At 34.4% G+C, this 420,666-nt stretch overlaps 27 protein-coding genes across 56 annotated transcripts; 20 read left to right on the top strand and 7 right to left on the bottom strand.

Moving 5' to 3' along the window:
- Positions 1-9,930: 9,930 nt before the first annotated feature.
- Positions 9,931-13,145, top strand: LOC105251111 (glycylpeptide N-tetradecanoyltransferase 2). The gene is made up of 7 exons (XM_011257645.3): positions 9,931-10,102; positions 10,745-10,986; positions 11,077-11,404; positions 11,496-11,666; positions 11,772-11,952; positions 12,038-12,301; positions 12,378-13,145. Exons 1-7 carry the CDS (start codon positions 10,056-10,058, stop codon positions 12,534-12,536), a joined length of 1,392 nt encoding a protein of 463 aa, XP_011255947.1. The 5' UTR covers positions 9,931-10,055; the 3' UTR covers positions 12,537-13,145.
- A 1,589-nt stretch (positions 13,146-14,734) lies between these two features.
- On the top strand, positions 14,735-17,671 carry LOC105251112 (hyaluronidase). The gene is made up of 5 exons (XM_011257647.3): positions 14,735-15,429; positions 15,916-16,127; positions 16,227-16,653; positions 17,089-17,287; positions 17,358-17,671. The coding sequence occupies exons 1-5, from the start codon at positions 15,344-15,346 to the stop codon at positions 17,520-17,522; spliced, it is 1,089 nt and encodes a 362-aa protein (XP_011255949.1). The 5' UTR covers positions 14,735-15,343; the 3' UTR covers positions 17,523-17,671.
- A 756-nt stretch (positions 17,672-18,427) lies between these two features.
- On the top strand, positions 18,428-28,311 carry LOC105251113. The gene is made up of 4 exons (XM_011257648.3): positions 18,428-18,736; positions 25,763-25,851; positions 26,241-26,465; positions 26,962-28,311. Exons 2-4 carry the CDS (start codon positions 25,768-25,770, stop codon positions 27,601-27,603), a joined length of 951 nt encoding a protein of 316 aa, XP_011255950.1. The 5' UTR covers positions 18,428-18,736; positions 25,763-25,767; the 3' UTR covers positions 27,604-28,311.
- A 772-nt stretch (positions 28,312-29,083) lies between these two features.
- Positions 29,084-43,368, top strand: LOC105251114 (probable cation-transporting ATPase 13A3). Of its 3 annotated transcripts, none has more exons than XM_011257651.3 (11): positions 29,084-29,834; positions 36,323-36,407; positions 36,496-36,723; positions 36,802-36,926; positions 37,285-37,441; positions 37,551-37,755; positions 37,859-38,197; positions 38,288-39,242; positions 39,319-39,838; positions 40,037-40,218; positions 40,325-43,368. In XM_011257651.3, exons 1-11 carry the CDS (start codon positions 29,735-29,737, stop codon positions 41,755-41,757), a joined length of 4,329 nt encoding a protein of 1,442 aa, XP_011255953.1. In that variant the 5' UTR covers positions 29,084-29,734; the 3' UTR covers positions 41,758-43,368. The 3 variants fall into 3 exon arrangements, with proteins under 3 accessions (XP_011255953.1, XP_011255951.1, XP_011255952.1); XM_011257650.3 differs by lacking the exon at positions 29,084-29,834 and adding an exon at positions 33,776-35,932; XM_011257649.3 differs by lacking the exon at positions 29,084-29,834 and adding an exon at positions 33,774-35,932 and having other exon boundaries at positions 36,496-36,926.
- A 472-nt stretch (positions 43,369-43,840) lies between these two features.
- LOC105251115 (serine proteinase stubble) lies at positions 43,841-57,429 on the bottom strand. 3 transcript variants are annotated; one of them, XM_020027469.2, is made up of 10 exons: positions 56,691-57,429; positions 50,227-50,714; positions 49,194-49,238; positions 47,564-47,815; positions 45,810-45,898; positions 45,645-45,730; positions 45,274-45,411; positions 45,003-45,139; positions 44,604-44,761; positions 43,841-44,506 (listed from the first exon to the last, which is right to left on the bottom strand). In XM_020027469.2, the coding sequence occupies exons 2-10, from the start codon at positions 50,705-50,707 to the stop codon at positions 44,348-44,350; spliced, it is 1,545 nt and encodes a 514-aa protein (XP_019883028.2). In that variant the 5' UTR covers positions 50,708-50,714; positions 56,691-57,429; the 3' UTR covers positions 43,841-44,347. The 3 variants fall into 3 exon arrangements, with proteins under 3 accessions (XP_019883028.2, XP_011255954.2, XP_025262245.1); XM_011257652.3 differs by lacking the exon at positions 47,564-47,815; XM_025406460.1 differs by lacking the exons at positions 47,564-47,815; positions 49,194-49,238.
- Positions 57,430-67,191: 9,762 nt separating this feature from the next.
- LOC105251116 (aminopeptidase N-like) lies at positions 67,192-76,697 on the top strand. Its single transcript, XM_025406464.1, has 12 exons — positions 67,192-67,264; positions 68,461-68,986; positions 69,102-69,593; positions 69,727-69,913; positions 70,249-70,399; positions 71,770-71,851; positions 72,658-73,034; positions 73,891-74,168; positions 75,470-75,666; positions 75,839-76,168; positions 76,257-76,326; positions 76,522-76,697. Exons 2-12 carry the CDS (start codon positions 68,481-68,483, stop codon positions 76,645-76,647), a joined length of 2,796 nt encoding a protein of 931 aa, XP_025262249.1. The 5' UTR covers positions 67,192-67,264; positions 68,461-68,480; the 3' UTR covers positions 76,648-76,697.
- A 1,946-nt stretch (positions 76,698-78,643) lies between these two features.
- LOC105251118 (CDGSH iron-sulfur domain-containing protein 3, mitochondrial) lies at positions 78,644-79,660 on the top strand. Of its 2 annotated transcripts, none has more exons than XM_011257655.3 (2): positions 78,644-78,847; positions 79,060-79,660. In XM_011257655.3, exons 1-2 carry the CDS (start codon positions 78,785-78,787, stop codon positions 79,411-79,413), a joined length of 417 nt encoding a protein of 138 aa, XP_011255957.1. In that variant the 5' UTR covers positions 78,644-78,784; the 3' UTR covers positions 79,414-79,660. The 2 variants fall into 2 exon arrangements, with proteins under 2 accessions (XP_011255957.1, XP_011255958.1); XM_011257656.3 differs by having other exon boundaries at positions 78,743-78,885.
- A 242-nt stretch (positions 79,661-79,902) lies between these two features.
- LOC105251119 (C-type lectin domain family 4 member E) lies at positions 79,903-81,390 on the top strand. Its single transcript, XM_025406462.1, has 4 exons — positions 79,903-80,217; positions 80,463-80,579; positions 80,773-80,994; positions 81,118-81,390. Exons 1-4 carry the CDS (start codon positions 79,974-79,976, stop codon positions 81,327-81,329), a joined length of 795 nt encoding a protein of 264 aa, XP_025262247.1. The 5' UTR covers positions 79,903-79,973; the 3' UTR covers positions 81,330-81,390.
- Positions 81,391-85,431: 4,041 nt separating this feature from the next.
- On the bottom strand, positions 85,432-88,842 carry LOC105251124 (SH3 domain-containing kinase-binding protein 1). Its single transcript, XM_011257669.2, has 8 exons — positions 88,231-88,842; positions 87,740-88,156; positions 87,409-87,637; positions 86,900-87,300; positions 86,720-86,821; positions 86,539-86,633; positions 86,270-86,450; positions 85,432-86,161 (listed from the first exon to the last, which is right to left on the bottom strand). The coding sequence occupies exons 1-8, from the start codon at positions 88,387-88,389 to the stop codon at positions 86,057-86,059; spliced, it is 1,689 nt and encodes a 562-aa protein (XP_011255971.1). The 5' UTR covers positions 88,390-88,842; the 3' UTR covers positions 85,432-86,056.
- On the bottom strand, positions 88,363-99,475 carry LOC105251123 (ras-related protein Rab-8A). Of its 2 annotated transcripts, XR_889181.2 has the most exons (6): positions 98,835-99,475; positions 97,734-97,794; positions 97,361-97,499; positions 96,745-96,948; positions 95,887-96,036; positions 88,363-88,413 (listed from the first exon to the last, which is right to left on the bottom strand). XR_889181.2 is itself a non-coding variant. In XM_011257668.3 (5 exons), the coding sequence occupies exons 1-5, from the start codon at positions 99,145-99,147 to the stop codon at positions 95,938-95,940; spliced, it is 816 nt and encodes a 271-aa protein (XP_011255970.1). In that variant the 5' UTR covers positions 99,148-99,475; the 3' UTR covers positions 94,646-95,937. The 2 variants fall into 2 exon arrangements, 1 of the variants encoding a protein (XP_011255970.1); XM_011257668.3 differs by lacking the exon at positions 88,363-88,413 and having other exon boundaries at positions 94,646-96,036.
- LOC105251120 (protein gooseberry) lies at positions 88,922-153,473 on the top strand. Of its 5 annotated transcripts, XM_020027468.2 has the most exons (8): positions 88,922-89,292; positions 89,550-89,788; positions 91,870-91,978; positions 98,680-98,792; positions 146,204-146,342; positions 146,627-146,916; positions 152,287-152,682; positions 152,890-153,473. In XM_020027468.2, the coding sequence occupies exons 5-8, from the start codon at positions 146,305-146,307 to the stop codon at positions 153,462-153,464; spliced, it is 1,299 nt and encodes a 432-aa protein (XP_019883027.1). In that variant the 5' UTR covers positions 88,922-89,292; positions 89,550-89,788; positions 91,870-91,978; positions 98,680-98,792; positions 146,204-146,304; the 3' UTR covers positions 153,465-153,473. The 5 variants fall into 5 exon arrangements, with proteins under 5 accessions (XP_019883027.1, XP_011255968.1, XP_025262244.1 ...); XM_011257666.3 differs by lacking the exon at positions 89,550-89,788; XM_025406459.1 differs by lacking the exons at positions 88,922-89,292; positions 89,550-89,788; positions 91,870-91,978; positions 98,680-98,792 and adding an exon at positions 141,330-141,525 and having other exon boundaries at positions 146,627-146,781.
- On the bottom strand, positions 99,523-102,382 carry LOC105251121. Its single transcript, XM_011257667.3, has 3 exons — positions 102,187-102,382; positions 101,656-102,101; positions 99,523-101,588 (listed from the first exon to the last, which is right to left on the bottom strand). The coding sequence occupies exons 1-3, from the start codon at positions 102,380-102,382 to the stop codon at positions 101,424-101,426; spliced, it is 807 nt and encodes a 268-aa protein (XP_011255969.1). The 3' UTR covers positions 99,523-101,423.
- Positions 103,742-105,742, top strand: LOC105251137 (lymphocyte expansion molecule). Its single transcript, XM_011257705.2, has 6 exons — positions 103,742-103,961; positions 104,049-104,284; positions 104,550-104,694; positions 104,803-104,885; positions 105,153-105,300; positions 105,430-105,742. Exons 2-6 carry the CDS (start codon positions 104,089-104,091, stop codon positions 105,740-105,742), a joined length of 885 nt encoding a protein of 294 aa, XP_011256007.2. The 5' UTR covers positions 103,742-103,961; positions 104,049-104,088.
- Positions 153,474-162,855: 9,382 nt separating the features above from the next.
- On the top strand, positions 162,856-168,126 carry LOC105251125 (facilitated trehalose transporter Tret1-2 homolog). Its single transcript, XM_011257670.3, has 5 exons — positions 162,856-163,236; positions 163,949-164,005; positions 165,847-165,985; positions 166,093-166,412; positions 166,622-168,126. The coding sequence occupies exons 1-5, from the start codon at positions 163,075-163,077 to the stop codon at positions 167,576-167,578; spliced, it is 1,635 nt and encodes a 544-aa protein (XP_011255972.1). The 5' UTR covers positions 162,856-163,074; the 3' UTR covers positions 167,579-168,126.
- Positions 168,127-170,307: 2,181 nt separating this feature from the next.
- On the top strand, positions 170,308-173,742 carry LOC105251138 (facilitated trehalose transporter Tret1). The gene is made up of 5 exons (XM_020027462.2): positions 170,308-170,357; positions 170,888-170,944; positions 171,824-171,962; positions 172,066-172,385; positions 172,584-173,742. Exons 2-5 carry the CDS (start codon positions 170,888-170,890, stop codon positions 173,520-173,522), a joined length of 1,455 nt encoding a protein of 484 aa, XP_019883021.2. The 5' UTR covers positions 170,308-170,357; the 3' UTR covers positions 173,523-173,742.
- Positions 173,743-179,285: 5,543 nt separating this feature from the next.
- Positions 179,286-184,533, top strand: LOC105251127 (facilitated trehalose transporter Tret1). The gene is made up of 5 exons (XM_011257674.2): positions 179,286-179,484; positions 180,142-180,198; positions 182,329-182,467; positions 182,579-182,898; positions 183,105-184,533. The coding sequence occupies exons 1-5, from the start codon at positions 179,338-179,340 to the stop codon at positions 184,056-184,058; spliced, it is 1,617 nt and encodes a 538-aa protein (XP_011255976.2). The 5' UTR covers positions 179,286-179,337; the 3' UTR covers positions 184,059-184,533.
- A 2,071-nt stretch (positions 184,534-186,604) lies between these two features.
- Positions 186,605-191,327, top strand: LOC105251126 (facilitated trehalose transporter Tret1). 2 transcript variants are annotated; one of them, XM_011257672.3, is made up of 5 exons: positions 186,605-187,682; positions 188,399-188,455; positions 188,730-188,868; positions 188,980-189,299; positions 189,520-191,327. In XM_011257672.3, exons 1-5 carry the CDS (start codon positions 187,503-187,505, stop codon positions 190,468-190,470), a joined length of 1,647 nt encoding a protein of 548 aa, XP_011255974.2. In that variant the 5' UTR covers positions 186,605-187,502; the 3' UTR covers positions 190,471-191,327. The 2 variants fall into 2 exon arrangements, with proteins under 2 accessions (XP_011255974.2, XP_011255975.2); XM_011257673.3 differs by having other exon boundaries at positions 186,607-187,227.
- Positions 191,328-194,807: 3,480 nt separating this feature from the next.
- Positions 194,808-198,491, top strand: LOC105251140 (facilitated trehalose transporter Tret1-2 homolog). Its single transcript, XM_020027463.2, has 5 exons — positions 194,808-195,063; positions 195,783-195,839; positions 196,603-196,741; positions 196,848-197,167; positions 197,383-198,491. Exons 1-5 carry the CDS (start codon positions 194,866-194,868, stop codon positions 198,319-198,321), a joined length of 1,653 nt encoding a protein of 550 aa, XP_019883022.2. The 5' UTR covers positions 194,808-194,865; the 3' UTR covers positions 198,322-198,491.
- Positions 198,492-201,254: 2,763 nt separating this feature from the next.
- On the top strand, positions 201,255-206,023 carry LOC105251141 (facilitated trehalose transporter Tret1). The gene is made up of 5 exons (XM_011257708.3): positions 201,255-201,494; positions 202,864-202,920; positions 204,044-204,182; positions 204,289-204,608; positions 204,830-206,023. Exons 1-5 carry the CDS (start codon positions 201,330-201,332, stop codon positions 205,766-205,768), a joined length of 1,620 nt encoding a protein of 539 aa, XP_011256010.2. The 5' UTR covers positions 201,255-201,329; the 3' UTR covers positions 205,769-206,023.
- Positions 206,024-208,693: 2,670 nt separating this feature from the next.
- Positions 208,694-220,803, top strand: LOC105251128. Its single transcript, XM_011257675.3, has 11 exons — positions 208,694-208,962; positions 209,725-209,781; positions 211,185-211,323; positions 211,425-211,744; positions 211,974-212,900; positions 216,283-216,390; positions 216,820-217,026; positions 217,697-217,753; positions 218,914-219,052; positions 219,159-219,478; positions 219,708-220,803. The coding sequence occupies exons 1-11, from the start codon at positions 208,765-208,767 to the stop codon at positions 220,632-220,634; spliced, it is 3,399 nt and encodes a 1,132-aa protein (XP_011255977.3). The 5' UTR covers positions 208,694-208,764; the 3' UTR covers positions 220,635-220,803.
- Positions 220,804-223,092: 2,289 nt separating this feature from the next.
- On the bottom strand, positions 223,093-228,449 carry LOC105251131 (cytochrome P450 307a1). The gene is made up of 3 exons (XM_011257681.3): positions 226,797-228,449; positions 224,243-225,034; positions 223,093-224,059 (listed from the first exon to the last, which is right to left on the bottom strand). The coding sequence occupies exons 1-3, from the start codon at positions 227,191-227,193 to the stop codon at positions 223,731-223,733; spliced, it is 1,518 nt and encodes a 505-aa protein (XP_011255983.2). The 5' UTR covers positions 227,194-228,449; the 3' UTR covers positions 223,093-223,730.
- A 25,795-nt stretch (positions 228,450-254,244) lies between these two features.
- Positions 254,245-257,390, top strand: LOC112637233. Its single transcript, XM_025406457.1, has 6 exons — positions 254,245-254,373; positions 254,629-255,749; positions 255,939-256,622; positions 256,698-256,789; positions 256,852-257,073; positions 257,140-257,390. The coding sequence occupies exons 1-6, from the start codon at positions 254,245-254,247 to the stop codon at positions 257,292-257,294; spliced, it is 2,403 nt and encodes an 800-aa protein (XP_025262242.1). The 3' UTR covers positions 257,295-257,390.
- Positions 257,391-258,152: 762 nt separating this feature from the next.
- On the top strand, positions 258,153-261,916 carry LOC112637232. Its single transcript, XM_025406453.1, has 5 exons — positions 258,153-258,609; positions 258,686-258,947; positions 259,074-260,891; positions 261,003-261,361; positions 261,495-261,916. The coding sequence occupies exons 1-5, from the start codon at positions 258,373-258,375 to the stop codon at positions 261,720-261,722; spliced, it is 2,904 nt and encodes a 967-aa protein (XP_025262238.1). The 5' UTR covers positions 258,153-258,372; the 3' UTR covers positions 261,723-261,916.
- Positions 261,917-266,001: 4,085 nt separating this feature from the next.
- On the bottom strand, positions 266,002-286,006 carry LOC105251133 (guanine nucleotide-binding protein G(I)/G(S)/G(T) subunit beta-1). 2 transcript variants are annotated; one of them, XR_889183.3, is made up of 8 exons: positions 285,494-286,006; positions 273,691-274,300; positions 271,918-272,063; positions 271,360-271,653; positions 270,663-270,864; positions 270,310-270,526; positions 268,412-270,075; positions 266,002-266,258 (listed from the first exon to the last, which is right to left on the bottom strand). XR_889183.3 is itself a non-coding variant. In XM_011257684.3 (7 exons), exons 2-7 carry the CDS (start codon positions 273,745-273,747, stop codon positions 269,969-269,971), a joined length of 1,023 nt encoding a protein of 340 aa, XP_011255986.1. In that variant the 5' UTR covers positions 273,748-274,300; positions 277,839-278,561; the 3' UTR covers positions 269,615-269,968. The 2 variants fall into 2 exon arrangements, 1 of the variants encoding a protein (XP_011255986.1); XM_011257684.3 differs by lacking the exons at positions 266,002-266,258; positions 285,494-286,006 and adding an exon at positions 277,839-278,561 and having other exon boundaries at positions 269,615-270,075.
- Positions 286,007-286,158: 152 nt separating this feature from the next.
- Positions 286,159-387,022, top strand: LOC105251134 (potassium voltage-gated channel subfamily H member 6). Of its 17 annotated transcripts, none has more exons than XM_025406454.1 (24): positions 286,159-286,312; positions 305,206-305,436; positions 320,577-320,735; positions 324,978-325,121; positions 337,373-337,571; positions 338,661-338,826; positions 340,971-341,039; positions 343,131-343,255; positions 343,517-343,597; positions 371,073-371,316; positions 372,096-372,277; positions 373,656-373,676; positions 377,076-377,230; positions 377,483-377,603; positions 377,682-377,802; positions 378,185-378,494; positions 378,635-378,971; positions 379,248-379,435; positions 379,563-379,687; positions 380,384-380,479; positions 380,812-380,952; positions 381,165-381,486; positions 382,812-383,045; positions 383,482-387,022. In XM_025406454.1, exons 1-24 carry the CDS (start codon positions 286,233-286,235, stop codon positions 383,846-383,848), a joined length of 4,218 nt encoding a protein of 1,405 aa, XP_025262239.1. In that variant the 5' UTR covers positions 286,159-286,232; the 3' UTR covers positions 383,849-387,022. The 17 variants fall into 17 exon arrangements, with proteins under 17 accessions (XP_025262239.1, XP_025262240.1, XP_011255993.1 ...); XM_011257691.3 differs by lacking the exon at positions 286,159-286,312 and adding an exon at positions 288,810-291,340; XM_011257687.3 differs by lacking the exon at positions 286,159-286,312 and adding an exon at positions 288,810-291,340 and having other exon boundaries at positions 324,971-325,121; positions 383,503-387,022.
- Positions 387,023-391,481: 4,459 nt separating this feature from the next.
- Positions 391,482-398,949, top strand: LOC105251135. Of its 2 annotated transcripts, XM_025406456.1 has the most exons (6): positions 391,482-391,543; positions 394,049-394,597; positions 395,143-395,419; positions 396,089-396,190; positions 397,362-398,214; positions 398,822-398,949. In XM_025406456.1, the coding sequence occupies exons 1-5, from the start codon at positions 391,538-391,540 to the stop codon at positions 398,195-398,197; spliced, it is 1,770 nt and encodes a 589-aa protein (XP_025262241.1). In that variant the 5' UTR covers positions 391,482-391,537; the 3' UTR covers positions 398,198-398,214; positions 398,822-398,949. The 2 variants fall into 2 exon arrangements, with proteins under 2 accessions (XP_025262241.1, XP_011256004.1); XM_011257702.3 differs by lacking the exon at positions 398,822-398,949 and having other exon boundaries at positions 397,362-398,411.
- A 2,417-nt stretch (positions 398,950-401,366) lies between these two features.
- Positions 401,367-410,266, bottom strand: LOC105251136 (aminopeptidase N-like). The gene is made up of 12 exons (XM_025406463.1): positions 410,195-410,266; positions 408,402-408,912; positions 407,821-408,285; positions 407,535-407,712; positions 407,046-407,193; positions 406,502-406,583; positions 405,526-405,890; positions 404,775-405,052; positions 403,259-403,437; positions 402,615-402,929; positions 402,417-402,486; positions 401,367-401,572 (listed from the first exon to the last, which is right to left on the bottom strand). Exons 2-12 carry the CDS (start codon positions 408,890-408,892, stop codon positions 401,450-401,452), a joined length of 2,694 nt encoding a protein of 897 aa, XP_025262248.1. The 5' UTR covers positions 408,893-408,912; positions 410,195-410,266; the 3' UTR covers positions 401,367-401,449.
- Between the last annotated feature and the right edge of the window lie 10,400 nt (positions 410,267-420,666).

Raw genomic sequence — 420,666 nt, 5'->3', positions numbered from 1 at the left:
GAGTAATGAAATAGTGTTAAGAAGCGCTTCGTATACTGTATTTTTTTTACTAAACACGATTACGATTAGTATTGAAACATAATTTGCTGTAAATATTATCAAAAATTAATTAATTAGAAATTAATTAACGACGATGAAATTGTATCGCAACGATAAATCTTTATCGAATCGCAATTATTCATTACTGGGAACAAAAATTGAAACACGGGGATATATAAAAGAGGATAAAAAAATTAATTATGTTATGATAGCGATCAATGATGCTTATTGTGACATTTCTTTAACAATATTAGAATTAACTATATTTCGACCAATTCGTTAAATTTTCTCAATCCTTATTAATAAAACAATATACAATTTAACCAAAAATCGATTAAATTATAGTGATCCAAAATATTAAATAATTACTTCGATAATTGCGATTGTTACAGACAATAATTATTATTTTAATATTTAGAATCACAAATATATTTCATCCGTGTTACTTTATCGTTCTACTTGATAATCTAAATATAATTTCGGATGTGAGAGAACGCGAAGTAAAACAATCGAATTATAGATGCACATAATTAGCATAACAAAAGATTCCGTGATAAATTGTTTAATATATAATCAATTTTAATCAGTAAATTAAAATACTTCATTAACTTAAGATTCTGCGTTAATGTATATTTTACAATTTATAAAATATTTCAGCAAATTATCAATAACACGACGTTCGACTTTGGAAATATAAAATATAAATAGTAGCGCTTTATACTTTATTACTGCTTTGTCATCATTCTCACAGTGACTCTCGAGTAATAAAGTTGTGGTGAGAAACGCTTCGTATATTGTAATTTTTTTACAAAACACGATTACGATTAATTTCGAAACATAATTTGCTATGAATATTAATAAAAATTAATTAACGACATAAAACTGTATCGCAACGATAGATCTTTACGATTGAAAATTGAAACAGGTTATACATAAAAGAGGATAAGAGATTATGTTGCGATATTTCGATCATCGATACTTATTACAATATTTCTTTATAATATTAGAATATAATATTAGAATTAAATATATTTCGACCAATGCTTTAAATTTTCTCAATCTTTGTTAATTAAATACACAATTTAATCGAAAATGGAATAAATTATAGGGATCTGAAATAAAATAATCACTTTGATAATTGCGATTTCTACGGACAATAATTATTATTTTAATATTTAGAATCACAAATATATATCATCCGTGTTACTTTATCGTTCTACTTGATAATCTAAATATAATTTAGGATGTGAGAGAACGCGAAGTAAAACAATCGAATTATACATACAAATAATTAGCATAACGAAAGGCTCCGTGATAAATTGTTTAATAAATAATCAATTTTAATCAATAAATTAAAATACTTCATTAACTTAAGATTCTGCGTTAATGTATATTTTACAATTTATAAAATATTTCAGCAAATTATCGATAACAGGGCTTTCGACTTTGGAAATATAAAATATAAACAGTAGCGTTCTATACATTACTGCTTTTTCATCATTCTCACAGTGACTCTCGAGTAATAAAGTTGTGGTGAGAAACGCATCGTAAATTGTAATTTTTTTACAAAACACGATTACGATTAGTATCGAAACATAATTTGCTATGAATATTAATAAAAATTAATTAACGACATGAAACTGTATCGCAACGATAGATCTTTACGATTGAAAATTGAAACAGGTTATACATAAAAGAGGATAAGAGATTATGTTGCGATATTTCGATCATAGAAACTTATTACAATATTTCTTTATAATATTAGAATATGATATTAGAATTAAATATATTTCGACTAATGCTTTAATTTTCTCAATCATTGTTAATTAAATACACTATTTAATCAAAAATTGATTAAATTATAGGGATCTGAAATATAAAATAATCACTTTGATAATTGAGATTTTTACGGACAATAATTATTATTTTAATATTTAGAATCACAAATATATATCATCCGTGTTACTTTATCGTTCTACTTGATAATCTAAATATAATTTAGGATGTGAGAGAACGCGAAGTAAAACAATCGAATTATACATACAAATAATTAGCATAACGAAAGACTGCGTGAATTGTTGATAAATAATTAATTTTAATCAATAAATTAAATACTTTCATAATTTAATATTTTACTTTAATGTATATTTTATAATATATAAAATATTTCGATAACGAATTATCGATAACACGATGTTTGATTTTGGCAATATAATATATAAACAGTAGCGCGCTATACGGTGCCGCTTTGTCATCATTCGTACGATGACTCTCGAGTAATAAAGTAGTGGTAAGAAACGCTTTGTATATTATAATTTTTTTACTAAACATGATTACAATTAGTATGGAAACATAATTTACTATAAATTTTAATAAAAATTAATTAACTAAAAATTAATTAGCAACATGAAACAGTATAGCAACGATAAATCTTTATCAAATAGCAATCATTGATTGCCGCGATTGAAAATTGAAACAGGTTATACATAAAAAAGGATAAAAGATTATGTTGTGATATTTCGATCATCGATCCTTATTATATTATTTCTTTATAATATTAGAATATAATATTAGAATTAAATATATTTTGACTAATGCTTTAAATTTTCTCAATCTTTGTTAATTAAATACACAATTTAATCAAAAATTGATTAAATTATAGGGATACAAAATATTAAATAATCATTTCGATAATTGCGATTTTTACAGACAATAATTATTATTTTAATATTTAGAATGACAAATATATTTCATACGTTACTTTATCGTTCTACTTGATAATTTAAATATAATTTGGGATATGAGAGAACGCGAAGTAAAACAATCGAATTATAGACGCAAATAATTAGCATAACAAAAGACTCCGTGAATTGATTGATAAATAATTAATTTTAATCAATAAATTAAATACTTTCATAATTTAATATTTTACGTTAATGTATATTTTATAATATATAAAATATTTCGGTGACGAATTATCGATAATACGATGTTTGATTTTGGCAATATAAAATATAAACAGTAGCGCGCTATACGGTGCCGCTTTGTCATCATTCGTACGGTGACTCTCGAGTAATAAAGTAGTGGTAAGAAACGCTTTGTATATTGTAATTTTTTTACTAAACATGATTACAATTAGTATGGAAACATAATTTACTATAAATTTTAATAAAAATTAATTAATTAAAAATTAATTAGCGACATGAAACAGTATAGCAACGATAAATCTTTATCAAATCGCAATCATTGATTACCGCGATTGAAAATTGAAACAGGTTATACATAAAAGAGGATAAGAGATTATGTTGTGATATTTCGATCATCGATACTTATTACAATATTTCTCTATAATATTAGAATATAATATTAGAATCAAATATATTTCGATTCAATGCTTTAAGTTTTCTTAATTTTTCTAAATACACAATTTAATCGAAAATCGATGAAATTATAGAGATTTAAAATATTAAATAAACACTTTGATAATTGCGATTTTTACGTACAATAATTATTATTTTAATAATTAGAACACAAATATATTTCATCCGTGTTACTTTATCGTTCTACTTGATAATCTAAATATAATTTGGGATGTGAGAAAACGCGAAGTAAAACAATCGAATTATGGATGCACATAATTAGCATAACAAAAGTTTCCGTGATAAATTTTTAAATAAATAATCAATTTTAATCAGTAAATTAAAATACTTCATTAACTTAATATTCTGCGTTAATGTATATTTTACAATGTATATTTTAGAATAAAATATTTCAGCTAATTATCGATAACACGACGTTCGACTTTAACAATATAACATATAAACAATAGGGCTCTATACGTTACCGCTTTATCATCATTTGCACAGTGACTCTCGAGTAATAAAGTAGTGGTGAGAAACGCTTCGTATATTATAATTTTTTTACTAAACACGATTATGATTATTCTTGAAACATAATTTGTTATATTAATAAATGTTAATTAATTAAAAATTAATTAACGACATGAAACATAATTTGTGAATATTAATAAATGTTAATTAATTAAAAATTAATTAACGACATGAAACTGTAATGCAACGATAAATTTTTATCGAATCGCAATCATTCATTACTGCGATTAAAAATTAAAATAGATTATGCATAAAAGAGTATAAGAGATTATGTTTTGATATTTCGATCATCGATGCTTATTATAATATTTCTTTATAATATTAGAATATAATATTAGAATTAAATATATTTCAACCAATGCTTTAAATTTTCTCAATTTTTGTTAATTAAATACACAATTTAATCGAAATCTTATTATGTAAATTTAAATTTATATACTATATTTCAAAATAAATTCCAAATTATATATATATTATATTATTAAATGGAGTGAGAGTAAAGGATTTGAGAGCTTTTACTCTCACTCCATTTAATTATTTTTTATAGAGAGCTTATTAATTACAATTATTATATTATATTATATTATATATAAAAAAAAATTATATATAATATAACCCTCCCATGGGGTACACCTTGTCGTGGTGGGAGGGCTTAGTACTTGGATGGTGCCTTGAGATTTATTCTAAATTTTTCTATTTACGATAAATCTTATGGTGCCTGAAAGGGAAGCGAAGTACCCTTTCGCGTCGTCGGTGCCGTCAACGTGTCGCGGACGGCTGCGCTTCGTAACCGCGTTTTCGCGTTATAGTATTCTCGCGTTATCGCGTTTTCGCGTTTTCAAAATCCCAATTTCGTTTTTTGTCAACGAGTCTCTCCTTCCGACGCCAACTAAGTGGGATGTTTCATCGAGTTGTTGCTTTGCGACGTACTCGCGCCTTGTGCAACGTGGCACTTGGTGATGCCGGCCGCGCAGAACGTAGGTCCAGTACAAAATGTACATGGGCGCGCGGGTTCGATGCTTCGCGCTCGATCGGCTTAGTGATGAACACGCTCTGCTTCGTCAATTGATTTGGCCCGAATCGGTTAGAACTCGATCGATTGTTCGAAATGGTCGTCAATGGGTCCCTTCTCTTTGCTCGTCTACCTTACAGCCACACGCCTAGCGTGTGTTAACCCTGTCGAGGAGTCGAGTGGATTCCCTTAGGCACGATTTTCGCTCGGTAAAAGGGGTTGCCTCCCCATTTTCTAAATTGCTGAATGTTAGCTTTTAAAAAATGTGGGTATCCTCTTCTTTTACCGTCTATCAGCCTTGTGTACTGCGCTAGTGATATAGCATCCGTGCGGGTCACTTGAAATCGTGCTTAGCGGGTCCAGGTTCGATATGAGATAGGATAATTATGCGCGAAAAAGAGCTGGTGAACTTTATTTTCCTCTATTCCGTCAATCGTTTCGTCTTCTTTCCGGTTCGGGCCTAATCTTTGCTCGTTGTAACGTTGCATTCCCGACCTGTTGGCTCGAATTTGATTCTCGCGAAATGAAATGGGATTTTCGCTCGTACCGAAACCGGGAGTGTCGTACACAGTATATATGTATTAAATATATACATCGCGCGACCAAATTTTTAATCCGAATACCGAAGTAGTGCGGGAGTGCCGTTTAGTATCGCGCGTAAAATAACGAAAATAGCGATATAAAAATATCGCACGTGAGTGCGGGAGTGCCGTTGAAAGTATCGCGCGTCAACAACATGAGAGGAGGAGGAGGCCTGGGAGAGGCATCTTGCATCGGCGGAGCAACCTGATGGTGAATATTTATTATTTGTATATCAATTGTTATAAATCGTACGCATAATAATTCGATCTTATTATTTAAATGAATTAAAGAGAAAATTAGAGAGAAAGATTTTTATAAAAGTTATATAAAACTTTTTAAAAAACTTTCTTAAAAAACAGTTTTAAAATTTTATAAAATTTTTCCACACGTGTTTATCTCTGCTTATTATTTTACACATCGGATATAAAATTCCGCGCGATAAAAATTTTTTGAAATATTGATTGCATTTTGTGAGCATTAATATAAATGAATTTTATATTTGTATGTTACAGACAACTAGCTTCGATAACAACAACTCCGCTGTTGCGCATCAGTGCCGGTGAGTGAGAAAAACTTTTATTTAACTTTCAGGTAACGGATTCGTAGAGATTGTAGATGTAGATTGTAGATTGTAGATTGTAGATTGTAGATTGTAGATTGTAGATTGTAGAGTGTGAATTGTAGTAAGTCCGTTGCCTTAAAATGGATGAGCTAGGATAGATTAAATTAAATAACTTTTAATAAATTCTTTCGAAATGCTTTGCATCTATTGCGAAAATATATTGAAGTATTAATTTAAAAAAGAGAATCAAGAAAAGAAAATTTTTTTGTAAAGACTTGATTAGTTTATTAAATCAAGAGCACGCATTAATAATTTTAACAATTTTATCAATTTTTGATACTACTTTATTCTTATAACGCGCACTTATTTTATTCTAATTTCTTATATCATAGCTCATCCATTGTAGAATTTGTTTGTAGATATTGTTTTTAAATTTTACTTTAACTTAAAATAAAGCCAAACGATTAATTAATTAAATAATTGGTAATATCATAAAAGTTATACACACACATGAATTTTATATTTTATTAGAAAATATAGTATATAGAAATTTGTAGTAATTTGGCTTTATTTGAGTTAAAATAAAGTTATATTCAATTATTTAACAAACGATCGTAAAATCGAGCGATCGTTACGATGAGCGTGAAATATTTACGCTCATTTGCCGGCATAATTAATCGGCAAAAGAAGGAGTATTTATCTCCTTTTTCGATCTCTGATTAGAGATCGAGCGAGAAAGTGGCCAGGATCAACGAAAAGTAAGTTCAACACTGGCCTGAAGAAAAGCTTTACGTACAATAGTACGTAATGTCGGACATTTATTCACGCGGTTAGGGCATGCGGTTAGAGAATATGATTAGGGCACGTAATTAAAATAGACGTGATTAGAGATAGGCTTTCCTCGAATAATTTCACTTAATCGAGAAATAGGATTGTTAGGGCTATTAGGTGATCATTAGGTTTTTTTCCTTTCAAATTCCTTTCTATTATGTCATGCTATTAGGTCATCATTAGGTATTCCTTTCTATTATGTCATGCTATTAGGTCATCATTAGGCTTTTTTCCTTTCAATTTTCCTTTCAAAAAGTAGAGGATTGTTAGTGCTATTATGTGATTAATTTAGCTGATTTTATATTATGTATCTTTTAAGGAATCAGGAAATGTAGGTTTAAATAATATTAGGGAAAACAAATTAATAAATATTTCAATAATTATATTATTAATATTAAGAATTTTTAAGGGATCAATATTTTTTGAGTGTTTTTTTATAGGTATTTTATTTATGTAAGGATGAAAATTAAATTATTAACACTCAATAATTTGTATAGTAATACGAATTCTTTTGCGAAATTTTATGTACTTATGTAATAATACGAAATTTATGTACTTTTATGTAATACGAAATTTTATATGAAAAATTTAAAATATAAATTTATATATTAAGCTATTTTTTAGTAATATGAATAACAAATTTCGTATATTTATGAATTTATATTAAGTTATTTTTAAATATAGAAATTGAAAGATTTAAAATAGAATTAAGAATGAATAGATATTAAAGAATGAATAGAATTTATAGAAAAGGATTTATTATTAAAATTTACAAAACATTTTAATTTAAATAATATTTTTAAATAATTTTTTGTAAATTTATATATTTATTTATTTATATATTTAAGGTTTTAATTTAAATAATAATTTTTATATAAAATTTATATATTTATATATATTTTAAGAGTAATTTCATTAATTGTATTTCATTAATTATATTTATATAAATTTATCTAAATAGCTTATATTATTAAAGTTTAATATTGAAGATATTAAGAAACTTATTTTTTTTAGATATTTGTGAATATATTTTGCATATATATATATATATATATATATATATATATATATATATGAATAGAAATTTAATTATATGTATTATATATTATTTTTATAATGAAAATATAATGTTTTATTATTAAACTGTATAAATTAAAGAAGTAAAATAAAATAAATCATTAAAATTTTTTTAATATTCCTTTTAAGAAGTAGGATAGTAGTTTATTTGGGCTATCCCATATAATGTTCCTTATGCACACGGAGCTCAAGCGTTGGAAGACTAAGGAAAGGCGCGTGGGGTTTTTAGTTGGTAGGCCCCGCCGTTAAAATGGCGGCGGGGAGAGCCCAACACTACCCCGACGGGACCGCTAAATAGGTCCCGTCGGGGTGTGCATAACGAGCATTTTCCCCACGTAAAAAAAAAAAAAAAAAAAAAAAAGAATTGTTAAATTATTTTGTATTACATTTCAAATTATATTATATTTTAATAATAAAAATTCTAGGGCCAATAAAACGAGCTAATTACTAAAGTCTAAACAAAATAAAAACAAATAGTTATAAGTTTGTTAAATAATCACAAAAACATTTCGACTTTACTTAGTCTTCCTTAGAGAGTATGATATATAACAAAATCAACATAAGAATGATCCGTATTCATTTGCCAATATTATTCGTATGTCGCAGAAAAAATAAGTATAAATTTAATCAAAATGTAAAGTAAGAAAAATCAATCGTTAGAGCGCTATAAATAAACAATAAGAAGCCAATAAACATTCATACAGAACAATATGTTTCGACAGCCAAAAATTGAGTAACCCGGAGTGACATTTAACATTCTATTCAAACCAACTTTTTCGTTGGGAAGCGAAAAGTGTGAATATGTTAAAAATTTCAACAATGAATTAACGATAACATAATATCCGACATAAACAATACCGCGCTAATGATTTTGTTTTACGGTCTTGTTATGCAAATTTAAATTTATATACTATATTGCAAAATAAATGTTGCAATTGTATATATTATATTATATATAAAATTATATATAATATAGCCCTCCCATGGGGTACACCTTGTCGCGGTGGGAGGGCTTAGTACTTGGATGGTGTCTTGAGATTTATCTTAAATTTTTCTATTTATGATAAATCTTAAGGTGCCTGAAAGGGAAGCTAAGTACCCTTTCGCGCAACGAAAGGTAAATTCAACTGATCTGAAGAAAAGATTTACGTATAATAGCACGTAATGTCGGACATTTATTCACGCGGTTAGGGCACGCGGTTAGAGAATGTAATTAGGGCACGTAATTAAAATATACGTGATTAGAGATAGGCTTTCCTCGAATAATTTCACTTAATCGAGAAATAGGATTGTTAGGGCTATTAGATGATCATTAAGATTTTTTAATTTTCCTTTCAAGAAGTAGAGGATTGTTAGGACTATTATGCGATTAATTTAGGTAATTAATATATTATGTATCTTTTAAAGAATTAGGAAATGGGTTTAAATAATATTAGGGAAAACAGATTGATAAATATTTCAATAATTATATTATTAGTATTAAGAATTTTTAAGGGGTCAATATTTTTTGAGTGTTTTTTTTTTATAGGTATTTTATTTATATAAGGATGAAAATTAAATTGTTAACACTCAATAATTTTTATAGTAATACGAATTTTTTTGTACTTATGTAATACGAAATTTTATGTATGTGAGAGCTCAACACTACTCCGGCGAAACTGCTAAATAAGAAAAGATATAAATATGACAATAAATATAGAAAAATTTATTTCATCTTTGAATATTACAGTATCTTTCGCGATTGAATAATTTATTTACAATCAATTTACATACATAAGTATCTTGTTATACAGCACTGGTGCTACCGGCATTTCGTGCACATAGCACGGAACAAAACCAGAAATTGTGCACATTATATATTACCCTCTGAGAACATTCATGGACTTTGGCTTTGTAGTTCACGTCGACGTTTTCAATGTCCATAGAGGGAGTATCGCTTTCAGGGATCACCTAAAAGCAGGCCATGACATCTCTCAGTCTTCTCTCTGCGTTCGTATACTTTCAAGCAGCGTCACTGTAAGTGACTGTGGACGTTGTATGCGCATTAAAAATCTATATTAAAATGGAGGAGCTGCCACCAGGCGAGCTTCCAGACCAGCGGAACAAAAGGTACGAAATAAACGCCCTTTCGTTTCATCCAGTAATCCGATGGCTTTCGATGGGATATCGCAAAGATCGCCGGGCACTTTACATTCCTCGTCTTAACCTATATTCGCTTGAGAAACGATCGTCGTAGGCCGATTAGTCGCATAATTATTGACGATTCTTGTAGACGTAACACTAAGGCAAGATTCGATCGCGGTTTAATGTAAAACATAGGCATCCTCGAATTAATTACTTAAATATAATAATTATTACTAGGATTCCATCTCAGGAAGACATTTTCATACATTACTCATTTTTAATAGTGATTCGTGATTTCACATCATCCTAATGTGATTTACTTCATTGGCATATATTTGATCGTGACATATAACTGAGAATTGCAATTGCTTTTTAATTGTCGCCAATCATTTATACATATGTTAATAAAATTGCACTTTATCATAATTGTTTGTTGTATATATGCAAATATATATATATATATATATATATATATATATATATATATACATACATATATATCGTATAATTGATTATATTATAATTATTATTAAACATGCGTCTTCCTGTTACATTTAATGTTATACATACATTAAAAATTGTATTTATTACAAATTGAAAAAACAAAATATAAAATTTTTATCATAGTTGGAAAAAGAAAGATCGAAGAAGAAGAAGAGAACATGCATCGGCACATGCAGCCAGTGGAAATCACAACAATAATAAGGAAGACAAAGAGAAAGAGATGTCTACTGCATGCAATATCTCTATTAAGGAGATCCAGATGGCGATGGAGGTATTCAATATGCAACAAAAACCTGCCAAAACTCAGGAGGAAGCGATGCAAAAGCCCTATCAATTTTGGAGCACGCAACCAGTACCAAAAATGGGTGAATATATAATGAATTAAAGATTTATTATTTTATTTCTATTATATAATATTTTCTTCTAAAGAAAGTTCTCTTGTTATTGATTTTAAGATGAAAAAATTGTTTGCAACGAGCCAATTGAGCCTGATAAAACATCTATCAGAGCGGAGCCTTATTCATTACCTGCTGACTTTCAATGGGATACCTTGAATCTGGATGATCCTCTGGTTTTATCAGAATTATACACCCTACTTTCGGAGAATTACGTCGAAGATGATGATGCGATGTTTAGATTTGATTATCCTCCCAATTTTTTGAAATGGGCATTGCAACCTCCTGGTTGGTACAAGGAATGGCATTGTGGTGTGCGAGTGAGTAAGAGCGGACGTCTAGTCGGTTTCATCTCTGCTATTCCAGCTACTCTACGCGTCTATAATCAGTGAGTGTTGCATGCTTGTAATATGCTTGTAACAATGTAATGTTAAAAATGTTTCTTTGATTTCACAAAGTAATGTTAAAAATGTTTTTAGTATTCAGAAAATGGTGGAGATCAATTTTCTGTGCGTACATAAAAAGCTAAGATCGAAGAGAGTTGCGCCTGTGTTAATACGTGAAATCACAAGGAGAGTGAATTTGCAGGGCATCTTTCAGGCTGTATATACTGCCGGTGTCGTTTTACCAAAACCTATTGCGACTTGCAGGTTTATATATAATATATACAAAGAATTATAATATATACACAAGAATTTAAAATCTATTTTATTTGGTTAATCAATAAATTAATCATTATTAATCCATTTTACTAGGTATTGGCATCGATCCCTGAATCCAAAGAAATTAATTGATATCAAATTCTCTCATCTTACTCGCAATATGACGATGCAAAGAACTCTAAAGCTATATAAACTGCCAGAGAATACAAAGGTACCAGGTTTCAGAAAGTTGGTTTATACAGATATACCACAAGCGCGTAAGATATTACTGGAAGTAAGTATAAAAGCAAAGTTGATTTTAATATATTTCATATATTACTTAATATATTTCATCATCACAATGTATTTTTTTTTTCCAGTATTTAGAGAAGTTCGATCTTGCTCCAATATTCTCGGCTGAAGAATTCGAACATTGGTTCCTACCACGAACCGGCATTATTAATAGTTTTGTAGTGGAGAAGGAAGGAAAGATCACCGATATGGTAAGTTATTATACTTTGCCGAGCTCGATCATGCATCATCAGACACACAAGACTCTCAAAGCTGCATACAGTTTCTACAACGTATCTACTGTGACGCCATGGCTTGAACTGATGATGGACGCATTAATATCTGCACGCGATGTAAGTCTTTTATTTCATGTGTTTCATCATGCAAAATTTTTTGAATGATTATCGAACACACGGTTTTTACTCACAGTTGGGTTTCGATGTATTTAATGCGTTGGATCTCATGGATAACAAAGAATTCTTAGAACCCCTTAAGTTCGGAATTGGCGATGGCAATCTTCAATATTATCTATATAACTGGCGTTGCCCTAGTATGACGCCTGGCAAGATCGGTCTCGTGCTCCAATAAGCTTCTAGTTCAACTAGTCGCTATCTAGAGAGAGGGAGAGAAAAAAAGGGAGGAAGAGAAAGAATCTTTTGCAACTTTGCAAGAGAGATAGCGATTCAATATGAGCAGACAGTGGACACATAGAGCAATATAATAGAGAAAAGCAGTAATGACAGTGTTTGACGAGGATAAATGCGACTTTTCTTACCGGCAAGAATATATAAATGTATACAGTGATTGAAAAGAATACGAATTTTCTTAGAATCGACGATCAAATGAATAACTCGATTACTCGAAAATCACTTTTGTCTTCGTCGTTGGCGCATTTGAAGATTCTAGGTTGGATTATACGCAAGCGGGACTACTATAAAAATTGTGCATTGTACAGCGCACGTGTATATACGTACCTGCGTGACTTGAGCAATGTAGATAAGTATGCGATTAATAACAATTATACATGGGAGGCCATCCCATAATCACCAGTGAAAATTTTCAATAATGTAAGCCTCTTAGACGCCAAATAACTCTTTATCCATTTTTCCTTTACATCTTCTCGGCTAATTAGATGATACAAGATATGCCGGAATATGAGCGACAGACAAATTATAAATAAAACGTAATTTATCGAGAGTGATCTGCTTCTGCTCTCTCTTTTGCTCTATTTCTAGTTTCTTACCTTTTCCTCATTCATTTCAAATATCCATATCTATATGAATAAACAAGTTGTATTTTATTGTGCATTTTTTTATTATGTTAATTATTAGCAACATATATATAGTGATATATATAGTTGTAGAACTCAGAATTATATAATAGAATTTATTTATAATTCTGATTATAAGATTTTTGACAGAACACATTGCGAAGAAAATCAATTTTTAATCAAGATATGAAGAAAAAATATGATTATCAAATATCTTCATTTAATATTTCTATCAGGGAAAAAATATAAAAAGAATGGAAAATCTATACGTATTCTTTGAGAAAATACGGCGTGCAGCTTTAGTGAACAACAAAGTATTAATGTTTCACAAAGTTTTTCACGCCAATTCGCTGAATAATCGTGTCACAAATACATTTTCTATTTATGCAGTGATAGAGAATGATAAAAATTAATTTCCTCGTTTTAAATGCATGCCTCGAGGTAAGACAATCATACAACAATATCTTTTTTATCATAACATGATTATTACGAGCAAATGTCACATTGCAACCTAGAGCGGCCGACGTGACAAGGCCTCAAGATAAGAGAGAAAACCCGTAGCGATTATAACCGGTTAAAATTTACATTTTGTTTTAAATAGAAAGACGACATCCGAATAACGACCAACCTTCGATAAGTTTGTAAACTCGTTATACGTATAAATGATCGATCAATACTGTCAGGAACAGACAGAATATGCGAATTCTATTTCTGTTTAAATGAATGTATACACATAAACTGCCGATCTAACGATATCACTAACGATCAATAATTGATACGAATCTATTCTCCAGTTTATTTAAAATTGTTTTTCTAGGTGCGAAAATTTACATTTAAGCTTATTCAAATTTCTAATGAAACCGATAGATAAACGTCGACCTGTTTAATTAATGCTAAATGGTGATCAAGAAAACAGAGTCAGGGATACAATAAGTAGGAGCTTGCTATGTAATACCTATGAATATAAAGTGTTTTCTTTATGTGGGAAAAATAATCCAATTGAGATTTAATATCAAATTCTATTAACTTTTTTTGTCGATAATTTATTATATTAATTGCTTGTGTGTAATCAAATATTTATGTACTAAGTAAAACTTAATATTTGCGTATGGCAATTATTATCCACATTTATAAGCATTTATAAATTTAATTTAAGCAATTTTTGTGTCCATCGGAACCCATCGAATTTTTATCACTCTTTTAAACAATGCAGCATAAACACAAAAGAAAAAACATTTTCATTATAAAATTAGAAAGGAGCGTCATTTTAATGTGTTCGAGGAATCATATATTTCTCACTAGAATATTTTGCATAAATCATTTCTAGCAATTATTTTCATCATATGCCAACATAGACACGATACTTTTATGAGCTTTTTATATTACAAGTGCATAGTTACAAAATACATTGTTTAACACCTGCATTACATGCCAAAGGGACATATTCATCATTGCTAATATCTTTACAATAAAATATTTCTTGCAATTGCAAGAAACTCATAAAATTTCTTAAATGGCGAGTAACCATTTGATGACGATACTTATTACTTGTCAACTTTGATCGCTTTAAAATAATGGGAAATTTTTTATTATAGAAAAAGGAAGGAAGGCTATTTCGTAAAAAATTCATCATGTTTTATCATGCAGGAAGTTCCTAACGAGACATTCGCATCGATCTCGCGTCGTTTAATAGGCGCCCACCAAGAGCTATGAATGACTTGCTAGCGCCCACGTACTTCTTGTGCTGCAGCATAGTAATAAACAAAAGGCAAAAAAAAGAAACTCAAGGGGAATATGTGCAAAAGGCGGAAACGTCGAATCATCAAACAATACCCGGAGCCAGATAACACTACGAGGCGTGGACGAGTAAATAGGTGGGGAAGACACGAGACAGACACGATGTGCAGAATAAATACTGCCCTGAAATCGAGCGGAATTCAGTCGCACGCTTAGTGTACTAACGACGTTAACTCTAGTCTGACCATTGTGGAGGTCCTTGGTCACTTCATCGTTTGGCATCACCTTGTCAATTGATTAATTAGTAGCACCTCGACACCGCAGGACTCTCGATCATCAGTTTGTAATTTGCCATCGAACTCACACAGATCTACTGCAAAATTTTGTTATGGAGCTCAAGCAAGCCACGATTCTACTGAGTCAATATTTATTCATCTCTACATTCGTGACCATCGCGGCCGCCACTTTTTTTGGGTATTTTTTGCTTGAAAAATATTATAATTTTCAATCCTTCTAGAATCGCGAAGTTTATTTGAAAAAAAGGTTTAGTTTTATTTAGGTTCATATTTAAGTATCTTGTGTCCGTCATCAATATGTTTGTATACAATATATCATATGTTAATATAGCTGTTAGATATAGAATGAAATATTTTAATTTTATTTGTTAAATAAATTCCTTCTTTTCTACGTTGTTTATCATATACACAAATATACATTTTTTTATTTAAGTTTTGTATTTTCTATTTATGAATATCTGTTGTAAATGTAATCACAAGAAAATTATATCATTTTTTAATTACTTGTCATTTCACTGGAGATTTAATATGTTGTTGAATTTGATGCGAGGATTATTAATCCTTAAAAATTTCATAAATGCGAAACATACGAATCTCCGGCGGCCCGAAAATATCTTATCTAACCGGTGTCATTGTCCATGAGTTACCTCGTGTTTCTATCCAGTCTAGGCGCAACGACCCCCGAAGCAGGCAACCCGCAACAATTTGATGTTTACTGGAACGTGCCCAGTTTCATATGTCACAAATATGGCGTGAAATTTGAGAATCTCAAGAATTTTGGAATTCATCAAAATGCGAATGATGAGTTTCGCGGTGAAGAGATCGTGATTCTTTATGATCCTGGAATGTTTCCGGCACTATTATCCGATAAAAATGGTAAATCGAAAGTAGTTTTTTCATCAAATAAAATTGCGGATCTACAAAAGATTAAACATTCTCTTATGTTGTCATTCTAATCAGTTCTCGTATTTTCAGGAACTGTAACGAAAAGAAACGGTGGCGTTCCTCAAGAAGGTGATTTGAAGGAGCATCTCGAGATATTCCGGAAGCATTTGATCAAGCAAATTCCTGACGAGTCATTCAACGGCATCGGTGTGATAGACTTTGAGAGCTGGCGACCGATCTTCCGACAAAACTGGGCCTCCCTCGAACCTTACAAGACTCTATCCATAAAATTAGAACGTGAGAAGCATCCTATTTGGAGCGACGCGGCCATTAAGAAGGAAGCGAAGCGTCGTTTCGAGAAATATGGCAGAATATTTATGGAGGAAACCCTGAAGATAGCTAAGAAACTTCGGCCTAAAGCCACCTGGGGTTACTACGGTTATCCGCATTGCTTCAATTATACTCCTGGCCAACGTACCGCGCATTGCAGTCATCAGACTATGGTAGAAAACGACGAGTGAGTATATCCGGCGAATCGATAATTCACATCTGATAGCGTGTATAATTTAATAGTACACATGTGTAAGTGTGTCATTATGCTTATGCGGAGTGTTTACGGATCTCTCGTAGATTATCTCGCGGTACTCACGGTTTAACATTCAAGTCGGCATTAATTTGTCGCCTCATCGCCTGATAAAATGTATTGTTTATTTCACCGGTTGGTTTATGATATTATCCCAGATGTAGGCCAATCATGGATTGAGATTATGTATCGAGATTATAATATTTATGTGATTAAATAGGTCAAGATCGCGATAGTATAAATATAACTAAAAACCGGAGCGAGAACTTGCAGTTTCACATACCCGTTATGTTATCTAATCGCGGAGAACGATAAAGAAACGGTCGGCATCTTAGAAGGTCGGCTAATGACGGATAATAATTTTCGTAGAATGTCTTGGCTTTTCACACTCGAGGACGTGCTCATGCCTTCCTTGTACTTAAGACAAGAGATCAGGGAGATGGATCGGATGGGTTTTGTGAAGGGCAGAGTGTCGGAGGCATTGCGAATGACGGAGAAGAGCAAACGACAAGTTCTTCCGTATTATTGGTTCAAGTATCAAGATCATAGAGATATCTTTCTTAGTAAGGTGAGTTCTTTCGAACTTCTCGAGATGCCTCGAGAACGTCAATAGTAATTCCAATAATTTATTTGCGCAGGAAGATACGGAGAACACGATCAACACGATTGCCAGCCTCGGTGCCAACGGTATGATCATTTGGGGCAGCTCCGAAGATACAAACACGGAGGAGAAGTGCAAGAATCTGCAGCAATATGTGAAAGATGTCTTAGGGCCGGCCATAAAGCGAATCAAGCAGCAATAATGAATTTATTGATTTAGAAGTGACGATTGCGCATGTTCAACTAACAGTACAAATGGCGGTTTTATTTATATATAATCATTAATTCAAATTTTAGCTTCGCAGTTCCTAATAAGATCTGACATATTTATGTTTTCAAACATTTTTAGATATAATTTATAGATTTAACAAATATAATTATTTACAAATTAAACAAAATTCCAATCTCTCAAAGAAACTATAAATTTCGAGGAATCATAGATGAATATCGTAAATCACAAACTAAATTTCAGAGAGAGAGAGAGAAACTATGAGAGCAAGAGAGGGGAGCAGGCGATCAAGTCGCCAAGTTTCAACTGTTCCGGGCTCCGAATTCTTGTGGACCGGCGGCAGTCCTAGTAATCTCGTTAACGTCGACGGAGGCGCGCGACTCATCATCCTCGAATCCTCCTCCTCGTCACCTTCGCGCTCTGCCTTGAAACAGACGATTGCGCGCAATCTCACGACGAGGACAATGAGCGCGCGTATGCTAGGCGTACGACATGTTTTACTGGTTCGCGATGTAACGCCTCGGGCGATATGCTTTTTTACAATACGCGCGACGCGTTTTCTGTGGAGAAGAGGTGGTAGTCAGCAGATCTTTCTTGCTCACATACGTTTGATCTCTCTCCCCCTTCTCGTATTCGCCTCGTTGCTGCCCCTTGTCCTTTCTCTCAACTCTGTCGCACCTGCAGAGAATGTTGATCTGGAGGCGCGAGATCGACAAAGAGGGAGAACGGAACGGGAACGCGCGGCGCGGAACGGGAACCGAACGCGCGCACCGCGAGTAGAAGGAGAAGCTGAAGGGGAACCCGATGGTGGAGGTAGAGGAAGAAGAAGAGAAGGAGGAGGCGGCGGGCGGGCGGGAGGTAGTAGAGGAGAACGGAACACGAGAGATCGGCAGCACAGTTTCGTGCTCAGCTTAGCTCGGTTAGGCTCTCAGCCTTGTGATATCGGAAGCTTCCAAGTACTCGAAAGGTGGAGGTTTTCGTACACACTCTTTCGAACCATCAGATCCACCTGACCGGAAACAGAGAAGACCCGGGGATTGTCTTTCTCGGTCCGCTTGCGAGAGAGGCAAGATTCCCAGTCGCCCCAGCGGTGACCGGAATACCTGTTGCTCTAGGTGTTCTCGCAAGAAAACCGGCGACGCGTTGGTGCGCAGTTCGCGAGACAACAACGGTGACGTGCAAACCGAGGTGAGTGACAGTCCCTCCGAGAAAAACCAAGGCTTCTCAGATCGGTGGTAGACTTGAGACGCCAGCATCGTTATTCATTTTAAGATGGTAACAGCTCTTTTCATCGGTTGTTGCGACTCGATTCTGATCCAGCTGTCGACGAGCGGCTCGCGAAAATCGCTGACTCGTCGGAAAGAGTCTGCATTCAGCAAGAGATCGTCTGTCTCTTGCGAAATTCGAAACGCATTTGTGCTCGCGTATATTTGTGTGCATGTGCATTCGTGAATTGAATGCGTGCGTTTCCTGCGCGTATATACACACACGCATCGGCGAACATGTGCACGCGTCGTCCGTGTACGTATATATGGCGCGATCGACGTACTCTCATTGCTTCGGAATTCTGAATAAATTGATCGGAGAATTGCGAAAATTTCGGTCCATTCGAAGCGCGAGATTTTATATTGAATACTTAAAAGGATCATCAGATATATAGGCAGATTCAAATAATGATGTAAATAGTGTAGTTTAAATTTCTTTTAATTTCTTAAACATTACTTTAATGATCTGTTCTTTGGCTGTGCCCTTCCTTTTAAGAACATAAGCTTACGCCATCGCTTTCGAGCTAGTGAGCGTCGTGAGAGAGCGCAAGCCATCTTCTATTACTCCACTGTTAAGAGAAAATTTTTCCTATTACCGGAAATGGTGTACTTTATGTAGTTTATCGTACGAGTATCTTTAATGTCTCCGATATCTTTCGCTTCGAGAAACGAGGAATTCAACACCAGCTGATCGAATTATGATGATCGCGGTTCTCTTTCAAAGTGTGGATGAGAGGTCCGAATACTTGAGCGATACAGAAGCATCCTATCCAAAACGCTTCGGCCACTAATCCTAAATGCCCTCAGACCCCTATTCCAGACTTAATGATAGCTCTTCTTAGACGCAACAGTTAAGTTCCAAACTAAACTGTTGCGCGGTAGCGAACCCGTAATCGGTTCCTTTCTAACGGAGATTGTCCACGATTGGTCCATAGCTCGCAGCTACTGTCCAGCTTAATTGGTCGATCTTCTAGGTGTCCGACAAGGTGAGAATATCGGAGTTTCGATTCCGAGTTAATCGCGCCGATCAAACGTCGCAATATTTCTCACGTGTATGGAAATGTATCATCGAACAAAAAACTTTATCATTGAACTATTGATCTTTTGATAGAATATATATTCTCAATAATTTTCCTCTTCTTCTTCTTCCTCTATTGGAAAAGAGTTATGCGCAATTTTTTTAACAAAACATTCGCGTATATGTTCAATCAGACATATTTTTATAATGAATATTATTATTTATTAATTTAATATTATGTCATTATTTATTTGTTAGAAATATTTTTTAAATATCTCGTATTTAAAACTTTTTTAAAAATGATGAAACTTTATTGGAAATTGCTTGCAAATTATTTCGCAATATTTTTTTATATTTGATATATTGTAAAAATGTCTTCTCAAAAGAATTGACGAAGCGTATAATTGGATATTTTTTTCAAGCAATCGAAAGAGGACAAATAATTCGCAATTTGTTCCTTCTTGTTTTCCGCGTGAACGAGGGAAAGAGAAGAGTGCTAAAGAGATCTCGGCCGTGGGCGAAAGGGCGGATCAAAGGGGAAAGGGGGTTTTAGTAGCGCCAGAAGTAGCGGGGGCAGGCTCGAGGAAGACGAAAGGGCCCGTTTTAAAGAGGCGAGCATTAAAAACAACAATGTCATTACATTTTAACGACCTGTTCTTTGGCTGTGCCCTCCCTTTTAAGAGCGTTCGTTTGCAGGTATGTGGTCCGCGCGCTCACGGGGGCCAACCACATCGCGCCAAGGGGGCCCTTAAAGCGTCGCGCACACGAGTCGCGTGTGCTGGGCGCACGCGGGGCCACTTTCGTCGCCTATTTTCCTCCACCTCCCTTCCAAATTCTATATGCATAACTTTTAATAACAAATATACAAGTTGAAATTACTTTTATGGATATAGAAGAAATATGTGTAAAAGATACATAGCATTTTTTGGCGAATGATAAAGTAAAGCAAAAATAAAAATTCCGAACCACTTTCTCAACGCAAACTATTTTATTGCGAAGGACTAGAGCAAAGCTCGCGAAAGTTTTCTTCCGCCTGGCTCGCTTCCCCGTCCCCTTCTCACGGGCTCCGTTGATTCGTTCTCCACACGCGTTCCGGACACGCCGTGCAGCTCGCGAAGAATTAGTATGGGCGAAGAAACAAAAGCACGAGAAAAAAAGCCGCGCACGCACGGAGGGGCACGGCGACGGCGAAGAAGGAGAAAAAAAAGGAGCCGAAATGGCGCCACACGTCCAGCGTGTTTTCGGGCATCCCCCGGTGCTGTTGGCAAACTCCTTTTTTCGGCGCCGTCCGTCTCCCTCGCGCGACCGCCCGTTCCTGGTTCTCCCTTACGTACCCCGCGAGCCCCACCTCGTCTCTTCGCCATTTCTTTCTCTCTTCCCTTCGGGTATCCTCGCGCGATCCGCACCCTCGCGCGGTCGCCTCCTCTTTTATTTCCTTACTCTTCCTCGATCTTTCAAGCTCACTCTGTATCCGCGGGCCATCTATTAGTTCGCCCAGGGTATCCCGATATCCCGAAGAAAAAGAAGAGGAGCAACAGAAGGAAATAGAAAGAAAAATATCGGACGCGCCGGCGTCCCGGCAAAATGTGAAATTAGGGTATGTCAAAACGGGAGGTGGAGATTTTCATTAAAATCAATGGGGGAGATTAAGGGCCGAGACACCTAATTATGGATATATCACTCGCCGTCATCTCCGAATCGCTCGGCCATGCACCAGATCATTAAGTTCGGGAGATTGAACTCCGTAACGGCCGGATCTCTCTCCCCCGGCGAGGTATTATACACGGACCCCAGGATGGATTGGCGCACGCATGAATCCAACACATACGCACACATATACTAGAGGAAAGGCAGGAATAATATTTTTTCTCGCCGTGGACAGCTTCATCAGGAAACAAATCGTCGCTGCTGCTCGCTCGCGACCTGTGACCCTGATGCCAGACCATATATATCGCTTACGATTGTCGACGAGAGAAGACCAATCGAGTTACACAGAGAGAAGAGACTACACAATAGAGCGAAAAGCTCGATTACGAAGACATATGAAAGGCTACGAGTATTCGCGAAGTGTATGTGTCGGCCACTGCGGTTTCTTTTCATCTTTTTTTCTCAATATACCTTGATCTCGGCTCTATGACGTAAAACGCAGCTCTAGGCAACAAATGATAAATATCTTTAATATAGCAATAAAAAAGTGTTATATTCTTCTCTCTCAATTTATTTCTTGCGTAATTTGAAATAAGGAAGACAGAGAGATAAATGTAATATATAATTTAGATGAAATTAAAATTTTTTTATAATTATTGACCGCGTAAAAACTTAATGGCTGATCAATGGAAACGCGATGGGTTTCCTCGCTGCTGATGTCATCGATAAATATAGTTAACTATCTTGACATTTCAGTTTGCTACGCGATCTAATATTTAACGCTCTCAACGCTAAAACGCCTGCGATAAGTATCGTGCTTTTATAACGAACGCATCGGACGCTGCGCTGTCGACGAAGGATAGATGAAGAAGGATCAACGGGAGAGAGAATCGATGGAAAACCGTCGGGGATTTCGACCGTGGCACACACATGGGCGGACAGGCGCGGCGCTCTTTGTACCAGCACCGCCTAGGCTCGAGGGCGCGTCAAATTTGCTTGAAAATCAAATTAATCTCGCGGCTGGGTGCAGGACCCTCTCTCTTTCTCTCTCGCTCCATTCATCTCCTCTCGCTTCAATCCTATTGCCCTCCTGCTTTCACCCGCCTCATTTCTCTCTCTTTCTCTCTATCTTCTCTCGGTATCTCGAGGACACGAGCAAATCGAAGGCACGGGACCGAAATGGAGGCGAAGAAGGAGGTGGGCCGTAGGTCCTCCGTGCCACCGACACGGACCCAGAGGCGAGAAGAGAAGGTGGCGCAGCAACAAAGAGCTTTGGACTTCTGGCTACGGCCGTCACAGGGCCGTAGCCATTTTATTTTGTAGCGAAATGTAAAAATTCTATATTTGTATTTTGAGATTATGATGAGGACCAGTGTGAAATCTCGAAACTAAAATTAAGAAAACTGGGAAATATGACTTTTCATTGAATTATATGTAGAATAATTTTAGATATCGATTAATAATTTGAATTTTTCTAGATTTCATTTTGTATGAATATAAAGTAACAATTTAATTGATCACGGTTAAGATTATGAATCTTAAAAATGTTTGGAAAATATCGATTAAAACTACCAAGCGACAATAATTGAATTATAAAGTTAAGCATTTTACAAAATAGTATGAAATCTTTTATTGGCGACATCAGGATACTGATGATATATACATATCAATTTTATCATATATTATACATATATTTATTTTATTCGATTCTATTTCCTTATTGATATAATCATATAAATGCAGAGATGATGACATTAAATGCCTTTCGAAAGTCTCGAATCGACTGAAATACGTTAAGCCTTGCTCGAGTACGTCCCTGCTGCATCCTATTCGGTCATTCAAATCTCCGCTCGTAGAAATGAGACGGGCGGCCGCATCGTGTTGCCCCACACCTTTGCGGTCTCGAACCATACAGGGTGATTCAACAAGAATTACTCGATAGGCCTAATTTTTGAAACGTGATACGTTTCTTCAAATTTCTCAAGTTGCATACCGTAAACAAGAACCTAATCAAGAATAAGATTCTATTTTCGTGATATGATAAATTCGACGATATTATCGAACAATCAATCATTTCATCGGATATGATGATAATGACGTTCATTATCATATCTACGTAGATTTTGTAATTCAAATTTAAGATAATAAATTTAAATTGTTAATTTCCTTTAAATCATTTCTGACGATTAGCTTCTTCGAAATTCACGAAATTGATGCAATCTTGATTGCATCGTGATTCTCGGAACTCGGAATAAGAGACGGGAGATTGGAGAGATTTTGCGTGAGAATGAAAGGTAGACGAAGGGTTGCATTGAAAAGCGAGGAAAAAGATCTTCCTGCGAATCGACTCTGCGTTCATAGGAACGACTGGAGGAGTACAAGAGATGTGAAATAGGAGGAAAAGGAGACGCGAAGGAAGACGAGGAGAAAATGAGGTGACGACGCGCGGAGAGAGCCGGAGGGGTAAAGCGGAGAATCGAAATGCATGACGGCGACGGGGAGGAACGAAAAATCGTTCCTCTCTCTGGAAATGCCGACGACCAATTGTCCGGCGAGGGACAAGATTCTTGCCGTTGTCAGGAATTCAGCTCGCGAGTCCGACGTGGCCCCGACGAGGACGTGAATCCTTCGAAGGACGAGAGTACCTATGCAACGTCGCGGGATCTCACGATTTCGGTTCCTTTTTTTCGGAGCAGCCGAAAAAGCAACGAATTCGATGTAATTGGAACCGCGTTCTCCTGGTTCGACACTCGTATCGATGTAGCTGCGGTTGGATATCGCGGAAGATTTAATTTTCGATAAGCGCGAAACGCTCATAACAAGCATATTTAAAATCTGAAACTTTTTGTATTTGATATAGACATCTATATATATTATTTCCTTTAAATATCTTTTTATAGATTTTGCTATATAGACATCTTGATATAGATATCTGTATATATAATATTATTTCCTTTAAATATGTATATCTTTTTATAGATTTTATTAATGCTCCCTTTTTTGCTCTTGCTTGTTTCTTTAAAATTGTTACTAATATTCGCGCGCATGTGAGTATGTGTGTGTGTATAAACCTTTCTATATTATATATATTTAATATTATTTTATATTTTATTTTAATTATTAATATACATTTAATATTTTTTATTTTAATTGATATATATGTTTAGATTACCTTAAAAGATATTATATGTTGCGTAAACTTTTTATTTTACTTTTTTACGGCAAGTTTCTTTTTATTCGCAGAATCTTAATCACGGTTTTAGCTTGTTGTATTTAAATGGAGGGCACGTTCTTCGATCTTTTATCTTTCGCGGGGCGCCTCACATCCAAGCATTCCGTGGCTTTGAAATTATTTACATCGCCGGAAGGAGTGCATCTCAGGTTTGTTGCTTTAAATCCACCGCTATTTATGGCGGGGACGTCTACGACGAATGCCCACCTATCCGCCAAGCTTCGAGGATACAAGAACTTCTTTTATCTCGAGATCTCGGAAACTTAAACTCGAGCATGCCACATCGAGATCGGGGAATCGGGCCTTAACTAACGATCTATGAATGAACCATCGTCGCGCCGTCGACGAGAACCCGTTCTTTCGTTGGCGCCGAAACGGGCGGACCATAACTTTCGACGTGTCTTTTACGGATGGAGGTCGCGCGCGAACCATTTAATTAACTTCCTGGTAGTGAAAGTAATTTATTCAGGTATTATCTTTCTCTATCGTTTTACGCAATTGCTCAGAGAAATTGATATTTAAATATTACGGATTTAAAATCTGTTTTTCGCCAGCAAATATATATCGCGAATGTATGGATGAATAAAGTTTATATAGATACATGAGGGAGTGCGACTCTTTCTCTTTCTCTTTCTCTGACTGTATCCTTTCCACATCTCTCTGTGACGCAATTTCGACTGGTCGTTGAACCTCAAAGACTCGAGAGCATGCATCTTAATGATTTCTAACGACGTCGCACGACTATTATTCACTCGAAGAGATAATCACGATCTCCCAAGACACCTGACACGCACATCGGAGACTGCAATCGTCTCATCAGTTCCTAGAAAATATCAAAATATGCATTCGGGACCAGCTTTCCCTTCTCTTCGTCATTATATTCCCAGCATGATAATTCTTTGGCGATGTAAACAATTTCGCAATGGCCACACAAATCTCTCATTTTTGCAGAAAAATTATGCGACCTTTCGAATATTTGAATTATTTTACGTGCTCTATCCGATTAGATTAGAGAGAGACTCGGATATTTCTGTTTCCTCGTATTTTTTCAGGAATCATGGGGACGATACGACGGTTGTCGACGATGATGCTGTTGTTAATGATGCATTCTGCTCAGCTCGATGCTCATCGTGAACACAAGGTTCGTTTTTGATTGTTAATGAAATCTCACAAAATTAAATAATTTGTTTTAATCATATTTTTACAAAAGAAAAATTTTATATATATATTATTTAATTCTTTTTGAAATATTTTTCTCTTAATATTGAGAAAGAAAGAGTCCAATTGAAGCTTAATACGCCATTATTATTACGTATGCAGATAATTATTAATAAATAAAATTCAAGTATATATCAGACATTTCGATCCTTTTTGGATTTTGTATCAATAGATACACAAGGAAAACAATTTAAGGAATTGTTATTAATAAATTTGGAAATGCTATGTATAATAATGTATCTTTCTTGTACAAATTTAAATAAATAGATATGTTAAGTATATAAATCTATCTTATCTAATAATAATCTTTAGGTTCACAATATCGTCCTGTATCCAGATAAGCATAGTTGGTGTAAGACAACACCGATAAAGCAGGTAGTGGCATGGCCTCAGTGCTCTTCGCAAGAATTGGACAATAATGTATGCGTTGGTGCTTGTTTTTCGTACATGGTTCCTCACAGCGAGCCCTCCGCACCCGGTGATCTCATAAGACCTTACTGCGATTCTTGTCAACCTTTGGACAGCGTTTGGCACACTGTGAGTATATAAATACAGGAATTAAAACATGATTGATAATTAAAATTTTATCTTTCTTAAAAGTCGCATTGTACTCGCTTGTTTCTTAAAAGTCGCATTGTGTTCGCTTGTTTCTTAGAATAAACAATTTGTAATTTAAAAAAGATTATCATGTTAATTAAAAAAATTTAAAAAAGATTATCATGTTAATTAAAAAAATGTTAACGCTATCATTTCTTTGTAATTTGTAATAATACTCTTAAGTAGTGAATTAGTCGTAGCAGTTGCATTTTCTATCACGTAATGTACTTTTATAAATATATACGATTGATAACACAATCATTAATTACTTATCAAACTATATATATAATTTTATAACAAGTTTATTCTCATAAATATAAACACAAAATATAAGCAAGGTTTTAAAAGATACTTGTTCTTGATATTTGTTTAATTTTTTTATTCAGGATTATATTGTGACTTTTTTATTTTATTCAGAATTATATTATTCTTTCAGGTTACGCTAGATTGCAAAGATGAGCAGAATAATCCAGTAACCATGCAGAAGAAGGTGCAGATTATCACAAATTGTTCCTGCAGCTCTTGCATGGAAACTTCGAAAATCAAACCGGATTACAACACTTTGCTGCAATCTTTGACGGAGGAAAACTTGGACAAAAACGTGAACGTAGCGCACGAAACACCAGATTTGCTGCTAGATCCGAATTTGAATGCCTCGAAGAACACGACGAGAGACGGAACTCAAACTAACGAACGATTCCTTCAACTTTTTAAGAAATTGAAAGAATCACAGAAACTGGACGAATCCGGTCTGAAGGAATTCTCCAAGTTTGAAGAGGAAGACATCGATTTGGAGAAATTTCGGGAACTGTTCAAAAAGTATAGCGAGGGAGATGAAGAAGAAGGCCACGAGCACCATCATCAACACCCGCATGAGCATCAGCATCAGCATCAACATCAGCAGCAACAGCAACAGCATCTACATCGTGGACCCCATCATTCTCTGGTACTGGATTCTGACGTGAAGGAGAAGATCGACGTGGAGCCGCATTATTTGCATCCTGCTGTCGCCGGCCAAGAGATTAGTTATCACGACAGTATCTTGGTAAGCAAGGAGAAGAAGAAGAAGGATTTTTAAAAGCTTGCCGAAGCAGAATTTGTCATCGACAAATGTCATCTTCGTTCGTCACGCTCACAAAATATGCAGAAGTGGATCGAGATCTTTAGAAAATATGTAGATTTTTGTAATGTAGATATTTCGATAAGAGAATTTGAAAATCTCTAATATGGTATCTCTAATCTTGATTCTACATATTTATTTACGTAGTACTAATTGAATCATGAGATATTAATTGTTGATATATTTATTATGATAAAATAATGGATTATGATAAAATTATTTTTTCAAGAAAGATATCCTTAGATATTATAGGAAAGTTTATACGAAATTAGAAAATAACACATGCGAATTAAAAATAAATATGGATATAATGTTTTAAAATTAATTATACTGGATTCGTTAGTGAGAATGAGAAAGAGAAATAGCAAGAGCGTGAGTGAGAAAGTGGAAAGGTTGGGGATATATTGGAGCAAATTTTAATATATATTTATATAATTGTTATTATGTTAATTAATTATTTAAATAGTTGCAGAACAAAATTGGGTGTTTAATTCAAGTTTAAACATGTAGAGTGATGTTTCAGTATCAGTCGAGATCTACATCTCGGTCGATGAACGTATGTGTGTGTGAATATTTTCAAGTCTGTATATCAGTCTTGACATGACGTTGACTACTACGACGTAGGCATTGTATTATTCTCCTAGGGAATAAAGACCATCGATGGTATGTATTGTTTATTTCACTTATGCCTTTTTGGTAATTCCCATATAATGTAAATATTTTCTTCTCATTTCTGAAAATAATCTCTTTATTTTCCTTTTTCCCATTTTCTCTCTCTCTTTCTTTCTCTTTCTTTCCCTCTTTATCTCTTTCTTTTTCTCTCTCACTCTTCTTACAGGAATTTTATTTTATTGTTAATAATATTATGCTCCATTATATTTGATAACTTAAAATTTCATTATTTGACATATTTTTATATCTTTTACTTTTATTTGGTTTTCTCAGAAAATATAGACATATTTTCGTAGTATTTAAAGTAGACATTTTGTAGAGCTTCAGGTTTTTTCCTGGTGTGATTTAATTACAAAAATATTTTGTAGATAAAATCATGCCTAAAAGCAAATATTCTTCGTTGTGACATATATATATTACAAGATATTTTCGAATTTCTTATCGACAAGACATTGTCTGAATTTATATAGATACAAAACATTTTGCATTTGAATTTTTTTATTTGCATAAATACAAATATTTAGCACTAATACATTCATGCTTGGAGCCTTTCTAGTAAATTCGATAAATAAAGATATTTGGATATATAACTATATATATATATATATATATATATATATATATATATAATTATCCAATTTATATCGATAATATTAATAAAACTAATATTCATAACAATTAATTCAATTAAGTTCGATCCAAGTGATAAGACGTCGATTTTGACGTAGATATACAAATGTTTTTTAAATATTTTCGAAATTTTTTTAGATAATTGCCATAAACGAATGATCCTCGCACACTGACCACGCATATGATGAAAGACCTTCACGACCTTTGATCATGATCTTTTTCGTCTCAGCGCTATCGACTTGGCGCTTTCGTCTTGGCGGAATCTAGATCGGTTGGCGCGAGTATCTCAACGATAAGAAAGGCGGCGACTTTCAACCGACGGTGGCGGTGGAAACATACGTCGTCTGGTGGAAAGAGAACGGATCGGTGAAGTACTATGAATCGGAGCGCAGTGTCGTTTAGCGTGTCGTCGTCGAACCGTCGTCGCTTTCCCGATCGCGCGATCGCGTCGCGCGCGAGGGATGATCGGTTGCGACACGCGCCCCCCTCGATGCTTTAAGGGTGTCTAACTCGACGCACGGGAGTCTTATAATCTTCCATTACTTCGAAATTAAACTTTATTTGACACTGACGTTTCGAAATACGAAGTAATAAGTGTATATCTCTTGGACTTTATGTAGGAGTGAATTTTAGTTTTTGAGAAAATAGGTGCTTCCTTTTCAGTCTTTCTGATCCCTTGAATTTTAAACTTCCTTCTTTATCTTCCACACCAAATTCCACAAGCCTAAATAATTTCGCAAACACAATACATAGTGAGAGTTACAATCCGACTTTAAAGACTAAGAGCATGTCTCAAAGAAACGGATCATCCTCAAGGACGATGAGAGAAGTCGCATCAATCTGCCGTCCATCTTCATATAACACTAAAATGGGTACAACAGCGAATGGTAAGACTTGTGATCGTTTATTCGAGCATGAGACGGGAGCATGATTTATAGCACCAAACATTGGTTTCATAACTCTTTGTCGTACCAAATATTTGCTTCGCTTGTCGATCTCCGGTGATTAGTCTTTCGGCCTCATGACTGGAATCTTTAACACATCAATATTATTGCTTTAAAAAGACTGATTATTCTGTTTTGTCTGTATGTTTTCTATGTATCGTTAATGTTATGTATCATTGCATTTCTTATGTATCGTTAATGTTATGTGTCATTGCATATCAGCTTCTGAATCTCTGCAGTTTTGCAAGCAAAATTTTTCGGTCTTAAAGAGAACTTGATAGCTTCAAAATATTAAGAAATTATTTTAATCGAATTATTTGATTTCGAAGATTATAATCTCCTTTTACACTAACTTTCACTCATATTTATTTTTTCTATTTACGAGCAACAACATGTTTAATTAGTCATGAGATGACATAATTTAATGTTGCAATCTTTGCAAATGTTTAAGGCACATTATCGCATTACATGTTTTGACCGATAAACTACTAGACACGTGTTGAACATATAAATAATGTTGTAATCAGAACGAACTAGTGACGATGATATATGAATTAAAAGAGAAAGTATTCTAGTCGTTGCAAAGTGTCGTGTGTGTGTGTTCAGCAAATTGTTATAGCAATGTATCTGTAATCTATTTTTCAGTCAGTTGTCATTTTCTACATATTCAGACTTTTAAGAGGCTTTTAAGAAACTTATCTACAGTACTTATCTAAAACTATAACAATCATGTTTAAAAATAGCTGTAAAATATAATCAACAACGAGAAAAGAGATAATAATTCTTAGCTAATTGGAGTTATATGCAATAAATTCTAGAAATTAAGTTTACAATTCTTTTGAGTAAGCACGTTGCCATTGAACATTTGATGAGCTTTGCCAGCAGAAAAAGAGAGAGAGAGAGAGAGAGAGAGAGAGAGGGAGAGAGAGAGAGAGAGAAAGTTCATTTTCTCAGAAAAAGATAAACTTTTTAAATATCACTAAAAAATGTTAATTATCGTATTAAAGAATTTTCATCAAATATTTTAGTTCCAAAATAATTTTTATGTTGTGATATATATATATATATATATATATATGAATTATTTATATATATATATATATGAATTATTTATATATATATATATATATGAATTATTTTTATAGTGATGACAATGTGGATGATATATTTCAAATATAATTGTTATCGCAAAATAATATTTCAAGTCATATAGTGTTTATGATGTCGTATAATTATAATGTTGTATAATAATAATAAAACATAAGATAAGAATATGTTGTATAATGATAATGCTTAAAAAGGAGAGAAAAAATATAAAATTTAAGAAATGGAAACAGATTATATAAATCGTTTACTCTCTTCCGCCAATTTTTCTTCATTTACAACAAAAAAGGATGCAATTAAAATAATGATCGTAGACCAAGATATTTGCGCGCGATGTGCATACATCATCTTCAAAAGTATCTTCTGATCTTACGTAATCCAGCGATTTTATTTGACATTTCAGATTTAGTTATGGCGCAAGAACCAAGTATGGAATTTCTCTTAAGTGAGTGAAAAGCTACTTGATCATTTAAGTCCAACTCAAACCAATCAAAATTGTGTGCGTTTCGCATAGTTTCGACAGAATCTTTTAAAATATATATATATATATATATATATATATATATATATCTTCCTAATTAAATATTAATTTGATTAGAAATAATATTAATTTTATTAATCTAATTTAATATTCTCTCTAGTTAGATGATATTGCGTATGTCAATAAAATTTATGTTATATATGTTTATATACATTCGCAATTTTTAAAATAACTATTGCGCTTATATTCCTATCGAATTGTTCAATTGTACGATAATTTTAACGAGTGACATTGTCCTCGACCTATGGATTGCGATCGATTTAGACAAAAGTAATGTTGCTCAATTGCTAACGTTGTCTCGGCGTTTGATCGTCGACAATCTTTTAATCCTGTTTAGCATTTTATTAAAGTATTGCGTTAACCATTTTATCTTTATCCAGAAGAATTTATTCATTTTGCGAAATTTCTTTCTTCAAAAATATCTCTTTGCTTTTCTTGTTTTTATCAGAAATTTATGAATTTATCGCTTCAGATAAAGACCGCTAGTTTATCTGATATATTTGATTACCATTTAAATCACGAGTTTATACCGAGGATTCCGAAAATATCACGATCGTAATTACCGTGAAAGCGTAATTAGCAACAAAGTTGATCTTACATATGGATAAGCGGTGAAATACTGCCTACGATTTTTATCGTGCCGAGAGTGTGTTAGTTTCTGCTAATATAAATGCTCACACAATCTTATCTGTTTATCTAAAGAGAACCATTCATTTGCAAATGAAAGCAATTTTATGATATTCGTTGAAGAATTATTGAATATTTATTCGTAATGTCTACGATCGACGCCGTTTTAATCATTTATTGACAACTTGATATTCAGATGTTTATATAAATAAAAATAAAAATTGAAATATTTAACAATGTAAAAATGTTAAATCAAAATTCAAAATTTAAAAACTTATAAATGAAACATTTTGTCAAGATTCGCATCATTGAATGGCTTTCAGCAAGAGTTATTCCGAAACGACTTATAGCGATTCGCTAAAGAGTGCAGCTTTTCAAACACATGATATTTCGAGCACGTGTCGTCAAGATAACGATGAGTTAGCTAGAACAAGGTATAACCCACGAGGATTGGTTCGATAATCCAAGGATGGGATCTTGTGGGACGCGGGGGAACGGGGGGATAATAACAATAGCGTGCAAGACGAGAAGACGGAATTGAATCGAGGAAGATAGCCAATATGGTCAGGGCCAAGAACGACATATGGACATAAAAAAGATAGTATATGGCAACTGGAAGCCAAATTATGATGGAAAGTGAATGCTAGAGCAGAATTGTAATTAAAGGAATTGATGACGAGGAAACGCTCGATTGCGTTGGCACTTGCGAAAAATGAGTCATGGTCGACATCAACGGCAATGTTTGACGCTCGTCATCGTTATAAGTTGAGCAGCTCGTTTAGGTAGGGGAAATTCCAGGTGCGGCTATACAAAAAAATATAACATGTACTTCAGTCTTTTTGGAGTAAACACAAATATGTGCATTAATTATATTAATATTTCGAATCGAAAGCAATCTTTACACGATAATTTTCTCTTGTCATTCTCCAATTAAGAGTTAATCACATACGGAATAACAATAAAAAACACATTAAGCTGGAGCTATTTTATTCTATAAGTGGATGACATATCATAAAATTTATGTCATGATAAATGTTTCATGAGAATGAAACAATATGTTTTAAATGATCAACAATATATCGGACGATAAAATTGCGATAGACTTGTCACGTAAGCTATATATCTTATAATCGATATTTGCTCGATATCTATGCTGCAATATTGAATCATTAATAAGTATTGCACAACCGATGATACGATATATTCCATATACAACGTCAGTTATTTTAACTCTCTGAATTCGGCGCGGAATTTTACGGAAATGAATATATCTTAGATAAAAAACTTATCTTGCGCTCTGTTAATAAACTGTGAATCACTGCGTCATTCATGATGATAAAGAATGTAGCGCGCGAAGAGTCAATAGTCACCGCTGCTGGAGCGTTGAACCCCGCTTAACTAATGGATTTGCTTTGGCAAAGCGCCCTATTTAGGTACGTCCCTGCAATCGAGTTTGCTACGACTCAGGGCGCAAGTCTTCCTTTCTCGACCGTACCAGGCGATTTACTCGATTCACTCTCGTTCAGAGACTGATCGCAAATCGGAGCAACCAAACCCGGGTTTGTCAACTCGCGCTCTTCAATCGCGTGTTCGTTGGTGAAAAATCTTCTCTCGGTGGAGCCTCTCGGTGGAATTGCTCGTTGATCGATCGAGCGACATCGTCGGGTAGTCTCGCGAGGAGTATCTGTCGCGCAGCCAGTCGAGGATCAGCATTTTCGGAGCCGAGCTCCGAAACGACTGCGCAACGCCGCCATCTTAGCGTGAGCACATTTTTGCGAATTGGATCTGCACGCAGCTCATAAGCAGAGGAACGTGGCAGGTGCCGAGGAACAAACGTTTTTTTGCGTAGCACCGCATCTCCATCTGCTAGGTGACAATCCCGCACCACGGATGAGCACCACACCGAAGAAACATCAGCGCGCAAAGTGACTTTTCGCAGGAGAGTGGCTTTTTCTTTTCCGTTTCCTAATTTGCGGGTGATCAGGACCGGGGCATACTACCACGCGTCAGCGGTAACGTGTACCGGCACTATGAGTAAAATGCTAGACACAAACTATCGCATGTTCTCTGTACTTAGAAGTCCCGAGGAGGGTGAAGAGTTTAAACGGATCATCTGAAAGAATTGCGCAACGAAACGGTTTTCCCGTCATCGTTTTTCCGCGAGGACGATCGTGCGTTCGCAAAAGTGTCAGATTCGTGTCTATGTTTTTCGCATAGAGAAGTCTCTTCTCGTTTCTATGCGAATTCCTTATCTTTGAGACGTCACTATTGACGTAATCGTTAGTATATTAATAGATTCGTGACTCGTGGAGTCTGAAAAACCATTCTTTGTCGTAACGTCGCGTAATCTTATTCCTCATATCGATCGATTAGATCGGGAAAAAAAGCTGCGTTTATTTAGATCGATCGAAACTCGATAATTTTATCCTGAGAAGGAACAAACTCTCAGACTCTTCAAGGAGGAAAAGCTGGACATATAGTGCACGTGTGAGAAACCATTGACCTTTCTGCCGATCGAGATATCCCGACGGCAACCCCGGATACTTTTATAACCCGTAATGTATTTGCGATCGCGCCAACGAGCAGCACAAGGGAGGCACGAGCACACAAGAGAGGCGATAGGAGCTAGCTTAGCGGCCGCGTGCGGTCGCACGGATCCCGGGTCGTCGTTGTCCTCGGGAAGCAAAGGCGGGATAAAGAGGAGAGTAACGGCGTGCCGTTACCACGATCTAGCATTAGCACCGCAGCCGCAGCCGCAGCCGCAACCGCGGCCGCTACGAAGCGGCTCCGCAGGCAGGGGTGCAGATTCGGATCTGGTGTGCCTGAAACGCGGCATGAGCGAAGGTGAACGGGCGGCGATCACGCCTCGAATCGGCTGGCGAAAGCTCACCGATCCCGGCGACTGACACGAATCCAGGAAACCGAGGGCAGGTTCGAAGCGATAGCATCAGCTACCGTCACTCGCTCATCAGCAACCTCGTTCGCCTGTCGCTCCTCCGACGATCATAATCGCTCTCGATATCCGTAGGATAATACCTACGCCATCGTCATCGTCGTCGAGTCGCTTGTGTCAGCTCGATGCCGGCCAGATGCCGGAGAACGCGCCACCGAGACCCGCCACGAGAACCTTGAAGAGGGACCCCGAAATGGCGGGCAATCGGTGTCGGTAGCAGACGGGGTTAACGTCCCCAAGAACACAAACGTTGGAGCGATTCTCATCGCATCTCGTCGTACCGTGCAACACACCGATCGTCTTCGGCAATCCCATTCTCCCTCTTCTTCTTCCCCCTCGTGTCTCTACGTCCCGGCTGAACTTTCGGTCACATAGAAGTGACGAAACTCTGTCGCGTAATAAGCGAAGCAATTTTCAAGAGTTGTCACATAGACAATAATATCCTTTAGACATTAAGGCTAGTGTTTAAAATAATATGAAATAGTGAAGATAGCAGAAAGCGTGGGAGGAAGGTCGAGGGAAAGTCCGTAAATCCCTTGCAATCTGCATTTTCGATTCTCATCAATCAAGGACGAGGAGGAAAAGAGAGAGAGAGACGTGCGAGAGTAACGTAAAGGAATTTTCATCTCTTGGAGCGTCCAATTTTCTTTTTATCACGTTTCGATTGATTCGCAATTCTCTCAATCGCGAGTATGCCGCCTACGCCGAGCAAGCTAAACCTGAGCTTCGCCAGAAATGCTTACAGCGTCTTTGGTAGTCGCAACGCGACTATTGCGAACGAGCATCAGCGTGAACAAAAAACGGAATTGTTGGAGGGTAAGGAACGAGGAAGCAAAGATGAACGTAACTTGTTCGAGTCATTGATTCCCTTGACATTAAATAAATACACTAGCCCATTTAATCTCGTTTTATCATGTCACTAGTCTTGGCGATAACCGTACAATTTTCTTGTCCCCTCATGTTCTCCATAATGTAACACGATCGGGATTATAAAAGCCACTTGGCGAACATCGTCATCGTCGAAAGTATGTCGTGTTTTGCATGCGCTTACTGTACCGTATTTCATGTATTTGATAACAAGTAAAACGTCTTACGAAACGTGAAGAGAAAGTAATAGCTTAATAAAATCCATGATTGATGAACGTTCGTAGAACGATCGATGCGCGAATGACGGCTCATTTGTAATGTTATTTGCGTCATTTCCAGGTACCAGGGCCAATGGTATTTTACATTTAAAGAATGGCGTGGATTACGTTAATCCCGGCGAGGAAGACCAGATGGAAATTTATGGGTGAGCTATTCGTACATTATGTCGCGTAATCAAAAGTGAAATCTTCTTCATCGCGCCTAATTCGTTTAATTTCCTCATCCATTATCAGCTACAAACGGAATCGCGTATGGACTATTATTGTCTGGTTTCTGATTATCATCACCGGAGGCCTTTTGCGGCTGGTTTTTCATTGGGTACCGCATCTGATGCTCCAGATCACTCATTTCAAATGCCCTCTGGAGGAAGCGGAAACTGTTTTGTTGATTGAAAGATTTCAAGGGAAGCACACGAGTTATTACGTGAAGAAATTGAGAATCTTGACCGCTCGGGAAGTTATGTTAGTAAAATTCTTCATATTTATTAGATTCAATACCAACAGAATCGTGATGTTAACAGTCGTCATTTTGCCCTGCAGAAATAAATCCTTCAATGAAGAATCTCTAATTGATGAAGCGTGGGATGGTAATACAATAACAATCAAGGAAGAGAAGGAAACCTATCCGACGTTGTCCGTACATCTTTGTGGTGGTCAGTTTAAACGTAAGTGAATTATCAGTATGTCGATAATTTAAAAGAAAGAGAATAAAAAAAGTATAATATATGGATTAAATTTTTTATGATTCTGGCTGCTTTATAAATAGAATAGATGCAATTTAAAAAATCTTGTTATCGATGTACGTAACGTTATTTTGTATTCATATCTTTCTTCGAAATATATATATATTTATTAATTTTTATTTATTGAAAGTTATATTTATAAAATAGAAAGCTTTGAAGGCAAAAATTTAATTATATCGAGTATACAAATTTCAATTACTAAATTAAACTTGAAAGACTAGAAATGAGGCTATTAGAGGACCGCAGCTTTCAAATATAATTAACATGGAGATATTTTCAGAGGTGCCATCCATCATTACCTTCCATTGCAAAAAATTGACTTATGTGTGGGACCCGGAAAGATCCGAGTTTTTGAAGCTGCGTGGTCTCGATACTGACGTTCTGACGTCTACTCTACATCAAGCGCAAGGTCTTGATTCCCAAGAACAGTACATGAGGTAAAAGTCGAATCAATCTTTTAACAAGACGTTTACGTCATAATGTGCAGACCAATTACAGTCATTCTCATGCAAGTAGTACAATTAATTGAATGATTTATGTTGGCAGGCGTAACGTCTACGGTAATAACGAGATCGTGATTCCCGTAAAGAGCATATTCACGCTACTTTGCCTCGAAGTGCTTAATCCGTTTTACGTCTTCCAACTATTCAGCTTTTGTCTGTGGATCGCGGACGACTATTATTACTATGCCATGGTCATTCTCGCGATGTCAAGCGCTGGCATCATGATGGCAGTTTTCCAGACACGACGAGTGAGTCATTCTTCTTCCGTTTCTTGCTCATCATTTTAAAAGCTAAAGTTTGCAACTTCAATTTAATCATGATCAAAATAACCAATTCACTCACTTTTCGCAGAATCAACAAAATTTACGATCGACTGTGCATTCGTCTGACGTCGCTACTGTCATGCGTGACCGCACGACTGGCCAAACAGCGGTGGTACCGGCCGAACGTTTAGTGCCTGGCGATCTTTTGATCATCCCGTCTCACGGATGTCTAATGCCATGTGACGCCGTTTTGCTGACGGGCAATTGTATTCTCAACGAGTCCATGTTGACAGGAGAATCCGTGCCCGTCACAAAAACGCCTGTTCCTTCCTCCAATGATGTGATATACGATACCAAAGAGCACGCCAGACATACACTCTTCTGCGGAACCAAAATTATTCAGACAAGATATTATGGCAGCGAAAAAGTACGTTGGCTTTTCGACGCTTACTGAAAATATATCTTTTCTGTAAATTTCTATAATTACTTAAATATCGCGTATGTTTTGTGACGTTAGGTATTGGCGGTGGTTATCAGAACAGGTTTCAACACCAGCAAAGGCGGCCTGGTACGGTCCATCATGTATCCACCGCCCGTGGATTTCAAGTTTGAGCAGGATTCGTACAAGTTTGTCATATTATTGGCATGCATAGCTAGTATCGGTGTCATCTATACTATCATAACGAAAATTATGAGAGGCGTTCATGCTAGCGACATCGCTCTGGAAGCGTTAGATCTCATCACTATCGTAGTACCGCCAGCCTTGCCAGCTGCCATGACAGCGGGACGTCTTGTAGCGCAACGTAGATTGGAAGGTAAAAAGATATACTGCACGAGTCCGAGAACGATCAACGTGTCCGGGTCTATCGATTGCATTTGCTTCGACAAAACTGGAACGCTGACCGAGGATGGTCTGGATATGTGGGGCGTAGTGACCGTTTCGGACAGAAAGTTTCAGTTGCCGGTCAAGGACATTGCTAGTCTGCCATTGTCCGAGGTTCTTATCGGGATGGTTACGTGCCATGGGATCACTATAATCGATAATCAGCTGGTAGGTGATCCGCTTGATCTGAAAATGTTCGAATCTACCGGATGGACGCTGGAGGAACCCGACGTATCCGACACATCCAAATTCTCCATGCTCTTCCCGACGATTGTCAAGCCGGCAAAGGACTCCAAGCTTCTCAAAAGATTGCCCAGCGATTTTGGCGGGACGCACAGTCGACAAAACTCCATGTCTTCCGACGTGATTGATGCTATATCCCTCAACAATCTCCACGATGCTGCATTTAGTGATTCCACGACGGAACTTGGCGAGCAGAGGTTGGAAGTGGGCATCGTTCGGCAATTTCCCTTCACATCGAGTCTTCAAAGGATGAGCGTAATTACTAGGACACTGGGCGCTAATCATTACGATCTTTATTGCAAGGGCAGTCCGGAGATGATTCTTAGTCTCTCGAAAGCAGAATCTAGTGAGTTTTTATAATTATTTTTTTGATTCTATATATCTTACAATAAATGACAAAATTTTTCGTTTCCTTTTTTCAGTTCCTCCGGACTTTGCGGCCGTATTGCAGGAATACACATCCGAAGGTTATCGAGTTATTGCCATCGCGCACAAGTCTTTAAACCGTCTTCCGTACGCTAAGGTGCAACGTATAAATCGCGAGGCCGCTGAAGTCGATTTGACTTTCCTAGCGCTTATAATTATGGAGAACCGACTAAAGCCGGAGACCTCGCCGGTGATTGCCGAGCTGAATACTGCCTGTATCAAAACGGTAATGGTGACGGGCGACAATATATTGACGGCCCTCTCGGTAGCTAGGGATTGCGATATAGTGAAACCAGGCATGCCGGTGATTGCTGTCTCGACGATTCAGCAGAATCTGCTAAAGCCGCAAATTTACTTTACGAAGAGCGATAGTCAACCATCACCGGTTTCGCCAAACGGCCAGGCCGATCTTAGCGAGATGACTGATTTGAACAGCGTGGTTAGTTTGGAAACCGTCGAGAGCGGCTCTTTTGGCAACACTAAATTGGAAAACGATATAAATTATCTTTCAGATGAGTAAGTACCTCTTTTTCCGAGCATTGCGATTAGATTGATTAGAATAAAAAAATCATCATTTTGCGCAGATATAAAAAAATACAAAATTATATCTTACATGAGAGCCGTATTTCTTTATATTAAAATAATATACATAGATTATATATTATATATAGATAATATAAAATACATGGATATTATTATATATTTTAATTGCAGAGTACAATATTCTAAAAGTAAGTACGTGTTTGCATTGACGGGCAAAACATGGGCTTCGATAAGGCAGTACTATCCGGAATTGATACCGAAGGTGGTCACTCGTGGTGCCATATTCGCGAGAATGTCGCCGGATCAGAAACAACAACTGGTTCAGGAATTACAATCCTTAGGCTATTACGTTGGTAAGTGTAAACATGTAATGTTATTTTTAAGTATAATATACCTTTATTAAAGCGATAAATAAATGCGATAAATGCTTGGCCGATCTGACAAAAAATTTTTATACAGCCATGGTCGGAGACGGAGCTAATGATTGCGGTGCGTTAAAAGCGGCGCATACCGGAATCTCCTTGTCGGATACGGAGTCTTCCGTCGCCTCGCCCTTTACCAGCCGTGAGACCAACATTTCCTGCGTTCTGACAGTGATACGCGAGGGTCGCGCTGCGCTGGTGACATCCTTTGGCATCTTCAAGTACATGGCTGCCTATTCGCTCACGCAGTTCATCTCGGTGATGCTCCTCTACGGCATCGAGTCCAACCTGACGGATTTCGAGTTCTTGTACATCGACCTCTTCATCATTTCGTTATTCGCTTTCTTCTTCGGCCGTACCAAGGCCTACGAAGGTCCATTGGTGAAAATGGCGCCGCTCAACAGTCTCATCAGTACGTCACCGATACTCAGTCTCATCACCCAGCTCTTGATCGTCGCGTTCTTCCAGTACATCAGTTTCTGGCATTTACAACAGATGTCTTGGTTCGTGCCATTCAACGTGACCGCACACGAGGATAAAGACGACGTAGGCTGTTTGGAGAATTACACAGTCTTCATCGTCAGTTCCATGCAGTATATCATTTTGGCCGTGGCGTTCTCCAAAGGACCGCCGTACAGAAAGTCTCTCTTCACCAATTATGGTCTACTCGTTTCCTTTGTTTTCCTAACTCTTTTTTCCGCTTACCTCGCAATGTTTCCCTTCGAGTGGCTCATTGATATATTCGAGCTCGTGCTGCCTAACGATTTTAGCTTCCGCGTGATTCTGGTCGTTTATGGCGGGATAAATTTTGTGATCGCGATATTAGTTGAGTATCTCTTTGTGGAGTACCTTGTATTCGGCAAGTTGCGCTATCGTTGGCACGATGTAGATAAGTCGCGGCGGAAATTCCTGGCGATTGAGCGCGATATGGCGCGCGATCTCAAGTGGCCGCCGATCTCTCAGGAACCTTTACCGGAAGCTGCGCCGAATGTACTGATCCGACAGAATGTCACCGAGCTCAAGATCGAAAAACGGATCGCAGAACCGTGTCTTCCCACGGATACCAGCTTTATGAACAGTTCGCCGCCGGTCTGCGCCAACTTCAAGCATTTCGGTTCCGCTCGCGAAGTCACTCTCAATCCCCGATCTCTCTTCGACGACTGCCGGAATACGGTGTCGATGCAAACGGTGCCGTGCTTCGAGGACAAAGACTCATCGCCGAGGCAATCGAACCCGGAACCCGCTACGAAACGACGGCACAACTCGGAATCGGAGAACGGCATCAATCGTTACGAGAAGCCCTACATGAATCACAATACCAATCCCATTGCCACGCTTCCCAGGAATCCTAACACAACCCTTCAGCCGCAGAAGTTGAGAGACTTCAAGGACGTCCTGGTGCATCAGAGCAACGATCGAGTGTCGCCCAACACTCAGAGTGTGCTCGAGTTAGATATCCTGCCGTCCTGAGGACTGAAGCATTCGAAAGACCGTTCAAGAGGTACTTGAGTATCGATAAAACGACTAATTAATGCAGAGTATTATTTTGAAGCATATTCTCGTGGTGTATAGCGCAATCTTCATTGTCGATTGGCGTATTTAGGGCGTTACAGCTTGATAATTGTGATCGAGAAGAATCATAATTTAAGAAATCTGATGCAGCAGCACTTTCTAAGGTTTGAACACCGGATAATATTGTAACTTACCTGTTATAAGCTCTCTTTTTATCCGGTCCTTGTATAATATCCAGAACATGGTTTACGGAAGGAATGGCGCTCGCTGATTAGGAGAATCTTGAATTAATGCATTTAGTCTGTCGCGGTATCCACGATTATCTAGGATAACTAACGACGTTTACTTAAGTCACATGAGTGATACGAATAAGCCGAACGTTAGAATAGAATTAAAGCTGTTTGCTCATTACTAGCGATCTCTAGATGATTAATTTGGATTCATCTCATTATTCTCTCTCTTCTATAAAGCACTGTCGTTCTTTTAGAAGTAATTGATACTTAATGTGTAATTTATATATATATATATATGTATTATATATAAGCATTTTTTAACTTCCTAAATATTCTAGCTTCGGCTTATTTATATTTATTGACTCAAACTAGGGTCCCTTTTGACCCAGCTCTCCTTTGTCCTCGTCCTTCTCTTCATTAGTATTCGAGAGAGAGCGATGCCAACTCTCGAGAAAGTATTATTATTATTTATCTTTACAATTAGAAAAAAAATTGTAGCGACAAATATTGTATACATTAGTTCCGCACAAGAAGGAACCAATTCGTTCCACGTGACGGAACGCAGCTATTTATATTTCAAGAACATATGTAGACAATTATACAAATGTTTCTCACAAGATTTTAAAGCAGAGCGAGAATTCCGAATGCAGCTCGAATGATGATCTTTTTTCACTTACATCATATTCGAGCGAATACTTAAGCGAATTCGTGACTTAATCGTCATTACTTATTGTGTTTAGCTAGAAGAATTAGCATTAACTGTCTGGGGCCGCTATTCTTCCCGAGCATCTCGATATGTTTCTCGATGCATTTCGTAGCCTGAAATTTTTATTTGCGTTTTTTATTCAAAGCAGCATGATTAATAATCATTTATTTAGCGCGTGTATACGCGCCCCTTGCATTTTGCGGAACGATGAGATTTGACAGGCAATTACGAATGATGATCGCGAATAACGATAGAGATTTGTTGCTGATTTCTATTTACCGAACATTCATTTCTAAAATCATTCCACTACGAAAAATTTTATTATTAAATTATTTTAGCAGCTAGAAACGATATGTAATGATGCGAAGGGAGATCAGAGGCTACCGGAGAGTACGTATTATATATTAGATTTAATGATGATAGAATTATCTCTTAAATATTTTGCGATGTTAAAATAGGCCAAAGCGAGATACTGATAAGTTAGATCGTTGGAGCCGATACGTATTGTTAATTAACTATGTCAAAGTAAATGTGTACTTATATGAAATATGTGCAACGGAACATAGATACTTAAACGCTATTTGTTGTGTTGAAAAGTAGCGGTTAAATGAAATATGTTTTTAATGTAAATACTGTTTATTCTCATTTCGCTCTCTCTCTTTTTCTCTTTCTCATTGTTACTCTTCTCTTGTTGCGTAATATATATATATATATATATATATATATATATATATATATATTATATATATATATATATATTTACTTTTCGACAAAATTAACACATAATTTTTTTAGACTTTTTCTTTGAAAGTTGATATTTAAAAAATTTTAAAGAAAAAGTGAAAAAAAATTATGCATTAATTTTGTCCAGGAGTATACATTATTAAAATTTCAATTGTTTTAGAAATGATAGCACTGTCAATCAAATCTATTTACTTTATATGGCTACAGATATAAATGATAGATTTACAACGTTGATTTATCACGTTGTAATATTATGTAATTACGCGATTAGTGCGTTTAAAATATATTAAAATTGAGAATAAAATGCAATTATAATGCTGTGGTAGAAACTGAAAGAGAAAAATAATCAATTGATCAGTTGAAAGTCAAAAACAGAGTATTTATTAAGCGCAAATCCATACGTATATCATACACGCTTAATTTACAATGCATTCACATCGATAAAATTACAACACATTTGCGCCACCCGCTTTGTGTCAATAGAGATACTTATGTATAAAATATCGCGTATGACATTTCATAGAGAATGTCGATTCTATTCGCGCTTTGCAGAATTATATATTAAAAATTCGCGTCCGCGTGTCGCTCGTTAAACTCTGCAACTCTGTTAGATTTTATTTAAATAACTTTTACATTCTTGCAAAGTAAAATGGCTATAATTTTATTAGGCCTATAGCCTTTAAGAGAAAGTCATTTAAATTATTTAATTATCGTTAAAAACCTCTGTCGCATCACGATTTTTCAAGCGCGATCGTAGATTCTTTCTCGACTCGAACCTTGTGTCATGCAAAGTTCGTGGTTCAACGAAGATATTCCCAGGGGCTTTCCTGAGGATAATTCTCCCGCGATAAACGGCAGAAGAGAACTACGAATTTATGACGTATGTGATCCAGTCAACGGTCTTGGCCACGCGATGATAGATTCCCGGTTGACCTGGCTGCGCGCAGGAATAACCTGCGGAGACGATGCCGATGAGATACCATCGACCAGTTTTCTCCAACATCAATGGGCCGCCGCTATCGCCCTGAAAAAGCGTTAAACGCGTCACAGAATGATGAACGAAACAATGGGACAGATTCATTGATCAAACAATACGCGCCCACGATGACGAAACTGCTTACCTGACACGAGTCTTTACCGCCGCCGCGATAACCGGCGCACATCATCTCGTCATAAATGACGACGTTGATACCATTGGATCGATGCCATCGCTCGCAGAGGCGATTGTCGATTACGGGCACATCCACTGCCTGCAGCGTCTTGGGTCGCAATCTGGAACCTGAAATTAAATAATTCGTGAAAATAAATGAAATTTAATTATTATAATTAATTATTATTCACTCTTAAATATGTAATATAATATATAATATTTTATTTTTTCTCTCTCAAAAAATAAAATCCGACTGATGTTAAAAGATTCTAATTTTTTTTCTATATGACAAAAGAGAAAAGTGTACGATTTTAAAATTATGTTGCCAAATGGATATATAAAATTTAATTTTTCTTCAATGATACACTACCTGCTTGCAAGGCGCCCCATCCAGCAGCCCAGCCATATTGTCCTAAGAAATCTTCATTTTTCTCTGGTAAGCATATAGGCGCTATATGGGGCATGTAATGAACTGGTCGATCCAATCGAAGCACCGCCACATCGAATCTGATAAATAATTAAACATGAAAGATGAGGAGATGTGTCGGTAAAATTAATTCTTTTCAAAAATTACAATATTCTCGAAGTATATCACATCTCTTTAATGAGTTTCCAATAAATTAATAATACCATGAACGTACCTATCCGCTTGCGGCGTGAACTTGAAGTAAGGATGTACTCTAATCTCCCGAACTCCAAAAGTATAAGCTGGAAGAGACTCACTCGCAGAATTGACCACGTAATCACCAAGAGTTACTTGAACTTGCCTAGCTGAAGCTCTAAAGAATTTGAAGAAATTATTTGATATTATTATAATGTTGATTAATGCATGGAAATGTTTTGCCATCTTTTATATTAATAAACTTTAAATATTAAATTTAATATATAAAATTACATTAATGTATACATTTCTTCTTAGATTTTGAGAAGAATCACGAACGCGATTGCAATTAATCAAATTAATAATTGATATACACATATATATAACAAGCACAAATTATTTTTCACTCACTTGGCAACGCAGTGCCCAGCTGTGACAACGTGAAATCGATTAACCAAGGTGCCGCCGCATCTGCTGGATCCGATCCGTATGTAAGCCTGTCAAAGCAAGAGGCGATTTCAATGAAATAGATTCAAAATACCCGAGAAAAAGTTTCGCATTATTGCCCTGTCTGACCTGCCATGGAAAACTGCCGAAACCGGCGTCGTCACCGCCGACGATCCTTCTCTGGGCGATTTGCTTCGAGACTACCGGTATGCCGCAACCTGCAAAACGCAATTTCCTGGAGAATCGCGAATAATTGATGTGACATCTTAGTCATAGCGCTGTTAAGTCTAATTATTTGTCGAGTTATGCTAGAGTTACCAGATTTTTCTCTTCAAAAAAATGAAAATTAAGCATAAATTCCTATAGAGATATTTAGTAATATAATCATAATAATACTTATATAATAGTCGCGCGAAAAAGCTATTCAAATATCTCTTACAAGAAGTGTTTTATAAAACTAAAAATCCTAAATCATTCTGTGTGAACGCAGAACGTCTGGCAATTCCAACTATGCCGCAATCTGTAATTATAATAACGCGCAATGACGCTTAAACACAGCTCTATTGCAATCAGCTTCTAGAGCCGAATTGCGCTGCAAAGTTGAAGAAAGTATGAAGTAATCGACAGCGATAAAAATGTTCCTTTCCCGTTCTTGTATCACCGAAATTGGACTTGGAGTAATGACTTATAGTTATTAGCGCGTCTTTCAACGTGTTGGACCGCAGCTTCTGCATTGCGTGTAATCACAATAATTTCAATGATAACTCACTTTTTCGAATATCGTCCGAGAAATCATAGAATTTATTCGCAATTATTTATACACGTATTAGCTATTGAAGCAGCTGATGAGATAATCGCGAGAAGGAAGAAGCAATAAATTAATATACAATACAGAGATAAAGACAATGATTTGTCCCTTAGTTAGTCGCTGACAAATCCATGCGCTTATTAGTGCATCGCTTTGGAAAAGCATTCGTGTGCAGAAAACAGAGTTGTCGCGAATGCAACGAAGCGTTTCATCGCTATCGATCGTGAAAAAGAAAATGCAGGAGAATGCAGATCGCCAAAGTTTTAAATATCGACGTAGAGAAATGCGTTTTATCAAGAAAATTAATCCATCGACGAGGACAATTGATACTGACCTGTACAATTGTTGTGCTTTCGGTTTTAATCTATGCCAGTCCTATATAAATACTTACAATTTCTCCCAAATTAATGTAAAGTAAATTTTCTTTTCTTATATTCCTTCGTGTTTAAAAGAACATTTTATTCGGCTGTTTTTTCACGTTGCGGCGAAAAATATAAAAGGATCGAGATTGAGGAAACTGACATTTGAAACCCGATGATTAACATGCGTTTATGGGAATTTCAATGATATTGTGCAAAAACACAATATTATGATATCAATTAAAAATTATATCTGAACTAGCATGCATAGGAAGATAAAAATTTATGCAAATTTATTTTAACATGCTTGTGAAATATATATAATATTCGCAAGGTAAGAAAAATAAAAAAACAAAATATGTATATATATATATATATATATATATATATATACACACATTTTTTAAAATGAAATTCTGAAAAAAAAATTATGAAACTTGAAGGGAGAAGAAAGAATCTTAAAATTTTAGAAATGTGTGGAAAACATCCGACAAAGAAAACTGGTGCGGCAAAGGAAATGACATACTCGGAGTACATGCAAGTGCGTAAAATGTGAATTGCAAAATAACCGAGCTTGAAAAGAGAAACAACGACTGATAAAGAGAACTGGAACAGGGAAAGAAGAAAGAGAGAAGAGTCAAGAGACAAGGGAAGAAGAACTCATGCTTACAAGTGCGGTGCAATGGAGGGCATGCTTCTTCGAAGGAAGGACTTACGATCGTCGCTGTCGGTCTCCGTGTACAAATCCAGCGGAAGCGGCCGAGATTGATCTCTAGGTGACTCAATCAGGTTATAATCAGTGAGAGCTTTAGGGTCTTTCCGCTGACAACACGCGAACATAATGCCGCCGCAGCTGCCGTCCAACAGGCCAGCAGTCATCCAGCACATTAGAAAAAATTCGCAGCTCCGTCCGTCCGCGCACAATGTATCGTCGCCTTTCCACAGCGGTCTTTTTTGTTGGCGCGTCTCTGCAGAGAAAATATGGAAACTCTTCGTCTCTCGCGACTGTCATGTTACGTAATTCGTCCCGCGCAAACCGTCAAAGCTATTAGAGCGTGTGGCGCGGTCGCGCTTCCGGTCCGAAGAGGAAAAGGTCCGAAGAGGAAAAGGTCCGAACGAGTCATCGTGGTTACTAATCTAAATAGCGATCTGCATAACTATTAATGAAATCAGGAATGCGCTCGACACAAAATGTGAATCTTTAATGCGGTTCTTCTCAATCGAGATATTAATTATTAAGTGCTGCAATTATTAATGTCAATCGTTTGAAGACATTTGCAATTCTGCTACACGTTATATAATCGAATATCGAATTAAACATACTACGATCCTGATAAATCTTTATCAATTTATACACAAAGTTACGATTTCTTAAAAACTGCAAAGCTTTCCTATCATTCTTTCGATGCTTCGATTATTTGATGTTCGATCATTATAATTAATAATCGAAGAAAAGGCAAAGCCGCCATTCTTAATCTACCAGTTACTCCAAGTCTAATTTCGAAATACAAAACCATCGCGAAAACTAGAGCTTAAAGCTAACATGACTGCAGTAAGACAAAAAATAAAATTTAATTGCTTGAAAAATTGCTTACGAATAGAAATATTTTTAAATTATTATTTATGCTTAATTAAATCTTGAACGATACTAATTTAATACAAAGTTAAATATATTTCTGTACTAATGAGATAATTGTATCTTTTGTAAATAATTTTAATGAATTAAATGATATTTATATCATAATCTGTGTAATTAAAGACACAATTGTTTACGAGTAGAAATATTTTCAAACTAAATATTATTTATTCCTAATTAAATCTATCTTTAGATATTAGTGATATTAATTTAATACAAAGTTAAATATATTTTTGTACTAATAAGATATTTGCATCTTCCGTGAATAATTTTAATAGATTTAATATCTATAATATTTATACATAATCTGTGTCATCACATAAAGTCAAGTGATTATCGTAAACAATCACATCAATCTTGTTTTAGATCTGGCTAAAATCTTTTCCAATAATGGGCTTTCTATAGAAAGGCGTTTGGGCAATTGTAAAAGGGTCCTTCGGTACCAACCCAGCATAACGTCGATTTAACATCCGCGACAAGATGTTGTAATGATTTCCGTGCCTCAGACCACGACGGAAGTTGCAGACTACAGTGGAAATAAGTTTCGCGCGTCATCACAAGTTGCGTGATTTTTATGAATATGCAAGAGGCAATTGAAGAGAATCAAGCAGAGATCGCGAACTTGAAAAAAAAATTGAAAGTTCCCTGTAAAGCGACGTTGTTAAAGCTGATCGATAGTCATTGATGCTCTGATTCTAAATTGCACGTACCTGTTTCCAATCTAGGATAATCATCCGCCGTCTGCTTTCGGTGATCTGAAATAAAGACGAGATGTTTTTTTGGAAAGACGACGCCTATCGTCAAATCAAAAAGAAAAAATAATTTACTGTATAAGCGCGTATATCGGTGAAAAATTATAAAACAATAATTTCTATTTTTAATAGAAAATAGGGGTAGAGATTATAATATAATATTTATTGATAAAAATAGTTATAATATATAATTTCTATTTTTTAAATTATTAATTAATTGAAAACTAGAATAAAAAAGAACGAAAGAAGAATATTAATATGAGAATTATTTAATAACATTCTCGTAGAAACTATATACTATTTAATATTTCTTAAATACTATTGCTATATTTATTTGGACAAATGATTATTGAATTTGATTGTTACAGTTTGTTCCGTAGGAATTTACATAGGTATGTCACGAGTACTTATAATTAATGAGTTATCTGACCCGATCGTACGTCGATTCGTTTGCAATTGAAATGATTCGAAAGTATCATATAACGCGTCATTAACATTTACACGCTTTTCTAAACATCCTCATCGATAAAACGCTATTTGCACAACAAAGTGGTTTACAGAAGCGTCGAGATTACGCGAGCGCGCAAAGGTAAAGAAGAAAGTAAAAGGGAAAAGTGCTTATTAGACACTTGAAAGAGGAATGAGCAGCAATAATATGGGTCTATATCGTTCTATTAAACTGTGCAGTCCAAAGTTTCTAATACCGCAGAAAAATGTGTATTTGATGATGGCTCTGGATCGTTTAAATATTAGAGAAATTATGATATTACGATTTTATAATTTGCCAAAAAAACCAAGAAAACACTCTTCAGTTTTTAATTCAAAGATTCGTAAAGTTGCAACGTGACAAGAATAATAAAAAGATCTAATTATGAGTCAATTTAAATACAAAATTATTCTTTCTTTAATTTCAAGCGATAAGATAGAATGATTAAAGAACATGTATAATCACAACCCACAATTAAAACGAGGAAAAAGAAGAGGCTCTTACCTCTGACATCATCCTCGAATTCCGGCAACTGATTAGACTGCTGGAAGAAGGAGGCTCCGCCGCCTCCGATCGGTGGCAGGAAGTCGTTGTCGCGGAATATCAATCGCGGTGTCCGATGGGACATCACCGGCCTGTTGTAATCGGCGATTACGGGGCTCCTCCAGAGGGACTTGTGTTGCCTCCATGTACCGGGCAACTGGGGGGGAACGAAACGCGCGATCGGCCCGAGATGCCTACCGAGCGACGGTGGACCATCACCCACGTCGGCGAGGTAAGCAGCGGATCCCGTAGGAAATCGTACGTATCTTCGTCGGCGAATCGCCCCCGCCATCCCCCTGGTGCGATTCGTCTCGTCCCTTAGCACGCCGATGGCCGAGGAATCCAAGTTCGCGAGTTGCAGCGTCTCGCTCATCATCAAACTCGAGGAGAGACTCAGGACGACCGCAGCGAGAAGCCAATGACACGGCCTCGATACACCCATCGTTTTACTGCGAGGAAATTAGAAATCAGTTGTACGAAATAATCCTGTGTATGTATTTATACTTACAGTAAGATATATTTATATCGTAAGATATTTACAAAGAATCTTACAATCTCCTTATAATATTTTAATAATATATTCCATGGGTGGAAAATAAATTGATTTCCATAAATACTTTGAGCAAGACAAAAATAAGTCTTGTTTGTTAAGTCGATGAAACTAAGATTTATAATTCTATTTAATTCTATTTATTAATGTAATAACATTAATCAATTGTTAACATCATTATTTAAGAAAAAGAAATCAATATATAATTGATAAAATTAATAAATTATATATATATATATATATATATATATATATATATATATAATTTATTAATTTATATAAAGAGGACAGAAATGCATTTATATATAAATGATCTTATATACGACAATATTCTTTTGAAAATCCTAGATAATGTTAATACTCTCGATTCGGGCCGATTTTCTCCTCGCAGTCGGAGTTTCACGAGTCGTTAATCATGATCGCACGCTATTAAAGCGTCCGATTCTCAGCGAAAGGAAATGTGCATAGCTCGAACTCGTAACCAGATGGAATCGTTAAGGATTCTGACTCGAGGAATGCCACGTTACTCGTATCGACAATTATCGGTAGCGGTTTCGCGATGGCTCGAAGAACTTTCTTTTGGCACAAACCATCCGTGAGCGGCACGTGAAACGATGAGAATGATATAAAAATAAATTGTGCAAAATATATATTTTAGAGATAAAAGATAGGGAAAAAATGTGAAATTCTATTTAAATAAAATTCGCTTGAAATTATCAAATTTATTTCTTTTACATATAATTACCATTTTCTTGAAAATTATAAAATTTTTCAATTGCTTGAGATTTCCGTGTCAGCATCTTGTTTTGTAGAGCAATCATCATTTTTCCTTTAAATTCAGATTCTATTATCTATTCAAAGTTTGCGTGAGCGGCTAGAGAAAGATTTCTTTGTATAAGGTCACTTTAGAGGCAAAGTAGAAAATAACTTCTTCGTGGCCCATGAATTCTTCTCGACGGGACAAAACAAAATCCCGTTTGCGTCATGATCCTTCGTAACGAGTGAAAGTAAAGAAGTTCACCCGGAACCAAACATCAAGACAGTTATACTCAAGAAGATTCACTATTATATATAAGCACTTAAATCCATCAACATCTTCGCCGAATAGAATTATTGTCTATCGACAACATTAGCGAGAGAAAACGATGCGCCAACCGCAAAACTTTAATAAGAATTTCTCATCTATCGGCACTTTTGTTTTTATATTTTGCCTGTAATTTAATTAATAATGAGAAATTAATTTAAATAGATCTAAATTTTTATTATAGGAAGAAAGATACGAGTGAATCCTTTGTTGGCTAAATTTTTTTAGAAGCCTCGCTTATACGCTTACGATATACATGCAAAAGGTGTGTGTCTGATTGACGTTGATTGACGTTCGGTCCAGACAAATGTGGAAATGTCAAAAAGGAAAGAAAAAACAAAGAGGATATAATTGTTTGTTGAATAATCCCCGGTGGACGGCCTTGTCGAGCCGCTATCAATCGCGGCGGCGCCTGGTGAACGGTTCGATGTGTTAGTAGGTCATTGGCTCTCCGTCGTGGATTCACCAGAAGTGAAAGTGTACTTCTTGCGTGCACAGTGTGAAGTTCACGTTCACGCGGTGCCACTCGCCGGCGGAAGTTACAAATCGCTGCTCGAATCGTGTTCTCGGGGGCCTTCTTGCCTAGCTTTTGGTTCTCCCTCTTCCATCTGTATCCCTTTTGCTTCCTGCGAATACGTCGTCGCAAATGCACGCGAATTTATTATTGCACGAGCGGTGAATTTCATCGTGAAAGTGTTTGATTGTTATAAATGCGATCGCTTTTGCTTCATAATGCGATCGCTTTTGCTTCATAATCGCTCGATTGCGATTTCCGACGCGTTCAGCTTTTTTATTTCCACCGGGCAACGAAATGATTCCTTTTTTAATTTTCGGCTTTGTCGAGCGTATCTTGATTCGGGTATTAAATTGTGAGATCAAACTCTAATGTTTATCACGCGTATAGCGATGTACACAAACAGTATAGTGTGCATATGAGATTAATAATCTACCTGCAACTTTTTCGAGTTGATAGTCTAGTTTTGAAATCGAAAATTAAGGATATGTGACACTCTTGATCTTAAGGATATGTGACACTCTCTGATCTTTAATTATTCGAGTCACAACAGTTTTGAATTCAGAACCGGCCGCTTGGACCAACTGGAGACGTCGCCGTTTTCCAGCTGTCAGTGAAAGCTCGCGCACGTGCAAGCACCCACATGGATCGATCCCCCGATTGGATATATCTTTCTCCTCTCTCGCGCTCTCGGCGAGATCTCGAATTCCGCGTGAATCGACGTTAAAAGAACGAGGGGGGGAAGCGGTCCATCACTTTCTCCAGGCGCCAGGCACAAGCACTTACTTTCGCCCAAAATTTCCGAAGGATTATATTCCGTCCTCTCGTTCCGCTACGAATGAATCGCATCAATTTTCCCTCGATGCATCGTGTGTATAATATCCTAATAGCTAACATGACAATGGCAAACCGGCCAAGCATCACGAAGAAAAGCTCGATCACCGAGCCACGACGATAATGTCGATGATCATACAATATCTGTGCATGCACGCGTTTGGAATTATATAATATAAACCTAAATAATATATACGTGTACCTCATCGTCAAATAAAATGAAGCGCTATTACATCGTCCGCGCATTATTAAACATACCGTATCTTAACTTAACCGGATGCGGCTAATGTTCCGTATAATATATGGATAATCCTTCAACGATATCGATATTATATATATATAATATCGATATCGTTGTAGAATTATCCATATATTATATATTATTATATTATATATATATTATTTTAGTTATTTACATTTTATTATGATTTGATTATGATTTTCATACAATTTTATTTACATTTTACATAAGATTGATTATGTGTCACATAATCATGTATATGTCACATAAGCAATCTTATGTAAAATGTAAATAAATAAAATAAAATATAAATATAAATCGCAACGCTATCATTACACCTCATTTACACCTCTCTATTATACGTTATCAAATTGTACACATCACATAATATTACAATATTACATAACATTTATCAGAATATATCAGAACATTACAACCAATTTGACCAATTATTTAGATAATTCCTTTATATAATATATTCTTTCGCGTGCTATAAGCTATATAAATTTACCAGGATTATTCAAATTTATATATTTACCCAATAAAACAGATGAGATCTTCATCCTCATTAAATTCGCTACCTGTAATTGCACCAGATACAACTTCGGGAAACTTTAACTTTCATGTAAAAACTTGGACAGATCTAACGTAAATACTTAAAATTCATCTTTTTACGTGCGTTTCGAAAACGCATTCGTGTACGCGTTTCCTTTCGAAATATAAAAAACCGGTTTCTTCACCGAAGAAATCTCGACTGTGAGTCGCAGCGACTGATCTTATTTATGGCCTTGAAAGGAGTAAGTATTTTCGCGGTCTAATTCACCGATATCTTTCGTGACGAACACTTTCCATTGTGTAATGAATCTTTTCTCACTGACCGCTTGGTTTCTGGTCCGTTTCCGCAAGTGATGACTATGTAGCAGCAATGAGGAACAATGAATGTATAACGACCACCGAGCTTTTCAGGAATGAAAAAGATATGAATCGCAACAAAGTGACAATTTCGATAAACGATTTATTTCTTGCAAAATTCGATTTCAACAACCGTTCATGACTTCGGTTTAAACACTTATACTTCGGCTTAAATAAAAGTTAAAAGCCTACTCATGTAGCGACGAGTTCCACGTTTCTCTGTCGAGTTCCGTTACGTAAACGATGGGGAGTGTTTGGGCAACGCGTGTACAACGGTACCGAAGCGTGCATCCTCGATGCGCCGTCGCGAGCGTTTCGTTTTGAGAAAGAACGGAAGTACTTTCACTGCCTACGAGGATGGCAACTTAAAAATAAAAGACCCTCCTCCTCGCTCGAAAGCGACGCTCTATGCCACGCATTTAAAAAAATGTTTTACTGATGTAGTAGATAAATAATAGATAAAATTTTGGATACAGTAACCAAAATTTTTATTGCTAATTTTTTGTATCTATTACAATATTGTAACACGTAGAATTTATAGTAACAAATTCTAATATAATACTTTTTAGTAAATTTAGATCATATTGTCAAATATTAATCATTGCATTGATAAATATAAGATAAATATAATATTTTAATTAGAGTTTAAATATTAGAGTTTAAATATAAGAGTTTTGATGCGATTAATAATATATAATATATAAGATAATAATATATAATAAATAAGCAGACTTTCTTCCTAAATTTCATTAACAGTTCAAATATAAAGTATGTCTCTATCACTTCGTTAGATCGATTAACTGCAAAATACATACGATATCACGATATTTGCTAATCACTTATTTATGTCAGTTAATTTTTCCTGCAAAAATGCAGAAAATTGTTGCTCCAATTGCGAGACAATTTATTTAATGCGTAACGCAAAAATTTATATTTTAAATTGCAAAAATGTGTTTTTATCCCAGAATTAGCGGAAGGATTTTTCCCCCACGAAATTGTCAAAAAATTCATCTCCATCTGAGATTTTCAAAGAACACATTTTTTTCGTCTTACGTTATTTTTTCATGGTACATTATATTTCGTTGACATAAATTTCTGTGTAAATTTTTCATAAAGTGGGAGTTTTTAATGTGAAACTTTCGTGTATAATACATAGTTGCATCAAATTTCTTTAAAACAGCATACTACCGTGATTTCCACAGTCACGCGATTATTTATTATTAGTGTCAATTATGTCAATTATGAAGAAGTTCTAATTAAAACTAACGAATACATGGTTACGAATTATCTAAGATCGATACTGGAGCATCTTTTATGGAACACAAGCTTCTATTGCCATATATAAGATAGAATCTATAAACGACAGATTACATTAACGGGCGTGTTATTAGACTTAATTGACGAATCGAACTAAATTGATATCGAGATTGAGAACGAACTGATCGTCTCCATGCATCAAAATCACCGGCTTGTGTTTCTCGCTTAACATACTTTTTATAAGAGTCGGCTGATAGCCTCTGTTTGAAAAGATAGGTGCTCCACACGAAGGCGATCTTGCTTTCTCCCTGCTGCTTTTGTAATGTAACTGTCGCGTTTAATCGGACATTAAGCTTAACGAAACGAAACGAAACCGAGCGTTCCGTTTTAATCCATCGTGTCGATTTCGATAATAAATCGAATAAATTTACGATCTTGCTGTTTTTTAATTCTTCGCGCGCGCGATTTATCACTTATATACGATCAAGTACACGAAACTATGGGAGAAAGTTTTTCTTTTTTTTTGAAGCTGAGCCGATCGCCTTTACACGCGCGCCGACTTTTGCATTGTTAAACAAGTACGAATCTCTCAAGATCGAGAGATAGATCCTCCAACATGTTGCTCTATGTCGAGAAGAAAGCACCATTCTGTAACTTTGTCTTTTTGCGATAATGAACTGTACACGTGAATGAATGGCCTGATTCTGAACCTCAAACAAGTCAAATTGCATCTCATTACGGAAGCGTAACAATCTTTTCTCTCACGAGTTGCTTTCTCCGAATTAAATTAACAATATCTAGTGTAGTTATAAAGCATTTTGTATAGTATTTATGTAGCAACTATGTACTAATCAAATTCTGTTTTTATCTGCGTCTCTTTTATTTATAGAAACTCCTCGCGGAGATTTCTCGCGAATTCTCTTGTTCTAGCGTTATAAGATTAGAAAATAGAAAACTCGCGATGAATAAAATGGACCGGTTAGCCGATTTACAAGAGAGAACGATAGCTAAATCGGCGTGAGACTGCACTCACCGATTCACGAGACGTGACCTTCCCGGATTTCTCCTCGGCTGATTGAACCAATGCGAGCGATTTCTCGAGCAAAATCCGCCAGGATGGAGCTACTTCCGCCGCCCTCTCTTCTACGACCTCTTCGTCTGCCTCGTCTGACCAAGGTAGTCCTCAGCACCATAACACAATCGAGGATACTGTTGCGAGGAACGATTGTTCACCGAGATGTATCACTGCAAGGTGTTCTTCATTGATCGATCGCGTTCTCCCCGATCGCGTCGCGAAAAAATTGTCGGAGCACTCGCGACTTACATATCCGGAATGACAAGAAAACTAAACATGACAACGTCATGTAATCACCTTCGTTATCGCGATACGATAAAGTGTCTAACTATCGCTTCAGTGACTAACGAGGTCGTTCTGAACGTCTTTCTTTGGATTGGAAAACGTCGCGATTTCGGCATCCGCGAATTCTACTCTTCAGGGTATCACACCTGGGAGTACACCTCCCTTTTTTCTCACTTTGCCACTGATTTTTAATGGACTATTTTTAAATTTCTCCCCGAGGTTTCGACGTGACTTCCTCCAGTTCCTCCGAGACAGATTCGGTTGACGGACGACCCTCTCGCGGACGCGAGCGACCCGATGAAGCGTGTCGGCTATCACACGCTGACGAAGCTCCGCATGTCTATCCTCTCTTCTCGAGGAGCCCCGAAGAACGCCTGCCTCGCGCCGTCGTCGGTGTTCGCCGGCGCCGCTACGTCTGCTCTCACTTTCTCCGAGTAGTTTCATTTCGGTACGTAAAACTCTCTCGCCTTGTCCCCCACCAGTGGTTTGCGTGCGAGGCGACAGTCCGCGCCTCCACCACTTCACGACGTCCGAAAAAGCCAACCGGTATCCATCGCATGGAGAACCTGCGATTACCCCCTTGATGATCTCGTCTTCCCCTACTTCCCCCTTTTCACCCGCCATCGACTTCACCGACCTTCCGTAACACTCGGTTCCTGGTGGAAGCGAGAATTTCCAGGAAGGATGTTTACAACATTTAATTTCTCAATAATAGATTCTATTAATTAACAATCTTCCAATTTTTTCACGATGGTAGTTATATTTAGAATGTTATTAGCATTACGTATGCGTGTATTGCTTTGAAGCGTTAGAGATGAATAGACGACATGATCAAAAGAGGATGATATTAGAATGAAATAATGTCCTTTTAAACTCATTTGCGTTTGTTCCGAAAGATGAACGACATTCTAGTGTTCCAAACTCATGATGAAGTACAGTAGGCGTCAATAATGTTTTAACATATGAAATTGGTCGCATGCAGGAGTAATAATAACTAGATGTATCGTATCAAGCTATTTATGCATCATGACTGTTAATTCGAAAAGAAATCGACAACATTATTTTAGAATTGTGTCCACATACATCTATTTAACAATTTTAAATGCAATTTATAAAAGATTATAGGCATAATTTCAAAACAAATATTGTCGGTTTCTTTTCTAACTAACAGTCATGATGCATAAATAGCTTGATGTGATGCGTTTAGTTATTAGCCCCAAATGTGACTAATTTCATATGTTAAGACATTATTTTATTTTAGACATTATTATTTTATTATTGGCGCCTACTGTACCTAATCTCTCGTTGCATTGTTCCTTTGTTCATTAATGATTTCCACAGGATGAATGAGATACAAGTACCCAATTTCGTTGACACGCTAGAAAGTTTTACCGACATCTTACATCTCTCTATTTTATTAATCGAGGTGAGATTTCGCGTACGTATTCCAAAAAGCGCAAATGAAAATATACCGCAAATTATTTACCGAATTTTTTATATTTATATGAGATACAAGAGTTATTGTACATTTATATGATTGATTTTTATTTGTGTATTTAGTTTTTATTTTTATTTTCGTAATTTTTGTAATTTTGCTCTTATTTAATTTTATTTTGTTTCTACTTTCGTTTATGTAATAGATCTTCGTACATCATCATGCTAAATAAATAAATAAATAAATAAGTTTTAATATTAATGATTAAATCATAATCTCAATAATTTGCAGAATTCATCAAATAATGACTTGAGATTCCCCAGATAGAAAGAGGTAAAAATCTTTCGTTAATGAATATTCAAAAGATCGCATTTCAGATTCGCACGTTTCACCATTTTGCTCAGCTGCTGTGAACATTTAGGAAGTAAGTTGAAGTAATTAAGCAGTCGATCGTTCTGAAAATGAGTACGAACCATTGTTTCACCGAAAAGAAGTTTAAAAATAATAGTCTTTTCATTAAAAATTTCTCATTTTTACTGCACATATTTTTAACAACTATATTTGTGGTCCTTTTTTTCTTCCAAATTTGCACACTTTCATTAATTAAATATTCAGATTAACGAAATATATACGTATCTGTGCAATATAAAGCTCTGAGCTAACATTTCGAATTTAAATGGATAAGACTCAAAATCGATTGATTGACAATTTCGTTAAACGATTTGGCCCGTTTGGGGAAGGAAGGCGCCGTTTTTTATCCGGGGCACTCTCGTTTTTGCGAATTTACGAGCGTGTCCGCGGGTATCAGGAAATCATTGCGCCGTGAATTATTATTTAAGCATCGGTGAAAGTCGGTAACAAGCTGAGGTGAGGCGAGCAATGGGACAATCGACAATAAGATTACTTTTCGGCGCAAAGCTCTAATGTGCTACTTTCGTGCGTCGAATACGGGGAACGAATGCCAGGCTCCTGTCAATTTTGCGATCGGCCAATGATAACGATCTGCCGTCTTGATCGCCTTCAAGATCAGCTCCGAGGATCATCATAACATTCTTCTACGCTGATGAAGCGAAAAATACCACGCAATCCTGCAAGATCCGTCTTGATAATACGATTGCAATGACGTGGGATAAAAACGCGACAATTAACATTTTTAAGTTAATCTTGAAAAAAGAGTGGCAAATAAATAAATGATATTTGACCATGATTCATCGATTTGATTCATCGAATTACAGGGAATAATAATTCTGGAATTTCAGATCTTAATGAGACAAATTGCGGTAGTATCCGGCTGCATGAGAAAGGCTGCTAGAAAAAAAAATCGAAGCAAATTATGAGCGATATGAAATAAAAATTATATATCGATGAAGAATTATAAGCATGAACTGTTACATGTTTATGTGCACATGTCGAAAATTTATGCAGATTATATACTAGATGAAAACGAAAGTAGAGGCGACGTCACATGCGTCATGTTTGACGCACAATTTTAACTCCTTTCTCCTCTTTGACACCTCTAAGCCGGACTTATCGATTAGTACATCCTGTAATACGCAAACTATCTTTTTATCTTATCTAACTATCTTTTATCTTACCTTTTTATGTAGATGATCCTACAATAAATTTAAAACGCACCCACGTCAATAGGAAAATATGACAGCAGGAATTATTAAATTGTGAAATAAAATTTCTCCCAATTTTTCTGCCAACGATCAGAAATGACGAGTTTTTTTTATACTTTTAATTAGAAATCTTACTCCAAACTTATCACATTCAATTTCTTTATAATATTAGACCTAATTAAATTTTTTAATTAAATTAAACCTTATCGAAAATACGAAACTTTTCGTGCACGACGTGCGTAACGATTAATGAGGCTTGTTAACAATTACCATTGCAATTGCATCCATTAGAGAGAAAGATAGATGCTCAATTAAGATCGAAAGTATTCACCGATGAAATCGTCTCGTAGAGAGCGACTCGCGGCGTAAGAATGCGCGCAAGAAATAGGTCGAAATCGAAGAACGCGATCGCAAGATCATCGGTTTCTTTTATTCGTCTAGACGAGTCGCCTAGTATCTCCTCCCCCCGCCTAGAGTCAACCAGGTGTAACTTTCTCCGTGAACTTCGAAAGTCCGCGCGTATCCATCGCCGCATTTCGCTTCGCGAAATTAAATCCTTCGTGGCCGGAAGTCGAGAGAAGTTTCTTCTTTAAATATCACTCTCTTTATAAAGTCCTTCATAAACTCTAAGATAAGTAATTAATTTCTACGCGTTGAAACTCGTTTAGAATATTTTATGTAGTGCGAGCAATCTGCCATTAATATACATATCGTCACACATTTTTATTTATGCCTTTTTAGACTCTCTCTCTCCCTCTCTCGAAACAATTAAAATATAAACTGCTCTCACTTTACAAGTGTTTCAGGTATTACTGTGTAGATTGTGTGTGCAATTAGTTATGACGCATCGTTCGCGCGCAATTCACAATAGAAATTCTAAACAAGTCGTTTCTTTCCTATTTAACGCATGCAAATTTATGAATTAATATGGAAATACTAACGAAACCGCAAAAAGAAAAGGAAGAAAGAAATGAGGTCATGCGACGCGTGTTATTGCGTAACTTCGTGGAAGCCCAAGATGCCAGGATGCAATTAGGCAGTTGGTCGCATTACACAGTCTTTTGCGTATACGAGACGTGTTCGCGCAACTATTGTGACGTGAATAGATAAATACTAACGTGGAATGCGGATGACTAATGCATATCAGAGTGATATTCATCGAGAGAGTATTACGATGTCGCAGAAAGAGCAATGAACAAAAGAATAACATCGTGCAACACGTGCATTACGTTGACGTAGTAAACGATAAAGGATTATTAAGGGTTTCATGGAAGGAATTTAAATAATAAAATCATACATCCTTTTTTCTTCTATCCAAAACGATGAATGATATATTTAATAATTCGGATAAATTGGCATATGACATGATCTCTTATTGCTTTCAAGTTATCTCGCTAACATATTACTTATGCTTGACTCGCGGTCTATGTTGTAAGTATTTTTAAATGTTGTGAAATTTAATAGTGATCAGATGCTTAATATTATGACTTTAGATATAAAAAAAAAGATTCTCGTTTCATATGAAATATCGATTTATCATGTTTTAAATTTATTATTCATATTCATCATAATTTTAATAATTATGACTAATAAAGATTTTTAACACATTTAATTATATTTAAAAAGCGAACAATTATTTAATCGGAGTCATTTTTCAAATAAAAATGATAAATATAAAATAAATTTCATCAAGAATATATAAAAAAAATAAAAGCTCATAATATTATCATACTTGATTTTTGTTTTAGATGTATGTTTAATATCTCCAAAGGATCAAGTTTATGAAATGAAAATCTTCTTCATTTCAGAAATCATGAAGCATTCTTAAGCATTTAGCCGAGAATACGTGAGATACATAAGTGACGTTAATTAGAGCGGTGCAAATCAGAAAACTGTTTGTAATCTTTCTTGTAAATAGAAAATGTGCAATCATAAGTAGATTCCTATTCGTATTTGCTCCAATAATTTACAAGGTACGTTTTGGAAAATTACAAATATGTTAGGAATTGTATAAAATATTACACATTGCAATGAATGTATATAACTCTCAGTGACTGCGTTTATAATGTTGAATCAATTATTAATGGATTAAAAAATTTCAATTTAATATAATATAAATCAATTTACTTTTAATTTTACTTGATTGATTAAGTTTAATATTTTATTCCTATCTTACTTTTGTTTACTTTCTTTGTATATTATACCGCAAGATGGTCATATAATTTAATACAAAGACAGTTCTTATAGAGTATGAAGAGATATAACATTATGCATTTATTTTTCTATTAATTAAGCTTAATATTATATTTTATTTTTGTTTATTTTTGTCCATGTTATAAAATGTAAAATTACGCGCGAAAATGTGTGCTCAAGACGTAAAAGATTCTCTGAAACATCACTAATCATCGCACCAACTTCCTTTCGCGACCCATATAGATCGGCCTGGCGAACATGCACGACGTACGCGTATATCAGTATGTACAAGTACACGCAAGTGTGTACATCTCTCTATGCGCGAAAGGGACTTTACTTTCTCAAGCACGCGACCGCCGTCACTCCATCGGCAACTCCTCTTACTTTCTCTCCCGCGCGTTTTAAAAGTAGGTCCCAAATAGGATTAAACGATCTTTGAGAAGAGCCTCGATACGCTCGATACGCTGCTCATGTTACTCGTTTTGCTACAAGCGACGAAGCTATTAATCGCGTTAATAAAAATAGTTGCGCGTAAAGACAATCGAGAGGGTGATCAAGAGAGGATGTCTTGATAATAAGAAATATTGTTTTCAAATCTGTTATATATATGTAACTAACACTACAAAATGCAACGTGTTATTCATATTGTCTTTATGACAAAGATATTTTTAAATGAATTTTAAGATTATTCTTAATAAAAAATAAAAAAGAATTTTATTACATTGAATATAAAAATATAGAAATTGTGAAACTTTCTTTATCTTTAGCTTTGCTTAAATTTGTATGCCAGAATCATATTTCTTTTATTATTTTATTCTTATCAGATATAAACTTTTTAAAACTTTTTTAAACTTTTTTTTAAGATTGACAATAATTTTTTACAATCGAGTTCATTCTGAAAATTTGTTATAATAATTAATATAAACAAAATATAAATAATTAATATAAATAAAAAATTATTTATATGAAAATAATGGGGCCAACGAAAATTCTAAGGATTTAAATATAAAATTTGATGTAATAATTGACAGTGGGACGAAAAGAGAGTCATGTCAAAAATTTTTAATGAAATAACTAATAAATCACGCGGAAAGCGTATTTTCAATGCGCACTGTTTGTTACACGCATTATCGGCTTTCTAGTTGATAAGCATGCGAATCTTGAAGGAACGAACCACCTCTGCTGTTTGCTCCACTTACGTCTTCACGTGTGAACGGTCAATTACCCTCGTGAATGCATTCGCAAAATGCAAGCTTCTTTCTCGCAATTTTTTTTCTACTGCATAAGGCATGCTGTTCCTCTGCGCATTCACACACGATTATATCAGTGATACATTTTGCTCATTAATGTTCTTAATTATGCTTGTATTTCTTTATAAAAAATTATGTATGCCACGAATTGACTTATTGGTTTATTCTGTTTATTGAAGATCATACAAAATTTTGATTATTAATGTGATTATCTCATTTAATCAAATTAATTAATTACTTTTGTTTGCATTATCTAATCATTGATGTACTTTTTTATATGGAATCAGTGCATTTTATATATAAAAAATAGTAAATAGGTTAACAGTCATTGTTTTTTTTATGTTATAATACATTACTTTAAATCCAATAAATTTTAACTACAAATCTACAAATCAGTAAAATATTTTTGGAAGAATCAATTATATGTATATGTTTTTTATGGAGAAAGAAATTTTCATATATTTGAAATGAAACGCATATTAAACATACATTCAAATTCAAATAATTATATATATATATATATATATATATATATATATATATAATTCTAAATTTAAATGTCAAAATTGTATGTGTTTCGTTTTAAATATATGAGAATCTCTCCTACATTAAAAATAGCAATCCAAAAAAAGAAAGAGCTTTAAAAGTTACACCTTGCAAACATATTATTACTGATTTTTCAGTGAAATTTAACTGTCATAATGCGGAAATGTAAATTATGAATATTTTCACTGAAAATTAGTGAAATGCTCATCTTCGGTGAAATCTTGTGTCATTGCTTAGTGATATTTTCATTGACTCAGTTTAAGAAAGTAAAACCTTGAAATGTGATTTCAAAGGTATCTTCACGCAGGTCGCCTCTTACATCGAACTTGCCTCCTCGCTTTCATTAGCGAAAGTGAATGGGACGCGACAAGGTTTCCAATCGATCGATTCGTATTATTAGAAGCTATTCTTACGAGCCAGTAATTGGCATGTTATGTACCTCGAGTCAATATTTTTCATAAATTTCATAAAACAAGACAGAAAACTGAAATGGATATGTTTCTGATCAGACGAAAAAAATAACAAGTACATTGCGACATAGATCATAAATATTGATAATTGTAAAAAAATCATTCGTATGTACTCTTTCATTTAAATATGATGATCAATAATGTCAATTATTTTCTCTGACCATTGTTTACTCAACAGATAATTTATTAACAATTGTCATTCTTTGTATCTCGCTAACAGAGAGAAAAATGCGAGGTGTCATGGCCTGCTTTTAAGTGATCCCTGAAAGTGATACACCCTCTGTAGACATTAAAAACGTGGACATGAACTATGAAACGAATGTCCACGAATATTCTCAGAGGATAACATATAATGTGCACAATTTCTGGTGCTATGTGTATGAAATGCCGGTAGCACCAGTGCTGTATAGCAAGATGCTTAATAAATTTTTAACATAAATGAATTTTGTGGGTCTCTCTCACTTCCTCTATATATATATATATATATATATATATATATAGAGGAAGGAAAAGATGAATCGGAATGCATTCGTTCGATTAATTCGTTAAATATTTATATATATAAATTCGTTAAATATTTATATATATAAATATTAATCGAATGAATGCATTCCAATTCATCTTTTCGTTTGGTATATATAAATATTTAATTCACTATTCGACTGATTGCGTTCCAACTCGCTTTTTTATTCGATATATATAAATATTACACTTAAGTGTGAGTCCAAGAAGCAGATTTCGGATATTCACTGTAAGTCAGCCACTCCTCGGGCGATCGGGACGAGATTTAAACGGTAGTGCCGCGAAATGGTGTAGAATTTTATGCAAAAAGAATGAAATCGCTATCGCGTCTGGAAGTCGAGATATAAATTGGCCGTTTTTCGTCTGCATGCGGACGGTCGAAATCGTGCACGACGCCGCACATGTTGCCTGCCTCTCTCGCATGATATTCACTGTAACGCGGCGAGTAAAATGGCAAGCCGAATGTAATCGTTCGATTAATTGTTTAAATACTTATATATACCGAACGAAAAGATGAATCGGAATGCAATCGTTCGATTAATTAATTAAATATTTATATATATATAAATATTAATATTTATATATATAATTATATATATAATATTATATATAATTATATATAATATTATAATATTATATTATGTATAATATTATAATAATTATATATATAATTATATATATAATATTAATATGTATATAAATATTTATATATATAAATATTTAAGGAATTAATCGAACGAATGCATTCCGATTCATCTTTTCGTTTGGTATATATAAATATTTAATTCACTATTCGATTGATTGCGTTCCGACTTGCTTTTTTATTCGATATATATAAATATTACACTTAAGTGTGAGTTCAAGAAGCAGATTTCAGATATTCACTGTAAGTCAGCCGCTTCTCGGGCGATCGGGACGAGATTTAAACGGTAGTGCCGCGAAATGGTGTAAAATTTTATGCAAAAAGAACGAAATCGCTATCGCGTCTGGAAGTCCAGATATAAATTTGCCATTTTTCGTCTGCGCGCGGACGGTCAAAATCGTACACGACGCCGCGCATGTTGCTTGCCTGTCTCGCGCGATATTCACTGTAACGCGGCGAGTAAAATGGCAGGCCGAATGCAACCGTACGATTAATTTGTTAAATATAATTACAACTCAAAAATTACTGTAGTTTCAATATTTTCGTATTAAATACTTGATTCTATTTTATCTCTAAAATACATTAACATACATTAAAATTTTTGACGGAGATTGGGAGGCATTATGTATATGTGTGTGTATACACACACACACACACACACACACACACACACACACACACACATATATATATATATGTACTTTCGTAATATTTAATTGAAGTTTGTTTATGGATTTTGGCTCAAACAGCAATAGCAATATTCAGGAAAATATTTAAAAGCAGATAATGAATATTAAAACCAGAAATAATAATATATGTGACAAGACGTATGTTGGATTTAATTGAAATTTTTAATATAATCATAGAGCCAAATTAAATTCAATTAATCGATTAGATACTGTATATTATAATAATGACATCCCCAATCTCTCTAAGGCAGATTAATTTAAATTTAGAATTAATTCTACGTAGAAGATTGGATCTTCAACCATAACTGTCAAATGATTGCAATTAATGTATTAACTTCCATAAAATAATGTCACAAATAAGAAAGAATGTCACAAATAGGAAATAAATATCTTATAAATAATCTTAAAAATAAATATCTTATAAATAAAACAAGATATAAACAACTATTCTTTATTTACTTTATACATTAAATTCTTGAAAAGAAATAATTCTTTATGATAAAGATATAATATAAAATGTAAAATATATTTATCTTATATATAGAAACCATGATTCTTCAATTAATTTTCTCTCACGAATAGTTTATAGAAAAATTGTCTTTAAAAGTTTTTTAAATAAAACTTTATATACGAAAATGGAATACAAAAATTAAAAGAGTATATACCTGCTGACTTCTGTTGATATGTAAGATATCTTATGTTATGTATAATCAAAATGATATTTATATAACTCTACGTACCCTACTTAATCTCCTATATACTGTCGTATATGCCGACAGAACCATCAGTTTATGATAGTCTTTTGAAGCGATAAGTTCGCGATTGAATGCTTTTGGTGTTAAATCTGGTATTAAATCTGATTCAACTAATAGAAAGGGTAAGCCATTAAATAAACATATAATAAAATATTTTTCTTTTTTCTATTAAATGTGCATACAAAATTATGTGAAGTAATAGGCAATGCTTTTATTTTATAAAAGACATTTTTTTTAATTTTCAAATCGACTAACTCCTTTTACTGTAAATATTATTTTCATCTTTTGCATACATTACAGTTAATAGAAATGAAGACATTTACGTTTGTACTGTGATACCATATTTCGACTATTTTGACATATAGAAAATGTAAAATTTATAAACTAAATTTTTTTTTGATATTATAAAATTACTGTGTAATTAATTTTACACTATAGCTATAACATTATCTATCTTAAAAACGTATAATATTATCTGTGTTTTGATTTTAAAATATTTTTTATAATGAATGTCTTGGACCAGAGCAGGATATATTAATTTGAATGTATAATGAATGAATGAACAATAAACAATGAAAAATTAACATTTTATTCAAAAAGGTGTGTTATAAAAAATACTAAGATAGTTCTTTTTAGAATTTTGTCCGAATGTTTGATTCAATTCGCTACATCATCAAAAATTCAAATATTTGATAATATTTGATTTCCGTTATACGTGTATTGTGTACATGTTCTTAATACAGTTTTTACTTACGGAACAGATTGATCTTGAAAATAACATGTTAATAAACGTACAATTCATATCACTTATAAAATCTCATTATTGAGAATATTCCTTCATTTTTTATACATTTTAATGCTTAAATTTAACATATATATATATATATATATATATATATATATATATATATAAGAATAAGATTAATATTTTCAAAATTTGTTATATACATATGTCACAATATGCAAGATACTGAAATATATAATTGCACTAGAAAAAATCTTGAAGATAACAAAATTTGAGATAAATAAGAGTTATGTTTATTGTGCTTGTCCTATTGGAATTATCTAAATACGTCCTTCATGACCCCTAATATTCAGATCCAAGAAAAATATTTCATATGTTGTTTCAATAATTTTTATATTTATCTTTTTTAATTAGTCCTTTATTTATTAAACTATATTATTTTAATCTTTCTTTACATTCATCGTATTTTCTTATGCCACGTTACTAAACTCGAACATTTTTTCACACAAAAGTCAATTAAATTGCATACTCTTTGTAAACACTTTGTTTTTAATGAAGAAACGTTTCTTATAGATATCCGAGTGAAATTCAACATGACATTCTTAAGATTATTATTAAGTACTAGTATAATATATCTTGCTGTAATGGCAATAGCGAGTCCTATAGATGATGAAGAATCAAAAATCAAAGGAGTAGAAATCGATGAAGAATCAAAAATCATGCGCAATGTATTAAACAACAAATCAAGCAATATATCAGATTATATATTTCCGATACATTATAACATGAAATTAGTGTTTCTCAATGATTATCTTGTCAGCGAATGCACAATTACTTTAAATATTTCTTATGCAAATCAATACATAAGTTTTTATGTATCGAATTCAACGGAAATAATAGCATCAAAATTAATTCAAAAAAACAGTATAATTTATGAAACAAGACCAACAAATCCCGATAAAAACAATATTGTCGTGCTCGATTTCGGTGATGTCTTGCTGTGTGGAATGTACAATTTATATATAGAATTTAAAATCCCACTTAATATCGTAAGAAAGTCTTTTGGAACTCTATACATAAATGAAGATAAAGAAATAGAGTAAGTAGAAGAATATATTGAAATATATCAAAAAGAAATTGTACATTTGTGCATTCTACATTTACAATTATCTAAAATTAATCATTATCTAAAGCATATTATTAAAATACGGTAGGTGGTTAATCGCAACAGGTATCCAGCAAAGAAACAAGTATCAAACGAAAAAACAGCAAATATTTCCATATTGGGACAAGCCAGAATTAAAAATTACTTTTGTTATTTCCATATTGCATCATCCAAAATACAAAGCTTCATCAAATATGCCGATACGAAATATTGAAATCAAGTACAATACAATGTGGACATATTTTCACGAGACTCCTTTAATCTCCATAGATAGTGTAGCATTTCTGGTATGCGGTTTTCATCGGATCATGATTTCGCGTGGTTCTTTTAATCAAGACATATGGTTCAGACCAGAATTGAAACCGCATCTAGAATTTGCGGAAACTGTTATTTCTTCCGCTAATGTATATATGCGTGAATGGAATATTTGGAGGAAAGTCCTTGAGCAGACTTCTGTTTCATTTGAGAGCAAAGTGGATTATGTCGTAATCCCGGATTTACAAGATGAAATCAAACATACTTTGGGTTTCATTTTTTATCGGTAATATATATAATTAAAAATAGCGCGCTATATTAAAAACTATTTTAATTACCTATCATGTTATAATCTATTTACATACGAAATTGTATTAATATTCAAAATTTTTCATGCATATATGTATAATTATTTTTAGGGAAGCAAATATCATTTATAATGTAGAATTAGATTCTGTCGCATACAAAACGATAATTGCGCGCTTGATTGCACGTGGGATGGTACAAAAATATATCAGAAATTTGTTCAAACCGACTGACTTATGGTCTCATACATGGTTAAACGAAGGATTTAATATGTATTATCCAGCATACATCATCGACAAGGTTATTTTATTACGCTATTTGAATACGCAGTCAAATGATTAACAGTTTAACAATGTAAATAATTGTTAAATATTTGTGCAAATATTCTGTTTTATTTCTTAATTATAAGAAATGATAAAAATCCAAATCATTTAAATTTCTAGAAATCCAATAAATGAAATTTAATAAAAACTAAATATATATTTATATATTAAAATTATTGTAGAAAAATATATTTGTACACTTAAACACACATAAAAACAATAGTGCATAATAATGCTTCTTTAGATATGTACCGAAAACTTTTTCTTTTTGATTATTTATGATTAGTTATAATTATATCGAATTGATTTTAGGCTCTGCCAAATTCTCGAATGATGGATTTGTTTGTAGTTCAAGTTCAACATGAATTACTCTATCTAAATACTTATATTGTTATAAATTCTACTATAGTATATAAAAGCTATTATGAAAATTATTTGCATTCTTCTCTTACTCATATCAAAGGTGCGTATAACATTGCATAAATAAAGAATTAAATAATTGTAAATTTTTGAATGTTAATTTTATAAAAAAATGAGAAAACTCATTTTTAAACAAAAGAGCCTGTACGATTCTTATGGAAATTGAATTTTGAAGTTTTGTGAAATTTGTGAAGTTTTGAGAAACTTTGGAAATGAATAGTTTATGTGGCAAATCAAAATCACAATAAGTGTGATATCGTTTGATGGAACCGTTTCGTTACTTCAAGCGTTCAAATGTCGAAATAAGGCGTTATTTCAGTAGTACTCAGGGAAAATAAGTAATATATTATTGAGTCACAAACAAATGATTACTTTAATTAATATATAGATATTATATTTACGTGGAAAAATATACATATATGTATATATAGGTGTCCATAAAGTTTTCAATCACTATATTTCAGAAACAGTTCATAAATTACGAAAAACCATGAAACAGATGTTCAATTATTTTGAGAGGCTAATCTTTTAAAGGAATTAGGAAAATTATGCCCTTTCCCCATTCGAATGAGGAGACTTAAGAGAAAAATCCATATTACTATACTTTTAACTAATTATATTTTATTATATTTATATTTAATTTCAAATAGCATGATATGACGATAGCGGCGGCGATATGATGACACTCACATTTTCTCCATGCAAATATAATTTTTCCATGTAAATAAAATGTATTAATAAATGATCAATTGTGTATCATTCATATTATTTACTTTTCCTTAATAATATTTAAAAATCGCCTTATTTCGATATTTGACTTGTAGCGATGAAATGATCAATATCGCATTAACATTTTGACATCTTTTTTAACTTTTATTGTTATCGCATAAACTATTTATTTCCAAATTTCAGCAACAATTTCATCGACATTTAATTTCCATAAAAATCGTACGAAGCCCTTCATTTATAAAATTTAATTTTATTATTATTATTTTTAATATATTTTATTATAATATTAGCAATAACAATAAGAAACATATCTAACTTTAAAATTTAATTTTTATATAATTTTTGTATAATTTTATAATGTGTAATTTTTTTTAAATTACAAATATATATATGTTTATTTAAGACTTTAAAAAAGATCATAATAAAACTATCCGATTTCTTATAATTGTCTAATTTCCTATTTTTACGAATATTTAATCATTCACTATTTATCTATTATTATAAATTTTTTCGATAAAATGTATTTAACAATCTTTTATAGCTGTTTACTTTGATTTAATTACACAAACGTTGTGTGTAATATATTTAGTTTTATTAATTACTGATAGATTCAAATACCTTTATTGCGCATTGCAGTAAAAGCATTTTAAATATACTAAATTGTTTTTCTTTTAAACATTATAGGATTCATTATATGGCGCATGTTAGTAGAAGCATTGCCACCTTCTATATTTGTAAAGGGATTGGACGAATATGTGAACAATCAGTAAGTATAATGTATTGTAATGTAATAAAATACATCATGAGGAAAAGAAAATCGAAATATATAATAAATTTAATAATATATTTCTCCAGTTGTAATATTTACAAGACATAGATATTTGAAACCTCAAATTTATACTGATATTTTATATTTATGAATTTTTGTCGAGATTGAATTTCAATTTAAATTTTTCTCAATAAATATATAATAGATATTCATATAATAGATATTTTCTAAAAAAATTCAAATTGAATAATTTCGAGTATCTAGTTTTACAAATACAGAATATAAACACTCTAAAATCTTTGTAATATAAAAATTAAAATTATTATTTATTGAGTCGCGACAAATGCTGATATAATTATTAATAAATACATATTAATATATATATAAAATAAAAATATATAAATAAAATATAAATAAAATATTTTTATTAAAAATATATATTAAAAAATATATATTACATATATGTATATATATTTTTATTATTTTTTTATGTTATAAAAATGAAAAAAAAACATATATATATAATATAAAATATATATAAAATAAAATATATAATATAAAATGTATATAAAAATATATATATATATATATATATATTTTTTTTTTAAATAAAAATTATATATGTTATAGAATAATATATACTATATGTAATTATATTAAAGTTCATAAATTTCTCTGCAAGAGTTACAGTATAGATTAAAATACGATAATAAATTTTGTAAATTATGATTTTCTTTTTTATTATTTATAATATTTATTAATTTTAATATATGTTAAAATTATCATAATGTTAAATCTTATAGAGTCAATAAGCCTGAAGCAACAACTTCCGATCATTTATGGAACGCTTTGAGATCTAAGATGATTGAATTAGATCCCAAGTATGATTTTAATATAAAAGACACGATAGATTCGTGGATTAGGCAGAGATATTCTTCTGTGTTGAAAGTGACACAAAATTATTCTGCTAATGATTCTTCTTCTTCTGTTGTAATCGTATCGGTAGAATTTCACAACGAATTAGATCAGAAACAATATTATATACCTGTTACTTATACTACAGAGTCGAAACTCGATTTTAACGTAACTTGGACGAATTTTTGGTTAACACCATGGCGTCCAAAAATCGAACTTTTTTTTGAGCAAAATGAATGGATTATTCTCAACTTACAACAAGCTGGTAAATATTGAATAATAAATTTATATCTTTATTGTCTATTTATATTGTATATAATTTCAAGTATATATATTTCAATACATATATATCATGTTCGTAGTTTAAATTTACACTTTATATTAGTACAAAATTCCTTACATATCCAAATTCTCAGAATTATCCAATTATATATATATATCAGACTAGATATCATATATGATATAAGTTTTAATTAAAAATAATCATGAAATGTATTAAAACTTATATATACAGGGTGTTTTAAAAAGATATGTCAAAAATTTAAGGAGATATTCTTCACATCTGAAGGATGAAAAAATGTTATATAGACATAGGTGCGGAAATGCTTATTTCATGAATTATGTTGAAAATATTGTTAGCTGTATTACCTATATGTGTAAGCCTATAATTAAATGATTGTCGTCTACAATAATCCTAAATTTTTCCTTGTGTAAGTAATATAGCTAACAGTATTTTCAACATAACTCTTGAAATAAGCATTTCCGCACCTATGTCCATATAACATTTTTTCATTCTTCAGGTGTGAGGAATATTTTCTTAAATTTTTGACATACTTTTTCAGAACACCCTGTATAATATAAGATATAACAAAAGATATTACAAGAATATTGAAATTTTATCAATATATTAGAAACTTTTATTTCTTGCTGTAATATGTAGAATTGCTGATACATCCTTTATGTTAAATAATATAAACGGAAGATGCAAATATCTCTAATTATAATAATATATTTACTATAATATTTTTTAAAAATATCTTTAACATCTCAAAATATATTTAATTAATATATATCATCTCAAAGTATTTAATAATCGACAAAAGTAATTTATTTTATAACAGGATATTATCGTGTCAATTACGATACTACGAATTGGCGAAAAATTGCACAATACTTAAATTCTGAAAATTATAGTAATATACATGTTCTCAATCGGGCACAAATCATCAATGATGCGTTTCATTTTGCAATAGAGAAGAAACTTGAATTCTCCGTATTTTGGGAACTCGCTTCTTATTTGGCACAGGAAAAAGATTATATAGCATGGTATCCTATGTTCAAAGCTTTTGAATTTTTGTCAAATATCTTTCCATTCTTGGATTTTTATCCTGAATTTAAGGTATATGTAGATATAATAACAGTGTTTTTATAAAATATCATCCATTATTTCACCAATTATTTCTACATAATATAATGATTTCGTATAATAAAAATGAATTTTTTAAAATAGATATATGTAGTAAGCTGAACAAAAAAATTAATGATACATTATTATTTATTTCTTTTTGTTTCAAAAGTCAGAAATTTTAATTCAAAAGACCCTTACATATGTTTTTTTTCTTTAAATTTAATATAATTACATTTAAAATTTTGAATATTTCATAAAGTTGTTTTTCTATAATATTTTAGAATTTATGTGCTAATTGATGATCAATTATGTAATTAATAATGAGTGTTTTAGGAACTTATAGAACACAGTATAACAATTATCCTTTTTACATTAATTTTTTCCGTAGTATTAGAATGTTTACTGTGTTAAAAGTATACAAATATTTTGCAGAGAAATTGACTTATAATTGAAAAATAATTTTGTTACATTATATGACACGTAATAATTTAATATAATATTTATATTACATAATAATTCATTAGTAAATGTTTGTTTTATAAAAAAAATTAATTAATTTGATTAATTGATTTATTTCAGCTTATATCTCGGAAAGTATTTGAGTCCGACTCTTATATATATATGAAATTACTCGCGAAGATTTGCCCTACAACATATTTAAAAATAAACCAAATCGGAGGGTCCCTTTTATGCATAATTACCAAAAAAATAATTGATCATACATCAAAATCATCGATATATTAATATGCATCGATTAAAAAAAAAAATATATATATATATACAGTATATATACAAAGTGTCTCGTAAAGCTTAATCGCGACTCGACTTTTGCTTTTTCATTACTATGCGACATTCGCTGTTGACCGTACCGAGCATATCCTACGATCTAGACTCGCGAAACGTGCGCTTTTTCATATTTTTAATTAATATTTCAATAATTATTGCGAAAATTGCAGAATGATAAAGGACTCTTCTATTCAGTTTATTGCGTTCTATCCATTCACGAGTATCAACATAATCTTATGAAACACTTTGTGTATTGATATATATGTTAAGAATTTATTAGATGATATAAAATTTATTTACTAGTTAAATGATAAAATACATGCACAATTATTCACATACAAATAAGAAATTTGAAAATCTGATTATTATGCTATTGATGCTACGAACATAAATATTAAAGAAATATAAAGAAAATTATTTAGTAAAAATGTTTATTAGCGCGTATATTTTATTTGTCCTTGTAAATAATGAATAAATTAAATATAATGATACTTATTAACTTTTAGGACGTGCTAAAGTTTGATTTTATGCAGAATTTTGAATTTAGTAACGTGAATCTGTATGACGAATATAACATTAACGATCATACTAAATGTTTAATGCAAGAACTCGCAAAGTGGAAATGTATTATAAGTGATTATTCTTGTGAAAAAGAATCTACGCGTTATTTGAAATGGCATCTAGAAAATCCTAAGGAAAACAAGTAATTCTTTTTATAATATTTGATTCTTTTTACAGGAATATTTTTCATATTTTGCATATGTTTGAGAAATTAGTTATCACTTACGTCAATAATTATTTATAAGATATTAAAGAAATTATTACCACAATTTTGTTAGAAGCTATTTATTTTTTTTCTGAACTGTCTTCTGTAGACTTTTGCCTAGATGGAAGAGGTGGACATATTGTAATGGTTTGAAAACGGCAGATAATGATACATGGAATGAAGTTTTAAATAATTACATAAAAGGAAATGATACAATTTTAGAATGTCTGGCTTATAGTAAAAATTCTGAAATTATAATCTATTATTTAGAAATAAAATTATCACAAATTTTATTCGAAATGAATCTATTTCATCAGCATCGCGGACTAATGGAGCAATATTATGCTTTTACTGCTAATATTTTTCTTTCTGTCATTGAGAGGCATACTAAATATATGCTTACAAAGTTATTATATAATTACAAATTAATAAAACACGGGTAACAATATTATTTAATAAAGATATACCACACATAGACATGAAGATATATTGAATGAATTATAAATGTATTGGTTTATTCTTTACAGGCAAGTTAATGATATTGTGACATTAACTGTTATAATTAACAATGCGTATTCTAAGAAACAATTGGACGAGGTAAATTTTAAATAAATTAAATTCTATATTTCTATATTTTTTCAATTTTTATTTTAAAATTTACTTTTCATTATAATTGTTGTATATTTTATATAATATTTTTCTATATTTCTGTTCATACTCTGATGTGTGACAATACAATTATTAAATACGAAATCATTTATTGATAATAATTATTAAAATAATCCATTTTAGATCAAGGAATTCGTAAAAAGGGAGCTGAAAAATTCAATCATTTCCAATGTTGAATACAAGATTGAAACACGTCGGTCGGAGATCGAAAAACAGATAAAATATTTTCAGGTTTTGTTCAACAATTGAATAACTATATTTCTACGATACTAACTGTTTAGTAATTAAAAATACAGCATAAATGATTGTGATAATATTTATAAATATACTTAATTATTATATAGTATATACTTAAGTACTAAATAATTAAGTATATCCTATGCTACGTATAATCAAAATGATATTTATATAACACTACGTACTCTATGTAACCGTATATACACTGTCGTATACGCCGACAGAACCATCAATTTATGCTGCAGAATGCTTTTGGTGTTAAATCTGGTATTAAATCTGATTCAACTAATAAAAAGAGTAATGCATTAAATAAATATATAATAAAATATTTATCCTTCTTTCCTTAAATGTGCATACAAAATTATGTGAAGTAACAAGTAATGCTTTTATTTTATAAAAGACATTTTCTTTAATTTTCAAAAAGACTAACTTCTTTTACTGTAAATATTATTGTTATTTTTCGCATACATTACAGTTAATAGAAATGAAGATATTTACGTTTGTACTGTGATAACTGTACTTGTACTGTGTTTCGACCATTTTGACATACAGAAAATTTATAAGCTAAATTTCCTTTTGATATTATAAAATTACTATGTAATTAATTTTACTATGTAATTAATTTTATATAATATTATAGCTATAAAATTATGGTAAGTCTGCGTGTTATCGATGATCTCACCAATTTCGATGATCTTAACATATGTTACCAAGGACATGTCTCTGATTAATTTGCAAAAAGTTTTAGCTGTCACTGCTTTTTATTTATTTCAGTCATATATAGAAACGATTGCGAGACACTTTGCACGGTACTTCCGATCGCAAAATAATCTTAGAGAGATACGTATTTTATTATATTATATAAGAAAAGAAAAATATTACAATTCGCTCGATATTTAAACGAAGCCAAAATCATGCATCACTCGATTCTTACATTAATTAATTATTTTTATTTGTTGATGTATAATATATGCACAATAACGCGAATCATAAGATTGAAACATTAAAGTAATGTAAAGTGATGATACAGAAATCGTTTAATTAATATAATATATATGCTTGCATTTTATGAAAGTTTAAAACATTGAGCAAAATCGAATTTGATTCCATGCAATGTTAGAGAAATAATTATTATCCGTAAAGTTCGATAACCAGAGAATATTATAACAAAATTTGTAATTTTTGTCCTTTTCTCTTCAATTTTTATTTACAATAATGAAGGATCGCGTTTCGATGGATTTATCATTGCTATATAGTTTCATATAGTTACATTATTTATTAAATGTTAATTAATTGTTAATTGTAATAATCGTAGCGAATTATATTTCGATTATAATCGCGATCGCGTTTAGGAAAAGAATTCAATTCAATAATACGAAGCGTTCCGTATCATTACTTTACCGCTGAAATGTTGCCGTGCGAATGATACAAGGTTATCGCCTATATAAACAATAGCGCGCATACAATTATCAAGGCCAAACGTTGTATTATGACTGACTCGTTGCCGAAATATTTTACGCGTACTATGACATACATACACGAGAATTTAATTTATATATAAGTATATTTTTAAAGTCATCATACTACTATACACAGATTAATTATTTATTAAACGATTAATATACCTCACAAGACTTTCCGTTATATTAATTATTCGATTTTGTCATTCGATCGATTTTATTGCGCATTCTCAATCGAATTATATTTAGATCAAATAATTACAAAGTGTCGGACGAAATATTTTTAAACTCTATATAATGGTGATGGTGATGATGGATAATGGATAATTAATATATAATAATATCAGATAATATATTTTATATATTAATAACTAATTATATTTAATAAATAGAGAGGGAGAGACTACACCAAATTTATTTAATATATACAAATGTTTTGCGTTAGAACACTTGTGTTATCGACACTTCATGCACGTAGCATGGAACACAACCTGAAATTGTGTGTTACCCACTGAAAAAATTCGTAGATATTGGCTTCGTAGTTCATTCACGCGAGATCAGCTGATTGTACTCTTCGTGTTCCGACCACGTGACTCATGACTCGTGACTGCTCATTGAGCGTTGCTTTCATTCACGATTTATTGTCACGATTCATTGTCGCTCGGTTGTGAGATCGACAATTTAACAGAATGAACATACTTAATCGACTGCCTAATCTCGCTCGCTTCTCGAGCATCCTCCATCGCGAGAATGTAAGTCATGATCGATGAAAGAAGCTTCTCTGAATTGTGTAAGATTCTAAATCTAACCTGAGTCAACGGTTCTATATCTAACCTAATCTGAATTTCTCCTGTAAATGAAATTAAAACGTGACTTTATTGTAGAAAGGCTTGATCAATTAATCACGAAACTTTCTTGATAGCGGAAAAGTAGAATATAAATTTATCGTTTTCACTACTTCCAGGTTTTGCGCTTCTCCACAAAGACCGACGAGCCGCAGATACCCGTGAATCTGCTCAAAGATACGTACGGCGCTCATCATCAGAAAAAGAACGGAGTGATATACGATAAGAAACCGTTCAGGATGCGCCTCGAGGCTGGCAAAACTTACTCGTGGTGTCTCTGTGGTCAAAGCAAAAGTCAACCGATATGTGATGGCACGCATAAAAACATTTTTCTCAAAATCACGCTTAGACCCATACGTTTCAGCGTTGCGGAGACCAAGGAATACTGGCTCTGCAACTGCAAGCAAACGTCAAATAGACCCTTCTGCGATGGCACACATAAGAGGCCAGATATACAAGAGCTAAAACGATAGAAAGTGTGAAAAATTGCATCGTCAGTGTGAGAGTATTGTCAAACAGAATTTTATATACAATTGCATATACAATTACTATACCTTTCACAGATCAGATACAGTGCACAAGAAAATGTAAATAGTATACATATATCTATATTGATTATTAGATTATAATGGGCTATCGTCATAGATTAAATTTAATAAAACATTATAGGCATTTAACATAAAGCAAGAATAACTCCATTTTTATATCTTTCTTGAGAAAATCATTAATAACACAATATCAAATTATGATAAAAAAAAAAGTAAATATACATTTACATAAAAATAAATTGGAAAGATTATTAAAAAATAGAAAGCAGGGAGATATATTAATCATGGTCTTCGATTTATATACATATATATGTGTATCTTCTATCGAGAGATCGCGAATTCCGCAATTGCATAATTACCTTGTCCGAGTGATGTACATTTCCGAAGTCGGAAGTAGATAATATCCATCGTGAGGAAAAACGCAGAACGCGCATTACAAATCAGTGCTTCGAAAAAACTATAATTTAAACTCGTTAATTTGCATAATGCCACGCGTTAGCGTACTATTGTTTCTCTTAATTACGTGTGCGGCATATTTAGCTATCTGTGATCACTGCTGCGTAATCAATTATCACGAGTTGCCGCGATACAATCTAATAAAGACCAACTGGCGCTCGAATCAACCGATTATATCGCGGAAAGTGGTTTTTAATGTAGAAAAGTGCGAGGAATTCGCAGCGTCGAAGAGGGCTCTCGCCTTCAATCTTGTTTCGACGAGGAATCGTGCCGGTAGGCGAATAACAAGTACAATTGCTACAAATTTAATTATGATAATTTTATGATAAAGCCCCGCTCATATAATTATGAGATATCTACAGTGTAACAGCGTTGTGTAAAGTGTAGCGTAATTAACTATTCAATTAGCGTGATTGATTCAATGCACAATGTTTTTCTAATTTCTCTGATGCATTCTTCTATACAGAGCATTTCTCTTTATCATCTATTTATTTATTTATTTGTCCATTAACATGTAGGAAAGAGAGAAAATATGTGCCAGGCTCTTCAATGTCCCGAAGATCGCAATATGACTACTCTTGTGCCCGCAGCAAATTATAAATATTACAGCATGTACTCGGTTTCTTCTTTGCCTGGTAATATTGCAATTAAAATGATCGAAACTTATACATGCAAAAATAAATAAATATATATATATTTATTTTTGTACATAAATGAATAAATAAATATATACGTATATTTATGTATAAAAATAAATATATTTTATCGCGAATTAATTCGGAAGCGCAAATGTAACGTTATACATCCTAAAACGAGAATCACTTTCAGAGAACACTACGATAGAATGCATCCCTAAAGCGGGAATGTTCATATTCTCATCCGAGAGCTTGAATTACACGCAAGCACAAAGTTTCTGCCGTAAACGAAACTCATCTCTCGCGCACGTGATTAGCGAGGAACGCACGGAAGGCTTGGTCAAATTCGTGTCGCAAAATCGTCCCAGCTTCGTGGGTCTCAGTAACAAGGAAGGAATCTGGAAAAACGATTTTGGTAATTGGCAATTTTTTTTATAGCCAGACAGATACTCGTGGAAAGAAAGAATGATTCTGACAAGTTTGCTGAATATTCGAAATTTCATTTTTTTCTCATAGAAAATATATCGTAAAATTCAAGGCGAATCCCTGTCTTGCTTCGATTATCGAGCCTGGGGCGAGGGGCAACCATCGCACAGGGGTTGTGTTACTCTCGTGAATCCACCTGCCGAAAGTTCACCCCCCTTCTGGAAAGTGGTGCCCTGTTACGTATCGTTGCCGTTTATTTGCGAAATATCACCATCGTCTCAACGATCGTCGCAAAAACATAATAAAAGTCGTCATCGCACATAACTCGAATGTCACAATAAGATATTATTAATCAATTACACGTAAAAATGTGATGAAAAATTGCATATAATAAAAAAATTATATAAATTTACGAGTGCACAAGATCATATTTTTTATTAGATTTTATGAAGCAATGGAGATGGAAAATAGATATTTAATTTTAATTTTCCTGGACAAAAAAGTCGTTTTTTTCCGGATATTTTTATTCAAAATCCCAAATAAAAACATGCTTTTAAAATTTTTTTATTACATGAGTTTTCTAATATTTTTCATTTATACGAAGGAAAAATACAGAATCTTAAATTTCAAATGTTAGAGATTTACAAATGTATCGACAAAAAATTGAATAGCTTTCGTAAGATAAACATTTTCCATTTGCATAATATTTTCATTTTACCCTTAAAAATTATAAAAAAAATTTATTGCATATTCAATATTTTGTTAAGACATTTAATATATAAACAGAGATAAATATATATTTATAATATATTTTAAACACACACATAATTGGCTTATTGGCGAATTATTTATAATAAAAGAATAAAATCAAAGAGAAAAGATTTTGTAATAAATTTCCTGAATTCCAATAAAATTTCATAATAATTTCTTGATTTTTTAAATCTATTAATTGCACAGAAATCTCTATTAATTGCACATTTCCTATATTTTTTCAAGGAATAAATACCCTATTATAATACTACTTAAATTAATTTGATCCTGCAGCGGTGATTGAAATGAAGGTAGATGTTAAATATGTACAGAGATTTAATGTAAGATTACAGGACTCCAGCATTTGTAGAGAAAGATTTACTCCGATGGCTTTATTTACAGGTACGATTGTTAATCCGACATATGCGCTGCATTGGTTGACACTTGATAAAGAAGGGGAAAATATATATATATATATATATATAACTCTCACTCGGTCGTTGCTTATACACGTATATGTACATAGAGTGTAGGCCTAAACGTTAATGTAACATTAAAAATCGTATGCGATTCGTAGCTCTCGAGTCGTTAACTCCAATTCCCTTACATTCTAGATTATGCTTTCTACAGTGATGCTTATCGCTTAACGACTACGTAGCTAACAGCTGTTGCTGTGCCACAACATACATAATTCGCTCGACGCTTTTCAATAGGACACTTATCAAGGAGAGCCCACTGCAGCGTGATATATAAAAATGTCTCGTCTCCTCGATAAGATTCGATGTCGCGCAACAATAATGGAAAATATAAGTCTGCCGTTACTATATTAGTCTTCGTGATGCATGCTTTTTCGCCAATAGTAATCAAAAGCGTACAAATATAATTTTATCGCAATTTAATACACCGTCTCGATTGCACAACTTAATCCACCTTGTTAGGATAATACTCGGAACGCGATATCTTTAGAATAAAGATTTCATTAGAATCGCATATTCTCACTCAACACGCATAATTAATACTCAACATTATTGTATTTACAGATTAACATTCACATTTAATGATCCTCTCTCGAAACATTCATTTCAAGTCAATTCTGAAATAAGATTCGATGGCAAATGAAGAAATGTGTCATAAATAAAATTCACAGATAAGTACAAGCCTAACTTATATTTATATAATTATTTTCAGATAATCGCATTAAAGTTATAAGTGCTTGCACGATCGTATTTGCAATGATTGAATCGCAAGAGTTTATTATATTATGGAGGAAGACGATGTTTCTAAGAGTGGCGAAATGACAATTAATTAATATTTAACAAACAATTGTTTGTTTTAAGTTAAAAAAATATCCCTCAAAGGCATAAAATGCAACCAAATATTTTAATCGAGGCATCTACGGTATGGATCTCTTAGTTACTAATAAATTTATATTCAAGATGTAATTACAAAAAAAGTAGCACAGATTCGTTCAACTCGCTTAATAACTATTATTGTCACGCGTTATATCTGCAAGAATGTGCATGATGATGTCGCGTTTGCAAACTGAAGTTCTACATAGTGCCTAAGTGAACATATATTTATATAAGAAATATTGCGTTTAAACGATCTGATCTGTGTGTATATGTGTATGCGAAATATAAAAGTATAAAAGATGCGATACCGTTATGGAGTCTGAACATTTTATCTTGTGTGGTCTCGTTTACCTTGAACTTTTTTTGCCGTAAATATGGTCAGTGTTAGATGCCGATTAAGAGACTTGCCCTTGAGTTCATATTAAAACGAAATAAATTTACATGTTACAAATCCAGACAATAATCTATCTTACAAAGAGATACCTAAACCATTCGAAGATGCCACTGCATTTCGTTAATTACAATTGGTTAACTGTGAAGTTATTCTTGCGACGCGTTTTCTCTCTCTCTCCTTTCTCTCTCTTTGCGATATATAAAAGTTTCTCAAATATAATATACACTTATCGATAAATGTAGATGCTATAAATAATAAATGCCGATAGATCATATATAGAGTGATGTTAGATTAATATAGTACTTTTCTAAAACAGAAAAATAAGAAGCACAAAAGTGTATAAATAAAAGAATATAATAAATAAAATATTCAATGTACAAATTTAATTACAAAAAAGTATCATCCGAATATTATTGCCTTAATCGAGACAATTTATTGATTAAATGATATTCTTTTGATGTTCGGGGACGGATTACACGCGAAATAAAAGTATTTGAAATCTTTACCATACTATTTTTTTAAGCAAAGAAATTGACAAGGCCGAATCTACAATAGATAATATGTAGTAAGCTTTAAGTCATAAGAAATTAATTAATTATTTTTCATTCAATTCAATTATTCTTCTTACATTCAACTCTAATTAATATCTTATGGCTTAAGACTTACTACATTTATCATAGATTCAGTCTAATAGTAACATACATTTTTACTGTACAGTGCTCAAATAAAATTAATCAATAAAATTAATTTGTATATTTTATCTAATAAATGTTTTTCTCTGTGAGATTTATTACGATTACAAACACATATGCAATTAAAATATATATATATTTGCGAGCATTATATCACCGGTTCGTTCCCCAATATATTTCATTTTATGCAAAAGCATAAATGCTGCATAGTATATTCATAAATAGTAATACAATAAACATATACATTGATCAAGTAAGTATGATAAATATACTGCTCTAAACTTTCCTGCTATAAATTTCGCACAATATGGAACTATCGGTTGCTAAAAATTAATAAAAAAAGGAAAGAGAGAATAAAATATACATATGTATATTATTTAACGTATGCATATCTGCACATAAAAATAAAGTCAATCTGAGAGATTAGAGGAAACCTTTTAGTCCGTTCTATTGTTAAAGTATCAAATATATTCTATAGAAAAAATATTGATATAAAAAATTAAATGTCTCGTATTTCCTCTCATATATCTATAATCATTTCGTTAGTTTTATCCAGTATTTACTTAAAATTCCGTTTTTATATCAAAAAATAAAAACGATTTTTTTTCATATTTAACATGATTTGTGATTATATCGAATAAAGCTGCTAAGCTGCTCAGTTGTCTTTAAAATGGACTTTAATACATACTTAATTTTCTTTAGTCCTTCTCTATGATACTTTCATATTAAGAATAGAACAAAAGTCTTTTATAAATTTCTCGCTGCCTCATTCCCATGTACAGTATAATTATGCTATGCATGTATCATATCGCATTATCAGCACCGTTTCAAAGATATATTCCATCTCTCTTAGAACGGAATATACTTCGATAAGCGGGTAGAAACAAATGGCTCGACAAACACGTCGAATTAGGCTTATACGGCACGTATGGATCCGTGCATGTCCGTAATTTGGTGATGTTACTCGTGAAAAATCAACGAGAACCACTTATTCTTAATGTAGGCATCCCGGAAATGCAGTGAATAAAATGTTTTACATTGGCACTCAGATTACTGAAGAGACTTATTACACAAATCATCACACAATTATCGCGAGGCAGCTGTGTTCGTTGGATAAAAAAGAATCACATATATTCTTACGCCCTATTAAGCTTTAAGTACTTTTATATCTTTTTTATATAATTTTTACTATTTGATAGTAAAATTAAAATACGTAGCAATCTTTTTGTAAATTCTATAAAAAATAAATGCGTAAAAAATATAAGTAACGTAAAACAATGATTAAAATGCAAATTGGCAGAAAAACACGGGCACTTGGAAGGACACTTGCGCTTTTTTTTTTCTTTTTTTAGAGACTTTATGTCGCAAGCATTTTTTCATGCTACTGATAATATGGAAAAGGTTCATAAAAATCTAAAATATGTGCAAATATACATTTTGCAGATTTGAAGTAGATGATATGTGTTGCGAATTTACAAGGAAAATAGCTGTTATATGGAGGTTTTCGAATATTTTGTAGGCATTAAAATAGCTACGATTATTAAGATAGTGAGAAACTCCGGCAGTTACAATGAGATCTATTACCGAAAACCAGGTTAAAGAAAAATACTTTTGCAAGCGAATGTCACGTGGAATGTTGCGTGCGTTTTTTTCAACCGGCCCTCATGAATACTGCATCAACGGAGCAAACAATAAACGTATGCTACCAAATTAATAAATATATATGTAACAACAGTAATAGAGCAATAAATGTTACGCTAGTATAGCAGTATTAGTCTCCTTCTCATTAATGTATAATGAGAAAACAACACAGTGATAATATAGGCAGATAAATATATTATCGATTTTCTTTTCTTTCGCCTCTTATACTTTGCTGTTAATCGACGCGTTTGTGAGAAGTACGAGCTGTTCGGAGAGCTGCCCTACCGTCACCTGCAATACTGCTTGTTTCTCTTCTAACGCGGCGACCTTGTTGAAGCAATTTAAATTAATATCGCGTGTTCTCGCGTGCATGCAATATACTGACATGAAAATAGTCTATGAATTTAATAGTCTATGAATTATCTTAATATTTACCCTTTCCAAAAGCTTGCTGTAGAGAGCATATGGGACGTAGGCCGGTTGTCCGGATGATGCACCAGGACTATGGTCAGCGTGCGGGCTTGTATCAGTTCTAGGACTTTTATCTTTCTGTTTGTTATCATCATTATCGATATCCGGTTTGTTAACGGAATCCGCATTTCCTTGCGTCATTAATCTATCAAACAATGAAACGATACTTGTCATGTATACATTTGCATATTCGTGGAATAAATGAAAGATTTTGTTAAAAAATTGATATATACCGTGAGAAATTTCGTTCCTTTTTGACTTCCGTCTTATCGACTCGATCAGCGGCGGTTTTCCTCCTTTCCATCTGGTTCATTTTTAATTCCTCGACCTTCAAATAAATATATAATGTTAATAATAATAAAACAGTGATCTCTTGTAGCTTTTTGTTATTTTATATTAAATATGATATATTACCCATGGTGCTTTTCTCCTGGCTTTTATAGCAAGTCCGTCCGTTTCCTCATCCGGTATTTGTTCCAGCATTGTTTCAGTGCGTCCATTAGACAAGTTATCTTCCTACAAATTATAAAAATATAATTAAAAAATTGATATTTTTCTACAAGTTAATAAATAAAATTAATATTATTTTAATACCAAAATAGTGCTGGGAACAGAAGGGAGTGCTGGAGGCGTCGAGGATGCGCTTACGCTGGTGGATTCAGCCGCATGATGGCGCAGACGTTGCGACGAAGGCGGACGTCGCCGAGGTGCTTTAGCACGAGAAGCTGTCAAATGCGAAAGCGGTGCACCCTCTCCTCGTTCTACGCCGTCCAATTCCTCACGACATTCAGAAGTGGCACTTGTGTTGCCAATACCGTTATTATTCCCCACATCGCTCACGAAACGCTTCAGGCTTGATATAATCGAATGGCTGCCGGCCGCTTTCTTATCACCACCTCCACTTCCGGTAGCTGTCAACGATGACGTTGGTACGGAGGTGGACGACGATGTCGATAGGCTCTTTTTAGTGGTGGTATCTATGGCGGGGAAATGATCTAACAGAACATGAAATTATATTATTATATACATTATATACATTATATGAAATAGAAATGTCACTCTGATGTCACAAAGACATTAGTATGTATATTATGTTATCTTACCTGATATATTACTCGAATGTACATTCCTGCTGTCCAGACTTTTTCTAACGTGTGCTTTCTCAATTTTCTTTAATTGGTGCGAATGTCTAGCACTTGATTTTGTATTAAGTGATGTTATTTCATGCCATTGGGATTCTTGTTCCTGGGATTCATTCTTCATGCCAATGATGTCGACAAAATTATCAGGGAATAAACCCACTTGTCCTCTTAATTCTCCTTTCCACCAACCCTATAAATCATTATTTATATTGAATATTAGATTTTTAGCAATTTTTATCCACATCTTATTGTATCCATTAATTCATTAATATTGATCAGACTAATCTCAAACCTTGTCTGGTGCGTCCTTGGATAAAAGTGTAATTATATCTCCCTCAACCAGGGTAAGTTCGTCTTCATTAGCAGCCTCATAAGGGAAGAGTACTCTACACATTTCTTTCTTGTCTCGCTCTTTGTGCCTCTCTTGTTCTTCAGGAGCAGGTGGAGAGACAAAGTTTGAAGGAAATACACCAATTCTGCCTTTGAGACGACCTCTCCACCATCCTTCTTCCACCTCTCCTAAGAATTCTATCGAGTCTTGCGGCACTAAAGTTAGCTCATCCTCGTTACAAGGTTCATAACTAAAGAGAACCTTACAGAAACGTCTACCAGATCCGTTTCTCAATGTAACTTCCTCAGACTTTATATTATTTACAGTCTCGCTGCTGCTGCCGCTAGTTTCATTACCAGTTGTGGAAGAGGCCAGTACCTATATACGTTGGATATTTTCCATCAAGATAACATACAATAGAAATGATAAGCACGCGATTCAACGTGTAATACCTTAACAAAATTATCAGGAAACATGCCGCGCTTGTCCCTCAGGGTACCCTCCCACCATCCGCCGAGCATCACCTTAATCCCGGTGATGATGTCACCCTTCTTCAACGTCAACTCATCGTCCTCTTGAGCGACATAATTATATTCCACTATCGCCTCCATGCTCGAAAACGGCACGAATTATATCTATGGACAAACAGAGCACCCTTGCCTCACCATACGACGAGTTTGATCGGATTCGTTGCCGATGTCGCGGCACGGTCGACCGACGCGAGAAGAGAAACGATTCTCGGCGAAAGTCGAGTCGAGGAACTGTGTACGAGAGTTCGCGTGAAAAAAGCAGGTCGCACGCGAGGGAACCTAACACACGTACATGCCTATGTATCTACGTACGAGTTACGACGCAATGTGCGTTCACGTCGTATCGTCGATGAGTTTCTATGCTGACAGATCCGAATCCAGGATTTCGCGTACGCGCACGCATCGTAATGCAACGCAACGCAACGCGATGCGAACGCGCGGTTCGGCCGCGTGGATCTTGGAACTTAGGCGGATCCCGAATACGGCTGACAGCTCCTCGTATCTGTCACCTCGGCGGCCATCTTGGGCTCGAGCGGGGGGGCGCTCTGCGGGAAGCGCACGCGCGCCACCTGTCGTGGAAACCGTAAACTAAGGATTAGGCCGCCATATTGGATGGAAGTATTGCGTAGATTGCGTGTCGCGAAACACGGTGCGCGATTTTTGCAAATTCGAGAAGAATTCGTGGCTTAATTTTTGCAGTGAAATAGTGTTCTTTGTGACTCGAGATTCGTTGGTGTAAAGCTCGTTCGAAATTTAAAGGGAGAATTTGATTCCGGAGGAATTTCCACTTTCAATCGTACGTAACTAAATTCCCGGTGTTTGAACAACCAGATTATTTAAACGTCTTCAAGCGCTTGCGCGAGACGCGCCTCTCGCTCATCTGGGAGACGCAAAACGCATTCCCGTTTGAATGGATGCGTAATCGTAATGCGTGTCACGACGTAAAACACGCACGTGCTTCAAGCTTCATCGGTTCAAGGATGCGTAAGTATCGTATGCATATTACCATCATATTGCAAACATGTTTGGAATAACCTTGCGTAATGTCTGATTGGTAGTTTAAAAGATGTTCGAAGAGAAGAAATGATCTTTTCTCTCGCAAATAAAGTGCACGCTCGTTTTTAAATTTTTCGATTCTGTCTCTTGTTATCGATTATTATGGCGTCTCATTTAATTTCTCCTTATTAATACATAACAATTTCGACAATTTCGCGTGACTATTTTCACACGTATATTTACAGACGTAATTTGTGAACGTGATGATCCGCTAACTTCAACTTGTCAACGTGACAATGCACGCACAATCAAACTTGATCTACATTCGGAGAAAGAAACCACCGGTGACACAATGCGTACACGTACCTGTCAACGAGGACAGAAACGTTCCAACTTTCTGATGCGTATCGGTGTGCGATTCAACGTGAGCACTCAGCTGGAAAATGGTGTCTTCTCTATCTTTTCGAATCGCTGATTCATCGCGGTAATTGCTCATGTCTTATCGCCAAAGATTATCATGTATTGGCAACGCACGATGAATACGAAGTATTTCGATAGATCGCAATGTATACAGTTATGGATTCGTATAACACACTTGGAAAGAATATAAAAACTTAATTTTCTTCCTTATTTTTCTGAAATTTCATTAATCCTCGTTTGTATCTTTAATTACTTATTCTACTTTAATGATAGATATTGATAAACAAGAGGATTAAATTTTAATATTTCTGTTTTTTTAATGCCGCGTCTCACTGATTATTTTTCCGTTGTTATAAAGAGAAAACGCACATATCGTAGGTAAAAAGTGTGTATTTTTATTTATATTATTGATTCAGACATCGAGTTGAACAAGTTGTCTCTACAAACTTAAAAACTTATACACTTACACATTTAGATAATCGATCGCGAAGGTGGAATTAAATTACGTAACATGATGCTTGTTATTGAGGGTGAAGTGACGTAATGACAAATCAAATTAATAAGAGAGTGCAATGAGAGGCTCATATGATATAAATAAAAAAACACAAGGCAATAAAGGCAAAGAACCCTAGACACAGATAGAAGTATGTGAAAGAATTTTTTATCAAATTATAAATTGTATTAACAATGTACAAGTATTAAAAATATACACAACTCTTCACATATTACAAATTTCCAATACAAAATATTATTGTGACAAACGTTTCGATCTCATACACCTTTGTATCACTCTGAACATTATTTGTGTTGCGATCTGGACCATTCTTTTCAAAATGTACTTTATACTGCTTTTCATTTTTTTTGATATAAATTCCTCTTATTTTAAAAATTTTTCAATTGAACTTGTCGACATTGAAAAGGATTTGGATGAGGTCGAAACGTTTGTCACAATATTTTTGTATTGGAAATTTGTAATGTGCAAAGAGTTGTGTGTATATAACTGTATATTTTTGATACAATTTATAATTTGATTAACAATTTTTTCACACTTCCACCTGTGTCTAGAGCTCTTTGCCTTTATTGCTTTGTATTTTTGACAAATAAAGTGTTGTAAAAGCTGTATCGTTATGTCATACGTTTAACATCTTCGCCATTATTTCCTCCCTGATCGGGCAAAGCGTTTCTTCGTGCTTGAAAATCTTTCATCATCTTATGTAAACAAATTATGTATTGTATAAAATAAAGAAATTAGGCTTCTAATTTAATTAAATTCAAGCATGATATAGCAAGTTCCAAGACGTTTTATGGTAAAGAGCGTCTTATGTTGTAAAACATATTGAAAAATTTGGCAACCAGAACTATTTGCCCGATCAATCCTATATCTCTATCTCTACATATCTAACAGAGTTTGTAACAAAAACATAGCTGATTCCTATCGAGAAACTTTCATCGTATCGTTGAAAATCGCAAAATCGTTGAAAATCGAGAGCTACGAATATTTGCAGAGCCGTAACTAGAATATAAAATAAAAAATTCAAGATGTATAATTATATAATTGTATAATCTAAAAATTTGTAAAACTCAATTCTTTCGAAATTCGTACAGACATTGAGAAATTATAAATCTAAACAAAACAAAAATCTGCGCGAATACTAGGAAAGGATTCCGAATCTGAAAAACGAGGGAATAAATAATAAAATATAATTACATTTGCGATGTAAAATAAAACACTAGTTACAGCGCTGCATGCGTGGGCACATACGTGGCAGGCATCAACTAAGTTGTATAAAAAATTCTCTTCCGAGAGACTTTCAGCCAAAGACCAGCTTCGGTTGAGAAATCAAGCGCTTCGATAAAGGCAAACGAACCAGCGTCCCTTAAAAAAATTCATACAAGCGACCCTGCCGTCCACGTGGGCGACACTGTGTTTTGCAAATTGACTTCCTTTTTTTTACTATTATTTCCTTCCCATATTTCTCGCGAGAAAAAAATACCCATACATTTGCATATTAATCGAAACCCAATAACCGAATGCGATTTTACGCAGTTGATTTTACAGCAATCTATTATTTATGTTAAAAATTTATTTGTCTTTCTTTTTCTTTTTTGCATCGCTTTCGACTAAAGAAATACATTTTCTTTCAGATGGATCGAGAATAATGTCGAGAGAAATGTACGGGAACTTTCTCCTCGCCACAGACGGCGAACAAAAATTAACGACAATCCTGACAAATCACGCGCGCATCTAAAAAAGGTGAGTTGACCAGAATTAGAGCTCATTCAACATCCTGATTTTTCTCTAATCGTATCTAATTTTGGCTAATTCAAGGTTTCCCAAACTTAAAAAAATTATATATTGGTCCATTAGGCAACAAAAATATAGATATTTATTTATTTAAAATATATTTATCTCAAATATATTATTTATTTCAAACTTTCACGCGATTGAGTTAATATATTTAAACTTTTGTCAATTGTTCGATAGCTACATTCTCAGTTATTTGAAAGAAATTTGAAGTTGTAATAGTTTTTTTTTGTGAAAAATGGCAAAAATATTTTAATTTTATCATTTTTTAATGCAATTACAAAAGTTGTAGAAAATAAACATTAAAAAATTCAATTCTCATCGATATTTAGTTTGGGAAACCGTGCGCTAATTAAAAGGCGCGCATGCTGCTTAGCAGGCAAGATAATTGAATTCCGTAGTGTTTTTTATACAAATATGCCGCGATTTATAAATATATAAAAGCAACAAATATATATACTATCGTGTATATATATATAATATAATATATATATATTTTTAGTATATATCGTCTTGCAAATAGTACAAAGCCTATGCCATAACTATTACGTTTACGATACGACTGAAAAAAAAAAAACAAATCGTGTTGTGTCGATCACTAATTCGCTAACGAGCGTTAATTCGCGAAGTAATCTCATCTTTTCGTCAGCATCATCACTGCGATGTCGATCGATCGCGACAGACACAATGCACTTCTCGTCGAGTGCATGCGCTCTTTAGACTCGATCAACTATTGTGATGCAATTCGCAAACGTGCCAGCAAGCGTGCGAAAAGCGCGAAAATCTGGGTTTTCGCAAAGTTTCAGCTGGCGTTCTTTAATACTGCATCGCCAAAACGGTATATCGTTAGTAATATATAGTACGGGATTGCCACTCGCAATGCAATTTCGAATTGCAACGAACGTGTGAGTGCTGCTATGAAATTGGCGGTGATGTGTAATGATTGTTGTGTACATGAATAAAAAGATCACAGTGATGAAAATCGCGGTTCGCGGTTCGCTATAAGAGACGAGAGACTTGATTTTTGAGACTATACAAAAAAAAATGAAAAAAAGAACATTGCAAAAAAGTATCCATCGATTCTCGTGTGATCCCAAGAGTGCAAACTCCTCAGAGATATTACTGAAGTGAGACTTAATTGGAACTTCGGTCGAGGAGCACCAATATCGTCTTATAATTACCAACTCATAATTTCCGACCGATCGTAAAGCGATTTCGCGTACAACATCTCGTATAATATATCTTCATTTTCTTTCCTCGCGTTCTTTATCCTTCTTCTTAATCATTGATAGGCACAATAAAGGCTTTTGTCTTTCTGTCAGTGTAAACGAGAAATAGTAGAATAATAAAAGTGATCAATCATCAAAAGATCAAGAACAATTTCTACGTTTGTTAAAAAAGATTGTGCGCTTCTCTGTATCATAATAAACACTGATAACTTTATAAACAATATAAAAATAAAATTAAAAAAGTTAAGCCGGATTTTAAATAAAAAAATTCTAATAATTAAGTTTTCCGTCTCCCGTTAAAACAATTATATATGTCATTATATATATATCTAATATATATTCTTAATTATATACTATATTTCGGCAAATTTTTATCCGATTAATCCTTCAATTTGACTATAACGCAAGTTCAATAAATGTATCTTACAAGTATAAGAAAGTCACGAAAAACGGGTAAATCTAAAATCGAGAAATTTGATAATCGATTGCTTGTATGTATTTATATAAAACAGCTCTCTCTCTCGATCTCTTTGAAATTATAAGATTCTGTCAATTTAATCGTGCGCGAATATAATTTACGCTCCATATACGTATTGTAACAGTGTGTTATATGGCAGCTAATCTAATCTTTCGCGGCCTTAATCTTCGCGTCTGGCTGCACATATGGCCTATGAAAAATGCTATTAAGTGCTCCTCCTTTATTTTTTCATACTCAAACAGGATTGGTGCTCCGACATTCTCTGTAGCAGAATATTATTGCATTGCTGAAAAAATGCCATTCATCGAACATAAGATATATTCGCCGAAAAAATGTGCTCCATTATCAAAACGGATCGATTAAGCGTGGTTTATCATGTACGTGTATATCGATATGAAAGGGGTTTGATATACAGATGTCAAGTGCTCTTGTCGATATCGATTTGACCTCGTTTCGAGATTTTATTTCATTATCTAAAAATATCGTTAATGAACACACGAATAGAAATAACACGGCGATTTTTCAAATATAAATAGCACACTCTTACGCTATATTATTTTTAATTAAGGCAGAAAGAGAGAGATAGAGAGAGAACAATTTTTCTTTATAAACATAAAAATAATTAATTTTATTTTTTCTTAAAAAAAGTTCAATAATGCAATAAATTCTCTGGAATACTTTTGTGTGATTAAACATAATATTAAAGTAAAATATATCAGAATATACTTCTTTCCTCCAAGATTCGTGTTTTTACTTTCAAGTTTATTATTGCCAACGTGAAATATCTTTATAATTTTGAGATTAGGTCAAAATTTAGATTTTTATTATTTAAGTTTAATTCTTCTTAAAATCTTTTTGAAGTATATATTATTCAAAGAAGTTATATTTACATGCTTGAGAGAGAAAGTGATATATATATATATTAAAATGCATGCTATTCTTCTTCTAATTTGCTTGTCAATATTTGCTATATATATATATGACGTACAAAGAAGCACCTACTTTGCGAATTTTGGCATCTGTGCATCAAATGATCCCGACATAATCGCGCAAGTCCTTCCGTAAAGAAAGAGTCCTGGTCCTCGTCAAGAGACAACAGTGGTAATCGCAAGTCTCATATAATAGTAGTCGTTTTCAGACAGTAATCACAATACGCTTGATGATGTCTTTTTCACGTAGACATGCTAATGATACGTTGATTACTGCAAAAATGTGTAACATCGCCTTAGTAGCATCGAGAGGAAGTTCTTTTTTAATTAGGCCTTATCGATACGTCAAGTAAATCTAATCGAACATTTTTAAATTGCCTGATATTCGACTCTTCGCGTTTGATCTACAAAAATTTAACATCGAAATTATGTTCGTCAACGAAATCTTCGAATCTCTTAATTCTCTTAGATTTTCTTCATAATGCTCTAGAAGCTAATCTTTTCCCTTCCAGCTGATTTTTCTCGCGACATGTCACTTTCGAATTTACGCCAAAGATCACATTGATTTGTTTATAGATTAACCGATGAAATCCGATTATCAATCAGATCGTTCGTCCTCGCATTCCTCGACGATGCGTTCAAGCATTCCGATTTAGCGAGTTTTGCCGAGTCTTTATATTCGCGCGAGCGTGACTCATATCTCTATAAGTAAACATCTACGACGTATAATCGCATATCATAGATAAACTTTGCAGCAACTTCGGAAATGTGGCTCGAACTTAACTGTAATGTATATGTATGTGTGTACGTGTCCGAATGATTTAGAGCGACTGAGAGCGAATGACGTCTCGTGATGTCTCGTGCGGATTGTGACGATGATCTGCGATTGATCCACGATCGCAGTGGATCATCCGTTTCGTTCTGTCATCGCGTTGCATTAACGTCATTATTCGGCTCTCGGCGTGTAATAGAAGGTGCAGAGTTTACGAGATAATATCTATAATATCCGTTGCGATTATTGCAAGATGGTGTGATAGTATCGTGAACAATTTACCCGAGCAGTTTGCCTACGCAAGGTATACAGACACCAATCTCGCGTCCAGGTCGAGCTCCTTTCGACGACTGATCGTTGGTCGCGTTGCGTGTGTACAGGTAGAAAGCAACGTCCCTTTTCGTACACAATACGAACGAAACCTAACGCTACGCATCCGGGTTTAATACCTGGTTGCCGTCGAAGTCTCCAATCGAATAGACTTTCGATGATTATCCGAACTAACAGGTGCATCTCCAGGCGTCACCCTGCTGAGACGGTGACTGCGCCTTTATAATACTGTCTGCGCCTTCTCTCTCAGAAGCTTCGAACAGACTGGCCTGCAACAATGGCAATTGTTCATCCTACTTAGAAAGAAAAGTTCAGCCTCGTTAAATAATCTTGTGCCGTTGGAATTTTCTCTATTGTATATATGCAGGATGTTTCTTAATAAGTGCGAAAAATTTTAGGCGATGATTCTTTGTCGAAAATTATGGGGAGTTTTTCATATAAAGATATATTTCTACATTCCTTCCTGTGAAGTTATACTCTTCCAAAAATGGGAGTAAAAATTAGGTTTTTATTTTTTTCGCAAATTTCGAACAAGTTAAAGAAATGGAATTAAATGGATACTTTCTCCTAGTAAAAAGGAGATATTTATTAAAGGGATATTTATTAATATTTTTTTCAGCTTTCCATATTGTTATAAAGGGATGACTAGCAACCTCTATTCAATTTTTTATTAAAATTTTTTAAATATTTATATGAAAAACCCCCCTTAATTTTTGACAAAGGATCATTTCCTAAAATTTGTTGCATTTATTAAAAAACACTTTGTATATATGTATATCTCAAAAACTATTTTTATATTTAAATCTCTTATATTTAAAAATAAAATAAGTACTATTAATATATATGTGATGATAATATAATCATAATTTAATTAATACTAAAAATTAGTTTCTTTAAAAATATTTTGATATCATAACAGCGGTAGTAGAGAAGATTCTTTAATTAGAATAACAAATAAAGTCGTCGACAAATCTTACTCGGCGGCCCCGTTGCTCCCGTATTCTTCTGGCTAGAGTGAGAAAAGCTTCCTCGATATTGATATTCTCTTTACACGATACCTCGAAGAAAGGCATATCGAAATTTTCAGCGATCTTCTGGCCTCTCTCAGCATCCACAGCGCGATGCGCGGTCGCATCGCACTTATTCGCTGCCAAAACTTTTACTACGTCTGGTGACGCATTCTATCGAGATAAACAAAATGGAATTGCTTATGATTCACGCTTCCATATGTATGATAATTCTGTTGCATACAAATAACTTTGAATCATCGATTAAAGAAACATTCTTTCCGTGAAATCTACAGCGGTCTCTTTGTAGACTTTACAAACTTCAGATATTTTTATTAGAAATCAACTAACTCTCTGTAATATTGCATGTATTTGCAGCTTAATTTATCAACCACGAGATTTTGATTTCTCCATTTTAAATATATTTTTGCAGTTTATTTAAGTAATATTTTAGTATTTTTATTTCTTTTCTGAATGATTCAATTCTCTTCTTAAATTTTTTGAAGATTATTTAAGAATTAATACAACGCGCATTTATTCTTGGTCGCGTAATATTCTATTTTTAGATTTGATTTCGATTTCTTACTTCTTGAATATTTCGCAGCCAATAAGACAGATGGTTGAAACTCTCCAAACTAGTGACATCGTACATCAAAAGAATACCCATAGCGCCACGATAATATGCCGTTGTTAAAGTTCGAAATCTTTCTTGGCCGGCGGTATCCCTTCAAAAAAAAGATACATTCACAGCCATATGTATTATCTGCTATTATACTTTACATCTTCGTCTCTATATAATATTTCGTTTTACATGCAGATTATGATTTATGAAGCTCGAAGAACAAAATAGAATTGTCTAATCAAGATTTGTTTCTTTATTGATTTCTAAACATGTATTAGTGCCAGTTGTGATTAATTATTTATCGAGTACTCGCGAAGGGTATCGATTAGATACTCACCAAATTTGTAATTTAATTGGCGTTCCGTCTAGGTTAATGATTTTTTGTTTGAAATCGATACCTGCAGACACATTTATCATTTACATCTATTGTTATAATATAATACTTTTTTTATATATTATTCGTATAATATAATACTTTCAAAGCGTTTAGAAATTGAGCAAATTCTAATGTTTAAATAAAACGAGGTATTGCAATATCACCTCAATTATGTTTGCAGCATAAAACTAGAGATGTTATCGCTAATTAGACGGCTATCATGGCAATTTACACGCAAGAATTTCACATGTTCTTTGCGTGCAAGTAGTATAATTAAAACTTTATTGCTTTTAATGGATAATCAACTCCAAGAACTGAACTTTAGTAAATAAATATTTTTTAACAAATAAAAATAAATCTTCGCAGTGCTATGATTATGATAATCTATATCGTGAAGATTGTGCATGTGTATCGCGCAGATATACAATCGAAATTTAAAATTAGAAAGATGCATCATAAGATCGGGGCGAATAATCAGCTGATTGATGTTGATTTAATATATATATATATTTTTTTTTCTTTTTTTTTGCGAAATAAATATACCATATCAATTAACAAATAGATTTAAATTTAAACAATACTATTATATCGCGATGAAAATAGTGTCTTCTAGAAACGAAAACGATATTAATTTACATATTGAAGATATCTAATCTATCATTACATTATTATAAAAATGCAGCTATGCAAATTAAGACAATTATATTTAAGAAATAAATTGAGGGACTTTCTCTCTTGCACTTGTATATTTTTCCTGATAATGTGTAAGATGTGTCGAGTATATATGTGACCTCACCGTAATAGCTGACAGTTAATTAACGACTACCTGTGTCAACGATATACAGAATGCTTATACTCGCTCATCGTACTCGAAATGAAATTAAACCGGGTGACTTATTTGTTCCAGGAAAAGGCAGTTAAAGACTTGATTCTAAACGTGTCACGGCGATCATCTAACAATGAGCCAGCCGAAACGACCTGAGTCACGACCCGCGCAACTTGAAGATGGTCAGTAGCCAGGTAAGTGATTTATTACCAGATTACTTGCGAATGATATCTCACCTATCGTCGAGATGTAAGTGTCGTAGTACCGTTCGTCGCAATAACGATGCACGATGCATGTCTTGCCGACATTCGAGTCGCCCAACACTAGGACCTTGTACGTGGCTGCAAAATCCAACGCCATGTTTGCCGCGGTGGTCTCGGGTGGTTTTGAACTGTTGTTGGGTCGACAACAGAGTCGTCGGCCGGGGGTTGCTCTTGGCGGACGCGCTGCTCCCGAGGGGGATGGAGGATCGATTCGAGGCCTGCGCTTTAGTCCCCTCGCAGCGGGTGTTAAAGGTGCTCTCACATCGTGTAACTTTTCGTAGCTCATGCGCGACTTTAAGAAGGTCACACACCCGCAAATGCATCGAACGCGCAAGCACAGGATGTATGTATACAGATGTATAAAAGTTACGCGTGTATATATCGATATATAGATGTGTCCGTTTTTATGTATGTATACAGGGTGTTTCTAAACCTATGTCATAGATTTTAAGGACGTATTCTAGGGGTCAAAATAAGAAAAAAAGTTCTTATAAACATGAGTCCAAAAATGCTTTCCCTCCGAGTTATAGCGCCCTAAAGTTGGAAAAAATCGTTAAATATATTGTAGCTCTCGGAGACTTTTTCACAGAACGTTGAAATTTTGCACAGCGTAATAATTAATAGTGACTTTCATTTTTTCAATACATTTTGCAATTTTTTCCATTAACTTTAGGGGACTATAATTCGGAAGGAAAGCATTTTTGGACCCATGTTTTTTTTCTTATTTTGACTCCTAGAATACGCCCTAAAATCTCTAACATAGGTTTAGAAACACCCTGTATACACAGCGCGTGAACATAAAGTCGAGAAACGACGAGGACTATTGGAAGCAATATGCACCTAAAGCCATATACGTGCAACATGTAGAGAAGGCGAAGAGACTTTCTTTCCTATTTTTTTTTTTGGCGTTTCTTTCGAATATCTCGTCCGAGTCTTTCTCATGCATAATAAATCCTCGCGGAATTCGATGGAAAAGAGTCAGGATTCAAGGCTCCGTGAATTTGTAAACATGTAATTGCGAGGGTGTCAGAAATAATTAGGCAATTTGGAAATTAGGCCGCTTTATTGTATTTTCATTATTATTAATCAGATCACCATATTTTTGCTGAATTCGTCGAGTATTTTTGCGCCACTTTCATTTCTCTCTCGGTTTTTTTTTTCATATTCGATAACAAAATACTATCAGAATCAAATTCTTAAATTAACAATTGTTAGACCACTTAACACAATTGTTTACTCTATACGTCGTAATACTATTTTGTCTTTTTTTTTTAACAAGACGAGATTTATATTAATTTTATGTACGCTACAATTATACGTCTTTCTAGAAGTAGATAAACTGTCAAAACGTATCTACTCAAACATATCTACTCAGATATTTTTCGGGAATTACTTTGTCGAAATATATCCTACGATAAAAATTATCCTAATATCTTACGATAAATACGCTACAATAATAAAATTAGTTTTGATGCTTTGGTTGATGTAAGCTGCGCTCGTTAATCGGTTACATTACCCATCAGGACATATATATCTGCTGCATAAATAGCATTGCACGTACGATTGCATCAAAGATTTCACTATAGAAATCGAAGAAAATGTATTTCTAATTATCAGATTAAAAAATTAACATGTTCTGAATTACGTTAGAAAATCAACATTCGCAAATTAAATTATGATCTATAATTTCTTTTTTCTAAATCCATATTTTTAAAGCATACCGTATTTTTCTCTTTCTTTCTGAGTATTTGCCGTTAAAATACGCACAAACTGCTTCTGCTCGCAATTATTTATCGCCATAGTTAACAATAATCATATAAATAATATATTATGTGTAGGCACTTTATAAGCATTGTAATTTCTATGAGAATTAGGACACTAATTTTGGTTAGCATTGCTTGTACAAATCTTGTCTGTCAAGATATATATATGCATATATAACGTCTTGTTTATATAAATTATCTACGTGATATGTCCGCAATATACAATACTTAAATCTAGAATAACTTTAGACGTTATCGTTTGCAGTCTATAACGTATCCTAAATTTTGATGATTCCAATATCAACAAAGTTTTCAGCTACATTTAGTATGGTTTCTTTCGCTCGCAAATCTCGTATAAAGACTTGCTAGAAACTTAAGTAATTAATTTATCATAAATACATATAAATATTTCATAAATAAAAAATCGAGTTGTATAAAGAGTTGTATAAATACAACAGTAAGGTACACAATAGAACAATGACAGAGCATGATAACTTAAAAAAAAAGGCACGTAACTCAAGCTCAGTCAAATCGTTCTCAGAACACATTAACAATAATACTATCACGGGAAGTTCGTAATATTAATAAAAGGTATCGTGTTGCAATCTGTGATAACAATCTTATCGCAAAGGACGAAAAGATTTGGTGTTTATATTAGACCGAGTCAGACGTTTCACGGAATTCCACTTTCAGGAAGAACATAGTAAATTAATAAAGCCATTCTTATATCCAGAAATAATGGATTAAGTAAAAATTGTCACATCGCGTGACACCTACGCTCTTCTCAATTATCACCGGATTATAATAAAAATGACCAAATGCATAATCCGATTACAACGATACTTGACATGTATGCTAAAGAATTGGGAAGATGAATATTATAGACGCTCTCCCATTTAATCATCCACAATGGAACGGCGACGTGGAGAATATCCGGAATCATGAACCCCAGATCGCGTATGACCTTTATATAAGACGCTTGTTATATGAGACGTTTCTCTCATATTTCATAATTATTTGTGGATTTTTACCTGGTGTGCGTGGCCCTCTCCTCTGACGACATTCACGAAGAACTGATCCCATCCACCGGCCATAATATGCAAAAGAGCTATTGCGGCTATACCGAATGCTTTTCTGTGAGTTATAGCATTTTTTTTATCCGCCAAATGAACGACCCAGGCAGTGGATATCAACTCGGTGACGGAAAAGAACAATTGATGGTACCACTGGGAGTAGAAATCATCATTCCAGTAATTAATGTAAACCCACCATGAATAATAATTGGAGAATAGAGCGGTCGAAAAGAGAAGCATCATGGACTGTCTGAGTCTCTGTTTAATGGCTAATCTTGCCAAGTGTTTCATTGTTTCGTAAAAAGCAATCACTCCGATGACTACAAGCATCCATATTTTCAGCATATTTGAGGTGGCATTGAAGTACATATGCTTGTAAGGAGCGATACCAGATTCATATGAGCCTGCAACAATAAAGTTATATGTATAATTTGTGATTTCTATAAAATATTCAAAAAATATTCATAGAATAATTACAAAACTTTGTACCTTTAAATACAGTATCCCAGCATGAACAAGAGCAATATCGCTTATCTACAACTCTTGAATAATCTTGCCAGAAATAATATAGGGTTGCGATCTGCAATGGTGGGATTGTTAGAGGCCCCATAATGCCCACAAATCTTGAGCCACATGTTGCAATGTTTTTGCACATGACACGTTTTAACATTTTTAATATAGCCATTTTTCTTGATTGAGAGGTATAGAGAATGAGTAGAAGATAGATGCTTAAAAAAAGTTATTTCATGAATTAAAATTATCTCCCTTATCAAGTATATTGCTGCTTTGTAGTAGGTAATGGTGTTATGTTACGTTGTGGATTAACTCTTGAATATTCAAAGATATAACACAAGAGTACTTTAACAATAACTAAGAAAATATACAATTCTGTATTCTGTATAAATAATTCTCTATAAATAACTACATATAACTCTCACTTGAAAAACCTTATCATTATTTTTACTTTATATAAATATGATATCTGTTATAAATTATATTGTTTCTAATTATATTTTAAATTCTTCAGATTAACCAAGTCTTTAAGTATCGAACACCAAATAACAAATAAACGAAACAGTTAACACATATTTATTTTAACAACACGTATTTATTTCACACACAATGCGCGCATTATTATTCGCGCAAACTGATGTGAATTTTGGATTCTTTGGCTGTTACGTCATCGCGATTACTCGTGTTTATTTAGGCGGTAACTAGCTGCACGAGCAACCGTCGTCTCGGTGGGAACACTTTCAACTTTACATGTCAATGAAGTCGATCTACAACTTTACGAGCGGACTCTTTAACCAAGAATGGACGATCTCGTACTCATAAACAGCTGTCTCTTATACCAGCGCCATCTGCGTACGTTAAGTTGCTGTCAGAAGCTTTGTTGTGAATGGCAAGAAGTAATTGATAAAGTCCGACTGCAGATTCATGTTTAGTGCTATATTTTTATTACGTGAATATCACATTAAATTTCAAAATTTTCGAAAAGTATATATTAACATGTTTATAAGAAATTTCTTTGGGGATTGAATTAAAGATAAAAATTATGAATTAAAGACAAAATTTCATTCATTCTGAATTCCTAAAATATCGACAATTGTTAACTCAGCATTCTTATGTAATTAGTGAATTTTGTATGATTTCTTTATTATTTCTTGTTTTGATTTTCCATCATTATTTTTAATGCTAACTAATTATTTGAAAATTATTAAACATTATTTATTAAAAATTATCGATGTCATGTGAATGTTGTTACAATTGGTTACACAGTTTAGACTTTTGCTTAACCTGAAACGTCCACCTTTGTACCTGAATTTCATAAAAGATTTCTTGTAAGGATGTGAAAATATAATGATTTATTGAAGAATGTATAAATAAAAATGATTTTATATATATATATATATATATATATATATATATATAATATAATATAATATAATATTTCTCACAGTTATTATATTCACAATCTACTTTCTTAAACTTTTAACAGATATTTTCAATCATTTCCAATATTTAAATATAAAAATGCCACAAAAATACGAAACTAAAAGCTTCCGATTGTGTCGGTGTTGCTATAAATGGCGTTGTCAATGTTTGATACCACGAAGAAAGAAACCACATCCGCCTTTTAACAGTGGATCGAAGTTGAACGACAATCTGGGTTTGCATCCCAAATTAACATCATTTGCAACAACGTCGCCAGCTGTGGGTTCTTATAATCCTCGGCCAATTGATCGCAAATCCGGAGCTATTAGGTAAAGGTAGAATTTAATTTATTTTACGAGATACACTAGACAAAATTATTCTTTTGAAAATCAAAAAAAAGAAGAGAAATATTGCAGTTGGAAAAGACAACAAGAAACGAAAGAGTTCTCTGCCACGATGGGTGGCAGATTGACGAAAAAAATCGCGACCGAAAAGAAATTGATTAGGACCAGTCGTGGACCTGGAAGTCATGAGATAATTCGTTGGCCAGAAAATATTTTGGAAGCACCTTGTAAGAGTTTGCAAAGGGATGTCGCTTTTGGTACCGTTCCGCAATTTGAACCGAGTTATAAATCTACAACACCTGGTCCAGGTCAATAAAAGTATTCTTTTAGAAATCGAATTATCGCAGGATTAAAAAATAAATTTCCTTTAAGATATGTTTCTATCTTTATATAAGAGATAAAATGATATATTAAAATAAAATTATATATATAATTATAAAATGATATATTAAAATAAAATTATTTGAATTTTGATTAGCAATCATCTCATGTTAATATGATTGTCAGTTTCTTTTTTCAAGTGATAGCGTTTTTTTTTTGTAATTTTTGTTCATTTTTTCGATTCCCTTGAAGGATACATACTTCGAACGCACAATCCTTATTATTATTTGGACCAGAAGAGACTGAAAGGTTATTCTTGTATACCTTCTTTTGAATTTGATGGTCTGATGTCTAGATTCCGAGAAACTAAAAGAAGTTGGTCTCTACCTTGTAATAGGTAAAAAGAAGAGAATCGTTAAATGTAATAGCATTCTTTTAAACTATGTTTCTCCCGTATTTCTCTAAGATTTTTAAGATTGCAAAAGAATCTATTTTCGTATAACAGGTATAGTGTAAAACATCCGGATTCACTACAAACTTTTCTCGAAAAAGTCACGAGCAAAAGAGGTCCTTACGATCTCTTTACAGGTATTCGATAATACTTTTCTAAAGTTTATAAATTAATAAATATAGTGTATGAATTAATTTTTTTATGATTTCCTTTGCTTTACAAATAGCATAGATGTAATTTGAAAAATCATATTATCGATATATATGTTATTTTATATTTATATCTTTTCTTAAAAAATATATTTATATATTTAAAAATTATTAAAATTATAAAATTATAAAATATAAAAGCAACTGGAAAAATTTAATTATATCAAATATAAAATAAACTTTAAATTATTTGAGGACCGAGAGATGAGACTACTATCAAAGGATATTGGACGTATCCGAAATCAGAGGATTATGGGGATTGGCCACGGAAATTGCCAGATGAAATGGAAAAACTTTCGAACAAATGCAATTATTTTAAAGGAAAATGGTCTATGAATCCTAGGTATTAGAATAAGCCATAAAAATGAAAAAGATTAAGATATGGATAAAAATGTATTCTAATTACAACTTACATATACAATATTTAATAGGAGAAAAATCTAAATCTCAAATAAAAAATATTCTCTTAAAGATTCACAAAAAAACCGGTTGCAAGGATAATATTACAAGACATCAACATGTGTTACAAGGATCCCAATGAACCAGGACCTGGTCATTACGATCCTCGAACGCCGCGAAAACCGAGTACACTCAAAAGATATCCTTTCGATAGCAACATAGAATATGTACGACCTCTTCCGCCAAGTGATATTCGTCCTGGACCAGGGAGATATAAGATTCAACAAGATTATCATATAAAAGGATATGGATGGACATGCGTTTTTAAAAGCAAAGTGCCTAGAACGATCGGCGCTTTTATTCCGCCGTTGTATAGCGATTTTTAATAAATATTGCAGACATAATAATACAAAACATATATTATCGAAAATTTTTTAATATATATGAAATATTTATATATAAAATATATATAAAATTTCTGGTTTCTTAATATAAAATTTAATAGAAGAGAATTTAATTACATGTTGAATTATAAACAAAATCAAAATATATTTATGAAATTATATCAATATAAAATTTTACTATAAATTAATTATCGGTCGTCGTTGGTGAGAATCGTTTTGATGTAAAATCTAGATGGATCGCGATAATAGTAACCTGTCCGTGATGAGGCCAAGGATTGCTCTTTACGCTAATTTAAAGATCCAACAATTCCATTATGGATCAGCTGGAACGATGTATCGATTCGTCGTTTTTCCTTCGATTCGTCGTTTTTCCTTCGATGGTGTTCCTCGTAGCGAGGAGAGAAGCGCGAGATTTCGTGCCAGTTGGAAAATGGTAACAGGAGAGAACCCCTCGAGATAATGATGCACCTAGTGATTATCTCGACTGCACCGAATGCATAATTCATACGTATGCTACTGAACTTTGAACCGGCCTCACCGGGCACATCCTCCATGCACGTAATTGTATTTGACCGTTTTTCAGCGACCGCCTCTTTCATTTAAACTCTTACCGCACACGTCAGTCGTTTGTTGTGGAACGCCCCGGTTTTAATTATCGCAATAAAACGAAACGAAATTTATTGAATCAAACGGCGAAAGTCACGAACGTCGCGTTTTGTGGAATTTTAATCTGCGAGACTCAATAAACCGTAATAGAAAAAAAAATATTTTTATTTTCGGAAAATGTGTTTTTTAACGGCAATACGTAAATTTCCTAAATGTTTTCAAGTAATTAAATTTGTGCTTGTGTAATATAATATATATAAAATGTGGACGGTATTAAAAAATTGATGGAATGATATCAATTTTATGAAATTAAGATTAAATAGCAAACTTATAGAAATACATTTTTTTCTTGTATAAATTATAGACATATTTAAATATACAAGAATCTCACAAAGAAAGATCACGCGCGTATTTAAGCAGAGAACCGGAAGTGTCTCACGTAAGGGAAAAAAATTAGGAAAATTTCTCGCAGCGTACCATATGGCGGATAATTTCGTAGATTGATGGAGGATTTCACGGAGCAACTGACACCTAGTATATGCGTTCCCATAAACGGATTCCACGGTTCTCCGTCGTATGGGATGTTAGCATTAGTTACAAGGGCGAATTAATTGGGACGCAATATTAGGCGTTAATAGCTTTCTAATTTACGGTCGACGCCGACGCGTCTCTCGCAAGATTTATGCCATTGAGCTCGTATGTTGCAGATGATAGACTCTGTAACATGACAACATAAAATCTTTACAATATAACGATAATTTGTTATCTTAGAAACTTATAATCGAGTAATTTATTTTACGCTACTTGTGTCTTATTAATGTTTATTAATTTCATTATAATTATGCTATATATTATATTATATTTTTCCTAATGTACCTTGCACAAAATTTTTTTGTTTCTTTTTAAATGTGAAGAAGAATCTTATTTTAATTATTTTATAATTTTGATATTTATACATATATCATCCTCATAGTATTCCTAAGCAATTCATAGATCTTTCTAAGCAATTTTAATTTAAATAATCTTTTCATTTCTTTTTATCTTCATTTTTTTTTGTTTTTATTCTTCTCTCTATTTTTTCTATCCTTTTTTTACTTTTCTTTTTTTTCGAATCATATTTTGTACAAGAGTATCGATAAATTTCTAGAAATAGAACATTATTTCCCAGAGAAATATGGATATCGGAATATTATATGAGATTTCTGTTAGAATATTTCCACACATTTTGAAAACATTTTAATTTCATCTCGCAAATGGTTCATAAGTGGGTTTCTTCGTGGGACGTCTCGAAAAATTTGTCATCTGTTCTTTCTTGCTCTCGATGTCGCGTGGCAGGACCTTGCCTAATTTTTTCTTGATCGTTATTATTCGAATGACTGAATCTCGTAATCTCGTAAATCATGAAGACAAAAGATGAATGCAATCACAGAGTAGCGTCTAATCTCTTTCCCGTTATGTTTTGTATCGCTACTACATCGGAGAAACGTAAATCTTTGTCCGATTGTATCGCGATCCCATGTCTTCTCATACTCTTTCCTTTTGTGTTTTTCTTTTTCTTTACTAGCATTAACTTTTGCGATCCCTCTGATTCAGAAAGGCTTTCTCTGAAGATTTAACATCGAGTAGGCACGTGCCCTTCTGATATTATACAGCCCACCCGCTAATACACTAACCCAGAGACCCAGTGGCCCTAAACTTTCAAAAAGTGTGACAACCACAAGCACATCCTTCGATATTTCACTTTTCACAATGGCATTTCTCTCTCACAATAACTAAGTCTAGACTCTTGTCTAGACTGAAATAACATTATCGTTGTACACGTCATACGAAATAATACACTGTTATTGATGTTCACAAGACTTCGCATTTTTTCGAACCGGCTGTTCAAGAGTGTCTATAGAATGATTCCTTCTGATTTGAATTTCGAAGGTCGCATCTAGTCTTGTCACAGCGGGAAGAACGGAAGGAAGTCCATTGGATCTAATGATGAGACATATTTTTCAGTTGAAAAAAATGTCCCGTGAAAAACAACAAAATTACCGTATTATTGTCGATTAAAGGAAGTTTAAAAAAGATAGATAAAAAGATGTTGCAAAAAGACGACTCCAAATCCACCCAAAAATACATTGCTGAAGTGAACGTATACAAGTGGAAATTCGATCGAACGGAAACGGCGGTCACGCACAGTAGATTATCGATGCACACGTGCCTTTTGTGAAAAAATTCCGACCCATCGGGTGCCCCACCCGCGCCCAGGAAGGCCGCCATCGAGGGAGAAGGTGTGATATGTTACAGCTGGTTAAACAGCTGCGGGGTAGAAGGATAACCGTGAACCGCCGCGACAAATTTCGGTACCGACCATCGGAAGGCCGCGTATGAAACCGGAGAGGAGAGGTTGCCCTCTTTTTTTTCTTTTCATTCTTTCTCGCGAACTTTTGAATGTATTTTTGGACGCTCGTGCGCATGCGATAAGATTGACGACGGATTAAAAGTGCGAAAATGGCAATTTATTAATGAACAATACGAGATATAAATCGGTCTTCAATTTTTTTTATAATAATTTTCAATTGCAAGTCAATCTGTAATATATAACTTCTCAGATTAATTCTCGTCGGATTAATTTTACATATACATATGTTCTATTTTGACAATCTTGCTGAAAAAAGCTGTTTTTTAATCTTTCAGTTAAATATATAAATAATATAATAATCAGGATTATTCTGTGAAAAGCGATTTTTCTTAAATCTTTCAGTCATTATTTTTTCAATCATGTGATACTTTTCAATCATTTTCGATTCCATGATTCCATGAAGAGTTACTTCGAATTTGGAATATGTAATGGCAATTAATAATTATTTTATTTATACATAGATTATACATAGTTGAATATATTTGCCAGAAAATTTTAAGTCATAACGTTTTAAATCATAAAAATTTTAAGTCATAAAATTCTTGAGTCACGTATACAACAACAATAGTAGGATAACAGGATAATAGGAACAACAATAGTAGGATAATAGGATAATAGGATTGGTCAGAAATATTAGCAATTGTCACGAATAAGCCTGAGATAGACTCTTGTGCCTATGTTAAATCTTATTCAAAAGTGTCTGTAGAAAAATATAAGGCAAATTTTCTTGTGAAAATTGCTAATTATCTTATGTCCATCGAGAAAACTATTTTTTTTATCGATTTTCTTAAATTCTAATCTCCCACATATAAAAAGACGTAAAAATATCCTAAAAAGATAAAAAAATTATACGCAAACAAGCGAGAAAAACATAGAAAATTTCGAATGAGCAACATACGTCATTTAAAATTAATCAGTGGCATTGAGTCTTTATGCCCAATTAAATTCGTTGGCGATCCAATTACAAGTTCGTTACGTGTAGATGTAATTAATAGGCATGATAGTAAAAATAATGGAAGAATATAACTTTTTTGCAAGTATAGAATTATAATAAAGTACGTTCTCTTCATTTGTATGCTTTAATACTCTTCAACGATAAAATATAATTCTTAAATTAAATTTATGGACGACGCGGAGCGATAGTTTTGATTGATTGATCTTATGTTAACGATTTTTATTTTTATTATTACAATATCACTTATTGGATTCGACGAAAATTTGACAGCCGCCGTATACGTATTTAACACTTCAACTCCGATAACGCTCTTAAATGCAACGTTAATCTCGAATAAATATTTCGTTTTAACGCAAATAATTTCGTCCGTTCAACATCTTTAATTTGTGTGCAGAATACGCGGACAATGCACTGAGAAAAAAATCTGTCTGGTTGCATTAATTAGAAATCTGGTGGATTCGATCAGTATGTCTGTTGGAAAATGGACGAATCAGAATTCTTTTAAGAATTACTAGATGAATATGATTAATTTCTTCTTATTAAATTTACCAAATTTTTTGGATAATAATACTAAATTTACAAAAAAATGGCATTACTTTGTTTGGTTAATATAACAAGAAGTTTTATATATATTTTTATATATTTTATATAAGTTTTATATAATTTTATAGATAATTTTATAGATATATAATTTTATAGGTCTAAGTAGAAAATACTAATCAAATCCTTGTAGTAAAATTCTATTAAATTATAAAAAATCGATGTCTTATTATGATAACTAGAAATTCTGCTTGGTTTAACCAAAATGCCTTCTATCAGATACGTTTTGTTGGTACAATCAAACGATTTTTCTCAGTGTGATACTCCTGCAAGAAAAAAATAATTATTACGCGTACTGCATAATCAAATAATAATTAGAATCTCATTAATAAGGAAAAGGAAGTAATTTACTTTACATCCTAGAATATATACGCGTGTGTTCTCTAGGATACAATATAATAATAACAGAGAGATGATTAATTACGTTAGTTTTAAACTGTTATCTTCGCACTGCCCGTGCGGATAATTTCGCGCGTAAATTGCCACGTATAACGGTCGTAAAAATGGATCATTATTGCGGTAATGGTAACAAGAGAGAGAGATGATATCCGTTCGCACTCTCATCTATCTCGAAAGAGAGCTGTCGTAAAAAAAAAATCTGTCGAGTCAGGGTTTCGAAAACGATGGGGCGAAGTTTAAAAAGGATGCCGCAACACCGGTAACTGTGCTCTTACATACGTTCACCTATACACGCCTGATACCATGAATCCTCGAAGGATCGCGTGACATCGAACACCTATCTTACGGCATCTACACGGTTAATGTGTCGCCATTGTGCCGCCTGAGACTTACCATGCTAAACAGAAGTCGTCATATACACCGTAGAAACGCCATAACAGATTGTCATAAATCATATAATACTCTCCTTTTAAGAGGTAAAGAAGATATTTTTTTCAAACATTATTATATTGTTGGGATTTAATTTATTAATGGGTGATTTAAGAGAAGAATAATTTAAATAAATTAATTTATTAATTGATTAAACATGTGCGATCTGCATATTTTAACGACTAGATAATAAGAAATTAAAAAGTGTAATGAAGAAAAATCTTTTGAAAAAGAGTGTAGACTTGTCATAAATTTGTAAAATAATCGTCCTGCACGCATCTTTTAAGAAAGTTTTAAGAAAGCTATTCGTGTCTTTTGTGAAACAAGTACGTGTTATTGTGGCAGTATTTCATTCTTTTTCTCGATATTTTACGCCTCATTTTCCGTATAAGAAAAGGGAAAATAGAGATAATGTCTTACATAATCTCTACCCCAAGGGACATTAGAAATGCCTTCTCTCATAAAGTTAGTTTTTAACGCTTAAGTGTAAAATAATGTGTTGATAAATCTGTTATAAATCAATTAATTATGATTAAAGTTTATCTTGTCATTAGAATTTAGAAATACATTCACATGTTCGATATTTTATTACAAAGAAAACGGAAAAGCAAATACGAAAACCCTCTTAAAAAATTAATTTATTTAAAGATTTATTATGATTTGAATTATATGTGTATGATTAAATTTTATTTTGTCTAGAATTTAGGAATTCATATATTTGAGATTTTATTGAAAAAGAAAAAGTAAGGGTTAAAAATCTTTTTAAAAAATTTATTTATTTAGAAATTTATTATGATTATGATTAGATATTATTATGATTATGATTAGATTTTATTATGATTATGATTAGATTTTATTTTGTTATTAGAATTTAGAACTACATGTGTTTGAAATTTTACTAAATAGGGAATGGGAAAGCCAGTATGAAAAATTATTTTAAAAAATGATTAGGAATTTATTATATAATTTTTGCTAAAGAATTTAATTTTAAAATAATTATGCGGCAAAATAAGTTCCAAAAGTTCGAAAAAGCTCGCGCGCCATCGCTTCGATCGATAGTTGATTTAGCAAACTTGATTTATCGATTCGATAAACGCGACGTTTAAACGTCATTGCCATGCAACATGCGCGCGACATACGGAAAATTTTGAGATTTACGACTTTTTTTGAGCGTGCAGTCGCCGCCTCAAAGCTCGCGCCGCTTCTCGCAAGTTTCTCTTCTCCTGTGTGATTTCCTTTCCTTCTTCCTCGCTAAAGCTTGTCGTGTGCATTTGATGTACGGCGCTTTGTGAAAGCGGAAAAGAGAAATAAGACAAAGAGGAAATAAGGAAGTCGTTATTTCCTACCAGGTGGAAGGTCCCTTTGACGATACCGCGATCGCACCTCCCGCGTTCGTATTTCAATTTGGATTTAGCAAACATCGTTCCACCTTTGATCACGTTTACAGAAGAATGATCGTAAAATAACATGCAGCATATCACGTGGGTTACCGATATACATTTCGTCCGCTGGCTTTGCATATGTGAACTTTATAGAATAAAAGTCCTCGTCAGGAAATAAAATGAGTTTATAAAAATATAAATTTTTAATTATATAAAAAGTATGATTATATATTCATCAATATAAGAATCATATGTAAAAAAGTTTGAAAGTTTGATAAAATTATTAACTATCGATCTTAAAAATTTTTATTTTTGTTATCATTTTTGTCACTGTTTTTATTTGCACATTTTGTTGTACAATTGTTTTCTCCTCTTCTCGATTCCATTTAAAACGCGAAAAGAGCAAGAAAGCGCAATTAGAAAGAGTATAGTTATTGCTAGACGTTGAGTGAATTTTCTTTTGACATTATATAAATGAATTGTTCTTTCTCTCGTGTTGTAACAGGCTCATTCAATTAAAAAGAAGTTAGATACTTGTATTATAATAGGAATGTGCAATAGATGACTGTAATTTCCAGGATAAGATATTGTGTATTTCCGACGATTTCAACCCTGATCATACAAGGACTCGATTTTTGGTTTTACAGAATCTTCGACAGTCTACGATCCTAACGCACAGTTGCTCGATCTCGTATTATTTCAAAATGGCGCCATTAATGGCGACGACCAGCCAAGAAAACTTTCTCGCTATTGACGTCCTGCGAAAGAAGTGCGAAGATCAGCGAGACAAAGATCTTCGATAAGAGGTGTCCAAGCCGTCAGGATGACGCGGTAGAGAAAAAAAAGAATTGACAGACAGAAAAGAGGGATGAAAGGGGAAGGGAGGAAGAAGAGAAGATCTGTGCTCGTCTTCGACGGGTTTTCTCCGTAAAACCGAGACGAACGAGAGGAATCGAGACACCCACGTCTTAGAATTCCATCGTCCAGCTTCGTAAGATCCGGAGATGGTGGGGTTCATCAGCCCGCCTTCCGTCACGCCTACACTTGGTTCCCTTCTGTTTCACACCTGCTGGCGGTGGGGCACGAGACTGTTGCAGGTGAGAGAAGAAGAGAGGGTGAAATTGCACGGCAATTGCAGTGTCGCGACCGGATAATTGCGCGTCGCAAAGAGAGAGAGGGGAGGGGGAAGCCGCCAACTGCGATATTCTATACAGTGTATTAACGACATTTCATTACATATCACGATAATACTATACGTATATTGGTCGTAATATAATTGGAAAATGTATATTAGAGTATCTATATTACGAGTATATACACATTATGAGCTTCAAGATTGAAGATTGAAATATAGGTGGTCGGAAGTTGAACTTATCAATATTACACAAAGGTTTAAAAAATTGCTAATTTAATTTTAATACATAAAAAAATTTTATTATAACCAAACTCGCTTCATAAAGCCAAAATTAATTATTAGTCCAGATACATTATTAAGATACCTGAGTTTTTTCATTAGTGATATTTTTTCTTTAAAAAAAAATTCTTTTATTCATTTTATATCATTCATCTCAAATAGAATCTGTCGAATTATTTGAACAAGAATTATTAACAAGAGCAGTAAGGATTATTGTGGTGTTAATTACTATTTAAGTGCAAAACTGTTTTTTTTTAGAAGGTCAATGATTTAAATCATTGGCATAGGTTTTACTCGACTCTCTTCTTTTTCAATCTTTTTGGAATCTTTTTTTAATTTATAGAAGATGAAGAACATTTTATTATACTGCTATTCATGAAAAACGTTTGAAAACATTATTTTATAATCTGCAATATGGAAGATCAAAATATTAAATCTCTTCGTTTTGATTATAATGAGTGTAAGTTCTATTTAAGGTACTCTATTACGGAATTATTATCGTGTAACGTAGAGAGTTTACGGATTTGTCACGGAATTATGTATAAGACGGAGTTTCGCGTAAGACATACAGATGATACGGATGAGATACTTTAATAATCGATGTAATTAGCGCGGCTGTCGCATTCGTAAAACTTTCCTTTGACTTCCTCGAAGCGCCATGATGATGGAGAATACATTTAGATACGCTAACCAATTATATGGCAGTGTGTTTTGCTCGTTTTACATTTCCCCGTCGTACCATCGTTTGCGTTTGTCGAAACAGTATTCCTCTTCTTGCGCACCCTTTCGAGGAACTCGAAGATTGGCGAAATTTCCGTTCACAAAATTCACGAAGGAACCTCGTGAACTTTAACCGAAAATTCTGAGTTTGATAAAAATTTACACACATATAGGGAAAAGGATAAACTACTGTAGACGAATTTAAATTTTTCAGTTGTCGCTCAAAAATAATTCTAAGGAATAAAATCATTTATGGAGCGATTTTTTATTTCTCTCAATATATCTCTAAAATTGTTCGAGATATTAAAAATTATCGTAAGAACAGCTTTATTTAACCACATTGATGAAATTTTAAAAAATAATTTTTTTCAAAAATTTCTGAAAAAATTTGTTTTAAAAATTATTTTCTTATCTCGAATAATTTTGGAAATATATAAAAAAATAAAGAGCTACTTTACATATGAAAAAGTTTTATAAAAATCAGAATTTTTCAGTTTGCGAGATTTCCTTGTCAGGCGATAAAGTGTTATTTTTCTTCATCGCAAACGCATTTGCACAAGCTTGAAGTTAATGTTTCTTCAGCAAGAGATTTGAAAGTGTTAAAAAAATATTTTTTGCAATTAAATTTAAATTACGATGTCTCTAAATTTATTTATTTACAACAATCATCTAATGAGGAATTAAGGAGTGACTTATAAGAAGTTGTCAGAATAATTTCGGATTCAAGTCGCGACGAAGGAGAATCTGGTAATGGTTATACGTGGATGGTCGTGTAAAACTCGCTCGTCTGTGTGCAAGTCGCTCACAATTAGGCGGGTAGGAAGTCTCCACGGCGAAATAGGCGAGTCGAACGCGCGTTACCACGGATACATTCCGTACAGAAAGCGTATCTCATTAATTGCCTCTAATAATAGGTGGCCCTCGCGCGATCTCGCCGACACGTGATTCGCTTATTTACAGTCACGGACGGAGCGTTTACACACCTGACAGCATCCGTGAAAATGCCGTGTAACATATCCACTTCATATCGCCGAAAATCCGCGCATTGAGACAGCCTGGCCAACATGTAGGCTTGATTAATACGGATTCGCAATTTTACTACTACTGTGTAATTTTACTATTTTATTGTAGAATGAGAAATATTGATTAATCTCGGATGTGACATTTATTTATTAGAATTTTATTAAAATTTTGTGTTATTTATTTATTAGAAATAATGTTTAACTGTAATAATTGAGAGAAACAAAAGGACCTATTCGATATGTTAAACTATTTTACTATAATGACCATGTGCGTTAGATTTCATTAATCTTGCCGGCTTTTTAGCCCAGCATTTCATTTGTCTTCGACGAGGCCACGGAGGGAACGAGGGATCGTCCAATTCTCGGGACGGAGAATGCACAAAATCGCGAAATCAGCGGGACACCGCGTGGGTCGATCGTGCGCGGACCAATTGGGTCCTAATTTAAGGAGGGTGCCGAACAAAAAAGGCATTTCGTAATTTCGTAGCGCTGGTCCAGCGAGCGAACCGACCCGACGGAATCGTCATGGGTCCCGTGGTCCCGGGTGTCTTGATAAATTAATTTGCACCGGAAACGCCTGACAGGGAAATGACGTCATTACCTGCTACCGAATAAGCCAATCCTTTCTCTTCTCTGTTCGTTCTTACCAGCGACGGCGTTTTTTACCGTTCGATCAATGGATGCGGAAAATGGATCGCGGTGATTGTCGTGATCTAAAGGAAGAAGCGTGAGACACAAAAGTGCCAGATACTCGCCGCATCATTTCGGAACAATGACGTTTAGACACGTCTTACAATCAGAATCTATAAATGTAGACAATTCGTAATTTGAAATTTTCCGAGCTAAAAATAAATAATTATGTTTAAATATAAATTTTTAATAAAAATACATATCAACTTTTGAATAAACCATCGCTGAATCCACTAATAATCTAATTCATCAATTTCGAGGAATTAACAATTGTGTGAAATAACGGAAGAAAAACATGCGAAATTATGTCGGATAGCAAGATTTGACGTATAAGCTTACGAAGTTGAGATAGGTGTGTCGAAAAGATGGTCCTTGGCACTCGAGGAAGAGAGGGGGCACAGTGTTTGCCGCTGCAAGGAAGATACGCAGCATCCTGTATCGCGGAATAAAGAAGGAGAGGGCGAGGAATAGATCGAGGAGTGAAGGGGGACGCCGATCTCATTTCGAAACGTGAATGAGCCGGCGGCTACCTCAAACGAGCGCTCGGTTCTGCCTTTTTTTTCCCTCTCTCGCTCTTTCTCTCTTTTTCCTTTGAACTTCCATCTTCTCTATCATCTTCTCGCGGGCCTTTTTTCATTCCCGCCGGCTTATACATTCGAGTTTTTCCCGAACAATGGCGGTCATCTTGCTGTCGTCTGTAACACAGGAGCCGCCAGAAGGTGATCAGAAGATGATGCACCACCTATCCGGATAATGACTAATCATCCGTCCCCGCTATTTTCGAGCACGTGCATCGCCATTTTTTTTTCTCCGTACCCTTATAGATACGCGTTCAATATTTAACCGATTTATGAATCTTGTTGGTCCGACGTATGGAAAGTTATTACGTTGGGACTTTAATCTGAAACAATATATGATGTTAAATTAAGAATTACAGTCGCGTTTGCATGACACTAAATTAGAATATAAATATGAGCCCCAGAAAGAATTATCGGTTTGATATGGTTGTCGAAAGGCATCGTGCACCGTATTAAATCGATATAAATTAGAAGCTGCATCTCAATTATGCTATTGTGATTAGAGAACTATAATGAGAGAAGTGATTTTCCGCATAGAAAATAGAGAGAAAATAGAGAATCTTATTTAATAGAGTAAATTATAAAATCTGTTTTAAAATCTAATTTCTCAAAAATCCAACTCAAAATTAGAATCTCAAAGTCAACGTCTCTTGTTTTTTTAAATAAAAATCTAACGATGATGAATGCTAAATTTTTTAATTATAATATAATTATTTTTTAAACATTTTGTCAGAAAACCAATCAAATGGAAGTGATTTTCAAAATCGAAATTGCGTCGATATCATGCATGTGCATACACATATGACGGTTTTAATCATGTCCCCGTTGTCGTTTATAATGTGTATCAATCTCTATTCGGCCGTGCGATTGATAAAAAACGGCGATATTACTTTTGCATAACGAAGCAACGATTTATATAATAACGCGCGGGGATGTGAGCCCACGTCATCGGGACTGGCGCGGTTAATTAAAACGATCGCTCGGCGAGATCGAGGATCATTTGTTTACCGATGGTGCGCGGGGAGTTATCTGGCCGTTACGATCGCGCCGTGTCGGATCGCAATTAGCTACCGGATTTAATACACGGAGAAATCTCGGCTCGAGCGAAACGAGAAGCGGCGGGGTGGCGGGAAGAATTGGGGACTGCCTGATCTCGCGGTTGAGTCGCGGGAAGAAGGGAAAGGGAACACGCGCGCGCGAACGAAGAGTGAAAGAAATAAGTCGCATCAGTCAGGAGGGATGATAACGTAAGGTAAATTCGAGGTGCGAAGAAAAAAAGAGAGAGAAACAGGAAGCAATTGAGATGAAGAAAGATCCAGAGATCTTGAAAATAAAATAAGAAATGAAATATTCATCAAAAAATAACGGCTTCCGGATCAAACAAAGTGACAAAGGGTAAAGAAAGTGGGCGAGACAAGCGAAAGAATTATACAGGATGTCAGGGTAATCTCTTCCCAAAAAAAGCTGTTGTAGCTTATCTCGAGAGCTTTTCAAAACACTTAATAATAATAAAGTATTTTTTCATCGAGTATTTTTCGAGTTATGAGGCTTGAAATAATTTCTTAATTTTTACATAAACTATAAAATATCTTGTAAAATATTCATTTTTCGATTATCTTACTTTAATACTTTTATGTACAAAATAATAAAAGGAATCAATTGGTGTAAGGAAAAAAAATATGTAATTGTTAATTACAAATTACATATTTTTTCTTCGAAACAATTATGTGTTTTCTTTACACCAATTGATTCCTCTCATTATTTTGTACATAAAAGTATGAAGGTAAGATAATCGAAAAATGGATATTTTACTGGATATTTTATGATTTATGTAAAATTAAAAGATTATTTCAAGCCTCATAATTCGAAAAGTACTCAATGAAAAAATATTTTATTATAGTGTTTTGAAAAACTCTCGAGGTAAGCTACAAGAGCTTTTGGGAAGAGATTGCCCTGACATCCTGTATAATTGTAAAACTGAGATAGGGAATAGATTTTCATATAAATTGAGCGTTATAATTGTGAATGGGAACGTGCGACTATTCTTGTATATAACGGATCTGAAAACTTTAACAAGAAATCTCTAGAAAATATGTACAGAATGATGTAAGAAAATACATATTTAAACAGATCAAACGGGATCGAAAAGTTCTTTATTATTTTTTTTTATTCGAGTTATAGTTTTATCGCGATATGATAAGCTAAAAAGAAAAGAAGAAATTACTGCATTCGTGCAATCTATATTTTCACCAGAAATATAAGTTTTAAAATTATATGTGAAATACATGAAACTTTTTTCTTTTTTCACACTGTTTCAACATTTACACATATATACTCGTAAAACTAAGAAGAATGTACAATGCATATGTGAACATTGAAACAATATGAAAATAAAGGAGCAGCAAGGAAGTTGAACAAGAAAGTTGAAAAAGAATAAAAAAAAGCAGCAAGGAAGTTGAACAAGAAAGTTGAAAAAGAATAAAAAATTAACATAAATCACGTAAAACTAAAATGCATATTGCAACAATTATAGCTCGAATAAAAAAATAGGACTTTTCAACTCAATTTGCAGAATGCTCTGTTTAAGTACTTCCCCGCTTAAGTATTACATTCTATATACATATCAATAATAAGCTAAACCCTAATCACTGGAAACTTTTCATGATTTGAATCTGCAACACAACGTCGGATGATAATCGAAATCTTCGGGATCCGAGAATCGCATAAGAGGATGTGGCGGGTGAAATCGAGCATCGCGCTACCTTTGATGAGTCTGCGTGGGCGAAAATCATCACCTTCGGGACTTCAGAGGGGGACTTCGTGCTTAGAACCAGGACCGCGCCTATTTCCTGGTCGCGATACAGAAGCGGCGGGTGTCTGTCGTGGCGGCGCTTAGGGAAGAAGCCGCGCTCGGTTAATTACTTGGGGCCCATTACCGCGCACAATAAGGGCCCCGCAACACCTCTTCTTACTGCCGCATCAGTCCTCTCGCTCGTCCAACCGGACGGCATGGCTCGAGATGAGAATGCGCGCGGGTAGCGGAGAGGGCGGCGTTTTTGTTTTTACCTAATTTGCCCAGAGAGAGGAAGAGAGAAAGAGAAGGGGCGAGGGGAGGGTGAAGCTGTCGCTTCGGCCGCCATTTCTTGGGACCCTCCAGGATACTCTCTCGTCCATACCCACGGAAAGTTGTACAGTCATCGACGCTTGATCGAGCCGACGCGGATATTCGTCCTTCTCTGTCTTTCTCTTCCATCTCCTTCCCTTTCTCTGCTTCATCCTCCCCTTCTTCTTCTTCTTCTTCTGCTGCTGTATTCTTCTTGCCGCTCTTTTTCTACGGCATCTTCTTGCCACACAACCGGGCGTTATATTTCTCGAACAACAAAGCTCTTGGATGGGCCCGCTATATCCGCTCGATATCCTGATACTTGGTTGATCATAGGCGGACTTATCGAATTTTTTATCCTCGCTTGTCAGCGCGCCGGAAAGGCCCTTCGCCGTCGTCGATGATCATCCCGACTTGTGTTCAACGTTGACCGTACTCCTTTACATATTTGACGTGAGCATGAATTGTTTTCTAGAAAAATAATGCAAATTACAGTTGAGATAACACATTTAAAGATATGACATATAATTAAAATAACGAAAGTAACGAATGAAATATAGGATAAATATGATAAGAGTAAAAATAATAGGACAGAGAAATAAGTTTATAAAAAACAATATCATCATATCTTACGACGAAAAAGTTTATAAAATTTTTATAACTTGATTTACTTTCCAGGATAAAAAAATAATGATTTATGCCAGACAAATATATTCATCTCTCTTTTTTTTATAGTGCCTCATTCTTTTTCTTTTGTAAAAAATATAATATACGACGAGATGTATATAACGAGAAATTAATGTACTTATATAATACACAAACGACGATTCTTCTGCTTATTCTGTTTTTCTGACTACATTCACGACCTCCACATCTTTCATATAATCGTACACATGTGCCGGTGCATTCTTATATGTATGTATGCAATGAGACGTGCATCTGCCGACCGACAGCCTACAGCTATCGGCATCTGGTCGAGTACAGGTACTCAACTCGTGTTTCTCAAGAGGAAGACAATTCCACGAGTTATTCCAATCCATCGTGACACATCTGTTCGTGAAAAAAACTGCAGAAAACAAACAATGAGAATCAATCTTGCATTAATGTCATTCGCCGATCCTGCACTCTCTCTTTCCGCGCTTTTAGATAGCGGTAAATAGCGAATCGTCAACTTTAATTAAAAACCCAGTATTTTTTTTAGACAAACGTGAAAGCTATATCGATAAAAGTATTAATATCGAGATTACATCGTACGTAATATTACTCGAGTCGCACATAAAAATCGCATTTGAAAGATTAAAAAAGAAAAAGATTGATTAAAAAAGAAAGAAAATTTGCGAAAGACAGTCCCCTGGTTAAAAAAATTAAAGTACAAGGCCTTCGAAATAAGATTGACATGTCCCATTTATTTGAAGCTCTTACAGAAAGGTGACCACTTTCTAGTCTTACAAATGTCAAAGAGAGAGAAGATTCTCGAAGCGAGTTGAGCGGCGCTGAGACGGACAGTAGCTTGAAAGTTTAATTAATGATGGCCGAGTCCTGATTCATTCATACCTCGAAGAATCCTGGGACCCCGAGCAAAAAGGAACAAAGTCAGAGGTAGCGGTGCCGCCAAAAGAACGAACAGGACGAGAAAGACTTCACGTAGTGCGAGAGAAGGAGTGGGGGAGGAGGAGAGGCGAAGGAAAAGGAGGCAGAATAAAAATTGAGGTGCATTGTGGTCGTCGGTTTTTTGTTCTATCCACGTCTACGAACAGCGGAGCGCTTACGGGGAAAATTTCATATTCGTTCATTTTTCTTCGTCGAACCAATTCCAGAAGCTTGATTACTTTTTACCACCACACAAAGCTTCGCGGCCCGAGGCCGCTCCCGTGGCCTACTCCGTTTACGTGTGTATGTCATGTATACACATATATGTATACGAATAGCTGTATAATCTCATTCTAAGATAAACGTTGTCCTGCTTAATGCAACGAGCTGCAAATGTGCAAGCAAGTATAGATTACAACGATGAACGCGACGTTTTACCATCGGAACAATTAATTAATCTTCTTATATTCTCTTATTGACTTTTTCAATTCTTATGATATATTTTATATAATAATTTAATTTTATATAATAATCAATAAATATTTTATATAATATTTTAATTTTTAATATATTTTATATAATAATTTTATGTAAATTGAATGATATATCCCTGAAAATTTTTGTAAAAGGGAAAAATTTCTTCATACAAGAGAAATCTCTAAAGAGAGGACGACTGGACACGTGTAAATACTCGAGGAAACAAGACATTAGGAAGGAACGACTTCCTTCATGGCGTATAAAATCAGTAATCTCACTTTTAGACCTAATTCATACATCGCGCATTTGACGATACAAAAATATACCTTAACGCTACACGCATTGATTTTTGAAAAAAATTTTGTTTAATATACGAAAATTTTTTGATAAAAAAAGACTTGAAAGAATATCGTGAATGTGCGTTCCATCTTCTTTTTGGCTAATAAATTTCAGTCTCATCTTTTTTATGTAATATTAATATAATTTATAATATAATTATATTAATTATATTAATAAACCAAAATAATAAATTATATTAATAATTAAATTAATAATTATTGTTAGAAAATTTGAAAAAGATATTTTAGGAATATATTCATAATTTATTTAGGTTGTTTAGTCTGCTTAAACAAGGATTGTATATTTAAACATTTCATAAAAATTAAAAGTGATTTTTTATCTATTTTATAAATCTAGGTATAAATTCGTGTCAATTGATTTCCAGTGCTTCGCTTTATATTAAGGAAATGCAAAAGTACTTGATGTAACATTCTTACAATGCATATGGCATTGTGCAGAGCATTGGCGCGCCGTCTTCGCCCTTCGTTCGCGGCTTATGTAAACATTAAAGTCTATTACTTTCCGATCTCAATTTCGGTGCCGGACGCCAAACTTTTTGATTTACACACGCGGCAGAGAACCGCCGCCGCCGTCGAACCGAAGTCGAGGGGGTGGTAGTGTTCCCCACTCCCTCTCTCCCTTCGAGATGCAGACCTTGTGATGGCAGGGGGACGAAGGGGGAGAGAAGGCGAAGTAGTCGCATTCGCGCCTCTCGTGTTACAAACGAAGCCGACACCCACCTGTGTCCGGCTTTTTCCTTCCTTCTTTTTTTCCTTCTCGCTCGTTTCTGCCGCCACTCTCATTTCTTCCCTCCTTTTCCGTTCGTTTTCTCTATTCCCTCCCCTCCCCCTTCTGATGTCATACAGGAATGACGCATAACTATTCGTCAGAATTACACGATTCTTGAATTGAAAATCAAAAATGGGAGATCTAGAATCAATAGATAAATGCAAGATTTATAAAAATTGTTGTTGAATATAATTCAATAGCTTTTGATAACGAAATATAATTATTTCATTATACAATTCGTCAAAAATTTTTGAATTGAAGGGAAGGTAATGACATACTGCTCGCTTATTTTGTTTTCGATTGATTAATTATTCGTAAGAGAGACAAAAAGTAAAATAATAATAGGAAAAATTTGTGACTAACCATCAGTGCCGTTCAGGAGCTTCTATTTTTCTAGTTCCTAAAAATGATTCTGATCATTTTCAGGAATGATGTCTGGAATTATTTTCAGGTAATACCCACATAGCTTGCACATCTAAAAGATGTCCAGAAGGTATCCAGAAGATATCTTTGGACGACTAGACATCTTCAGGACCTGTTAATGTCTTTTGGACATAGGATGCTACATGGGATAATAGCTCTTTTTAAGCAGGATTTTTGCTCTTTCTTTCAAAACTCAAAAGTTTTACTTGACAATGATCATGAGTGTATTTTTTGTTGTTATATTTATCGCAATCCAAACTTACATTTTCAAAGATATGAGAATGTTGTCCAGTCTGTCAGGTATGCATTTTAAAAAATGATGCTTATTCTAAAAATCTCATTAAAATTCATTACGCAATTATTGCAATTCGCTGAAACTGGACATTCGAGAAACGTCATAATTCCAGGATTCGCTTTATTTACGCTTCGATGATCCCCCGATGAAATTGTTTTCGTCTTTTCCTTACGTCGCAGGATTTCGAGTGATTGAAACTGTCCGATGTGCTTCCTGTTGCAGCAATTTACGGCGGCAATCGCGCGTGGTTTTTCGCACGTCACCCGCGTGCACCTGCGCGCGAACGTGGCGCGTGCATGTGCGTTCTTTCGGACTCAATGGGCCGTGTCGTTATGCGGTAGTCAAGCGGGATGACAATGCTGCATATATTGTAGGAATGTGGCGACGTCACCGGTCGCAATACGAGAAAAAAATGCGCATACACGAATCTGCGCTCAGAGAAATTGATACATTAATCCTAAAGATTATTTTTTATTGATACATGATTATACAAAAAAAATTTTCTCTCTTACATATGAAAAAAAAATCTTTCCAAAGATTTTTTTGTTATACATGATTAGAAAAAGTTATCTTTCTTATATGTAAAAAATCTGTATTTAAAGATAAGTTGTATAATTATGGACGAGCACACGAAACTCAACTTTTTGATAGATTAGTGTCTTTTTTTAAAATTTAGTATTTATTTTTTAATATTTTATTATTTATTTTTTAATATGTTAATATTTATTTTTTTAATATTTTATATTTCATATCCACGCATAATATAGTCATTTATTAACGTGTATCCTAGCGGCGTGTAATTTTACTCGTGTTGTTTGCACGAGTGGTAGGAATCGCGCGATCGGTGTGAATCTACGCACGACATTTGCATAAGCGATGCGGCCCGCAGATAATGAGCGTAATGCGTCGGTTCTATCCCTTGTTCCGGGAAGACGAGCTCATCCTCCGATATTGCGCGTTAATCACAACCTCCATTACAATTTGCATAAGTGCGATTTGCGTAAGAGGGCGAAAAAAATTTACATCTGAAAGACCGGCGACGCGCGGGCGAGATTTATTCAAGTCAAGGAGATAACTGTCTACGCGATTTTTCTCGAGAGGAGCGGAATCTGAATTGTAAAGCGTTGCTGCTTAATAACGAACGTTATTCACGTCTCGTGTTTTCTCACCAGCGCCGAGGAAAGAAAGTGCTCGCGTTGATTGTGCCTGATCACGTACGGTTTCGCTTGATTGCGACTTTGTTCAGCGCGGCCAATAATCATCAGAGATGGTTACACGTAGTCTCCGACTTTCGTCATTTTACGTAATACGACATATGCATTGTATACAAAAATTTAAAAAAAAACATATAATTAAACAATATATATTTTTTGACAAATATGCGATTTATGAAGGATCGCCTTTTTAACTGTTATTGACAGTCCGTGAGATAATCCTCGCATTGACTGGAAACAGCATCCTAGCGGGCCTTAAAACACTCAATTAAGACTATTCGTAATCGTACGCCCTCGCGGAGACTCGTCATATTCGTGACAAAGTGAAATTTTCAATTGCAGGATACGGCCATTAGCGCGAACCGCGGCTAATCCCGCAAATAGAGCGTGGAGGACGACAGGGACGGTAGGGATGTGCCGGCAGCGGCACAAAAATTAATCATCCTTGCGTTAATTGGCGGGCATGATTAAGCGACGGTCCCGCACGCCCCGGGTTGACTTTCGTCGCTCTCACCATCGCACTATTGTTTTACACGCGATTCCTGCCTTAGATAGTAAACGAGAACTTTTCTTTCGTAAAAATAAAGTGATAATTAAAATCTCTGTGACATAGTACTTGTTCCCTTAAATCGACTCAATGAAAATGTCACTGATTTGAACAGTGATGGAAGATTTGATCGAAGATCAGTAAGCATTTCACTGATTTTGTATGAAAATACTACGCTTCTCTAATCCCATTCATTATGTAAGATTTCATTGAAAGATCAATGATAATTTTTTACTCTTTAAACATTATAAACCCAAGAAAGATAATCAGATTTATTATAAAAAATTCGGATATTTCTTTGACAAAATATTGTTATAAATTTATAAAAATATATTTATAACATTTTATAATATTTTATGAAAAATATATTAAAATATATAAATTTATTTTCTATTATAACATTATATAAGACGCATTTGAAATATCAATTGGAGCAGCTGTTAAATTTAATTTACGTAGACTGGATAATTATTAATCTATATTTCAACTGATTGATCACATTATCAATAATTGATTATATCAGCGAAATTACATTGATTTATAATGTTATATTTAACTGGAACTTATAAGGAACTATTTGGGGATGCGCTGTTTTTCAGTGACAATACATTGTGATTCCATTTAAGTGAGTATAAATTTATATTGTATATATATACAATTTTGAAATTTCGGCTAATATATCTTTTAACGGAGGAATTTACTCGATAAAAAATTGTTATCTCCAAGAGATTAATAGAGTCGCTTCTTCAAAGAGTTATTCTCCCTCTTTTACTCGTTCCCATCCGTTCATCAACTTTTGATAGACCCGAAGACGTTCCCCGACTCGCGACGGCCGTTATCGGGCCGTTAGAGGGTACTATCGTGCCGCAAGATTTCACGATGTAAATGGCTTGTAACTGACCCACCGCAGTGTCAGGCCAATTTAAGGGATCATTTCCCGGACCCGCTACACTTCACATCAGAGCGTTGCGACGCTCGAGCGAGCCACTGAGAGAGGAGCGCGCCGCGTGATGGATCGGGGGACCACACACGTTACGCACCACGCGGCATATATGCGTTTTCTCCGCTCGCAATTTCGTGCTCTCGGCTCTTCGATAGACCCGTACGCGAGCCAGATTGCCCGATATCACTATCGATTCAAATTTAATTATCATAATTATATTTAATCATAATTATATGAAAAATTGATATACATGATAATCATATTATATACTTGGATTTTTAATTTTTTTTATTTATTTTTACTGTACTTTCTTATTTATTTATTGATACGAACAGAATGAAGAAATTATTAGATTATTATTAGATATTTTAACAAATAAAATTTTTTTAAATATTTTAAAAAGTAGATATTTAAAAAAAAGATTATTATTAGATATTTTTAAAAATGACAAGAATTATTTAAATAAATATATTTAAGAAATATTGTATAAAATGACAAGAATTATTTAAACAAAAAATATTAACAATATTTTCAAGAATATTTTCAAGAATAAGACAAAAATTATTTAACATACTGCTCTACGTTTTTAAGTATAATTAATATTGATATATACATACTGGACTATCGTTTGTCATTTTCACACGATAATGGCTTTCGCACTGTTCATCGGTGACGGATCTTACTTAGCGAGGGAGAAAGCGATCGTGATTCGAACAGGTATATGAGAACGCGAGCCAGGAAGATGGCCGAGGGGCGAGTAAGGGCGGGTGGTCGATATATCGCGCGGGCTCGTCCTCGGAGAAAAATTCAATTTTACAAAAATATCGGTCTGGTAATGAGAAATAGCCGCTGAGTCAGCGCGGTCGCCGGTAAAAACTTGAAGAGGATAGAGGAGGGGCCGGGGCTCGTTCTCCGCTTCGTACATTCAGGGCCCGGTTGCGTCCCACGCCCTCGGTCCCTCAAAGAAAAATCAACCCCACTATATCCGTCCTTCTCGTTTTGTTCTATCGAGATTTCACCTCCGAGATCCTCTCTCCTTCTTCACGGCTTGCGTGTTTCTCCTCTCGCGGAATTCTGCGAAGCGAACGAAATAAAGCGCTGTCTTCTCCAACGATCGACATTGATTTTCGAATTATGGCTCAATCAGTTTCGGCGCTCTCTTTCGTATTAATCTTAGTTGAGTTTAGAACGATCTGTTGCGAATCCTAAGATTGCATGAAACATCCACGTGTTAAAGTTGTATATTTTTTAAGAAATTAAATCTATTTTCTCGCGGATGTATCGCTCTCGATTAAATATAAGCAATATGTACGTATCGCATTTGTACAAAGCAAAGTAATTAACATGAGACGGAAATCCGGAGTGCATAAATGTAAAGTTCCTTAATGTAGGAAGAAGGATCGCGTAATTATGAATGACGATCGCGGCGGTAAAATTTACCTTTGTGCAGGAACGCGAGCGCGGTGCTCGAGTTTTATGCGAGAGAAATTTTTGCAGGTAATTCATCTTAGGAATCGTAGAAACGGGCGGAAGGGTGAAGACCTCTGGCTGTAAATTAAACGCGGCGTGGCGCTCCGAGATGCGAGATAGTATTATACACGCCGTTCTCAGCGTGACGACCGCCATTCTTAATAATTACGCGCACGTGAAATCGATCTGACGCTCTCATTTTTTTTTAAAGACAACAAATCAGCGAAAAATTCCCCGATGTGATATTATATAAAAATATAAAAAAAGCGAAGAAAATTATGGGAGTCAAACTTGATTGACAGATCTGATCCTTGGAAATCTGCCTGAGAAAGATTGTATACAGGATGTCAGGGCAATCGCTTTCGATAAAACTCTTGTAGCTTATCTCGAGAGTTTTTCAAAACACTATAATGAAGTATTTTTTCATTGAGTTATGAGGCTTGAAATAATCTCTTAATTTTTATAAACCATGAAATATCTAAAATATTTATTTTTCGATTACCTTAATACTTTTATGTACAAAATAATAAGAGGAATCAATTGGTGTAAAGAAAACGCATAATTGTTTCGAAAAAAAAATATATATATATAATTGTTAATTGCAAATTACATATTTTTTTCGAAACAATTGTGTTTTCTTTACACCAATTGATTTCTCTCATTTATTTTGTGCATAAAAGTATGAAGGTAAGATAATTGAAAAACGAATATTTTACTAGATATTTTATGTTTATGTAAAAATTAAGAGATTATTTCAAACCTCATGACTCGATGAAAAAATACTTTATTATATTGTTTTGAAAAGGTCTCGAGGTAAGCTACAAGAGCTTTTTTTTGGCAAGAGATTGCCCTGATACTCTGTATACTATATAATAATTGAAAGATATTTTTGTATTATTTAAAATATATTGTCTGCAATTTTTTATCGCCTCAAAAGAATTTTTCTCGAGCTCTCCGCGGCGATGAGAAAAGATTGCAATGAAGACCGAAGGTGTCGCACCCGCGACTGACCGTAGGCAGAGGCGTAAGACAGTGGCAGCGCGCATTTCAGCGTGACGGCCGCCATTGTCCACGCGTGAAACCGGGTCCGCGCTTCTCCTCGGGACCGGTATATATATGTGTGTGTGTATGTGTGTGTGTGTACGTACGCAGGAAAAGAACCTTTCTCACATATACACGCACACATACATACACGTAACACGCGCGACGGAAGCTGATGCAGACGCGCATCACCGAGCCGGGCGGCCACATGATAAATGCATCCGAGGTGGTCGACGTGCATCGAATGAAGGGGTGTAAATCCTGTTGCAGACACGTGTGCACGTCCGCTGGCGACGAGAGTCGCGCGAGCGGCCAGAGATCTGCCGACGGACGATCGAAATGTCAGAGCGATCTCAAGTGTCAGGAATCGACGTCGATTCGTTGATCGTGATTGAAATTTGATTGAAAAAGAAGTTTTCAACGTTAATTAAGCATTTGATTTTTCGCAAAAATTTTCATGACACTTTAGGATGCTGCGGAATTGGAGAAAATAGAACGGAATTTATGTATGCATTCAGAATAACGCGTTCTCCAATCCCATACTCGGCAGCGGAATCGAAGGGTTGAATCTTTTTTTTTTTCAGTCAGAGAATTCGATTATAATAGAGATGATAAATGGAGTCGATACGTACATAAATGTGAAATAGAAAATATGAAAGTAGCAGGTTACACAGTTCAGAACTATAGTAGTTAACAGTTACGATCTATCAAAATTGATACTAGAAAGCGCTTTCCGAACTCCTATCGTTCCCTGTCTTATTGTTAGACGCACAGTCACAAATTCAATGTACGAACCGAGGGGAACAAATTGGTAGCAGGCTCGTCCATGTTAGCCGGCGGATAAGAAAAAGGTGATTCGAGTCATTCTAGAAAACGGTAGCGGGGTTCGTTTATGGTCGTCGAGACCGAGGTATAAAAAAGCGAGAAGACTGCTGCTCCCGGAATCGTCGCCCGACAATGCAGCAACAAAATTACATCGAGTCTTCTCTCTCTCTCTTTTCGATCCTTCTTTTTAATCTTACTAGAAGCCTCGTCGTATCCGGACGGCCAGCGGAGGCCGCTCGTCCGAAAAGAATTCCTCGATCTCGCCTCGTGAATGAGATCGCGGCTACCGCGGCGACCCGCGGCGGCGACTAGGATGATGAAGAGCATTCCGCGATGGGAGGCGTCATTGTGATCCGGATGTCATATGTTGCCCGGCAGCGAGTGTTTTACATTCCCTCGCCCCGTAATGACTCGAATTCCCGCATCGTCCTGTCTTTCTCCGTTCCTCTCGTGTGCTTTTGCTCCCCTCGAACCTGTTTACGGGACACGAGAAGCGCTCGCGTTCCGTCGGTAGCTTTTTACTCCGGCAAGGTGTAAGAAACACGCTCTCTCGAATGTGCCCTCCCGACGTCTGTTGCGAAAGCGCGTTAAAATTTTCTCGCTCGATGGCGAGGAGTTCGATGGATTGAATTATCGTGCGGGCCACCGAGGAGTTTCAACGCGGAAAACCAGTCGCGTCTTCCTGGCACTCGAGATACGAAAGAGAGATCGCTATTATTGTTCATTGAGTAATGACAATGACGTAAGAATAGTCTCTCCGTAGGATCACTCGTCTACCTTGCTTCGAGCTAAATCCCGTGTGATTTGCTTGACATTTCTTTTTTCTGTGTTTTCTCATCTCTTTCCCTCTCGCTCTCTGCTATTTTCCGCATCGCGATCGATGGAATTACGTCACGTAATGGAAAAAGGCGTCCGATGAAGGCGTTTAAGTGAAAAAAAATGCAAATCACTTTTTTTCTTTCTTTGCATCGCCGTCATTCGCGTTAATAATTCAAGAATACTCGTCGACTGTCGTCAAGTGGCTCGTGTGGTTTTACTTCATGAGACGACAACGAAGTCTAAGAAGATTAGTAATCCCACTAAAATCCCATAAGGAAACTTACTCGAACAAGTATAATTTCGCAAAATATAATCTAACGAATAAAATGAAATTTTAAAATTCGAAATTTTTAATTATCACGAATTAAGGGTGTGACTCGAATTTTTTTATCCTCCTGTAACACACAAACTTTTCAATTTTAATTTTCGAGCGAAGCTCGCGCGCATGGTCGCTTTACTTTCGCACAGCGGGAGTACTCTTGCCACGTGATCTGTAGAAAAAAAAGTAAAAGTCATCAACGCGCCCGGTAGCAGCAGCGGTAGCACCTTCAGGTCGTCGATCGTGATGGTCGCGATCGATTTGTTCTCGCTCGCACGCAAAGTTACCAGCTACCTATAGCTCGTATCAAGTACCGTGCAATGATACGTTGTACGGCGTAAATTTGCTAGCGACAGCTTCGATTGACATTCTCACATTGACTAGCACTCTTCTTCTTCTTCATTAAAATATCAATGTAAATAATATCCTCAAGTTCGAATTAAACGAGCGTCCTCTTTCAATTTTATCACTAAAGTCATTAAAATATTTGAGATAAATTTAGAATTAATTGTCTTAATTTAAAAGTATTAATTTTTATGTGTCATGAATTTTCGTGAAAAATATTTCTACGAAATCGTGCGCAAATTATTCTTGTATTGATGATAAAATTCAATGCTCGTGTAAAGTTTGAACGCGTATGCTCGTCGTATGCTCGAGTCAATCGCTGGCAATCGAGTAAGAGGCACTGTTCGCCACAGAAACGATATTACCACTTGGTTATTATGTGTACAAGGCTGCTGATGGTTCGAGCCGAGCAACACCAGCTCGACGGTATTCTCGTACACGCTCGTGCGAGGGCACGAGAGGAAAGAGGACTTACTCTGTCGGACCTACCGCCGCGAGGCTCAAGGATCCCGCGACGAGCATTCGGTTCCTCGCCTTGGATGGGCTTATTTGTCACGTAATTAGCTCTGAAACTTAAACCTCTTGCGAAAGTACTTGATCGGAAGCAGAAATTATTCGACACAATTTATCTTTCACAAAATTTTGACACTTATTGTGACGTGCAGAAAGATACATATTTAGAATAATGATTATACTACGTCAACCGCGTCATTCTGACTGCGCGCATAATTTTCGCGAATATTATATTATATTGGAGTACGAAAAATACTGCAAAAACGCTTAATTACGTTGTTATTCGCCGTAATGACGTCTAATCGATGGAAAGGCGCGTATAAAGTCACAATCACGATACAACGCATGACTTATTACATGCGAGTGACGAATGCATGCTAGCAAGCTAACGTTGCAAATTATATCCGGTTAATCGTTGGCGCTGTGCCTCTCATCACTAATTATCAATTTTTCGCCAAGAAAGATGTTAATTGATATTAATGACACGTGTTCAATACATTTCTGTAAATAAATGTATTTTGTATGGTCAAAGAATTCATTGTCACATGTCAGAAATCCCTGTCACTAATTTTTGTGTCTTATTGTTAGCTGAAAAATATTAATAATATTATTAAAATAATAAAAATAATATTCCTAAATTAAAAATTGTGTGCATAATATTGCATATAATTGTTATAATTATTGTGATTCTAGAAATGCTTTTACAAATCTATTTTTATGCACTTTTATAAGTAAATTTATAAGTAAATTTGATTCAGCATGAAATGGTATTTTTAAAGAAGGACATGTCTGTTTGACGAACTTTATCATTAAACTCTCGCAAACTCTCGGAAAAGAGCGTCGCAAGATCTTGACGATCTTGACAGATTGGTATACCGGCAACGCCCCTCATCTATGTTCATCTCGCCAGCACGTTGTTCTCGATGCGATCTACTTAGCGATCGAGACGAGGCGATATTAACGAAGACAAAAAGCTCCGATCGGCGAAGAGGAGAGGCTCGTAAACGGATTTTCTGCCAACTGCAACTTCTCGGACATCAGTTGGATGCGGCTTCTTCCATCCATCGTGAGAGATCGCATCTACCGACGGCGCTTCTTCTATCGCCGGCATCCTCCTCTCTTTCACAATTTTTATCCTCCATCTCCGCGCCAGCCATTTTCTCCATGTTAATATTTTTCAGTTTATTTTATAATTAAACTGGTAAAACTGGAAGATCGTGCTTGAAATATTGTAACTCATCTTTATACATTGTTGAGACGTGGGAATTGAATTACGATAATTTATTTTGCTTCAATGTAATCTAATTCATTCATTTTTCATGTTTTTTCGAGGGGATATTTTACAAATGTCTGTCTTATGATTTTCTCATCTCGTAAATAAATTTTGTGCTTATTATTTAAAAAAATATGCACGGCGCGAAATGGATCGAAACTATCACGAGTGACATATTAATCCACTTCGTCTCTCTGCGATGAAGCGGATAAGGGAGAGAGGGGGGTAGCGGCAAAAAGAAGGGGATGGATAGAAGAAGAAAACGTGAGAAATCCGTGAAATTCCGATAATCCGTGCCGCGATGGCTTCGGTATTCCCACAAATCTCGATGATCTTGGTTCCCGCAACCGATCTCGCTTGTGTATCATGATCCATCGAACATATTGTGCCGCTGCAAAAATGTATATTGCCTGTCGCGGCGAGAGATTGAAGCGTTTCTTGCCTGGAATCTAACGAAGCATAAGCCCGCCTTTTTGGTCCTAGCTCGTATCGCCGTTGTTCTTACCGCGAGACTTTTCGCCACCCAACGGTCCCACGCTAACATTCGTTTCTTCTGCGATAGAATGCCGATCGAATCCTTCCCCCTCATCCCATGTGTAGAAATTCATTTTTCCGAAATTCTTTAAACCGAAGAAATGCTGATAACAAAAGGAACAAGAATTTCCGGAAAAAAGACGTGAAATAATTATGACATTCGTGACATGAGATGTATCCGAAAAAAGCGTCGTAAATTTTGGCGAAGAATGGGTGAGCAAAAAAAAGGGGTAGTTTTACAGGTACAGCAGATTTTTTTGCGTCTTGCGGACTAGTCGAGAGATTCCGAGCAGAATTTATATTCTTATTTTTTTTTGACCGATGGAAATCAGCTATCGTATCGTCTACAATGTGGATTATGGGCAATAATTACGAATATTTATGTATTTACGATCTGACGACTTTACGACTCGAGATGGTTCTACTAACTACGCGCCACCCCGCAGACTGTGTCGAAAAAATGATCCTGAAGATATATTTGCAAGGTCTGTCACGTAGTGACGTCATGGAGCATCCTTTGAACACATTTCCTCTTTTAGACAGAAGCACAATACGAGAAAGAGCGTCAGGCAAGGAGTTACTAAAGAAATATGTAATATAAATTACAGGATGAATAGAGAGAATATACTTCATTCACAAGTTTTCTCAGTTGAAATTTCTTCAATAAGATAAATGATATGATTTATAAATGATATGATATGTGAATTATTTATCCTGTAATTTATATTATATTTTTAGTAACACTCTATTTGCCTTAGTATTCTTTCTCATATTATACTTTTATCTAAAAGAGGAAATATGTGTTCAAAGGATACTCTATAACATCAACTATATAACAGATTTTGCAAGTGATATAAATATTTAAAATATAATATAAAGATAATTGATAAATTATCTTTATAAATAAATAGTATTAATTATAAACATGTATATCAATATATATATTTTATTTTGATCATCTGAATTCAAATTAATAAAGGGACACTTTGCTATGCTTTTGGGAAATATTCTCGCTTCATCTCGTCAAATTCATCCAAGTCGATCCTTGATGCTCGCTAAGAATAACGGATAACCTAAAAAACAACTCGAGAGGAAATTTATCGTGAAATCCGTGCTGTGAATTCAGCATTCCGCCTCTTCGCAGACTGGAAGAGCGACTATTTGCAACGACCGGTGTAACTAGACGATTAATTTCTGTGAGAACATTCGCCGTTGCGATTCGGTGATGCGAATCGCCGCTGATCGAGCGAACAATTCGCTGCACATCGAAAGTATTGCTTCTATATTGCAAAAATCAGTCTGACCGCAATTAATTTCTTACCAACTAAACTACAACGGTCGCCATTGGCAATATTTGATCCGGTGATCTTTAATCAGTTTATATATGTATAAGATCGACAATGCAGTAAATTTTCATTTATTTATATCATTAAATTGCATTTTTTTTATTCATGAGTTTTTTTATGCAATTGTTTTATTTTTCTCCATAAATAACTCTTGTTATCCTATGACGCATGTTAAATGTCAAACATATATTCCAATGCGAATTATTCTGAATTCTGTTACAATGACACTGATAAATGTTCGAACATATTTTTGCCATTTTGGTATATTTAGTCTATTTGTATTCGTGACAGATTCTATAGATCTGGTTACTTCTCAATTGAGTCTATAGTCTACCTCACAACAGCAGTAGTTCGTAAACTCTTTCATGTCAAAAAGATTCATTTCGTTTTATTTTAACAACAGAGATCAAAAAAGAGTTACTAGAAGTTACTAGAATAAATAGTGCAATCCAGTTTCATCATTTTGGTACAAATGTTTGCAATAATTTTATTTTTTTAGGAAACTCAATTGTGGCAAAAGACAAAACAAGAAATCTCATAAAAATAAAATGCATAAAAATTGTTTTTAGATTTAAATATGAGCAATGATTAACCAAATCCTTATCTGTGCTTTAAATAAATAATAGATCATAAATCAAGATATGATGAGTTTATGGCTGGTACAATTTTTCTATAGACCCATCATACCCTTTTATTACATTCTTTTATTATTCTTTTCAAAGCTCTCTTTGCGAGACAATGGTGCAGAGATTTATAAGTGAGCCTGGTGGGGTCTTTTCCTTCTTGGGCCTTTAGGATTTTTGCCTTTCCCATTTATTACAAACAAAAATGTCGCAGGAAATGCATTAAGTTGTCTGGAATTGTTTGCTGCTACAATAGGTAGAATGTGCATATAAAAAGAATATTATTTAAACAAAAATCACAAAGAAATATAATTTTCGACATTTATCTCCATAAAATGAATAAAGCAATCTTTCGTCAGAAAATAAATGTGTGTTTATATAATTCATAAAATATAAAACAAAAATGTTAAAACATATGCAATTCTAGTGCGATAATTATTTTTTTGCGATTAGAGGAGAAATTCAAATATTAGAGATGAAATTTTTAATTTCTTAAAGATAACTATCCAACAATGAATTATGATGTGATGTTAGAATACATATTTTATCATAAGGTAAATAAGTCGTTTATTGAAGCAATGCATTTTTCAGCAACTTTCCCTCGAAATTTTTTTCCTTGATAACGGAATTCATTGAACATTCAGCTATTCATGTTTGTTCCAGCTGAGCCCAATTCATCACTCTTAACGGTATTGTTTTTCAATAGATGTAGAACATGCATCTCAATGGAGGTAAAATATGTCTCTAATAAAACATATACCGCTATTTCTATTGCCATTTTTCTAAAATTTGGACTACTTGTGGACCGTTATTAAACGTTAATAAAACAGAGGAAAACATACTTTGCGAGAAGAATTTATTATTACTACAAGTTTTCTTTCTAACATGTTTTACGGATTTATTTGAATATTTCAAGATTCTATAATACAGCTCCAAATCATTTTCAGAAATTTACGCTGGAATAAACGGAGCGGAGTTTTCTTTTTTTTTATCCGTTTTTTTTCTATCAACGGAATTTAACTACTGACAACATTTAGACTTCAGGGTTCGAAAAACCCCGCGGTCTCGCTACTGTGAATCTGTCAACATTATCGTAAGAATATAATGCATTGGGAGCGAAAAATTTCAAAGTGAATAGGTTATTTGGAAGCAAAAAACTGGCATCCTCAGCTACCGATGTTCTATACGGATACTTCAATCTGTCATTTCTTCTTTTCTGACAAAGCTTTTGAATAGTCAGGAAGGCAGTTAATCTAAGGTTCTTTTTGGAAAAATGGCATTCGAAATATCCTATTCAATATGTATTAATTTTATACAAAATAATATTAATATATTGACAGTATGAAAAGAAAGAAGTTTGAAATTTCAATTTCCTTAACTGTAGAAAAAAAAATTATTTTGATTAACGTTTTGGATTCTTCTTTTCACGTTAAGGTTGCACAAGATTCAAAACAAGACACTACATTATATTTACAATATATAATATTTAACATAATCTTGCATATAACACATGTACCTAAATAATCGTGTAAAATTTTATATTGTTTATTTTTATATATTGTATTAATTGTTTCTATGACTTTATTAATATAAATAGAAAGAATTAATAATATATTAAAAATTATTAATATAAATGTTTTTATTTTTCTTCTTATCTAATTTATATACATATAATGTTTCAGCTTTTTTAAAAACCAATAATCCTGAGAATCTTAGTCATCTTATTGTCTTGATAGTTAATTAAAAATCTTGTCGTAATTTTGTCTCGAAATTCACACTATAAATAATATGGTCGTTTTTACAAGATGTCAGAATAAAAAGATGCAACCTGGAACGATTTATCTAAAAATTGCAAGGTGCGAAAAATTTGCAATCTTCCAGCAAGATTGCTCGCCATCGCGAGTGAAATGATTAATCTTGTTCCAAGTTTGTTATTTATCAACCACATTGAAAATACATCCCGCGATTAATCGACACTTACACGAAGACCGATTAGTCGAGAGATACATTGCCTGACAGATTAATTAATTGGCTATTAATGAACCGACACATGCAAGATGATTTGCGGGATTTTCCTAGTTGTGCTAGAAAACATCGGCAATTTTGTTTCGGTTTTCAAATATTATCATCTGTCAATTCCATCATTTGCTAATCCATACGTATATTTATGATTAACCATAAACTTTTTAGTTATTTCCTATGCGAAGTATTACACAATTATAATTATTCCTAAAATAACAAGAATCTCTTGAAAATAAATTAGCTTGAAATTCGTCAGCAAGAGAAAATCAACAAGTCCTATTGAAGTCAAATACATACGACTCAATAAAAAGCATCCTGACCTCAAGCATTGACCAGAGCAAACATACTTTCTAAATTGGTTTACTCCCTGGTCATTTTTAAACCATATTGCCATGTGGTCCAAGACAGTTCCTGCATATTTATGATCCCTTATTTATACACATCGAGCCGCCCACCAAGTAGCATCGCTGTCACACGGAGAGACGGAAGAGAAACGTACGGAAGCGATGGGAGAAGAAGAAGAAGTAGGGGTTGAATATGCTCGGAAGGGGTAGATTATTTACGGCGTAACGGTCTACGTCACTACTGTCCGCGTTGTCAGGTAGGCGGATCGAGTCCCGAGGCGCAATTTGCATCTGTTTGCGGCTTCTCGCCTCCGCCCTTCTTTCGCTGGCTCATCAGAGAGCGATATATATCGTTCCTCTTTCACGCCCGCGTACCAACCGATCGCCTTTTTACATACTCGGATCGTCATCATGGTCCCGGCACACTCGAGACCGTCCGATACGCTGCCTTTTTATCACGCGAATTTATTGAACCGAACCGAGTATTTTTTGGCGATTATACTCGGAATTAATTAATATTTTTTGCCTAACGTAGATTCTATTTTTAATATAAAATGTAATTCTATTAACATTTTAAGGTCGAGTGAAGATTACATTTTGGTAGAAGAAACTTTTTCTAAATGACTGAAAGCAAGAAGATATTTCTTTCTTCCTAAACAATCATCTATTTCGGAAGCCTTGTATGTGCATTTGATTGCGTCTTTAAAGATTTAAGCATCTCTGTTGTAGGGAAGAATAAATAAAAAAGGTTATGAATAAAGATAGTGATCTACTGTTTCCGAAAATTTGCGGAGCGACGAAAAGCCGATTTCCGACAGTAGTTTTCGATTCGTTCCGTAAAATTCTTCAACTTGAACGAATAGAAAATAATGCGAAGGTAAAAAAATATTACTCGATTTTGACGTAAACAACGTGCTCGACATAGAGCCCATCTCACTGATGCTTCATCAATGTTTATTATCGTCCGGTTTATCCGCTCTCTTGCCTTCTTGCCAAACAGAAAATTATTTGACGACATTATTTTAGAATATTCGGGACCACCATCTATGCTGGGGCTGCAGACGATAAGCTGTCACCATATTTTTACTATGAGGACTTAACTTACGGAGAAGGACCGTCATGGCCTCCCGTCGCGCGGGATCGACAAAACAAACTCCTTAATGTCTTCATGTTCGTAGGTAAGGCTTCCGCGAACAAAATTCGCTTTTCGACCGTGCCCTCACCATTTGGTAGCGTTGCCGGACCATTGAAAGAATTTCAAGGTTACGAATCATAGGGAAGAATTTTCACTTCTCGAATGAAGAGATATTTGATTTACGTTATAGCGCGTAAACATAACTGGATAGCCATTACTCGTTGAATATACCTAACCGAAAGTTGTACAACGATAAAATTGTGAAAATTATGGAAAGATATTATATATACGGAAATAATTTCTTTAATCCAATATAATTTAATAATTTAAAATTTTTGCAAGGCAATAGCGACTTTATTAAGTAGAAAAGATAATATTTTAAATGTGATGCTTTATATTTATCCCTTGTAATTAAATTATCAGTATCATTAAGGTCTTATTTGCGTGTATATGTAAAGGAGACACAAAATATTTCTATGATGCTGGATGAATAAATTGCTGAATGTATTACTGAAATAATTCGGGATTGTGCCGCATTATTTAAAGCGGTTATAATTACGAAAAGATATTATATATACGGAAATAATTTTTCCAATCTAATATAATTTAATAATTCAAAATTTTTGCAACGTATTGCTTTTTACTAAAGTAAAAAAGATAATATTTTAAATGTGATGCTTTATATTTTTCCCTTGTAATTAAATTATCAGTATTATTAAGGTCTTATTTGCGTGTACATATAAAGAAGACATAAAGAATATTATGATGCTGGATGAATAAATTGCTGAATATATTACTAAAGTAATTCGGGATTGTACCGCATTATTTAAAGCGGTTAATTACTGAGGGAAATCAACGATCGATCACTATTTCACATCACCGTCGCGCCTATTGTGTCGCATCCTCTTTTCAATCGTGCATCGTCATTTCCCCGATAGTTCTGGAATGGAGGCCCCCTGGATGAGAGGAAAAAAAAGTGCGAATCCTGGAGTAATTCGCAATCATGCGTGAACAGCTGACACTGGAGATTAGGTAAACTCCACGCGCCTCGCGCCAGCGATTTGCGCTAAATCGCTTTACGTAGCTTGAAAACGCGCAAGAAACGCACAATCTGCGCTCAAACGATGACGCCGCACAGAACTGGCGGCGAGAAGATCACGACGGTTTTCTCCCATTACCTTAATTGCGCGTTCCACAAACAAAGATTTGCCCTGCAAAATTTGATTACGGTTCATGAACACACCGTCCAACTTACCGAAAACAGTTGGAATCACATTTATAATTAAGTCGTCAGCTGTTTAAGTCTGTTATTACTTCTTCAGCTCAATATTTTTACACAATTTATTAATTTATTGTTAAACTCACCTTTTTTATTCAATATTAAATTTCTGAGAATATTCAAAAACTTATATTTGCGATTTATTTACATCAAGACATTAATAAAGAAGATCCTTAATAAAACTATTCTGTTGTATTATTTTGTTGAAAATTGCAAGGGGTTACGAACAAGTATACTTTTCGTTATTATTTGGGTTTATCTTGATTTATGATGGATTTTTTTTAAGGAAAACCTCGATAATCTCTACTTACCTCTAAAATTATTAGACGTTTAACTTTCAGATTGCGATTAATTGAATGAAGAGAAAAGACCCCCCCAATGATCGCAGTGAGACCTAAGAAACAAAAGGTTTGACCTGCCGGGGTCACACTCAAGGAATAACGAGCGCGGTATGTAAGCATGGTGCGTGCTCATAAAAGCACGGCAATAAAATTACCCAAGCTGCCCATCTGGTTGGGGCGTGAATCGGAGGCGTGTTGGAAAGTCTCGCAGTGCCGCGATTGGTTAACGTTGAGCACCAGTGTATTCAAGAAGCAAGATTTGATCTCCCCTGTCGGTTTTCTCGTGCCCATCGTACCCCAACCAGAATATCGCCAGACAGGCAAAACTTACCTGGTGTCGTAACTGGTGGGAGTTGCCTAGCCGTTAGTTACCCCAACGTCCCATCCCCAGGACGTTTAGTCGGGATCGGCGAGCCGATCGGTAGAGATCCGTCTTACGAAAGTTGAAGTGTATATATAGCCTTCTTATGTCACGTCAGATAAGATCAAGCCTGTTGGGAAGAGAAATCAAGGAGATAATAAATCAATGGTTCCAATCAATGATCTACGACCCATGTGTTGTCTAAATGACGAGCGAACTCGTCGCATTTCAGATGTTCAATGGATACATGGTTCGTGTTTGCTTACATGCTTCTTTATGTGAACGTCGGGTGAATCGCGGGACTAGGCTAAATAGAACGGGAGATTAACGCGAAGGATGGAGAATCGACGGTGTCATCCTTACGAGGGACTATGTGAAATGCGTTAGTGAAGTTTATCATCATTCGGTGTCGGAGCGAACTTATCCGGACTACCTCGCGGTGGCTCGGCTTGGTTGAGATGGTTACCACAAACTTTTCGATGATGCGACCATGTTTCACTGGGTACTCCCTTCAAGGTCTGTTTGTTGCGCGTTGTTAGATAGCTATAATATTCGTCTGTTTATAAACTGTTTAGGATTTACAAAGTGATTTTGATGATCCAGATTGCTTCACTTTCTTTCATCTATTTACAAACATTCAGTTAATATTTTTTAATTTCAAGGCTAAAAATTATGAAATTAGATTCACTACTCTTTCCTTCAAGAAGTAGACAAAATTTTCTCATGAATTTTTGGGTAAAGTTTAATAAATGCATAGGTTTTAATAATTTCTCATTTAATTCGTAGCAAAACTAGTTTTACGAATTTAAAATTTCAAATAATTGATTAAATTTTAATGGAAGTTTATTAGAGAGTAATTTTTGGAGTAATAAGTTACGCGGATTCATGAAAATTTGCGAGATATTGAAATCATTCGTCTCTTCAATCTCGATTTCCGATTTATTTCTGAGTAAAATATCTGTTTTGAATTGATTGAAATGTTTTACGAAACATTAGTATTGATATAAATTATATGAAGTATTTTTCTCAGCAACAATAGAAACGAAAGAAAAAAAGCTATTTTTATCTTTTGATTCTTCATTTTCCAACTATCTCATCTGTATCAGGTTTTTTCTTCATGAATATTTTTTCATTAATATCTTTTACAGAATAAATAATGATAATAATGATGAGAGAATATATTTTGAATAAACCGATTAATATACCAATGTATGTATATTAAGAAAACTTATACAAATTATTAAAACCTTTTGAACAGAATGATGCGATCGTTAAATCTTCTATATCAATAGCACATTCTTTATGAGTGTTACAATTAATACCATATATATTTATTATATATTTTTGTGTAATCATGGAAATGTATTTATGGTGCAGTTTGTTTTCTTCAGTTCTGTTCAGTATACTCAGTATTGTTTGATTCTATTATCATTCGAGTTTTCTCGAAAAGTTTAATGCTATTATAAAATACACTGGATTTTATATTGTCGATCTAAGTTATTTTTTTAATAAAAATTTACTTTATAATTAAAGTGACAGTTTTAGACATATTCACACGTTTTTGCTCAATATATTGCTTTTTTAAGAATGATAAAAAAGATTTTAAGAGGTTTCTTTCGAGTTCTTTATGGTCGTCGTAAATTTAAACTCATTGTCTGTCAATTCCAAGTGATTTTCTCCAAATTCACTAGAAAAAAGAATAAGATGAGAAAAATGTAAGGACGAAGAAAGTTTTCCATTTTGTTGCCGTAGGTATCTGTCAACGAAACGTAATACATAAATTAATCTAATAACTAAGTTAAATAATGCGATTTATCATTGTCCGAGGGCGTGGTGTTTCTAAAGAATGTAATTAGCATGAACAATTGATTGCCTGATGATTTATCAATTGGATACTAGATGCGAAAGTCTGCATTCACGGAAATCACGGTAGTAAATGTGATGGCGGTAAATAATTAGCAGTTGAGCAAATGCGCTTCCGTAAAATGAGCGCAAAAAAAGTTTCAATGATGGTCGTTAATTACTTTATCGTGAATAGAACGTAAGACTTCTTACTTTATAATTCTATCATTATAATGATTTATGAGTCGCACTGCAATTTTTCTTTTTTTTGCGAAAAGCAGGGGTTTTATTCTCGTCTAAAGCGCGATTTAAATTAAAATTGACATTAACTGAAGGACGTTGAAAACTTGGCGTTAAAGTCTCCGTGGACTCGTTTGTCAATTGAATACTATCGAATTAAATCAGAACTCATTTTGCAGAAATGAACGCGATCACCATCGGTGAACGCTTTTTCGGTGAACGTCGGTTGCACCCGCGGTGATGCATGGCTGCGATTATGCAACTGTTCTGCGCAATCGGATAGCGGTTTTCTTTTTCCGCAGGTGCTTTTTGCCGACCGGGATTAGTCGAAGCCTGTTTACCTATCCTTTGTCTTACGCGACAAAATGTTTTATCTATCCTTCGTCTTACGCGGAAATGCGTTTAATTATAAACGAAAGCGTGCGACCGTACTTCGCCGCGTTTTCTCGTCTCTCGATAACGGCATTTTATTTTCATATTTTTTCCGAACTGGCGCAAAATGTGAAAGTACAATAATGCATATTATCTTTCTTATTGCGCTCGCGAAAAATCGCGATTGAATCATTTTATCGGGAATTAATCGTTTTGCTCATATGAATCTTATTTATGAGGATAATATTTTGCATTCGAAGAAAAGTGAAAGCTGCATGATCGATCATCTCTCTCAGCTTCCTTCTTGTCGCCAGTTATCTAAACGATTTGTCAATAAGAATAAGAGCGTTAAAAATCACGGAATTACTTTAATCTGTGCATCATTAGTGCAAATAATATTTATACTTTTGTTAGTTTCAGGGAAATTTTGAGGAAAAAAAAGAAAATTTTTTTTTTAAGTTTTATGAATACAATTTTCATTTTCTGATTTTTCCACTTTACATTTCTACGGACTATATGTTTGTGGATACTAAAATTTCCGAGATTTCTTATAATAATAATTATATATATATATATATATATATATATATATATATTTATTTATATATTAATATTACAAAATGGAGAAAAATCAAAATCTCTATTTTATTATCAAATTAAAAAATCGGAATGAATAATGAATTTGGTTTTAAATAATATATTTGGTAGTGAGATTTATTTATTGGAATGGTTTTTGCATTTAATGTTTTTATGACCATGTGCCATAAATTTTAATATTGCAAGAAATCAAAATTTAAATTGGACTTGAATCAAAACTGAAATTAAGGATATATAATATATAATAAAAAATAACAATAAGGTCACAAAAAATTCTATATCTGTGTATGAACTAAAACAGTACTGTGCACATCTTCTCGAAGATCGAAATAATATACTTTTTGATGTTAGTCTTTAACTGTGACATGTTAGTCTTTAATCTTGTTATTATATTTTATTATATTTGTTTAAAAATTAATTCAAATGTTAGTTTTTTGCAATATTAAAATTCATGACTAAGAAACATTAATATTGCAACAATTTTATATATATATAAATATATAAATATATATATATATATATATATATATATATAAATAATTGTTATTATTATTAAATATAATTAAATATTATAAATATTATTAAATATTATTTGAAACCTAATCTATAGGTTTTATTTCGGTATTTTTTCATTAAAACTATTCTTACTCTTATTTTTTTATCTACGGAAGAGTAAATTCTTTTATATAGCTCTCATATACAATGGTATACAAATAAAACATGATATATAAATCAACCTCACCTTTTACATAAGAATGCATTTTTTAAAACATCGATTTAAATAGATTTTTACGAACATAAGACATAGTTAATAAATCGATTACGTAATCTATAGTTAATAAGTCGATTACGTTAACAACACACGTGTCGTAACTATAATAAGATATCGCTTTACGATAAAACGCTGATCGCCGTCTCGCCTGGATGATCGGATTTTTCGTTGCGTTGTCATTGAGTGTCCCTTTTTTTCGCCGATTATGTCGCGTCTCGTAAGAGCAAGCGCAAGTTTTTCTTTAAATATGCGATTGCGCGTCTCTTTTTTGCCCATCTAATCCTACAGCTCATTCGTCATTACAGCCGGTCACTCTCTCGGCGATTGTAATCCGTTCGCTTCGAAACTGTAAAAGTCGCGAGTGCAGCTCGTTTCTTAAAATACCAGTCGAGAGCCTCGAATAATAGAAACATTTTACCACAATGAATTAATTACAAGCATCCTATCTCAGGGAACATTAATATAATGCATCGAATTACTTATCTCGCATTTAAAGTTCGCATTAAAGACTCGCTGCGTCTTGGAGTAAATCATCGGCAGTAAATCCCAACGACTCTATTTCCTAGAGCGCCCCCTCTTTCTTTAGATCGATAATCGAGATGGTCGTCGTATAACGCGAAATTAAATAAGCCAAGCAAATTATACGCTATCATTGTTGTACGTCGTAAACCGCGCCGGGATTTATTGGACTTATCGATAGTCGCTCCAGCCGCCCGCGCTTATAATTCCTTCTCTTTCTTTTTCCCTCACGCCGATCTCTCTCTCTTTCTCTCTCTCTCCTTCCTTTTTTCTCTCTTTCTACGGTCTTCGAGAGAAAGAAGTTGAATCAAGCACAGTAACAGCGATAAATCCAGGTTACCCTCTTTATGTGCCTTCGAATAATCGCCGCTCGTTCCCTCGCTCGATCACTTCCGGTCGGTTCGGAAATCAAAGCCGTCCGAAGGACGATTTCTCTCAATCGCGCTTCTGCGATCGGAGTAAGAAGGAGAAATGATTTCATGTAGAGAACACGACGATTATTATCACGGTCGAATTATATTACATGCGAAAGATTTTTCAGTTGTGAGAAAATGACGGATGATGTAAGCGTTGTTGCTTTTTGCAGAGTTAGGATCGATACCGGGCCAGGGCCGCGTAAATCAGCTCGGCGGTGTCTTCATCAATGGACGACCGCTACCTAATCACGTTCGGCTCAAGATTGTCGAGATGGCCGCGTCGGGAGTCAGACCTTGCGTTATATCGAGGTAGGCGATAGTAATACATTTTCCCTAAATAGAAGAGGAAAGGGAGAAAGTCTCTGGCGAAAGTTAATTATGTGCTTTTAATTTTTTTACGAAAATCATTATATTATAATTATTTATTTTATTAATTATTTCCCTTTTTTGGTAAAAAGAGAGATAGGGGGATTTTTTATCTCGGAGATTTTTCCGAATAGTTCTCTTCTTTTAATGATAGTTTTCTAAAATAAAATAGAAATTCTGCGATGTCAGAATTGAATTAATCTATTATCGTATCTTATTGAGGGCAGACAATTAAGGGTTTCTCACGGATGCGTGTCGAAGATTCTAAACCGCTATCAGGAGACGGGTAGCATCAGGCCCGGTGTCATCGGAGGGAGCAAACCTCGCGTGGCTACGCCAGAAGTGGAGGCGAGGATTGAGGAATACAAACGTGACAACCCGGGTATGTTTTCGTGGGAAATTAGGGATCGGCTTATCAAGGAGGGTATCTGTGACCGGACCAGTGCACCGAGTGTGTCCGCGATTTCTCGGCTACTCAGGGGTCGCGATCCGGAAGACGACGTCAAACTTGGCGACGGTGAGAGATTCCAAAATAGCAGTTTCGCTTCTACGAAGAATAAGATTCATTCGACACTGCTTAGAACGTGACATAGAACACGAATAATCATTAATTAATGTGACATTTGCACACAGAAATCTAGCGTATTTATGGATAATCTAGATTCTTTCTACCTCAGCAGATATGAAAGATATATTTTTGAAAAAAGAAGAGAAAAATATCATTACTTTATAGAGCTTTGTATAATTTTTTATGATTCGGCCTCGATGAATCAATTAAATTAATGATTAATTAAGTAAGTATTATAAACAAGTTTTTTAAAAAAATTGAATCTTTGAAAATGCGAATTTGAATTAAACGTCAATTTGCATTACGAGTGTATTGATTTCAGTTTATTCATACTGTGATATGATTATCTCTAATCCTTTACACATAAGATATCTCATCTGATGCCGATTTCTATTTTAAAGCATAAATAAAAAAATAATTCATTCTTCGTGGTACTATTGCTCGATGGAGACCTTCGCCGAAATTTTCCCGATCAACCATACTAATGGCGAGTTTTTCGAAGGGGAGAGTCCATTTTCTCTCTTCCTGTCCGGATTTCTTTCCGCGTCCCGCATCCTAACGGAGATTGATGATATCGCCGAGCGAATCGGCGAATCAGTCCGGATGCCGAGGATCCTTACACGGAATTGGATTATAACGACATTGGGGCTCGCATAAGCGGACCGTGGCCGCTCGTTACATGACGCCTGTTAAAATTGAATCAGCCACTTTTTACATTTTTTTTTCGCGAAATACGCAAGATTTCGCAAAAATTGGCAACGCGCGAGACAAGCAAGCAAAATCTCAAGAAAAGTGTCTTTTGAATTTATCTCTCTACTTGTGAAAGTTAACTACCCCTTTGGAATACTCGAAATTGCTTGGAATCATTTCTCAAAAGGGTATTGTAAGAACAGACACGTTTTTCTGTCGGGTCGTATTTCATTTTGCTGTCTTGCCATAGATTTTGACAAATCTCGCAGCATGTAATTTGTTATTTACATCTGAAAAGGTTTGTTTTTGCAAAATTTTCTACGAGAAAACGTCTAAAAAAAGGATCAATTCAAAAGGATAAATCAGTGGCCTATTCTTGTAATTTACCGCCAAACGACCACACCGATCATGTTTTTTAACACAATATGCGTTTCATTAAGCTTAATTTATGGCTTTGTTAACTGAGTGACACTTTATAGTTTTGTGACTTCACCGGGTGTATATATAAACGGACAACAAACTATTGATTTGTTTAAACCCATTGGAATTCTAGAATACTAATACGAGGGCGATTGCGTTTAGTGAAAGGACCTCTCGGAACGCTTCATCACCTGGCCCACACAGTGGCGGACCACCGTGTGGGAGCCACGCTCGCTCGAGTAACGGTATGAATGAGTAAATTAAATGCTCGCGTATTAATCGACCGCTCCTGCGTTTCTCGGTCTCGGAAATTACCGGTTCGCCGTCTACCAGATCGTCCTCTCCCCCGGTAGCCGCCACGGCCGGGCTCTGTAATTTTCTCGCCGCCCGGTACATGCCCACGTGTGTACGGGAGGCTGCGCGCGAGATGTTTGGCCTCACTCGCGTGTATAAGCGTTGATCGTCCTCGAGAAAATCGACGGTCGATGAAGGACACATCTCGTCGGATGAATCAGGCATTTTTGGCACGATTGTTGGCAAGTGTGCCACATGAGAAAACATAAAAAATTGAAGAAATTTCATATACGTGCCGATGAAAATGACATTTAAAATTTATAGATTAATATTAAAAATTAATATTGAATCAAATTTTGAAAATAGAATTTATAGTAATAGAGTAACAAAGTTGGCAAATTTTGTACAAAACCTATTTTAGAACCTACTGTTATGAAAAGCGACAAGATGGATGATGATAAATGAATGCCAGCTTTGTAAAAAATCTGGAAATGAGCATTTGTGGTGACTATATCTAACATTTTAAAGGAATTTTCACAAAATCCAATTTGGCGCCAGTGGCAGAAGAGAGAGAGAGAGAAAAGATTTGTTTCTTGACAAGACAAATGAAATGTGACGTAGATCTATGCTATGGTCTGAGAAACCTCAAGTCGGCGAAGATAAAAGAGATTATGGTTAGAAAGAGAGGAAGGAGGATTCATGCGTCTGTAAATCGATCGTTGTGACGGTTGGGCGCCCGTCGAAAAAAATAAAGAAACCAGGACAAAAATAACACAACACTCGTAGAGGGGTGAGAAACACCGTAAAGGGACACCGTCTATTAAATGCTCGCGCGCGAAGTGTACGAGTCGAGTTGCCAGAGCTGTCGAGATGAAGTGACGCCTTTGTTTGGCAAACGTGTCGGATTGTTTTTCTCGCATATGTGAAACGCATTCGGCGATATAAGTCGAAAGGCCAATTGGACGAGGAAGATGAATGATTAAACTCGCGTATTGTAATTCGGTCTAGTAGCATTATTCTGTTTATTAAAACAAACGAATGATCTATACATGAATTGCTTCAAAAATAATTCAAAAAATAGACAATTAAATAGAAAATTAAAAGAAAAATAGATAAGTAAAAAAATAGATAAATCATTGGCTCTTTAATCCAACTAAACAAAATGTTTAAAAAAAGGAGTAAAATATTTTAAGGGAATTTACATAAAAATTAATTCTCTTTCGTGGCTGTTATCCTTGTCGATGCGCGTGAAAAAATCTCAAAAATCAGAGAAGAAATTATATCTTATGCGAAGTTAAGCGTTCGCGGCCGACTGGTAATTCTTGAAGTTTTCGGAACCCGGTATTAGAGCCGCGGAATAAATAATTGCCAGGTTGGTGCAACCGGTATACTAGAACGTAATACGTCATCGCATGCAGCAGTTTCTTGTCGTTAGCATTTAAAGAGAACGTTTTCCATTATCCTAAAATACATGTGATCCTTTGTCACAGAAATGCAATTATAAACCGTCTAATAAAGATAGAGTACACAATACAAATTCCTGACACAAGATGAAAAAAAAAAATATAAGATGCTGCTCACATTTTTCAAGAAATTCTTAAGGCGTCTACCTGCAAAGAAAGGACGTTGACTCCTCCACTCGCTATCGCTCCAACAATAACCATTTCGCCCTCGCATTTCGGAAGGAAGTGATTACCCATCTACCTACGAGCTCCTGTGGCGACACATTGTCGAGGCTATTTCTGATCGTTCATCGTACGTGGACATGGGCACGATCAAGCCTGTTGGACCACATCGTCGTCCACACTATTTCCATCCGCATGCGGATAGGTGTCGGTGGATTTGTGAAACTCGACGAGAGAAAGAAAGAGAAAGAGAGAGAGAGAAAGAGGGAAAGGGAAAGAGAAGGCGAAATAATCCGATGGCGGAGGCGGGTGGAAAAGGAACACGGCGACGGGCCGGGAATAGAGCCCGTGTCGAATTTGCATTAACGCGACCCGTCGCGGCGTCAGGCGTCGTCGCCCGATTAGTCGCGGGCCGTGTAAACTCGAACCCCGAAACCGACAACGCGCACTGCCGTACCCGAGGAAGCAAAAAGTGTCTCCTCCGTGTCCTGGGCATCGTCTGCCCGTCACGTGCTCGTCGCATCAAGTTCCTTGCACGATGAAAGAAAATGCGCGCGAAGGTATGTCTCTATTTCCGGAACTTAAATATAATTGGACGCATCTAGACGAACGTGATAGGCGCGCTGCAGTTTAAGAAGTTTATCGGTATTTCTATCATTCAAAAAAATCTCTTGCTGATATAGATAAATTTCTAGGGATAACGATAAATAACAATAAAAATTTGTCGCTATTTTTTTTATCTGCTATTGTTTGTAATACGTGGAATTTATAGCAGCAAATTTTAATAATATCTTCTAACAAATTTAGGCTAATGGAAAATTTAAATGGCCAATGGAAATTTATCCAATGGAATGCTTATAATTATTAATATTTAAATATTAATAATTATAAGCATTCCATTGGATTTTTGAGAGAAACAATTTTTTTATGTGTGACAATCAACATTTTGGTTAATTTTTGTACTCACAAAAATTGCTATAATTACAAGACGTTTTTTTGAATGTACGTTAAAAAAAGGAAGATAAAAAGTAAAAGATGCAATTTTTCTCGCGTAATATCGCATTATTTGCAATCAGACAAAATTCATTTTCATAAATATAACTCCTCATTGGTTAGTAGCTTCGCAGTTTGTTTTTAGAGGATCAATGTGTCGCGCTAACGTCAAAAAGCACCGCGTGGATTAGGGGTCAGGTGCTTATTTCACACTTGATTTAGGATCAACATGTTTACACCCGCACGATCTCCCTCGACCCACCTACCTTTCCCACCCACTGCTGCTGAAAGTGCGGTCGTTTTTGTCGAACGAGGCGAACCGCGTTTTGTCACTCGTTCATCACGTCACGTATAATTGTTTTATGCGATTTCTTTGTCGCTCGAAAGCTAATGGCTGGCAATGAGTGTTTCGTAATTATTTCATGGCCTAATCGCGCAATCTTCTCGTCGACCTTGAGCTCGCTAAAACTATAATATCGTATTGTTTGAAGCAGTTTCTAATCGTAACAAACAATGTGCAAATTATGATATAAATTAAAATGAAAAATAGAGTTATGTTCAATAAAAATTCAATTAAAGGAAAAGTAAATATGAGATATATAATGTAAAAGATTATATATGTGTATTTGAGTTGCAACGAATATTTGACTAACTATTCCGTAATATTTTTCGGTATTTTACAATTCTATTCTACAATTCTATTATTAATATTTATAATATTTGAATATTAATCCACTACTCACCCAAATACCGAATATTTTTAAATATCCAAATTGAAGGAAATAGTAAAATTATAGAGTTACAGCGAATAGTATTGTATATTTGGCACCCAACCGCATATCGAATATTAGATTCATGCTATTACTATTTACTATTTCCTTGGACATTTAAAAATATTTAGTATTCGGACGAATAGTAAAAATAGATAAAATACGTCGAATAGACAGAATACCGAAATATTCGGCCAAATATTTGTTACAACTCTAATGTATGTATATTATATATAGAATGTCTCATTTTAATCTTTTTACGTAATTATCTTCCAAATTATTTACGTCGAATTATTTTCATCAAAAAAAATATTTCAGGATCTTATTCCGTTTTGAAACTATGAAAGATTTTCAATCGATGAGTTATGCGATCATTTTCAATTTTGAACTTTACGTTGGAACGTTGGAGAAGAGTTTTTGTGACAAATTAAAAATCTCTCGTGTATACATATATATATATATATATATATATATATATATATTTATTTATTATTATTTATTTGTCTAATAAAATGCAATTTTTTTAGGTAAAACGAGTTCCGGATCCGACTGCGATAGCGAACCAGGGATTCAATTGAAGAGAAAACAGCGCCGGAGTAGGACGACCTTTACTGCTCATCAGTTAGATGAGCTGGAACGAGCCTTCGAGAGAACTCAGTACCCCGATATTTACACTAGAGAGGAACTTGCCCAGAGGACGAGGCTATCAGAAGCTAGAATTCAGGTATGGTTCAGCAATAGAAGAGCAAGATTGAGGAAACATCTTGCTTCGAGTACCAGTGGATATGTTAGTTCTGTATATCCGGCTCCCCCGTACGTTATTCCCTCATCAGCACCGCCTCATCCACATCATGGAGCGACAGTGCCACCGGGTCATCCTCATGGTCAGAGTCTGTCAGACGCGGCGTTTGCCTCCGGTCAAGGTAAATATAATAGTAATTCTTTTCTCTCAAGAAAGGTAGAAATCTAAACTATATTTGATAGATATTTTTGTAAAAGAGATTATAAAATATATATTTTACCATGCCTTTAAATATTAGTGTGATTTTGAGCTTGGAAATAATATAATTTTTGATTTTATAATTTTATTAAGAAGAAAAAAAGACAATATGAACGTAATTAAATTCCAGAACTGTACTCGTCTCATCACGCACCAATGTCTCATCAATTGGCAACGGATTCTGCGGCACGGCTCTCTTCGTCCATCGGATCGACTCCGGCTTACAGTTTTCCGCCAGCGGTTACTTATCCTAGCGCGATGCTTCCGTCGACCACGTCTACGACGACTCACATGACTCATCAGGCGACTTCCACATCGTCCAGTTATCAGCAAACGAGTGGTCATCAGCTGCCGCCTCCGAGTCCTCTCATCACCATGATGGGGCCGAATTCTGGCAACTCGAACTCCGCTTCCGATCAATTAACTTCGTCGGATCTGCCCATCAGTTCGGTTTCGCCTGTTCAGCAGCAGCAACAACAACAACAACAACAGCAACAGCAACAACAGACTAGTCACGGAGCGACATCGACGTCATGGAATCTCGCGATTACCGCCAACAGCGGTAGAGTCAATCTTCCGAGTCCGCCATCCACTTTACAATCTCACGCCTATGGCGCTCATCCACATCAGGTAGGCACTTTCGCCAGTCATTATTCCGCGCAGAATTTTCAACCGCCTAGGCCGACACCACAATATTGGTACTGAAAAAAAAAAGAAAAAAAGGTAGGTAAATAATAATATACACAATGATTCATCATTTGTATACTAAAATTCATATGTGAAACTATCTATAATACGAATCATTAAATTGTAATACAGTTACAATATGTACATAGGGAGATGAGTAAAATATATATTTATATGCCATGAACATTTGAATAAATTGTGTATCAAGTATAAATAAAATTATATTAATAGAATTAAAGTTAAAATAAATAAATTAATATCTTTATGCGCGATTCACTTATTCAACATTTAATTCATCTCGTATTCTCGTTCTCTTCTTCTTACAGCATATTTTCTTTGTATTGCTAGACAAAATTATTCGAATATATTATTAATCTAGTGTTTTTTGCCCCCTTATAAAAACAATAGAGCTCGTAAAGACCGAGAAATCTCATTTATTAATTCAATGAAGGCAATTATAATTAAAGTTTGTATTGTAAAATATCATGTAAAGAATTTCGTGATAATTGCTGTAATTTGTCAGGTTGTGTAGTTTCTGCCATTGTAGAAAAAATTACACTTCCTATAGATTTACTAGACTTTTTTGAGTGTATTATGATTTAGTTATTTAGTACATAGTATTGTACACATATTTCTTTATCTCTTAAATTTGTACATACTTTTCGTTATATAAAACTCACATAAGAATATTTAACGTTACATCGACGGTGACGTTATTTAATAACGTTATAACATACATAAATCTTCAATTTCTCTTACAATGTTTTATATTTACAGTTCGACCAAAAACTTAGTTTCTAAATTGTAAATATTTTTAAATTCTCTGTATTGTACACGATATAATAAACGCAATTATAATTTATCGCGGTTTTCTAGATGTATAAGAAAGGTTTTTTTATAAAAATATTCACTTTTAAGATAGATTTTCAGACTTTTAAGATCTTTCTCTTTTGAATAATATTTTAAGCAATTCAAATCTTTATGTAATTAAATTTTTGAAAAGAATGTTGGCTGCCTATCAAACATTGTATATTTAAACTATAAAAATAAAATCGTATTGCTTAAAATAACCATCGAGTACTTAATATTATTGTAAGTGTAAATATTATTGTAATATGTTTATATGTTTTTTTATATTAGCTTGAAAAAACATATTTAACATAATATTTATATAAATAACTTCATTATTATTTATATAAATTACTTATGATGAATATTATATATAAATTAATTGTAAATAGATATTTTACACGAAATATTATTAAAAAGTATTATGTCTTTTAAAAATATTATTTTTATTATTTATTTTAATAAATAATTTTAATAAATAATTTTCATAAATAATATTTATATTTGATATAATCATTTTGCACAATACAATTATTCGTACTCGATGATCATTTTGTACAGTACAATTTTTTTCAGTTGTTTTTATATTATATTTTAATAATAATATTTTATAATTAAATGTATAATATTATAACATTATATTTTGTGATTGTAATATTATATTTTGATGGATAGTTTACAATGTATAATTTTATAATTATATATATACTTAATAATTTCTTAATTTTAATGATTTTAAATGTAGAAAATAATTGTTTTGTCGCTTGTATGTACAAATTTTAATTAAGTTAAATAATTAAATCAATAAGTTAATTAACGATTTATTACACAGAATAAGCGTCAGAAGAGAAGAAAAATTAGGAAATAAATATAACTGATCAATATACATTTGCCTACGGGTGAAAAATTTTTAGTATAAATCTTAGTATAAATTTTGCTGTTTGATATTGTAATAATGAAGTAAATGATGAATCGGTCTACAATACTACATGTAATATAATGAAATAAATGATGAATTGTTACATTTTCGCAATAGTGGTATAAATATAATAATAATGATTTAAACTTTCCCTGCAGTTAATTTTATATGGATTATTGGATTGCTTCTGATACATAATTACTTGTAATGAATTCAAAAACCAATTGTTATTATTTAGTCACGTTTGTGTACATTTTTCCATATTTTCTTATAATTAAAGCGAAATTTATATATTTAAAAATTTCGCAGGCATTATGCATGTGTATACATATATATGTATTTATCCAAGGTATATGATGTATAAAATATCAATACTTTTCAGAAATTAGACAAGATTTACATTTGAATTTTTATATGCATTAAAATATAATTGCAATTTTGAAATAACATTATGCTATAGTATTTATATAGTATACTTATATCATGTGTGTACTTTGCATATGAAACGAATACATTATATTCGTAGTGAATATACTGTATCAACATGTGCAGTATTGTACAAAATCAGCTAAGTGAGAATAATTAATATCAGCAGATTTATAAAAATCATTAATAGATGAGACAGTTATAAGAATATTTACAAATCGAGGGTTACGAATTTTATATGACATTGGCAAACCTCGTTTGCAACAACTTAAAAAGAAGAACTAATATGTTCTTGATAATTTTGTATTACGATTTTCTATTTTCTCGTCAGAATATTAATATACAATGGTTGTGAGACACTATATAAATATGTGTATGTATATGTATATATATTTTATATAGTTGCTAAATAAAAATTTAAGTGATACTTGTAATATTAATTTCCTTATTTATTACGATTTGTATTTATTGATTTTTAACAAAAGTAAAAGGATTAAGAAATATACTAACAACACTATTTGATTATATAACAAAGGAGAAAGTTCATATTAAAAATAATCATCAGGTGAAAAAATACTGTATCTATAAAGTGCAGATCAAAAAACGCTCTTAGTGATCCTTCTCTTTTCATTTTTTAATTTTAATAAAAATTATCTCTAATAAAAATTATATCGTATATTGATTAATCAAAAACAGTAATTTATAATACATCGTTACAGTGAAATATATAACGTAAGTTCTTTTATAAATAATAAAAAATTGATTTTATTATAAGATAATAAAATCTAATTTGCATTATCAAACAAATACAAAATCTCTTTGCAATTTAAATCGCGATGCTCAATCCTATAAATCAATGTTGCTTATAATAATTTCTTCTTCGTCCATCTCAATTGTAATATACCCTGTGAGCAATTTGCCTGCTTCTCTTTTGCCACTCTAGAGGGACTTAGAAACTAGATTCCAATTTTTTTATCTATTTAATATATTTAATAATTACTGCTAATTTATTTGTCTATAAACGTTTCGTCAAATAATGTTTATGTCAATTACAATTTCTTATTAAACTGTATGAAGATATTTTTTAATGTTATTTCACTCGTTTCGTTCGTTATAAATTATTAATTTTTAACTTTGCTTCTAGAATTTTTCTATCTATGTTTTCGTCTTTTCTTTGTTTGCGTTTTCGATAACACAACCATTATAAAATAACATTATCTATAACGAATATCAAGTAGTAAAAAGAGATGACTTTGTCTTTGGTTACCATCGTTAGATATAACTGTACGATGATATAGCCGAACGAGATGAAGATGAAAGTAGTAAACGGCTCGAGAATGCTTACATCCTTGGTGTAATAAAACTCTACAATTATTATGCAAGGAACAAAGCCGTTACAAAGCCAAACATTCCAGACATCTTGTTTAATTTATTTATGTTCAATCAGTTTTAAAAATCACACCTGAATATATCAGGAATTTTTCAGAAAGTTAACATCCAAAAAAAATTTACTCTATTCCTATAACAGCTGTATTTCATTATATTTCATCATTTCATCAAACGTAGGCTTTTATAAGAATTAATTTAATTATTTACATTAAATTTAATTAAGATTAATCTCATTAAATTATTTAATTTATATACTTGAGTTAAAATTAATTTTTATTAATTCTTCTTTTAGTGATATACAGCTAATATATATATATTGTATCAGATGGTTATAAATTAATTAATTTTATCTGCAAAAAAATGGCAAGACATTTCGAAAAATTTTTAGTTTCAGTATCGAATGCTGATAATAATGGATTTCGTGCGCAGGAGTCATAATAATAGATCACTAAAAGAGAATACACAAAACTTTATAAAGAAAAATGTTTAAGTTAGTTGTAAAATCAATCAAAGATAATTTCGTTTGCATTGCATCGACAATTATTGTAATCCAAAAAATGCTTTCTTTCGAAGATGGGAACCTCATGACATATTTTAATGATATAATATTTTAATAATCAAAATTTCTATTTATCATTTTAAATGTCAAATGTTATTCCTGATATATATTTATAGTCAGATATATCCTAAATCTTCAGATATTATCTGTATTTTAAATTATAGATAAAATTGTATCCCCAAAATCTTACTGCTATTAGATCATTAAAATAAGCTTTATCTTATCAAACGACGCGGTAGTGTCCCGATGCCAAGTACATAAAAAACTGGATGAAAAGATTATAAAGATATATAAATTATAAAGATATATAGATTAATATATTTAGGTAAAAGTGCATAAAAGATTACACAGCACAGATTTTACTGCCGCCTGAATATGTGTAGAGAAGATTATTTTAAGTAATTTCCCGCAAAAAATATGCGATGGTATTAGTTTAGAAGATATAACAAGTTAAGGTTTGACAACTTTAATTTATATACATACAATGTTCTTAATGCCTAAGAACAGTACATAATACCTAAGAAAAACGTTAAAATTGTCAAAAACCTTAACTTGTTATATCTTTTAAATTAATGCTCCCCCGCTTATTTTTTAAAACTATATACATCAAGTAAAAGATGCTTTAGGAGTTAAAGGAATCTTAATTCATTTAGTATCGATTACAAATTAATACGTACGTAATGTATTGTATTAATTATATTGATTTCGGCTTTTTTATGTATTTGATATCGCGGGTATTTTTTCACCTAACCTTTGAGATTTTTTGATATAAAAAAATATTGAAGAATACAGAGCTTAAATCAAATTCAATAAAATTACAAGTCACTTTGACCTTATCCACTTTATTAATCGAAATGATTATATTGCGAAATGAAAAATCCCAATCATAAGATTATGTGATAAAATAACAATATAATCATCTTAGCAAATCTTTGACTTCATATCTTAATTCAAGTATCCGTAACACATTGTTGTTGCAATTTTTGTTGCACTAGAAAGTTAAAAGAGACTTCAACTGGCCTTTTTGAATATTATTATCGATCAATTTTGGCATACTTACATACGCGCGATATAATTACGATAATTTAATCTCTTTACGCAAGCATTAAGAGTTCTACGATAATGTATGTATGTCCTATTATGTATAAGTTTATAACAAACCCAACTGAATCGTCTTTAATCGCTTCTAATTTATAAGCGCGCATTATTTGATGATCTCCAACATCGATATCCAATATCATCGGATGAGACACATTTCTTCGACCATGGGCATACATCTAGCATTTTTCCTAATATCTTTTTATCATAATCATTACTATATCATTACTGTCATGATTAATATTTCTTTGTAATTTTTAATATTTCGAAAAATATCGTATATTTAAGATTACAAAATAAATATCTGTTCTTTAAATAATAAATTAGAAATTTTCCATTTTTCCTTTCTTTAAATATTCTAAAAATATCTAGATATTTTTAGGGATTTACTTGTAATATTTGCTAAATTAAATAGGATTTATACTTGTATTATCTGTTATGCTAAATTATCAATAAAAATTGGTATAATGAAATATGGTAACAAACGGGACAATAAAGGTTGTGTCGACGAATTAAATAAATTTTAGAATACAAAGAAAAAAATGTACAATATATGATACAAATTGATTAAAGTCATCTTCAAAAATCTTATGCAAGTACCGCTCATAACTTTTGATCAAATAATAACGCCAATCATATTATTATTATAATTGTGATTATATTAAATTTGTTGTGCAAAAATCATCATTACTTGCTCGTATTAGACCTTATGATATTGATAATTGTAAAAAATATCGAAAACAGTTATTATTATTGCACTAATCGAAATCAGTATCATTTTTATTGTTTCAAATACTCGGAATATAATATAATTATATAAAATTATGTATACGTGTAAATGTAGAAAAAAAAGAAATTTATTGAAATCCAGAAAAGAAAATTAAATATTTATTTACACACGTCACATAATTTTTACCTAAAACTAAATATGTATACAGAAATAATTTTTATTTAATTTGTTTATATGCAAAAGATGGCATTGAAATGATTATATAATTTTTTGATGCATATTTAACTGATATAAAATGTACTTTTTAATAGATATTTATGCTAGAAATCCAAATATATTTTATTAGAGGAAATTACGCAAATCTATTTCGAGAAACCGAAATGAATTTTATGAATCACAATATAAATCCGAGGAGCGTACTATTTATCGATTAGAGCACGATGTCAAATTAAAATTTGTCGACGAATATTAATTGACCTTTCACTCTGGGTGCAATAACGAAATAAATGAATGTCAGATTAAATATTTACATGTACAATTTTAAATTTTACTTACTTGACATAAACAATATATGACGCGAGATTTTAATTATTGACATAATTGATATATCATGCATTTTTTGGATCATCAATTATTAATTTACAAGAAGATATGCTATATTTTTGTAAGTATATATTGTATTTTAATTAGTCTGTATTAACAAATATCGCGTAAAAAAATACATTTTTGTAAAATTTTAAATCTATATTTTCATAAATTTATCATACAATCCTTTTGAACTTATAATTTATTGACATCTTACATAATGGATAGTATTTAAATAACGCCTAACTATTAATATTTTAGAATTAATTCAATACATAAAAACATATTCACAGAGCACGAAAAATATATGAGAAAAAAATATAAGAGATATGAAAAAAATTTATATATTATATATTTATATATTATATATATATTATATATATATATATATATATATATATATATATATATATTAAGTTAAACGGAAAGTTCGTTCTGTTTTCTGCTAAGAGATGACTCTAGATGTGAATACATGATGACTAATTTTGTTGTTTAATCTGTGATTTTGTAATTACTTTAATCTAGTATAATTAAGTTAATAGTTAAATTAATATTAGTAATAATTACTTTAATCTGATATTCGACAGGTGACACTCTAATACATATTTAAAAAAAATTTTGTAAAACTTAGTTGTGCTTTATATATTTTATTGCTTTTTATATTTGGTAGTTTAAAAACGGTAGTTTAAAAACGGACAATAATAATGCATATATTTATTGACATTTTACATAATATAGTGTTTTTTACTTTAAAAAAGACAAGAATGCAACATAAGTGAAAAGTAAGATTTGTGTCGTATATGAAGAGGTTTCAATAAAGAAGCGAACATGCCGAAAGTGATTTGCCAGATTCCGTACCGGAAATTTTGATCTCGATGATGTACCACGCTCAGGACGATCGGTCGAGTTGATGATGGTAAAATAAAGATATTAATTGAAATAATTCATGTTATACGAATCGAATTGAATGCGAAGACTCTTAAAATATTACAAACAGCCGTTGTTGAATATTTGTGCAATCTCGGACACGTAAATCGTTTTAATAATGGGATATCGCATAATTTGTCGGAAAAAATTTAATAGAATAAATTTTTGTATGCGATTCACTCTATAAACGGAATAAAAATGATTCATTTTTTAAATAAACCATCATCGGCGATGAAAAGTGAATTATTTACAACCATATGGTGCGAAAGAAATCGTGATATGATGAGCAGATATTATTTTATTATTAGACCAAAACAGGCTAAGGTAGACAGTTATTACTTTATTATTAGATAAAGCAGGATTTTATTCAAAGAATATAATGCTTTGCATCTGATAGGATTGGAAGGGAATCCTATATTACGAACTTTTATCAAAGAGTTAAACAAAATTAATTGAGATATACACTGTTTGCAATTAAACCTATTGAAGGCAACAATCGATCACAAGGAATTATCTATTCGTAAGAGAATTATTTTCATGACAACGCAAGACTGCATGTCTCTTTGACCACTCGGCAGAAATTAATGCAATTTAATCAAGATATTTTATCCCACCCGTCACATTCACTGGACTTTGCATCTCCCGATTACCATTTATCTCCGTCTCTGCAAAACTCGTTTAACGGCAAAAATTTCATATCCTCGGAAGTTTGCAAAAATCATTTGAAACAGTTTTTCGGCTAAAAACCTAAGAAGATTTACATGGATAGAACATGGATAGAATCATAAAGCTACCCAAAAGATGGCAAAGAGTTATTGGAAAAAATGACGCACACGTAGAGAAATAAAATTACATTTAAATAAAAAAGCATCTTTCAATTCGACCGAAGAAAACAGAACGAATTATCTATTTCCATATATATGCCCTTCTTCTATTAAGAACATTTTAGAAAAATCTTAGAGAAATATAAATTATTTATCTTTCCATTGAAGAGAGTCATTATTAATGCAATTATTGTGTCTGATTAAATATTACTACGCAGAATTGCAAAATTGTTATCCATTGTTCTTTTATGTAATCATTTTTTATCAGTTCCAATATGAAGATAAACGATGGATGTATATTTGTATGGATGTGTATTTGACTCGTAAACGTCTGTCTCTGCGCCGATATGCCAAATCATCATTCACGATGCGAATGATTTCGAAGTGGATAAACACAGTGCACTATATAAAATACCTGCTTCAACAAGGTTAACGCTAATCATAATCGCGACCTGCACATCTCACATTAATCCAGAAGTTCGCGACTATATTGGTGTAAGAAAGAAATATTCTCGATTTTCTCTCGAATCGAAGATCGATTCCTCGATAGACTCCTCGACTTATAAAATAACTTAGATTTATTACGAGGAAAAGAAATCGCTCGGACTAACGAATATTCAGCGCATTCTTGATGAGATCTGGAAATATATCTGTGAGACTTGGAAACGTGTGAGTCGGAAAAATGTGACAGTAATTTGTTAAAATTTCTCCAAGCGATATTTCGAACAGATGCACTTGGTTTGAATTCGCAATAGTAATACAATAGATTGGACATATTTGTAATTGTGTATAATGTATACTGTACATAAAGATTGAAAATACACAATCTTATGCGAGATTATTCGTGCAATTGAAAATACACTATGAACAACAATATTATGAACAACAATAATAAATTAATTTAATTAATTAACTTGAAGTTATCCAAAACTTTCTTTAAATTGCATCTCAAGTCAAGCGACGTTTTCGTCTCTTTTAAGCAGTCAACAGTCGATGAATGTTGATAAGATTTAAAATACTTTGTGCTACAATATCGAGCTAATTATAGAATATATAAATAAATAATGTTTATAAAGAGATATAAAATTGAACCGTAAAAGAAAGAGCGAGAAAATAAATGATACTTGTAAAAGATAAAAAAGGATTGATATTGTTCACTAAAATTATGAATCATATCTTTGTGCTCAGCCGAAAAAATATTGCTGCATAAATTATTGTTATATTATTCGATTGATTAAAATCATTGTTACATGTGTTATTATATTATTATAATATTCAATTGATTAATCAAGAAACAAGAATATTGAAAGGAAAAAAGCATCATGGTGAGTGTAATAGACATTAATAACACAAATGAGCATATCGATATTAATAATAGACGAACGGACATTGATAATTCTATTGAATTAACCAATGTTAATAATATCATGAATGAACAAATGGACATTGACAATAAACACATATCAACATGTGTGGACATCAGGGTATGTATATATTTCAGACAAAATGCAATAAATTTAAATTTTGATGTTGGAATGATAAATAAATTGCAAATGTTTTTTTTTAAATTTAAAAAGTTTTTTATGTATAAATCTTAGTGTATTTCATGTATTTTTATTTTTTCGATTTTTTCGATGTTGAAAGTTTCTGAATAATTCTTTTTGAAAATTGGTAACAGGGAAAAAATAATCTTTGTTTTTGTTTTCAAATTTGTCTCTATTATTTTTAATTAAATTAAATTATTTTTAATTAAGTTATTTTTAATTAAATTATTTAATTAAGTTTATACAATTTTATCTTTAATTATGAAACTTGTCGGGCTACTTTTACTTTATATAATTTTTTTCTCTTCTTTAATTAAATTATCTTTGAAGAATGAGACATTCCTCGAATTAAGATAACGTTTCAGAATTCATTAAATGTCATCGTTATCAAAAAATTTAAATAGGTATTATTATGGGAAACTCTGATATGCATTGTGCATTACATGCTACAATCATATAAATAAAAAATAATTACATTTGGATTGTATATTATATTTGGATAGTGTTGAAATTGTTTAACAGTTTTCTATTTACCTTAAGATATAATATATAGATGTGTGATCATAAAAAAATACTACAAAATTTAGAAAAAAATATAATATGGAAATAAATGTGATAATCTAACAATTCTATTAATCTTTTTCCTTTGCAGAGAACATCCCGCATCGCCGAAGAGGAGAAATGGGAACGAAATGGAGTAATTTATCAAGTATGTGTTTAAACTTCTTATATTCTTATAAAAGTGACATCATTCTTTTTTTTTTAATTACGTTTCTTAAAAAAAAGATAAAGATTTAAAATCATAAATGATAATATTACTTATCAAAAATTTAAATTTATATACATAAATATAGATGACATCATAAAATAACGAGCATATAAAGTATATTGCTGACAAAAATCTTATTTCGAAACTTACATAAAAAATAGTTAACATTAATATTAAATATTAATTAAACATTAAAACCATCTTTAATTTATTCCTCAAAAAATTTATTATTCCAGCTGTGTGCATAGTATTGCACTAAACGTGGCGTTAAACACAAACAATTTCATAATAAAATATTCTAAAATCTGTTTTTTAGAATATCAATGTTAAATCTCTAAATAACGTCTTACTCTCGTCTATTTATTATGTTATACGAGACGTTACGATTTTTGGTCAATAAAAAAAAATGCAATTATATGTGTACTATATATACATGACTTATCCATGATTTTGCAAAAAATTTTGAATTTTAATGATTGAATTTTGAATTTGAATGAGCATCTCAATGATAAGATATAGTCTGTCTGCAATTTACAAAATATCTTCTTTTGCATACATTTTAATATTTTCAAAATATGTATGAAATTTTATCATGCACGAATTATGCACGTCACATTTAGCGCCTCGAATTGAGTAAAACTCTATGATTTTCACCGCAAGATTTTAAAGTTCATTTTTTTGCCGGTTGTCTTTCCTGTCGTCTTCACAATCGTTTGTTAAACCGATTCTAATATTTCTTGTATTCGTAATAGTTGCACCGATAAATGCGTGCGATTATTCTAATAAAAAATTCGAAGGTTAGTTGATATGCGCTTTAGTTAATTTTAACATGTAGTAATGTATTATCTACAATGCTTTCGGTACTCAGTATTTTGAAAAATGCTATTATTCTCGACAAAAAAAATGACAAATTGTAAGTAATTTATAGTCGTAAAACATAATACATACATACATACGAAAACGCAGCACATTTCGGAATTTGTAGATAATACATTACTACATGCTAAAATTAACTAAAGCGCGTATCAACCAACCTTCGAATTTTTTAGTTTTTACATAATTTTTCTTGATGTGCCTAGAAATATAAATAGAAAAAAACGAAAAGTTTTTTCTATTTATAAAATACGTTTTTTTTGTGAAAAAAATAATAATCTTATTATTTTTAAAATTTTACTTTTTCAGGTGTTAAATTTTCAGGTTTAAAATTCAAGGAAAAATCAGGTTTAAATTTTCAGGTTTAAAATTTTACTTTTCAGGTTTAATATTTTTACATTTCCACTACTTATTTTTTATTATTTTTCATTTTTTAGATAAATTTTAAATAATCATTATTATTTTAAATGTAGTTCAAATCCTAAAGTTATATAGTTATATATAATTAGTATATTTATAATTAAATAAATTCTCCAAAAACAAATTAAAATTGAAATTGAATGAGTTGTTATTTTTATTATAGGTATAAAATATTATAGATACATATAAATCATATATTGTATTTGTTTTATAATTTACTACAAAAATATAATTAATTCATTAAAATTACTTCCGAAAAAAGGTAAATTAAAAATATAAGTATTAATTTTATCGATTAATTTGCTCGTTAATAAAAAATGTGAAGAAATAAAATAACATTATATTACAAAAATAAAAAATAACAAAATTTATTTATTTCAATTAAAAAAAGAAATGTTTTTTTCACTATTTTCTATTAGAAAAAAGAAACGTTTGTTTACGTCTTTACACCTGACATTTTTGCCTGATTCGTAATATTTCTCTTACAGATATTGATGGGCTTATGTGCCAATGTTGTCGTGCTGACTCCGGGAATGGGAGTTGGTTACTATGGCGTGGCACAACCTGCGATGACAGCTCCAAAAACCGACGATTTACAACTCGACGCTAATCAAGCAAATTGGGCGGGTAAGTAATATAAAATTTGTTGGAAAGATTTTTTATGACTTTCGATTATCGGAAAGAAAAAATTGTATCATCTTTTCTATTATTTACTAAAAATTAATATGCTGCAGCTACTACATTTGCGTTGACTATACCCCTCGGTTGTTTACTCACGAGCCCTGTGATGGAACGAGGAAGAAAACTCAGTATGGTCATGGCGTCGTTAATCTCAGTGGCGGGTTGGGTGACCATTTACTTGGCGAAAAGTTACGAGGTGCTTCTTGTGGGGAGTTCGATTTCCGGTATATCTACGGGCATGGCAGCTGCTCCAGCGACGATATACGCAGCAGAAATCGCGGAACCGAAGTGGCGAGGTACGATGGTCACGTGGACTAGCCTCTATTTCTCTATCGGTGGTCTTCTGGTTTACATCTTTGGATATATTTTCAAGGTAAAGGAGTTCACGAGTTGTGTTTAAATTAATCAAAAATAAATCGATCTCGTATCTTACTGCTATCACGATTTAAAAATTAATAATTAATTCTTAATTAAAAATATAGTAAATTAAGTGCGTATAGTTATATAATCATTGATATACATGCGGCATATAATATGAAATAATGCATATAATCTTTGCAACTCTATTTTTTTCTTCTAAAGAATGACTGGCGCTTAGTGGCTTTGATGTGCGCCATATTTCCAGTGGTGTCGATTGCTCTGACATTGCTAGTGATGCCCGAGTCACCGTTATGGCTTCGAGACCAAAATCGGCCCGAGGAAGCGCTGAAGATCATGAAAAAATTTCGTGGCATACCAAAAGACCAACCGGCTCCGGCGGAAGTTCTATTCGAGCTGAAGCCACAGTCGCAGGAGAAGGATCGGAATCTGCTAAAACACCTGATGAAGAGGAGTTCTCTGGTGCCATTTGTCATAATGAACAGCTATTTCCTCTTTCAGCAATTCTCTGGAACCTTTCTTGTCACGTACAATGTTGTCACAATTATGGAGAAATCTGGAATCCAGATAGATCCTTACATCGGTGCCATTCTGATAGGCGTCGCACGCCTCATAGCTAGTTTTCTAGCGACAGAAGTGTGCCGAAGATTAGGTGTACGAATACCATCGATAATTTCCGGAATCGGAATGACGATTTTTATAGGTGGTCTATCACTCTATCTTTTCCTAGCCGAGAAAGGAACTGTCATATCAGATAAAGGCATAATCCCAACAACATGCATGATGCTGTTTATCTTTACGAATACTTTGGGTTACCTGACAATCCCGTTCGCCATGGTGGGCGAAATATATCCGTCCAAAGTCAAAGATATACTGTCCAACGTGACAGTCTCTATATGTTACTTGGTCAGTGCGATAACCGTCAAGATATACCCGGATATGGAGAGATTGATGCACATGTACGGCGTATATTTCTTCTTCGGTATTGTCTCCCTTATCGGTTTAATATTCATCATATTTTTCTTGCCCGAGACGAAGGGAAAGACTTTGAGCGAGATCGAGGATATGTTCTCCAAGAAGAAGGTCTCTGAATTATCAGCGGAAAAAGTAGTCGGAGAAATTCCCAGTATTCCAAACCGTGTCGATTCTCTAGAAAATTAAAAAAAATTGTTTTTAAGTGTTAAAAAATAAAGCATGGTTCGAAATTAATATTAAATATCCGAAGAAAGTCGAAATCAAACTGCACTGTGAAAATTGTGAAGTTGAAATAAACGTTATGTCGTTTTGTCATGCTTCGAATCGCAATGATTTAAAAGGTATAATTAAAATAATGAAATAACTCAATGTTTATTTCAAATGCGAGATCTCTTCTTAATGTTGTATACTTTATAAAGACTTAAAAAAGAAAAAAGCTGTAGAAATATATTAATGTTTACAAAGAGAAAACTTATTGCAAGAGAATCATAACGTAAATATTGTTATATATATCTAAAACTTAGCTTCATATGCTAATGTGTTCGTAAATGCTATGTAAATTTAAAAATTAAATTTGTATTAGTCTGCAAAAAAGATTCGTAAAGATCTCTCGAAAAAGATAAGACGATAATATATCGAATTATTTTATTAAAATCGATTATATATTTACAGTTTAAGAACGTTTTGACCGGAGTTATATCTTTGAGAGAATTAAAGTTCAAGATTCCATAATATATTATATTGTAAATACAACTAAATACCCTCTTATCGCAAAAAGATAGATTAATATGTCATCTTCATTGTTGACTTAAAAAATGATATATATCAGTAATACGTATAATGTATTAAATCTGAGATTTATTTGCGTATGATAAACTGTAATATTACTTGACAATCAAAAATGTTGTAAAGTAGTAGTTAAAGCACGAAAATAGTACTTGTATGAATATTAAAACTAGCGAGTCGCGCAATGACATGTTTTGCTTATTTCCGCTGATCATCTTTATGCCAAAAAACGTAAGTTATATCTGATTATTTCCTTTGACGCGATCATAAAAATCGAGTGTCGGGCATTAATAAACATAAAAATATTCACATTAACATTGTTTATATATTCAACATTGAAGAGTTTTCTGATGTTGCAATTGATTTTACTTCGCGATTTCGGAATATCATTTTTAACGAATATCTTTTATAATAAATTACATCTACTTTTATAATAAGTTATATCTATTTTTTATATCGTCCAAATTATTTTGCACGGAAAAATCGAATTTATAGGACTTCAAAATTTGTCAATTTTAGTTCTTTAGCATTTTATTGATTAAATCAATTCATAATCAAATTTACATATGTATTCTAAGTTATATTAAACAATGTATTATATATGTGACGATGTAAATATAGGTAATTTATGTAAATAGTATATAAATTCATAAATATACACATTTATAAATATATTTAGTACTTTATTATTAAAATCTTAAATAATAAATTAAGTATTACGTAACAATTATAATAATTAAATAATAAACACAAACGATTATTATGATTACTGACAGTAATAGTAGATGGTATAATAATAGTAAGCAATATAACATATAATAATAATATAGAATAATTGAAATCATAATTTTTTATCATAATACTCTCTAATAGATGCACAATTATCAAAATAAATTATTATCTACAAGATAGTACAGGAAAAGAAATATTATTTATCAAAACTAAGAAATTAAACATTTTAAGAGATGATAATTTCTTAATATACATTAGCATGCAAGATTACAATTTTACAATTGAGAGAGAGAGAGAGAGAAAAACAGAAAGAAAGAAACATTATTGACATTAAATCGCTTGAGTCAATTATCTATCTACTATTTAGTATTTAATTAAGTCCAGATCTTATAAAATATAAAATAATTAATAAAATGCAAGATAATTAAGATAATAAAAATTAATTTAATTCTATTAAAGATAATTCTATTAAGGATAAATTCTATTAAGGATAATTAATTAAAAATTGAAACTAGGCTACATGCGTTTTTTACACCTAGAACATGAGTCGATCTTATGCATAAAGTAAAACTCTGTTGATGGAAATTGTATCTCTTATTCTTTTTCGTATTCAATCCCTATTGTCAACAATATAATCAACGATAATTAATTAGCAGCTCGACACTAATGACCATTCAATTATCTATCGTATGGTAAAATACAGCAATGTGCATCTTTCCTCTTATGGTTTAACGATGATGACTCCGCTGATATTGATTCTATCATTTTTCCTTGTTAAACTATTACTTTGTGCAGATTTTTTGCAGAATTCGAATTTGTAAATTAACGTATAACTTATCGTTTCAGAATTATTTAAGTCTAAAAAGAACAAAAATGACTATTTTAACACACACTTTAAATTAGAATATCTCCGAATCCTGATAAAAAAATTTGGATATGGGTAGATTCAGTTTCAGCACATCGAAAATTTTCGCAATCATATACTCTGCTTTTTGGATCTGAAAGAAATATTATTTTACAAGTCTGTGTTATCCGTGCAAATTTTTATTCGCAAAAATCTATCGTTTGAACAGTCAGTGTGCAAGTAGTTCATGAATGTTGATGAGATTTAAAGTATTTTACTTTAAAACATCATGAAGATCTCCTCTTTTCGTCACTCTGTCGAATTTAATATGTAGAAAATTCACTTACGTGAATTGTTCAAATTTAACAAATGTGAAAGTTGTATACGATGTCATTAAAATGTAATAAACACAAGCTGCACTCGCAGTTTATACAATAGCTGTATATACAACAGCTTATATATATTATCAGATAATTAAATAATTAGTTTTAATAAAAAGATAACAAGGCATTTCGAAGAACGTTTTATCAGTATAAGTAGTAACAATAGTAGTGCACGATCGAGTTGCAAGATATATTCAATTCCTGTGCTGTCTTTTGTAAAGTGAACAATACTTTTATTTCCAGTGAAATAAAATTTGCTAGAATCAATTGTAATCAAAATTGATTTATCACTGCGTATTTGTTTATAATAATTTTTATTTTTATTTTCAAATTTGTTTACATTATTTTTCCTTTATTCAATTTTGCTTTCAATTCACAATTCGGTGATATTTTTACTTCATGTATATCTTTTTCTCTTCGTTATCGGAATTATTTTTGAAGAATGTTGGTGCATTGCATCCTTATGATTGCGATTATGATTCAGAGTTCATCAAGTTCGATGAGTCGTTATCGAGAAATTTAAATAAATATCATGAGAAACACTAATAGTATAGCAATTGCGAATGTTTCAATCATATGAAAAATAATTATATTTGGATGTTGTTAAAATTGTTTGACAGTTTTTTATTTATTTCTTATGATTTTTAATATATAAATCACACAAAAGAAATATTACAAAAATTATAAAAAGACATAATATGGAAATTCAAACGATAATCTAAAAATTTTATTAATCACTTTCTTTCGCAGATGTTATCCAGCATCAGTGAAGAAAAAAAGTGGGAACGAGATGGAATAATTTTTCAGGTATGTGCTAAAACTCTTACAAAAATAATGACATTATTTTTTTAATTAATTACTTTTCTTAAAAACTTTCCTTAAAAAATAAAGATTTAAAATATTACGTCACGATCGTGAACGATAATATCATTTTCAAATTTTCAAATTTATACACATAAATATGAATGACATCGTAGAAAAATGGGCATATAAAGTATATTAATGACAAAAATATTATCTCAAAATCTATATAAAAAAGTAGCTAATATTACTACAAATATTACTATCTAATATATTAATATTAAATATTTACTAAATATTAAATTAACCATTTTTTATTTATTAAATACGTTTTTAATTATCTTCTGTATTTCCTGTCATCTCCACTATCGTTTGTGAAACTGATTCTAATATTTCTTGCATTCGTAACAGTTGCATCGATAAGCACGTGCGATTACTCTGATAAAAAATTCGATGATACACACTTTAATTAACCTTAACATGTCGTGGTATCTACAATGTTTCTTGTAACTATTTACCGTGTTTTCGCACGTGTATTATGCTTTGTGACTATAAATTATGGAGTCATTTTTATGGGTAATGTTTTTTCGAAATGCTATTATCATGTTTTACATTTTTAGTTAGGTGATATCTTGAGGGATTGTTTCGATTATATAGATATAAATCATATCGTAATAATTTCGTTGTTGTAATTTGCTACAAAAACCTCTTTAATTCATTAAAATTATTCTCCTCTTTAATTCATTAAAATTATTTTCGAAAAAGATAAATTAAAAATATAAGAAACGAAAAAAAGTATGTTTTCTTTTTAATGTTGATTCTCTATTAGAAAAAAGCAATTTGTTTGCACCTTTTTTTGTCTAATTCGCAATATTTCTTCTACAGATATTGATGAGCGTGTGTGCCAATGTTGTTGTGATGGGTCCGGCGATGAGCTTTGGTTACAGTGCCGTGGCAGAACCCGTGATGAGAGCTCCAAAAACCAATGATTTACAACTCGACGCTGTTCAGGCAAATTGGATGGGTCAGTGATATAAAACTTGTCGAAAGATTCTTCGCGACTTTTGGTTATTAGAAAGGAAAATTTGTGTCGCTTTCATTATTTACTAAAAATTAATATGTCGCAGCTACTGCATCTGCGTTGGGTATACCCCTTGGTTGTTTTGTCTCGAGCTTTGTGATGAGACGAGGAAGGAAGATCAGCATGTTTGTGACGTCATTAATTTCACTGGTGGGTTGGGTGACTATTTACATGTCGAACAGTTACGTACAGATTCTTGTAGGAAGAACGATTTCCGGTGTATCTGTAGGCATGGCATCGGTCCCGACGACGGTATATGTGGCAGAAATAACGGGGCCGAAGTGGCGAAGTACGATGATCACGTGGACCAGCTTCTTCATGGGTCTCGGTATTCTCCTCATTTATATCTTTGGATATATTTTCAAGGTAAACAAATTCGGGAGTTCTATTTAAATCAATCACAAATCAATTTCGCATGTCACTGTCGTCACACCAATTATTAACACTTGTTTAAAAATGCCGTAAATTAAATATTGTAATAGTTATGTAATCATTGGCATACGTACAGTATATAAACGAATAATGATGTATATAATTTTAACAACTCTATTTTTTCTCTTAAAGGATGATTGGCGACTAATGGCCTTGATGTGTGGTCTACTTCCAGTGATGGCGATTATTCTGGCTTTGCTAGTGATACCAGAGTCACCACTATGGCTCCGGGATCAGAATCGGTCCGAGGAAGCGCTGGAGATCATGAGAAAGTTCCGTGGTATACCAAAAGGCAAGCCGACTCCTACAGAACTTTTGCTTGAACTGGAACCGCGGCCACAGAGGGAGAATCAAAATCTACTACAACATTTGATGAAGAGAAGTTCTGTGATGCCATTTGTTATAATGCTCAGCTACTTCTTCTTTCAGCAATTCTCTGGAATTTTTGTTGTTATATACAACGCTGTCACGATTATGGATAAGTCTGGTGTCCAGATAGATCCTTACATCGGCGCCGTCATAATTGGCGTAGCACGTCTCATAGCTTGTCTCCTAACGAGCGCAGTGTCTCAAAAATTCGGACGACGAATCTCGTCGATAATTTCCGGCATCGGGATGACGATTTTCATGGCTAGTTTATCGCTATACCTCTTCCTAGCTGAAAATGGAATTGTCATATCAGATAAAGGGATAATCCCAGTAGCATGTATAATCTTGTATATTTTCGCGAGCACTTTAGGTTACCTAATAATTCCGTTCGCCATGGTGGGCGAAATATATCCGTCCAAAGTCAAAGATATACTATCCAACTGGACGGTCGCTATAGGTTATATCTTTAGCGCGATAACTGTTAAGACATATCCGGATATGCTGAAATTGATGAACATGCACGGCGTTTTTTTCTTCTTCGGTATTGTCTCCTTTATCGGTTTAATATTTATCATATTATTCTTGCCCGAGACGAAGGGAAAGACTTTGAGCGAGATTGAGGATATGTTCTCCAAGAAGAAGATGTCTGAATTATCAACGAAAGGAGCAATTCCAAGTATTTCAAACGCGTCGGTTCTCTAAAAATTGAAAAAGTTGCTTTTAGGTGTTAAAAAATAAAGCGTGGTTCGAAATTAATATTCAATATCCGAAGAAAGTCGAAATCAAACCGCACTGTGGAAATTGTGAAGTTGATGAAATAAATGTTATGTCATTTTGTGATGCTTCGAATCGCAATGATTGATAAAAGATATGATTAAAATGATGAAATAACTCAATGTTTATTTCAAATGCGAGATCTCTTCTTAATGTTATATATTTTATAAAGACTTAAAAAAGAAAAAAGCTGTAGAAAATATATTAATGTTTACAAAGAGAAAACTTATTGCAACAGAATTAGAACGTAAACATTGTTATATATCAAAACTTGGCTTTATATGCTAATATGTTTAATAAAATGTATGTAAATTTGAAGATTTAGTATTAGTAGTGTATTAGTTCGTAATGAATAAGAGATACATAAAGATTTCTCGAAAAATATAAGAGAACAATATATCGGATTATTTTATTAAAATCTATTATATATTTATATATTTACATATTTATATATTTACATTATATATTTATAGTTTAATAGCGTTTTATGAAGTTTTATCTTCGAGACAATTAAAGTTCAAGATTCCATAATATGTAATGTTATATAATATATTATATTGTAAATACACTAAATACTCTTTTATCGTAAATAGATAGATTAATGTGTCATCTTCATTGTTGAAGACTTAAAAAATGTTATATATCAATAATACGTATAATGTATTAAATCTAAGACTTATTTGCGTATGATAAACTGTAATATTACTTGAGACAATCAAAAATGTTGTGAAGAGATAGTTAAAGCATGAAAATAGTACTTATATAAATGTTTAATACTGGCAAGTCGCGTAATAACATGTTTTGTTTATTTCCGTTGATCGTTAATAAACGTAAATTATATCTAATTTATTTCCTTTGACGCGATCATAAAAATTGAGGCGTTAATAAGCATGAAATTATTCACGTGCAACATTGTTTACATATCCAAGATTAAAGAACTTTCTGATGCTGCGATTGATTTTATTTCGCGATTTTGAAATATCACTTTTAACGAATACCTTTTATAATAAGTTATATATCTACTTTTTATATCGTACAAATTATTTTGCACGGAAAAATCGAACGATTTTATAGAACTTCAAAATTTGTCAATTTTAAAGTTCTCTAGCATTTTATGAATCAATTCATAATCAAATTTACAAATTCATCTAAGCTATATTAAAAATATATTATATATGTGACGATGTAAATATACGTACTACATTAATTTATAAATATATTTTGTACTTTATTATTAAAATCTTAAACAATAAATTAAATTATAATACGTAACAATCATAATAAAAATCTAAAATATTTAATATGTAGAATTTAATATGTAGAAAATTCACTTTCGTACGTGAATTGTTCAAATTTAACAAATATGAAAGTCATATATGATGTCATTCAAACGTAATAAACACGAGCTGCACTTGCAGTGTTTATATATATACAGGGTGTCCCAAAACTCATAATCAATCTTTCAAAAACAGATTCCTGGGATCATTTGGAGACGATTTTCCCTCAGCGAAAATGTCGATGAAGGCCATCATTTTTATGTTCCCGATTTTTGTCATCATATATCTTTGCAATTAAGTCTTAAATTAAAACTCAACTAAAGTAAACTCTATTTAAAATTAATCAAAGAATGTGGTTTTGTTAATATTTTATTTCTACAAAGCTTAGTTTACGAAAAACCCCTTATTTCCAATCAATTATAATTCGAAAATTATTAGTGTCTTGACATTTTCGTTGAGGAAAAATCGTCTTCAGATGATCCCAGAAATCTGTCTTTGAAAAATTGATTATGAGTTTTGGAACACCTTGTATATACAATATATATATATACACAACAACTTATGTATATTATCATATAATTAAATAATTAATTTTGCGTGTAAAAAAATAACAAGGCATTTCGAAGGACGTTTTACCAGTATCAATAGTGACGATAGTAACGCACGATCGAGTTGCTAGATATATTCAATTCCTGTGTCGTTTTTTGTAACACGGACAATACTATTATTTCTAATGAAAACAAGTTTACTATCAGAATCAACTCTAATCAGAATTAATTCATCACTGCGTATTTGTTTATCAATAAATAAGGTATGTTTATAGTGAATCTTGTAAAAAGAGTGATGTATTTCTAATTAAGAAAGGATATACACAAAACTTTATAAAGAAAAAATTTTTAGTCAATTGTAAAATCAGTGCGTCAAAGATAATTTCATTTGTATTGTATCAATTATTATAGTTAAAAAATACTTTCTTTTGAAGACAAAGGCTGTTACTCCATAATATATTTCAATGGTACATAATATTTTAACAATCAAAATTTCTATTTGCAATTTTACATGTCATACGTTATTTCCTATATATCTATATTTATATATGTATCATAAATCTTCAAATATTATTTGCATTAAATTATAAATAAAATTGTATCCAAAATTTTACTTAATTAAGTCATTAAAATAAGCATTACTCTATAAATATATACTAAAGAAAATCTATCAGCTTATAAATCAGATCCGCAAAATTACAAGTCATTTTGATTTATCCGCGTCATTAATGGAATTAATGATTATATTGTGAAAAGATAAGGTCCTAATCACAAGATAATCTGATAAAATGACAACATAATCTTAACAAATCAACTTTGGCTTCATATCTTAATTCAAGTATCCATAGCACGTCACCAAGATTTGTCGTAGTTACGTGAATTTCTTGTTGCGCCAAAGAATTAGAAGAGACTTTAACCGATCTGTTTGAATATCATATTATCGGTCAGTCCCTCGTCATATGTGCATAGTTATGACAAAATTAATCTTCTTACGCAAGCGCTATAAGTTCCACGATAACATATGTCCTATTACGTACAGGCTTATATATGTACGGCTGAGTCGTCTTTAATCGCTTCTAATTCATAAACGCGTGCCATTCGATGACCTCTAACACTGATATCACTCTAACACTGATATCTTAACCTAACTCAACATCATCTAATGAGGCACATTTCTACGATCCTGGGCATTTTTTCTAATATTTTTTCATCATAACTGTCATTATTAAAATTTATTTTTAATTATCATACAGACAATTATTTAATATTTTATTTAATTCTGTAAAAATATATTATTAAAATCGAAAAATATGTTTATTAAGATTACAAAATAAGTGTCTGTTCTTTAGATAATGCATTCTTCTTTCATTAAATATTCTGAAAACATCTAAATATTTTTAGGGATTTATTGTAGTGTCTGCTACATTAAATAGGATTTATACTTGTACTTGTTAGGCTCTAAATCATTAATAAAAATTAATGAAACACGATGGCATTGCGGGACAATAATAATTTGAATTTACGTTTGCGTCGACGAATTAAATGAATTTAAAGCAAAGAAAGAAATAATACTCAAATTTATTTAATTCATCTCCAAAATCTTATACAACAAAATATTGCTTGTAACTTTTGGCCAAGCAATAACGTTAATCACATTATTATTACGCTTGTGATTAAATTTTGTTGTGCAAAAAATTAACATTATTTGCTCAAGCTTCAAGATATTGGCAATTGTAAAAAATACCTTTTGAAAATAACTATTATTGTTCTAATCAAAATCAGTATTATTTTTATTGTTTCGAATATTCGGAATACAATATAATTGTATAAAATTATATATAAATGTAGAAAAGAAAAGAAATCTAGAAAAGAAAATTAAGTATTTACTTACATATATTACATATAATTTTATACATAATTTTCATCTAAATAAATATAAATATAAAAAACCGACTTTTTATTACAATTGTATATGCAAAAATTGACATTGATTAATTACAATATATAATTTTTTGATGCATATAATTTGTGACTGCTATAAAATGTACTTTTTTAATGGATATCTATGCTAGAAATCTAATGTAGCATATCTCATTAGAGGAAATTACGCAAATCAATGTTGAGAAAACCGGAATGAATTTTACGAGTTACAATATAAATCCATGGAAAAGTGGCATAGAATTTATCGATTGAAACACGAAGTCAATTTAAAATTTGTCGCCGACTAATTGGCCTTTCACTCTGACTGGATCCAATAGCGAAATGGACGGGTTTTCAGATTAAATATTCATATGTGCAATTCTATAATGTACTACAAATTTTAATATTTTGCTTAATATAAATTATATTTATAAATTAAATGATATAAATTACATGATATGAGATCTTAATTGACAAAATGATATATATATTTTTTCTATTTGTTATTGATTAATTTACAAAAAGTATAAGGTATGTTATATTTTTACATACATATATGTATTTTAATCAGCTTATATTTATTTTATTTTAATCAGCTTTTATTTTAATCAACTTATATTGATAAAACATAGCGTAAATATCGCGCAAAAATTATTTTACATTTCTATGTAAAATGTTAAATCTATATTTCCATAATAAAAAAATCTATAATAAAAATCCATATTTTCATAAATTTATGGAAAATATTTAAATAACTCATAACTATAGAATAATTAATATTTCAGAATTAATTCAATACACAAATATATATTCGTAGACTCAGCGTGGAAAAAATATATAGAGCTATAAAAAGTTTTAAATTCAAACAATATATTGCTATATTATTATAATTGTTATAATTATATTCTTCTGTTTTCATTTTTAATAATTATATACATCATCTTTTTCTATCGAAAGCATCTCAGAATAATTTTCAAAGCTGATAAATTTTTTTCTCATTAAAAAGAGCCACCATCAGAAATGCAATTATTATGTTTGATCAAATATTATTACTCAAAATTACAAAATTGCCATTTTTTACGTAACATTTTTTACGTAACACCTCTTTATCAATTCTAATATGAAGATAAATCAATGAATGTATATTTGGTACTTGCAAATGTCGCTCTGCGCCGATACGGCAAATCATCATTCACGATGTGAATGATCTCGGAGTGGAGAAACACAGTCGGCATTATATAAAATCCCTGTTGTCTTTAGTCAACAACGGTCAGCGCTGACCACAGCTTGCACGTCTCGCGAAGCTCACGAATGTGTCGATGTAAATAAGAGAAATATTGCTGATTGTTGCTCGAATCAATTGTATGGTATAACAGACTCTTCGACTTATAAAATAATCTAGACTTGTTATGACGAAATGAAATCGCTCGAACTGAATAGCGAGTATTCAGCGCGCTCTTTATGAGATTTGGAGATATATCTATGAGACTTGGAAACGCGCGAGTCGGAAAAACGCGACAGTTGTTCGTTAGAATTTATCGAAGCAATATCTCGAACATCACATGTGCATTTGGTTTGAATTCGCAAACAGTATACGATAGATTAGACACGTTTGTAATTGTTATATAAAGATCGAAGGTACACAATCTCGCATGAGATTATCCGGAATTCTATCGGGTGAAAAGCACAAATAATTTTTAGCGCAACCATATTTATTATATATACACGTATGTGATATATCTACGTAAAGGAAGTTCAAAATAGAAAGAAAAAAGTGACGTAAAACCTTATAGATAGAAAGAGGGAGAAGATAAGTGATACTTGTGAGAGATAAAAAGGATTCATTTTCTAAAATTATAAATCTTATTTTTGTGTTCGATAGTTGAAAAAATATTACTGTATAAAATTAATGTTATGTTATTGAAATTATTAAAATTATTGTTATCTTATTTAATTGATTGATTGAAAAACAAGTGCATTGAAAGAAAAAGAGCGAATATGGATATTAATACGGCAAAAAAGTGTACTGATAGACAAACAGATGTTAATAATCCTGATGAGTCAACGAACATTAATAATATTGTGAATGGACAAATGGATGTTAATAATACAAATAGACACACATCAACATATGAAGATATCAAGGTACGCATATATTTTAGCCAAAATGCAATAAATCTAGATTTTGAAGTCACAGATAAATTATAAAATTTTATTCTAAAATTTTTATGTATAATGTTAATATTCCTCATACTTTTTTTTTATTTTCTCAATTCTATCGATCTTATGAATGTGTTGAATTTCTCGATATGAATAATTCTTTTTAAGAATTGACAACAGAAAAAAATAATTTTTATTTTTATTTCCAAATTTGTTTACATTATTTTTAATTATCCAATTTTGTCTTCAATTCACAACTCAGTGATACTTTTACTTTATGTAATTCTCTTTCTCTTCATTAACTGAATTATTTTTGAAGAATGTTGATGCATTGCGTTCCTGTGATTGCGATAAAGATTCAAAGTTCATCAAGTTTGATCGTTCTTATCGGTCCTTATCAAGAAATTTAAATAAGTATCATGGGAAACATTAATAACATAGCAATTATGCATGCTTTAATCACGTGAAAAATAATTAGATTTAGATATTGTTAAAATTGTTTGACAGTTTTCTATTCATTTTAAGATTTAATACATAGATCATAGATGATCACACAAAAGAAATATTACAAAAATTATAAAAGAACATAATATGGAAATACAAACAACAATCTAAAAATTCTATTAATTTCATCCTTTGCAGATGTTGCCCAGCATTGAAGAAGAAAAAAAGTGGGAACGAGATGGGGTAATTTTTCAGGTATGTGTTAAAACTTTTTATACAAAAATAATGACTTTATTTTTTTAATTAATTATTTTCCTTAAGAACTTTCCTTAAAAGATAAATATTTAAAATATTAAGGCACAATCGTGAACGATAATATAAGTTATCAAAATTTCAAATTTATACACATAAATATGGATAACATTGCAAAATAATGGGCACATAAAGCATATTAATGATAAAAATATTATTTCGAAATCTATACAAATGTAGCTAATATTAATATAAATATTAATACTAGTTACATTTAAATATATATAAATATTAATTAAACATTAAATTAATTATTTTTAATTTATTGCTCAAAAAATTGGTTCTTCCGATTGCGTGAATAGCATTGCACTAAACACAAACAATTTCATAATAAGAAGTATTAAAATCTATGTTTTTATAAAACATCTCTCAATGTTATATCTTAATAATGTCATAATCGCGTCCAATTATTGTGTTTTTTTATTTAAATTATCTTGGGATTGAAACATACGATATGTACAATAGAATGTAAATGAAATGATGAAATAGAAGCAAGATATGTAATATAGAATGGATTTTCTCAATTCGATTGTATTCATGAAAAATTATACAGATTTTTAAGTAATATCTACACATGTCTATAACATTAATTGTAAAGAAATCTGTAAAATAAACATTATCTTTATCCTTGTAGCGATCAAGAAAAATGAAAATACGAGAACGAAAATCTCAGCTTTATCAAAAAAAGTTGCACTTGCTGCAATTTTTATTTATTTCTATTATGATTTATTCGTATTTGCATTTCTTATTATGCATTTTAATAAGCTTCAACAATGTACATTTTCTCATGTTACGCCAGCTAAAATAATTTTCAAAATGTTTTGATTAAGCTTTTATCGCGGCTTTTCATATGAGATTTGCAGTTTTTGATCAATAAAGAAATGGAATTACATATGTGTATATACATGATTTATCCTTGATATTGTAAAAAATTTCGAACCTCAATATCTCTCATCGTACAATGATAAGATATACTTTATCAATATATGTATTATAAGATATTTTTTCTGATGTGCATCCTAATATTTTCAAAATATGTATAAAGAGCTATTGCGCAAGAATTATGTCAATTCAGCGTCTCGAATCGTATAAAACCTCATTTTTCATTGCAAGAGTTCAAAGTATGTTTTTAATTACCTTCTGCATTTCTTGTCATCTTCATTGTTTATGAAACCGGTTCTAATATTTCTTGCATACGTAACAGTTGCACCGATAAGTGTGTGCGATTACTCTGATAAAAAATTCGATAACTGATACGCACTTTAGTTAACTTTAGCATGTCGTAGTGTATTATTTACAATGTTTCTTGTATCTATTTATCGTGTTTTCGCACGTGTACATTATGCTTTGTGACTATAAATTATAGAGTTATTTTTATCGATAATGTTTTTTCGAAATGCTATTATCATGTTTTACATTTCTAGTTAGATGAACAATTATCGAAACAATTTTTCTCGATATTATCTAACTAAAAATGTAAATAAAAAATATATAATATTTTTATTTTCATGAAATATGATTTGAAAAAGAAAATAACAAACATCATTTATTTTCAAAATTTTGATATTTCAGGTTTAATATCTTTATATTTTTACTAACTGCAAGTTTATTTCTCGTTATTGTTTAAAATTGAACCAAATGTAACTCGCATTCCAATTGGCAATATTTATAATTATGAAGATAATTAATATTTTTAATTACATAAATTCTCTAAAAACAAAAAACCCGAATAAATTATCTTTATTATAGATATCTTTTATAGATCTTATATAGATCATCTTATATAAAATTTATAGATATAAATCATCGTATTTATATCGTTATTATAATTTGCTAGAAAAGCCTCTTTAATTCAATAAAATTATTTTTGAAAAAGACAAATTAAAAATATAAGAATTATTTTTCATAATTAATAAATATGAAAAAATAATATTATATTAATAAAAATGAAAAACAACAAAATTTATTTATTTCAATGAAAAGAAATATGTTTCCTTTTTAACGTTTGTTCTCTATTAGAAAAAAACAGTTAGTTTGCATCTTTTTGTCTAATTTATAATATTTCTTCCACAGATGTTGATGAGCTTATATGCCAATGTTATTGTGGTGGGTCCGGCGATGAGTTTTGGTTACAGTGCTGTGGCAGAACCCGTGATGAGAGCACCAAAAACCAATGATTTACAACTCAACGCTGTTCAGGCAAATTGGATGGGTCAGTATAAAACTTATTGGATGGGTCAGATGTAACACTTATCGAAAGATTATCAGAAAGGAAAATTTGTATCATCGCTTTCATTATTTACTAAGAATTAATATGTTACAGCTACTGCATCTGCGTTGGGTATACCCCTTGGATGTTTAGTCTCGAGCTTTGTGATGAGACGAGGAAGGAAAATCAGCATGTTCGTGACATCATTAATCGCACTGGCGGGTTGGATGATCATTTATATGTCAAACAGTTACGAGCAGATTCTTGTGGGGAGAATCATTTCCGGAATATCTGCAGGCATGTCATCGGTCCCGACGACGGTATACGTGGCAGAAATAACGGGACCGAAGTGGCGAGGTACGATGATGACGTGGACCAGCTTCTCCTTCGCTCTCGGTGTTCTCCTCGTTTATATCTTTGGATATATTTTTAAGGTAAACAAATTCACGTGTTGTCCTTAAATCAATCACAAATCGACTTCGCATCTCACTGTCGTCACGATTTATTAAAAACCAATTATTAACTCTTGTTTAAAAATGTCGTAAATTAAATATCGTAATAGTTATGTAATTGGCACGTATATATGGTAAACGAATAATGATGTACATAATTTTAACAACTCTATTTTTTTCTCTTAAAGGATGATTGGCGACTAATGACCTTGATGTGTAGTCTACTCCCAGTGGTGGCGATTGCTCTGGCTTTGCTAGTGATACCCGAGTCACCACTGTGGCTCCGGGATCAGAATCGGTCTGAGGAAGCGCTGGAGATCATGAGAAAGTTCCGTGGTATACCAAAAGACATGCCGACTCCTACAGAACTTTTGCTCGAACTGAAGCCGCGGCCACAGAAGAAGAATCAGAATCTGCTAAAACACCTGATGAAGAGGAGTTCTCTGGTGCCATTTGTCATAATGCTTAGCTACTTCTTCTTTCAGCAATTCTCTGGAATCTTTATTGTCGTATACAACGCTGTCGCGATTATGGATAAGTCTGGTGTCCAGGTAGATCCTTATCTCGGCGCCGTTCTAATTGGCATAGCACGTCTCATAGCTAGTCTTCTAACGAGCGCAGTGTCTCGAAAATTTGGACGACGAATCCCGTCGATATTTTCCGGCATCGGGATGACGATTTTTATGGCCAGTTTGTCGCTCTACCTCTTCCTGGCTGAGAACGGAATTGTCATATCAGATAAAGGGATAATCCCAGCAGTATGCATGTTGCTGTACATTTTCACGAGCACTTTAGGTTACCTGATAATGCCATTTGCCATGATGGGCGAAATATATCCGTCCAAAGTCAAAGATATACTATCCAACTTGACGGTCGCTATAGGTTACATCTTCAGCGCGATAACTGTTAAGACATATCCGGATATGCTAAAATTGATGAATATGCACGGCGTATTTCTCTTCTTTGCAATTATTTCTTTCATCGGTTTAATATTCATCATGTTATTCCTGCCTGAGACAAAAGGAAAGACGCTGGACGAGATCGAGGATATGTTTTCCAAAAAGAAGGTCTTCGAATTACCGGCGGAAGAAGAAGTCGAAGAAGAAGTTCCAAACGCCTTCAGTCTACTAAGAAAAAATTAAAAAAGTTACTTATATGGATGTTAAGAAATAAAGCATAGATTGCAATTAATATTAAGTATCCCAAAAATGAGAGAGACAAGACCATACAATGTTGTGCGGTTAATAAAATACACGTCGTTTTGTAATATTTCAAGGTACGCTGACTTTTAAAAAATGTTATTGATGTAATGAGAAATAACTCAATATTTATTTGAAATACGAGCTCTCTTCTTAGCGTGTCATATATTTTACAAAGATTTAAAAATGATAAAATATGTAGAGATATATCACGTTTACAAAGAAAAAACTTATGATTACTTAGGATGGACGCTTTTATCACCTCAATAAAGGTTTTTAAAATGGTGACATAAACAGTGTTACATATCAAAACTTAGCTTTATATACTAATGTATTCGTAAATTATGAAATATGTTATGTAAACTTGAAGTTCTTAAATTCATCTAGTCTGGAATTCAATAAAAATGTGTAATTTCGATAAAGATAAAACACTATACATATATCAAATTATTTTATTAAAATCTAATATTTATTTCGTTTAATAAATATTGTTAAAAAGAAATTATATTATCTTTTGTAAGAGTAAAGCCAGAGTTTCATAATATTATTGTATTGTAAATACTTTCTCTGCATAGAAAGATAGATTAAAATGTCATCGTATTGTTGGAGATTTAAAAAATGATATTATTGCGTAAATTGTAATTGTATAATATGTGTAATTAAAACATGTATGTAAGACTTTTTCATAGTGATAAACTGTAATACTCGGTAATTAAAAATATTGTGAAATAATTATTAAAGCACGGAGATATGTAATTATTATAGCACAGGAATATGTGCTTATCGAAATGTTAAATACAAACAAGTCGTACGTATTTTGTTTGCTTCCGTAAATTGTCTTTGTATCAAAAAATGCAAGTTAAATATGATTTATTTTCTTCGCGATAAAATCCACGGGTACAGTTAGAGCGGTAAGAAATCGAATGTTGGCCGATAATAAGCATAAAAATATTGCTTACATATTCAACATTGATGAGCTTTTTAATGATGCGATTAGTTTTATTTCGCGATTGGAGAATAATATCATTTTGTAGCGAATGTCTTTTATAAAAAATTATGTATCTACTTTATTTTATACAAATTATTTTGCACAGAAAAATCGAGCGATTTTGTAGAACTTAAAAATTTGTTAATTCTAGCAGTTTTCTAGCAGTTTATCGATTAAATATATCAATTTATAATCCAATTTATAATCATCTAAACTATATTAAAAATGTATTATATAAGTGGCAATGTAAATATATACGTATTATATCACTACATAAATATTTTTAGAATTAAAATCTTAATATAAATTAGCATATTGCAATAAGGCATATAGCATATAACAATTATGATAATTAAATAACAAATACAAAGTATAAAGATTTCTTAATATATATTAGCGCACAAGATTAATTTCAGAAAATGAAAAAGAGAGAGAGAAAATTGACATTAAAATTGTTCACTTAAATTAATTATATATTTACTATTTTCAAATAAATCAAATTTTTTATAAAATATAAAATAATTATTATAATACAAGGTGATTAAAATAGTAAAAATTAATTTAATTCTATTAAAGATAATTAAGAAAAATGGAAACTGGGACATATATATTTATTTTTACGTCTAGATCATGAGGAGCGATCCAATTAATTATCTTATTGTTCTAGTAATATCAATAGAGCTCTGTTGTCGAGAGAAGAATATTTTTCATTAGTTCCCGTATCTTTTGTATCTCTCATTTTTGTTGGCTCTTGCCAACAATGGTGTTAAGATAACCGACTAGTAGTTCTATTTCAACACTATACCATTATACCATTCAGTCTATTTATCTATATCGTGTGAAGAAGAAACGAGAGAAAGTGTACACTCGCATCTCTTTTCGTTTTCTAAATGTTTAATCAGTTAGAATATCAGGGCTGCTGAGAAAAGAATCCGCAAATATATTCAAATTTATTTCGCTGAAAATATTTTGAAAATATATTACAAAAATATTTTATATTTTTGCATAAAAATTTATTTCTATATTTGTATAAACTTATCATAATTATTAACATAGCAATACTTAAATAACTCATAATTAAATAATTATAGAATGTTTAATATCTCATATTTAATTTACAATACATATATGTAAATTCGCATGAAAAAATATAATAAAGTTATGAAAAAAGTTTCGCAAATCTAGAAAAATATTTTTATTATATTTATACTTGTTATATTAAGCTCTTGTTTTCATATACAATAATTATGATTGGATTATTTTTCTCCTTTCTCCTTTATAGGTCAGAACAATTTCCAAATGCGATGATAAGTTATATTTCTTTCCACTAAAGCCATTATTTAATGCAATTACTGTATCTAATGAAGTATTATTACGCAGAATTGCGAAACTGTTTTTTTTTACGTAATGACTTCTTTATTAGTCCCAATATAAAGATAAAACGTGATACATGTATATTTGACATTTGCAAACAATATTTCGATAAATCAGTCGCAACGCGAAGAATCTCAAAGTGAAGAAATGCAGTCGAAGATACATTAAGATCTCTTCATCGTTTTCAGTCGCTAACGAGTTCTCAGTTAACGCTGATCACAATTGCGGTCTGCACATCTCACGTTAATTAAAAGGCTCGCGAATATATTAATGTAATTATCCTATGAAGAGAAATATTCCCTCGCTGGAAGAGAAAGAGAGAGAAAGAAGAAAATCGATTATACTATACGGACGCCTCGACCTATTTATAAAATAATCTGGATTTGTTACGACGAGAAGAAATCTTTCAATGGAATAACGAATGTTCAACGCGCTTTTTCGGATATAAATTTCCGAGATTAGGATATTTGTGAGACTTAAACACGTGAATTGAAAAAAACGTGATAGATATTCTTTAGGATTTCTCGAGGCAATATCTCAAACATCGCATCCGTATTTTTTGAATTTGCAATTAACAAGACAATAGATTAGACACTTGTTATTGTCATATAAAAATCGAAGATAGACAATCTCTGCAAATAAATTATCTGCCCAATTATTCGCGAAACTCTTTCGTCTTTTAAACAGTCAGTGTGCAAGCAGTCCATAAATGTTGATGAGATTTAAAGTATTTCGCGATATAATATCGAGGTAATTATCGAATATATAATTACTTATTAAGGATTATAAAAAGGTACAAAGTATTGAACCGTGAAAGAAAGTGCAAGAAGAGAAGTGGTATCTGTAAAAAAATAAAAAGGATTGATGCAGTATTCTAAAATTATAAAATCATGTTTTTGTGCTCAACAACCGAAAAATATTACTGCATAAATTAATTGTCAGGTTATTCGATTTATTAAAATTATTGTTATATTATTAATTATTTAATAATCGAGAAATAAGTGCATTGAAGAAAAAAGATTACCATGACAAATATAATAGACATTAATAACGAAAGTAGACAAACGGATTTTAATGATGCGAATAGAAAAACAGACATTAATAACACTGAGTCAATAAACGTTAATGATATCGTAAATAGACAAATGAACGTTAACAATATAAATGAACATATATCGACATGTATCGACAAGATTACACATAAGGTATGTATATATTTTAAAATGCAATAAGTTTGAATTTTGAATCACAAATAAATGCAATTCCTTTTTTCTAAATTTTAAAAAGTCTATTTCTGGTGTATAAATCTTAGTAATCATCATGTTTCTTTTCATTTTTATGGAATAATCTTCTCTCGATCTTTTCGATATATTGTTTCTCGACATACATAAATTTTTGTAAATCAGAAATAAAGGAAAATATAGTTTCCGTTTTTTTCAATTTATTTACATTCTTTTTCATTACTCAATTTACTGCGGAAATCATTTAAAATTCATTGCTTTTACTTCTTGTAATTCTTTTTCTATTCTTTAACTAAAGATTTATTCTTGAAAGACGTTGATGCATTGTCCACATTGCGATAACGCTTCAGAGTTCATCAAGTTCAATTAATCGTTATCAAAAAATATAAATAGGTATCATGGGGAAATACTGATATGAGTTGCGATTATGCATGCTTCAATCACGTGAAAAATAATTATATTTGAATGTATATTATATTTTGATATTGTTTTTAATATCAAAATATAATGATTTTAAAATTGATTTTAAAATTGTTCCTTTTTATTTATCTTTATTTAACATACATGGATCATAGATTTGTGATCACAAAAGAAATAATACAAAAATTATGAAAATTAATATATAATATGGAAACGTAGACGATAATTTAAACTCTATTAATCTTGTTTTTTTTTTACAGATGGAACCTAGCATTATTGAAGAGAAAAAATGGGAACGAAATGGAATAATTTATCAAGTGTGTATTAAAATTTTGCTTATTCTCTTTTAAAAATAATATGATATTACTTTTACAATTAATTATTTTTTTGAAAAGGCAAAGATAAAGATTTAAAATATTACGTCATGATTACAGATTACGATACAATTTATCAAATGTTTAAATTTAAACACACAAACATAAATGACATCCTTCAATAATTAGTACATCATTAGTGAAAATACTATTTCTAAATCAATATCAAAACTATATAAACAAAACTTTTGTCTAATTCGCAATGTTTCTTTAACAGGTATTAATGTGCTTATTTGCCAATATCGTTTCACTGGGTTCAGCGATGAGTTTTGGTTACAGTGCCGTGGCAGAACCCGTGATGACAGCTCCAAAAACCGATGATTTACAACTCGACGCTGTTCAGGCAAATTGGATGGGTCAGTGATATAAAACTTGTCGAACAGTTCTTTCTAAACTTTTGATTATTAGAAAGAAAAATTTATACATATAACCTTTTTCGTTATTTACTAAGAATTAATATCTTGCAGCTACTGCAACTGCGTTGAGTGTACCCTTCGGTTGTTTAATCTCGAGCTATGTGATGAGACGAGGAAGAAAAATCAGCATGTTCGTGACGTCATTAATTTCACTGGCGGGTTGGGTGACCATTTACATGTCGAACAGCTACGAGCAGATTCTTGTGGGGAGAACGATTTCCGGTGTATCTACGGGCATGGCAGCTGTTCCGACGACGGTATACGTAGCGGAAATAGCGGAAACCAAGTGGCGAGGTAGGATGGTCACATGGACCAGCAGCTTTTTCGCTCTCGGTATTCTCGTCGTATATGTCATTGGATACATTTTCAAGGTAAACAAACTCACAAAATATATTTAAATCAATCGTAAAACTATTTTATATGTTACTATTGTCACGATTTATTAAAAACCAATACTTAACTCCTGTTTAAAAATTCCTGTTCATAAATTAAAACCGTATCGCTATAATTATAAAATTATTTACATATGTGCAGTATATATAACAAATGATGATGCATATAATCTTCACAATTCCATTTTTTCTCTTAAAGGACAACTGGCGCTTAATGGCCTTGATGTGCGCTTTATTCCCAGTAGTGGCGATTGCTGTGACTTTACTAGTGATACCTGAGACACCGATATGGCTGCGGGATCAAAATCGACACGAGGAAGCGCTGGAGATCATGAAAAAGTTCCGCGGCATACCAAAGGACCAACCGGCTCCGGCGGAACTTTTGCTCGAATTGAAGCCGCGGCAACAGAAGAAGAATCAGAATCTGCTAAAACACCTGATGAAGAGGAGTTCTCTGGTGCCATTTGTCATAATGCTTAGCTACTTCTTCTTTCAGCAATTCTCCGGTACCTTCGTTGTCATCTACAATGCTGTCGCGATTATGGATAAATCTGGAGTCCAGGTAGATCCTTACATCGGCGCTATCCTAATAGGTGTCGCGCGTTTCATAGCCAGTCTTCTAACGGCCGAGATGTCCCGAAAATTTGGTCAACGAATCTCGTCGGTAATTTCCGGCATCGGGATGACGATTTTCATGGGCGGCTTATCACTCTATCTCTTTCTGGCAGAGAACGGAACTGTTATATCAGATAAAGGGATGATCCCAGCAGCATGTATGATGCTGTATATCTTCACGAGTACTTTGGGTTACATGATAATTCCGTTTGCTATGGTGGGCGAAATATTTCCGTCCAAAGTCAAGGACATACTGTCCGGCCTAACAGTTGCTATAGGTTACGTCTTTAGTGCAATAACCATTAAGATATATCCAGATATGCTAAAATTGATGAACATGCACGGCTTATTTCTCTTCTTCGCGATTATCTCTTTCGTCGGCGTAATATTTATCGTGTTATTCTTACCCGAGACAAAAGGAAAGAGTCTGCGCGAAATCGAGGATATGTTTTCCAAGAAGAAGGTCTTTGAATTATCGGCGGAAGAAGCAGACGAAGAAAGCACTTCAAACGCTATCAGTCTATTAAGAAATTAAAAAAAAATTGCTTATATATGTTAAGAAATAAAGCGTGAATCGCAATTAATAATAAATATTTGAAAGAAGAAGAGATTAGATCGCACAATGTTGTGCGGATGAAACAAACGTCATTTTGTGATGCTTCGAGGTGCAATAATTTTTAAAAGATATAATTAAAGTAATAAAATAACTCAATTTTTAATTTAAATACGAGATGTCTTTTTAATATGTTATATAGTTGTAAAGACTTAAGGAAATTAGAAAATGCAGAGATATATCAATGTTTACAAAGAGAAAACTTATTGCGAGAAAACTTATTATCTCGATAAAGATTTTCAGAATGATGACGTAAATAGTGTTATATATTAAAACTTAATACTAATGTGTTTGTAATATGTAAAAATCCTCGCATTAATTGAATAGAAAATGGCTTTCCATCGAATTATCTGAATTTTCTATGTTTTTGATTAAAACATTCTGATCAAAAGTTTCAATGGACACAACTTTTGAAAATGTGCAATTTCGGCGCTATTGATCTTATAACGTTGCCTTTGTACGTATGCGACTAATGATACAAGAGAGATTTCCTTATACTTACAAAATAAATTAAATGTTTATATATTTAATATATGTAGATTCTTAACATACACACTCCCACATGCATAAATAACACATTTATATAGGATGGGGTAATAACTATTACCACCTTAAATATCTCCGAATCTATAAGGTTTAGAGAAAAATTTGCAACCAAAATTGCACGGTACAAGGAGGAGCTATGATAGGCGATAATAATTTTTATCCAGGAGGAGACGTTTCGGAGATTTTAAAGTTATCTTCATTTTTTTTAATGGAATCATCCTAATTTTTTTATACATATAAATCGACTTTTTGTAATATTTTACGTAAAAAGTTGAAGAATAATAAAAAATTGAATAATTTACGAGATATTTTATATTTTTACTTAACAAAGTTTTACGCAAATCATAAAATATTTCGTAAAATATTTATTTTTCGATTATTTTACCTTAATATTTTTATGTACAGAATAATGGGAGGAATCAATTGATGTAAAGAAAACACATAATTATTCTTGCAAAAAATATGTAGCTACTCGTTGCAAATTCATTTTATTTTTTTCTTAAAAACAATTATGTGTTTTCCTTACAATTGATTTCTCTCACTATTCTGCGCATAAAAGTATTGAGATAAGATAATCAAAAAATAAATATTTTATGAGATTTTTGTTATAGTTTATATAAAATTTTATCAATTATTATAAAAGTACATAAAAGTATTGAAGTGAGATAATCGAAAAATAAATATTTTATGAGAAATTTTATAGTTTATGCAAAATTTTATCAACTAAAAGCATATAAAAATATTGAGGTTAGATAATCAAAAAAATAAATATTTTATGAGCTATTTTACGTTTTATGTGTGTAAAATTTTATCAACTAAAAGTATAAAATATCTCGTAAACTATTCAATTTTTAGCGATCTTACATTCATAACATTTACGTGAAATATTGTGAGAAATCAATTTATTACATATGTATAAAAAAATTAGAATAGTTCTATTAAAAAAATAAAGATAACTTTGAAATCTTTGAAATGTCTCCTCCTGGACAAAAATTGTTATCGCCATGTCATAGCACCCTTTGTACCGTGCAATTGTAGTTTCACAAATTTTCCTCTAGATTTTATAGATTCGAAGATATTTAATGTGATAATAGTTATTGTCCTATCCTGTACAGATGTGTTACTGTATATGTATGCATGTGAGTGTGTGCGTGTGTGTGTGTTAAGAATCTACATATATTATACATATATAAACATTTAATTAATTAATATACCTTGTAAGTATAAGGAAACTTTCCCTGTATCACTAGTCGCATACGTAAAAGGGCAACGTTCTAAGATCAATAGTGTCGAAGCTGTTCATTTTCGCATTTTCGAGAGTTGTGCTCGTTGAGACATTTGATCAGAATGTCCTAATGTAAAATATATCAAAAACACAGCCATTTGACGCAAAATTTTCTATCAAATTAGTGCGAGATCTTTTAAAAATTAAATTCATACTAGCCTGAAATTTATTAATTTTTTAATGGAGATGTATGTATAATTTTAAAAAAGATGAAACGCCACACATATCGGACTATTTTAAAATCCATTTACGTTTAATAGTTTAAATTTTCGAGAACTGAAGCTCAAGGTTCCATAATATCATTGTATTGTAAATATTTCTTATCGATCAGAAAGATTAATGTACTGTCTTTATTGCTGATCTAAAAAAAAGATATTACATAAAATATCGATAATATGTGCTGTATTAAGACTTGTTTAATACTTATGTAATACGTGTAATGTATAAAGACTATATAAGACTTATTTTCATTATGATAAACTGCAATACCACTCGACAATCAAAAATATTGTAAAGTAATAGAAATAAAGCAAAAAAATAAATAAATGAAATTAAGATAGTGCTTATATAAGTGTTAAATATACACAAGTCGCAATATTTTATTTGTTTCCGTTAATTGTCCTTATATCAATAAATGTAAATTAAAATAAATTTATTCTTTTTGTGATAAAATCCGAGCTGATGGATTAACGCAAGGATAAGAATCGAATGTTGAACGATAATAAGCATAAAAATATTCCAGTGCAACATTATTTACATATTCAACATTGAAGAACTTTCTGATGCTTTCTGATGCTGCAATTGAATTTACTTCTCAATTAGAATATCATGTTATAAAGAATGTCTTTTGCATCTTAATAATTTTTAATAAGTTATATACCTACTTTATTTTGTACAAATTATTTTGCAAATGTGCGATTTCAGAATCTCAAAAACAAGTGATTTTGTAGAACTTCAAAATTTGTCAATTCTAAAGTTCTTTTAATTTTTCTTCTATTGATTAAATCAATTGATAGTCTACACATTCATGTAAGCCATTAAAGATATTAAAAATGCATTACATATGACTATGTAAATACATACGTACATATATACATTACATATAAAGATATATACATTCTGTGAAAAAACTCGCAAAATCTTTCTTCATTTCTTCTGAATGTTTGATCAATTAGAAAGGCTCTTGAAAAAAGAATTCGCATATACGTAAATCCTATATATATAATCTCGTTACAATTTTTGTGTAAAACTATTTACGCATATTTAATATACTGATATATACTGATTCTTTTAATCTCAAAATTATGTTTATATTTTACAATTATAATTATTGTTTATATTTCACATAATCATTAACATAATAGTACATAAATAACTCATATAATTAGATATAAGTAGAACAATTAATACCTCAGATTTAATTATATTAGCATAAAAAAATAGAGAGTTATAATAAACGTTTTGAATGTGGACAAAATATTTTACGCATAAACATTTTCACGCACAATTACATTCTATTGTCTTTTTTATAGTTGTCTGTTTATTAGTCTCAATATAAAAATAAAATTATGTATATATATTTGACATTTGCAAATGTTTCGCTACGATGGTAAATTGACATTCGCGATACGAATGATCTCGGAATGGGAAAGTATAGTCGGGAATACACTAAATGATAAATAAATCCTTGCGTCATTTTCAGTCGATAACGAATTCCTACTAGTCACAATCGCGGTCTATGTATTGCACGCTATTCGAGAAGCTTGTGAAGTTATTGGTTTACTAGAAAAAAAAATATTCCCTGGAAGAAGATCAATTATAGTGTACGGATCTATTTTTACATCACTCTGGGCTTGTTACAACGAGAAGAAATCGCTCGAACTGGAAAACAAATATTTAGCGCGCCCTTTCTGAAATTCAGAGATGTACTTGTGAGATTTGAAAATACATAAGTTAAAAAAACGCGATAGATGTCCCTTAGAATTTTTCGGAATGAGATCTCGAACATCGCACATGTACTTCGCTTGAATTTGCAATTAACAGGACAATAAATTAGATATTTGTTATTGTCAAAAAGATAAGATCAAAGATAAACAATCTCGCGCGAGTAGATTATACAATTATTCGCAAAACTTTTTTATATCTTTTACGTAGTCAGTATACACACAACCAGTTCATGAATGTTGATGAGACTTAAAATACTTAGTAATATAATATCGAGCTAATTATCAAATATATAATTATGGATTATAAACATATGTGAAATTGTGAGCCATGAAAGAAAGTGCGAGAAGAGAAGTGGTTTGTATAAAATATGAAAAGGGATTAATGTTTTTAAAATTATAAATCATATTCTTTTGCTCGAGAGCTGAAAAAATATTGCTGTATCAATTATTATCATATTATTCGATTAATTAAAATTAGTCTTATATCATTCAATTGATAATTAATCGAGAAACAAGTGCATTAAAAGAAGAAGACTGACCATGACGAATGTAATGGACATTAATAACGCAAGTGAACGTATATTATTTGATACTAGTGATGCAAATAAACAAACTGCCATTAATAACGCTAATGAGTTAACAAATATTAATAATAATATCGTAAATAATCAAATGGACATTAGCAATATAAGTGAACACATGTCGACAGGTAGACATGCAGACAAGATTACACACAAGGTACGTATATATTTCCGATCACATGCAATAGGTCTGAATTTTGATGTCACAATAAATTACAATTTTTTTTAAGTTATTTCTCGTGTTTGAATTTTAGTGCTCTCTGTGTTTTTCTTTAATTTCTCAATTAATTTATTTTAACTTAGTTTTTTCTCGATTGTTTTGATATTATTGTTAAAAAAATTTCTTGATACAATTGATATATAATTTTTTTCGAAAATCAGAGGAAAATGTTCTTCGTTTTTTCAAAATTATTTACATTATATTTCAAAATCCACTTTTCTTTTTAGAAAACATCAGGGATTCGTCGTTTTTACTTTCTGCAGATCTCTTTCTATAATTCCCTTTCTATTTCTAATTAATTTTTAAAAGACATTTATTTTTGAAAAATGTTGCATTGTTCGCATTGCAATAACACTTCAAAGTTTAACAAATTTTATTGATTCATTTCATTCGTTATCGAATAATGTAGGTAGGTTTTATAGTATGAGCTAATACACGTTGCGATTACTCATCCACCTACCGAACAAAAATAGATTTGTTCAGCTATGTATTACATTCGATATTATTAGAATATTGTTTGACAATTTTCTATTAATCTTAAGATTAAATACAGATCATACATTTCGTGACAAAGGAATGTTACACAAATTTTAAAAGGCGTGATATGGAAATGCAAATGATAATCTATAAACTCTAATAATCTTGTCTTTTTACAGATGGAATCCAACATTGTCGAAGAGAAAAAATGGAAACGAAATGGACTCGTTTATCAAGTATATATTAAAGCTTTTTCAAAATATATATATATTTGAAAATATTATGACATTACAATATTTTTAAATATATTTTCTTCAAAAAGCAAAGATAAAGATTTAAAATATTACGTCAAAATTACAGATTATAATATCATTTATCAATTATTTATACAAATTAATACACGTAAGCAAAAATGACATAATAAAATAATTAATACCTAAAGCACATGGTTGATGAAAAATACTATTTAACCGATATAAAAATTAAATAAACTCTATAGAAATTAGCTAATAATATTAAATTTACTAATTAATTATTAATAAATTTAAATATTACATATATTGTTATATATATTAAATATTATAAATATTATATTATTTTATATTGCGAAATTTTAAAGTATAATTACTGGCTTTTAATATTAGTAGCATAACAACGTAACACTGTCTATATTCTGATAAAATATGATTTAAAAAAATTAGAAAAAAAACGAAATCTCCATGTAATTTACTTCAAAGATCTCATTAATTCATTAAAATTATTTTCGAAAAAAAAACAAATTAAATATATAAGAGAACTAGAATTTCTTTATTTTATTAAAAGAAAATATTATAAAGGAAAACAATATTATGTTAAAAAATAATTAAAAATCAAATTTATTTCTTTATTTTTTACAATAAGGCATTTTTTCCAACTTTTATTTTTAGCAGAAAAATAAATAGACTTATTAATATATGTGCGATTGATACTTTTGTTTGATTCGCAATATTTCTTTTGCAGATATTAGTGAGCTTAAGTGTCAATGTTGTTATAATGGGTCCAACGATGAGTTTTGGTTACAGTGCCGTGGCGGAACCTGTGATGACAGCTCCAAAAACCGACGATTTACAACTTGATGCTGTTCAGGCAAATTGGATGGGTCAGTGATATAAAATTTGTCGAAAGATTCTTTACGACTTTCAATTATTGAAAAGAAAAATTTAGATAATTTTCTTTCTTATTTAATAAAAATAAATATGTTGCAGCTACTGCAACTGCGATATGTATACCTTTTGGTTCCTTAATCTCAAGCCTCGTGTTAAGTCGAGGAAGGAAGAACGGATTATTTGTGACATCGTTAGTCTCACTGACGGGTTGGGTGACGATTTGCACATCGAACAGTTACGAGCAAATTCTGATAGGGAGAATAATTAGTGGTATATCTGTGGGCTTGTCAATCATTTCGACGACACTATATGTGGCGGAAATAGCGGAAACAAAGTGGCGAGATACGATGCTCGCGTGGATCAGCATCTCTAGCAATTTCTCTATTCTCATCGTTTACATCTTTGGATATATTTTCAAGGTAAACTTGTTCACGAATTGTATTTAATCGATCTAGTATTTCTCTGTTGTCATTACTTACTAAAAAACAATAACTAATTCTTGTCTAAACAAGCTTAAAAATTAAAGCTTGTTTAAAAATTCCGTAAATTAAATGCTATCATTATAGTTATATAATTATTGTTATATGAATGATGATGCATGTAATCCTCGTAACCCCATTTTTTTCACTTAAAGGACAACTGGCGACTAGTAGCCATGATGTGCGCTCTATTCTCAGTGGTGGCAATTGTTCTAATTTTACTAGTGATACCCGAGACGCCATTATGGCTGCGGGATCAAAATCGACCCGAGGAAGCGCTGAAGATGATGAAAAAGTTCCGCGGCATACCAAAAGACCAACCAGCTCCAGCGAAAGTATTGTTCGAGCTTAAGCCGCAGCTACAAAAGAAAAATCAGAATCTGCTGCGACACCTGATAAAGAGGAGTTCCCTAGTGCCATTCGTCATTATGGTCAGCTTCTTTTTTTTTCAACAATTCTCCGGACTCTACGTTGTTATATATAACGCCGTCGAGATTATGGATAAATCTGGAATCCTGATAGATCCTTACATCGGCGCCATACTAATAGGTGTCGCACGTTTTATAGCCACTTTCGTAGTGGCCGGTTTGGCCAAAAAATTTGGTCGACGATTACCGTCGATTATTTCCGGTATCGGGATGACAATTTTCATGAGCGGCTTGTCGCTCTATCTGTTCCTGATCGAAAACGGAACTGTCATATCGGATAACGGAATAATCCCAGTAGCATGTATAATGTTATACGTTTTCATCAGCACTCTGGGTTTTCTGGTGATACCATTCGTCATGGTGTGCGAAATATATCCATCCAAGGTCAAGGACATACTGTCCGGCCTAACAGTTGCTATAGCTTACGTCTTTAGTGCAATAACCATTAAGATATATCCAGATATGCTAAAATTGATGAACATGCACGGCTTATTTCTCTTCTTCGCGATTATCTCTTTCGTCGGCGTAATATTTATCGTGTTATTCTTACCCGAGACAAAAGGAAAGAGTCTGCGCGAAATCGAGGATATGTTCTCCAAGAAGAAAGTTTTTGAATTACCAATGGAAGGAGTAGTCGGAGAAAAAACTTCGAACACGACCTTATAAGAAATTAAGAATATTTATGAATAAGAGAAATAAATTATAAAGATTATTATATTAGTATTAAGTTATGTAGAGAAAGATGAGATCAAATCGCGCAATGTTATGCGATTCATGAAATATTATAAATGTTACATCGTTTTCAGATTCGAGGTGCAATGATTCTAGTAGTTTAATTAAAATAATATGATGACATAATATTCATTTAAAATATGAAATCTCTTCTTAATAGATTTTTTAGTATATTATATATTTCATAAAGAATTAAAAAGTGGAAAATATATAAATCAACGTTTACAAAGAAGAAATGACCTTATCATCTGAATAAAAAATTTTCAAATTTTTCAAATTTTTTTATCTTTATAATGCACAATGTGCCAGCAAACTATGTAAACTTAGAAGTAATGTGTATTACAAAAGAGAGAATTTTTGTCATCGAAATAAGAGTTTTCAGAATGATGACGTAAACAGTATTACAAATCTTAGATTCATATGCAAAATGAGTGAATTTAGAGATTATATTCGTACTAGCTTGGGATTCTTATATAAAAGAGATGTGTAATTTCGAAAAAGATAAGACGACACACATATCGGATTTATTTTATTAAAATTCACTATTTACCGTTTAATAGTTTAAGCGGAGTTGAATCTTCGAGAAGGGAAATACAAAGTTCTATAATTCATTGTATTGTAAATATTGCTCATCACGAAAAGATAGATTAATGTGCTATCTTTATTGCTGATCTAAAAATGATTTTGTGCAATACATGTACTATAAGAACTATTAGAACTTGTATTGGAACTTGTATAAAACTTATGTAAGACGTATAATATATAAAGACTACATAAAATTTATTTTTATTATAATAAATTGCAATACCATTCAATCGAAAATATTATGAAATAATAATGAAATAAAAAATGAATATAGTACTTATTATAAGCGTTAAATGTAGACAGATCAATATTTTGTTTTTGTTAATTCCTTATGTCAATAAATGTAAGTTAAATTTGATTTATTCTATCCGCAAGTAAAACCAGGCTGAACGGATTAAAGCAATAATAAGAATCAAATGTTGACTGATAAAAATATTCGCAACATTATTTACATATTCAACATTGAAGAGCTTTCTATAATTGAATTTACTTCGCAATTAAAATCACCATTTATATTGCATTATATCATTTATATCATTTTATAAAGAATGTCTTTTGTATTTTAATATTTTTTATTAAGATATGTATCTGCTTTATTTCGTACAAATTATTTTGCAAACAAGCAATTTTGTTCCTCAAAATTCTCTCAACTTCAAAATTTGTTAATTTTAAAGTTCTTTCAGTTTGTCGATTAAATTCAATTAAAAAATAATCAAATTTGCAAATTCATGTAAGTTATTAAAGATGTGAAAAATGTATTACACATATGATGATATAATTTCATATGTTTTTTTGTACTTTCTATTTATTTTGTACAAATTTTTAGTTGGCGCAATTTTTATATATCATTATTTTTGTAGACAATATGACAGTTCGATTCATTTAGTGCATGAACTTGGCGCTTTTTTGAATCTTTTTTTAAAAAGGTAAGTTGTTGGAGATTTCACAATATATAAATATTAGCGTGAAAAATAGAATTATGAAAAGAGTTTCGAATCTGGATAAAATATTGTTATTTTATATATTATGCTAATTGTTCTCTTGTTTTTACACTGAGAAAAATATCCGGTGAAAAGGTAACGAATGGATATTATATCGATCACTTTAATCGGCATCACTTTACTACGGCATATCAGATGTTGTAGTGGTACACCTGTAATGTTTGCGCGCATTAGAAACATACATCAGAGTGATAAGAACTCATTTGAGTGGTTTGATTTTAGTTTCTGTAACAAAAATTACTACAATTATTAAAAATGGCCCCGACGTGCCAGATTTCATATGAATTGTGAGTCAAGATTATTATTTTACAAGATTATTATTTTACAAGAAAAAGGATATAGCATCCGGTAAATATCAAAGAAATTAAAGTTATTTTCTTTATATTGTATACTTTTATAAAGTGTATCCAAACTTGTGAAGGGTAGTGTACATATATATTTGACATTTGCAAATGTTCAGCCACGATATGGTTGTCATTCGCGATATGAATAATCTCGGAATGGAAAAAAACAGTCGAAGATACACTAAATGAAATCCCTGAGTCATTTTCAGTCAACAAAGAGTTCCCACCTCTCACAATCGCGGTCTACATATCGCACGATCGAGAAGCTTGTGAAGTTGTTGATATACTAGAAAGAGAAATATTGCCTGGAAGAAGATCGATTATGATGTATGGATCTATTTTCAAAACATTCTGTGCTGTTACAACGAGAAGAAATCGCTCGAACTGAAAAACAAATATTTAGCGCGCATTTTCTGAAATTCAGAGATGTACTTGGGAGACTTGAAACACATGAGTTGAAAAAACGCGATAGATATTCCTTAGAATATCTCGGAGCGACGTCTCGAACATCGCTCGTGCACTTCGCTTGAATTTGCAATTAACAGGGCAATAAATTAGATATATTTGTTATTGTCAAATAAAGATAAGAGCAAAGGTAGACAATCTCGCGCGAGTAGATTGTACAATTATTCACAAAACTCTTTCGTATCTTTTACGTAGTCAGTATACATACAACCAGTTCATAAATGTTGATGAGACTTAAAGTACTTTATAATATAATATCGAGCTAATTATTAAATATATAATTATGAATTATAAACATATGTAAAATTCTGTGGCGTGGAAGAAAGTGCGAGAAGAGAAGTGGTTTTTGTGAAATATGAAAAGGGATTAATGTTTTTAAAATTATAAATAGTATTCTTTTGCTCGACAGCTGAAAAAATATTGCTACATCAATTATTATCATATTATTCGATTAATTAAAATTATTCTTATATTATTTAATTGATTATTAATTGAGAAACAAGTTAAAAGGAGAAGACTATCATGACGAATGTAATGGACATTAGTAATGCAGGAGGACAAATATTATTTGATACTAGTGATGCAAATAAACAAACTGCTTTATAACGATAATGAGTTAACGAACATTAAGAATAATATCGTAAATAAACAAATGGACATTAGCAATATAAGTGAACACATGTCGACATGTATCGACAAGATTACACATAAAGTACGTATATATTTATATCAAATGCAATAGGTCTGGATTTTAATGTCACAAATAAATTACAATTTTTTTAAAGTTACTTCTCATGCTTGAATTTTAGTGCTCTCTGTGTTTTTCTTTATTTTTTCAAGTAATCTTTCTCGATTTCTTTTGATTTTATTATTAAAAAATTTCTTGATATACAAATGATATTTAATTTTTTAAAAAATTAGAGAAAAATATTCTTCGTTTTTCCAAATTCTTCGTTCTTCAAAATATAATTATAAATTATAAATTATAAATTATAAAATATTTACAATATTTAAAAAATTATAAATTATTTATATATTTTTCATTATCTACTTTTCCGTTCAGAAATCATCAGGTATTCATCGCTTTTGTACTTTATTGTATATCTCTTTTTTGTATATCTCTTTCTATAATCCCCTTTCTATTTCTAATTAAATTTAAAAGACATTTATTTTTGAAAAATGTTATTGCATTGTTCGCATTGCAGTAACACTTCAGAGTTTAGCAAATTTCATTGATTTTCATTTCATTCGTTATCGAACAATGTAGGTAGGTATCAGGATTGGGAAGTAACACGTTACTTGTCGTTACTGTTACAATTACTTTTTTCGATAACGTTACAAATTTCGTTTGTAACGAAAAAAGTAACTTCATTACATTTTTCGATAACGAGTAATGAATTTAACAGTTACATTTATCGTTACTTTTTGCAAATTTACTCGGTGCAATTTTTATTCAAAGAAGAGTATGGAATGCAGAATCACATGTATGTAAACGCGTCATTGGACACATGTGAAAAAAAAAGTTTAGTGAAGATGTTCAGTGTCGGTGGATCTGTATTAACGCCACAAAGAGGGCAGCTAAATGATGACACAGTTGAACAGCAAATTCTTTTAAAAATTAATAAAGAATTTCGATAAAATTTAGTAATGTTTTATTTATTTGAAAATAAACCCTGTAATATTTAATAAACTTATATTTAAAAAAGTAACGAAAATTGTAACGTCGCGTTATTTTTAAGTAACGGCAACGGTTACTTTTGAAAATTGATAACATATAACGAGTTATTTTTTAGAAAAAAGAACGGTAACGGTAATGAGTTACTTTTAAAAAGTAACTTTCCCAACCCTGATAGGTATTATAGTATGAGCAGATACGCGTTGCGATTACGCATGCTTTTACCGAGCAAAAATTTGTTCAACTATGTATTACATTTGGCTATTGCTAGAATATTGTTTGACAATTTTCTATTAACCTTAAGATTAAATACATCATACATTTTGTGACAAAAGAATATTACACAAATTTACAAGATACGATATAAAAACGCAAATGATAATCTATAAATCTTGTCTCTTTACAGATGGAATCCAACATTGCCGAAGAGAAAAAATGGAAACGAAATGGACTCATTTATCAAGTATATATTAAAACTTTTCATATACGTTTTTGAAAATAATATGACATTACATTTTTTCTAAATGTATTTCCTTTAAAAGGCAAAGATAAAGATTTAATTTTTTACGTCAGAATTACAGATTATAATATCATTTATCAATTATTTATACAAATTAATACACGTAAGCATAGATGACATAATAGAATAATTAGTACCTAAAGCACATCGCTGATGAAAAATACTACTTAACCGACATAAAAATTGGATAAACTCTATAGAAATTAGATAATAATATTAAATTTACTAACTAATTATTAATAAATTTAAATATTAATTTAATATTTTATTAATTAATTTATTTAATTTATTAAATGAATTAATTAATTATTAATATTTAACCTTTTAAATACGGCGGTCGTCAAATGTAAACAATTTTATCATAAAGAATGTTAAAATTAGCTTAATTTTTGAAAGAATAGTATTTATATCATTTCCATAGTGTCATATCTCGTTTTATATATACATATATATCCTTGTATATATATACATATATAGTTTATCCTTGATATCTCAAAAAATTTCGAACTTCATTGCACAGTAATGATAAGACATGCTCTATATTAAAAGGTATTTCCTCTTAAGTCATCTTAATATCTATACAATTTGTATGATGCGCTATCGCGCATAATATATTACGTTTTGTGCTTCGAGGAAAATAAAACTCAATGATTTTTTATTGCGAAATTTTAAAGTATAATTGCTTGCTTCTAATATTATTTGCGTAACAACGTAACAATGTATCTATATTCTGATAAAATAAAATTAGAAAATAAAATTAGAAAAAATTAGAAAAGGAACGAAATTTCCATGTAATTTATTCCAAAGGACTCATTAACTTATTAAAATTACTTTCGAAAAAAACAAATTAAAAATATAAGAGCATTAAAATTTCTTTATTTTATTATAAGAAAATATTATAAAGAAAAACAATATTAAAAAATACTTAAAAATTAAATTTATTTGTTTATTTTTTCCAATAATTTTTCCATTTTTTCCAACTTTTGTTTTTAGCAGAAGAATAAATAGATTTATTAATATATGTGCGTTTGATACTTCTGTTTGATTCGCAGTGTTTCTTTTCCAGACATTAATAAGCTTATGTGCCGCTGTTGTTATGATGGGTCCACTGATGAGTTTTGGTTACAGTGCCGTGGCGGAACCAGTGATGACAGCTCCAAAAACCGACGATTTACAACTTGACGCTGATCAAGCAAACTGGATGGGTCAGTGATATAAAATTTGTCGAAGGATTCTTTACGACTTTCAATTATTGAAAAGAAAAAGTTAGATAATTTTCTTTGTTACTTACTAACAATAAATATGTTGCAGCTACTGCAACTGCGATAAGTATACCTTTTGGTTCCTTAATCTCGAGCCTCGCGTTAAGTCGAGGAAGGAAGATCGGATTATTCGTGACATCGTTAACCTCACTGACGGGTTGGGTGACGATTTGCACATCGAACAGTTACGAGCAAATTTTGATAGGGAGAATAATTACTGGTATATCTGTGGGCTTGTCAGTCATTTCGACGACACTATATGTGGCGGAAATAGCGGAAACAAAGTGGCGAGACACGATGCTCGCGTGGGTCAGCATCTCTGGCAATTTCTCTATTCTCATCGTTTACATCTTTGGATATATTTCCAAGGTAAACTTGTTCACGAATTATATTTAATCGATCTCGTATTTCTCTGTAATCATTACTTACTAGAAAACAATAACTAATTCTTGTCTAAACAAGCTTTACAACAAAAATTAAAGCTTGTTTAAAAATTCCGTAAATTAAATGCTATCATTATAGTTATATAATTATTGTTATATGAATGATGATGCATGTAATCCTCGTAACTCCATTTTTTTCACTTAAAGGACAACTGGCGACTAGTAGCTATGATGTGCGCTCTATTCCCAGCGGTGACAATTGTTCTAATTTTGCTACTGATACCCGAGACGCCACTATGGTTGCGGGATCAAAATCGACCCGAGGAAGCGCTGAAGATGATGAAAAAGTTTCGCGGCATACCAAAAGACCAACCGGCTCCTGCGAAAGTATTGTTCGAGCTTAAGCCGCAGCTACAAAAGAAGAATCAGAATCTGCTGCGACATCTGATAAAGAGAAGTTCCATAGTGCCATTCGTCATTATGGTCAGCTTCTTTTTTTTTCAACAATTTTCCGGAATCTACATTGTCATATATAACGCCGTCGGGATTATGGATAAATCTGGAATCCAGATAGATCCTTACATCGGCGCCATACTAATAGGTGTCGCACGTTTCATAGCCACTCTCGTAATGGCCGGTTTGACCAAAACATTTGGTCGACGATTCCTGTCGATTCTTTCCGGTATCGGGATGACAATTTTCATGAGCGGTTTGTCGCTCTATCTCTTCTTGATTGAAAACGGAACTGTCATATCGGATAACGGGATAATCCCAGTAGCATGTATGTTATTATACGTTTTCACCAGCACTCTGGGTTATCTGTTGATACCGTTCATCATGGTGAGCGAAATATATCCATCCAAAGTCAAGGACGTATTGTCCGGTCTGTCGGTTACTATAGGTTATATCTTTAGTGCAATAACCATTAAGACGTATCCAGACATGTTGAGACTGATGAGTATGCAAGGTTTATTTCTCTTCTTCGCAATTATCTCTTTAATCGGTGTGATATTCATCTTTTTATTCTTACCCGAGACAAAAGGAAAAACTCTATGCGAGATCGAGGATATATTCTCCAAGAAGAAAGTTTTTGAATTACCAATGGAAGGAGTAGTCGGAAAAAATGCTTCAAACACGACCTTATAAGAAATTAAGAATATTTATAAATAAGAGAAATAAATTACAAAGATTATTATATTAGTATTAAGTATGAAGAGAAAGATGAGATCAAATCGCGCAATGTTGTGCGATTCATGAAATAAATGTTACATCGTTTTCAGATTCGAGGTGCAATGGTTCTGGTAGTTTAATTAAAGTAATATGATGACATAATATTTATTTGGAATATGAATTCTCTTCTTAACAGATTTTTTAGTATGTTACATATTTTATAAAGAATTAAAAAGTAGAAAATATATAGATCTGCGTTCACAAAAAAATGATCTTATCATCTGATTAAAATTTTTCAAAATAAAAACGTGAACAGTATTATATACCTGAAATAATATCTTTATAATGTATAATAATGTGCCCGCAAACTATGTAAACTTAGAAGTAGTGTGTATTATGAAAGAGAGAACTTTTGTTATCGAAATAAGAGTTTTCAGAATGATGACGTAAACAGTATTACAAATCTTAGATTCATATGCAAAATGAGTGAATTTAGAGATTATATTCGTACTAGCTTGAGATTCTCATATAAAAAAGATGTGTAATTTCGAAAAAGATAAGACGACACACATATCGGATTTATTTGATTAAAATCTACTATTTACCGTTTAATAGTTTAAGCGGAGTTAAATCGTCGAGAAATGTACAAGGTTCTATAATTCATTGTACTGTAAATATTGAATACCCCGAAGAAGTAGATTAATGTGCTATCTTTATTGATGATCTAAAAAACGACTTTGTGCAATACATGTGCTATTAGAACTTGTATTAGAACTTATATAAAATGTAAGACATATAATGTATAAAGATTATATAAAATTTATTTTCATTATAATAAATTGCAATACCATTCAATCGAAAATATTATGAAGTAACAATGAAATAAAACATAAATATAGTACTTATTATAAGTGTTAAATATAGACAGCAATGTTAAATATAGATCGCAATATTTTGTTTTCATTAATTTCTTATGTCAATAAATGTAAGTTAAATTTGATTTATTCTATCCGCGATAAAACCAGGCTGGACGGATTGAAGCAATGATAAGAATCGAATGTTAATTGATAAGAATATTCGCAACATTATTTACATATTCAACATTGAAGAGCTTTCTGTAACTGAATTTACTTCGCAATTAAAATCACCATTTATATTGCATTATCATTTATATGATTTTATAAAGAATGTCTTTTGTATTTTAATATATTTTATTAAGATATGTATCCGCTTTATTTCGTATAAATTATTTTGCAAACAAGCGATTTTGTAAAACCTCAAAATTTGTCAATTTTAAACTTCTTTCGGTTTATCGATTAAATTCAATTAAAAAATAATCAAATTCATGTAAGCTATTAGAGATATTAAATATATATTACACATATGATGATATAATTTCATATGTTTTTTGGTACTTTCTATTTATCTTGTACAAATTTTTATTCTTAGTTGGCGCAATTTTTATATATCATTATTTTTGTAGACAATATGACAGTTCGATTCATTTAGTGCATAAACTTGGCGTTTTTTTTATCTTTTTTTAAAAAGGTAAGTTGTTGGATATTTCACAGAATATAAATATTAACGTGAAAAAATAGAATTATGAAAAGAGTTTCGAATCTGGATAAAATATTGTTATTTTACATATTATGCTAATTGTTCTCTTGTTTTTATACATAATAATTCGTTTATATTTTTCTTCTTTTTTCGTTATAAATAAATCAGAACAATCTTGAAATGTGACGATAAATATTTTATGCATTTCTTTCCATTAATGTCGTTATTAATCCTCTCGCTACCTTTAGGTCTTTTGAAATGTTTTGGTAATTTTATATGTTGGCATCTTAAAGCGTTCAAGTATTATCACATTATGTTATTGGCGCCTCTTCAGGCACTCAGTATTTATATTACCATTCTTCAAATATCTTCATACTAGTAATTGATATGCGATGCGCGAAAAGTTTCCCCATTTATAGCGATTACGGCTAAATATGTGCTGTCTATCACGCGCGCTTTGCATTAGGCTTCGCCGCAACGAAAGGATTAAAGCAATTACTGTGTCTCATGAAGCAATATACACAATTATACAATTATCATTTATTGTTTTTTTTTACACAAGTATCTGTTTTAAAAATAAAACTTTGATATTTGCAAATGTTCAGCCACGATATGGTAAATTATCATTCGCGATATGAATGATCTTGGAATGGAAAAAAACAGTTGAGGATACACTAAATGAAATCCCTGAGTCATTTTCAATCGATAAAAAGTTCCCACTGCTCGCGGCCTACACATCGCACGATTGAGTAGCTCGTGAAGTTATTTGTCTACTAGAAAGAGAAATATTCCCTCGAAGAAGATCGATTATGATGTATGGATCTATTTTCAAAATACCCTGTGCTTATTACAACGAGAAAAAATCGCTCGAACTGAAAAACAAATATTTAGCGCGCCTTTTCTGAAATTCAGAGATGTACTTGTGAGACTTGAAAACACATGAGTTGAAATGCCTGAATTTGCAGTTAATAAGACAATAAATTACATATATTTGTTATTGTCAAATAAAGATAAAATCAAAGGTAGACAATCTCGCGCGAGTAGATTGTACAATTATTCACAAAACTCTTTCGTATCCTTTACGTCAGTATATATACAACCAGTCCATAAATGTTGATGAGACTTAAAGCACTTTGTAATATAATATCGAGCTAATTATCAAATATGAATATAATTATGAATTATAAACATATGTAAAATTCTGTGCCGTGGAAGAAAGTGCGAGAAGAGAAGTGATTTTTGTGAAATATGAAAAGGGATTAATGTTTTTAAAATTATAAATCATATTCTTTTGTTCGACAGCTGAAAAAATATTGCTGCATTAATTATTATCATATTATTCGATTAATTAAAATTATTCTTATATTATTTAATTGATTATTAATCGAGAAACAAGTTAAAAGGAGAAGATTATCATGACGAATGTAATGGACATTAATAATGTAGGTGGACGAATATTATTTGATACTAGTGATGCAAATAAACAAACTGCCATTTATAACGATAATAAGTTAACGAACATTAAGAATAATATCGTAAATAAACAAATGGACGTTAGCAATATAAGTGAACACATGTCGACATGTAGACATGTAGACAAGATTACACATAAAGTACGTATTTATTTATATCAAATGCAATAGGTCTGGATTTTAATGTCACAATTAAATTACAATTTTTTAGAAGTTATTTCTTATGTTTGAAGTTTAATGCTCTCTGCGTTTTTCTTTATTTTCTCAAGTAATTTTTCTCGATTCTTTTGATTTTATTGTTAAAAAATTTCTTGATATGCAAATGATATATAATTTTTTCAAAAATTAGAGAAAAATGTTCTTCGTTTTTCCAAAATTATAATTATAAATTATAAATTAAAAATTATAAAATATTTACAATATTTAAAAAATTATAAATTATTTACATTATTTTTCATTATATACTTTTCCGTTCAGAAATCATCGGATATTCGTCGCTTTTGTACTTTATTGTATATCTCTTTCTATGATTCTCTTTCTATTTCCAATTAAATTTAAAAGACATTTATTTTCGAAAAATGTTGTTGCATTGTTCGCATTGCAATAACACTTCAGAGTTTAGCAAATATCATTGATTTTCATTTCATTCGTTATCGAACAATGTAGGTAGGCATTATAGTATAAGATACGCGTTGCGATTACGCATGCTCTTACCAAACATAAATTTATTCAGTTATGTATTACATTTGGATATTGCTAGAATATTGTTTGACAATTTTCTATTAATCTTAAGATTAAATACATACATCATACATTTCGTGACAAAGGAATGTTACACAAATTTTAATAAGTGTGATATGGAAATGATGACCTATAAACTCTATTAATCTTGTCTTTTTACAGATGGAATCCAACATTGTCGAAGAGAAAAAATGGAAACGAAATGGACTCGTTTATCAAGTATATATTAAAGCTTTTCTTATATGTTTTTGAAAATAATATGACATTATATTTTTTTTAAATGTACTTCCTTTAAAAAGCAAAGATAAAGATTTAATTTATTATGTCATAATTACAAATTATAATATCATTTATCAATTATTTATACAAATTAATACACGTAAGCATAGATGACATAATAACTAGTATCTAAAGCACATCGCTGATGAAAAGTACTATTTAACCTATATAAAAATTAGATAATCTCTATAGAAATTAGCTAATAATATTAAATTTACTAACTAATTATTAATAAATTTAAATATTAATAAAATTTTTAATTAATTAATGAATTAAATTTATTAATTAATTATTAATATTGAATCTTTTAAATGCGACGGTCGTCAATGTAAACAATTTTATCATAAAGAATATTAAAATTATCTTAATTTTTGAAAGAATAGTATAATATATCATTACAATAGTCTCACATGTCGTTATATATATATATATATATATATATATATATATATATATATACATATGTACATTAACAAATATCTCAACTTTGTCAAAAAAAAGTACTCGCTGCAATTTTTATTTGCACTATATATATATTTATCCGTAGTACCACTATATATATATTTAGCATTTCTTACGACTTAGGTTTAAGCAATATATTTTTGCTTATTTTATGTCAACCATATGATTTTCGAAAAGTATTTGATAAGCTAATATGGTAGCTTTTTATTTAAAAATGTAGGATTTTTAAGTAACAAGGAAATGCAATTATATATATATATATATATATATATATATATATATATATATATATATATATATAATTTATCTATGATATCTCAAAAAATTTCGAACATCATTGCACAGTAATGATAAGATATGCTCTATATATATTACAAGGTATTTTCTCTTAAGTCATCTTAATATCTTTACAATTTGTATGATGCGCTATCGCGCATAATATATTGCATTTTGCGCTTCGAGGTGAATAAGACTTTATGATTTTTTATTGCGAAATTTAAAAATTTAATTACTGGCTTCTCATATTATTTGCGTAACAGCGTAACACTGTATCTATATTCTGATAAAATAGGATTACAAAAAATTAGAAAAAAAACGAAATGTCCATGTAATTTATTGTAAACGTATCATTAATTCGTTAAAATTACTTTAAAAAAAAATTAATAAAAAATATAAGAGGGCTAGAATTTCTTTATTTTATTAACAGAAAATATTATAAAAAAACAATATTATGTTAAAAAATAATTTAAAATCAATTAATTTATTTATTTTTTTCCACTAGGTCACTTTTTCCAACGTTTATTTTTAACAGAAAAATAAATAGATTTATTAATATATGTGTATTTGATACTTTCATTTGATTCGCAATGTTTCTTTTGCAGACATTAATAAACATATGTGCCGCTATTGTTATAATGGCACCAACGATGACTGTTGCTTACAGTGCCGTGGCGGAACCTGCGATGACAGCTCCAAAAACCGACGATTTACAACTTGATGCTGTTCAGGCAAACTGGATGGGTCAGTGATATAAAATTTGTCGAAAAATTCTTTACAATTACTTTCAATTATAGAAAAGAGAAATTTATTAATCTTCTTTACTAAAAATAAATATGTTACAGCTACCGCATCTGCGATAAGTATACCTTTTGGTTCCTTAATTTCGAGCCTCGCGTTAAGTCGAGGAAGGAAGATCGGATTATTCGTGACATCGTTAGTCTCACTGACGGGTTGGGTGACGATTTGCACATCGAACAGTTACGAGCAAATTCTGATAGGGAGAATAATTACTGGTATATCTGTGGGCTTGTCAGTCATTTCGACGACACTATATGTGGCGGAAATAGCGGAAACAAAGTGGCGACACGCGATGCTCTCGTCGATAAGCATATCTGGCAATTTCGCTATTCTCATCGTTTACATCTTTGGATATATTTTCAAGGTAAACTTGTTCACGAATTGTATTTAATCGATCTCGTATTTCTTTGATGTCATGATTTACTAGAAAATAATAATTAACTCTTATATAAACAAGCTTAAAAATTAAAGCTTGTTTAAAAATTCCGTAAATTAAATGTTATCATTATAGTTATATAATTATTGTTATACGAATAATGATGCATCCCCTTATAACCTGCATAACCCTTATAACTCCATTTTTTCTCTTAAAGGATAACTGGCGACTAGTAGCCATGATGTGTGGTCTATTCTCAGCGGTGGCAATTGTTTTAATTTTGTTAGTGATACCCGAGTCACCACTATGGCTACGGGATAAAAATCGAGCCGAGGAAGCGCTGGAGATCATGAAAAAGTTCCGCGGAATACCAAAGGACCAACCGGCTCCAGCAGAAGTTCTACTTGAACTGAAGCCGCGGCCACAGAAGAAAAATCAGAATCTGCTAAAATACCTGATAAAGAGAAATTCCCTGCTGCCATTCATCATAATAGTCAGCTACTTCTTTTTCCAACAATTCTCTGGAATCTATGTTGTCGTATATAACGCCGTTGAAATTATGGATAAATCTGGAATCCAAATAGATCCTTACATCGGCGCCATACTAATAGGTGTCGCACGTTTCATAGCCACTCTCGTAGTGGCCGGTTTGTCCCAAAAATTTGGTCGACGATTCCCGTCGATTATTTCCGGTATCGGAATGACAATTTTTATGGGCGGCTTGTCGCTCTATCTCTTCCTGATCGAAAACGGAACTGTAATATCAGATAACGGGATAATCCCAGTAGCATGTATGATGTTATTCGTCTTCAGCTGCACTCTGGGTTATATGGTGATACCGTTCGTCATGGTGGGCGAAATATATCCATCCAAAGTCAAGGACGTATTGTCCGGTTTGTCGATTGCTATAGGTTATATCTTTAGTGCAATAACTATTAAGACGTATCCAGACATGTTGAGACTGATGAGTATGCAAGGTTTATTTCTCTTCTTCGCAATTATCTCTTTATCCGGTGTGATATTCATCTTTTTATTTCTACCCGAGACAAAAGGAAAAACTCTACGCGAGATGGAGGATATGTACTCCAAGAAAAAGGTTCTTGAATTACCGACGGAAGGAGAAAAAGCTTCAAACACAACCTTATAAGAAATTAAGAATATTTATGAATGAAAGAAATAAATTATAGATTATTATATTACACAGATTATTATACACAGATTATTATATTAGTATTACGGGAAAGAGATCAAATCGCGTAATGTTGTCCTATTCATGAAATAAATGTCACATCGTTTTAAGATTCGAGATGCAATGATTCTGGCAATATAATTAAAGTAATGTGATGATACATTAATTATTTGAAATATGAAATCTCTTCTTACTAGATTTTTTATTATGTTATATATTTTATAAAGAATTAAAAAGTAGAAAATATAGATAAATATAAATCAACGTTTACAAAGAAAAAATTATCTTATCATCTGAATAAAATTTTTCAAAATAAAAACATAAACAGCATTATATATCGAAAATTATATCTTCATAATGGAAAATGTGCCCGCAAACTATGTAAACTTAAAAGTAATGTGTGATACGGAAGAAAGAACTTGTGTCATCGAAATAAGAGTTTTCAGAATAATAACGTAAACAGTATTACAAATCTTAGATTCATATGCAAAATGAGTGAATAGAGATTATATTTGTACTAGCTTGGAATTCTGATAAAAAAGATGTATGTAATCTCGAGAAAGATAAGATGACACACATATCAGATTATTTTATTAAAATCTACTATTTACTGTTTAATATTTTAAGCAAAGTTAAATTTTCGAGAAATAAAGCCTAAAGTTCCATAATATCATTGTATTGTAAATATATCTCATCGTGAAAATACAGATTAATGTGCTATCTTTATTGCTGATGATATTATACAATACATGCACTATATTAGAAATGTATAAAACTTATGTAAGACGTGTAATACGTAAAATCTATATAAGATTTATTTTCGTTATGGTACATTGCAATACTATTTAATTGAAATTATTATGAAATAACATTGAAATAAAACATGAATATAGTACCTAATATAAGTGTTATAGATAGGTCGCAATATTTTCTTTCCATTAATTCCTTATGTCAATAAATGTATGTTAAATTGATTTATTCTTTCCACGGTAAAACCCGGGCAAGACAGCATTAAAGCAGTGATAAAAATGGAATGTTAACCGATTCGCAACATTATTTATATATTCAACATTAAAGAGCTTTCTGTAATTGAATTTACTTCGCAATTAGAATCTCCATTTATATTGAATCATCATTTATATCATTTTATAAAGAATGTCTTTTGTATTATAACCATTTTTATTAAGTTATATACCTACTTTAGATTGTACAGATTATTTTGCAAATGATCGATTTTTTTTTTGTAAAACCTTAACATTTGTCAATTCTAAAGTTCCTTCAGTTTGTCGATTAAATTCAATTCATAATCAAATTTACAAATTCATATAAGCTATTAAAAATGTTAAAAATGTGTTACACATTTGATGATAATTTCATATGTAGATATACACATTCTGTGCATTCTATATAGAATCTCTCTTCGAGTTTTCTGAATGTCCGATTAGTCCACTAGGGCCATTGGAGAAAGAATTCACAAATATATCCCATATACAGGATCACCATTGTGTTGAAAGTAAACGATTTTATCTTTTCTTCTTGTTTTCGATCATTTAACACACTAGTGTCCAACATCTGAGACACGCAAATTTCATTTGAGCCGTTGTAGAAGCCAGTTTATGAGTATAAATGCGCTAAACTTTGACGAAAAAGTGTCTCTTATGGAGTGTTTCTTCAGTAGAGGCAAAATATATACTGAGACGTATCGTGGATAGTAAATATGGATCTAAAAAAGTTTCAAGCGAAACTATACTCACAATAGAAGATACGTTTTCTCTTTAAAATCGTGTTATTATCTTATCTATTTTACACGTTATGCTGATAATCTAAAATTTTATTTATTTTTCAATATTTTTTCGCAGGATTATTGATAATTTTCAAATGTATGTCACTTTGAATAATCGTAGACACGATTTACCCGGATCATCTTGTACCGTTAAAATTAATGAAGTCAGAGAATATTTCGAAGAAAATCCAAATTTCTCGATTCGTAAAGCTTCTCAGGTTATGAATTTTAAGGGAGAAATTCCGTGCCGATTCCGATAGACACTTTGAAAACATTATATTAGTTTACGCGCGAGCAATTGTCGGTCCCCTTTTTATGATGTTATTTAAATTATTAAAATATTATATATTTTTGTCATATAGGCATGGCAATAAAATTGACAAGTTTCTTCTATATTTATTATTCATCCTACTTATTGCAAAATTATAATCATTTACTTTCAACACATTTTCAATGATCATCCTGTATATAATCTCGCTACAATATATTTTGAAAATTTATTACAAGAACTTTTGTGTATATAAAATATTTTTGTGTATAATAAAATATTTCCGCAAATTTAATACGATCCTTTTAATCTTACAATTTATTTAATTATATTTACATAATCATTAACATAATAGTATTTAAATAATTCGTCTAATTTTAGAACAATTAATATCTCAGATTTAATTCACAATACATAAATGTATATTAGCGTGAAAAAATAGAGTTATGAAAAAAAGTTTTGAATTTAGACAATATATTGTTATTTTATGCTTATCGCAATTGTTCTCTTGTTTTTATACATAATAATTGGTTTATATCTTCCTTCTTTTTTTTTATAAATAAATCAGAACAATCTTGAAATGTGACGATAAATATTTATTATGCATTTCTTTCCACTAAAGTCATTATTAATCCTTTCGCTGCTATAGAAGCCTTTTAGGCATTTTGAAATTTTGGTAATTTTATACTGTTCGCATCTTAAGTCGTTCAAGTCCTTATCATCTGGTGCTATTGGCGCCTCTTTAGATATACTCAGTATTTATATTATCATTCTTCAAATATCTTCATACTTCTAACTGATACGCGAAAAGTTTCGCCATTTATAGCGATCACGGCTAAATATGTGCCGTCTATCAAGCACGCTTTGCATTAGACTTTATCTCAACGAAAGGATTAAAACAATTACTGTGTCTCATGAAACATTACGCACAATTGTATAATTATCATCTATTTTTTTTACATAATTATTTTTTAATATAAAAATAAAACTTTGTATATATATTTGATATTTACAAATGTTCAGCCACGATATGGTAAATTGTCATTCACGACACGAATGATCTCGGAATGAAAACAAGCTGTCGGGGATAAGTGAAATGTCTGCGTCATTTTCAATAAAATTCAATAACGAGTTTCCAGTCAACACTGGTCACGGTTTATATATCGCACGCTAATCGAACAGTTCGTGAATTTATTGATGTAACTACTCTACTAAGAGAAATATTTCTTCGCTAGAAGACGATCGATATTATATTTTACGGACTCCTCGATCTATTTTTAAAATAGGAAAGAGTCTTCCCTATCTATTGCTGTGCAACATACTGGATCGTCTTGATTTCGGGAATCGCCAGGAATCAAAATCCCGATTTGTCCGAGTCCCAATATTATCGAAAGGTAATCTTGATTCTCGTCATAACAGATAGTCTTTATCTCATCCCCATTCTATCCTTGTGAATCCGACTGAGTTACATGACAAAGACTGTCGAGATCGAGCGCGAGTAGGACGATATTTGCTCGCCTTTATTTACAAGCAGTAGTCATGAATGTTAAGAGAGAAAGTACTGTGTAATATAGCATCGAGTTAGTTATTGAATATTAAGGATTATAAACAGATGTAAAATTGTGAAACGTGAAAGAAAGTGCGAAAAGGAAGTGGTTTTTGTGAAGGGTGAAAAAGGATTGATGTTTCTAAAATCATAAATCATATTCTTTTGCTCAACAGCTGAGAAAATATTACTACATAAATTATTGTCATATTAATCTAATTAAAATTATTATTGTATCACTCGATTGATTAATAATCGAAAAACAAATGCATTGAAGGAGGAGACTATCATGACGAATGTAATAGATATTAATAACGCAAGTAGACGAATATTAACTGATATTAATGATGCAAATAGACAAACTGCCATTAATAACGCTAATGAGTTAATGAACGTTAATAATATCATGAATGAACAAATGGATGTTAACATTATAAATGAACACATGTCGACATGTAGACATGTAAACAAGATTACACACAAGGTACGTATATATTTCCGATCAAGTACAATAAGTCTGGATTTTGATGTCACAAATAAATTACCAAGTTATTTCTGGTGTTAGAATTTTAGTGTTCTTTATCTTTTTCTTCAGTTTCTCGATTATTGTTAAAAAAATTTCTTGCTATACAATGGATACATTATTTTTTTCGAGAATTAGAGAAAAATGATCTTCGTTTTTTCAAAAGTATTTACATTATTTTTCATTATCCAATTTTTCTTTCAGAAATCACCAAGCATTCGTCTCTTTTACTTTCTGTAAATCTCTTTCTGTAATTCCCTTTCTATTTTTTAATTAATTTTTAAAAGATATTTATTTTTGAAAGATGTTATTGCATTATTTGCATTACGATAATACGCTTCAGAGTTCAGTAAATTTCATTGACCATTATCAAACAATTTAGGTAGGCTTTATAGTATGAGCTGATAAATGCGTACGATACGCATACTCCTACCGAGTAAAAATATGTTTATTCAGCTATTACATTTGGATATTGTTAGAATATTGTTTCATAGTTTTCTATTTATCTTAAAATTTAATATATAGATTATAGATTTTATGATTACAAAAGAATACTACAAAAATTTTAAATAATGTGATATGGAAACGCAAATGATTATCTACAAACTTTATTAATTTTGTCTTTTTACAGATAGAATCCAACATTGCCAAAGAGAAAAAATGGAAACGAAATGGAGTAATTTATCAAGTATATATTAAAATTTTTCTTATATTTTTTGAAAATAATATTACATTACAATTTTTTTTAATTACATTTACCTTAAAAAGCAAAGATAAAGATTTAAAGTATTACTTCATAATGACAGATTATAATATCACTTATCAATTATTATATATACAAATTAAATTTAATAATTAATTATTAATCTTTAATTTATTAAATGCGGTGACCGTGAAATTAAACAATTTTATAATAAAAAATATTAAAATCAGTGTAATTGAAATACTAATATTATATTTATTAAAGTAAAATACTAGTGTTTCAAACGTGATACTTATTTTAATAAGTAATTAATAAATTTAATATTAATATGTTAACAAATATCTCAACTTTATAAAAAAAAATATTCGCTGCAATTATTATTTGCACTATGATATATTAATCCGTATTTGCATTTCTTATGATATAAGCTTAAGCGATGTATGTTTTCCCATTTTATCAAACAAAATAATTTTCGAAAAGTTTTAGTTAAGCTACTATTGCAGTTTTTCGTACAAAAATTTGGGAATTTTGAACAACAAAAAAAGGCAATTATTTACATATGTATACATATGGTTTATCCTTGATTTCTCAAAAAATTTCGAATCTCAGTCATTGCACAGTAATGATAAGATACCCTCTATCGATGTTACAAGGTATTTTTTTTCTGACAAACATCTTAATATCTTTAAAATTTTTATGAAGCGCTATAAATACAACACATTTTGTGCTTCGAGTTGAATAAAACTCTATGATTTTTTATTACGAAATTTTAAAGTTTAATTATTGGCTTCTAATATTATTTGCGTAACAACATAACACTGTATTTATCTTCTGATAGAATATGATTAGAAAACATTAGAAAAAGAACAAAATGTCCATGTAATTTATTGCAAAAATCTTATTATTCGTTAAAATTACTTTCGAAAAAAAAAATATAAGAGAACTAGAATTTCTTTATTTTATTAAAAGAAAATATTATAAAGAAAAATAATATTATGTTAGAAAATATTTTATCAAACTTATTTATTTCTTTTTTTTCCAACAAGGCATTCTTTCCAACGTTTGGTTTTAACAGAAAAATAAATAGATTTATTAACATATGTGCGTTCGATACTTTTGTTTGATTCGCAATGTTTCTTTTGCAGATATTAATGAGCTTATGTGCCAATGTTGTTGAAATAGGTACAATGGTGAGTTTTGGTTATAATGCCGTGGCGGAACCCGTGATGATAACTCCAAAAACCGATGATTTACAACTTGACGCTGTTCAGACAAACTGGATCGGTCAGTGATATAAAATTTGTCGAAAGGTTCTTTACGACTTTCGATTATCAAAAAGAAAAATTAGTATCATCCTTTTCATTATTTACTAAGAATTAATCTGCCGCAGCTACTGCATCTGCGTTAAGTATACCTTTTGGTTCCTTAATTTCGAGCTTCGTGATAAGTCGAGGAAGGAAGATCGGCATGTTCGTGACATCGTTAATCTCACTCACGGGTTGGGTGACGATTTACATGTCAAATAGTTACGAGCAAATTCTGATAGGGAGAATAATTACCGGTATATCTACGGGCATGTCAGTGATCGCGGCGACTCTATATGTGACGGAAATAGCGGAATCAAAATGGCGAGGCACCATGGCCGCGTGGATCAACATTTCCGACAATATCGCTGTTCTCATCGTTTACATCTTTGGATATATTTTCAAGGTAAACGTGAATTAATTCATGAATTGTATTTAACCAATCTCATATTTTTCTGTTGTCATAATTTATTAAGAAACAATAATTAACTCTTATCTCAAGGTTGAACCTTAGGATTTGTTTAAAAATTTCGCAAATAAAATGCTATCATTATAGTTACATAATTATTGTCGTATGATATATAATACGAATGATGATGCATATAATTCTTATAACTCCATTTTTTTCCTTAAAGGACAATTGGCGACTAATAGCTTTGATGTGCGCTCTATTCCCAGTAGTGGCGATTGTTCTGATTTTGCTAGTGGTATCCGAGTCACCACTATGGCTGCGGGATCAGAATCGATCCGAAGAAGCGCTGGAGATCATGAAAAAGTTCCGCGGAATACCAAAGGACCAACCGGCTCCAGCAGAAGTTCTACTCGAACTGAAGCCGCGGCCACAGAAGAAAAATCAGAATCTGCTAAAATATCTGATAAAGAGGAGTTCCTTAGTGCCATTTGTCATTATGATCAGCTACTTCTTTTTTCAACAATTCTCCGGAATCTTCGTTGTCATATATAACGCCGTCGAGATTATGGATAAATCTGGAATCCGGGTAGATCCTTACATCGGCGCTATCCTGACAGGTGTCGCACGTCTCATAGCCAGTCTTCTAACAGCCGGCGTGTCCCGAAAATATGGTCGAAGAATTCCATCGATGGTTTCCGGTATTGGGATGACAATTTCCATGAGTGGTTTGTCGCTCTATCTCTTCCTGATCGAAAACGGAACTGTCATATCGGATAACGGGATAATCCCAGTAGTATGTATGATGTTATACGTTTTCACCAGCACTCTGGGCTATCTGATAATACCGTATATCATGGTAGGCGAAATATTTCCATCTAAGGTCAAGGATGTACTGTCCGGTCTGTCGGTCGCTATAAGTTATCTCCTCAGCGCAATAACCATTAAGATATATCCGGATATGTTGACATTGATGAGCATGCAAGGCGTATTTCTCTTCTTCGCAATTATCTCTTTAATCGGCGTAATATTCATCTTTTTATTTTTACCCGAAACAAGAGGGAAGACTCTGCGGGAGATTGAGGATATGTTCTCCAAGAAGAAGATTTTTGAAATACCGGCGGAAGAAGTAATCGGAGAAGAAGTTCTATAGTAGATGTGGTCCGCTAAGAAATTAAGAATATTTATGAATGAGAGAAATAAATCACGAATTAATATTACTATTAAATATGTAAAGGAAGATGAGATCAAACCACGCAATGTTGTGTGATTGATGAAATAAATGTCACATCGTTTTATGATGTTTCGAGTTGCAATGATTATAATAGTATAATTGAATAATAAAATGACTATTTATTTGACACATATGTATATATATGATATCTCTTCTTAATATTCTTTTTAGTATGTTAATATTTGATATACTAATTATATTTAATAAAGAATGATAAAGAATTTAAAAATTAGAAAATATATGGTGTTAACAAAGAAAAAATTCAAATGATCTTGTCATCTAAAATTTTCAAAATGAAAACGTAAACATTATATATATAAGTATTATATATCGAAAATATATAATTTCATATGCAAAATGTAATCGCAAATTATGTAAACTTAAAAGTGATATGTATTATGAAAGAGAGAACATTTGTCACTAAAATAAGAGTTTTCAGAATGATGACATAAACAATATTACAAATCTTTTTATTCTTACCTGAGACAAAAGGAAAAACTCTGCGCGAGATCGAGGATATGTTCTCCAAGAAGAAGGTTGTTGAATTATCGAAAGAAGTAGTCAGAAAAGAAGCTTTAGATATGGCGGTCCGCTAAAAGATTAAGAATATTTATGAATGAGAAAAATAAATTACAATTTAATATCAATATTTTATCTGTTTCCGTTAATCATCCTTATATCAATAAATGTAAGTTAAATTGAATTTATTCTTACCGCGATAAAATTCGGATAGACAGATTGACGCAGTGATAAAAATCAAATGTTAATCGATAATAAATATAAAAATATTTGCGTGTAATATTATTTACATATTCAACATTAAAGAGCTTTTTGATGTTGCGGTTGATTTTACTTCGCGATTCGATAATATCATTTTTCTAACAAATATCTTTTATAAGTTATGTCTCTACTTTATTTCATACAAATTATTTTGCGGAAAATCAAGGAATTTTGTAGAACTTCAAAATTTATTTTAAAGTTCTCCAGAAGTTTATCGATTAAATTAATTCATAATCACAAATTTACAAATTTATGTAGCTATATTTTAAAAATGTATTATACATATGACGATGAAAATACATACGTATTACATATGTACATATATAAATGTCTCTCGTATTTTATTATTAAAATCTTAAATAATAAATTAACAAATTGTGTAACAATCATGATAATTAAATAACAAACACAAAATATACAATTTGTGCAGCGTGAAGTATAAATGGGACTCGATGGAGAAACAAGACGAGATGATTATCATGATTACTGACAATAATAAAAGATGATAATAATAATATAGTAAATGATATAATATATAATATAATATATAATATATAATAATAATAATATATAGAATAATTGTAATATGTAATAATAATTAACGCGTAAATATATCTAATAGATGTACAATAATCAAAATAAATTATTACCTGCGAGGTAGTACAGGAAGAGAAATATTATCTGTCAAAAACCAAGAATTTTCGAACATTTCGAGAAAACACCGCTGTGTCTTTGCAATTTTATTTCTCAACGCGATCGCTTACTTTTCTCTCCTGTCTGCTCATATGCCCCTAAAATGAAATTATTTCGCATCCTCCTATTTTCGCATCTATTTTTTTACGTCACGAGATTTTTAAGCGACGATATATAACGAAGATAGGGAAGTACATGCGCGTGTTTTAATTTAATAACGCTACAAGAAGAAGAAGAAACTAGAGCGAATTGTACTACGCAAATTTACGTGCGTGAATAATATAAAATTCGCGCTTCCCTATCGTGAAAATAAAAATAAAATCTTAAGTTTTCGAGTTGAAAAGTGCAAAGCTGAAATCCCCCGCAAAACTCATTGTTGCGAATACATTTTAAAGCATGTAACAAAACTGCGCATTCCTCCAGAGATAAATGCCACTTGATACACGTTTAAACTCGAAGGTGCTAATGTGTTCAGTCTTCTTCTTCTTCGATTATCTTTAAATATTAAACCGAAGTTATATATATGCATGAATCGTCCGGACTTTAGCCCTAACACTCTCTCTGTTGTGATATCCCTTTTGTTAATATATGTGTAAGAACGAAAGAGATCTTATTTTAATGAGCATTCGCTAAATAATAAACGAGGCATGATGCTCTCTCTAAAACAATTTTCGTTCATGATCGAAACTTAATGATCACTTATCATTTGAATATCATATCATTTGAATATCATATCAGAGAATATCGTAAATTTGATAGCTTTTTTTACGACAATTCATCACTGCAATCTTTAATCAACTGAGAAATTAAAGATCTCTTAATATAAATTAGCACACGACATTAAAATTTCAAATTTGAGAGAAAGAGAGAGAAAGAAAGAGAGAATTGACATTAAATTGTTCGCTTAAATCAATTATCTATCTACTTATCTACAATACTTTTCAAAATAAATCAAATCGTATAACTCCCATTTAAATCCAGATCCTATAAAATATAAGATAATTAATATAATACAAAATAATTAAGATAATAAAGATTTAATTTTAGTAAGATAATTAAAAAAGATCGAAACTGAGCTCCGTGCATTTTTGCGCCTAAAACATGAGTCGAGGAGCGATCCAATTAGCTATCTTAACGATCTAGTAATGTCAGTAAAGCTCTGTCGACGGAAATCGAATATCTTTTATTCGTTCCCGAACCTAACGTATTCCCATATCCCTAACATCAGTAAAGCTTCGTTCAAATCAAAAGCCTCTTTTTAGCTGCTGGGTCTTCGCAATATTTCATAAAAACTCCGCCGAAACGCATGAAACGCTTACGTCAGGCCTCTATCAAGCGTTTGACGATATCGAATGTCGTCTTTTGAATCTTCGATTTAAGCATTCGATTTATCGTTGATGTGATCGGCGGCGAAGTTTTTGGAAGCCCAGCTCGTGATCGAGTCGACAAGTGTCGAATCTTATTTTCGATTATTCGACGAGAAATCGAAACCGCATTCCGATTTCATCGACTCGACCAGATTCGCTTTTCCCTCTGCCCACTCTACCGTCTCTTGAAGTGGAAGTTGAAACTCTTTTCTGGAAGCGCCAGATTGCCGATAGGAATCTTATAATTCTCCTTCTCTACCGGCACTATGTTGAAATTCTTCAACAAAGTGGCTATTGTTGAGAAGCTGATGTACTGAACCATTTTGTAGCCCATGCAAGATCTCCGACCTCCGCCGAACGGTAGGAAGTGCTCCGGTTTCAAGAGTTTACCATTCTGCACGAATCTCTCTGGCATGAACTCCTTAGGAGATGTCCACAGTTCCTCCGACATATTTAGATCATAGTTGTTCAGGAAAATAAATGTATCCTTCTCAATCTTGTAACCTGTAATAAGGAATTAAATGAACTTAATAAAATTCGCAGAATTTCAGACAATTCATACATTTGTCGCAAATATTCATCGATATAAAGCTAATGATCGATAAATTTTATCACGATTTTGAAAGAGGCGATATAAGCTATGTGGCATTTAATGACGTATCGTAAAGAAGAGAGAAAATTACTCACCGGCCACGGAACTGTCTTGATTAGCCACGTGCGGTACGATCGGACTGGCGATCAGTCTGATGGCCTCGAGGATGATAGCTTCCGTGTATGGCATCTTTCCCCTATTTTCCAGACCGACAAATCTGCCCGGAGTCTCGACGCTGTCGATTTCCATCTGCGCTGTTCTCTGCACGTGCGGTCGAGTGACCAGGTATCCGAGTATCTTGACAAGAAGATTGCCGACAGCCGAGTGACCTCCTACGATGTCCTCCAACGCGAACATTGCTATGTCCCAGGACATCTTAGGTTCGGCATCAGTTTTGATGTGATTGAGCAGACAGTCCACGTAATCTTCTTCGGGTATAGTCGACTTCCAGTTGGCCAGACGGTCTCCGACGACATACTTCTCCATAAATTGCTTGACTGCGTGAGTCCAATTGATCATCCTCGTCATATTTTTCTGATGCAGCGGCATCAGGAATGGCATAAAGTCCGCGGCATAGCCTTGGTTCACCTCGTAGAACACCTTGTCGAAATTCTTGATCATCTCGCGGAAAGGAACGTCGCCGAGGGGGAAGCTACGCGAGCAAAAGTACTTGAGGAAGACGTTCGCGCATGTGTGCATGATCAGCGGCTTGGCGTGAAGGGTTTTACCGGCAATGCCGTTGAGGTAATCGACCAATAGCTCTACCTCGGCACCGATGATGCCATTCAGTTGGTTAAATCGCGTGGTGAAGGCACGAGGGAAGGTGTGCGCTCGCAGCATCTCTCTTCGCGTCTTCTGAACGTCCGACCAGTTGCAGAACGCCAGAGCTGCGGAAGAAGAAATTCGTACATGCATCTCAATCTGTCTCGTTGAAATATATTTGCACATGTTTGAAGGAAATATGTAAAAATATATATCATTAGATATGTAAAAAAAAGAAAAGAGATCACTTTTCAGATATTTACATATTATATATATTTGTTAATATAATGTATAGTTTCTTCGACTAGTTTCGCTTTTCATTATATGATGATTTATAACAACTCGCAACGGAAACAGCTGACGTTGGGACATCATGATAGCGAACATACCTATTCCACGAACGCATCGCGGCTCAAATTACCGAATCAAGCGGCGACGTTGAACTTGACCTTGTTTCTGCGAGTAACGACTCATTTCAAAACGTCATCGATTTGCAAGAGAAAAATTTGTCGACGTATGCTCCCTTTCTACTGCGAACGCACAATTATGCGGCATCGATTCTCATAGCGGCCGATACGCTCGATATGAAATCGAAACGGAAGAGGGACGACAGCAGGAAGTGACCCGGTTTTACGCCCGAGAATCTGAAGAGCGATATTACGACGGCATATATTATTAAATCAGAATCAAAGAGAATTAAGGCATCTCGAAAAATGTCTTGCTTGACTAATTTTTAATATTTTTCTGATACATCCTTGATTTCTTAATTATGAAAGATATATAAATATTATTATATATATATATATATATATATATATATATATATATATATATTTATTTATTTTATTTTTAAATAGATTATCATAAAAAATAAATTTTTAAAACATTTATTATGGGATATAAAAAAATCAAGAAATTGACCAGCAATTTATTATCCGCGATATACGACAAACAGATCCTAGCCAGATGATTATATTAAAATAAATGGATTTGCTATGTAATCATAGAGAAATGAACGAATAGAATGATCCAAAGAGTTGAATCGATCTTCTTGGATCGCGATGTACAATGACAGTGCGCTTTGATGATAGATTACTCTTGATCCTGTTTGTCGGATAAACCAGGAACGCGTGAAAGTGGTACCGTGACCTTTCCGGCTGCACTTGGTACCGCTTCTCGCGCTGACCTTAGCACGAGTTTCGGCGCGGACGGCACGAACGAAAATGCGCGACGCGAGGGAAATATGCGAAAATATCGAGCGCATACGGTACGCGTGATTATATGCGTAAGTCGCTCACGTGTCTCGTGCGCGACACGCAGCAAGGTCGTTAGCATGAAGAGCGCTCTTTCGGGGGCTTCTGACAAAGCTTTGACAAGTCAGGACTTGCTATATCGATGAATATATCCGCGCAATCAGCGGAAGGATAAATCGCGAACGGTAAATTACGACGATCAGCTGAAATTTTCTCTGATCTCCCTGATGATGCGATCGGTCGACACGAACTGCTAACCGTGACCTAAAGCGCTGAGAGAGTGATTCGTTGCGGTTGCACGAGCGTAATCGATCTCTGTTTCGACCAAGCGATCCGAGAATTTTAACTGACACCCCACTAGTTGCTCTTAATTATTTTTATACGCAAAATTATCTCGGCCATGTCCCGCTATTTTTCGCTTCCTCGGCAAGAATTAAAAGACGGAAAAGTTATTTGTTGTTTCAAGAATATATTTGTTATTTTTCGATTTTTTTATTTACACTGTCGAAATTTTAATTATTATTTTCCTAACAATTAATCGATATTATTATTAGAATTTTAATTCCTTTTTGAAATAAAGAATAAATTTGAAATTATTTTTGATCGCAAAAGATACATAAAATAAAATACTTACAATTCTCTTTGTTACCGAAGAGAAGATGATATCTGATAAAGTTGGGGCGAGAATCAAAGTGATGGCCCTTAGCGATCAGGATTTCCTTGATATTCTCCAGTCCATTGACGACGACGCAGGGTAGGGAGCCCATCTTAAGTTTGATCACCTGGCTGTTGTAGATCCTGACGAGATCAGCAAAAGCCTTGTAAGGCACATCGTAGCGTCCCAAGATATGAAGAGAACCGATGATCGGCCAGGGCTTGGGTCCCGGGGGATCCAGTAGAATAGATGGCTCCTCGTCTTCGTACAACTTCTTTGGCCTCTTTCTCGATTTGATGTGATCCACCAGGATCAAGATCAAAGCCACAAGGGTGACGACGAGCAAAAAGTACGTCGTGGCGCTGATAGAGATCATTCTTGGACACAATCACAAATTTCTCCACTAAAAAATACTCGCTTTCCTTTCTTACGATGACCCGGAAGAGTGCTTCTTAATGATGAGTTTTTCCGAATTTAAAATCTCTTTGGAAATAAATTTTTCTTGGATCGAGACGCACGTGGATCTTGATGGTTCGCCTGCTCCTGAATATCGACGAGACAATTTTTCGACTCTAACCTTGGATAATCTATCGCTTACTTCCCCAGAAAAATATCAACGCTATCGTACGTGTCGATTGATCAGGACGCAAGCTCCTTGTGGGTCCGTCTGTGAACGGTCCGCCGATCTGGCTCGGTCTGTGGGGATAGGATGGTTGCCCGGCTATCTTATATAGCCGGGCGTAATGTAGTCAGCACATTTGCGTCGAGCACTGTACGCCTCAACCCCATACATATGGATTCGTGTTGAGACGAAGTGGGTAGCGAGGAGAAGGAAGAGAAGAAGGAGGTGACAGTGGAGGAAGAGGAAAAAGAGGAGGAGGAGATGGACACTCTCGTAAAACGCAAGAGCTGTACCCTTCTGCCTTTACTTCGACGGAAACGAATTTCAAGAAAACCTGAAAAGAGACATACTCGCTTTACGCGGGTTGGTAGGACCCGCGGCAGGATCCGTAGAGCGGAGGGAGAAGGGAGCTGGAGGGAAGCGGATGCGCCGGCGGAGGGATGATCGCGAGGTTGTCGGAGAAGAGAGAGGAGGAAAAGGGCCCCCGGATGATGGAGCAGGGAGCAGGGAGCAGCCCATAGGTAGTAGGGGCGGGTGGAAGAGAAGAGGGGAGCAGAATCATCTCTTGGTAGGGCCTCCTGGGCAAAGCAAGGGACACTTCTTGCCCTCGACTTCTCTCCTTAAGGTGCCATCGAGTTTTCTGGCAGCCAAGATGGTGGTGTGCGTACTCGCCTCGACTCGATTCGACGGAAATTATTCGACGTACTCGAATGTATTCACCGGATCGGGGGGAATTGGCGATCGACGGTAATTCGCTTTTGATACACCGCGGGGTACGTGGACGGAGAATGAAGTTTCGTTTTTCACGAGGCGGTCGGCTGATACGACTGGTATGATGTCATGGTTGAACGTTTTGATAAGTATGTGGGAACCGAGTCGTATTGCAAGAAGGTGGACGTGCATCGAAGATGCATCGAGAGAGAAGTAAGAGGAACCAGATACGTGACTGTCTGTATTTTTACCGGAAACAGAGGAGTCACGGAGCCGCTTTTTTTATATCATCCAAGCTCAATCACACAATGCATATAAATTAATTTTATATCGTATCATTGGGATCATATAAATTATTCTATCATCGCGTTGAAAGAAATTTTTCGAGTTAAAAGAATTATATTTGATTATATTTCATCTTGATTTTAGAAGGAAAGAAATATTTTATTGTATAACTTTTTCTTGATATCTGAAATTTTCATGCGTTATCAGGCTTGTTTGGGGCGGTAGACTTTGTTTACGTCTGGAACGATTTTTCTCATCGGGAAAAATAAATCGGTCGATCTTGAATCCGAAATCTGTCTCAGCAGGATGTTGAATAGCGTTATGTAACTGTGAGACAACTATGCGAATGCATTTCGTTCGACGAGACGGAAGTGAAATATACAATTCCAATGATGTCTTCTTTTCCTTTCATCCATATTAATTTAGCTTATCAGCGTAGATATTATTTACGAAGGACAAACGAATTTAATCATTCTTCTTTTCTTTGATATAATAATTATGAAAGTGAACGCAATTTTTAAAGAAAACGCACTTACGACATGTATTTGTGCAATTATGTCGATAAGAAGAAATCAAGAATTCAAATTTTTCTTTTCAAATTTAATTGAAAATATCTCGGCATTTCTTATCCTAGGCGTAAGCAGAAAATGCAAAGTTGTCATAACGAAAAACACACTCTGCGATCTCGTAAAACCTGTGTGTTCGCTACTAACACTAAATCCTCGTATTTCGTTTTCGTCACGGTTCTCGAACGGAAATCGGGGGGAAGGAGAGACGTAATAAGAGTCGAAAATATTTCGGTAAAATAATCTTAACGGAATACTAAAAATTTCACATCGCAATACGATCAAAGATATTCATTATTTGGATGAGGAAGTATACGCAGGAGGAATATCTCGAATTTGTTTGAATTAATGAATAAAGCATAAGTATATACAGTGATAGGTGCGTATGTGTCTGTCTCTCCCCTCGCCGAGACGGGGGGAGAGGGGATCCTTCCGTGGTCCGCGTAGCTCAGACGTGACACACCCCTCCTCCCCACCGGTCGGTGCCGCGATTTTTTTCCCTCTCACTCGCCGCGACAGTAAAGAGATTACTTCATTCGTATCGACTGGCATTATCGAGAGTTGATTTCTGGGAAGCTAGCGGTACCGGTCTCTCTGACCGTCGCTGCTGCTACCGTCTCAGCTCACCAAATCAACTCTAGAGACGAGGCGCGTAACGGGAAAGTCATCTCCTCTTCGAGCGAAGCCGCGTTCCCGTCGTCGCTATTATCGTCGTCGTCGTCGTCGGGGCGATTTTTCATTTCGCTTTCGTACGCGATCTCTCTCGCGGCCCCCCGTCGCTTGATTAGCGCACAAACCTGTTCGAGGCAAACGTCACTTATCGCGTATTTTCTCTGTCATACATTGGGATTCAGGAGAGAACAATTTATCTCGCGAATCTCAAATTTTCGATCGATCTCTCTTCCTCTCCTCTTGCATCGTTTAATTATTCAACACGATTATTTTTATCCTACGAGTTATTTTTGTACCTCTGTCGCATCATGTCTCGTGTCTCTTGAGATCCTCGGCGGAAATTTTTAATGGCAAGATAAATAAAAAAATTGTGCTATCGTTGCGCGAATGTTATTTTTGGTATCCCTCGGCCGCCAGTCTGACTAGCACGGAATCAACCGTTAAATTCGTAGAATACGAACGTCTCTTCTGCGCAATCTTTTTATCGGCTTGATCTTAATCTCGCACGGGAACGCCTTGAGATTGCGAACAAAACGCGCAGTGGAATCGGTAGTTCGCTCACAGGGCTACGAGCTGTTTATGTGAGGCCGATTCGATTCATTATTCCGTGAGGGCCGGCCCCTCACGAAGGACCCCGACGACCAAAAATCGAGGCTACTTCGATTAGCAATGAGACGAGACCAAATGTCTCGAACCTCCGTATGCCGTTTTACAACGTCAATCACTCGCCTCGAGTATGATCGTAGGCTTTAATTTGAGATTTCGTGTAAGACATGACTGCGAACGAATAATTTTATCACGAATTATTTATGTAAAAATAAGAATAATTCCTAATTTTGGCAAAAAGTACTTACAATGATTATATTATATTTATTTATCGCAAAAAAATATATATTTGTGTGTCCAAGCAATTAAAATTTACAATTGAAGTTAACAAAATTATGTTTATAATTAAGAAAAATCGTTAAATATATATAATTCTGAGATCTCTCGCCAAATGAAATGTCAATCATGCAGATAATTATTGCAGATTGAAAGAAGATGCAGAGTTAAAGTAAGCGAAATAAGTAACTCGATGACACACTTTTGTCAAGAACTTTGGCAGCAATGAAGGACGAATCGAAATAACACGATTATACACTGCTTGAATCCATTTTGCTTACTATATTTATACGTCTAAAATTGATAACAAGAGAACATTATAAATCGAAGTAAAAAGAATCCTTTAAAAAAATTTTTCAATAAAAAAGTCGGACACCATTAATTGCTTTAATTTATTAGGGAGTAACCGTACAAAGTCATCCTTGATAATCGGATTTATTTTCATTGCATCAGCGGTAAATCTTTAATTACGTCCTTTCCTTGGAACGATGTAAGCCAGGATTAACACGCGAGGTTTATTTCTGGCGGATTTTGATCGGTGACACCGCCAATCTCTAAAGATGTGTGGACGATAAAAAAAAATGCGGCAGAGATATATTCCGAGGTGGCCGGATACGAAGGCGACCAGCGCCAAAAAATCAAGGTTACAACCGGATTAGCAATGAATAAGATCGGTAGCGGGATGATGGTTGCCCATCTTGCAATCCGCCTGGTCCATTTGCCTAAACTTGTAAAACGTTGGAGGAAGCACGATTCTCCGGATAAATCATAGCCACCGTTGGAACTAGGTTGGGGACACTTAAAAATCCGTTTCTTCTCCGAGTCCAAGGATCACCCGTCCCCTCCGATGATCGGCGTTTCTGCGCGTCACTTAACGCGGATGAAATTCCTCGTTGTTCTCTAACGCGCGTGAATACTATGTCGACTTCCGATTACGACACGTCTTCGATTTATCTGTGAATCCTATTTGAGAGAGAATATCGCTGCGAGATAAACATGCTCCAAAGATATTTTCGCATTATTCCCAACTCTGCCACGTGTTATTCACAAGCAAGGTCCCTTTAGATCCGAACTATTCTCTTCATCAACGGGGAATTTACCGTCCAACTTTAATAAAAACTGTTCGAAAGAAATTTCAACTTCGCCGTCTACGGGAAATTCGCATTATTTCATGATTTCTGTTCGCTCCGTCGAGAAATATGATTTTGTATTCCATCAACGTCGATCAGAGAACGATTCATCGAATTATCATGTCGGTAGCGCGCGATAGATTCGCCAGGAGAAAAAAGGAAGCGGGTGTCCGTATGCAAATGTACAATATAAATGGACAAAAGAGAAAGAGAAAGAGGGAGACGGAGACGAATTGCCGGAAGGTAAGCGCATGCAGATTAGCAGGCGCCGATTCGCATTTGGAGAGTCGCCGGCGAATGTTACGCAAGAAATTATTGAAAATGTAACGGGCCTCCCTCATCCCCCTTATCCCGGGCGAAATCGGGCCACGCACATACGCGTGATAACTCTCGGAGACGCGTCTCTCTCGCTGATCTGCATGCAGCGGTCGCGTTGCGCTCTAACGGTCAAGAGAGACCTGGCTTTTACATAAGCGCGGATAAAACGCAAAACGAGGCGAACGGGAACAGATATTCCGGTCGATGGATATTGGCAATTGCAAAATTCGCGACGGATACATTTATGGAGAGGCGGCGGATCTCCTTGCGTCTCCACCCCCCCCGTCCTCTCGTCTCGTGCGAGTTAACCGTTCTCGGAGAGTCACACGAATCGTTAACAACCACGACCACATACGTTAGACATGCTGATGCCGATCGAAGGTAAAAGTTTTTTTACGTCTAGATCGCGTTGCGCGAGAAATAATGGACACGGGGAGATTCGAGCCACTTTACGCGAGTCAGCGCGTTCCGCAAAAATTCTTTCTCCCAATTTTCAAGTTGTCAAGGCACTTTTGAAGGCGAGCGGAATTTCGACGAGTCGCGTAATTTGATCGAGCGCGATTCAAAGTCCGATGGAAAAAAAAACCTGACACTTTGTCGGCAGCTTTTTATTAAAAAAGACTGACGCTTCAATTTTTTAATATTTTATCCTTTTGCCAAGAAATTTCAAATCAGTTTCTCTTTTAATGTCATCACAAAATCGATTTCGAATGATATCGAGAATAACATTGAAATAGAATATTATTTGAAAATTACAAATATTAATATTATAAATATCATTTGAAGAAAACACATGATCATGTCCATTCTGTCCAATTACCAACATTATACATTTTCATGAGTTAAGCTTCACAACTCATGAAAAATTAAAATTTTATTAATATTAAAACACTCGGATAATACGAAGAAGGGATAATGCAACTGCTTGCCAAGGTATTGCAATGTATCGACGCTACCTAAGTCATTACTGAAGCGTCTCGCTCGTCGATCGCGAACGCGGAATCAATTACGTCAAAGCTCACTCGTAACCGAGTAAATGAATAGGTATTTGGTTCTAGATCAGGCCGATGCGAAGATTTGCATCGTCGTAACGGAGCTTCGCCGCGAATCGGAGCGAGAAAAAGTGACAACGACAAAGAAGTAGTCCACGTACTTCTCGCTGTCTGCAACTTTTCGATTTGTCTTTCTTATCAGAGACAAGACAGAATATCTTTTTATTTATGTATGCATTTATGTATTTCTAATTGCACGTAAATATATTTTCTTTCTTCACTAATTTCTTCTAAGTTTTTCTGCAAAAAATTTTTACTGTATAAATTCTTCTTCTTGTACTAAATTTTTCTAGTATACATTAATTAGTATAATTAGTATATATTAACAGTAAGTTATTAGTATATATTAATAGTAATTAGTATGTATCAACTAATTAATATATATTAACAACAAACATGAATTTAATATGTTTTTAATAGAGAAACATAAAGAGAAACAAAAATATAGATTTTTAATAAATAATGTTTAATAAATAAATGGAGCTGTCAATAAAATAATTTTTCAAAAATAAATCTAAATAAATTAATAAAAATAAATTAATAAAATAAAAATAAATTAATAAAATAATTAAAAAATTAATTAATTAGCCAAATAACTTTAAAAAAAATTACTTATAATTTTTTTCTACTCGCCGAGGGCAGTTATTAGCTGTGAATTAAAAATCTATTTAAGGAATCAAGTGTTATCACTCTCTAGATCGGTCACTTCTCACTTGTCTGGCGAATGATGAGGAAACCGATTTTCCACGACGAGTCTCCGCGAAAACGGGAGAACCCCCTCGTTCTGCCCTTCCCCTCCCCCCCCGCCCCGCCCCGCACCAGGTATCACGCCTGCACCTGTATCACGCACCACGTGAGGTGTCCGCGATTCCTCTCCGATCCTCTCGTCCTCTCGTCCTCCTTACGATTACGACACTCTTCCGCGTCGATTTATCTCTTTCGTTCGTCCGGTCGGTCGCGTCTTGCGACGCGATGCATTGCGGCGGAACCGGTTTTCGGGTGCTCTCTCACGTTTGAATGTCGCACCGTTTAATTTCACCCGCGGACGAACTTTCGCGACGAGCATCCAATTATCGCGGCCAGGCGGCCGTCCGATAAAAGGGAAATTAGTCTCCGCCCGAACCAGGCGCGATTAAATGTCCATCTTTGTCGCCTACCGGTCACGGTCTTCTGCGTGGATGGCAGGAGAGCTCGAGAGCAAAAAAGCTCCAGACGCGTTATCTATAACAGTGAAGAAATTATGTTAGTTAGCTGTGTGTCTTTAATTTGCTTAATTGCATTTTAATATGTTCTTTTAATGTAAACTATAATTTCCTTATTTAATGAACAAATTTGCCAGACAATTTTGACTTAAACTCCTCTCTTTCTCTCTCTCTCTCTCTCTCTCTCGTTGTAAAAGATTTGTAAATCAGATTTAAAAATTGTAATAAATTTGACTCGAATTCAAAGTAAACGAGTTCTTCTCTTTTTTCTAAAACGTACGAATCTGTAGTAGTAAAACTCCCAGAATGTGCTTGTCTATCGAGGAATCCGAGGTTACGACCATGTATCCAGAGTTCTAAACTAGGCGGACTGGTCTTGCGTAGAGAATCTTCTAGGCGGCGGATCTTCTACAAAAACAGCTTGTGTTCAGGTTAGACGAGTCGCGGTATCGAATAGAACGCGTTTGATGGCGACTCGCGTTTTATTATACTAAGAATCTGTCTAAGTAATATGCTTAGCCGAGAGTCACGAAGCAAAGCTGCAGAAACATGAAATTTTCGCATGCGATAATCTCTACAATCCACATTTGTATTATCGTAATAATTAAAAAATTAAAAGATTGCGGAATCAATATGCAATAAATAGTGAATAGTTTCATCTTTCAAAGTTGAATACATGAGAATAAATTTGGCACGATTCCCATAATTTTGGCCAGAATGTAAAAATAAATTCCGATAGTATTTTTAAAAGAATATTGCAAAAATATTTAAAAAATTCTGCGACCAATATCATTAATAATATCATTAAGGTAAATGGCTATAACTTCAACAATCTCGCGTATATCGACTATATTTCCCGATTTAAAACGATTTGAACATTGTTTCAAATCGGGAAATATAGTCGATATACGCAAGATTGCTTAATTTATTTAATTTTAAGAAGGCTTGACGAAATTATATCCGCTGACGAAGTTATAGCCATTTATCTTAATAAACAATAAATATCATTAATAAACAACAGATATCATTAATAAACAAAATTCATAATTAATAAATAAAATTCATAAACAATAGATATCATTAATAAACAAAATTCAATAAGAAGGGTAAACAATGTCAAACAAAAACATATATAATCTATATACAGTATCATGAAATTACATATTTATTATATTAGTATTAATATTGTTTATTAATAATATCTATTGATCGTAAAATTTTTTAACTATTTTTCCCACATTTTCCGCTAAAAACTATTGGAATTAACTTTTACATTATGGCACCAAAGATACGGGAATCTAACCATAAATTTTATTCTAAAAATTAAATATTACTTAATTAAATATTACTTAATTAAATATTTATATGAAATGTTTGCAGGGCAAAATGAGGGTAGCCTACCGCAATGTAAGGACGAAAAGAAGGATGAAAAGAATGATCTACTCTCCAGCTGGCGATTTGTTCCAGTCCTAGAACAAAACTGTTCTTTTATGTACATCAATGTGTCCAATGCAAAGGCCTAACGCGATCGTCCTGAAGGACGCATGCATAGAAGCCCGCAAACACGCTCGAGGATCTCCTTCAAGGTAACATTGAAAAACCGGCCAAAACCTACGACAAGCGAGATATTTGCATCCGTCGAACGCGCCGAGATCGATAGATCTCGGCGCACAATGTTTAGCATTGGTGAACGTCGTGCGCTCTAACGTAATCATGATGTCATTCCCGTTTGGACCGTTTTCGATCCAAATCCGAAGACTTAAAGCGCCAAAAAAAGTAAGGAAAAAAAAAGAAAGAAAGGAAAAGGGGTGAGGGGGGGAAGGCAAAAGCCGAGCGAGGAGATATAAATATATACGATATAAATATATTCGCTTCTTTATGATTCCCGGCGATTTTGATGCAGCGTTGATTTGGATTTCAAATCGCAGCCCGGGTGCATCTGCCTAACTTTCGGATGGGTCTAGCATTCGATCTTGCGTATCAATATCGCAGCGAACGCTGCATCGAGATACATCGGCATAATTTCACCATCTCGTCGTGAAACGATGACGTCTGCGCGTCCAGCCGAAAATTCGAGTGAGATCAGAATGGTCCATCTCGAAGATTTTTTGGATTTGTTTCAAAAAAATTGAGAGATTTGTCTCACAGACTGATATATAAAATTGTAATTTTTGCCGCGGAATAACTAAATTTTTTTGTATACTTTATATTTATTTTTAGATATATATTCTTTAAGTATATTTATTTAGGTATATTCTTTTTAGAGCGGAATAATTTTGTTGATCTAACATTTAATTTGAATTTTATTTTGAAAAGTTGATAACAATTTTTAGGATATAATTGAAAAATATATTGTCATTCACAATATATTTGTATCTTTTTATTTATTATAATGGATTGGATAATTTATTAATAAATTTTTTTAATTTTAAAATTTTGAAAAATACTAAACTGCTGGAAATATTATATAATATGTAAATATTTTGAATAGTTTTATTTAACAAGGAAAAAAATAAATGTGAAATATTAAAAGTCCCTGTGTAATTAAAAGCTATTAAAAAAATTAAAAATAATAAATAATAACAAATAAAATACTTTCAAATACGTCAAACTGACGGATAAAACTAAGTATACATTCAACAGTTGCTTTAATGTTTAAGAAACGGTGGGGTATAAATTAAATCCTTCGAATATAAAAAATTAAAAAAAAGAAATCTTTAAAATTGAATACAGATTTAACCAAAGCGTTAACCGAATTTGAACAATAACGGTAGTTGAGAACGATCGATTTAAATGCGTCTGTACAGAACGGCAAGGATTCCTTCTTGGCAGGATATTAATATCGGAGTACTTAAGAGTAGTATCCCGATTGCATCTGACATGCAGTTTTAAAACGGATGCAGTCGAATTGCGTCTCGGCGCACTGATAGAAACAGCAATATTTCGAGTTGCTTTAACCGACACATCGCACGGTAATTAATTGCAATGCCTATCTGTTGCAATTTCGCTGCAGAACCGAGCTAGTGACGGATAACAGCGTATAATCCGACAGTGCTATTCAAACTGTGCGTAGAACGTTCGAAGAATCTATGATCTACGTCCTAGCAAAAATTTTTTACAAATAAAGATCGTTAATATACAGATTAGAAGCAACCGGAAATGCATTATATAAATACAGAAATTAAATAAAATTTGCCTGCAAACTGAAACACAGAAAATCTTTTCTATTCTCTAATCTTATAATTCTTGTAAAAACCAGCGACAAGATCGAATCATTTGAAACATGTACATACAATCTTTTTTTGATGAAAAATGAAAAATTGAAGGCATCAAGAGATAAGAGATCTAGAATCTGCAGAATAAGAGGGCTTGTCGAATGATCCCTCTTGATAAGCGCATCGCATGGATGCTAATCGAAGGACATCTAGGATATTCGACACGTGGGTGTTCGATAATAGTCGGTGATATGCAACTAGTGTTCAGGTCGAAATGTACATGACACATGACACATTATGCGTGACACATTACGCTTGCGTGTTCAGGACATCGAAATGCGATGCCGCCCACCTCTCTATCGGCGGCGCGTCATCAAAATGCACATAAATCTGCAGATCCTGATGCGCGGGAGGTTGAATCTGATTTGCAGGACACCCGGCAACCACCCTGCGAGATTCGTGCAGATGGATTGATGCAGAGCTATATATTCGGAGTACGACCCGAATTTTTAACCGATCCGACTGATTTGACCCCGCTGTGACCTGCTAAAAAAGAAAAAAAGGAGATCAGCCACGCATGCGAGGATATCAGTCCGCGGACTGACAATCCTGATCCTCGATATGTGTAAGCGGCTTGTTTGCGACTTTGCCATGTTAATATCGAGGAAAGCTAACGGTGCGCCACGGGATCTCTATGGGAATCAGCGAACGACAAGAATCGACATTGCGTCATTCTCTCTATTAATAAAAAATGACTAGATTCTCAAGATTAAGATTTGAAACTAAAGGAAAAATTGATAATGATTTTAAAGGATGTGGAAATGTTCAAATCTCAAGATTATCTCTCGAATAATGAGAAAATTGTTAAAAATTGGCGATTATAATAATAATCGAATATGTTGAAAGATGGACAGTGTTGCAAGGTTCATCTCGTAGAATGAAAGGATGTTCGCTTTATTACGCGCTTACATAGAACCTGTATTTCGATTGCAAGAATTATTTATCGTGTCTACCGACATGTTTTCCGAGATGAATTTCTCGGAGGATGTTTACGCGAAAGGTAGCAAGGATCCACTCCGCACTCGGCCTTATTCGTTGTGGATGGCTGATCGTAGGGTCGACAATTATAATACACGTACAGAGAAAGGGGACTCGCATTAAGGAGCATAGGAGGTTTTATTTTCCCTGGCATCGATCGGCGGAATCCCGGTGGAGACATGTATTTAGTAGGAGAGTCGTGCATCTATCTAACCGCATTACTCTAGCAACATTAGTCAGGAATCCAGTCTTTGAACGTGGCTCTATATACTAAACGCGATTTATATTCCTACGATGCGGCAACTCTCGTGAGTTGGATTAATTTCTATCGAAACGTTAACTGATGAACATCGCAATTCTCGATAGTAACGTGCATTCTTCTCTCTCGCTCTTTTTATTTGGATCCGATAATCTTATTTCTCTTGGAAAAGTAATTGCATTTCAGGAACTAATCATTTTTCTACTTTGGAGAAAAATATATTTTAGCTATCAAAGAATCACTATCATAGAAATAAAAGAAATTTTCTTTCTATTTATATTTTAAATCTTTTTTCTTAAATTAATATTTTAATTAATTAAATATTAATTAGAAATTAATATTTAATATTTAAATAAATTAAAAATTAATATTTAAATAATTAAATATTAATTTCTAATTTTAAAAAATGAAAAGAAATGAAAAAATTAATGATCCTATTCGCTGAAATAATTACAATTGATGTGGATGAGATGATCCCAGATACATTTCGTCTCTTCCGCCAACTTCTCGAATGGTGTAGTCAGAGCACGAGTGGATGAACACGGAACGGTTGTACGGTGTTCTGGAATAGTCTGTGACCGAGTTTCGGCAGGGAAATAAATAAGTTACCGCTTACCACGAGAGAGCGAGTGACGCATGGAACGGCGATTTCGTTAGCGTCCTATGTAGCTCGAAACGCCGGTTGCATCAGGCAGTTGCATAAGCGAGAAAGAGAAAGAGAGATTTCTTCCTTGATGGCGCCGATGAATCACTACCGGATTCTCTCGCCAGTTTACAAGCTGTAACTGGAATCTTCGGAGCACCGACGGATTTCCCGCGTTAAAGACGCGAATTGCATAATTGTGTGGAAGATTCTCAAAATTCCAAACATCCTTCGGAGAATCTTCGAGCAATCAATATCAGATCAACTGTTGTTAACTAAAAAATTTAAAAAAAAACTATAAATTAGAATTATAAAATGTCCTCGACACAACTTCTTAAATTTTTAAAACTGATTACTTTCATACCTCGAAAAGAATATATTTCGGCTAATGTCATAAAAGAGAAATCTCGCACAATATTTATATTAGAAATCATTTTTCTTCGAGCCAATATTTTTAATTGATTAAATATTAATTTTTAATTGATATTTTGAAGGTGCGAAGTATTTATTGAAATAATTTATTGGAATAATTTATGGAAATAATTTATTGAAATAATTTATGGAAATTTTATCTGTGAAAAAACTATAAAAAAAAACGTATAATACGATCACAAAAACAACAGGCAACCGGAAATCGCAACAATTATTTTTTTCTGTTTTGCTTTTTCTGTTACTGATAGTTGTTTTCTTCGCCTGTTATACATACGAGCAAACGAGTCGATTGATCTAGCGAGAGTTCTCTTCCGGGGTAACGGCCGCTACGGCCAATGGGAACGAGAATGCTGGCCTTGACATTCGTCGGCTCCTGAACGGAGGTTCCTACGGGTTTACGATGGCAACAAATTAGTACCTGTTCGCCGTGCGGTTAAACCGAGCAATTTATGATCTTACGTCAAGCATTCCGATATACGTAGTTCGATGACGTTTCCTTCTCTCGTGTCGTTATTTACAGTGGTACAGAAATGATTTTCAATATAATAAGAAAGTCTACTCGCTTTATTTCGCAAATTCATTTAATTTGAGTAATTGCAAATTAATTGTTCGTTGAGTATCTGATAAATCAAAATCAAAACAAGGTATTCTAACTCAGAAATTTTTTATTTTTATTAAGATTCAATCATACGGCGTTTCTCAACGACTTTTCTATTCCTTGTTAACAAATAATATTATATTTCGAATGTACGATTTAATCGCAGAAACGCAAACATAAGTTAATTAATATCGGAAATGTAGCTGAATACAAAAAGGATTAATGAGATGCGGACGATGATGTTGGCCTTGACCGACCAGGAAGGTGGAGTAGGGATGAACGAGTCCTCCGATCGTCTGGGTCAGGCAGTATTTCAGAGACTTCCTTGCTCAAGTTTTAAGCGACAACAAACACCGCAATATATTTTACGCTCGCGATCTTTCGCGATCCTTTCTCTCCATGTTTCTCGAAAACACTAGATTAACTGTAATTATTATCGACTTTCTGTTCACTGTCAATTTCGAGCCGGAAAAGCGGTCTCTGATACATGTCACCTACAATTTATTAATTAATAAATAATTATGCAGACACATAGCTTCAATCAGAAAAATCACCGACGTATCATTGATTATATATTTAAGTGCAATTGCTGTAAAACATTTAATAAATCATCATCTACTATAATAATTAGTTTATAATTTATAATAATTTATAATAATTTATAATAATTAATTTATAATTAATTTTGTTATATTTTTACTAAGTTATTCTTAATAAAGTATCAATGTGCATTTTCCTTTTAATATAGGAAAATTTATTTAGCGAAAGAATATAAATTATTCTCCTCATTTAAAAAATTATAAAAAATTTTTCCCCAGAATTTTATAGATTAAATCAATATAATGTGCGTGTTATTCTCTGTCTTCTTGATTCTCCTTCAGCCCGATGTAGGTCCACGGAGCAATCGGTCCATTACTTTCTTCACGGTCTCACGGACTCGTTACATTCTTTCGCCGGTTGAAAAGCAGTAAAATCCGAGGAATCTGGGTTCGATGGACCCAAGCCCGATTCTGACGTAATTCGCTTCCAGGTCGTCCACGGGTAGTAGATTTCCTCTCCGTTCAGGAGCGCGCGCGCAAATTATGTATATATATATATATATATATATATATATATATATATATATATGTCGGTACAAATTTCACCGAAACCTGTTACGCCACCGACGAAGACGGGTTTACGACTGCAGAGCGCGGCATCATCATGTATCAACCATGTCATTGACTTTTGCTGACGAGTCCGCCAATTTGCATGCTGACAACGATAAGCGGCCCGCTTTTCCCACGTTCCTCTCGCGATCGCGCCGATAACAAAATTTGTCGCTGGCGTAATTTGTCGCGAGCCTTTTCCACCGCGCTTCCCCATCGATTCTCGATCGCAAATCCACCTGACACCCCGTGACTCTTCATCCAAATGAACTATGCATTTTCGTGCTCTGTCACTTTTTCTGACAGAGCATAACATATTAATATTAATCGGCAAGTAAAATAGAAATAATGATCTTGAAACTGTCATCGGACTGACTACCCAAACTGACATTACATGATCGGGATGATACATGATCGGGAAAACCCTGTCACTAGCCTGGTGATTATAGGAACCGTTTGCGAGGAGGAAGGATGACCGAGCGCGTGATGTGTTATCGGCGACCCGATTATGCCGCGCATACTGACGGGGCCAAAAAAAAAAGAGTCATCCAAAAAACTCCGATTCGATTCCAATCTATGCTGATGTAGTATTGAGGCATGAGCTGGGGTCAATCCATGCATAATGAAATTCTGACTTGCATACATATCCGTCTGGTAAAGTCATACATGCGCATACCTGTATCCGCGCATGTGCGCGTATGTGTATATCGCGTACGCGCGCGTGGGCATTTCGATTTACATATGGATTCATTGTGATAAATGCGGCAACCCATGGAAGCGATGAAAGTAATTTAGGCATCCCCTTTCCTTCGCTCTTTTTTCACTCGTGTCGAGTAAAAGGGAAATCAAAGTTCAAGCTCGTTTTCGAACGTCTTTGAAACCATGTTTGTTATCGATGATGGAGCAATCGATATTATTACATTATTAGAGATTAATACAAATCATTTCATGATTAATTAATTTGAAAATATATTCAATTTTTTTGACGAGGGGATATTTTTTTGAGAAGTATCTTCCGAAAAAAATATTATATAAACGCGCTGCGAATATATTTCTAAGAATATTCTTTCACCTGTTTTCTCGCGCACCACCGATGGTATCGATACCTTCTAATAAGATAGCCAACGCTGGTCGGACGGCGTGTCATTCATACGAGAACGAGTTTGAGCCCCATAAATTTCTGAGCGATACCCCTTTTTACATCGCGGTTACCCCTCCATCCCCCCTCGCCCCCGCGGACACGGGAGAGATGCAGTCGCACTTCGTCCTTCGTCCCGCGCGACGAAGGAAGACCGCGTCCACCCCGTTCCTCCTCTCTCTCCTCCGGTAAACGCCGGCCGGCGATCCGGGGAGATGCGGACGGCTTCTCCTGGTTCGTCCTTGAATATTCAATGGCGGTAGCTCCGAGAAGGGCAAGTGTTTACTTAGTTGCAATCTCGTAACTCGGTCTCTCGGTCGTCCGCATTTTTATGCGTCTGCCTTAGCCTTAATCGCCATATTATGAGCATCAGGTGTATCCTGACATGGATTTTAGGCAGCGAGGGATACCGGGGACAGGGCCTCCCCCCGCGGGAGGAATCTAACAGGACGGGGTACGGGTTCTCGGCGTACGAGATGCGCCGTTCGTACTTTTCTTCTTCGTTCTCTTCCCACACCCTTGACCTAGCCAGATGCGCTTGCATATTCAACAGGCGACGTGTAAAACTTTGTTGCGATTCGAGCCGCGGGCACGGCTACCGCATCTGCATACCTTATTCTTGCTGCTCTTCTCGCGTCGCGTCGCGTCGCGTCGCTTCGCGCGTCGCAAGTTTCGGGGGGGGGACCCGTCGAAAAAAACCAGTCCCCCCCAGTCGAAAATCGCCCGGTCCTCGCTACCCCACGGGATGATAACACGTATGATTTATTTATGCACGAACGGCGAGCATTAATGGCCGCGCGAGCGCGAAAGAGGGAGAGAGAGAAAGCCCCATCTGCGCTGTCATTCGGCTTCTGAGACGCGCAAAAATAAGGGGGCTGAACGAGCTATCGAGAGTCGCCCGAAGTCGTCCGACGACGGCAATTCCTTAAATATCGCCGCGATAATGTTGCACCGGTGTCTCGAAAACATGAATTAACTGTGCCGTAAAAGCGCGATTTGCTTTGAAATACAGAGATTAATTAAACAGGAGTTGGATCGACGATCAAATTAAAGATGGCTCGCGACAAAGTCTTATAGTATTTATATTTTTTTCGATTTATATGACTATGAGAAATCTTGGTAACCATAGTGCGGTATTTTCCGTAAGTCTTAAATTAGCATATATATTTTTAATCGTTGCAACGTCAAAGACTGATAATACGAATATCATTGCCAAACAGTACTTGAAATATGTGTGTCAAGTATAAGCAATTAAAATTAACGGACTGCTATTTTTACGATGGTTGTGTGCGACGTTTGACGACTTTCCGATAGGCTTACACGACGTGCTCGCGAGTCAGGTAGCGGCTTAAACGCTTTACCTCGAAACCGCCACCTCCACCTTTCTGGATCACGATCGACGTGCGTCGGTCGATGGTGGCCGGTGGCTTATCAGCGGATCCGTGATACGCAGAAACCATTTCACCTATTAATAGACCGCGCCAGATCGTGACGGCAAACTAGGTCTCGGGGTCTCGGTTTCGCACATAACGAGAGACGACCGGCCGGTCGAACACGTCAGCGGAGAACGTTGGAGCGCGCCGGGTGTACCAGGTGAAAGTCTTAAGGCCGATCTTGCGGAAAACGCCTGCGAAATTGCCGCACCCGGCGGAACCCGATTGCGCGAATCAATTGCACGGAAAATCTCGAAATCCGGACCACCTGTTGCAGCAAGCAAGAATTATTTTATCGATGGAGGACGTGTTTTTCAAAGGAAGAGGATCCTTCATCGCGCCCTTTTTTTACCCTATTTTTCAAAAACTTATGTACGATTGTTCCGAAGATGATTCGTGAAAATTTAGATAAATAAAAAAAAGTTTAAATATAAAATATACAATGCAAAATATCAATTACATCATTATTCTTTTTTTCTATTATTGTACATTAACGGATAAGATAAATGAGATCGAGTACTCTCTTTTCGAATTTTTTCAGGTTTTTACAGATGATGCACTTTGAAGAATTTTAGTAAGATATTTCAAAGTAATTCAAAGTAATTTCGCAAGAATTAACATATCGATTAAAGTTATATACTTTCGCTCCTAGTTTTATCTTAAACCTCTACTACTGACAGTCGCACTTTCGAAGAATAGAATTGTCTACGCGCGCGCAAAAGTTCGAGGCAAGATTTCACGACGTTTTACGCTTTTAAATTCGATTTGGCAAAAGGTACATCAAAGATATTTTTGCGCAATTTCGTATGCCAACCCAATGACGTTTTTTTAGGGTATTTAGAATAGTCACGCTCGTAGTGACGGACAAATCGTGTCGGACGCTCGCATAGATACGCGCGGCTGACGCACGAATGCGATTTGTAATCGGACCAAGGGAGTTTAGTAGGTGACTCCGTTTGTCGGTTTGCTGTAATTGGTTTCTACGAGCGGTATGCGTTCCATTTAATAGTCAATCAATTTCAATTAAATCGCTCCGTTCACCGATTCACCCGTGCAAGACAACCAATTTCTTCATCGCACTCATTTCCACAGCTCACGATTAGATACATATTAGGCTGTTGCTCGCTCGACTTTGCTGATCTGTTCCTTCCACCATAAATATCCCTCGATAGCGATCTGCACACATTTGTGTACTTTAAACTCGATCGAATTTCGATTCGAAATTGTGAGAATTTATCTTTTACAAATATGTATTTATTTAAAAAGAGATTTATATTGCAAGAAAAAAATTAAATAAAAGATCTCAATCGAGAAAGAACGATCTTTCTCGGATCTTATCAGAACGCACTCGCGCGAAAAGATGTTTGTGACAGAAAAAAAATATGGGGTTTGAGTTATATTCATCATGCGTTGGCAATACTTTCTCCTTCATTTGTGAACAGAATGTCTCCTTAGAAAGCTCTGGCTTTATAAGATACGTAATCGGCACGACTTTCGTTATCTGTGAGAATATGCGATGCAACTTTGTTGTACCTCGAGCGGGACCTTTTTCTCGCGTTTAAACGAGGCCGTTCAACGTGGCCAGTGTCACTTTCTCTTTCACTTCGTCGCGCAAAAGCAACGATTGGCGGGTCTAAGTCGCTAGGTTTACGATTTGCCTCATTTCGATTCGTTCAAAGCGATAATTCACTCATGGTGATATCATTTAATCATAAAATAATCAGGTGAATTTTGTCTAAATAATTTTTTAACGCTCTCATTTCAAAAACTTTTTGACGGAATTAAAGAGGTATACAAGTTCCATTCAACTTTATTAGCAAACCTAAGTTATGCAAAACCCATTGACCCATTAACGTTCAAAATATGCATTAACAGTAAGTGAATAGGTCGTTCGAAAGGTGAATCGAATTAGAATAGAAATGTCGCGCTTCAAAGGGATTTCAAATGTGTCAGAGCTATATCTAAGTATATATCAGTTACTGTTTTTAATGAGCATTCGTGATCCATCAATTGAATTTATATATAATTCTGTTCTTTTAATATGCAACATTGAAGTAATAAATATTCGTATCTTTAATCTGTATGTATACTGCTGATAAGTGAACGTACACATCTCGTGACCCTCATACAAATGAGAGGACTCGAAACATATGGTGCAACTGACGAAAATTGATGCGTTGATTCTAAATTAATACAGACTTACAATCATCTCGGTTACTTTCCAATTGACATAAGACAGTCACATAACATTCTATAATATTCCTGGAATCAAGGATATTTCAGAAATATTGGGATATTTCTAGCATATTTCGATATTAATTGGATTCTTTCATTTGACATGTTCACTTGAATTTTTCTGATAAAAGAAAAAATACAATTGAAAAATTATTTTTCAAGTGAAAAACACTATTATAAACAGTTTGGTGATCCAATTTAATGTTGACATATGAATGGAATTTTAAAAATTTTTTTATTTCGCTAGCTTATCTTATGTTATTTAACGTCGATCATTTGAAATGCACTTTATAGAGGTTTCGAAAAATATAGCTAAACTCTTGCGAAAGTTTCAAGAGACGCATCCATCCAGCGGAATGGATCTCATCGCAGACGACACGTAAAAATCGACACGTGCTCTCGTTTTCCAGAAGCCACAGGTTTCCAGCGTGCTTGTGCGTGAATTCGACGTAAAAGAAAATTACCAATGTAGAAGAAGCCGTTGATAAGGATCGCGCGGGACCTAAGAATAGCGGTACTTTCTTTTCGTTTCACAGTGACGCACCGCTTGGAAGACAAACAGGGTGTCTCGTAGATAACGACACGGATTTATTCCGCTTTGTAAGAGATGCAGGGTCAAGTATCATCTTGATCCATCGCTTCCGACAAAATGCTTATCTCTTTTTAAGAAACAATAAGCCGATATCAATAATTCAAATTCATCAGTAACGGTCGCGATGAATGGCTTCCACGAAAGGGGGACGTACTCAGAAAAATGAGCCGCGCAAAGTGTTTCTTATACATGCTAAATCCATTTCGCCGAATCGAGACTGATCGGTTTGTTTTGGTGACCTGATTTCTCGCCGCCTTCCTTATGCCGGACGAAGGACTAGACTTGCGAGATGGACTGGTCCTGGGCTTATTGGGATGCGAATCGACGTGCAGATCTCTACGCTTTTAACGGTTTCGCAATTCATTCTTGTAATTCATGCATCAAATATCTTATACGTCAAGAAACTTATATTGCTGTGACAACATCTACTCATCGATTCGCTGCAATAAATTATTTAATGATTGACTGAATCGAAAATTAAATGACTTAACAGGAGATGCGTCCTTTAATATTAGCTATTTGTTTAACAGCAAATATAATTGCTGGACATTTACTCTTTTAAGATCTTCTGGATCTTCAATTAATAACTTAATTATTATAATTCTTATATTATTTTCACAAATTATACTTTTTATCCTTGAAATTTCTGTAGCATTCAATTAATCTTTTTGTTCTTTCTTTTTAAAAAGAACAAAAAGATTAATTTTAATGATCAGATTAAGATTATACTTTTTTTACCTTCAATTAATTGAATATAATGAACCGCCTTTTACTATATTAGATTCTATTTACAGTTTATCATTTTTTATTGCTACAGATTTTCACGGAATTTATGTTATTATTGGAACAACCTTCCAATCAATTTCTTTATATCGTTCAATCAATCTTTAGTAATCCATCGTTTTAGATTTGAAACTGCAGCATGATATTGACATTTTGTACATATTGTTTGATTCTTTCTTTGTAGAAATCGAATTATCTCATGTATCATAGATTACAAAGAAAGAGAAATGGCGTGAGAAGGGCGAAACCGTCACTGATCGGAAGCGGGAGAGAAGGGAGCGTATAAATGGTGATCCACGTGTTTTGCAGATTTTTCTCGCCGATCGACTTTCAAATCGGCCCGCCCGATGCGCCGTAAAATTTCGTCGAGGGGTCCATTAAAATGCGAAACGGGACGCCGAGGCTTTATGATTTCTTCCGTAAGATTTCCGCGAAACGTTGTCGCGACGAAATTCGCTTATCAATGGGATCGGAAATAGTCGAATCGTATAATGATGTAACGGAAACACTACGCGCATGCATGGTTTCCGCTAACTTAAGAAAAACAATTCTCTATCGATTCGATGCAAATGCAAATCAATAGCAGTAATTGATAAAAAAAATCTTTTGATATCAGAAATCTTGGAAATCTTGAAATTTCAGAAATAAATTTAAATTCTTTTTCGAAAAAAATTAAATTCTTAATTTATTGTACAAAATCACGAATTAAATTATATATTCGAATCACGCGTACTATTAAAACTGCAATAAAGTTTTACGGGGGATTGTAGTAATTCTCTCTACGCAACTCAACAGGTGGTGAACGTGAGAACCTGGAAAGACGCTTGTGTAAAAATGGATCGATGCGCCGGCGGCCGATAGTATTATGCGCGATTCAATTTAATCAAATGCAGAATCCCTCCTTCTAAGGGCGAGGTCACAGAGGCATTAGAGACGCGCGACGGTGGTTGGTGGCGCAGGAAGTGAGAATGTTATTCAAATTTATGGAAAGAAAAGCTGGCGCATGTGCGGCGATGGCGATGCAACTTATGGTTACCTATATCATCGCGGAGAATCGGAAAAAATACCTATATAAACAATAAACGCGAATCCGTCAGTCTCAGGGACGAGCCGCGGCATCTGCGCCGCGCGCCTCCCGTCTATCAATTATTTATAAATTTTCCGCGGAGCGGTCTTGTCGCGCGACACTGTGCATAGAACGTTAGAGGATTGCAGCGGCGTTAGAGACTCGGTGGTATTCGGTTGTAAAAACAGCATAGCCAACGAGATGACCAGCAAGGCTCTTATACGAGTCCAGATGTGCGCGTCCAGTGACAGCGCGAGATGAAAACACGTTCTTTCTCTCGTCTCTCTCGAGGAAAGAAAAATTGTGCAAAGATGGAATTTAAAAAAAAGCTCGATTTATATAAAATTATAAATTTATACAAAAATAACAAATTTTAATTTCTTTCTCTCAATTATCTAATCCTTAAATGGAAATCCACTATAATCATTTTAGACTTCTTTAAAAAAATAATTATTCTTCATGAGATGTGTAAAAAGAAATTTTATAATAAAGAATAAATATTTTTTTAAATATCCTACAATTGTTCGTTTATAAAATATATTTAAAAGCAAAGAATAGTTTTTGACTACATTTGCCAAAAAAAAAGATTTCAAGAATATTCTAAAAGTTTTACTTGAGAGAATATTTTATATTTTATCATTTCATTTTTAGATCCTTACAACAATAAAATGATAATAAATCGTAATGATAATAAATCCCCCAATTCTCTAAGGTCTTTAGTAAATTATCAAGTGCAATATATTATTTGTTAATAGTGCTAAAATTTGCTTTATTCTGAAATATATAGTTGCTCTTTCGTTCACGAGCCGCTTTTTTGTCAACAGTCTTTTCTTACCGATTCCTGTTCGATGACCTAGAAAGATTCACAATTTTGTTACCCGTTATAAATTGAGGTGAACTTACACGTGCGGTTTAAATCTCGTTCGAGGATGACAACAAATCGATGTTCCTCGCAGCGGTTTTCTTTACATCGACATCAAATTCCCTTATTCTCCCTTTCGATGCTTGATCGCGTCGGGATAATAAACGCTTTTCTTGCAGTACAGACACGTTTTCCCGCCACGCGTAGAATGTCGACGACTCTGCATCATTCTGTTGCAAACATCGTATTCGAGCGTAACGTGGAATCGACGTTTAAATGTATCCATTGATTTTGATTTTGTAATTTCTCTGTGCAATATCTTTATTTTTTAATAATATATATTTTCCATTAAATTTTTTATTTAAAAGAAAGAACCGATTAATCTTCCTATTTCTTTCTTAAAACAATTATATATAATTATATATAATTATATATATCATTTTTATATATATATATATATATATATATATATATATATATAATTTTCTATTTTGTAGATTATTTTGTTTGTTTTATACATGTCTATGTTTATTCTAATTATGTTATAAATTTTATTCTTCCTGAGGGCCATAAAGTATTTTCGTCTATATTGCACTTCTCGTATTGGTTCTTTGTAGATGAAATTCAATAGTAAAAGATACGTTAAGTATAATAGTACTTGAATCATTCAATATATTGTATTTAATTACTTACTTTCATAAAATACTATTCGTAAAATACTATTCGTAAAATTAAAGACTTTGATTACATATCTTAATTAAATAAAAGATTCGATGAAATAGAATTTTAAAATTCTCGATCTGATTATACTGTACTGAAAAATATGTAAATTATCTACAACTTAATACAGAGAACAGATTAAAGAAAAAAAAGAATAAATATTTTTCATAGATATGAAAATAATATAATAGTTTTCCATGAAATGATTAATTCGAAAAGTCTACTCATTGCATATGATGTACACACACATATATATATATATATATATATATATATATATATATATATATATGTTTATATAAAAAATTTGCGGTCTTTTGATCATTAGTGATGAACCAAAAACGCATTCAAAAAGCATTGAATCACATGTCTTGAAACATTGATGATCGATTATATTGACAGGTCGGCGGTAATCAGCTGATACGAGAGAACGATTACACTTTATAATCCTTTAACCGCGGTCGTGAATCTTCCCGCTTCGGCGGTCTTTAAACGGTCTTTCGACAAATTTCATGCGTGACGTCTAGACACTCATGCCCGATCATCGATTCAAAGCGTATTCAAATACGATTCCACCTCCTCCACCCTCAGCGCACGATCCTGCATTCGCAAGGAGAAGGAGATGGCCACCCACGGCTACTTTGCTTTTCAAAAAGCCGGCATGGAGAAGCTCCCGCACCGAAGATCGTCGTCAATTACATAATACATTCGAATCGCGATCCCAGTCCTATAAGAGCGTGTCATGAGGTACGCTTGTCACGATATAAGGGGTGTCGCGAGCGTCACATAAACACGAGCGTATGATAAATAGTTTTATTAAAAGAATTCCTATATGACTCTGAATCGAATCTTACAAGTCTCTGAAACTTTTGAAATAATATTGATTCGAGATTTTAAAATTTCTAAAAATAATATACTCCTAATCTGTAATTTATAAGATTATATAAGTCTTGAAAAAAACTTGTGTAAAACAATTTATCATATATAAATTCTTTTTCAAAATAAAATTAATAAATTCCCCCTGAAATCAATTTTCTCTGCATCTTAATTGAAAAGTTTAGGAATTTATCGAGAGTAGTTTATGTCTCGTGTGACATTTATTTATATAAAAATTCAATAGTACACCCAGTACGTATTCATATGTTCGTCGCTATGAGGAATCCTCGAGGTCACGGTCACTCGAGATGTCTCGCGAAAGGTAAAGCTCTTGACCGGTGCCAAAAATTGATATCTGTCACTGCAATCTTCGATCGCATCCCGATCCGATCGCGTTGCGGAATGTATTTTTAGATGACAATGAAAGTCGGAGAAGTCCTGCAAAGTCGAACGAGATGGAAGATCGACCGTCTATCTTCATTTATCGCGCTTTTAAGCGTCAAGTGAACGGGATGACTTAAAATACGATTATTACTAAATACGATCTCCTGATGCAATTAACAAAGAATTTTGACTTTTTCAAGCAATGATTTAGCGAATAAAACGATATATTATAAGTTTCTTAAAAAATTCCCGGAAATATAAAATTTTTAATATTTTTTGAAATCAAAATTAAAATTATGGAAACAGATCGATCTATAACATCCTATTTAATTATCAATCTTATAACAAAATACAGCTTGCCGAATTTAAATATCCTTTAAAAAATTAATGCATATATATGATATGCGATTAAAATTATACAGCAATCGATAAAGTGTCGATTAATTTTCAAGGAATGTGAGAGAATATTGAATTGTCTATGCGTGCACACTGTGGTAACTTTTCACTCGATTTGATTAAATAATATTTAACATTATAAAATATTGATTGATACATTCGGAACATAATATTACCCGCCTGTCAATTATCGAAAGAGATCATATTACGCAATGTCAAGTACACGTGTAACTTCCGTGTAGGCCTCTCGCGTTTCCGTGTCAGCAAATAATCAAGATAGGAATTATAATGTCTATATACACGTATGTAAATAGTAACCGGCCAAGTATATTTTTAATCAAAATTTTCTCTCGCGGCAACGAGACAACACCATATCCGATATCACGACATCGGAATTCTATAATCGACTGTTACATGGCCTTAAACTTTAATAATTAGAGCAAGGACTAGAATTTTCTATCCTGTGACTATCTAACGATTTCAACTGTCGTCTATCCTGCGCGTGACGCAATAATGCGCATTGCAAACGAAACCGGACCGTTCACCGAGCCGACCCGCGAAAAAGTGCGTTCCACTGTGACGTAAGGCACGCATTATTGTGTCGATTGCAGAATCGACCGAGAAACATCGAGAAAATCCAATGAATACTGGTAACAATCTTGCGCGATATAAATGGAAAGATATAATTATTTTTTAAAGTCTGCGCGCTATAAATAAGACTAAGAAGTATAGTCGCTCTTATGTTAAATTGCATGAATGCAGTTTCTGACTCAGGTTGTTTTACAATTTAAAAATTTTCTATAAATATATTTACTACTTTTGGTGAATTGATGGCTCAAGTTTGACGAGATTTACTATCGCTATCGCGTTTGCATCTCTGGCATAGAATCTTTATCCAAAATTGGATAAGAAAATGATATAAATTAAAAAAATCGGATAATTTGCATTCGTGATTTTAATACAAGAGCGGCGAAGGAAAAATCTGAAGAAAGACCAGTTAAATAAGATTGTCACGATTTGATCAACTAAAAAGGTAGCTAACTGGGATTAATTAATTGCAACACTGATCTCGATGCAATCGAAACCGTTGCATCAACATCGGTTGCCAAGTTAGCCTCGCTCCGCGACTATGAAGTCGATTAAATTTTCTTGGCTTTTCACCTTTTCTACATAGTACTCTCTAGGCGCGGAGTCGCAGCTGCTGCGCAAAAAGACGCGTCTCCGCAGAAAGTAGACGACCGTGCGTCGCGCCTCGAAGGGGAAAAATAAAAGAGGAGAATCTATGCGCGCGCGAGAAAGAGAAGAATTCGCATGGACTCGCGAGGAGTCACGTGTGTAAATGTATATATTTGTATGTATGCGTCGCGATTTCCCGCTATCACGATCCCCAGACCTGCCCATCCCGTGATCTGCGGCGCGGCACATTTGCGAATCGCCACCGGGCGTCTCTTTTCCGCTGGATTATGTTGATAGGGAACCATCATCGCTCTCGCCGACTAGCGACGAGCCGACGACGACGATGAGACGAGGGACGAGAGCGGTGTCTGAAACCGAGAGAGGAAAAACAAGCGGCACCCATCCCATGTGTGCCGAGTATATCCTCAGACGCAACGAAAAACAAAGCGAGAGAAGATCGCTGACGAATAGATATCGCGGACGAGACACCCCGTAACCGCCTATAACATTGTGCTTGCATACCGCCGCGCGTGATCGATCATCTATGCCAATCTGCTCGTTGGTGTTTTCTCCAAGTCGTGCATTAAGATGCGAATGCGACGCGACGCAAGGTTTCCACCGCGTGAAAAGCGCGAGGACGACTGACCCGATGACAGATTGGATGTAAACGCGAGATCGAATCGATAATAAAATTTCGCGCTCAATTTTCATGACTTTTATTTGCTACGATGTATACATCATCGGGAATAATATTTAATCCTCTCGATTAAAAATTGGTAAATTGAAAAAATAATCCTTTATGAGTCTATGACGTCTGCGTTGAAGAACGCGAAGATAGTCAACCCTATCGATTAAACAACCGATAACTGACATGGCGCCACGCGCTTGTTTTCAGTGATTTTACTCGCGTCAATTCACAGAGTCTGCAATTTATATTTCACGTTTTCGTAGATTCTGAAAGAAAAAGATTCGATCGCGAAACTGCTTTCAATCATGGACTCGTTCAAACGCTATGATAATGCTTTGAATGATTCATGTGATCTCTCGTTCAGTCCTCTAATAGAGGATAAAAGTGAAGTTTCTCTTACTTATAAGAATATATCTTCTATATCTGGAAACAAGGTCAGTTGTACTGTAAAAAATATTTTTTATATATTATCTAATATTTTTAAAAAAAGTGAGAGAGGTATTTTATATAATCTCTATTTTAATATAATTAAAGCTGCCTCTCATTTTTTTAAAATATTGTATAATATTTTTAATAATATAATTGTCGCTTATGTTATTAAAAAAATAGATATTAAACGTTTCGATTTCATTTCTTGTCAAATCATGCGCTTGTAAATGAAGGAAATTAATAAATTCGTATTTGCAAAGATCGTCAGGGATTATCCGGCAAAGCTCGAGATTTCAGATCCCATCACGGGGGATCTCGTCTCGAAGACGCAATCTGAAATAGAGAAATGCGAAAATTTATGCGGAAGTGAGAAAATAGAAACAACAAACGACGTCAATGAAGACGATGCCCCAACAGTTTCCTCAAATTACGATCATACGTTCGATTTAAATCATGAAAATCCATCTTATTGCAATTCTAGCATGACAAGCGAGTGCAATGTTTTTATGGGCGACAATCTCGAATACAACGACACGACAATCCAGGGAGAAGATTCCAAGGATGGTGAAAAGACAATTAAAGAGGAGTTCCTGATAGATAATCGATACACAAATTCTTTATCAAAAGATTTCGGCGGTATCGATCGAGCGGACGAAAATATTCGAGTTAAATATAGTGGAGAGAAATTTGTCAATTCAGGGATTTCTTTAAATAGTATAAATATAGAAGATAATGATGATAAAGTTGTTGATAATTACATTGAGGAAGAGATTAAAAATAAAGAAACGAGACTTGAACGGAATATTACCTCGTGTATCGAAAATCCTCCTCGAGATATCAAAGAATTAGATATAGAGAATAAAATTGAATTAAATATAGAGTCCAACGATTATTATACAGATAATAACAAGAGTTATCTCAAAGATGCCATCGATCTACTGAAATGTACAGGAGAAAATATGAAGCACATGTTAAACGTTGAAGAAGACAATATAGAAAGAACAATGACGGAAATAAAAGAAATGGATAAGATAATCAAGAATCTTTTGTATACAAACAATGACGAACAACACGATTCGGTGGAAGAACGAATGGTAAAGAGTTTATCCGCAGAATTGGAAAACGATCCCGATGATGTGATGCGGAAGATAATGGAAAACTGCTCCAATGTTTTCCCAGATTTTCAGCAACATTTGTCGATACGCGAAAATTCGACTCTCAATTTTGAAGAATCAAGTAGCGAATACATGATTCAGAATTTTCAAGAAAACAAACTTTTCTCGCATTATCGCGATATTTCTGATACTGCCATAGAGAAAGAGGACATATTAAAAACCATCAAAGAAGCGGAGAAAATATTAACTGATCCATATCCTGACATGTCGGAAGCAAGCGTTAATGAGAATTGCGTTAGAGATAATTTAATGGAAAAATTTACAAAAGAGGTAAACGATGAAGAATGCAAAACAATAAATAGGGAAGAAAATAATTTTGTTGAGAATAAAGAAATAAGTTTAGAAAATGTGAAAATTGAAAAAGTCATTGCATCGAAATCGAATTCTATTAATAGCAATTTAGAAAAATTAGCCGAAATCACGTGTTCAGATCGCTCTAGATCGCATATCGAGATTCATGAAACTTTGGAGAAGATAGCGGATGAAAAAAGAAAGATAGAAGATCGAAAGAAGGACTCGTTGGAAACTCTATCGAAAAAATTCGAGCAGATTGACAAATTCATTGCTGATCGTTACGATATTTCTTATACGTCTGACAAAGATCCTCGTGAATTCAAAATTCCGGAGGATTTCGCCAACGATTCCGATAGTCTCGATGACTTTCAGGACGATCGTGAAAATGTCGTGGTTCCTCTAACGAAAGCCGAAATAATCGAGAATTTGAAAATCGAGGAGTTGGAAAAGGAACTCGCGAATGAAATGGAAGAGCACAAGAAACTAATGGATGAATACCAAAAAATCATTGCTACGAATTTAGAGGAGATTCAGCAAGCGACTTTAGAATCTGAAGCTAAGCAAATTTATAACGAAAAAACGGATGAAGAAATTGCAAATCAATCTAAAAATGACGAAAATAAAAGCGACGAATTGAATCAAATGTCTGTAATGATGAGTGATACAACAACAATCAAAATCGATTCGGAATCTGATGACTCTTTCTCGGAAAATTTGAAGGAACCAGAAAGAACATACATCAAAGGAAAGGTATACGATTTCGATGAGAAAAAGCACGGCATTAGGTGAGTCTATAAAATTATCACAAAAACTTGTCACATATTTTCAATAATATCATTACAAATAATAATGATTTCAAGAATGACGGAGGAACTGATCAGGAAGCATTGCAAGGAACAGAAACTCTATCAGACGCCCCATTTGAACGATGTTCTCTATTTGCATTACAAGGGTACGTGCGATAGATTTAATCATACACCCTGTGATGAAAAAAATTGCCATTCTTTCTTTTAGGATTCTCCTTCATCGAGAATCTCGAGAAATATACAGGCCTCAAGTGCCTGTGGCTGGAGAGCAACGGTATACGCGAGATCGCCAATTTGGAAAATCAGAGCGAACTCAAGTGTCTGTTCCTGCACCACAACCTCATCAGCAAGATCGAGAATCTCGACCATCTGACAAAGCTCGACACCCTGAATCTCTCGCACAACACGATACGGAGGATCGAGAATCTCGGTGACTCGAATCGAAAACGAGTAATATCCCGGATGACCTTGACCTTGACGTGCCTCTGCTTTTCAGACAGTCTCAAGTTCCTGAACAACCTGAACCTGTCGCATAATTATCTGCGAGAAACCGCTGACATCGAGCATCTCCGTCTGCTGCAAGCACTCTCGATCTTGGATATCTCTCACAACAAGATCAACACCTGCGACGTCGTTGACGTAAGTCGATAATTACGCGCGTCGCACGCGAGATGCATAAACCGGAGTATATTTCTGAAACGGCAGGTGACGTTACACAAGCGAATTTCCACACATGATGTGTAAACAATTTTGTTATAACAATTTTATCATAAATTTCACTCTCTATAGTTTTGATAAAAAATTATTAACACGATATCATTGTAATTGCGTTCATCAAAACTTGATGTGAATTTTCGCTTGATTCTTTTCGAGTTGAATTTAACGATGCAAAAGATAAAAGAATTCACTTACACGGTGAATCATGTTACAAAATATCTTTGTGAGACATAGAGATGTCACGTTCTTCGAAAGCGCGAGCACGAGTTGGATTGTTTAGATTCTGGGAGACATGAAGACGCTGCGCGTCGTAACGTTAACCGGTAACCCCGTACTGAAGGAGATAAAGATGTACCGCAAAACTATGATTCTGAAGTGTAAGAATCTACAGTACCTGGATGATCGGCCGGTGTTCCCGCGCGATCGTGCCTGCGCCGAAGCCTGGTAAATCTATCAGCAAAAACGAGTATCGGCGAAACGGGTATCGTTATCCTTAAAATATCTCTGGGTCCAGGATGCGCGGTGGTGTCGACGAGGAGATGGCCGAAAGAAACCGGTGGATCCAGGCGGAACAGAAGAAGATAAACGACAGCGTTATGGGTGAGTAAGGAATATTCTTCTCGATTACTCCCGAAGGCAGATACGAAATGATCGTTCTTGGTCCCTGACTCCTTTCACCTGTTACTCGGATCTTTGTTTACCTATCGATTGCCGCGTCTGCCCTCGAAAGCCCTGATAAACAAAAGGAAGCTGTGCAAACCGGTTGAGATGTCCGAAAAGGAGGTGGTGGATACGAAGAAGGAGACGGAGAAGGAGGAGAAAGAAGAAAAGGACGAAGAAGTTGTCGCGAAGTCAAGCGCGCACACCACAACGAGGAGCCGCGGTCTGGTAAGAACTAGTTTCGTCAAGGTCTGGTACAGAATTCGTGCTTTGAATAATATCATCACCCATCGGTCCCGTCGACTATTTGATCATTCACCACGTGAAACCCCCACACCTCTCTATACCCGTAATGCCGGCCACGATGAACATTCTGAAGCTCGACCTGGAGAGAAAGAAAAAGTCCGAGGGGCGATCCTTCCTCGATTCCTCATCCTCGTCGGACGAAGAGCTCGCGAGCGACGAAGAAAACGAATGTACGCGGCAAAAAGGAGGCGAGGAAAGTGACGGAAGGAGGCCAATGGCGGAGGAAGAGAGAAAAGTCTCCGATGAAACCAACGCGGAGCTTCTGTTGCCCTGGAAAACCGAGGTAGAATTTTTATCACTTTATAATAAATCCAAATTAGAAAAAAATAAAAGGTTACTCTCCTATTTTTCGTGATTAGGTGGCTCCAGAAAAGATCCAGCCGCAAAAGTTGATCGAAGAAGTATCGGAGTCCAAACAATATATTGCCGATGACGCGGAGGAAAATTTGCACGGGAAACAGATTTTGGACGATCGTAAGAGCATACATGATCCACTCGATGATTATATCGTAGGTAGAGAAGTCACTAATTGTAAAAAAATATTGTTAGAGTCAGCAACGGAAAAAGAAGAAATATCAAATTCGCAAAAATCGACTGATAATGATAATAATAAAACAAATGGTAAGTAAGCTTACACGTTAATTAATTAATTTTTTTCAACAATATAAAAGATTTATATTATATTATACCATGATTGAAAAATTATTTTGACACTGAGCTTAACAATTTTAAAACCGCTTTTCATAGATCGTAAAAACGAAAAAACATCTACCTGCTCCGTATCAAGCGACACAGCGGATCTAAAGCAAACGTTAGAAGAGAATGAAAAACTCACGAGCGCGATCACCGACATGACAGACGATGCGTCGAGCAAAAATATCAAGAGCTATCAAAGAAAAAGTAAAGAACATCCATTCGGTTCTAAACTTAGCAGTATTCGCGAAGAGATGCGAGAATTCTGCGATAGAATGGACAAGTTTGTTGACGAAAACAAGATAGTGTTCAAAAATGGCGAGGTGGAAGGATTCTGGGGCAAGGAAAAGATGGACGAGAATCTGCAAACTGATCCTATTGATGATAGCGAGATCCAAGAAACCGAGACCGAGGTTCCCACGAGCAAGGAAGATAAATTACAATGGTGGAATACCAAGGAGAGAAATCTGAAGGTCAGGGAGATTATAAGACAACGAGAGGACGAAGCGAGGAAACACAAAGTGGAGATTAAAGATGCTGCAACGAGTAATAATTCCAATTGTTCTTCATTAGAAGATAGAATGCAAGTAATGGATACTGCGGACAATTTTCAAGACGTCTACGATTTGATGACAATGAAGACTTGCCCGAGCTATTTTCCGGATTCAACGGAAACATACTCCGTGAAAGATGAAGAAAATTACACATGCGAGCAATCTGAAAAAGAATCACAAGAAAAATCATGCGGAGTATTTAGCAGTATCTTTGCTGAACTAAGAAATCGAGATATCCAAGAAACAAACAAATCGAAAGTTTCAAGCGAATTGATGATTCTGGAAGAGAAACTGGATTCCGAAAAATCAACAATTGACACAAAACAAAAAAATATCCCTCAAATTATCAATATGACAGATCTTATTGATTCCGCTGAGGAATCCTCGAAATGCAAAAAACTAGAGACTAATGAGAATTATTCGAAAATCGAAGATTTGGAAGACAAGTTTAACCATCTTTTACTAACACCTTCAGAAATGAAGAAAAACATCGACGAATCTGACGATGATTCTTTTAAGACAGCAACGTCTCTTGTAGAAGAAATTTTGGAAACCGATCAAGAATCACCAGAAGTTCTAAGATTGTTCAACACAGAGGATAAAATTGTCGATTCAAATAAAAATGAAAATGTCGATTTAGATGAGTGCGAAATAATTTCAAACAAAGAGCGCAATAATTTAATTTGCGAAAACAAAAAAGTCATTAAAATAGAAGAATCTTCTGTTAAAATGGAGATGTCAAACAGCGAGCAGAAATTATCATCTGATACCGAGGAATCTAATTCTCAAATGGAGTCGCTGATCCGAGCGATAGATCGCTTAACTTTGGGAAAAAACGCGAATCAACGGCCTTCGAGACTGACTGGTAAGAGAACACTCGAAATCAAAGATGTCGAAATCAATAACAAGAAATCCTTTCTCATTGAGGAAGTAAAATCCGAAAGAAAATCGAAGGAACGCAAATCTCGTAGTCAAATCTCCGAAAAATGCAGACAACACATGATACAAGAGACGAAAAAATTTGCAAAGAAAGTATCGCCATTGATCGATAAATGCATAACGAATTTGATCAAAGACTCAGAAAATGTAGACAGAAGATCGCAATATCATAAATACAAACGGCGAAGTCTCGGAGAATATTTGCCATCCGATTTCGTTTCAAAAATGGATCTTAATAAACCCGCAGGTGATTCTGGAAATAATTGGTCCGATAAATATGACAATAAATCTGATAATGTCATAAACGTACAATTTGGAAAACAAGAATTGAAGCAAACAATCAATTCGGAATCTGATTCATTATCAGCTAATGATTCTGGTAAGAGCATGTAAATAAATGATTTAAAAAATATATAATTAAAAAAATATATTATGAATATATTTTTGATATTACAATATATTTTTTTAATAATATAAAAATATGTTTTAGATATTCAATCGCTTGGCAATATTTTACGACAATCTGAAAGCATCTGTGAGTCGGAATCATCGTCCATAAATGCTGACGCATCGCTTTACAAAGAATTTTGCGATCATCTGCAAAAGTTAAAAAGCGAAAAGAAACTGCTGGTTAAATCAAATTTTATAATAGAAAGAGAAGAAGGATCAAAAGAAAAGCTACCCGACGATAAATCAGTACAGAAATCGAATCCGACAAAAAAATCAGTTAAACCACTGATTGAAGTGATATCTGAAAATCCTGCAATTTCTAATGATTCTAAATCAATTTTAAAACAAGAAGAAAAATCGCACACTTCTCAAAATGTTTCCGATTGTTACAAAAAAGATGTTAGTATGCAACAAAAAATAATTGCACATATTTTTATATATCTATAAAATTATATAAATCATTTTGCACTTTTCGAGTATTTAAATATGTCATTAAATCTTATAAAATTATTTTATAACGTTACCTTAACAGGCTGTCTTTAGGCTGGTCGAGGAAACGCCTACGATGTCTGAAGATTCTGAAAACCATGTTAATAAAAACGCAATTAATTTGACGGAGGGAGAAAAGACCGAAATGTTTTCAATGTCATGTACATTAGACAACGCAAAATGTAAAGAAGAGTGTGTATTATTAAAGGAGAAACGCGAATGTGCCGCGATAAAAAAAAGTATAGAAATGCAAGTTGCACAGGAAAATTAGAACGAATTAATCTTTTACTATATTATCCTCAAATCGATAATCATAATTAACGTATTTTATGTATATCAATGAGAAAAACTGACAGAATTTGTAAGAAAGCGAGATTCTTTATACATGATTTGCTGTAGATGAAAAAAATATGTTCGCTAGTTTAAGTGTAGAATGTTCGACACACGATTTTTTTCTATTTGAAATAAATGCTTAACCACACACGTCGTAAGATCGATTTCGTGTATTCGAGGATTACGAAACGAGAAAGAAACGAGACAGGTGGTGGAACAGATCGACCTTCTACTACGTACACTTTATTTTTGTGTTCCACACTCACATCAATTATATAATAATAATAATAATAATAATCATAATAATGAGACGCGATGGCGGTGATGTCAATGGGCCGTAATTAATAATGGTAATAATAATTAATCCGTAATTATATGCGCAATGATAATCGGTCGCACGCGAAAGAAACGATAGTCTGTCACGTTTAAATATATTATCTCTTTATCCTCTCGTCTCTTATTCAGCCTGTGGCCTCCAGAAAGATCTCAATCTGGACCGTTTATACCCGCAGAAGCTACCACCTTGTCACTTGGCAAAAAGCTCTTGATATTATACTAGATTTATATAGAGTGTGATGCCGCGCGCACATAACGAAATTGTCCCTCCTCCCCCACTCATCCCTTCACGAGTCACGACTCTCGTCTTCTTTCCACATCGTCTCCCTCCCGTTTTGTTTACAACATATTTATGCAGGGAATAATAAGGAACGTGTATCCCCCCTCTCTCCTTCTTTCAAACAAGCGTACGGATTACATACCTTCCGCTAAGATCGTTTATAGTAATAGATTTATAAATATGCACGTATATATCACCTCGCTGTCCTCTCCGCACAGGCACGCAGAAATAAAATTTGATATTCTGTTTTTTTTTTCCTTTTTTTCCTTTGTATGCATCTTTGTTTTCTTTTTCTCACTCATTCTTACAGTAGTTTACTTGTGTTCTCTCATAGATAATTCTTTTCTCTCTCTCTCTCGCTCGCTCGCATTCTCCCGTTTGCTCCCTAATTGTAAGTTATGTTTTTAAAACGTATCCAGAGCGTCGATAAGGAACGATCGATGATCGAGACTGAGAAGATCGGAACGAGATTTTCCTTTGATTTTGAACGCACGATTTTTTGTCGCGTTCATCGATCGAGCGCCTCATCGACACCCCGCACGTCTCTTTGGGCTTATCCCCTCGTACTATCGTATCGTTATCGTGATAATAGTTGTGTGGTTGTTTTCGTCGCGGTTAATGATTAGTTGATGCGTTACAGCCCTTATACTTTACGACTTATGACTTACGTTATACAGAGAGTATCTTACGCGCTAAGTTTCTCTTTCCAAAAAGTTGGGAAGTCCGCCGCTTTGGTTTCTCCTGTTTTTTTTTGTCCCTTATCGTAGGGCCACAATCGACCTCTCATCGTCGATTACGTACAGTTTCGTCGATATTAAAATCGAACGGCGCCGTATCCGGAAAGGATGCTCCTTATTTTTCCGTCCTCTTCCTCAACAGCATATAAAAGAAGCAATTGTTCTCGCGACACCGTAACAGACATATAATTCCGGTTATCGTAATTTGCAATCACGAAGCAGAAGCAACAGAACTTTGTCACACCTGTCACGTTCTCCTCTGTTTTTTTTTCTTTTGCAGTTTGGCTTTTATTATATAAGAGATTGCTCAAATCTCACTTTGACATTAAAAAAACACGCGTCAGTCTTTTGCTCTGATGCAATAAAAATAAATCTTCTTTCGCCGTTCCCTTACTTTTGTTCCCGTTTCGGACGAAGCTTCGTCGTAAGTTAATAACTAAAGCGATACATCCTTATTTCTTAAAAGAGCGCGATTAATGATGCGTTCTCGCCGATAAATTCTGATAAGCTTTGTACTTCGAGATAATCATTTCGTAATTAACAAGATTGTCATTGTAATATTGCGAAAACCTAAGAGTTGAAAAGAAATAAGTAAAGCAACGTATTATGAATTTATATTTAGAGTGTACGAATAAAATTTTTTTTTTCTTTCAAAGATATGTTCAACGAATATCATCGCGAATAATATTATATGTATATATATATGTGTGTGTATATATATATCTATGTGTGTATCCGATATTAAAAACTTGCTAAAATATTTTTTTTTTAATCTTAAACATAGTTACCGTTACATCAATTGTTCAATTAAGAAACGTGAAAAAGTTAAAGCGCATAAAAATACGAGTTCATCGGTTTCCCGTTTTTCTCCTTCATGATTGCAGATCATACGCACCAGACCTTCGTAGCACTAAGTTACAATAAAATCACGTAAAAATCGTTAGACGATTTTTAAGGCGCGTCTAAAGGAAACTTTACAAAACCATAATCATATCTAATGAAGTTCATAAAAATGCCGTTTCTTCATTAGAATGTCGGCTCGTTATTATAGAATCACGTTAATGTTAATGAGAAATGCTGCGAAGGAATCGAGTTTACAAGTAGTAACAAAAGCTCGTGTTTCAGAATCGCGATTCGCTTAGAAGGATACGCATTATCGTTTGCACACCCTCTTAGGTATATTTACGTATGTGTGTGTTTAAAGAAATTCGTCAATGACTATAAATAAATTAGGATACGACATTGAAATTCGAAAGATATTATTATCGAACACTATGCAAACGTGACCTTCGTCTTTTTGACATGTGTGACATTTGCGATGCACTTTCTCTGGGCATATTTAATAAGCGTTACGCATTTGAATGCGCAATGAAATAATTGCAATGTGTGAGATATAAATAAATACGCAATTAATATTTATTTTCTCTTGCGACCGACAAAGCATATTTTTGCGCAGCTTCTACCTTTATTGCAGATTTATTGAAATATTTCCGCCGAAATGCATTCGTTAAGTTTATGTGCTTTATTTATCCCGCAATCTTAAATATGCACAAAGAAAGATGCGCGAAAGAAACACCAAACAATTCTCGCGTACTGCAGTCTCTTTCACAGGCAAAGTCGCGGAATTTCGTGAAATGATGTAATTAATTAATTAATTAATCGCCCCAGTCCGGTATCTTTTTTTATTTTACGTCATTTTGAAACCGCGATTATATTGAAGATATAGATACAATGACGCTCTGAGACGATGATATTAATTGCGATGATACTAATTATGAACCATGCTTCTCTCTCCTTAATTGCGGTTACCTTTCTAAGTAGATGATCTATCTGATGAATGAATACGGACAGATGACTTTTGTGCTCGAAAGAATCATTTCCAGATTATATTTCGCGATTAAACTTCTCTCTATTGCGGAATGTTATTAGACATATTACATTATTTTGATAAATTTTCTGTGAAAGTGTAGGTATAAACAGATATCGAAAGCCAGCGTAGCTTGCGGTAGAAATAATGCGTATATAAGTATGTGTGTATGTGTGTTTGTGTAAAGATAGATTTATATTAAAAACATTTAGAGATGGAATGGAATGACTCGATGTAGGGAGAAAGAAAAACTTTGAAACTTGACTCCAATTCGAATACAATTATCCATCGCTGTAACTCGATGACACTGTCCTCCTTCTTTGTGTTTTATCCATAAACAGATTACAATTCTCTTCCGAAACAATTCTTCTTAACGAAGAATGCGAATGACGATGAATTCCGCGACAGGGACACATCCACGAGGTCTCCAAGATATGACAATTATATCGTAAAAAAAAAAAAAAAAAAAGACAAACGATTCATATTTAATTAGTAAATTAGTCTGCGTCTGTTCATATTATTATAGAAAATTTTGGCCAATTGAAAATTGATTCTTGAAATTTTCGCATGCCTCGTAGGAATGTCTTCCATGCAAGTGACTATAGGCGAAATGACCTAGGCTAACTGTCAATAGTGATTAATTATTTATCATTATTTTTATATACGTATATATATATATGTATATATATAATCTTTTTATATATAAAAAAGTGATGAAATCTCTTTGTAACTATCTACCATTTAACAGTGAAGACGTGTTTTGCTCTCAGTTACTGAGTCGAATGTACGTTCCTCTCCCGAGATTAATGTTCACCGATACTTTGCACTCGATCTTCATCGATGCACTTTTTCACTCCACGTCTTTAGTTGTCTTGCACGTCGCACGGCCACGTCCTCTTGCGCGTTCCTTCTTTTTAACTTTAACAGTGGTTTGCACGGTTATTTAATGTATTTTTTTTTATGTATAATATACACGTACTACATATCGTAATTTATGTTTTTTTTTTGTGCATAACTTGAAAGAGGCAGTATTCCTGACGGCTCCTCGTCGTCCATCTTAAAAGTCACGAAAGTGTCGTCGGCACATTCTCTTCGCGTTTCTTCCCTTTCTTTCCTCCTTTTCCTCCTTTTTATTAACTATGTTTATACTAGAGAGTGACGATTATTCCATGGTTGAAATAGGACCCAACATCACATAATCCCTTAGACCACTCGCCTTAGCAGGATGTTGCTTTACGAAATTAATTGATGTGTCTAGCGAAAAATAAGTGTACGAACGTTCAAAACTAAAACATAGAAAAATTATCGGGATAATGAAACTATAAAATGTGCAAATGTATCGTTTACGGAGGGAGGGAACAGAAAGCGAAGAAGCGATAAAAAAATAACGGAAACGCCACGTTTGATTCTTTTCCCAAGTATTTTTATTCATCTTATATTATATTTTTAAAGGCTCAAAAAAGAAGAAAAGCCTGATTTCATCAGTTATTTTCTCGCCGTTACTTTTTCTCCTGCGTCGCAATTAAAATCTATCGTGTGTGCCATATTTTTTTGAGAAAGATAAATAAATTAAAGTCGGTTTTCTCTTTAATCTTGCGCAAACAAGGAGAAAGAGGTTTTGGAAAAAGGTTTTTGCTTACAAAATTTTACCTATTTTTCTTTTGCATTCTTTTATTTGCGCGCGTGCTGTTAATATGACTAGAGACTTAATAATTTGTCAATTTTGCATTAGATTTGTCGATAGATTTATATTATATTTTTTTCTTTATCGTACCAAGAATAAGAAACCATAATGTTTCAAGACTTCAAGGTACAAAAAGATTGAGAGAGCCTCCTCGGGGGAGGCCACAGAATCGCGAAATGCAATATATATAAGCACAGATCTGTTTCCATCAATTTGCTTATTAAAGTCTCCTCTTCCTTCATAATTCTCTGTTCTAAAATTATTCTTTTTCGTACGAATATCATTTCCAAGTTACGCCGGAAAGACCGAAAAGCGGCCATTTTTAATCATGATTTTGCCTCTCGCTTTTCGAATCGAACTTTGGAAGAATTCTTAATGATACAAAGAATCGAAGGAACAAGGATCTTCTCTTTCGAAACGAAGAAAGATCTTTTGCTCGTTTGACATTTAACATATACAAAGCATTATGTAAGCGAGATTAGTCGCAAAGAGTTATATGTGTATATAAAAAATGAACCGATTTTACGAAATGTCAAATGTTTCAGAAAATTTGCAGTTTCTCCAAAGTCCTCATTAGTACTCGCTTGCTCTGCTAGCCAAATTACATCATGGTTTGTTCCACCGGGAAAGAAGTTTTTCGTAGAATCTTTCGAAGAAATAGTCGCTTTCCGGAATCCACGCTTGTTTTCCTCAATTCTCGCGATCTTAGCCGCTTCGGCACTCGATACATTCTCCAAAATTTCTATCATGATACTCCAACATGTACAAATTACGTTATTTTCATCTATTAAAACAAAAAATGCACAGGATCCCCATCAATCTGAGATATTTGTTTCCCGTCAAATTAAAAATAGAACGCTATAGCATGCGATTAATTAAACGCTACATTTAATGTAAATATACAAAATTTATAAAAAAAAGAAAAAAATATATATAAAAGAAACGCGCGCGCGTAATAACTATGAGCGTGGTTGCCGGAAGGCGATTGGACCATAATCCTGCGATATTAAAGAACCATCGACCTTATATACTTATATATTAAATATTAATAATTATAAATTACAATCATCGTTAATATTAATATTATATAATCGTTATCATTAATATTATTTTTTAAATGCATACACAGTTTCAACATCTATTTCCGACAAAGGACAGAATAGGCAGGAAAGGGAGAGGAAAGTGATGGTCACAGAAAAAGGAGGAATACAAAATGTGGGATTAAAAGTTATTGAAAAAGTACAAATATGAATTTACAAAAGAGATTGTGAACAACAAAATGCGATGAGCGAAGAGGAGGTGTAAAAAAATAATGACGATAGAAAGGCGAAAAGAGAGGAAGGGAAGAGTTTAGTCTCACGGTCCTCCTTTCATTCAACCTCTAATTCTTTGGGTCCTATTTCAAGGAAATTTCTAGCACGACTCTTTCGATCGAGAGCACGTGCCTGCCTCGTGCACGAGGATTAATTGGCGCTGAATCGATAGTGGAAAGAGATACGGGACTTCGTCGAGACATAGTCGAAGATTAATTCTTTTTCTTCTTCCCGCTGTTGCCACAATCAGGGATAAGTGGATCGAGGGTAAAGGGAAAGAGATTAAGGTATAGACACTATAAACTAAACAAATACACGTTATATTAAACGTTACTTGACACGTTACGCTGGTCCATCGTTTCACGCGTTCGTAACTCTATCGCAATGAAAAAACAGACAAAATTCAATACCTGATTTGCTTTCTCGCTCACTGATCCGTCACTTCTCATCTTCTTGCGATGTTGCACAAATATGATCCGTCAACGTCTTCATGTACCAAATTATCATATTACAAATATTTATTCAAAGGAGCGTCCTCTTATCCGTTTGCTCTATCCGCGCGTCTCGTATCTCATGTCCCGTTCCTCGTTTTTTTGATTGGCAATGGGCCGTGCGCCTCTCGCGCCTCGTTCTCACGCTCTCATAAGTCTCGTTCATTCTTTTTTACTACATGCTCAATCGCTCTCGCACTCGCAAAAAACGCAGGCGCAGGGCGGCCTATGGCAGAAGTCTATACAAAATAAATAACGATACATCTACGAAATTCATCGAGGGGTGTGATAATAATAGTAATAATAGTTATAGCGGTGCGAAGTCGGCGTATTATTGTGTTAAAAAAAGTGACATCTCATTATTCTTTTTTCTTCGCTTGGCCGCTCGATGCTCGTGCACGAGGGCAAAGCTTACGTGACAAGTGTGTGCGACTTGGATGTATTTCGAGGCTGCTGGTGAACGATCCGCATCTTTCTTATATTTTATTTCGACCACTCGCTTTTATGTGCAAGTTTATGCAATTCGTGTATCTGTGAATCTCCATTGATACACGTGTGCGTTCAATGTGCGTCGTATGACTCAAACGTATCATTGCAGGACTATCATGACCTTTGGCTGGTTCGTTTATTACCGGATTGCGACGCAATATCCATAGCATATCTCATTCCGCCCGATATAATCGTGTATCGGGAAAAGTAACTCGCAGCCAACTGCCGGAGCAGTCGTTAACGGCGCCTTCTCGGCAGTGAATGCTTGAACCTCGATTCGAGATGAAAATCTCTCGACGATCGTCGGCACGAGATTGTAGTCCTTCGAACTTTGGAATCCTCGACTGGAAATACTCCCGTGGGAAAGAACTATCAAAGCCGTAGAACAGCACGTGTCTCTCGAAGGTTCGCGAAGAAAGTCCTTGAGAAAGGGGAGAAGAAAAAGAAAATGCGTGCCTGATGCCGTAGATAGTTCTTCTCGGTTGTCGGTCTTGTTGTCGGCGCTCGTTCTCGATTCTTGCCCTCTGCCGCACATTTTTTGGCAACAATTTGTTTTCGTATTCGATCCAATTACAGTTTAGATTCTTTCTAGAAACGTTGATATTCGTGGTCCTTGTCGCCGACTTTACTATGTCGCCAAGTCAAGTCGACTACGATGCGCCTGTTTTTGCGGGAGTCTTTTTTACCACCACAATCCAAAACATTTTTAAATTCGCCGCCGCTGCTGTTACCTTCGCCATTGTTGTCGTGGACCTTTCTACGATCATAATTATTATTGTTGCTGCTGCCGCTGCTGCTGCTGCTACTAATCGGATATCCAAAGTTTCTAATCAGCGTCAACTCCGGTGAACTTGGCGGATTATTCGCCAGCGTGACTGCTGGCACGCCGATTTGTTCAGTGGTTAGATGATGGTACTTGATTCTTATGCTGTATGCTGGTTGACTGTAGTTGGTTCTTTGAAGGAACGTCCTGGGAAGAGCCCCAAGTTAATTCCAAATGCGTAGGAACGAATCCCAAGAACCCGTCGCTACTGCCATGCCGTCCTCCGTAACGCCAAGACAAGACACGCGATTGTCATGCCCAGCGAGAATTCCTAGAATGAGAGTTTCCCACAAATATATTTTTAATAAAGTAATGATAACCACAAAGGTAGAGTTTCCCATAAATATATTTTCAATCAAGCAGTGAGTCTACTTTTTAATAAAGTAGTAAGTTAATAAAAATAATAAACGCATTGAAAAAAGTCATCATCGAGAGAAGGACCTCGAATGAAATCTCTCTTCTCTCCTGAGGAGATTATCGTTCGCGAGATACCAATTCAACTTACCGGCTCGTTCCGTCTTCATAGAATCCCAAACATTGCAATTAAAATCGTCGTAACCTGCCAGCAATAATCTACCGCTCTTGCTGAAAGCTACACTGGTGATACCGCAAATGATATTGTCATGGCTGTACATTGCTAGTTCCTGATCTGCTCTAATATCAAAGAGTCTGCAGGTCGCATCGTCCGAGCCTGTCGCGAAAGCGTATCCGTTCGGGAAGAACTATAAATAATAACAAATAAAATCGTCAAAAATAATAAATTCGAATTTTTCGAAAACATAGTAAGAACATCACGAAAGAGTAATTTTTTATGAGTAATTCGCTTCAAAAGTATCTCACGCTTGAAAAGTATCTCACCGTTACAGCATTTATGTCACTCTCGTGACCCGGAAAAGTCTGCTTGCAGGATCCTTCACGAATGTCCCATAACTTTGCGCTGGCGTCGCACGCGCCAGATACAAAAGTGCGTGTATCCGGTGCCAACGACAACGACATCACATCGCCAGTGTGCCCGATGAACGAGGTGCATTGCTGGCCAGTCTCGATATCCCATAAAGCACTGAGTCAGAACAATTCAGCATTCTAGTTTGCGTCGAATAAGCAAGCTTCTTCTATAAGGGTTCTTCAGGAATCTTCAGGAATCTTCAGGATTTCATTTAATGATGGAAGAGATTTGGGATAAAAAATAGGAATGATGTTTTTCTTACGAGTATCACCATATTTTTATCGAACTTTTATGCACTCATTAAAATGCTTCGCATTTAAAATTTTTTTTATATATATATTCATAAATATATTGTTTATATATATTTGTTTTTGTATATTGTTTTTATGTATGTTTTGTAGATATTTGCTATATTTTTGTTTTTTGATATATTCATATATTTATGATCTCTTAATGCTCGCTTTCAAATTATAAAAAATTCAAGAAAAAAATTAATACAATTTAAATTTTATATATTAATTTATATATAAAAATTTTAGATATCAAAGTTAATGAAGAGCTATGGGGAAGTTTATAATTTACTTCTAGTAAATTTCTAGATTTACTTACCAAGACATATCGCCGGAACTGGTAACGATCTGGTTGTCGTCGTAGAATCGACAGCAGGATAAATATCCAGTGTGACCCGGCAGCTCTCTGCTTACCCGCACGTTACCTTCCCTAGTTTTAAGGCTATAGATGGAACAGATATTGTCCAGCCCACCGCACGCTACGTAACTACCCGAGGGCGCGTATGCACAAGTCATTACCCATGAGGATCGCAATGGGATTGCGTGAACCTTATTGGTGGTATAACTATCCCAAACGATCAGTTTGCCGTCTTGCGATGCGGAGACTAGATTCCTGTACATGGAAGATACAAAGAGCAAGTTGACAAAAGCATAGTATGAAGATGGGAGAGAAAAAATCTACTTTCTAACATCTTTGCATGACTGTTCAAATTTCTAAGTTTGATAATAAAAAAAAATATACATCAATCAACATTTAAGTAAATATCTACGTTTTTCTCTTCTAGAATTTTATCTTTCACACAGAATTTATAAATAGAATTTTATTTACGTTGAGATTTTCAAATGTATACCATCTAATCATTTGCTAACATTATACCTGGAGTCACTTCCCCAGTGCATCGCATAAATCTTAGCTAAGTGACCGCGAAGCGTACGTCTCGTACGCATTTGTATGCGACCGATAGGTTCCATGCCCGATGTGGCCTGGGCCAAGGTCGTGTCGCATGCTGCTTTCCTGGCATCCTGCGGCATGAGATCATATACAAAGTTGTAAACTTACGTCTCGGGATCTATTTTTTGCATTTTATCTTTAACTATTACGTCAAGCATTTAAGTCATTACTGTTAGTCGCAAAATCTTATCTGTCAATCTTATCTCTACATTGCTATAATTGAAGATTTCACGTTGACATTCGAATCAGATGTCGAGTAACGATGCATATCGCCATCGTAAAAATTTAATAAATTGCATGTAAAAATTTGACATTACGTCCATGTATACACAAATTCAGTACAAAAAGTCAAACGACCGAGCATGCTACTAAACATAATGCTGAAAATTCCCATGAATTTCAAGAAATTAGAAAAAGGAACGGGACAAAAGAAAAAGGATTCTGAACTGTCGGCAGTGCTCGCGTGTCTTTAGTCCGATATTATGCCGCAATTTTGCCTTTGTGTTGACCTTTAAGATCGAATCGTAATGCAGTAGTATACTTAAAATGACTTAATGTAACTTTAAAGAGTGACTTGGATATAACTTCTTACCTTTATATAGCAAAGATATTATTAATTTCTACATTTCAAGATGATTATCAACTTTTGTAGTAAAACTTACATTAAATCTGATTGATCGCAATTTGACTTTGACAAATAAATTGCAATTTTATTTGTAACTTAATTCAATAATGATATATTTAATTTTTAATAAAACAATTCAAAAATTTCATAAGAAATGTCAAAGAAATATATCAATGTGAAAAATATTAATTCCGCGAAATTCGATCATTATTAAAAGATTGTTACGCGCAATTAAAGGAAATACATTTTAACATTTATGATGTACGCATATATGTATATGTATTATTGCGCAATGTATCCTGGCAATTTTATTTGCTAAACAACGTCGCGCTGCACGCGTCATAAATAATTAGCAGACAAGACCAATAGCGTATATTCCTTTTATCGTAAGCGCACATTTCCGCGCATACCGTGCGAGCGCGTGCATTTTATGCATGTATAAGAGGGAAGGGGCAGGGATGAGGGGAGCGCGTACAAGAAAGAGAGGCGAATACACATGGAGAGAAGAAACAAGACATGGAGCGAGAGAGAGAGAGGGATGGTGGCGTATTGATCAGAGAAGCGACGGTTATGCCGCGCCCTACCACCACCACACTACCACCACCTAGCCAGCTCTATATCCTCACAACTATATGGAAAATCATTCGCCATACAAACGAGGTAAAAGAAGGAGAAGAGGGAAGTATAGATGAATGTCTTTTACCGGTTAAAATTTACGATAACGTCAGGAATAAAGAAATGCGGAAGAGAGTTACATAAATTCGCAAAATCTACCGTATAAAAATTAATTGATTCGATCCCTTCATTCGGAGTTAAATTGTCGCATCTAATGAATTTGCTTTTCGAGTATTCGTATCATAATTATACATGAACAATCTATTTTTACTTTAACAAATGCAATTGGAGGTATCACAATAAGATAAATAATTATTTTTCATTAGTAGAGTTTCCTCTGACATCTTATACGAATCGCGAAAGAATTATAATTATAATTAAATGAAAAAAAATATCATTTATCATGTAACATGAAGAAAAATAAGGAAGAATCTTGGCGCGAGGAAACGGACACTCACCCGGATGGCATTTTTCAGCGTCTCCGCCTCCTGACGAAGGCTGTCGAGCTCGTTCATGGTGTCTGACAGATGACGCGCGAGGCTTATGAACACCCGTTAGCGGGGCCAAAATACTAGGATGTCGCGCGCTCGCGGAGGGGAAGGCTGAGGAAGCTCTCTCCTCTCGTCTCGCTTCGCCTCGCCTCGGAGAGGGCTCACTGGATGTAATTTCTGCGGATGATGACGGATGGCGGTGCGACTCCTGTCTGTGCGGCGCTTACTCCTCTACGGGAGGAAGGCCGATCGCGGGGCCGATGTCACGCCGTCGATAGCTCTCCTGGTGGCCGCTGGCGAACGCTTACGAATTTCCTACTCCCGTAAGGCAGGGTGCGAGGTGAAAGAAGAAGAGGTAGATGAAGATGGGAATGAGGATGACGTTCGCACCGTGTCCCAACAAAATCGGGGCTACCAGCAACTTCTCCCGGCCCCACCTCCTCGCCTCCTGCTGCCTTCGCTATTGCCTTCGCGGCTTCCGCTTCCGCCGCTACCACCGGAATCAGAGCCAGACCACAGCTGACTCCGCCGCCCCACACGCCAGCTTCGACGCTTCCTGACGAGACCGTTGCCACCTCTGGAACACCATGTTTCAAATCGGTCATTTCAATTGGTCGTAATAACGTACCTCGCATTATCTTAAATCTAGAGTATATAAATGAAGTCTTCGTGAGAGATGAGTCTGAGAATTAATTATCCTTGTAGTATTTGTATCCTCGATCAAACTGATGAAGTGAGATGTTTGAATCCTCTTAACATGTTACATGTTTTCAATTTAATATAACTGAACACTCGCCAATGTTAATTAAAATATCACTGTTTGACGTTTCTAAGACTTCACATTTTCTCGCGAAGGAAACCTAGAAGTGCTAAGTTAACAATAACTCCACTTATCATATGTGATACCGCGAGTATTTAACGCGTGGCTTTTACTGAGACCCAAAGAAAACGAACAGTCAACATACCAAAGGCAAACGTCATCCAAGAATTACGGCGGTTTCTTAATGACTGTAATAGATAATCGCGTCGACTTTGCACGACATACGCGTTATCAACCATAATTTCTTTCTTTCTCTGTACTATCGTATTCTCGATTAAACCGATGAAGAAAAATGTTCGAATCCTTTTAACATATAACGTTTTTAATTTATATAAGTTATAATTGAACACCAATGTGTGATGTTGCATGGATTTATCTTTTACACTGAGAAAAAAAGTTAACTTGACCAAATAGTTCAACTAAATCTATTATTATTTTTAATTATAATTATTATATTTATTTAATTATAATTATTTTTTTAATTGAAATATTGAAATATTTAAATTAAATGTCATGTTATAGATTTAATATGTATTATTTAATTTAAATAGTTAAATGTTTCAATTAAAAAAATAATAATTTAGTTGAATAGTTCAGTCAAGTTGACAACTTTTTTTCTCGGTGTATGAAAAGAAAATCTGCATACGCCCCTGTATACAAATAATATAATAAAATATCGTGGAAAATTTTAAATTTGTATCTATACTCTGATAGTAATAAATTAGGATCCCCCGAACCTATATAAATATTTGTTATATCGCTGCTTTTGGCTCGTCTAGCTAATTGGCACATGTGCCGCTTTCGAGCGTTATGTGCCAGTGAAAATAAATAGTTATTTTCAGATGCACGTAATAATTCATATTAAAAAGCCTGCACATCAACAAAATATAATCCGTATTAAAAAAAAAAAGACCATTCCATTTTGTTGAGAAAGGGAGAATGATACAAATTAAATTAAAAACCCCACGTACAACACGATTGCAACTTTCGCGTTCTCAAAATCTGGAAACCGTGCATAGAAGAAAAAAAAATTATACTAATTGATAAACTAGGGTGTATCATCACGTTGACAAGGAAAGACTCGTCTGAAATAACAGGACATTTGCGCTTTAATTAAAATAATTGCGTATAGTCATCTTACGTTAATGGCAGAGTGTCTCTTTTATCAAACACACATATACGTCAATACGTGCACACACGCACGCACGCATGTACGCACCCAAGCGGGTGGGTGAAGAAAAACAAAATATAATTATCGGCTCGCTAAAAATATTTTGGTTGTGACGGGTGCGCGGATATTTTTATCGCAACCTCTCCCCCTCTCTGGCTCCCTTTGTCTCTCTCTCTCTCTTTCTCCCTCTTCCCCCCTGTGGCGATTCGAGATTCGAGTTTCCGTCAGCGCGTACTTTTCCTTGAGAAAAACGTCAGCCACGCGACGTATATCACTGTCAGACGGCGAGCGGTCGACGCCAATGCAACTAGTTACTGCAATGTAATATCGATACTCGGAAAACCAATAATTGACTGAAAACTACTGACACGTTCGCCACTTGCATTCTATAGATTACCAATTTTTGCTATCTATTTTTATTATGGAAAAATACACATTGTATTTTATGTAACCATCGTCATAAATAGTAACGTAGAATATTGACATTTGAGAATAATCCCGTATATCGATACTGGCGCCTCATTTTTTAAGACAAAATCTTTGCTATATTTAGCAAGTTCCATGAAACTTTTTTCTCTTCTATTTTAATATTTTATAGAGGCTTTCAAAACAATCGTCTTCATTTTGTTGAGATATAAAGCGATAATGGATCATACGTTTCTCTTAAAATTGATTCCATTTAAACAGGAGGATCGAAGATTATTCTATTTTAATTTATGCAAAACAATATTCTTGGAAATGTTAAACAAGTACATGTATATTTTTTTACCTATATTATTAAATCGCAGAATAATTGATTATCTTTGTTAATTTATTTATATGTTTCTTACATATAATAAAATGATCAATTTTTCGAGAGCAAGGCATTTTCAAATATTACATTACTTTGGTTGTTGAAAATTTACCATGCGAAACTAGCATAATCACATTCGAACAATCGAGTAATCCATGATATGTTCTTCACTTCCGCGAAATCTAGCGACCTGGGGAAGCCGAGGGTTGTCGATCCAACGCGAGGTATTCTCGTTTTCCGGAGAGAATCAAGTTTGGCGCAAGCGCAAATAAGATAAAAAATAACCATATATTCTAATTAGGATGTATAACGTGAATTAATTTGGCCAGCTAACTAGAAAAAGAATCCATCCAATTAAGTACAAAGAAAATTTTATTTGGCTACACTGTGTGTCGGAAACAACCCTTGGGAAAATAATCTGCGCATGAGGAAATAAAAAGAAAAATGGTCACGAAAAAGAAAAACAAGGTTAAAGAAATTTTGTCATAAATCCTTGCAGTCAGAAGAATGACGTAATTGTGAAGCAAATATAAAACAATTAGAATAGAAAAATTCAAGATTAATAATTAATAATTAAAATTAATAATTAAATTAATGTTTTATGTCAATTCGTTACTAATAAAATAAACTATTACAGACACATACATAGAAGTATTATATGAATTTAACATTCATCAATCAAAAAACAGTGTCATATAACCTATATGCTTATTGTTCAATTAAAAAATCAACGTATAAATAAATAAATAAAAAAAATTAAAAAATTAAAAAAAAAGGATCAATAAATGAATGATTGTAACTTTAGCTTTGCAAAAAGCTAAATTATCACCTGTGGAATTAAATTAATTATTTTTTTAATATTTTCATCTTCTTTTTAGTGAAAGTTTTCTCGAAAAGCAAAACATTCACACCTTAGTCTTATAGTTTCATTGTTAAAATCGCGTCGACACAAGACAACAAATTGATATACAGCCCCAATAGCGTCCCGGTTAATGTAAGATACGAAGGCCGATGAATCTCTCGAGGCTTTCGCGCGTTATCGATAACGAGAAAGGGCGCTATTGACGACAGGGGAGAACGTCACGTAGTATCGCTCTTCCGCTTTTTCCGTACGCCATTGTCTCGGCTAACTAACTCGACGAGCAGGGAGAATCTCGCGGCGGCTTCGATCGGCGAGGGAGAAAAAGGTAAAGAGAGAAAGAGAGAGAGAGACAGAGAGAGAGAGAGAGAGACAGAGAGAGAAAGAGAGAGAGAGAAAAAGAGGCGACGCGTCCTCGCCTACGAAGGTGTCGGAGCGGAAGGGAAGGTTCACACGCATCGATGGAACTCACTCGCTCCGTCCCACCGTCACCGCCACTGCTGTCAGAGGAGCGTCATCGAGCCCGCGTCGACATAACCTCTCCCGTTCGCGGTAGAGCCACCACCACGTCCACGACCACCAGCACCGCCAACACCACAACCACCACCACCACCACCACCACTACTGGGTCGAAACGGACTTGCAGACCCGCCGAGAGCACCGTTCGTCACCGCCAGGTTGCGCACGTCGAAGCGCGACTCGCGCGAGAAGGGTTCTCCGATGATGAGGAGACGTCGGAGAACCCTGAAAGGCCCGGATCAAAGCGAGTCAACTCGAAGAAGGAGCTCGCTCCGCGGTTCTACTCTCCAAGTCCTCCTTTACGCGATCCCGTATCGATTTCTCCCCCGGGTAAAACGTACCCCCCCGAAACTCGCGCTGGACTTGGAACAGGGTGCTACGAGAAATAAACACGCACGCACGCACGCACGCACGCAACCTGGAGGCGCGAGACGAATCGATTGAACGTCGTCGTGCGGCTCGCCCCGCTCGTCCCTCCTTCTCCTCGTCGCCCTCTCTTCCCAGTTATCCGTACACCCTTTCGCTCGCTCTCGCCGCACCGTCTCGTCCTCGTTTCCAGCAACCAGGCGCGCGAGAGACGTCGAAGCCGACGACGTCCAAGGGACGAGGAGGCCGAGACGATGGGCACGGGGCGACGCGCACTTGGACCGGAGGGACGACGTCTCGACAATCTCTGAACCACACCCAAGGAAGGACGTGGTTCCGAGAGAAGGCCGGCCGGGAGGACAAATCGCCGGGAGGTGGGGGAGACGACGCTGGCGCCAGTGCGCCCGCGTACCGACCAGCCGGCGTCGAGAGGACGCCGTCGTCGTATCCCGATGACAGGTTGCCGCCACCAGCCGGCAACCTAATTATCATTCTGAGAATAATGGGAAGGAGTATATAATTATTATCATGTGTGATAATAATTACAATGTCGATGTCTGACACGTTTCATCTTCGACTTTCTTTCATTTCTCCGCGTTTTGCGCACAGAAAAAAAGGACATTCTTGTTTTGAAAATATTTGTAGTCTTAACATGGAAATCTTGAAATGAGAAATTATATTGCGTTAGTTAAAGGAAAATATAATTGCTTGAATGATTGCTTACTTGAAAATATGATTGCTTGAATGAAGCTATTTTATATAGTTCAATCAAGAAAAATATATTCCTATGAATACATTTAAGATTTAATTTTCTTGAATGGAAAAGAAACAATGTTGGATAGAAAGTAACATTTTTAAATCAAAGATTATAATTTTCTTAAAGTAGAATTAAATAATTATATATTCTTGAGGTTGACAATTATAATATTAAAATAAGACTACAATATTGTTGAAATTTAAAATTATTAAATTCCCCCAAGATTATAAATTGTTGCGTATATACGAAACAATGAACGCGTTAGTTTAAATATATAAGTTTTGATTTGACACTTATTTTTTTCTCTGTACATAATAATTACAAATTATTATATATATAATAATTATATAATTATTACATAACAATTATATAATTATTATAAATGTAACAATTTTATAATTATTCTATATATAATATATATATATATATATATATAATTATTATTATAATATTTATGTATGAAACGATGAGAAGTTAAAGAAAGCTGAAGATAAAATACGTCAGATATTCTAATAAATAGCGAGAAAAACATTCGGGATGAACAAAAACTATTGATACGATCATATCGCGTATCGTTGATGCGATAACAAATCGCATTTTGATCGAGAAGCGTATTAACTTTGAATCAACACTGGTCAATCACCGTGTCGAAAGAAACGAGAGACTAGTGCAAATCGATACTACCATTCAAAATCGCTCGTCGTACCGTGGCTGACAGATGGCATCATGCCAAGGCTCGACGACAGCCAACAGTCGAATCAAACTCGGGGGCTTTGAATGGCGAAGGAATTATTTTCGTCGCGGTGAGAACCAAAAAAAGAATAAAATCACTCCCGTTCTCCCGTGGGTCCAGAAAAAGTTGAGTTGTAAAAGTTCCCAAAATATATGATTCGTTATAAATATCCGCTGGGGGTAGGTCCGGGAAAAATTTCGGAGCAAAGTTTCGTCTTGAATTCAACAATAATCAATATATTATTAGGGTACTCTTTCATCATCCCTTATTAAATTCGCGAACGCGAGAACTTTATCCACTTGACAGTCGTCCACTCTTGACGAACCACTCGATGGTAACGCGATCTCGATTTTGCGTGTCTCGCGAATTTTTTCGAGAGGATTCTCAGGATCAAGCCCGCGATGCGAGCACTCGAGAGAGCCTAACGGAAGACTCGTTCCATTATCAAATTCCCTAAACGGTCTCCCTTCGACGGGCTCCCGGATGCGCGAATGGGAGCAACAGTTGAGCCACGCGGGTCAACGTCCAATGCGATCTCGCTCTCTCCCGGTCTCTCCCCTTTCGATGTACGTCGACGTACACAACCGCAGGGCTGCCAAGTACCCCCCACACCAAGTACCTCGCCGACGCCTTTGACAAGCGTACTTTTTGGGGCACCGAAGAAGGGCACAGAAAGGAGGGTGGCCGCTGTCAAAACGCGCGCCGACAGTTGGCCAACAAACCGGGGCAGGTTCGTCGAAGCACCTGTCGCGTAAGTATTCTCTAACGAAAAAGAAAAAGAAAACCCTCTCGTCAAAATTTTACTTTATAATTTTATCCGACTCGATGCGAGTAACTTTTGTTGACTTGATTGCTGACGCGACTTTCCTATTTAAATTAATAATAAAGATTAAAGATCGATCTCTATATCTCCTTCCTCGAAATTAAATTCTTGACTTACGAACAACTCATTGTTTCTGAGTAATGTTAAATAGAAAGTTAAACCTCGCACTTTAGCGCGGAATCATTTACGCTTTAAAATACACCGTGACGCAAACGCATCGATCGATCGATCAAGGCTCGCGTGAAGCTGCGACTCGCACTCATTTTCCTTTTCGAGCGTGTACCTTTTTTTTTTTTAATAGCGTTTATATCGCGAACCGAAATAGCGAGCTAGATACAAACGGAATTACACGCTGGGTCATCGAATCCTGGCCGGAGAAGCGCGCGGCGCACGCGAGGAGGGGAGAGGAAGACGCGCAGGTAAATGACGTCAGAAGGTGAGTCGTGACGTCAGAGAGTAACCTGGAGCAGGCGGCGTGGCGCCGTCGGTTGCCCGTTAATTTCCAGATGCCGAGGGAGACGTCCTCGTTTCTATATTAGGACCTAATGCAATATCTAACAGGATGCTCGGCTTTTTTCTTTTCTTTTTTTTTTTAAACCTATCGTCGCGTGGGCGTCAAGCGAGAGCGGTTAACTCGCGGACGATAAAAAAAATTTGATTATATTAAAAATGTCGCGCATACACGATACAAGGATAAATGCGCGTCCCGATTGGTCGGATGTTGAAGCTACAACTGGACCGTGCAAATCACATTACATTCAATACACCTGGCGTATAATATTGATCGTACAGCCTCGACATCAATGAACGGCATTTAATGCTCGCGATCGTGGTTCTGCGCTATAAAATGGAATCGCCGGTGCTACTTTATGAATGAAAATAGTGTCACGAGAGGAAAGTTTGACTTTCGCGACGAGCAGATTCCGACCAATCGGCAGAAACAAACGACTCGTCGGATGAATTTATAGAAATTTGCGAAGGACTAAATTCGACGGATTCCGATGATTTTTCCTTCTTTTCTTTTTTATCATAATTGAATACACTGCGAAACTTTGTGTTGAGGTTCTTACTTAGTCTCTCTCTCTGTCCTAGTTTAATGCAGTCGCGTGACGTCATTAGCCGCACCAAGAAAAATCGCTTACCGCATAAAGTGCATCTATGACATTTTTTTTTCCAAGCGTCTTAACGGTGTTCCAGTTTTACGATTTATATAATCACGTGAAACATGTATATAATAATTACCGTGTAAAAATTTGACATTATTAAATTTAGCAACATAATAAATTGTCGGAGAACGTGAAAAATTATTCAATCTGTACTTTCATTTAAATCTTTAATGCAAAAAAAAATTGACAAAAGCAATTATTGAATTAAGAAGCTAATTTTTTTTGTCATGTTGCTACTGATTTATCACTTTCCCTCTCGTCCTACTCGGAATTACTATCGTCTCCAAAAGAGACAATATTTCGGTGACGTAGAAGAGAGAGGAACACGAGAATAAGGGGGAAAAAGGAGAGGTGCTAAGGATCGAAAAAGGATTTAACAATGAGATTCAGCATCCAGCTCGAACACGTTGACCTTTTCGCATCATTTAATTGTAAGTAGCACGACCTACTAACCGTCCTGTAAACCGCAATCGTCATTTAAGAAGCTCCTCGACGAGTTTCCTACCAGAAGAGACACATCTGCACAAAACTCATCGCCATCGCCACCGCAATGACGCACGTGACGTTATCTGTCGTGATAAAATTATACAAAATCACGCACGAGAAGAGTAACAGCAGTTTCGGATGGATTTAATTTACTATTCATAGAATCGTGAATTATTTTATGAAATATAAATTTTATAAAAAATACAAATTATTTTATAAAATTTAGTTTGACGTACTTTTTATAGTGACGCAATGGTGAATTTTTAATAGCTCTGCATTTCATTTTTTATCTTGGATTGCACCCCGACACCTTGCACACGCGAAATTTATTTTAAGAAATTGAATTATTAATCTCTCCTGGATCTATATTTTATAAAGATACTAACATTAATTTTAATTTGCGCAGCAAATTAGTACTCACTATGCAAATTAAAATTAAAACTGCTGGTATCTTTTTAAAATATATAGATCCAGAAGAGATTAATAATTCAATTTCTTAAAATAAATTTTCGGAGTGTAAAACGTCGATAAAACAAACCGAGTAAAACAAATAAAGAGTAAATGCAGACTTATTAAAAATTCATTACGGCGCTATAAAAAAAAAGTATTTTAAAATAATAAAACAATGTATAGAATAATTTATAAAATTTATATTTTATAATAAATAATCTACGAGATTCTATGAATAAATTCAAAGTTATAAAAATGTACTATAATAAGATGAGACGTCAATATGCAACGAAACATCTGCGGATATTTTCCTTATCGCGATCTCGTGAAATGCGAGCGATTTATCACGGCAATTGACCCTACGCCTAGATTGATTCACATAATCGATAGTATCGATAACGCACATCGTCTCGAGTGGAATGCTGTCAATTGAACTCAAGACGCCACTTGTCTCCAGCGCGCGCGCGACAACTTTATATTCCGGAGCAATTAAAGCCGATTAAGGCAGCTGCGGCCGCCAATTGGTCGGCCAATCGGCGAGACGGAACGTAACGCGAGTCGCGAGAAATTTTTTTTCCCCTATTTATCCGCCAAGATCGGACGTCGGCTGACGTTCCTTCGCGTCTGTCGCGTCAAAGCTTAAGCCCTGGTAATCCCGTGACACCTGCAAATGCTCGTTGACACTCGATCCTTGTCTATTGTCGCTCTGTCCGTCTTTCCATTTGTTATTTTCGACTTGGCATATTGCGACCATTAACCTGAGGCCTGCCGTTCAAAGAATGCCGAAGATAGCTCTCGTAAGAAACGCGAATTGCATGTCAAGTTATTGCTCATGCATGACTCAGATGGAGTAAGCGTGATAACCATTAAGTCCGATAATAAGGAGGAAGAAAAAATTATTCGAAAGGAAAATTATTCGAAGAAGCTAATTTTTGCGGAATTGATGGAAGGATATGCTTTCCGTTAAATTTTCGTGCTACCAAAGAGACAATCAAATAATGTACTTTGAAGGAAACTTGTTCAAACATTATAATAAATAAAATTACACGTAAACATTAAGATTGATTATTGAAATGTGATATGATGTAAAGTATGTTTTTAATCGATAAAATCGCTCGTGCAAAAGATATCGATTGCCTCGACGAGAAATGTGGATCCAACATATGTATATTTAATGCTGACAGAAATCAAGCTGAAAACACCAGCTGTTATATAAGAAAATTCACAGACTTTGGATTGCATCACACTTTCCGTTCTCGGAATCAATACTTCGCAAAAGGCACAGTAGAAATTATCGGTTATAATCTCAGTAGAAGAAAAGGAAAGTTCGATTAATTGCATTATTTTTCATTATTCTGATTTCTAACGAATTTTGCAAAATTATTCAAGATTTTTCCCCTCTCCCTCTCTCTTTCTGACTACTTTTATAATAATATTTTTAATATGTGATTATCATTTGATACACATTAATCCATTGAAAACCATTAATCTTAAAAAGTATAATTTAATAATTTAATATAATTTTACAATTATAATGTAATAAATAATAATTTTGTTAATTTAATAAATAAATAATTGGTTCTATCAGTTATCATATCGAATTCTACTGAATCGAAGAATATTTGAATAATATGTAAGATTATCAAATTTGCAATGTTTTCTACTCAGGCATCTCTCGCGAATTCTTTTTGCCAAATTTTTCTGCCCTTTTTACAACGCGCGAAAATTTATCTCGCTTACTAGGAAGCGCAAACTTTGCTTTCGCGCATATCGTGCAAAGCGACTTGTGTTACGTATTATGCACCGTAAGATAATCCGAGTCGTCGTCAAACAAACGTCAGAGGTATCGTTTCGCCGAAGGAGAACCGGTGCGTGCCCGGATGCCTCCGGACGACGTGACACGCAACATTCCTCAAGACGGGACCGTCGACATTCGCGCGACTCGATCGCACGTACAACGCGATTCTTCTTTCCAATACGTGACGAATATTTTCATGTACATCAAACTTCAATGCGTACTTCAATGCGATCCGATTTAAATAAAATTAGACAATCTTGTATCTAAAACTTTGAATAATTCATGCGACAATATCCTGTCACAAAAATCAGTTTAATGATATCTCTGTGAAAACGATTCAAATAATCTTACGAACAAATAATACGAGCAAGGTATAAATCGACAATATAATCGATATTCTCGCCGATTATGATGTATTAAATCTGAACAGAAAAAAAAATTCGTCATCGGACGTCATCGGTCTCGAGCCGACACCTTGACTTTTTTCTTCAAACCGTATCGCGAGCCACGTACAAATATCTCGTGGAAGCCCAATCAATGATCCCATCGATAATATACCCCGTAATCGCGACGCTCGATCTATTTCCGTCATCCTCGCTCGAGCTAATCCGACGTCAAATCACGCCGACCAACACTCGCGAATAGAAAGCGACGTTAAAGACGCATCGTCTCGCGATCGAGGATGGTGAAGTATCGTACGATATCGAGGAACGAGAAAGTCATCTACGCGAGCGAGTCGATGTCGAAGAAAAAAAAAAAGATAAAAAAGAAAACGAGAAGAAGCGCTCGTTTCCACGACGCAAGGTCAAGCGAGTCGTCCTCGCGCGAGAAAGTCGCCGGCCACGCGACCGAAATACGTCGGCGTGTCCCGGCGAGAACGGCAAGATTTTTGACACGGAGCCGTAGGCCTAGACGACCGCCATGATGGCGGTTATCGAGTCGCGCGAAGGGCGGCCGGGCGGGCTCGAGGCGACGCATCCGGAAGTCGCGAGAGACGCCCGGAATGTCAGATATCGCAACGTCACATACCTGGAGCTCCCTGACGGAGCCTGCGGTCGTCGGAATTCCCGGCTCGATGCTCCTGGGCCTCTCTCTTTCCCCTCGCTTTCGCACTCGCTCCCTCTGCTCTTCCCTCGCCGTCCTCGGCTCTCACATCGATGACTACGCACTTTCCTCGTCGCACACCTTTCCGTCTCGACTCGCCGAGTTTACCCGGCTATCCTCCTCGGAGGGGAAAACACTATCACCGCACCCGCCGCTTTCTTTAAGGTTAACTGTCGCGACGGATCTCTCGACGACGACGACGATGACCGACGAGCGACGTGGACGTTGCCGCGACGACGAGAGAGAGAGACGGGGCGCACGTTGCGTGCGACGTCAACGTCTCGGGATGCGCGACGTACGGACGTCGGCGATTGTTTTCATTCGACGACACTCGGCAAAAACTCGACGCGAACGAAACTGGCAGAGCTGATGCTGCTGCGGCTGCTGCACCTTCACGGCTCTGGCGGGCGGCAGGCAGGGCGGGGCTCCGTGAATCGACTCTCGTGAACCCCGTGCGGCCGCGAGCCGCAGCGCCGGCCGCCGACGAGGGCCGAGCGCGACCGAGCGCGACCGAAGACTGCCGAGCGCGGCCGAGCGCGGCCGAGTGTCACTCGGCGCCACGACGCTGCCATTTTTCAAAGACCCGGCGACGAGCGGCGATGTCGCGCGGTTCCCTCCGATTTTCCGTGTCTTACGCGAGTGTCGCGACGGAAATTCCGGTGAAATGGTGTCCCGTGTGAAGTCGACGACGCGAGGAACGAGAGGAGTGCCCGGATGGTCGCTGAGACATCGGCGGATTGCCAGGTAAGAGCGAATATTATATCGCGCGTACGCTTGGCGGTTCGCGTAATGGCGGATCAAGTTTGAACTTTTCCGCGCGTATTTTTTCCTTTCGTATTTTTGCCCATTTTTTTAATGCCGCGTTGATGTTACGCCCGACAGATTTATTCGCGCGAATGGACGCTTTCACTTTTGACGTTGACGCGATGACAGAGAGTTAAGGCTGATTTATAGAGGCCGTAGTTGTTAACTTGTGCCGAAACCGGTAAAGTTTAATATTGGCATTTCAATGCTTTTGTTCATGCTGAAAGCATGAATTTAAATATGTAATGCTTTCAGCCAGGGGCGGCACTGTCTCGCTCCTGGATAACAATCAATCGGGAAGGAGGATTTGATTTTTGAAAAAAAATTTTTTAATTCATATAAGAAAAGTTTAAATAAATAACCATGGTTCAAAGAAAATGACACAATATATTAATTTATCTTTTATATCACAGCAAATGCGTGCATTCCAATGTTATGTTTCTTTATAAATTCATTTAATACCTCTTCAGTATCTATATCAGTCATCTCATGATAAATATTTAACATTGAAATGTCATTTAACCGATCTCGAGATATTGTCCGTTGTCTTGTCATTATTCGTTTATGATTGTCAGGTCTGGATTTATCCAGACCATCCTTAGCGGTGCTCCTACTTTCAGCATGAACAAAAGCATTGAAATTCCAATATTGAACTTTACCGGTTCCGGCATAAGTTAACAGTTACGGCCTCTATAAACCTTAAGTCAAGCTTAAATTTTCGAGCTTAAATTTGAGAAAAATCGTAAGTGACGCGTTGATTGTGATCGATATTTATTCAAAATAGGCTACATCTTGATTACGAAATATTATAATCCGAATAATCCATCCTGTGAGAAAGGTAAATATTTTGCGCGTATTTTTTATCAGTGTCTAGAACGGTACCGCTAAACGTTGCGTGCGAACGTAAACATGTTTTTTTTATCGAATGTAAATACGAGCCGAGCTTGTCTGAATTCATTTGTTGTGAGATAGTACGTGCCAAAAACGCGCAAAGAACAAAACGAAATTGTTGATGGAGGGAAAATTTATCGCAGCGGATAAAATATTTCTCTCATCCGCCTCGCTAGTAATGTCACATTCTTTTTATCCGTTCTAGGTATATAATAGTCGTCTTTTTTCTCTCCTTTATCCGCGACTTTCTTACTGACTATTCCACGATAAGTTGAAATTTATCGACAGAGTGCGTTTGCAAAGTGACCCTACAATACGACATTGATATCGATTCGCAAATCCATTCCATTTTCTCACGAAACTGACAGACACGCACTTGTGCGTATCACGCAATATGCAAATTAATACTAAAAAAATAATTAGATATTTTTAATTATATACAATAAATGTGTCACGCTGTATTTTTATTAGCTTTATAATAATCTTATAAAAGCACAGATATATACACATTTTTTTTGCATAGATAAAAAATTTCTCTCTTTAATGGCTTGTATTTACATAATGCTATACATCATATCGCGAGTAAAATGTCTATTTTATTTTTTGTTGAATACGATCTGATATAGTACAATCATATGGAATAAAAAAAGCGATCGTTATATAATGTCGCGTTCATCAACATAGCATCTCTTTCCGCAGGAAATAAAGTACACTCTTTCGTACACTCTCAACAATCAAAGTAATTAATTTTCTTTTAACGACCATGAAATAGCAATACACTTTTCGAGTTATAAAGAAAATCTTTTCGCGAATTAATCTAACAAAAATGCAAGGTGACAAAATTGTGAGTCTTTTATAAACAAACAACGTTATATATTTTATATATTTTACAAAATTTTTATTCGTCCGTAAATTGTTGGTCGATAATTCAAAAACTGCTCGACAAAAATAAACGTTTAATCATACCTTTGCTCGAAATTAATTGATACCGCACAGAACATTGCAGCAATATTGCGGCAATATTGCAATGTCGCTGCAATATTCAGTGCTTCAGTGTGAATAAGTTTGTCGTTTGGAAAATATAAAACGTCTTTGTTTAAATTTAAAACGCAAAGTACTTTTCGCGTTACGATGGAATAAAACCTGGAAGTAAAACCCGGGGAATATACACGACGCGTTATGTCATTACGTCCTCGTGGATTGACGCGTACGTCGTTCGACCCCAAAGCTCGACACCCCCGTTGACGGAAGACAGAAGGGCGCCGAACGAAGAGAGCGGTCGGCGCGGAACCCCCTTATCAATATTATCAGCGAACGATGGGGCCGGTGCGGCGGGGAAGATTGCGGACGGAACGGAACAAGGGGATGGGAAGGCAGCAGTGTGCGATCGCGGTGGGTGAACCTGGGTGGGGATGTGTATCCGCGACGCAGGCGCCGTGCGCGACGCCCCCCCTCTTTCCTCCTTTGTTACGTGCCGACGTCGACGGCGTCGTCGTCGTCGTCGTCGCCGCCGCCGCCGTCGTCATCGTCGAGAGAGAGACGGAGAGAAAAAGAGACGTCGACCCGTCTCGCGCCTTCTCTCGCGCGAATCAGTTCTCCGACCGAACACACGACGGCGACTCGCCAAACCGCGGGACTCGGGTAAAAGCGACGAGGGTATCGCGTTGTCGCTCGACGTCGTCATCGGCCACTCCAAGTCGCGTTCTCGAAGAGACACCTCGAGAGACACCCCCGCGTGTGTGACGCATCGCGACGGGGTGGAGAGAGATTACAAGCACGCGGCGGAGCAACAGTGTTCGGCGACCTTCCTCTGGAGTGCGCCGGCCGTAGACGGTGATAGGGGGCGAGTCAGGTGTCTCCACCAACGGTACGAGGATCCCGAGAGGGTCGCGAGGTCAGCGAGAGGGCATCGTATCTCTGCGAAGGCGTGGTGGGTCACGTTTGCGTGATTTGTGACAGCGCACGGAGATAACGCGCTTCCGTAAACACGTGAGACATGGGCTTGATAGTGAAATCAATCGCGACATGTGCCGACGAATCCAGAGATAGATATCTAATCGAGTAAGATAGATTAGCGATAACATCGAGTACAGACGAAGGAGAGACGGAAGAGAGAGAAAGAGAAGAGACAGAGTTTGAAGGACGGTATTTTCGCTAGTTATTATGCATCATCCGAAAATCTCGGTCAATCTCTCAACGACGTCTCCCCCAACGATCTGATCTCGTCGACTGCTCGCGAGAAGTGTCGCATGCGGCGGATTTTTTACGCAATTCGGCGTGGCTACGCGAGCCGAGGGATACCCCGAGAGAGCAGACCGCGACAAAGGCGGTAGTCGGGCATGGTCGCGGAGGATGAGGAAGAAATACAAAAATAGCTGTCCCCGTGGTTGACCAGTGGAGATGCACAGCTGACCAGCCGCGTCAGTGAGCGAGAGAACGCGTGAGAGAGAGAGAGAGATAGAGAGAGAGAAAAACAGAAAGCGAGAGGAAGAGAAGGAGAGAGGGAGCGAGAGCCTCGACGTTCGATCAGCATCGGCGACATGCCGCGACTCGCGTCGGGACGACCGGACGAAGAATCGATCCGATCGCGGTGTTTCGTGTAAACGCTCCGACTGCAAACACACCACGTGCCTTCACCGTCGTCGTGAACAGCTCCGCTATCCTGGGCGTCGCGACGCCCACCCCCACTCGCCCGGCCGTCGACTCATCGCGTCGAAATCGTGCCATTTCCGACGAATTGTTTTCCTTTCGTTCGCACACGAGCGATCCAACAAACGACGTCGTGGAGATGTCCTCCGAGTCATGCGCCTCACCGAGACGTCAACGTTCCGCGATCTCGACTCTCGTAAAGTCTGACTTGGATCCCGTCGAGTCCAGCAAGATCCGCGAGTACCGCCGAGGAGTGCCTGTCAGGAACGCGAACCTCCCGAGGATCGAAGCCACGAGGTTGTTGACCCACCGCATCGCGACGCCGTCGCGTCAATATTTTTCGGCTATATCGGGTCGCTCGATCGCAAATTGAGACTCACGAGGATTCGACGCGCGTGTCAGCTGTAAGCGATATGAGAGCCCATCGACGAGAGAGGACCGAGTATCGCGTCGAGGACGGACGTTGCCGGCGAGCGACGGAGGTATCGTCGTCGTCGTAGCTCTCTCCAAATCGCCGACGACGATTACGTGACGATCCAGGTGGAGGCCAACCACCAGTTCCTCGGTGGAAATCACGAAAACGCCGCCCCCGCGAGAAAGATTCCGACGAAGATTCCCGCTATAAATAGATGTCTTCTCGCGTGGATCCCGTCTCTTGAAGCACACGCGTTATCGGAGTGACAACGCGTACACGTGCGACACGTATGTCGGCCGTTCGACAAGGTGGTACCGACCTTCCCCGCGGATCGACGGCAGAAGGTCGTATCGTCGTGACGCTCCAGGCCGACGATCTTAGACGTATACCTAGATAGAGACGAGAACTCCGGGTCCAAATCAACGTGGCTTCGAGCCTTTCTCGCTCTTCGCGACAGTCTCAATCGCGACACATCGATATCGCCAAGACCAAGACCAAGAACAACGACCATACATCTCGGCGCCCTCCTGGCGAACGAATAGACACGAGACAAGAGCATCCGCTTCGGAGACCACGACCTCTTTCTCGTTTAGCTTCGCTCTTCGGCCTCTTCGTATCCGCTAAGAAGCCAGAGGAAAGCAGACGAATGCATCGCTGATTTACACCGCGATCGTCGTCCGACTACAGCAACGAAAGATCTTTCTTTCCCCTCCCTCCGTTGAGTCTCAAGTCGTTACGTTACGCTATCTTACGGCTGATCACTATGCTCAACTCGTGTTGTGCTTTTTTCTATCGTGCTCGTGCATTGTACGCCGCGAGTGTTTTTTCCTAGTGTTTTAGTATTATCGATACACTAGAGATAGGGCCCGTTGCGCCCTAAACGGTCAAACGCGGAGGTCTCTCGGCTGTCCAGATACCTGAAAATCCTCTTCCTGAGATGCCTGTTAGACGAGGTCACGTGGCGCCCAGAACTACGATCATCGAGACCATCATCAGAAAGTTCGATACGCACGGTAAGTCGAGGCCAATCGCGCGGCCGCGATCGCGTGCTCCATAAATTTCATTGAAGTAATCAACGATGGATTTTTTTCTAAAATCGCGATATTTATTTCTCTAAAATTACCGTGGAAAATAATCAAATAATAGTATCCGCGACGATCATTTTCCGCGGGCAGTTTTATTCGCGTAAAAAGAGAGAACGAAAATTTCACGCAATGCGACACAAGGCAGTCCGCGAATCGCGTTTCGTTTCGGCGACATCGATACCGTTGCATAACGTTGTATCGATTATACGAATTATGATAATGACGTTTCTATTTGTGTCGATTAATTCAACAATTTTACTAACTTAACGGTGCAACGTAGTAAACATTCACCCGACAAAAAGAGAGTTAAGTTTTTAATGAATGTATTAGCGGGAATATGCGGAATATTATTTTTCTCGCTCGATTATCATAAATTTTCATAATATTATATATATTCAATGTTTTTATGATCGTGCTGCGTGAATTAGTATTCAAGATCGCTACGATAATATTATATACAAGACGTAAAAATTAAATATGAACGTATTTTACATCAATTTGAAAAACTCAAAATATTTTTCTACGTTAATTATTTTAACGCGCGTTCGTTTACACGGAAATGTCGCTCGCGCGATTTACCCCTTTTGCTCCTTTTCCATTTTAAAGGTCAAAACTAAAAATGGAACGCTCGTCTCTTCCGACAGACGCGAAAATATAATCAAAATACTAAGGAATACCTCGGTTGAAATATGTCGAATGTGCGGGCATCGAGGTTCATTTTCAATATTATGTAAAACATGCCGACTATACGAAATGAATGTGGGAGGGCTCGATTAAATGGAGGAAAGGGGTAGCTCTATGTCACAATGGGACAATGCATGTCACTGGCAATATCACTCCAGAAATGCTTCAAGTCTTTGCGAGACGAGGAATAGGCGCGAGAAGAGGGAAATCGAATTGATTGCGAGAAGGGAAGAGAGATAGAGGATTGATGGAGACAAGCAACGATTTCTTTTGCATAGTCGCGATTTACTGACAAGAATAGTCCTTGAAAGGATTCCTCGTTTAGATAAGGATATTCTGTATATACACCTTAATATATATATACAACACTAAAGTATAAAGATGCGCGTATACGTTATGTCGTAGTGAGAAACGTGAGGTATTTCATGATTTTTTTACTGATAACCAAATCACAAATAGCTACCTTTTTACACAGAAAATTATATAAACCGAATGTGTCTAGACAAACAGATTCAAAATTTATATTGTTAATATGATACATGTCTTGCGATATCGAAATACGACACATACATAATAAATATTCTTCCGATATTATAGTTCAAGGTTAACTGATTGAATTGTTGTGAAATTATTTCATATTTATGACGCGATATTATCGTACAGCTGAGAAATACGCGATATACCACACAATGAAATTCATTGTCATAACTAAATGCTAATATATGCGTTTGCGCGTAGTTAATATCGAAACTCTTTGAGTTTGCAAAGAAATCTGCGTTTCCACTTAAATATGGAACGTTGTAGATATCAAGTGAAGTAGAGTTGAAGTAGAAATTTTGTTTTCGTACACACTTTAATATTATTTCTGTATAAATCGTTTTCCTAAAATAACATATTTAACGATAACATATTAAAGAACATTTGCGAAATATATAAATTGTAAATGCAATTCTGCAGCTTGCATTCTCTCAAACTGGTTAACTGGAATTAAATCGGTCAGAAAGGCTCGAGAATTCTTTGAATAGGGAATTAGAATTTATGTGCTGAGTAAGGCTTTGCTTCTATTTCCGTATTTTTTATCTCTGCGGAGACAACTCATTTCGTGGAGAAAAAAGAAAAAGAAAAATATAGAAACAGAAAAAATACATATGCAATTGTGTTAAAATGTGTAAATTTTATAATGTTATTAATTGTCCGGATGTTTTGTTGTTTTAATTATTCCAACAATCAAATTATTAAGAATATTTATTAAAGATATTTATTTTTTGGACAAAGTTATTACAGATACTGATTGCGTATCTCTCGGAACAAAAAAAAGTAAAGTCGAGATTCGTAATGTAATTGGATAATTTCGAAATACCGGTGTTTTTCCGTTTCTAGAACACATTTTCTTTTTATTTTTAATAAAAAAGTTAGTACGCCGGCAATGAACAAAAATCGCTTTCGTCGCATTGAAAAGAATTCTTGGCTCCACGTAATTTAATAAATGTCGCTACACGCCAAGTAATGTCACGGCAAGTATAGCGAATGCGACATTAGTCTCCCTTAATCGTTAAATAAATGACTGCAATTCTCTTGAGCGATGAGACTATACCGAGCAACGGTGTCAAGTTTATTGGCATATGATGGAAAAGTGAAGCTCGTAATATGATTGAATAACGATTTCATGTATTAGATTTCCAGTATCAATATTGGTTCAACAGCTTTTACAATATCGCGACAGGCAATTTTCTCTTAACAAGATTAAATTTATTTTCGGTGTTCGCAATTTTTTCTGTGGCAATGCACAAATATTGAGCCCTTTGCTGTGCACTATACAATATTATTTATGTATCCTATCGCGAATATTAATCTTTAAATATTAAAGTAACGATTCTATGAAATACGAATTAAATATTATAGTTGTCGTAACATTTTATATCGAAAATTTCAAAGGCTTCAACATATTTTAGCTCAAGAAAAGCTTTTCCTTACGTGCAAGAATATAAATTTCTGAAAGAATTCCCCTCGATTATATCGTGTTCACCAAAGATCATTTTTTGTGTCAACGATAGCAATCAATGTTCAAGCTCATTCAATTTCTTTCCGCGCGATTCAACATTTACAGAGAAAGTTCATGCGGCGAAATTACTGACAAACTCGGCCACGACGGGCACGAAGAAGGGTGTGTGGTAATAGGCATTAACGCGATAACTTCCCTCCAGAGAGAAGACCTTCGTGCGCTAATTTATGTAATAAAAAATATGTATGTGTGCCAGTCAAGTGTGTCGTGGCTTCTAATCTGACGTCTCCTCTACAGCAGCGGTTGTCTATCCTCCCCCCGGCGCGTTTACCTTTTTTTTTTCCTTCTTTATATCACTCTTTGTCGCGACCTAATGACTCTTGTGATCGCGTTCCACATGTGCTCGATACTCTTCACCTGTCCTCTCGAACGATAATCGAATACGACGTCGCAGGGTTGATCCGTTTCCCATCGCAAATTGCATCGTTGCCGCGTCGCAAAAAGTTAAACAATTCGGAGAAGTAAATCGATGCCGGAACTTTTCGGAAATTGAGTCTTTTTACCGAATCAGTGCCAAATTCCAGTTCGATTCTCCTCCCCCTCGATGTAAACGGCCGGTTTTTCAAGCCTCCGCTATCCAACTTAGATCCGCGCACTCTCTACCTAAGGTCCCGACGGATATACTTAACTTTTTTCCTGCTATAATAAGGTCTGCGAACTTGATGGAATTTGTAAAAGTTTGAAGCAAAGTTATACCTCTTTGACCTTTAGATGCAGAAAAGAACGTTTTTCTTCGTATAAATGTCGACTCCGATATAAAAGCCTCCCATGCTTTATATGTTCTGTCTTTTGTACATACAAGCAATCGATCAAAAACACCCTGAAATGATATTATTAAAGTTCAAGTTAGAAATATTTCTTAGACTTAAATATTCATCACATTTCCTGTTGTCAATAATGATGTTAAATTACAATTTTGTCAGATCTAAGGATATCTAAATTATAAATCGATACAGGCGATTTTATTTGCGGATAAATTGTAAATTTGTGTTTTTCGATTGGTCGCGTTCGAATACCATGTGTCAAGGACAGATTCGACGAGAGATTCGTTTGGCAAATACTCGAAAATGCGCACGCAGACAACACGAACACACAACAGAAACCGAAATCGACAATATGCGACACCGAGAACCTGGCACAGAAGCTTCCCTTTTCGTGTATGAAGCTATTAAAAGTCGACAATTACCGCGCTTAGAATTCTCTTTCCGTTTCGTTTGATGATGAGCTTTACCATCAAACGTCTCTTATCTCGAAGTTACTTAATCTTGCGGAACAATGGACGGCGATCTGTCATTCCTATTTGTCGACAGAGGCAATAGACGTGCTGTCACTCACAAGAATCGCGCTCGCGTGTTTACAGTCGATTCGAACTGACGCGTGATTTATTTCACTAATTATATGTTGCACGAACAATACGTTGAGGGATGAGATCGCTTCTCGTTGTATCATTTATATACTAATGAAATTATAAATCCTTCATCATAATTTTAATACGAATATGGAACGAAAATTAGATTCAGCAGCTTTCTGTTCAAGGCTGGCATAATCGGCTTTAAGCGGAGAGAACGAGCGATCCTTTATTTAGCCATCTAAAAGTCCTTCTGACACTTGTGCGACTGTGAGCGTTAAAAGTCACCGTTACGGTAGATCAATCAGCCACTTAGGTTCCGCCGCGTTTTCAACCCCTTTGAACTTTTCCCTTTCTATGACGCTTTTGCACATTCAATATTCACGCTGCACAACGCGTGACTCGAAAATCTTCATCAGAGGCTCATCAAATCTTCATTTGATTCGCGCGGCAACTTTGTGAACATCCGATTGAATCACTCATTCGCTTCGCCAAAAATAGAAAACATTTTTACTTGTGTGTTTTCTGTCGTCGAGACACGTCACGAAAAAAATTAAATACGAATTTACGCGTACGTGCAATTATGCAATGTGGCATTAATGTAGCTTTTCGCGGATCGATGATTTATATTTGGACCACTTGTTATATAACTCACGTAATCGCTCATTTTTCTGCTTTTATTACTTGTCGCGACTGGCGACTAGATTTCTCGTCTCCGGGCATCTCGTAAAGATTTACATAGCGCAAGGTACTAGCGGACTGATTTATCGAATTGAGCAGATCCAGGGTCGATTGGAGATCGCGAGACCTCGACGGTCTCACGAGTGACCTACTTTTGTGTTATGCTTCTCGAAAATCGTGACGTACAAAAGTCAACGGCTACGTCACCCACGGCTTTGACCGTTTTCTCCTACTACGAATACGAAGGGAAAGTTTCTCCCCACAATGACTTCGGCCAGTTGACGGAAATCACAATGAATAGCCGGCGATTTCGCGCGATTCTCGCACACGGTTTTCGTCGCGTGACGCGTATGTACGCTCGTGTAAATTCGTCCAGAAACTTTGGACAGTCGCCAGGATGGATATTTAAAATTCTCGGTTCTCGAGAACATCCGCCAGATTCTTTTTTTTCCACGGATGTCGATGATTTGTGACGACAACTATGCGTACAGATACTTTTCCCGATAAACTCGTGGACGAGGATCTGTCAGCGGACGTGTACGATCGCGAAAATTCCGCACCTTGTTTTAACTTTTCATACTAAATTTCATACTAAATTTGCCTATATATTTCTTTCATTTATTACTTCATTCCCGGCGACCTTACTATCGAGATGCTGATAAATATGTAACCACTTGGCTGAGCCAAAAAGCGCGCGAACGCCGTCGATCGACGATCTCGGGGTCGAGGTTGGTGAAAAATAGCTCAATGATAAAACAGTTAATGAGATCGTCGAATATATATTTATACCGATCATTCTCTAGTGACGAGAAAAAATATTTTAAATACAAAATGGAGGAATATTATGTAATCGCGTGAGCGCGCGCATATTTCTAATTCTAATTGAATTCTACTGGGGAGATTGCTTCGTCCACGTGACAACCATTTGTCACGGCAGATTTTGAATGACAGATAAATTATCGAACTCATCGTCGATCGTCGAATGGTTGGCATATTCGCGATGCGAGATCTTTTATATTCTAGCAAAACAAGAACCTGCGCGGCCTCGTAAAAAGGCACGTACGTATCCTAGCACGTAAATCTAATCAAACACGTCAATTTTCTAGTCTTCAAATACACGACTACACGTCAAATTGCTTTTACTCTGTTTAAAAAATTCAGAGCGTAATGAAAGATATCCTCGCGTAAAAATAAACTTAAAGGAAAGTGAGAACTTTCAGACAAGTTAAGTGTTGAAAAGAGAGAGATCTTTTTCTGTAAAATACTGCGTGAAAATGGAATGTCGGCTTATTTATCACATTCACGTTTCTCGCGATCCGTATTGGCCTGTCTTGTAATAATGATACCATTAAAAACAGACGTTGTTTAATTTGGCACTTTATATTTTCGAGATTTGACTCTCACGAGTCTTCGCCGTGTCTTCGTGTGTCACGGAAATATACGAAAATGTGTCTTACAGATGGCTAATGAAATAGATTATTGGATCTATGTTAACTTTATGATTTCTTTTGTGCGTCTCTCGCTGTTACCAGATGGATCAGTCGTTTATTTTACTCGCTCGTACGAGAGGCGTGGAAAAGATCATTAATTTCGGCATGTTTCCCTTTACCAGCGGGATCCACCTTTGAAGATTGCGTTAATACAAGACGAATGCGTCTGCAACGTAGCAAATACTGTTGCCTTTCATGCGATTTTTTTGATGAATAAAATTAACAAAATTCTAATTGTCGTTATACATTTACAAATATTGTTCATCATATCATGCTATTTAAGAATTGCCAAAAGATATAACTGAAAACTGAATTATTCCTCACAGAAATACCATACGTAATTAAGAAGTTACGCAAAAGGATTGTTATGTCGAGTTTAAAGTTTCTCTATTCGCAAAGGAATTTTGAAATTATATGTATCTCACATACATTCCGAAAATTGCAAAGATAAATTTCAATTTACCTTGTAAATTAACTGGCGTATATTACTGCGTTCGTGGACTTGCAGTTTAGAAACTGGGATTCGCCTTAACGAGTGCCTTTGATGCCATCGAATCGCCTGGGTGCATCTTAATTATGGCACTTTCCGCAATTCGCTTGCAATTTCGAAGTCAAGTTTCGTGTAACGCGTTCAAGATCGCGCGATCAGGTTTATTATTTCTCACCGCGATTTCCTTTGAATTGCCCATTCGTTTCGTACTGCGCCCGTGAACCTTGAAGGCACTTTTGGGTCAATCGTTAATAAAATTTCATCATTTCGCTCGCATGAGATGCATCTCTGTATTTTTATCGTATACCAAACGCGAGCGTATCCTTCGGCTTATTTTCTTTCGACAAAAATCGTGGATTTAATATCGTTGTTATCATTGGTATATCGATGGTATTTGCGATTCTCCACGGATGAAAATAAACCGGTTTCCGCATAAAGCGAAATCATATGTTCAATTCGCATCTCTTGAATAAATTTTGCATCTTTTACTTGGTAAAGTATCAAAAGCGATTAATGCATTAAAATGTTTGATGTGACGGTCATATTTGTTTAAATTAGAATCGTTGAAATCATGCTGGAGGCGCGAGTAACATTGATACATGTTCCCTTCGTTAAATGCTAAGATAATTTCAAGTTTCTTGCCTAATGACGCAGACGCCCGAAATATTCCGATGGCTGAGTTACATCTCGCAGATCTTAAAGTTGTCGTTCTTTCGTAGAACTTCTATTTTCTTCTGTGCCGCGAGCGTATAGCGCAAATGCGTTCTTGGCACCGAATGCGAGTTGCATTCTTTGTCGGTGTCCCCCCTCGAACGGAAGAACTTGACAAAACGCAACGATGAGTAACATTATGAAGAGGAAAAAAGTGGCGAATGGTCAACAAGATACAAACATTGATCACTTGTTCGAGTTTACGAGTGACACTTTTAAACATTTATACGCTTATATAAATGCATAGTTTAAATTTTACTCCATTATTATATTTAAAGGAGAGATTATCGATTTTCCTAATAATATACATTATTTTTTAATAATGTTTGAATTTAAGCATCCACATATATAAAATTACATTCTCTAAAATTCCTCAAGGTCAGACTAGAATAATTTTTAACATTTCGAAAATTATTAATATCGCTCATTTATATGAAGAAAATTATATTGATTCTGGATCAATCGAGGAATCTGTGACGAGAAATTTAAATGCTGCCAAATACAATATGCAAGTCGTTCACGATCAAATTAGCGGTTCAAAGAGACAAGGGCGGCTCGGACAGTCAGTACGTCGAAAGACGAAGTAACTCAGCTAAGTGACATCCTTGGCAAAGGGCCACAACAGCCCTGCCGTGAGATGCAAACTCGGCGAATTCTATTTCTAATCTACGACCGATAAAGTCGCCACGATGGGTCGGGTAAAAAGAGATCTTACACCTAGGTGGTCTTCGTTTACGTTGCTACTTTGATGCTTCTTCGCCGACCGTTCCTCTTCAAGCTCGAGTCATCGAAACGATTTTTGTCTCGCGAAAATTTTCACTGGTGGGTTTTATCAGGATTTCGTTATACCAGAGATTTTGCGCAATCCCTTTATAATCGAGGAAAGCCTCGATAAAGATCGGAAGAAAGAAAATGTAATTCGAGTCGGGGATAGAATTGAAGCTGCGAGCTCGAAAGACTGTACCGGAGGATATGGCATCAACGATAATGCGAAGCGTTGCATTTGTAATGTCGAAAATTTAATTCATTATCGCAAAGTGCTTCTCTAGTTATACCCACGTGTGCCAATTTGAAAGTATAAGCATTAACTGTATGTTCTGCGCACGTCAAGTTAATGAGCGAAACACGACGCGAAACAAACCTGGTCGCTGCATCTGGATTTTTTTAGAGTTTAGCTCCGTTAATTTTATCATATTATCATTTACATTTTCCTCGCGAATATAAATTTTAAATAGAAATTAAAAGACAAGCAAGACTCACAAGTTATGTACACATATGTCTTATTTACTTTTACCCATTTTTAACATAATAATATTTTATCATATTATCATTTACATTTTCCTCGCGAATATAAATTTTAAATAGAAATTAAAAGACAAGCAAGACTCACAAGTTATGTACACATATGTCTTATTTACTTTTACCCATTTTTAACATAAAAATATGAAATAAAGGACAGCATCATAATCTCTCAGAGAACTTGAAGTTTAGATAGAATGATTGTATTTCCGAACTTATGATCGCCTCTGCAATTTCATTGCGTTATGCAGGTGGAAAAATGTGAGCGATCAATCTCGCCTACTGGCGGCGAACAATGTTTCTCCGATAGTTGCAGCTGAAGAACAATATTAATCACGATTAAAATGTTGCTCGCGTGGAGAAAGAGATAGGGGAGAAGATACTACTCCAACTTCTATTTCTGAGTAGCGTTTTTCTCGGCAGTCGTAAATTCTTTACCCAGATCATTCGGCGGCAGGCCGTACAGATGCAACTGGCGTTCTAGATTTATCGAGAAAATGAAATAATGCTGTTGTAACATTATTGTATATAAAATTAAAAACGCACACGCAATAATATATATATATATTATTGCGTCAAGCACATCTGCGTGAAAGTTATAATCCAGGAATGAAAGTGAGAGCTATCGTATCGACATGATATTGTAATGTCAATCTCTGATATCGAGAGATCTTTAATTGAGAGGTGTTGATGATGTATAACGATTATTGGAGAATTCCTTGAGTGGCATAAAATCAAAATTGCACGTTGAGTAATATTTCGGTGTAACGTAATACCGTGTCGTAATCTCGCGCAAGCATCGACTTAAGAGAGCCCAGTCACGCAATATTCAAAATGATCGCATTCGCACACACAAATGCGCCTCGTAATGTTAATTAGCTTTATCGTGTGCTATGTCACGATCACTTCTGCGAAGAAATAAGGTACGAACGAATTGATGCGAAAGAGAGAGAAGCGCGAGCAATAATTAATTCGCTCGGATATCTTTAATCGCGAGTGGCCTCGCGAAGACTGTAACCTTGTAATCGATATATCGCATCTGCTGGAAGAAAGAGTATCACATCTCTGCTTAATTATTAGTAACGATAAGATATTCTATATTAGATTTACCTTTCCACGTGGCGAAAATTAAATGATTACGAATATAAATGACAGATTTATGCCTCCCGAATTAAAATTCCATACACGCACATGCGATATTGATTAAAAAATTATTTTCGCTGTCCCCTCTTCTTTATCACGGATATATTTTATAAAAAAATATTTTCTTACACGTATCACATCTCTGCTTAATTATTAGTAACGATAAGATATTCTATATTAGATTTACCTTTCCAAGTGGCGAAAATTAAATGATTACGAATATAAATGACAGATTTATGCCTCCCCAATTAAAATCCCATACACGCACATGCGATATTGATTAAAAAAATTATTTTATCGCTGTCCCCTCTTCTTTATCACGAATATATTTTATAAAAAAATATTTTCTTACACGTATCACATCTCTGCTTAATTATTAGTAACGATAAGATATTCTATATTAGATTTACCTTTCCAAGTGGCGAAAATTAAATGATTACGAATATAAATGACAGATTTATGCCTCCCCAATTAAAATCCCATACACGCACATGCGATATTGATTAAAAAAATTATTTTATCGCTGTCCCCTCTTCTTTATCACGAATATATTTTATAAAAAAATATTTTCTTACACGTATCACATCTCTGCTTAATTATTAGTAACGATAAGATATTCTATATTAGATTTACCTTTCCAAGTGGCGAAAATTAAATGATTACGAATATAAATGACAGATTTATGCCTCCCGAATTAAAATCCCATACACGCACATGCGATATTGATTAAAAAATTATTTTATCGCTTTCCCCTCTTCTTTATCACGGATATATTTTATAAAAAAATATTTTCTTACACATATTATATCCATATACTCGCGTTACATCGGATAATCTGTGATATCGATATAATTATTACGTTCACATATGTGCACGCGGGGACATTAAAGTTTACTTAACCGAGATTAACAATTAAACTACTGTTCGCAATAATTGATTAATCCGCGCTGAGCATTACTGATACGATGATTACGCCACGTCGTAACAAACGACAGTGTAGAGTCGATTCCCGGGGTAATTCAATAAGATGTAATCCATAACGGCAACACGCGGCACAGAAGGAAGGCAGTCACGCGATATGCAAGGTGATGTTGTTCCGGACATCCGACGCCGGATGATTAATCTCGTACGTTGCGCATACCGATCGCGCGTACTGTTGTATTTTCAATTTGGGCTTCATTAAACCCAATTGTCCTTCGCTCAGAATGCTCAGGTACGTAACGCGGTGGAATATGAGGGCACGGCGGCGCCCGTGGCACGCAAAGCAGTTGTGACGCTCGGAGCAACTGACATTTCTCCCTGAATTCTGGTGCGCCATAACGCCGGCACTTGAAATGCACTTGAAAACGGTCGCGCGTATTAATATCTCGATCGCACGCTGTACACTCGGCGAGATATTCGAACGAGCGGGAATATCCGTACCCCACCTATTCACCCACGCGCGTAAACCGCACGTAATCCGCAGTTGGACGCGCGCGTTTCTAATTAATTCCGTAACAAAGTGCGAGCCTGGCGCGATACTTGCCGCGAGAAAAAGTTTACCGCGTACGAGAAAATATGCTTAGCTCATTAAAATAGAACATTCGCGCGGCTGAGGGGATTTTTCAAGCAGCCTTGCGTATCCGTGAGTCATTATTTCTCGCCTTCTTACCTCGACTACCTTAAAAAGTATCGCCCCTGGAATATTACCATTCATTTCCGCTTCTTTTTCATTAAGATTTATAAGAATTTATTCCTACTGGTTTTACATTAGATGGCGAGACAAGAAAAAATATATGTATATACAAGATGTTTCTTAATAAGCGTGAAAAATTTTAGAACATGATTCTTTGTCGAAAATTAAGGGGAGTTTTTCATATAAACATATATTTATTAGTAGAAAATATCCACCTAATTTCATTTCTTTAACATGTTCCAAATTTGAGAAAAAAGTAAAAACCTAATTTTTACTCCCATTTCTAGAGGAGTGTATATTTCTACATTCCTCCACAGGGAGGGATGTAGAAATATACACTCCTCTAAAAATGGGAGTAAAAATTATTTTTATTATTTTTATTATTTTTATTTTTTTCTCAAATTTTGAACATGTTAAAGAAATGAAATTAGGTGGATATTTTCTACTATTAAAAAGGTTATTTATGAATATTTTTTTTTAGTTCGCCTTATTGTTATAAGAGGCTGAAACTAACAACCCCTATTCAATTTTTTATTAGAACTTTTTAATGAGTCGAAATACGATCATCTAAAAATATGCATTAAAAAGTTTGATTTATTTAAAATTTACTTTTATATTTCCTTTATTTTTTTCATAAAATTTTTTTTTCTTTTATTTTTTTCATAAAATTTTTTTTCATAAAATTAGTTTATATTAGTAGTAAATATTGAGAAAATTAGAACAAAAACAAAATTATAATATAAACCTAAAAAGCTAAAAAATAAAAACCTAATTTTATTCCCATTTTTGGAGGACCATAGGAAAAACCACCCTTATAATTTTCAAGACAAAGAATCGTCTCCTAAAATTTTTCGCACTTATTAAGAAACACACTCTCTCTCTCTATATATATATATTTTCTTTTTACGTGCAAAAGAATTTCAACTTCAAAAGATTTGTCGCGCGAAGATTACTCGTGTCCGTCGAGTTGTAGTCTTTTTCTACTTAAATTTCATCCATCCGCCTTGTTGACCAACAGAAGCCCGAGTATCTTGAAAGCGATATGTTTCTACGTAGAACGTCATTTGCGAAGCTTCGCATAACAGCTCGAGTGAGTCACATGCATTCGATATAAATTCTTGGAATGACCGACAGTGTCGGCGTCGACGGCGGCGGCGGCGACGACGGCGGCGGCGGCGGCGGCGGCGGCGGTGGCGGCCAGCTGACGCGTGCCGCACTCCGATCTTGTCAACAGGAAATAAAGTCGATTTCAACCTAAAGTGCGGGAGGATTGAAAGACGCGATGCGACGTGGCGATTCCAACCGGCCTTTGTATCCAGTGTCGGATGAATGTTGCATCCCTCCTGACGAGGCGTGCAAAAAGAGAGAAAGAGAGGAAAATCGAGCGTGCCGTTTTGAGAAGCCGACTTACAGTCGCGTGGCAGACGGCCTTAATGGCCGCGGCACAGAAATATTTTATGGTGTTCACTTTCAGGCTGTCGCCGGATTTAGGACGAAGGTCGCCGCGCTTCGAGCGAATTTTAGCGATTTCGCCATCCGCGCGTTGCCATGACGATCGATTCTGGACGATCGCGAGTCTCTGGAATACCTACGGGAATCTTGGCCCGGACTCTCGACCAGTCGTAGCCGTACATTCATATTTTGTTATTACGTCAGCAATGAGAAATGGGGCGTGAAATTTTCATACAGCATACGTGGGGATAAATCCGTTGCTCGCTGCTGATAGAATGGGCTCGTAAAACCTGCCGGAAGCATTCATATAAACGATACCGAGAAGGAAAAGCAGCACGATATATTCCTTACAATAGTGTGTCATCATGACTATCTGAAAGTATACACAAGCATGTAGGCGGAATGGCAGTTTGCGTTAATTTGCGACTTTATACATGAGCGATCAGAGAGTAAATATAAGTGTTAGATCGTCCCCGGATTTATTGTTAACGAGCGTTTATCTTATATTATAGGCTTACGGTGAATCCGGTTAAATTTAGATGTTCCGAGAATACGTCGTAGCTACGTATCTTAATGAGCTATTGAAGCCTCGCTAGATTTAACAAAGCGTATGCGACCGTCACTATTATTAGAACCGAAATATTTCGTATTCACCCTTTCGAAATCTCATCATATTTCGGAAAAACACGAATCCGTCGAAAATGACGAGGAGTACGATCGGGCCTTCTAAACTGATCGTCCTCTACTCGCTGTTGCAGATCGAAGCTTTTTAGTGGCGAATGCGCAACAGGGACTATGCCACATTATCTACTGCTCGGACGGTTTCTGCCGGCTGACGGGCTTCTCAAGGGCCGAGGTGATGCAGCGTCCGGCGGTCTGCGACTTCCTCCATGGACCAATGACGTCGCCGCATGCGGTCGCGGCCCTACGAGACGCCCTCGTCGCTGGCGTCGAAAAACACTTCGAGATCCTCTACTACAGAAAGGATGGTGAGTACTGTTTGTCAATTGATAATTTAACTAGCGCACTGAGAAAATCTGATAGAAGGCATCTTGATTAAACCAAGAACTTCCAGTTATCATAATAGACTTTAATTTTTTGTAACTAGAACGTTTAATAGACTTTAAGGATTTTAACTATTAAGGATTCGGTTAATATTTTCTAGTTGAATCTATAAAACTTTTTATTCCATTAACTAAACATGGACACAGTGATGCCATTTTTTTTTTGTAAATTTAGTATTTCAAGAAAATTTGACAGGAAGAAATTAATCATCTGGTAATTCTCAAAGGAATTCTGATTCGTCCTTTTTGCTACAGACATGAATCTACCAGATTTCTAATGAATGCAACCAGATTTTTTTTCTCAGTGCGGCAGTCAAAAATGATCTGTTCGCATCGCGTATAAAGTACGTGAAGTATCGAGCTGTGGGAATAACGAGGCATCTAGATATGCGATCTATTTGAATGTTGAATATGATAAAGAATGCAGTCTATTATACGGACACGTAATATAAATAAAAATACTTGGAGGGTTTCTTTCTCTCCAATTGTTGGTCTATGACAGTTTAAATATACGCTTGTCATGCATAACATATCGTGACACGGAACGGTATTGTCCTTGCACGTGTCCTGCATGTAAAAAAGAAGGTGCGAAGAAGCGAACATACTTCAATCTAAAGATATCTTTAAAGATCTTTTCCGCGAGCCCGAGAATCCGAATATTCTTAATTCGTCGTCGCTTGAAAGACACTGGTTTAATGACAACATTTTTCGCGTCTACCGAATAGTGTCACGGAAACTAGTGTCTTGTACGTTTCCGTCGTACTAGGCGAGATAAGCGCAAAGTGTCGCGCTGACTTTACGGTTATTGCCAGCGGAAATAAATCAATATAACGCGTTGTCGCACGTAAAGATTTATTGGCCTCTCGTAGGAAAGTCGCAAACGTAGTAGGCATCTTTCACCCCGTCACCCTGAATCTCTTTCTTCTAAGATGAGTGTTATTATACAAAGGCATTTAATATTAAATTAAATTACCGAGTTCGATGAAAAAATGTAGTCTTTCCTCCACACATGGTTTTTACGTGTTTGTTATTTTTCATTTTAACAGGCATCCGTTAATGCTACATTCCATACTAATTTTCTTTACGGTTATGCGTTAAATCTGTGTATTTATCCGGGAACTTCTTCCCTCGGAGCAAACCAGCTACGCGGTTTTTTTTTTCATACGTAAGACGGATGTAGGAAGATTCTCGTTATTTGGAGCAAGAAGATTGAATTTGTTCGCAGGCCACTGGTTACTTCGAACTCGATTTTGCCGTAGCGTCTGACCTTAGCCGCGGTGAAATCAATAGTCACCACTGTATAATTTATCATAGTCATAGTGCAGAACCTCCCACTTCTCAGGTGCCGTCATGTAGATTCATATAGCTGGTTTTAACTTTCCGGATTTTTCGAGCGATACTTTTATGAGAAAGAAAATAATCAACTTTTATTCCATAAACAAAACCAACGTCGCGGCAGCTTTTTATTTTGAGGAACGTTATAGGAAGACACGTGTACCAGCGTAATAACGTAGCAATCGCATCGTCCCCTTTCCCTCCCTCACCTACATATGTAGAAGAAGTATATAATTACCTGTCGGTGATCAGTTAACAAAGCACGTAATTGTTACTGTAATTCGAGTTAACATGTGCTGTGACAGCGCAATTAACACAAACGCGTTCCCATCCTGTTCCCATCTTCTCATCGTGTTTCAGCATCGCGCTGACGTTGCAGAATGAAAAGATCGCCTACTTTCCCGCTTTTCTCTCGGGCGCAAGACGGACGGGCACTTTGCTCCGCTGCGAAACGCGTTAATTAAGAGGCTTAATTAAATCTCGCACATAGAGAACGATGAGGAGTGTCGATGGAACGAGACGCGCGCGAGAGGAACAGCCTGCCTGCACTTGACACCTCCCAAGGCGCAACATCGCGAATGTTTGCGGAGGAGATTCATAGAATATGTAGTTACGTGCCACGATGTTTCCATCCTTTGTTGAAATAACAAACTCTCGCTCTTCTCAGAGCGCCGCGTATCGTATGTAACGTTGACGGCCACTTCGCAGGCCGAGGGAAAACACATGATAGTTTCTGCGAAAACGCTGGAAAAATAGGACGCTTTGCCGGAATACGAGCAATTTTCCAATCGCAAATCATTCGAGTCTACGGAAACTCGCACATTTTTATCCCGCGTTATCTATCTTCAGTCATTTCCGAAGTATAATAATACAATTAAAATGGATTATTTCTCTCTTTATGCTTCCCTCCGGTGAAACGAATAAATAAAGCAACTGCGTAACCGTAGGATTACGGCTGTCGAATTGTTTATTGCATCGACCGTTTCGCATTTGGCTCGAGGGAATCGATTTATGAAACATGCAAAACGCGCATCTTCATGAGAGTGAACGCAACGCGAGCTTTATTAACGTGCGGCCTTGCACGTGGGACTCTTATACCTATCTACCTATCTACGTTGGTACAGTTACCGGCATAGAAAATTAATCAATGGACTGTCGAGTTTCGAACTACGAATTGCGCTATGCATTAGATACGACTGCAGATGGCTAATTACGCGAAACTTTTAACGACTGAATTATAGCGTCAATATCGATATAAAGTTTAAAATTATAAATAGAATAAACATTTGGAATAATTTCAAGGGAAAAACGAAAAAGATTTTAAGAGGTAAACAATTTAAAACATTAAAATCAATTAATTAAAATATTTAAATGTTAAAACAAAAAAAGTCTCATTGAATGTTGCATGCGAATAAAAGTTATAATTATTAAGAGTAGGAACAATAAATTCATAAAAAATGCTTAATATCACGATGAAATATACAATTTCATTCTTTTTCATTAATTGTAAATGGTGATAAATAATAAAATCGCCAAGAGATAAATTGCGACTGTAACTAATCCGTGATGAAAGTATAATTGGTCATTATCGACCGGCTCGCTTTTACGAATATAACGTGGAAAAAATTTTTATCTATATTAAAAGAACGATTATTAATAGTCTCGGGCTGCTAAAATTGCAGATAGATAAGAGCGTATATCAATTATCCTGTCATAGACATGTTTGTTAACACTAACTCTCTCGCATTTAATGGAGCGAACTTATCAAGGGTAAAGAGACATCTTTGACAAATCGATTTCATTTCAACCTCAGGATAACGATTGTTAAATTAACATGTATTTTTTAAAAATCATATCTATTAATTAATTTAACACATGACAGAATGTTTGATATCATTTCTATAAGTTTTCAATCTTTTATAATTCGAAAACTAATAATATCTCGATATTTTTCTTCAGGAATAATTGACCTCAAATTGACTAAAGAATTTTTTGCGCTACAATCTGGTCCGTTTTTTCGGAAAAAAATTTTTAAAGATTTTTTTCGGAAAGAATTTTTAAAGAACAATTTCAATCAAATTCCGCACATTTGAAGTTCGATCTTTCATAAATCCATTCAGGCTAAAAGAGTGGGATCAACCACTCGGTGTAATTATGTCACCATGAGATCATCCACCGATCTCTCCATCTCCACTATTGCTCTCTCCCTCTCTCTCTTCATCTCTTTCTCTCTCGCTCGATTTCTCTCGTTCACCTCTCCTCTTGTATGCGAGGGCCATTTCGCGCGAACTCCTCCTTGAGAAAAGCTCTCCCACATAGTTACGCAACATGGCTCGCGGCCGGCGTGTTTTGAGGCGTCCGAGAATAGCTCCGTGCTCGTATTCCAACCCCTCCTCTCGTTCTTAAAACACCTGCCCTCCCCGCCCTCTTATACCCTCTTTTCGCGTGTGCTTCCCTCTCCCGCTCCCAACGACGTTGCCGTTTAGTCAATGACATCACGGAACGGCGCGCCAACTCCCACCCGCCTTTGGTCCATCGGTGGCGTTTACCATGTGTGACGTCACAACTACCTACCTTTCCCCTCCATCTCCCTTCTCCTTCCATTCTACGCCATCGGCGGCTACGATGTAGCTGTAAGCTCGGCACGAGCCGCAAAACTCTCCGTGGCGTCACAGGACAACGACCCGGTGACTGGCGTTTGCACCATGGCCGGTCGATTGGCTCCTGTCGGGCCGTGGCTGCAAACCCGCGGCACGATTTCGAAAGCTTCGCCGGGGAAAACGGCCGGCCGGCACGGCACCGCCTAAGATGCGAGCTTGCAGTCTCCGCAGCGGCAGCGAGCCAAGCTTTTGCTCATGCTTGGACGCTTTCGATCGCGCGATTCGTTTCGAGTGAGATTCGTTTTCGGCAGATTGATCGAGCTTGCGGTTCTCGAGGTGCGTTGAGTAGATCGCGAAATTAGATCGCGTTAAATAGTGGCGAACCGTATCGAATGAAAAATTGTGAAGGGACCGAAAGGGAATAAAATGAATTTCATTACTACTTAAAAGGCAGGGTTGATTAAATTGTTGACAAATAACTGCTCCGGTTGTGATCATGTGGTGCAAATATATAATTAACGAAATGACGCTATTTTTGTTTTGTTGATACAGTTTGCAATTCTCGATGCGTTGAGAAACATGCGCGTGATAATATTTTAATGTACTGTATCATGAACTATTAAAAATAATATTATGAAACTTTTTTTTCCTTTTTTTTATTTAATTATTATAATTAGCCTAAAAAATTTAAAAAGAGCTATAATTTTAACTGTTCCTTCAGTTTTTCTGCGAAAGTTTGCGCGTATGCAATTGAGTGGGTAAAGATTTCAGAAAAACACTTTTCGTGCTTCAAATTCGTCTTGTCGCGAATTATTCCGGAAAAATCGCGTTTTACTCTTTGAAAGGTGTCGATATATTGATCACGCGAATGTGCAATTTCGCGGGCGTTTCGTGTTATCTAACCCGTTTAACGAATAAACTCCGCGAACAGCGTTTCCGATATCGGCTCCGCCATTGTGTCGGGATAAAACTCGCGCTTACTCCGGAAAAAGTCTATATCGATTCACAGCGCAAACTGTAAAATTTTGAAGTCCGAATTTTTTTTCCATAACCATTGTCCGATCATTTATCATGGGCTCTGTTATTTAAAATCTAACGATATATCTAACGATATATCTACATAATTATGCAAATCCCTCGGAATAAACCTTAATTATAGAGATTTTAACCTTATAATCTGAAGACTTAAACATAATTTTTTTCTTTCAAAAATCTATCGTCTGCTTCGGTCACGCAACATTATTATACACGCGTATTGAGATGAGGAGAAATTCTTGTTTACGAATATTACCTGTTGAATTTTCACAAAAGTTACGTAAGCGCGGCCGCAATTTCTGCGTCCCGAGGGAACGGGACGAGGCGAATAGCGTGGGATCTGCTTGTGAATCTTTTATATTACGCCGGCGAAACTGTAAGCTCGATCGCGCCTCCGACAAGAGACTCATTCGTCCTCGGATCGCTATAGAGATTCCGCCTTTCTCGCGAAATCGATTTCCGGCCTGTTCATGCGAGGCTTCGCTGAATTCCGCCGGGAATTGGCGCGAATAAGAACGAGCGATGAGCTGCGACGCGGAGAGCCCGGAAGAGGAACAGGAATGGATTCCCGCGAAATTGTAGGTTTAATTCACTTACTCTTATTACATAATTAACGTTATATCTTACACCATTCTTCTGTCTTTTTCCTAACTATACTTTGCCACGTCGCGGCTGTAACTCTGGGAAAATGAAATTAGATTCTTTTTCGCGCGACTGTACTCGGGAAATTTTAACGGTTAAGAAAAATCCATAATTTTGTTACGTTTTCTCTTCGCGATTCACTATCAGGATTATTAGATGTTAGATTATGCAAACCATGCATTTCTTCGAGCATTAAATACTACATTATAACGGCAATAAAATATATTACAAGGAATAGAGTTAAAAGATAACCTATTTACATTCTCTCTGTCTCTTAAATTCTGTCAGTCAGTTTTAATTTTATTTGGCTTTCTGACATTCTAAGTTTTTCCACTCGCCCACTAGCTCTCTTTATTTATACATCAATGGATTTGGCCAGAAGGTCAAGGTTATTTTTTTTCTTAATATATATATTTTCATTATACAAACACATAATTATTCAACCAGAATGTCTATTTTCTGAAAAAACATGGGAAATTTGGAATTTTCAGAGATTTCTTTCCTTCTGGAAAAATTAGAGAATTCTCTGAGATTGAAATTATTGGGACTCAGAGAATTTAAAAAGAAAATCATGTCTTTGATAATTTTGCTCTTAGATTGTAAACAGTCGGCAAATCAAGTGAATTATGTCTTTAAAATATATTATAATTAAAATATATTATAAATATATATTTATAATAAATTTAAATATATATTTATTTTATTTATATTTATATTTATATTTATATTTATTTTAGTTTTTGTGTACATATATAAAAAATTTATAGTATATATCCTAACAAAATATTAAATACACAAAGTACATATTCTTCACTATAATTTTTAATAATAAAAAAATTTGTAAATAAAAAGTGCTTATCTTTTTTTAGTACATTTGCAAATGTAGCACTTGAAAATTAAAAGGATCTATATTTTTCTTACGAATAAAAAACGTTAGAAAACGCATAAAAAAAAACCTATTTTAGAAAGTTTACCAAAAAATCTCTAAAATATTTTCTTTACCTGGAATTTACCTGGAATTTTGGGTAAAAATACCTGGAAGATTAGGAAATTTTTTATAAGATTTCTAGACACATACAACACTTATCAACATTAGACGTCAAAATATGTTAACAGAGAAAGTCCCAGCTTCTCGGATTTTCGTCATTTGTGGCATTCTCACGAATCCGCATTACAGAATAAGTCTTTCATAGAATCGAGTTTCCGGATCATCCTTCTGATTTACGAAGCTTCTCTGACAGGAGCTTTTCATGTAGCGAACTTTATTGACATAATTCCGACCTCTCGCAAATTTTTTCATATCGAATATCTCATTCGAGAGTCTCAAGGTCTCCAAGTTTTGAAGCTTCTTATTTCATGTACTCTTTAATTTTGAATCGCGACTGTTTGAAAATTTTTTCTCTCCGTTCTCTTCATTCGGATCAATTGACAGCGAAGAAAGACATTTCGTTATTCTCAAGAGAGAGGATAGCAGTTATGAATTTAAAGTAGCTTAGCGTCGTGACGTCTAACATTTTTTATGAGGTTTCCCGAGGTACGGAAGCATGGCTTTATTAATATCTTATTATACTTGATGATCATGTATACTTGATGTTCATTCGAAATTATAGCCGAAAGCTCCGCTATAATCTACTAATATACAAAATAGAGTGTAATAATTACATTGTCAATAATTGATTACGCAGATAATATACGAAATGTATAATTCAAAATATATTAAAATTTTATTTGATATTATCCCACTTATAACATTAGCTGTACCTCGAGAGTAAACATTTGATATTGTTTAATATTGTTTATATTTCATGAACTTTTGACGATCAGGGAGATATTAAATTTGTATTTTCTGTTTTATCTTCATAAGTCTGAAAATATATTTAATTTTATTATTATATTTAAAGATTTATTTTTGCTTCTTTTATAAGGAAAAAATTAAAATTGTTTTCCTTCGACAAATCTAGTCCATATCTAGAAAGAAGTTTATTCAATTGCGCTGATAACATCTAAAAATCGTTATTTCGGAAGAAGATGACGTATATCTATATTATTTGTTGCGAAAAAATCATGCGCGTATCTTGAAAGGCGAAATTAGTTCTGCCAATAGCGTCTACTATTTTTGAGAGTATTCTAAAAAAACTCTTCGTGGTCGGAAATAACGAGAAAATAGGAAACCGAAATGGCGAACTGTTATATTCTTGCCTCGCAGAAACCAAGAGGTGTTCGTCGACAAGAGACGAAAGTTTGATACAATATTTGTTTGTTCTGTAGATAGCTTGATGCTAACTCAATCCTCGAGAGGATAACGGCTATATCTGCGGATTGCTTCAATAATTTCGGAGAGTAAGCAAACGTCAAAATATTGGTCTTCATTCACTTTCGCGCAAATAGATTGTTCGCTGAAAAATTAAATATAACGAAATTGAAGAAACCAAGTATATATATTCCAGAAAAAATTGACGACTACGCAAACGCATGTATGTATCTAATATATCGTGAATTCTATATCAAAGTTAATGATCGCATTCTGTCATTTATGATGTTATTCCGATGTACTCTATGCAAATAGACGCGAATCTTTTGGTGATGACTGCGAGTCAAGCGAGACATTCTCAACGCTCTTACATCCGATTTCTAAGAATGCTCCAAAATTGTTACATTCCTAGGTTATGATTAAACTTCCTAAGCTCTAACCCTGGCCGCAAATAACGAAAATATCTTTCCAACAAAATATGCGACATTCTGGCGCATAATTAGGATCGATTCATCAAAGAAGGAACTGGGAAATTATTTATCTGGGGTATTTTATCTATGTTGTACGATGACATTTTCCTGGGAGGATTGCCAGTCACGTGGCCATTTCTGGCAAGTGTACTGGCTGTCGAGTTTTCGGAGCTTGCGAAGCCAGGCCTCAAAAGCACAGTATGAAAAGGGGAACGAATCCAAGAGAGAGAGAGAGAGAGAGAGACAGAGAGAAAGAGAGAGAACGAGAAAGATACAACGGATGGAAAGAGAAGAGGGATGAAGGGGGAAAGAGGCATAAGATAAACGAGAAGACAAGGGGTGGCTTGAGAAAGAGGAAAGAAGCCCGCGTGTTATATTTCTGTGCACCGCTTGGCCTGCACCGTATGCTGCCACGTCACAGAGTCATTGCACTCTCCATGACGTCACGGTAGCACAGCGTCATCGACCAATTGGAGGTAGCCGTTAACCTATTAACCACTCACTCGCACTGCGGTATCGTGACCTGACTGGTTGTCCACCAAGTGTCTCTTTAACCACCAGCGTGCGCACATACACACACACAATATGTCATGATATATGATAACTGCTGGCTAGAACTTTTCTTTGCGCATCTAACAGAGAAAAATATCCTCTATTGTTCAATATAATATTGTACAAAACTGTAGATAAATTAAACATTAGATAAATTTGTAGAATTTATTATTGGCAAAGAAAAATCGATATTATCAATCAAAATAATTTTCCTCTTCTGCGAATGAATGTATTACTGGGACGCGAGTAAATATGATACAACAGAACATAATCTTTTAAAACCTGCTGTTATGTATCGGTTGCCTTGCTACCAGTCACGACCGAGAATTTATGATGCCATCATGTACGAAAAAAGATTGATAGGTCGGTTCGCTGGATTAAGAAGAATCCATCAATCGGAGGTAAACTTGTAATTACTAATACTTACATGGCGACTTACATGCTATTTACATGCCTCTCGCAAGGTCAGTGCGCCAACCGGAGAGGGACGGTTGAATCAGGAAGGGCCGCATGTAAATTAGTCTTACAAATTAAGCGTGGACTCGGCTTATTTTTGGTTGCGCGGGTGCGTCCCCGGGGAAGAGAGACGGGATTGCGGATGCTTATTTATAGCGGACGGTTGGTTTTGCCGCATCGCAAATTTAGAAACTCATTTTGTTATCTTCGCCTCTCTCGCTGCGTATTATCAAATTCCGCTATTTCTTCCTATATATTGCGCATCGAGACCGACCGGGACGTCAGAGATATATTTGGCCGTCGTCCAAGACTATTGTTCCATACACTCGCCTATTTTATGCGCTCCTTGATAATCATAAATATCCATTTCTTCGCACATTTCTTTGTCACGATTGTATATTTCCTTGTTCCCGCTCAATAACTGCATCCCGGGCAAGTAATTGAAAGCATCGATGCCAGACAAATTTCGCCTTTTTAAATATATTTTAAATTATTTATAGTTTATCAATATTATAAATAAAAGAAGGAATTTTCTGATTTAATTATAATAAATCAGATTTAATTTAAACTTTTTTTTAATTTAAGGAGTTTAATTAAATTAGAGCTTTAATTTGAAAAGTTTTTTCGGATAAATATTTGTAAAATTGATAATGTAGGCTTTATTTTGCGATATATTGCGCGATCTAACGAGTGGACATACACGTGCTTATTGCTCTTGATCTTTTAATATCTTGTCAAACGAGTACTGCAGTTCGCAGCTCTTGATCCGAGTCGAGAAAGGATTTCCTTTATTAGCAATTTCGGGTGTCATAAATGACAATGCTGGCGAGAATGCCGGCTAAAACGGTGTAAGTATCAACGGGAGTTTATTACTGTCTACACGAGGCGTTCTCGAAATAGGTGCAGACTACTGGACTCTCCTCTTTCTACTCGCTGTTCGTGGACATTCTGGCAAACCTGTTACAATAGCGCGCGAATCTAATATTAGCCTCGTTCTTCTGATGCGTGCTGTAAATTACCAGCGGCGCAAGCACGTGAATTAGCCAGCGTTCACGGAAATAAATCGATGCGCATCGCGACAGCTCGACGCTATGCGAGAAATTTGTTCGTTTCTTTCAAGTTTAGCTCGGTGTTTCGCTTCCGTCGACTATTCTCCTCGAGCAACGTGACTCATCCACAAATCAACCCGTGATTTATTTTCCGCGAAAAGAAGGAAAAAGAACGCGAGATATCTCCCGAGCGAGGATGTCACCTTGTAAAATTTAACGCTTCGTTAGATAAAGCTCGTTCTTATATTTTTCTCTGCTCGGGCAGAAGTGGCTTTCATCCCGCTTTTTTCAAGCTGGAATTTTTACGCGTAATTTTTGTCGCTGAGATTTGACGACGCCAAAACCGGGGAATTATTTCACAGCCGACCAACGATCCCTCTCGCAAGCCGATCGATAGGCAACGATGCTTCATCAGGTGGCCAGCCGCGACGATGGGATTATCGGATTTTCGAGAAAAGAGCCCCGAAGATGGGATCGATGAGGGCGCGCGATCCCCTTTATCCCTTCCGAGTCCGATATCGCACCCTTTTTCAGCGATATTGTGTGGGTCACGGGTACGTCAACCCCCGGTGCATCGTCCTCCCCTTGCATCTTCTTATTCTCCACCAATTCGTTGGCCGTTTCACGGGACAAAGTTTTCCTTATTGTTGGCCTAAAAAGTTGCACCACGAGGACTTAATGAGACGAGATCACTTGTGCGAAACAAAGCGAGCAGTCCTTCAGCATTATTATCCCTACGGCTAGGACGCAGTCTCGGAAATTGCGCCCTGCGGACTTTTATCCAACAATGAGAGCTTCCTTTCTTCGTTTCTTCGCGGATTACCTTTCGCGTATCTCGACGAAAACTTCTGCAAAGTTCGCGTCTTTGTTCTCTCGGTTTCTACCCTCATCGCATTGCAGGATTTGATTCGATTTCCTTTGAAGCTTAGCGTTTTTCAAGTCTCGAACATACTTAATAAGATTTAATAATTGTCAAATAATTGTGTCTGTGAGAGATTAAAAAAAAAATTCTACAATTCTACAAATTTGCAAACACTTTCTCTATTAGTTTTCGAGTCACGAACTTTCTCCTGAATGTTCCATCAACTGCTTTGAAAGCGTTCCATAGACAAGAAGAACCTAATGAGGCCGAGGCGTCACGAGCCTTGATCTGGCCGCTAGTTTGCCGTCGATTATTATACAACCGTCCGCAATTTCCGTTCACGTTTTGACACGAAAGGACGTGCCGGAACACGCATTGATCCGTCAACTGCAATTTGCTACGCACAGCTTTTACGACCGTCGCGGGAATTATGTCACGCCATATATTAATTTCATCGAATTTACGATAACGAGCGACCGATAATGCATATTTCATGTACCAGCGCGAATATATGATCACATCTCTCAAGTAAATTCCTTATATGATAATATATAACACACATAATCTTATATATTTGGAATTATTTAGAATATCTTCGTAAACGTATATTTTTCTCAACAATACAATACAAATCTTCTTGACAATACAAATTTTTATCATATTTATTTTTTTTTGACAATACAAATTAATAATAACTAATACACAATAATAATGAATAATGATTAATACAAAGAATTCTTGACAATACAAATTTTTATCATATTTATTTTTTTTTACACATTGCTCAAGTTTATATGACAATTTTCTCTCTGGAAATTTTTTTTTCATATCGAATTTGTCGAACATGTGGAACTTTTTTTCTGCATCAGCTGCAGAAAGAAATTTTGATCGGTTTTCCGGAGGCATGAAATTTCAAATTTGTTTGGATTAGCAGCGATGTCGTACGGTACAGAAGTTCGCGCACTTCATTCCGCATAAATTTATTCGATCCCACTCTCGCAGGGAAACGAGCTGCTTTTATTGTCCGTTTTACGAGGGCGTGTGTTTTGATGTATAAAAAATATATATAATTAAAAGCATAGAGTGACATTTTAATATAAGCTACCTCTTTAGCGAGGATATTATAAATTCGATATACCTTTTTTATCCATTTGAATTGTTGAACCGAATCGCAACTGTTTGCACAAAGATTGTTTCTTGAATAGTATTTATTTACCAAATAAATAATTAAATATAAACACTTTATTTCTATCTTAATAAACACGAAATAATAATATAAAATAGCAATAATAATTTTTTAATTGGTTGTCGAAGTCTTCAATTAAATACATATAGGTTTTTATGTTTGATAAAACCTCTCTTTTAACAAAATACATAAGCATGCAATTGCTATCAGAAAGAGAGAAAAAATAAATAAAATTGAAAATATATTTATATAATAATATTTATACAATTATCATAATTATTATATAATTGTTAACATATATAATTGTTTACATTGTAATTATGCAGAACAAACATAATAGAACAGAAAAAGAAGAATGATTATTATTTAAGCACAAAATGATAGAAAATACGAAGAAAAGGGAATATTTGATATCATTTTTTAATTTATTTTTAAATATCGCAATAGTCTTTTTTTCAAAGGGTAGAATCATTATCTTTATTTGAAAATCTCTATAATAGTTGTAGAGCGTGCACAATTATCTTTTATGATCGTGCTTGAGATTTACGAGTCGCGCGCATTCAAAAACGATTTGCTCGCATTTCAACTGGACTTAAAAAGCCAACTATGCGTGACCTCGTCGCGCAGCGTGCATGATTCCACATAGAGACAAAGTGAAATCGTGAGAGAGAAAAAGAGAAAAAGAGAAAGAGCTTGCGGATCAATAGGACAGCTTGTCGTGACGTTACTGAAGAAACCACACGTATCAGCTGTTTTAAGCGTTAACAATACGCGAGGTGCGAATCCGTTAAATGAACAGCACGACTGGGGCTTGTCGAAAACGAAGAGCTCGTCTAGGAACTCGTCTTAATTTAGTTGCTGACATTCAAACTGGATTACTGTAACTGCAAAAGTGTCTGAGAAAAAAATGTATTCTTGAGCAAAAAATATTTATAATTATGTTCTATTTAAAAAAATATATTTTATACTTTAAAGTGAGATTTTAAGAGAATAGTTAGTTTTCTTTCTGCTGTGTAAGATGAGATTTATGTTACAATGTATTGGAGATAAAAACTCTCGAGTACAGCGTCATCCTTGATCGTGACATAGATCGAGATGTGAAAAACGAACACGACGAAATACACAAGTGTTTTATTGTGAATATCACAAACCGATGGCTCGTGTAATCCGACAACACGTAGATTTATCAGAGCTGACGACGCGTTGTACGGGGATGATGTTTACCATAGAATATTCAGGTGACAATCTTGGCACGCTTAGGTAAATTTTTACAAGAGACACACATACTTTTCTTTGTGCAACATCTTTAGAATCTCGTTCAAGGATGCGTAAACATCGTCGTTAATTAGTTCACGAGGTACTCCGAATAAATCTCGTTAACGCTTTACGCGGAAAATTATTTTCCTTTCAAGATTCTTAACTTCTCCAACTGGAGCTGAACTCGTGACAGAGAAACTGACATTTTACTTTTCTGTTATTTTACGTGTCTGATTGTTTGCGATTGTCACGACTGCGATGACAATTACCAGAGGTGAATTTGCTGACGAATGAGTTGGCGGAAAATGAAGGAGATTAAACTCCAACCTTGATGATTTCTTTTATTTAATCACGCACAAGAAATCGAGTTGACATTCGTCAGGAAGTCGGTATCGCATGTTTATGTTTTCTTGTGGCTGAAGGCGAAAATAAAAGATATAGTTTCTCTTGTTGCAAGGTCACTCGAACATGTTTACAAGTACAAAGCTGCGTGGCAAATCCCACGTTACATCCAGATTGGTAAGGTTTGATGTAACGAGGTTGCACCACAACGATTTATATCGAGGAAGCCAACACTTTTATATCACTCCAACGACTATAAACTTTACGAGGATATTAGGGTTACGTTAGAATGGGACGAATTATTTGTGCGCGGTTCAGAGACTTTTATAGGAAGTTTCGCCATTTTAGTATCGGCTCCTTTGTCATCCCACGCGCGTATCCCCAAGTGAAATATCACCATCGCTGCGCAGTTTGTGCATCGGTGTCTAAGAAGCACCCAGTAAACGTCAATCTGGAATATTTATCACGTCCCACAATCGCTAATGGACCACGACGCTTTGTGTACATGTCTCGGCATAAATTCCCCGATGATTTAACACCGTTCGGTATTTCCAAATTTTATGGCCGCGCCTTGCGACAGCTCTTGACACGCATCAAAGTGCCATCGACGTTTCGCGATGGCATGGGTTTCCAAGTGCTGTCGAGAACTTGAGTTTTCGAGTGTAGATGGAAGTTGGCGCGGATAGCACTCCGCTACTCTGTACTTTATATAAAGTTATACTTTAGAAACGATTCAGTTTTAGATATTCGTGAAATTTTAGATGCGCGAGCTAGGAATTCGTTTATTATAAATATCATGTCTTGATCGATTTTTGAAAGATGCTGAGTCTGCGAAAATGTTTAAGCTTGTTTCAAATCAAACGATTCCCCTGCACTCGCGGATTATTTTACAAGTAAATTAAACTTCGCCCACAGCTCTCGAATATATTCGCCGCCCGTATACATACATTTATGATGAGAGCTCGACAGGAGTGCGGTCAAAGACGCGAATTCCCTTCGTATTCTGACTTGCTAATTTTCCGTTTCAGGAACCAAGTTCCTCTGCAGCGAGGTGATAGCGCTAATAAGGAGCGAGGTGGACGACATTTGCCTACAAATCATAAACTTCGAGGACCTGAGCTCGCAGCCGCCGCCGCAGCCTGCGATCCCACCGCCGAGTCAGGCCAACAACAGGCTCGCGACACGCTGTATGTGCCAATTTTATTCGTTCTACTTTGACTCGTCTCGATGTTGCGACGTGCGCGCAAGAAGTCGTGTCCGAATTTTCGCACGAAAGTTTAGCGCAAGTTTCGTTGAAACGGTTCCAACGAAAACATCTCTTCGGTCCTTTGTATGTCGCGAGAAACGTACTCTGCCCACGATCTTTTTAATAAAAAAAAAAAAAGGTATACAGATGTCAAAATTCTGGACAAAATTTTGAAGTTTAAGATGAACATTTTTAGTCGAGTTGTCGTCACATTATGCGACGACATTCACTGATCGAATCGACCCTCGACTCCGATAGCTCTTATTGCGCAGTTAAATTGAACGATAAACTTCGGCCCAACATTTACACACGATATCCTGACCAAGACATTTCGTGCTTCCCACACATATAACTTCCTGCGGCTTTTAAACACGGCTATCATTATTTTCCGCTGCAACGTCCGTTATAAGACACCGTCGCGCGCTGACATTCGTGGCCGCCTCGTTCTTACAAGTGGAACGTGGTGTGTGGCACACGTAGGCTACTCCTCTTGTGACGATCATTATTACGATCATAGATCCAGGTCAGGTGTATCCGCATAATGAGCCGCGTTACAATCCTGCGGAAATTCGGACGCGACTTCTTTCGTGTGCGCAATTATGTACGTCGCATTGTCATTTTTCTCTGCACGTGTATGTGTCCTTTAGTTGGGATTTGGGTATCATTGAATGCGCATGAATTGCCTTTATCTATTGCTCCCACCTGTGTTAATGCGCATGCAGTATTTTCGTGTGAATATAACACGTTTCTGTAATTAGACTTTGCTCTCGCATTGTCGCTACATAAATGCAGTATAAAATATGTAAAAGCCCCTGCGCTCCCAGTATTACTCTTCTGAATAATATCAGCTTCTACGCGACGCTTCCGTAATTATTCTCACAAAAGGCTCAATTACAATGATATCTCATAACTTTTCGATAAGAAATTTAATTTTCTAAATTACTATTAATAATAAAATACATGCTATATCATATATTTATCTTTCGGTAAAATTTTAAAAATGTGTTTTTTCTCGTTTTGAAAAGATGCTTGATTGAAAAGAGACTTTTACATAAAGTATATACTGTCCTAATTCAGTCCACAAGTGCGTAGCACGTTTCCACGATAAACTTCTCGTCATTTTTCTCAAACCAATTTAGGAAACATACACGCATACACGCGTATTTGCATTTATGCGTACGGGAGGATGGGACACGTGGTCGCGTTTTATATCTGGAGTGCTCGCGAAACTATTTTTAGAGCGACGCTGCAGAGCGCTGGACGTGCGCGGCGCGCCTAACGGTTAACCCTGACCCGGTAATAAATGTTATGCCCTCGAATGGATAGCTATAGGCAGGCACCTTACCTCCCGGTTGTGATAATCCTCCCCCTAAGCAGCTCAGCTGATGGTTAGAGACTTGTAACAGAAATCGATCGTAACGGAAAGTCGCGTAGCATTAAAAGCGTGCTTTAGGAAATGCCTCTTTCACAAGCGTCACGCACGGAAAAATCAATAGATGTGGTTATTTCCCCTTTCTCTCTTTTCCTCATTTTATTTCAGAGACATTTCTTTAAATACAGAAAATTCTCACATATAAATAAATTCTCATATTACGATTTAATAAATAAAGGGAAATGTACATTTATAATTTATTAATTTTAAAACAAATTAAAATTATTATTTTTAAAATGAAAAATTTATACTAAATAATTTTTTATTAAATATATTTGATAAATGATTAATAATTATTAATAGAATATAAATGATGAGTGGATACAATTAATATATGCGTATTATGATCTAGCAATATGCTCTATGTTGCTATTTTAACTCACTCAAGATACCAATAACTGAATGCGCAGAAATTTTGAAAAGCCGATATAATCCGTCGATCGATAGTTTGTAGAGTTTGAAATTGTTCCTCCAAGAGTATGGTCTCTATTCAGTCTTAGCCTCATCAAAATGCAATCAATAACGGATATTTAATAGAGTAATCCATCATCTAAATAAATCAATCGCTTATGTCGCGATTGTTACAATTAATAATCATTAAATAATTATTAAGTATAATTAAACATCAAAACTCTATCTTGTCTATAATATTCTCAGTTGGCTCTACAAATATAGGATTTAATTTCTTACATAAAATTTCTCAATGATTTTATACAGATACTCTCTGAACACGACCATCCATCTTTGAAAGTATCTTTATTTTAAATTATTTACTTTGATTCGTCATTTTTCAATCTGTGGTTCATATCAATTTTCTTTCTAAAATGATTAACGAGTCGACATGATATTGACTCGGCTCAGGTCAATATCACATAGGAAAACAACTCGGAAATGATTCAATCAATTCGCATTCTAATGGTACATTATTTTAGCAGAGTAATCTTGGCTCTTTCCATTTAACGATAATCGATATCAATGCATAATTGAGAATATTGTCGATCGTTGTACATGAATACGACACTCTTTTCACAGCTTCTCCTCATTCTTTTTCTTGAGCAGCGCTGGGGGATTAAACGATAATGGCTGTAATTTCTCCAGCTTGCGCGAATATTTTTTCATTAGAATTTTTTTGTCATCACTGTCAGTTCGTACTCATGCATTTGCATTTCGATTAAACGAAACGAGCAAATATCGCGCGCATTTTCGCCGATAATCGTGTTTTTCATCGGACATATCGTTTTCCGATGAATTATGATGAATTTTGACAAACGACGATATTCGAATGAGATTTAAGAAATTTTAAATCTGAGGCGAGAGACTTGTGAAAAATGATTCGTGTCTCTTATTTCGAGCGTTTCTTCATAAAACTTGACGCGTGTACGCATTAAACGCGCCGGTTTTTTTAGTACAGTGGTCGACGAATTTTGGCGGCGCCGAAGAACGAAGGTTCAAAGACAGGCATAATATTTTAACGAAAGTTCAACGGCCACGGTTGGCGCGATATCAAGCAACGAAACGGAAACGAGGATTGCACTCTGATCTGTCATCTGCATGCCAGACGACATTGCAGCGAAACGCGGGCTGGACGATGAATTAAAAGTCTCACGTTGACTGACTTATCTTTGTAAAGTATCCTTGCGGAGCGGCGTGGCAAATGGATTTTCCAGTACTTGACGTGACAAATTTGACGGGCCGAGTATGACAATGCAGAGTCGACAAAGTTAAATCAATCGTTAACTTCCGACGGCAACTATGTCTCTCGAATCGTTAGGGTTTTAATAGAAATATCAAATTGTAAACCTCGTTAGATATTAGATATATCAAATATAAAATTCATCATATTAAATATATCATGTAAAATTATACATATCATTAATATCGTAAAAAGAAATATAAAATAAAAGTCACGATTCTTTATTATTTTTTTAAAAGAACAAACATATTAAATGATAAACCTCATTAACATTGACATCAACATTATTAAATAAGTCGCACATAAAATTATACAAATGTTATTTATATTAAAAAGTTATTAAAATTGTAAGTAATTAATAAAAGTTATTAATATTGTAAATAGAAATATAAAATGTATAAAATAGAACTCGATTTTTTATTTTTAAACATAAATCAGAAATGTTAAACAGTAAATCTCAACATTAGATATTAAATTCTATATATCACCCTTATAAAGTTATACAATTATTAGTCTACAAAGAAATATAAAATACATAAAAGCGAACTCGCATAATAATTTTTTTAAGCAAAATCGCGATTATGAAAGCATTAGTGTAGCCCTGAAAAATAATAAAAAAGTTGATAATGATGTAATAGAAAGAGAAAGAGAGAAAAAGATTAATATCAAATTATAAATCAATTATAAATATTATATATCTTATCGAAAATTGTATTTTTGGAAGTTTTAACGCGAATTTTACCGAATTACTTAATTAGGACTTAATTGCATATGCATGTTTCGGTCGTGTCAAATATTACAATGCTTGAGTTTCGCATGTCCTGCATGTTTATTTTGCACGTTTTGTACAAATACATTAGCCTCGCATCGCGTATGTAAATAATAAAAACTGCCGCGATGCATATGGCGTCATAGAATATGCCGGTCAAGGCATATATGCCGTAATGCCGTTTCTTGCGACGGTAAATTTATGCAAAGCGCTGCTTGCCACTTGGCTCTAACACCGTCTACTAACAGTACTAATGAGACTCAATGACGTTGACTCGAGCAGTCGACAGGGCAAGGGCGTCCTTCCGGGCTGGCTTGTCGAGGACCGGTGTCGTTGGTCCACCAAGGGTCCGGAATCGACCGCGCACGACGACTAATTTGCCTCATCGACTTGCTGACGGGACCATCCTCGACGAGGACGCTTCTGAGAACTGGTGAGTTGTGTCAATTTCACCAAGAATTTTGCCGCGAATTTAAAATTTTTATTTTTTTTATAATAAAATAGAATTTTTTTTAGTATTTATAAATTTAAATATTTATTAATCCTAATAAAATAAATTTTAGTTTCTTTTTTTATTATACAATCATATAGGAAAATAAAAATTAATATTGCGCAATAATTTAATCCGCGCAATATTCATAATGCCTTTTATATTTATTTAATTAATGTATTTAATATTTAATTAATTTAATTAATATTTAATTAATTAATCTAGTCTAGTAATTCTTATTAATTATATAATAGTAATTTCTTATTAATTATTGAATAACAAATAACGAGTATTTCTTTTCGAAATAAAATTCACACACACAGATAATTCGAAGATTAATCATATTTGCCGTAATGTGTAAACAATTAAGATGTTCAATTAATCTCAAGTTTCTCGAGCAATATTATTCTCGTCTGTTAGCGTGTAGGGGGTAATCAGCTCGTGTTATAGGATGTATAGGAGAATACAGGGGATCTGATTAAACAGCATTGCATGGCAATCAGAGTAACGAAGCGGAGCGCTCTCGCTTCGCTAACGATATCACGATACATCAGTGGTATCGCGACGATGAGTCGGGCAATCAGTAGATCGACGGATTACCTTTTTGGTAACTCGTTACCCGATCGATTACTGCGCAAAGTAGCCGGCGAGACATTAGTCGCTAACAGCGACTAACCTACATTCCCGTGGTGCCAATTATTTTAAAACTTTAGTCACGGCTCTCTGCGAGCCGTAACAAGAGTCGTCGAGTCTCTCCAACTTCTCGCTGCATTTCGTCCTTTTATATTTTCAACGCTCTCGCAGTCTCTGAAACGAATTGGATTACCAGATTATTTCGTCCACAAAATATCCCAGACTTAACGTCGTAAACTTCCTTTCCTCACACGAATACTTTGAACAACTTGAAGTCGATTTATTTTGTCTCTTCATTGAACAGGTCGAGTGTACTTGGATTAGATTCCTTCGGAATATTCTTCAGATTCTGAGTAACATTTTCGGGACGCGATTGACTTGTAATTATAGCTGGACTTTGTCGAAGCACGCTTGAATAAATAAACACGTCCAACAGAGAAACGTCAGACTGACGGAAAGATCGAAAAATAACTACGAGCCGTCGATCGGTTAAATCGAGCCTCTTCTCTCTATATTCAATCTGATTCATAGATATTATAAACTTGGGAAAACGTTCTCTCCAATTTCTTATTTATTACACTTTTACCGGCATCAGTTTAATATCCCTTTGCACCGAGGATTCAATTCGCTATTAATATCGATGTTGATAAAGCGTAATGATGCAGTAAATCAGTTTTATTGTTCACTATTTCGCGAAATAATTATGGGAAATTTTTGCAAATTTATTCTGTGAAGGTATGTGTAAAGAAATATTGGCTCAAGTTATGCTGGAAAAAATTTACAAACATTAATTTATCGTGATATATTTTTTCTTCCGTGAATGATAGACAACTAAGAACATAAGTGAAGGACACAAGTATTTTAGAAATCATGATAAAATTAAATTTTTGCAGCAAATTATAACATACGTGAAATATAATATTAAAAAATGCAGCATTGTTTAAAAATTCACTGCGCCTTTACTTGTTCAATTTAATGAATTGTTTATTAAATTTCTAATTTCATATAGTCGGCAAAATAGAGGATGTTACGGTTCGAAGCCGTTTCATCTCATACAAGTTTTGTCTGAAGAGGAGACACATCCCCCCAATATGTATGATAAAATATCTCGCGTCGAAGAACCAGTATTGATATCGCGTTGCACCGGGTGGTGTTTCCCGATTCGAATTCGCCCTCGAACACACGGTGCAGTTTGTTCGGGTCTGACAGCCCCGAAATCCGCATGATCGCGAGCAACACGCTCGAGTAAATAGCCGAGTGTTCCGGAAACAACGACGTGACGTAAGAATACGTAAACAACGATCGTTCTCGCCGTCGTCGTCGTCATCGGTGATCGATCTTGCTTTACTCGAATTACGTTTCGTTATTCGGAGTTACGACTTCGAAGTCGCTCTCGATCGTCTCTATCGATTTACGAGCGTCAAGACGCTCGTTAGAAACGCAGCTCGGAGAACAAATCCGCCTTCACGGGCCTCTTTTATTCTCCAAGCATGACGTTGCGATTCTGCGGGCTTATTTCCGCGTCGTTGGGAGCGGCCGATCGATCGATCATTTCTCGCCGACAGCAATTTCGGCCATGGCGATTGCAGTCCGTCCAATTCCAAACGAATGGGGAATCTTGGGAATTTGAACGCCGCTATCATCGCGTATCGCTTTTAATGCGCGGCGATTCTTTTACACTTATTTTATATATGTTGTTCGACCCAGGTTCAATTTAATTGAAAATTTTCTGATATTCTTTTTTTTCTAGCATTATTATTATTATTAAAATTTAGTCTACGAAAACGGAGAGAGAGAATATTAACTGCAACATTAACGATTTTAATCTCTCCAATCGATCGTTACAAATTGATAAATATAATTATCAATTTCCGTAAAAAATATGGGATATTGGATATCGACAGACATTAATTACGCGATACGGGAAACATATCATAATCTCATGTGTGTTAGCTCGATATCATCCAGGAATTTAATTTCACCCTCCGTTTGTCTTCCGATGATAATCGCAAAGTTTTCCGCAGTTTACGTTGAATTTAGTTCGCTAAAAGTTTTGTATATATCGTAGCCTATCGTAGTAAAAAGATAGAAAAATATGTTTTCGCCAGAGACTCTTCAATAAAAGACACCTGAGCCGTTCCTCAAACTCTCCCAGAGACAAACGTAATTCCCGAAGTGTAACTACCAAAGAAACATATAATAAACAACCAAAAGTAGATTTACAAACCAGTAAAGGAGCTTTATTTAGTTCTCTCTCTGCGTCTTTGATGAATAATACAAGTAAGGGAAACACGATTCGGCGGAGAAATCGAATTTGCTCGATGCTCACTGTAGCTTCCATGAATTTTAATGAAGGTTCTAACAAACATATCACGATCTGCATTATCTTGGCAATCGATAAATATACATTATTAAAGCTTGTGATATATGTTTTTTAACAAACTTTCAAACCATTTTTTATCCGATAATTTCGAAAATTTGCCAATTTGCAAATTAGCAAATTGCGTTATATTCTTAGATTTTCTTGTATATCCCGGCCTTGAAACTTTTCTCCTTCGATTGTCACGAGGAGCGCACATATTTAGAGACAACGGGAGGTAGAAGCCGGGCAGGTGGCGGTTCGTTTCAGAATTGCAAGCTCGTGTACGGCACGCAACGCGACTTACGAGCGGACGTGCATAAAGCACGTCGAGGACTGGGAAGCACGAAAAACGACGGAGAATAATGCGATCGCGTCTACGACCTTGGGATGGACAGAAAGTAACCGAGAGAGAGAGAGAGAGAGAGAGGCAGGGTGCACCGGCGGCACCGTCTTCAAGGTGAACCCGAGCGAGCGAGCGTTGCACGCGACGACGTGTTACAATCGAAAAGCCAACCCCTAATCGAGCCGCGCGGACACAATGCGTGACGAAGATAGATGCCGGATGGAGAACGCGAGCTTGTCGAGCTTGTACCGCGCGATCGCAATCTCGCGATCGCGCATTAAGCTCGCGATAAACGGACATCGCGCAATTCTTTATCGATGCGATGATACAGGCACATTTTTATGCTTTTCACGTCGCGTCTCCGATACACACTCAATTTATTTACAAATACGAACGTCGCAGAGCCGAGCGTTAAATGCAAATTGAAACGAACGCCTTGCAAATTACGACGTAAATATTTCAAAACGTATTCAGTTTGACTTACATTTAGTTTCTAATCTCGTGAATCATGAATCAACTTGCCGCTGCATGAAATTAAACTACCAGGAAAATGGCGAAATTTATTTTTACGATCGCGAAATATATTTCGAACATCATCAAAGGAATGGATGCGTACAATTTCTAATTCATCGAGGCAGAATTTTTTCTCACAGTTGAAGAAGTTTACGTAATTGACGCTTTTATATTCGGGTTCGGCGAGCAATGTACATCGAAAATGCGCGATAAATGCAAAATGGCGTGAAAAATGAAAAGCGAACGACGCTCTCGTTGCATCGAAAGGGACTCTCCCCTTCTCTCTCTCTCTCTCTCTCTCTCTCTGAAAAGTTGGCGACAAGGGCGCGCATCTTGCGAGCGACGGAACTTGTTGTTTTTCTTCCGGCAATGGCGTTTCACTGCTGAATAATCCGAAAGCTCCATTAAAGCAACGACGACGGTGACAAAGGGGAATATCCCGTCACCGTGCATTTCAAGGCGAGTCACGCAACGAGTCGCGGCGTAAAGTTTTGACAAGCCGTTTCTGCGACCGCTGCAAGGCTATGCGGAATGGAGTGGAAACCATCGTTGCGTCTTGAGCGCGGTTCCATGTGTTCACCTTCGTGTGCGTGCCGTATCCTTTATTCACGATAGACGCGACGGATGATCCTTATCGCACGCTAGGATTGAATTAATTTCGATTACCGGCAAGGATATGAAATATGGCCGGAGTCGACTTACCTTGAAAATGAATTGGCTACGTGGAATTATAGGCTATTACATAATGCCACATTTCTGTATCTTTATTAAAGATTTTATCGCATGCGCAATTATTGTTGTATAACTTTATATTATATGTCGTATCCAAAGTTACTTGAATCATTTTACTTTTCAGTGAAGTAGAAATCACGCGAGTTGACTACTTCTATAAATTAATTTATTTTCCAAAGTATGTATTGGTACATATGGATAAAGCGTCGTGTTTTTACTAAAAAGAAAGACTTAATTAAATTATTCGACAATTGTTTTAAAAAATTAAGAAGGAAATGGCGTAAGAGCCAACGTGTGGTAGTTGAAGCGCAGAGAAGCACCAACACTTTTTTTTTCAATATTAGTTTATTAAAAACTCATTTTACAAAAAACGTTTCTTTTTTAATTTTTTTTATTATTTGAGCCAAATCTCAAATTATTAAATACAATTGTTTTATTTGTGCAAAGCTTAATGAATGGAAAGACGTAAATACGCGCAGTCAAATGAATGAATGCGTTTGTTGCGCCGTGAGATTGTATCTCGCGCAAAAGAACGTTCGTGACCATGAGGTGACTCGAGAAACACGTTAAGGCATGTGGAGAAATTCGCTGCATCTGGTCGAGGTGGATGATACGAGATCAGAAGCAGCCGGTAATTTTGGGTCGATGTACGTTTTAAACCTCGTTAACACGCAACGCCGCGAAATAACGAGGAGATAATAAACAGGAGCAGTTATGTATTTAGTTCACGTACAAAGTTGTTACGAAGTAATTCGACAAATTTTCTGATTTATTTACGGTCCGTGGATTTAATGTAAAATTTAAAGTCGAGGGAGTGCGAATGAAAATTGTAATTTTTAAATTAAAAATTATTTTCGCTTTTGCATTTGATGGTTTTCGACATAAAAATATTAAATCTTTAATTTCTAGATCAAAAATTTTCCTAAAACGCAACTTTTCCTAAAAGGTATAAACGCGCGATAATTATAATTTGATTCAACGCGATTGTTTTTCGAAATGCGGCGACGCGGCCACTCGCGACGAGGTTTTCCAGGCCCGGAGCATAAAGCAGTTTTGATAACGCCAACTTTGTCGGCGTAAGCTAATTTCAAGCTCCACCCATCCGGATACAAATCGAGTCGAGTCTCATAATCTTCCTCTCCGCAGCATCCGCCCAGCCGGCATTCTGTCCCCGAAAGTTTGTGGCCAGGGGGAATTTAGGATGGTCCCGGCTTTAGGATGCTCTATCGACCCGCGCTAAGATTTACTTCGTGGTTTTCTAGTTTGGACGGGCGAGAAATTAGCGGCTATTTACGAGTCCGAAGAAAAACCGGAGTTACTATTCGGACGTGTACATCGAATGAAGCCGGAATTATATCCTACGTGTTATAGCCTGCGAGAGCTTCAAGTCCATCATGACATTGATAAATACATCGGCTTTATCATCTTCCGCGATGATTATGAGGTTACGCTTCCGTTTGTTTTCCCCGAGTGTCGCGAATAATCGGCGAGTGATTTACGGTCACCGTTAAGCATACCGACCATACAATCGCCATTAAGCAATGTTCAGTTTAGCTCTAGACTTGTCATTTCGGGGTCGTAGGGTCAGCTTCAAGGTAACTTGTCGCATAATAATTTCCCATTGTCGTATCTATCATAACTTCTATTACAAGCAGACGTTTTTGGAAATTTTCTACTTAAATTTTTATCGAGAGTAACAAGAGTAATAATAATAAATGTGATATTTGAAGAGAATCACTATTCGTTGGTAGAATTTTTTTAATTCTTTTAAAAAAGTTATTATTTTCTTTCAAAATTTATTTCAATATTTTATTATCTTCTTCAAAAGTTATTATTTTTCGTAAAAATAGGCTTGTATTGTTTGTAACATTAATAGGAAGAAGTGCCTCTTGGATAGATATATCTCGTCTCCTCGAGGCAACGTATATTTGCGAAGACCGGAAGAAGGGTAATATCGCTCTTCAGGCATTGAATTTCAACGCATATTTCAGGACAAACTGCGTAACTACCACGATGTATGCGAACGTTTGAGTTTAAAGTGATGCATGAATGATGCAAGAGTGAATTAGCAAACGCGACTCGAGGAATTATCATCGAGAATGGCGATAATTTGTTACTTGTATATTAGTTTAGCATATCCATCAGTTAAACATCGTATCGTTTCATCATACATTTACATTTTTTAATGCAAGAAACGCTAATCTAAATATTCTAACATATTAATACTAACATATTGTATTGAGATTTTTAATTATGGTTCCAGCTGGTCGTTACTTTAATTTAATTAATTGATTTGCTAAATGCGTTTTTTCAAGAGATAAATGACAGTATATTAATATATCTTATTAATATATCTTCTTGTTGTTGGAATATTCTAATCAAAATTCGATCATTGTTCGATGTTAATAGAGGTGCGTGTTTGTTTGTCTTTGCTTCGAATCAGAAAAGAGAGATAGAAAAATAATGTTGGCATTAATATTTTATTATTTGATTGTCAGATTAAAATTCTATGTACATATATAGATGTCGTGATGGAAATTATTTTTCGATAGAATTTAAAAATATAGCTAATCTTTTTTTCTATTTCTTTTTCGCTCCATTTTTACTTAGATATTTGCCATTATATATAAGTGGCTCAGATGCCAGGTGGTGCAAGAAAGTGAAAAATGCGAAAACAAAAACTTGAGAAATAAAGATTTTTGCTTTTTCCATAAATGTAAACGCGATATAATTATGCAAGGTCTGATTGATCTTGAAAACAGACTGATTTTTATTAATCGATGATATTATTATATTTTTACTAATTGATAGGTCACATTGTCTGCACTTCAAATCCACTAATAACTCGAAATCGAGTTTGAGCGGACCTATTTCACTTGGCACCTGAGCCATTCATAAATTAAGTCGCCTTTTATCGCTTATAAATGTAATAACGATGTACTAAAGATAGAGGGGAAATTAACATACCAACTTGAGATTCAAGATATTCAGATTGCCGCACGAGGATCCAAATTAGCGATCGTCGAGCATTTTTGACCGAGCAAAATACACCAACTCCGCAAAATATAGCGTTCAAAATACACGCTCTCGGAGACCTTCGCGTGAGAACACGCATTCCAGTTGATTCCAAGGATGGAACTCGCTCGCTTTGAAGTTAATTAACGTAGGAATCGTAAAAACGGCTTTTGAGGTCACACCGATTTGCAACACAGCGGTGCATATCGTGAGACAATTATGAGAAAAAGCTAAATAGCTATAATTAATCATAGCAAAAATAAAGTCATGGCGAAAGTTTTGTTGGTGGAAAAACTAGCTTGATAAAGTAACCTGATAATATGTATAATGATTAAACCTTCGGAGGGGAATTAAAGAGATTCTTTTTTTTCATTGCAATTTAAATAAAATTGATTAATAACGATACACGCGTTTAATTATCAAATTCCGGTGATGACGCTTGAAAAACCATGATCGCGACTATACGCGACACCGCGAAACTGATTTAAACATGCGAGAACGCTATTTTCCGCTCTAATTTCTCGTACACACCCAACGATTGCGTGCACGACTGAAAGGGGGCGTGGAAAAACTATATAATATATAGAATCATAACGCACATTTATAATCAGAATATATTACAATTAATCAAATCAAAAAGTTAATCAAATCAAATGGTAAAAGCGCTGCGTCGCAAAAACGTTTTTGCTAATCACGTTACTAATGAAAGGTTGGCATTTATCAATTTTTTGGCTGACTCTTTTTTATATCAATGCATACAAATTTGCAACGAAAGAAGTCGTTTTCAAGCGCAAACAATTTCCTCGTAAGTACAATTTTGTCAGAAGAAGAAGAAGCACTTCCTGCACATTTAAAAAAAAACAACGTTGCATTCATTTGCATTTTTATTGCAAGAGGTAGATACCAGAATGGTTAATAATTTGAAATAGTGAAAATGCGGTTTTTAGAACGACTATATAGAGGAAGTATCGAGCTTCCGTAATTGCGCGTCTATTTCGTCCGAAAACAAATTATCGTCACTGCAGACGCGTCATTTCCGCTGGAAATGTCACCGGGACGCTAACGACACGCCGCGCGGAAATTATTGACATGCGAGCGAATAAATGCAGTCTGATATTTTTCTGATCGAGATAATTGCACTAATGGCTCTTTCATACGTCGAACGTATCGAATACTGAAGAGCGATACGGTCTTTGATTAATTTCAATTGAATTGAATTTATATTCATTTCCGAAAAAATAAATTCTCCGAAAAACAATAATGAGAGAGAGAGAGAGAGAGAGAGAGAGAGAGAGAGAGAGAGAGAGAGAGAGAGAGGGAGAGAGAGAGGGAGAGAGAGAGGGAGAGAGAGAGGGAGAGAGAGAGGGAGAGAGAGAGGGAGAGAGAGAGAGGGAGAGAGAGAGAGGGAGAGAGAGAGAGGGAGAGAGAGAGAGGGAGAGAGAGAGGGGGAGAGAGAGAGAGAGAGAGAGAGAGAGAGAGAGAGAGAGAGAGAGAGAGAGAGAGAGAGACGTGCACTAAAAATAAATATTCCTTTTCCTCCTTCTTTTGTGTTTTGTTATCATTTATTTTTATGTGTTTTAACAAAAACACATAAAACTCGGCGTTGGAAATGTTTAAACAGTTTTTCCTTTTTTTATTCGAGAAAAAGAACAGTCCATTATTACGTGCATCTAATTCTATTTGTATTACGAAATCACTCTGTCAACACACGGTCGTTGAGAGAATCGATGTCAGGGTTACTTCGACGCTGTAAATGTCGATAAATCTACCGCGCGCGCAGCTCGGCTGATCGCATCCGGCGATAAAATTCAGCCCCTTGCGACACGCGGAACGCGAAATAACTGCGATAAATATCGTTGCTGGGGATCCATCGATCTCACTGACGGATTCTAGCTGTTTTCGACGCCGATAACTCCGTTCGCTGCTAATAGTTTCATCTTCGAGAGCCGATCGCGTTACCGTACCTTGGATTTATATCGTCATCGGTGCCGCTGAAATTTTCTCCGGACGTGATCCGGAGGAATTTGTTAGAGTTCAAAGTTTGGATTTTTTTCCCTCGAAGTTATTAATTCAGCTTATCTCTCTCTAGATAAAGAATTTTAGAGAACGCATCCCAGCGATCTCGGAATCGGAGATACGCAAAATAAATATCGCATCTTTATTTGAAAGCTGAATAATGAACTTGACCCGTTGCTTCCATGAATACAAATCGCCGAATAGGGGGTTTTCGTGAAACGAGAGCTCGCGAAAGATCACGAAAGATCATCGGAGGATCGCTTTGTGCATCAACGAGTCCACTCGCTGCTTCAAGAGACTTTCCTATCGCGTTGATCGACGTTGACGTCGTTTCGACCACTCGTCGTTGTGCTTATGTCGAACATGTTGGACACTTTTCAGACGCGGACATCACTCGCGTCCTCATCTCTAACACTATATCTACGCCGGAAGTCTTGAAAGAGGGTTGTGCAGCGACTCGCCATGAAATTCTTACAGCTGCAATCGTGATGTTGACGTTCGTCCGACCGTGTAAACTTTCCGGTAAATTGAACGCCGCTCTCTCACTTTGCCCTCGTCATTCAACCCTTCCGCATTCGTTATCCTCTCGAGTTTTTACGTTCAATTAACGAGGGATCTATTTTATCGAGCACTGACTAATTTCGTGTTAAATCCTCTGGCACATTAGGCACGAAATTAATTAATTAAATCCGAATGATGGTAATTAAACCGCGATATTTCGCAAAATTGTGGGCAAACCGAGCCGTAAAATAGATTTGTCGAGTGAAATTATGATTCAGAGAACGGGATAAAATTCCGCAGCGTCTAATTGTCCTGTTTGAGTTATATTATTTAGTTATCATTATTTTTAACGCAAATTTCACGCGAATATGTAAGCTGTCGCAGATGTGTTTGGGTTGATTATAATTTGATTTATTACAACAGACATTCTCCCAACTCCTTTGTAATTTGACACTACATTCGAAAGCTACAAAACTTTTTTTCCAGTATTAAATATATTTAATGGATGAAAGAAAGAAATGGAGGAGTGAGAAGAGAAACAGTTAATTTAATGAAGCGGTCAATTGGATAGTTACGGTAGCGCACAAATGGCTCCCGCGGGCGCCGGAAGATCATTGTATTATGCAGTACAATCGAACACGGTGTCTATAATTGGTCATTTATACATTTATCAGTATACAACCAACACATATGTGTCCCACTAAATAATTCTCTCTAATCGAACCTAATCGCATCACAAGCATGCCGCTCGCAAACATTCAAAAAGTTCCCACATACATCCCTATCCTTCTCTCTCTCAGTCCCATAACTTTAGTAACAATTTTTAAATGATTAGCAAATATTGCGATATCGCATATATTTTGCACGTAATCAATCTAAATGATTGAATTTATATTTGAATTGTTATGAAATTTGGAAAAAAAATTTTTAATAGCACCTGTCTGTTAATTACTTGTTATAAAATTTGACATAAAAAATCGTTTATTACAAAGATTATTACAAAGATTATATTAGCTGTAGTATTTCATTTATCGAATGTAATGATTAATATTGCCAATGGGACCTAAATTTGCCAGAAGATACTACTAGTATTTGCGGCTATAAATTCTACAAACAATATATTTTAATAGGTGCAAAGATATAAGCGATAAATTTTTATTGTTAAACAAAATGAAAGATTTATCTACATCAGCAAAATATTTTTTTCGAGTAAATTAAGCGACACAAAAAAAAGATATAGAGTCGCCAGAGAAAAACGCATTCATCCGTTTACGGATATAACTCGAGAAGAAGGAAGAGTAGTTTAAGTAAATAACGTTAATAAAAATGATAATAATAACATTCGCACGACTAATACGCGCGCGGGCGCACGCACGCATGCACGCACGCACTCACGCACGCAGCCGCGTGTCGTGTCGTGCGGGTTGAGGTTGTTTATCGATTGGCAAGTCTGACCTAACACTGACACACTTCACTCGCGGTGGTCTGACCTCCGTTCCGTATCGCGCGGTATCGACCACCCCCATAACCTTAGGATTTATACAATTTCTCGTCGACTGACACGCGGCCATTTGCGGGCGTGTTGAGTTACGCGCGCGCGAACCACCTTCCGGATTAACGTCATTTCCCGGTAACGAGGATAACGGGCTGCCCACCATTGCGCGCTACACAATTCCCTGGCCGAGCTAATGGAAGACGACCGCTTCGTTTTTCAGCGCTCCAGGATGTCCGGGGTATTCGCGTTCCGGAAATATTGTATATTGTATCGCGGATTTTCTTGTAACAACTTAACGTTGTTTTTCTCTTTCGTCGCTTGAATCCTTTATGAAGTTAGGAGTGACTCGAGTTCCGTCGAGCTATCCAGGCTCGTAAAAAGCTTACTTTTAATGAAGCAATTATGATAAAATTGTCACGCGAAAAAGAGATAAATCTTTAAAAAATTTTATAAATCTCTCAGATATGATCTCTTTTTAATTTTTTAAAATAAATTACGGCCGAGAAAAATTATCACAGCGAATATGATTAATCGTATACAAGTTTAATGAATCCCGGCTGATTATTCTAATTTATGACTTTCAGCCCGTTAACATGTGGTTCGCCCACAATGATGGAATCTTGGGGCCCTGGGAGAACCGGCACGCCACCGCCGGGTCTGCCACCCCCGCCCTCGGCGGGGAGCAACAACAATGGTGGCGCAACAACATCAACGACCATCCCGAGTGTCATACCGCAGCCCGGCACTACCGCTCCCATCGCCAGTCCCGAGGGAGTGAGCGATGTGAGTAGAAAAAAGTTTATTTATGTTTGCTACTCCGAACACGCGATCGTCCGAGGACCCATCAGCATCGCGATCAATTAACGGGTGGTAATTAAAAGCGTGATACATGCGCGCGTGAGCGAAATGGCAATTACGATGCACGTTTAATTTTCACACGTCCTTAGATAATAAAACGGACATAAATCTTGAAGCTCAATCAGCGCAAAATTATTCCGCTGATGATCCCGTTCGATGGGATTTACCATGATTGACTACGTAAAGCGTTGAAAGTGACATTGATCTTATACACGAGAGAAATTATTTGACAAACGATATTTCTGTATCGCGTTATCGGGAAAAAAGAAGGGTGAGATTCTCCTCGAATTTCGAAACGTTTTAGTCGCGTTTTTCGCATTACGTATGCCCATAATTGAAACTCGCGTTTAACATGCACATGGCGGCGATAGCCTCCAAAATTCCGGGAGCAAGTAAGTTTTGCGCAACCGACACTACACGTAGGTAGCTGCAGAGAACGGGCAAAGGTTATCGCACGGCCATACGCGGGTTAATGGCGCATGCATGAGCCGCTGCTGTACAATCCGAACACATGTTAGAGTCTCGTACATCGACGAGCGAAACTCTCTCTTTCTCTTTCTCTCCTTCTCTCTCTCTCTCTTTCTCTCTCTCTCTCTCTCGTACCCACCTACCCATCCCTTCCGTTCGTTTCAATTTCACGAGCACGCCCGTCCACTGGACGTAATGGACGTCGACCGTGCTGTCGAACCGAGCTAATAGGATCAGTCGTACGTGCCCGATACAGTGACCCGAGATTCCTCGAATTTTAAGGATACTGGTTGCCGCACTGCCGATGTAAGACTGCGGAAAAATCCCCTTTTCCGGTAAATCACACCTGAAATGCTCCATCGAGAGGAAATGAAAAAAGAAAAAATACGTATAATTCGATGCGTTAATTAATTTTAATAACTTTAATAATCAACATTTCGATTTGTATTTCTTAAAAAACTACGTGATCTTCTTGAAAAGATATTATCGGAAACATGACGAATTTAATCAATCGTGGCCGAATACGCGATCGTGTTGCGTTTCCAGGTCTCACAAAAATCGGGACTCTGGGAGGGCGTAAATACATCGGGAGGCGCCGCGGAGGGTCCTTCGCGAAGTGTTTCTCATGCAGCGAGTTTGGACGCGATCTCGAAGAGAGCCGTGAAACCGGAAACAACGAGGGCACCTTGTCGCAGCCTTACTTGCAGCGTCTGTAAGTACACAATGATTTTTTCACTTTGCGTCATTTTCATATTCTATTCTTCGTGTCCCGAATTAGCGCTTTCTACAAAGCGATATTTTACTTGACGTACATATATATATATATATGTACATATATATGTGTGTGTTTTTGTACATTTATAATATAATATAAATATATAAAATGAAAAAGGTAAAATAAAAGTAAATAAAAAATAAAACAAAAGTAAAAAAAGTAAAATAAAAAAAATATATATATGTAGTCTGACGATTCGTTTCTCCAGCTGCATTGCATTTCAATCGTGGCCAGCAGAATGCAGTTTATTTTCCTAAAAATAGCGAGGCCAGACAAGTGCAATCACAAGTCGTGACTGATGAAATCTTTCTCTTTCGATTTCGTCGAACATTTTTTGCAAACAATTAAAAGAGATAGTTTTAATTTGTGATAAATTGATATCGCAATCATTCTTGGTTATTTTAAATCATTTTAATTGATTTTTAATTGATTCGAGTAACCATTTTTAATAAACCCAAATAATTTTATTTGAGTTCGACAAATAATGTTTACGTTATATAGCTTTATCGACCATGATTCGTTTTGCGAAAACTTTTGCAAATGACACAATAAAAATCGTTTTTACCCCAGAAAAAACATGGGAAATTTTCGCTCGAAAAATTTTGCGCGGATTTGTAATTACGAATGGCGCATGTAACCGCGCGCGTAAACATATGTTCTGTAGTTTAAATAACAATTAATGGAACCGCGGTTAATAATAATATTGTTGCATGCGATATTTCATGCCGCGGATGTTGACAGATAGTTGACCAACTGGCCTTTCCTACCGCGCTTCGCAAGCAAAACTCTCTATAACGTCGCGCTATTTCGATGTATATACGTGAACTTTTGCATATTTACAGATAGAGACTGATAAATAAGTTGCCTTTATGTAGTCCATTTGCGGCGGAAAAGGGGGAGAGTATGTCAGAAGTGAAAGAGTCCCCGTCGAGCACAGAAAGCTTGCGATTTATGCTTCATAGAATTAAATTGAAATTATATGTCCCTTCCTCTATATATGTGTATATATATTTATATAACTGATTGCCAGAAATCGATTTTTGATAAATCAGTATTTCGATATCTGTCGCACCGATATTTATTTTGCATTAATGTGTAATCTGTCAGGGCGAAGAAATGCGGTTAAATAAGAGCGCGTTACGTTTTCTCGATAAACTTTTATTCTCTCGATTACACCGCAAGGATCTCTGTCTCTTGAAATCGTAGAATAAAATCTGCAGCTAAAGACATTCTCTTTCGAGTTTGAAAAACGATCTTGATGATGTAAATGCGTAACACTGGTAGTTGTACCAGTCACAGTTGAAATGCAGATAAGAAACTATGTAATTGTCATGTGATTTAGTGTTGCTTTCAAGGGAGCAAAAAGTTTATCTAGAACACAGGAAAAAACGCATTTCGCTCACAATTTCCATCTGAACGCGTCCGACTAAACGTCACCATTCTTAGCGTCATCGATAATAGATGTTAAATTTTACGCTTGTGAAGAGGAGTATAAAGAAAACATTATTTTGGGATACGGAAAAGATAATAAAAATTTGAAAGAAATTTGCCAGATCCTGCGCCGGAAATCTTGCGCTTATTTTTAGTCCAGTCACGTAGAAAGATTCCATAAAAAGAGCATCCCAAAATAACCGACATTATGCGTTCAACACATACAAAGTTATCGCGGGAAACACATTATATCGGTGCGAAATAACTTCCGTTTTTTTGTATACAAAAAACTTAATAAAGAACTACATTGCACGGAACTGGCGAAACTGTCGTATTTTCGCACAGTATCAGGAAAAGTTTCAATGAACGAGCTACGCCCTAGAATATCTTATTGCGACGATAATTTTGAATTAAAGAATGTTTTATTAAATATCTCGGAACGAGGGTCTCATAATGTCTCTGTGTCACGATACAATATTCAAACACTATACTCCTCTTTCCTGCGGCGAAGGATTACAGTACCTCTTGGAGCCATCCCTCCCTCTTCTTCCCCGTTTCATCTTATGCATTATGTATCGTCTTTGTTAGCTTAATGGCGACTCCCGTCACGAAGTGTCAATTCAAAATCAAACCTCAGTAAACTATTTTAGTAGCGGGCCGAGGGAGCGAACACGTCACCCTCGAGCGACGACCAGCCACAGTCGATAATCTAGCTGAAGGTAAAATAGGAGGGAGCAACCACCCTGCTCTCTTGGTTTCCTTTAACCGACTGAGTGCCAACCGGCGCGCGAGCTTGCACCCCTTTTATTACAACTTACCAAGCGCTTGCAGCTTTCTTGTTATCATGAGCTTTCGAAAGATAACTTCGTACTACTTTCGTCCGATTGAGCTTTTATAGGCCTACTTCTACCACTTACACCCCACTTTACTATTGTTATTCTACTTATATATTATTACTACTTATACTACTTGTACTATTTACGCTAGCATTGAACTCCACGTGAAAGAGTGCTGCCATTTTATACCTTCGATTATTATCAGACGAGCACTGTAGCCTCGCTCAATCAGCCATTTTGTATTCGCGAACCTGAGGACTCGCAAACATTCGTCTAGATGTCTTCAATTGTACTCTGTCCAAAGTGATCCACTTTCTTCGTGAGTCAATACGCTAGTCTAATTTAAGCTTCATTACTAAATCAAATTGAGAAGAAACTTTCCGACACAGAATGTGTACATGTATTTTTCTTCGAGAAAAATGGAGCGTTTTCGCTTCAATTATAATGTTATAAAAATTCTATTATGTTTTTCCACATTAAATTTATTTAATCTCTTCCGAGACAGATGTATTAAAGTTGGAAAAAGTTATTTTATCTTTTTTTATTTATATTTTTTTCCATCATATATTTATAATTATTAAGCAAAATAGAAAAAATTGGAGATATTTAAAATCTCTAAAAAAGTAATGTACACATATGTATTGATATCTTTAAAGGGATTAAAAAATATATTATTTAGACAAAGATGTAATAAATATTTGTTTCATATATTATAAATATTTTCGCTCAAATTACGTCGAATTTTGTCTTGATTTTCGCTTGATCGGAGACGGGTTCTTCGATCACTGGATGACTGGGCAAAAGTAAAGAAGACATTTCGAACACATTTTGGCTGATCGAGGGTTTTACGAGGATTAAATTCTTAGTTACGCTTCTCTTTACAGCGGGACAAGAATGGCTGACCTTTCACGGCTTCTTTTACTTCAACACATAATGCAAATATCACGATGCTTTCCGGACACACGCCCGGAGCATCATTACGTATCATTATATTATATCTATTATATGTGGAGCCACGTATAATCATGAAAAAATACGCGATCAACAATAGCCATATCATTGTATCTATATCATTGTATAAATCATCTCAGCAAGACGATCCCCATCGTATACATTACAATATTACGTATTCAACGTAACATCTAATTAAAAAGCATCGTCACTCGATTTATGATCAACATTTTTTTACGAACAACAATAAAACGATCTTTCTTTCACAGGTATGCAGCTTCTAGTGCGGATTAACTGACTCGTTTTACTAACACTCTTGAACGCTTCTAGATCGAGATATAGGCTCGGTTATTTATTTATTTTTCGAGCTCGTACAACATCGAAGCGATTATCAATATTTGATAATATTACAATTATATTATATTATATTTGATTGTTGTTGTTTGCACGTTATATTTTATAAAGCAAATAATAATATTTTTAATGTTTATTTTTTTTTATATTTTCTCTAACACATGTTTTTGTTTCCACTTTGAATATTAAATTAATTTAAAACATCACAGAAATAAAATTTATCCATTTTATACGTATGATCGCTTCGATGCGCAAATTATTGTAATGATATTAGATTAGTCTAATATGCTAATAATAAATGGTCGTAAAACTCGACCGGAAGAATTATATCGTTTAAGATATGTATTATTGTATACGCGTGCCTGTTTTATACTAGATTATTACAAAGCTACAGCTTCTTTCATAATCATTATAAATATGTCGAGAGGCAATTAATTCTAGCAAAGAGTATGTAAATATTGATTGGTCTTGTAACTTAGATTATTAGTTATTATTATTAATTGCTGTCGCCATTCTCAAAGACTCGGTGGGAATAGATTTGATTCGATCGAGCCTGTATTTCGCACTTATAGATTTTGAATTAACAATACGTATAATGATGATATCACATTGTCACGCGATTAATACGATTTCGAAGGGAAGATTCACGTATATCTTTCACTTTTGTAGCAACGAAACATTCGAAAATCTTTCCTGGCGTTGCTTCTGAAAGCGATCTGCAGAAATGGCGAACGTCCAAGGACCGAAAATCGCCATCTCTGAGTCAGATGGGGCCGGATTCCATCAAGCACAAAGTGAGTTTTGATTGTTGTGTGCAGAAACACGTGTACTACGTAAAAATCATCTACATATTCAATCTTTGCGTCTTGGCTTAAACTATTTTTAATCATTATTAGATACAAATTCGATTTAATTATATAATAAATCATGATAAAGAATTGAATAATTTTTTATAGCCAATATTTTATTTTAATATTTTAGTAACAAAAAAAATATTTTATTAGTATTTTATTGAATATTCTTTATTTTAATGAATATTCTTTATAACATTACAGTTTTCCTTACAAGACAATGGATCTGCAAAGTATTTTCAAGGAGCGATGCACACACCAAACATGGGAGAAAAAGTCGCTCAGGTGAGTGATTCTTATATATCAATTAGAAAGTAATATTAACAGAATCTGCGAGAAGAAATACACAGTTTCAATAAAGTGCAATATTAAAAGGTATGCACTTATTCGAGAGAATTAAATTTTTTAATAATGAACATCTTATTATATATATATGCATAACGTAAAATGAATCCATATAAATTGAAATATCGTATCGAAGTTGATTTGCAATCGTATCTTTCGTAATCTCGCGAATATTTCGAGAGACGACAGGAAATTAAAAGCATCGTAGTAAAGTTTGATGCTAATTGAAATTTGTGCAAAACCGTTTTCCGGAAATGAAAATGTCAACCGTCTTTTGGTGGGTCAAAAGTTTCTTCGCTCACTTGAAGCACTTTGGTTTCGTGAATTAAGGATAGGTCTCGTCGAGAAGTTAAATCTCATTTGTTGATGCCGACCAAGTGAAACGTATTTTCGTCACGAAATACATTTGCCAAATTATAACGAATCTCTATTGTTTCTGTTATTCCGAAACAATTTATTTTTTCCAAGAAACAAATTACCTAATTAGTGTGATAAGAAACTAGATTTCGATTATTTTCATATTATTCATTGTTTCTAATTTTTCAATAAAAGTAATAAGTCAAGAAATAATTATATTACATTACATAAATAGACAATAATAAAAATAAAATTAAAATTAAATTAAAATTAAAATAAAATAAAGTAAAAATTAAATTAAATTAAATTAAAATAAAAATAAAATGAAAGAAGATTTAATATATATATATATATATTATTTTTCATCAAATTATTGCGCGCTAACAATTCCGATTTTTTACAGTTATCTTATTGAAAAAATTCTTTTATTAATTCCTATATTTTATATTTTATAATTCTTACATTTTATTAATTCTTACATATTAAATAAATTTGTATTATTCACAGAAGATAAACAAAACTTGGTTTTTTTTTATTTTTTTTCTTTAAACATCATTTTTCATATTCAGTACATGATTATAGATAATGCATGAGAAATGCAGCAAAACGAGCAAGTTTTTAAACATTTAGTAGAACAGCAGAACGCGAGGGTCGGGGGAGGAGATTGTTTGCATACGGGTATACATTTAACATACTGCCTTACATTAATACAGCCCTGACTGGCGCCAATCCGACTATGTCGCAGTCTCGTAGGCGGAAATCTCCCGCAGCGTGATATCCTGGCAAAATGACGTTAATTTTCCAGCGAATACCTACGTGGTCGCTGCGAAATCCCGCGACTCGAAAAAAGATCCTTCCGGATGAAACCGACGGAATATTTTCATTTAATATTATCAGCGATGCGCGAAATTGGAAAGTGTCTCTCATAATAAGTCCATTCGAGCATGTCACGCCAAAGTAGTAATGCCATAAAACATCCGACTCTGTTGTTTGTATCAATGTTCCTGATATTATACCAAAAAAAAAATTATATTCACGACATCACGCTTTCACAAAATATGAGATAATTTGACAGACAGTAATGTGATTCGAAAGAGCGATTTTGATCTTATTATATGTCGTGTCGAACAATAATAATATTATCATACTCCGGATATAAACGATAATATGACAAAACTGTTCTTTCGCGTGCATTATTCTTTTTATCGTGTACAAGCATAATGTTAAACGAAGCGAAATTTTATCTATGGAAAACAATTTTTTATCGGCACAATTGACGACCCATTGTTCTTCAACGCTGTAGTATTTTTCATAAATATCGGAAGAAGATTAAACAAGTCTTTTAGGTCAATTAAATTTTTAAAATCTTATTGGAAATAATAAACACGTTCTATGTATACGTGTAATTATTAGTACGCTAAAGCTTTACACTTTTATATGTATGAAACAATTAAAATTCAATGTTTATTTCCTCTAACATTGTAATTATCCGTTGAAACATATTGTAGCTTGCAATATGCAAATTCAATTTACTCAACAAAGTCACGCAGCCTTCCAAGAATACATAACATATATATGTTGTATGTACTTTGATATTGTTGTAACTTAGATCATTACTTCGTGACCCAAGCGTGTTAATCCAAGTGATTATATAAATTATGGATGCAATTGCTCCGACTTGCAAACAACATTTCAGCCGAGGTGACCATTATTTCACGACGAAGCTTAACAGAAGAGCAACTCTCTCCCCCTGTCTCTCCCTCCCTCTTTCTCTCTCTCTCTCTCTTTCTCTCTTTCTCTCTCATTCTCACTATGTTTATTTATGTAAACCAAGAATGGCTATCAAATTTCCAATATATCGATATTCGATACCGCCGCATTGTAGGGATTTTTATCATATATGTTGCTACAATAATTATATCGGTGTCAATAAATCAATTTTTGCAGTGTGCAAAAGCGCTGGCAAGTTTTTTTCTTCGAACGGATTTGTTTAAAAGTTCTATAGAAGAATCTCAGATTTCTTTTACATTCTTGTTTTACAGAAACGCAATGTAAAATCTGTATCTTCAGCGTTGACGAAAAATAGTTACGTTTATAAATCTTGCAAATTTATTGAAAAAGATACAAAAGCTTTCAAATATGATAAAATCTCGACGTAACTATAGTTACGTCGCTTTGAATCGTTTACATAAAAACGCATGGGATTCAAAACCGAAAATAGTATCGCGTAAGCTTTCTCTTTTTAGCCAGCTTTCGTAACATTCCGAGAATTTGCGTATTGAAAGATGTAACAGCTGCGACGTAACGTCAAGCAGCCAATAATTAATAGCATCATCGAATAGCTAACATTCCGCGCTTATTTCGTGGCAAATTCTCGATATCTCTCGCAATGAATTCCGATACTTTCTGTCTTGATTTCAATCAGAATTGCATAATTGTCGGAAGGCCGTTACAGACGGAGGCAAATGAGAGAACAGAAGCTGGAGAATGTCTAATTAATAATGGTAATTAATGGCTCGAGGGAGTGCGTGCCGCAAAGTTCCCACGATAAATGTCCGTGCTAAATTTAAAATGAAGCGATCACAATAATGAAATAGTAATGCCGAATGGTGTATTCAGTCATTCAGTCATAATTGATTATCTTTTTTAACAGGAAACGACTGTAGCACGTGGAAAATTAATCATCTTCTTACGAGGATGTCATTAATCAAACGAAAGCAAGGAGCTTTTCTAGTAATCTCTAGTCGTCTAGTGTTTTCGATTTTGAAAACAATAAATATGACATTCTTTCTCTCGATTGGTCCTTGCGAAAGCAGATTCTATGCAAAGCAGCAATTTATTTATGCAGTGCGAGAATCTCGATGTCGTGAGTGTTCTGGGATATTGGGCTATTCCATAAATTCGATCGTCCGCTTGTTTACCGCGAACTGAACAAGAATAGGATCGCGTCCAAATATATAGCATCCGGTTGCGGAGGAGATTGTACGGAAATAAAGATCGTACCGGAAGTGCGGGAGTGCTCATAGTGTCGATCGGTGCGTTGCCGGAGAAGAGGCGAGTCCGCCGACTGGCGGATTGCCCGCGAAAGAGAACGAAGGGAGAGCGACTTATCGGGGCGCACGCGTATCGAAATGAGAGGGACCGGGCCGGGGTGGAAAGGGTGCGAGAGAGGGTGCGAGAAATTCACGAGCCTCCCGTTATAGGGCGCTCCGATCAGTGTCGCAGTGTCTGCGCCTTGTTCCGCCCGGCAGGTAGCTTCGTCGTCACTCCGTCCACATCCTCGGCGAAGGAAGATCGCGTATGCGAACGGTGATAAGACGTCCTACTTTCGCATTCTCTCGGATTTCGTGGGGGGAGAGAGAAAGAAAGAGAGAGAGAGAGGAAATCCCCCGCGCGATCAATTCATTCAACGTCGCGCCCTCCGTGCTCGAGGTCCTCGAGACACGCGTTCTCCCTTCGTTTTTCACTCAAGATTATGACAGAACACCGAGTAGTACCAACCAGTGGTACCCACGCCGACTTAGCCGCGAGTGATCGGGATCGTTCACCATCGTTCGCGAACGACGGTGCCTAAGATCGAGATCGTTTCTCACGAGGGTACATACGTGCGCTCCGATACACGTCGACGGTGGTTCGCGAGGATCGCCAATGATCGCGAGGATCTCGCAAAAGTCGTAAGCCAGGTAGACCCTCGCGATCTCTCGAGGCGATATCCGAATCCCCCGAGTTCACGACGAGGCTCGCGGGATAAGTCCCTGTAAATTGCCGTGGAGCTTTTCGGGGGTCAAAGAGATCATCAATCGATCGGCCCTGAAAGTCGGCGGGCAAACCATAGTGCGCCGGCGACGACGAAGGGGTCGATCGTAACCGATGACGGCAGTGAACGTCGAACCGCGAACGGTGTGAACGTGTGTTTTAAACGAAGTTTTTCTTCCAAGTACAAATAAAAATATATAAAATACTCGGCATGTAAGAAACGAAAGTTACAAAGAAGTCGCTGCGTTTGTTACATGCCATTAAAATAATGTACAGGTTGTTAAAGTGACTCGCACATTTCTTATAATATTAGAAATATCTATAAATATATTGTAATAAAAGAAAAAGAAAGAATTTTCTTCTAGAAAAATATAAATTCTCTCTTATATTGCTATTTTTATTTATTTATTTATTTATACGTACATATTACATACATGTTCAATTCTCCATGAAAAGTATCGATAATAAGTTAAATAAAACTAAAGTTAAGATAATTAATTAATTAAATACATATAAAATTTAGTATCAATTTTGAAGATGAATGAAACGAGGAATTTTCTGTTATGACATTTTTCCATATCGTAATTCCTATGATAACTTTTTATATCATGGATTGTTTCGCGTATCAACATGCTCAATCTTGAAAACTTTAAATACTTTTTAAATGGAGGTGAATCCACTGACGATTTTACTCGATCAAACTAAATTACTACTTATTCATAATCGGTGCTTTAATGCAATCTGTGCCAAGTAGCCATAATTCATCCATCTCTCTTCAGCATTATTCATAATTCACGTTCCCGCAAAATGCCTTAGATTCATTGCATTCTCGTATGAATTATCTAGAAATGACCCTACTAATTAAGTTTACTAAAAATTTATCCAGAAATTTTTGTCTCAGAAAACAAGATTTACATAAGCTGTAAATTCTCAAGAAATTCTTCAAATTGTTCTTCAATTGTCTTAATATCGTCGCTACAATTATCAATCAACAACTTTGCACCGCGATCAATCACCTTTACGAGAGAAACAGCATGTATGTGCCTATCCACGTGTTTCTTTGCGCGGTTGCGTCACGCGTTGCATAATGATTGTAATATCCGAGGAAAACAAAATGGCAACAATTTAATTGAATCGATTCCTCATATATCAATAGTTTTCGGTTACAAAAAATTTCTTTAAAAATGTAAAAAACATACCTGGTTAGGTTAGGTGCAAGTTGTGCACTATTTTAATTTAAAAAGTATTATTATCTCTATCACATATTTTTTTCTGTCTTGTGTATTTATTAAATTTTTTTTATTATTTTTTATTAAATTTTTTTTGTTATTATTTACAAAAACATTAGCAATATTTTGATAACGCTTTGTATATTGTAAACTCGCTTTATCCGCATGCTTCAAATTTTCAATGCAATTATAATAATGCTTTATTCATTTGTTTTGATATCATTGCCTATTACATAATGTGATAAAATCTGAATCAGATATTAGTAATGCAATGGTGAAATTAATAATTTAGATATTTAAATGGTGGAATTAATAATTTAGATATTTAAATACTATATTATATCGTGAGAATTTTTTATATGTCTAATTTTTTATCCTTTTTGGCATATAACATTAATATTATTATTTATTTTACACATATTTTGTCTTTATAACTAGTTTAATAATAATTATGTCAATTTAAATCGCTTTAAAATCGAAATAAATAATGATAAGCTTTAACAATCGCTTCCATCATTATTTATCGACATTTATCACGATTATTTAAGCTTGTTCGATATTTCCACCCAAACGTTGGATTATGATTTTTTATTCAGCTCTAATGATAATCTCTTGTGAACAATTACTAAATATATTAAATTTATGACACATGAATTTCTATTTGAAATGACCGCACCCATTTAAAATTTTGAAAGTATAGAAATCTTCTCGAAGAGCTCGGGTATTTTTATTCTATCTCATTTTAAAACAATTATACAGAGCTCATTCGTGAGTATGATTGTCGTACGCGAGTCGAAATTAATTTCATATGAATTCAACAAATCTAAATGAAGGTTACACCCAATTTAAATCCAGAAGGGTCCATTCTCTCTTTATCGGCAAAATCGATAAGCTCCACTCGCGAGATATGCGCCAACTGCCAAATATTTTCTAAAGAATCTCTCCTCGCACTAATAAAGTCGCGACAAAAAGCTCGTTAAAGGAAACATACATGAAGTATACTAAATTTAATACTTTTTCTTCACACACCCTCAAACACATATATAAATAAGATAGAGATCTCTTAATTGATTCAACGAGAAAAAAATATAACATATATATTTAATTACATATAAATAACATATAACATATACAGGGTTGGGCAAAAGTCCGGAAACGGTCAAATATCTCGAAAAGGATCAACTATAGCGAAAAATTGTAAATAGCAAAGTTGTAGGGCTTAAAAAAATGTACCTAATGATGACTAAAAATTTTACTTTGAGTGGAGGACGAAGATCATATAAAAGTCAAATTGAATTTTTTAAATGGAACCCCCTATTTTTCATTACATATTCTTGTAGCTTATCTCGAGAGCTTTCCAAAACACTATAATTAAGTACCTTTTTATTAAGTACTTTTTGAGTTATAAGGCTTGAAATAATTTCTTAATTTTACATAAACCATAAAATATCTAGTAAACCATTCATTTTTCGATTATCTTACCTTCATACTTTTATGTACAAAATAATGAAAGGAATCAATTGGTGTAAAGAAAACACATAGTTGTTTCTAAGAAAAAATATGTAATTTGCAATTAACAATTCCATGCAACAACTATGTGTTTTCTTTACACCAATTGATTCCTCTCATTATTTTGTACATAAAAGTATCAAGGTAAGATAATCGAAAAATGAATGGTTTACTAGATATTTTATGGTTTATGTAAAATTAAGAAATTATTTCAAGCCTTATAACTCAAAAAGTACTTAATAAAAAGGTACTTAATTATAGTGTTTTGGAAAGCTCTCGAGATAAGCTACAAGAATATGCAATAAAAAGTAGGCAGTTCCATTTAAAAAATTCAATTTGACTTTTATATGATCTTCGTCCTCCACTCAAAGTAAAATTTTTAGTCATCATTAGGTACATTTTTTTAAGCCCTACAATTTTGCTATTTACAATTTTTCGCTATAGTTGATCCTTTTCGAGATATTTGACCGTTTCCGGACTTTTGCCCAACCCTGTATATTATAATACACATATATACATTAACATATAACATATATATTTAATTACATATTTATTTACATATAAATTATTTCTTAAAATAACTTATTATTGATATATTTTTAATTAATTAAATTAAAATTATTTTTTGTATTAAAGAAATTATTTGATGCCATCAGTCTATCTCTTTTTTTCGCGTGTCATTACCTTTACGTGGTTTTTTTCTGTCTTATAACTTTCTTAACTTTGATTTATATCATATAACCACTTTTGTATTAATTTATATTATTTTTTTTATTTTTATCTAAGTCACAATTATTTGTTAAAAAATGCTTAGCGCGAAACTTGTGAAGTAATTTAATGTCTGCGATAATCTCACTTTTCCACAAATTCATTTTCGCGAACATAACATCTCTGGGGAAAACTACTAAGAAAGCTTTTCTTCGCGCGAGTTCGATTGTATAACCCTGACGTAAATTGAAAATCAATCAACCTTTACTGCAATTTGAAAGAAATGAGTCGGATTATCTTTCTAGACGCAAAGATTAATTGTCAATTATATCGAACAAGCCATGATCGATGAAATATCCTTGTGGAATCAATCCATTCATTTTCTTTTAATGTGTTCATGATTATAACATGCGTTTGCGTTACTACGATGTAATAATAATTGACGAAGGTCATAGCCACCAGGTGATCAATGATGGCGTCCTTGTGTTGCGGTGGTAACACCACCCCCACTTCCTAGTGTTCACACACGTTCATGTGTATTTGTGTACACATGCACATGCAAGTGCCAGTATATATGGGAACGCATGATTCACCTAACAACTTGTCCATACCATTTCTACCTTTTTACATTATTTCGCAGCCGGCTTAAGTTCCACTTTTTTATCGACGCTGAGAAAGATCGAAGTAGACAGTGTGTTCAGACACGTGGCAATCACACTGATGGTTTCGTAAAAATGTCGATAATATTGATTTAAGACCAGATATATTTCTCTAAACATGTTTCATTCGGATATTTTGTGTAGATATTCTATTTCGCTTATTTCAACGTATTTCCTCTATCTCTTACATCTTTCATAAGCACGTCATGCATATTGCAAAAGTTTCGTTATAAATAAAAATCTAAAAGATTTTAACTTTAATATTATCATCATGTGTAATCGCTTAACATAAATTAATCATAAAATTACAACTGTAATTTATGTAGTGGATTTTCCACCGCTAAGAGGTTCTTATTAATAATGCAAAGTGATTATATACAAAAGATTGCTCAAAATATTGACTGAATGTATAAGATTCATTTGTATTTAATTTTTTATTTCACGCACATATTACACATGGCATGCTGATAGTGTGAATATTTTGTATCCCTACAAAATATTATTCTTTTAGATTAAAATTGAAAATTTATTAAAAAATACAAATTGAACTAAAGTTGATATTTTCGATTGATTTTAAGGGCTTAATGTTGTACGAGAAAGAATGGTAATAAAAAAAAACCATCATTTATGAATGCTTTTGAAGAAATATATTTTCATTTCTTATTCTTAAATGTCAAACAATGAACAAGATTCTTTCACGCACTGTATCATTTTGCAAAGACATTAAATTCACCCGTATTTCAACGCTAGGCAAAAGCTACAATAAATGTCTTGATACACGCAAGCACGCAATAGCATGACGCGTTTGTTCATTGGAAATCTATGGTAATATTTTTGTAATCAATTGTATTTTCTACTTATAACTTGAATATATACATATCATTGGATTTAAGAATTTTTATTCGTTAAAATTGGAAGAAACAATCGAGAGTCCAAATTTCTCATTTTTTAAGTGAAATTTTAAAACTCGATTGATGTGATCATAATCGAAAATTGACTCGTTCATTTCTTGACTTTAAAGATAAATTTTTAATTATTACGCGATGATTTTAATAATGATATTAATAATAAATTATTTCACAGAAATAGACAGACATATTGCATGTTGGCGAACGAATGAAAGTATTATATTAGTACATATACTGATTAAAATGCGCATAATAATTCATTTATCGCGGGCTGACAAATTACAAACACTGCTTAATTCGACAATAAACGCATCTCGAGCTTGTCGTCCGTTTTAAAATCGTACATTTGAACTGCCGCGTTTTTACGAACCATTACACGGAAAAACGCGTCAGAAATCACCTTAAGAATAAGAGATACAAGTCCGCTGCAGTCAATTAAATCGCCAATTAAATTACTCGCCACATCGCCAACGAGCAGAAGAAAGTGCATCCTGAAGAAAGCGAAGCAATCGTCTCGTGTCCAATAATTAAGTCTGAAAAGAAAGAAGAAAAATCCTCCAGATTGGTCTTTGAATCAACCTTCCGTCTGGCAGTGTTTTTTTGCGGTGAACGAGGATCAAGGACTATATTTATCCATAGAAGATCGCTCGCAGGACGCTGAGTCGACGAGTTTTGTTCGAAGCCGCTTAAATGCCCTAAATGAGCGATGACGACGAAAGGGTAAGCGACGGTGATCGGGAGTGGACCCTGACCAAGGGTTGCTTGCAAGGGGAGAACGTCAGCGTGAGAAGCGCGGCGGAAGAGGAGGGGGAGGAGGAGGAGGCGGAGGAGGCTGGTAACTCGTGTGAACTGGCGCCTCATAGTACAATGAGCGTGGGGGCTGGCAGGGTCGATTCCCCCAGCCCCCAGGACATTAGGCTGCTCCATGACCTCGTCGAAGACCTCAGCAAGGAGCAGGAGGAAAAGAACGGCAACCACGGGGCGGATCAGGTGAGCCATACTTATCGCGGAAATAGAGCGAGAGTGTTGATGCTCTTGGGTTGACGACCTCGTTGCCGATAGCAACATTTGCTATCGGGCTTCGATAACAAATACCTTAATATATGATCCTGGTATAGCGCAGCGAGGAATTGCGAGTAAAGTGCGTTTATCGCATTTACGCTCGATGGATTCTCGCAATTCTTTCTGCTCTTGATTCCTGGACTTCTGACAATAATCTACACACTAACTTTTTCACAAAGTGAGTCGGCATATAAACATAAAGCTGAGAGGCGCGTATATAAAATTACTTTATGTTTTTGTGGTTTATGTATCATAAAATGGAAAAATGGAAAAGAATAATCTTTATTTCTAAATATTACATATATATATATATAATATTTAAAATTTTATTTTATTTTAAATATATATATATATATATATATATATATATATAAAATAATTAAATATAATATATAATTTAATATTCTATACTCTTTCTTCAAAACACATATTATTGAATTTGTACATGTATCTATATTAAAATCATAATACTTTTAGAAAATTTGATACCTGTCACATCGTAATCAAATGAAAATTTAATGTCATAAATAAACGATTTATTATAATTTATTTTTCGATTTAAAGTCTAGAACACATGGTGAATATCTATAGTTTCGCGTACAAAATGTGAAAACTTTTCAACGAAAGATTTTTTAAAAGAACGAAAGGATTGCGTTTGTTACAAGAACCGACTCCTATAACTTAAGGACAATCCAAGTTTTCCGAATACCTTGCAAGCCGTGTGCGATGAAAGGCAATGTTCATTTTTTCTTTGAACAGCGTTGAACGAGCGCGAAAATATGCGAACTAGGTTGTCGTTTATCGACGGATTCCAGCTCTGGACTAGGTGACCTAAATTGAAACAGAATGATTTAAAAGTGCTTCAAAATGAACAATCGCTCTTGTGATCGATGACGCGAGCGCCAACATAAGAAAGAATCTCTATCTTAATTTTTTAAATTAATTTTTTTCGTCGCGTTTCCTCGCCAACGATAAATTCTCGTCCTCTAAAGTTTTCCATATTACAACTTTGTGCTTGTCGAGCGACGGGAAATATCGTCTACTGGGTTTCAGAGAATGAGGACGCCTGGGGATTAGACTTATCTTCTCATGAGTTTCATATCATATTTTCCTTTCGGGGAATTCATTTAGAATCGAAGAAACAATAAAGCACTGGAGCACTTGGTAATATCTCTCTTTTTAAGGACATATTATACTAATCTGCCGTAAAATGCTCCTTTGAGATTTCTTCATTTGTGTCATACTTGACAGGGGGAATTATTATTTTGTTGGAAACAGGTTACGACAGAAATTATATAGCTAAATAAAATCCTGCTACAAATCCTCTTAGATATAATAATGCAAAGTATTATTAAGAGGATATTTTTGCAATTTATAATGGTTAAAACGCCAGAAATTCAATTAGTATGACGCACAATTTTTACTTTGCAATGAAATAGCGATGAATTATTTTACGAGAAAAATAAACATTAAATTATATTACATAATTGAATTAAATTAAAAATTAACATATAGATTAATAGTAAATTTATGTATAGACATACATATAATATAAATAAGAATAATACTCACATGATACAACTATTTAAAAACTTTGTATTTTAATTATTTATTAGAGAAGAATAAACGCGAACAGATTTATTATTTAGGTCATGTCCGAAATGACTTCCGAGATATAAAAGACAGTAGTATTATATTATACACGATTATACATTAAAAGTAACATAGCATCGTAACGAATAGCAATGAGACATAAAATAGAAAAGTTCCTTTTGGTAAGAGATTTCATCGTCCGACTGCGCCAAGATGTCTGCTGCGTAAAAGATGTAAAGCGAAAAATAAATGGAAAAAAGAAGAAAAAAGTAGGCGGTTCAGCGAGGATGCGAGGCAAGAGTTTTTCATGGTTTTACTGCCGCGATTTTCCTCCGCTTTGCACATTTTTTTTCCGTTGACGAGCAAAAATAAAACATGTCGTATAGATTCCACTGACTATGCGCACTGATCGTTCAAAGATTCATGGTCGGTGAAGATTTTGTTCAAATTTATAACACGTAGCTTGGATATAAAAGGGCACTGGGGGATTATATCGAATAGAAATGAATTGTCATCGAAAGGAAGGACATGTCGCTTTTTTCCATTAAACGAATGACTAATAACATCATCACGCTTTTATATACATCAAATTTTATGATAAATTATCGGAATTGAAATTCGTAATTAATTTTACATAGATATTCATAATATCCTTGCAAAAAATGAATGCATAGATATGTTCTACGTATGACATGCGATTTCAAGTAGACATAACATTTTATTTAAGGGATACATTATTATATAATTAATATATATAAAAAGGAATAAATTACAAATATATATATATATATATATATATATATATGTATATAAGGGAGATAAAAATTAATTCAATAAAATGTGTAAATTACATATAAGGAAGAGAATGCAGAGAATTAGCCAATAAGAGCGAGTCTATATATCTGCCATTGAGAATCTCGCAGATATATTAAAAAGGTCTGCTGTATGGAAAAGAATTTTTTTCTATCCATGGAATCCATGGAATCCATGGAATTATATTCATCCGAAGGATCGCGCGAAATATTCATCTTCCCTTTTATTTCGATATATCTCGGGAGAAGAATTCAATAATCAACGAGCCCGTTATCTTACGCGACCTCTCGTACGAGCGCCTGACATTTCAACAATTGTATCTGGAAAGGAAGCATTTTCCATTCTGTGTTTTCACATAATGCGCTCTGTCTCACAATAGCCCGTACGCTCATGTGTACACGACGACGCGAGCGTCAGCTGGCGTCCCGCGCTTCGTTGCGCCACGCGATATCGCGCATCCTCCGGGGGTTGATTCTCGCGGGTCCGGGCCTGCGTAGAGCCGCGCGTTGCGCGAAGCTCGGTGAATCAATAAAAGTCTAGCACAGGTGGGTCGTCGTCGACGACGGCGACGACGGCGGCATCGGAGGCAACGCGGAGCGCGCATATACGACGCTAGTAAGTCGACCGTCTCCTCCTCGGCACCTGGACGTTCGGCTGAGGTGGCGAACTCGAGAGGTTGAGACACGGTGAAAGGGTGGCGAGGACTGCGGACGAAAGGGACTAAGGACGGAAGATTCGCCATATACCGACTCTCTCCAAGATCTCTCTTCCCTCTCTCCCTCTTTGTGTGTCTCTCTCGGTCTCCCTCTCCCGGAAACGAGAGTCGAGAAACTTGGAATGTTGGCCGGAACAACGATCGTGGCCGTCTGGAGCGCACGAGCGTCCCTCTTGCCTTAGTCACTCGGCCGCAACAGTGCGAGAAACTACTCGGTTTACCAGGGATGAGTTGAGGAGGCGCGTCAGTTATAGCCGGCGATGCTCGCAAAAGTATCGTGATGTGCTGCATTCGTTAGAGATCAGTGCGCGATTGTAAGTCATTACGGATGCAGTCTGATTACCTGGATGCATTAAATATGTTCGATGTGCGATACATCCCCGGTGACGACGATCGGACCTCGTGGACGCACATATCTTCCTGAAACTTTGCCAGCATATCTATGAACGGAGATATCCTTGATAATTAGCAGCCGTAACTCGTTGAGTATAGACTCGAGAAAGTTAATCACTCCGTCGATTAGTAATCGAGCGAATCCGAACGATCGTGCATCGAGAGAGTTTTAGTGCGATAGATGCATAAGCTTTGTGAGGAGGGAATCTTCGCCGATCACGTATACGATATCTCTAGCATGCGTTAATCAACGAAATGCAAGTGATAATTAATTCGAGCGTCGCTGGGCTCACATCGAAAGTAAAAAAACTGCTCTGCTTAGCGTTTTAAGAGAACGCGCGTGACAATCGCACTGACATTTCCTGCCGTGTTGTGATCGATCTCAATCGTTAAATCCTTGGAATCTATCAAAAGATCTTATTGATAAGGTGGAAAGGAGAGGTCGGAAGAGAAGGAATATCAGAATATGATCGGGATGAGATATTCTCCGACACATTTACAACCTATGATCTACATGTGATGCGGCATTTGCGAGACTCGATCACGATTTGTTCAGCCGATGCACTGTCAAAAGTTCTTCTAAATTGATCGTTAAGGAGATTCACGAGGCTCCCATACGTCTTCGTTGACGGGAAATTGGAACGTCCGCGTCGTCGCGAGACAGGATGTCGCTTCGCGCATCCCTGAAGGATTCCTCAGTATTAGCCCGTGCCAAATCCATCGTGGACAGCGACGAGGGTAGACCGTTCTCGTGATTCTTGAATCTCCTGGAGGGATCTAGGGTCGAGAAGACTTATACCGTATACGAGCGTTTGTACCTGCATCGAATTTCCAATTGCCAATAATTTGTCGTATTCCTGTCTCGCTTTAGCGAAGCCTTTTGTCCGAAACGCAGGAAGCTGAAGCGTTGAGTAAGAAGAGCTCTCTTATTTCTGTTGCGATCCCGATTTTGCATGCTGAACGATATTTTCGCGACGAAGGTAATTAATGCATTTGAAATAAGCGAGAGTGAAGAAGAAGAAGAAAAAAGAGGAAAGTGATCGAGACTGAAATTCAAACACCTATCTTTTCTCAATTGAGACTGTTGTCACGTTCCATCCATTATTTATTGCTAATTAATTAATTAATTAACGAAATTCGCTCTGTCGCGAAATTTCCACAACGCGACGGTGGAGAGAGAATTAAGTTTAAGCCAATAATTATCCTTGTATGTTTTATATCAGTATTTTGAATCGAGGGGAGAGACAACTTTTTAATCAATCAAATGGGATATACCAGAGGTCGTCGCAATAAAAGATGTGAATGAGCCGATAGCGATATTTACAAGGTTTCCTTTTTACGTCGTAAAAGCACACGCATATATAAGCAACCAACGATAATTATCGATAGTAATAATTCGTCTACGAGCACACAAGAGCGAGTTGACTAGGTGATTTTACGGATGCGCACACGTCCTAACAATAACATTGCACAATATTTAAATTTGTAACAAGCACAAAAGAGAATTTGCTTCGTCGAAATTATCGATTGGCAGATTTATACTAACGTAAGAAAAAAAGAGGAGAGAAGATAAAGAATCAGCGAAGACAAAGATCGAAGACAAAGACACAGGTGAGAAGCATAACAGAAAAGTTACAACCCAACAGTCTTTCAAAGCGTCGACTTTTAACTACGCTTCTTTTTGCAACGCCTTGCCTTTTGCATTGCGAGACAGCAAATCTAAATTATTATATAACAGAGAGTACAATACTCGACAACAATTACTTGGATTAAATTTTTATTGCTGCCTTACTCAACGTAAACAGTAACAATACCGTCGCGAGTCTTTGAGAGTTTATATTCGAGATTCGATAAACGGCTTCTGGGAACCGTCTATCGCAATTAAACAACGTGAAGGGGATCGACAGCGAGAGCAGTCGCGTCGATCCGTCGATTGCTGGGTCGACATACTTCGCCAAGATTCAGCTGTTCAAGGAAAAACTGTCCAAGTCCCAGCCTCCGGGTTCGTCCCAACCGCGGGACGAACAGATAGCATTACGCTCGGTGAAGGATCTATCGATTGACATACCGACTGCCAAGGTGGCCAATCGGCCGCCGCCAGTGGTGATAAGGAGGAAGCAGATCCCCCCGCCGACCGAGGAGGGAAAGCAGCGGGACTCGAGCGTCGCAGACTCCAGCGTCTCCGACGAGGGTGCTCGATCTATCCAGGAGCCCAGCGAAAGATTCATTTCGGGAAGGAGAAGGAAGGATCGAGGGCACTCTCGTCGTGGCGAGTCGAGGTACGAGGGAGAGGAATACAGTCGAGGCACGTTCGAGTTCCTGCTGGAGAACGACGGGGATCGCGCGCGATCGGAGATCGTCGATCGCTCCCGCAGGAAGTGGGGCTTGCTGCCGAAGTCTGCGTCGGCGAACGGCACGGCGAGGGTTTTCGCGGAAACGGTAGGAGGCGGTGGTACGACGGCCTCGACCACGAGCTCGTCGTCGTACGAGCGCGATCTGCAAAGCCTGTTGTGCGTCCGGCCGTGCGCGAACAGCAACTTTACCTCGGAGGCTGGAACCTCAGCCGGTGGTGCCGGCGAACGGCGCTTCACCACCGCCGGCAGCATCCGAATAAGCGCCAGCACGTCCTCGGATCTTCAGGAGGAGAGCGAGCTGTCGTCCGAGGAGAGGGACGCCCTGATCGAGGGCCTTGCGAGGACGCCGTCGAGCGTCTGCCGCAACAGAATACCGAAGTTCGGTGCTAGACGAAGGGTCGTAGCCGCCTCCGGGTCCTCCGCTGCCAAGGATTATTATCCTCGGGCAGCGGGAGATCGGCTTCTCGACCTGAACGAGGATCCCTGCTACGTTTCGACGGCGGCGACGGTGGTCCCGGCCTCCGGGTCACTCGCGAGACAGCAGAATGTTCACGTGATCAACGAAACCGTCCACGTGATCAACGAGACGGACACCTATCCCGACGATCTTCCCAGCTCGTCCCAGAAACCGACCTCGGCGCCGACCACCCTCTCCCTCAGCAGGAAGCTCACGACCTGGACGAAGGAGGGTAAAGATCTGCTGGTGAAGTCGGTATCCTCGGCAAACACGCTCGCTCCAACAACGATGACGTGCATAAAGTCCCCTCGAGCGATGTCGGAGCATCTCTTGGGGCAGCTCGACGCACCGGTCGCGCCCACGACCGCGGTCCTCGGGGCCCTCAGGGTCAAAGGCGGCTCGTTGAAGGAGGGAGATCGCAGCGAGAAAATGACGGATATACCGCGACAGAGATGGAGCAGTGTCAGGGTCAAAGGTGGAAGTACCAAGAGTCTATTGTTGGAGAACGGGGGCCCGCAACAATCGGCGCTCAAGGCCGGTTTAACAAAAGAGGTATTCAAACGTCGCGTTAATTAACATTTCACTCATTAATGACCAATCGTACCTCGAATCGTGATACGCGGTAATGATGCATTAATTGTACGGCTTGTACTTTATTCGATCGGAATGAAATACACTGGCATAGATTAATCACATCATGATAGGGGAACACTGTTGGAATATTTTATAGACTGAGTCTCTGATAGATGAGAGAATAGCACTTAGAGTCGCTGATATTTTTATTATGATTAAAGATATCGCGCAAATGCTGATATAATGATTGCATATAGATATATAGAGAATAAAATTCGAAGGTAGTGACTGACATTTTTATTGTGACCCTTTGAAACATTAATATCTTAAGATGTGCACGAGCTATTTTTGCATCGATGCATCGATCGCGATACACACCTACACGATGTCGACTCTGACGTGAGGGAGATTTCAACTACAGTTTCAGCCGCTATCGTGCATTTTATTGACGTAGATAAGAATGATATATACCTTTGTTCTCTGATGCCATCGTATATATATATGTTTCTCACATGGAAAACGTTTATTCTAGGTGACTAATTTCATTACCGCCAATCTGTCGAGCAAAAATATTTTTGCAAGCTCCGATTTTGGCGAATGTAGCTTGAAATAAGAATTTTGGGAATCCAGCGAGTCAGATTGATAAATTAATAAATAATTAGTTAACTAATCAATAGTTAATTAATCATTAATAAATATTAATTGATTCATTAATCATTAATAAATATTAATCGATTCATGCATTCATAGATAGACAGTGCTTTTTTATATAGGTTCATTTGGTTATTCCTGAAGGCATTATTTAATAAATTAATTGCAACTATATTTTTCCTTCTCACACACACATACACATATCGTGATTAATAATATTTCAAATACTAAAAGATATATTAATTCCCCTTTTTTATTAAAAATAAATATTGAAAAATATTTGAAACAAAAGTCTTGTTATTTTTTATAGGAAAATGGGAGTATGATTTTAGGAAAGACTCGTTGAAAAATAAATGCGACACGTATCGCAGGAGATGTGACAATAGGACATGTCCAATAGGAACTTTAAGTTTGATCAAATGTGTGACCTATTCTCTTAAATCGGTAATTTAACACAGATATTTTCCCGACGAGTTTCTTCGATTGACTTAGTCAATACCATTTTCTGGCTCACGGACAAGACATTGTTTACAAAGAAAACATCGTTGACGATTTCATACTACGGGCTAGTTATGGCGAAGAGGATAAACATCGCATTACTATGCCTATCCCTCGGTGGTAGACGTGTTAATGCTATTTTCAGACTACACATATGTACATGTGATGCATTCTCGTAGGCTACTGTCTCGACGGAAAACATTGCTCGTTCCTTCCCCTTTTATTGATAAGCACAATGTATTTCCAAATATTATAAGTGAACAAAATTATAACAATAACTCATAAAGGGAATTGAAGCCGTAAAAGGAGATACGCAATAAATTTGTTTCGTAATGCAATGTTTAATTATGTAATATTTTAATTGGGTTCGAATTATCGAATTTCTTTTGTCATGTCATTATCGCGTACATTATAATTTCATTACCTGGAGGTATCGCGTGTGATTTATTCCGAAAGCTTTCAACTCGTGCTTGACTGCAAATGACGCAGCCTTGGGCATTCAACAGTTCCATTATGCTAAATTCAGACTTTGTACTTTGTGCTCAATTATTAAATGAAAGTGGAAATTGCGAAACGTAATTTGTGAAAAAGGTCCCTTGGCGAGCGAACGCGCCTTTATGCGATCCGTCACGCCGATCTGGAGAAAGCCGGCAATTAGTGCATTCGTACAATTAAATTTCATGATCGAAACATTAGCGCATCCCTACGTTTTCTGATAGAGCGTTAAATTAATTGACCGAATGCCCTCTTGAACGCACGAGAATCCTCGCGAGAGCTTCGTGTGACCTGCGAATTAATTGCTCCGAGTATTGCGCATGCATGGGACTCGCACAATGATAAATGGAAGTTAAATCGGTCTTTTCTCGAAGGGAGACGCGGATACGATCACGATAAAAGCGATTGATAGGGCTTTACCTCGCGCGCAACTGTGCAATTATTGTCGAATCGATATAATTGTCTCTTTGAGAACAAAGGCAGGCGAGAAACATCTAAAGTATTAAAACGAAAATTAAAAGAAAACGTACATTCTAGGGAGACTTCCAAGATGTTTAGAAATAAAATATACAAGATACTTTAATATAACACACCATATAATAATAAATACGAAGTTGAAAACTTATCAAACCTTTAGATTAAAGTCTTATTATATTTAAACCTGATTAACGTAGTAAAACGATGTCTCCTCAAGATATATTTGGATGAAGCCATAATACGAAGGAAAGAACGACTTTTCTTAATTAATAAGAAGCCGGAAGCGATATTACATCCATTTTTAAAACGATCACGGACGGATTATGCTTGTTTGTAAAGCTCGTGCTTTCCGCCTGTAAAATGGCTCAAGGTGTACGAACAGTCGAGATGCCTGAAAATACATTCACGCTTGCCTGCTTGGTTACTTTCAGTAATTATATTTTACGATGAACAGACGCAATATCGTGCTGGCTTTGAGAAAATATACAAGTGTGAAATGTAATACTAAAATATTTAGTATCCCGAGAAAATTGCTGATTTAGTCAAAGTGCGACTCGGGAGCGATTAATTAATTTTATCACGGTAGAAGAGAGAAAGAAATTGAATTAAAAATAATTAATTTAAAATACATTTCATTAAGCATTTTATATTTTCCTCACTATTTTCTTTCCATTGAAATACATTATATAAAATTTATAGATAAATGCGAGCAGCGTTTATAGATAAACGCTCCCTCATCCCTCTTCACGATCCTCCATTATTTAAAATTTATAGATAAAAACGTTTATAAATAAATGTTCTCTTCCATGAGAGACTCCAATCTTCTTGCGCAGCTAATCTCTCGACTTATCTTATATCGAGATTATTAGAGGACAGAAATATTAATTAATAAAGTCGAGATAATACGAGATAATACAATTACGATAATACTTCCGTAACAGGAACATTATTTTGCATATACTTATTGTTAGCGATATGATATTTGAGCTTCCCTCGTTAATTACTCTAATTAAAGAGGCAGATTAGCTAGTTAATAAGAGGATAAGGAATGAATTATCATTATTGTCGTACCGGCAATGAGGCATCTGAGTCCACAAATGTTATTCGGAAGCGGTGCGCAACTTTTTCGTCGCATGTTTCTAATTTCTAAAGCTGGAAATTACACGTGCCTCACCTCGGTTGTCTCGTGGTTAAAGCGGTTCATTAAACATGCCCATAAAATGTCAGTCGCTGTCGGCCTTTTCGAGTGCACTTAGCATACGATCGATGCATTATTAAATTAAAGTCATAAACGAATTGAAGTGGAAGCTCCTCTGATCTGCATTAACTTTCAAGTGTATAATAGAATTATTGTTGACACATGTGGAATAAGATTGATCCTAAAGAACGAGTCTCATAGGATGCATCATTCTCTGTTCTTTTATGTTATACTGATTATTCTTACTCACTCGTAATGTAAATTAATATAAACGCAACTCACTTAAAACTCGAGTGAGTGATTATCTGAAGAAGGAAAGTTTGAGATTATTGGGTTACGTATGAGAGAGGAAACCTCCGATGTTTCTGGATGAATCAGCCTCGTGAATATCGGCGAATACGCCTTGACACTTTTATCCCCGCCCTATTTCTGATTTTTACGATCTGTGCTTTATTACAACTTACGTCTGATACTGGAGCAAAGCCATTCGCGATCTTATATCTTCGTTGCAGCTTCAATATCCAGAAACACATTGAAACTCGCTAGCAATTTATTTTTCTTACGAAGAAAAGAAACGATTCCGGTATGTTTCATTGTATCGGAAATTAATTAAATTTTTCTGTTGTTCAAGTTATCTCGTCTTTAATGAGAAAGTTATTATTTATGTAATTGGAGCAAATAATTAACGAGCATAAGTAATATAATTTATGTCGAGAAAATAAAGAATTTATTTCCTCTGAAATTTGAACGCATGTACAATATATTTGTACAAGATATTTGTACAATATATCCGTAACTTTAAGATTAATTTATCAATTTGCGATTAAACAATTTACATTTTTTTATTGAAAGGAATCATTTTATTTCATCGATCTTACTTGCATTCAAATAATTAATAACGAAACGATTAGATTCACGGAATAGCAAATTAATTTCGATTCATATTTTTTACACAAATATCAGATATATTACAAATATTATCAACAATATCGAGAATGCTTTCTTCGATAAAACTCAATAACGAATTTAATTATACATCTTCTAATATGTATCTGTTTGACCCGATTTGCTATTCTTTGGTTTTATTTCGCATTTTTACGATTCGGTTTTATTACGCTTGCACATACCGGGTGTACGAAAATCACGAATTACCGTTCCTAACGGGCTGTGAATTCGGTTGGACCGAAGTAGGACCGAGTAGGGGCAGATGTTTTCTGAAAGCACTCCTCGGCATGCAACCTCGGCGCCGTTGCTCCGACTTCGCCTGAAACAGATCTCCCGAGCGCTTAGTTTTGCCGCGCGTACGCGAGCGTTCGGCCGCGGAATCGAAGCAGTTGAGAACCGACCGAAATTAGATCACCTTGTCTGGAATTCGTTTGGCGTCCCCGAAAAGCAACCGACTGGAATCATTAGATTTTCCGCATCGCAGTGAAACCACCATAGTAATAATCATTATCGTTATTCCGTCCGACTCGATTCTCCTGTGAAAACTGAGTTCGAATGTGAACAGCATCCCTTGAGGTTTCTCTCTCAAGCACGACTGAAAATCAGAATTTTCTCTGACTCTGAAAATTGCAAATAACATCATGAATCTCTATTCAACATCGTGGGGTCTCGCCTTGCGGAATTTGATATACTTGTAAAAGTCTCCCTCGTGAAATCCGCTGCAAATGGGTGGAAATTCCCTAAGCCGAGAAAGTTCCATCTAATACTATTTTGACGTGAATGTCATCCTCGTTTTATTTAAAATCGATCCCTTCACGGGAGCTAAATTCGTGAGATTCGGGAAAAGTGACTTCGTGAAGTTCGCGGATATTTGCTCCCCTCTGAAGATTATCCTTTAAATCCAATATACAAGAGAGATTGCATTTAACACTACGATCGTGATTGTCATCATCGATGCTTTAAATCGAGAATTTGTAACATTGGGGATTTTTCGGAGATTGTAAAGAAATAAATGGATAAATTGAAGAATATCAAAGAGACAATTTAACTTCAATTTTTCGATCATATTAATTCGATTAATTTTGTCACGGATAAATTTTTTGAGTATCTAATTAAAGATCAAAAAATCGAATCAGTGCAATATTGATTCATTTGAATCTTTTAATCAGAATTAATAATATATAAATTTAGCGCTATTAAAAATAATTCACAAAGGTTTGATGAGAATGCTTATGACAAATTTAAGAAGACGCTAAATTTTCTGAATTAATCGAATTCTTACTGATTCTTTAAATGAGTTTTTTTTATTAAGTTTGAATCTTCGATTAAAAATTGTATGAAAATGATGAAATCTTTTGTACGAAATAAAGAATCGGGAAGACCGACAGATTCTTCGAATTGATCAAGTTTCCCGCAAAGACAACATAAAACTACGTGATTCCTCCTTTATGTTCGTTGATTGAAGAAGCTCCTAGAAAGCTCTCAAACATTTGATGTATCGATATTGTCCGATCAAGAAATGCCATTATCTACTTCGCATCAATTTACAAGATTTGCACAAAGAAACATGACTTTCAGAAGTATGATTCAATAGAATTTTTCAAAATGGTCGTATTAAATCTGATGTGAAAGTGGAAATTCTGAATGTCTCACCCTTGATACTCGTCACGGATGCTGTGAAAAAACGAAATCGTTGTCTTGACAAGATGGAGGGCTGAGGAGAATCTGTGGAATGTCCTGGGTGTTTTCTTTCTCAAGATTTCGCAAGCTACATGTCGAGAGACACCGAAGACTTGCTTAGTGAAAAAGTTTGAAAAAAAAGTAGTAGAGAAACAGGTGGTTTCTCCGACGTCGTTTGCTCTCATTTTTGTGCGTATATTAAAAACGCGCAAGCATCGCTCGAGCGAGATTCGCCACGATTGAGAATGACACTGGAATATTTCGTGAGAATGTCAGAAACCATGATGCGTTCATATTTTATGAAGGGAAAGAAGCAGAAGTTTGGTTCGACCCTGTCGACGGTAATCGATGTTTTTTATTTGCATTATTATTTTGATAAAATTTATAAAGATACAATTATATTTTTATTTTTGCAAATTATATAATTACAGTGAGATAAACTACAAACTGTATATTACATCATTAATTATGTATATCTCTATTTATTTATCTGTAAAAAATTAAGTATTGCAGAAATAATTATTTGCATTGTTAATCTGATATAAATTTATCTATTATTATTGAAGATATAACGCGATGATAATTCGATAATTATGGAGACTATGTAATTTGTCATTCGCCAAATTTGCTTTCGCGGTCTCCTGCGGTGCTTCTCTATCGTTCTAATTAAGTCACACTTTGTTTATTCGCGTTTATCAACTAATTATTTAGTTTATTTAGTGTTATCAAGCCTTGTAAACGTGTTTGTCTTATCTGCCGCGAAATGGCGCGTATATTTCGCATCGGTATCGATCGAATAACTCGATACGAATCTGAATGAATGGATGATTTCATCGGATTAAAATCCGTTGTGAAATAAAAATGAATGAAAAAAAAAACACTTGTTCAGACATATATATTCAGGAGCGAAAACATGCAGAAGCCTCGACAGAAGCTTTTTCTTCATTAAACACACGAACGATATAGGCAATAATAAGCGAACGCGTTGTCGTTGACGCGACCTCATTTTCAAATGGCACTTCAAAATCCGTCATGAAAATGTGCTCAATTGCTTTTACGAATGTCGATGGATTATTTGGGATAAATTTTGTTTATAGTTCGAATAATTTGTTAATAATTTATTTAAAATATATATAAATCCCTCTCTCACATTATATCAAATATAAAATCACACAATAATTAATCCGTCGGTTTATTCTCCTTGCTAAAGAAGGCTTTAAATAATGCTTAAATTTATGCTATTTCATTGATATGATTTTATATCAAGTTTCATATGGATAATCGTTATTTTCGCGGAGAATATTCTCAAGCTTTATCCAGAAACTTCCGAAGATACTTTAGAAGCTCTCTGATCATCGCAGAAGCCGTGCAATTTTATTTGCACGCACATCAGGTACATATTTATGCGGGGAAAACATGGTTCTGTCGTGAGTCTGCAAATATTAAATCCGGTTGCGGACGAAGTCGAGCCATCGAAACGAAATATTGTGCCGCGAATTGCTCCTCATAGATGACCTAGTGAATTTAAACAGAAATACCCTCGGGCCTTTTTATATCACAGTTTTTCTTTACAGTTAATTTAATGTGCATGAAATTTATTCAAGCGTCTTTACAGAAATTCCGCTAAAATGCACCGAATCGGATAAAGTTCCTGAGAGAGGAAGAAGATTTCGTTGCGCTCGTAATTTTTCGCTAGATTTATTTTCACGCTATTTTTCCTGGTTCAGCAGACGCTGATGAAAATAATCACATAACGCAGTAACTATTCGATAATTCCAGGTCACGTAACTTTCCGACGAACGCCAACCTCCTTCGACTATTTCGTTTCGATTACACCTGTCGAAGCATCTTAGATCGATGTGAAAATCCATATGTTAATATATCTATATAGACGATGTCAATCGTTCATCGCGATAAAGTTATAATTATTACGCTAAAGAATCTTCTCCCTTGTCTTTTAATCTCTACCACAGATTACCTCTTATTACTTAACTTTGAAACTTCTATTTTCCCGATACCGAAGAAAATTTGTATAAATGTAGGAAAAAAAAGAGAAAATTATAAAGTGAAATGATGAAAAATATTTCTTTGCAATATTATTTATTTACAAAAATATTTATTAGCAATATTTTAATCATTAATTATAGTTTATTTCCGTATATATACATATATAAAATAAAAATGCCTTTGTGACGTGCTGCGAGTCTATTTTTCCTGAAGAGAAGTTTTTCTTTTTTTGAAGATGGCACGAATTATTACGATAATCTTAGGTCATTGGAACGAGGTCGTCTTCGCGACAACCCTTCTCACTTAGCATCAGCATGAATAAAACATGACCACAGCTGAATTTACATTCCCGCGACTGTCTCTGACGACCCAATGAGCCGATTTTTATCCTGCCTCCTCTGACCCGCCCGACTATACACTTGCCACGAGATAAAAGCTGATAATAAAAAATCGATAAAGAAGGAAGAGAACCGAGCTTGGCTCTCTACTCTTTAAAAATGTCTCCATCAAGGTAGATTAGTTGTTATTAGATGTTATTTGATATCGACCTAATCGAATAAGATTAAAAAAACAAGTACCATCGCCGCTCGACATTGAACTTTCGCTAATGTAGATATTCGCGTATCAATTATTGTATCTAAAAATATCTAGAAATACGTGTTGAATTTTAGGAAGAAAATTAAGAATTGATTCGGAAGATTCGCAAATGGAATTTAATGTTGATAAAGATATTCGAAACCAACATTCAATAACTTAATGGCGAAGCTACATAATGGTGTCACTCGCATTGAACGTTTCATTCTCCAGGCATCAGTAATGAATATTCCATTTTCTATTTTTATTCGCTTATCGGTCGTTTATTGACCGATGGGGTTGATAATAATAAAACGACCGTATACGCATGTACACGGGGAGAGGAAGAAAAAGGGAGCAAACTGCGACTTTGTCACGGGATAAGATCCTCAGTTCGCTATACGAGCCTCTTGAGTGCGGTTTATCGATATCGACTTTCTCTTACAAATTCTTGTTAGGTCGGGGTAGACTGATGACTCTTGACAGCTTAGTGTTTGGTGTATTCCCCGACTTGGCACACACCGAAATGTGCCAGCTAAGGGTATGCTACTACCCTGACACACCGTTCCTCACGAGCAGAACCGGCCAATCCCGAGCCAATCGAACGAACGCCTCCCTTGGTCGGGCTGCATTGCATCAGTGTTAAGCTGACGCTCGGCCGGCGCTCTTCCGGTTCTTCCAGCTCTCACAAGCGCCATAAACAAGCGTTCTCGATTCTCGAGTGCCAGAAGGATCAATAATTCGAAGTATTAGTTCGCGTTTCAAGAGAGAAAAAGCTTTGAACTGTCGACCTGTTTAGCAACACACGCTGTGAAACCTCACATCCGAAGCTTTTGTCGAAAGATGATAGTCTCGTAATCACCGTGTTGCTCCCGTCGCGTTTTGGCTGTGCACCCATTCGACAGAATCGATCGCTCTGTGAATTAATTGCCTTTCGGAATTGTGACAGAATATTGAGAACATGACACTTGGGTAGAATCGTGGATTATGGCGACAACTAAGTGGTTAAGCTCTCTTGTGAGCACAAAGCTTGTTCTAAGCTTATTCGAGTACTTGTGACTAATCCCTCCAGTGGGAAAGCAGTAATTTGATCAGCAGAAGAGGATTTCGCCAGCTGTTGGACGCGATGTTCGCAAAAATGTGGGAAGACGTGATTCGCACGATCCGCTTTCGTCCATTGGTCGGATCGGGTTGACGAAATGGATGTATGGAAACTTTTTTGAAATAACCGATTTTTTATTTCACGAGAAGATTTGCACTTCCTATTATCTCATTTAAGCCGTTTGCTAATTTCCTCTTTGCAGAAACGGGCGAGCTTAAATTAATCTAATCCAATAAATAACTCGAAGCACTTCCGTGTTAGATAAATCAACATTTGCTCCCTTATTTTTCCTCCGTGTCTCGTAAGTGATATGATACGATCAAACGTCATCCAACTCCGACACTCTATAAGTGTCTTTTACCGTGATGCACTTTAACGCGAACAATGTTAGTTTAAGTGTCGCTATATCGTATAATCATATTGACAGAACATTTTAAGTGAAGTATGAGCGACGTGCTGATGGAACACCATTTTTCGTTCTTCTATATCTCTCGCACAAGCGTATATCTTGTGCACACGGAAAGTGTTCGTTTGTTAACTTCATATATATTTATAGACGTGATCTCTTTTTCTCATCAATCGTGAAACATTTTATTCCGTGTAATCGGTCTTTTTTTAGACCATTTATAAAGAGAGAAGATACGAAAGAGGTTGCGAGCTGGAGAGAATTTTTTTCTTAAAATTTTCATGTGATCTGTCGTAGGTACTGTCTCTCGGAGCAGACGTCCTCCCAGAGTACAAATTACAATCCCCCAGAATCCACAAGTGGACCATATTACACTATTCGCCGTTCAAGGCAGTCTGGGATTGGATTATATTGCTGCTCGTGATGTACACCGCCATATTTACGCCGTACGTTGCCGCTTTCGTTCTATCGGATCCGGACTATAACAGCAGAAAGAACAAAAAATACAGTGATGATCCCATCGTTATCATAGACTTTATAGGTAAGTCATTATTTAAATTTATAATTTGTTTCTTTTGCTTCATTTTTAAAATAAATAAAAATTGTGCTAAAGTGATATTTAATAATATAAATAATTAATATTTTTATCTGTAATAACAATTAATATTAATTAATATTAATTAATATTACAAATGCCTGTGGGAAAATGATAATAATGACAACAATATAGTTTTTTCTTACGTATATTAATTTTGACAATTAAATAATTATTTAATAATTATTATAATTTATTTTTTATTAATTTTATATTTCTAGGAAAAAAAATAAAGGGACTCACTTGAAACAAAATTAAAGTCTTTTTTTGAGCTTGAGAGGTGAAATCGGGTCTTATAATAAAGCTTTAAATTTGATATTGATGTGCGAGCACAAAGTCATGTAATGTTTCATATAACGTAGCTGGAACGCGAATAACATGTCACGACTGTCTGAAACAATAGAATGGATAAAGAGACAATAGCGTGAAAATAGAACGAACGAATGAAGAAATCGGAGAAATGTCCGAGAAGTGACATTTCTAGAGATACTATCTTCCATTATTTCGTTTTAGTGCGATGAATTTTAGTTTCGTGGAAATTTTTGAAATTCTAAGCGCGATATCGAACGAACAAACGAAATAAAAATTTAGGCAACATTAGTTTGACCTATAGTTTGATAAGAAATTTGATAGATTAAAAATTTACGACATAAAAACTAATTATCTTCAAAGAATTAATTTTCTTCGTAAAAAATATAGAAAATGTATATTATCTATTTTTTCAGTCGACGTCACCTTCATCGTGGACATTATTATAAATTTTCGCACGACGTTCGTCAACAGCAACGATGAAGTAGTGTCCCATCCTGGAAAGATAGCCGTCCATTACCTGAAGGGTTGGTTCATCATCGACCTGGTGGCTGCCATTCCCTTCGACCTCCTACTCGTAGGCTCGGATACTGACGAGGTAAGTTTCGTCGCACGCTTTGCATTCCCTAGATTACCTTTCTCCCAAGCCGGATCTGGTGTTTACGGGATTCACGTCTCTTATGCCAATTTGCAGCTAGTCGTTCGCGAGCGCGAGCAAAAGATTCTTTCTCGTAGAAAAATTACAAAAATTCGTGGCATTTTGTATATTCGCGCAAATCGTCCCGACCGCGTACTCTTGGATTCAGACGACGGAAAGCAATTTCGCGACAATGAAAGCAATTTCGCGAAAGTGAAAAGTGACACTCGCGGACGCCAGATCGCCGGACGAATTTTCTAGAGAAAGAATGTCGGTGTTAGTTGGTAAATATATGATTAGGATGACATGCCGAGCCCAAGTTACATGCCCATAGATGTGACTTTGACCAAAATGGTGCTTAGTTCGTTTCTTCCTATTTTCGATCGTTTCTCTCGGTGTTGAATGATTTCGTTTACCTTTGTCGAGAATTAGTCGAGTCGTCGTGTTAATGTGCACACAATGTATACCGTACGGACGGACGAGAAACGTTTCAACTCGTTTTCTCGCTGCCCGGGACGATTTTACACAAAGTCGAACGTGTGCTACACGTGCGTCGAGAATCAATCGCATTAAAATCGGGCTTTCGTTGAGATGCGCGTTAATGACATGGTGTTAATAAAGTAAGAAGAAAATAAGCTGAATGAGCCACCAACGCGACATTTAATGTCAATTACGTAAAAGTCGAGACGACATGTATGTAACTCAGCATAAGTGAATAATCCCTTTTGTCTGGCTCGTACCTGTAAGCACACGTATGTTTGTTTGCATACACTGTTCATAAATATGTAAGTAAATATAGTCTGTCGCTGTGAAAATTTCTGCTCTGATTGTCAAAGTATTAGACTATATACGTATATCAGATCTTCGTCAAGATTCTCTTCTACTATTTTTTTTACGACTACAGTCGTGTGGTTTTTTTTATTCGTTTTTCGTTCAAACGATTCTTTTTTGAATTTTCTCTTATAAGTTGATCTTTATTTGTCTCTCCCTGAATTTTGTGAACGGTGGCTAATGAAAGAGGTTTATGCGCGCAAGAAAAAAATGTGATGGAACGTAAATAATTCCTCCTCCTCTCCGTGATTAATTTAATTTATCGCCTGAAAGAGACAAGAATGTCACTTGCATCCCCAATCAAGGTTTGCGATTAATGACATAATTGATAAAGTCATCTGTCTCGGCAGTTTGTTTAAAGCGAAACGTGTACATGATTCTTGCGACATTCCTATTGTTGAGCGAATGATTGTAACAAACTGAGAAAATTTGAAAAATGAAATTATAAATTATCCTCACCCGATACTTGAAAAGATCAAATTTTAACCTCAGTTTAACGTTTTCGTAGCTCGGCTTGGACAAGGACGAGGTTAGTTGACACATATATACACAAGAGATTCTTTCTCACTGACGTGTCTTTTTTCGTTATTACTTAATGCGGATTACAATTTACACCGTTTTTACACCAAATTAAGATCACCATCGCAATCACGAATTTTTTCTTCTACTAACTACTTCTCCTCTTTATCTCTTTCTCTCTCTTTCTCTTTCTTTCATGTACAAACCGCTTAAACATATGTTACACATACTCACGTACTCTTACAGTTAGCACAGTTTATTTCATTGTTTATTTTTCTTGTAATGAACCGTCCCCTTTCGACCACGGCGATCAAGAGTCCTCACGCGATGCGTACAAACACCTTACTCGATTACTGCAACCCCATTTTATACCGAGAAAATATATCGAATAAAGTTGATGGTAAATCTCTCTCCACCTCTGCTCTGTTTTTCTTCGGCAATTTTGCACATTTTTTTAAAAATATATCAAAATATTACATGAAAAAGAATTTTCATCAACTCTATTCTTTCTACATACTATATACTAAAATTACCGATATACTAAAATTACCGTGGAAGAATGTGCATGTTTTTCCTTTTTAAAGATCACTACATAAAAATCATATAACGCTTTTAGTTAGTCTGTGTAAGATTTGAATTGCACAGAATTACATCATTGATAAGTGAATTACATTGGCTTCACATGATCTCACGAAATGAATTTACGCGCTACAGAAATAATTATTGGAATAATATTAACAATTAAACATGCACGTCTGCGTTGATGTAAATTTTTGAAATTTGCATAATATTGAATGGAAGAATTAATTAATATTCGATTATGCAAATGTAGAAAACTGTAAATGTAGCAGATGCGCGCGTTTAATTTTCGACTCGAAGCTCCGAATTAATTTATGGAACAGAAAGATTGAAATTTCTCTGTCGAAAATTGACATCGGATTCATCGCAACAGAAATAATTTGCGCCACTCAATATCTGGTGAGAAATTATAGCTTTATTATCTGTTAATTAGAAACTTTCTGACCACATATTGAACGTCGAGTCACGTACGATCGCACGATTTTCACAATATTTTGCGGCGAGTTTCGTTTGTTTTATTCATCTTATTGTTTATCCTTCTTGCATCCAGCTTGTCGAATTTTATTTCTAATTAATTTTACTTCTTTCTAAGTAGGTCAATTTTGAGCTTGCTTTACTCGCTCGAGTCTCGTGTCCTCTTTGGGGTTGCAGGACGAGCAGTGCTTACTTATCGATTGCCTTGGTCGTATTTCTAAGACTATTGATTGGATCTATGAACAAGCATTTGAGTTCGCACGCTTTTGTGAATTCATCAATCTTAATCCGATATAGCGATACTTCATCTAAATTAACCATGATTTCATCAAAGATTTATTACGTTTTAATGAATTTCGAAAAGTACTGTAATGAAAAGCGTTTTCATCGAATTGGACAAAAATCTCGAGTCATTCTGGAAGGGAAGAAAGTTTTAGGAATTTTTACAAAATATATATGAATCGATCACAAAATACTCATACACACAATCGGCTACAAACACACTCACGTACACGAGAATAAACGCGTATAGTAATCAATAATAACACGATGAAAACATTCTCTGATGGAAAATATCTCATCGCGACTTCGTCAGCAATTACGCTTCAGCTGTTTCTTCTCAATTTTGTTTCAATACTATATTGGTTCTATCATTTTGTTATCAAGCTTCTTTATGTACTCTTTTATTACGCCTTTTTGTTGCAAGTATAAAATCGTGATCGTACTCGATTGAAAAGGCGACAAATTTTCTGACCGATGAATTTTAATCAACTTGTGTGTGTGTGTGTGTGTGTATTTGTATGTGTGTATTTATTTTTTATGCTTAACAGAGATTTACACTTTATACATGTGGCGATTGAAAGGATAAGCAAACGATAGCGATGGTATTGTTTTTTATGAAAGTTAAAACTTTACTTCATAAATCAATTATTTCTTATCACGAATTTTCATAAATTTAAATTCAGATTTTTCGGCGAAATTCATTTTTACAATCGTTCTTTTCTTATATATTTGCGCTTTCAATTGCTACGCGCTTTTAATTGCCTATAAGAACTTTTGTATATAAGTGATTTGCGTGTTTTCTACCGCTTACGCGTTTTTCTTCTAACGAATCACGTGTGTGTTGAAAAAGTTTATGTTCGAAAGACGATACTTTTATTCGTTTGGAATATATTTATAATACGTTGAGAGCTTTAAGTGCGAAATATATAATATTAATAATATTAATTCAAAGAAAAAAAATATTAATATTAATAATATTAATCGAATTCGGTTGAATACGATAGATTTTGCATGATAATTATAAAAGTATCGAGCTCGATCTATTTCAATGTGAAAGCGTTTAATCGATGTACATTTGTACTTACTGTTACTGTTTTTAATGTTTGAAAGTGATTTTTCTTAAACGGAGAGCTTCCAAATTTTCGGCAGGTAAGAACGAAGAGGAAGCATGGCAGAATCTCCGTTTCTTTTTATCGCCGTTTCTAAATCGCCTAAAATTAATTTCGATGAGTAGCTTTCTTTTTCTTTATTTTGGCAATTGCTTGCAGGCCAATTTGCAATTATTATCATACTCTGTTCGAATTAGATACATCAATAGCGATCATAATTTGATGTATCTTGGAAGACCCGAAAAATTGTACTCTTCTCGAAACTTTATACATATTTAGAAAAAAACTCTTTCTATTCTTTTTTTTCTCTTTCTTTCTTAAATCGAACTTACGACAAGAAAGTCGTCACTTTAGTCGTCTCAAAAAGCAGACGCGATGCTTTAACAACGGCATGCTGAAAACTCTTTCAGCCTTTAATTGTCGATTCGCGACTAAATTGACTGAGGCGCGGTTCTTCGCTTTAATGATTGATGAGCAACCGAAGTGACGACTTCCGGCGAAAGTGACACTTCCAACATGGAAATGGCCTTCACGCGAGCATCATATTATTAGTTTCTGATAAATGTCTGTGCAAGACGTGTAATGGAAATGATAGACTCAATCTGCCGTAATTTTTGCGACTTTAATGCGAAAGATGAGTATCTCTATATCGAGAAGCCGAAAAATAATTATTCTAAAAGAAAGGGATTTTTAAGGATTTGTTTCTTATTTATTTTGTATATATATCGTTTAGACATAAATATATTTTACTGCAAAGCACAATTCATCCTAGCACGAGCAATTTTGTCACGCGAGACAAATATGTGTTATTATATCTCGATAACGAAAGTGGCAAATATAAAGTAGTAACAGACGGCGTTGAGTAAGGCCGATTTCTGTGTCTCGAAAGTGTAGACTGGACTAGAATCGAGAGGAGATGTTTCGCAGACACTTGACAGATGGAAAAAATAATCAATTATTTTCAGACAACAACTCTGATCGGACTCCTGAAAACGGCCCGTCTACTGCGTCTTGTTAGGGTAGCCAGAAAGATCGATAGATACAGCGAATACGGAGCTGCAGTTTTGTTGCTCTTAATGGCCACCTTCGCTCTCATTGCTCATTGGATGGCGTGCATATGGTGAGTAATCATGTACCTTTGAAATGCTTTTTACGTTACGACTTTAATATAAAATATTGATACATCTCTTCTGTGACTTTATGACTAATTTGAAGTTGATTTTCCTTTGGGAAAATTTTTTTTAAAATATATGAGTCGAAGAGATATTTTTGTAAATATTCTTTGAAACTTCTTTTTGAAACATTTTTGTAAATATTCTTTGAAACTTCTTTTTGAAACATCCTAAGCTCGGCTATTTTGCATTTTTTAAAGGTACGCTATAGGAAACGCCGAGAGACCAACCCTGAAGAGTAAGGTTGGTTGGCTGGATATTTTAGCCAACGACACGCATCAATTTTATTTTCACAATAACACTGGTGGGCCGAGTATAAAAGTAAGCCATTCGTTCTCGAGCTACGTTTTATTTGAGATCGCACGCGTAATCCCTGTTTAACGATGTAACTTTTTTCAGAGTCGCTACATCACGGCGCTGTATTTTACCTTCAGTAGTCTTACGTCCGTAGGCTTTGGGAACGTGGCGCCCAATACCGATGCCGAGAAAATCTTTACAATAATCGTCATGTTGATCGGATGTGAGTCGATAAATAATAATGGATCTGTGCAGAGAAGCTTTATTAGAGAATTAGAAAAACTTTTTTTAAAAAGTGGTTTGATAGATAATAATCATAAAAAAAACTTTAACACAAGGCTGTTAAAGTCTTTTTTAGCTTTATTAGAGAAGCATTATTAAAGATAATATTAACAATATTAGATATATAATAATTAGACGAAAATTATAATGAAAATAATTAAAATAAATGCTTTTTGTGATGAATATTTCATAGGAAAAAGGATAACAATATTTAATATTCTTCGCGAAAGACAGTCTTTAAATCCTTTTAATCATCTTTTGAAAATTTAATTTATGATGAAACCAATTGAATATCCATTCACTTTATGTTACGATGATTTCAGCTCTGATGTACGCTAGCATCTTCGGTAATGTATCGGCGATTATTCAAAGGTTGTACAGCGGCACGGCCCGATATCACACGCAAATGCTCCGAGTTAGGGAATTCATAAGATTCCATCAGATTCCGAATCCCCTTCGGCAGAGATTGGAGGAGTATTTTCAACACGCATGGACCTATACGAATGGCATCGACATGAACAGTGTTCTGAAAGGGTTCCCTGAGTGCCTTCAGGCTGACATCTGTCTTCATCTCAATAGGAATCTTTTAAACAATTGCTCAGCTTTTGAGGGAGCAAGTCCAGGCTGTTTAAGGTAATTTTATTCCCGATCTATTTCAAAACTCTTGCAGAAATAATTTCGAAATAGAATTTTTTTACCCTTGTTTTAATAATATATGACTTTTATGCATAATTGATTATGCATGATGGAATGTTTCCTTTTTCACAAAACAGGGCATTATCCTTAAAATTTAAAACAACGCACGCGCCGCCGGGTGACACTTTAGTTCATCGTGGGGACGTGTTGACCTCCCTCTATTTTATATCCCGCGGGAGTATTGAGATTCTGAAGGACGACATCGTAATGGCCATTCTGAGCAAGGACGACATATTCGGCGAGAATCCGTGCATTTATCCGACAGTCGGAAAATCGTCCTGTAATGTTCGTGCCCTTACTTATTGCGATCTTCATAAAATCCATCGGGACGATCTGCTTGATGTTCTGGCGCTTTATCCAGAATTCGCCAACCACTTCAGCCAAAATCTCGAGATTACTTTCAATATGCGAGACGTAAGTACTTCTCAATATTAATATACATAATTAATTCTCTTTTTCTCTCTGTTTTGCCTCGAAAATTTAATTACTATCTGATTACGAAATTTATTTAAAAAAATTTATATATTTATTTATATTATATTTTATAATCTTAAGACTTTTGTTCGCAATTTTGTTCGCAATTTTGCTTTATAATTATTATTTAAATTAGCTTAATAATTTATATCGGTGCCAGACTAATATAATTACAGTCCAATTAGCGAGTGACATTAAATTATCGTTTCATTTCAGGAGGAGCAGGCTGGTGTCGATCCAATATCAGCAAGGTTTCCTGTCAGCACTCCTACCGACGTCGATATCGACGCCAGGAGATTCGCTTTCCGTCCACCAAGATATCGTCGAGGACCAGGTGGTGGTCCTGGCACAAATCTTATTCCCACAGGTCGACAAGATTCCTTGCAAGACGATCAAGATGACTAGTAAGATCAGATTAATTACAAATTACTTAAAAATTAAGGACAGATAAAAATGCAGTGCTAGCTGAGTATGATTGATTGAATCAAACTTTTTGTAGTATATTCTCAATTTGATTTTTATCTGTTGCAGTGATAAGAGCAGCGGCCATGGTATCTTAGAGTTCAGCACGGACAAAGCCGGTCAAGACGTAACGCCTTTGAATCTAGAATTTGACGAGCCCAAGCAGAGAAGTACGACATTGAATTCGATAACTGGTGAGAGTGATTATTTCCTCGTTTCGAGGATACTATGATCTTTCTTTCTCTCTCTCTCTCTTTCTCGTGTTTGTTCCTAATATCCTGTTTGAGGAATGTTGTTCTTTGCACGACGATATAGAACCTCCATAAAGCAGGATATCTTTTTTTAATATATCGATCGAGATTTCGAATATTTTCTTTCTGACTAATAATAGTAGGTATCCTTTATAAAAATTATATCCTTTATAAAAATTAGTTGCAAACATTTGCGCTTACATTGATGTTTCACAAATAGCGCTAAATATATTTATATAAATCTCTCGACTCTAAATTTGCCTGATTTTAGATTTTACTCATCTAGTATTGCGCAGATTAAAGATACGGGATCATATAAATACATTTGGCGCTAAACATTTTGCGCGACGTAAACGTGAATCTTAAAATCAATCGCTCAGATTCGATTAATTTGCAATGATATTAATGTATTTTTTTCGTAGGCTTTTTTCAAAGTGTATCTTGCCTCCAGATCGATGTAGCTCACATTATGTTATCGGTTCTTTCGGTCTATTTGGCGTTTTGTTAACGTTATATCATTTTTCTGTTGTAGATTTCTTTTTTTTTATTTCTTTCTCTCTCTCCCTCCCTCAAGCTCTCCGCGAATTGCTTTTCGTTTGAATCCCAAGTTCGATAACACCTTGAAACCTGGTTGTTCAGGCATGCTAACCCATCTCAAGCGCAGCATACCGGATCTACGTCAGCACAAGATTCACCTGCAGCCGCTTACCAGCCACGATTATCTCGCCAAGCAAAGTGAGTATATTTCGGATATTTCGAGTGTCGAAGTAGATTGGCCAGATCGTGCACGATTTAAAGCGTCCCCGACCTGCGGAGATCCGCTGCACCAGAATCCAGAAGAGAACGTATGACCATCGATTCACTTGTACCCCTTGATCGCGATGCACGTCGTAGTAAAAGATCCCTTAGCGCGGATATATTTGTGTGTATGTGCGATAAGAGAATATCCTTTTTTTAATACTCTCTCTTTCTCTCTTTTTTTCTCTCTCTCTCTCTTTTATTCTCTCTCTCTTTTTTCTATTCATTCGCATATACTCGCGATATTCACTGATGGCGTTTAAACCTAGTAACCACCCCACTGACGAAACCAGCGCGCCGAAGTTCCGCCGCTGGCGAGAGTAGCCTCAGTCAAAACGTCGTTCGTCCCACTTCGACAACGTCGAGCCACTACACCACACCATCGCCCCCGCAGCATCCTCATTCCCATGGTAGGGGCTCATTTCTCTTAATCTCAGTAATTTACGCATGATTCATTCGTTACTTGTCACTCGACGATAAAAAATTCCGCGCGTCTTGTGTCATCACCTCTCGTACACGGTTATTATACTATCGATCCTATTATCGTGAGATGCGATGCGACTTGTATACGCATCTTTTGGACGATCGAGTTATCGCGTGACGAACACGTTTGCTCTTTCAGGCGACTTCCAGAGCGGCCCGGGTCGGCCCGTGGAGGAAATCAACGCCAGGATCGATCTGCTGTCGCGACAGGTGTCCTCGCTGGAGCACTCGATGGCCGGCGATATCAGATTGATCCTGAGCTTGCTCCAGCAGACGCTCAACTCGTCCAGGGAGAGCTCCAGCATCGAGATGATGCCGGGAACGGCGGGGGCTGGCGCGAGACAAAGTAGCCGGGCGCCAGCGTTGGTTCAGAGATCAGCGAGCGAACCGCAACCGCCGACGGTTCCGTCGAGCAACGGAAACGGGAAGATTCAGCCCAGCACGTCGCACGGCTTGTTTAGGTAAGTTAGCGAACACCGGGATCTCGCGTGTTAAATTTTGCTTCTAATTATCCAGTCGGATCGCGTTCCTCTCGTGCGCGTTGAAAGACGACGCATTGAAGATAGATAGTGCGCGACAGCAACGCGTTCGGATTACGGTAGAGGGTTTACGATGTTTCGCGGTGCAGTAGACTCCTATGAATTAAAATGTAAGAATCCCGCACAAAGTAATCGATATTTTGTTATTCTTGGAAAGCCTTCTTTCGAAATCCCTGGATCAGTTGCATTTGATTTCGGCGTCTTTTATTTTGGAAAAGTTGGACAAGTTCCGAAGGTGACCATTATCACGTATTCTTCTTTGAACCCTTTGCGAGCAGTGTCACGGGAATCGAGTTCAAACGATGATTATTATATCCATAATGTCGAGACTTACCCTTGTATTTACACAAGCATGATTATGTAAAATTCTAAAAACCAGTAGTCGCGTTAATGACTGGCATCAACAATTTTCTGTAAAGCAGAGATGTAGATTTTCTTCTGAAGGCGACGTGTATCATTATTGATTTCATATCTTTATCTTAGAGTATTGTATTTTTAGACACACTCTTTCCGTAGAAACATTTCTAATTTCGTCGCACGCTTATAAAGTTCATAATATCGAATATTTAGAAATGCAAGAAACATTAAGTTGAAATGGAAGTATTTTTTACTAGACAAGTATTTCTCTAATTTTAGCACGTACTTCTCTGTTTCTTTCTTTCTTCTGTCTATACTCGCTCTGGCGTATAATCTCTGCAATTTCTAAGCATTCTTCTTCGTTTCGAAAGAATATACTTGACTTAGCAGTAGTTAACAATGTTGGTTAACAATGTTGGTTAACTTTAGCTTAATTATTTTTTGTCTTTTTACGTGTAGTTAATGAAACTATAGTTGAAGTTGAAAGAACCGACTTTTTGATATGACAAATCATTCTTCACTCTTAACTATTTCTTCGCTCGCGTGCATTTGGATATATTACTCTCATCATCATCTGTTATTCGTGTATGGATATATTACTCTCATCATCATCATCATCATCTATTATTCGTACCATTCAATCGTAGCTGAGAAAAACGGTCGATGTCGGTCCTATTGCGCGATCAATACCCCGAGGTCGTCGTGACGCTGCTCGGAATCAAACTTAGAAGATTAGAGGCCTGTCGAATTCTCCACTGTACATATAACCACGTACGCTTCAAGTATTACTATCTCAGCTATCTTTAGCGGTTCTACTTATTATACTTATGAGAAAGCTCGCGCGTGCATCCGCGCGTCGATCCAGCTGAGAACGTCATTCCCCTCTGTAGTAGACCTCCCACGAGGGAGCCGACCTCCACGTCATCGGGCACGTCGCGGCTGACCGTCACGTCGGAGACGTCCGCGCTTGCGACGGCGTTACAGACGGCGTTGAACAGTCGCACCGGACCCACGAGGTCGCAGAGCCAACCGGTCGATTTGGCTGTACCGACCAGCGCACAGCAGCAGGCTCACGCTTGGCACAGTCAGCCCGCAGCCTTCAGAAGGGGTGAATACCGGAGTGGGTAGGTAGTTTGATAAAGGGCTTCTCGCTTCGTGAAAGATTTCTTCCTGGACCTAAAGAGAACTGCACAAAATATTGGATCCAGCAGGTGTACAAATAAGCCTTCCACTATTTCTCGTAAAATTCGATGTTTATTAACAAATTATACATGTACAGTTCGAAAGTAATCATTTTTCAACATAAAGATAGTGGAGAATTTATTTATACATCTAATAAATAGTAAATTGGAAAATTCGACTGGTGGTGGTGGCGCCTTTTCCATCCTTTCCAAAATCAAGAGTTCGTTTCGAGGGTTTATCGTATCGTTTCCAACTTTCTCGATTTGGAAAACGCGCTACCGCGTGTCGGTTGCCAAACCGCGGACACCGATCCTCCATCCGCGTTTTGGCAACCGGCCTACGCCGATCGGGACGATTCTACCAACGCGTTGACCAAAGCGTGCCCTGCGGCAGATACAGCTCGTTCAATAAACGATCGGAGCAAGAGGGCGAGGATCCCTGGAGCTGCATAGCATCGGAGGAACGAGGGGGTAATGGCGCCCAGCGTCCTCGTAGCGGCGACTCGCGCAAGGACTCGTCGAATCATCGCGGTGGCAACGGTACCGAGTCCACGTCGGGGCAACAGGGTCGGTCCGAGGGCAGACAGCAGGAGGGCGGAGGCAGGGGCCAGCAGACGAGCGGATCGCGACAGCAGGAGTCCTCGAGGCAGATCAGCGAAGACATGTCATGGGAGTTTACGATAAACGAAGCACCCATCGCCAGGCTGGAATCGCTGGACGAGCTCGATCAAGATCACGGTAGTTAAGGGGGAAGTGGAGGAAGGGGGAAAAAATTCTGTCCTGTCAGCCGGGAGCTCATAATGATCGGTTCCCTCGTTTCGTCGAGGGGATGCGAAAAGTCGAACGTGACCGGGGCCGTTTTTGATTCCTCCCTCGAGGAAATCTCGTTTTTAATTCGATCGACAATGTAGTCAACGCGATGCGACGCTTATATCGAAGTTAAATCATACAGCCGAGCCGCGAGCAACGTAACGCGACGCCTGCAGGTCAACCTTAGAGCGTGTAACGTTAAAGGGAGCGTAGAGAGTTGAAAGTAGGAATCTCCATTTGCTAATGATTCGTTTATATTGAAGCTGAAAAAATTAAAAAGAGTGACATAGTTGAGGTATCGTAAACGCTCTCTGTACATCGACATAATTTTTTAAATTTTTTATTCGAATTATAATTGATATGAAAAGTATAAGATACTTGTAATAATATTCCATAAATGTGAGAATTAAGAGAGTATTATAATAGAAGAATTTCGAAAAGTTATATATTACGATAAGATATTATATAATTATTAAGCGTTGAAAAAATCGAAGAAATTTGGCGTTTTTTTAAAAATAAATATTAAAATATGAACTTTATGCTTCCTCCAGTTACATACGCTCTAGAACATCAACGGACCTGTAAGCGCGAAGATCATTTTTTGTACTCGAAATATTGGCTGCGTATGTAATGTACATTTTCGTATAATGTAAATGTACTCTTTTTTTATTTGTCAAGAGTTTCTCTCGCATAATATCGACGGCCGTCATGTCTCGTTTCGCTGTGCTAATTCGGATTAATCGGTCGCTTGTTAAAAAACATCGTACGATTTAGGCTCTTAAAACATTCGGCTTCAGGAGGAGCGCTTGTCTCTTTGGGATTCCCGACAGCAGCAGTTCGGACAATTCGATATTCGTTTCTTCATATCGATTTTTTAAGCGATCGAGAAGAGAAGCAAACGAAAGGAATATATCGCCAATTAGACGCCAATTATTTTACTCACACAGGATCGCAAATAATTATTTATATATATTTACACGTTGACACACTCGTACGCGTTGTATATCATAAGATAGGCACGTTAAAGGCGAATGAAGTGCATTGAAAGTACATTGGAATCGCTGAGATTTTGACGGAGGACGAAATCGCGAACCAAGTGTTTCGTCTTGCGCGAGATTAAACAGTCAAACAAAAAATATCTAACCCGTTAGATATCGCATAGATACAATAAATATGGCTGGATGCGAAAAGTATAATGCTGATGATTAGAAAAGTAAACTAAGAAAAATGATTGTCTTAGCTGATTTATTATCACGCGAAATATTTTGATAGCCTTCGAGTCGCATTTTCGCCGTCTTTCGATGCTAAAATGCGGTGGAAACGCGATACCTTTGGATCGATATCTATTTGCTGGTGAATGAAAGAGCGAAAAGAGTAATTTGCGAGCGAATAGTCGCGATTTCTGGCGGGTTATCAATTAAGACGATCGTTAGGGCACCTTCTTTTTTATTCTCGCTTTATAGGCAACGTTAGGTTTACGACGGTATTAAGGTAACGATAACTTAAGACAAGTATTTCGCGTTACCGAAAGGTATTATCGCATAGCAATTTAAGCCGAAACATCGGCGGAACACGAAGAAACGATTTTTTTCAGGCGCCGTACAAAGTAGCCATGTCCTTTATACAGACATAACGCGACAGAACATAATGTTGCACAGGCGACATTAGACGATTATCAAGATCATTATAATTATGCTTGTCATATTGTCGTAATTATGATTATGTTTATTATTATTATTATTATTAGTCTTATGTGATTATTATCGTTATTATTATTATTACTGTTATCTCACTATTATACAGCAATGAAAGAAGCGCAAGTGTGACAAGGGGGAAGCGGGGAAATGAAGAAAATTACACCGACGACATGATGCCTACGCAATAATATATATACTTCTACATATATACACATATATACAGAGAGAAGAAAACGTATAGATGTGTGTGTGTATATATACATATATACATATATATTCTATAAATTTTTTACGAAAGCATTTCGAGTCGCTATTGCTCCTAAACGCGTATAAACGTTGGTTTCTCTTCCTCTCTTTTCGTTTCTTGTCCTCCCGCAACATCTCTCAATTTCCGTCACTGGTGTCGCGAACAGCGGTCAAAAGGAGCTGGAAAACAGCGATCGATCGATCCTGGGAATCTTACCTTGACTCGAGGCTTTGCGGTAAATTTTTATATTTACGATTTGCGATCGAGACAAGAGAATAAGAAAGAGAAAGAGAGGAGTCGGACAGATATTCGCTACGAACGGCGCTTCGAGATCGTTCACGGATCATCGATCGCTGATGATCTGTTCGTTCTTTGCTCAGTATTCTAGGCTGTACAGAATACATTCGATGTATTACGATTAAACACACACGATTCATAGTTAACTCTCTGCGACGAAGCGGTGGTGCAGCAGCGCAGCGCTAATAAATGATAGGAGGGAGGGGGGGATGAAAACGCAGCTTTCAATTCCGCAGATGACGATTTTTTGATTGTTAAATTATCAGTAGTACACGCAGCGCACGTGGATTCTCGCACTTAGGTACACGGCAGGAGTTGTACGTACGATTAAGTACGATTCTTTAGAAGGAGGGAAGAGAGTCCGGCGTGATCCCGATCGAGAGCGACCACGTTCACTGCACGAAATCTGTCTCGAATCACTGACATATGACAAAAATACATATCATCGCCTGGCTCTGTCGCCATATCAGTTTCAATTAAAGAAAATAAAAGTGGAAGTGTAAATTGAGGGGGCTGGTTCCTCTCTCGAGAAATATTACAAGTCTATAAAAAGACACCCTACTCCTTAACTGGTACGGCATTATCTATTAGAATATCACATTATAAATAGAATGGGGAATTTTTTCTTTTCTTTATTTGTGCCTTAAAAATAAATAATATCTACATTTTTGTTTTTTTTTTTTTATTTTAGAAATAAACTGAGAGCAATATTCCAGTGTCGTACCAATTAAGGATTATCTCCCTCGGTGTCTTCTCAATCAATATCGCTATTTTTATAGACGGATATAAAGAATATGAAGAAGCAATGCTCATAATTTTATCATATATGATACTAAATAAATAATCACGACAAATTAAGAATATATTATCCGCACATTTTATTCATATATATTTTAGAATATTATATATAAAAGATATTTAAATTGTACGAGACTTCGGTGTAAAATCGACAGGTAAAGATCTATATAAAAATTATTTTAAAGGAAATAAAATTGAAAATTACTTAAATTATTTTTGATATTCGGAAATAATCTGAAAATGACAGGATTGAAGAAATCTCGATGCGAAAAATTGAGAAGCTTTAAGCGGTTGAACGTGATCGCTCTCAATCGCCCAGAAACAGCCAGCGAAGAGGCTGAGCACGCGAGATGCGAAAGTGAGGAGCACGCGTGATTGAGAAGTTGTCTCTTCTTGTGTTATGAAATTACAAGTCGCACTCGAGTGCCCGATCGGTCGCAGAAACTACGTTTAAAGATACTTTAACACGTTACGTCTTTCTCGCGCTCGGGGAAACATACATATGTAAAACATTTTATACATAGTGTCTGCGCCCAATTATAAACTTATGCTGTGCAAGACAAATGCGTCGCTTCTTCGATTCCAAGGGAGATCGAGAGCAGAGCAGAGCAGTTGAATAGCTTGTAATTACAATTAAAAAGTCGACGTAATTAAATTCGCTCTCGGAATCCCACCGGGACAACTATCATGGAAGCAAAGAAGTATCTCACTTTTATTATTAATATTCCGCATTTTAATGGAAAGAGGAAATAGAGAAAGAGAGAGTCCGTTGAAAAATTATTTCGTTTAATGAAAGCGGCCGCGCTGCAATTTCTTCTTCAATCTGAGGGAAAAGTGCGGGAATGACGGACGCAATCGCTTCTTTATATCTCGAGAGCTCGATTCTAATTACGTCGACTTGTTAATCTTTGCTACCGTACGTGCTCGCATCTGTCTCCTTGTAGAATTCCGAGAGGTTTTGGTGTCGCGGAGAGCCTTTCTAGTTCCGGCAATTTCGAAATCGCTTATAAAGAACGCTGAGCGCGAAATTCGTTATCGAGGCAGGATCATTCGAGGTCCTTCCATCGCGATGTTACACTTCGTCCTTCGTCTTTCGAGTGGCTACGCACCGAGTATCATCGAGTACCTTGATCCCTCAGATTCTCAATCTCTATCGCCTGTCCGCCGATAAAAATAGAATCCTGCGATTTATCATCGAAGCCGCATCTTGCTTTTTTTTCTTCTATCGCGGTTGGCTCACTTGCACGTCGAGAAATGTGTGAACACGTAGTTGTATGAATGAAGAGAGTTCGCCTCACGTCCAGACTTACATGCGAAGGCGTACTTATAGAGATTATCGATTCCGAAAAAGTGGAAGAAGAGTATATTTGACAAAGCTCACAGCTAATTCTGCGTCGGTTCAGAACCGAAAATTGGACTGAAATTGGATTGAAGCCTCGATCATATATATCTTCTTTCATTTTCGCGTGCGAAATAAAAGAGTGAAGAGAAGCAAAGAGAAGAAGGATAGTGAATGAAAGGAGGGAAATTCCTACAACCGCGGTAGATGAATTCAATCGCGTGTTCTTTACCCAGATTCAGCGATTATTGTTCTGTATATATACATATATATGATATAATCTCTTGGATCATGTACGATTGTACGCCGAGCGCACTGATTTGTAAACACGTAACATGGAAATTAGTTCGAAAGTGAGCGTGACAAAGGAGAGAGACTTCTTGCACCGCCCCCGCTTCGCTCCTGCCCTCCAGCTAACACTCCCGGCTGTAGGAGATGATCTGTGAGTTCCGTTACGTTGTCGAACTACCCGATGCGTTTCCTCTAAGATGGAAAACAAACGATCTTGAGTGGGAAATAAACGTTGGATTCGCTAGCTTTAGTTTTGTCCATTTAAAAACTAAGGCATTGTTTCCCTGCATTTTTCTTTTAATTAAAAATTACACTTGTAACGGTTTAATTAGATTTTAGATGCAACAGGCGAGAGAGAAAAATGGCATGAATATGCTACTTCAGATGTTAAATCACACATGTTATGTGGATATGAAATATTAAATTTTCTATATTATCGCGTAGATTGTTAGTTACATGACCGAGATTCGATGGTGATTGGCGGTGGAGCAGGTGCTGGGAGTGGCGGTGGTACCGATGGTGACGAAGCCGTGTTGTGTATCTATAAGTTTTCATATATTGCATAAAATATGTTTATTACATATTTTCACTATGCCAATTTATGCATTTATTTATTCATGTTTGCCTCACTCTATCCGGCTTCCCCGAGCTTATCCTCTAATCTGTCATTTAATTAGCAAATTCAACGATATCACGAAAAACAAATCATTGGCTATTAAACAAAACAAAATTATGGACTGAAAAAAAGATTTTTAATTTTCGTTGCTCTATATAATTGCTAATAAATTTATAATATAATGCTAATAAATATTTTTATAAAATATTTATAAATATACTTATAATTTATATCATCTTATTCTGTCTCTCTAATGCTGTATCAAAAATTATTAGAGATTCATGATAACGGAAAATAATAACAAAAATGGATAACATACATGCATTATATTTTTAAAAACACGACAGACTGGAAAAAATATTCTTTCTTTAACGGAGCGTAAAATTCATCATTACTGCGGAATTGATTATCAATTTATTGAAGAATTACCGCTCTCAAGATTCGAAGCGAATCGAAGTAAGGTAAGTGAAAACATTCTCGCAATAAATATTACGACATACACGACAAATAATCTAACAATATGAGCACGACATATTAAATAAACGAGTGATTTATCTTATCGATCCCTAAACCTCTTATATTTTACTGGAAACTTTGCTTTTATCACTTTCGTTATATTATTTACATTTATTAAATCAGCAATAAGACATCATTTATTTATTATTTCATTATTAATACGAAGCTATATCCGTGTAAAGTCATCTTACGCATTTTTGATGTTTCAATGTTTAAATATTATATAGTTGACACGCAACCGAGACTTATATAAAAATAATTAATGCGCAGTGAAAACGCACCGCAAACCATCGCGATTCAGAGGTCGATTATTCGAAACTTATTGGAAACTCGATGTCTGGAATGAGCCAGGAAACACCTATGAACGAAGCACGGATCTGTCGTTACAATTCGATGCATAGCAATCATCTCGTTATTACGTAGAACATAAAATACAACTCATAAATTATATCCACGACTAATCGGCTCTCCTTCGTGAATTACAATCGGAGATATAAATCGATATCTATAACGACATACTTTCTATTCCATATCGTCGGAAAGACAATAGAGGTAAAGGGACCATCACGCTGTAATGATTTTAGTTTCATTCCGCGTGGGCGAGAGTTGTCAGAAAATTGCATATAATAATTATCGATGAATAATATAAAATAATTATTTATTTTATAATCAAAAGAAATGAATATTAAAATTGAAATTTATAATATATGTAATTTTGTAATATAAATAGCGGAAATATCTTTTATTAACAGTTCATTACTCATGTATACGCAAATGAAAACGATTATTTAGTTAGCAAGCTTGATATTCTAAAGAGGTGACACATGTTCCGCATGTCAACTTTCATTCACGTGACTTAACTCGTGAATTTCATCAAAAATAATCTCAAGCCTTTCCTTTTCCGCGTTTCTACGATGCACCTTGCAACATGCGTCCGATGTGATGTGTATAATATTTTCCACCCATCGCGAATTTTGGTTCGCACTCGTGACAGGTTGTATGTTGACGCGATAAAAATCGAAGAAAGTAAATGAGTGGTTCCACATGACAATACAATGCTTGGCAGTCTGACATCAGAAATGCTAATAACATCCGTATTATTTTTCATTGTTTGAAACAATTGTTTTTTCACCTTCATTTCACGACATTCTAAAACGTTTTTTTGCATTCTCCATGATTATATTTACTTACCGATTTGATTTATTAATACAATCGATCATTGCTTACCATAAGCGAAGACACAATTGTATAATAAATCAATACGTCAAAATTCCAAAGTGGCGATCGTGAAATCACAGATTTTTTTGGGACATTGCACTTAACCGTCAAGCCATCAAAAGTTTAGTTAATAAAAGCACAATATTGTAAATTTATATCATTATATTATCATTACAGTCTTTTTATTTTTACGTTAATTTTTATATTTAAATCTCATATTTATAAAATAATAAAGCACGAATTAAATCGGAGATAATATAAAATTAAATTGATGATATATTCAAAAAATGTTAATTCGAAATTTCAATTTTATAAAATATACCTGTTTGCTTTCTTTTTCAATTATTTACGTAATGATTAATTACCTACACGACAGGAAATAATAAAATTTGCTCGGTTATTATTCACGAGGTAAGCTATAATAATAATAGTAATAGTACGTAATAGTACGAGCGTCAATTTCGATAGATCCATAACCGGGCAAGATGGATGTCACTTTCCTACAAAGTGGGAGTCGGTATAAAGAGAGAATCTATCCCATGGCGATGGTCAGTGAGCTCAGTGAGAGTGCCGTGATCATTTCGCCGTCGTACGTGAAAGTCAAGTATGAAGGTACGCGTTTCGCAAACTTATTGTTGTGCCTCTCGCTTCGTAAAGATGTGCAAAGTGTCAATCATCTAAACGCCCGTATAAAAGACACAATTAATTCGTGTCGGGATTAATCCGTGTGATTGATATTCATCGATTTCTCGCATCTCTCATCATCTAGATGACTCACAAGTTTTATCGCGAGCAATTAAAAAGTGTCATAATTTTTTTATCAATAAAATCTTACATTTTCCTTTCGAAATCTCCTCGATCGCTAATTCCGTATATTTATCATCATTAGCGGCGTGTGTTTGCCGATTTCACGCCACTCGAGAGCAAGGCGCCTCGCTTCTCAATGCCACGTGAAAGTTCTGTCCGTAACCTTTCTTCGGTACACTCCTCGTTGCGAGTTTCACACGCAACAATGAGAACGGGACAGTTTCCTCAACAACTGCACGGACCGCGAGCCGTAAAGGAATAATTACTTCGTGGCTAAAATGCCTTTGTCGAAAGTTACCGCATCCGCGTCTTTTCTAAGACGATAAGCTTACTTTAACAAGCCACATCGTTTCATGATTTAAGATGTTAATTCCGAATGCATTGTATTTATTATAGATTCTGCTCTTACTTTAGCTTACATTCCATTCTTATTATAATTGCAGATTTAGTCTGGTTATTTATTAGATGAATCTGAATAACTTTTCACGTGTCGACCTTTTTGGCTACGAGTTTCTATTTACAAAGAGAAAGGTGTTTAATTTTTTATGAGGTATTTTTATTATGTGGCTTTAAGTTTTTCAAAAGTATTTTTAATATTCTTCGGATAGATTGCGAAATCATGGAAAAGATTAATTTTATCTGCTTATGTTACTTTGATGTACACATGTATATCTTCCTGTAAGATTTACTTTCTAATTCGACTTACTTGTAGTAATAATCGTGCGCGTCTAATATATAGCAAAAGATGGAAGATATGATAAAAAGAGAGATCACACTTTGCAAATTTTATTTGCAAAGTGTGATCTCTCAAACCGGAAGTTTGTCTTCCGGTTTATTTGTTACTTCATATCGATTTTCTTTGCAAAGAAAATCGCCTTTTTTTGGAAAACTTATCTAATAATTTTGTCTAATACGAAAACTAAAAATATTTATTAGCTGGCGTTTAATTGCTGCTTTTTAGAAACCGTCGAGAATGCACGTGTCAAACTAGGTCAGTCAAAGACCTGCAAGATCAAGGTTACAACGATCACTCTCGCTCATTCAAGCGATAAATGATCAACAGAATTGTTTAAACGTTATTGAAACAATTCGTCATTGTTTCTCGTGGACACGTGTGTTGAGATCGATCGTCATATGATTTATTTATGACAAGGTTAATAATTACTCTCGCTAATACTCGTAACAAACCAGATTGTTCTGCAGAGAATGAATTGCGCAACTTTGTACCGCGCTTTATATTACTAAGGAGCGATGTTTCGTTTTATTTGTCTCACTACATCTATGTGAAACTATCAGTATTGACGAGATGGTCGTTTTTGCCTCAAGTCATGTATACCACCGATTCATGTAGTGAGTGTATTTCGAGCCGCCGGTAGTCGCGTGACTTTCACTCACCTGGCGTCGCTCTACTTGTTGCACTCCTATTGATGCGCTTTATACTTGAATAATTCTTTCAAGATCAATCCTTGACCCTCAGAATAATCTGTAGGCATTAATTTGATTTATATAATATATTTGATTTATATAAGAACGTGATAGAAATGTTCCTAAGGCATTGCTAGCATTTACCATTGCTATCATCGATATACAATCAATGATGTATAATTGTTGCTTCCCAGTTTCTTATAGATAATCTTATAGATTCTTATAGATTAATTCTTAAAGAAAAATCATTTAAGATCCAAAGAATACACATAAATCAATAGATATTTATTTATTTATTTATTAAAGAATGATAAACAGGAAAGAAAATCTCTTTATACAAAAAAAAAAATTCAGAAAGATTTACAGACGTGTATAAGATAAAAATGCATTAGAAAAGACAATTAATCTGATTAAATTTTGGGAAATAGAAAAATTTAAGTAAAAGAATAATATTTGTAGATAGAATTACATATTTGAATTAATATGCAAAATATTTAAATTAAACAATTAGATAAAATTAAATCACTATAATTAAGAACATATATTATTATTAAAAGCTAGCAAAGCAGCGCTCGATTAAATGGAATCAGTCCCAATGGAATATGAAAAAAGTCAACATGATCGGATAAATTATTCACGTCATCAGAGATATATTCTATTTAAAAATTTAAACTTCGTAGTAAATAAGATATTTTCCTCCATGGAATAGTATCTAATTTCTCAGAGAGAAATTACCTTGCTGGAATATGAAACTTTATACAATAATTATTAAATCTGGAGAATCATCATTTTAAAAAGGAACAGCAAATCTAAAAAGACTCTCATATGTATAATATATTATAATTATATTATACATAGATTATCATTTCTCATCGTACGTTTCAGCTGAGGAATTTCTTGATTTTGACGTGCTCGATAATCGTGGCTCACTCGGAAACTGCGACGAACGACCAGGAAACATTGCTGAGGAGAGCAGCCGAACAGCTGGAGCGATTGGCTCCGTATCGGAGAGACGCGGACGATCAATCTCGAGGAGAAATCGATCTCGCAAATTCGCCGGAGATTTGGAGATCTCCCGAGGATCAGAATCGTCTGGATGAGACCAAGAGCGACGCGGATCAAAGGGAATCGCCATGGGAGGTAATTTCCGACATCCTTTCGAAAGAATCGGATGCAACGAAGAAGGCCGAAGACGAGAAGATGGTAATGATCGACGTTATCGCTGATCCGAGATACACCACGATGATGCAGGAGAGGATCAAGAGAGGCTTCGATGCCGGATCTGCCAGTCTTTTAACCGGCATAGCGGGCGGTTTGTTAAGCGGTATCGCGAGTGCATCGAGCAGCTCTGCTGGAAAAGCATTGGCGAGTAGCAGTCAAACGGTGTATCACGCTCCGGCATACGGTGCACCAGCAGTGGAACATAGTTATACGGTAATCGTTATTTGTTTTCAAATGGTTAATTAAAACACTTTACACACCTCTTGTTTACTCAAGTAGAGAAACATCATAAAAGGTGAAAGACAGCATGGAGAAAAAATTGTTGATTCCTTATATAAAGTCTGAAATGGATCGGAGTACTCTACAAGAGGCATAAAAAAAGTTGTTCTGCATATACTGAAAGCATAGTGATATAGGTTAAAGTTGCTCTGCGAAGGAGTGAAATTTTAACCGGTTTTTTAATTATTGCTACCTTTACCGGAATTATGTGCTCCTATTATCTCCTTTGATTCATTTGGAACATTGCAAGATATTCCATGTAGCAATACAAATAAACAGTTTGAAGTGAAAATTATTGTATTAGACATTAGCTAAGCCATTATGTTGAAGTAGTAAAGAATAATTTCCTTTTAAAAAAACAAAAGTATTTAATATATTTTTTTTAAATAAGAGAAAAATGTGGGGAAAAAAGATTGAGACATTGTAACAAGATTGTAATTTAACATGAAAATATTTTTGATATTTGATATTTTTTTTAGTACGTAGAGAAACCGGCCTTCGGTCCTTGGGACTTCAAGAAGGCAATCTTTGGCACACTATTCCAAGCTCTCAAGGCGATCGGCGGCGGCGTGCTAGCTTTAAAGGGCCAATTAGTCAAAGGCAGTAGTTATCTTTTGGCAGGCAAAGCTAAAGTTGTCAGTAAAGCCGGCGACGTCATCACGTCCTTCGGTAAAAGTCTGGCGGCCAGCGCAGTGACGGAACCGAAGCCTTATTCATCAGAAGCTTATTACGATCATCCGCCAGTTCAAAATATAGGTAAGGGATTAAATAATTTTTATAAAATAAACATAAGATTTTTCTACTTGTAATTAACAGTGGTAAAGAAGATTGATTATGAAATTAATAAAAAACAAAATTGCGTTGTCATAAAAAGACTCAGGCATCATATAATATACACATACATAAATAAAAACTTGTGACGTATTACTTTCTATTGTACGCTCACTTGTTTATATCACAATCAATCGATTAATCGTGGAAATCGATCAAAGATATAATTTTGTCTTTGAAAAATGACAGACTGTCTGTAGAAGAAAATCATTATTTCAAGATCATTATTTCATTAACTATAAGCCAATCGATTATCTATGAATACGATAATTTGAAGGGTAATCATATGTTCCAGTTCTAACCAGGTATTATCTACTTTTCTCGAATCCATTTGCGATAACAATAGAACGTTATAATCGATGAAAATGATTCGAAAAAAGTTGACATATGATCGCGATATATTACAATTTTAATTGTTATTGATACTTGTTTTTTAAATTTCAAATTGAAATGATGTAGTCTATAATTGAAAGTATATTTCCTATAATATATATAATTATCGAGTTGATCGCTCTAATATTTATTTATGTATATATACATACATGCACACGTGATTATATTAATGTTCTCTAAATATTTTTTTGTAATATACAGGACATGATTCCAACTATCCTGGATCACCACCAAGTTCTGATGATTATTCTGAGGCGCCTAATGGTTACAATCCACACGAGACTTACAACGTGCCACCAGATGGTAGGTTTCACTTTCAGTACATGTAATCGTAAAGTTACATTGTTTGTAAAGTTCCTACACACTATTGTATACTCTATTTCTATGTTTTTACGCTTTTCTAAGATATGCAATTAATCCAAAGTAGTATTTACGCACTGATGAAGACTTAATAAGTATAACGACTTCTTTCTCTTCATCTAATATTTCCTATGTAAGTAATTATGCAAAGAAACAATAGCTTCCACGGAGAGAAAAAAGTAATCAAGAAGTCTTTGTTTTCTCCTTGAATTTTATAAAGTAGCAAGATATCCTTTTAATTTTATATCCTTTTAATTTATTTAAGAGAACGCTATCAGTTACCGCTTTCACGAATAAATTTCGTCGCCAACTGACAATTATAATATCTAAAACGGGAATCAATGCTTTCGATGTTCTTCTGGAAACTTTTTAATGCAATTCGCTTGATGACGCTCGAATTTCCTTTTCCGTATCGTAACATTGCCATCGCCGTGAGTCGCAGTGAATGTCAATTCCTCCGGAACAAACAGGATTTCGTTTCACGATTCCGAATGACTCTTCCTACGTGTATCAACACGCGACCTTTCACTTTCCCCGAAAGTTATTGACTGAAAGATATCTACGGTACAGCCTGTATTTCCTGACATACTTTTTCGAGATCTTTTACGCTTTTTTTAGTATACAATACCTTCGTGCATCCTTGCTAATATAAATTTTATATATATATTATATATATAAATTGATTTTTTACAAAAAAAAATATTAGTAAAATATGGCTTATGTCGATTCAGATATCTTATAATGAATGAATGTTGCAGTCACAAAATATAAAAATTATGTATGTAATTTTATGTTGTTTTACACTGTCTCTTCTATAAAATTCACTTTTTTGTGTATGACATATGCACTAGTCTTTAAATCATAAATCCTGTAATCCCTATTTTTTGCAAATTTGTATAATTGTTCATATATTTGATCGCATATACGAAATTTTATGTTGTCCCATACTTGGCACCTACACGATTGATACCTTAGTAATACCTTCGGCATACTTGTACTTGGGCACAACAATGTATTTGACAGTATCTGCTTTTATGCTCCACCTCGACTAATCGAATCTGTACTTAACACTAAAGCACTGAATAAACATGACTGACAGACGTCACGTTCACAGACAATGGTCAGGGCGGCCTGCTGATCGTGACACCGACGAAATCTGACCTGGACGACCAACGTACGAACGTGGTGGCGCAGGAAAAGCCGGATCTGTCCAAGTTAGAGGAGAGTTTCGGTGGACCGGCCAAGGGTTCCACCGTCGCAAATCTCCTGAAAGGTAGCCTCGGTTCACAGGATCAAACCGTCAATCAAGACATCAGCAACGTGAACCCTTATCCTCCCGAGCAACCAGCTCCGATCTACGGGGCGCCTAATCACGACATTGCAGCGCAGAATTATGGTAACACGGTGCAAAATTTTCCCTTTGGACAAGACAACGCTTATCAACGGCCTCTCTTACCGTCGCATCATCACTTTCCATATCTAGGCGATCCAACTTCGTCAATTCACCCGAACGTAGATTATTCCCTGTTGCAGCAGATTCAATACCCGGCGAATCCCGCTGCGTCGTTCGACCCGATCAAACTGCCGCACGATGATAGCGGCGGTACATCGGTATATTCGAGTCTGTCCATAGACACCGAGCCGCAGATCGCACCCTTGAAAATATCCCTTCTGCCCGGTGCCCTCGATCTACCCAAATTGAAGCCGCACGTGGACTTTCACGGGCAGCCCCAGTTCGCGAATCATCTTCACGGCGACTTGGGCGGTCCGCTGAAAGTGCCTCTTTTGAACCCGGCGCCATCAGCCTATTATTGGCAGGATCAAGGCTTACAATCGCTTGCTCCCTTTAAGACGCTGAATCACCTCTATAAGAGGAATGTTCTCCAAAGGCGAGCGTTCGCCAAACGACTCGCGCTTTACTCATCGCTGCAGAAGATGAAGTTCCATTGACTGTGAAGTCGAGGCAGGTAACGCATCGACATATTACAACGTGTGTGAAATAATGGCATTTTTTCAAAAATTTCGTAAGTTCTTTCGAGTGTGACGATATATCTTGACGTCGGGACAATTTCTTTGACATTTTTTAAATACTGGAGTGAAAGTACAATACACACATAGACATATGTGTATTTAATAATGTGGTGAAATATCATATCTTGTCACTCTGAACATATAGTAAGAATAAATATGTACTTTCATTTATTTTGCATAATATGCTATCGAGCATGTAATTATGTAAATATAGATAAAATAAAATATAGATAAAATAAAATAGATAGGAAAGATAATATTTAAATATTTTTTATATTATAGGATTATTTGATAAATATTATTATAGAATTATATAACATAGTTATTTGCGATTAGAAAAGAAAGATTATATATTGAAATGAGATTTGTAAACATGTATTAGATTTAGAAAAATAAACTTGAATAATTATTAATTTATTTTATATTAAGATAAATTATTATAATGAAAATTTAAAAAAGAAGATATTTTCCCCTACATCTGTCACATTATTATCTAAAAAGTATTAACATGTTTTTAATGCATCCGCATTCTTTCTGTTACAGTAATCTACACGGTCGCATACTATCCATATCCACTCAAATACCGATACAGATCTCTGAATCCTTATGGACGATAAAAATTTTTTTATGAACGATTACATAGGCTTCGAGGAACAAGAGAAACTAATAAAGCGAAAGCGATTTCTAAAATCCGACTGATTTCAAAGTCGGAATGAAATAGCAATATCATATCTGAGGAGATTTCGGGTACTATTGAAACACATAGTTGTGTCATGGATTATACCGAGTATCGCTAAAATCTTCGAGATCTTATGTTTTTTATTAAACAAGAAAAAGATTTGAAGTAATTTTTTAGGATATATATCTTGATTTACTGACAGAAACGATTACACACATACATATAGATTCTGTGAGCAAGTCAGAGAAATCTAAATTTTAATAAAATAATTTGTTTTTAATTATATTTTATTGAAATAATTTCTTGTTAATTATATATAGAATAATTATTGTAATTTTATATATGTTATAATTTAATTTGTGATAAAGATTTTTTTTGTTACATTGTCTTCGTTTGTCATTTGCGATCACAGCAGACCTGAACGTATATACGAGTACATATATTGTACATACATAAGTCTTCAAGAGTAAGACCTACAATATAAGGGACTTACTGCCATAAATAAGTGGCTTTAAAATTATATATGCGTTAATTTCTTTAAATAAATCAAAATAAAACTTTTTATATTAAGTAATCTCGACTTTATCAAAAGAAATTGTGAAATGAAAAGAATTTGTCTAAACAAAATATTAATTATTTTAAGAGTATAAATAAATTTTACATGAAATTGTTAAAATTATAGAAGAATTCTTATCTTTAAAAGTGTAAAAATTTCTATTAACAAGAATTGAAAATTATTACTTAGCCTATTTTTACCAAAGAACAAACGTTATTTTGAGAACAACAAACTTCTTTTATTGAAAGATATACAATATATTTTTCTTTACGAAATAATATCATTTACTGGAAAAATTTTAATATAATATACTTTTATATATTTTAATATATCATATATATGTATATATGTTATATACATTCATTTGTAATAAATACTATTGTTTTATTCGTTATATATATATATTAGCTCCTTTTATCCCCAATTCAATAAGGGGTTTATAAATTAGTATATATATATATATATATATTTAACGAATTAATCGAACGAATGCATTCCAATTCATCTTTTCGTTTGGTATATATAAATATTTAATTTACTATTCGACTGATTGCGTTCCGACTCGCTTTTTTATTCAATATATATAAATATTACGCTTAAGTGTGAGTCCAAGAAGCAGATTTCGGATATTCACTGTAGGTCAGCCGTTCCTCGAGCGATCGAGACGAGATTTAAACGGTAGTGCCGCGAAATGGTGTAGAATTTTATGCAAAAAGAACGAAATCGTTATCGCGTCCGAAAGTCCAGATATAAATTGGCCGTTTTTCGTCTGCGCGCGGACGGTCGAAATTGTGCACACCGCGCATGTTGCCTGCCTCTCTCGCGCGATATTCACTGTAACGCGGCCAGTAAAATGGCAAGCCGAAATATATATATATATATATATATATATATATATTATAAATAATTATCTTTTTCAAGAACTCTTATAAAGAAAAGAGTCTTGCCTAAGAATATCATATTATTTGATATAATTATTTTTCTATTTGGGACTAACTTGTGCGTAAATTAATATATTAGTTTCAATGATTCCTTTGATGCAACTGAAAAGATTTGTGTTCTTCCATATAATTAATTCTAAATTAATTGATCGTAGAGAAATTGAAAGATGTTATTTGTCATCGTGATAATATACAATTGCTAATCTATTTTATAAAGTGTTGATTACAAATCGATTAGTTGTTAAAATGTAAAGTGATATGCCATTGAATCAAAATGAATGAAATAGGTATTATTAAGGAGAGTATCCCACAATTTTAAAGCATTTTTCCCCCTCATCTTCTACAATTTTCTATATATATTTTTTCAAAATTATTCAATTATTTTATTCAGTTTATTATTTTATTATTTCAATTATTTTATAAGTTTGGTTTTATTTTATACAACAACATTTTGATAGTCTAAATTTATTTGAACTTGATATAGAAATCCATTTTGAAAACCCGCTTTAAAAGATTATAATTTGCGGTTCAAAATATAAATACATTTATAATTTTACGTGTCATTTAAAATACAAAGAAGTAAAATATACATGTATTGTAAATATAAAAATTGTAAATATACATACATATATTAGGATATGCTAATCAGAAAATTATAAATAATATATATATATGTACTTCTTTTTAATATATATTTATATTAATATAATAATATATTATATTAATATATACTTTACATTTAGTATGCATATGTATGTACAATATAATAAAGATTACGTAAATACAATTATCTATCTATATAAATATTAAATCTGCATTACAAAAAAAACCAATAAATAATGTAAAAATTACAACATAGTTAAATACAATTAAAATATTATTAACAGTTATGTGAAAATAATGATTAATTATGTATATTAATTTATAAATCTTATCTCATTCATGCTGTAGTATCGACTTCTAAATAGATCGACGCATTATACATCTTTATATTTTTAATCGATGAAAGAAGAAAGAAATTCTATTTGTCTTTCGATTTCTGAAGTGCGTGTTTGTATCTTGCGTTCAATATCGAAAATCATTGGTTCTTGAAACTTTTTTCTAATGAAGTTTGTTATCTAAAGGAGATTATTTTAACAATTAACATCAATAAATAATTTCGTAAATGTCGCATTATCATATAGACACAATTTTATTATTGACAGAATTTTAGAACAAGATATGTCGAACGTTATATATAAAATATATAACATGTACAAATTGTTTCATTCAATATTATAAATTTCTTTATGGTAGATATAGAGAGATTAAAATTAGACATTTTTTGATAATAAATTTATTATTATTTGGAAATTCATAATATTAACATGATAACAAATAAATGATATTTTCAATCTAAGTTGACTTGTTAATAAAGACAATCTATCGAATGCTACTATGTGACAGATACATATATATATATATATATATATATATATATATATATATATATTAGAGTTCTGGACGAGCTGTAAGCTAATCGATCTGTGGATTGTTTTTTTTTCTACATACTAGTTGAGCAGCAAAGGAAAAAGTGCAAGAAAAACTTTTTCACATTTTTATTTTAATTATTGTTTTGTTTTATTTCAAAAAATTACAAGAGTTGCTCAAAATGACTATTCCAATTCATCGTTGCATGAATGGCAGAAATCAAAAGCCGGATCATGTTTCTATTGAATCATGATTTTAAATGTCGAAAATTTATCAAGGCCCTAGACTGTGCGGAATTATCATTTCTAGACTGTCGCGTTGAAATTATGAATTTGCGGATTTAAATTTATTATTAAAAAATGCTTAATTTTAACCTCTTTACCTACTATAAGAATTTCTAACATCAACTCTGAAACACTATGTATAGGAAAAAATAAATTTTATAATAAAATTTTAACAAATAAGTACGAAACTTTTATTCATTAAAATTACCTTGTCTAACTGTCCCTTAGAATACACATTGTTAATTATGACAGTTAATGCTGTAATCTCATTGACTCTCCTATTTCAACAAAAACAATACATTTAGAATTAATACATTTAAAATACATTTAGAATTAATTAATATTTGCAATTAATAAGAACAATAAATTTTCGAAACTATGTATTTTTATGAAATAATATCGTTACCTTTCTACAATGTTTTTGAAATTATTTAATATCTCTTCAAGCAGATCCGTATTTTTCGCAAGAATAATAAGAAAAGTAGGTGCAGTTAAGGCTCTCTCTGATGGTTTATAATAAGCTACATTAAACATAAAGTCAAACAATTGGCTCTGAAAATAAGGCATTAATATTCTAGAATCTTCAACATTAGCTAGACATTCTAAAATCATAGGATCAATTTTTTTCATTAATTGATTATTGAAAACTTGATTCCATATATTATTATCTGCGATTTTCAAACCATTACAGTATGTCCACCTCTTCCATCCAGGTGATAATCTACAAAAACAGTCCAGAAAAAAAGTAAAAATTTTCTATCAAAATAGTGTTATTAGGATTTTTAGTGTTTTATTGTAATAATAAATAATTTTTTAATATATGATAACTAATTTCTCAAATATATACACATATATATATATATATATTTGATATACTATTATATATACTGATATATATATATATATATGTGTGTGTGTGTGTGTGTGTGTGTGTGTGTGTGTGTGTGTGTGTGTGTGTGTGTGTATCTCCATAAAATATTCTTAATTAATATATATCTATATTTTCCCAAAATATTCCTATAAAGAATCAAGTATTACAAAGAGAATTACTTGTTTTTTTCAGGATTTATCAGATGCTCTTGCAATTGATTATGGGCCTGTGTTTTACATGAAAAATCATCCGCAATACATCTCCACTTTGCAACTTCTTGCTTTAAACATTCAATATGATCGTTATGTTCTCCAGACACATTCCACAATATTAAAAATTCCATTCTTCTTATCACTTCCTAGTATTGAAATAAGAAATATAGTACATCTCTTTATTTAATCCTTTCACATTTAAAGAATAGATATTATATATATGTACAAAACAGAAACACATTTTAATTAGAATTTTATTTTAATAAATTTTATTTTAATAAATTCATGTCATTATAGCATCAATTATTATTATGTTACATACAACTATTGTATTAATCAAATTAGCCGATCTTTTATTTGAATAATTGTATACGTATTTAAATAATTGTATACGTATTTTATATCCAAATGTATCTATATTCTTAATACGTATATTTCAGTCTATATATCACTCGCTCAAATGTCAAGTAGTATAAGTCAGAAAAATAAAGACTTTTACATTTGAGAAATAAAGACTTTTACATTTTTTTTTATATATAGGTATATATATATATATATATATATATATATATATAAATAATAGATTCGATTCACTTTAAATGTAAATATAATTACATGATGCAATAGATCGTATTATACTACATCTGAAATCTATTAATTATTACTAAAATCAAGTTTAGATAGTCTTATATCACTTAGTATCTAGACTATATCTCATATATCGATGACTAAACTCTCTTACACATCGACGAATTAACTATATTACGATCAATTATTTTCTTAATTTAAATCTATTACATCAATCAAATATCGATTTTATATTTCAAATCTGTAAAATATCTTAATTTTTATAAAACAAATATTTAGAAATGAATTATTACAAGCTATACAATGTAACAAAATTATCTTAAAATTATAAATGTTTTGCAAATTTTTAATACTCGCCGTAAACATTCTACTGTGCAAAAAATTAATATAAAGTAATAATTGATACTGTATTCTATAATACTCTAAAATTGAATAAATTGAATAAAATGTATATATATATATATATATATATATATATATATAATTATATTATATTCAATGTTGTATGTATATATATATATATATATATATATATATATATATACAACATTGAATATAATATAAATTTTAAAGTTCTAGTATTTTGGAAAAACAGCAATATAAAAATTTATAAATTTATAAAACATGACTATTTAAAAAGGAAAACGTATAAACCATTTCAAATTTGTGACATTTGATACATAAATAAAGTTAAGTAAAAACATATAATTAAATTGTTTTTTTTTTTTAATTTTTTAGTATATTTTCAAACATATAACATATGTGTTTAGTATTTTTATAAAGTCACTACATATCTATTTTTCAATTATTTCACTGTTGTGATATGAAATCGTTATATTAAATTATAATTAATTAGCTTAGTAGATAATTTTTTAATAAAATTTATTATGTTTACCTGGAATTGAGGGTAATACCACAAGAATACGAAAATATTCGACATAAATTCAAAAGCTTTGATCATAGGATACCATGCTATGTAATCTCTTTCATTTGACAAATATTGAGCAATTTTCCAAAATACTGAGAATTCAAGTTCCTTCTCTACCGCAAAATGGAATGCATCATCGATAATTTGTGCTCGATTGAGAACATGTATATTCTCATATTCTTTAGAATTCAAGTATCGCCCAATTTTTCGCCAATTCTCAGTATCATAATAGACGCGATAGTATCCTGTTATGCAACAAATTTTTGTCGGTTATTAGCAACTTATAGTTGCTTTATGTTGATTAAATATATTTCGAAATATCTTCTTTCTTTTATTTATTATTTAATAATAACGGTATCAGAATTGCGCATAGTAAGACATAAAATACATCGGTTATATTGCATTTGATGAAATTTCAATATTAACGTAGTATTTCAATATTAACGTAGTATATTTTTGTAGAAACAAAGAAAGAGAGAATCTTATATTTTATATATATGTAATATGTATTATATATATGTTTTAAAATATTTTTTATTATTTTGATTTATACTCATATTTTACTCATATCATATATAATATATGATAACTGAGTAAACTTAGAAACTCGTATGTTTAAGGAATTTTGTATAAATTCAAATTAGTATTGACTACAAACATAATGTTTACATTATATAATATATATGTAGTCAATATAAGTTTATCATTCAATATTTACCAGCTTGTTGTAAATTGAAAATAATCCACTGATCTTCCTCAAAAAAGAATTTAATTTCTGAATGCCGTGGTGTTAACCAAGTAATATTTGTCCAAGTTATATTAAAATTGAGTTTTGATTCCGTAGTGTAAGTAACAGGTATATAATATTGTTCTACATCTAATTTGTTGTGAAATCGTATCGATATAGTTACAGTATTGCTAGAATAATTTCGCATCACCTCTAATACGGAAAAACAACTCTGCGTAGCCCATGAATCTATCATACTTTTTATATTAAACTCTAATGTGTAATTTAATGCGTTCATGACAGATTGCATAGCATTCCATAAATGACTGGAAGTTGTTGCTTCAGGCTCACTGAATCTATAAGATTTAACATGGCAATGCTAACTCTTTATGTAATTGATCAATATCATAAAAGAGAAAATCACAATTTATATAATTCATTATCATATTTTATTTTAATTTATAATGCAACTTTCATACAAGTATTAACTTTTAAACATTAATATAATTATGTATATTGTAATTTAATATATAAAAAATATATATTATATGACATATATTATATGACATATAATAGTTTATATATTTATTAACGATTGAATAACTTTTCATAATTAATAAATAATGAATTTAATCTTCACAAAGGTTAAAGCTTTAAACTGTACATATATTTGTGAAACTTGATTCTCAAAAAATTATTCAATTTAAATTGTTTATAAACTATGAATCTCTTTCTTATATGTTTATTCAGAAAAACTCGAATTGAAATTCACTCGACAAAAATTTATAAATATAAAATAACAATATAAATCTGAGCCTTTTCAAACACCTATGACTTTTAAATAATAACACAGGAAATATATTGCACAAAATTTTTATATATTAAAAAATTTTCTATTCTCTACAATATATATATATATATATATATATATATATATATATATATAATTATATTACATTATACTTACTGATTATTCAAATATATGTCGATACTTTTTGAAAATATATCAGGCGAAAATGTTAATTCTAACATGCGCCATATAATGAAACCTATAATGATTGAAATAAAAAAAATTACTTAATATTATATTTAATAGTGTTAAATATGTTCTAAAAAAATAAAATAAAAAAATTATAATGATAGAGAAATAATGAATGATTAAGATTAAGTAAGTATAATAAATTAGACTTTTATAATTAATAAGCTTTATGTTTTCTGATATTGACGATTTTTTGAAGTCAATAGACGTATTACTTTAATTTAAAAAATATACATTAGAAAATTATATAAAAAAATATACAAAAAAAAGTTTGATTTCAAAAAGTTAGATATTATATTCTTTTTGATATTGTTACCTCAAAGATTATAATAAAATATAATAAGAATAAAAATATAGAAATTTTGACAAAAAAAAAATAAATTTGTTTATATAAATGATTTTCCACTTCTTGTGAAATTAACATTCAGAAATTTATAATTATTTAATTATTTAATTATTTAATTATTTACACCTTTGTTGTGGGAAAGAGAAGAGTAATAATTTTCAGAATAGATATTATATTCTATAGCATAATTTATAACGATATAAGTGTTTAGATCGAGTAATTCATGTTGAACTTGAACTACAAACAAATCCATCATCGGGAAATTTGGCAGAGCCTAAAATCAATTCAATATAATCATAACTATAATTAATCAGAGAGAAAAAGCCTTTAGTATAAAAACCAGCATCATAATATGTTAATTAATTGCTAAAAAAATTTTAAAAATAAAATTTGTATGTGTGTAAATCTTTTCGTAATAATTTTCATATATAAAAATATATTAATTATATTTATTTCTTATAAATTCCTTTCATCAGATTTATAGAAATTTAAAAGATTTGGATTATCATTATTTTTATATTTAAGAAAATTTGTAGAAATATTTAGCGATTGTGTACAATGCTAAACTGTTAATTGTTTTGACTGCGTATTCAAATAACATTATGATAAAATAACCTTCTCGATGATATATGTTTCGAAATATATTTTAAAGCCCTCGTTTAACCATTGATCAAACCAATAAGATGGACTCAACAGATTGCATTTTTGTGCCATCCCACGTGCTATAATGTGAGCAATTCTTATTTTGTATATGATAGGATGTAATTTTTCATCGTAAACAATATCTGCTTCTCTAAAAATCATTATGCATGAATATATTAATATATGAAAAATTTTGAATATTAATATAATTTTATTTCTTAAATAAATTATATATATATCTTTAATATACACATATTACCTATAAAAAACGAATCCCAATTTCTGTTTGACTTCATCTTTTATATCCAAGATTGCTACATCCACTTTCTTTTCAAACAAAACATAAGTCTTTTCAAAGACATACATCGAATTATTTTGTAAGTATCTAATAATATTTTCAATAATATATAGCGAAAATTTCATTTGCGATTTCAATTGCGGTCTGTACAACATGCTAACAGTTTTATTGTTAATCACATTACTGATCTGATAATAATTAGTTACTACTAATACTATACTATCTATGGAGATCAAAGGAGTCGTGTGAAAATGTGTCCACATCGTATTATAGAGCGCCGGTTTAGATATTTGTATCGGCATATTTGACAAAACTGTGTATTGTCGATGATGGTTTATAGAAATATCAAAATAAACTTTCAATTCTGGGTTGTTCCAATACGGAAATATTTGCTGTTTTTTTGTTTGAATATTTGTTACTATTAACCTATTGTATTTAACATTATGCTCAAAATAATTATTACTTTTAAATTGCATATTAAGCATACAATGCACAAAGTATTTAAGAGTTTTGTTTTCATATTTTAATATACTTCTACTCACCATCTTCTATCTTCTCCTTCCTTTATAAACGGAATTTCGTAATTTTCAGAAACGTTTATTGTAAAATTATTATTAATGAAATAGATTTTCAAAAGATATGTACCAGGTAACAAAAAGTCGTCAAAGTCTAACATGACAATATTGTTTTTTCCATAATATATTGGTAATTTAATTGGATAGTCCCCTCCATTACATAATTGTCTTAAGCTCGCTCCAATTAGAATACATTTCGAATTCGGTAAATTAAAATTTATGTGTTGTGTTGCAAACATAATATTAATAATGATTTTACATTCACTGATAAGATGAGGCCGCTTAGGGAGAAATATAACTCGTATTGAATAATGTAATGGCAATATAGTGTCTGACAAATTGTAGTTCAATTCATTGCGCCACACGACATCCGATTTTTCATCATTAGTAGAAATCGTTATTGTCATTGCGGTCATGTATATTAAACTACTACTTAATAATAGTTTTATGAATATCATGTTAAATTTTCTTCGGATATCTATAAAAATATTTCTTTACTAGAAACAAGATATTTATAAATTTTATGCGAATTGGCTTCGATTTTTTTACTTTTGTGTGAAAAAACATGCAAAGTAATTTAGACTAATGCTTAGCAATGCTTAGTAAAATAGGATTAATTACAATAATGATAAAATGATTATATATTATTAATAAATATATAACATCACATAAATAAAAAATAAATGTAGAACTCTCATTTTTATAAACGATATAAAATATTTTCCTTGAATATATTTATACAACTCTCATTTTTATAAACGATATAAAATATTTTCCTTGAATATGTATATAAGAAGACACATATGAAGAATGTAATTTAGGTAATTCCAAGAAGAACAACACAATAAATATAATTTTTATTTCTCTCAAGTTCGATTATCTTCAATATTTCTTCTAGTATAGTTATATGTTTTTGTGTCTTGCATATTATGTATTCTCTACGTACACAAATTTTAAAAATTTTAATCATTTCTTTAAACATGTATGTTAAATTTAGAGATAAAGAAAATTTAAAAATATATGAGAGATATTTTCAACAACTGGATTTTATATGTGATATGACTGTATGTTTACTAACATGTTATCTACAAAGTTTATACGTTCTTCTTAAACTTAGTTTAGAGTGAGAAATATATGAAAAACGAATGATACACAATAAATATGTGCCGAAATCAAATTTATTTGAAACTTTGTTGATGCAACAATTCAAATAAAATGTAAAAAAAATGCTAAACGAACATTATATTAGTTTTATATTAGTACATGTGGTATATTTTGGAACACATATTTGGAACTATATATTAATCTATTGCTCGTTCTTTATTTGCGTCCGTTATATTTAACTTAACATTTTCAGTGTATGTAACATTAAAGAACATCGACTTCATTATAAAAAAAGTAATGTTTTAAAAACAAATTACATGTAATATTAAACGTCTTTAAGATAATTTTATAGCTATAGCATAAAATTTGGAACACAATAATTTTATATCGTCAAATAAAGTTTATAGGTTTTCTATATATGGTATTAAAATGGTTAAATGATACTATTACAATACGTGTCTAAATATCTTCATATTACCTGCGATATATGAAAATAGTACTTTCAATAAAGAACTATATTCATTTGAAAATTGAAGGAAAATCTTTTTTAAGAAATAAAATAATTGCTTGTTATTTCACACATTTTTATATGCATACATTCAATGAAAAAGAGATATATAAGCTAAATATTTTATTCAATTTATTTAATGTCTTACCCTATTTTATGAGGCAGCTACAGATTTATAATATGAAATAAACGTTGAATCGCGATCTTACCACTTCAAGAGACTATTATAAACTGAGCGCTGTCGCTTAGTTCATGCCCTAAATATGTAAGATACGTGGTGTCATGTAAACACTATTTTGATTATACATAACATAAGAAAATCTTTTCATCGATAGAAGTTAATACGTATATACTTTTGTTTAATCTTTATATTCCGTTTGTGACCGTTTTCATATTTAAAGTTTTTATTTGTAAAATACAGTATCTTTCGCGATTAAATAATTTATTTACTATCAATTTACATACAAAAGTATCTTGTTATACAGCACTGGTGCTAAAAAATATTTAATGCTTAATGCTTTATATGTATATATAATACAAGGTACTAAATTATAAAGTGTAACATAATTAAAAAATATTACTATTATTACTATTATTATTACTATTATTAGTCGACTTAATTACAAGCTATTCCTAATTACTACATATGTTTATCCGATGCATCTTCTTCTTCAAATCTTTGCAATGTTGTGATCTGTCGCATTCCCAAGACTATAGGGACTCGTGCTTCTTTCTTCTTATCGTTTTATCATTCTTTTATTCTCTTCCATCTTATTCAAAATATATAATAATTATTAACTAAGTATTATAATATATTATAATATAATATAATTATTATATTAATAATTAATATGTATAATATATATTAATATATAATATATATTAATAATGTATAATATAAATTAATATATAATATATATTAATATATATATATATATATATATATATGTATATATATATTAATATATATAATTAATTAATAATTACTAATATAATAATTATAATTACGGTATCTCTCTTAGTCTGACTCTTTCTCTTTGACCTATCCGGCATGGGTGACCCTACCAGTAATTAAGGCCGGTGTTTACACAGTCTTATATTTAAAATCGTTTTAAGTAAAATTTAGAAAATGTTTGTTATTTCATTGAGACTGAACAGAATTTTAAGATGCGATCTAAGATTATATTTAAGATGATTAAATATAAAAACAAATTGTATGAATACCGGCCTACGTTACCGCCGGCATAGCTCTCCGGATCATTAGAGTACTCAAACCTCCTCACCCGGCGAATGCCTTCGTTAAGGTGGAGATACCATCGAAGAGGTACAATTTTTTTATTTTATTTTCTTTTAATATAATGTAGGTTTTTCAAATTTTCCAAATAGAAAATATAATACAAAGGATGTATAAAATATACATATATTATATATATATTATATAATTATAAAATATTATAATGCATAATTACATAGCTTGCAGTCATATAAAAATATATTACAAAATATATATTATAATTATAATACAATTTATAAATTGGTATCAACATCAAATAAATATGTATTCGAATTTATTCAAATATTTTCAATAATACGGATAATGATGTTGAGAGCGCACACACATTCTTGGACTTACAATAATACTATATATATAGAAAGAAAAAAAAGGAAAATTCAGAGAATAAAATAATTTTTCGAAAAATGAAGATATATTTTCCATTTTTCGACATTTATTCAAGATTTAATTTCTATTGTTACAAATATCTTTTACACATATTTGATGTGATATATAATGTATAACAATAACAATAATAAAATATATATACATAATACACACATATATATATATATATATATATATATATATATAATACATAAAATTGTTAATACATAAGATAATACATAAAATTTTTCGTTGAAAATATATAGTGTAATACATAACAATAAAATATATATTATATATAATACATAAAAAATTGTTATGTAGAATATATACATAGATTACTTTACTATATTACACGAAAATATCCGCAATACGTACAACGTAAAATTGATTAGAAATTTTTCTGATAATCTATCGCGACTAAAAAAATCATTAATAAATTTCTCGCTTGTGTTCCTCTCAATTAAGAAAAAGTAATTTTAATACGAAATTTTAATTCATTTTATAAGATTTTCTAAAAGAAATGTTTGATGACGCGGAAAGATAAGTAAAACTTTGATGTTACCCAAAAATTAAATCAGAAAAAAAATTAAATTTCGCGGTTTAAATTTTACGAATATATATGATAAATAAATAAATTAATAATAACAGTAATATTTAACCACAATACACATAATTTCTATAATAATCGGAATACAACGTGCGCAATATAATTATTATCATTTTGTGCGACAATAAAAATATTGCAACATTAGAGACGCATTTCATATAATTTGCACAATATTATAATATACGTAAGGAATCAAACGCGGATGCAGAATCTAATAGTCGATTTCTTTTCAAATATACAATTTCATGTAAATTTCGCGATCAAAAGTAAAATATATATCTTGTTCCGCGAACAATTGCAAACAGGCTAAACTTTAATATCCTTATGCCTTAAAATAATTGCGTTATCGCCACGCTCAATGAAGAATAACTGGTCCAACGATTAGACCAGATCAAAATCCCTCTGCCGAGTGACACGCTGGTTAATATCTGACAGAGAGAAGAACGATTCTAAAAGTGGGAAGCGACTTCAATTTGTCTTATTTCTTCTATTTCGGATCTCGCGAAATCGATCCACAACGGATAGTTAAGTGATTCATTAAACATCAGAAGCTTCTCTACAGGAAAGAACGAAACCCCGATCTTCCTGACTGCTCCCGATAACAGCGATTTTGGCAGCGGATTAACGACTGTTACCCTTCTTATCATTTTCAATATATAATATTAAAATTCGCGTAAAAAAACATCTTCTTCCATTTTAAGAAATCTTTTCTTTTTACTAAAAAATGACTGGATATAATAGTTTTTATATACATGTTACAATCAAATATATTTAAAGGTAAAATGAAATACATGCGCTTTTATCGTTGCTTGATTAAATGTGTGAATAATAATAATTTTAGGGTACCAAATTTGCTCAAAATTCGAGACAAATCAAATCTGATAACAGCAAGATTAAAAAAAAATTCAACTTGAATATTTAGCAACATCAAATGAAAGATTATCAAAAAATTAATTTTTCTGTTGCATTTAACAGTTAAGACTTAGCACGTAACAATAATTTGCAGATATCTTACTGATATCAGAGTACCCATTCGATTTGTCTCGAATTTTTTAATTAATCACACATTTTATATTATATCATGCATTCCTAATATATTATTAAGAATAATATTAAAAAATAGTTTTTCAAATATGTCACAATTTACGCACATGTATTTTATTATATGTACACTCTTATCTAAAATAAACTAATTATAATATACATAAGATAGTGGAGCATCCAGTAACTCCTGCAAGTGGTTTCTTAAAAGAGACCAAAAATAAAATTAATTCAAAATTAATTAATAAAATATACTTGTTTGTAACCATAATTTTTCAAATAATAAAAATTTTGCACAAAAAAGTTTGCGCAAAAACTTATTAAATTAAATTTATATTTGAAAAAGTGAATTTTATCTATTATATCCATTTTTGAATTATTATTTTCATTATTAAAATAATAGTGATATTAATAGGAGGATATTAATGGAAGAACATTTTTAACAAAAAGAGAAAATATATCTTCTCTCAAAGTATAATGAATTTTGTAATTCGATTTCAAACAATGTACGGTGATTGTCGTTAAATCACTGCCAAAACATTGTTTCCAGGAACCGCCACGAAAACCTGGGTTTAATTCCTATTCTGTAATGAAACTTTCAATTTTCAATGAGGCACCGAACTAAGCGTTGCGGATAGATCTCACAAAAACCGGCGAGAAATAACTTTCCGCAATGAAAATCGTTTCGATTCTCCGCCAGTATAAACCGCGCATTTGCTAGCGTCCACCTGACATGAGGGACAGCGATAAGGCTTCTTCGTCGAGACAGCGATCACATCCAAAAACGTGAAAAGAACGCAATTGTTTGCAATATAATTTATTATAAAATCGTAAATCAATAAATCATAATCTATAAATATTTAACGCGATGCGAAATTCTTGAAATACATTAAATTAAAAACGATAATCAAAGAAAATTATTTTGTTTTACAGATTTTAATTTCCGCATGATTGATAATGTTTAATATTTCGCAATATTTTATTTTCGAATATACTTGTGTTTTCTATAATATTAAAAGAACGACAAATTTTACGTAAAAAGCTAATATCTAATTATTGGGTTAACATCGTGTTTTTCATGATTCACTTTTATTTAATAATAACTTTATATTATGTAAAAAAATTTTTTTACGGTATTTGCGCGATTACGAAAGTTTCTCGAATTTATTAATAATCTTTTAGTATAAAAAATAAGCTATCCAAATATTTGAATAATTTTGCAATAAAAATATTCAAATAAAATATATCAAATGTGTTAATTAAACAAATTTTGTTATTGTACGTATTCACCTAATTTCGTGTAATGTACAATAGATTTCTTTTACATTATTACAACTAGATTATAATTTCTATACAATTGCAAAGAAAATTATGAAAAATAAAAAATAATATAATTACAATTTATAGATATAATTATAATGTTAATTATCAATTTAATAATTGATGCTATTAGTATCAATATTCTCAACATAAGAAAATTTGCAAAATTTTTATTATTTAAAATGATTATTCAATGATAATCAATGTATATGATTTCAAATAAGTTAGAAAAAAAAATTATTTAAATTGAATTACTTTTGTCTCTCAATATTTTATCAAATAAATATTATCATATTAGATACTAATAACATTCACCTTTGAATTTAAAATTGTATAATTTTAAAAAAAATACAATTTTTAGTAGTGATAAAATAAAATATTAATATAATTTACAAAAAATAAAATATTAAATTTAGTACATGTTATACGTATAATAAAATGCAACTTAAATGTACATTATGTATTTAAGTTACATTTTTTACATTTTCCATTTTACATTTTTTTACATTAATTTTTTTATTTTTATTTATAGTTTTTTTTATAATTAATTTCAATTCTTTATATATAATTTATTTAATTTTATATGAAATAAATTATATATATATTTAATTTTTATATGCCCTAATAGCCCTAACAATCTTAACAACCCTAACAGACCTAATAGCCCTAACAAGCCTAATACAGGCCCCTAAAAATAACATATTTTTATGTTTTTTTTTCTTGAAAATAAATTTAATTTTTATATGCTTTAATAGCCCTAACAAACCTAATAGGCTTAACAAACCTAACAGTCCTAACAGCCCTAACAGACCTAACAAAGACCTAACAGCCCTAGCCACCCTACTTGCTGGCTTACGCCAGCAGAAATTCACGATCAAGTGAAATTTGGGGAACCCTAATTAGGAATCCGCGATAATGAAAAATTTAGGAAGCCCTAACCGGAAATTCGCGATAAAAGAAAGCCTTAGCGGCGCAACACATCTTTTGGCCAATATTGCCAATATTGATGTTCCAAGCCAGTTATCTCTGCTTCTGGCTATATTCATTTTGACGACTATTTGTTTAGTCGTCGACTATTCGTATGATCGTATGATATTATGATCGTATTTTAACGTGCGTCATTTAGTCGTCAGAAATCGCAAAATAAATTATCATGCATAAAATATAATTAGCATGCATTTTAACTCTCGGTCGGCGGGTTGCTTATAAATATTTTTATTTTTTAGATTAAATATTTAGAAATTAAAAATCTATTTTTAAAATCGTTTTGTAAAGGCCCATATATATATAATGGAAATAAATATTTCATGTATGTCTATATCTATTGTTATTTTACAAATATTTTTTCTTTTACTTTAATTTCTACACGTATTGTCCCGCCAATCAAGAGTTAGAAGCAACGGATTTCTTCATGCATTTACAAATCCTTTGCTTCAAAATAAAAAGTTGTCACTTACCGGCACTGATGCGCAACAGCGGAATTGATATTGAAGCTATGTTGTCTGTAACATACAAATATAAAATGCAAATTATATCAATGTTCAAAATAATTAATATTTTAAGAAATTATTATTGGACTCATTGAATTTTATATCCGATGTACACAATTATAAATAGATGTATAAATATGAAATAATTTTATAAGTAATTAATTTTTTTTAAGTAGAACTTTTAATAGAAAGAATTATGTATAAAATTTGTCCAATTTTTTAATGTTTAATCATGTTTAAATCATTATATAATCAAATTAATTAATTTATTTATTTATATAAAATTAATTATAAATAATAATACATACCATCAGGTTTTCGCTGGTGCAAGATGCTTTCCTAGGCCTGCTCCTCCTCTCAGATCATCTGGGTTTGGTACATCTATAACATACACATTAGAAAAATCCAAATTATAATAACGTCCAAAATAATTGAATATTTCAAAGAATTATTATTGTATGTATTGTGTATCTTATATTTAATCCATATAATAATAAGTAAGATTCGTAAAATAATTCTATAAATTAAAGAAAAACATTTATAATAATTCTTTAATAATTTATAAAAGCTAATATCTTTACAAAGAGATTATAGCTTTTATTTTAAAAATCTTTTTCTCTCTTATTAAATCATTATAAATAAAACAAATCAAATTATTGTTGCGATTAATTGTTTGATTTAATTATGATAATATATATTTAAATTTAATATATAAATTTTACAAATAAATAAATTGCTTACCAGAAGGTTGCTCTGGCCGGAGCCTAATTCCTCTCCTAGACTCCTCTCCTCCAGTTAGACGCGCGATACTTAACGGCACTCCCCGCACTCACGAGCGATATTTTTATATCGCTATTTTTCGCACTTTTCGCGCATACTGAACGGCACTCCCATAACTATTCGATACGATTAAAAATTTTCTGTTTTGGTCGCGCGATGTATATATTTAATATATATATACTTTAAACGGCACTCCCGGTTTCCGGTACGAGCGAAAATCCCGTTTCATTTGTGAAAGTGGGATTGCGAAAAAAAGTCCAACGCGAAAACGCGGTAACCGCGAGCGCGAAAAAGCTAAACGCGAAAAACGCCAGGTAACGAGACGCCCGCCGTCCGCGAACACGTTGACGGCAACCGGACGACGAAAAGTCGACGAACGCAATATATATATATATATATATATATAATATATATAATATATATATAATGTGTGTTTTTTTCTCTGAAAATAAATTTAATTTTTATTTTCCCTAATAGCCCTAACAAACCTAACAGCCCTTAAAATCCCCTAACATCCTAGAGTCCTAACAGCCCAGCCGCCTTACTTGCTGGCTTACACCAGCAAAAATTCGCGATAAGAGGTGCAAATTTGGGGACCTAATCGGAAATTCGCGATAAAATTTAAAGAGCCTTACATCGCGCAAACACATCTTTTGGCCAATATTGACCATGTATTTTTCAGGCAGTTATCTCCACTTCTGGCCATTCATTCTGACGAACTAATTTGTTTCAAAAAAACGATCATGCGATATTATGATCGTTTCTTTACGCACGTTATTCAGTACGTAAAAAAATTACAAGTTATAAATTATCATGCATAAAAGATTAAAAAGCATGCATTTTACTCTCGGTTGGCAGATTGGTTAGAATTCCTATTTTATAGATTAAATATTTATCGATTAAAACCTATATTTTTTATAAATTGGTTTTTTTGAATAGAGACCGATATATAATAATAGAATTTTTAAAATTTTTCATGTATGTCCATCATACAAATTGGCATACAAAAGATATCAGTTTATCTTTCATTTAAATGAACATTTTTTTCCGTTATACTTTTTTCACTTTAATTTTTACATCGCGATGTCCCTACCAACGGGAGATTTAGAAGAATGGATTCTTCAGTGCATATGTTTAATCCCTTGTGCTTCAAAGAAAAAAAGGTTTGCATTGTACCGCACTGATGGCGCAAACAGGAATTTGATATATGAGAGGCTACGTGTCGGTAACAACAAATAAAAATGCCCAAATTTACATCAAATGTTTTAAAGTAAATTAATATTTGAAAGTATTATTGGACTTCATTGAATTTATGGCCCGATTGTGCGCAATTATAAGTGATATATAAAGTAAGTAAATTTTTAATATTAATAATTTTTATTCGGATAGCCTTAGATAAGATTACTACAGAAGATATATATTACAAAAACTTTTCCACTTTTTTTTCTTGTTTAAATCTTCAACATAAATCAAAATTAATAAAATTAAATCGTATATTCATATTATATATTATATAATATATATTCACACATCAGGTTGTTCCGCTGGGCAGGATGCCTCTCCTAGGCCTGCTCTCCTCTCGGATCATCCTGGGTTGTTGCGTCCGATCTATAAATACAATAAAACATCTAAATTGTAAATAATGTTCAAAATAATTAATAATTCTTAAAAATTATTGTATGCATTGAATTTTTTAATATCCGACGCATATAATAGCAGATGATTAATAAAATAATTTAACTAAATAATTCTAAATATTCTAATAATAATATTACTAATAATTCTTTAATAACTTATAAAACCTTTACAAGATTATAATTTTAATATAAAAATCTTTTTCTTTAAAATTCGGTATTTAAATCATATGAATAAAAAAACAAATTAAACGAATTAATTGCTTAATTTAAATTATAAATAAATATATTAATATTAATTTATATTATATATAATATATAAATATAATATTGCTAAATAAATAAATTATTTTACCAAAGAACGGTTGCTCTGCGACTGATGCCTCTCCAGGCCTCCTCCTCCTCTCAGTCCTTAATCGCGCGATACTTTTAGCGGCACTCCGCACTCACGTGCGATATTTTTATATCGCCTATTTTTCGCACTTTTACGCGCGATATACTAAACGGCACTCCCCGCACTATTCGATACGATTAAAAATTTTCTGTTTTGTCGCGCGATGGTATATATTTAATATATATACGTTAAACGGCTTTCCCGGTTTTCGGTACGAAGCGAAAATCCCGTTCACTTTTACAAGAGTCAATCTTCGAGCAACAGGTCGGGAATTTCAACCGGCATCTTACGCTCCGAACAAGAGTAAGCCGAAAACGGAAGAATATCGATTGATGGAAATCAACGCGAATGGATTCACTCGACTCTTGAGTACGCGCCTAATATCCCTATCTTCAGACGAAACAAGAGAAGGGATCCATTAACGATGATTCCAAGCAATCGATCGAATCCTACCGATCCGTACCGAACTGGAGCCAGAAGCAGAGCGTGACCTCAAACAGCCGGACTTTTGAGCAAAGCTCTCAAAAATCGCGCGCCCACATACAGCTAACTGCCATCCGCATGCGCGCCGGCATCACCTAAATGCCGCGTTGCAACCAGGCGCGTGAGACAAAGATCGTTGCAGCAACGACTCAATGAACATCCCAGTTACATTGACGTCGGAAGAATGACAACTCGATGACATATAAATGGAAATTGGGATTGCGAGAAAGTTCCAACGCGAAAACGCGATGACGCGATGACGCGAAAAAAAGCTAAACGCGAAAACGCGGTAACGAGACGCCGCCATCCGCGATACCGTTGACGCACCGACGACGCGAAAAGGGTACTTAGCTCCTCTTCAGGCTCCCTTGAGATTTATTCTAAATTAAAAAATTTTTAAATAAAACTTCAAGGCAACATCCAAGTACTAAAAGCCCCTCCACGCGACAAGGTGGTACCCCGTGGGAGGGTTATGATTATATATAATTTTATATATAATATAATATATAATTAATAGATATATAATTATAAATCTTCTTATTAAAACTCAAAAAATAAATCTTTGTAACTAATTATATATGCGTAATGAATTTGTTGTTTTCATTATTGATATATAATATATAATATATATATATATGCAAACATGTAATTAATACGATTATAGTCGAAAAGTTTAAATATATGGAAGTCACGAATAAAATAAATCGTTTAATTAATAATTATTTAGAATATACGACGTAATACTCGCACTACGATCTTTATTGCTTCGAGTGTCGTTTATGAATGATACGAAGGCCATACCGTTGTACGACTACGCGCTATGTTTACGTCCAAGGCCGAATGCCAGTGTTATTGTTCGTTCGTCAATCGAAAATATATTGTATTACATTGTTATTATATTTTATATTAGGGGGCGATATAAGGTAATATAAATATGTTTAACGTAACGTAAGATATTTCGATGACAAACAGATTAATAATATCAATCTTGGCGTAACAATACATAATTTTCCCTTTTAAAAATTATATCATATTATAATTATATATATTATATATATTTTTACATATTAATAAGCAAATAAGTTTTCGATATTGATCGCGATCAGCGTCTAGAAGGATTCAAACGGAGCGTCTTGTAACTAACTACTTTACTCTTTGAATGTCATCGCGCGAATGATAATAGAAACCGAACAATTAATTCAAAAGAC

The sequence above is a fragment of the Camponotus floridanus genome, unplaced genomic scaffold (genome assembly GCF_003227725.1).
Source record: "Camponotus floridanus strain SB8 unplaced genomic scaffold, Cflo_v7.5 scaffold144, whole genome shotgun sequence".
NCBI lineage: Eukaryota > Metazoa > Arthropoda > Insecta > Hymenoptera > Formicidae > Camponotus > Camponotus floridanus.
Note: the sequence above shows the minus strand (reverse complement) of the source record. Positions and strands in the feature narration are given on the sequence as shown.

What these genes read in the sequence shown, in the direction of transcription:
- LOC105251136 (XM_025406463.1), bottom strand. Translation starts at nt 408,892, where the DNA reads ATGATATTCATAAAACTATTATTAAGTAGTAGTTTAATATACATGACC. An exon ending in ATAAATCCTGAAAAAAACAA is followed by an intron (nt 402,930 to 403,258) that starts GTAATTCTCTTT and finishes CTGTTTTTGTAG; the next exon opens with ATTATCACCTGGATGGAAGA. An exon ending in TTCAAAAACATTGTAGAAAG is followed by an intron (nt 402,487 to 402,614) that starts GTAACGATATTA and finishes TTGTTGAAATAG; the next exon opens with GAGAGTCAATGAGATTACAG.
- LOC105251116 (XM_025406464.1), top strand. Translation starts at nt 68,481, where the DNA reads ATGACATTCTTAAGATTATTATTAAGTACTAGTATAATATATCTTGCT. An exon ending in TTGGGTTTCATTTTTTATCG is followed by an intron (nt 69,594 to 69,726) that starts GTAATATATATA and finishes AATTATTTTTAG; the next exon opens with GGAAGCAAATATCATTTATA. An exon ending in TCTCAACTTACAACAAGCTG is followed by an intron (nt 73,035 to 73,890) that starts GTAAATATTGAA and finishes ATTTTATAACAG; the next exon opens with GATATTATCGTGTCAATTAC.
- LOC105251134 (XM_011257685.3), top strand. Translation starts at nt 291,265, where the DNA reads ATGCCTGTTAGACGAGGTCACGTGGCGCCCAGAACTACGATCATCGAG. An exon ending in GCAAGTCCAGGCTGTTTAAG is followed by an intron (nt 378,495 to 378,634) that starts GTAATTTTATTC and finishes TTCACAAAACAG; the next exon opens with GGCATTATCCTTAAAATTTA. An exon ending in CAAGACGATCAAGATGACTA is followed by an intron (nt 379,436 to 379,562) that starts GTAAGATCAGAT and finishes TATCTGTTGCAG; the next exon opens with TGATAAGAGCAGCGGCCATG.
- LOC105251126 (XM_011257672.3), top strand. Translation starts at nt 187,503, where the DNA reads ATGACAAATATAATAGACATTAATAACGAAAGTAGACAAACGGATTTT. An exon ending in TCGACAAGATTACACATAAG is followed by an intron (nt 187,683 to 188,398) that starts GTATGTATATAT and finishes TTTTTTTTACAG; the next exon opens with ATGGAACCTAGCATTATTGA. An exon ending in TGTTCAGGCAAATTGGATGG is followed by an intron (nt 188,869 to 188,979) that starts GTCAGTGATATA and finishes AATATCTTGCAG; the next exon opens with CTACTGCAACTGCGTTGAGT.
- LOC105251133 (XM_011257684.3), bottom strand. Translation starts at nt 273,747, where the DNA reads ATGAACGAGCTCGACAGCCTTCGTCAGGAGGCGGAGACGCTGAAAAAT. An exon ending in CACTGGGGAAGTGACTCCAG is followed by an intron (nt 271,654 to 271,917) that starts GTATAATGTTAG and finishes TTCCATGTACAG; the next exon opens with GAATCTAGTCTCCGCATCGC. An exon ending in AGTTCCGGCGATATGTCTTG is followed by an intron (nt 270,865 to 271,359) that starts GTAAGTAAATCT and finishes GTTCTGACTCAG; the next exon opens with TGCTTTATGGGATATCGAGA.
- LOC105251121 (XM_011257667.3), bottom strand. Translation starts at nt 102,382, where the DNA reads ATGGCTATATTAAAAATGTTAAAACGTGTCATGTGCAAAAACATTGCA. An exon ending in CTGGGATACTGTATTTAAAG is followed by an intron (nt 102,102 to 102,186) that starts GTACAAAGTTTT and finishes TTATTGTTGCAG; the next exon opens with GCTCATATGAATCTGGTATC. An exon ending in GAGAGGGCCACGCACACCAG is followed by an intron (nt 101,589 to 101,655) that starts GTAAAAATCCAC and finishes TCTTATATAAAG; the next exon opens with GTCATACGCGATCTGGGGTT.
- LOC105251119 (XM_025406462.1), top strand. Translation starts at nt 79,974, where the DNA reads ATGCCACGCGTTAGCGTACTATTGTTTCTCTTAATTACGTGTGCGGCA. An exon ending in CTCGGTTTCTTCTTTGCCTG is followed by an intron (nt 80,580 to 80,772) that starts GTAATATTGCAA and finishes AATCACTTTCAG; the next exon opens with AGAACACTACGATAGAATGC. An exon ending in AATCTGGAAAAACGATTTTG is followed by an intron (nt 80,995 to 81,117) that starts GTAATTGGCAAT and finishes GTAAAATTCAAG; the next exon opens with GCGAATCCCTGTCTTGCTTC.
- LOC105251138 (XM_020027462.2), top strand. Translation starts at nt 170,888, where the DNA reads ATGTTATCCAGCATCAGTGAAGAAAAAAAGTGGGAACGAGATGGAATA. An exon ending in GAGATGGAATAATTTTTCAG is followed by an intron (nt 170,945 to 171,823) that starts GTATGTGCTAAA and finishes TTTCTTCTACAG; the next exon opens with ATATTGATGAGCGTGTGTGC. An exon ending in TCTTTGGATATATTTTCAAG is followed by an intron (nt 172,386 to 172,583) that starts GTAAACAAATTC and finishes TTTCTCTTAAAG; the next exon opens with GATGATTGGCGACTAATGGC.
- LOC105251115 (XM_020027469.2), bottom strand. Translation starts at nt 50,707, where the DNA reads ATGGGTGTATCGAGGCCGTGTCATTGGCTTCTCGCTGCGGTCGTCCTG. An exon ending in TTATCCTAGATTGGAAACAG is followed by an intron (nt 47,816 to 49,193) that starts GTACGTGCAATT and finishes TTTTCTCTGCAG; the next exon opens with AGACGCGCCAACAAAAAAGA. An exon ending in TCGGCAGTTTTCCATGGCAG is followed by an intron (nt 45,731 to 45,809) that starts GTCAGACAGGGC and finishes TTGCTTTGACAG; the next exon opens with GCTTACATACGGATCGGATC.
- LOC105251135 (XM_025406456.1), top strand. An exon ending in CAGTGGAACATAGTTATACG is followed by an intron (nt 394,598 to 395,142) that starts GTAATCGTTATT and finishes TATTTTTTTTAG; the next exon opens with TACGTAGAGAAACCGGCCTT. An exon ending in TTACAACGTGCCACCAGATG is followed by an intron (nt 396,191 to 397,361) that starts GTAGGTTTCACT and finishes TCACGTTCACAG; the next exon opens with ACAATGGTCAGGGCGGCCTG.
- LOC105251124 (XM_011257669.2), bottom strand. Translation starts at nt 88,389, where the DNA reads ATGGAGGCGATAGTGGAATATAATTATGTCGCTCAAGAGGACGATGAG. An exon ending in AAGGAACGAAATTTCTCACG is followed by an intron (nt 86,451 to 86,538) that starts GTATATATCAAT and finishes ATTGTTTGATAG; the next exon opens with ATTAATGACGCAAGGAAATG. An exon ending in ACAGCAAGCTTTTGGAAAGG is followed by an intron (nt 86,162 to 86,269) that starts GTAAATATTAAG and finishes TGCTTCAACAAG; the next exon opens with GTCGCCGCGTTAGAAGAGAA.
- LOC105251125 (XM_011257670.3), top strand. Translation starts at nt 163,075, where the DNA reads ATGGTGAGTGTAATAGACATTAATAACACAAATGAGCATATCGATATT. An exon ending in TAATCAAGCAAATTGGGCGG is followed by an intron (nt 165,986 to 166,092) that starts GTAAGTAATATA and finishes AATATGCTGCAG; the next exon opens with CTACTACATTTGCGTTGACT. An exon ending in TCTTTGGATATATTTTCAAG is followed by an intron (nt 166,413 to 166,621) that starts GTAAAGGAGTTC and finishes TTTCTTCTAAAG; the next exon opens with AATGACTGGCGCTTAGTGGC.
- LOC105251113 (XM_011257648.3), top strand. Translation starts at nt 25,768, where the DNA reads ATGGGGACGATACGACGGTTGTCGACGATGATGCTGTTGTTAATGATG. An exon ending in ATGCTCATCGTGAACACAAG is followed by an intron (nt 25,852 to 26,240) that starts GTTCGTTTTTGA and finishes AATAATCTTTAG; the next exon opens with GTTCACAATATCGTCCTGTA. An exon ending in TGGACAGCGTTTGGCACACT is followed by an intron (nt 26,466 to 26,961) that starts GTGAGTATATAA and finishes TTATTCTTTCAG; the next exon opens with GTTACGCTAGATTGCAAAGA.
- LOC112637233 (XM_025406457.1), top strand. Translation starts at nt 254,245, where the DNA reads ATGGACTCGTTCAAACGCTATGATAATGCTTTGAATGATTCATGTGAT. An exon ending in ACTGATCCATATCCTGACAT is followed by an intron (nt 255,750 to 255,938) that starts GTCGGAAGCAAG and finishes TTCTATTAATAG; the next exon opens with CAATTTAGAAAAATTAGCCG. An exon ending in TCTCTATTTGCATTACAAGG is followed by an intron (nt 256,790 to 256,851) that starts GTACGTGCGATA and finishes TCTTTCTTTTAG; the next exon opens with GATTCTCCTTCATCGAGAAT.
- LOC105251128 (XM_011257675.3), top strand. Translation starts at nt 208,765, where the DNA reads ATGACGAATGTAATGGACATTAATAATGTAGGTGGACGAATATTATTT. An exon ending in GAAATGGACTCGTTTATCAA is followed by an intron (nt 209,782 to 211,184) that starts GTATATATTAAA and finishes TTTCTTTTGCAG; the next exon opens with ACATTAATAAACATATGTGC. An exon ending in TGTTCAGGCAAACTGGATGG is followed by an intron (nt 211,324 to 211,424) that starts GTCAGTGATATA and finishes AATATGTTACAG; the next exon opens with CTACCGCATCTGCGATAAGT.
- LOC105251141 (XM_011257708.3), top strand. Translation starts at nt 201,330, where the DNA reads ATGCAGGAGGACAAATATTATTTGATACTAGTGATGCAAATAAACAAA. An exon ending in TCGACAAGATTACACATAAA is followed by an intron (nt 201,495 to 202,863) that starts GTACGTATATAT and finishes GTCTCTTTACAG; the next exon opens with ATGGAATCCAACATTGCCGA. An exon ending in TGATCAAGCAAACTGGATGG is followed by an intron (nt 204,183 to 204,288) that starts GTCAGTGATATA and finishes AATATGTTGCAG; the next exon opens with CTACTGCAACTGCGATAAGT.
- LOC105251127 (XM_011257674.2), top strand. Translation starts at nt 179,338, where the DNA reads ATGGATATTAATACGGCAAAAAAGTGTACTGATAGACAAACAGATGTT. An exon ending in CAACATATGAAGATATCAAG is followed by an intron (nt 179,485 to 180,141) that starts GTACGCATATAT and finishes CATCCTTTGCAG; the next exon opens with ATGTTGCCCAGCATTGAAGA. An exon ending in TGTTCAGGCAAATTGGATGG is followed by an intron (nt 182,468 to 182,578) that starts GTCAGTATAAAA and finishes AATATGTTACAG; the next exon opens with CTACTGCATCTGCGTTGGGT.
- LOC105251118 (XM_011257655.3), top strand. Translation starts at nt 78,785, where the DNA reads ATGAACATACTTAATCGACTGCCTAATCTCGCTCGCTTCTCGAGCATC. An exon ending in GCATCCTCCATCGCGAGAAT is followed by an intron (nt 78,848 to 79,059) that starts GTAAGTCATGAT and finishes CACTACTTCCAG; the next exon opens with GTTTTGCGCTTCTCCACAAA.
- LOC105251111 (XM_011257645.3), top strand. Translation starts at nt 10,056, where the DNA reads ATGGAGGAGCTGCCACCAGGCGAGCTTCCAGACCAGCGGAACAAAAG. An exon ending in ACTCTACGCGTCTATAATCA is followed by an intron (nt 11,405 to 11,495) that starts GTGAGTGTTGCA and finishes AAATGTTTTTAG; the next exon opens with TATTCAGAAAATGGTGGAGA. An exon ending in CGCGTAAGATATTACTGGAA is followed by an intron (nt 11,953 to 12,037) that starts GTAAGTATAAAA and finishes TTTTTTTTCCAG; the next exon opens with TATTTAGAGAAGTTCGATCT.
- LOC105251114 (XM_011257649.3), top strand. Translation starts at nt 35,809, where the DNA reads ATGCCGCCTACGCCGAGCAAGCTAAACCTGAGCTTCGCCAGAAATGCT. An exon ending in AAAAACGGAATTGTTGGAGG is followed by an intron (nt 35,933 to 36,322) that starts GTAAGGAACGAG and finishes CGTCATTTCCAG; the next exon opens with GTACCAGGGCCAATGGTATT. An exon ending in TCTCTCGAAAGCAGAATCTA is followed by an intron (nt 39,243 to 39,318) that starts GTGAGTTTTTAT and finishes TCCTTTTTTCAG; the next exon opens with TTCCTCCGGACTTTGCGGCC.
- LOC105251137 (XM_011257705.2), top strand. Translation starts at nt 104,089, where the DNA reads ATGGGTGGCAGATTGACGAAAAAAATCGCGACCGAAAAGAAATTGATT. An exon ending in ATCTACAACACCTGGTCCAG is followed by an intron (nt 104,285 to 104,549) that starts GTCAATAAAAGT and finishes ATTCCCTTGAAG; the next exon opens with GATACATACTTCGAACGCAC. An exon ending in AAATGGTCTATGAATCCTAG is followed by an intron (nt 105,301 to 105,429) that starts GTATTAGAATAA and finishes ATTCTCTTAAAG; the next exon opens with ATTCACAAAAAAACCGGTTG.
- LOC105251131 (XM_011257681.3), bottom strand. Translation starts at nt 227,193, where the DNA reads ATGATCTCTATCAGCGCCACGACGTACTTTTTGCTCGTCGTCACCCTT. An exon ending in CTTCGGTAACAAAGAGAATT is followed by an intron (nt 225,035 to 226,796) that starts GTAAGTATTTTA and finishes CTTCTTCCGCAG; the next exon opens with CTCTGGCGTTCTGCAACTGG. An exon ending in TCAAGACAGTTCCGTGGCCG is followed by an intron (nt 224,060 to 224,242) that starts GTGAGTAATTTT and finishes TCCTTATTACAG; the next exon opens with GTTACAAGATTGAGAAGGAT.
- LOC112637232 (XM_025406453.1), top strand. Translation starts at nt 258,373, where the DNA reads ATGCCGGCCACGATGAACATTCTGAAGCTCGACCTGGAGAGAAAGAAA. An exon ending in TGTTGCCCTGGAAAACCGAG is followed by an intron (nt 258,610 to 258,685) that starts GTAGAATTTTTA and finishes TTTCGTGATTAG; the next exon opens with GTGGCTCCAGAAAAGATCCA. An exon ending in ATTATCAGCTAATGATTCTG is followed by an intron (nt 260,892 to 261,002) that starts GTAAGAGCATGT and finishes AATATGTTTTAG; the next exon opens with ATATTCAATCGCTTGGCAAT.
- LOC105251120 (XM_025406458.1), top strand. Translation starts at nt 141,441, where the DNA reads ATGGTTCCAATCAATGATCTACGACCCATGTGTTGTCTAAATGACGAG. An exon ending in AGACCTTGCGTTATATCGAG is followed by an intron (nt 146,343 to 146,626) that starts GTAGGCGATAGT and finishes TATTGAGGGCAG; the next exon opens with ACAATTAAGGGTTTCTCACG. An exon ending in CGACGTCAAACTTGGCGACG is followed by an intron (nt 146,917 to 152,286) that starts GTGAGAGATTCC and finishes CAATTTTTTTAG; the next exon opens with GTAAAACGAGTTCCGGATCC.
- LOC105251112 (XM_011257647.3), top strand. Translation starts at nt 15,344, where the DNA reads ATGGAGCTCAAGCAAGCCACGATTCTACTGAGTCAATATTTATTCATC. An exon ending in GCGGCCGCCACTTTTTTTGG is followed by an intron (nt 15,430 to 15,915) that starts GTATTTTTTGCT and finishes GTTTCTATCCAG; the next exon opens with TCTAGGCGCAACGACCCCCG. An exon ending in GAGATATCTTTCTTAGTAAG is followed by an intron (nt 17,288 to 17,357) that starts GTGAGTTCTTTC and finishes TTATTTGCGCAG; the next exon opens with GAAGATACGGAGAACACGAT.
- LOC105251123 (XM_011257668.3), bottom strand. Translation starts at nt 99,147, where the DNA reads ATGAGCTACGAAAAGTTACACGATGTGAGAGCACCTTTAACACCCGCT. An exon ending in CACTTACATCTCGACGATAG is followed by an intron (nt 97,795 to 98,834) that starts GTGAGATATCAT and finishes ATGTGTCTGCAG; the next exon opens with GTATCGATTTCAAACAAAAA. An exon ending in CCAATTAAATTACAAATTTG is followed by an intron (nt 97,500 to 97,733) that starts GTGAGTATCTAA and finishes TTTTTTTTGAAG; the next exon opens with GGATACCGCCGGCCAAGAAA.
- LOC105251140 (XM_020027463.2), top strand. Translation starts at nt 194,866, where the DNA reads ATGACGAATGTAATGGACATTAATAACGCAAGTGAACGTATATTATTT. An exon ending in CAGACAAGATTACACACAAG is followed by an intron (nt 195,064 to 195,782) that starts GTACGTATATAT and finishes GTCTTTTTACAG; the next exon opens with ATGGAATCCAACATTGTCGA. An exon ending in GAAATGGACTCGTTTATCAA is followed by an intron (nt 195,840 to 196,602) that starts GTATATATTAAA and finishes TTTCTTTTGCAG; the next exon opens with ATATTAGTGAGCTTAAGTGT.